The sequence below is a fragment of the Cupressus sempervirens genome, chromosome 1, assembly GCF_028749045.1.
Source record: "Cupressus sempervirens isolate cs-2001-9-10 chromosome 1, ASM2874904v1, whole genome shotgun sequence".
Lineage (NCBI taxonomy): Eukaryota > Viridiplantae > Streptophyta > Pinopsida > Cupressales > Cupressaceae > Cupressus > Cupressus sempervirens.
In genome coordinates this window covers 160,802,326-161,379,041 of record NC_143118.1, presented here as the reverse complement: position 1 = coordinate 161,379,041, position 576,716 = coordinate 160,802,326, and the positions used below count along the sequence as shown (strand labels likewise).

Genomic DNA, 576,716 nt, shown 5'->3' with positions numbered 1-576,716 from the left:
ACCTAATTGGTGGGACTTTAAAAGTATCTTAAATCAAGGGGGTTTAATTAGGTTCCTAATAAGTTAGTTAGGTTTAGAGTTACAATGCCAACCTTAGTAGACATGTCATTACACATACACATTATAAGTTTCAAGTGACACTATAAAATCACATTACACAACATTGACATGTCACTAATTACATAGTGAAATCACCTAGTACATACATATAGATTATGATACAAATTAATTCACTTAACAATGAGGTTTGAATCTCTTTATTAGATTCAACCTTGGCTTTACAGTTTGCACATATGGTTGGTTATTGATTCTCTAATAATTTCCATGATAACTTTTCTGCACACTCAATTTGAATATTAATAGCTCAATAAAATCACATGTATATATAAATCAAATTACATAATAAATTGACTAAAAATTTTACATTCTCATTGTAATAATTTTTCCATATGTGCACCTAATAAACATAATTGATTGCATAATCAAAATACCATAACATATTCATCAATTCAAATTAAAATACTGAAATCATCATAATATATGCATATACCTAGAACATCATAATCATCATGAATAGAGAATACTGAACTATCTGATAACCTAATCATGAAGGTACCATAAATAAACATCATTATCATAAGGTGAAACACCTCATAGCATCGTTAGTAGAAATAAATGTTTAAATAGTTGAACAATGTAGTATGTCTCGAATCATAGGGTATCAGAACATGAATGTATCAACTGATCTCAATTTCCCTTAGGACACCTAAACCATAAAATCTTTTATATCCATCATCATAATCATCTAATTCCATAACTTTTTATCACCTAGTTATGTAGATGTATTCTAGAAAAAACACACAGTGTTTATGATTTAAACATAATTTTGAGTAACCGAATAACTCACCCCAAATAAAAAAGCATAACCTCTTGTACATGATATCTTAACAACCTTAATACATCATATGTAATGTATTTATAATATTTTAAATTAAGCTACTTAAGGGCACTTCTAGTGAGTTAATGATCTTTGTCTTTAGATTTTCAATGATTCACAAGAGGGTGACTATTGAGTTATATTATTGCAATAGTCATTATATGTAAGATAGTCAAAATTATCATAATGTCCTCTACATGCTTTCAAGCAATAACCATGACAATTTCTCACAACATCACCTTGTTGTGTTCATATATCCATTAAAATCTCCTATAAAGAATTTAACAAGGAATTCATATTTAAATAAATACATATGAGGAGGGGTCTTACAGATGCATCGCATCCTTGAAAACCAAGGACTAGAACATCTAGGATCCCTTTTCATGAATGTTGAAAAATGCATCTTTAATTTGTTTTTTGATTACTCCATAGACATATTTTCAAGTGATAAATATGTATAATTAATTGGATAATATACATGTTTACATAGATTAGTTATACTTTAAGTTAATTTTTGACTAATGTATATATTTTGACATTCAAATGATAATGTATGTTTTTCTGATGTATTATTGGTAATCTTATAAATCTGTGCCATTATTATGCATGCTTTAAGTTTTATTATTTATAAAGTGGTCATAGATTTGAGGGCAATGATTTGTCAAAATAGTATCGAATGAAATTTGGAGTCTCAATTAACTGATGTGCATTTATCAAAGGTGGAGCAATCTTTTCAATCAAGTGAAGGAAAAATTGTAGATTCTTTGGTTCAAAATGATGAGTCATCAAGACACATTGATGCATGTTTCAAACACTTGTTTTCATTCTTCCATCCGCCTTTCTCTACTTCTCTATTTGTAACAACAAGACTTTTAGTTCTGTTTTCTTTTTAGTTGTTGATCCTAAATAACCAAATATGTAGGTTTTTGAATTTTAAATAAGGGATATTCCTTATAAATATCTCATCACTACTCCTATTTAGAAGATCATGGCTATAGTAGTTTTTTTAGTATAGAAAATTTGGTCAATAGTAAAGTTTAGGGGATCATTTCAATTTATTCTATTACTATTGAAAATAGCAGATCATTGCTCTTTTGGTTTCACTTCTGAAGACTAGATAATATAATGGAGTTGTTTGACCTTCACTTCTATATTGTGAATTCATGTTTGGGAATACTTTTCAATATTTAATATGAGTGCTAGAGGTAGTTTCTATGGCTATGTTTCTTGAAGTTTATCATTCTCAAACAAATATCATAGGAATCATTCCTGTATTAGTGAATTGTAAATGGGTTAAAGTAGGAATTTTTTTTTTTTGAAGTTACATGCACTATGACTGATTGATTCTATACAAGCTGAGTAATGCTATGTAAAGTATGTAAATAATCAGTTGTTTCCAAGAAGTAGTTACTAGCAAGCAATCCAAGTGTTGCTGAGTACTCCATTGAATGTCAAGTTGTTCAAAAGGCAACATAAGCCAAGTGATACAGAGGGCAAATAGTCTAGTAAAAGATGAGAAAAATAGTAGAATCCAAGTACAGTTGAATCTGAGGGACAATGAGAAGAATCAATATGCATTGAGAAATAGTAAGTTATTAGTGCTGAACTTAACACAATTTTGTATAAATACTTGAAATAGAAAAAACATTGATGTAAACCATTTTTATCAAACTAGAAGCATGCTTTTATTATCGAGGAGATAATCAAGAAGTCAATTGTGCATGTAACTAAGGATCATCAATCCTATGTGAGGTGATCAACCAATAAGCAAATAAGGACTAAGAAAAAAAATGGATGAATCTAGACCATTGATCATGATCTAGAAACTTCATCTAACAACTATTTAAGGAGGATTTTAGACCTAATTCATGAGGGTTGTGAATTAGAAGTTTGGATGCAAAGCTGAAGGTGAATTCAATGAAGTTAACTATTGAGAAGTTGTAAGGCAACCAAGCAATGTAGGGAGAAGCTATCAAAGATCTATCATAAAGAGATGATATTAGATTGGAAAGAGGTGATATGTTATTAGCATTCAAATTGAAAATTGAAAGATCATGGTATTATTATATTTTAACAAGTGTTTTAGTGTCAATCTCTTAATAGAGTGGTCCTAATAGACCTATATAAATTTCCTAATAGAATGCTCACTTAATTTTGTAGTTGCAATCCTTGAATTAGGATAGATTGAATAAGTCTTGTATGCTCTTAACATTTCAGAACCCTCATAGGGTATATCATTAGAAAGGATCAAACTTTGTAGCCCTAACAAGTACAATTTATTTCTACAGTGGTTAAGATTTTGTGGGTGTCACCCCCATTACAGTTTTACCTTCACCTTGGAGGATTTTTGCTTTACTGAATCTCTGTGTTGTGTTGATTTACCCCTTATGTATTTTGTTTATGAAAGTAGATACTAGATTTGATATTACATTGTAGTGAATGTTTATTTTGATATAAGGTTAAGATGAGATAAGGGTTTATGGTGAAGATGTCAAATAAGGTTTATGTTTGAAGTAGTAAAAGTTTTAAAGATCCTAATTCTCCCCTCCCACCCCCCTCAAAATCTTACTTTTCCTATTAGATTATTAAAAATTGGTATTAGAGAAGAGTTCTCTAATCAAAAGTCTAACCACTTCAGAGTCAAAGCTCTTGGACATGGAATCCTATAAGTTGGAAAAGGTTATTGAGAATCAAGAGATTGATTTTCAACTTGTATTTGAGCAAGTCAAGGCTACAAAGGAGTAACTAAGGATATCATTAAAGAGAACATGAAGGAAATAACTATTCAAAAAAATGACACCCAATACAAGGAAGAAAGAATTGATGACTTATGTGTTGAAGGTAGATCCAGTGAAAATGATGCAACAATAGTAGATTTATTGGAGAAGAACAACATCGTGAATGAAGAAGTAATAGCAATTAAAAGATAAAAAGAAATACAATCAGTAAGGTTTGGTGAAGGCTAAAGAAGACAAGGTAATGGTTGAAGAAGACAAAAGGAAAATGGATACAAGTCTTGATGAGAGAATTAATGAGGTACAAAGCTCAAATCAATTAATTTGACATGGTCAATCAGTTATTGAGTACCAATCACGAGATTTCTAAAAAGGTGGAAGAGATTGCAAATATGGGATTTGAGAACAATTAACTAAAAGTTGAATTGAGAGATGAGAAATAAATCATGAAAAGAATGAACATATTTGAAGAAGCTATGAGATAACTTGATGAGAAATTGAGAGCAAAAAGGAGACCTCATGACACTACTAGACTAGGATATATCGAGTTCATATCATTTACCAAGTAAGGAAAGTTATCAAAGCATTGAGAACAATGAAATTCCAATAACAAGAAGCCTACATGCTATCATTGTAGAAATCCAAGTCATTAATTAATCCACTATGTTAATACATGTTTGACTAAGTCACACTGACACATTAGGTTTTCTAAAGTTCCATGTTTCATTTCGTGTGTCAATTCAATCTCCTAGTTGAACCAGGTCTCCTCATTCTAGAACATTTGTCTAATTACCCTAATAACTAAAGTTGTGATCCCTTAACCAATATAAATAAACCTATCATAATTAAGAATGGAATTTTCATTTACTATACATTAAAATTATCTTGATTTGAATAATAAAACTAACTTAAAACTTTTGACACCCTAACCATACACCTTCCAATATAATCCAACCCTTTAAAAAAACAAAACATAAATATATATAAACTAATTTAAATTAAAACAATAATAATTAAATTATTAATCTTACTTACTTTAAATATTTAATACTAAGTGCAAATCAACTAATACTAATTGCAAGTCTAACATCTAAATTCATAAAAATAACACTTCAAAAAAAACTATAACTATCACTAACTTATTATTAACATACTAAAAAATTTAACATTATACATAATAATTAAAGTCTATGATCTCACAACCCACCCTAACTTTACTAATACCATAAACCTTGATTGATTTTCCAAAACTAATCTTAACCACTGATTAATCCTAACTAAACACCGACTAACCTAACTAACCAATCCTACCACCGAACCCCTAACCATATTGACCTCTAACCCTTACCCTGCCACCTAAACTCCTCTCTTCCCAAGGACATGGTGGCTCCAAGAAAGCCCCCACATGGGTACACTAACCAAGCCTTTTTCCCATACTACCTAAGGAAAGAATGCAAAAGACATGCAATTGAAAGTTTGGGGAAATGAATGTGGTTTTAAATAACTTCAAACATTCTTAGCCACCACCTATCTCCACTTGGTTTTCATTCTTCCCAAGCCTAACAAGACTTGGAGCATTGTCCAAGGTGTGGACTTTTCCTCCTCAAGGTAAGGTACATAGGTATCTAAAATGGCAATATAAAAGCTAAATAAACTTCCATTAAATTTGATTGGAGAGAGAACATTCTATATACCTACCAATGCTAACCTAAAACTTAATCCACCCAAGGTTGACATGCCCAACAACATTTGCATGATACTATGGTTTGGGTTCCTAGGAAACCTTACTATCCATGTGAGAGAGGGAAAGGGATGTAACAACATTCAATGCATGGAAGGTGGTGCTACAAATAGGAAAATGGGATTGGGTAGGTGGGGTTTTTGGGAGATGGGTACTTAAGTTTTCATAATTGCATTTGACTTCTGCCCTATCCACCAAAAGCCACTCCACACTCTACCATACATCCAAATCATGTGGGGAAAGCTTGGAGTGAAAGGGGTGACATCAGCAAGAGTGAGTTATGTTTTAAAGTTAATAGATTGAGGGTTGGGATAATGTAAGACTATGAATGAATAGTTTATAGTTTAAATTAATTGATATTCATTTATTATTGCACTTTATAACTAATTATCTTTTAATTAAAAATGGTGTTCAAAATAGTAAAGGGAATATTTTTAGAATATTCTCTACTATCAAAGAGAATTTAAACTTTTACATACAAAAGGCAGAGAGTATTTTTTCTCTAAAAGGATAAATTTCTTGAGGATCACTTTTTTTCTCACCAAGGGTAGAAGCTATTTGAGTTATGCTTGAACTATAAAAGAAAATTTTGTAACCCTTCTTAGGGTTAGTCTTTTTCTCATTCATTAGTATTACATTTCATGCTCTGCTACTATGAATTTCCTTTTATCTATGCATGAATATATTCTCTATCTTAACTCATTCTTTCATTGATATAAGTGCAGAACTTCTTTGCCTTTTTTTATTTTTTTCTTCTATTCTTCAAATTTGCATAATAGTATCTATTTTTCCTCAAATGCTATAGAGTGAAGCTTCTTCCTTATAGCATTTCATTTGCTTTCTAATATGTGTATGGTTGTTGGATTAAAAAATAGGTTGAATCAATGTATCTTGAGAATATGTTGATGAATAGTGCATTGTTAGGCATAAATAAGGTTGAACAAATTATTCTGGTGTATCACCCCCTTTAGATTAGATTAGGCATTTTTATTTTCATGCATTCTTTCTCCCTTTTCCTCTCAAAGAGTAGTTAGGTGCACCCTAATAGTAAGGAAGGTGGCCTTCTCTAGAGACTCAATCTCATAGCTCAAGTTCCACAGCTTGGAGATTGTTTCCATGTTTCACAAGGTTGCCTTTAGGTAAAAACTTTAGGCAAGGGTGCAAGCTTTTGTGAAAACAGGACCCACTATCTAAACAACTTAAGTACTATCCTTACTAAATAGTACAAGTGTACATCAAAAAATGTTGAACAACAACTTATCTTTGTAAACACAGTTCCTTGTAAGATCACCATGCCTCAACTACACCAATATTTTCTTTGATCCAAAGGATATTTACATTCAAGGTCACATAATATATAACATAGATATGGCCCCATATCACAATCTACCAAAAGGAAATGACCTTTTATTTTTACCAAGTCCTAAAACAAGTTAATGAGTCACCCTTGAGGCTTTCCTAATTTATTATAATAATATGGGACCAACTTAATATATTACATTACACATTACATTACAATATTATATCTTTTCATAATTATAAGTAATCTTTCAGCTCACAGTTTTCATAACTTTCCATATGATGAAAATCTTATCACACATGATTAACCAAGCCATCTTCAACATGTCTTCAACCTCTTCTTCATCTCATTCAACCAAATTTCATATCTATTAGGAGATAAAACCCAAACACTAGTACCTAATTTCTAGAAATATTGTTTGGAAGCTACCTTCACCAAATCATTAATAACTTTGTCTAGTCTTCATAGTTTCATATAGACTCTTAGTTGTAGCATCTAGAAATACTCTAGAACATAATCCCCAAGTGTGCATAAATTGATCTTCAATAATTGAACCACACAAATATAATCTCTATTTGTTTCTCTTATAGTCTTCACAAAATAAGCAATATGTTGACATCAATGAATAACTCTTTCATGAATACAATATACAATCATTGAATCATGTCTCCAACACTACTAAGATACTCCTCCATAGGAATATCATCAGCATTGATGCTAATAGTTTTCACTTTGTTTCATTATTTTCTCTAATTTCTCTTCCCTCTATTTTTATCTTTCCCTCTCATTCTCCAATTCCTCATTTATTTAAGTTAGTGATTGTATGTCCAGTAGAGTCCCAATTTTGTGAAAATATTCAATGGTGATGCTCTTTCATTCTCAAGTTGTTTATTTATTTCCTATAAGTGTTGGTAAAATAAAAAGTATTGACAAATGAGTGTCAACACACTTAACCATTTTCATCATACATGTCGAGTACACAATAGATGCGGAGCCAAAATTTTGATAGGTGCCGAGTCAAAATTAGTGCCGAGTAGATTAGAGTATAGTATGTGCCGAGTGATCCAAGAATTATTCATATGCTGAGTAACAGAATCATTCAGGTGCCAAGAAAACTAGGAAACATAGTTGGTGATGAGCAATCCAAAAATACTGTGTGTCAAGTGTCAACAATACTCCATTGGCCAAGCAACGTAGAATCAACATAAGAGTTTGTACTTGAACAAACTTAGATGTAAACCATTTTTGGAGCTGACATAGAGAAATTTTGTAGGAGAAAAAGGATAAGGATTATTCATTTGCATTCCCTATGAAATCTTCATGCAACCAATTAGAAAAATGGTGAAGGCATGTAGCCAATAAGAAAAATGCAAAGTATGAGCGAGAATTTGAGATTCAATTTGGATCGTAGATCCATACCTAATCCTAAGTCTTTGCATTATTTATAAGGAGAATGAATGTACCATTGAAAAAGCAGCAAAAAAGGGGAGACTATAGTGGAATTTTAGTGTGAAGAGAAAAGACTTAGTGAAAGGGATAGCATTTATATATCTAGTTAATTAGAATAGAATAGGGGACATATTCAGAGATCAGATCAAGTAGAGATCAAAAGAGAAAGAGAAGATCAAGTGCTTGAAACCAGCAATTCAAGATTGCATTCAATCAAGTTAAACGTTCTAATACTCTTTCACATTTTTATTAGAGGATAAAATCTTATGGTGACAGGTGAGCTTAACAGCTAGGTAGGAGAGCCTTTCGAGAAGGTCAAGAAAATCCTATGTATTATGTGGGTTTAATAGCCTTTATGTAAATCCTTTAAAAGGGTGACACTTCTTGTAAAGTGTTTTTAAATCCTTTCAACAGGTCACTATTAACACAATGTAAAGCCTTTTATAGGGCAGGTCTTTAACAGGGAAAACCATCAGAAGTGGTTGAACTCATTGCTGCAGTAAATTTTTGTGGGTATCATCCCCACCCTAGTTTTACTTTCTTATTCTGGGAGGGTTTCTGGGTCACCAAAATCACTTGTATTATGTGTTGATGCATGTTAAGGGGTTGAAAAGAAAAATTGGTTACTTCTGAGTCACCCCACCCCCCTCTCAAAAGTACTCTTCCCATTTGAACATTCCAATAGTAAGTTTTCCTTGAGCTATCTAAATCTTACTTCTGCATTCATATTAACATCACTAATTTTTTTATTGCTTTCTTTCAATTGTTCCTTTAGCTTCTTGAGTTCTACTTGTCTCTCCACATTTACATCACTTAGCTTATTGTTGCTTTCTTTAAATGGTTCCCTTAGAATTTTCATTTCTACCTCCATGCTTTTTTGATGTGCAATTTCTTCTTGAGAGGAAGGATTTCTTATATTCTTCTCTATTTCTTTGCACATGTTATATGTTTCTTTCTCATTTGCCTTGTTGGTCCCATTGAGTACTAAGAGGCAGTGGGGAGTGAATTAGTATCATCTACTAAATAGGTTAAACTCTTCACTTCTTTGAATATACTAATTTACAACCACTTGAGAGATAACACAATTATGATTGTGGTGAAACAAAATCATATAAACGTATACACATATTGTTATATGTGGAAACCCTCATTGAGAGGATGAAAACCATAATGGGGATAATATAACCACTATCCTTTTACTGTATATAAAATGTTTCCTTATTAAGAGCTACAATTTGTTCTTTCTAAGAACCTATCCTTTTAGGAATGTCTCTAATCTATTAAGATTACAATCAACCTATTAAGGCTACCATTTTAAAGGCTTTAGCACTCTTTCTGAGAGGTTCCTAGTTAAAGGAATTAATATATTCTTACCAATGAATCATGCTTTATTAAGACTTTACAAATTGATTTAAATGGTTAGTGAGAAATCAAATTTGATCTAAACATGTAGCACTTTCCTACTTAGTAGATCTCTAATGAATACCTTTGAGATGTTGTGATCTCCCTTTGTCCAATAGAAGTATGCAGTGATCTCCTTCATATCACTCTATCTTTCTCTCCTCTACTTGCCCTCATCAATACTCTACTACCTCTGGTTAAGTGTGACTCTTCACTCTTCAGCTCCTTCCTTAACAACTTTAATTTATTATTTTGCCTTTTCTTCTCCATCATCTTACTGTGTCATTATCTTCTTTCTTCTTCAACTATTAGTCTCTCTTACTTAGTAATTTCTTGTTGAAAACAATTATTCAATTATATGTTGTCTTTTATGTTACACAAAATCTCAAGCCTGTTGGAATTCTTTAGAATAACTGAGAGGGGGGTGAATCAATTATCCAAGATTCAGATGTACAAATAATTTTTTTTCACAACTTAGTGAACCCATATCCATAAAACATATTTATCATACATATATCCATTAGATCATACAATTAATTAAACTTGTAGGCTATTGTCAAATCAACTTTACAGAAATGTAAGCATGAAACATAATAGATTCAATAACACATTTGACATAATGATTTTACATGGAAACTCGATTTGGAAAAACCCACTAGTAACATGCTACTCATTCTTACTCTTCTAAAGTGATGCCCTATGAAAGGCTAACCCTATTAAAGCTTATAATGCACACTGTTAAATGTGACCTAGTTAGAGGATTTCAATCACCCTATTAGGAGTGAGCCTTGTTAGAGGATATTTGATCATTCACTTGGAATGTCACTGGGTTAAAGGATTTACAAATGACTTTTAGGTCAACCTTAATCCAAAGGATTTACCCTAGACTAGTACAATGATTAGAAAGTAATAATAAGGCTTGATCCAATAATAACTTACAACACACTTGTAGATTTTAGATCTTTATTTCAGTCCTCCTTTATGCTTGGCTTTCACACACTTCAGCTCTAATAGCTTGTTCACCATTCAAGCATCCATATCCTTAAGCCTTCTCACTTTTCTTTCCAACAAAAGTTAGTTCTCTTTGGTCACTAAATGAAGCAATAACTTAGAGCCCTTGTCTTCCTTAGGTTCTCGCACATGACAACCTTTTCTTTTGACCAACCATCTCTATAAATAGAGAATTAAGATCTCTTGTTGTTCAACCTCTATCATCCATTTTAAGGTTAGGTAGGATTAGATAGGATTCAATGAATCTACTCATTTTTTCATTTCATTCTCTTCTAGAAACTTCTCCTTTAATCCTCTTTGAATTCGCCTCAATATGGTTTATCTTGGATTTTGTGCCACTAGCTCATTACCTTTCACACAGTTCACACAATCCAATAAATCAAACATGTTAGCTCATATTCATCAAATTCAAGATCTTTCTCATAATATTGAAACTCAACATTAACTTGCTTCTGATCCTTGACACATGTTATGTTGGTTGACATCCACTATCAAATCAATTAGCATGAACTAAAGTTTGTTGGTTCTTGACATCAACTAAACTTTACTTAATTTAAATTGTATCACTAAGCATGCATTGAACTTTGACTTTTCTCGACCCCAACTAATTTTTTTCTTGACTGCAACTAACATTTCTTGACACCTACTATGAAGAATGTTAATCTTGGCAAACTTAATTCTTTTTACTTGTTCTTCTAAACTTAATTAGTGTATCCATCATTTGCAATCTTAAGTAGATAATCAATGCATTACAATATCACTATCTTAATTGATCCTTATACTCATTTCCATATCATAACTTAACCTTTCCTCTAGGTGCTATTGTTACCTCATTTAATTAAATCCTCTTCATCAATCAAAAAAATGATAGTATTGAAATCATTTAAGCAGTTGTCTTACTCGCAAGTAGAAAATTTGACATCAGTGACAAAATAATGATTGAAACACTGAAACACATTCTCATACTTGTATCATTCTTTCTTCATCAAATCCTTACTGAACAAGTCAATTATTTTTTATTTCACTTGAGCATTGAATATAGTTTCCTTTGTGTGTTGAGAATTCCAATTTTAACCAATTTTAGATTTATTCTTATCAAGCTCACTCGTGCACCGAAGGAAGATCTTGTGTTAACCAAGTTTATTCAGTTTCCAAAGGAAAGTTAACATGGATCCTCTATTAACCATGTTCACTTAGTTACAAAAGGAAAGTTAGTTTAGAATTAGTTTTGACCAAGTTGGGTTGATTAACGAAGAGTTTCTCTAAGTTGATCAAGTACTCAATTCTATATTAGCTGACTGACAACATATTGAGTCTGATAGATTTATTGGTTAGTGATAGCTTACTTAATGGATGGAAATTGATTGAATAAAAGTATATTCAAGCCAACTTGACAAGATTATTCATATAAGTATAAGGTCAAATTGAGGATTGAAGAAGATGAATTGAGGAAGTGAATTGGAAAGATATCTACAAGAGGATATAGTATCCAAGTTGACTAAGCTACAAAGAACATTTTGATCAAAAGGATCAAGTAATCAAGCTAGAACAAAGATTTGAAATCAGCAAAGATAGTTGCATCAGCAATCAGGTCAAGTCATTGTTCCTCTCTAATAATTGCACTAGTGGATCAAATCTTCTAACATAATTAGCCTAACATATATTTAGTAAATCCTCTAACAAGGTGGCATTTCTAGATTGAAGTATTTGAAGACCTCTAACAAGGCAACTCCTAATAGGGTGAATTAAATCCTTTAATAGGGTCACACCTAATAGTGTTTTTTGTAACCTTTAACCGAGTTGGCTTCTAACAGGGCTCACTTTAGAAGAGTGAAAAATAGTAACGAGCTGCAATTGGTGGTTATCCCAAATCGAGTTTCCACATGAAATCTTGTTGTCTCTTGTGTTCATGTTATTTCCTTTATGTTTCTGCAACTAAGTTAATTAAGGTTAATCACATTAAGATATTCATGTTCAGTGCTAACCAAGTGACAATAATATATTCAGTGTTAACTGAGTTACAACAAGTTATTGGTTTTATATTGTGTTCACATCTTAAAGGGACTTTTGGATTTATTTTTGTGGTAACTGATTCACCCCTCCCCTCTCAGTTACTCCTTTCCATTTCCAACAATTGGTATCAGAGAATTTGGTGCTTGTAGATATGGCTTCAAGGACCTAAGCTAAAGATCAATATGTTTTACAAAAGGGAGATTCCTAAGTTGAATAGAGTTAACTTCCAAGTATGGCAGGAACTCATGAAGCTACATTTGGAAATAATTGGAGACATAGGCTTAAAATATATGGATAAAAAATATGTAGCACCTACTTGACCTTTATCTATGGATCAAATTGTGGAAAAGAAGAATCATAACATAATGATGATTGACATTGCCTCTACTCTCAATTATGCTAAATTTGATAAAGTCAAATATTGTCCTACTACTCATAAAATGTGGAACAAGCTGAAAGATATCTATGGACGAGATGAAAATGTGAGGAGAGCTAAGATAGAAAGTCTAAGAGGTTAATTTTATCAGATGAAAACATTACACAATACAGTGAAAGAACCAAAGAAAGTGTAAGTGTAATCAAAGCCTCAAGAGGGAAAATAGATGATGTGATAGTAGTTAGCAAGGTACTCAGAACTCTTCTTCGTATTTATGCAATTAGAGTGTTAGCTATTCAAGAGATGAGATGTGGTCCTAAAAATGATATAACTTTGGATGCAGTAGTAGGAAGGTTGATAGTCTTTGAGTTAGATAACTTTCATAACTATGTTCCTAACTCCAGTAGCATTGAGTCTACATTTCAAGCTGAACTATCACTCAAGAAGAAAGGTGGAAAATCCAAAAGCAAAAAGTTTGACAGTGAAGATGAAGACAATTATAATGATGACCTTGTAGTCATTGAAGCCCTTCTTGAAAGCAGATTCCCTAAAGGAAAAAGAAAGTACAAACATAAAATACCTCTAATCAATATTTCTTATGAAGAAGTTGGTTACATTGCCACAAGGTGTCCAAACAAAGAAGGAAAAGAAGAAAAGAAGCATGACAAGTACAAAGGCAAGAAATATTTCAAAAGCTATAAATACTACAAGGATAAAGTTAAGAAATCTTCGTACATGGCTAAAGACTCTAATAGTAATGATGAAGATGAAATGGTTTACATTATTGTAAAAGATGAATGATGAAAATGATAAGATGACCCTCATTTCTCATATTAGAAAGAATGGCACATGGATTATTGATAGTGGTTGTTCTTGCCACATGACTAGTGATAAAACTAAATTTGAGCACTTGGAACACTATGATGGTGGGAGTGTCAAATTTGGAAATGATGAACCTTGTTATGTAAAGGAAAAGGTTGCATTACATTGATTGATGAACTCAAGTGTGACAATGCTTACTAGATTAAAGGACTAAAACACCATCTACTTAGTGTGGCACAATTGAACAACATTGGATTTAAGGTAGAATTCATGAATGGGAAGGCCAAGCTATTGGATGGGAAATGAAATATAGTTGGGATTGGCAATCAAATAAAAGGTAATCCATTCTATCTAGATCTAACTCAAAGTTCATGTTTCCTAGCTCAAGTAGAGGAAAGTTGGTTATATCATAAAAAGGTTGTGTCATGTGAATTTTGATAACCTAGTCAACATAAGAAAGAACAAAAGAGTTAGAGGCATTCCTAGTCTAAAGAAACCTAATATGGGCATGTGCAAAAATTTTCAATTGGGAAGATGGGAAAGACAAGTTTCAAAAGAAAGAATTGTCATTCTAAAGAAGTTTTGGAGCTGGTTCATACAGAACTTTGTGGGCCCATTGGTGTAGAAAGCTACTATAGAGATAAGTACTTTATTTTATTTGTTGATGATTATTCCAAGATGATGATAGTTATGTACCTAAAATAAAAATTTGAAGCATTTCAAAAATTCAAGTGGTATTTGGCTAGAGTGGAGAAAGAAACTTGAAAGAAACTAAGGTGTCTAAGGTCAAATAGAGGAGGAGAATTTATCTCAAATTAATTCAATTAAAACTATAATGAAAGAGAAATCAAAATATAGGTATCTACAACTGGTACACCTCAATAGAATGACATAGCATAAAGAAGAAATAGATCCATTATGGATTGTGCAAGAACACTGATGATAGAGAAAAATGGTGTAATCAAATATTGGAAGGAAGTAATCAGCACAACATCTCATACCTTGGACTGAGTTCATCTAAAGAAGGACTTGGATCAAACACCTTATGAATTATGGTAAGGCTATAAACCTAATGTCTATTATTTCAAAGTATTTGGAAGAAAATGTTATATCTTGAAAGAATCTAGGAAAGGAAAATTTGATGTGAAAACTGATGAAGGAATATTCTTGGGATACTCCAACAAGAGAAAAGCATATAAATGTTTGAATATTTCTACTCACAAAGTCATAGAAAGTGCACATGTGAAAATTGATGAGTTCACAAAAAAGAGTGAAGAAAAAACTAAAAAAGAACCTAGAAAATAAAGAAGCTTTATCTACTATGAACTTGATACTATACCTGAGATTCAAGAAAATGCAATTGGAAATCAACATTATTCACCACCTGAGTCCCCAAATCTCTAGTTTAACCTAAGTTGCAGCCAATACAGTGTGAGTCATAGTCTAAAGGACCCAAGTCATAGTCAAAAGGACCCAAGTTTCAGCAAGTGGAAATTAAGTCAGAGTATGAAGGATCTGAGTCACAGAAAATGGGACCTGAGCATGATTCAAAAGATCATTTTAATCATGGTGAAACAAGTGAATTTAGAAAGAGGTATTTGTACTTACTAGATACATCAAAAGGAATCATGCACTTGAGAAAATCATTAGAGACTAATCAAGAGGCACAATGACAAAGAAAAAATTAAAAGGTACATGTTTGCTTACTAAGTTTGAACCTAGAATTGATAAAGATGCATTAGAAAGTGAAATATGGATTGAGGCAATGAATGAAGAGATTGATCAAATTGAAAGGAAGAAAACTTGGACTATTGTTCCTAGACCCAAGGACAAAAATGTACTTGCCAAAAAATGGGTATTCAGAAATAAGTAGAATGAAAATGGAGAAGTTTCAAAAAACAAGGAAAGATTGGAATGCAAAGGTTATTCTCAAGAAGAAGTTATTGATTATGGAGAGACTTTTTCTCCTATTGCAAGACTAGAAGGTGTTAGAACACTACTTGCTTATGCTGCACATAAAGGATTCAAAGTATATTAGATGGATGTAAAGTCATCTTTCTTGAATGGAATACTAGAAGAAGAAGTTTACATTGAGAAACCTAAAGATTTCATACATCCAAACAAAAGGAATATGGTTTTCAAACTACACAAAGCTTTATATGGTCTCAAACAAGCTCCTAGAGCCTGGTATGAAAGATTTTTTTTCAAAGGACTAATGACAACAACATCCTATACATCAAGGAAGGACTAGATAAGAAGATAGTACTGGAAGAAATCTTTGTAGATGATACATTATTCACTAGACATGATGATTTATGAAAAATTTTCTCTAAGGAAATGAGTAAAGAATTTGAAATGTCAATGTTTGGAGAGATTAAATTCTTTGTTGGCTTGCAAATTCAATAGAAGAAAGATGTTATCTACATTACGCAATCAAAGTACATCAAGGAGATATTGAAGAAATTTGGAATGGATGATTCCAAACCAATTGGAACACCTATGTCTACTAACATAAGCTTTCCAAAAATGATGATTCCAAAGAGCTAGATTAGACTATATACATATCAATGATTAGAAAACTTTAGTATGTGGTACACACAAGACCTAATATTGCATTAATAGTTGGTATGGTGGCAAGATTCTTTGCTAAGCCAAAGGAAAATCATATGATGGCAATAAAAATAATTATGAGGTATCTAAAAGGTATTGAAGATTATGGTTTGTGATATACTAAAGGAATCAACTTTGAATTGAAAGCCTTCCTTGATGTTGATTGGGCAGGAAGTATTGATGACAAGAAAAACACTAGTGGTGGAACATTCTTTCTTGGAAAGAGGCTACTGTCTTGGACAAGCAAGAAATAAAATTGTATCTCTCAGTCCACAATAGAAGCATAATATGTTGAAGTAGCAGTTAGTTGTTCCAACATCATTTGGCTCTAACAATTGTTTTCAGGTATGAAGGAAGAAATTATAGATCTAATAGTTATCTTCTATGATAACACTAGTGCAATTAACATATCCAAGAATCCTATGATGCATGCCAAGACTAAACATATTGCAATAAAGTATCATTTTCTAAGAGAATTAGTGCAAGAAAAGGAGGTGAGATTGGAATACATGAACACAAAAGATGATTCATTAAGTATTTTCTAAGTGATTTTAAATGTTTTGACAAGATTACAATAAAAAAAATATTTGAGTGGGACTTGTATTACTAATTTGGATTGTTTAAAGCTTTATATTATTTTCATACATACATAATGATAAATGTTATATAAATTATTCTAGAGGCTTCAAATCATCTCCTAGGGCCTATTTGGTTGTAGGCATAGGAATGGAGAATATGAATGCATATTGGGAATATGAATGGCTATTCTAATAAAAACTATTTTTTGGAATGTGTATAAACTCATTTTAGAGGCAAAATTGGAATATGTATTCCTATTCCCTATTCCAATTAACAAACCAAATGGAAAAAAGGAAATGTATTCCAAGTTTTCTATTCATATTCCAGCAACCAAAGAGGTCCCCAGTGTTTGAGTACAATCTTTATTACTCATAATTTTTTAGCTATTTTAGAGTGACTTCCAAATTGAGCTAGAGAAATGTTACTAATTTGGATTGTTTGAAGATTTATATTATTTTAATGCATACATAATGAGAAATTTTACAAATTATTCTAGAGGCTTCAAATCATCTTCTCGTGTTTGAGTACAATCTTTGTTGCTCATAATGTTTTCACTATTTCATAGTGACTTCCAAATTAGGCTAGAGAAATAGCAAGTTTGGTCAAATCTTGAAGTATAAAAACTGAGTGGACTATCATCTTTATTCAAAAGTATGTCAATTAATATTAATTAGTTAAGAATCATTGAATACTTATCTTAAATTTACTTCCACATTTCATCCATAGATAGATGGATAGACTAAAGAGCCATGAGCAAATGTTTGGGTAACCTATTGAGCTGCTTGACTGGTGATAAGCCTATTAATTATAACTAAATTTTTTCACAAGAAGAATTTTCATGTAACGATTCAATAAATAGAAGTACTAAGAAGACAGATTTTGAAATAGTGAATGGTATACATCCTAGAGGAGCTAATAAATTAAGGGATTTGAGTAATGAACTAAAGAACAGTGTTGAAGATTAAGAGTATGTAGACTTCATAACAACTTTTCACAAGGAGGGGAAGAGTAACTTAGAGAATAGTTATTAAGGATATAAGGAGAAGGAAGATAAGAAGAGGAGATAGAAAAAATTATAGGTTGGAGATCAAGAATTGGTACATCTAAAGAACAATGCATTTCTAGTAGGTACATATAGTAAGCTAAAAATGAAGAAGTTTGGACATTTTAGGATCTTGAGGAAGTTCGATAGTGGAAATTCTTTTGAAGTTGAGTTACCTCAGGACATGGATATTTCACCAATATTCACCATTCTATACATTTATGAGTACGCTAAATTTGATAAAGAGGCAATTGATAATCTTGATTTTCCTAAGAAGAAGATAGAAGAAATTGAATGAATCCTACATACTAGAGTAAGAAAAAGTGCCGTAGGAAAAGGCTACGTGGAATATTTAGTTCAGTGATAGAATAATCTAGTTGAAGATAGTTCATGGATTACTCAATCTGAGCTGGATCTTTATGATTCTTCTTAGAACATTAGGAGTCCTTGATGTGGAGATTGGTCTTTACTTACCACAAGTGTCTGATGTAACAGCATATTTATTTATTGGGAAATATTGCATCAACAAAAAATATTTCATTTATTTCATTCCAGTAGGTTCTTCATGTAATAACCCTTGATCTTTATCCTTCATCTTTTTTTATGCTTATTTTTTATTGCATATCAATTAATGTGTGGTAATTGGCTTTGGTGAAGTTCATATAGTTAAGCAACATCCTGTTGCATTAGGAACATCTTCTTGTATCATGTGTGGACCTATCCTTATGATTTCAGATGTCTATTTTCTTATTGGTATACTCATTGATTTTCCCTTTGGGGCAGGACCCATATCCTATAATAATTTATCTATTAGCCTACCTATGTTTCTTCATATATATATATATATATATATATATTAGTGATCTAGCATGTATGTAGGTAGTAGGATCTTAGGAGGAATTAGATAGGAAGAAAATATTTTGAGTTTCTAAGCTTCAAGCTCGCTCATTGAAATTCTCTTGCAAAAGGTTGCAACCAGGTAGGCCTTATGCTTGGAATATTGAAATCAATTGTCATTGTAGATCTGCCTTGGAATAAATAATTTGGTTGTTCTTCTTACATTCTATTAAACTTCTATGTCTAACTCTTATGAGGGTGTTTATATATTTCCTTGAGCAATTACACATCCCACCTTGTGTCATGTTCAAAAACTTATCTCTCATACAACTATTTAATTAGATACCTGAGAGGGGTGGGGTGAATCAGTTATAACTAGTTATCCTATAGTCCTTAAAAAAAAAATTCACTAACTTAAATACTTTAATCTTTTACATCATTAACTCAGTAACTACTTCTAACATCAAAATGTAAACTAATATAAACTTTGCAATAAACTGTCAACTTAATATATTAAGTATCAGAGTTATCTTCCAACTTATACCGAGTCAAAGAAATAAATAATAAACATGAAATAAACTTGCAACATTATTAGAATTCACATAATTTGACACAAGTATTTAACATGGAAACCCTGTAAAGGGAAAACACACCTAGGAACTAGCAACCCAAAATGTTCACTATTCTAAAGTTAGCTTTGTTAGGAGCCAACCTTGTTAAAGGTTACATACACATTGTTAATGTGACCTTGTTAGAGGATTTTCACCTAAGATCTATTGGAAGCATGAACACTAATGATATTCCTATGGGAGATTATTGTAGATGATGATATGTTACATTCATGACTGAGTTTTTCATTGATGTCAACATAGTAGTTTTATGTGGTATTTGATAGAAGAAAGTTGTAACAGAAAGATCAAGTTGGTATGGATGGCTAGTTAAGCATTCTCACTATCCAAGGTTATGGGAGATACATCTAAGTATCTAGTATATTTAGTTAATTTTGGGTGAAGAAATGTTAAGTCTAAAGAAGTTATGTAAGTTTTGGTGATCTTTGTTCTGAGATAGAGTTTATAGAAGCATGTTCTAGTAAACTTGATATATCTTTTAGCAGAATTATTATTCTAAGAATTGAGGTTGAGGATGTAAAGAAGATATGTTTATGATGATGTGGCTAATCTCACTTGTCATAATATTTCATGTACAAAAAGTTATTAAAGTTGCAAGGCAGAAGATTAATGTTATCGCTAAGTGTAATGTGTTCTTAATGTGGTCCTATATTAATTAATTGAGAAGGTCTAATAGTCGACTTAGGGAATTATTTTATGGCCTCGGTATAAAGGAAGGAAATTTTCCTTTATCATGGATGACATCGGGAAGATATTGTAAGCAATAGAGAGAGTAAAATGTGAAGTTTAGTAGAGCAGAGCAGAGCGTAAGTGGAGGAAACTTCATTACTAAGGTTCTATTGTCTGATATGAGGTTTGATATTTGGATCCAAGGTTTGTGACCTAGTCTACAAGGTCTGATAGTGATTAGTTTAGTTGAAAAAATAGACAAAAGAGGAACTTAATAGTAGATTACTTGTTTGGGAAATGAGCTCTTCTTGTAGTTGAAATTGTATGTTTGGGTAGTGGGCTCTTCTTGCATGCATTGTATTACAACTCCTAATAGGGTTAGAATCTCCTAACAGGGATTCAAAGCCTTCTAATAGGGACCCTATGTACTAAATTTTATAATAGACTCCTAATAGGGTCCATCCTCTAATAAGGAATATTTATATTAGTACATCATCTTGTGGACATCATTCTCACTGAGGTTTTCCCTCTGATCAAGGGTTTCCCTAGTTAACATATCTGGTGTAATTGTCTATGTGCATCTTATTATGGTTGTTGTTTACTATGGTTGAATGGATAATATTTTGTATAGATAATAAATGTTTTAATTATTAAATAACTAATTCACCACCCCCCCCCCCCCCCCCCCCACCCCCTGCCTCCCCACTCGGTTATCTTGGTGGACTATTGTTTCTAACAAGATCATCTAGACCTTTTTAATTCTTTGACACTTATAAAGAATGACCTTCTCTAAAGGAATTACAAAATACTCAAATGAATGTTACCATATAGGATTTCAAAAGATTGTCAGGTCCACTTGATTAAGATATTTTTCCATTACAATGATTACAGTGTATTAGTGAAATGGTCTATTACATTTACCAATACATTGTGTGTTCATATCTATGTGTCACTCAATCTCTTTCTTTTGATCTCTTATTTTTCGATTTACACACTTCATACATAAGCTTAGAACCTCCTCTGCTTGAGCTTCAAAATGTGGTTCTTCTCAATTCTCCTTACTTCTTCTTCTCAATACTCCTTACTTCTTCAGCATCACCAAAAATAAACATTATGTTCATCCTTTAAATAGAAAACTTTTGTCATTCCTCTAGAATCTTCTATATTTTTCTACATAATTATAATTGTTAGATCTACATCAAGTTCATGTTCATTTAATCTAGACGCTTGGAAAATTTACTTCCGCATTGGATTTTGTGCTCTGATTTGCAATTGTATCTCCTTCATCAGATCTTCTTTGAATTTCTCTAGTCATTGATCTTATAAAATAAGTTCATCCTTATCTTTGAAAATTCTCAAACAATCTTTATTTTCCAAAAAAAAATATCAAATTAAATCTTTACTTAAATTATGTTTCATTTCAATACTCGATTAACATTAGACTTGGTTAACATTAAAATTGTATGGTTGACACTACACTTCCTTCATTTCTTCTTCAGGTGCTTAGTGAAAATTGACGTATCTCAATTAATATTGTGTTTCTTCATTTACCAACCAAATTATCTTGTTAATGAATGATTTCACCACTTAATTAGATCATGTAAAACAATCAAAGTATAAATCATTCAAGTGTCCATTGAATACCATACACTTATAAACTCTTACATCATCATACTATCTTCAAATCCTCTTCATCAATCAAATGATATGGCACTCTACTAAATTATCATAATGTCTAACCAACTATGGCTTGACATCAATGACAACATAACAACTAATATAACGCTTTCACATACATTAACAAAATTAACATTTGGGGCTAAGAATCTCCCCCTTTGGCATTGATAGAAATACATAAACACATAAGATATTACATTAGATTGTGAAACATAAAATTCCAACATATATTTAGCTCTCTAACTTCATTCAAGTTCTTTGAAACATGTTCTACATCAGGTTCTTCACCTCCACATTTTCTCCCTCTTTGGTTATACTCCTCTATTCAACAAATTCAACATTAAATTATGCAATTACTCCCCCTTAAGATATGATCTCAATACATTTTCTCCTTCTAACATTCTCATCTCCCCTTTTGAAAATAATCTTGCAATCACTCATGTTTCATAATCATGCTTCCAATCACTCCCCCTTTGACAACAATGCAAAAGGTAAATATAATTAGCTTCAATAAGAAACCTATAAAACCTTGTAGTAATATCATGTACCTTACATATATTGATTTCATCTTATTAATTACAATTACCTTCACAACTTTGGGAAACACTTCCTAAAGAGTTAACTTCTTACATCATGTCCACAAAGATATTCTAATAATGCATGAATTGATGCAACATGCATCTTCTCCTAGTGAATCCTGGATAGTGGAAGTACCCCTAACTTACCTCTCAAACACTCAAAAACATCCTTGGGCAATGGTTTTTTTAATATATCTACAATTTTCTCCTTAGATTTCACATACTCTAGTCTTACTTGTTTCTCTTGAACTTTCTCCCTCAAGTAATTATACTTGATATATATGTACTTGATTTTTTCATGCATCATAGGATTATTTGATATGTTAATAGAACTTGTGTTGTCATAATAGGTAACATGTTTGGTGAGTTCCTCTTGCATACATTCCAACAATTTCTTAATCCATATGATATTTGAACAATTAATAGCAATAACAACATTCATGGCTTCAATAGTAGACTACAAGATATAACTTTGTGTCTTTCTCAACCATGTTATTGATATTTCTCCTAGAAATAAAGATCCACCAATAGTACTCTTTCTATCATCAACATTTCCTACGCAATCAATATTAGTATAAACTCTAAACTCAAAATCACCTTCTTGTTTGTACCATAGCCCATAGACTATTCCTTTTAGGTATTTGAACATCCTCTTAACTATAGTCATATGTGTCTCCTTGGGATTAGATGAAAATCTTGTAACTATTCCAACTACATGTACAATATCAAGTCATTTGTGTATAACATATTGAAACTTCTCAATCATTGATCTGCATTGTGTTTTATTCACTTCAACAATGTTGTCTTCCTTAGATAATTTGCATCTAGTGACCATAGGTGTTCTAATTGGCCTTGACTCATCCATACCTAATGTCTTCAATATCTCCTTTATGTACTTAGATTGGGTCACACATATACCACCTTGTGTTTGATGAACTTGTGAGACAATGAAAATTTTGATCGCACCAAACATAGACATCTCAAATTCTTTTTTATTTTGATCAGAAAAATATTTACAGAACAAATCATTATCACCAAATATTATATCATCAACAAATGTTTTAGCTATTAGGACCTTTTTTTCAGATTCATTTCTCAAGTATAGGTTATTATTTTCACTTGTTCTAACAAATCCAATCTTGATCAAATATGAATGCAATACTTTATTATGTTCTCTTGGTGTTTTCTTCAAACCATATGGTGCTTTGTTGAGTTTTCATACTAGGTGATTTTGATTTGGCTTCATAAATCCTTTAGGTTTTTCAATGTAGACCTCTTCTTCAAGTATTCCATTAAAAAATGTGGACTTAACATCCATTTGATATACTTTAGATCTCTTTTAAGTTGCATAATCCAATAGTGTTCTTACTCCTTCCAATCTAGCTACAAGTGCAAAAGTCTCCCCATAATCAATTCATTCTTCTTGTGCATAACCTTTTTACAAACTTATCTAGCTTTATTCCTTACAACTTCTCCTTTTTCATTTAATTTGTTCCTAAATATCCACTTGGTTCCAAATAAATTATTGTCTTTGGTCCTTGGTACAAGTGTTCATGTATTGTTCTTCTAAATTTGATCCATTTCCTCATTCTTTGCATTGACCCATTCATCATTATCAAGTGCATCTTTCATAATTCTTGTCATGATTCCATAACTCTTGTCTCTTATTATTTTATCTTTTGAATGATACCTTCTCACATACTTTTCTCAGACAGGTTTATCTTTTTTATCTCCAACATTGTCTTCATTTAGTTGAGGTTCTCCATTATATTTAGGTTGTTTTGTCTATGGCTCAAGTAATACAGGTTGTTCCTTGGTAGCTCTTTTTTGTTTCTTGGTGTACCATTGTAATGAATTATTTTGGTGCTTGGGTATAGTAGAAGATGTATCATCATCAACAAATGCAAACTTGTTGCAATCCTCAATTTCCTTTTTTCTCTCCTCATTGTTCTTATTTGCAAACTCGCCAATTCTAACATTTACACTTTCAATCATTATGTTGGTCACTTTATTCAAAAACTTGTAAGTCTTTCTCCTTGTAGAGTAACCTAGGAATATACCTTCATCACCTTTTGAATCAATTTCCCATTCCTTGCATCTTTATGAATATAATACCTATTTCCAAATATTTTGAAATAACTTACATTTTTTGTATGACCATACTAGAGTTCATATGGTGTCTTTTTTGTTCCTTTCTTCAACTAAACTTGGTTGAGGGTGTAAAAAATAGTGATTACAACCTCTCTCCAAAACATGTGTACAATTCCTTTTTCAATCAATAGTGTTCTAGCATAATCAACAATGGATATGTTTGTAATAATTGATGATAGAGGGTTTTTAATAAATGACTATAGAGAGATTGTATTACAAAGTTTCAAGAGTTTTTTACACCTTTGATAATGATATTAGTGTTTCAAGTCAAGATCTAATGGATTGCATACCTCTCAAATTATTCAAAAGCCTTGGAAATTCATAGAAAGTATAAGATTTATTTCTATCTAGTCTCCTAGTGTTCTTTTTGTTTCTTGATGGGTTGTAGGTGGTCCTAGGATGCCTAAAGACCCATTAGGAAACATATGGACCCATTAGGACACCTTAAGACACATTAGTGCCCCTTACCACATATCACTATATTGAATATATGTAGATGAAAAACCATTTTTATAAAGAATATTCCTTGTACCATGGAATAATATATCATGTGATTCCTTAATAGTTTGATTCTTAACAAAATTCATATCTAGATTCTCCATAGCTAGTTGTCTTCTTGATCATTGCAATACCTTCTCTTAAATTGAATATTTATAATCAACGTGAGTTATGATGTGTCTTAATGGTTCCTAATGCATCCTAAGGGTTCACAATAGGTCTTAAGGGGTTCTCTGAATAGTTAGGATCCATTATGACTCCTTATAATACATTAGGACCAATTAGAACCCATTATTGTTTCCTACAATAGTTAGTGTATTCTAAGAGGTCCTAGTGGGTTATTATGTGGCCTAAGATGTCATAAGGGGTCTTTGGTGGTCATAGGACCCCTTAGGACTCATTATGACCCCTAAAGATATATTGGGAACCAAAATGACACCTTAAGACCCATTTGGAACCATTACCACACATTAGTATATTGAATAGATGTAAGTGCAATCCCATGTTCATCAAGATAATTCCTTGGACCATGGAGTAATATATAATGTGATTCCTTAATAGTTTTATTCTTGAAAGAATTCATAACTAAATGCTCCACATTTGTTTTTCTTCTTGATCATTATAATTCCTTCTTCTTAATTGAACATTTTATAATCAACATGGACTCTAATGTGTCTTAATGAGTGATAATACATCTTAAGGGATCATAATGGGTCTTAATGTGTCTTGGGACTAGTTAGGACCCATTATGACCCCTTATAATACATCAAGACCACTTAGAACCCATTTGTATGTCCTACAATGATTAATGTGTTCTAAGGGGCCCTAATAGGTTATAATGTGTCCTAATGGGTCATATATGGTCCTAGGATCACTTAGGACACATTATGACCCCTTAGGACACATTATGACCCATTATGACACCTTATCTTCTTGATTATAAGTGGTTACAAGGGGTTATATTACACATAAATTCTCTTAAGACCCCTTACAATCATTGAGAACCCTTAAGAGTACATCTTAGGGGTCATAAGGTTTCCTAAGATCCCTTAAGAGCCTTGACAACCCATTAGACCCTTAAGGATATATCTTAGGGTTTTTAAGCAGTTTTAAAAAGTCATAAGGTTTTATATCAAACTGTAGAACCCCTTACAACCCTTAGGACATCTTAGGGGTCTTAAGGTATCCTACGACCCCTTAAGACCCCCTATGTCCCTTGAGGACCCATAAGAATACATCATATGGAGCCTAAGGGGTCATAAGAGGCCCTAAGGTGTCCTAAGACCTCGTATGATCTCTTGAAACCTATAAGGACCCCTAAGTATATGTCTTAGGAGTCATAAGAGTTCATAAGGTGTTTTAAGACCCCTTGTAACCCATTAGAACCCATAAGAATATGTCTTAGGTGTTGAAAGGGGACATGAGGTGTAATGCCCCACCAAGGAACCCAAAAAAGATTAACCAAAAGTGTCACTAAGTTTTCCAAACTTTTCTTTTGAAAGATTAAAACAACAAGAGATAATATAGTAGAAGCAATAACTCACATACATAAAAACAAACAAAAATAGATTACATCTCTTAAGGTTTTCATGATGTTGAATCACATGTATAAGTTTTATTATTACTAACGATGCATAACAAAATCCACATCATAGAACAACCACACGTACGAATCCAATTAAATAATATACAATTACATAAGATGCCACATGGCATAACAAGAATGCATAATCAACCATTTTACAAGTCATAGGGTATGAAAATCTCTGAAGAATATACATCAAGAATAAATACAACATCTCATAAGATCTCTAGATAATCAAGTACAGTGCATCAAAAAATGACCATCAGACATAAACACAAGATCAAAAAGAAGGGAACAACTGCACAAGTACATCCAAAAATGACATCTAGCTATCAGATCTCAATGGTATAAGAAACACTACCACCCAACCTCATGGAACCTAAATAGCCCACTCCCGCTATGTTGAGGAGATAATCTCAAGTCCCAAATGGATAAAAAATCCAACAGTCATAACCATCATCTAGGTCAAGGAAATCTTGATAGCAATCTATCTCAAAGGGTACCAAAACACAAATAACATCTAAATCCAAAGGCAACAAAGGCACATATGAAATCTACTATGTATGTGAGCAAGTGTCATTGCATGAGCCAACTCTATGGTTACCTTGGTAGCCTCTCTAGACTACAGACCCCTAATGTCTCCATGTGGCATTAGTATCCTTTCGTACAAACAAGGCATACTAATGAGGGAAGGTTGCAACCAAGCATCCTCTCTACCACCATCCTAGCTTGTAGTAGCACTCGAGGCATGGGTGAGGAAAAACACTGACTCTTATCAATCCATTACCCATTTAATGAAATTTTATCACTTATTAAAACAACTTACAATGGGTTATCCAGGCAACCTCTTTAGGGCTCCAACCTCCATTGAAGCCACTTTCGATCATACACATAGATAACCTACTCTAATCTCATGAAAATCATAACTCATAAAATCACAATATTCATCTCAATCCTATACAAGCAACTAGAAAGCACCAAAAGATAACCGGTTGAAAACTCAAAGGTTATAATAAGAAAATCACAATAATCACCTTGATCCTATAGAAGCAACTAGAAAACATCAAAAGATAATTGATCAAAACTCAAAGGTTACACAAGGAAAATCACACCATTCACCTCCATCCTAAGCAAGCAACTAGAAAGCACTAACAAGAAATTGATCAAAAATCATCATAGAAATATGTGAATATGCCATAATTGTTGGGAATAAAAGATCGTGACCAAATAATAAACACTAATCCATATCTTAAAGATCAAAACATGCACCACAACATCTCATATAACATCATAAAATAGTAACTCCCAGGCCTTTGGTAAACATCCAAAACTGGTCAACATACTAAGTCAAATCCAACCCCAGTAAAATAGTTTTCATAAATCATTTGGTTTTGAAAACATAAAAGTTCAATTTACAAACAAGGTTTGAGTTTTCATTTTATAATGTCACATTTGATAAAGTATTCGAGTTCACAAAAGTAATAAAGTTTTCTTAGTAATAAAAATCATCTCATTTAAAATGTACAATTTGAAACAAAAATTTTTAAGTCATATAAAAAATAACTAGGCAATTCCCATTTAAAAAATAATTTAATTACAATTTCCAAATATATATAAGTATATCTTAATTTACTCAAAACTAATTTTTTCTATTTTTATAAAAATATTTATTAAATTTTAATAAATTTATTATTTTATTAATAATAGTAACTATTAAATTATTAATAACTAACATTTATTAATTATTAATAATAATTACAAATTAATAAGAAACAAATAATAATTATTAACAAATTTAATTTAATAAAGTTATTACTTAATAATATAAAATATATTAAAAATAAAAAATAAAAATAAAATTTAAACTAACCTATCAATATAATTTAAAGCTCGTAGACTACAAATGTTGTCTTGACAACCCTATTGTCACAACAAGGTACTGCAACAACAGTACTTGCTACTATGGCAGTGGGTCTATCATGTGCAAACCTGCAAAGGCCATCGACAATGGAAAGGAGGGGGAGCTGGGGGGTGGTGGCTCACCTCCCAATTGTTTTAAAAGATATATATTTTAAAATCAAACCAAATTCAAAGCCCCCTCCCCACCTCCCCACCCCCCGCATAAACAAAATCACATTTTTAAAATATATTATAATTATTACGGTGCTAATTATATTAGTATTTTTTTGTTGATAGATTTCCAATATAGATCCAATAGGGAGAATAATTGCAACCAATCAAATTTGTAAATATAAAAGTTGGGTTTCTTTTCCAAATCCCATCTTGATTACATACTCTTTTAAAAATCAATCCAATTACAAATCACAAGATTTCTCAAACAATGGTTTCAACCAAAATTATTTATAAAAATAAATCCACAACAAACATAGAGAAGACAGATAAATTTTGAAGGAAAAATACTATGCAAATCACAACAAGATCCTACCTCGATCTGATGCTAACCAAACAAATGCTCAGAGCTCACAAGAATTCATGTCTTCTTGAAAACCCTCTTTCTTGAAATTGGCTCCTCCAAACCTGTCCCTAGATAAATGAGCTCTAATTTCTTACTAAAGGCTTTCTCCTTTAGGGTTTTAATTTTACAAACATGCAAACCCTTTTCTTTATGATTTTAAATTATTTTAATTTCATGTGCAAACTTTTTGCATTTTAAATTAAAATAAACTTTATTTGATTTATTTTCTCTCTTATATTAAATCATAAGACATCTTTAATAGTATATTTATTCATTTAAATAATAATAATATTTAGAGTTTATTAAGTAAAATGAAACTCCTAATTAGTTATTATTAAATTAAATAAATATTATTACGACAAATTATAACTTTAATTAAATCTTTTAAATTTAATTCTTCTATTTAATTAATTTCTCAATTTATTAAATATAATTAAAAATTAATTTTGTTGACCTCATTTTGATTTTGACAAGGTAGTGACAAAACACATAAGTCATTACTTAACAAAACTTTGTATGTGCCAAGTAAGTAGTGTATGCTGAGCATTATACGTAGTTAGTGTCAAGCACTAGTATGTGTCGAACATATGGTATATGCTGAATCACTCAAGTGCCAAGCAAGTCATATATCCCAAGTGATTCATATGCCAAGTAAAATAGTAGATGTCGAGTCATTCAGGAGATGACTTACAACATTGAAGATGTAATGGAGGTTGAGCATCAGAGCTTTCAAGTGTCAAGTAAACAATTTTGGACATAGTTGTTTGTAATGGCACAAACTTCTATGTAAACCATTTTTGGGCTGACTTAGGGATTGTTTTATGATTCTAGAAGACATACATGAAGGTATATTGAGAATCCCTATGTATTTCACACAACCAATCAGATTAAGGGATGTTCTAAGTGGCAAAATGGGTGAATCACAATCATTAATTCCTACCTAACCCTAGCTCACCTAAGTCTCCTCAAGGAGTGAAGACCCTAAAGAGTTTGCATGTGTAGATGAGAAGAGAAGGGAGAATACTAAGTACAGAGAGAGAATTCATGGTGACTAAGGAGGTTGTGAGAGAGATATGAATTACAGAATTCAATTAGAGAGAATAGAGCAAAGCAGTTAAAGGACATAAGAGATACATCTAATCAGGAGGATCAAGTACACATCAAGAAAGAGGAGATCTAATATCTAGGAGAGAGGTGCTAACTGAATGGTCAAGGCTAAAACATTCTAAAAGGTGAATCTGTAAAAATCTCTTAATAGATTAGTCGGGTGTTCAAAACCTTTAACAGGGTAAGATTTAATAGTCTTTGTAAGCCTTTAATAGGGAAGACCTTTCACAGAGTAGATAATTGTTTATGATCAAACTTATTGTAACCTTCATTGGATACACTTTACAACTGCAGTAGTGAAGATTTATGGGTGTCATCCCCACTCCAATTTTACCTTCTCATTGGAGGGTTTTTGGATAACAAACTTATTGTTTTATGTGTTATTTGTTTCATGCTATGGATGAATATGTGTAGCTAGCTGATTCAATTTACATGCAAATTGTGAGATGGATGTCTAGTGAATGTATTCATGGTTAAATTTTTGAAGTGTTGATTCACCCTCTCGCCCCCCTCCCCCCCCCCTCTCTCAAAGTATACTTTCCCATTGTTAATTCCAAAAATTGGTATCAAAGCCTTTTTCTTTGGAAAGGAAAGCTTTGTAGATTTGAGGAAAGATCTTGAAGATGGAAGTCTATAAGTTGAGAAAGACTATTGAGAATTAGAAGATTGAAATCTAGCTTGTCATACACCAACTCAATGAAGCAAGAGATGAGTTGAAGCACTCATTGAAGGGAAGGAAAGAGATAGATATTGAAGAAAATGACACACATTAGCAAGATGAAGATACTACTAAATTGTTTGCACATGGAAACTCAAGTGAGTTTGATGTAGCAGTTGTAGATCTAATGGAAAAGAATGGTGCCCTAACTAAAGAGATCATAAATCTTAAGATAGATCAAGAGCTCCAATCAATATTTCTATGTGAGGTGACTGAGAAGAAAAAAAAAATTTGAGGAAGAAAAAGTCATGATTGAAGATGACAAAAGAACAATGACTAACAAATTGGAAGAGAAGACATTAGAGGTACAAAGAATTGCTAACATGCAACTATATACAATGAATCAACTAATTATTACAAATCATGAACTGAATGGAAAGGACATTGAGATCACATCCCTAAAGTCATAGAATGAACAACTGAGAAATTAACTAAGAAGAGGAAAGGAATTTGCTGAAAGTTTCAGCAAACCTAGTGAAGCCATCAAATACTTTGAGAAACTGATGAGATCTCCTAGATCTAACAATGATAGTGTTGGATTGGGATACACTAGTACCAAGGAAGGAGAATCATCTAAAAGTGGTGAACAAAGAAACAACAAAGGAAAGAACTACAAACCCATTTGTCATGATTTTGGAAAGTTAGGCCATACAACAAATGTTTGCAGGAGTACAATGCAAATCAGAACCCTAAGCATAAATTCAAGGGTTGTTGTCATAAGTGCAACAAGCAAGGACATCAGGCACATGAATGTAGAACCAAGACCTTAAGCACACAAATATTTGAAAGATATTGCCACAATTGTTAGAAGTATGGACACAAAGCATATGAATGCAGATCTAATTCCAAATGGACATCAAACAAGAAGATAAAGGTACAACACAATGGAAAATCCTACAATTGGGATTACAGTCCAAGTTACAGTTGTTATTATTGTCAAGAGTATGGGATTGTTCTTGAGAATTACATTAGAACATGTTTTAGAAGTGATTACAGTAGATGGCTGAGTCAAACTACATGCTTTAGTTGTTTGAAGACTGGTCACATTAGTAGAAACTATCCAACAAGGTCAAAAGCACCAAGCAGTGAATTCAATAAGGATAAAGAGAAGGTTGATGTTAAGAAAGTCAAAGTGCAGATGAACAAGACATGGAAGAAAAAGGAAGATTGCAGCACATCAAGTTTAGATGAGGTCACTTCTAATACAGAGTTGCACTCTAGAAAAGTCAATGCATGTAAATCATTTCCAGTTTAAGCTATGGTTTTGTGAGTGCCAAGTTGGAAAAGTTTTATCAGTGTTAACAAGATTAGTTTCTTTGTAATGAAGTTATGTTGCATAGGTCATATCTGTCCAACCAACTATTGGATCTTGCTGAAATTTGAATATGTTGGAGGAAGTCAAATTACACAGAACTTCACTGGAATGATCTTTGAAATATTGTCAGGTCCAAAATTTATAAGTGACTTAATGATAGTCTATCAAAAAGAATAACAACATCAACTTTTTTTGACAGATTCTTAAAATATTTTTTCAGGAAATAAATTCCCAATTCTAAAATTATTAGCATCAAGTTGGACAATTTGTTTTGATCATGGTTAAAGTATGGTTAGTTTTCTTTAGTTGAGGGGATAAGTGTTTGACAAAATTCCTATCAATGTGAAGGTGCAATTACCACTACTTGAAGGAAATGAGTGAAAGGAAAAGACTGGATTTTTTTTTTGTGGAAAATAGTTTTTTCTATTTAAATGTCCTATGTTAATGAAGCATTCTATGTTCCTATAGAAAAGAAAGCAGACTAAGTTTAAAGTATTATGACTATAGAAATAAGAGAAGATATTTTTCTTTGTACACGGTGTGCCATATTTCAATAGCAGAATGGGATGCAAATGAACATTGATTTGATTGTTGATAGAAAATGAAGGATCAAGAAGATTGGCTCTCTATTCCTAAAACATTTGATCCTCTTGTAGTAGAGTTTGAAGTGAAAATTATAATAGAGTATGTTTATGTCATATGTTCATGTATCAAACTATGTTACTCTAGCAGAATACAATGCGCAGATTGTGAAAGTTTCCAGATTGATGAGCCACTAGTACATTTGACCTCTATTTTCAATGAAAGTTTTTGATGAGAGGCCAAATTGGCTTGTGAACTTTCTTTTTTTCCTATTTATGCTCCCATGTTCATTGAAATAGTGATGAACATGGGATGTCAAAATAGTAACGAAAGCCAAATTGGCTTGTGGACTTCATTTTTTTGTTTATGCTCTCGAAAACATCAAAATAGCAACAAACATGGAATGTCAAAATAGCAACAAAAATGGGATTATATTAGAAAAAAATGAAATTTACACAATTTTCATTATTTCATTATGTTGAAAGGCTTTTAGGTGGGAGGAGGTGGGTTTGCATACTGATCTTTTGGCATCACAAAGGTGGTAAGTTCATTTTAAGTTAATGCATGAAATATGGGGCACTCCTTGATGTGCAGTGAATTTGAGGAGTGAATTTGGAAAGTGCACTGGAGTAGTGATGCAAGAAAAACAAATTAAGCTCCCATTTGCTCTGTTGTTTCAAATTCCCTTCGATACTACCTCAAACAGACTTACTTAGCCACTGTCAAAACCATAGAGGTTTGTAAAATTAGGGTAAATAGTTTGAATTTGAATCTCGACATTATCTTCACAAGCCACATCCCAAGTTCAAATCTTGGCATTATTTTCTATCAAATCATGGTTGTGGGAAAAGATACCAATTGGTTCAAGAGGTCTATTTAGTGGTTTGGACCCTATCGCTAATAGGGTTGAGGGGTATGTTGTTTAAACTAATTTCACTTTTTTTGGTAACACCATGCCAACATTTCTAAAATTTTAGAGTGATTTGGAACAAAGATAAGATGTATTTTACATTTCTTCATTGAGTGCTTAGGGTGTAGGTGAGGATTATAGACAATTAGGGTAAGGATTGTGGCATGCAAACTTTTTTTTTTTGATATTGACCTTTTCATCCCTCCACCATGAGGGACACTTGTTAGTCTCATGGACAATTACGAGACTCTTGTTAGCCTATTGGACATTTTTGGGATGTCTTAGTGTCTCCATGTCATATCCAAAGACCAAGGAGATGTCCTCGAAATTTTCTTATCCTAGAAATGGGGGGATTTAGGTGGGTCATGCATCCCATGTGGAACACTGAATATAATTGATACTTGCATTTGAATAATTTGTTGTTTGCATGTAGCTTGTGTAACTTGTGCCACATCTATTCATTTTAGGCTACACTTATTAGTCCCATGGACAATCATGAGACTTGGGATCCTAATGGACATTTTGGGTATGTCTTAGTGTCCCGTGTCACATGCCATCTACAGAGATTGGGGAGATGTCATAGAAATGTTCTTGTCTCAAAAATGGGGGGATTTAGGTGGGGGATGCATCCATGTGGAACATTGAATATAACTGATACTTGCATTTGAGTAATTTTTTGTTTCCATGTAGCTTGTGTAACTTGTGCCACATGTGTTCATTTGAGGATACTTTTGTGTTGATCCATGTTGTCTCATTTCTTGATTGGAAGTGATTGAGAGGTAACCTCATGACCTCTGGATATTTTATCCTTTTATCCAAGAATTCTAGTGATCTATCATTTGTATGCAATTCTTCATAATTAATCTATATTTTCACATCCTTGATATTTTAATATAACCAATATTTTCATTTTACATAGTTTGATTACATGTAGCTTCTATTACTTGTCTTTATTCATCCAGGTCTAGGTTTTCCTAGAGATGCCAAGATTTGGATTTTTAGGATTTACCTTCCTGGAAATATCTATGGAAATTTCCTATCACAAGATATTCCCCTATTAGACTAACAAGTTGATTTTTTTGTGTCTTAATTGATTTCATTGATATATCTATGGAAATTTCTTGCCACTTATCATGGAGGCATGTTGTACTAAGATGATGTTATGCAGATTGTTGTTCCACAAGATATAGCAACAAATTTGTCTTCTTGCACAATGCACATAGTAGTCTCTACAGTTGTTCAGCCACAACAAAGAATGGTCAAAGATGTAGAGATTCAAGAAAATATCAATAGAAAACTTTATAAAACTATTATTAATGATGTACTATAGATTTAATTGCTAACAAAAAATGTTGTTAAGTTGTTTCTCAAATCTTAGCTAGCTTTTACATTTATAAATAAAAAAATTAATTATAGCTGATGCTACATTTTGTTTAATTCTTCAGCCCTCTTTGCAATTAGAAATTCCAATTTGAATTTACATTTTCTCTCAATGTATCTCAATATCTCATCATGACCAAAAAAAATGCACATGGCAGGTTCTATAATACTTAGAGTCTCTTATTTGTAATTATAATTGAACCAATTGACATTAAACCAAATTAAAAATATGTGAATCACATATCTATTTGCTACCTCACCAAGCATAGAGTGTGGAACAACACTAGAAATATCAATCACAAATAAAATTTATGTGCACTTTATATAATTTTATTCATCTAATTTGGAATGTGTAATTTATTCTAAAATGGTCTGCCTAACACAAGAAAAAGATAATATAATCGATTGAAACAAAATATTTCTACAAAATGGCAAGGGTGGATTGTGAGCCCGAGCCCTTCTCTCCCATTCCCTACTACAAAGAATATTTCCATTTACTTTACTTGTTCCTCTTTTATCCATTTTCCACCTTGTCTCACATTTCATTTCAAAAAATGTCTTTGACAGATACTTCAAAAGTGTATTTAATGAATGATCTACATTGCAATCTATTTGTGTGAATAAGAAGTAATCTGCATTATAGCCTATGCATCTAATTTTACAAAGCTAACATTATGGTTTAGATTGACAAAAACTTGAAAAAAACAATAAAAATACATACTGAAAAAAACCCTTGCCCATCATTATTGCTCCAGGTATAACATGGTGCATAATATTATAGTGCAAAGCTATGTTTCAAATTGCCCTTGTTTAAAAAGATTGAAATGGTTGATATCTCTCGCAATAATCTATCTTACAACAATCTTGCATATAAATATCATCACAATGTTGCAATTAGCACACACTTGAAGGTTCTTATATTCTCATAAGATATTTTCAACTTATAACAAACCAAATGCAATTGCCAACTATTAACTATGAAATCCATTGCATTTTGTGTTTGTGTATGAATATTTTTAGCTAAAAGCATGTTATTCTTGATAGTTTTTTTTACATAGATAGCAATAGATGGCAATAATATCACCAACTGTATATTTTTTGGGTATTAGTTTTATAAATAATTGTTTCAGTTGTTGATGGTTGTGTACACTGTAACCAATAACCATAAGTTTTATCTTTGAGAAAGCAATTATGTTTTAGGGAAGTTATGATGATTTTAGCCTTCCCTGTATTGAAAAATTAAATAAATTATAATACCAAACCTTTAAGAAAAGATAAATTTATCAATATTAACTATGTTCAGTTCTTGTTACTATTTCTTTTGTTGTAATTTGGTAATCTAGAATCAATAGAAAACTAATGCATGTCTTGATGTCTCCTGATGTTTTTCAATGATAAGAATTATATCACTTTGATATGGTTTATATATCAAAAAGTTTCTGAACATATTTTAACATTTTAGTTGATTAGATCATAAAGTACATTCATCAATTGGATAGAATCTTCTCATTCAATTTTGCACTTAAGTAATATTCTTAAGTTTCTCTTTAACACAAAGAGTGCACATTTGTTCCTTCCATCATTTGCAGCCAATTCTTTTATCTCAAAGCTAAAATACTTATACCTAAGGTTCAATTGTTTCTATTATGGTTCTATTATACTTATAAATTCTGCATGCTTCTTTAAACCTGCAAATTTTTTTTCTAATAGATTAATCATTTTAACTTGGCTTCTATGAATTTCCATAAGTTTATCTTGAAAAAGGTTTTCCCTTCTTTTGGTCAAAATTCCCCCATGATTCATAGGCTGGCAGGATTTGAGCTTTGATACCATTTTAATAACATAGTCTAAATGTGGACAAACAACAACTTATAAATGTTCATGAACACTATATTTTGTATATTGTGTATTGTTTTGAAACATAAAACAAGAAATTGAGATTCATTAAACTATTTACAAATTATTAAACATTTTTACTTTCAGGAATGGACACAATTGTTATTCCATATGTTAATCTAAATGGTGATCTTCTCTTAAGGGTGTGTTGTATCTATATATAAGAAATGAAAGAGTGGGCTGATGTCACATCAAAATTACACTAGCCCATGATGAATTCAATTTCATATTCAACATGTATTATTAACGAGAGTATTGGATTACATATTGACCTAGATTATTCAATGAACATGTTATTGGTATTTCTTCTGCACTATAGAAATCCTATCACATACTATGATAGCCATGTATGATGACTACTCCATTGTATAACTGCTCTTAGATTATACTTGTATATGATAATTGTTACTTTTGGTGTATGTTGGAAGTTATAGGATAACAATGATCTTAGGAAGGGATATGCCATCTCTAATATTCTAATGTTATATGTATGCAATTGTCTTTGTTATAGGAATTATCTTTGATGTGTATCTGATGTTATATGCTCTTCAATAAATGTTGTCTCTGGTATACAATTATATTTCTTGCAAAAGCAATTGCTATTGCAACCTTCAATTCTCTATAGTTGAGAGATTCCACAAAGGGAATATATCATTTATAAAATCAATTCTTCTTATCTACCTTTGGAGAGTCAATCAGCTTGTATAAATATGTGCTTTGGGATATGAAGAGACACAGTGGAAAGTCATAACCAGTTTAATTGTTCTTCATGATTATTATGAATAAATCATGGATGACTACCCAAACATTATGAGTTATTAAGGACAATTGATAATGTAAGCCCCATAACGTTGGCTAGTATAACAACATAGTAACAATGTATAATCCAGTACATGAATTGAAAGTGAGACCCGATAATGTTGATGCATGGAAATATTAGTAGTGATGGTATACACACTCATCATCTTAATATCTAACAGAGGTATTTATGAATGTGGTGCTCAATGCAATAAGGCATGGGTGCCTCTAGTAAATTTATATACTAATCACCAATCTTCTTGCTTTTTAGATGTGTGCATGTCCTGCTCTTTTAGTAGCCTCTGTATAATCTTCCACTTGTTTTGGTAGAGATGATTTTTATGTGAATTGAGATGTCTATACATTGGAGTATTTTCTGGTGGAGACATTGATTTTTATCATTGATATTGCTATTTATTGATATTTTCCCTATTCTCATTATAGATATATTTGTTTCATGTATTTCTAATTGATAATGGTCCCTACCATAATCAATGATTATATTGTTACTGGTGACGTAAAGATATTCCTGACTGGTCTTGTAAAATAACCGAGGAGAAATAATGCAAAGTTAGATAATACATGATTAGTTTATAATGTGAATATTAATGAGTGTTAAATATTAATAGATTTGTATATTGTTTTTAATCCAACTATCACCCTACCAAAGGACATCTTGATTATTAATGTTGGATGTTCTTTTAGTAAACTTGATATATAATTTGTAGGTTGCAAACAAATCATCCTTCTTCCACCACTGGGTCATTCCATTCAAGAAAGACCATGTCTGATGATATCAATGCACAAAAAAATAGGGAGAGAATTGCTAGACAGTGGTCTAAGTTAAAAATAAAAAGGTGATGGAAAATGTTATTGTCCTTGCAAAATTTGCAAGGGCTTAAAGACTCAAAGATATCTAATCAAAACAACCAAGGAACATTGTAGGCAGCATGGTCACATTGAAGAGGGCAACAAATTTTGTCCATTGGTATGTATTTTAATAATTTATAAAATAAATAAGACATGATTTGATGATGACATCATGGTCATGGTTAATATAAGGTCATCATTTTGGTATAGGTCAACCACGCTAGATTTCATGTTATGGACCATGACAATTCGAAGAATGTGGATTTCAAAATGAGGGAACATGGAGGTGTTAATATAGAAGTAGAAGGTAATGATCCAATCGAAGAAGATCACAATGATCAAAATGATGATGATGATAATGATATAGACATAGACCTTGATGTACCTATACTTGAGAAGGTACATGAGCCCTTATATGAAGGCTCCCAAACAATTCTTCTTGTCATTGTATTGTTATTGGTGAACTTGAAGGTTATGAATGGTTTATCCAACATAGCAATAACACATATGTTAATGTATGTCATCTTTTTTCATGTTTTTTAGTCATAATTCCCTTACAATTAACATTGGGTGAATTATGTAGCAATTATATTTTTTGTTGTAGGTTGATAGGTGAATGTTTGTTACCACCATCAAAAATTCTACCTCACTTGTACCAAGAATTAACTGCCATTATGCTACCTCACTCATACCAAGAATTAACTACCATTATGAAAGATATTGGAATGGAGTATCAAACAATACATGCATGTCTGAATGATCATAGTATATATCATAAACAACATGAATTTGTAACACAATGCCCTATTTGTCATATTAGTAGATATCGATCAGATTGAATAACAAAAAAGGTGCCTCGCAAGGTTCTTTGCATTATTCCCATTATTCCTTTTCTCGAACAATTATTCAAGTGCAATAGCTTGGCACATTTTATGGATTACCATGCACACAATATAAGTCAAGATGAAATTATGTGAATGCCTATGGATGGTTTAGCATTTAAGGAAATAGAGGAATAATGGCCACACTTTAAGGAAGAATCTCATAATCTCAAGCTTTCATTAGCAGTGAATGGTGTCAATCTGTTTGGAGATATGAGATCTACTTACTCAGTGTGGCCTGTTTTTGTTATCAACAGTAACATTCCTCCTTGGATGACCAAAAAGAGGGAGCACATAATGCTGTCACTAATTATTCCAAGTATTTTTTCATTTAATAGTCATATAAATTACTTTATTATAAATAATCCATCAAAATGATCATAATAATTATGTAATATTTTTGTTCATTCAACTACGTAAGTACCAAGTTAAAGATATATATATATATATATATATATCCCCTTGTTGATGATTTGATGGTGTTATGGAATGGCATCACTATGTATGATGTCTTTAGACTATTACAACAAAGACAATTTCAATTTCATGCAATGCTTTTATGGACAATACATGATGCCCCTGGGCTAACACATTTTTGTGGTATGTTCTCTTCTTAACACCTGTTTTTTGGTATGTTATAGTCTAACACAAAGTTAACCTATTTAATCCAATTATACACAATCTTGTAGGCCTTTAAACAAAGGGAAAATTTGCATGTCTAGTTTGTGGTCCAAAGATGAAATCTGGTCATTCAAAAAATTTAGGAAAGCAGGTATTCGATGAGAATAGACACTTTCTCCACGAAAATCATAAGTATCAAACTACCAAAAAACATCTTTTCAATGGGAAAAAAGAGACTACATCAAAGCCATCGAGAATGACACCTCGCCTATGGAAGTTGGAACACAATAAAATAAATCGCAAAGGTAATGTCATTCCATCTAATGGTTTTTTGTTTGAAATTCATATTTTGATTTTGTTTACTGATGATGTAATTGATTCTCCTAAAGGTCATCAAGGCATTAATGACGAACTTCCAAAAGGAGTAAAAAATTATCCTATGCAATTTAGTAGGTTGTCATACTATGAGCAACTCCCAATCATGCATTTATTTGATCCTATGCATATTGGAAAGAATGTAACAGAGACATTATGGAAAATCTTGGATGGAAGGCATAACAAAGACAAAATTGTCAAAATTTGTAGTGACATTGAAGAATCCAACCATGCAATGAAAAATTTCATTCGATCAAATAACAATCAAGAGTAGATTGATACAAGTGACCTTAGTTGGTTATTGTCAGAGCAGCAGAGCAATGCTATAAAAAAAAGTCATAAAAAATTTTGATTTCCCACAGGATTTGCTGCGAACATAAATGATCTCATATCAAAGAAAAATGAATTTGGGTTAGTGATAAAAACACATGATTGACATATATTTATTAAGGTAATCCATGTTATTTTTTATTCACTATATATTTGTATACTGCATGTAATTTTTACTACATTCTTTTATAAAATATTCATAATCTTATTTTACAAATATTGCAATATGTTCTACCTCTATCTCTCCCACACCACTTTGAGAATAGTGTCAAACAATGATGCAGGAGCATCCAGAGGTATAAGGGCAATCCTGTGTCACCCAAAAAAAATGTACTTAGACTTAGTTTCTATTTTATGTCTTTGCATTTTTGGATACCCATTTGGCTCAAATAAAGGTTCCAACTCTCATAGTTCAACTATCAGTGCATTTAAAAATCCCGAAAAAATAGGAGCATGCAATTTGACCATCATTTTGGTGACCTAGAAGGTGTGACTTGGCCATATGAATGTAATCAAGATTTAGAGCATTCCAGAAAAGGAATCAGGTCAAAAGGCCCCACGGTTTGAAAGTTATTGCAATTTTTCGGGTTTTGGAGACCCCCTAAGAATGCTTCAAAGTCAGGTTTGGGGCATTAAATGACCTCGAAAAGGGTCAAAAAATGGGGGACAAGCTAAGCTTGTCCATAGGGCTATAGAGCGCTTCGAGAGCTTTCTGAAAATGTAAACGGTTCGTCAATCGGAGTTACGGTTCAAAAGTTATGCCTCCCGGAAGTTCGGCTACCGTTTCTGGATTCTTCTAGAATTGCACCGACTTCTAACGCAGCTTTCGGAACCTTCTATTTTGTCGGTGGATGCCTACTAGCACTTTCTAGAATGTACTCCTAGTCCTTAACCCTCTGGGGTCTATTTAAGGAGATTTCAGGCATTGTAAAAGGCAGTTCGGATTGGAGCTTGAGAGGAGGTGCTAAAAGGAGAAATATTCTCCAGATTTATGCTATTGTAAGCCCGCAGGGCATGTTTTGAGTTTATTTTCTCTACACTGTTTGTACCAGCTTATTTTCTCAGTTAATATAATTTCCCCTTTCTATTGTGTCTATTCTGGTTGTTGGGTCGTGTCCCCATCAAATGGTATCAGAGCGAGTTTTCCTGAGTGTGTAGACAGAGCGCCGACTGTGAGGCAGTTTGCACCAGGACTGTGTGGTTGTGGGTTCGAGTTAGAAGATGCCTCCACGAAGAGAGCGTGGTGGAAGGGCCAGAGCTGTTGATCCTGAGGAGGTTAGAGCCCTCCAGAGACAGGTACAAGCATTGCAAGAGGAGCTTCGTAGAGGAGCAAATATTGCCGCAGATGATAATAGTGAGGATGACAACGAAGAGGAAGTAATGGAAGTTGACGGGGAAGTTCTGAATCCTGTAGAGGAAAGGCTTTTTAGGGCCATTTCTAGGTTTGGGAAAAGACCTACAATTGAAGTGGGTATATTTTCAGGAAATTTGAAACCAGATGAGTTGATCGATTGGATCAATGAACTGGACGAATACTTTGAATATGAGGATATAAGGGACCCAGATAGGGTTAAGTTTGCAAAGGCCAAACTAAAAGGCCATGCCAAAATCTGGTGGCAAGAGATTCAACTGGAAAGACTTAGAAGAGGAAAGGAGAAGATCACAAGATGGGATCGCATGGTGGACAAATTGAAGAAGCAGTTCATTCTTGTGGACTACGAGCTTGATCTGTTTAAGAAGATGCATGGGTTAAAGCAAGCAGGAAGATCAGTCCAAGAATATACAGAGGAGTTTTACCGAATCCTAATTAGAGCGGGGCATGCAGAAGCAAATAAGGAGAAGGTTGCTCGTTATATCAGTGGGTTACGACCTAGCACCCAGGAAGAACTAAGTCTGGTAAGAATGACCAGCGTTGAAGAAGCATACCAGTTTGCCCTATGAGTTGAAGAGAAGCTGAGTAAAAGGTTTGAAGGAAGACAAAGAGGGCGCAGTCAAGGAGGAAGGGGAAGCGGTAGATCATCTGGAGGTCGCAATGAAACTCAAAAGAAAAATGAAGATGAGGGTACTAGCAGGAACCAGAGGAATGAGGGTTTCAACCGCTCCCGTGATCAAGATTTTGGAAATCAAAGAGGAAGAGGTAGAGGACGTGGGCAAGGAAGAGGAGGCTTTCGTGGTACCTGTTTCCATTGCAATGAAGAAGGTCATCGTGCCTTTGAATGCCCTCAACGACAAGGAAGGATAGATAGGAGAGCTGAGGGCCAAGCTAGGGTTGCTCATGTGGATGAGGATGCACAATCATCACATTCAGAGGATGCAGAAAGAGGAGAGGCCTTGGTAAATGAAAGAGTCCTACTAAGTGGTGAGAATGAACCAAGACAACGGAGGAGTTTGTTCCGTACCAGATGCAAGTGTGAGGATAAATGTTGTGATGTGATCATTGATGGTGGTAGCACTGATAACCTGGTATCAGAAGAGATGGTCTCTAAGCTGAAGCTCAAGAGGGAGAAACATCCCCAGCCCTATCGGATTTCTTGGGTAAAAGATGATCATAAGGTCCTGGTAAGTGAACAATGTTTAGTAAAATTCAAAATTGGGAGTTACCATGATGAAGTTCTTTGTGATGTTATTTCGATGGATGTTTGCCATCTATTGTTGGGTAGACCATGGCAGTTTGATAGACATGCAATACATGATGGACATGCAAACACATACTCTCTGACAAAGGATGGAGTTCGCCACAAATTGAAGCCCATGAAAAAGGAAGGTGAAAAGGTATGTAGCAGTGCTAGGATTTGTCTTGTTGATGGAAGGAAGTTTTTAGATGGCATGAAACATCAGCGTATGTGCTATGCTTTGATTCCTAGGAAAGATAAAGAAGGTAGTAGTGAAATACCATTTGAAGTTTCAGATTTACTAGGAGAATTTGGAGATATTATCTCTGATAATGTTCCAGATGGATTGCCACCAGTAAGGCAAATCAGTCATCAGATAGATCTGATTCCAGGAGCTATTTTGCCTAACAAGGCTGCTCACAAGATGACTCCTAATGAAACAGAGGAGCTAAATAGATAGGTTCAGGAGCTGTTGAGGAAGGGCTTGATTCGAGAGAGCCTGAGTCCATGTGCAGTACCTACAGTACTCGCACCAAAAAAGGATGGAGAGTGGAGGATGTGTATAGATTCTCGAGCTATAAATAGGATAACCATCAAGTACCGATTTCCATTACCAAGGATGGATGATCTTATGGACTGCTTGAGTGGAGCTCAGTACTTCACAAAGATAGATCTGAAGAGTGGCTATCATTAGATACGGATTCGAGAAGGAGATGAGTGGAAAACAGCCTTCAAGACCAAGGACGGTCTTTATGAGTGGTTAGTCATGCCCTTTGGATTGACGAATGCCCCAAGCACCTTCATGCGGCTCATGAATGAGGTACTTAAGAAGTTCTTGGGAAAATTTGTTATTGTCTATTTGGATGATATTTTAATTTTCAGCAAGACTTTGGAAGAACATTTACTGCATATTCGTAGTGTCCTTGAAAGGCTAAGGGAAGAGAAACTGTTAATTAATCTAAAGAAGTGTGTCTTTGCAAAAAGGGAGTTAGTCTATTTGGGATTTGTTATATCACTTGAAGGTCTCAAAATGGATCCAGAGAAGGTAAAAGCCATCTTGGAATGGCCTACTCCAAGGTCTGCTACTGAGGTAAGATCATTTCATGGTCTGGTTAGTTTTTACAGAAAGTTTATTAAGAATTTCAGTGGCATATGTGCACCTCTAACTGATACAATAAGAGGGGATAGAAAAGAGTTCAAATGGACTGCAGCAGCCGCGAGAAGTTTTGAATTGCTAAAGAAGAAGGTGACTGAACAGCCTGTGTTGGCACTTCCAGATTTTAGAAAAGTATTCCAGGTGGATTGTGATGCTAGTGGTAGCGCTATTGGGGCTGTATTAAGCCAAGAAGGTAAGCCTATTGCATATTTTAGTGAAAAATTGAATGATGCAAAGAAGAAGTATTCTGTTTATGATCAAGAGTTCTATGCAATAGTTCAGGCCTTAAAGAAATGGAGGCATTATTTATTGCCAAAGGAATTTGTTTTGTATACTGATCATCAGGCATTACAGTACCTAAATAGCCAAGGTAAATTGAATCAAAGGCATATGAAGTGGGTAGAATTCTTGCAGAGTTATACATTTGTGTTAAAGCATAGAAGTGGAAAATCTAACAGGGTTGCAGATGCATTAAGTAGGAGACAATTGTTGCTTACAACAATGCAGGTTGAAGTAGTTGGGTTTGATGAACTCAAGAATTTGTACCCTAAGGATCCTAATTTTGCTGAAGCATGGAAAGCTTGTAAAGAACCTGTTGCTGTAGATAGAACCAAGTGGTTAGACTATTTGATTTAGGATGGCATGTTGTTCAAAGGTAGTCAATTGTGCATTCCAAGGAGTTCCATGAGGGAAAATCTGATTAAGGAGAAACACAGTGGAGGGATGGCAGGACATTTTGGTCGAGATAAGACCATTGCCATTCTTAGAGAAAATTATTTTTGGCCTCAAATTACACAGGATGTGAAGAAGTTTGTACAGAATTGCCAGGTTTGTCAAGTGGCCAAGGGGTTTAGTCAAAATACTAGCCTATATCAGCCATTGCCTGTTCCATCAAGGCCATGGGAGGACATAAGTATGGATTTTGTTCTTGGATTGCCAAGGACCCAAAGGGGTAATGACTCAGTATTCGTGGTGGTTGATAGGTTCTCCAAAATGGCACATTTCATTCCATGCCACAAAACTCATGATGCTGTCCATATTGCAGACTTGTTTTTCAAAGAGGTGGTAAGACTACATGGTCTTCCAAGAAGTATAGTTTTTGACCGAGATACTAAATTTGTGGGGTATTTCTGGAGGACATTGTGGAAGAAGTTGAGAACAGACTTGAAATTCAGTTCCACGCATCACCCACAGACTGATGGCCAAACAGAAGTGGTAAATAGAAGTTTGGGCAATTTACTGAGATGTTTAGTTGGGGATAAGCCCAAGGGATGGGATTTGATTCTACCACAGGCAGAGTTTGCTTATAATAACTCTGTAAATAGGAGTACTGGAAAATCACCATTTCAAATTGTATATGGGAATAGCCCGAGGACTGCACCATAATTGAGGAAGATAGAACAAGGGGAGAGAACAAGTGCTGAAGCTGAGGAATTTGCTGAACACATCAAGCGTCTACATGAGGAGGTTCAAGCACACATTATCAAGATGAATCAAGAGTATAAATCTAGGGCTGATGCAAGGAGAAGACATAAGGAATTCCAAGTAGGGGATCTAGTCATGGTGCACTTACGAAAAGAAAGATTTCCATTTGGTACTTACAACAAGCTGAAAATGAAGAAATTTGGTCCCTGCAAAATTTTGAAGAAACATAACTCAGGAAATGCATATGAGGTTGAGCTGCCAGATGGTATTCACATTTCTCCCATTTTCAACATTGCAGATTTGACAGAGTATCATGATGATGGTACTGATGAGGAGCTGGTTTTAGAGCCATGTCCAATTCCTGCTTCTAAGAAGGAGGAGATAGAAGACATTCTAGATCATCGTGTGGGTAGGAGTACCAGAAACAGGCAGTATGAAGAGTATTTGGTCAAATGGAAAGGACGACCGATCGAAGACTCAACTTGGATTTCAGCAGCTGAGGTTTCCCATTTGGGATTTCCTCTACCATCCATAAAGTGACAGGGTCACTTTTCAATCTACCCTGGGTGTCTGATGCAGGAGCATCCAGAGGTATAAGGGCAATCCTGTGTCACCCAAAAAAAATGTACTTAGACTTAGTTTCTATTTTATGTCTTTGCATTTTTGGATACCCATTTGGCTCAAATAAAGGTTCCAACTCTCATAGTTCAACTATCAGTGCATTTAAAAATCCCGAAAAAATAGGAGCATGCAATTTGACCATCATTTTGGTGACCTAGAAGGTGTGACTTGGCCAGATGAATGTAATCGAGATTTAGAGCATTCCAGAAAAGGAATCAGGTCAAAAGGCCCCGCGGTTTGAAAGTTATTGCAGTTTTTTGGGTTTTGGAGACCCCCTAAGAATGCTTCAAAGTCAGGTTTGGGGCATTAAATGACCTTGAAAAGGGTCAAAAAATGGGGGACAAGCAAAGCTTGTCCATAGGGCTATAGAGCGCTTCAAGATCTTTCTGAAAATGTAAACAGTTCGTCAATCGGAGTTACGGTTCAAAAGTTATGCCTCCCGGAAGTTCGGCTACCGTTTCTGGATTCTTCTAGAATTGCACCGACTTCTAACGCAGCTTCCGGAACCTTCTATTTTTTTGGTGGATGCCTACTAGCACTTTCTAGAATGTACTCCTAGTCCTTAACCCTCTGGGGTCTATTTAAGGAGATTTCTGGCATTGTAAAAGGCAGTTCGGATTGGAGCTTGAGAGGAGGTGCTAAAAGGAGAAATATTCTCCAGATTTATGCTATTGTAAGCCCGCAGGGCATGTTTTGAGTTTATTTTCTCTGCACTGTTTGTACCAGCTTATTTTCTCAGTTAATATAATTTCCCCTTTCTATTGTGTCTATTCTGGTTGTTGGGTTGTGTCCCCATCAAACAAGTTATATATGATCTTTGAAAATACATGAGGTGGTTGTCATCAAAAGAAATCAATAAAGAAGATATAAAATATTGAAAGAGAAATTTACCAACTTTTTTCAATGCAAAAGAATACTACCTCATACATCAAGCTGAGGAGATTGAATTGTGTGGATCTACACCAACTAGGTCAATGTGGATGGTTGAGAGGAACTTGAAATTTTTGAAGGCTTGGTTCAATAGAGAGCACATCATGAGGGTTCTATAGTGGAGGGATATATGGTATACTAGACCATGGTGTACATTAGTGTATATCTTCCTAAGTTTGCAGCAAAGATCCATGTAGATCGTATTTGGGATCCAAACTCCGTTTACAAATTCGAAGGGGAGTACCTGATAGGCAAAGGTAGATTGAGGAAAGTGAAAGGTAAATATAAGATGTTACTGTAGTTATTTAATTCTAATAAATCTTCAATATAAGTTATTTATAATTTGTGTATTTTTTTAATATAGCTGGTCAAGAGTGGGATGTAATACATTTGTATATTGCAAAAAATCTTTGATTGGATGACAGTATGGATTGAACGATGTCATCAAAATGGTTGCTCATTAACATGGGAAGGTGTTGCTTCATTGGTTATAGAAGCTCATCATAATGGAGATTCCAATGTTATGCCAATGATAGTTGATCTAGTAAAGGGTTTAAGAGGTGGATAGGTATGTACAAATTTATTAATGATCATTAGTCATATGTTTCATATCAAGTCACGATGTAAATAATTGTCACATGCTTCAAAAATTATAGGTCAAGCACCAAAAAGATATGTATTATCATGGGCACAAATTTCACATAAAAAGGCTAGATGACACTAAGAAAACTTGTGATTCTGGGATAATTGTTGTTTTCAAGGTCACTAATATATCATCTAGAAATGACATACATTCTCAAAAATCTCAAAATTGATACTATGGCATCTTGGATGATATAATTGAGTGTGAATTTAACTCCTTCAAAGTTGTTATATTCATCGTCAAATAGTATAGGCTACGACTAAATCAAAATGATCTAGATAGAATAGTTATTCAACATGATAATGGATCTAAAATAATAAATAGAAAGTCATTTGAGCTAGTTGGAGATGAGCCCTATGCTCTTCCAAGCCAATGTGAGCAAGTGTTTTACTCAAAGGTTCCACATAAACAGGGTTGGTCATTTGTTGTTAGACATGAACCAAGAGGAAGGCCAATAAAGTATAATGTTATGGAAGAAGAAGATATTGAAGATGATGATGAACAATATGATGATGAAGATCAAGATGATGGTGATGATGATGACAATTTTGATAATGATGATGATGATGATAATGGTGATGGTGATGGTGATGGTGATGATGATGATGATGGTGTCGATGATGACGATGATGATTGTGATGATGACAATGGTGATAATGGTGGTGGTGATGATGATGATGATAATGATGATGATGATGAGATAGATGAAAAAGATGATCAATGACATGATTAAAATGTACAAGGTATGTGATCAATGACTCCTACTAAGCTTTGATCACTAAGTACAACATACACCAAATTTTTTTTTCAAAACCATATGTGCAGATATAAACATCACATACAACATGTCCAATTTTTTAAAGATATACATGACTCCTAATAAGCTCTGATTGTTAAGTACAACATGCACTAAATTTTTCTTTTAAAACCATATGTGCAGATATAAACATTTAGTATAACATGTCCAAATTTTTTAAGATATACATGACTCCTAGTAAGCTTTGATCATTTCACATGCAGGTGTCCTGAAATAAATTGAGTGAAATGTTCATGTTGTCTTCTAAGTTATTTTTAGTTGGCTTAAGATAAATTATTAACATATGTAGGAAATTTAACCCCTTTGGTGAGGATCGTGCATAGTGACATGGATCAGCAAGTATAAGTCAATAAATAGACATAATTTTCTTATATTCTTCTTTTTCAAATAGACAAAGAAGAACTATATGCATGGGTCACAACTTGATTATTCTATGTATATTATTTAATTATTATCAAAATTCTCTAGTAGTTGAAGTGGGGGCATGACAATATCTCATTTGATGGATTACAAGGACCACCAAATAGGTACTTGTTAATCTATCTACATCAAATGAGGGAAATGAGGGAATGGTAGATGAAAATTCTACATGTACTATGGCTAACATGGGGAGATCAACTAGAGGTCAAAATATTAGAACAAAATTCATTAAACATATGAAATTTTTCCTTGCTAAAGGGGGTCATGTTCTTATGATGATGAGAGTAAAGGCGACATCAAGGTGCCTTTTGGTACACACATATTGAGAAAGAATGGGTACCTAATGAGCTACCTCCAATTAACACTAATTTTTGTGTTAATGAGAGGATATATTGCATAGCTACATCCTCATTACATGGTTTGGGCCTATTTTCCATGGATGGGATAAAGGTATGTTACAACAAATTTTTTGAATTGATGAAGTATGTCAGTCCTTGTTACAATTACAATGATTGGATGTGGATTGTTCAATATATAAAAAGTATGCGTAGGTATGCATTATTAGCATATTATATACAATGGAAACAAAATTATCGAAGTAAAAGGTTTTCTATGTGCATTGATGGAAGACCAAAAGCAATAGGTAATATTGCTGGTTTTATAAATAGTACGCGCCCTTCCTCAACTAATAAGCAACCTAATTGTATTTTTGAGGCACGTGAGGGAATCAAGTGTTTGTATGTGCGATAAAATGAATAAGTGAAGGGGAAGAGATATTAATAGATTACCATTTAGATTGCATAGATACAAACAAATTTACTATCACAAGGGTGGTGAGTACTATATATCATTTTATTAATAATTTTTTTTTGCTAAGATCAGTGGGCTGAAGTTTTTATATTTCATCTTTGTCATAGGACAATATGGATCAAACATGGGATAGAGGCCACGAGGATGCTCCTCCTACCCATTCTTTGGCCATGGTAAACCTTATTGAAATTGTACAAATTAGATAGTTGAAGAATGTTATATTATTACCAAGGTTGCATAGGGATAGGGGTACTTTTGGTACTTAGGGTATTGGTACCGGTACGACTATTTTTCATAATAGGGGATGGGGTTACTTGGTTATCAAACTTAATTTTTAATTATACTTTTATATTCATAGAAAATCTGAAATTATGATTCATGAATTTTTTTTCTAAAACAAGAACAATGATAAAGTTTGCTAATGTAATGTATTGTTTTCAATTTTAGATTCATGTACGTTTGTAATAATAATATATGATAACTATTTAGATGCATAACAAAGAAGGCAGCCTTTAAACATGAACAAAAAGATCACAAATCATATGACAATGACATATTGCAAATGATAAACTTATGACTTGAATAGTGATAAAGTTTATTGTTAATCAATATTGTATCAAAGTTTCAAACTGATTAGGTATTGAATTGAGCTTGATAAACAACAAGCTGATACACAAACAAAAAACTGAAAAAATAATAAGAAATCTTAATCAACATCCTTACCTATGATTTTGGAGTTATTATGAAAGTTTTAATGATATTTTTGTCACAATTTGATGTTCAAGATCAGGGAAGAGCACCTACAAGAACAGAGGTAGCTACTACCCCTTCTAATGAGGATATTGCAGATGTCCCTAATTTATCATACAAGATGGAAAAAAACTAAAAATATCAATATAGAAATAATGAACATTTTTGATGATCGACGAAGTTTTTATATTTAATCTTTGTCATAGGACAATATGGATCCCCCATAGGATAGAGGCCAAGAGGATGCTCCAGCTCCCACCCATTCCTCGATAACGATAAACCTTATTGAAATTGTACAAATTGGATAGTTGAAAATTGTTATATTATTTTATTTAGGGTTTTGGAGTTTTTATGAAAGTTTTACTAATATTTTTGTCACAATTTGATGTTTAGGATAGGGGAAAAGCACTTGCAACAACAGAGGCACCTACCCCTTCTAATGACGATATCGCAGAGGTGCCTAATTTAACATTTATGATGAGGAAAATATTGGAAAAAAATAAATTTAGAAATTATGAGCATTTTTGAAGATCCAAATCCAACAGAGGAGGTGTTGAAGAGAAAACAGGAATTGATGGCCACAACACATTGTTTTGAAGTAAGGGACAATGAATCTTTAATTATAAAAAAAGTTCAATAAAGGTTAATTTTATGTTGTGAACTAAAATATGTATGTGTTCTTTTTATAGGATTTTTTTCAAACTCAAGTGCCTGGTCAAGGACATCGTGGTGAGTCTGGTACTAGCGGAGCTTCAACTACCTTAGGTAAAATAATCCTTAAATTGACAAGTTACAACAAATTTTTTCTTTGATCAAACAATCAAAAACTTCTTAAGTTAACTCTTACTTTTATTATATCAAAATGTCTTTGCTAGCAATGTATTTTTCACTAGGTCATCAAGTGTAAGAGACTCCTAAGAGGTCACAAGAGGTCCATCAAAGATTGTTGAATGCAATGTTGGCAACAAGGGCCATGCAAACATCAACGCCTTCACAGTCTATGCCTAGTAAATCCTTATTTTAATATATTTGGTTTTGTGTTAATTATGATTTGATAATTTGTACTTTAATCATGGGTGCATCTAGTAGTAGAATCATTGCCAATGTATGCGACACCAAATATAGATCATAGTACATGTATTGGTGACAATTCACCATCATTACCTAGATCTACCTATGTTTTTAGCACAAGAGCTATGCAAACATCATTGTTGATTGACGACAATGAATTGATGCCTTTGAAATGTCATAAGCTTCTTTCTACTTTTAAATTATTATTTCTTTTAATGTAATATGCATTTACCTATTCATAACAAGTTTTGGATTGATGATCCCATGACATTTTTTGTAGGAAATAATTGCTTTTATAAGACACTTTATGACCATGCACTGAAGATATTCAAGCCCACCATACATATAAGGTACACAAATTTTCTTTTAGTATATTCAAGGTACACAACTTTAGTTAATTTTTCTATCTAACAATATTTTATTTTTTCTTAAAAGGTGGAACTTTCAAGGAAAAAATTAAAAGATCAGTTCATTGCAGATTTAGAGCATGAGTTTGGTAATATTTTTAAGGAGAAGAAAATTTTGGAAAAAGCTGCAAAACATCTTAACATTGTGAGGGACTCCTATAGAAGGAGTCTCATCTACAATCCAAAGTACGAGTGTCCTTTATTTCAGTGAGGGATTGGAATGACTTCATTTTGGATGCAAAGGAAAAAATGGATATTAAAAGAGGAGTTACACATACAAATGAGAGAAGAAGGTACACAATAGTATTAACTACTAGTACAATGTAATAATGCACTGATTAGGTATCTTTATATCTATATCATCTAACATATTTCAAACTTTTCATAGGTTACAAGATACGTCAAAGGCAACAAAGGCTAGGCTAGAAAAGATTGGGCAGCACAAACTTGGCTCTGGTGGATATTCAAAAATTAAAGCACAAATTGTAAGTAGGAGTAAATAAACTCCTAAAAAAAATTATTTATAAAATCGAAACAAATTTTTTTTAATAAAAAATGTAGGGCTCTAAATTTAATTTAGAGGCCATGAGAGAACAACAAAAAATTGTCTTCAAGGAAGGCTATCAAGCCATAGCTAAACGCCTACGCCAAGCTTCCACTAGCCCAACCCAATTGCCCCTTGCATCATGTGGACAAGTAAATATGCCAAAAAAAAAAAAAAAAATTGAATATTTGAGGAACAATCTATTTGATAATAATGTGTGCGTGACATTGCAATGTAGCCTCCTGATTGTAACATAGATCCTTATCATATGTCACATGATGAAGCCCCTAATGTGCATCATAGTGTCAATGTAGGTGTTCATTTTCTATTTAAAAATAATTATGTAACTATTAATACAATTTAACATCTTAAATTGAACTTGGTGTAACCTTTTTTGTGTATATTTTAGAGGATACAGAATGTCATGATGAAAGAGTGTCGGAGGATGATCAGACTGATCACCATGTAGATCATGTCGCACATTCAGGTAAAGAAAATCTATGTTTTGTTCATTTAAATAGTTTTTTGATTTATAGTTCTTTTACTTAATTAAATACATTTAATTCACTACTATAAATGGTTTGAATTTAACTCATGATGCAGTTGTTTTTGCAGCAAACTCCCCTTTATTGTAGCGGCCACCTGTTCTTGAAAAGATGAGGAGGAGACATGTGTTGACATTAGAATCAGTAGAGGAGGGGAATGACAAGGACATTGATATTCCTCTTACAAGATACTTTTTTTTAAAAAGAACATTAAGAAGCCCAAAAGGAAATGATTTTAATGAATTTTTTGTGTTAATGAAATATTCATGAATGTTGTGTGTTAATGAATTTTATGGGTTAATGAATTTTATGTGTTAATGAATGTTATCATGTGATTATAATGATCGAATGTTTTATTTCAAAAATAGTTGAATGAATGAATGCTATTAGATGTTAATTAATTTTATATGTTAATGAATGTTATCGTGTTATTATAATGATTGAATGTTATATTTCAAAAATGGTTGAATGAATGAATGCTATTAGATGTTAATGAATTTTATGTGTTAATGAATGTTATTGTGTGATTATAATGATTGAATGTTATATTTCAAAAATGGTTGAATGAATGAATGTTATTGGATGTTAATGGGGAATTTAGAGTGATGGGGGGAGGGTCCAAATGAGCTTCCACCTTCACGTGGTTGGCCTTGTTAAGTAGAGAATATTAAACTATTCTTGAAACCAAGTGAAGCTTAAACTAAACTAAATAGGAATTTAGAGTGATGGGGGAGGGTCCAAATGAGCTTCCACCTTCACGTGGTTGGCCTTGTTAAGTAGAGAATATTAAACTATTCTCGAAACCAAGTGAAGCTTAAACTAAACTAAACAGAAATCAAATTTCTAAGGCTAGCTATCCATGGAAAATATCTAGCACCAAAATATATAACACATTAGAAATGGCTTACTTGTCCAAAATGGGCTAGATGATAGTTACTCTAGGAAAAAGAATAGCTAGTCACAACATTGTTTGGAATATGGTTGGTGTCTAGTTTGGGATATCTCAAGACTTGCTTTGTCCTCCCCCAAGTGTTGAATGAAGTTTTCTAATAATTGAAGGCCATGAGTTTGAAGAATATGCCATTGATAACATTTAGGACTCATTGCCATCTACTATCAGATTGGTTGTTGGAGGTCTCCTCATTGCCTTCCATGAAAATTAAAAAGTCATAACATTTTCCAAGGACTAGAATATTTATCTCTCCCCTAGTTTTCAGTAGATTAGAGATGAGGAAGATGTAAAGTGTTGTAGTTAATTTTAGTTTTACTATTTTGATTGTGTTAGACATCCTTTACATTAGGCTATCAGCCATTAGGATTCCACATGGTGACGAGGTTTTGTACTCATTTGCATTCAAATCAATAAAACTTAATACAAAATGAAAACACTTGTGTAATCATTTTAGGACTTTTTGGATACTTCTTCTTATCAAATTTTGCAAAGAAAAAAAGGTGTTTGTAAATAAATTCAAGAAAATTTTTAAGTTACCCAATTATTTTCCAAGACAAATTTTTTAGGTCTATCAAGGTTTTGCCAAGACTAAGCTTCCCAACTATGATTGGAAGTTAAGTATCATACATGAAGACCAATTGGTAAACCATCTAAAACAACCTCCATTGTCATAATTAGGTAGACTTTAAATGTACATTTGTAACATAATAGATATAGAGATTTAGCATGAGAGCATGACAATGAGAGAATGTCCTGTATGAAACATACAGATTAGTTAAAATGGTTCCAGTCCTGATATTCTTCTATGCCTAACACTTAATATCCATATTTTTTTTGCATTCTTAAAACACATCTTCTACCTAGGCCTTGGTTTCTTGTGTTGTCCATTGGACTACCTAAGATCCATGTTGCCTATCATCTATGCCTTTCGTCTAAAGAATCCACAACTCTGGCCTTTTACAATTAGGAATTATCTTCTTTCAATGTTGTGTGGTACTCGTTTCTATACCCAAAACTATTTCTAAAGCTATGTTACTTAAAGTTGTTTTGATATTTTTTTTATCAGGGCACGATCACCTCCTCAGAAGCATGGAAGATCTAGTTCATATTCCTTTGAATCTCCTAGTCCACAAAAGTGCATAAAATAATCATCAGTCATTTCTGACAATTTTTTTGGTCTAGAATCATGGTTGTTTTAATTGTATTTTTGTTTGTACATCTGAAAATGCTCGTTGAGGTTGATGGAACACGTAATTGCATTTAGATATCTCATGTATTTGTACATCTGGAAATGCTTATTGAGGTAGATGGAACACTTAATCATATGTAACAATGCACACAGTTGCATTTTGATATATCATATTCAAGACATCCACGATGTTGAGTTTTATTTGGCATCTTTGATTCTTCAATGTTCCTCTCGTGGAGATAGGAAACTTTCAAAGAGTCCAAATCTAAGAGGTGCATGCTTTATTTATAGCTTGGGCTTGTATGCTCATTTCATTTTTTATGTTTTATTGATAATTTTGCTTAATGGTTCTACAGGCCTGTGAAAGGAGGAAAAAGAAATCCTAGAAGTAGGTGAAGTAGTTCAAATTAACCTTCAAAAAGAAACATATAAGGGTAGGGATTTTATAGTATTTCATGGCAATTTCGCTGTGATTTTTTTTTCTACTTGAAGAAATGTAATAGTTTAATTATGTTTGCCAATTGCAGGTTTTTTCATAAAAATGGGTAGCCTTGGATTTGAGTTGGTATGCCTTGGACTTGGAAGACTCCATTTTTTTTCTATGTGAGCAGTATCCAGTTTTAAATATTTCTATTTGCAAATCTTTTTGCATATAAATGTCCCCTAAAGCTTTAATGTTGATTGTAGCTATTTGTTTATGGTAGGCAAATGATCCTTGATTTTGTAGTATTGTAGTTGTAGAATTATTTTTGTTGTCAACTAATTTAATATTGGTAGTGTTGATTGGTTCATCCCATAAAAATATTCTTGCTTCTCATATCTAGATATCTTGTCAGGCAATTCACATGTATCTTTGCAATAACCAATGGTTTCATTATTATGCCCTTATCACTCTTTTGCTACAGACAGTGATTAATGTAGAGGGGATTCCCTTTTTTGTATTTGACCACAAAAACAATATTTTTGAGATAATTCCCTTTAAAAATATTTTTTCATGCATTTGGACCATTCCTCCCTATTATTTTGGTCACCCTGGTGATATTTTTCTGCCTTAATTCATCAATGCATTTCACAGCAATTAGATGGGATTCATCATCATGGACCACTATTTTATTGGGCATGTGGAATATTTTGTAGAGTATTTAGTGAATTTTTGATAGATGATCACAAGAGCTTTTAAATCTATGATAATCACATTAACCAAAAGACTCAAAACCTATTTTTGGTACCATCTGAATGAATTTTTCTCCTTGTTTACACATTTAATATTGCTATCGAATATTTATTCCTTATGTTTTTGCTTGGCATTCTTGTACAATGAATATAGTTCAAATCAAAGTTCAAGAATGAGAGACAAAATTATTTCTACTAGAGTAGAGATGCATATGATTTATTTGAATAATAAATTTTATTTTTTGATTATCTTGAATTGTATTCTAATTTTTTTCATCTTTTGGTGCTCCCTTGAATACAATTTTGGATTCAAGTAACCAAAATTTCTTCACTAATTTGTCCTTCAATGAAGGGATTTACTTCTTTTCATTTGTCCAGATTATTTGAAATATATGCACAAATATTTGAGGGTCAGGGAATATATTTTCATCATTATTTTGTAGCCTAATTGTGGGGTGGGCCTTAAAATTTAGAAATAATGAGAACTATAAACCCTTGATGAGGAGGATTACCAAGCAAAAGGTGATAGACCTTTATGGCTTAGATGTTATTACAAAATTGATACAAGACTGAGGTAGCATCTTTAGAGTAGGTAAGAGGATGTGGTCACGCCATTTATAATGAAGAGGTTGGGAAGAAAGAGATGTCATATTTGCCTTGTCTAGTATACCTCTATAAAATCAGTGACGTGAAACTGATCTTCAACATGCACTTCACAAGAAAATGACTCTAGCACAAGAAGCTACTTGCAATAAATAAACAAGGCATTCTTGACAATATATCAGCAATAGTATTTATCACACCATGCTTATACTTGACCACAAGAAGGAACTATCACAGAATTCCCATCCATTTTTAATATCTCAACTACTATAATACTTATTTTGTTTGTGCTTGCCATTATATGTGTACTACAGTCTCCTTTCACATGAGGTATGTTTCCACTTCTTTGCTAAACCAATGCATAAGTTCCATATTGTAGGTGTTATAATTCAAAATGGACCCCTTCTGAACATTTCCAAGTGATCATAGATTGTCCCTCCTCCTTGCAAAAGCACTACATTTCTAGCATAATCAATTAGCATTTGTCTCTACCTCAATTGTTACTTGCAAGTAGGGTAAAGCTAGGACAAGTTTTGTACATATTTTCCTCTTCAACTCCTCTAAAGCTTGTTAATTTTTATTGCCCTCGTGAAACTTTCATAATTACTAGCAGATGAGGGAACTTAGACACACCAGAGACTAGTATGGATACTAATATGGCTAATTTTCATAGATAGGAGACACAATAGAAGACAGACATACTTGGTGATGCCATTTTTTTAATATATTTAATAATTTCTAGAAAATATTGTAACATAGAACATGGAAATTAGGAATACCAAATCAACCATACAAGAACACTAAATAGTAAAGGAAATTTCTCTTTAGGACACCACAATGACAAAAAACTAGTCATACAACTATTTTTGTCCATCTCAAAACATATACGCTTTAGTAGATCTAAGAATTATAACTTAGCATGGATTACTGTACCATCCAAAATATCAACATGAAATCTTGTGCAAGCTTATATTTTTTATTTGTCTTACTTTTTCACCTTATAACATGTTTTGCCCCAATTTTTTTGGTGGGAGATGTCAATTTCTAGTCAGGAGACTTTGGAGATGACAAGAGAGGATGGCCAAAAGAGTTCTATGCTTCAGGAAATTTTCAGAGACATCTCCAGTTAAAGAGACATGTATCAAGTGTCAGAGATGGGTCTTCAAGTAACAATGGAAACTTTCTTCCTTTACCTATGACTTCATCCAATGGTGAAAGAATAAGAGTTCTTCACAAACTTGTTGAGGTATTGTGTTGTACCTAGAAAGCTTCAAGTCCCACTCATGATTGTGAATTTTGGTCATTAACAATGGCCTCAACCTTGGAAGGATCTACCCTTTTTCTCCTCATCACCCAACACATGACCAATGTACAACAATTTTTTTTTGGTATTCTAGCACTTCTTATCAGTCAACAATAATTTTTGCTCCCTTAAAATTCCAAATACCTTCTCAAAATGAGACAAATTCACTTCATAGAGTGTACTCACCATAGATATGTCATCTAAATAAATGATATACAGGTTAATTAATTGTCCCGATTCTTCTTTCATAAGATGCTTAAAATTCCTGGTGCATTGCACAATTTGAACAATGTACCAGTCACTCATCAATGCCCCATGGGTCTTTAAAGCACTCTTCCACATATCCTCTTCTTTTGACCCACACTTTGTGAAATCCAAAATTAAGGTCCCACTTTGTACAATATTTGGCATACAAGAATTGTTCCAATAGATTATCAATTTGGATAGAAGATATCAGTTCTATGCAATCTTATTCAATCCTTAACGCACATCCACTAGATCCCATCTTTCTTTGACACAATGTATAATGTAAGAGCTATCAATGGAGTGTTTCTCAAATTTGCAACAATACTGTATGTATAGTATACATTTTCTTTACAGGAATTTTATCAATTCATGTTTGAAATTTTTGTTATTGATTATAGCAACATATAAATTAAGAGGAGAAATAGTTGCTAGATATATTTGAGCATGTAATAGAGATTGGTGTGCTGCTATCATGTTCAACCTAGGTGTCATGTTGCAGTCAAGGAAGTTCTTTGAAATTTGTCTTTTGAAAATTCCTCAAATCAATAACTTTCGGTACTACAAGGGGGCATACCACTTTGAACTCTTTGTCCTTGCCTAGTAGCATTCTTGGTATGTCAAAACAGTAGATATCGCCTCACTAAATAAAATTTGTGAAATATGCACGGGATACCATTCAAAAAGGGGAAATTTTTTTGGGGGAAAGCAGTGTCATCAATGAGCTTTGGAGCAGGGCCAATGTTCATCAAGCTTCTCTAGACTCATATAATACCTTGCTTGATAGAATTTCTCAACACAACAATCCATGAATGGCAACACTCAAGAAATATACATGATAGAGATTCTATGGGTAATATCACTAAGAAATTAACTTGCAATCACCCATGCAAGTCTAAATTCTAGACTCAATGTATCTAAGCTAAGAACTCACAAGCACAATTATACATATTTTAATCGATAATATATTATTTTAAAAAAAATAGAACCTAATGTCACAATTTTGATGACAAGGAGCATACCATGTTATACGTGCAATGTGAGTTTCGACTAGTATTTGTCACAATTTTGACGACAAGGAGCATAACATTTCGACAAGGATGTTATACGTGTGATGTGAGTTTTGACTAGTATTCATTGTAATTTTGACGCAAAGGAGCATAAAATTTTGACGAGGATGCTATATGTGCGACATGAGATTCAACTAGCATTTGTTGCAATTTTGATGCACATATGTTGAGCATTTCAATGAGATTTTCATCACAATTTCAACAACTATTGGTTTCATAGGTGGAAAGTGTAGTACATAATAATTGCAGGTTGAGGTAGATATCCTGACAATAGTTTTGTTGATATATCTACCATAGTAACATCAAAATTTTTACAAACATTTAGGGAGTCATAAAATTGACAAAAAAAGATCGACGATAGTGTTCATCATTTTTCGACATAGAGGTGTCAAAATTGTGATGAATCCTCATCAAAAACTAGGTCTAAATTTACTAGTGAGTGTGAATCATTGAAGAAACCCTTTGAGTTGATTATATCCATGAAAGGTTTCCAAAGTGCAGCTTTGCATCATAATGTAAGAAGAAGCAAAAAGATAAAGCTATAGCCAAAGACATTCTATATTATGGACAAAGTGCAAGTGCAAGAACAAGGTATGCAAAGTTATAGTTGATAGTGGTTCCTTTGAAAATATAATCTCAATAGAAATGGTTGAGAAACTAAATCTTCCAAGAGTACCTCATGATTTACCTTATAGAGCATATGGTTTAGGAGATGAACAGTGGATTGATGTGTTTGAAAAGTTATTTGTTTCTTTTAATATTGGAACATATTTTGATACCATTGAATGTGATATTATGCCTTTAAATGATTGTCACTTGATTTTGGGAAGAGCATGAAATGTCCCTTTCTCTGATTTTATATGATATTTCAAGCCTCTAATCAGATCTTTAAGATCAAACAATCAATCTTTCAAAGATCCACCAATTTCTCAATAAACCTCAAATTGGGTATGCCGAAAATAGTGCCAAAAACTTCACAGCTTTACATATTATTAGTAAATCTGAAAGTGGACATTTTTATAGAAATTTCAGCAGCATAACAGCCTAAAAAATGACATTTTTAGATCTTTCTAACATTTACACAACAGCTCCCAAATGGAGGATAAAAGCAATGCTCATCGGGCTCCTGAAAACAACATAGAATAGCTCGAAAACCCCACAAAAACACTAATAATCTATTAAAGAAGTATAATCATGACCAAATACATATATTCAACTCTATTTTAACATTAAAAAGTCTGAAATACAGCAGCAACCCAAACTGATATGAAATACTCAACTGGAAACACCAAACTCTTACAAAAAAACACACCCGAAAACCCACAAATCTGCACTATTCAGCACAAAAGAAAACTCTGTATGAGCATGCACATGGAATGGCTTCAAACTCCCATCCTTAGCCTTCCTAGAAACCTAAAAACTCCCATTCTTGGGTCTCCTTCTCCACAAGTTTGGCAGCCTCTGAAGAATAACAAAGAAATGAGCAAAAATCAAGTTATGGAATGAGCCCAAAATGCCTCCAAACCCCTTAAAAGAGGGCATAACCCTAACTCACATCCAATAGGGGTTAATAAAACATATTTTAATAATAATTTTCATTTATTAGCCCATTAGCTTCCAAATTTTATCCCCTTTTTCCAAAACTTCACCTTTTTGGGCCTACCTTCCTTAGCAAAGATTATTATTTTTAATTATTTGAAAAGGGGACATGACAAGTCCTCCCCTTCCAAATATTGCTTGTCCTCAAGCAATGGCTGAACAATAAACCAATCAATCCACCTAGATCCCAAATGTAGTCATTAACTATACTATTGTCAATTAACACAAGCTCCTGCAATATCCTCTGCAATATAACCAAGAGGAATCCATAATCAAACTGACAATTACTACTCAACCAAACTCCAAAGTCACAACTTCCACAATCAGAAACCCACGAGACACAAACTCTTAGAACATCAAAGCCCAAATAAAGTGGAAAAATCAAACTACCAACACAGTAAATACCATCAATGCATTCCACTGGCCTATATGAAATGCACAATCCAACTCTGCAACAATGGTGAATGCTCCCAAATGAAACTATACCAAGTATGGAGAATCCACACACTGTACAATTCCTAGATCATCAGCCACTATCTTATAACCATAACTCCCATGAACCCCTGATGGTGAAAAGCCATCACAAGATAAATAGTAAGAAATGGAACCCAAACCAAATTTGTCTGCCATCAACTCCTCAACACAAGGATCAAATGCTATCTAATGTACATACCCTGCAATATAATGTTGATAAAGAAAACCAACCTCAGTCAACAGCTCACCATAAACAAGTGATACAACCCACTGTGACTGATCACCAGCTAAGTCAGGAGATGTCATAGCCAAAGGAGTAGAATCAATAACAACACCCGCTAAAGCATTACTCCAAAATTCCTGCTCTAAGTCATGTATTATCAAGCTGTAAACTGTAGAACCTATCACCATGTCATGCCCATCACGACTCTCATCTCAAGGCATCAAACTATCCCATAACTGATGATAAGCACTAGGAACCAAAGTACATCTCTGTATCATCATCTCATCAACATGGCCATCAAAGGTAAATTGATGAGCATACCTCACAATGTAATGCTGATAGAATGTGCCAATCTCAGTCAGTGGCTCTGACTGTAATCCAGATGTAACTAACTGCAATCGATCACTAACCAAGTTGGAACTGACTACTACCTCTGAAGACATCACCAAGGGAGTAGTATTACTAGAGGAACCATGCCAACTGACAGCTCACCAACATCACACATGGTCTTTGATACAGCATCTCTAGTCTTCGTGCCATTAGTGCTAGAGGTCACCACCATGTCAGGCATACCACAACAATTTGCTACAGCACCCAACTCAACTGAACCTAACTCTAGTGGGGACGAATCCGATATGCCAATTTTAGTATCAAGGATAGATGTATCCCCATCTCTACTATCTTTCACAATCTTGACCATGGACATCCTCATATCACCAGACACCACAGCTTGTGACTATACAGAATCTAGTAAAGACTATAGTTGCTCTAACTCCATGGTCACCTTAGCCAAATGAAACTGTGACTCCTTGAAAGCCAACTGTGTACTCTCAAAAATCTCAGAAGTCACCTCAAGCTACTCAGTAAGCTCACTCACCTCATCTTCCTTGGCCAACAATGCATCATATGTTGTACTGCCCCAGTCCATAAGATAATCTCTGTCGGCTACCAACTACATATAATCATGTCTTAGAATCTGGATAGCCTCCCATAAAGAGTGGAACTCTGTCAAGGAAAGATAACTGCCTCCCTTCTCATCACTAGTAGGAGAACCCCATCCATAAACTGCTAACAATTGATGAGCAGCATCAAAATGTTGGCAAGCGATAGCAATGTCTCGCTCACTAACTCTCAACTGATTAGACACATGATGGCACTAGCTTGATGGTCTCCTACAAACCTCCTCTAATGCACTATCTAAAGGAGTATCCTCAAAGTTACTAGTCTCTAGAGTATTACCATCCATATCATGTGAATCAACTCTAAAGCTCATATCAACATACAGAGTATCAAAAACTATAGCACTGTTGTCCAACTCCTTTGTACCAAAAGAAACTTCCAAGGAAACTAAGTCTGCAAAATTTCCCACTGCATCCTCTTGGATGTCATCAATGCCAATATGATCCTGGGACTCATTTGTACACACTGCCAAATATGAAAGATCATCAACACATTCCAGCAAGTATGGTCGACTAGATATATGAACAAAGCCCAACACCGGTGTATAAAAACTAATACCAACATCAGACAAGCTGCTAGCACAAGAAAAGACAACATCGTGCAATTTGCTAATCAAATCCATGATAGCACCCAAACAAACACTGCTACCAAAAAGTGTTAAAGATCTCCAGTCAACTGAATCCCACACGTCAATATAACAATCTCAAGTCCATATCTGTAAACTAGAATTAGCTGGTAACTCAAACAAACTCCTCACCTGAGTAATATGACCAATACTAACTAACTCCACATACCTGTCATGATGAGATAATGAAGTCACAATACTATCTTTTTTCACTTTTGACTAGCTGGACAAATCATGTGAAGTACTACCAGCCTCAACCTCATGTGACAAAGCATCTAACTGTGCCTGGTACTCTTTCTCAGCAAAGTCATGAATGCTCAATGTCTGCTCATCTCTATCAAGTATCTCACCATCATGCACAACAACATCCTCATAATCATCATCTAAACCTGCTACCTCCTGTGGTAGAGTAGAATCTGAGATCTCTGCCTGGCTATAAGCTAGTTTCTCAAACTCCTCATGCAAGTTCTTGGTAATTGTGTCATCTGCCCTGTGAGAAAATTTGCCAAATAGAAATCTAGTCAACTTATCCACCTTAGCTGGGTTGAACAACATGTCATTCATCATACGGTGGTGCTCAACCAATTGTTCATACATGTCATGGCTTATTTTCCTAAGTTTATCTTGAATGTCTAAATAACCATCCTTTCTACTGTTCTGACTCTGGATATCAATTGTCCAAAATCGTGTCCTTTGAGACTCTGTACTATACCTGTCCATTCTGGATAAAGTAGAGTGTAACCCCAATAGGTTATAACTTCTTCAAACACCAAGAACTAACATGCAAATGATTAGAAGTAGCATGCAACCATAGATTTTGACATGCAGTTGATTAGAAGCAACATGCAACCACCAAATTCACCAAGAACTAACATGCAAATGATTAGAAGTAGCATGCAACCATAGATTTTGACATGCAGCTGATTAGAAGCAACATGCAACCACCAAATTCACCAAGAACTAACATAAAAATGATTAGAAGTAGCATGTAACCATAAATTTTGACATGCAGCTGATTAGAAGCAACATGCAACCATAAATTAAGACATGCAAGATTTGGGTAGTTCTCAAAACTGACATGCAAACTTCTACAAACCCTTAGGCTGGCAAGATCATAGCTTTGATATCATTTAAATTTCCTTTTCTCTGATTTTATATGATATTTCAAGCCTCTAATCAGATCTTTAAGATCAAACAACCAATCTTTCAAAGATCCACCAATTTCTCAATAAACCCCAAATTGGGTATGTCAAAAATAGTGCCAAAAACTTCACAGCTTCACATATTATTAGTAAATCTGAAAGTGGACATTTTTATAAAAATTTCAGCAGCATAACAGCCTACAAAATAAAATTTTCAGATCTGTATAACATTTACACAACAGCTCCCAAACGGAGAATAAAAACAATGCTCATCGGGCTCTCGAAAATAACATAGAATAGCTCGGAAACACCACAAAAACACTAATAATATATTACAGAAGTATAATCATGACCAAATACATATATTCAGCTCTATTTTAACATTGAAAAGTCTAAAATTCAGCAGCAACCCAAACTGATATGAAATACTCAACTGGAAACACCAAACTCTTACAAAAAAAACACACCTGAAAACCCACAAATCTGCACTATTCAGCACAAAGGCAAACTCTGTATGAGCATGCACATGGAATGACTTCAAAATCCCATCCTTAGCCTTTCTAGAAACTTGAAAACTCCCATTCTTGGGTCTCCTTCTCCACAGGTTTGGCAGCCTCTGAAGAATAACAAAGAAATGACCAAAAATCAAGTTCTGGAATGAGCCCAAAATGCCTCCAAACCCCTTAAAAGAGGGCATAACCCTAACTCACGTCCAAGAGGGGTTAATAAAATATATTTTAATAATAATTTTCATTTATTAGCTCATTAGCTTCCAAAGTTTATCCCCTTTTTCTGAAACTTCACCTTTTTGGGCCTGCCTTCCTTAGCAAAGATTATTATTTTTAATTATTTGAAAAAGGGACATGACAGAGCATGGAAATATGAGAGGTTAACCATATATGATTATAGAGAGAACACATATACCATCAACAAGGATGGAGAGAAGATGGTGTTGTTTCCATTGAAAGATGATGAAACATGGAAGGAATCAAGAAGTCTAGGCCTTATTGATAGGATAGCATTTCCAGTGCATTCTAAAGTTGAAGAGGAAGTGAAAGAAGTTTTGGTGGAGGCAAATGAAAGTGTGGACAAGGAAGCCATTAATTATGTAGATATATGTGAAGTTGGAAGATAAATATCAACAATGATAGATGTCAGTTGTCCTTTGGAAGGAAAAGAACATGAAGTATAGAAAGAAGATAAATTGCAGCAAGAAGAAGTGCAACTAGTAAATGTTCATGAGAGGAGTAATTAGACAAGTCCTATGAGATTTGAGTGTGATAATGTTATGCTTGGAACAGTAACATGTCCTTTGAAAATAGAGATGAGTACAATGTTAAAATGTACTCCTATGAAAGAGAGTTTGGAGGAAAATGATGAAGCCTTCAAATTGCATGGTGTAGTGAAATGCCAAGAGGAATGGCATGAGGATGGAGATAAAGAATGTGTAGCATCAAGGCATGAAGAAGAATCTGATTTATGGGAAGACTTTGCAACCATAATGGGAGAATGGAGAAGTCATGGTGGTAGTATGGAGACTCAGCATGAAGAAGTTTCCAAAGAAGAGATATCAAATGATGTTATGGACAAAGAAGAAGAGGTTGAATATGTTTATGACAAGGTAAAAAATTATTTTTGGGACACAAAATTTAGAATACAAATTCAAGTGTATGCAACAATGATAAAAATTTAGAATGTGATGAAGTTACAAGTTTATGTTGCAATCAAAATATTATGAAGCCAATGCATATTGAGCAGCAAATTATTGTTATTTTACCAATGGATGAAAAACCAAAGGTAAAGATAAAGGAGAAAAGGAAAATTCAAAAGATACAAGTTCAAGAAAGGCCAAGTTTTCTAATGGAGAACAAGTACAAACCAAAAGTCAAGCTAAAGGGATCCATATTTTTTTTTATGCTTTATTTTGTAGGTGTTTCCAAGGGACTTGGAAAATTTTGATATTTAGGAGTATGGTGTAGGAGCACATATGCAACAGGAAGTTAGCATACAACATTATTAATGCATAATTATATTGCAACAGGAAGTTTGGTGGCAATAGGAAGGAAACATGCAATATGAGTAAAATGCAGAAGTTTAGTGATAGGAAGTATGATAGCGACATGAGGACAACATATTAAAATGCAAAAGTTTATATCATGTTGAAAATATTTATAATTTTAAGAAAGAAATTTGCATGATGGATGTGCCAAATGTAATGAAAAATATTTTTTAACTGAAAAGGGAATCCAAAAAGGCATGCAACAGACAAGAATATGAATAGTCATTTGTAACTACCCAAAGTAATTATAAAGGGCATGATCGATAGAGAGAAATTAGATAGTTTAGAGGGAAGAGCAAAAATGTAAAATTTATCCCACTCTCTGGTTGTCGACAATCATGGTGATAGTTGTATTTTTTTTATCTTCAATAAATTTTAGAGTTCTATGTTATTTTATTCTCTATTTTTTGTTATACTCTCTATGGTTCATTTTCCCAATTTACATTCAAAGTTGGTTTATGTTGTCCACATATTTAAATTTCTGTAAGGAAGAATCTAGTAGGTTGAAGTTAAATCTGTGCAGGAAAGTCAATATTGCTATAGGAAGTGGAATTAGTTGATGTCACATATCTACACATTTTTGGACAGAACTATGTTACTATAGATTTACAAAAATAAGATATGTTTACTTTGAGTTTTCCCCTATTCTGAATTTTAATGATAGAGAAATGAAGTAAAAGGTGCATAATTTGATTGAAGATCTCATTATAAATTTTATTAAGATATAGAGAAGATCTACTATTAATCCCTTAAGTGTTTAATTCCTTAAGGAGAGTTCCAATGTTTATCTCTTTGCATCAACTTCATCCAATGGATCAGATGGTCACATCTCACCCAACTAGGCAATCAAAAGGTATGTGTGGGATTGGTATCTCAATGATATATTTTACATCAATTCCAAGAATCTAATTCTAAAAAGATTATATATGCATGAATTAAGATGTAATGGAATAGTTAGAACTTGGAAGAAATATTTAGTTTTGTTAGTTTTCATGTTGTTGTCGAGCATGAAAGATTTCACAGTTACTGTCGAGGTTGAATAGAATTTTAGTTAATGTCGAGCTATGAACGTATGGTAGTATTGGTCAAGCATGCTATGTGAACTAAGAAAAGTGGCATTCATGTGTAAGCCAAATGAGTTGAAAACCCTATATTGACTAAGCTTACAATTGTGTAAGCATTGAGCATTTATTGCAAAATTTTAAGGGTTATATAGCCATTTCTCAACTAATTTGCATTCATTTGAGATCGAAGAGAGCACGAAGATCATGAAGGAAAATTGCAATAGGAGATTCTTGCATTTGTGAACCAAATTCAACTACAACTTGACATATTTATCAGATTGGAAAGGTATTTTACTAGTGTCGAGTTTCACTGTTTGAGTTTGCGTAAACCCTAGGTATCAAATATGGTAGCAAGCTCTTCTACAAGTGTTAGAAAAGAGGGAAAGGAAGTGTTGAATGTGCAATTAATTAGTAATGAGGTTAGACAACCACCTCTTTGGGCAATACCTTAAATTGCATATAAAGGAGACCCGTCTAGTGCACTATCAATGATACCACCAAAAGTCTTAATGATTCACGATGTCAGGTGTTGTTATAGATGCAAAGTTGGAAGTATAGGTGACATGAAGATTAGGGAATTTTACAGTCAACTTTATGATGATGGAGTTTTAACAGAAGAGAATAAATCATAGAAAGGAAAGGGTTGACCTATGCCCCAAATTTCCCAAATGTATTCAAGACTGAATGGATCAAGATTGTGCTTAGTGGAATACATGACAACTTCATTTGGCTATAAAATGGACCCATTAAGATCACAAAAAGGATCATTAGGTGAGTGTCAGGGTATCCTACCCTAGACCGACCTAAGAGCATGTGAAGTGATTCAAAAGAGATAACTAAGAAGAACACAGGTGCAATATGGAACAACAAGGAATGTCTATAGATTCTACCTCAGACCCCCTAATTGCTTTTATTGTGAGAGTGATAGCTCACAAGTTCTTTCAATCTAGTAGATTGAATAGTGTGTCCTACATGGCTGTAGATTTGGGATAGAAAATAGTAAAGAAAGACCACACCTATGACCTTGTCGAGTTGTAACTTTAGCAAATATCTGAAAACTTGCAGGCCATAAGGAAAACTAAGAGTGCATCTTGCAAACTTGTCTCTTTATTAGTTTGTATATTCTTTTATGTTCAGAACATATTTCCTTCATTTAGTAAAGTTGCTTGGAAGACTAACAGGTCTATTGCAGTTCAAATTGGAGAATTCATAGAAAAACTTGGAGATGTGGCAAGTTATTTTGAAGACTTTAAGAAGTCTATGAAGAAGAGACAAAGGGTTCTAGTGTCACAAGTTTGAAACATTATGATGATGTTTTCTTTCTAGTTGATACTGATTATACATATTTGCAGGTAGTCCTACCCAGGGTTAGATGGATCAATCCCTTGTCATATGAGATTAATATTGATGAGGCATCTGCAGCTATTACAACTTTACTAATAGAGGAAATAGATAAAAGTGCCACCTCATTTGGAAACTATGAGGAAACCAAGTCCAAAATAACAATAGACTTGAAGATAGCTTCTATAGTAAGAAAGAAGAATATTTCTTGTGAAGAAGCTAAAAGAGAGATTTGGTGAAGGGGGAGAAGAATAAGAAGATGAAGAGGAAGAACAAGTGTAAGACCCTTTGGAAATTACTCAAGGACAAGAAGAAGATGAGGCAACTTATGGAAAAGGTTTTGAGGGAGAAGAAGCTGAGAAAGTACCCAAGCCTACTGAAAAGAAAAGAAAGGATAAGGAGCCTATAGTGGAGAAACCCAAGAAGAAGGTTGTGAAACTATCACAATAGAAGCCAATAGCTCCTATTACTAGGACTAAAACAATGGCATCCACTAAGAAAGTTAAAGTTGCTGAGAAACCTAAAGGTAAAAGGACTATTGCTTCAGCAAAGCTGAGCCAACCAGTCAAGAAGACATAAGAAGGGAGAAAATATGTAGCTCTAGCTGACTCAGATGAGGAGATGACAAAATCTAATAACATGATTCAATTCCATGTGGTAAACCACAATCCCTCCTCTAATTTAGATAATTTGTATGACAATATAAAATCAAATGCAAATTTTTCTAGTTTTGCACACATAGATTTTGATAAGATAGGAAAAGTTGAACAAAATACTGTAGAGGAAGCCATATATGTGATTATGGCTACATTCATATCAACTCCTATGGATATTACCAACTCATTACCTAAGAGTCTTTATGACTGAGTTGAGCAGAAATGGCAATACAACCTACAAATAGAAAGATAGGTCAAGGAAACCACTTTAGCCCAAGTCATGCCTGAATTGCCAAAGATAATGATAGATGAGGCTATGGAGTTGCATAAAGGTAAATTTACTCCAAAATATAGAGCATTCAGTATATTGAAGAAGAATATAGAGGATGTGGTAACTAAGAGTAAAGCAATACGGAGATCTAATTACAAGTTACCCATTCCTGCTATAACAAAGAAATGTAAGAAAGAATTGCAAGACCCTAAGCAAGGTGAGGAAGAGATAATAGAACAAGCAGTAGAGACTACAAAAGATGAGCCAATCAAGTATGGTCATGTGGAAGGCATTGAGGAAATAGTAGGAGAAAAGACCATAGTTGAGGAGGAGGAGCAAGATGATAAAAGTGTACCTACGGTAGAAGTGTCGAGTGTTAGTCCTCCACATGTAGACCAAGTGAGTCAACGTGACTCAATACAAATCAAGGATGTTCCTGAAAATTTTTCTTAGAACATCAATCCTTTGATTGGGGTTGATTTAAAGAAGAAATTGAAGAGTTACACCATGGCAACACAGTTATGCACAAATCTTGTATTGGTGAGAAATGATGAAATTGAAAAGGAAAATATGGAAGAAACAAGGGAGAAACAAAAATTGACACATCTAATGTGCCCCCAAAGGTAAAAGTTGCAAAAACATAGAGTGCAAGTATTGAACAACAAGTTGTTGTTACAACACTAGTTGCATTACCTCTAGTGTCATTCATTTCTCACAAGCAAGACTTAATTACAGTTGAGAAGGATGGAAGAGAAATCAAATTAGGTCAGGAAGCAAGTCCTGCACCTACACTCCAGACACAAGGTGAAGAGAAGAAACAAGATAGTTAAGTAAACAAGCTTAAAGAATTAAAGGTGACCATTGATACAGAGGAACATGTTGCAATATAGACTCTAGTCACTTTACCATTTTTTGTAACTCCTGCTAGTAGTCAAGTTCTTCAGAGGCCAAGAAAACATGCCACCCCATTGCAAATATCCAAGCCAAGTGGAGAGACATCTAGAAGATCAGAAGACATATCTTATGGAGATGTAAGTCTTGATGAGGTGATTAAACTACCAAAGTTTGATCTAACCATAATCACCACTAAGCATATGAGAATTCTACAAGAAGCTCTATGTAGGAAGAAACAACAATAGTTGCTAAGAAGGGAGCACAAGCAGAAGCGAGTTCCTCATGAAATAAAAGACATATTTTTTGATGTTTTTAGCCTCCTAGCCCCTAATGAAGAAAAACATATTCTTGAGAAACTAGTAAATATTGTTGAGAAGATTAGTGATGAAGACCTGGATGCAAACTCCAAACTATTGGAATGGTCTGAAATAAATTTTCACTCAAAAGTTCTTGAACAGATATCTAGTGTTATTGCACTAAGACAGGTTGACTTAACAACCAAGATGGAGGATGTGAAAATTGTGTTGGAGAATATCTTTTCTCTATACACAAAGCTTTGTGATGTGAATTTATTCACACAAGAAGTATAGAGGGCTATTGACCAGCTACAAGGAGATCTACAATCCATAGGTACAACCTTGAAACTATCTCCTGGTCAAAGTCGAACTCTTTTTCAGAGATTATTTTCTACTAAAGGTTAGCTAGCAACATTACATTCACAAGATGCAAACATAAGGGCTACCTTGATTAGTATCCAATCCATGTTGACCCCACACATGGAAGTATTACATAAGGAAGTAGCCTTCACTGAAACATTGATGAAGAAAGATAATCAACTTTCTACACATGAAGACTTAGTTGACCTTGCTGCCTAGCTAGATATTCAATATCGATCTCTAGAGGTAGCATGCAATAACTAAGATGCAACATTGAAAATAATCATGGAGGTCCACAAATTTTTTTTGGATAAACACACTATTAGTGTACCACCCAAATGACATAAGTGTCAAAAAGGGGGGATAGTAGCTATATAACAATCTTTGTAAGCTTTAACAAGACAGACCTTTCATAGGATAGATCATATTTTATGATCAAACTTATCGTAACCTTCATTGGATACACTTTGTACAACTACAATAGTGAAGATTTTTGGATGTCATCCCTACTCCAGTTTTACCTTCTCATTAGAGGGTTTCTAGGTAACAAATTTATGGTGTAATGTGTTATTTGTTTCATACTATGGATGAACATGTGTAACTAGCTAATTCAATTTACATGCAAATTGTGAGATGGATGTGTGGTGAATTTTTTTATGGTTAAAGTTTTGAAGTGTTGATTCACCCACCCTCCTCCCACTCAGAGTTTACTTTTCCATTGTTAATTACAACCTATTTTTCTTTATAAAATATTTGTTAATTTAAAGTGAATAAAAAGGGAATTATTAAGATACAATTTTAAGATAGAAATAGGGGACAGAAATAGTACAAAACATTTACTCGGTAGGAATTATACATAATTCAGCAACAACAAGGAACACTCAACTCAGGGGGAGTTATAAAATTTTTTGAGAATTATGATAGTTAAGTCATTATTTGTGCAAAATTTTGAAATTTTGTATGAGATACAAATTATTTGAGTTATGCATATAAGTTAGGTTTTATATGCATGACAAAGTTTTTTTGCTACTCATGTCAAAGGAGGAGATGGTTGATCTCATTTTGGTTTTGACAAGGCAATGACAAAACACTTAAATCATTACTTAACAAAACTTTGTATGTGTCAAGTAAGTAGTGTATGTCAAGCATTATACGTAGTTAAAGTCAACCACTAGTATGTGTCAAGAAGATGGTATGTGTCAAGTCACTCAAGTGCCAAGAAAATCATATATGTTGAGTGATTCATATGCCGAGTAAACTAATGGATGTTGAGTCATTCAAGAGATGATGTTGAGTCATTCAAGAGACGATTTAAGCATTGAAGATGTAATGGATGCTAAGCATCAAAGCTTTCAATTAGTGCCTAGTAAATAACTTTGGACATAGTTGTTTGTAATGGTAAAACTCCTATGTAAACCATTTTTGGGTCAACTTAAGGATTTTTTTACAATTCTAGAAGATATACATGAAGGTATATTAAGAATTGCTATGCAGTACATACAACCAATCAGATTAAGGGATGTTCTAATTGGAAAAATGGGTGAATCACAATCATTTATTCATACCTAACCCTAGCTCACCTAAGTCTTCTTAAGGAATCAAACCCTAAAGAGATTGCATGTGTGGATGAGAAGAGAAGGCGAATGCTAAGTATAGAGAGAGCATTCATGGTGACTAAGGAAGTTGTGAGAGAGATATGAATTGCAAAATTAGTTAGAGAGAACAGAGAAGAGCAGTTAAAGGAAAAAAGAGATACATCTAATCAGGAGGATCAAGTACACATTAGGAAAGAGGAGATCTGATATCTAGCAAAGAGTTGTTAAATGAAGGATCAAGGTTGAAACATTTGAATAGGTGAATCAATGAAAATCTCTTAACCGAGTAGTCCTAGCAGGCTTTTGTAAATCCTTTAACAGGGTGCTTACTTTATTGTAAGTTGAAGTCCCCTAATAAGGTACACTTTTAGTAGGGTGTTAAAATCCTTTAATAGGGTAAGATTTAACAATCTTTGTAAGCTTTAACAAGACAGACCTTTCATAGGATAGATCATATTTTATGATCAAACTTATCGTAACCTTCATTGGATACACTTTGTACAACTACAATAGTGAAAATTTGTGGATGTCATCCCTATTCCAGTTTTACCTTCTCATTAGAGGGTTTCTAGGTAACAAATTTATGGTTTTATGTGTTATTTGTTTCATACAATGGATGAACATGTGTAACTAGCTAATTCAATTTATATGCAAATTGTGAGATGGATGTGTGGTGAATTTTTTTATGGTTAAAGTTTTGAAGTGTTGATTCACCCACCCTCCTCCCACTTAGAGTTTACTTTGCCATTGTTAATTACAACCTATTTTTCTTTATAAAATATTTGTTAATTTAAATCATTTAATACTCTTCTAATTTGATTTAATTATAACTAAAAATCACAACGAACACACAAAACTAAATAAGAAAACCAATTTAAAGACAAAGTACTAAATCAAACTCAAGGGTCAAAATTTTGAATTCACGTCACTTTCTAGGACAATTGGCTTAGGGTAAGGATTTGGACTCAAGAACTATCTCCCCTCTTTACCATTGAGATATTTTGATAGGGCACGCTCATCCTAGCAATTTAGGAAAGTTGATGCTCGGTACTTGCAATCTGCATAAAAGTTAAGCATGTACATATACATATAAATCTAAACTAAATAGGAAATGGCAGGGAGTGGTGCATCATGTAGATTCTGACTAGTAGGTGACTACGACTCCTTCCTTCAACCACATCAGAAACATAAAATGTACATATACACCATACACATGCAAGCATGGGGTAAGTATCATAAAATCACATATAAATCATCCATCTAACTATCATCATGAAATGACTGAAATTGCTATATACAAGAATCATCATCAAAAGAATAATCATGAACACATGAAATAGCCAAGTATTGAGTAGCTAATCAAATATATCAACTAAGTATGAAATAAAATCCAATCAAATTAGGTAACTGAGTACCACTAAATCATAAAACACAACCGTAAAGATGGCCTAAAAGATTTCAAAAAAATAATATGAAAAGTAAACTAGGGGTAGGCATTACATGAGGTGTCATAGGACCCCTTAATACCCCTTCTAACCTATATATATGATGGTTGTAAGGGATCATAAGGTGAACTAGGACACATTAAGGTGTCCTAGGACCCTTTAAGACCCTTGTGACCCATTAAGACCCCTAAGAGTACATCATAGGGGTTGTAAGGGGTCATAAGGTATTGCATGACTTTTTAAGATCCCTTGCAACCCTTTAGGACCTCTAAATATACTCCTTAGGACCTGTAAGATGGTTGTAAGGGATCATAAGGTGTCCTAGGACACATTAATGTGTCATAAGACCCCTTAAAAACTCTTACAACATATTAGAACCCCTAACAATACATCTTAGGGGTCCTAATGGGTCATAAAGGGTCATAAGGAAACCTAACACCCCTTAAGACTCCTTATGACCATTTAGGACCTCTAAGAATACATCCTTGGGATCGTAAAGGATCATAAGGTCTCTTAAGACCCATTAAGACTCCTTTCAACCTATTAGGGTGGCTTAAGAATATGTTTTAAGAGTCTTAAGGTGTCATAAGATGTATTAATGTAACCTAGGACCACTTAAGACCACTTATAGCCCCTATGAATACATCTCATCCTCTCTCCCACTTTTTCTCTCACATAACCCCCTTCTCTCTCTCTCTCTCTCTCTCTCTCTCTCTCTCTCTCTCTCTCTCTCTCATGATCCTTATTTATACATCTTAAGGGTCTTTAGTTTTGTTAAGAGGTCTTAGGATGCATTAGTGTGTCCTAAGACCCCTTATCACACACTAATGTATGGTAAGGGGTCCTTGGAAGCAGTAGTGTGTGTTATGACCCCTTACGACTCTTTAGGACCCTTCTATGTACATCTTAGGGGTCCTATGACACATTAGCGTGTCATAGGACCCTTTAGGACTTAAGGGGTCTTAAAGGGTCATAAGGGTTCATAGGACCCTTAAACCCTAAATTGTAAATCCAAAACCCTATCTCTCTCTCCACTCTCTCTTTTAAACTTAGATAATAAATAAAGTACCTTTGTTTTTGCAAAGTTATTACTTAGAGATCATAAGTATTGCATAGAAAAATCATAAATAAAAGGTGATACAAGTTAGTTAATAGATTTTGGTGATTACTCCTATTGAGGAACACATATTTTGTATGAATAGATTTAAAATTTCAATTATTTTCAACTCGTCTCCAAATTCTTTTCTCTTAAGGACAACCAAAACAAATGAAAAATAGATATATAATATTGTATCTAAAAAAAAAAAAATATTATAATGGGTTGAAGCCTAAATTAACTATTATTTTTTGAATTAATTATTATTATTATATGTTAAGCTCAAGTAGGCTCAAACCCAAGACCTCCCACATAGAGGCTCACAAGTTGTTGTTGCAGTGTAAGCTCATGCCTAAGTTATATTATATCTTCTTCTTTTTTGGCAAAACAATATATTTATATTAATAATAACTGGTTCAAAAATAACTCCCGAAGAAAAGAACCAAAAGAGAAAAACTCTAGTCATTGCATGATACAAAAAGGATGCAAAAGAAGAAAATATTGCATCAAGTGAGAGTATCTATAAACACTAATGAATCTTGTCCTTGTGATTCCCAATTCAAGAATATTGTGATTACAAAGAGCCCAAAACTCATATGAATACAATTCATTGTTTGGTGTTGGAGACAATACCAAGAGCCAAGCTAAAAACTACCATAAAAGTTTCCATCATTGATCTTCATAGAAAACTCCAATTGAGACCATAGCATTAGAAAGCCATCTGATGCAAGTGCAATCCAAGACCCTGAATTGCATACAATATCTCAAAAGAACAAGTGAAATCCATAAAAGTAAAAATATGTGAAATTGCAGAGAAGCCGCGATTTACTATCAAATAATATATGAGAAGGGCTCAACATTATTCTAAACATATTCTTTTGTCATAATATTAACCAAGTTGGGGAAATCAAGAAGGATAAGTGGGGAAAGTAAAGAGTTAATATAAACCCCATCAATACCCAAATTAGCCAAACAATCAACTAAAAGATTGCCTTCTCTATAAGTATGCATGATGTAACATTCAAATATTGAATCAAGAAAAGACCATACTTGATTCAATATATATTGTATGGACCAATTATATACATGACATTTAATACACACATTAATAATAATGGTTGAATCCCCTTCAACATGTAACATAGATATAGATAGTGATTTTGCAAGTTCCAAACCAAAAAGAAAGGTGAGGGCCTCAACTTTGTTATTAGTACACAGAGGGAGAGGAGATGATTTTTCTGCAATCACAGGACCTTTAAAATCTCTAATGACTATGCCATAGCCAAGTATCCTAGATTTCCTCTAGAGGCCGCATCAAGATTGAGTTTGAAATAACCCTCACTTGAAGGAATCCACTTGGTTTGTGCTTGGATAAATGGAATCTTGGAAGGACACAATGGAGCAGGCAGATAATGAAAAAGTAAACTCTTCCACCGATGAATAACATAGCCATCCCAAGGAGAAAAAACATGTTTACCCTTATATTATATCTTACAAGTATATAATATATATTTAATATTTAATAATATTTAAATAAATAAATAAAATTGACAAAAATAATACAAAAAAAGTGGGCCTTAATCACGTGAGTACATTTAAGACAAACTTTACCTAGCGCATACACTATGTTTTGAATTGCCCAAGCCTAAGGTTTGAGCAATCTAAGCCATGACTTGTGTGCATTATGTATTTTAGGGGACCAAAAACGAATTTGGCACATTTTTAGTGCCCCATCTTTATGCATATATCCATATTTGCATTCAATGTTTTTCCAACATGTAATTAAAAACTTTGTTTTACATAAATCTAACTAAATATTAATATTTCAAACTCAAGTCTTCAAATATTTTTTTTTAATTAAAGTCTTCAAATAATTACCTACTTATAATATTATTAGATATACATTATATTAAATAAATAAACCCATATAATAAATATTAGAACTCAAAGATTAGGACAGTTATTTTAAGCTAAAAATCAATCAAATTATTAACTGCCCACCTAAACTAGACTTTTGTATCATTATCTAGAAAATATCAAGTCATACTACGCAGCTAAGTAATTGGGTAATCAGATTGGATATGGCTCGCTAAGGCCCACGAAAAACAAAGCTACTACTTCCCTTGAAATGTACATCTCTAGTACGGGAAAAGAACCATGTTTCTACCTAGAGACAAACCCTTAAGAGTAAAAGAACAGACAAGAATATTAAGTTTTTGCTTTGGAGTTGATTGCTAGTCTACTCGCGTTGAAGATGTCTAAAACCTTTTCTAACTCTCAAATTTTAAAAATATGAATGCCTACCATAAAATTTATTCACCTCCATGTTTAATCATAGACCTATTCCAACAGCATACCAATGATGAAAAATTGATTTACAAAGAAGATGGTTCTACAGACAAATATTTTGTTGTCTGGTAAATAGGAAAATATATCATAGTCACATAATTAAAGAAAGATGGGCATATAAAACTGTATTAAACACTTTGATAATCTATATAACAAGTCTGAAAACCCTGGTTCAGCAGACAAAGTAGATATCATTATTTAAACATATGTCCCCACATCAGAAATGATAATTAGTTACTCAAGTAGTTATGGTAGGACATATCCAGGTTTGGTAAAAGCTTGTGTTCATGGCCACCAACCATGTAACTAATTTGGCAGTATCACCCATAATCACACTTCACCATCTAGAGAGGCTGAAACGTGTTTCATTGTCAAATCCCCTATCTACAATTCTCTATCATAAACCCCATGCCTCATCAAACAAGGATGGAATAACTGAACCAGTTGATTTACAAACACCAAACAGAAAAAGGAGCTTATCCTCATGGTTTGTCCTCAACATGACACCAGTTTCACTTACCAAAGTGTTTTCGTGTCTTATAATTCAAATAACTAAACCACCAAAAATCAATGGAGTTAGCTCAAAATTCAACTTCAAAAAAATAAAGATCGAAGTTTTAAACATTTGAGGGTGAAATATCTCGTGTGAGACTAAAGTAATCTTTTGACATTGTACCAACTTAGATGCTACCTCTGGAATTTTCTCAGGAAGAACAGAAAGTGAGATTTTGTATATATATGGGTTTTCATTGATGTAAACCCACCATCCCTCAAACTGATCTGATTGTATGCTGTTTAGCTAACCATACATACTTTGTCTGCCAAGAAAATCAAACAATGGCATTACTCTCAAACACCTTCATGCTGTGCTTTGTCACACTTGTTCTGCTGTCTGTTTCTGTCGAGGCAAAAACCAGGCATTATAATTTTAGAGTAAGTTGGTGTGAAGTTATGCAGTTTCTATCTAAGACTAGTATCACATACTCCATTTTTTCATTTTTGTAATGGGTTCTATCTGATTTATCTGATGTAGATAAGACTAAAGAATTATACACGTTTATGCCACACAAAGCCCATCGTGACAGTGAATGGGAAATATCCAGGCCCAACAATTTATGCAAGAGAGGGTGACACAGTGTTAGTCAATGTCACAAATCATGTGAAGTACAACGTTACCATACACTGGTAAAAACTCCTAGATTAAGCCTTTGGAAACTTCTGATTGTTCCTTTATTTGTAGATATTATTGTATGGTTTTTGTTTATATCATTATTTTTGGATCATATTTTATGATCTATTATCATGTTTGCATCAATGTTTTTATCATATTTCTCTCATCTTAAAGATAAATCTCAAAGTGTGATTCAAAATGTTGATGTAAACTATAATTACAAAATAGAATTCAGAAACAAAGCAACAATTGTTATAAACTCAGGATATCTTATATATCTTCTGATTGTTAAGAACAATAGAAATAAACAATTTTCTTGTATGTTTCATGATTTAAGAATTATGATTAAGTTTGGTTTGTATGTGAGCAGGCATGGAATCAGACAGTTGAGGACTGGGTGGGCTGATGGGCCTGCATACATCACACAGTGCCCTATTCAAACCCGGCAAAGCTTTGTATACAACTTTACAATCAGTGGGCAAAGAGGCACACTATTCTACCATGCCCATATTCTCTGGCTAAGGGCAACATTGCATGGCCCCATTGTCATCTTGCCAAAGAAACATGTTTCATATCCTTTCCCCAAACCTCACAAGGAAGTCACCCTGCTTCTAGGTAAGCTTAGGTTGATATAACTTACGTGGCTCTTTACACTGTAATAGTTTTACTTCATACGCAATTTGAGTAGGACCCATTTGATGTGATCTATAATCATCTACTGCGAGTTGTTTGTATTCTCAGTACACTTGTCCTCCTACCATAATACCAAATCTTCTTGTCTTGAGTTAGAATCATTGCTTTGTATGGTAACTTGTTTCTATCTTGTTGCTTTTAGTCTACAACTTACAAATTCATTTTTAATGCATCATAATTTGACATGAAATGGATAATCTTGTATGTTTTGCTTCAATGGTACAGGGGAATGGTGGAATGCAGACACAGAAGCTGTAGTAAATGAGGCTCTCAAATCAGGAGGAGCCCCAAATGCATCAGATGCTCACACCATCAATGGGAAACCCGGGCCTCTCTTCAATTGTCCCACTAAAGGCAACAATTCTTTCATCTTCATTAATATTTGCATTTTTTCATTACTTTAATAAGAAACTCAATAAATTATGTCTCTTACGATATCTTGGGAAACGTCGCCCCTTAACATGGGGTTGAAAACGGAGTATGTAAAGATTGAAAGAATGTTTTTCTAAAAGAATTGGCTTAGTTCTGGTTCTCTGTTAGTTTGTTGTATTTCTGTTGTCTGATCTTTTTCTGCTGGTTTTTTGTTTTTGTGCTGATCTCTAATTTTATCCGTTTTTCAGTATAATTTTAGACTTAATCTGTTTATATTTTTTAAATTGATACATTTAGATTTCAGGTCTCTATAAAACCTACTTTTACCTTAATAAACATGTTCCCTAAACACCCTAAGGACACGAGAAAGGAATGGACAGCACTATCAAAAGTATAATAATTCAAACTCCATTATAATGTTATGTTTGAGTTGGCTCTAAGTTCTCTGATATTGTTTGGTTGCAGATACTTTTGCTTTGGAAGTAGAGTCTGATAGAACCTACCTCCTCCGAGTAATCAACGCTGCACTTAATGATCAAGTCTTTTTCAGCATAGCAAATCATCTCTTAACAGTGGTAGAAGTTGATGCGGTATACACAAAGCCATTCAAGACCAAGGCAATAGTCATTTCTCCCGGGCAGACAACAAATGTTCTCCTGAACGCAAGGAGGAAAGTAGGAAGATATTTCATGACGGTCAGAGCATTCATGGATGCCCCAATCACAGTCGACAACATGACCACAGCAGGAATTCTTCAATACATTGGAACACCCAATACTTCAAACCCCATAACCCCTCTAATCCCTAACATAAATGATACCGCTTTCTATACCAAGTTCAGTAATAAACTCAAAAGCTTGAATTCAGCAGCATTCCCTGCAAAAGTCCCACAGACAGTAGACCGTAATCTGATGTTTACAATAGGGCTTGCGTTGGATTCATGTCCAACTTGTGCTAATGGCAACCGTGCCTCTGCATCAATAAACAATATAAGCTTTGTCATGCCCACAATTGCTCTTTTGCAGGCACATTTTAACAACATCGGTGGAGTTTTCACAAAAGATTTTCCTGATAATCCTCCCACGCCCTTCAATTACACGGGCACGCCGCCTAAGAATCTCTTCACATCAAAAGGAACGAGAGTGACCAGTTTGACATACAATTCAACGGTGCAGTTGGTGCTTCAGGACACCAGCATCCTTACGGTGGATAATCATCCAATCCATCTCCATGGTTTCAATTTTTTCATTGTTGGGTCAGGGTTTGGTAATTATAACCCTAAGAAAGACCCGGCTAAATTCAATTTGGTAGACCCTCCAGAGCGTAATACGGTGGGAGTGCCTACAGGAGGGTGGACTGCTATCCGATTCAGAGCAGATAATCCAGGTGGGTTTATAGTAATTTTCAAAAATAGATAGTTTTTATATTAAAAGTAGTCAAAACAAGGCAGTTGTCCCTTAGTATATCATAATAGGCACACCAGCACGACATTATCAACACATGCCTTTGCTTAATATCAAAAAACAGAGTACCCAACCCTGCAAAATCAAACCAGATTTTAGCAAACAAATAGTTATTGATCATTTTTCAATTAGATTTTTAATTGAATTTTAATTAGTAAAATTCAGTGAGCTATAATTGAAACAGAGGTATAATTAATATTCTTTCCTTTGTTATATTAATTTATTTAATAAACACTAATATAAGAAGATCAAATTTATGATGATCAAAAAGTCAAATGTTTATAACAGGATAAACAATTGATGTGCAGGTGTTTGGTTCATGCATTGTCATTTGGAAGTGCATACTACATGGGGGCTGAAGATGGCATTTGTGGTAGAGAATGGAAATGGGCCTGAACAATCCATACTGCCTCCTCCACCAGACCTTCCAAAATGCTAAAATCACTTGTAGATTGATAATATTTTTACTGCCATTTGTTGACTAAGGCTGAAGTGTGTTATGATTAGCTGTCCAAGGTTGAAGCAGTGAAAGTTTTGCTCTCTTTGAGGGATATATTTTATTTCTCTTGTAAGAATCTAATATTTTTTAATAAATTTTATTTCTTTGTTTCATGTAGCATATTAAAACAATGAGATGCATTTTTTTTTCCATGTCTAATGTCATTATTAATATATAAGGTTTTTTTCATTATCATCTATTTATTTATATTTCTTTATGCTACATCTATATTAAGTTCCACTTGTTTCAAACACATGCATAAAGATTGTTAGTTATTAGATGATTTGAAGTATAAAATCAAATTATAAATTGATTTTAAATGTATGTTTTTTAGTAAAGTCTATCATAAAACAGAATTGAATCATGTAACAAACAAATTTTCTATTTATATTTGTCATTTTGTACTATAATTATATTAGTTATGTGGATATATTAGACTATGAAATTTAATAATCAAATCATTACGACTTGAATAATTTTTTTTTAAAATGATTTAAAAATAAATTAGTTCACAAATCATAGTGATCTTTTTTATATTCAATTATTTTTCCAACAACTCTCATTCAATCATTAGTTGTTAGAAGTTTCTATAATTCATACTTGTCTCTCAAATATAACCCACATTGAATTCATTCGACTATCTAATATTTGCATATAAAAAGCTTTACAAATTAACTTGTAATTCTAGCCATGACTAGATTCAACACAAATGTTTCCATTACCAAGTTTGTAGTTTTCAAGAAAAAAATCTTTAAAAATGTGTTTGGATGTTTCAAAATTTTACTTTGAGTTGTATTAATAGAATGTTTTGTAAATTAAAATTTAATATCATTTTTTATTATCTAACATTTATATAGTTCCCATGAATTTGATGGTCACCCTACTTGTCATCTATATTTTTTTTTATTGTTTGTCATTTTTTTCTAAATAATTTAATATTTAATCAATTCAATATAAATATAAGTATAAATTAGTAATATTTACAAAAATCTAATATCTTGAAGTTTTTAAATTCATATGTTTTATAAAATAATATAAAATTCTAGAAAATAATTCTAAATTAGCAATAAATGAACTTTAGAAAGTTTCCAAGTTTATATTTTGCATACTAATATTTTAAATTGACAAAAATAATTAATATAATATATTTGAAAAAATAATTGTCTATAATAATTTTTGGTAGTCTATTAATAAACTTAAGTATGTATGGTGGGCTTTAATGACATATGTACTCCTCTTAGGTCTTTATTTTAAGTTATGCTTCCTATTTTATCAAATGACAACTATAAGTTTAAAACCTTTCTCTTTAACATTCTATCTTTTCTAAAAGAAATGAAATGATATGATTGTACTTTTTAGACTACTATCCCTAAAATGCATCTTGCATTTCATATTTGTAATTATTAATTTTCAACCTTTTCTACATCTTTACTATAATGCATCTTGCACTTCACATTTCTAATTATTTATTCTCAACCCTTCTTTGTATCTTGGTATGTCTCATTGGTAGGATTACAAGATTATTTTTCTCAAGCAATCATAATTTGGGGATGATTTTTTTTCCAAAAATACACTATTCCACCTACATTCTCTATACATAAAAATGTCATTATTTATCAATGTGTGTATAATCTCTCTTAAATTAAATTAAAATGAATGGAGCTCATCACATGCACAAATCCGCACACAAGAACATGTCAAAAAGTTGAAAATGGGTATGGGTGGCTCAACATCATTAAAGAAACCCTAGTTATTGCAAGTCTACAGATTGTAACTACCAAGCTATTATATAAACATACAAATTATTGTTTGGTTACCCTGATTTTCCTAGCATCGAATTGGAGGATGAGTTCATTATATGAGGACGTGTTAGCAAATCAAATCCTCGTGTAGTGGATGAATTCACGAGCCTAATTGACTACCAAAATGTATGTACTTGAAGTCTTATAGATATAAGAAAGTAAAATGTAAAATTGTTGATCTTATTTTATTTCTTATAAGGGTCGTAAGTATTGAAGTGCTACATGGTCTAGGGCTTTGTACTTTGTAGGTCTAGTATGTTTTTTAAGGCATTTTTTAATCACTATAAGGATTTCAAATAATAATTATGTCAAGTAAAATAATAATTACTAAAGAAGATTAAAAAAATATGGTGAGAAAAGCAGAAATCACAAAATCTACAAATAAAGTAGAATTTCATAGATTTGAAAGTCGTGCATACACTAAACAAGCCTTCAACCAAAGAACCTCAGTGAATAGTTCTTGCCCTAATAGGAAAAATGCTCCCATTTGAATCCCTTCGAATCTACCAGAAGAAAGGCTGAGGGGATGACAAGCGATCCCCTGTATTTCAATTAGTAACATATTTGAAGTGTTGACAAAGGAAAATTAGAAGATAGACACTTTCAATGCCATGGTTAAACTAAATGATGCTAGAGATAGGAAGATCATCACATTGCATAAAAACATATGTGTAACCTTCGGAGAAGACGATGGCTAGAAAACTATCATGTCGAACAAAAATCAAAGGAAAAATCACCATAGAAAACCTCAAACAATAGAATGGAAATGGAAGAAAAAAAAAAAAAAGCAAAAACAATTCTTCAAAAAAACTAGATATGCAAAGGAAGAGGTTTGGCAACCAGACTTGACACTACTCACAACACAATCTGATAAAGATTGTACTCATGAGATACCTAAACCTATTAAAATATCAGTAGTGAATCGCATTCCATTAGGGAAAAAATAGTTGCAAGCAGCTTTAGGAAATGAAGTTAGGGTTTTCAAGCAAAATCAAAAAGTATACGTTCCACCACATAAAAGAGAAAAAGAAAGTACAAACAATCCAGTAAATGAAGTGTCTTCAAAGCTTCCCACACATACAAAAAATTTTGAGAGCAAGGAAATTGATACAATTTGGTCGTCAGCTAAGGTAAATAAATCTAACTAGAATGATTTTTTTGACACATTAATCATCAGTGATAGGTACATAGAAGGAAAGTGGAAGGAATGTTAAGAGCTTGAAGTATATGTTTTTTGGAGTGGACCAAGTAAGTATCTAGCAAATTTGATAAAGAAATTAGAGAAGATCTATAAACAATAGGTAAGTCTTAGTACCTCTTCAAAGTCATTGATTTACTTACATTGCAAAAATAGAGAAATTAGGAATAAAATAGTTTCAATATCAAATTGCTATTTTAAAGGTTATGTAGTTAAATTTTGAGCTGGGGTGCCTAATTGAAATGAGGAGAAAGAACATTTAATACCTACTTGGTTTGAATGCAAAAATCTGCTAGTAAAAATTAAGCATTTATATACTTTAATTAAAATAGGAAAATCACTTGGTAAACTTATAGGTACAGACTCAAATAATGATAAAAACAACAATTTTAAATTCTTAATAGATGTAGAATTAGATCAAAGGATATTGAGAACAAAAAAAATTTATAATAAATAGATCCATTTATGAGCTTGAATTCATAAAATATGAAGGAAATATTAAAGGTGTTATTAGACCTAATCTGAGGATAGATGACAATATTTCAAACATAAAGGAACCTATTAGTAGCATCAGTATAAAGGAGAATAGGGACTGGAAGAAAAAGGGATCGTATAAGGGTAAAAGCAAGAAGGGGGCAGAAATAATAGAAATAAACATCATAGGTTAGAATATTCAAATACTAAGGATATCACTAGAAGGGCGAAGCATAGATCAAGGGAATTAGGGATGCTCAAACGAATCAGAAAAGAGAGCTAAAGAGATGCATAAGGGAATGGTAATAGTTTCGACTCTAAAAGAATGAAAAATATGTCAAAAGGAGAATAACATATTGAAATAAATAGAAATGAGTATCCATGAGTTGTACAAAATGACTCATGATATCATGCTCCTATAGAAAAATATTAAAGATCAAACTATGTTAGGGGAATAATACCACCTAGAGCATGAATGTAGAGAACAACATACAAAACAAGAGAAAAAAAAGGAGAGTAATAATACATAAACAAATATTGAGATTAATATGGACAATAACTTGACAAATAATTCAGAGGTATTTAGATCAAAAGAGAGCAATAGCCAGAATCTCAAGCATGGAAAGAGTATTGCAATTAATGAAAATATAAAATATCAAGAAAACTTGGCAATTGAGATCATATAGAAGAGGAAATTATAAAACCAACAGAAATTTTGGAAGGTCAAGAGGGACAAAACTCAATCCCAGCTACAAATTCAGAACTGTGTAGTAATACAACAATCAGGAAGAAAGTAAAGAAGAGAAGCTACAAATTTTGGCAGACACCAATAGATGGAAAATATATCTTTGGTATAAAAAACTATTGAGGATGCAGATAAAATAGAGGAATATTTGGTACCTCTAGAAGTAGAAGCTTTTCTAGAAGTCCAAGAACAAAGCAAAAAATTAGAGGACAACGTAGATATAGAGCAAATTGGTGACATGCAGAACTAGGAAGAATTTGGTGTACTAAATGAAATACCAAAAACACAAGAAAAGAATAGCATAGAAGATGATCTAGGAATAGACGAAGAAGAAAATGAAGTAGTAGTGCATATTTTCAAATATTTAATAGATGATGAAGCAGACAAAGAAGAGATCACAAATGAACTCAATGACCAAAAAAACATAAACAACCTGGGCATCTCTATTAAGCAAGAAGGATTCAGAACTCCAAAATGTGGCAAACTTAAAATGAAAAGAGGAAGGAAATCATTAAAGGAGCTAAGAGAAGTAGATGATCAGGCTAAGGAACAAAAAGAGATATTTGAGGTTCTCAAAACATGGAAGAGGAAGAGCCTTCCAGAAGCATAATGAGGATCACTACATGGAATGGTAGGGGCCTAAATACCTCTAGCAAATAATGATTGCTAAAACGTAACCTAAACCTATTTGAATCAAACATAATGTTGATACAAGAAACTAAGCTAAATAAAGAAGAAGGGGATAAATTAGGGAAAAGATTAGTTAGATGGAAAGTAGAAATGAAAGAATCAGACAAAGCATTAGGAGGTATGGAATCATTTGGAATATACGAACAATAGATATCAAAATTATAACATCAAATAATAATTGGATGGGGAGAAAGGTATCCAATAATAATCATAATCTTCGGCTCATTCTTATTAATGTATACGAACCAATACAGATAGAAGACAAGTAGAAAGTATGGGATGAAATTATTATATTTATGAAGTTATATCCTGATACAAACATGGTTATAGGAGGTGGCTTCAATGTCATTCTGGAACTCAAAGAGAAATATGGAGGATCTCGGATAATTTTTAGGGCTACAATAGAATTTAGGGAATTTAGGGAATGGGTTAGAGTCAATAAGCTGCCAGAAATACCTACCAACAATGGAATGTTCACATGGAACAATAGAAGGAAAGATTTTAGTTATATTGCAAAAAAACTAAACAGATTCTTCTTCAAAGGAGAATTAGCAGAATTGGATTTATCAATCACAACCTCTATACAGCCAGTAGTAGGATCAAATCATTATCTGGCGAAAATTGAATTCATTGAACAAAAAAAAAACTAATAGGAATCCTAAATGTAAAAAAATGTGGTTCTTAAATAAAGCATTCATGGAAAACATAAAACAATGGTGGGATGAAGGCAAGTTTATAGGATCGAAGATGTATTGTTTTGTATCTAAACTTAAAATGCTAAAATAAAAAATATTAAAATGGAACAAAACACATTTTTCAACAATATATTCAAAGAAAAACTAAATAATGAAGAAGAACTCAAAAAATTAAATAATGAAATTATCAAAAGCAGTATGAACAGTGCAAATGTTAATAAAGAGAAAGAACTACTAACCAGACAAGAGGAAATTTTAACAAAAGAAGAGGTTTTCTGGAGGCCAAAATCTAGGGAGAAATGGCTCACAGAAGGAGACAGAAATACAAAATTATTTCATAACAATACTGTCCATAAAAAAGCTCTCAAAACTATTACTCAAATCAAAGATAGTGATGGTAATATGATTGATAACCCAACAAACATAGTTGAAACTTGTTACATATTATGAAAACTTATTAAATAACTATGATTCATCTAATTTAACTACACAAGAAAAAGTGTTAAAAAACATACCAAAAGTAATCATTGAAACTGATAATACTAATCTCAATAAACCATTCACTAAAGAGGAAATCAAAATAGCCCTCTTTAATCTTAGTCCTGATAAATCCCTGGGGCCGGATGGTTTCCAAACTTTTTTATTTCAAAAATGATAGTAAATATTAGGAGAATAATTATGGAAGGTAGTCGAGGCAGCTAGGAATGGTGGATCAATTTTGACAGAAAGCAATCACACTTTCCTAGACTTAATACCCAAAAAATTTGCATCTGATTCACCTTTTGACTTTCGCCCCATAGCATTATGCAATATAATATATAAAATATATTCAAAAGAAATAGAAAATAGGATCAAAACTCTAGTTCCAATGATTATCTCAGAGGAACAAATTGGGTTTGTACTACAAAGATCGATCTTGGATGAGATATCCATCATACAAGAAATTATACATTTAGTTGTTAGTAATAAGAAAGCCTGTACATTTATGAAACTAGATATACAAAAATCTTACGATGTAGAAGACTGGAGGTTTCTATGCAAATGTCTAAAAACATTCAGATTTTTCAAGCAATGGATAAACATAATCTTTAATTGCATATCCACTCGTAAAATATCTCTGTTAATAAATGGTACCCCTGAAGGATTCTTCAAGATTTCAAGGGGAGTTTGACAAGGAGACCACATCTCACCTTTTCTATTCATTATAATGGCAAAAGCCTTTGGTAGATCAATCTATAAGGCTCAAGTAGAAGGCTTAATTAAAGGCATAATGGTAGTAGAAAATGTATCAAACACTATCCACTAGTAGTTTGTTGATGACACTATTCTTTTAGGAATTAGTACTAAGGAAGAAACTGAAGCCTTTAAAAAAATTATATTGGATTATACTACAGCATTAGGATAGAAGGTGAATGCAGAAAAGTCAAAAAAATTCTTTATCAACACATCAAGTGATATGGAAGAATATATTTGCAATCAAATGGGATTTAAGAAAAGTAACTTTCCATATAAATATTTAGGGATATACCTAGAAAAAGGGGTTAGGAACAAAAAAAAGGATGGGACAACATCCTAGAAAGAACTGAAAAACAAATAGAGAATTGGAAGGGAAAATGGTTGACTAAAGCAGGGAGAGTAACTAAAATTAAATCCATAATTATTGCTATCCCCACCTACCCTCTCTCTTGTCTCCCATTACACAATTCAATTAATAAAAAGATGGAAGAAAACTTAGAAATTTCTTCTAGAGTGGAACATAAGAAAAAAAGAATCAAGCACTAATAAAATGGGATAAGATATGTTGAACAAAGAATCAAGGTGGCTTGGGAATAAAAAAATTCAAGTAGAAAAATGAGGCATTGGGAGCAAAACTAGTATGGCATATGTATAAGGAAAAAGGAAATAAATGGGCAAAAATTCTATCTAACAAATATTTAAACCCGCTAGACCCTTCTTCTCTGTTTAGAATTAGAAATCCCTCAAGAGGTTCAAAAAGCTAGAATTTTATGATGAGGTGCAAGCCTCTGGTTAGTAAATACCTTACTTGGGATTTAGGTAGAGGAGAAAAGGCTCTTTTCTAGGAAGATTCATGGGATGGCCAGTTTCCAATCATTAATTCAGGTATATTTAGAAATAGCATTAATGATTTAATCAATCTATGAGGCCCGAAGATTTCAAATGCTAAAACCTTGGTATGGATTGATGGGATGGAGACATGGGCATGGAAATCATTGGATAATGTAAATATATCAATAATGGACAAAACCATCCTTGAAAAGATCTTCAATGGATGATTGGTGAATCATAATAATTGAGAAGATAAACTCATATGGGGAGCATCTAAAGATGGAGTATACAAAGTTAAGTTAGGATACAACCTCATCATCAATTCACAAAGATGTGAAAATATTAATATCCCTATGGATTTATGTTGGGAAGCAGCTTTTCTACCTAAGGTCAATATATTTCTTTGGGTAGAAATTCAAAATAGGATCTTAACAACCGATTGATTTACTAAAATGGGATATGAAGGTCCTTCTAGATGTAGCCTCTGCAAGGCTAATTCAGAAGCTATGGAGCATATTTTCTTCAACTGCCCTTTTGCACAATAATATTGGTATTGGATTAAGAAAATGCTTAACTGGACCTCCCCCCTTCCCCTAGACCTTTAGGGCCTCCTCTGGGGATGGTCCATCAAAAATAAGATTAGTATTTATGATAAACTTTGGAATATTACACTGGCAATCATTATGTGGGAAATATGGAAGGAGAGAAATAGACGAATATTTCAAAATGTAGAATTAGCATGATATCATTTCTCAATAAAGTTGAGGCAACCATCTTGAAAGTTATGAATTGTCACCTTCAGAATACATTTAAAGCCAAAGGGACATTTTTAGAATGGATGGGATTATGAGAAAGAACTGGCATCACTTGATTAATCCCCCTTAGTTTATCCTAAAAAGGACATAATAGCTAGGAAAGAGTGCAAATGGGTAGCACCCTTGATAGGTTGGAAGAAATTAAACTTTGATGGAGCATCTAGAGTGAATCCAAGGAAAGCAAGTTTGGGATGTATATTGAAATCAGAAACTGGAGAATGGATAATAAAAAGATCCAAACCATTGGGCATTGTAACAAATAATATAGCTAAACTAGAAGCATTAAAAGAAGGTTTAAAATTAAGTTTAAAAATTAAGATGACAAAATTAATGATTGAAGGATACTTGCAAATTATTTTGAATGTAGTTAGAAAGCGTCAGACACCAAATTGGGTGTTAAATGTGAAATTTGAAAGTGTTCCTTGTTTAATAGATCAATTTGAGGAGATTAGAATTCAACATATTTTTTGTGAAGGAAATGTAGAAGATGATAAGTTAGCTAACCAAGGAGTGGAGGGAGAATATTTTATGCATATAGAAACTTAGAATTTAAGAGAAACCATATAAGCTCTATGTGATATGAGAAAAGTCAGGCCTAGATTTTAGGCAAAATTGTGTGTCACCTTTCTCATCTTTTAAAGGAGCCATTATCGAAATTACTCTTATATGGAGAAGCTATATTATTACTCATTAGTTAATATGGTGATCAATCATTAAATATTAGGTCTAACCATGTCCATATAGTGTCTCTTCATAATTATCTTCAAGCAAGTAAGTCCGACATTAGTCATTTTCAAGTACCCTGAGCACAGTTGTTTGTTATTTAAGGCTCAACTCCCTAAAAAAATTTATGTTTTTTTTGGAATCCTTGTAGGTGGTCAGTTAGTATGGAATCTTCTTTTTCCCTCTTTCATTCTTTGGAAGTGAGGACTATGGCATTTAGAGGCTCTTTAAAATAGGAGAGGTGGAATCAGATCCTAAATCCAGTAGATGATGTGTCTAGGTTTGCTATTGCTTGGGAAATCGGGGAAAAGTGTTTAATTATGAATATACTTGGCGAACTAACAACTCTTTCATAGGCTCATTTATAGGTTACATGGTGTAAGGTCCCTTCCCAATATCATATTATAAACCCTAAATAACATGAATATAGTCAAAACTAGGAAGCGCAAAAAAGGTGAGATGTCATGTCTTTGTCTCTCATGCATGGTGTGAAAATTATAAACTATTACCTTACACTTTATGATAGAATTATGATAAGTAGGTTCCAAGATTTAGGCACATGATTGGCATCCTTTTTATTAATGTTGGACCTGAGATCTTATTAAGACTGATATGATTATATGACATAAACAACAATAACCATTTAAAAAGTGGGAAAAGGGCCTTGGGTCAATCCACTCCCCTAATCACAAAAAAATACCATGCTATGAAATTCGATCACCTCCCCAATAGGAAACATGCTTGACACATTACGCCACAACATCCATAAGCTATAAATAAGATGGGTCACTTTTCAAACTAGGTACATGTCGCTGCCCAAGCACATCATCCTAGGTATACGAACCAGCAAGTTTGAAAGACAAATTCCATGGGGCCTCATGCCTCTCTAGACTTGGCCACTTGGAGGATGGAAAGATGTTAGGCCCATGTGTCTAAAGCATGGAGGAGGAGGAGCTTAAAATGTTATTTGGGCCGCCACCCAAGATAAGGTTTAAGGAGGAAGTCAACTAAGGGTAGGAGCAGCGTTAACAAATTATGATTGGAGGGTAGGTTGGCCAAGTGTTACCCCATTAATGGTTGAATATAGTTTAGGGGTAGATGTAATTAGGATTTAGTGATTTTATAGTTTGATAAATCAGTTAGGGATGACCTTAGGAAATAAAAGAGTTATTGTAATATTTTATTGGTAGGTGGTGTTAGTTTGTAAGGATTAGTTAGTATAATATTCTATTTAATAGGTAAGATTATATTATAAAATAGTTAGCATTGGTAAGATTTTTTTAGAATTGCATTGATTAATAGTAAGTTATTTAATAAGATTAGGAAATATAGATAAACTAATGGATGGATGTTAGTTAAATGGTGCATTTAAAGATGAGGATTTATTATGGTGATAGTTATCAATTCACAAGTCATGGGGAAGTATAGTAATATTTATCTGTCTAGTTGTTATGTTTAAATATAATGCATATGCTCAAGTTCAAAAATCTTTGTGTGACCTTCAGCCTTGTACCATAGTCTATACCATGATATGGTTAATATAAGCATATACATTGATAACAAGGATATCACATATGGTTACACTATTCTAGATGCAACAGTCAAAATTATGTGTCTAGAAATTCAAATGTGTATACTCACTTTAAAGTATGCTACATAACTAAAAATACCCTAATGAATGCTAGTGCTAAGGACTATTAGAATTAGGTTTTATTCCACTGACTCATGGAAGTTTTTATCATCAAGTTCCTCTTCTGACACATTATGCCAACCTAAATTGAACATTCAGCTAACCTGCTTAGGGATTACTTCAATCAGTATGTTGCAATCCTTTAAACCATACTATTAGGCATTTAGAACCCCTAGTCATTTGATAACCCAGTTGCAACATGCATATGTCAACATGAGATTTTCTAGTTTTAACAATTTTAAGTATAAAAATAAAAGACAAATAATAGTAATAATAATAATAATTTTTTTTTTTTAAATATCATGATCAAGTTTTTGTCGTATAATTTTGGGCATGACACATGGCTAGGGAAAATATTGAGAATGGAGAAATAGTTAGGTTATGCTATAAAGTCTTTGATCTTACTTGTTTAGTAGGTCTAAAAAATGCAACTCTTAGTATGGATGAGAAGGTGCATATCCCACTCCCTAAGGTTTATATGGAATTATGAACCAGGAGAGCTTTAGCATGTTAATGTTGCTAGGAGGTCATAAATGTATATCGGAGACAACATACAGTTCTTCAATACATGGCCTAAAATGGAGGCTTGTATTAATTTCCTACTCAGATGGCAAGGTATTTGTGAGGACCCCAATAAGGAGTGGCTTGTTAATTTTCTACAAGAATTTGAAACCTATGTTGAACCAAACATCAATTTTGAGGATATAGATAGGCTAGAATTCATTCTGCCCAATTTCATTAAGTCCAGCAGAGAACTCTCAGCTTATGTGTTCCCGCCAGGCTCACAAGCAGATGATGTGAACAAAGCCAAAGATGTCTTGATGGTCCGCTGGAAGAAGGAGGAGGAATCTCGCTATTAAATTTTGAATACTGGTGCTTTATGTTTGTTGGCTTGCTCAGTATTTGTCTATTTATTTTTCAGGTCTAGGTATAGTTTATATTTGGCATGGTGGTTGTATCATTGCATAGTACTAGCATTGGCCTTAGTAGTGGACCTTTTGTTGTTTCTTTTGGTTTCCTTATCAGGTTATCACCTCTGGATGTAGCACGATATATATAGTGTAAATTTGAAAATATATATTAATAATATATAATTTTAGCATTTGATTCATGGAGTTCATGGTTTTACTGTTATGTTGGTTTCTAGCATTCACCTCTTTATTAGCTTAGTAAATTAAGCTTTGATTTATGTAAATTTAAACTATGTACATTTTAAATGATAAGTAGTATGGAAGAGGCTAGAACATGGAAAGCCATTACTTGGTCTCAGTCTAGCAAGCATTCATTGTTATTATGACCTTAACATGATATCCTCTCTGTAATTTATTTTTGGCAATGCTCATTTGTGATTATGACTAGGGATCATGTACATTTTCCTCATCACACGTAAGAGCATAGGTTAGGTAAAAAGATAGTGTAGATGACTCAATCAATGGTTTCATAACTACCCTATAATGAGTAATCAAAATTTAATCAAAAAGAATTCTAATAAACTAGTTAGGTAAGTAGAAGTTAAATAAATTTAATTTCAAAACAAACGTAGTAGAAATGATGTTTTATGATGTTATTAGACTATGGTGTCTCTCTAGATTTGACTAGTGTTTTGGAAATGCTTTAGATTTTCATTTTCTTTCATCTTGTTACTAAAATTGTTCTGAAATATGGATTAGTTTTTCTTTTTATTCCTTGATATTTTAACTAAGCCAAATACAAGTTTGAAATGTATGTGTGTAGAGAGACTGCTCACTAGAATAGATCAATGCATAATGCTTTAAGGAGATGGGCTTTGATCCTTTTTGTTAGCACCAATTTAGGATGATTATTCCCCTACCTAAGCCTTTTACATGTACTGGAGGATATATTTAGAATTAAAGATTGGGGAACACCCCAATTAATATTGTAATTTGTATAAGACTAAGGTCTAGGGCTAGATTGGAGGTTTTCTTACTTTGTTCTTTCCTTACGAGTGCCCATTTGAATGCAGAACTTTGTAAATTCTCTTTTTATTAATAATATAACATACAAGGCTTCAACCATTTACTAATAAATAATAATAATATTGTCAAGTAAATGTATATTATAACTTGTGAGTCTCTAAGGGAATCCTCCAAATAATTTATGGGAGTACTCTTTAAATCATTGTAAGGTTTGTGATCACTATTGTTTTGTCTCATGTTGATTTTTGTAATATTATTAAAAATATTATGAAGTATGCTTGTTTATACAACATTGATTTGTGTGTACATGAATCTAGCCTTAGTTGTTATTTGCAAGTGTGTCATTTTCTCTCTGTAATATACAATTTTATTTCCCAAATTAGAATACAAATTAGTCTTGTGATTCAGTTTGATCGAAAAACTCCTTAATTGGATATCTATAATCTTTAGTAGTCTAGATGTTTATTCCAATTATTTAGACTTTTCAAGATTTGGTTATTTTGCCACTATTCTAAAGAAACATATCAAATATGAATTCACCTTTACTTTTGCAATTGTTTCCTTAAGAGGATGTATTAGATACAACTAGTTAGAGCCTCTAAACTAGAGACAGATCTTAGAGTCAAGCATGCATTGGGTACAATTATAGTAGTGTAAACACTTAAAATCATCACAAACACTATATTAATTTATTTAATATCTCCTTTAACATTATAATTAATTATATTTTTCATATTCTTCTACTTATTTAATTAAATAGATTCATTTCCCTAATGTATTTAAATTTAATTTAAATGCATCCTCTCTAATGTATTAAATTTATTTAATGCATAGTGCTCCATAAATCCCCTTTAAATAAATCTCAATTTATTTAATTCCCCCCACTTTATTAAATTCTTTAATCCTATGATTAAGTTAACTCCTATTTAATTTAATCTTAATCCCATCCTAAAACCTAGTCTACACCCACCACTCTCATCCTTCTAAGCCTATCCATTAATTAATCTCACATAGCTAATCCTAAACACCTCCCTAAGCACCTTTTAGCCCCTAAGTGTTTGCTCACATGTGTGAGAAACTCAATATCCAATAAAGCTTCCATTTGATTATTTTATTCAAAAAGTCTTACACTCTTACACACTTGTCCCCTTTCCTTTCTCCAAGGTTTCTCACACGTGTGAGCAAACCTTGAGCCATCTCTCTCACCAAAAAGGCTTATGTTGACCTTTGCATGGCTTGTCCCCTTAGCTCATGTGTCTCTCTTATAGCACCTATGTGGATACCACATAGATGCTACCTCCCCAAGGCCTCTCTCAAACCTATAAATAGAGCCCTTGTCTCAAGCATTTCTCATCTCCCTCATTTGCATTGTTATCATGCTAGAAAAATTCTAGAGCTTTTAGTTATTTTTATGAATTGTTACTAACCCTTTGGTAGTTGGTAGATTTCATTCTTTCATTGATAGTTTAGTTTTCTTTCTTGCATTCACCTCCACTTCTTAGGATATTTTGAGAATGGCTTCTTCCAAAGCCCCCTCTTGGAGCATCCCTTGCTCATCTTAGTTAGATTCATATCTCATCTTGCATTGCATTTAAGTCACTTTGGGATTCAAATCATTGTGTTTGGGAGAGCACATCCACATCCCTCCAACTAGAGCACACCAACAAGGTTCACATTGGGTGGCCTTGTTGAGCTACTCTAAGGTTGTGTGGGAACTATATTTGTTGATTGTTTAGCTTAGTAAAATACAAGTAGTTTAGTTTTTTTATTGCTTGAATTTTTCTTATATGAACATGTACAACTAACTTTTCCTTGTTTGAGCATGCTCCTGATAGGTAGGTTTTTCACATATACATTTTGGCATGCCCAATGGGACCTACGTCCCTCTTCCATTTTAAAATTTAGTCAAAAATATGAACTTTCTATCAAAAACCAGGCACTATCATCTTTGTTAGGACACATCGTCATCTACAAAGACACATCCTTGTCTCTGTTGTTTGGCATCTCCATCCACAAAAGTTTTTCAAAATTGTTTCATTCTATGAACCAACCCATTCTCTCATTTTTGTTGAAAAGTGATGTCTCCACAAATTTCTTTGTTGTCTGTGTTGTTTTAATTGGTCTGTTGTCTCCATTGTGGGTGGTCTCATATCCATAGAATCTTAAATTGTCGTCTCTAAATTTTATCTGTAATATATCATCTATGTTGTGGGTGGATTGAAACCTATTATTTCATTAAACTATCGTCTTCACTGCCAAAGTTTTGTCGTCTGTGTTGTGGGCAGCCAAATCAATATTTTTAGTATTTTGTCATCTGCGATGATTTTTTGGCTATGAGTTTTGACATCTCCAATATTGTTCTATCATCTGCGACTATAGGGTGAAAGTGAATTAGATCATACTGCTTTGTGTTTTGTCATTTGAGAGTTTTTTCATCTCTAATATTCTGTTGTTTACGCCTGTCGTCTATCGTCTCTGAGTACTTACAAATTGTCTTATATTTTTTGATGCCTAACTCATTATTTAATTGACATATCGAGATTTCTAATCTATTTCTTATTACAGGAGACAAACCTTGGAGTATTTTTTATTGGTTTTAATCACTTGGGGATTTGTAGTGATTTTAATCACTTGTAGGATTGTAATGGTAAATGAACTTGTATGACCTAATCACTTGTCCTTGAAATGTATGTTGCAACTAATACCTAAACCCAAACAAACTCTTGAATGCATTTAAAGGTAAAATTATTGATACACTCTTGAATTTTTTAAGGGAATTCACACATATTTCATTGGAATGAATGTTGTTCAAACACACTCTTGAATACCTTAAGGAATCAACAAGATTTTCATTGGAATGGATGTGTACAGTAGCAAAATAAAATCTTGAGTGCCTTAAGGAATTGACATGCTTTTTATTAGAATGAATGGTTAGATAGCAAATACACTCTTGAATGCGTAATGATCAAAGAAGAATGTGATGAAACATTTCGATTTGGGTTTAAAAAACTCTCATACAATCTTGAATGACTTAAGTGAATTTTTTTTATTTCCATCGATTTTCTTGTGTTGAAGACAATTGATTTGCTTTTGTTTATAAATCCTCACTTTTTATTATGTTGATGACATTATCAAGTTGGAAAGAACAATGTATGCTTAAACACAATTGTCTTCAAGAGTAGATAGAAAATCTAAAGCTTCATCGAAAAAGAACAAGTATCTTTTAAACCTTGAGGCCACTTATGTATTGCCTCCTCTTGTGCCCTTAGGTGATGTTGAGTGCACAAGAAATAAGTGGTCTTGTTTTTTAATTTTTAGGAGGCATTCTTGGGGATTTCATCACCCCTTGGGATGAACTCAACTCCAGTGTTCTGAAAAAGTATAAATATTGAGAGGTGAATCGAAAGAGACCTCTCTTGGAAGTAAAATTTTGTCACTCTTGGATAAGCCCCAAAGAAATTTATACCTTTGGAAATTGAAGATGGAGATTTGAATTACCATATGCTCTTGGTTGTGTGGTACTATTTTCTTTCATCTATAGATTTGGGCCTCACTTGTGTATATCGAGGATGTCATCCAGTTGATCTTTGTACATCCCAGTTGCAACCTTATTATGATTGTTGATGTGTTCAACATGCTTGAGTGTTTAAACATCTAAAACCAATCCCAAACATCAAACAAGTCTAAAATGAGTGAAATGATGAGTTAAACATTCAGTGAGCAAAATGGTTGTAAGTGGGTCCTCTTGACCTACGGTTATTTTCATGAGTTTTTATACTTGGTATAGCATTTGAAATTCATTGGGTCTTTTAGTCACAATTTTTTTTGCAAAATTCTTGTGCTTGGTCTTGTAATTGGGTTTGTTTTGTTCTTGTCATGTCTAACAAAGTCAAACTTAAGAAGGTGAATTTATCCAAACCATTTTCCTACAAGGAAAGAAAAATCCTAGCACACAGTGATAAATAATTTTGATACACTATCAAAGACATCAAGAAGGAAGAAGTTGAACAAGAACGTTATGATAGAATCTAATATAATGGTAAACTTTGAAATTGGTCTATTTTCCCTAGAGTAAACCTGAGATTTTATTTCCAGTAAGAGAGGATTAAGTTATCCACATAGTGACCATGTCACCCTGATTTTCCATATCAATCCATTTTCAAAAAAGTTAGTCTTCCATTTTCAAAATTTCCTCTAGAGAACTTGATCATTTGAACCTTAATCTTTTGGCCTAAGAACATCTTAGTTACAAGACTTTCGAGATTACAACATTATACCTTTACCACAAGAAAATGTTTATCATAGTTGCACTAACTCATTTGGGATCACAAGTCCATTTCCAAATATTGAGTAATCTATTCGGTGTCCTACCTTTCCTAGAGATCACTTGTCCATCTTTGGTAGGAGAAAGATACTTTTATCCTATATCACACTTGGTTTGCCGAATCAACAAGGTCTTTTGTTCACATTTAGGTTGTTTTCCATTTTATCATATAAGGTTCAATTTCTCTCTCACATCTTCTTCTTTTCCCGCAATCTTCCAACCATTGGTTTGGTCACAATTGTATGGTACAAACATGATTTAGTAGACTCACATTTAACCCTATGTCTCGTTTATTGGAATTACTAAGACAACAAGAGATGGAGAATCCTTTCCCTCCACGATTAGCCTCATTGGGGAACACATTTCCCTTGGTATGAACTTGGGTATGCCTAGCTCAACACCCACACAAGAACTAGAGAATCCCTTTTGAAACACCACTCTAGGGAGAAACACACATGATAAGGATGAAGTATACCAAGATGAAGATCCCATTAAAAACAATGACATCCCTAGTGATGTTCAAACATTTCTTGTAGATCCATACAACTTGGAGATGTTGGAAAAATCTATTAGGGTGAACAAGATTGAGATCTTCCTAAATCTGGTTAAAGATGGTGTTAATATCCCTACAAGTTTTGATGAGAGTACTTTATTTAAACAAATTACCAAATATGGTGCTCCCGTATTTCCAAATTGCATTGTAGCACAAACATCTGGCAAGGGAAAAGAACCTGTGTTGAGAACTAGTTCCATACCTACATCAACTTCAACACCACCCATGTTCCAATTAAGTGCAAAACATATTCAAAAAATCATTAGTGATATACCCAACATGACTACACATGCTAGTATTATGTAGTCAACCTTGATAGGTCTAGTTGTAGGATGCTTAAACATTGGGCAAGTACCTATACAAAAAATGGCAATCTTGATACAACCGATATATTCCTCCTACTTGCAGATGCCAACAAATATGAGAAAAACATCTATGCCAATCCCAATGACTATGTATCAATACATTAGCCAAAGTGGCACACCGCTACCTCCACCACCTCATCATATGTTTGGGAATCCATACAACATTGGAGGTGGGTTCATCAATTCCCAACAATCACAAATGCAACCAAACCAAGATCTAGCCTAGGAGTTGCATGAACTTCAAAATTTTGTCCATAATATGAACAACAAAGGGGTGAAAGACTTCTCTTTTGAGGAAATTTTCCCTTTTCCATTCGAGAAATCTATCAACATGATACTATTTCCACCAAACTTTGAGATTCCTAAATTTGAAAATACACAGGAGAAACATGTCCTATCACACATCTTAAGGAATTTTTTGTCTTATGTTAGAAGTGGCCTATAGTGAGGACTATCTTAAGAGGCTCTTCACAAGAAGCCTTGGTAGCCTTGCACTTGAATGGCTAATGAATTTTCCTAGAGCTTCCATCACCTCTTTCAATGACTTGATGGGGAAATTTGTAGCATATTATTCGTACAACACTGAGCATCATGCCTCATTGAGTGATTTGTCCAATGCAAAACAATGAAATGGTGAAACATTTTCCAATTTTCTACAACGGTGGTGACATCTTGCTAATCACATGCCATACAAAATTGAAGATTCCACCTTGTAGACATATTTATCAAGAATTTGATCTTGGAGATGTCTTTCCAAATGAAGATGGCTAGTCCTGAGGACTTTACCACATTAGTCAAGAAAGGAAAGAACATTGAAAATGGACTCTTAGATAAGGGTTCCATCAAAAATTATAGCTCTTCATCCTTAAACAATGACATGAACAACAATAGTAAACCCAAATTTTGGTCTGAAAATAAAGGTGTTGCCCACAGTGGTGTCACTGATGTCAAAAGTGTACAAAACCTTCAAGGTGGAAACAACAACAACTATCACAACTGAAACAACAACAATTCAAACCATGACAATCAGAATCAAAATTAAAATAACAATCAAAACAACCAACAATCTCGCGATCAAACACAATTCTTTCCTCACAATAACAACAACTACAATCATAATTATGACCAAAATAGAAAGTTCACTGGCTTTTGTGAACCCTTAGATGTCATATTTCAAAAGCTAGTGGATTACCGTTTGATGATTTTTCCCAATACATGGCCTTTTGATGAAAATCAACCTAAATCCAAGTGGTATAGGGAAAATGAATATTGCAAATACCACCGCATCAAAGGACATGACACAAATAAGTGTATCAAACTCAAAATCTTAATTCAAAATCTTGTCGATGATAGGGGAATTGAGGTTGAAGGAGGACCACCCTCTAAAAATGCTAAACTGAAGATGTTTCAAAATTCATTCCTTGACCACAACAATGAAAATAACAACAATGGAAACAACAATATGAAAAATTTCAACCAAGCTTCCAAGTCTAATGTGCTACATTATGACTATTCTACTAACCACATATCAGGATTTGACTCCTTGTGTGGAAAAATAGAAAAAATGATATATGTGGTTTTGAATCCATGTGTGGCCACATTGAAAAGGTGGACACTCATATAAATACCCTCATCCTATAATAAGTTGATTGTGGTGCAACCACTCAGCGAGGAAGAACTACTTTGCAAGCTACCACTCCCAATCCCACCAATTCGTCAATTCCACATGCACCTGCTACGTCATCCACTTTACAATGACTTGCTTCTCATGACTATGTCTTATCTTAGTTAGGGAAGAGTCATGCACAAATATCCATTCCCAAGCTTCTCACTACCTCACATATCCACAAAGAAATTCTTGAGACTTCTCTTTTAGAGTCTTGTGTTCCTCAAGACATCAATGCATCCCAATTCACTATCATGATTAGAAACCTTGCCATGTAACAACACCTTGTCTTCATAGAAAAATATTTCCAAGGTCTTGGTCACCACCACATTTTTTTGCTCCACATTGAAGTCCTTATACAATGACACAAAATAAAATGAGTCCTTATAGATAATGGATCCAGTTTGAACCTTTGTACATTGAAGATGATCAACTTCTTGGGGCTCCCAGGAGATCTCCTAGACATCAATAAAAGGATAACAATTAAAGATTATGATGGTAGAGAAAAAGAATCAAAAGGAGTTATCATGCTATTGCTAAAAGTTGGGTTGGTTGTAATAAATACTGACTGCCATGTCCTAGATTTGGACTTGCCATATAACATCTTTCTCGGTCAACCCTGGATATATACACTAAAAGTGGTCACATGTACATATCATCACTGCTTGAAATTTCTGCACCAGGGAAGAGAGGTCACAATTCCAAGTGATCCTTTTCCTTTTGCTTTTTGTAAGAGATTGGAAGGTGCCCCAAACAAGTTTTTTCCAATTAGTGAGTTTGCTAAGGTTATACCTAGATCTCTCACCATAACAGAATCACCTTCCACAATAATTCTAGAGTCATCCAATGTTGATTCCAGTTCCCATGAAGGCAAAGAGAAGATGGAAGTTATCAAGACAAAGAAGGTTACTTTTTTAATCAAGGCATGGGAGAGTATAAGTTTGAAAATTCCTTGTGTGTTGGACAACTACCACTCTCTCCCTGATCCTTTGGAAAACCTTCCTAACTACCACCTTCTAAAAATAAGGATACTATGCATGTTAATAAAACAACCTTTGAACATTGGGGTTCACTTAGTGATGAACACATGGAATCTAATAACTTAGATTGGCTATATTTTGATAGAAAAGATGACCCTGTGGCATTCCCTAAAGATAAGTATGTCAAGGCTCCTCCCATTATTGAAAAGATGGGATATCATGGCAATGGCCTTAGACCTAAAGAAGATGGAATCAAACAACCCCTTGAGGCTAATGGCTATCCTAAAGGATGTGGTTTGGGCTCTATTAAACCCAAGGTGTCCTTTGCTAACAACTATTGTACATTTGAACCCAATTCTAAGATGGAGGAGGAGGAATTCTTCGAAATACCCTTCCAATACATTGAAGATGACCTAGATAACTATGTTTGTTCCATTACCATAGTCAAACTTTGATCCATTGACTTACCCCTCACTAACCCTAGAATGATAGACTGGGATCTTCAAGACACACCACTAGCTCTTGATATTTGAAACCCTGATGAAGAAGTGATGGCACTCTTTAGCCTTAAGAATCTCCAAGATTACAAATATGAGATCCAATACAATGAGGAAGCCTACTTTGGTACCCAAGTCAACTCTCTTAGTCACAAAAGTGAAAAAGAAAATTAAAATTAAAAAATAGATGAAACATCCTATAATGAAAACTATTTTGGAGCACTCTTTGATGAAGAAAAAGATAAAATAAAGGATGCATCTTCTGGTGAAAACCTCCTAGAGGCACCAGAAGAGGGAGAGACTGACTTGTCATACAAATCTTTACCACCAAAAAAGTCATCTATATTAAATGAAGATATAATTCCAGTCAACTTGGGCATGGTAGATGATCGAAAAATAACATACATTATTGCTACCCTAAGTCTCGAAGTACAAAAAGTGATAACTAAGTTCCTATGGAAAAAAAAATCAATTTTGCATGGACATACAAAGACATTCCTAGTTTAGACATAGATTTAGTTGTGCATCACCTAGCCGTAGATCCAAAGTTTAAACCAGTGAAGTAAAAGTTATGCAAGATGCATCCTAAGGTAGCACTTTTGGTCAAAGCAAAACTGCAAGAAATGTTAGATGCAAAATTCATCCTACCTATTGATTATCTTGAGTGGGTTTTGAACATTGTTCCTGTAGGTAAAGCCTCTAAGGGCATCCACACCTGTTCAAATTTTGGAGATTTAAATCTCGCATGTCCTAAGGATGATTTTCCACTTCCTAACATAGACATCATAGTGAACTTGATTGTCGGACATGAAATGTTTTCTCTAATGGATGGTTTCTCCAGTTACAATTAGATCAAAATTGCAAAAGATCAACACAAAATGGCATTCACTACCCCATGGGGAACTTTTTGTTACCAAGTCATGTATTTTGCCTTGAAGAATTTCAATGCCACCTATCAATGTGAAATGACCACAATCTTCCATGATCTTCTACATGTAATAATGGAGGACTATGTTGATGATATTCTAGGAAAATCTAAGACATGTGATTCCCATATTGATGTGCTTACCACCATCTTTGAAAGGTTGGAGAAATACAAAGTGCACCTTAATCCCAACAAGTGTTTTTTTGGGGTCCAATCAGGGAAATTGGTAGGTTACATAGTGTCAAGAAGAGGCATTGAGGTAGATCCTACCAAAATAAAAGCCATCATGGAAATGCCTCCACCTACTACATTGAAACAATTGTGTAGCTTTTAAGGGATACTACAATCCACCAGATAGTTTGTGTCCTAGTTAGTAGATAAAGTTCATCCACTCCAACATTTGCTTCAAAAAGGCACCAAGTTTCAATGGGATTTCTCATGTCAAAAAGCATTTGAACAAGTTAAGATCTATTTGGCTAATCCACTAGTACTAGTCCCTCCAATTGTAGGATGACCATTGATTCTCTACATTTCTACCACTTTAGTTTCCCTAGGTGCTCATTTAGCACAACTATATGAAAAATGTAATGAGCAAGCTATCTACTATCTTAGTCAAACATTAGTTGGCTATGAGTTGAACTACACCGCTATTGAGTGAGCTTGTTTGGCAGTAGTCTTTTACACATAGAAACTACACCATTATATGCTTAATCACACTACACATCTCATTGCTAAGATAGATCCCCTAAAGTATTTCCTATCAAAATCTTCCCTCACTAGTCAAGCTGGAAAATGGATCTTGATTTTAAGTGAATTAAACATTGTCTATAAAGATCACAAGGCTATTAAGGGACAAGTCATTGTAGACCAACTTGCAGAAGCTCCTCTTCAACGAGACCATCCTATCATAGCACATTTTCTAGATGATACAATTATGCCTATTACCTCTAGTACACAATGGAAACTATATTTTGATGGTTCTTTCACAAAAAAAGATCAGAGGCAAGAATTTTGTTTGTTACACCAGAACGAGACCTTATTCTAAAGTCTTATAAAATTTCATTCCCTTGCACAAACAACATAGTTGAGTATGAAGGATTAGTAATAGGGCTCCATCAAGCTATCAAATGGAATGTTAAGAGGCTACTTGTCTTTGAAGATTCCCAATTGGTCATTCGACAAGTCATAGATGAATACCAAACAAAGGATGAAAATTTGTTGCCATATCACTAGGTAGTAGAAGATCTTAAACAACAGTTCACTAAGGTAGTCTTTTAGCATATACCAAGGACTAATAACAAAGAAACAGATGTCATGGCTACCATAGCCTCCATGATCTCGATACCTGAATATAGTCCTAAGTGTGAGTTTCTTGTTGAGAATCTGTTTCTTCTTGCTTATGAGCAACCTGAATCAGAGCTGGTGTGTGAAATTGTTGGTCTTGAGTCTCCATGGTACTCCAAGATTTTTTCCTACCTTTGTCACAAAATAATCCCCATATCCCTTTCCACCAACCAAAGAAAAACCTTCATCCATCACACTACCCAATTACTATCCTAGGTGACACTTTTATGAAAACACTTCAATGAAACCCTCCTCTAATGTCTCAATTCAAATGAAGTTTGAATGGTGTTAGAAGAGGTTCACCAAGGAATTTTTGGTGCCCATTCTAGTGGCCTTACATTAGCGAAAAATATCCTTAGAATGGGTTATTATTGGCCTACTATGGAGGTTGATGCCTATCATTTTGTGAAACAATGTATTCCTTGTCAACAACATGGAGATTCGATACAAGGTCCCACCCAAGCCCTTCAACCCACCATCACACCATGGCCCTTTTCCCATTGGGGTTTCAATCTTGTTGGTTAAATATTGTAAGAATTTGGCTTAGGCTAGAATTCACCCAAGACCAAGGAACTCAAACACAAGCACACAGTAGACCAAAATAGAGAGAGTATGATTAGAATGATGATATTCATTCAATATGCCAGCTTAAGAGTACACTAGGAGTGTCTGTATATAAGGGCCTCAAGAGAACTTCTAGAATGCATAGAAGTCAGCAACATGATAATTCATACAACTAGGCACATGTCCACCAAATATGGGTTATCCTCCATTAAGCACAGAATTAAGTGTGATGATGTGAGGATAAGTCTACAATAGTATAGCACACAAATCAGTGGTGTAGACAACATGTGCTAAATAAAGAGTGTAGATAACTGTGTTGTCAACATGACAACTCAGTGAATGATGCAAACTCTTGTGTTGTAGACACCATGTGCATAATTAGAGTTGTGTAACTCATAAGACTACACAAACTCCTAAGTGTCTCACCGAAATAAAATAATACAAAATAATTAAATAATGCATTAACCTAAGTAAAATTAATTAAATGTAATAAGTAAATACTTATTTACACAACACCCCCCCTTAAGTGCAACTGAGGGGAATGCCCTTAAGCTTATGAAATCTAGGATGAAATGCAATATGGGTCCCGGCTACTAGGCCATGTTAGGTACCCATGTACATAATGATACACAATCTCTCATAAAGTGGAGAAAGAGGGAAAACCTCATGGGAAAAAGCCTCCCCCAAAGAGAGAGATAAATATGGATGCATGGATGGATGGAGTAATCAAGACCCCCCCATTATGAAATGCATCTAGTATATACATAAGAGAATGATGAGAAGAGGAAGAGACATAGGATAGGCACCCCCCCCCCCCCCCCCCCCAAGAAGAATGTCAAACAATGACTACTCCAAGGAAGAAGCTGATCCAAAACTGCAAAATGGTGTTCCTCCCCTTAGGAAGAAATAGTGCCAAGGGTACAAATGAGATGCTTCCACTGTGTGTGGAAAGAATCCCATGGATAAGTGATGTCTCTAAAACCTACTCAACTAGCTGAAGAACTTGTCCCAAAGAACTGTATGTCTCTGCAACTAATGAAGAACCCTGTTGTAACTGCTAATCATAAGTATCCACAATTACTTCAACCTGTGATGATCGATCATGTAGAGAATGAACAAGAGAGTTAGATGGAGCCCTCATGACAACTAAAGAAGTTACTTCTGCATCAAGAAGAAGAGGCAAACCATCAATATTGTCCCCCAAATCTGTCAATGAACCTGTATCTGGAAGATAGAATGTACCATGTTTTTCTGGACCTATCACTATGGCTATGAATGCATGTGGATTGAACTGATGTAGTGACCTCTCACTGTAATTATCGAGAGAACCCTACATGTCTAAATCTATTGAAGCACTATCACTGGTGTCACTATCAATTTCCACATTGTATGATGTGCGAAGAGGAGTAGAGGACAAACTAGGTGAACTTTCCTCAAAGTATACATCCTTCTCCACAAAGATCTGATGTGTCTTAGGATCTAGAAGTTTGTATGCCTTCACATCGTCTTCATAACCAATGAAAGTACAAGGCCAAGATGACTATGCCTTGCATCCCTTAGAAGATATGTTTGCCCATGTAGGACAACCAAAGACTCTAAAGTGTGTCACAATAGGTTTTCTGCCATACCATGCCTCAAAAGGAGTTTTTCCATCTAAGGCTAGATGAGGAGAATGATTAAGAATGTGAGTGGCACTAAAGATTGCTTTGACTTCTAATGATGGATCTAGAGACTTGGATTGTATCATGCAACTTGCCATAGACTTAATGGTTCAGATCCTCAATGCTACAACATCTATTTTATGTGGACTGAATGTTGGTGGAGTCTGAAGATCAGTGCCCTCGAGTCTGCAAAAGTCCTTAAGTCTTATGTTCACATACATACTTCCATTGTCCATTCGTAGAACTTTGATGGCTTTCCTAGATTTTCGTTCTACATGAGTCTTGAAGTCTAGAAATTTTTCCAACACTTCATTCTTGTTATGAAGAAAATAGACACAAGTGTATCTTGAAAAGTCATCAACAAAGGTAAGTATGTAGCGACCCTAGCTAAATGCAAATAGACCTGCTAATAACATGTGAACCATCTATAGAACACCTGGTGCTCTTGAAGACTTCCCTCTTTGTAACTTCCCCTCTGGATGCATATTCACTAAATCTATTGAACATTCACCCTTAGAAAAGTTGATTTGAGGTAGACCTTTGACCATACTATATGTGCAAAGTTGTTGAAGGTAGTGGAATTCAAGATGACTATACCGCTCATGCCATAATTGCATTGTTGAATTTTATTGTGATAACAAGGCCTTTGAAGGAGACTTGGGCACAAAATGGGAGAAAGAGTACAACCTTTTGTTATGATTGAATTTCTCCACTACAACCAAGGAATCATCTTTAAGACTATGCACTTTTACTGAGTCTGGAAGGAACTCAACTCTAAGTCCATCTCCAAGGTGAGTGATTTGGTAGATTGATAAGAGATTTGAACTTAGGTTTGGAACATAGAGAACACCTTGAAACTCTCCATTTTCCATTTCCATGTTTCCTTTCCCTTCAACTTCCATTTTACTATCATCTCCCATGAAGATGTGTGGTACCTTTGAATGCTTCATTGAAGAAAAAATCACCTTTGAAGAACCCATGTAATATAAGGAACCTAAGTCAAATATCCATTCTTTTGAAGAGTTTGCATTTGCCATGAATGCTTACCCTTTGCCCTTGGAATCTGAAGAAGATCCCTTCTCCTTATAACCATTAGGCAATGGAACATTATGTTTCCTCATGATGTTGATCAATTCATCAATCTTCTTGAGATAACACTCATGCTCTTCCTAACCCAATTTCTTGCAATAAGCACACTTCTTCTTCTCCTTATTTTTGTCCCCTTTCTTGTTGGAGTTTGAGGACTTTACTTGTTCATTGGATTGTGGTGTTGTCTTTTTTGCATCCTCTAATTTGTTCTTCCATTTCTTCTTACCCTTTCCTTTATTTGAAGACTGTCCAGCTGAATTTTGAGAACCCTCATTGTTGGCCACCAATGCTTTAGACTGAGGTGATTTGAGAATCCCCATTGATTTCAACTTCTTTTTTTCAGTATCCAACAGATCAGCATATTCATCAAAAGTGACTTTCTTGTAGGCAGACCCTAGGGTAGTCTTAGAGGTGTTAAAAGAAGATACAAATGTGGAATACTCTAATGGCAGCTTATTGTGTATGAGATAGATTAGTCTATCATCTTTGATAGAACTCACACAATTAGTAAGCTTTGTCCTTAGTTCATTCACCTTGATGATGAAATCTCGTATTGAGTCATATGACTTAGGATCTAAGGATACAAGCTCATCTTCAATTTTGAAAACATCATCTTCAGACACTTTACCATAAAGTTTTTTGAGGGTATCCCAAGCTTCCTTGGATGTAGAACACTTCTTGATTTGATACATGATCTTATCATCAACCCCCAAACATATATCACCTAGGGCTTTCCTATCGATTGCTACCCAAGCTAAAATATCACTTTCTAATACCTTATCACCTGTTGGTTTAGGAAGAGTACCATCTACATATTGTGAAACTCCATTATGCATTAAGTGATACCACATTTTGATTAACCACATAGCATAGTTATGACGAGTTAATTTAGGAAACTTAAAGTTGCCCATAATGCAAAAAATGAAAGAAAAGTACAGAAAAAAGAGAACACAACACTAAGAACAGCCTCCCCCCCCCCCCCCCCTTTTCACTAAATCAAGAACCCCCCCCCCCCCCCCCGCCCAAAATAGATGCTTTGGGCACTTTATCAGTAGTGCGATTACAATGGGCCACTTGCCAATTTTGGCCTTCGTGGACTATTTTTCTTATTACAATCTCTTAATAGATTACAAATCTGGAACTTTACAATGTGCTACAATTATGAAGCATTATAAAGAAAAGAAAGATCTTATTGCTGAAAGTGACACTTTTGTCCACACAACCCTACAACATGATAGAAAATCTAAAAAGTAGATGAAAAATAACACACTTTCAAAAAAAATGGAACCTATTTTCAACTCTAGATGTGCCCGTGTGGAGCGTTTGAAGTTGCAAAATGCAGGATTATGCAGATACAGTCACCAAAAAAATAGGATTATGCAGATACAGTTGCAAAAACTAGAAAATAACTACACCACTAAAACATTTAGAAAATTCTACCCAATTTAAAAAAAAATTGCACCTAATTTGGAGTTCAAATGTCCAAGTTATGGCCTCTCGAAGTCGAACTGCAAAAACCAAAATCAATCTGGAGAGGGGTTGCATCAACGAATGACAAGGTTAAATTTGAAAGTCATACGACCATTGTAGTAGTTCAAATTTGGCCTAGAATGATGGTTAGATAGTCGTCAAATTTAGGGCAATGAATTCTGTATTGTACAGATTGTACGAAAAAGCCATGTGTCTTCTATGTTGGTGTACGATTTGCTGAGGTGTCTACCACGTGGGTGTGAGTTGGTTGTTGACTAGATAAGTCTGACTGTGTAGGTGTAGTACACGTGTCAAATTTTTATTTGATTAGTAGGTATATTGACTTGGACTATACGTGTAGCTGATTGGGCAAGTGGGCAAGGTCAGTTACCTACTGCGTGGTGGGCAGTGCAGACGATTTATAAACTACCACATGGAAGAAGAAACAATGACCGAAGGGAGCTTTGTGGGGGCCAAGAAAAGTAGTAGCAAGTGAATTGAGTTTAATGTTGCCAGGTTTGAATTTTTTGTTTGTCGGATTATATGGGTTTTATCCCACATGTAGTGGGATAGTGCATGAAGCATTTTATAAATATAAATTGCCGCAAACCTATAATAAACAACTATCACTAGGTTGTGAGCTTGGTCACCAACAATTGAAGATGGTGCCAGTCAGACTTGTAAGGTTGTTGTCAGAAATATATGTTTGACCTTCTGCAATGCAATAAGGCTCACGATTTATTACAACTAAAAAGTGAATAATAATACCTTGCAATTAATACAGAATGTTCCACCACCAAAATATATAGTCGAGCCAGGGTGTCATTGCCCGATTCAGCCAAAAAGAATTTCTCTTCCTGTGCTAATAAATCCAAAAATACCTAATGATTGTAGAGAATAAAATAATTGCAGATCTAAAAATCAAATAAACAATCATACTCAAACTACAAATTGGGACCTCTAGGTCCCGATTTGCAAAAAAATTTTGCCTCATGATCAACTTTCACCTAGTATAGAAAAATTTATAGTTGATCTTCACCGAATTGACACTTCGGACACAACAATGAGGTCAGATCTATCTCTAGATGCTCCTAATTTCTGCGGATCCTTCGGATTCGGGTCGAGGTGCTAAGCATGAACAGTCTCAAATGACTATGTGTAAAGAATCTCCCTCAGAGCTCTAATAACATGTAAGAATTTGGCTTAGGCCACAATTCACCCAAGACCACGGAACTCAAACACAAGCACACAATAGACCAAAATAGAGGGAGTATGATCAAAATGATGATATTCATTCAATATGCCAGCTTAAGAGTACATTAGGAGTGCCTATATATAAGGGCCTCAAGAGAACTTCTAGAATGCATAGAAGTCAGCAACATGATAAGTCATACAACCAGGCACATGTCCACCAAATATGGGTTATCCTCCATTAGGCACATAATTAAATGTGATGATGTGAGGATAAGCCTACAATGGTGTAGCACGAAAATCGGTGGTCTAGACAACATGTGCTAAAGAAGGAGTGTAGATAGCTGTATTGTCAACATGACAACTCAGTGAATGATGCAAACTCCTATGTTGTAGACACCATGTGCATAATTAGAGTTGTGTAAATCATGAGAATACACAAACTCCTAAGTGTCTCACCTAAATAAAATAATGCAAAATAATTAAATAATGCATTAACCTATGTAAACTTAAGTTAGTGTAATAAGTAAATACTTATTTACACCAACAAATATATCCAAATTATGCAAATGGCCACAAGTATATTATTGTCGCCACCAAGTATTTCACAAAGTGGGTTGAGGCTATTATTTTAACCTACACCACTAGAAAATAGGTTTTGAAGTTCATCTTGAATTACATTATCTTTCATTTTGGTATCCCTCAAGACATAATAACTAATAATGGGACTCCTTTCAAAAACCAAGAAGTTGCCACATTGTGTAGGGAATTCAAAATCACCCAACATTTCTCCACAAAATACTTACCCCAAGGCAACGACTAAGTTGAAGCCACCAATGAAACCATTTTGAAAATCCTAAAGAAAACTATTGATACAGTTGGTCATGATTGGCACCTCCAAATTGCTCTCGCCCTTTGGGCCTACCACACCTCCATCCATACCCCCACAGGAGCCACCACATTTTCCCTTGTTTATGGTTTTGAGGTTGTTTTACCCATTGAAATTGAGCTCCCCACCCTTAGAATCTCTCTTAAGAATCTAATGTTCAAAATCTGCATGTATCAAAATTGCTTTCAACTCCAGTTTCACAAAAAGGTCAGACCTTAGAAATTGTGAGGTGAGTGACTTAGTTTTGTTGCATAACATGACGAACCTCCAGAACTGTGAAAAGAAAGGAAAATTTGAAGCTAATTTGCTTGGTTCATTTATAATTACAACCAAATATGGTTCTTGAGCATATTAGATTGCCACTTCAAAGGGAGATCCACTCCTTGAGCCTGTAAATATGCAACACCTCAAGCGGTTATATGCTTGAGTTCTACAATTCCTATACAGTGTTGTTAAAGTTCCACAAAATTAAAAAAAAAATCAAAAAATCAAAAACTACAAAAGCATTTGTAAAATGTTCCTGAAGAAATGACTAAACAGAGAAAAGAGTTCCTGAAAAACATTTTTTGGTCCATTATCTATAAGGCTCATCTCACTTCACCACATTTCTCCCCATTTCATCCCATCTTTGTGTAGAAGTCCTAGATTTGACTTGCACTTTTTCTACATCCAATAAAAGACCTCTTGTCTATAGGACATCCATTCACTTTCATCTTTCAAGAGACCTATAGTCTGTGAGGCACTTTCCCGTTGAATCTCTGTCCCAATCCCATTACACTGAGCTTTTTACCCCAACAATGGTTGTAACATAACTTTAAAAAATCACCATTTGAGACTTAACAATTCAAGAAAATTGTTCTTTTCATAGCTATTGCCAACAAACATTTGCAAGAACAAAATCAGACAAACAAACTTTCACAGGATGAATCCTTCCTACACATGGCACTACAACCTTCACTCTTGGACTTGTGTTCCTGGAAGAAACTATGGGCTAAATGACTACTTGGTCATGAGGTCTCTTTTGGTTGATTTCATCTTTGTGTGTTAGTGGTGGTCTTTTACGGTGTGTCTTGACCTTTCATATCTTGGTATCACCTGAACGGTTTCAACTGACTATAGGGTAAAAGCACAAACATGTGTCACCTTTTGCAAAGGAAAAGGCTAAAAAAAGTATAACTCTTCATCTTCAATGACATAAAACTGGTATTATTATTTAGAATTTGAAAATGAAGTAAAATAATGAAATCTATAGAAATAGATGAAGTTTACAATTATAATTTTTAATAATTATTTGGAATAAGAATTGATATATTTTCCTAATTTTTATAGATGATTTTTTAGTTGTTGAAAACACTAAAAATTAGGGGTTTAGTTCCCACCACAAAAAATATATGGAAATAAACTTATTTCTAATTAAACTTAGACTATGTTATAGATAACACATATAGCTAGAATAATCAAAAATAAATATTGGCTTTAGACATATGTTTTCTCTTTTATAATGATTCAAACTTTAACTCACTTGAAATCGATAGTTTTCATCTCCCACCATATTTTTTAAAACAAATCTATTCTAACCAAAAGAAAAATTATACATTCTGGAAGAAGACTCTGTCCTCTAAAATATCATATAATTTTCAATTTTTTTTATATGATTTAATATATTTTTTACTTTCTCAAAATCTCCATCTTTTCGAGTGTTAAAATACATGCTTGAGAATTTTTTTAATTACAATACACTATATCTTATTAAAACACTATAAGCTCTATATGAGAATATTCTTGACTTTGAGCTCTATAAAATGGTGTTTATATGTTACTAAAAAAAATCATAAAAAATAGTAAGAGCTATTGAAACATCAGTTTTCTGGAATAATTTAATTTCTTTAGTAATTGGATACAAACTAGCATGACACATTCATTTAATAGACATTTTCAATTAGAAACGTGTGAGACCATATATAATTTAGCTAGAATAAATTTATCTAGATCAAATGTTTGAACGAAATCAATTTTGGATAGAAATACTCAATTCTAGTTGCTCTAATAAGTCGGCACGAAAGGTGACACTGTTTTGTACTTGTAACCTACATGTAGCATTTGCGGTATGATCTGATTTTATAATTCTTTAGTACATCTATGTCAGTTCTGCGTTATGGTTATGCATTTCTCACTAGGGACAATAGGTTAGCATACTTTCCTCCAAGATCCCTAGAAAGAATTTGGGTGTGTCTAGACCTCTCCAATGTGTATATGGCATTTGTTCCATCATGACTATGACAACTACATATATTGTCCTAAAGTATCTATTTTTTAGAGTAGTCCATGCAAAGGGCATCTTGTCATCTATGCTTCTATAGCATTAGGTGTTGGAATGTTCAAAATGGGAAGAGTACTTCTGAGAGGGTGGGTGAATCAAAAGTACCACACTTTTAATCTTTTCTAATCCTTTAAATCAAATAACTAAAAATAAGATGCATGCATGTAAACATATTAAGTAAACATAAAGCAAACACATGCACATAACACCAGATTTGGTAACCTAGAAACCCTTTAGGAATAAGAAGGTAAAAATGGGGTGGGGATGATACCCACAAAAATTACTACAACAATAATTGTTTGACCACTTTTGATGGTTTGCCCTGTGAAAGGCCTGCCTTGTTAAGGGCTTTACACTATATCAATTGTGACCTGGTTAGAAGATTTAAAAACACTTTACATGAAGTGTCACCCTGTTAAAGGATTTACAATAGCATGTTAAACCCACCTAATACAATAAGCTTTTTAATCACCTTCTCCAAAGGTTCTCCCACCTAGCTATTAATCGAACCTATCAATATAGGATTTCAAATATCTAATACATTGGCAAGAAAGTATTAGAACAATAAACCTGATAGTATGCAATCTTTAATTGTTGGATTCAGGCACTTGATCTACTCTCTGATGTGATCCTTTCTTGATCCGATCTCTGTTCTTATCTCTTGTCCTGTTCTGATCAACTGGATGTGTAATTGATGCTCTATTTCTCTAAGTTTTTCACACTTCACTCTAAATTTCACTATACTTTACCCATACACTGTTCCTACTACTCACATAATGGGTTTTCATCCTCCTTTTAAAGATTGTAAAGACTTAGGGTTAGGTATGGATCTACAATCCATATTGAATCTTAGTTCCTGCTCATTTCTTGCATTTTTATCATTAGTTGCATGCCTTCTCCATTTTTCTGATTGGCTGCATGTTGATTGCATAGGAAATGTAAAAGATTTGTCCTTATCCTTGTTCACCTTTGAAATCCTTCTATGTCAGCTCCAAAAATGGTTTACATCTAAGTTTGTGAGGGCACAAATTCATATGTTGATTTTGTGTTACTCGGCACATACTAGACTACTGGTGCTCAGTACATATTTGATTATGGATTGCTCATCACCTATTACATTATGTCTTGCTCGACACATGTATAGTTTTGACTTTCTTGATATCAACTGTGACTCCGAACCTATATATCACTTGGCACTTGTATAATGCTCAACACCTATTGGAATTCTGACTTGGCACACATTGTAGCTTGGCATACATAGTGTACTTGGCTCCAACATAGAAAGTGGTTAAGTGTGTTGACACTCAAATGTCAAAACCATCTAAGACCAACAATCTCCCACTTTGACATGAGTGTCAAAAACACTTAACTGGACATCACTAATCTATCCTTATGAGTACCTTATCCACAAAATTTCAAAATTTGTTCAAAACTTGTTCAAAGTACCTTGTTACTCCCCCTAAGTTGATTGTGCCTTGACATTCTTAAAACCAAAATCTTGTGCTGATGTGCCTAATACTATTTGTATTTTTTTTTGTATCTTCCATATGATTGCCAAAATAAAATTTTATATCTCCCCCTTTTTACTTATTTTGCTATCAAAAAATTATAGTATTCTCCCCCTTTAGTTATATCAAACTATCATATCACCCTTATAGTATACTTTTAAAACATATATCTCCCCCTTTTTTGACACTAATGGCAAAGGGTTCTAAGGAGTAATACCATACTTAGCCAAAAAGTTACTATTTACCTCCATTATTGTTTTCAGAGCTGCATCCCAATTATCCAAAGCAATGTCAAGTGACTTGTGCTAGATGGCAGTCTCTACAGAAAGGTGTACAAGTCCATCAAGTGTAGAAAGATTAGGATCTTTCTTTAGAAATATTTTTGCATATACTTGCTCCTTGTGGAGGACTTCCAAATGTGGGGTGATAGAGGATTGAATTTGCATCAATTTAGCCTTTATATTGGCTTCCTTTGCTGTGAGTACAGCTAACTCCCTTTGAGTGTGACGCGATTGTGCAAAATGCTTCTCACTTTGAGCTAAATCCTTTGGCAATTGCATGCTATAAAAATTCAAATTTCTTTCCAAACTCATTATTCTTTGACTTGTTTCATGTGTGAAGTTGGAAAAATCACACAATTTTCTATACAATGAGAAAATGTTCTCAAGTACAACTTTGACCTTATCTATTTTCTTGGCCAATTCAACTTGTTCAAGTGCTATACCACTTGATATCTTCTCATTTGCTTTCCCCTAAAATTTTCTCTCAGACCATTCCATGAGTTTAGCATTAGTATCCTAGTCTTCATTGGTCACCTAGTCAACTATATCTGATAGTTGCTCTATTATTGGCTTTGCTTCATCTGGTGACTACAAGCTGAAGGCATCCATAAAGATGTCCTTAATCTCATGTAATGCTTGCTTGTGTTTAACTCTTTATTGAGTATCTCCTGCCTCATCCTTCTGTCTAATGCATTTTGCATTTCATTAATTTGCACCATTTTGATGGTCTTGGAATCATAGGAAGGTATTACAATATCTTTATCTAATTCAGAGTCTCCATAGTGAAGTACCCTAGCCACTCTAGTTAAGCTTGAGCTTGGAGTTGAGATTCACAAAGGTGTAACTTCAGTGCTCAGCTTGTAAAGGGTCTTTGTAGGAGTGCTAGTTTTTGGTAGTTCTACCAATGTTTGAATGGTGGTCTGCTCCTTTTCTTTTGAGGTATCCTCCTTCTCATCTAACTTTCCTTCCACTGCACTCAGCTTCTGTAATGTATCTCCTGCTAGTGGAGGTGGTGGAAGCATCAAAATTTTACTGCTAGTAGCTTTATAGGTGAAAGGGGGTTCTTTTGTTTTCACCTTTTCTCTTTGTGATGTTGCTACTACATTTTGTAGCTCATCAACACTCACCAATATAGGGCTTGTACATAACTATGCCTGAAGAGTAGATTGGTGAAGGATCTTGAAGAGATCCTCTATAGTTAGGGGATTAATGTTCTAAGCTGATTTATCAAGAACATCCTAAATAGTTATTGTATCTACAGGTGTGATGGTTATATGAGGTGGACTAGGAGGTGGCATTTATGTGTCTTGCACACTCTATTCCTCTTCTTGCTACTATTCAGTTGTTGCCATATCTTCTTTTTGTGTTCCTTCCTCCTCACTTTATTCTTTATCCTTGTTGGAAATGATTGAAGAGATCATACATAAAAATTAATGGAACTAGTAAAGAATTTTCTCAATCATTTTTTTGTCATTGATGTCAAACTTCCTACATGCAGGAATGACAATTGCTTTAGTGATCGAAATACTATCAATTGGTTGATTGACAAGGAGGAGGCAATCAATAAGATGTAACTAGAACACCTAGAGAAAGGTTGAAGTTATGATGTTGTAATGAAGTACAAGGATTAGCTAAGCCATTGATAAAAAAGTGTATTGATGACATACTCTAAGACACAGAGAATGGGCACACTGAAACATATCAAAGATGTAAGGTTTTAGCTAAGTCATTTGTAAAGCCTAACTAAGTCTATTAGAGAGGGAGTCGAGCAAGCTAGTAAGTGACAAACAGATTCTTAGTTGAAGCCGAGCAAGTGAACTTCAGTAAGTGTCGAGTGAACTTCAGATGTCGAGTGAACTTCAGATGCTGAGTGAACTTTAGATGCTGAGTGATCTTCAGATGTCGAGTGATCTTCAGGTGCCTAGCAGGGTACAAGTGTCGAGTAACATAGAGGTGTCAAGCATCAATAAACCAATAATGTCGAGTTGCTACATTATTTCTAAGATTGAAGATTTGTCATATCTAAGCCGACAAGGTTGTTATCTAGAATTCTGTGAATTAAATAGAAGATAAGAGTGATGAGCTGGTGGCACAGAACATCATGTAAAATAGTTTTGGAGAATACAATTGGACTCTAGATGAAGTTTTTAGATAAGACCAAGATATGGGGTGGATACACTGTATCCTACCTAATCCATTTGAAACCCTAAAGTTGGAGAGGGAGAATTGAGTGAGAAAGGGACTACAAATTACTATTTAAGGAGTCATAAGGTCACGAAGAAAAGTATGAGAGGAGGTCAAGCATGAAAGCATAAAGTGCTGAAGGAGGTGCTAAGGAGTAAGAGAGAACAGATACTCTACTTCAACAGATGACCACAAATATGGTTGCATTGGTATGATGAGTAAGAAGACTTAAGGAGACGAAGCTTGAGATGACAAGCTGTCAAAGCTAAAGTGATTAAAGCCAAGCAAAAGGACTGAACTAAAATGTGATCTGAAATCTGCAAAATATGTTGTAAGTTGTATCATATCAAAAATCCATTATTGTTACTCTCTAGCAATTGTAACAGATAGTTTAAATCCTATGGACTTAGGTTGGTTTAATAGCCATGTTATAAATCCTTTAACAGGGTGACATTCCAAGTGAATGTTCTAAAGTCCTTTGACTAGGCCCATTCCTAACAGTATGGTAAAATCCTTTTACAAGGTCACATTTAACAGTGTGTTGTAAGCCTTTAATAGGGCAGGCTTTTAACAGGGCATCACTTTAGAAGAGTGAAAATTAAGTAGCATGTTACTGGTGGTTTTTTCCAAATTGGGTTTCCACGTAAATCACTGTGTCATGTGTTGATCTTGCATGTTTTATCCCTGCATATTGATTTGCTATAATTTGCAAAAATGATTGATTTAAGTTTGGATGGATGAAAAGTTTATGGGCTCACTATAATTAGAGAAAAAGTATTATTAAGGCATTTAGACCTTGAATAATTGATTCACCCCCCCTCTCAGTTATTCTAAAGAATTCTAACAATCCTCTTCAACTTTCTTATCTTCCTGCTCTTTCTTCTTTTCCTCTTCAGCTCTTATTGTTGCTTTCTTTTGCTTCTCTTCCTCTCCTTTTTTCTCTTCTATTTTCTTTTACTCTATCTTTTCTTTGGCACTAGTTTCTGCCTTATTTTCTTCCTCTACCTTGTCATTAGTTATCTTATAAATTATTTTCCACAATTGTGTGGATTTATTTACTACATCCTTAATCTTGTTTTGAAGGATGCTAAAGGCTCTATACTTAGGTGCAAATTTGCCACCATGTTTCTTATTAGCCTTTTTTATTTGACCTTTTTTCATATCAGGCTTTAGTTGAGCCAAGGTAGATTCTCTGATCTCCCTTTCCATTTTTAGACAATAATGCCATTTATTCTCTACTAACTCATATAATTCCTTGGGCATGGTATTGTCAAGTTCTAGAGGTGTGTTTTTGAGTTCTACCATCGTGGCATACACAGATTCCTCTATTTTATTTTTCTCTTCCCTATTGAGCTTATTAAAATCAAGAATCTTTAAATTATTTAAATATGCATTCTTAACTTTTTCACAGAGTTTATCAATTGTAGACTTTGGAGGATGACTTACCACTCTAAATTGGTTGTGATCCTCTGATTCTGTTCTCTCTTCATCATCTCTATCTGGTTGTGCCACATACTTTCTTCTTTTCTATGGCTCTTTAGTAGGTTGTTCACTAGCCTTCTTCTTCTCTTTTGATTGTTCCTTGGCCTTTTGTGTCGAGGCCCTTGTAGTAGCCCTTGTTGTTGGAGCTAGCTTGGCTTGAGCTAGCTTAGTGACCTTCTTGAGTTTGGGCTAAGCTAGAGGCTGTGTTTTTTCCTTTCTCTTCTTTTTCTCGGTAGGTGTAGGTGCTTCCACAACTTCTTCTTCCTCGACACCTTCCTCCTTGTCTTCTCATAAACCCTGGGTCAACTCTATTGGGCCTTGCCCTTGCTCTTCTTCTTCTTCTTCACTTTCTTCTTCTACTTTTTCTCTTCTTCTTCACCACCTGCTTCTTCTTCAATACTAGCTCAAAATTTCTTCTTTGTTTTCTTTACTATTTTATCTTTCTTCTTAATAATAGAAGTTGTCTTTAAGTTTATCTCAACTTTGATTTGACAACATCATATGTGCCAAAATGAAGAGCCTTTTTGTCTATCTCTTCTACAAGAAATGTTGTGATTGTTGTTGAGGCTTCATCTATATCAAGCTCATATCCAAATGGCCTTAGCCATCTAACTCTTGGTATAGATGCATATATGTAGGTGTTGTTAATGTCAACCAAGAAGCATATGTCATTTATGTGCTTTTCCACTAGGGAAAATGGTATTCTAACCCTTTGCTTCATGGATTTCTTAAAATCTTCAAAGTAACTTGTCATTTGTGCCTCAAAATTGTCACCCATCTGATCAATAAACTCAGTGATTTGTGTAATTGCAGTTTTATTAGGGTTCTAATTCACCTTTCCTATAGAAGGAAACTCTTCCATAACATGAAAGAATATACACATAAGAACTTAACCAAATTTACATTGAGCACCTTTTGATCTCCTTATTGCTCCTAGGTTTTCATTAATTTGTTGCAACATAAGTTCTAACAGATCATAGGTGTGATCTTTCTTGACTAGTTTATAGGCTACATCAATAGCTATGCATGGCACACTATTCAATCTACTGGATTGATAAAATTTGTGGGATATTATTCTCATAGAAAAATCTAGAAGAGGATCAGTGATAGTATCAATAGTCATACCCCTCTTATTCTATTTCGCTCCAATATTCCTTTGAATGATCACTTTGGAATCACTGTGTAGGGTCTTAGGCCGATCTAGGGTTGGGAAACCTATAACCCTATGCACTATCATTTTGGTAATCTTTATTGGTCCTATTTCCAGCCATAAACATCCATTGTGAATTCTACTAAGGATGATCCGTATCCATTCAATTTTGAATCATGTAGGGTAAACTACGGCATTGGTCAAACCCTTTCTCTCAACTATTTGAAATTCATCCTTCACAATCTTGTTCTCGCATAGTTTTTCATAAGCTTGGAATATTTCAAAATCACCTATGACAACAATTTTGCAGTTATAACACTTTCTCACGTCTTGCACCATGACAACTTTTGGTGGAATGACAGACAATGCACCAGCTAGGTCATTTTTGTAGGTGACTTCTGAGATTGGCCTAAATTTGGGTTGTTTGACCTTATTGCTAACTAATTGGACCTCATGACCTTCCTTTCCTTTAGGGTTTCTTGAGCTAGAAGCCATTTTACCAAACTAGGGCTTAAATGTATTAAAAACTTTAATTTTGCGTAGCTTGGCACTTGGTAAATACCTTTAAATCGATGAATTTATGTTGAGTTGCTATTAAAATCCGTGCAAATGGTTGTTAGGTTGCTACTTGATCACTTCTTCACTCTTCTCATCTTTGCTCTATGTTCGAATGGCCTAAAAATGATCAAAATTTGGCCTTATACCTGTCAAAACCTAGCATTAAATGCTTTGTGCATATAGTTGTAAACTCAACACTTGAAGGATTCAGCATGACTTGTCTCCCATTGTATTTCATTTACTCAGCTTCCACTAGTTCTTCACTTCACTTAGCTTCCATTGACATATCTCAACTTGATATCAACCATCAACTCAGTCGATATTAGAAACTCGACATCTATTGGAGCTTTACTCGGCATTCAAGGGTAACTCGGTAGCTTCTTCAAAAATTTACTTGACATCTTTTCTCATGCTGATTTCTTCTTTGTAGTATTTCTTTCTTCTTTGAAACTGATGTATGATATAGTTTTGTATATCAGTCTCATACACCTTTCTTTTGCTTAGTTGGATGAAGTGTGATCACTTGACCTCTTAGGTGAAGTGATCTCTCCATTTGATGTCCTGCACTCATCTTTCTTCTTCCAAGTCTTTTTCATTTTTCCTCTTATTTTTTCAACATCAACCTTCTCTTTTCCATTGTTGACTTCTATCTTGGGTGCTTTTGACTTTGTTGGGTAGTTCCTACTAATATGTCCAGTCTTCAAGCAACTAAAACATGTAGTTTGACTTAACCATCTGCTGTAATTCCCCCTAAAATGTGTCCTTATGTAGTTTTCAAGAATGTGTCCATACTCTTGACAATAGTGACAGCTATACCTAGTGTTATAATCCCAATTGTAGTGATGACCATGGTTGTTTCCTAGTGCAGATTGATTAGGTGTCCACATAGGCTTTGATCTACATTCAAATGCTCTATGTCCATATTTTTTGCAGTTGTAGTAGTGACCTTCAAATCTTGGTGTCTTCATGGTCTTGATTCTGCATTCATGTGTTTGATGTTCTTATTTTTTGCACTTGTGACAAAAGCTTGCATTTTTAGGCTTATCATGCTAATGACTGTTCTTGCTCCTACATACATTAGAGGTATGCCCCTTTTTACCATAGAAATGACAAGTAGGTTTAGTATTCTTACCTTTGTTACTCCTTTCTTCTGCAGTCTTGGATGATTCTCCTTGCTCACTACTAGTGTAACCAAGTCTTGAAGTATCATTACTAGCTCTTGGTGATTTCAGTAGTTGCTCAAAGTACTTGATAGCCTCATTGGGTTTGTTGAAGCTTTCTGCTATCTCCTTCTCTCTTTTCAATTCATTCTGCAATTGATCATTTTGTATCTTCAATATGCTAATCTCAATGTCTTTCATATTTATCTCATGATGAGCATTCATCATCTGGCTTAAGGTGTCCAGCTACATGTTTAAGATTCATTCAAATTCAATTGTCTTCTCCTCTAGTCTATTGGTACGATTTCTCTTGTCATCTTCTATCATGGCTGTGTCTTCAATGGCTCTCTTCTTTTGTTCAGTCACTTCACAAAGCATTATGGCTTGTGACTCTTGTTCAAGCTTGATTATTCTGATTTCTTCAACTTGTGCTTTTTTTTTCTCCATTAGTTCTGCTATTGCTGCATCAAATTCTTTGGAATCTCCATTGGAAAACACTTTTGTGGTATCAATCTCCTTGTAATGTATGTCATTTTTAGCTATGGCTATCTCCTTCATTCTTTTTAAGGATTTTCTCAATTCTTCTCTAGCTTCTTCCAATTTGTGTAGAGCAAGGTATACATCAATCACTTGATTGTCTATGATCTTTCCAAGTTTGAAGACTTCCATCTTCATATATTTTCTCTAAGATGTTATGCTTCTCCTTGTGAGAACCAGAGCTTTGATACTAATTGTTGGAATGTTCAAAATGGGAAGAGCACGTCTGAGAGGGGGGGGGGGAGTGAATTAGAAGTACCACACTTTTAACCCTTTCTAATCCTTTAACTCAAATAACTAAAAATAAGATGCATGCATGTAAACATATTAAGTAAACATAAAGAAAACACATGCACATAACACACATAACACCAAATTTGGTAACCCAAAAACCCTCCCAAAATAAGAAGGAAAAACTAGGGTGGGGATGATACCCACAAAAATTACTACAGCAATAATTGTTTGACCACTTTTGATGGTCTACCCTATGAAAGGTCTATCTTGTTAAGGGCTTTACACTGTATCAATAGTGACCTAGTTAGAGGATTTACAAACACTTTACATGAAGTGTCACCCTGTTAAAGGATTTACAATAGCCTATTAAACCCACCTAATATAATAGGATTTTCAATCACCTTCTCCAAAGGTTCTCCCACCTAGCTGTTAAGCTAACCTATCAATATAGGATTCCCAATATCTAATACATTGGCAAGAAAGTATTAGAACAATAAACCTAACAATATGCAATCTTTAATTGCTAGATTTAGGCACTTGTTCTTCTCTCTCTGATGTGATCCTTGCTTGATCTGATATTTGTTCTTATCCCTTGTCCTGTTCTGATCAACTAGATGTGTAATTGTTGCTCTGTTCATCTAAGTTTTTCACACTTCACTCTGAATTTCACTATAGTTTACCGATACACTATTCCTACTACTCACACAATGGGGTTTTCGTCCTCCTTTTAAAGATTGTGAAGACTTAGGGTTAGGTATGGATCTACAATCCATATTAAATCTTAAGTTCCTACTCATTCCTTGCATTTTTATCATTGGTTGCATGCCTTCTCCATTTTTCTGATTGGTTGCATGCTGATTACATAGGAAATGTAAAAGATTCATCCTTATCCTTGTTCACCTTTGAAATCCTTCTATGTTGGCTCCAAAAATGGTTTACATCTAATTTTTTGAGGGCACAAACTCATATGTTTATTCTATGTTACTCGGCACATACTAGACTACTGGTGCTCGACACATACTAGACTCTAGATTGCTCGGCACCTATAACATTATGTATTGCTCAGCACATGTATAGTTCTGACTTTCTCAGCATCAACTGTGACTCAGTACCTATATATCACTCAGCACTTGTATAATGCTCAGCACCTGAAGATTACTTGGCACCTGTTGAAATTCTGACCCAGCACACACTATGGCTCGACATACATAGTGTACTCGGCTCCAACGTAGAAAGTGGTTAAGTGTGTTGACACTCAATGTCAAAACCATCTAAGACCAACATTAGGTGCATAATTTCTTTTGCAAAATCAAACTAGGGTGTTCTCTCCCATATAAACACAACTGAATCCCTCAGTATCATGTAGCTAGGATTCATGTAGTATAGGATTCATTATGCTTTGCTTGAGATAAAGGTTATGTTTATCCCCCATCCTATGCTAGGCTACTTGATTCCTATGAGTTAACAAGTTTGAAACAAGTCCATCATTTAGGTCTCATTCATACATCTAAATCAAAGCATATAGTAAATCCATACATGTGAAATAACAAAATGCACACATCTCATATATCGTCATAGGACCTGCATCATTCACATATTAGTCATCATATATGCATCATAGGAAACATAACATCACACACATCCTGCATCACAATGTCAGTAAAAATATCATCATATCATAACTATCCATAAAATCCCATTATGTATACACATATAGGCTCATTGAATCATGTCATGTATAAGTTGAGATAATGGGTGTTGCACACATTGCATAATATTGTTATAGTTTATTATTTTATTTTATTATGAAATGTTGTGCCTAGATGGACATGCAACATGTAAAGATTCCCATGGAATATTCTTGATGAGTTGTATTGTAACATTGTGATAATATTTCATGTAATTATTTAATATTGGGAAAAAGAATTAAATTCCCAATATTAAATGTGGGGTCAGTGGGTCAGGTAGCACATGGTTTATGTAATACCACTTGGTGGTTTTGTGGGACTTGCTACTATATAAGCAGCTACAAGGGTAGTTGTTGTAGAACAAGAAGACAAAAGGCAAGAGTCGAGCGGGACAAGGCTTGACAGGTTAGCCAAGGGAGCATTTGTGAAGGGTGGAAGCATGGCATGGGATGTGTGGATTCATGCTTGTTCACATAGTTTTCTCGGTTGTGGCTATGACCATGAAGGCTTCCATGGTTGTATTGCAATGGTAATTTTGCGGAATAATATATGGTGATGGATGCTTTTAGAGGCTGAGTTTTTTTCCTCAATGAGGGTTTCCCAGGGTATATCTTGTGTCACAATTTTGTGGGTATGTTGTCTATTCTCTTGCATGTGGATTTTAATTTCAGATATATTATGAGTTATGTGGAAACGGTTATATTCTTTGTTGCCAAGTTTCCTTACAAGTGGTATCAGAGCTATGGTTTTATTATTGTAACCCTAGATTGAATCTATGGGAATGCATGAGAGGATAAAAGAAAGGGCAAGATATATGAATGATTTATTGCAGATTTGAGGGTTTGGAGTTTGCTATTATGATGGGATGTTAAAAGATTTGGGCATGTGAAATTGTTGGACAAAAGGATTTTTTGGATGTTTCATTTAAAATGAGGGTTTTTTGGGGGTAGCATGCAGAAATGACCTCCTGGGTAAAAACAAACCTCACCATTGGATCCGGGTCGACATTTTCATAAATTTTGATATATAATATGCCCTAGTTTGGCCATGTTCAGAGGAAATGAAAGATTTTTTTAGTTTTAGCCCATGATGGCTGTCAAATTTAATCTCGTCGGAATTTTCGTCCCTAAAAAAAAAGAAGACTGTCTTAGTAAAATGGTCATAACTTTCTCTCAGAATATCAAATTTTAGAGTTCTTATAGGTGTTGGAAAGCTAATTCAGAGCACTACAACATGGTGTAGGTTTGGTTCTATGATTTTGAGATTTTGTCAAGTTTTAAGAGCCCTAAAGGCAGATGTTATTTATTTTGAGCATGAATTAGGGCATAACTTGGGCATACGGAGTCGGATTTTGGACTTCGAGTAGTCAATGGAAAGCTTTTGGAGAGCTCTACACATTGGTTCAGATTTGGTGTAGGGTTGGCATGATTTATTTGGTGATATATTTATCTGAACAGTTTATAGATATATTTTGACTATGGTAACATTGTGAGTTTATGGCATTGGAGATTTAAGATTTGATGTCATTGTATACTCAAGTTTGGTCTCATGATGATATGGTTATCAGTGTTTGGTTTGGATATGTATAATGACTTGTTGGATCTACAAGTTGTGTAGTGTTATAAGCGGTCTATACTTACAGGTTGCATTTATAGATTGGTTATGGGTTGTCTTTGCCCATTGATCTTTCATTATTGATGCATATTCAAATTGGTGGCTTGGGTTTGGGTTGTCTATGCCCTGAGTCACATAATTTTCTGATTTTATTTTTCATGTAGAAAAGATGAGATGTTGTTACTAGGTACAGTCATGGTGGAGAATTGTGGTTGACTATTTTATGCTGACAGGTTAGACATATTGAGAGCCAGATGCTCGGTTCATGGATGTGATCATGGTGTCATAGATTTTTGTCATGACATGATTGGATATACAGGTACATCCTTGATGTTCATTAGCTTGGATTTTCTGATTCAATTATGGTGGTATATCTTCTTGGTTGAGGATCATGGTTATTTAGTTTCTTTTGAGGAGCTCATGATGTGCACTTTGAGTTCTTTGATGGTTTGATTCCTTGGTTGATTCTCATGGTTAAAGGATGGATTTTTTCATCATGATGTTATGGATAGCTTGGATACACGATTTAGTGGGAGCTTGTGACAGTGATGGGATGACGGTGCAGGATTAGTTCCTAGTTTGGTTTGGATCTTCATGTAGGAGATGGATTTTATGATTCCATAGGTGACTTGGTACCACAATTGAGTGGGAGTTGTTGGCATTAATATATTTATTGAGTGTTTGTAGATGTTGGAGGTTTGTCTTAGATCATGTTGCTGCAGAAGCATCTTTGACATTTGCATGGTGCACTTGTTATCTTCATGGTGGGTGAAGATGGTTAGATCTTGAGGACTCATGGAGTTCTTGGTTATCTTCATGGTGTTTGGAGATGGTTCTTCCTGGTATGTGGAGATGGTTGCATCTTGAGGACTCACAAAGTTCTTGGCAAAGGTGTGGTTTATGCTTTTATTTGACATGTTATCCTTGGTATAAGGATGGTTTCATTATTATGTCATGGTATACGCTTGATACGCATTTAGAGTTGTGACATGTTATAGTATGTTCATGTGGAGCATGTTATCTCTTTGGTTGAGATGGTTAGATCATGTTGTCATGTTTATGTTCCTGAGGCCATGGTTGGAACTTTGACATTGATCTTGGTTTAGTTTCTTGGTATTGAGTACACTGATCATAAGCTAGATACTTCATGATATTGCTATGTTGCATTTGGAGTTGGCATGGATTGATTGGTTAAAGGTTCTCATGGATACTTAGAGACGGTGGTGATGCTGATTTCTCTTGGATTAGAGAAGTATTTGTTGGGATGGTTGATGGTTTCAGCAGGAAGTCCAAGGGGTAGTCACCTGATATGGACTTGAGAGGAGATTGTTCTTAGATGAGTCTTGGTTGGAGACTTGGGTATCTTGATGAGCATTCTCATTCTCCACTCTTGGTCTACTCGGCGGTTTGCTACTTGAGAGGTATAGCCCATTATTTCTCTCAGTTGCATTATATTTATGCTTTTTTTTCATGGATATGGATCTTGAGCTATGGTACATGAGTTAGTTATGGAGGGTTCATTTGAGAGATGGTTTAGCATTGGGTATCTCCATGTGCATATGTTGTTATGTTGGTTGAGTTTAGGAGATGTTTTTATATTTGGGCATATTCCTTGGATTAGGAATGGTTATTCCTTGGTTTAGGAATGGGTTTATGAGTTTGATCTTCTTGTGAGAGGCTTACATCCATGATGAGTTATATGGTATGGTTTGGGTGTTGTTGAAGCTTCTTGTTGAGGTTTTATGGAGGAGATCATACTTGCACAATTTACATCTAGAGGTGTGTGTAGAAGGACATGATACAAGTTATGATTTGCATGGTTTCTCTGGTCTTGGTTATCTTCCTGGATGTTCAGTTTTTCTTACATTGGATTTGAGATTGGTTGGAGATTCTGATCACTAGTTTGTGTTCATGTATGCCATGTGAGAGATGACATGGTTATTCCTTTATCTCTTTCCTTTGTTGGTTGTGGAGAACTTGGGAGACTATTGGAGACTTGTTATGAGAGTTGTTCTTGCAGGATATTAGTTTATGTATTGTGGATGTCCTTGATCCTACATGGATTCACTTCTTTGAGATGTATTGAGTGGATTGGTTATAGATTTAACATTATCTTGTGCAGTGGGAGCTCCTTGGTATATATGTGGCAGGTATTGCTCTTGATGCTTGTGATTGTAGGTTATAGATTGGATATGTCAATGATATGAGATTCACTTGTTATACCTTTTGGAGGTATGGATAGTTGGATGGGTTTGGCACTTGCTGTGGGTGCTATTTCAGCTATGGATATTTTGACAACTATGGATACATGTGATTACCTTTGGATTAGATTTTTGTGCTTGGACTTTCAGTTGGTACAGGATTTTATGATCTTCTAATGTGACAGATTGGGTGGTTTTCTCTTTGGATGGCTTCTATGTATGTCCAGTGGTAGTGGCATAATAGGAGGTGAGATCATTCATGTTCGAGATGCTAGATACTTTGATTTTGTTGTAGGTACCAAGATGGAGCACTTGGTGTATTTTGATCCATGATGGTGGATGTGCTAGGAGGGATTGTTCCCTTGTTCATTTATGTGGCTACGGATTGACCCTATGTAATGTATACAACAAGTGGGAGATTGTTGAGATAATGGGTGTTGCACACATTGCATAATATTGTTATAGTTTATTATTTTATTTTATTATGTAATGCTGTGCCTAGATGGACGTGCAACATGTAAAGATTCGCATGGAATATTTTTGATGAGTTGTATTGTAACATTGTGATAATATTTCATGTAATTATTTAATATTGGGGAAAAGAATTAAATGCCCAATATTAAATGTGGGGTCAGTGGGTTAGGTAGCACATGGTTTTAGCACATGGTTTATGTAATACCACTTGGTGGTTTTGTGGGACTTGCTACTATATAAGCAGCCACAAGGGTAGTTGTTGTAGAACAAGAAGACAAAAAGCAAGAGTCGAGCGAGACAAGGCTTGATAGGTTAGCCAAGGGAGCATTTGTGAAGGTTGGAAGCATGGCATGGGATGTGTGGATTCATGCTTGTTCACATAGTTTGCTCGGTTGTGGCTATGGCCATGAAGGCTTCCATGGTTGTATTGCAATGGTAATTTTGTGGAATAATATATGGTGATGGATGCTTTTAGAGGCTGGGTTTTTTTTCCTCAATGAGGGTTTTCCAGGGTATATCTTGTGTCACAATTTTGTGGGTATGTTGTCTATTCTCTTGCATGTGGATTTTAATTTCAGATATATTATGAGTTATGTGGAAATGGTTATATTCTTTGTTGTCAAGTTTCCTTACAGTATATATCAAAAGAATAAGTGCCAATGTATAGTCTGTATACAAAAAAATATGTAGTACATCATGCATAATGCATCATCAAAAAACTCACTACATCTGCATCATTGTGTCAAAATGAAAGCTCTAGGACTCACGTGGTTGGATATGAGGGCCCTGCCCCTCCTGTCCCCCCTCCTCGTAGAGGCCTGCCCTATTCAACAAATGCCTCTAACCTCTAACAGCCCCTTATCGCCCATGAGCTGGATGCCTCCTGGAATTTGGGGTGTTGTTGATCTGCTAGTAGGCTTCAAGATACAATGACCTATAATAGACTGCCTCTTGCACGGATTGTGCCTCATGTCGATTTGCAATTAGGGCCTCCTACATCACTGTCACCATACCCACAGCCTACATCATCTACCTATTGATACACCAGTGGTTGGGATACTTGTCCACCTACCTCTGAAAGGTCTCTCTCTTTGCTTGTAGGGTGGCCACCTCCTACTGAAGAGTATCTATCTTGGCCATCTCATCTATCTCATCCTACATGGTGAGCTTTTTGAACTCACCTACATCTACCCTCACCTATAGCACTGCCAGGGCCTCCTAGAGCTGAGCCAAGATGGTTTGACCCCAGCAAAAAACTGTGTTGTCATCCTGTAAAAGAGTGCTCAACACTTGCATCCATCCAATTGGAAATCCATGCCTAGCATGGTCTGGTACCATCCTCCATATGAGTGAGGCCAAGTATAGAGCAAGCTATGGAAACCACTGGTCCAATGCCTCCCTCCATACTAGCCATGATTATTGTATCAATAGCCTTTGTCATCATCACCCAAAGTACTCCCATAGACATGGATCTACCCCCTCTAGCACATACTCTGCATATCTACCGTGGATTGGCACTCTTAGTATATGTCATACGTCCAACAAAGTGATTGTCGCCTCTTATGTAGGCAGATGGAAACTAGGAGTTGATGTATGCCACTACTCTATCAATGTTGAAAGTTGTGTTGAGTGTGCCCTCAAGTTTGGCCACTCATGGACATGCCCAAGTCCACATAATCATGCATGTCCCCACTCTGCCTTTATGAGTTTCTCCATTAGCACCATCGTCATTGGATAGTGCTCCCATGACTGGAATGTCACCCTCACCATTTGTAGCATAGACATATAGTAGTCATTTTATCATTTATTTCCCACTTTTTTTCCTTATCTAAGCATGGGGCATCATGCCTTGTCCCCACCACCCCTGGTCATCCCCATCACCTGAATCCACCGATTAGTCCAAATCAATGGAGACACCAATCCACACAGATGTGGATTTATGGAGACAAAAAATCACAAAGATGTCGGTCTAGCATCTTTGGTAGTTGGGTAGACGTCAGGTTTCACGCCAACGACTGCCATATTGTCATCTACAAAGATGACGATATGGAGATCGTCATCTTTGACCCCATCTTTGTCTTGTTGTTTCCCCCTTTCAACATATGTGCAAACAATAGGATGAACCCTTTCATCTTTGAAGATGATGAGATGTATCCTATCGTCTCCGTAGAGCCACTTTCCCTAGTTTTTCATCTGCGAAGACAATGAAGTGAAGAACTGTTGTCTCCACCCTAACCCCATTTCCCCCCTATTTTCCTATAATAAATGAAAATTTCAAAAGCGAAATTGAAATTTTGACAAGATGGGATAGTTGAATTATCGGTGATCCCATGTCAGCTGAACTCTAGTGCTCTCGAATGTGCTCTCCAAGCTGTAGTCTCTCAATCAGAGTCATCCTTCGCTCTGGTTCTGTGCTCTCTAGGTGTGCAAATGACTCTTCCATGTGCCCCTTGGAGGCTTATATAGGCCCTTCAAAGTCCCTTTTTGAGCTTGTACCTATTCCTTGACCCTATCTATGCATGTTTATCCCCAAGTCATGCAAAATGTTCATCTATGCCTTTTTACTACCCATTCTTTTCTTCTAGGGTCCTTTTTCGCAAAAATTGCCCAAAATTTATTTTCGCGAGGGGGCACCCTCCTCCCTTGTCATTTCTATGACACAGCTCTTAGGACTCCTATCCTCTTTGGGGCAACTTATATTTTCTTTTCTTTAATATAATGTCGTTCCGACATCACATCAAAGAGGAGCAAAATGTAGATACTTAAAATTATCACAAACACTATATTAATTTATTTAATATTTCCTTTGACATTATAATTATTTATTTATTTATTATATTTTTCATATTCTTCTACTTATTTAATTAAATTTATTCAATTAAATTTATTCAATTAAATAATTGGTTCATTTCCCTAATATATTTAAATTTAATTTAAATGCATCCCCTCTAATGTATTAAATTTGTTTAATGCATAGTGCTCCATAAATCCTCTTTTAAATAAATCTCAATTTATTTAATTCCCTCCACTTTATTAAATTCTTTAATCCTATTTAATTTAATCTTAATCCCATCCTAAAACCTAGTCTACACCCATCACTCTCATCCTTCTAAGCCTACCCATTAATTAATCTCACTTAACTAATCCTAAACACCTCCCTAAGCACCTTTTAGCCCCTAAGTGTTTGCTCACAGGTGTTAGAAACACAAGATCCAATAAAGCTTCTATTTGATTACTTCATACAAAAAGTCTTACACTCTTACCCACTTATCCCTCTTTCCTTTCTCCAAGGTTTCTCACACGTGTGAGCAAAACTTGAGCCATCCCTTTCACCAAAAAGACTTATGTTGACCTTTGCATGGCTTGTCTCCTTAGCTCATGTGTCTCCCTTGTTGCACCTATATGGCTGCCACATAGATGCCACCTCCCCAAGGCCTCTCTCAAACCTATAAATAGAGCCCTTGTCTCAAGCATTTCTCATCTCCCTCATTTGCATTGTTATCATGCTAGAATAATTTTAAAGCTTTTAGTGATTTGTATGCATTGTTACTAACCCTTTGGTAGTTGTTAGATTTCATTCTTGCATTGATAATTTAGCTTGTTCTGTTGCATTCACCTCTACTTCTTAGGATGTTTTGAGAATGGCTTCTTCCATAGCCACCTCTTGAAGCATCCTTCACTCATCTTAGTTAGGTTCATATCTTATCTTGCATTGTAGTTCAATCACTTTGGGATTCAAATTTTTGTGTTTGGGGAGCACATCCACATTCCTCCAACTAGAGCACACCAACAAGGTTCACATTGGGTGCCCTTGTTGAGTTGCTCCAAGGTTGCGTGGGAACTATATTTGTCGATTGTTTAGCTTAGTAAAATACAAGTGGTTTAGTTGTTTTATTGCTTGAATATTTCTTATATAAACATGTACAACTAACTTTTCCTTGTTTGAGCGTGCTCTTGAGAGGTTGGTTTTTCTGTAAGGAAACTCAGGTGCAAAAACAACTTCCTACACTAATCCCTTAAGGAAAGTATTGTGCACATTCTTTAAATCGTTACAATTTTAGATTCAATATTATGTAAACAATAATATTGTAGTTAACCGTGAATATAAAAAACAAATAAAGAAAGAAAACACATAAACACAAAGATATGCCAGTGGGGAAAAACCTTTCAATAATACAACCCCACCCCTCCAAAACTTGCACAATGTATCATCTTCAACACAGAAGGCCATAACACACTTGTAGTGCAGGTTCTTTTAGGACATAGAAGAACAATCAAGTAGCAACATACCATACCAACAATACACTTTTTCACCCTCCTATCTACAACCCTAAAAACACTTATATCATGCGCTTTCCCTTTTAGGGAAACTTCCAAAGAACAATTGTATTAGGGTTTTACCATTCTCTAGAAAAATAGGAACCCAAAAAATTTTTTGGGGCGATGTCTCAAACTGTGCACATGAGATGGAGACTTGAGTGTATAGTACTCAATGATCAATTACCACAAATCTTTATGTGTTCACCCAACATCAATTCTTCTAGAGATAGCTCTTACACGTCATAGGAATTCGTCATAACCATCATAACCATTTTAGCCATGATCTCCTTACACACACATACAAGTGGACTGACACATCAGCATGCCAACTAGACATGTACACTCACACTTAATTACATTATTTGCAAATAATATATTTACAAAAAAAAAAAAAGAATAGGACTTATTCAAGTTTGAGACACCTTATTCCTAACATTTTCACATATACAAGTAGGCATAATTTCATTTATCATACTATATTTCATATTTTATTGAGGATGCCTTTAGTATGACCCTCATGCATCTAGTTGAGTCTTAAAGGAATCGCAAGGGCTTCACTTAGTGAATTTTGGTCATATTACTTGCATTTGTGGCATATTAAAGAATGCCTCTACTTTTTTTTAAACATTTCCCAAAATTAATTTTTTTCACCTAACTCTAATACCCCACACACCCCTTTTCCTCTATAAATTATGTTAATCTCTACCTCCTCCAATATAAGCAATATATTGCCCTATTTTTTTCCCATTTTAAATGCCCTAATATGAAAGCACATGATATCGTATTGTCCCACTAATGAATCTCCTGTGTAATGAAATAAATAACTTTTAGAATTTGTTCTCTTATCATGCCATGTTATGTTGATAAGCATATGTCTTATCTTCTTGAAGATAAATCCTTGGCTTTGAAGATGTAATGTCCCCGTTTTGGCTGGCATCATTTTGTGTGCCGAATCAGTCTATCACGACCTCTTGAAGATGGGTGGTTGTGATGAGAGATTCATTCATCTGATCCCAAAATGTTGATAAAGGTTCAAGAATACACTTTGCATACAAGGGTCATATGCTTGATATAAACTTTTAGTTTGCTTTTATGGCTCTTTCCTTCACATAGCATCAATAAGAATGCTTGCAAGAAGACTCTGAATTGACTAAACAATGACCTAACATGAATGTGCAACTTATTTTGACAATATTCAATGCATATATGTGACTGAAACTACTTGCAATATGCAGCTACAACAACTAGTAATTTTGAGAAACACTTGGGAAGCAAAATTATAACATTATTTTATGCCCAAAAAAAAGAACCTACAGCCAATTGACATTTTGTCAAACAATTGGCATGCAAACTAATAAGTTGGTCATGAATGATAAATACATATTCAATTACACTATATCAGATCAACAACTTGTGTCTCCTTTATTGCACATAAAATGTCAACTACAATGCTAGTATGAAATGGTCAAAACTCTTGGCTTACATCTGCATGAATAATGCTTAAATCTATTACAACTTTCACCTACAACCTTACCTCCTAATATGCATCTAAATGATAAGAACAATGCATGTAATATCCAAAGGAACCTGATTGTAGATGGATGTAATATTTTTCTCCAATGCCGCCTTTCTGCTTTGCTTTTTCTGTTCTGCTTTTTCATTTGCTTTTTTTGGTTCTGCTTTTTCGCTTTGCTTTTTTGGACTTCTTTTTTCGGATCTACTTTTCAGACTACTTTTTCGGACTTGCTTTTTCAGACTACTTTTTGGATCTATTTTTTAAAACTCAAACCCTCAGGTAGTCTAAGTATACAAATTAAGCTCAACTTGAAATGGTTGAATACCACTTCCAAAGTGCAACCCTTCAGAAGGTCTTTCACTTCCTCAGTTATGCAATCTCTTGAGAGGTATTGTTCTCAAAGATTATGTTGAATATTTGCAAACCTGGATGGTGCCACAAATGCTCAAAGAGAATGGTAGTTGAATCATCAATTCCCATCCCCACAAATGAGAGGCTGAGCCCTCTATTTATTTACTTTTCTAAGAAGTTACTAAGAACTTCTAGAAACATCCATTATAAAATCCCATTATAATGCACTTTTATAATAAAATAACTTTACAAAATAAAAAGTACAACTCAATTTAGAATTATAACATGTAGGCCCAATATAAGAAGTAATGATAAAATATAAATAATATCTCCAAGAGCATAATAAACCATCTAATCCCCAAATAAATGCCAGAATGACTCTCTCATCACAACCACCCGTCTTTAAGAATCTGTGATAGACTGATCCAACACACAAAACGATGCCAGCCAAAATGGGGACATTACAGAAGATAGAGAGGACTTTCAAACTATGGTTTTGGGACCCAACTAGTTGTACTTGAGATCTAGTGGACAATAATATTTGAAAAATAAATGCCTTTTGCTTGTGATATAATTGAACAAAAGTAATGAGAGGTCGGGTTGTAATGGGAGGATTAAAATTTAGCAAGTGAAAAATGAAGATAAGATATGTATGGTGAATAAAGGTGAAAAATGATTTTTGGTTATCTAGAGTTTTAAGGATATCACATACTTTGTATAAAAATGGAGAATGAAGCTTATTTGAGAAAAAATATTAAGGATATAAAGCTACCTAGTTTCTTAGGGTTAATGGGAACATTTACACAAAATATTTTAAAATAAAGGTGTGAATACTAATAATTGGACAAAAACATAGTTCCATGAGCATTATGCATGGAATAGGAAGAATGCAAATGTAGAAAAATTTCCTAGTGTGCATTCAAGTAAGCAATGTGTTAGGGATTGGTTGCATGTTTGCATATCGCACAAAATTTTATGAAAGGTTTTATTCATCAGTAGTTAAGCATGTCATCAAGGTTTCAGGCTTTACTTGGATGTGTGTACCAAGTGTAAACATGTAAGAAATTATCGATTTCCAAGCTACTTAGTCTATTCTCAGTATAATTGGATTTCTAAAGAGTGTTGTAGACAATAATTCAATGACTAAAAAACAATCAAATTCACATCATCAATAACCAGTACCATGACAACTTGTCAATTAAAGTTTCACTTCAGAATACTTAGAATTTGCACTCGATTGATCTTCCATAGCAAAGGGTTTCATAAATAACTAAAAGCATTTACATGATTTTCATCAAAACATTTCAACTAAAATGATTACATTTATATAGCTCACACATTTCGATTACCCTATTCAAAATTTGAGTATGACAAACAAATAGAAAGAAAGATCATGAGACAACTTTAACACAAAAATGTATCGCTTATCAATATATAATTATATCAAGACATTTGACCCAAATAGGCTTGAAATTAAACAATAGTCAACATAAATATAGTAATTTTACCAAATTATAATACTATGATTATTAAAACAATCACCATGAATGAGGGAAAGATATAATTAAAGAAGAAGGAAAAGAAAGAATCTTTTGTAGTGCACAATATGACTTATAACAATATGAGACTAGGGGAGCCGACCCAATAGTTGCCTGGGCTAACTTCGGACACCTAGAACTCCTAATCCATACATCAAAATTTGTCAAATTTTTTTGTGAACCTCCATAGGTGAGTGAAGAGTTTAAAGCTAATCTTTCAATTTCTACATTTACCGCTCACCAAAAAAACACATTTTGCACAAATGGACCATTCGTCAACCAAGAAAGCTAAAAAAGATCAACTATTAGTACATATGTGGTTGATTATTAATACACGCACTATCATTTCTTGAGACTTTTTATGAATGGTAATTAGAGGGATCTATAACAATAGACGTAGCAATGTGGATGACTACTAGATTGTCTCCCGAACTCATTACTAAAAAAAACCACCCAAAACTCTTGGTAGAAAGCTTAATTGTACCACAAATAAATTGTACACCTAATTCCCACTCCTTTTATAAAAATCGAGCACAATACTTTCACAATTGACCGTTACAAAGCATTTCCCTTCCACATATGACCATGCGAATATATCCTTGTCATGCCACAAATCATATTAGCTAACAATCGTAAGGCCCCAACGGGACATTACAAGACCCGGTCCCACAACCACCTCTTTCCACTTTATTCTCCATTTTACTTCCTCTCCGCTAGCTAAGGACGGCAAAACACAGCATAAATACCCTCTTCTCCCCTCATTTTCCTCATTCCATTCCTGCTCTTCTGGTTTTTTGGCACAGAAAATAAGCATAGCTTCTTGTATATCTTCTTCAATTTGTTCTGTTTATTAGCAATATAGCGGTTGTGGAAATGGCCGGACTAGCCCTAAATTTGGTCGTAACAGTAATAATTGTGATGATTTCAGTCGTATTTTGTGCGGAGGTAGAGGGGCCCAGTCCATCTCCGATCACAGGCGCTGCTTCCATGGCGGCGTTGCCTTCTTTGGCAGCTGTTCTTGTTGGATCTCTTGTTGCCTTTCTGGCTTGTGTTTTCCATTGAAGGTTTTTCCAGGATTAATTTATAAGACGCCTTCCTTTCTGTGCGAGGATTGTCCTTTCGATTGAGGGTTCTCATTCGTTTTAGTGGCCATGATGCTTCAGTTTGTTGAGTGCTTCTGCACGGAAGATTTTTTCTGAGATTTTATTGTTTAGCCAATTAAGAATTAATAGATGCTGGTGTTAGACTCTCCAGATTTGTTCCTCGCAGCCCTGTTTTTTGGTATGACAAAATTCATTATGTAAAACCTTCGCACAGCTATTAATTCTTTTGAGCTCAAATAATCTTTCGATGCCGATGTCTGGTATGTTTTGGGTGTTGAACATGGAATCTTCTAATGTATCAAATTTACTAGTTGTGTTTTTAGATATTTTTAGGGGGATGACAGTATATTATTTATCCAAGAGTATCGATCTTTCGGTAGCATAAAAGTCTGTCTTAATAACATTATCCAAAGGTAATGATCTTCTATTGAACACAGGTAAGGAGGAAGATGTTTCATCCATTCTAATACTAAAAGTGTTAAATAGTCAAAGCTGACTTATTTTTTCCAAGCTTAATTCTCTCTTTGGTGTGTGACTCAAAGACTTGAATTATGCAACATTCTGTGCAGAAGTCCAGATAGTTGTAAAGATTGGTTTTTATTTATTGACACATTGCTTCATAAAAGAAAACTCCATTAAAAGCCGAAAAGGTCGATTCAAAAAGTCAAGAGCAATGCACAAATTTACAAACTCAATTTACCATTAAAATTAAAATACACGAAGTATTCAATTTGTCCACATGTTGGATTCCACAAGTTCTGAAACAATAGTGATCTCTATCAAAATATAAATATACACATACACAACATATGCTCATAATACAATATGCAACTGACCAAATTGTCATTCTGACATGTCATCACACGTCAAAAACAATAAATATTATACATGAGCTACAAGGATGATGTCAACCTACACGTCAACATCAAAATCATGGATACTTCTTATAAGAAAAAAGACCATGATACAATATCAAATACACAAAATAAACATGCCATCAGAGATGTGTCCATCCGCATGTAGCCATGTCACCAAGCCATCAGATCACTATCCATACTATCATGAGATGGGAGTGTGGCCCAATCACTTTTACCACCCAACCACAGAGTAGTTAGCTCCCATAGGGTTCTTCCTTAAATGAAAAACTCCCCGGCCCTAACACGAGAAGCCTAGCAACTTGGGATGGTTGGATCAAATGGATCTGGTGCAACCATTTGATCTAATTTACTTTACACATATGTCTAAGTGGAAACAACATCATGGATGTAAAGAAGGAAAATGAAAAATTAAGCTTGCATTTCAAACATATGCATTCATTTTTATGAGTTTGGCCAAGCAAATAACCAATATATTGTAAAAGAACTCGCAGGTGGCAATGAAAGAATAACATAAGACTTTCAAATTTTCGACCTGCCTCTTTTGTCCACATTCAACACCCACCCCATTTACTCATTCCTCAAAGTAGTTTAACACTAAATATACTTCAATCATTAAATCATGAGAAATTAAGGAAGTGAAAATATTATTAGAAGAAATGCAAGCTAGGGATGGCAATTTAATCAAGCGGTATGCGATGGTTGATGCATTGCAAAATGCCTTCAAATTGATCGAGCTGAGAGAAAAGAGAGGTTCTTGATTACATTTACTGGTGGGTTAAAATGTTGTTTTAACATTTAATTTGTCAACATAGGACCCGATTATGAATGCTAGAGTTTCTATACAAGGCAATATATATCGTGACACAATTTTCCCATGGATTTTTTACGAAAAGGTTTAGTTTATAATGAATACAGATGCTAGGATGGAAGTTTGGGGATACGATTAGAATCCATAAGTATAATGAAGGATTTTAATGCTACAACTTTGGGACTCAGAGTTCTCAGGCTTCATTGTTCTCATGTACATCATCAGTGATGAATATGTGATAGGAAGTATGCTTCATCTCTTAAGAACTTCAAGTGTGTCATTTCTAGGCAAAAAAAGAAGAGGTTAAAGTATTTAGTTCTCTATACCTTAAGCAATTATTAGTCCTTTCCTTTAAAGGCGGGGACTAATGTTCCTGAGCTTCTTTTTCATATTAGTTATGGCTTTGGAAACTCTACAGTTTGTAAGATATCCTATAGCTAGTGCAATATTCTCCATGAAAATGAATTTCTAATTTTTTATTAGCATTCATAATACTCTCATTAATAATATAGAAGAGAGAAATACATACATTGAAAGTAGTCTCTCCACATGTAAATCATGTGCTTGAAGTGGCACAAAATCAAGTCAATTGTAACAGAAGAAGTGCCATTAGGTATGCACTTGGTGCTCGACTACCATGTGCAATCAAATTCTTCCTTATGCTCTGTATGAGAAAATTTTGGATCTTAATTACTTGACTAATTTCTTTTCAGATCAACTTGTATTTCTCACATACAAATTAATATAAACTAGCTTATATATATTTATTGAGATAATATCTATATTAAATACAGCGATTGATATCTTTCTGAGGTGCCTATAGTAGTTGAAGGGTTAAAATGGAGAATTGAAGTTGTCAGACACAAGTTTTAATTTCAAATTGCAATTGTCAACCTAAGTAATATATGTCTAACTATAGTTGTCAGCAAGTATTTATTTATAAAGAAAGATCATTTGAAACTGTCAAACAATAGTTGGTATTTATCGGAGAACAAGATCAATGGAAAAGTAAAATTGTAGTTGGTATTTATCACCAAAGAAATCATTAGAAATTGTAGTTGGTATTTATCACAAGATCAATGCAAAAGTCAAATTGCAGTTTTCATCAACAAATATTTATCGTTGAATAACCATTGTATTTATCGCAGAAAGATGAATTGAAAAGTCAAACTGCAGTTGTCACCAGCAAGTATTTATGACTGAATAAACATGGACACAGAATATTTGATAAACCTTCTTCCACTGTAGGGGACGCCTATCCTCGTAACAAGTTTTAGGGCTCATGCAACTTCACCAATTAATGGCCTATGAGAAGCGTCAGGTTATACACACATTGAAGCTATGGCTGCAACTTTAGCTATATTAGCAAAAGAAAAGGTTCCCTTTGTAGCAGGATCTACTAACATCTCCAAGCTTCTCTCGATAGTAAGGGGTGAGCCCATGTAATAGACTTCATCGCAAAATGCCCAACCATTGCATAAATAGGAGCTACATATTTGCAGTGGAAAGTACTTCAATTTAGAGCAAGGCATGAGTCAATATCTCCCACTAGAAAAATAATTATTATTTATATCAAATAACTATTGTAGATACTAAATTATTTACTTAAGATTTGGAAAATATAAAAATGAGAATTTGAAGCACTGAGAGTGAAAGATTACCAAAGGTTTTCATAAGACTTATGGATATGTACTCTTTCCCTTTGTCAGAAGTAGTTTTTGCTAGTCCAAAATCACATACTTTAGGAGTAAAATTGTCCTCTAACAAAATGTTGCAAGCTTTGAGATAATGATTTATCATTGAAGGAATTTGATAATGAGGTAGGTAAGTCCTCTTGTTGCTCCAATAGCCACTTTCATGTGGGTATCCCAATCTAGTGGACTAGTCTCTTTGTCTGAGCCTGGAAATATTGAAATGAATAAGGGACTATCGATTCCATCCTATTTGAAAATAATCTAAATATCTATTTCTATTTGAAAATAAACTACATACCTATTTCCTTTTAATTGTGAAAACTACATCTTTTAAGTTTTTCTTCAAATTAGTCTCTACAGATTGTAAATTAATTATTTTTCCCATTTCAATCCATAGAAATTTTTTGTTTTAGTATCAAAAAATACTTGTAGAGCCAATTACTCAAACTATGGGCATAGGGTTGTGTTTTGTGTTAGCAGTGAAACGGTACAATATCTTGTTCATGATGGCCTCCCACACGTGTCTCCAACGAAGAGTAACATTACAGGGCTTTGGATCTCAACTTGTGTTGATGGACTCTAATGAGGGCATGATTTTTCCATCAAGGAGGTCGACTAGATTTAGGAACGCTCCCTTGATGCCTTCACACTTCAACAATTTGAGAATCTCTCAAATGTTAAGGTTAGTCAGCGAATATCTAGTTTCAATGGATTGCTTGAAATTTTTTAGTCCCTTCATCTAAAGTCTTATAGATATTAATTGCAATTCTTTTGTCATTCATTTTTTTAAATTATGAATGTTTAGAATTATATTTAATAATCTTGTAAAATAATTTATTTTAGGAAAAAAATTCTTTAATAGACACTATTCTAAAGAAACATATCAAATATGTATTCACCTGGCACATTTGCAATAGTTTCCTTAATAGGATGTATTGGATACAACTAGTCAAAACCTATAAACTAGAGACAAATCTTAGAGTCAAGCATGCATTGGGTATAATTATAGTAGGTTTAGTTTCATTTATCATACTATATTTCATGTTTTATTGAGGATGCCTTCAATATGACCCTCATGCATCTAGTTGACCCTTAAAGAACTCAGAAGGGCTTCACTTGCATTCATGGCATACTAAAGAATACCTCAATTTTTTTTAAAATATTGCCCCAAACATGTTTTTTTGTCACTTGACTCTAATACCCCACACACTCATTTTCCTTTATAAATTATGTTAATCCCTACCTCCCCCTGCCAACCCCCTCCAATATAGGTAATATATTGCCCTATTTTTTGCCCATTTAAAACCCCTTGATATGAAAGCACAAGATATGATATTTCCTCATTAATGAAGCCCCTGTGTAATGAAATAAATAACTTTTAGATGTTGTCCTCTTCTCATGCCATATTATGTTGATAAGCCTATGTCTTATCCTCTTGAAGATAAATCCTTGGCTTTGAAGATAGAGACGACTTTCAGACTATGGTTTTGGGACCCAACTAGTTGTACTCGAGATCTAGTGGACTATAGTATTTGAAAAATAAATTCCTTTTCCTTTGTGATCTAATTGAACAAAAGTAATGAGAGGTTGGATTGTAATGGGAGGATTACAATTTAGCAAGTGGAGGTGAAAAATGGTTTTTGGTTAAATAGAGCTTTAAGGATATCGCACACTTTGTATACAAATGGAGAATGATGCTTATTTGAGAAAAAAATATTAATGATATAACACTACTTGGTTTCTTAGGGTTAATGGGAACATTTACACCAAATATTTGAAAAAAAAAGTGTGAATACTAATAATTGGACAAAAACAAGTTTCCATGAGCATTAGGCATGGACTATGAAGAATGCAAATGTAGAGAAATCTCCTAGTATGCATTCAAGTAAGCAATGTGTTAGGGATTGGTTGCATGTTTGCATATTGTGCAAAAGTTCGTGAAATGTTTTATTCCTCAGTAGTTAAGGATGTCACAAGGTTTCAGGGTTTACTTGATTGTTTGTACCAAGTGTAAACATGCAAGAAAATCTTGATTTACAAGTTAGTTAGTCTATTCTCACTAAGATTGGATTTCTAAAGAGTAATGTAGACAATAATTCAATGGCTTGAAATAATCAAATTCACATCATTAGTAATCATGCGACAACTTGTCTATTAAAGTTTCATTTCAAAATACTTGAATTCACACTCGATTGATCTTCCATAACAAAGGGCTTTATAAATATCTAAAAAGACTTGCATGATTTTCATCAAACCATTTCAACTAAAACAATTATATTTAGATGGCTCACAAATTTTGATTACCATGTTCAAAATTTGAGTATGACAAACAAATAGAAAAAAACATTAGATCATGAAACAACTTTAACACAAAAATGTATCACTTATCAATATATAATTATGTCAAGACATTTTACCCAAATAGACCTAAAATTAAACAATAGTCAAAATAAATATAATAATTTTACCATTATAATACTATGATTATTAGGCAAAGTCCTACAATGCAATGGTAACTTGCGAGCCTCTCATGTGGGAGGTCTTGGGTTCGAATCTACCTTTGCTTAACATATCATAATAATTAATTCCAACAAATAATGATTAATCTAGGTTTCGGCCATTTATCGATAAAAAAAAAATACTATGATTATTAAAAAAAATCATCATGAATGAAGGAAAGATATAATTAAAGGAGGAAAAGAAAGAATCTTTTGTAGTGCACAATATAAGACTATGGGAGATGACCGAGTAGTGGCCCAAGCTAACTTCGGACACCTAGAACTAATCCATCGGTCAAAATTTATCAATTTTTTCGATGAAACTTGGTGAGTGAAGAGATTAAAACTAATCTTTCAATTTCTGCATTTACCGCTCACCAAAAAAAAAGTATTTTTTGCACAGATGGACCAATCAACAACCAAGAACACTAAAAAAATGATAAACTATTAGTACATATGTGATTGGCTATTAGTACACATCCTATCATTTTTTGGGACTTTTTATGAATGGTAATTACAGGAATCTACAACAATAGACATAGCAGTGATTAGAATGTGGACGAGTACTAGATTGTGATATTGCTATTAGGATTTAACTGTGTAGTTTTCAAGTCAAACTCATTGACCCATATATCACGAGTAGTGATTCACACATGAATTCGTCTCTTATGAGAATAAATGGAACACTTAGCACTCATTGGATCTAGATGATGCTCACAGAGCTGAAGCATTGGGACTTTCTGGGAGGTCACCCATCCCAATACTACTCTAGTTCGAGCACACTTAATGACTACTAGATTATCTTGCTACCCCGAACTCATTATTGACTACTAGATTGTCTTGCTTACCCCAAACTGATTATAAAAATTTTAACTATCCTACAAACAAAAACTACTAAAAAGCTTAATTGTATAGAAACAAAATGTACAGCTAATTTCCAATCCTTTAGGAAACATCGGGCACAATACTTTTACAAAACTACTAGAAAACTTAATTGTACTACAAACAAAATGTACACCTAATTCCCACTCCTTTTATGAAAATCGAGCACAATACTTTCACAATTGACCGTTACAAAGCATTTCCCCTTCCACATATGACCATGCGAATATATCCTTGTCATGCCACAAATCATATTAGCTAACAATCGTAAGGCCCCAACGGGACATTACAAGACCCGGTCCCACAACCACCTCTTTCCACTTTATTCTCCATTTTACTTCCTCTCCGCTGGCTAAGGACGGCAAAGCGCAGCATAAATACCCTCTTCTCCCCTCATTTTCCTCATTCCATTCCTGCTCTTCTGGTTTTTTGGCACAGAAAATAAGCATAGCTTCTTGTATATCTTCTTCAGTTCGTTCTGTTTATTAGCAATATAGCGGTTGTGGAAATGGCCGGACTAGCCCTAAATTTGGCCGTAACAGTAATAATTGTGATGATTTCAGTCGTATTTTGTGCGGAGGTAGAGGGGCCCAGTCCATCTCCGATCACAGGCGCTGCTTCCATGGCGGCGTTGCCTTCTTTGGCAGCTGTTCTTGTTGGATCTCTTGTTGCCTTTCTGGCTTGTGTTTTCCATTGAAGGTTTTTCCAGGATTAATTTATCGGACGCCTTCCTTTCTGTGCGAGGATTGTCCTTTCGATTGAGGCAGCATGGGGGTTCTTTTTCGTTTTAGTGGCCATGCTGCTTCAGTTTGTTGAGTGCTTTTGCACAGAAGATTTTTTCTGGGATTTTATTGTTTAGCCATTTTGGATTTAACAGATGCTGGTGTTAGACTCTGCAGATTTGTGCCTCGCAGCCCTGTTTTTTGGTATGACAAAATTCATTATGTAAAACCTTGGCGCAGCTATTAAACTTTTTGAGTTCAAATAATCTTTCGGTGCTGATGTCTGGTATATTTTGGGTGCTGAACACAGAATCTTCTAACGTATCAAATTTACTAGTTGTGTTTTTAGTTTTTTAAGGGGGGTGATAGTATATTGTTTATTTATCAAGAGTATTGATCTTTCGGTAGCGTAAAACTCTTATTTAATAACATTATCCAAATGTGATGATCTTCTACTGAAGAGGTAAGAAAGCGGAAGATGTTTCATGGTAGTCAGAGCATTCATGGATGTCTTAATTCTGGCACACTAAGTTTCATTCTAACACTAAAACTGTTTTTTTTTTTTTTCAAGCTTAATTCTCTCTTTAGTGTGTAATGTTTAAGGATGGTCTGGTGCGGATGGCTTAAACCTCACACACTACAACTATCAGCATGCATACTTCAACACATCAGAACACCCAATACTTCAAACCCCATAATCTCTCGAATCCCTACTATAAATGTACCAAGTTCAGTAACATACTCAAAAGCTTGAATTATGCAACATTCCCTGCAGAAGTCCCACATATAGTAGAACGTATTTGTAAAGCCTCATTTTTATTTACTAACACATTGCTTCATAAAAGAAAACATTAAAAGCCGAAAAGGTCTATTCGAAAAGTCAAGATCAATGCACAAATTTACAATCTCAATTTACCATTAAACTTAAAATACATGAAGTATTCAATTTGTCCACATGTTGAATTCCATAAGTTCTAAAACAATAACAACCTCTATCGAAATATAAATATGATACTTCATATAAGAAAAAAGAGCATGATACAACATCAAATACACAAAACAAAATATTATATATGAGCTACAAGGATGATGTCAACCTACACGTCAACATCAAAATCATAGATACTTCATATAAGAAAAAAGAGCATGATACAACATCAAATACACAAAATAAACATGCCATCAGACCTGTGTTCATCTGCATGCAACCATGTCCCCAAGCCATCAGATCACTAACCATACTATCATGAGACAAGAGTGTGGCCCGAGCACTTTTACTACCCAACCACAAAGTAGTTAGCTCCCATAGGGTTGTTCCTAAAATGAAAAACTCCCTAACCCTAACACGAGAAGCCTAGCAACTCAGGACAGTTGGATTAGATGGATCTGGTGCAGCCATGTGATCTAGTTTACTTTACACATGTCTAAGTGGAAACAACATCATGGATGTGGAAGATGGAAAATAAAAAATTAAGCTTGCATTTCAAACATATGCAATCATTTTTCCGAGTTTGGCCAAGCAAATAACCAATATAATGTAGAAGAATTGGCAAGTGGCAATGAAAGAATAACATAAGACTGAAAAAAAAAAACTACCTGCATCTTTTGTCCACATTCAACGCCCACCCCATTTACTCATTCCTCAAAGTAGTTTAACACTAAATATACTCCAATCATTAAATCATGACAAATTAAGGAAGTGAAAATATTATTAAAAGAAATGCAAGTTGGGGATGGCAATTTAATAAAGCGGTTTGAGATGGTTGATGCATTGCAAAATACCTTCAAATTGATGGAGCTAAGAGAAAAGAGGCTCTTGATTACGTTTACCAACAGGTTAAATTGCTCTTTTAACATCTCCAAGCTTCTCTCAATAGTAAGGGATGAGCCCATGAAATAGATTTTCTCACAAAATGCCTAGCCATTGCATAAATAGGAGCTACATATTTCCATTGGAAAGTACTTCAATTTAGAGCAAGGCGTGAGTCAATATCTCCCACTAGAAAAAAAAAATGATTTATATAAAATAACTATTGTAGATGCTAAATTATTTACTTAAGATTTGGAAAATATAAAAAGGAAAATTTGAAGCACTGAGAGTGAAAGGTTTCCAAAGGTTTTCATAAGACTTGTGGATATGTACTCTTTCCCTTTGTTAGAAGTAGTTTTTGCTAGTCCAAAATCACATACTTTAGGAGTAAAATCATCCTCTAACAAAATGTTGCAAGCTTTGAGATAATGATTTATCATAGAAGGAATCTGATAATGAGGTAGGTAAGTCCTCTTGTTGCTCCAATAGCTACTTTCTTGTGGGTATCCCAATCTAGTATACTAGTCTCTTTGTCTAGGCCTGGAAATATTGAAATGAATAAGGGACTATTGATTCCATCCTATTTGAAAATAATCTAAATATCTATTCTATTTGAAAATAAAATAAAAATCTATTTCCTTTTAATTTTGAAAATTACATCTTTTAGGTTTTTCTCCAAATTGGTCTCTACAGATTTCAAATTAATTATTTTTCCCATTTCAATCCATATACATTTTTTGTTTTAGTATCAGACAATATTTATAGAGCCAATTACTCGAAATATGGGCATAGGGTTGTGTTTTATGGTAGCAATGAAATGGTACAAGACCTTATTCATGATGACCTCCCACACAAGTCTCCAATGAGGAATAACAATACAGGGCTTTGGATCTCAACTTGTGTTGATGGACTCTAATGAGGGCATGGCTTTTTCCATCAAGGAGGCTGACCAGATTTAGGAACGCTCCCTTGATGCCTTCACGCTTCAACAATTTGAGAATCTCTCAAATGTTAAGGTTAGTCAGCCAATATCTAGTTTCAATGGCTCACTTGAAATTTTTTAATCCCTTCATCTAAAGTCTTATAAATATTATTTTCAATTCTTTTGTCATTCATATTTTCTAATTATGAATGTTTAGAATTATATTTAATGATCTTGTAAAATAATTTATTTTAGGAAAAAAAAAATCTTTAATAGCCACTATTCTAAAGAAACATATCAAATATGCATTCACCTTGCACATTTGCAACGGTTTCCTTAATAGGGTGTATTGGATACAACTTGTCAGAACCTATAAACTAGAGACAAATCTTAGAGTCAAACATGCATTGGGTATAATTATAGTAGGTTTAGTTTCATTTATCATACTATATTTCATGTTTTATTGAGGATGCCTTCAATATGACCCTCACGCATCTAGTTGACCCATAAAGGAATCACAAGGACTTCACTTAGTGACTTTTGGTCATATCACTTGCATTTGTGGCATACTAAAGAATACCTCAATTTTTTTTAAATATTGCCTCAAACTTATTTTTTTGTCACTTGACTATAATACCCCACACACTCCTTTTCCTCTATAAATTATGTTAATCCCTACCTCCTCCTACCAACCCCCTCCAATATAGATAATATATTGCCCTAATTTTTGCCCATTTTAAACCCCTTAATATGAAAGCACAAGATATGATATTGCACCATTAATGAAGCCCTTGTATAATGAAATAAATAACTTTTAGAAGTTGTCCTCTTATCATGCCATATTATGTTGATAAGCCTATGTCTTATCCTCTTGAAGATAAATCCTTGGCTTTGAAGATAGAGACGACTTTCAAACTATGGTTTTGTGACCCAACTAGTTGTACTTGAGATCCAGTGGACTGTAATATTTGAAAAATAAATGTCTTTTTCTTTTTGATCTAATTGAACAAAAATAATGAGAGGTTGGATTGTAATGGGAGGATTAAAATTTAGCAAGTGGAGGTGAAAAGTGATTTTTGGTTAACCAGAGTTTTAAGGATATCACACACTTTGTATAAAAATGGAGAACGATGCTTATTTGAGAAAATAATATTAATGATATAATGCTACTTTGTTTCTTAGGGTCAATGGGAACATTTACACCAAATATTTGAAAAAAAAGTGTGAATACTAGTAATTGGACAAAAACAAGGTTCCATGAGCATTAGGCATGAAATAGGAAGAATGTAAATGTAGAGAAATCTCCTAGTGTGCATTCAAGTAAGTAATGTGTTAGGGATTGGTTTCATGTTTGCATATCATACAAAAGTTCATGAAAGGTTTTATTCCTCAATAGTTAAGGATGTCATCAAGGTTTCAGGCTTTACTTGGATGTCTGTACCAAGTGTAAACATGCAAGAAAATCTTGGTTTGCAAGTTACTTAATCTATTCTCACTATGATTGGATTTCTAAAGAGTAATGTAGACAATAATTCAATGACTCAAAAACAATCAAAATCACATCATCTGTAACTATTCGACAACTTGTCAATTAAAGTTTCACATCAAAATACTTGAATTCACACTCAATTGATCTTCCATAACAAATGGCTTCATAAATATCTAAAAACACTTACATGATCTTCATCAAACCATTTCAACTAAAACAATTATATTTAGATGGCTCACAAATTTTGATTACCATGTTCAAAATTTGAGTATGAGAAACAAATAGAAAGAGACATTAGATCATGAAACAATTTTAACACAAAAATGTATCACTTATCGATATATAATTATATCGAGACATTTGACCCAAATAGGCCTAAAATTAAACAATAGTCAAAATGAATATAGTAATTTAATCATTATAATACTATGATTATTAAAACAAATCACCATGAGATAAATACATAATTAAAGGAGGAAAAGAAAGAATCTTTTGTAGTGCACAATATGACTTATAACAATATGAGACTAGAGGAGACGACCGAGTAACACCCTGTGCTAACTTCGAACACCTAGAACTCCTAATATGTATGTCAAAATTTATCAAATTTTTCAATTAATCTTAGTAGGTGAGTGAAGAGCTTAAAGCTAATCTTTCAATTTCTGCATTTACCGCTCACCAAAAAAATAGAATTTTTTGCATAAATGGACCAATCAACAACCAAGAAAGCTTTAAAATGATTAACTATTAGCACATATGTGATCAGCTATTAGTACACATGCTATCATTTTTTAGGACTTCTTATGAATGGTAATTAGAGGGATCTACAACAATAGACGTAGTAGTGATTAGAACATGGACAACTACTAGATTAATAATATCAGATTTCCACAATCCATTGCTAATGAGAGTATGCTTCTGGATTTGATTGCATATGTTTTTTTATCATCAACGTTTCGGATCACACTCTGTGATCCATCATCAGGATGAGAGAAGGATGACACAGAGTGTGATCCGAAACATTGATGATAAAAAGAGTACTAGATTGTCCGGCCTACCCCGAATTTATTATAAAAAGATTAATTATCCTACAATCGAAAACTACTACAAAGCTTAATTAGAAAGCGTAAATGTACTACAAACAAAATGTACACCTAATTCCCATTCCTTCCCATTCATTTTAGAAGAATCCAGCACAATACTTTTAGAGTTAACCGTTGCACAACATTATGGGAATATGTCCTTCTCATGCCACAGATCATATTAACTAACAATCATAAGACCCCAACGGGAGATTACAAGACCCGGTCCCACAACTACCTCTTTCCACTTTATTCTCCTTTTTTACTTCCTCTCCGCTGGCCAAGCACGGCAAAGCACAACATAAATACCCTCTTCTCCCCTCATTTTCCTCAATTCATTCCTGATCTTCTGTTTTTTTTGCACAGAAAACAAGCATCGCTGGTTGTATATCTTCTTGAATTCATTCTGTTTATTAGCAATATAGCTGTTGTGGAAATGGCCGCACAAGTCCTAAATTTGGCCATAATAGTGATAATGGTGATGATTCCAGTAGTATTTTGTGCGGAGGCAGAGGGGCCCAGTCCATCTCCGATCACAGGCGCTGCCTCCATGGCGGCGTTGCCATCTTTGGCAGCTGTTCTTGTTGGATCTCTTGTTGCCTTTCTGGCTTGTTTTTTCCATTGAAGGTTTTTCAAGGATTAATTTATCAGACGCCTTCGATTGAGACAACATTGGGGGTTATTCTTTTTAGTGGCCATGCTGCTTCGGTTTGTTGAGTGCTTTTGCACAGAAGATTTTTTCGGAGATTTTATTGTTTTGCCAATTAGGATTTAACAAATGCTGGTGATAGAGATTGCAGATTTGTGCCTCGCAGCCCTGTTTTTTGGTATGACAAAATTCATTATGTAAAACCTTGGCGCAGCTATTAAATTTTTAGAGTTCAAATAATCTTTCGGTGCCGATGTCTGCTATATTTTGGGTGTTGAACATGGATTCTTCTAACGTATCAAATGTATTAGTTGTGTTCGTAGTTTTTTTAAGAGGGGTGATAGTATATTCTTTATCCACGAGTGTTGATCTTCCGGTGGCATAAAAGTCTTATTTAATGATATTATCAAGGTTAATGATCTTTTAAGGGTCCGTTTGCTTGATTGGAATTGGCTTTTTATAAAAAAAAACTGTCTTTCCGGACTTTCAATTTTGCCTCAAAACTAGGTTTTCCAACTTATAATGAAAAAAAAAAGAAAAAAAAACTTCCTACTAGCAAGTAGGAATTGAAAATCAAAACCTGGTTATGTTTCTTAAGAAGTGTAAAAACAATAGATTGGACTACTTTTTAAAATTTGCATGCGAGTGAAACAAATGGCTTAAGTAAAAGCCCAAAAATCTGAATGAAGAGTAGCAAAACCTTGATTTGGGTAAACCAAAGTTTGTAGAATTCCCAATTTTTTAAATTCCACGATTCAAACAGACCCCAACTGAAGAAAGCAGGAAGATGTTTCATGGCAGTTAGAGCATTCATGGATGCCCCAATCCTGCTGGACAACTTCACTACAATATGCATATTTCAATACATCAGGACGCCCAATGCTTCAAACACCATAACCCCTTGAACCCCTGCTAAACATGATATGTAATGCTTGAATTCGGAAGCATTCCCTGCAAAAATCCCACGGACAGTAGACCGTAATCTGCTGTTTACAGCGGGGCTTGCATTGGATTCATGCCCAACTTGCGTTAATGGCAGCCGTGCCTCTGCATCAATAAAAAATGTAAGCTTTGTCATGCCCACAATTGCTCTTTTGCAGGCGTATTTTGACAACATGAGTGGAGTTTTCACAAAAGATTTTCCTGATAATCCTCTCACGCCCTTCAATTACACAGGCACTCCACCTAAGAATCTCTTCACATCAAAAGGAACAAGAGTTACTAGTTTGACACACAATTCAACTGTGCAGTCGGTGCTCGAGGACAATAACATTCTTACAGTGGATAATCATCCAATCCATCTCCATGGTTTCAATTATTTCATTGTTGGGTGAGGGTTTGGGAATTATAACCCTGAGAAAGATCCCGCAAATTTCAACTTGGTAGATCCTCCAGAGCGTAATTACGGTGGGAGTGCCAACAGGAGGGTGCCCTCCTATCCGACTCAGAGCAGATAATGCAGTTCGGTTTATGGTCTACAAGATTTGCCCCCCTCTTATTTGGCATTGCCGGTTACATGACACTGTTAGCAAAAGTTTGTCCTCTCTCTCCATTAGCTTAATTAAAAGTAAAAATTAGTCATTAGGTGAAAACTCTTAGATAAGAAAATAAATCAATCGTTTTTATAATTAAGTTTTATTCAATCTTAAATGACATTTCAGTCAATAGATGTATTTTAATTAGCTCTTTTAAAAGTAGAATTTTAATTAGCAAAATTCATTAAACTGTTAAGTCTATAGGCTTTTTATAGTAGTGCACCTTGGGGTGCAATAGGTTTTTCAAAAACATGAAATCATTAATAAATCTAAACTATTATCCTAGTAGCAATTCTAGCATTTAACCATATCTAACCTCAATTCTAAGAACCCTAACATAATATTAACAATGTTGTAACTCCTTTATCCTAATCATACTTCTTACACTAAACCCTCTTGACAAATCCCATCCCAACTATAACTACAACCGTAATCCTAGCTTAAACATTAAGCAACAATCATAAACAAGATCCTAACCCAATGTTCTAAATCTAATCATTACCCTAGCCATAGTATAACCCTAAACTCTACTCAAAACCTTAACACTAACCATAACTACAAACATACTATAAATCTTAAACCTAATCATAATTATAATCCTATACTTTGATCATAACCCAAATGATAACTTTAGCAATACCTTGTAAATGTTAACCCTAACTATAATCCTAACTATAATCATAATCATAAACCCTAAACATAATCATATTCTTAACTATGACTTACAACCATAATTAAAGGCCTACCTCTAACCACAATGGTAGCCATCATGTAAACCCTATTCATTATTTAATTAATCTACTTAAATATCTAATTATAAGTGCTAAACTTGTGAAGTTTATAAACATCTAAAATAATTGTAATTTAGATTAGTTTTGATTAACCATTTTCATAAAAGGATTAAAATAATTACTAAACTTAACATTGCATAAAATTATTAAAAAATATATGTACAAATAATTAAATATAAATAATAGTATTGATCTATATTATAAACGTCACAATTCCTCTCTAAAGAAAAATAGAAATGATATAAGGAGGGATGAAATAGCTAGGGCCAAAGGCACACCTAACTATCCAAATTGCCTACGAGAGTAAACACAACAGAAAACAACACAATAATAGCAAACACAGGAGAGTAAGGTCTTTTGGGTTATGACCAACAATTAATTCAACTTTGATCCACAATGATAAACTTGACATTCCCTTGTTTTTGCTCTTTCCTATACTACTTTGATACCCTAAGACTCTACCCAAAACCTTATTAAATACATAATAAGGTACGACCATAAGTCAACTTGTTTTGAATAACAAAAAAAAAGACCTTACATTAAATGCAAAGGCTGACTCCAATTAGAAACCACACACAAACAACTCGACAAACGAAGGACCAAGCAAATGTTGCAACTTAGTGAACTTGGCAACACTCGGCAACCAAAAAAACTCGGCAACACTCGGCAACTAAAGGAACTTGACAATGCTCGAAAACCAAAGGAACTTGGCAACACTTGACAACCAAAGGAACTTGGCAATGCTCGACAACCAAAGGATAAGTCGGCAACAACTAAGAATTCGGCAATGCAAAACATTGCAACTCGGCAACAACTAAGAAACTCAACAAACATGCAGAATAGCAATGCAACCTAGGATGCTCCTGCTTTAGACAACCAAGGTTGTATGAAATGATTCTCCTGAATCATTGAGAAATCAAAACCTGAGCTAAATCCTTCCTCAGATTGGGAAGTCTGTGTAGCATCTTCAACTGGTCTATTCTTCCACTTTACCAACTCATAGTAATCTTTTCCTCTTGTGCTCTTAACAACTTTTTGGTCCAATATTTGTTCAACCTCTTCAATTTGCTTCTCAGGATAATTATCTGATACAAAAACTTCATTATCTGACTCATAATATTTATACAAATCAGCAACATTGAATATAGGAGATATATCCATGTCATATGGTAACTCAACTTCATAAGTATTACCACTGTCAAACTTCTTCAAGATCTTACAAGGTCCAAACTTCGTCATCTTTAGCTTACTGTATGTCCCAACAAGAAATCTTCCTTTCTTTAAATGAACCATCACCTCATCACCAATCCCAAAAATATGATGTCTTCTAGACTTATCAACATTCTCCTTATACTTTAGATTACTTTGTTCCATCTCAACTTTACTTCCTCATGCAAAGACTTCATAAAATCAGCAAACTCTTCCCTTGCATCACTTCTCTTCTCTTCACTAGCAATATCCCTTTAGGCTACATTCCAGTAACAATCACAAACGGTGTTTTCCCTATACTCTTATTCATAGAACTATTATATGCAAATTCATCTTGTGCTAATACCATTTCTCAATTATGTGGGTTGTCTCCAATTAAACATCTCAGCAAATTACCCAAGTTTCTATTTACAACCTCTATATGTCCATCTGTCTATGGATGGAATGTAGAACTAAACTTCAACTCAGTACCCATCTTCTTCCACAAAGTCCTCCAAAAGTAACCAACAAACTTACTATCCCTATTAGAAATAATACTTCTGGGTAATCCATGCAATTTAACAATCTTTTTGAAGAAAATATCAACAACATGCTCGACATCTGATGTCTTCTTACAAGGTATAAAAAGAGCCCTCTTAGAAAATCTATCCACAACAACAAATATAGAATCATACCCCTTCATTGTCTTAGACAATCTAAGAACAAAATCCATACTGATGTCACTCCAAAGTTTCTCAAGAACATAAATAGGTGTATACAACCCAGTATTCTGACTTACTCCTTTTGCAACTTGACCAACTCCACATCTCTTTACAAACTTTTGAACATCCTTATACATATGACGTCAATAATACTTTTCCTTCAACAAACTCGGTGTCTTATCAATTCCAAAATGTCCAACCAATCTTTCACTGTGCTTTTCGTTAATCAAATTCAATCTCATAGAACTCTTAAGAGTAAACAACAAAATACCCTTAAACGACATACCTTCTTGAATAAAATATCCATCAAACTTACTTGATTGTTCTATCAAACTAGGTGTTCTACACTCATTCCACATCTTAGAAAAATCAGTATCAATATCATACAATTCCTTCATCTCATTAAAACCAAGAACTTCAACCTTCATCTTAGTCAGCAAAGAATATCTTCTACTCAATGCATCAGCAACTCTGTTAGTGACTCCACTCTTATGCTTGATAACAAATGTGAAACTCTGCAAGTATTCAACCCACTTCATATGTCTCTGATTCAACTTATGTTGACTCCCTAAGTACTGTAAGGCTTTATGATCAGTATACAACACAAACTCCTTAGGAATCAAATAATGTCTCTACTTCTTCAATGCTTGAACAATAACATAAAACTCTTGATCATACATAGGATACATCTTTTTAACATCATTCAATTTCTCACTAAAGAAAGCAACAAGTTTACCTTCTTGACTTAAATGAGACTCCTATTGCACTACCACTTGGATCACATTCAACTTTAAATACCTTATTGAAATCTAAGAAAAGCCAATATAGGCAACTCAACAACCTTTTGTTTCAAAGTCTCAAAACTGTTATCAGCTCCATGTGTCCATTTGAATTCATATTTGTCTCTTCTCATTGTCTTAGTAATAGCATTACAACCAAAACTAAAATTCCTTATAAACTTCCTATAAAAACTAGCCAAACCATGACATGATCTTACCTCACCCACATTCTTAGGTGTAGGTCATTCCAAAATTGCTTTAACCTTCTCAAGATCCATCTTCAAACCATCAACTGAAATCACAAATCTCAAATACACAATCTCCTCTTGCATAAAAGAAAACTTTTTCAAGTTAGTCATCAACTTTTCCTCTTTCAATCTTTGCAATACTTGTCTAACATGCTCAAGATGTTCTTCCTTAGTCTTACTTAATATCAAAATATCATCCAAATAAACAATCACCAACTTACCCAAGAATCTTTTGAGAACATCATTCATCAAAGTCATGAAAGTACTACGTGCATTAGTCAAACCAAAAGGCATAACCAACTATTCACGCAAACCATCTTTTGTCTTGGAAGCAATATTCTATTCATCACCTTCTTTGATTCTAATCTGATGATAGCCACTCTTCAAATCAATCTTGGTAAAATACTTTGCTCCACTCAAACAATATATTATGTCATCCATCCTTGGCATCGGAAACCTATATTTCACTGTGATCTTGTTAATATCTCTGGAATCAATACACATTCTCCATTCTTCTTAGGTATTAATAAAGTAGGTATAACAAATGGCCTCAAGCTTTCTCTGATCAAACCTTTCTGCAACTACTCATGCACTTTTCTATTAAGTTTTTCATTTTCAGTAGGTGTCAATCTATATGGTGCTTTATTTGGAAAACTAGCTCTAGGAATAAGATCCATGCAATGACTTATACTTCTTATTGGAGTAAACCATTAGGTATATCCTATGCAACAATATCCTTATATGCATTCAACAATTTTGTAATTTCCACTAGCACTTGACCAATACTACCAGTTTCGACTATCACTCAGTTACTACTAGCTTCTGTCACTCGATCACTGCTAATTGACACTTGATTAAAACTATTTTCTAATACTTGGCTACTACTAGAACAACTCGGTCTCCTAGGAATTATGAAAAAATATATTTGATTCTTCTTCATTTCCTTTTCAAATTACTTTCCATTAACCATGCAAATTTTTATAGTAGTACAATTAACCTCATTTAGACTTTCAATCAAAGGCAGCAATATTTATTTTTTTCCCATTCACCCAAAGAGTATATTGATTCAATCTTCCATCATGTATAGCATATCTATCATATTACCAAGGTTTACCCAACAGAATATGACAACAATCCATAGACATAATATCACACAAAACTTGATCAAAATAATGTCCAATCTTGAATTTCATAATGCATTGTTCACTTACCAATATCTTATGCTCATCTTTGATCCATGAAACATGATAAGGTTTAGGATGCTCCAAACTCTACAACTGCAACTTTGTGACCTATTCTTCTAATGCCAAATTTATAGAACTTCCATTGTTAATGATCACCTTGCAACATTTTCCAACAATCTTACATCTAGTCTTGAAAAGAATTCTCCTTAGGATAGGTTCCTCATCACTTCCCTCATTACATAAGGTTCTTCTCACCATAAGGTTTTCTCCAGACTCAAGTCCACTTGGTGAACTCTCAATGTCTCCTTGAATCACAATATTTGTGTTACCTTGTCCACTTTCAAAAGATCTACACTCAAAGGATCTATGTCTTTCTTTACCAAATTTGAAACAATTACCATGAAAACTACCTCTAGAATAAGAATTACTTCTTCCTTGGTAAGAACTAGTACCTTCTCAGTAAGAATCACCACCTTTCTACTTGGTCTTTCCTTTATCACCATTCTTCCATTCAAAATTTTCCTTATCTTGCACAAAACTGTCAAATCTGCCACCTTTTTCATAAGATCTACCTCTACCTCTCTGGAATCTAACACCTCTACCTCTTTGTCTTTTATCATTCTTCTTTGTTAAGATCTCCTCAACTTTCAAGGCATATTGATATACTTCCACCACACTTTCCAATTTCACAAAATTTATCTCATCTTGAATCCTGGATCTCAATCCATTTATGTACCTTGCAATTTTCTCAACATCATTATCCACATGTCTAGATCTGATGTCCAATCTATAGAATTCCTCAGCATACTCCTTCACAATCATGTTTCTTTATCTCAAATTCTACATCTTTCTCAATAAGCTAACTTGGTAATCAACAGGAAGAAACTTGTTCTTTACCTTGTTTACCATCTTTGGTCAAGTCCTGATCTTCTTCTTTCCTCTCCTCTATCTATTAGTTTGCAAATACTCCCACCATAGTGAGGCATGTCCTTTCAACCTATTAACTACAGTCTTCACCTTCCAATTATTAGGATTGTTTTCATACTCAAAGAACTTATCCATTTTAGAGATCCAATCCAACACAACATTGGTATCCAATTTTCCATCATAAGGAACAACCTCTACAACAAGTTTTGAATTTTCTCTAGATAATACTCTCAACAATTTTGCCTCATATTGATCTTCTTCAGGTTTTGACCCTTAGAGTTTGGGGTTGTTGCTTCATCATCACTCACATCATCAAGATACACTCCTCTTCTCTCTGTTGTCTCCATAGCATCTAATATAGCTACAATTTGTCTCAATGTATCCAATATGACACTGCAACATTTCCTCTACCTCAAACTATCTTTATAATCAAGTTCCTGCAAGATCATAACTGTTTACAAGTTATAGGTCAAATTCGCATATATGCTAGTCTACACGATCCAATCTCCACAAGGATGAACCTCTTCTCTGATACCACTTGACACAGGGAGGGATGAAATAACCAAGGCCAAAGCCACAATCGACTATCCAAACTTCCCGTGAGAGTAAACATAATAGAAAACAACACAATAACACCACATGAGATAGAGAAGCAAATGCTTTATAGATTCATCAAATCATCAAATACATGCCCAATTATAAGGCCTTTTGGGTTATGACCAACATTACAATTCAACTTTGATACACAATAATTAACTTTGCATTCCCTTGCTTCTAGTCTTTCTATGCTACATCAATACCATTAAACTCTACCCAAAACCTTATTAAATACACACATGATCACAAGTCGACCTATTGTGAATGAAAACAAAATAAACCCTTACATTAAATTGCAAATAAGCCAAAAGTCAGCTCTCAACAAATACCTATCACAAAATTAAATGCAAAGGTCAGCTCCAATTAGAAACAACACATAGACAACTCGGTAAATGAAGGACCAAATAAATGTTACAACTCAGCAACACTCAACAAGTAAAGAAACTTGACAAAATTCAACAACCAAAGGAACTCGACAATGCTCAATAGCCAAAGGAACTTGACAACACTCGGCAAGAAAAGGAACTTGGCAATACTCGAAAACCAAAGGATAACTTGACAGTAACTAAGAACTTGACAATGCAAGACATTGCAACTTGGCATCAACTAAGAAACTTAACAAACATGTAGGATAGCAATGCAACCCAAGATGTTCCTGCATCAAGAAATATATGCAGAAGAAATAGATATAGTAAAAAAAGAGAATAAATAAAATATTATTCCAAAACTAGATACAAATATAATTAAATATCCAACTAAAATATTTGAAAAAAGAATTATATTAAAATTGTTGGAAATAAAAACTTAAATATTTAATAAAAATAGAAATAAAACTAGAGTTATTAATAATTTCTATATTTGAATTTTTATTAATAATTTCTATATTTGAATTTTTTTAAATTAGTTTAATTTTTTATATTGTTCTTAATTAAATATATTGCCTTATTTTTTTTCCAGTTGTAAACCCCTCAATATGAAAGAATGTGATATGGTATGTAACACCCTGCCAAGGGATCCAAAAGAACCAACCTAAAGTTTTACTAAATTTGCCAAACATTATTTTAAAAAAAAGAATAACATACACAACAATCATAAAGTAGGGGAAGCAATAACATACAATCATACATATACAACCATAACATATTACATTCCTTAAGGATCCCAAGATGTTGAATCACATTTAACTTTAAATAATGCTAAGTCAAATAAATAACACATCCATATGAAAGTACAACTACAAATCCATTCCACTTAAATAATATACATTTGTTCCGAATGCGACTTGGCAATAAAATTTAGAATGCACAATCATCCACTACAAATGTCATAGGGTATGAAAGGTTGAAAGAATATACATTTATAAAAATAGATTATATCATCCCTTTCAGATCTATGAATCAAAGTAGAATACAATAAGTGAAATCATCCATCATAAATATATAATCATCCATCATAATACACAAAGATAGAATGAAAGAAAATGTAGACAAGGAACTCTAGTCACGACATCAATGGACGAATCTCAATGGTAAGAGTAAAAAGCACTACCACCCAACCTCGTGGTAATCCAAAAAGGTCCACTCCCACCATTCTGAGGAGATAGACTCAAGTCCCAAATAGGATATCAATCCTAAAATCAAAAGTAATATCTATGTCAAAGAAACCCTAAAAGTAATCTAACTCAAAGGTTCCAAGATAATTCGACATTTAGACCTAGAGGCAAACAAAGACGCATAAGGAATCTACTATGTAAGCGGGCAAGTGTCATTGCATGAATCAACACTAAAATTACCCTAGCAATCTAACTTGACCCCGACCCCCTAGTGACTATGTGCGGCACTAGTATCCTTTCGTACTGACAAGGCATACTAACAATGCATGGTTGCAACCAAGCATCCTCTCTACTCCCATCCTAGTCTATACTAGCACTCAAGGCATGGGCGAGGAAAGAAAAAGTCTCTTATTAGGTTCATTTTACTCTCACTTAGTCTAGTGTTTTCACTTATTAAACAACTTACAATGGGTTACCCTAGTAGCCACTTTGGGCCTCGGCCTCCATTGCAAGCCACTTCCTGACATTACATATAGATAACCTACCCTAAGCTCATAAAAGTGCAAATTAAAGAATCATAGTATTACACCTCAATCCTATACAAGTAACTAAAAAGTATCAAAAGATAACTCACAATAACCCTTTAGTTCTTTACAACCAACTAGAAAGCATCCCAAAATAATTGATCGAAGACTCAAAGGTCAAGACAAATATGTCATACCATTCCTCACTTTATCATACAAGAACACTGAAAGCAGTAACGAACAATAGATCCAAACTCATCATAAACAATACAGACACATTACCATGGTTGAGTTTAAAAGATCAAGATGAAATCATCATAATATCACAAACACGAAACTCCCAAGCCTCTGGTAGACGTCCTAAGACTAGTCAACACTAGTCAACCCAAACCCAAAACATACACAACGTACAGGTAACAGTGTAGTTTCATAGTTTGGTTTAGTTTTGAAAACACATAGTTGAGTAACATTATGGTTTAAGTATTTGATTCAATGTATGTTTCAAGTAGATGAGATTCATAGTTTACTCTTACAAATTAACCCATTTCCTATATTTGAATAAAATGCACAATTATTCTTATCTTATGAGATCATCAATAATTCATTATTTTAATAATTTAATAAATAAATTATTTTAGATTATTATTTTAATAAATAATGATTATTTTAATAATCAAAATCATTAAATAATAACATAATGAATAAATTTAAACTTAATCCAATAATATTTAATTAAACGTTAATTAATTAAATTTAACTAATCATTACAAATGAAACTATATTAATATATTATTAATTATTAATTAATAATAATTAACAAAACTATTAATAAATTTATTACTAACTAATTAAAAATAACTATGTTAAAATTTCATTAATTAATTAAATTAATAATTAATAAAAAAATTATTAATAAAATAATAATTAAATTTTAATAAAATTATAAAATAAATTTTAAAATAAAATTGCAACTTATGTTTAAGCATTAAGGGCTTGTTGGTCGACCACCAAGGTTGCCATGCGGCTGCCCTGACGACTATTGCTGCAGGGACCTACGACCGTAGTAGCAGTACAGAGTACTGATGCTACTGTCACAGTATCTTGCGAGTAGTAGTGGCCTTCGTGCTGCCAGAAGGGATAAGGGGGGTGGGATAAAACTTGCCTCTCCTCCCTTTTTTTATTTAATTTTTTTTTATATAAATTTTTTTTTTAATAAATAAAACAATCCCCCTCCCAATTCTAATTTGTTATATGTATATGTATATGTATATGTATATGTATATGTATATGTATATGTATATGTATATGTATATGTATATGTATATATATATATATATATATATTACAGAAGTTCTACCAATACTCTGATAGGAAAAATATGATGAACTAATCAAATTTTCAATAAAAAATATTCATTTCTTTCAAAACCCTTCCTAGTTTACTTGTGACTTTGAATCTATAGAACAAGGGTTTTACTAATATTTTTAATCCTCACGTATAAAAAAGAAAACCACATGCATACCAATAATTTCAAAATAAAATATTGAAAGATTCATCACAATGCAATTCAAATAAACAATTCACAATCACGATGAAGAAATGAATATTAAATTACATAATTAACTGGTTGAACAAAACACAAGGATCTACTTGGTTCTGATGCTAATTTGCAAATATCCAAAGATTGTGAGAGAAATCTCTTCTCTCAAAACCTTCTTTCTGAAAATTTCCTTCTCCAAAATTTTTGGTCCCAGGAAAATGGACCCTAAATTACTGATAAGGAGTTCTCTCCTAAATTCGGGGCACTGATTGTGCAATCACCGAAGGGAACTCCTTGATCACAACCTTTTAACTCTTTATTAACCTTCTCAAAACTTCATGCATACTTTATGCAATTTTAAATATCTTTAATAAATTAATTTTTTTTTTCACTCTTTAATTTATTTTCAAAGCATTAATTGATAAAATATTTATATACTTAAGTAATAATATTTTGCATTTATTTAAAAATGATCTCCTAAGTATATAATTATTAAATTAAATAAATATTATTATGCTCTCAAACTAGACTATAATTTTCTCTTTAAATGTAATTTTTTTATTTAATTAATTTCTCAATTAATTAAATATTGGAAATATTATAATAATTTTCTATTAAAGTAAATCATTAATTAATCTTTTAATTTGACTTAATTAATAGAAAAATAACCAAAGACCTATAAGACGAAATATGAAAAACCCATCGTAAAATACCACATACAAGATCAAACTCTAGGGTTATAATCATGAATTTATGTCATATAACACATTTAGAAGGGTAATCATCTCAGATACTTGTCCTAATTTTCTAGGATAATTGGTTTAAAGGTTTAGGATTTGGACTCAAGAATTTATCTCCCCTCTCTTACCATTGAGATATTGTGATAGGGTACACTCATCATGGCAATTCAGGGAAGTTGATACCTGGTACCTACAATCTGCATAAAATCCATGCATGTACAAACACATATATTCTAAACTAAACATGCAATGATAGGAAGTGGTGCATCATGTAGATCCCGACTAGCAGGTGACTAAGACTCCCTTCCTTAACCACATTAGAAATGTCATAAATAAAGAAAATATACACGCACACAATACACATGCAGTATGGGCTAAGTATCCATAAGAAAACACATATTATAATCCATCTAACTAATCATCATCAAATAATTGAAATCACTATAATAATCATCATCAACTTATAATCATGCATACATGTAGTAAATAGTACCAAGTAATCCCATCATAAAATCAACTGAGTATAAAACAATATCTGATAATCTGAAAGATAATGCTACTAATCATCAAGTACAAATTGGCCTAAAGGAGTTCGACAATAATAACAAAATGTAAACTAGGGGTAGGCACTACATCCACCCCCCTAGACTTAGGCCTACTCCTAAAAGCCTATAAATAAGTAGGGATATAAATCCCATAAACCAGATGCATCCTTCCATGTAGTTGATGACTCATCAGTAGGGTCCTATTGAGCCCTAACTTGCTCTATGGTTCGACCCCTGAGGGTTAACTGTCACTGCTCCAGAATGTGAAGTAGCTCCAAAGCCAACTGCTTGTCCTCTACTTGTAACGCATTCCAATCAAGAACATGTACCATGTCAGGAATATACTACCTAAGTACAAAAACATGGAAAACATCATGAACATGAGCTAGGTTGGGTGGAAAAACAAGACGGTAGGCAATTGGACCTATCCTCTCAAGAATCTCAAATGGTCGCACAAAGCAAGGTGCTATCTTCAAACCCTTTCCATAACAGTTCAGACTCTTCTGCGGATGCACTCTCAAAAAAAATTCTGCCCCATAATGAACTTCTTATCCATCCTATGAGCATTGGCATACTTTTTCTGTCTATCATGTGCTATAGACATGTGTTCACGGATGCACACTACCTATTGCTCCATATCTCAAAGCATCTCAAGACCCAACAAGATGTGATCATCAAGACTATCCCAACTCAAAGGTGTACAACAAGGATGACCATACAAGGCCTGAAAAGGTGCCATGCCAATAGACCTGTGATATCCGTTGTCATAAGAAAACTCCACTAGGTAAAGACAATCCTCTCAAAGAGTCTATCTATCCATAACATACATCCTCAACATATCCTCTAGAACTTGATTCACTATCTCGGTCTGCCCATCTATCTTTGAGTGATAAGCTGAGTTGAAGTTCAATTGTACTCCAAGATCATGCTGTAGTGATGTCCAAAATGTGGAAGGGAATACAAGATCCCTATCTCAAATGATCTTCCAGGGAATTCCATATAGTCTCACAATATCATACATGAAGACATTAGCCATAGAAGTTGTAGTGTAGGATGAACTCATTGGTGAAAAATGTGTCACTTTATTCAACCGATCAATGGTGACCACAATAGTGTCATGTCGATGAATAGTCATAGGCAATCCTACTATGAAATCCATAGAGATGATGTCCCACTTCCATGAAGGAATGAGATTTGGTTGTAAAAACCCTACTAGATGTTGGTGCTCTACTTTGACTCTCTGACACTCAAGACACCTAGCCACAAAATCAACAATACCATGCTTCATCCCTATCCAATAGAATAAACATTGCAAATCTGCATGCATCTTCTTGACACTTGGATGTACCAAGTAAGGTGCACGATGAGCCTCTGATAGGATCAATGTACAAAGCTCATCTAGTAGTGGTACATAGATCCTTCCTAAATGTTGCAAAGGGCCATCTAACTCCAAAACATAATCTAAAAACTTTCCCTCCAACAGTCTCCCTGAATCTATCTCTCTTCTTAGCTCTTGATACTAAATATCTATAGGAAGTGCTTGAAGTATACGACTCCTCAAATCCACACTAAGAGTCATAGTGTCACATGTCTCCTATGATTCAAAGTGTCAGATACTAGGTTTTCTTTTCCTTGAATATACTTCACTTCGAAGTCATACTCACAAAAAGACTCCATCCAACGCTTTTTCCTAGCATTCATATTAGGCTGCGTGAATATGTACTATAGACTGTGATGATCACTATGAAGTTTAAATATGTATCCTAACAAGAAGTGTCTCCATCTCACTAGGGAATGAACTACCACAACTAACTCAAGATCATGCATAGGATAATTTAGCTCGTGATCCTTGAGTTTGCGAGATTCATATGCAATCACCTATCCATCCTGCATCAATATTGCTCTAATCCCCTCAAGGGAAGCATCTGTACACAACATGAAGTCACCTACTAGATCAAGTACTGATAAGATAGGTGCACTGGTCAAAAGCTCCTTGAGCTTCTGAAATGCTTCCTCACATTTCTCTATCCATAAGAACTTCTTTCCTTTCCTCTGAAGGGAAGTGATAGGATGTGCTATTCTGGAGAAGGTTTGGACAAACCTATGATAATAACTAGCTAGACCTATGAAACTACAAATTTTTGACATGGTAGTGGGTGTGGGCCAATATACCATTGCTTGAATCTTCATAAGGTCTATAGAGATACCCTCACCTAATATGATGTTCCCTAACTACTATATCTCTGATTGAAAGAAATCACACTTTGTCGAGTTGGCATAAAGTTGATTTTCTCTCAAGCACTACAAAACCAAATGTAGATGTACCACATGCTCCTTTTGGAATCTAGAATATATCAATATATCATCTAGGAACATGAGTACAAATCTGTCAAGATAGGAACAAAACACTCCATTCATCAGACACATGAAAACCGATGGAGTGTTTGTTAGCCCAAAAGGAACTACTATGAACTCCTAGTGCCCATAGTGAGTTTAGAAGGTGTTCTTATGAATATCAGCATCCTAAATGTGAAGCTGATGGTATCCTAACTTAAGATCAATTTTGGAGAACAGTGTAGCTCCTTTAATCTGATCAAATAAATTGTCAATCCTTGGTAAAGGATATTTGTTCTTTATTATCACCTTGTTTAGCTTTCTATAATCAATACATAGGCGCAATGAACCATCCTTCTTCTTCACAAAGAGCACTGAAGCTCCCCATGGTGATACACTTGATTAGATACTACACTTGGCTAGAAGGTCCTCAAGCTGTAGGCACAACTCCCTCAATTCCAGAGTGTTCATACAATAAGGAACTCTAGAAATAAGCTCTGCTCCTAGAATGAGATCAATGCTAAAATCAATATCTCTCTTTAGGCACGTGCCTAAAATCTCACTAGGAAAGACATCTACATATTCTTGTAGAATAGGGTGGTCTATAGTCTTTCCCACAAGGTCCTCTTCTTCCAACTCACTTACCATAATAGAAAATACCTAACATCCCTTATGAAAGCTTCGCTTTAGTTGCATAGCGGATATCATCTATAGAGATATAGGTCTTTGTATCCCCACAATCTCCATATCCTTCCCTTGGTCATCCTGACACATGATGGTCTTTTTTTTGCAGTCTATACTAGTTTTATGAGAGCCAAGCCAATCCATACCTAAGACCACATTGTAAGAGAAAAGATGAATTACTCGAAGGTCAACTGACATCACCAACCTTCCTATGCTTAGTTCACACTTTTGAACTACATAATTTATGAAAACCCTAGCGCCTGAGGCTAGTTCCACTTGCTAACCCAAATCTTGCTTAACTGCTTCTAGCTTACACTAAGCAACTAATGATGGTGAAATAAAAGTCTGTGACACCTCAATCAAACAATATAGAGAGGGGTGTACCTGGGATAGCTCCTGTAGTCTTAACCACGTTCCTTTGATGGTATGTCTAATGGTGGTCCACCACTGCAAATACCTTGTGAGCTCTACCTACATCTCCAACTGTGGACTCAGATGCTATTGGCCTAGAACCTTAATATTGAGATTCACACAATGGATAGTGGGCTGCAATGTGTCCAAACTTCCCACAAGAATAACATTTAGTGCGGCTACTAGATCTTCTCCCTATTGGAGATGTAATCAACTACTAGTGGCTATCCCTAATAGCAAAAGACTGATTGCTTTGTGCAAGCTAAGTGTTCTGATTTTTTCTATTGCATTATGCATTGCCATAGTTCTTAGAGTTAGAACCACTACCACCACTTTGTGCTTGAGGGCATGATCCCTTCTATTATTGTTGTTGCTAAGGTTGTTGTTGGTTTTGATTCCCCTTAGGAAAAGGAGGTTTCCTATTCCCACCTAAGTTGTGGTTACCCTTAGATCCTAATACTATAGGTGCTCCCACAAAACCCCATGTCCTAGGTTAACACTCTGCTCTATAAGAATGGCTTGATGTACCACATCTTTGAGGGTTTTAGGTTCAAATACCTTAACACCCCTAACTAGACATTTGTTCAAGCCTCTAATGAAATGCTATGCCAACTGTGTTGGGTTATCACTAATTTCCACATAGGGCATGAGCTCATAGAACTTGCACTCATACTCTGCTACGATCATCATGAATTGTCTCAGATTGTGGAATTCATCTGCTCTATGCTAGTTCCATTCCTATAGTAGGAATCACTCATAAAATTTTTTTAAGAATAACTCCCATTTGACATTATTCATGTTTATACTTAGTTTATTCTCTTTGATAGTCGACTAGGTGGCTCCAAAGAGTTCCAAGTTGGTAATAGCAAACCTTGCTTTGACATTAGTGTTAAAGTCTTGAACAACAAAAACCCTATCAAGAGCAATAAGCCACTACTAGGCTAGATAACCTGAACCATGCCCATTAAAGGTTTGACATTGGAACTCTAAAAGTCCTTCATCTGAGCAGCTACAATCAATCTATGTCATTCCCTCTGAGGGTTCCTAGACCTAGGTCTATGTTGATGCCCTACTTGATGTGCTCCATCTTGATCATGAAGAGGAGGTAGGTGATCAATGATGATTTTCATCATTTTCCTTAGGTCAACCTCCTCTAAGTTGGCTTGCTGCTCTGCATGGTTCTCTTCCTAATGCTTACTGACATGCTCTCCCCAATCCTCTTTCTGATTAGGGCCTTCGTAGATAGACTCATGTACATTGATGTTTCTGCCTCATCCATGACCTCTACCATAGCCTAGGCTATGACCTCTAACAGAAGATCTCATCCTAGATACCGTCCTGCAATAATATCTGATACAAGATGCTAAAATAACCAAAAAACATACTACTGTAAAGCATACATGAAAGACACATGTTTTGAAAATAGTATAATTTCAATTTTTAGTTTTGCCTAATTTTAGGTTTATGTATATTTCAGTTTTGAAGTCTAAATGTTCAAGTTTGAGAATATACAACTAATAGTTTAAGTTTTATTTCAGTTCAACTAGTTCAAGTTTCAATGTGAAATAGATATACATAACAGTTTAAATTTTGTTTTAGTTCAACTAGTTAACAACTGGTGGTGTTCCAATATGCCTAGAGCTCCCAATGTAGAACTAGGCTCTGATACTAGATGTATCACCCCGCCAAGGGATCCAAAAGAACTAACCTAAAGTTTTACTAAGTTTTCTAAACATTATTTTTTTAAAGAATAACATACACAACAATCATAAAGTAGCGAAAGCAATAACATACAATCATACATATGCAACAATAAGATATTAAATTCCTTAAGGATCCCAAGACATTGAATCACATTTAAGTTTAAATAATACTAAGTAAAATAAATAATACATCCATATGAAAGTACAACTACAAGTACATTCCACTTAAATAATATACATTTGTTCTGAATGCCACTTGGCAATAAAATTCAAAATGCACAATCATTCACTACACATGTCATAGGGTATGAAAGGCTGAAAGAATATACATTTATAAAAATAGATTACATCATCCCTTTTGGATCCATGAAACAAACTACAATACAATAAGTGAAATTATCCATCATAAAGATATAATCATCCATCATAATACACAAAGATAGAATGAAAGGAAATGCAAACAAGGAACTCCAATCACGACATCAATAGATGGATCTCAATGGTAAGAGTAAAAAGCACTACCACCCAACCTCATGGTAACCCAAAAAGGTCCACTCCCACCATGCTGAGGAGATAGTCTCAAGTCCCAAACACGATATTAATCCCAAAATCAAAAGTAATATCTATGTCAAGGAAACCTTAAAAGTAATCTAACTCAAAGGTTCCAAGATAATTCGACATCTAGACCCAAAGCCAAACAAAGACACATAGGGAATCTACTATGTAAGCGGGCAATTGACATCACCTGAATCAATGCTAGAGTTACCATGGTAGTCTAACTTGACCCTGACCCCCTAGTGACTCTGTGCGGCACTAGTATCCTTTTGTACTAACAAGGCATACTAACGATACATGGTCGCAACCAAGTGTCCTCTCTATTCCCATCCTAGTCTATACTAGCACTAGAGACATGAGTGAGGAAAGAAAAAGACTCTTATTAGGTTCATTTTACTCTCATTTAGTGTAGTGTTTTCACTTATTAAACAACTTACAAGGGGTTACCCTAGCAACCACTTTGGGTCTTGGCCTCCATTGCAAGCCACTTTCTAACATTACATATAGATAACCTACCCTAAGCTCATAAAAGTACAAATCAACGAATCATAGTATTACACCTCAGTCCTATACAAGTGATTGGAAAGTATCAAAAGATAATTTAGAATAACCCCTCAGTTCTTTACAAGCAACTAGAAAGCATCCCAAAATAATTGATCGAAGACTCAAAGGTCAAGACAAATATATCATACCATTCCTCACATTATCACAAAAGAACACTAAAAGAAATAATGAACAATAGATCCAAACTCATCATAAAGCATACATACACCTTACCATGGTTGAGTTTAAAAGATCAAAGATCAAATCATTACAATATCACAAACAAAGAACTCCCAATCCTCTGGTAGATATCCTAAGAATAGTCAATACTCTAGTCAACCCAAACCCAAAACATAGACAACCTACAGGTAACAATGTAGCATAGTTTGGTTTGATTTTGAAAACACATAGTTGAGTTAACAGTAAGGTTTAAGTATTTGTTTCAATGTATGTTTCAAGTACACGAGATTCACAGTTTACTCTTACAAATTAACCCATTTCATATATTTGAATAAAATGCACAATTATTCTTATCTTATGAGATAATCAATAATTCATTATTTTAATAATTTAATAAATAAATTATTATTTTAATAAATTATTATTATTTTAATAATCAAAATCATTAAATAATAACATAATGAATAAATTTAAACTTAATCCAATAATATTTAATTAAACTTCATTTAATTAAATTTAACTAATCATTACGAACAAAACTATATTAATATATTATTAATTATTAATTATTAATAATTAACAAAACTATTGAAAAATTTATTAAAAACTATATTAAAAGTTCATTAATTAATTAAATTAATAATTAATAAAAATATTAATAAAATAATAATTAAATTTTAATAAAATTATAAAATAAATTATAAAATAAAATCACAACTTATGTTTAAGCATTTAGGGCCCGTCGATTGACCATGAAGGCTATCGTGTGGTCGCCCTAATAGCTGTTGCTGCAAGAACCTATGACTGTAGCAACATTACAAAGTAATGTTGTTGTTGTCGTAGTACCCTGCGAGCATCAGGGACCTTCATGCCGCCGGAAGGGATAAGGGTGGGAGGTGGGGTAAAACTCGCCTCTCCTCCCCCTTTTTTTAATTTTTTTTTTATATATAAAATCATTTTTTAATAAATAAAATAATCCCCCTTTCAATTCCAATTTTTTTAATATGTATATATATATTTACATAAGTTCTATCAATACTTTGATAGGAAAAATACGATGAACTAATCAAAATTTCAATTTAAAAATTCAATTTCTTTCAAAACCCTTCCTAGTTTACTTCCAACTTTGAATCTACAAAACAAGGGTTTTAATGATAATTTTAATCCTACATATACAGAAGAAAACCACATGCATACCAATAATTTCAAAATAGAATATTGAAAGATTTTTTACAATGCAATTCAAATAAACAATTCACAGTCACGATGAAGATAGGAATATTAAATTACACCATTAACTGGGTGAACAAAACACAAGGATCTACCTCGTTCTGATGCTAATTCGCAAACACCTGAAGATTGTGAGAGAAATCTCTTCTCTCAAAACCTTCTCTCTGAAAATTTCATTCTCCAAAATTCTTGGTCCCTGAAAAATGGACCCTCAATTGCTGATAAGGAGTTCTCTCCTAAATTTGGGGCAATGATTGTGCGATCACCCGAAGGAACTCGTTGATCACAACCTTTTAACTCTTTATTAACCTTTTCAAAACTTCATGCATACTTTATGCAATTTTAAATATCTGTAATAAATTAATTTCTTTTTCACTCTTTAATTTATTTTCTAAGCGTTAATTAATAAAATATTTATATACTTAAGTAAGAATAATATTTTGCATTTATTTAAAAATGATCTCCTAAATATATTATTATTAAATTAAATAAATATTATTACGCTCTCAAACTAGAGTATAATTTTCTCTTTAAATTTAATAAATTTTTCAATTAATTAAATATAATTAAATTTTAGAAATATCATAATAATTTTCCATTAAATTAAATCATTAATTAATCTTTTAATTTGACTTAATAGAAAAATCACCAAAAACCTATAAAAAGAAATATGAAAACCCATCATAAAATACCACATACAAGATCAAACTCTAGGGTTATAATCATGAATTTACATCATATGACGTATTTGGAAGGGTAATCATCTCAAATACTTTTCCTAATTTTTTAGGACAATTGGTTTAAAGGTTTAGGATTTGGACTCAAGAATTTATCTCCCCTCTCTTACCATTGAGATATTGTGATAGGGTATGCTCATCTTGGCAATTCAGGGAAGTCGATACCCGGTACTTGCAATCTGCATAAAATCCACACATATACAAACACATATATTCTAAACTAAACAGGCAATGGCAGGAAGTGGTGCATCATGTAGATCCTGACTAGCAAGTGACTACGACTCTGTTCCTTAACCACATCAGAAATGCCATACATAAAAAAAATATACATGTACACCATATGCATGTAGTATGGGGTAAGTATCCATAAGAAATAAAATCAACTGAGTATAAAACAATATCTGATAAGCTAAAAGATAATGCTATTAGTCATCAAGCATAAACTAGCCTAAAAGAGTTCGGCAATAATAACAAAATTTAAAGTAGGGGCATGCACTACATGGTATTTGTCCCATTAGTGAAGCCCCTCCAATGAAAGAAATAATCTTAAAAATATGTCCTCTAATCATGACCATACTATGTTGATCAGCTCATGTCTTATCTTCTTATAGATAAATCCTTATCTTTGAATATATAGAGGATTTTCAAACTATGATTTGGAACCCAACTACTACTTGAGATTTAGGGAATGTAAGGCCCCTTCCCCAATATGCTATTGTAAATCTTAATAATGCGAGTATGGTTAGAGCTAGGAAATGAACGGAGGTGAGATGTCATATTTTTGTCTCTTGTGTATAGAATGTGAATTATATATTGTTACCATACACCTTATGACATAATGATGGTAAGAAGGTTTTGTTGGAAATATTTAGGATAAGATAAGTTATTGAGAGGGGAGGGGTGAATCAGTAACTTATAAAACTTTTAAACAATTCAGCACTTTAACCATTCATCATTCATTCATCTAATCTACTGCATAAATGAAAGATCAAACATTCATTACACATGTGCACAGAGATTTGGTGACTCAAAAACCTTCCAAATAGAAAGTAAAATTGGGGTGGGGATGATGCCCACAAAACTTCAATACTGCAGCATAAAGTTGGCCTATTAAGGCTTATAATGATCACTTCTAGTGATTTTCCCTATTAGGAGTAAGTAAGACTGCTAGATCCACTTTGTTAGAGGATATACAAACATACAATAAAGTATGCACTCTGTTAGGAGATTTACAAAAAAAAGACTGTTAAGTCTACCCTATTAAAGGATTTATAAATTGATTCACCTGTTAGGATGAAGCAATGGATCTGCTTACAACTATTTGCTGATAAGATCCTTTTTGCATTGATCACTTGATGTGATAGATATAATTTTTCTGCTCCTATGTTGACCTTGTTGTATTCCTTTTACTCTGTTGCTGATTCGATTTCACTTTTCTCAAAATATAGAAATACCTTCTTCACATGCGAACATCACTCTTTTTTTTATTTTAATACACATCATACTGCAAATGATACTATACATTACATATATACCATTCCAATATTTACAATTGCAAGGTTGACTAAAACACAAGTGAACAAAACATTACTGAGTCGGCCCAATAGTAAATAACTCAGGTTCACTGAACTGACTCGGTGACCTTTTGATATGTAGTGCCTGCCCCTAGTTCACATTTCTATTATTTTTGTCGAACTCTTTTAGGCTAATTTTATGTTTAATGATTAGCAGTATTGTTTGGTGATTATCAGATATTGTCTTAGATTCAGTTGATTTTTACTCTATATTTTATATATGCATGATGATTATACAATGTTTTCAGATATTGATGGTTTATTATCACATGTTCTTTCTTATGGATACTTACCCCATACTGCATGTGTATGGTGTGCGTGTTTGTTTCTTTATGTATGGTGTTTCTGATGTGGTTAAGGAAGGGAGTCGTAGTCACCTGCTAGTCGGGATCTACACGATGCACCACTTCCTGCCATTGTCTGTTTAGCTTAGAATATTGTGTTTGTACATGCGTGGATTTTATGCAGGTTGCAGGTACCAGGTATCGACTTCCCTGAATTGCCAGGATGAGCATACCCTATCGCATTATCTCAATGGTAAGAGAGGGGAGATAAACTCTTAAGTCCAAATCCTAAACCCTTTAGCCAATTGTCCTAATTGATAATTAGGGCAAGTATCTGAGTCAAGTACCCTCCGAATGCATCAAATGATGTTATTTCGTGATTATAATCCTTTTGTTTGATTTAGTATGTATTTTTCTATGATGGGTTTTCGTATGTTGCTTTATGAGTCCTTGATGTATTTTCTATTAATTAAGTTTAATTAAAAGGATTAATTAATGATTTAATTTAATAGAAAATTATTATGATATTTTAATATTTAATTATATTTAATTAATTGAGAAATTAATTAAATAAAAAGAATTAAATTTGAAGATAAAAATTTTAAGTATAATTTTAGAATGTGATAATATTTATTTAATTTAATAATAATATATATTTAGAGTTCATTTTTAAATAAATGCTAAATATTATTATTAATTGAATTAGTAAATATTTTATCAATTAAAGTTTCTTAAATAAATTAAAAGTGGAAAAGATATTAAATTAATAAAAGTTTCTAGATCGCATGATCTAAGCATGAGTTTAAATATAAAAGAAATTAATTAAAACGATTAATTAATGATTTAATAGAAGATTATTATGATATTTTAATATTTGATTATATTTAATTAATTGAGAAATTAATTAAATAAAAAGAATTAGATTTGGAGATAAAAGTTTAAGGATAATTTAGAACATTATAATATTTATTTAATTTAATAATAATATATTTAGAGTTCATTTTTAAATAAATGCTAAATATTATTGTTATTTAAGTTAATTAAATATTTTATCAATTAAGTTCTAAAATAAATTAAAAAGTGAAAATATATTAATTATTAAAAGTTGTTAAGATTGCATGATGCGAGCATGTGTTGAAAATAAAGAAATTAATTAAAAAGATAAAATAAGAGGAAATTATAATGTTATTTTAATTTCATAAAGTGCGCATGGGTTTAAAAGTAATAAAGATTAAAAATAGAAGTCAAGTGGAAAAATTAAATAAAGTTATTTAATGATTCATTTAATATGCATTAAAAAGATAAAGCAAAGATTAATAAAAGATAATTTTGAGTTAACTCAGTTGAGCAAAGAGTCCTCTCGGGTGAACGCACAATTAGTGCCCCGATTTGAGGAGAAAACTCCTTATCACAACTTTGGGGTTCATTTTGGGGGGACACGAATTTGGACAAAAGGAATTTGGGGAGACAGAAAATTTGGGAGACACTTTTGGAAGCAAATTTCAGAAGGTGAATTCTAAAAAAGATTTTCAGAAGAAAGGTTATCGAAGAGGAGCGAATTCTTTTACAATTTTTGGAGATTGCATAATAGGATCAGGTTGAGGTAGGGTCTTGTGTTTGATCACAGGTTGAATTATGCAATTTGATAATCCTGTCTTCTTCGTGCTTGTGGATTATAAATCCGAATTGTCTGGATTTCACTGTTTGATCCTTTCGCTCTCTTGTTATGAACCTTATGATACTATATTGTATTTCATCTATATAATAGAATTGGAAGAATAAATCAATTTGAAACCCTCGCTCTAGATGATAGAATTTTACACATTAAACTAGGGAGAGCTTTTGAAAGGAAAGAAAAGAAAATCTTAATTGGAAATTCAGGTTATATTTATAAAAGTTTATAAAATAAAATAAAATTTGAATTAAAAATAAAATAAAATAAAATGTTTAATTATACATGTTTAGTGATTAGATTATTTATGTATTAAACAAGGATCTTTTAAAAAAAAAAAAATAGTATATATTTAATACTTGGAGGAAACGTATTTAAAATTTTTTAATTAAAAAATATATATATATATATTTTGAAAAATATACATACATATATATATATATATATATATATATATATATATATATATATATATATATATATATATATATATATTGGGAGGGGTTTTACCCACCCCCCACTTACCTGCGGCTTCATGTTTTCCCTACCCCGCGTGGATCGCAGTTTGCATGCGATGGGGGTTTGTTTTTCTTTAAAAATATATATATAATTTTTTTTTAAAAAAAAATTAAATTTTTTTTAAAAAAATTATTATATATTCTTTGGGAGGGGGCGAGAATACCCACACCCCCCTCGTACCCACCTTCTTGGTGGCTGCCGCCAGCAGTCTGCTGGCGCAGGGACTGCGTCAGCCAGGCTGTCGCAGGCCCTGCGTCAACAGGCCTGCCGTGCCGGCTTAATTAAAAGGCCGGCAACCTATATAAATTTTGGATTATTTTAAGTTTTATTTTTTTATAAAGTTTTTCAATTAATTATTTTAAAATTATAAAAGTTGTTAATAGTTATTTTTTTTATATGTATATTAATTTATAATTATTAATTTTAAATAATAATAATTATTAACAAATTTAATATTATTAATAGATTTTAATATTAAATCAAATATAATTTAATAATATTTTATTAATACATTTCATAATGTAAACTTTGATATTATTTAATAATATTGATAAGTTTTATTATTGTTTAATTAATTTAAATAATAATGTATTTAAAATAAGTTTATTTTATTTAATAAAATTATTAGTAATTATATTAATTATTAATAATTGATAATTCTAGAGTTGATAATATAAGAACTTAGTTGATTATCATCAGTTAATTTAATTAAACATTAGTTTAATTAAAATTAACCATTGATGAATATAGTTAAATGAAAATTGTAAATCTATAAATTACTTATTCATTTTGATAAGTATCTTGTCTTTAGATCATTTTAGAAAATTGTTTTAAAACCAAATTAGGGTTTTAGCTTGATCCTAATTAAATATAAGAATAGGTTAAGGGATATATTGTAAATCATAAGTACCTAGATTATACACTGGAAATGAGAATAGAAACCCGTACGTTTGAATTAACATTATATTATTAAGATTAAATCAAATTGTGAGACTATTCTATATTTCTATGTGTTATCTGTATTATGGGGTGTTTAGGTTTTGTTCTAGTATTGACCAGTTTAGGTTGTTACCAGAGGCTCGGGGTTGTGAATGTGATGTTATGATGATTTGGTCTCGATCTTTCTTAACCCGACCATGGTAATGTGATGGAGTGCTCTATGACATATTTGCAATTACTGTTTGTTATTGCTTTCTAAGTTTCTTGGCATGAAGCTGAAGTGTATGTATATAAGATACTTGACTTAACCATTTTTGAGTCTCGATCAGTTATATTTGATAACCATTTTTGAGTCTCGATCAGTTATATTTGATAACCATTTTTGAGTCTCAATCAGTTATACTTGGATTGCTTTTCGGTCGCTTGAGAGGATTGAAGTGTTTGTTATGTTCTTGATGATGTCATGTGTTGACTTGACCATTTTGGAGTCTTTGATCAGTATTGTGATTTATCATTGATGCCTTTAGTTGCTGATAGAGAACTGTTGTGATCATATGATTATTATTTGATGCTTACCTGTTGCTCATGAGGAACTGATGTAATTTTTGTGGCTTATCTTTTATGATGTTTTTCAGTTGCTTGTATAGGACTAAGGTGATTTTATTATGATTCTTTGATTTGTGATTTCATGAGCCTAGGGTAGGTTATCTATGTGTAGTGTCGGCAAGTGGCTTGCAATGGGGATCGAGGCCCTAAGAGGCTGCCTGGAGTAACCCATTGTAAGTTGTTTTAACAAGTGAAAACATCTCACCTAAATACTGACTTAAATGAGCCTAATAAGATAATTGTATGTTCTCTCCCATGCCTTGAGTGCTAGTATAGGCTAGGATGGGGTAGAGAGAACGCTTGGTTACGACCTTGCATTCCGCAGTATGCCTCGTCAGTACGAGAGGATACTAGTGGCCGCAAGGATCACTAGGGACCTGGGATTCCTAAGGGATTGCTCGGGTAACTTCTACGTGACTTTTGCGATGACACTTTCTCACTTGCATAGCAGGTTTCCTACGTGTCTTTGTGGTGCCTCTGGGTCTAGATGTCTATCTATGTTGGAACCCTTGAGTTAGTATACTTTTAGGATTTCCCAGACTTAGAGAGTACTTGTGTTTTGTGTTTGATACCTTGTTTGGGACTTGAGACTATCTCCTCAATGTGGTGGGAGTGGACCATTTAGGTTCCACGCGGTCAGGTGGTAGTGCTTTTACTCTTACCATTTGAGATCCGTCCGTGGTCACCGTGGCTGGAGCTTTCTTGGTTGGCATTTACCTTCACTATGTTCTTGGATTATTATGATGGATGGTTAGATTTTATGATAGATGTTTTATCATTATGGATGTATGGATATATCAGGTATGTTATTAGTTTCATTTATTTTACTGTACTTTGTATCATGGATTTGAGGATGATGTATCTTTATCTTTACATATGTATATTCTTTTAAGCCTTTCATACCCTATGACATGTATAGTGGATGATTGAGCATTCCGAATTAATTTGCCAAGAGGCATTTGGAACAAATGTATATTATGGACATTGGACTTTATTATTATTCTTTCATGTGGAGGTAGTAGTTGTTAGACTTAGAATTAATTAAATTTAAATGTGACTCAACGTCTTGGGATCCTTAAGGAATGTAACTAGTTATGTATGTTTGTTGATGATTACATGTTATTGCTTCCGCTACTATGTGTTTGATGTGTATGTTATACATTCTTACTTTAAAAAAAAAAAAAAAAATGTTTAGCAAACTTAGTAAAACTTTAGGTTAATTCTTTTGGATCCCTTGGCGGAGCGTTACATGATACTCAACATCCACTACATTACTCGGCATCATCATGCACTCGGTAGGAGTAGAGGCTCGGTTCATATTAGCCATACAACATTTCTTGGAACTCAGTAACCATTGGTGACTCGGTAGATATAGTGTCACTCGGTAGAAATTAACTTCTTCATTTACCTTGCTTTACTCGGTAAACACTGAGTCCTTCATTTACCTTTTTCACTAGGTAAACACTGAGTCCTTCGTTTACCTTTTTCACTCGGTAAACACTGAGTCCTTTGTTTACCTTTTTCACTCGGTAAACATTGTTGAACTTCTCATTCACTCGGTATCCTCTGGAATGCTTGGTGAGAACTATTTACATGTTGAACTTACAAGGTAACCACTGAATGCTTGGTATACACTGTAGACTAAGTGATGAGCTAGATAAGCATTTAGAATTGAATAAGTGTTTGCACTAATGAAAAATATATCATAATTTCAACAATCTCCCCCTTTGGCATTAGTGACAAAAACACTTATGAGCCAAAACTTATGTGCAAAATTTGACATGTTGATTTACATATATCTCCCCCATACAATATGCACAGAGTATTTACAAGTATCTCTATCTTTACACATGGCTTCCTGCATAGAGTATTTACAAATATCTCTATCTTTACACATGGCTTCCTTATTTACATATATCTCCTCCTTTTTGACAATAATGCCAAATTACACAATATGTATTTACACAGAGACACCAAAATGGGAGATAAACTTGGAGTGTACCTTGAGAATAAGAGCCAAAGTCTTATCCCAATTTTTTTGCAAAATCTTGCAGGTGGAGAGTCCTATTTGAACTTCAGCTGAAAGTTCAATCATATGATTTGCAACTGAAAAATTGTTGTCATGGATCAATGCTTTGGAGAGGACAATATGTTTTTGCATTGTGTCCATGATAGGAAGGATCATACTCTGAATGTCAATCAAGATAGACCTGATCCTTGCTTCCTCTCTCAACAATTCTGCCTACTTTTCTGACAAAAATCTGATTCTAAGATGATGGGATGAACTTGAATTGGGGTCAAGTTGTAGCATTTGGGCACTAACCTTCATATCCTCATCAATTTTATTCAATTTTTCTTTGATCTCCTTGGTGTACTCAGTAACATCACAAAGTTTGGCAAAACGTGAAGTTACATTATTAAAGGAATTTTCAAGATTGGCCAAAATTGTGGATAATTCTACCTGTTTTATTGCAATGTGCTTAAGCACCTTATTATCAAATTTCCTTTCAGCCTTTTCAATCAATTTTTCTTCACCAGAGGTGTCCTCATTGAATTTATTTATAGCCTCTTCTAACTGAATCAAAATGTGTTGAGTAGAATCTACTTCAACATCTATAGCATCTATAATTATATTCTTGGGGTTCTCAATTATTTTGTATTCCTTATCTCTTTCAGACCTTAATTGCTTCTGTGTAGCTTTCATCTCTATTAGTTGACTAGCAAACCTCATTTCTTCAATGGTAGCATTTTCATAGTCAATCTTTGGAATCACTATCTTTGTGTCTAAGTCAATATCTTCTGAAATTTCCTTTCCAGTGATCAGAAGTCTTAATGGATGCTTTTGTTTGACTTTTGTGATGGCCGGTTTGATCTTTGGAATAGACACAATAGTGGAGATGGAAGGACTAGTAGTAAAAACTGGGATAGGACTTGAGGATTGAATGCCAATAGAAGTATTTACCGGATCAAAAATTGGAATACTTGCCAAAAATGATGATACACTCGGTATAGTAGTATCTGAACTAATTGGATTTAAAGTAGATGCAGATAATGCTAACAAAATTTTAGAACTTACTATTATACTGATTGATGATGATGGAGCTGAGGAGGCTGGCTCGATCGCTGAAGAAGAGGGTTGCAACTTAGTAGATGAAGTGGTAGACACTTCCATTGATGATACCTGGAGCTCTGATGTGGTAGGTGCAGATGATAAATCTGATGTAGATGCTATCAAACTTGCTGAAGCTAACTCCAACCTTGGTTTTAGGTGGAGAGTGAGGAAGGGATGCAATTATTGTTGCTGCAATTTTTACTGGATCATCTTCCTCCTTATCTTCCTCTTCAGCTTCTTCCTCCATTCCTTTTTCCTCCTTGTCTTTTTCCATTAGTGCATGCAACTCTCCTGGTGAGACTATGATGGATGGAGTCATTAATATCATCACTGTCATTGTTGTCATCATCCTTGATTTCTACTGGATCTTCACTAGGCTTATGCAGATGATAGATGTTTTTCCACATGTTTGTTGCATCATTTACAATATGCTCAATGTCTTTGATTAAAATCAAATAGGTGTGAAATCTGATCATCATTTTACCTTCATGGTTTTTCATTTCAGTCTTTATTTATGCTACAATGAGACTTGGTCTAAGATTCTTCAGAGATTGCTCATAGATGTCTTTTATCATTTGGGTGGCTGACTCCCATCTCAGTTGCAATCTCTCCAGTAGTTCTTTGGAGATTTGAGAGGCAAGCTGGTCCGGGGAGTATTTCCATTTACCCATCTTGGAGAGTACCAGTTCCTCAATCTGCATTTTCTCAACATCTATTCTTGTTTCAAATTTCAATGCCTTGAAATTTGTGATGCCAACTCCTTCTTCCAATTTTTTGAGCCTTTCCTCAAATGTGGGTGGAGGCCTGACCAGTATAGGCTCTTGCTTTCCTTTTCTGGATCTTCTGGTGAATACTGTAGTAGGCTTCTTCTTAGGTTTGGTAATGATTGCCTTACCTTTCATCTTTGGAGGTTCTTCTTCAGATTCTTGTTCTTCTTTTTCTTCTTCTCCTCCTTCTTTTTCATCTTCTTCTTCGTCCTCGCCTTTTCCTTCTATTAGCATGAGAGGACCGGTTGCAGTTTTCAATTTGGCTATCTTCCTCTTTCCTTTGCTTATGGCTTGTGGTAGCTTGATTTCAAGCTCAATTCTGGGCTTTGCTTCATCATAAGTTTCAAAGGCAGGGATGTTAGGAATAGCTGGTTCATTCACTAGTGCCTCAATGATGTCTCTTGCTTCATCAATATTTAATTCATAAGGCAATGGTTTTACCCATGCCACTCAGGGTATGACTGCCTGTATGTACACTTTATCACAGTCAACCATGAAACATATATCATCTTTATAATCCTCAACAATCTTTGGAGGAAGTTTGAACCTATGATTCATCCTTTCCTTGAAGTCTTCAAAATAGTTATCCATGACTTTGTCAAAATTTTCACCCATTTCTGCTATAAACTCATTAATCTGATATAGAATTGGAATGTCCTTTCTCCATACTACTATTCCTTTTGATGGAAAAAAAATTTGTACATAAAAGAACAAGAAAATTAACAATGAGCCAAATTTACAAGGGTTTTTCTTTGAAGTCCTAATACTTTCCATATTCTTGTTTAACTATTTCAACAATAAGTTTGCCAAGTCATATTCCAGATTTTTCTTTACTACCTTAAATGCTAAATCCACAGCCTCACATGGTACACTATTCAATCTGCTAGAACTGAATAGTTTATATGCAATTACATAAATGCCAAACCTGAGTTCCATGTCAGATATATTATTAAGCTTCAGTCCTCTTCGGTCCCATTATGCTAGGGTTTTCTTCTGCAACTCATCCCGACCTAGGGTTTTAGTGGTTTTGGCTTTGTTGAGCATTTGTAAACCCGTGATCTTATGAATCATCTTCTTGGTTATCAATACGGGTTGCTCCAACCACAACTGACCATTGTGTACACGGCTTAGAACATATCTCACCCATTTAATTTGGAAATTCCTTGGTAAGTGCGAAATGTGGGTCAAGCCTTTTTCTTCTAAGTGCTTATGCTCAGGTTTTAGGGCTTCATCAACACATAATTGTCCTAGGGCATTGTCCATATCTAATATACCAATTTCTTGAACAGTGCATTTGAAATGAGCTCGAATATCATTAATAAGAAGTACCTTAGGTGGAATTTGCGATTGAGCTCCATGTGGGTCAAGTGATTAAGCAATTACAGGCACTAATTTGAATTTTGGGGCTTTCCATTCGACTCCTTTCACGAGCATTTCAAAACCCCTTTTTGCCTTCCTATTGCTGGTGCTTGTGGAGGCCATTGCTTCTCGGTGGATGATAAATTCTTCAAACAAATTCTTTGCACCAAATTTTCTTCAAATCACTTGGAATCATTGTCGTGCAACTAGAAATCTTTTAGATCTAAGTATTCTTAAGTTGTGGTGAAAAATGAAATTGAATTTTTCCCTTTTGATGGAAACACTATCATTAATGCTCGGTACAAAGGTAGTTGAGATGGCATAGTGTGTGCCAGTCTGTCATTGATTTACTCAGTAAAACCTTGCAACTTGGTGGTCGAACAAAATCTTTGATACTCTCGACCTCGGTCGGTAAGGTCTTTAGCCAACCTACTCGGTAGACGCAACATGGTGAATGATAACTTTTCTTTGATCATTGTATCTGAAATACTAATTTTATCATTTGCACTCTTTCACTCTAGAACTGCTTAAGATATGGCTAGAAGATGCAGTTCTTGATTCTTCTTAAATCTAATTGGAAATGGTGGAGTATGTGATAGGGTATGCTCATCTTGGCAATTCGAAGAAGTCAATACCCGGTACTTGCAATCTGCATAAAATCCACACATGTACAAACACATATATTCTAAACTAAACAGGCAATGGCAAGAAGTGGTGCATCATGTAGATCTTGACTAGCAAGTGGCTACGACTCTGTTCCTTAACCACATCAGAAACATCATACATAAAGAAAATATACATGTACACCATATACATGTAATATGGGGTAAGTATCCATAAGAAATAAAATCAACTGAGTATAAAACAATATCTGATAAGCTAAAAGATAATGTTATTAGTCATCAAGCATAAACTAGCCTAAAAGAGTTTGACAATAATAACAAATTGTAAACTAGGGGCATGCACTACATGGTATTTGTCCATTAGCGAAGCCCCTCCAATGAAAGAAATAATTTTAAAAAAATCTCCTCTAATCATGACCATACTATGTTGATAAGCTCATGTCTTATCTTCTTATAGAAAAATCCTTATCTTTGAATATATAGAGGATTTTCAAACTATGATTTGGAACCCAACTACTACTTGAGATTTAGTGAATGTAAGGCCCCTTCCCCAGTACCCTATTGTAAATCTTAATAATGCTAGTATGGTTAGAGCTAGGAAATGAACAGAGGTGAGATGTCATGTTTTTGTCTCTTGTGTATAGAATGTGAATTATATATTGTTACCATACACCTTATGACATAATGATGGTAAGAAGGTTTTGTTTGAAATATTCAAGATAAGATAGGTTACTGAGAGGGGAGGGGTGAATTAGTAACTTATAAAAAATTTAAACAATTCAACACTTTAACCATTCATCATTCATTCATCTAATATACTGCATAAATGAAAGATCAAACATTCATTACACATGTGCACAGAGATTTGGTGACCCAGAAACCTTCCAAATAGAAAGTAAAACTGGGGTGGGGATGATGCCCACGAAACTTCAATACTGCAGCATAAAGTTGGCCTATTAAGGCTTACAATGATCACTTCTAGTGATCTGCCCTATTAGGAGCAAGTAAGACTGCTAGATCCACCTTGTTAGAGGATTTACAAACATATAGTAAAGTATGCACTCTGTTAGGAGATTTACAAAAAAAAGACTATTAAGTCTACCATGTTAAAGGATTTATAAACTGATTCACCTATTAGGATGAAGCAGTGGATCTACTTACAACTATTTGCTGATAAGATCCTTTTTGCATTGATCACTTGATGTGATAGATATAACTTTTCTGCTCCTATGTTGACCTTGTTGTATTCCTTTTACTCTGCTACTGATTCACTTTCACTTTTCTCAAAATATAGCAATACCTTCTTCACATGCGAACATCACTCTCTTTTTTATTTTCATACACATCATAATGCAAATGATACTATACATTACATATATACCATTCCAATATTTACAATTGCAAGGTCGGCCAAAACACAAGTGAACAAAACATTACTGAGTCAGCCCAATAGTAAATAACTCGGGTTCACTGAACTGACTCGGTGACCTTCTGATACTCAGGATCCACTACATTACTCAGCATCGTCATGCACTCAGTAGGAGTAGAGGCTTGGTTCATACTAGCCACACAATATTGCTTGGAACTTGGTAACCATTGGTGACTTGATAGATATAGTGTCACTCGGTAGAAACTAACTTCTTCGTTTACCTTGCTTTACTCGGTAAACATTGAGTTCTTCATTTAAATTTTTCACTCTGTAAACACTGAGTCCTTCATTTACCTTTTTCACTCGGTAAACACTGAGTCCTTCGTTTACCTTTTTCACTCGGTAAACACTGTTGAACTTCTCATTCACTTGGTATCCTCTGGAATGCTCGGTGAAAACTTTTTAGCTTATGAACTTACAAGGTAACCACTGCATGCTCGATATACACTGTAGACTAAGTGATGAGCTAGATAAGCATTCAGAATTGAATAAGTGTTTGCACTAATGACAAATATATCATAATTCCAACAGGTTTTGGGATCTAAGTATGATCCATAATGAATCTGAGATCTTATCAAGACTGGTACATAATTTAGTGCTAATTATCATATTTAGAATTACATTAGATTGATAAGTTAAGACCCTATGGAATAAAGGCTTGAGGTTTCATAACTTAGACACTATGTCTATGAGTTCATGATATTTTATGGCCTATTAGGATAATTGAATTAGATGGTTATTATGGAAAGATGAATCAATACCCACCCTTGTGAATATTAATAATAGTCACAGATGAAATTTTTTATCAAAATTGAATAAGGGTCTACACGGTAGAACTCAATATGATGTAATGTAAGAAGTCAATTATTATGCAAATCATATTAGGAGGATATGTTGATATTCATAAGGATAGATTTTTGGCCCGATAAAATGTAATAGATATATTCTATGATTGGTTTTGAAACTATGTGGCATGACTATGCAAACATCCTGATTACCTAACATAATTGATACAACTTATAATGTATTATCTCATAATGATAATTGATTATTGTTAGTAATCAAACTATATTTAATTGAATCAAAGGACATTAGTTGTGATGTTTACATTTTGGTGATTTTGAGCTAAGATATATACTCAAAACTAATTTTCATGATGGTTGATTTAACAATATAGATTCAACATTTCATCATTAGGATAGGAAATGGATTATGATGTGGTTCAAAATGTTAGTTGGATTAGTTGATTTGATATTAATGTTGATATGCCAATTTTGATATTTTATAGTTTTAAATGTCTTATATGAAAATGATTGGAAAATAAAAATTGATTATGATGTTAAGGTGAAATATTTATTATGAAATTGTCATGTACCCATATACATGCTTTTATATGATTTTTCATTGGGCGACTGATGTTCAAGTTTAGTGTGCAGACAATTGAACCATGAAATTTAATTAGGGAAACAAGGCCCAAACTTATGTGGACATAGTATAGCCAAGGTGAATCTTTGGAAGGATTCAAAAGCCTCGTTGTGATGTGTTTATTTCATAAATGTAAGTTGCATGTATTTAATAAATATATATTCATGAATGAATTAGGGACATGTCATTGTGATGTGTAATGTGTTTTAATGTGTCACTTCACACTTTTAAATTGTTTATGTGTTGGTGACATGTCACCTAGGGTTTAAGTCATGATTGCACTTAACCTTAAACTAATTGCCTTTTTAAAGATTAAATAAAACCACTTGGAGAAAGGATAGGATGGGTCACCATCAAGAGGAAATTCGAATTCAAACTTGACAAGGAATTTTAAGGGTCAATAAGTGGTCCCTAAGTGCCATTTTTGTGAAAATAAGCTAGCCATATGTTAACATAACATGTTAGGGACCTAAATTTGACCATTTTAGTGCTTAGCTAGCCTATTGGGCCCCTTAACCAATGCATTCTCCTACCAATTCGAAAATTGAGTTGTCCTATTAGTCCATTTCCATCTTTCCACTTAGTCAAGGTAGAAAAATTGGTAGGGACAAAGTTGTAAGAGATAGTGGCTTGATGTTTTTGCCAAAAAAAGATAGTGGGAGAGTATTTTTAGGGGACATGGATAAACTTGTGGGGTGTTCACCCACTCTCTAAGTTTAAAGATAATTAGGGTTTGGAAGGAGGGAGGACTAAGGAGAAGGGAGCTCTATAACAAATTTCATTTTTTCCTTTAGCTTGGACCAAGGTTGGTGCCCATGCCATAACTCATTGCAATTGCTCAATGATGATGTTCTTGTTCATTTTGTGTTAAAATGCATGTAATGTGTTGTGTGAGATTATGGGTATGTGCATTTATTTGTGATGAATTTATTTTGCATATTTTCCCTTGTTTTGTTGTGTTAATGTTAATGGGTGTGAAGGCTTCACTCACCCTTGGGAGGGAAGAGATGCCTTGGGTGAAGGGGTTAGTTGGGCTCAACATTGAAGTTGAGAGATTTTCCTCTTGGAGAGGGTTTTTCTATTCATGGAATATGGGCTCCATTGAATCCATATGCTTTTTTTGTTATTATGGGAGGTATAAGTATATTGATGTGATGAGGATGATGTATTTGATAGCCTTGAAGAGGCATTATGCAATTGTAGATGTATATGTGTATATGGATATGACATTCTCCTCTTTGGAGAGCCCACCTTCACCCAATTTTTCATTATTCTAATGGTGAATAATTGTGTTAAAATTTTAAGGGATTGTATATGTATTGTGAAGTTTTGTTGTATGCATTGTTAGCTATTTCAATGTCACCCCGTTTGAGTCTTGTTTCCCCATCTCGGTGGGTGGCTTTATAGAAGCCTAGGATGGGAAGTGAGCCTCCATGGTTCTTGTATAAATGTGTTTGTAGGTATTGTGCTCTTGGGATCCAAGAAGAAGATAGGGTTATTCCCTTGTATTAGTAGAGAGAAAGATATGTCTTGTGTGAAGTGTTTTTAAAAAGAATGAATTTGTCTTCATGTCATTGAACATTGTATTTGAAAATATAAAACTTTCATTGTTGTTTGTGTTTTTTGTTGAAAGGATAATATCCTCATTTTATGTATATTAGTGTGAAGGATGGACTCATGGAAGGGATGAAATAATTTTGCTATCATCTTATGTATTTTCATTACAAAATTTAATATTCGGCTTCTAGTTGCATTGAAAAGGGTAGGATTGATTTATCATAGTAGACATAAGTGAGATGTAAAAGAGATTCATTCTAATAGTCATTTCTATTGTTACTTAAGGAATGTATATGTCTTGTTGGCATGTTGTTCATTCATTTCAAGAATTAATATTTCCATCTCAAAAAAATTGTTTATATAAAGAAATTTCACCTGCATCAATTCAATGAGCAACAACATTCAAGTTCCATTTGTAAGAGAAAGAGGGATCCAATAGTTCATTAACTTTGTTCATTTCATTATTGGGTTAGATTTATTGTTATAGAGGGATTCAAAATAACTTCATTGAATTAGAGTCCTACATTGACATGTGAAGACAATATCAAAAGTCTTACAATATATATCCTAGTTGGAATAAAAGATTATGCAACCAAGTAGACAACATAATATATAAAGTTTCATAGAAAATACAAGTTGTAGATGATATTTAACTCTCTATCTTTTGTATGGAGAAATGAGAATGGATTCAACTCCTAATACAATCCAATAAAATAAGAAAAGAATATACGATAGGATCTCTAACTATTAAACTCAAATACATAAACCTAATATGCATGAAGCTCTAAAAATAAAAAAATAAAAAAAAGGCTATTCCTATATATATATATATATATATTGTAGACACCCATAAATTTGCAAAGATATGAATTACACAATTTTGATCAATCAACACAAATTAAGGAGGAAATCAGAAGAAAACAACAAACATTCAAATTAAGGATTACATTAGGTCATTAATCGAATAAATCATCTATCAAATTAATAAGACCTAAATCAACTTCAAAAGTGGAGAAAAACAATTCAAAACCATAAAATAAAATTCAAAAGTGAGAGGGAAAAAGATAAACTTTTAAAAATAAATGGAACTTTTATTAAATCAATAAATCCATTTATCCTCACAAAATAAAAATCTTCCTTTTATATTATAAAGAATTGAGAAAAATCCACAATTATCCTCAAATCAAGACTTTTGGGCTCCTCCTCTTGTCTCTTATCAAACATTTTAGTTGAAAATAAAAATCTACATTTAGCCTCAAATCAAGACTTTTGGGCTCCTCCTCTTTTCTTTTATGAGACATTTTAGTTGAAAAGAAAAATCCACATTTAGGCTCAAATCAAGACTTTTGGGCTCCTCCTCTTGTCTCTTATGAGACATTTTAGTTGAAAAGAAATGCACATTTAGCCTCAACTTGTCTCTTATGAGACATTTTAGTTGAAAAGAAAAATCTACATTTAGCCTCAAATCAAGACTTTTGGGCTCCTCCTCTTGCCTCTTATGAGATATTTTAGTTGAAAAAAAATGCACATTTAGCCTCAAATCAAGACTTTTGGGCTCCTCCTCCTGTCTCCAATGAGACAATTTAGTTGAAATAAAACTCACATTTATCCTGAAATCAAGACTTTTGGGCTCTTCCTCTTGTCTCTTATGAGACATTTTCAATTTCACTTATATCCACCAGTTAAAGGTAAAATTCAAATTCTTACCCCAACCCCTTCTAAAATCTTATAAATAGAAGGAGAATTCAAGAGCAAAGGACCCAAGTTTTAGGTATCTGCATTATAGGCATATTCAAAGTTGTCATATTGAGCATATTAGCATTGTTATTCTAGCAAGTTTATGTCATTTTGATAGCATTTTAGCTTAGTTTTCATGTTATTTAGCATCATATTAACACATGTTTAACTCATTTCATGTCCATTTTGATAGTATTCTAAGAGTTGTTATTCATGTGTAATATGCATTTCATCTTATATCTTGCACACATATTGATAGATCTACATTTTAAGCATACTTCTCATTCTAGAATTGTCACTGAGATGCTGGTCTGAGAGCATTCTTAGTGGTTGTAGTTAGAAAAGCATGGAACATTCGTAGAGTTTGCATTTTGACAATGATCTCCTGGGTTTAATCTAGTTCATTGTCATTTTATCTACACTCTGCATCAAGGTTTCATGTATAGACTGTAAATATACTGTGTACAAAATGACACCTACTGTGGGGCTTTGTATTAAAGCCTCTCTGTTCTTCAAGTTTTCTTGCTAATCTATTATTTTTCTTTTAGATCCATTATTATTTTTCTTTTAGATCTCCTTTTTCTCTGGTTTTGGTGCATATCTGATCTTTTGTAGGTTTTATAGTGTGTGAGAAGCTTCATAACAAGATCAAAAAACTTTCAAAGACATTTCCAAGCTCATAATGATTGGATCTACTACTCCCCTGATGCAACAACACTTTTACACATTGTTAAAAGCTTTTGCCCAGTCTTTTAATGCATCTAAATCATACTATTGTGCATTTGATCATTCTTATAGTGCATTTGATCATTCTTATAGTGCATTTGATCATTCTTTTGATGCTTTAGAAGATTTTTATAGCACATTTGCTAATTTTTATAGTGCATTTGAAGATTCTTATAGTGCATAAACCACTTTCTATGATGCATATGTTGTTTTTTGTTATGCATCTGATCCAAGCTATTAACCTTCACATCTAATGTTTAGATCTGATTTTGATTATTTACAGACCTCATCTAAGCTAACAAGAACTCTCAGGTTGCTAGCAGTGCACGATAGGAATGAAGGCCCTAAAAAATGTGCCTCGCCTTTTCTAGCTCCGAAATAGGTTGTATTCCCAATCGAATGCAAGCCACTTATGTTCAAAACATGGCCTTCCTCTAGTAGTCCCATAAGGGATTGCACCAAACCTCCTTAGCATTGGTGGAAAACTCTCTATTATAGGAGAGGTAAATCCAAACATTGATGGTTAAAAACTAAAACCCACTAGTCACCAGCTCTAGATAACCTTGTTAGGAAGCCCTCTTTCTTCTATTTTCTAGGTGCATAAGGTTTTATTTTTATTGTGGCCTCTACCATTATGATTCAATGTGTTTTAAAAATTTAATAACAAACTCCAATTTGAATCATAGTCCTTCCAAAAGATGTGAGTATAAACTAATAATGAGAAACCAAGTTCAAAACTAGAACATCAGTGAAAGACTATGAAACAATGCATCTACTACTTCAAACAATGCATCTAGATAATCCTATGACACTTTTGAACTGTTTTATAACACATATAACTACAAAATAGTGCATCTGAATCCTTAAATAACACATTTGAAAATTTAAATAATGCCTATGATCAATGAAATAACACATTTAATCAATCCAGTGATGCATCTGAGAAAGAACCTAAAATAGAGGCTATCTACATACTCAACATTTGCAAACGAACAACAGATTTGGATACCCTTTTTCCCATTGATATTCTCTAGACCGAGAGATCCTAAAATTGACTAAAACCATTTTTGAAACAAGCAAAGCTATGAATGATATTATTAATCCAACAACCCTCATTGTTTCATTTCACATATCAAGTCAGAAATGTCCAGAGAAACACATATGTTCCCTACTTGACTTTGTGAGAGTGAACTTATCCTATCAATATTTCTAAAACACCTTGTCTATCCTAGCTTGTTACTATTAACGAATCATGGTCAACGAAAATCCTCACATTGTGAAAATGCATAAGAGTTAGAGGAATCCTATTCACTTCTCATGCGACTACACAAAACCAGTGTAACCATGAAGCCATAATGATCACCTATATGGGTGAGTGCCATAATAGCTAGTAGAACTATCAAATGCACGAAACCTTTGGATCTTATCGAACCCATTACCCAAACAGATCGTTCACCAAACATAGTTACTCACGAGTTACCCTTGTTCAACCATTCATCTAACCTATGGGATGAAATGAGCATTGGAAATAAAATTGAATATTTTTAGAAAAATCCTAAACTTGTCGATATCATGGACAAGATACTTGAAAAATACAAAGAATGCTACATACTAGCATTAGCACAACAAGGTGCGAAATTGCTATTTGACTGACGTTGCCGATCTGAAATGAGACGAAGAAGAGTCACCCTTAGATATTGTCACAAAAAAATTACAAGATTTATAGTTAGAAATGGAAAGAATGAAGCGAGGGAAAATACAACATGCAGATTTTATCCTCAAAAAGGTGTGTCCTCTACCATTTGATAAAAGCATTACCTTAATACCTTTCCTTGAAAATGTGCAGACACCAAAATATGATAAATATTTTGGTACATAGGATCCACAAGATCACCTTAGATAATTCTATGCACTAAATATGGAGTTTTTCCATGGCACAACTTACCTAATGTGTTTGTTTCCTAGGAGCCTTGGGGAGCAAGCCATGGAGTGGTTCTCCAAGCTACCGTCCAACATTAAAACCTTTGACCAATTGGCTTCCATTTTTATTTCCCAATATTCCAATAACATCGAAAGGGAAGTTACAATGATCAATTTGTGTAATACAAAACAACTTCCTAATGAATCATTCAAGGTCTTCCTACAATAGTGGAGACACACATTTGCCAAGTATCATAGAGACATACTAGACAAAGAGAAAACATACATCTTCATCAATAGTCTCTCAAAATCCATGAATTACTGGCTGCATCTCCAAGGGCCTAAAGATTTTAAGACCACCTTAGAAAATGCCGCTAAGGTAGAAGAAAATTTGATAATAATGAAATTATTAAATTATCTAAAGACGGTAAGGGTTTCTCAAACAATTCCACGCAGAATCACAATTCCTTTGATCGGTCCACTGACAAACAAAAATTGTGGTGGAGAAACTATAATAAAAACATCGCCAATGATGGGGTGGTTGAAGCCAACTGTGTCAAACCTCAAACCCAACCTCCTCTAAATCAATTGGGTCCAATTGTCAACAACACCAATCTAAACACACCTCAACAAGATAACACCCATCTATTTTACTAATGTAACATGACAACTCCCTCTACATCTAATCAACAAGTTTCTTATAATCAAGCTCCTTTCACATGAAGATATCAGTCTTTTGATATATCCAAAGAGTATACACCTATCGAGGTGTCCTATGAGAGTGCTTTACAAAACTTGTTGGTCGATGAACTCATTGTGTTACCTGAGGCCAAACTCTATGAACCCCAAGTCAAACCGAAGTGGTGGAATGACAAACACATTTGTACCTATCACCAAAATAGTGGGCACTTAATAAACAATTGTTTTTCCATTAAGGGGGCCATAAAAAATTTAATCAATGATGGAACTATCGAAGTAAATAACCTTAGCAACAATGAAGACCATACGACCTTTCAGAACCCTTTCATGAGTCATGAAAAGGGTGAATCCTCTAGAGCTAATTAGAAGGCACCTCCTCATGATAAGGTTAATTACGTACATCAATACAGTAACACTGTCAACATGATCTCTGGATTTGATGACATCGTAAATGTCATCATAATTAAGGATAAAAATAAGAAACAATCATCAAATGTTGTTACCCGAGGTTAGGCCTCTAAAGTCATTTTACCAGGACCTGTGGAAAATTTTGATCATGCAACTACGAGTTCCTCCTTGCCCAAATACAACCTGGTCAACTAGTTACTTAAGACTCTCGCTCATATGTCCATTTTTGAGTTGTTTCAAATCTCGCCAAAGGATAAAGAAATCCTCACCAAAGCCTTAGTGCTAAATGACCTAGATGTGAGTAGGTTTCAAAACATGGTCAACAATCTTGTGGCTCCTCATTGTGTCTCCTTTTCAACCCAAGATGACATGTCTGTTATCTAGCCACAAAATTCCCCTCTACATATTGAAGTCTTTATCCACAAAAATAGAGTTAAGAGAGCATTGGTTGATGATGGGGTAGTTCTCAACATTTGCACACTAAATTTAGTGAAAGCCCTAGGATATATGAAAGATGTTGTTGCTCCAAGGAAGAAAATCACCATCAAAGCTTATGATGACGAGGAGCGATCCTCCAAAGGCATGGTTATTCTACCAATCAGGGTTGGACCAGTTGTGAAAGAAACCATTTTTCGAGTCTTAGACTTGCAATTAACTTATAACATCATGTTAGGAAGACTATGGATTCATGACATGTAAGTTGTTCCCTCCACCAACCATCAATGTCTTAAATTTTGGTATATGGGTCAAGAGGTGACCATACCGGGGGACCAAAACTTTGCAAAATATTGTAATTCCCTTGTTCTTCATAATAGAGAAGACACTAGCACCCTGACAGATGACATTAACTAGTCCACATCGATAGACACTTCATGTTCTACTAGCTGAAATAATGACCACTCATCTACACCAACTAAGGGTAAAGAGAAAGTTGGTTGTTCAAGTTCTTCCCCTCCTTCACCATCATCATCAAAGGACTCTAAAGAGATGCATTATGGAGAAATGGATAGGTTGATGGAGTTTGATAAGAAGTGTAAACTGCAACTTAGAGGGGTAGGTTAGTACTCGGTCTCCTTATTTAATCCCCCACTCTCTCCAAGATCTCATGGCAAACTATCATCCACCACTAGAACATATCACACACATTTTGTTAAGGCAAGTGGAGTACCTCTAAGCATAGTAAAAGAAATCAGTAAACAAAATATTGACATCTCCCCCCATCTACATGGAAAAGGTTTTGATCTAATGAAAAAGATGGGATATACGAGAGATGGTCCCTTAGGTAAAGGGAAAGGCATTGTCGAACCTCTTGAAGCATAGTTCTAGTCTAACAAATCCAAAATAGGGGTAGGGTATAGCGAACAAGGCAAGGCATAGAGAACCCCCGAGTCTCTTCCCAAGCATAGTGATTCTTCCTCTTTTTCTCTAGCATGGGTACTGAAAGAAAGAGGTGGTAATAGCAAGAAGGCAATTGATATAATAAATGTAAATCTATCAAGAAAATCGCTCATGGACACCTCCAATAAAAAAGATGATGAAAACTCCACTAAGTGGGAGTTTGAATCATTATCCAAAGAGTTCATCCATGACAAAGAATGTGATGTTGTTCACATTCTTGTATCCAATGATTTCACTACACAAGGATCAACCTCTCGTCTAGATCTTACTTCACCAAGAGTCAAAATGTAATAAAACAACTTAGGGGCTACTATAGAACAAACACGTCACACTACACATATGAGGATGATGAACATATTGAAGAGTTCTAGTTTTAAACCCTATTTCCTAACTTCTTTCCAACAAAAGTCAAAGACAACTATTATGACCCACTCACCAGCTCTACTTTTCCTGACACTTTAGAGGAAGCACATGTCATAGACCTAACTGATACAGTGCATGAGCCATCTAATGTGAACATGTCTTTGAACCCCACAAAATCCTTTCTATATTATGAATCATGCTCCCTAGTCCATCCCAAACTCATTAGTTGGGATACAACCGAGCCTCACCATATCCCCTATTTTGACACTAACCACAATGTCTTCGTCTACCTTAACATGGTTGAACCATCTCGTCCATGAAGAACCAAAGAAATGCATGTGACTAGGTCTAATATCAATCATCTCAGTCATACTAGTACATGCCAAGTAGTTCATAGCCTTGAGGTTCACTACCAAGTTGTAGCCAATCTTGAGAAAAACAAATGGAAATATATAGTAGTGACACACCCAATGGTGAAAACCCAACTGTGGCACCCATAGATAAGATGATTGATACCTAACTTGTGCACTTCAAGAAAAGATCATCCATTTTAATCGAACCACCTAAAAAAGTCAACATTGGTGCAGAACAAGAACCAAGGATCATCTATTTGGCATAGTCTTTAAGCACCGAGGAAGGAACCACATTCAATCACTTCTTTGTAGAGAGGAAAATAAATTTTGCATGGTCTTACGTAGACATGCCAAGATTAGACCCAACTTTAATCCTCCATCACCTGGACATTTCTCCAGAGGTCAAGCCAGTCAAAGAAAAACTCAAGAAGATGCATCCCCACATAGCTCTACTAGTCAAAGCAGAATTAGAGAAACTAGTTAGTACCAACTTCATCTGACCCCTAGCGTATGTGTCATGGATATCATACACTGTGCCTATATCAAAGAAGGATGAAAACATACACATCTGCATTGATTTTTGGGATGTAAACAAAGCATGTCCTAAAGATGATTTCCCCCTTCCCAACATTGACACCATTGTAGATCTGATAGCTAGCCATTCCATGTTTTCACTTATGGATGGATTTTAGGGTATAATCAGATTAGGATAGCTCCAGAGGACCAAGAGAAAACAACCTTTAATTGTGCATGGGGTATGTTTTGTTGGAATGTGATGCCCTTTGGGTTGAAGAATGTAGGGGCCACCTATCAGCGGGCCATGACCACTATCTTTCATGACATGATGCACATCTTTATGGAAGACTATGTAGATGATATCCTTGTCAAATCCCATACTCAAGAATAACATCTCCCCATCTTGGACAAGATATTTACCTGCTTAGAAGCATTCAAAGTTAGGTTAAATCCAAAGAAAATTGTTTTTGGCATCAAATCTGGCAAGCTTCTAGGATACATTGTCTTAGCCAAAGGGATAGAAGTTGATCCTAAAAAGGTATAGGCCATAGTTACCATGCAACCATTGGAGAACCTGAGTTAGCTATGTTCTCTCTGAGGAAGGCTTCAATCAGTTTCTTGTTTCATTTCCTAGTTAGTAGAGAAGTGTGTGCCTTTCACCCACTTATTACACAAAGACATAATTTTCAAATGGGATGATCAATGTCGGGAAGCTTTTGATTTACTCAAAACCTACTTGATGAATCTGCTAGTGTTGGTGCCTCCAGTGTCACACAAACCATTATTGTTGTATATTTCCCCAACTAACAAATCAATTGGATCTCTCTTAGCACAAGAAAATGACCAAGGAAAAGAAAGGGCCATTTATTACATCGGTTGCACCCTAGTCAACTATGAGTTAAATTACTCCTTTATTGAAAAGGTATGTTTGGTTGTAGTTTTTGCTTCCCAAAAGCTATGCCATTATCTTTTGACACATTAGGTCAAGCTCATCTCCAAGATTGATCTCCTCAAATATCTTCTCACCAAAACAACATTAGTTCAGGTAGATTGGCCAAGTGGGTGATGATCCCAAGCAAATTTGATATCAAGTATGTTGATAGAGAAGCAATAAAAAGACATGCCATTGTTGACCAATTGGCAGATGCACCTATAGAGAACTTGAATCCTATCTTAGCTAATTTTCCATATATGCACATTCTTCAAATAGAGTCGGTAACTTGGAAGTTCTATTTTGATGGTTCTTACACACACCATGGTTTAGGCACCAGTATTTTGTTGATCATGCCACTAGGTGTTACCATCCCCAAATCCTACAAAATACTTTTCCCCTATACCAACAACATGGAAAAATATGAAGCCTTGGTCTTAGGTCTCAAGCTAGCTTTACAATGGAAACTAATAGCACTAGAGGTTTATGGAGATTCCTAGTTGATTATCAATCAAGTCACCAACATGTATCAGACCAAGGATGAAAAGTTATTTCCATACAAACATATGGTTGACACACTTAAGGCATATTTCATTCATATTACTTTTGAACAAATTCCTAGAGACAAGAATAGAGCAGCAAACACCATGGCCACCTTGGCCTCCTTGCTTTAGTTATTGGAGCAACACGAGTGGTATGAGTTCTTAGTAGAAGAGGTGGTTCAACCCGCGTTTACTCAACTTGATTCCCTTATCATTTGTCATTTAGACACTCTTGATTCCCTTTGGTATAATCCCATCATTGCTTACCTCCATGATAACACCATCCCCTCTGACCTTTCACATAACCAAAAATGTAATTTCATTCGAAAGACCTCACACTAGACTTTGGTGGCTGATACACTATATGGGAAGGGTCTTGATGGTACTTTGTTTAGATGTCTTGAAAAGGATGAGTCGAGAGTTGCTCTGCAAGAAGTCCAGGATTTGTGGGTCACACTCTAGTGGTTTTACATTAGCATAGAAGATTTTTAGGATGGGTTATTTTTGGCCAACCATGGAAAAGGATTCTAGTGACTATGTTAAGACTTGCAAAAAATGTCAAATCCATGGTAACCTTGTTCATGCGCCAGCCCAATAACTCAACCCTTTGGCCACACCATGGCCTTTTTACCAGTGGGGTTTTGATTCAAATAGAGCCATCCACCTACCTTCCTTTGGCAATCATAAAATGACTATTACTGCCACATAATACTTCACTAAATGGGTTGAAGTGACACCACTTGCTGACTCTACAGGAGAACAAATCTCTTCCTTCATCCTAAACCATATCATCTGTCGGTTTGGAATACCTCATGCCATTCTCACTGACAACACCTTGTACTTTAAGAACCAAATAATTGATGAATTATGTGAGAAATTTTACATTATACACCACTCCTCATCAATTTATTACCCCCAAGGAAATGGCCAAGCAAAGGCCACCAAAAAGACCATTATCAACATTTTAAATAGAACTGTCAATGCTATTGGTAGAGATTGGCATTTATAGTTGAATCCTGTCCTCTAGGCCTACATGATGAGTGTTAGGACACTTATAGGTGCAACACCCTTCTCTTTGGTTTATGGTTGTGAATCCATTCTTCCCTTAGAGGTTGAGATTCCATTATTGAGAGTTACTCTTTGTGATATCCTATTAGATGAGGACTATAGAGTGGCCCATCTAGAGCAGCTGGAGTTATTAGAAGAACATCAACATATGACACATGAACACCTTAAAGTGTATCAGAATAGATTATCTAGACATTACAACAAAAAGGTCAAACCCCATGTCTTTCAAGTTAGTGTTGCTCCAAGAAAACCCTGAAAATCAAGTTGCTAGGGCAAAGAAAGGAAAATGGGAGGCCAATTGGATTGGTCCTTACATTATCATAGAGTCTTTTGGGACTGGTACTTTCAAACTTGTAGATTGTGATGGTGCCAATCTAGCAGAACCCATCAACAACATCCATCTCAAAAGGTTCTATGTCTAAGACTTTGAGGAAACATATTATCACTAAAAATACCAAAAAAAAAAAAAAACACATGGAAAAAAATGGTACAAAAGAAGTGAGAAATGCCACCTTCAGTTTAAAAAGGAGCAAGAGATAGCACCTTTGGACTTCCCTACACAAAAAAAGTCCTTCAATGCTGAAAAACAATCAAGATAGTACTCACGCAACTGCCTTTGTGACAAATTTTTCTTGTTTAAGGCTTATCTAGCACAGTAGAGTTAATTTCACATGTACCCAATTGAGAAACACTTCTGGGTTCCAGTTCAGTGGTTTCTTGGCATCAGACACAGTTCATAGCAACAGAAACAATCAGTATAACAACACCGAAGGGAAGCGCAACAGATCAGGAGAAACATGGAGTCAGATTATGTATTGAGATACCATAGACATGAATTGTAGGAAAATCAATGCACCTCTCAGCTATTCTCCATGGCCAATAATTCTCAGTATCCATTTTAGTTTTTTATTCGATCTTTTTGTTGTTCGGAAGATTCTTTTTGCCTTCATTGTCTCTAATATAGCTCCCTAAGCCCACTCTTTGCCCTTGACTCTTTCAATGCCTCCACACGGTCCTGGCTATCTCCCCAGTCCAACAAATCTCGCTCACATCCTCACTTCACCCCCACCAGTTGGAAAATTATCAAAAATTATCAAAAAATCCAAAAATTATCAAAAAATTATCAAAAAAATCCAAAAATCCAAAAATTATAAAAAAATTATCAAAAAAATCCAAAAATCATAAAAAATTATTAAAAAAATTCAAAAAATGTTAAAAATAATCAAAAAAATTCAAAGATTGTCAAAAATTATCAAAAAATACAAAAATCGTAAAAAAAAATCAAAAAAATCCAAAAATCATAAAAAATTATCAAAAAAATCCAAAAATTGTAAAAAATTATCGAAAACATCCAAAATTGTCAAAAATTATCAAAAAATTCAAAACTTGTCAAAAATTATTAAAAATTTTCAAAAATTGTCAATAATTATGAAAATAATCCAAAATTGTCAAAAATTATTAAAAAAATCCAAAAATTATCAAAAATTATTATAAAAAATTTTTCAAAAAAATTCCAAAATTGTCAAAAATTATAAAAAAAAAAAAAATATTGTCAAAAACTATCAAAAAATCTACAAATTGTCAAAAATTATCAAAACATCCAATAATTGTCAAAAATTATCAAAAAAATTACAAATTGTCAAAAATTATCAAACACATCCAAAATTGTCAAAAATTATTAAAAAGATTCAATAATTGTCAAAAAATTATCAAAAACATTCAAAAGTTGTTAAAAATGGCCTAAAACATTCAAAAGGAGGTAATACTTGCTGAAAATAGGCAAAAAATCCAAAAAAATAACAACACCCCAAAATTTCAGTCAAACATGTTTTGTTTCAAATCAAATAAGCTATTCAAATATACATAAATTATTGATGAATTTTTCAAACCAATCATCCATTGATTTCATGTCAAACTGGTGTCCATCTATAATTGCTGCTCTTTTGGGACAAGTTTGCATATCTCAACCAGTTTTATATGAATTCAATGGTGAGGCCCACTATATTGGAAAATATTTAAATATTTTATGGCATATTTCATGGGTCCATTACCTCAGGCAAAACCAAAAACAACAAAAAAGTGCCTCAATGACATTAAGTAGCAACGTAGTTCTGTCTTGAAACATCTCACTAGGCTTTGGAAAATCTGGCACAATGCAAATAGTGAAAGAGCATCTAGTAGAGCCCCTTATCTTTCCTCCAACCAAGAACAACAATTTTCGATGGATTATTAGTCTTATTTATGTTGCAACGACCACGGTTGATCTAGACCCCTCCAACAAATATATCAATGTTATCCCGAAAGGCATAGATATTCATTGAATTCTTTCATCATCCCCTAATTGGGGGCACAAAATAAGTAAGCATAAGTTTGAGATATTATAGCGGTCTCCTTGCCTTTAAAGGCCCCAAACGCCTTCTTTAGGTTCCCAAAGTGCCTATTTAGGCCCAAACCCCTTTTTCAAGGCCATGTTTTGGCCTTTTTAAGGCCCAAACACCTTTTTCAAGGCCCTATTTTGGCCTTTTCAAGCCCCCCAATTGCCTTTTTAGGCCCAAATGCTTTTCGTGGAGATCCAAGTGCCTTTTTTGGCCATCAAAGCCTCCCATAGGTCCCAACACCTTTTCACAGGCCTTGTAAGCATCTGTTTCTACACACACCTAGTGAAAATCCTAACTTTGGCCTTATGTGTGTCTGTAAAGGCTATCAATATATATAGTCTTGTGCTTCACAATTTGTGGTTTAGCACTTCCTACCTTTTCTATCATTAAATGCCATGTGTCATGCCCAAAATACGTGGGCAAAAATACACCAATTTTAAAAAAAAAATTTAAAAGAGTAATAATTAAGTTCACCAAGGTTTAGAAGATTGATTCGCAAGTGAAAGTATAGGTTTACTACATTTCACCCTAGGTTTAAAATAATCATGAGTAGGAATAAATCAATAAATTTATACTCTCGTTATAAAATTGATATTGACATTTGTTACATTATTACATTAACTTTATAACAATATATTAAAATTATTTGAATAACAATTTAAATGAATTCAGATTTAATTAATTTGAAAGATCCAGTCAAGAACTTAATTAAAAGAAATGTCACATCTAATCATACACACAAATATACTTTATTTAGCTTTGATCAATTATTAACCTCTTAGACGAACATCAATTGACAATCTAACCGATTTATTGAAAAGTCCCATTTAAAAATGTAAACTAAATTGAATAGACATTAAAAATAGAAAATCAAGACATTAACACTACTAACTTAATATTAAACAAATCTAATACTAATCTAAATTAAAGCTAAATATAAATGCCATTAATTACAACTCCTATTAAAAAACTTAAACTAATATAATAATACAACTTGTATTTAATAAAATTACCAAATGATACTATTTAATGATACTAAGATTTCTTAACTCTAAAACTAACTTAAATCAAAACTAAAAGAAAATAAACTAAACTATATTTAATATAAACTAACTATCACATGAACTAAAACTAATCTAAAAAAAATGAACTTATTTTTAAAACAAACTAATTACCTTTAACTTGAAACAAATTCAAAACAAAAAATTTATTAACTAAAGCATTAATTTCTAATCTAATTAATACTAATAACTAACATCTTATCACTAATAAAAAAATTTAACTAACCATTTCATAAATTATTTAATTTAAAACATACTAAAACAAATTTAATTAAAACAAAAATAATTATTAAACCCATTTCTAATCACTACTTTAATAATACATAATAACACTAATGCTAAAACTAAACTAAATTTAAACTAATCTTAAATTACAACTAACTTAAATTAAAGAAAACTTTTAAATAAAAGCAAACTATACTAAAATACTAACTACTCTCCCCTTATCCCTAACACCCCATACACTACTTGCCACCCCTCACTCTCCATAATACTAGTGCCAAGCAGGGGCACGTGGCCCCAGGGACATACCCAAAAAGGTGGGCGGCAAATGCATGGAGGGAAACATATAAAGTTTCCTCCAAAACAAAGCAACTCATAAATATTTTTTTAAAATTAAACTCCAACATTTCCCCAAAACACCCAAACCTCCTTTTGACTCATGTGGACATCCCCTTCCATAGAGTACATGTTGCCCAATGCAGCCCAAGGTAGGCGCTTGAAAGGACATGAGGAAAAAGTTTTAAAAGCAAGGTCTTTAGCATTGGCTTAAATGCCTATCCCAAGACAAATACACTCTCCCATGCCAAGCCATGTGGTCAAAGAGGCTGTGAACTTTATGGAGCATACATGGGTTAAATCCCCATTAATAGCATCTAACTTAGGTTTAAATTCAACTCTACTCATTGAGCACTGTCACCTAGGAAAATGTAAGAGGGGGGTAGTTATTGTTAAAGGTTTATGGGTAGGATATTAGAGCATTAAGGATATTTAGATAATTATAAAGTATTTATTTTATTTTATTTAAAATTTAATTTTAAATTAAAGCATCAACAGAGAATATTCTCTATCATCACACGAGACCCATTAATTTGCTTGCCCGTACAAAATCCGGAGAGTTTTTACTCTTTGGGCAAAATTTTTTTTTGAAGTCTTAATTTATGCTAAGTATAGATTTTTCAAGCAACTATTTTTTTTGTGACAAAGGGGTATTATTTTTTTGATGGGTTTAACATAAAGTTTAATAGTTTTGTTAACAATGCAAGATCCATTTGATCTCCTAATAAGTATGAAATTGAAATTGGAATATTAACCATTCATAACATAATATCATTTATTTACTTATTTGTTAAACTGCCTTAACATATTTACACTTAAAATTCGCAAAATTGAACATCATCATTCTATCTCATTTTGATATTTATTCCTATAATTGAAAAGAAAATACGAAGAATCTCATAAGAACAATATCACTCAAAACACTATTTTATTGTCAACCTGATTCAAAGGCTCCACCGCGAAAGAACCAGGAAGAAAACCCAACATCGTTGCCATTACAACAAAGGTTTTAAAATACAATTTACACAATAGTTCAATCCCAAAATTTCAACAATCAAACTTAAGTTTCCTTCATTGCCCTTAACAAGGGACCCATTTCATTTTCTATAAAACATTGCTGAGGTCATGGAGGGAACAAAAATTGACCAGGTGACAAACAACATAACCAGGAAACTAAATCAGACATTCATATCCATACTAGGGTTTCACAACAAAATTCAACATTGAATCAAAACTAGGGAAAGGTGGATTTTTCCAATAGGAGATGTCAGACACAACACCAAAATAGGTGCCTAATTGGGGCTATAACTCAAGAACTTCTGTTCTTCCATTTTTACATGCCAAAACTCATACGTGGTTTGTGCTGACAGGTAGAGGCCCATAACACCCTACCCTCTCTCCCTCTTCTTTCCCTGAGAAGAGACTCTACACTGTTGGAGTCCAACTGAATACCTTTTTCAAAATTGGCCACTTCTGCCCTCTCCAAGGGTGAGTAATGCTAAAAAACCCATACAAGAAAACTTTGAAATTCAAGCAAAACATGAAAGAAAGCATTCAAGAAAACATGGTTTTCAATCCTTCCCAAACATACCCAACATACATACAAGCATACTAATAAACAACATAATAACATAAGCATGAACCAAGCATGAAACATCATGAGCAACATGAACAACATGAACAAAGGAGATTAAGAACTCCTACCTTCACAAAGAGGTTATGGTAAAATGAACAAATTGAGAAGAGCTTTTCATTCCTTGCCTTCAATCTTCCAAGACTTCTCTCTAAAAGTGGAGATTGGGTAACAACCAAAACTACTCCAAAAAGGGCCTCTAAATAAGATCCAACTCAACCACCAAAAAGGGAAATAACTTCCTCCACTCACCTAAAAATCTAGAAGTTTCTAACTCAACCAACCCTAAGGTTAACCTCTAAGCGGAGTTGAGGTTATTCAACTCATGGTAAATTTTCGCACTAAGGCAAAAGTAGACTTTTTGAGTGACCTCAAAAGTCAACAAAAGGGGCTTAGGGGGTGGAAAATGCCCCCAACCCATACCCATACCCCTTGGGTATAAAGATTTCATATTTTAAGGCCTTAGTAATTGATTTGGGACCAAACAACAGTTAGGAATATTTAAGAACATCTAACAACTCCAAAATGCAGATTAAGCACTAATCTAGATTAGGGGTAACTAAACTTGATTAAGAAACAAATTAGCAAAAAGGGCACTAACTTAGTCCAACGTAGGTCCATAGGTTACACAGTTAACCCTAACTAACATGTTGGAATGCATAAAAAATTTACGAGTGTCAAGTGACACCATAAAAAATACTTGTTACGAAATATTAACATTTACTGATCACAGAAAGATACATTCAAACATATCACAATACAATTAAGTTACGAACAACAAGGTTTCCACGAATGACACATAGGGATCAGTTTCGTCCCTCCGTTGGGTTTCTCAGCTAAAATATCTTGCACACTCATTACACACATCAATAGCCCCATAAAATCACATACACATATGTATATACGTATCAGGGAATCACATAAATTAAAACATACATCTTTCAATCAATTAGGGTTTCTCTCATCCTACTCATATTCTTAATCATTACAATTTCATAATCAAAGTGTTAATCTTGCATTTATCTACTTCATCAACATACATGTTCATAAAGCATTAAATAAAAAACTCAAATATCTAAAAGTAAACATCACACAACATGAAATAATATAATATGTTCAAGCATCAGATAGTGTCTCGACATCTCAAGTTGTGAGTATCAAAATAATAACGTATCAACTATGCTACAAAGGGTTGGGGTGAGGCCTCACACCATGGCTCTCCAAATATTATGCCAATATGTACTCATCTTTCATTACGATCCCACACAGACATTTAGTTCCCCGCATACAAGTATAGGTTTTCCTTACTCTACGGATCGTATTGTTCCCACTTTTGCAGAGATTAAAACCTTTCCAACATTTTTCAAAAATTCCAAAAATATTTGAATATTCTCAAAAATTCCAAAAACATTTGAATATTCCCAAAAATTTCAAAAACATTTGAATATTCCCAAAAATTCCAAAAAATTTGAATATTCCCAAAAATTCCTAAAACATTTAAATATTCCTAAAAATTCCAAATACATTCCAAAAATATCAAAAACAAACACAAACAATGTTCATCTGACACATTAACATTACCACCAGTTGTCCTTCTTCTTGCCACAAAAAAAAATACAAATTTTATTCTATTACGATGAAAATGACAACATTACATTCACATATCCTTTGGCAAATCATTTATTCTGGCCTCTCTTGGGGAGGTGGCAAGATAGGGTGTTCAATCAATGGGTTTTCTTCAAACCCAGCTCTTGACGAAGAAGCCCCTGGCATCAATCCTCTGTGTATCCACACCGCATCCATCAATCCTCTATGTATCCACACCACATCCATGGTAATCAAAAACCTACCACCACACAACTACGCATTTAATAGTTGTACAAATTCCCTATCCACAAACTGCATCTCCCGTTGGTTCTCATTTGAGGATGCCTGATGATAAAGTTCCATATAATAGGCAGCTTCCTAATGCACCTACATCATCCATTGGATATCCACGAACACATTCTTCACTAGTTTGTTTATTCTTGGTATAGTGATCGCTCATTGGGCCACATCCCACTCCTACTGCATTTGATCAGTTGCCATTTGCCAATGCTCCATGCCCACTTTTGTCTCACCCAACTGTTGCTACAATTGTCTCACCTTCGACTCACTCAATGGTAACTACTCCTATAGTTTCAATGACAGGGAGTTTAATTTTGCAATCACCTCCCTAAATGACTCAGACTACGATTGCAGCAACACTAACTCATTTTGCATGCTTTCCAACCCGATTTGTGCCATCTTTAGGGATTCCTGAAATCTCTGAGCTCACGACCCTCTGCCTGCATCTCTACGTCATTCGCTTCCAAATGCAATTTCTCCACACACAATTTCGCTTCTAGTTATTGCACCCACACCCACTCCATATTCACCGCCGCTTGGAGCCATCTTGTCTCTATTTGCGCTCCATCTTCTTTTGCCTTCTCTATCAATCACAGTAGAAACTCAACTTCTTGTTCGATATTCTTTGCTCGAACTCTCTCTGTAGCCAACATTCTTTGTAATTCTTCCATGTCACTTGATGATTGATCTCCACCCCTCGCCTCTAGCCACGATTCCTCCACATTTACACCACTTGCTTCCCCTTCTATTGATCCTTCTCCTGGAATTCTAAGGCTAATCAACTGACCTGCTCCACTCATCCCCTCACCTACAATAATATCTCCCACACTCCTTGGAGCTTTTTTCATGGACTATTGAAGATATTTTATCTCCCCTGCCTCCTCCTCTGCTTTGAACATACTCTTTATCATCTCGGGTGGACTATTCTCTGCCTGCATCATCGACTCATCATCATCCAATACCACCTGCAATGATTGTTGCATCGTAGTCCTTGAAAACATCATTAACACTAAAAAGGGTGTTTCTTCTGCTTAGATCCCCACATCTTCAGGTTGTGCCAACCCTCGTCCCATTTGACTTGATTCACCTTGCAGTTCAGGCTGATACACCAACTCCTCAGAGGTTTGCTGAATGTGTTTTTCTCTTCGCCCTTGCCTAATCCACCTTTCCTGGCTAGCATTTCCCTCCTGCTATGACTGATCTAGTGAGCCTGACATGCTTTTCACTTACTCACTACCTTGGACTTCTCAATCACTCTAACAACTAGGTTTTACAATTCACCTTGCTTCGTTCCATTCCCATACTATCCACCTATTTATGGCCATCACTTTCCTGGACTCACTCTTTAATGACCTTACCATGCATCCACTTCCTGCCACACTCGTATTAGGTACACTTTTGCCATTCCTGTACCATAATTACCACCAAAGAATTTCTGCCATCCTTCTCTGCCAACACACACTCTATGCATTCTGCTACCGATTTCCACTAACAAATCTCATAATTTGTTACCCAACCATTACAACCACTTTATCCATGGTTTGAACAAATTTTACACTTCTGCACACACTTGTCAGCACTACTGGTCCACAATTACTGATTTTTCTATTGTTATGCACTTATAGTACCTCGATGATGTACTTAAGTATAGGTACTAGGATGAAGTCATGATACTTTATTTGCCTTTGATTTTCCACTGTTCAATTCCCATGATTCTCTAATTTCATGGATTATTGGTGTCCACTTATAAGTGCCTCCTCTCATTAGGAAAGCCTTGTGTACCTCGACCAATTTTGTATGATATCTTAGGTGAGGAATTTATCTGGCATTTGATTGTTTATGTGCCTGCTTTTATTTATTGTAGCTATAACATTTTTTTCCAATAAATTGTCATACTTTTTAGGTACATTATTCGTGATTGGTGGTATTCTTGGTGTGACACAGTATTCATATCACCATAGCTGAGCTAGTGGTGGTTGTACTTGGTCACTTTTTTTATTAAACGCTCTATGATGACAGTTAATTTGCATCTCTTTACAATAAAAGTGATAGTTATTTTCATTCATTTAGTTTACATTTTCATCTTGGGTCTCTTGCAATCACACGATTAGCACATAAATCAGGATAATGCACATATGAATCTCATCAACAGTGCTTAACAACAAGGCTACCAACAATGAGTAAGGTTATTCAACAACAAGTCACCACCCAACATATTAGAAAAATGGTTAACACTCTACTATTGTAGACTCGGTCTCATCACAATACTACCACCTTACATCACACTTCATTCTTGCCTATCATCTATTCCACCTATTGCATTATGTGGCTTTTGAATCTCAAACAATTATGGTCACTAATTTATCCTATTCTCACCTCATGTTACATTGTGTGACTTTTGAATCTCAAACAATTTTGGGTCCCTATCCATAACACCATTAATCATATTTCATGCTTTCATTATTTCACCCATTCTTACTTGAATCTCAAGTTTCAATTGTAAGTTTCAAATCTCAAATGTTGAGCCCCATTCCTTCACATCTTTTCACCTCCACCATAATCATTTGCTTCCATACATTTCTTTCCATCTATCATCTCATTTACCATTTCATTTCCTTGCATTTCACCTTTCATTCACTTCATTTATCATTTTCTTTCCATTTATCATTATCCTTTCATCTAATCATATTTCATTTATCGCATTTCATTTCATTCCATCATTTTCATTACCCTTAAACATACTTCACTTCTCACATTGAAGATATATAAAGTCCATGATATAACAAGTACACAAGTTTGAACATCAAAAAGCTCAAATATCTCAAATATCAAAAGGATTGAATCCTCAACATCCAAAGGTAATCAACATCAACATCAAAAGGTCATCAACATCAACATAACATGGTCCCCATCATAAATGACATACATGATAAGCCAATAAAATGAACAGAAAAGCTCCACAAATCAACCCTGTGTCACACCACTTACATCATCTGTCTGTGTTTGATCCGAAGGTTCCTGGTCATTGGGGGTAGTCATCCCATCTCGAACAATCAAACACTGAACAACAACTTCAATTTTTCATCACAAGTGATCATCCTACATCAATCAAATCTCAACATCTAGCTATTCAGCTGCTGGTTCTACCTTGAACTTGTTATTTGTCCTACTCTATATCCTGAGATGGACATGTTAGTTATCCCCTACTCAACATCACTTTTTCTATCTACCCAATATCATTTGATTGATTCTGCACATCCCATTGTGACTACACATTCCTTGTCAACTGTTCTCATCAAAATTTTGAGAAATAAAATTGGAATATTCTTATTTCACACATTCATTTTTCCAATTTCATTTCTGAGGGGGTAGTATACCGGGGCATCAAAAAATTTCAAATATAAAAAACGTTCTACCCTGGGGCATCAAAATTTTCAAATATAAAAAATGTTCTACCCCAGGGCATCAAAATTTTCAAATATCAACCCCAACCATAATTTTAAACATTGAATCAAACAAAATCGAGGCATCCGAAGAAAACATCACAATATCAAAACATTGAATCAACAAAATCAATGATACTCAAACATCAAGTTATTAACAATCATACATCATATCAACCTCAAAACATCAAAACAACATTGATTAGACATTGAATCATCAACATTTGACCTAAAATCAGAGAATCAAGACAATCTTTGAACTATTATGCTTCACATATTAGCTCAAAGAGGGGCTTTTTTGACACCCAAAAATTGACAAAGACCTAATTACACAATTTCAATCAATCAACTCAAATAAAGGAGGAAATCAGAGGAAAACAAAAAACTTTCAAATTAAGAATTACATCAGGTCATTAATCGATTAAATCATCTATCAAATTAATAAGACCTAAATCAACTTCAAAAGAGGAGAAAAACAATTCAAAATCATAAAATGAAATTCAAAAGTGAGAGTGAAAGAGACAAAATTTTGAAAATAAATGAAACTTTTATTAAATCAATAAATCCATTTATCCTCACAAAATAAAAATCCTCCTTTTATATTATAAATAATTGAGAAATATCCACATTTAGCCTCAAATCAAGACTTTTGGGCTCCTCCTCTTGTCTCTTATCAGACATTTTAGTTGAAAAAAAAAATTCACATTTAGCCTCAAATCAAGACTTTTGGGCTCCTCTTCTTGTCTCTTATGAGACATTTTAGTTGAAAAGAAAAATCCACATTTAGCCTCAAATCAAGACTTTTGGGCTCCTCCTCGTCTCTCTTATAAGATATTTTAGTTGAAAAAAAATCCACATTTAGCCTCAAATCAAGACTTTTGGGCTCCTGCTCTTGTCTCTTATGAGACATTTTAGTCAAAAAGAAAAATTCACATTTTGCCTCAAATCAAGACTTTTGGGCTCCTCCTCTTGTCTCTTATGAGACATTTTAGTTGAAATAAAACCCACATTTAGCCTCAAATCAAGATTTTAAGACTCCTCCTCTTGTCTCTTATGAGACATTTTAGTTGAAATGAAACCACATTTATCCTCAAATCAAGACTTTTGGGCTCCTCCTCTTGTCTCTTATGAGACATTTTCAATTTAACTTCTATCCACCAGTTAAATGTAAAACCCAAATTCTTACCCCAACCCCTTCTAAAATCTTATAAATAGAAGGAGAATTCAAGAGCAAAGAGACCCAAGTTTTAGGCATTTGCATTATAGGCATATTCAAAGTTATAATATTGAACATATTAGCATTGTTATTCTAGCAAGTTTATGTCATTTTGATAGCATTTTAGCTTAGTTTTCATGTTATTTAGCATCATCTTAACACATGTTTGGCTCATTGCATGTCCATTTTGATAGTATTCTAAGAGTTGTCATTCACATGTAATCTGCATTTCATCTTAGATCTTGCACACATACTGATAGATTTGCATTTTAAGCATACTTCTCATTCTAGAACTGTCACTAAGATGTTGGTTTGAGAGAATTTTTAGTAGTTGTAGTTAGAGAAACATGGGACATTCGTAGAGTTTGCATTTTGACAATGATTTCTTGGGTTTAGTCTAGTTTGTTGTCATTTTGTTTGCACTCTACATCAAGGTTTCATGAATGCGTGAATATTCTGCATACATACATACATACATACATACTTACACACATATATATAACAATACACACCACGAAAAAAACAAACAAAAAAAACTACCTACTTACTACCCTATCCACATTGACCCACGTAATAGAAATGATTGGATAAAGTAAAACTTGGAAAGAAATTCATGTGAATGCCTTTACTAAGGTGCACATCATTTAGTAACCCTTAGACCAAGTTTTAGAGAGGGCACGCAAAAAGGTGAGAAAAAAAATATAAATGTATGTTATGGAGAGAGGGGCCCCTTTGGGTCGACGGTCCTCTCTCCACAAACTCCCTTCTTCAATCACGAACACTATGTTCTAGGATAGAGGTCGTCCCCAATCCCTTCACGTAGACTTCCCTACTACTCACGTCACTCTCCATCGCATGGGGAGAAGTAGACATAGGGACACGTGAATTAAGAGTGTTAGGAAATGTAGAATAATTTTGTATGTGGCTTACTGTTCAGGAAAGTCAAGGGGGTCATGGAAACTAGGAAAGTAGTATTGGGTTTGGAGTAAAGTGAGTAGTTAGGTTTTAGGAACTAGGTTGGTTTGTTATAGAAAATAGTGTTGTTTGATAATTCAAGGATGTTGGTTAGTAGCTAATATCGACATGTAGAGTATATTAGAAATTAAGTTAGGGTTAATATTAGTTAATGTTTAGTGTTATAAATTACTCTTTAGAAATAGCTAGCGATACATTTAGATTTAACTTAGTGTTAGTGAAGATGAAAGTAGATGATAGTAGAAATTTAATTAGTTAATAGGATATTTTAATTGGTTGTTAAATGTTATAAGTAAGAAAATTAAAAAAATAGTAAGTTGTGTAGTAGATTGGAAATGAGTCAAATTTTAGTGATATGTATCTAAGAAGTGACATATGTAAATCAATTGAGGGTTCACAAGGCTAGGAAATTAGAAGTTGCATAGTAGTATATAATTTGGAAGTTATTAAATTAATGACTTGGTGAATGATATAAGTTAGTAAGTGTGGTAGTGTGAAAATTTAATTTGACTAGTAGATAATATGAATAAATTAGTAAATAGTTAGTGTTACAGAATAATTTTCTTGTTAATTATAGGTCAATTTAGTTGTGAGGTTATGTATTCAACTATCTTGCAATTTGAAAACATGGAAGTTAGAAGGGAAGAGTAATGGACTTGTGTATGATGAGACCTATTTATGATAATAATTAAATGATGTTGGAGTCAGATATGGGTATGTATCCATCTATACACCCATTGATTAATCCAAACCATTATGTGAACCTATATTCACTAAAGAATTCACAATGAGATACATTGACAAGGTAAAAAATTTACTTTCAAAGATAGGTCACAGAACTAAATCGACGTTTAAAATCTGCATTTGCATAACTTAGGCCTAGTGGACAAACATACCCTTTATGAGATCCACCACCTAATAAATATGTTAGTACTTGAATTCTAATAATATGCAAGCATTGGTGAATCATAATGTAAATAGATCTCCCATTAATTTGTTGACATTGTGATACTAGGTTATTGAATGAAATAACTCACTTGACCTAGATACCTAACAAGGAGTATCCAATCAAACCACATCCTATAAGTACTTGCATAATAATTACATATCATTGTGATATCCAAGGCCTAGCTAGGAGGTGTGAATGCAACATGACATTGTTAAGTATATTACTCTATCTAAATCAACATATTGAAATGATTACCTTCAATAAATGATAGTAGTAAGGGTTAACACATACCCCACCTTATGAGCATAGCTAATACTCAAAGACCCTAAGTAGATGGAACTCGAACACATGAGTAATCAATAACCTAGTGACAACGTGTATGTGTCAATATGTGATTCCCTAAGTTTAGTTCTCAAATAATTTAAAGAAACAAAAAAAATTATTTTTATTCTTTTAAATAATAATAATAAATTAAAAAAAAAGTTAGTTGTGTTTTGTCCTGAAATTTTGGGCATGACAGTGAACAATGACATTTGAAAACTAAATGTCTCTTTCTTTACAATTCAATTAAATGATAGAGCCAAGGCATGCAAAGAGAATGAGAGGTTGGGTTGCAAAGAGAGGATTGAAATTTAGAAAGTGGAAAATGAAGATAAGATATATAAGGTGAATTAAGGTAAAAATGATTTGGTTAACTAGAGTTTTAAGGATATTATGTACTTAGGAAGAATGATGCTTATTTGAGAAAACATATCAAGGATATAAAGGTACTTAGTTTCTTAGGGTTGATGGGAACATCGACACCAACTATTTTTTTAAAAGTGTGAATACTAATAACTAAATAATCTTCCATGCATTAGGAAAGATTGCAAATGTAGAGAAATTTCCTACTGTGTATCCAAGTAAGAAATTTGTTAGGGGTTGATTGCATGTTTCCATATGGTGCAAAAGTTCATGAAAGGATTTATTCTTTGGTAGCCAAGTATATCATCAAGGTTTCAAGCTTTACTTGGATACTTGTACATAGTGTAAACATGCAGTAAAACTTGATTTGCAAGTTACACAGTCAATTCTTATTTTGATTATATTTTTGGAGACTAATGTAGACAATAATTCAATGACTAAAAAGAATCAAATTCAAACCTAAGCCATCAATAACCATGACAACTTGTTAATTAAAATTTCACTTTGAAATGCTTATGGAAATTCACTCTCAATTGATTGCCCATAACAAAGGACTTCATAAATAACTCAAAACAATTACATATTTCTCATCAAAACCATTTCAATTAAAACAATCACACCTAGATGGCACACACATTTTGATCACCATTTTCAAAATTTAAGTATGACAAACAAATAGAGAGAAACATTAGATCTTGCAACAAATTTAACATAAAAAATGTAACACTTCTCAGTACATAATTTTATCAAGAAATTAGATCCAAATAATTATACCATTATAAAGTCATAATTAAAAAAAAATCCACTAGCATATGATAAATGATGAAAATATATAATTTTAAAAAATGAAAAAAAATAATTCTTTTATAATACACAATATGAATCTATATATAAGTCTACATATGACTTATAACAATACAAGACTATCTCCAGTTTGTGAAAAGTATAATCGTACTACAAACAAAGACTACTAGATGTTATCAGAATTCAGCTCCACCTCTCATTCGAATATTAGAACACTTAGCAATCAGATCTAGATGATGCTCATAGAGATGAAACACTCCCACTTCTGAAACTAGGTAGCCTAATTGTGCTACAAACAAAACTTACACCTAATTCTCATTCGTCTTCGAAAAATTTAGCTCACACAGCAGACCGTTACACGGTACTCCCGCTTCCCCATGTCACCAAGGGATTAATTATATCGTTGTCATGCCACCATTACATTAGCTAGCAATCATAAAGGCTCCAACGGGACATTACAAGACCTCTTTCCACTTGATTCTCCTTTTACTATCTCTCCGCGGGCCAGGGACGGCAAAAAGAAGCATAAATACCCCCTTTTCTCCCCTCAATTTCCTCATTCCATTTCTGCTCTTCTGGTTTTTTTGAACAGAAATCAAGCATCGCTAGCTGTAGATCTTCTTGAAATCGATCTGTTTATTTGCAACATAGTAACTGTATAAATGGCCGGATCAGCCCTAAATTTGGCCGTAATAGTGATAATGATGATGATTTCAACAGTATTTTGTGCGGAGGCAGAGGGGCCCAGTCCATCTCCTATCACAGGCGCAGCTTCCATGGCGGCGTTGCCTTCTTTAGCAGCTGTTCTTGTTGGATCTCTTGTTGCCTTTCTGGCTTGTGTTTTCCATTGAAGTGTTTTTTCAGGAATGATCTATCGGACGCCTTCGTTTCCGTTTCCGTGCGAGGATTGTCCTTTCGATTGACGAGATATTAGGGTTTCTTATTTGCTTAGGCGGCCATGCTGCTTCAGTCTGTTCAGTGATTTTGCACAGAAGATTCTTTCCGAGATTTCATTGTTTAGCTGATTACGAAATAATGGGTCCTTATTTTGGACTCCGCGGATTTGTGCCTTACAGGGCCGTTTTTTCGGTATGATAAAATTAATTATATAAATCTTGGCTCAACTCTTAAATTTTTCGAGTTCAAATATGTTTTCGGTACTCACATCTGGTATATTTCAAGGGAGTTGAACATGGAATCTTCTGATGTATTGGTTGTGTTTTTTTAAAGTGGAATCATAGTATAATGTTTTATTACCATTTTTAATCCAAGACTGATGATCTTGTGGTGGCATAAAAGTCTAAAATAAGAGCCCATGGAGATAGAAACAATTTTGTTGGAGCTTGAGTTCCTGCTTTGGAAAACTTAAGTTCCTCGTTGGAAAAATAGAAAGACGAAAATAAAGAAACATTTGAACATTATAAAGAACATAATAAATAATTTTTTATTATGTTTAATAAGCTAAAACATAATTATACAAGTAATAATATATTTAATTTAAATAGGATAGTTGGAAGGAAGATATAGGATCTTATAACTTATACTTAAACGATATATTTTAAACCCCGAAGGACTACAACAGAAACCCAAAAATTGAATTCCAAAAGAAACTTCTCGAATTCAAAATGCAACAACATAGGCTCGAAGAGCGCCCAAAAGGGTATCCAAAACCACTCTCAAAAAGATTCAATCACGAAGAAAAGTGCTCGCTGATGGCACGCACAGGTTTTTCACAAAAACTGTGCGACACTTTTTACTAAGGGAGGGCGACACTTCTCCCTTACTGAGTGCGACACTTCTCAAGAAGGCATGCGATACTGGAAAAGTATCGCGCGACATTTCTCATAAAGCCGTGCGACACTCTTCCAGTGTCATACGACACTTCTTCAGTAATGCGTGCGACACTTTACAGTCTCGTGCGACATTCTTTCTATGGGCGTGCAATACTTTATCAGTGTTGCACAATGCTGAACAAATGTCGCCCATAGAAAGTAAAAACACTTCTAGAACTCAAAAACGGGGAAAAACCAACAAAAGAACCTCTACACCGGGGAGTACCGAATCCACGCGAATCGAGGAATGAACACTCGAGTGCAAGAACAACCCAGAATGAAGAACACCAAACCATCTAAACTACAACAACAAAGAACACACTGAAAGTAAGCATTGCAAAGAACAAAAGCAACATCACAATGTACATAAATACATCTCAGGAACAAAACAACCAAACTAAGTACGCGGTTCCTCCCAACCATCAATAGCATCATAAGACCATTGTGGGTCCTAGCCATCCCCCGCGCGTAACATCCCAAGCCATCGACCAAATCGTCGGTACTGTCGTAATAGGGACGTCACTACTAAAACATGCATAATAATAGCATAAGAAAATCTAACATGCTAGTGATAACGCATAAGATAATCCTACAGTAGATAACATCACCTATCACATGCTAAACAACAGTAAGCAACAGATACACTACTAAATCAAATAACGTCATATAATCATATGCTAAACATCATGATAAGGGAATGCGTCAAGTAAACTAACATCATCTAAACATGATATACAAGCATCCCAATGAAAGCATAAATCACAAGAAAGCATACTCCAGAACTCGAAGTACCAAGTGAAGACATCCAACAACGGTCGCACTAGGACAAAAGATCGTCTCTGTACACCGATCCCTAGCAGTGGTGAAGGTAGCTACTCCTCCCAACCACGTGGCACCCGTAGGTCCACACCCGCCGTGCTGATGGAGATAATGACCCAACCATAAACACACATAAAGCACAACATCCAAGGCTAACACTCACGCCAGACAGTATGATGGCTGCAACCAAGAAACTAAGACAATGCAAGGAGTACAGGTCCTGGTCAGACACTCAAAAGGCTGCTAAGTAGGGGCTGACATCATGGAGAGTCGCTTGGCATCGACAAGCCCAAGCTAGTATAGGCAACTACTCTTCTCAACAGAAGGCGCACAACCTAGGTTAGCTACTCTTCACGACGGAAGGCGCACAACTCACACATTTTAATTATCTTGTATTTATTATCACCCAAAGTTTTAATTTAATTATCACTTATATAAAACTTCCTCTGCCAACCGAGAAGTAGTCACCAGGTTACAGGATAGAAGCCCCCTCCATATGCTACCCTACCCTACCCATGCTCATCCTACGACAAGTGCCCGTGGGCATGCATACTCCCATCCCAACCCCAATGATCATAACTTCCGGCAAATCCACGAAAGATCGGACCTCGCAAGTCACCCAACAAATGTACGCGTACGTACTCGTGTGTGGCGTAGCACCATCACGAAGATCATAACACAAGGACAGGAATGAGAACACAATGCAAAGAAAACACCCAACTGAAAGCAACACGGGAAGGACGGATTCTACACGAATCCCAAAGCCAATAAAACCATACATCATAAAATCACTTAATTGACCTCAATCTGAGAGTATAGAATCTACACGAATCTCAATGATGTAACAAGACCAAACATTGTGAACTCACTCAACCGGCCTCAATCCGAGAGTATGGATTCTACACGAATCCTAGCGTTCATGAAACAAAAGCAAAGGTCCAACAAAATCCATAACAAGTGTAAAATCACTCAACCGAACACAACGTCGGGACTACGAATGCAACACGCATCCCAATGCAACATAAAAGTGCAAAAGTGGTATGACTAATATCCAAATAGATCATCAAGGTCCACGACCCACATTGTGCCAAGAAAACTCGAGAAAACAGGGCGACACGCAAAATGAGGTAAAAATTTCAAAATTTTGAAAAACTTCAAAATTAAAACCCATTTGGCCTTTGGGTTCAAAAATCCAAAAAATCCAAAAATAAATGGAATCGGACACCATATGCAAAAATGACCAGCATAATGGTGCAAAATCCCAAACCCTCATCCCAAAAAATAGGAAAATGTTCATACTCGCCCAACCGGGTCGAACTAGCATACAAAAACGGAGGGGAACACTAGTTCTCAGCCTCCAAACAAACGACTACCAAAAACAGAAGCAGAAACGGAGCAGAAACAATAAAACGGGAAAGCCCTACCTCACAGCCAAAAGGGCAAAATGGGAATCTGAACCATAAAATAAGTATCCCGCAGAAGTAGCTGAAAATCGCGGCAATCCAAGGTTTCCCCGAGCTGGATCCAACGAGCCCAACCTCGCGACGATCCCACGCCCATAGCTCCCACAACGAACAAAACAGTAAATCCTCATGAAGAGGATTTTGGGTTTTACTCTCCAACTTTTCAATTTGAAAGTGAGAAGTGAGGAATTAAATTCCTTTTTGGATACTTATTCACTTTTAGGGTGAATAATCGATTAGGGCATTTAACCAACCAATCCAGTTAAACCCCGAATCGACCCAAATGAAAACAGGCTATTCCTATAAATAGGAATTCATCTATGGCAAAGCTGCCAAAAATTAAAATAAAACAATTAAAAAGCCCGAAAACCCAAAAACACATAAATCTCCTAAACAACTTTCGCGACAAAGTGAAACTCTAAATGCACAGACATGCTTACTGGTCTAATCACATAATGCAAATGAGTTCGGATTTAATAATCACCGAAAGGTTTAATTTAAACATTTAATTAAGGGTACGTCGACCATACAAGGACGACATTGGTAAAATATGAACGACTGAATCACTAACTCCATGTGCCACTGCCAGGGATATAATCCTGCACACTAAACAACACGATCAAGTGCAATTGCATATAATAATATAGTCGAAGCAATAAATGCATTAAATCACCTAATTTAACCATTTATTTAATTATATTAAAATAATCTATTTACATCACTCACGTTCGCATAAAGCATAGCAACGCAGGAATGAAGTAAATAACCATAGCATTAAATCCATCATATAGCGAAATCAGAGGTATGTCCAAATACCAGATAACCAGATAACATCGTAAAACACACTGTCATCTCAAAATGGCATCATCATGCAATATGATTAACTGAACAACATAGTAGTATAACATCTATGATACTGGAATCAAAGAGTAACGTTTGACCCTCAGGTCATCTCAAATGTAAAACATCACATAAGAACAGATATCTCTCAGATCAAAATAAAACAAGGTAAATGTCCGCAGCACATAACCAAATAATCCAACAAGAACAATCCATTCTAATCATTAATGCATTTAATAAAGATTGATTACTCTACAATAAAAAGGCATTTAAAACACATAAATAACCATAGTCATAAACATGACTAACCACTGCTACAGGAACCTAGTCCAGTGTAGCATGGTAATGGTACATAGTGCAATCCCTGCACACATCTCAAGGTAATCACGGAACAACCTCATGATACCACATCGATCCTGGTAACCAGTGGCACCAACCTCAGTGAACCAAAAAAAATCACATCATAATCTCAAAGATCAGTCAAAAGCATAATCAACGCAACTGATAAAGGAACATAAATCCAAACACCTCAACGATGTAGACCACTCAGGGTCAGAATCATGATCCATCACAACAAAAGATCAGCAAGGGTGCATCCATCAGGACGACTTACAAAAGTCAAATGGGAGAGGCACTACAATACTAATGTTCAGTCAACACTAGATTTGCTCGACACTAATTGTGGCTCGGTTGACACTAGCATCACTCAACATTCCTTAACCTTCTACTCTATTGCTCGGCTTGGCTTAACTTTCTTGACATAAATAATCGCTTTTCTTTATCAAAGTCTATCTAATGAAATGTCCATTGTAGCTTCATTTTTATAACTCAACCTTTCTTCTAGGTGCTATTGTTATGAGCAATTTCTCAAATCCTCTTCATCAATCAAATAAATATGACATTTAGAGTAGGTAGCAATATGTCTTATCAATATATTTGACATCAATGACAAAACAACAATTGTTCCAATTGTAAGTTTCCAACAATATTTCCAACTTTTTCTTCCACAAATGCAATCCCAAACCAAAATGGCCCAATCTATTCAAAGAAAACAAACTGTCTAGCCAATTAGGAGGCCAAAAAATCAAAATTCCCATGCCACATAAACATTTCCACAAGCAAAAAAAAAGAGAGTACCAAAATAAGAAACCTAATTGTGCACCAGAACTACTAGATCATCTTAAGGAAAATTGGGTGATGTCAAAATCAAAAGTTTGTGCAATCCAAAAAATTTAAGCAACAAAAAAAGAGAGAAAAAGAAAATAAATTCAAACACAAATTACAACCAATCAAATCTATAAACCATCCTTTCCATTGAGTATCAATCAAAACTTACATTTAGTTTGCTCCTATGGTTGAAGGCTAGAAAATCCAAAAATAAAATTAACATCCACATTATGGGGCCTTTGGTTCAAAAGCTTAGTATAGAGCACAAAATGATCCAAATAACACTTATAGTGTCCTATGGCTTTACCAAAAATCTAGTTGCAAGGAAGCCTAAGAAAGTTCACTGAACAAAAACCCCCCACTTCGAAGGAAGTCTAGAGAAATGAGTGAAGAAGCTTACAAATTGAGGATCTGATGCATAATATAAATAAAATAAAAATTCTAATGTCAAATCAACTTTTCATGCCATTTTTTACCTTTGTAAACCATGTTGTTGCATGTAGAAGACATATTGACAACTGGAAGACATATGTTGACAACTGGAAGAATCATAAAATGTTAACTTAGTTGACAGAATGAATGTAAACAATTATCAAAAACTACCGAGATAAATTGAAATAGCCAATGAGAAAATAGAAATTAAATGTAGAATTTTGATTTTAATAGAAATATAGTTTAAGACTATATGTATAAAAAGATTTTGCACCTTTTTTGAGAGAAAATTAATATTAGAATGACAACCGAAAACTATAGTCTCCTACATTAACAATAGGGACTAATAAGCAATGCTTTTGTTTAAAATATGACTACAAAAACAATAATTAGGATTTTGTTATTCTGTCTTCTAGATGTAAAGAATGAATTTAAAAGACAAGTTGGATGATATGATCAATTATTTTATCTTTCTTCTAACAAACACAAACAACTGACGTCAAAGTTCATGTCAATAGTGCAATACATTTAGCTATTGAAAAATGTAAAGGGCTTTGTGATTTGAACAAGGAAAATTGTGAGCGCTTAGACTATAGCCTTATAGAGGAGGCTTCTTAGAGAAATATTATTTAAGCAAGTCATGTATGCACTATTATTGAAATTATTCTTGTGTCTACAATATTTGTTGTTGAATTTATGTCTTGAATAATATGTGTGAGTTGGCTTGTGATAACTTTGCATGAAAAATGAGAAAATTTGTTAAGCTTATTTTGAGTAAGTCTATAAAGAACCATCTTATTGTTGCAATAAGTAACATATCAATACTAACATCATTCATTTGAAATCTTTTTAACAACTAAAAAATCAAACAACAGCTCTCAGAGAGCTTGAGTCCCTGCCTTATGCAAGGGATAGAAGACGTGAGGCATGTGACCATTGTCATTTAGTATTGTGTATTCTAAGAAATTTAGAATTCAATTTTCACTAATAACACAATGAAGCATCTTACTACCTATCCTTCAGTGGATCTTTGAAGAAGAATTGTATCATAGGTATCATGTGATTTTTCTTATTTCTTCTATGTTCATATGTGGGCTACTATATTTGGACAACATTAAATTTACAATGAGACTAAAGCCAACATTACAATAAATGTAATCTTACTTGGAGCTTTGAATGATACATTTAAGTTGCAATTCTTAGTTTAGATTGATATTTCAAAAAGAGTGCACTAATGGCTAACACTTTTTTGACAATTCAATGAATGCCATTCATTCTTTACCAACAACTCAACGTTGAAACCTATAACCAAGTTCCCATCAACCAACAACTCAAAGGATGAAAATTTAAGGATTTCTATGAATATACATATATGTATGTGGCATACATCCAAATAATATATTCAATGTATTAAAAAAAAAAAACTTTTAAATCACCACTATTACTATATTTTATTAGACATTGAATTACATATTGAATCATACAAATGATCTATAGCCAAAAACAAAAATGGAAAAAAATTAACATATGTGTAGCAAAGCAAAATGGTACAAGAATTGTCAAGTGATTGGCATAAACAAACTTCAATAAAAAAAGCGGACATAAAATAATTTAGAAGCCAATAGAATCATCTCACAAAATATTTTCTGAAGCAACAACCGACTAAGATTGGACACATGTATAGTTGAATTTAAAAGAAATAAATATATTTAATTTAATTTCTTAACCAAAGTAATACAAATATATACCAAAGCAACACAAGTGTAAAAAGGTGCAATTCACAAGCCCTTTCCTGTAGGGGTAGGACATAGCAATGATATAAAAAAAGGCAGCAATGTTTCAAAATGAGATAAATGGAATTGGATTGTTCACTGACTGGTAGAGTTCTAAAGTTTAATTTAAGAATTTGGCTTTAGAATTTTTTTTAATTGAATAAAGCAAAATGAATAAAATACATAAAATCAATCAATTGCTCCAATAGCTTAGCAACTAACTAGCTCCAAAGAGCTACAACCAAACAAAAACATATTACGAAGACATTATAGACTGAATTTTAACATGCATTGAAGCTCCTTTGAGCAAAATACATCTTTTTTGAATAGCTGCAGCAGCTGGTACTTAATTCTGTCAAGCTGCTTACTAATCTTTCACTAGGCCTTGGGTCCTCCCTGCAAGAGGTTACACAAAAAGATTGTTTGGAAAATGATGTCAGAGTAAAATTGAAAAATTTCTCCTTCAAGATGCGTCTTGGAATTAGAAAATATAACCCCGCATCTACATTTCCATATGTTAAGTAATATGATTTGCCACAAAGAATCAACTACAATATTAGTTTTAAGATTAACTCCTAAAATAACTTCCTTCTAACTTAAAGAGTGTTTGAAGATAGCTGGAAGAAAAGTGAAGACAACAGTCCACTTTTTCTTAGCCCATATACAATCCCAAAAGAGATGTTTTAGATCTTTCTCTCATAGAAAAAATAGGCATTTAGTAGGTTGGATCATCAAACATCTCAACCTATTACCTATTGGCAATTTGAGATGTAAAACTTTCCAGGCCAGAAGTTGAGCATTAGCCTTAGCTTTAAAAAGTTAGATTTGGGCACTCAAATTACTACAAGTGTTTTCATTGAATTTATTATTCCATTTGTTATTAAGTCTTGGATTTAGAGGCATTGGCAACACACAATTTAAATAGATTTTTTTGAGGGGAAAGTGGCCAAATTGATGCGTAGACAACCACCACCAGTCCTTTGACAAGTTGCATTCTAATGGAGTGCAGATCTTCATAGAAAGCTCAATAGGGACCAATGATCTAAAAAATATAATAAATTTCTTGAATCTGCTATGCAAATAAAAACTGTGTTTAATGGTTGTCCAAGATGCCCAATATAGAGAATTAAAGTCCCACAAATATTTGAACTAATGAACTCCTTTCTTAAAAAGATAACAAGCATGTTTTTGAAAAGCTACAACAAGAGGCTAATCATGACATTGAACCAATTTGTTCCACCAAATAGAAGAATCGTTAAAATTGAAACCATGCTACAAGGAAGGATTTCTCCAATTCAAAAACTTGCAAACTAACTACCAAGCTTTCGAGATAGACTGCAAAGGGAAGGAAGCTTTAATTTGAAAGGAAGGGGTCAATAAAATTTTATCCACCCATCTGACTGATTGCCATCTTTTATAAGCAAATGCATGAGAAATATGGAACCAAACTAGCTTCTTCCAAGGTTCCTCCCCATCAATAATTCTAATTATCCACTTGGCAGCCAAGTAAACCCCTTGAGTTTGGGGGTCCAATAAGCCCAAGCCACCCTTAGATTTAGGTTGAATGTAATGCAACCATGAAGTATATGTATAACTAGCATTGCCAATCCACTTGGACCACAGAAAGTGTCAAACACGTTTAGTAAGATCATTATAACATTTTTTAGATGGCATCTAGCTTAAGGAATAATAGACATGAGAGGCCAAAAAAAAGGATTCGCCACTTGAATCTTGCCATCTAGAGATAAGTATTTATTTTTCCACACATATAATTTGGATTTGAATTTGTTAAGAAACCAATTCCACATATCAGACAAAGGGACACCCAATCCAAAGGGAATGCCCAAATAATGAGAGATTTGGCCATGTTTTATTTTCTCCCATTCTTTAGGAATCCAAGAAGGGACTGCATCTATATGAGTCATGAAAAATTATGTTTTATGATGTGTTAACTTAGATCCAAAGATTTCACAATAGAGATTGAGCACCTCCATAGTATTAGATATCTCAGCTTCAGAATTCTGAAGGAAAAGCATATTGTCATCAACAAAGTGAGAGTTTAATACCACCGAATTATTAGGGATGGAAATACCCTTAATAAGATTCATTTGGTTATACTTTTGGAGAAAATAACCGAGTGCATCAGCTGTAAGCACATAAAGGAAAGGGGATAACAAACAACCTTGTCTAATAGAGTGCTGCAAAGGAAAGGGATTAAGTAATTCCTTATTTATTATTAGATAAGCATTGACATCAGCAAAGAGCATTTCAACATGCTTGAAAAACTTAGGACCAAACCCCAACCACTGTAACATTTTAAGAATAAACCTCCAATGCATTCTATCATAAGATTTGTCAAAATCCAACTTCACAAGGATAGTATTCTGGCCTGAGTGTTGAGCCCAGTCTGTTGTTTCCCATGCTAGAATTAGATTGTCAAGAATTAATATCCCACTAAGGAAACCTTCTTGGTTTGGCCTAACAATGTTTTGAGCCACTGGTTTAATCCTAGAAGCCAAGACTTTAGCAATAATTTTACAAGAAGTGTTTAATAAGAAAATAGGTCGCCACCCTGATATAGTGTCCTCATTTTCCCCTTTAGGAATGAGTTTAATAATGCCTTTATTAAATCAGATCCTAATGAGCCAACCTCCACAACCTCTAAATAAAGAAGATAAAAATCATCCTTGATATATTCCCACATTGTTTGGTAGAATTCTATAGAGAGGCCATCAACTCCCAGGCTTTTATTACCTGGCATAGAAAAAACAACATGTTCCAATTCTTCTATGGTAAGGTTTCGATCCAAAAATTGGCTATAGTCCTTATCCACTTTCAAAGGAATGTAATCTTTAACGATGTCTTCTAATATTGATTAAACATCTAGCCAATTATTATCCTCTTTAAAAAGAGCCTCATAATAATTCTAAAAGATATTTTTAATCTCCTTAGGCCTCAAATGAAGAGTGTCATTATAATCTCAAATAGCACTAATATGTTCCTTTCTATGCTTATAGTTAAGAAAATTAAAGAAGTATTTAGAACCCCTATTCCCCTCCTTGGCCCAATGCAATCTTGCCCTAATTTTAGCACCTTGGCCCCTATAATTGTCCATTTTGCGAATTTGGGCTTCCAATGCTGCTATAGAATTTTGCAATTTTATGTCACTAGGCCTGCCATTCAATAATTCTATATCATGTTCAAGTTTTTCTTTCAGTGATTTTTCTTTGTGTTTTCATTGCCATGCCATCCTTCTACCAAAAGTACAAAGAAATTCAGCACACTTGAGAATAGCATGATTCCACCAATCTCATTGAAAAACTTGCATGTTGGCCTTAGGGATGGACTTCCATAATCCGATGAGAGCAACAACACAAGAAGGATTCTTAAGGTGAGAGATACTGAGTTTGTAAGGCAGCTTGGAAGTCTCAATTGGAGAGAGTGTGTTGGTGTATATAAATATTTACTATTTACACTTTAGTTAAGTTTACTTAGGATAATGCATTTTTATATTAGTTGTCATGTAGACACCTAGGAGTTTGCATATTCATATGAGTTGTCATGTAGACAACACAATTGTTTGCACTCTAATTGAGCAAATGTTGTCTACTACATCTCTTTACAGGATACACCTGTGTATTCGTATCCTCTCATTGGTGCACATACATTCATGCACAATGGAGGATAATCCACTCTTGGTGGACATTTGCTTAGTTGTGATGATTATCTCTTTGCTGACTCCTAGTCATTCTAGTTGCCTTTATATACAAGGCTCTTCTATGATGTATTCATCCAATCATCTGATATTCATTTTCATTTGATCATCATTTGTCTCTCTTGTGCTATCTACTAAGCTTCTTAATCTTGGCATTGAATTATTTCCTAAGGAAAATTCTTACAAAGTGCAAGTGTAGTCTACTCTAATAGATAGACCAACAACATCCTAAACAATATGAAGACTAGGAGAAATATAAAATTGATTAAGCCTACTAAGTTTCCTCTCATCACCAACTCTACAATTTGACCAAGTGAACCAATTATTGTTATGGGTAGAGCTTTTGTCATGAATAGGATCTATCGCCCCAATGAAATTATGACATAAAAGCCACTTATCAAATTCCTCAGTACTAAGTTTAGAATGGATGGGCCAACTATGATCGTTTTGGAATTCTACTATGTTGAAGTCCCCGCCTATTACCCAATCAGCCAAGGGGAGGTTCCTAGCCATCCAGTCCCACAACTGACCTCTATCTTTGGAGAATTTGGAGCATAAACAGAGCAAAACCCAATAGGCTGACCATTAATGAAGGTGAGAACCCACACACAACTATGAGAAGGAACCTCACCATGGTTAATGAAAAACTTGTAGATCCAAGGAGCCAAACCAATAACAACACCACCCCTACCTTCACAATGGGAAGTCTGAAAAAAGAAAGAATCTCTCCAAACACTAGAAAGGGAAGAGGAAAGACAAGGACCACTAATTTTAACCTCTTGGAGCAAAACAATATCAGGTTTCCATGTTACTATAGCATCTTTGAAACCATATTTGTGGTGAGGGAGAGAAATCCCTCTGACATTCCATGAAAAAAAATTGAAATTCATGCTAATGATAAAGTGGAAGGAACATCTTCTTGTGGCAAGGCCTCAAACTAATTAGCTAAGGCTACAGAGTGATCAGGAAATCCCAAGTTAGGCTTGGCATTAGGCAGGGACCTAAATCTAGGCCTCTCCAAAGGACCTGCTATAGGAATGGTTGAGTCCTTAGGAGTAGGAGATTTAGATCTTTGCCTAGGAGAAGGGGAACTAGAGGTATGATAAGGTTTGTAAGCCCCCTGTGTGGGATGACTTGTCTTCCTACTAGAAGGTTCAAATGGCTCTTTCCTTTTCCAGATTTTTTTCCATCCATCTACCATAACAACATCTTTATAAGGGGATGTTGTAAGAACAACATCTTCCTCCATGTTAGTGACAAAAGGATCTCTAGTATGCCCTTGATCTTGGATGTTACCTTTAGGCAATAAAGAAACAGATGACGGGTTCATAACTTGAGGTTGTCTAGGCTGTGATGAACCTTGGGTATGGCTCATTCGAAGCCTTTTGGTAGGACAATCCCTAATTAGATGCCCTTCTTGACGGCAAAAAAAGTACGCATTAGGCTTGTTCAAGTAAACTAATGGTTGTAGAAAATCAAAGCCTAGGCCAATGAGCTTAATGTTCTTTGGCAAAGGATTAGTTAAGTCCATTTCAATGCATACTCTTGGGTGCACCCTTAAGCAAGTGAATTTTTCAGTACTATTATTACACCAGATGACCCTACCAAGTTGGGAAAAAATTTTGTTTACGAAAGTTTTGAAGGCAAGATTTAAGAAAGGAAGCTTTACCCACATTAGATAGCATGACCTAGAGGGCCCTTCTGGATGGAAGTCCAAAGTCTAGGCTTGCAAATAATACATCTATCCACATATAACCCATGTCCCATATCGCAAAATGGCTTGGGCATGTTTTGTGTGTTTGAATTTACAAGAGACATAACCCTTACCCAAGCCCCTCAAAGCTTCAATCTCCCATCCCCTGTTCTCCCAATTCATTTTGGCCCATTTATAGAAGTCAGCTTTAGATGGAACCCCCCTTAAGAAAAATAAAATAACTAATCTATCCTGGCAATCAACAATGCTATCGATAACATCATCTGGAAGAAAAAACTTGAGGGTTTTACTTGGATCAACACTAGAAAGGTCCTCAGTTTAGGAAGGCTCTTTGTCACCATGTTCTCTTGGGACCTTAGGAAGTGAGCAATCATCAATAACACTTCTCATTTCTTTATTTCCAAGTTCTTTGGGTACGTTAGGCTGAAATCCTTCAAGCTTGACACATCCAAATTCATGACCAGCAACTTTGTATTTCATGGAATCAGTATTAACAACAAGTAAGGTATACCCAACATTCGCAGGGCTGCCTACCTGAGCTTCATTTTTAATCCTCATCTCTTAGAGGAAAGGAAAATATGGCCCCAAAAACTACAAAAATGCCCTAGTAGAGAAAACCAGAACAACCATTTTAAGGAGATTGATAAATATAAATATGCCTACCAACTATATCAAAACCACTCATGCCTTGAATACAATTGGTTCTCACTCAAGTGGCGAATTCAAATTTGGCTTTAGGATTACTAGTAAGGGGAGATCAAGTACCATTCATTTGAAATTTAATTTAAAAAACTTCATTATTAATTTTTTAGTTGTTTCTAAAGAGGAACATGCATCTAAAAGCTAGCTGCCCATTAATTGAATTGACACCATCAAATGCATGTACTCATGCTCTAATTTGAACTCATTATACATACTTCATGCACCTAAATTGTAATAACCCCTAATGTTCCCAAATCAAAACTAAACTAGGTTTGACATTTTGTCAAACACTTAGCAAACAACCTATAATGATTGAATTTTTCACTTTGTATTTTAAACCCATAGACTAAATTTTAGAATATTGGAATTGATTTAGAAGTGTTAAATTTTGTAAAATGAATTTCCAAAATTATATTTGTCAATGGAAAATAACATAATATGATAAAGTTTGCACAAAACTAAATTTAATTCCCAATAATGAAGGAACCTAATTTTTATTTCTCACACCTAATGTGGCTATTCTATCTGATCCTCCAATGACATGCTTGGAAAAACAAATGCAAAACAAACTACTCCCAACACTATATGATTTGAAATGAGAAAAAAAATTAATCAAGAACCTATTATTGGAAAAAATTCACTCCCAAGTTTAGATGCCAGTCCATACACATTACAAACTTCTTCCCAAATGAAAATGCAACCCTGAGATGTTGCATCACTCTCCTTAAATACTAGGCAATTTTTTATTAAAACCGTCATAAACCTCCAATGCTAATTCCAGACCCAAAAAAAATCTTATGTCAACCTTAATGGGGAATTACAGGCTATATTCTATCAAATACGAGCCTTATAATATGGATTGAACAACTCTATAACACCAAAGACCACCCAAAACAAAATTGCAAATGCTTAATACTCAGCCATAGATACTAATTCAAATCTGTTTGATACAAATGCAACCGCCCTATGATAGATATCACTAAACTAAAAAGAATCACTACCAAGAAGGGAAATGATCTTCTTCAAATGCACAATGATCACACTTAGATGCAATTCTTAGATCTTCAGGACAATCTTCACCCAACAAATTACTTTAGTTCGTTCAACAATCAATGAAAATAATATCCTCCTTAGACACAATGAGAATAGTAAGAGAAGATATAAAATAGTTTTTCCTCAACAACTCTTTGCAAAGAAATTTTAGAATAAAATCTCATATTTGAATATACAATACTTTAGTTGCAGATCCAATGGAACAATTCAGAATTCAAACCCTCATAGTTTAGCAAGGGCACAAAAATCAAAACTCAGAAAAAGCCACAAAGGAAACAAAGGAAAAAAATTATCAAGCATGCCTTTCTCAACAAATAGGTTTGTATTTATAACCTCCAGGTGCCCTTTCTGTCGCCAAAATTTAACTTCACTTAAGAAGCTTCACCACACAACATTAATTAGAAGCTTCCATTAGATTCTTTCACTTGACTTGGCTTAACCAATTAATAAATGGCTCTTTCCAATTATCACTCAACTCTCAACTTAAGTGAACTTATAAAGTTAAATTATAACTTTATAATAACTCATTTAATAAATTAATAATAATTTGGCCACTAAAAATATAATAAATCCCAAAATACTCATCATTTAACTATGTCATTTGAAATATGAGTCATACTTATTATTTCTCCATGTGACTAAATGAACTTTCCAAAAATGGAAAGGGTCCATCTCAATCAACACCCAACATACCACAAATAGTAAGTACACAAAACTAAGCTCAAACGAAGTCCAATATGAACCAAACTAAGACCAACTTGTAGCTTATTGAATTGTGGAGAAGGCAAGACCCTCCCAAGCCAAGACACTACCTTAGAAGATTCTCTATCCATAATAATTAGCATATGAGGATCACAATAATAGACTAATCCTTGAAATTATGATGCTAGCAAAAATGGGGACATTACAGTCCTCCCTCCCCCAAATTGCTTGTCCTCAAGCAATTCAACAACATAGTGAATTCTAACCTCCACCTAGATCCCAAATGAAGAAGTGTGTGATATCCTTGTCGATAGTGAATCACCTGGATCAAAGATTACATTATGTATGAAGAGATTGTAGCTTCTTGCGACAATATTGAGCTGCAAGGGATTGTAGATTGTAATCACTGGATAATAATAATATTGGACTTGTTATTGGTGGACATAGTCTAGGGATTGGGTGAACCACATTAAATCTTTGTGCCTTGTGTTGTCTTTTGTGGGATGTATTATTTTATGATATTGTTTATATTTGCATGTAATTGCTATTTCTGTCACATCAATCCTAATCGTGCTTAGTATATTTCTTCCTTTTCTTTCTATATTCTTCCTCTCCATTGTCACTAGATTCACAACTTTTTAAATGGTATTTTGATGCATAATGTCCTAGTCTTCTACAATTGAAACGTTTGATTTTTCCTTTATTCTTTCCATTACTCTTTTTCATCTTTCTTTTGAAATAAGCATATGATTCATTCTATTTACTATTTGAGCTTTCAATTGAAATATTATTTTTATTTTTACCCTTCTTAGATGCCTTGAATGCTATTTCCTTCTTTGATCCATATCCTCAAACTCACATTTCATAAGCAATAAGGATCCCATGCAATTCAGCTTTTGTCAACATGTCTAAATCTATCCTTTCTTTGATTGTAGATACCTTAGAATTAAATTTTATAGGAAACAATCTTAAAATATTTTCAACAAAAATTTGTTCATTTACTTCTTCATGAAGGGCTTTCTTTGAGTTGACAACTTCATCTATACGATCAAGAAAAACAACAACATTTTCAACATCCTTCGTTTTGAGGCTTTCAAATATGATTTGATGGGTTTTTAGTTTTTCTTTCTTTATGTTATCTTCTCTTCCATAAATATTTTCCAACTTGTCCCAAATGCCCTTGGCAGATTTATAGTGCATAACTTTTACAAATTCTAATTCGGTAAGATCACATAGAATTGCATGTTTTGTTTTAGCATTATTTTCACATTGAATCCAATAGAAGTTAAATAAGTCTCCATTTTTATACTCCAGTAAGTGTAGTTTGTCCCATCAAACACTCGTGTTTGCTTTTAAAATCTTTTGTCCATTTGTGTTCTTTTAGAACTACCTTCAAGAAATTAGGCTATAAAGAAAGGATGGACTCTAATACCAATTAAAGAGCACACATATATACTAAGAGGGGTTGAATCAATATAATAACAACTTTTCCAATATAAAACTTTAATCACCACAATAACTTCAAATACAAAAAAACAACAACTATGCACATGAATAAAATGACACAATGTTTTAGGTAAAAACCTAATGTGGAAGAAAACCACAAAAACTAATGTCTTTATTTATAAACTTATTCTTTTACAATGTTATGTAGGCTCCAACCTACTAGAGGCTCCAACCCCTATGGCTATGAGCACCGACCCACTATAAGTTCCAACTCCCACACTTCGCAGTATCTAACCTACTGGAAGTACCTACTTCTTTTGCTATTTTTGTGAGCACCGACCCACTGCATGTGCACACACACACACTTTTGTTCCACACTAGCAATGCCGCTTACTTCAATGGATGATGGACATCTATATATATATATATATATATATATATATAAGATTAATATATGAATATATATTTATTCTATTCCCTATAGGTATATCTCTTTTATATCTGCATTAAACCTCCACTTCTATATCTACACATATATCTTTCACTTTTTACTTTGTTTGTACTTATATATATCAGATTATAATATTGAATATATATATTTATTCTACTTCCTTCTTTATTTCTCTCTAATACTTCAACAACTGACTTCTTTTATTTATTTCACATCTCCTTATCTACTCCACACATATTTGTACACTTCTCTTTTCTTACTCTTCCTTGACAAACTAATCACCCTTTTCTTTTAATGACATGATCTCACTCTTATGCCCTTTCTTGTTTTCTTTTATTCTGACAACTGACACTCTTATATTCTCAAGTTCCTCATCTCCTTTTCATATTTGACTTGTATAGGATCATAACTTTTTCAATTCAATTTTTCCTTTTCATAACTAAGTTATATATCTTCAGGATAGGTTTGTTATTTCTTATCAACATAGTATTGATGTTGTTGGTTTTGTCCAACATGATGAGGTTGAGGCAGTACTTACATGAATCAATCAAAAATAAAATAAAGAAGCTTGTTTTTGGCACAAGTTTTGTGGTTGGTGGTTCTAGTGTTGTTTTGCTCATGGGATCCTAGACTTGTGTTGGGTCTCCAGAGCCACATTCTTGGAAAAGTATTCAAGTAAGTCTCCTCCATAATTTGATAGGAACCTTCGATCCTAAATGAAGGGATGCAAAGGAAAAACTTAGTTTTCTTTCCTTTAGCTTTGTTGATTGTGGGATTTCCATATCCCTCTTCGACAGTTTGGATTTCATGATTATCTCTTTCAACTATCTTTGTAATATTGGTTTTAGATATAATTATCCTTAACAGTCGTTGGCTAATCCATTTTGGGCTATTAGACTAATAATGCTAATCAATGGTAGCTACTGTCTTGTGTACGGGGTTTTGGGATGCCTTCAAAACCTATTTTTACCTTAATTGAAAACTAGGTTATATATTTAGGAAAATTATAGTGATTGTACTCCTTTAATTAACCATATCAATATTTTTAATAATCATAACTTTGTGATTCTTATATCACCCAAAGCAATTGGTGTTGGTGTGAGATTGCTTCAATGTGTTGGAATTTCCATATGCTAGATTAGAGTACTTGCTACGTCTTTTGTATCTTTTCTCTAGAAAATTTCCTTACTCGTATATCTGTATAGACATCTGATACTTTCACAACATAATTCCTTTGATACTTATGTGTCTTTAGCAAATATGAATCACCACCTTCTATTTCCTTTTGATTATTTTTTATCGTTGTCTCCTAGGTGCTGCTTATTGTTGAATATTGAAGGCCAACAGTCACATGAGTGTTTTCCTTCCACTTGTATTGTGTCTCTTCAACTGATCATTTGTTATCTATAAATGCTGATGGCATCTATTTGTAAACTCATTCTATTTCATCAATATAATTCATCTACTCTCACTGTGGACATAGCCACAATTTTTGGTGAACCATGATAAACATTTGTGTTTATGCATCTTTTTGTTCTATACTTTCTTTTGCATTCTTAATTAACTTACAATTGGTATCAAAGCATACGATCGATTTCGGTGATCAAATTTTGAAGTCATGGAGGAATTAAGAGTGTATAAATTCTTAGGGAAGAATTTTAGTTTGTAGAAGGTATAAATGCGATCATTATTAGTCAAGCATCATCTTGCAATTGCAATCAGAGGTAAAGCAAAGATGCCAACCTCCATGACATATGAGACTTGGAGAAAAACCAATGAAAAGGCAACGGTGGAGATTTTTCTCTTGCTATCTGAGAATGTGTTGTTCAATGTGAACAATGAAAAGTCAACAAAGGAGGTATAGGACAAAGTTCAAGGTATGTACGAAACGACATCTACTGCAAATAAATTTTTTATCATGAAGAAGCTTTACAAGTTGAAGATGAAGGACAAAATAATGATGTCAAATCACATAAACAAGTTAAATACTCTTTTATATCAGGCACACTCCATTGGTATGCCTCAAGATGACAAAAATATAGTGGTCATCTTATTGTGTTCCTTACTAGACAGCTAGGATGGTGTGCTAATAGCAGTCAACACTTCTGTTATTGGAAAAAATAAGTTGGTCTATGATGAGGTAGCTTCTACGTTGCTTGGTTAAGACATGAGGAGAATCAATAAAGAGTCTTCATCTAACAATGTGCTAACAATGGTTAGTATGGAAAATAGAGGAAGAACTCAATATAGAGGCAAAAATAACAACCAAAGGTCACAATCAACTAGAAGATCACAATCCCAGGGTAGACAAAGCAGTTGTTGGTTTTGTGGAAAGGCTGGTCATGTTAAAAAGGACTCTAGAAAATATAAAAGAGCTCAATAAAAGGTTTTGGACAATGGAGAAAACATCATTCATGATTAGGGTGATGGTGTTTCGGTTCTTGCGACAAGTGACACAACTTCAAATTCATGGGTAATTGACTTCTGCACTTTATTTCATGCATCTTCTTGTAGTGAAGCCTTCACAAACTACAAGGAAGGTAAATTTGGTAATGTTTATCTGGGTGATAACAAGGCTTGTGAAATTGTAGGAAAGGGTGATATTTTGTTATCAATAGAAGGAGGTGCTCAATTATTGCTTCAGGATGTTATGCATGTTCCCAAATTGAAAAGAAATTTGATTTTTGTCAGTTAGTTATATGCTCAAGGTTTTCATAAACATCTGATGGACACATGGAAAATTACCAAGGGTTCCATGGTCATTGCTAAAGGGGATAAAGTTGGTAGCCTATATGTTGTGGAAACTAGTGATGAGGTGGGAGCTAGGATGACTATTGCAAACATTGATGCTGCACTTTGGCGTCAAAGATTAGGTCACATGAGCAAAAAGGGGCTAGAGGTTTTGGTTAATCGAGATCAACTTTCGGGTCTCTAATCAAAAAATTTAGAATTCTTTGTGCACCGCCTTCACGGGAAACAAAATCATGTCATCTTTTTAAAGAATGGTCATGACAAGAAGACTACACCATTGGAGTTAGTACACTCGGATGTCTTCGGTCCAATAAAGGTAACCTCTCATGGAGGTGCAAATTTCTTTGTTTCCTTTCTTGATGATTATACTAGAAAAGTTTGGGTCTATATGATATCTAGAAAGTTTGAAGTTTTCTCAAAATATAAATTTTTTAAAGCTCTTATTGAAAATTAGAGTGGGCACAAAATCAAATGTTTAAAATTAGATAATGGAGGTGAATTCTATTCGTTAGAGTTTGATAACTTTTGTGCAAATCTAAGTATTCAACAGGTGAAAGTTGTGCCATTCACCTCTTAAGAAAATGTGGTAGCAAAAAGACTAAATAGAACTATACTTGAGAAAGTTTGATGCATGCAATCTAATGCCAATTTAGGCAAAGAATTCTAGGCGGAGGCCTGCAATACAACAGTGTACTTAATTAATCAAAGTCCTTCATCTCATTTGGACTTCGAAATTTTGGAAGAGGAATGGTTCGGTAGAAGGATTTCCTACTCACATCTTCGAGGGTTTGGGTGTTAAGCATTTGTTCATGTTCCTAAAGAAAAAATGAGAAAGATGGATTCAAAATCACAGCAGTGTATCTTCATGGGCTATGGTGAAGATCAGTTTGGATTTTGATTATGGGATCCTATTGCAAAGAAGATTGTATGAAGTAGAGATGTGGTCTTTAATGAGACGAAGTTTTTGGGTCTTCAATCAACACTATAGGAAAGAGTTATTGAAGATTTTATTCCTATGTCTTTGTTTAGTGAGAATAATTCTTCATTAAACCCATAGTCTTAGCCTATTCCCTCCACTCCTTCCTCTGTTTTAGCTCCATTTCTTGGTATTAGCAATGTTCAGAGCCTTCTTCTCATATTCTCTCATCACTACAATAGACATAGCATCTTCATCAGCATGATAGAGTAGATGTTTTTGAAAATAGGGATTTCACCCAAGCTTCTGTAGATTCCACACAAGTTGATCATAGTCTCCTTCCTAAATCAGGGCTGCTTCATATCTCTACTAACTTATGAAACATAGACTATGATGGATATAACAACACTGCTCATGATTTGGACTGTAGCAAGCATGATAATCATGATGGTGTGGATTTGTTTGGAAGTGGACACCTTCAGCCTACTAGTCATGATGATGAATGTAGGAATCATGATGTGTGGGCCACTCATCCTCCTTTTATTATTCCTAAAGATTGTGGTGTCTCCCATAAAAACCATGGTGAACAATCTTGCCACCCACTTTGCTCCACATGAAAAGTTAACGCTTCTGCCCACGATGATATAGAGTCATTGTCAATCAATGAGACTCCACATACCTCTCACCTATGTGGAGCATCCACTCAGGCACCAGATCTCTTTGAATATGGTGTTGGAGATTTTCAGCGCATGCTCCTTTCCAGGTGGTTCCCTTCATTCATGCCTAATGAAACTAATGTTCATGGTGGAGCTTGCATGGACAATTATCATTTACAGGACAATAACAGACATAGGACACTTCAAACCAAACACTTCAGGGATCTCATTGCTCAATGTGACTCTAGTCCTATCGTACCATGGTCTTCTATAGAGAGAATGACAAAAGTTGAAATAGATTGTATGGATTTGGGTGTTCTATCTATAATAGTCCACCCTGCTATACAACAGTTACAAGAAGCTTTAAGAACTCATGTGATTTTTTGAATGCTCAAATGCATCATGGCTATAGGGAACGAGACTTGGATGTCTCTCAGCCAATCCACACATCTTCACAGGGAAATGATTATGAATTGATAAGAAACAATTCTAAGAATGAGAGACACATTCCAGATGTAAGGCAATCTACAAGGAAGAGGAAGATGCCTACCAAGTAATCGAACTATGAATTACTTTACTCTAAGGAGGAAAAGCTTGAGATTTTAATCTTTGATCAAGTGGAGCCAACTAATTTCAAGGATGCTTGCAGAAGTATTGATAAAAATCAGTGGATGATTGCAATGGAAGAAGAGATGAACTCTCTTAAAACCAATAAAAATTTTAGTTCCACATCCACCCAACTGTAAAGCTCTAAAAAACTGTTGGGTATATAAGGTGAAAGATAAAGATGGTGGCAAAAATAGGTACCGTGCTTAGCTAGTTGTCAAAGGGTATGCTCAAAAAAATGGGACTAGATTTTGCAGATATTTTCTCACTAGTTGTACGGATGACTACAATCTGGGTAGTCTTGGGATTTGTAGCCATTTGGGATCTTGAGCTCAAATGGCTTGATGTCAAGACAACTTTTCTACATGGCAAAATCATTGAAGAATTGTACTTGGAACAACCTGAAGGCTTTGTTCAAAAGGAGAAAGAACATCTCTATTGCCGACTGAAGCAAAGTTTGTATGGGCTTAAGCAAGCTCCAAGACAATGGTACAATAAGTTTGATTGGTTCATGGCTGAACACAACTTCACTTGATGCAAATTAGATCTATGCGTCTACTATAAAAGACTTCCTAGTGGTGAGTTTGTCATTATTCTACTCTATGTTGGTGACATGTTAGTTTTTGGCACTTCTCCTCAAATAGTCGAAAGCTAAGGAAAGAGTTGGATTCTCAATTTGCCATGAAAGATTTAAGGGCAGCCTTTGATCAGTTCATGGCTAAACACAACTTCAACTGATGCAAATCAGATCTATGTATCTACTATAAAAGACTTCCTAATGGTGAGTTTGTCATTATTATACTCTATGTTGATGACATGTTAGTTGTTGGTACTTCTCCTCAAATAGTTAGCAAGCTAAAGAAAGAGTTGGCTTCTTGGTTTTCCATGAAAGATTTAGGGGCAGCCAAAAAGATTCTTGGAATGACTATCACTAGAGATAGACAAAAAAAGGTGCTTACTTTGTCACAACAATCATACATTGACAAAGTTATAGGGCAGTTTGGTATGGCTGAAGCTAAATATGTTCCTATTCCTCTTGCTCCTCACTTTCACCCAAGTTCATATTTGTGGCCCAAAACACAAGAAGAGAAGGAATTTATGAATAATATTCCCTATAAATCAATGGTTGGTAGCATAATGTATGCTATGGTTTCCACACGTCCCGACATTGCTCACATAGTGGGAGTAGTTAATAGATTCATGAGCAATCTCAGGAAGCCTCATTGGGAAGCAGTCAAGTGGATATTGTGGTATCTCAAGGGCACTTTTGATTATGCATTGTCTTTTGGTAGAAATCATGCTTAGCTGCAAGGATTCAATGATTCAAATCTTGCCAGAGATTGAGAAAAATATAGGTCTACTATTGGTTATGTTTTCATATTTTCTAGGGTTGCCATTAGTTGGGCCTTAAGGTTGCAACATTGTGTTGCACTTTGTTTTGTTGAAGCTGAATACTTGGCTCTTTTTGAAGGAGCTAGAGAGATTATTTGGTTGCAACACTTATTCAACAATCTACATTGGCAACAAGATGATTATGTTTTATTTTCTGATAGTCAGAGTGCAATTTTTATGGCTCACAATCATTCCTCTCAGTGGCGCTCAAAACATATTGACAAGCATGCTCACTATGTAGTAGAAGGGAAACTAAAGGTTGCCAAAATCGATACAAAGATCAATCTGGTGGACATGTTGATGAAGGTTGTTTCCAAGCAGAAGTTCGAATGTGCTAGAACTTCTCTTGGCCTTGTTAAAAAGAAGTAGGTCAATATGTAGAGCAGGGGAATGGGTGATCAACTAGTGTATCTGTTGTCTTCAGGTGGGAGATTGTTGAATATTGAAGGCCAACAGTCACATGAGTGTTTTTCCTCCACTTGTATTATGTCTCTTCAGCTGATCATTTGTGATCTATAAATGCTGATGGTATCTATTTGTAAACTCATTCTATTTCATCAATAAAATTCTTCTGCTCTCAATGTGGATGTAGCCACGATTTGTGGCGAACCATGATAAACATATGTGTTTATGCCTCTTGTTATTCTATACTTTTCTTTTGCATTCCTAATTTACACTTATATGTTGGGTCAATATTCCTTCAATATATGAACCAAATGTGTCTTGTTTTTATATCTTGCACTATGCTTGCACAACTTATTTATGCTAATAATGATTATTTCATTGTGTATTCACATACTTCCATAGCGAGCTCTTGGTTTGTTCTTCATTTTCATTTCATAATGATTCCATCAATCATTTCAATTTTGACTTTTAGGATACCTTTATTGAATTCAGTGATTCAATTCTATTTAGTTGTGCTCTTGTGGATTTAGAAACACACATAATCACAATTGTCATATCTATGTAATAGTTGTTTTGTTTCTCATTATTATTGCTGCTTTCACAAGTATTATTTCTTTGGATTTGTATAAACATGTTACCATTAGCAGGACTTTATTCCCTTTTAAGTCCATTTCACTTGATGAACATCCCATTGAGTATGCCATTTATTTATGTGAATTACTTGTCCTCCTAACAAGTCTTGGTTAGGCTATATAAATTATTAATTATAATTTGTTGAATTACCAATCATATCTATAGTTTGTTAGTGTTTTCATAATGTATTTTGTATAAATAGTCTTGCTTATTCATCAAGCTGATATTAAACTTCTTATCAATGAGCTTTATGTGTTTGATGATGACTTTCTCATTAACATCAATGACAATGATTCCAATAAAATGAATTTTTTTAATCATTTCATAGTGCACAAAATTTTCATTTAGAGATGGCCATTTGAACATTTTTACAATGAATTTGAGTTTGTATAGGTGTTATATTCTTTTACCATTCACTGTGTTAGATTAAATTGTTATTTTGATGAATTTCTTAAGTGTTTATGTTATGTTTTCAATTGATAGGCCCAATATGTGGATTGCAATGATTATTGACACACTCCCCTCAAAATTGACATTCTAAATTTGTCTCTTTCTGTAACTTAGTGATTAAATGTTGAAGTGAAGATTGCATCCTTACAACAAGAGAAACATTCATTGAAAGAAAATGAGGTGGCAAGGAGTGTTGAAAATACATAGGAGCTAAATATAGAATTAGGATCTCTAGAACAAAATATTGTGTATTTTCTACTTAGTAGATAATAACATATTACTCATTTGTTTATAGGAAATAATAAGCTTGAACCTAATGATGCCATTTGCAAAAACTATAGACAAAATGTTCTTTTGCTTTAGTATAGAACAACTCTTCACTATTTGTAAAGAGTAAATTAAATTATGTAATGACCCTTACTATAAAGGCCACTGAAACCCTCAAACTGGACTTAGGAATTTTTTCAAACAGTTGGCATGTAACTGAATAAGGCTGCAATATTACTAATTGTTGTACAACGAAACCTCAATATATGATGCCAATAATGTATGAACAACAATTCTAGATTATAACACTACCAATCTAAGAGATAGATGACAATATGAAACTCAAATATGAAGTCCAATGCAATTCTGATTTTATGACAACAAATAGAACTGATTACAATGAGAGACTGTCACAACTATGCACTTCTAATACATCAAGCTCTTGACAATGCAATGTCATGACATGAACAATAACCCAATTCAGATTTGGAATGCAAATGACGAAACTTTTACAACAGTTATTAATGACTGGAAATAACTATTTATGCAATGACAGTGCTGACTGTTCTAATCCATAACATGCAATATTTTGGCAATCAAAACTTCAGTTTGTGCACTTGGAATAGCTCCAATTTTTCCGGATATGAATGCTGAATTAATGCCACACGAAGACCTCACAATCTGCCCCAAACCGACTCACAAAATTGCTGCTGCTGCCCAACTGACAGGGCCGTACAGGTACAGCCTGGTACGACTGCTAGATAAAAATACTGCAGCATTTTTTGCCACTCCAAAAGCAATAAATTTGGGTGCCTAGGGTTGCTAAATAACCCCCTAAAATATGAAATTCATCCGTTAAGCCAATTAGGAGTTATGAGCAAAAACGTGGATCCAAACCCTGGACTGGTAGTCTGAAAATAATGCACAACTGTGTCTACAAACCCTGTTAATCAATCCACAAATGCTAGGGCACAACTGAAACCCTTATTCCAACCAAAGTAAACCCTTATAACTGAATCTCAATGAAGTCCAAATGAGATGGCTGAATTACCAACTCCTCAAATGCAACAATTCAGGTGATATTTCACACCCTCAAAGTCGCCAATCCAAGGGAGTGATTCGTTCCCAAAGATCAAATAATTTGCAGACCCAAGAGACTACAAATTTGCTCCACAATGGAAGAAGTAGAAGAAATCTCAAATCCAAGCATGTCCAAAATGAGAGGCCCAACCCTCTATTTATTCACTTTTCTAAGAAGTTGCTAGAACTTCTAGAAACATCCTTTATAAAATCTCATTATAATGCACTTTTTCTAGAACTTCTAGAAACATCCTTTATAAAATCTCATTATAATGCACTTTTTATAATAAAGTAATTTTATAAAATAAAAAGTGCAACTCAACTTAAAATTATAACATGTAGGCCCCAATAACACATAATAATAAAATATAACCTCTTAACACTTCTTCAAGAGCAAGATATGACCATCTGATTCGCAGAATTGACTCTCTCTCCACACCATTTGCCTACGAGAGTCTGGAATAGGCAAAATCCATGATCAATGTCATGTCGAACTAAAGAGGGGACATTACAAATTACTTATCAAAATAACTACTCTACAATTTTAGGTTTGGATGATAACCTTTAATTTATTTGAAAATTGAATTTCATCTAACCATCAATGTCATAGAAATATAAGCGGTGGAAGAGGCAATAATGACACATAGTTCTTGCAATATTTTTGTACATTGAAAAGAATTGCTTACCATGACACTAAAAGTTTTTAAAGATGAATTCTTGATATGGATCTACATGTATAAATTTAAATATAGCATAATCTTGTGCCCATTAAACATATGCAATGATTATGATCTATATACTATTGTATTGTGTTGTATCTATAATGGAAAAATAATTTTCATATTCTGAATAATATGTCATGATTATTCAAACTTTTGATTATCTTTATAGTCTTTTCATAAATCAATTCTTTAGTTCTAACTTAAATCATAAACTATTAAACAAATTTATCATAACTTTTACAAGCATTTTATTTCTAAGATAAGTCATTATTGTATTATGCAATCGATATATGTATAAATCATATAATCTCATATAAATTATATCAAAATACTTGTAAATAAATATTTATAATTAGTACAACAATGCATTTTCCAAAAGTTAAACCTCAAAGTAGTTAATTATGTCTACGAGCACCCTTATTTCCTTATAATCTATTTGAATTTACACCATTCATTCTATCTTAAATGGAAGTGTATAAGTAAATTGAGAAAATAATCCTTCCATGTTTTGTACCTAGGACTTATAAAGCTTTGAATTATGACATCTATTGGACCTCGTTGATTTTTTAAGATTTTAGTACATGTTTCTAACTTTTCAGCTAAGATCCATTATCCATTGTCAGACATAAGATGATTGTAATGGAAGGCACTCCAAATATTAGGATAACAATTCACACGATAAAATAAAAAATTTAAATAAGAATTATTTGATGTTGAATTAGTTGGGTTATACTGAATGAATTTTGGAAAGAATTAGCTTATGTATGTTGAATATTATTCAGGTGGGAACATATATTTATTTTGAAGAATATTTGAAATAAATTTTTAGGTATATCTCAACGTTGTCAGATCATTGGCAGTAGTTCATGTTTTACAAACTATTTGAGATGACGGTATCATTGTGAGTTCAACTATATCAGATCTATATAAGTACACTCAAGGAAGGGCGAGAGAATATAAATTAAGGTCATTGACTAAATGCTTTGGATTAATTTTATTCTATTTAGTTATATTATTAATTACATAGGTGCTATTCAAGTATAGTTTTAATAGGTTGTGAGAGAGTTTTCCTATGTCCCCTATCAAAGTGTCATTGAAATGGTTATAAGTTGCAAGGTTTTTCATATATTGTGTTACTAAGGATTTGGAGACTTTCTTGCATGTGATTTCATATTTGAGCATTAATTTCTCCCCAGTTTATGTCATTAGTTAGAATTATCAAGCACTTAATTTATCTTTTGTAATTTTTAATTTTATAATGTATATATGTTATTCTTTGACATTGATTTTGCATTTTCTTTATCAAAATGTTGTCTTTATTATGTCTAAAATTAACTATGTTAGGTCAAGTTTTCTTGTTGTGTCTTAATGAAAAAATTGTAACAACGTAAAATATAATGTATAATATATAATATAAAATTGGCTTTATAATTTAACTAAAAAGAATATTGTGCTAGAGAAAGTAACAATGCAATGGTATGGATAGGAAGTCATGTTTTGCCATGCTTTTTATCAATTTCGAGGGATGACATGGACTTTGAATGGAAGTGGTATATGGTAGCAAGAACATTGATTGCTTTAGTAGGTAAACCCTTGAGGCTTTTTCAAGCTAGACATCCACTTTTTTCAATTTTTTATATTATGCAATGCATTCAATTAGTTATTAAGGCTCAATAGTAGAGCTTATTAATTTGGTTCAAGGTTAAATATTATTACTTTCAAGTGAAAGTATAATTTGAATTATTTTCAAATTTGACATGGACTTACTCAATAATATGGCCTGAATCATTTTTCTATTGTTTTTAAGTCTTGAAGACAATAAATATTAATAATTTATTATATGACAAATGCATCTGATTAATAATTTATGTATCTTGTAGTAAATTAGAATAATGATTAACATATATGGTAAGATTTAAATAAATTATATTAAAATTACTCAAAACAAATTCTACTTAGATATATCTTTCTTTCTATCAACATAACCATTGCACCTTCTTAAAGTGTAGTTGCTAGTTAATATTTTTAATTAAGCAATGATCAAATAAATGATACTTCCCAGTAATACATAGTTATAAACACATACAATCAAAAGTCAAATCAAATGGATAAGTCTAATGCCCATCCCCTAGCATTGAAACAATATCGTTATCAATAACTTTGGAGATAGATATCTCTATCTACTAGAATATGAATACATAGAATGGCATGTCTAGGAAGTAGACAACTTTTGAAAAACGATCAATTGGGTTGTTAGGGACCTTATATTAAGTAGCCTAACCCATTTTATATGATTAGTGTTCTTTTTAACCATACGAGCTATAACAATTTCACCCGTGTTTCATCTATTAAATCGTTTTAACGGTGATTTGTGATCCTAGAGCACCTTTTTCACAATACTAAATTTCATAACTATTTCATGGGGATATACCCCTTGCAAACATTTCTTTACGACTTGCCATTATTGTAAGAAAAATGTCAGTGCAATCCGGCACCTTCGATATTTGACTGCTGCTTTCTCTACCAATATTCCAATTTTCTTTCCATTATTGTGCCCACGTACTAGTGCCATTGTTGCACCTAAAGCAATTTTCATGGTTTGGAGGTCGCGATCAAGAGCGTGGCTACCCAAGGACTTCTCTTTGAATAGATTTCGTTCTATTCAGGAAACAAATTCTGCTAAAATATTCAATATCACTTGAGAAATGAAGGGGTTGGTAAAGAGAAGTGACAAATAATTCCATGCAGAATATTTGAGAAACTTGTATATAAGAAAAGAATGAGCCACCAAAAAGGACCTAGTAATAACAAGCTTAAATGGCATGCATATGGAAGGTTCAGGGTTTGATTCATACCTAATCAAAAGCTTAAATGCCCCCCAAAAAGTATCAAAGCCTACCAAAAGCCCCAACTATTGCTTAACCTCAGTGTTGCACGATGCACAGTGGTAGCACCCCCAGTAGTTTAATTGGGAGGTCCCATGTTCGAATCTTAGCCATGCCATGTTAGACAGCATAGCATCAGAGTCAGAATATAGTGAATCACAAGCATCAAAGTGTAACTTAACCCTGTGTTGGAATAGGAGTGGCAATCTAAGCTGATAAGAAGCCCTTAACCACAAAGAGGTAATAGATAATGGTACGCAAAACAAGATTTCAATTACAGGACAAATTTACAATACATTAAGTTGAAAATAAAGAAAATGTAAGCAGTGGATTGGCATTTAAAATGCTGATTGCAGTTTAAGATCAAATCCTCCTTGCAAAAATAATGGGAAAGCAAAGTAGCCGTTACTTGGTGCACCGAGGCCAGTTTTATGCGGATAAAGACAAATAAATGAGTTGCATCTCCACCTTACAGTATCAATCTACGAAATGAATCTCATCCAAACGCTCAAGATAGGAGAAGAATCCGAAACTACTTTTTTTCATGAAACTTTCTTCCAGCTTCAACTGCTTCCCTATTGGTAGTCATCAATGTTGAAAAAGATTAGATAACAAAATAAAATACAAAAACTATGAAGAACAACTTAAGAAAAGAAGAAAAACTATCCAAGTTTAAATTGTGGAATTTAGGGCACTAGACCTCCTCTCAAATGCCTTGTAAACTGTAAACTCTAATCTTATCTTATTATTTTGATAGATCAGATCTCAGACACAAAAATTGAGGAAAAGTGACCCAAAAAATTTGTAATAATTATTTCTTATGAGACACGTTAGACATTTTAGTTATTTAAATAAACTCTTAAAATAGCTCTTTTGTATAGAAACATAGTTGTTCAATAAAAATAAAAATGAAGTGAACAATGTAAATACAATACATATAATTCTTAAATAGTTCAAAATAAAATATCTAAATATTCAAAAAGCTACAACAAAACAAATTATAAGTTCCTATCGCATACCACAGGTAACTATAAAGTTATTGCATTGATTTGATGCAAATCTTCCATAATTTCAGCTGATAACATTTGATAATATTTTAAACATATATCTGTGTACTAAAATTTATCAATTTAGGTATCTTTCATTTATTTAATTAATTAAATCATTATTTCTATTGATGAAGAGGAAAAATAATAAGAAATAAAACTATTTTTATTTCATATAAATAATAAATTTTTAAACACCCATGTACCATTGCATTATAGGTCTACACTACGTTTCATTATGGCTAAGTAGGTGGTTTCTCTTTTTATTTTTATTGAATTATTTAAGACACTATGTACTTTTTTTAATATTTTAATAGTGTTTTAAATAATTAAATAATTTAAACATATTCATTATTACTCTTTGATTTTTTTTTAAAAATTTACTTATTTTTTATTAGTAAGAGGCTAAAGCCAAGATTCATTATTATTATTTATTAACCTAGACTTCCCAAATAAGACGCTCAAAATTTACCATTGTGTTGTAGGCTCTTTCCTTAAAGTTTCACTTATATATATAATAAAATTCTATTATAACATTTAAAATGTTTTTATATATATTGATAGAATACCATAAAATTAAAAAATATATTTTATATATTCCTATAAATTATTGTTAAAAATATTGAATAATTTTATTCATTTTGAATTAAAAATTAAATATAATTTATATCTATATTTTATTTCTTATTTAAAAAATATATTTTACTATATGCGAATAATTAAAAGGAAAATAATATATTCTGATTTGCATTGATGTTAAAATTTTATATTTATTAAAAAAAAATGTAATAATATATTTAAATTTTTAGTCAATTTCATAACATTAAAATTGTTATTATTAATATTTTTTATTTGAATTTCTTTTTAAAAATCTTTGATCAATATTTTAAAACAACTTGAATAATAGTTTACATTTAAAACATGCTATCACTTTATTTTTGAATTTACAAACTTGTAACGTTTTTTTACTTTAAAAGAGTTTATTTTTTATAATATTTTAATTCAAGTATGCTTTTAATTTTGTGCATTGTTAGACATCATAGATACTTTCTTGATATCTCTATCAATATAGAATGTGACAATATTGCTATCTCCCTCTACATACATTTACCTATTACATATATTTCTATCCCTTTTAAACACTTCCTTCATATAGCCTTCCATTTTTAATTTCCATTCTATCTCAGGACATCTAATCTTGACTAGATTTTGTGAATTAAGTGAAATACATGCTTTGAAAATGATCTCTCTTAATATCTTTATAGATTTTTCTAAAGATCAGTATGCTAATCATATATTCTAATCCAATAATAAAAAGAGAGAAAGAGAACAGTAAAATCTCATTGTCCAAGTAAAAGTAAGGTGATAAGGTGCTCCTGATTACCTCAAAACATCAACAAGTTCTTTATTTTTAGGATCAAGCTTCATTCCCTCATAGAATGCATTTGCAGCTTCATCATAACGCTGAAAGATAACATAAATTATTTTGTGAATGTTCATTAAGATTTCAGATTTAAGTGAGAACAGATTCTCATAGATTAATAATATAAAAGAAGCATAAATTGATCTTCAGCATTCAAGTAAGCATGAAATGATTTTTAAAAACCTCATACAAAGCATTAAAGACATTAGTATCTTGTACTAAGACTAAATATAGGAGCAAACTTAAAACATCTACCAAGGACTAATTTTATTGCCACATCCCTAAATAAATAACTTAGCTCATATGGAAATCTTTTCAATCCTTTATGGCATCAGCGAAAACAAATTTTCATCAATCTCACAAAGGTCTTGTGGAATTCCTCTTCCTATAAAGAGTTTAAAGACATTGACAACCTCCATAAGATAACATGTGGAATTTATTGGCATATCCTTGCCAGTGTATGAGATTGTATCCTTTGTTAGATATAACCAGTCTTCAAAACCGAGATATAGCCTTTATACCAAGTAAGCCAACTAACATCAAAGAATAAATAACTAAATTATGGGCAAACTTAGCTAAGGAAATTATTAGCAATCATGTCCCATTTTTGGGATTGCCCTAATTTTTACCCTAGAATTACAAATTTCTAGAATTACAAATTTCTTTAAAATAAGAATTGTGAGACAGTTGGAAATATAACCATACCAATACAAAATGACTTTCAACGTGATATCCTGATTTGGGTTTCGTAATCACTAAATAGGGCCAAGCCCACATAAACAATGAACTATATTATTAGTGTAATATAATCGACCATAATCATTATAAGTTGATAATACAAAAGATATAAGACCCTAACCTAGAGATTAGATAACAATATCTTGTGCATATGAAATAAACTCACTTGTGCCATCTAATACCCAATAGATTATACTTCAAAAATAGTGCCTTATTATGATGAAACTCAATGCCAATTCCACCGCTAGCCTTATTCCTTGCCTCAGTATGATGTAGCATGGTCCATTCCACTAGAGGCCTTATTCTTTGCCTTTGTATGATGTAGCATGGCCCATTACATCATAAGGCTTATCTATCTTATGAGGTTTTAATCCAATGCAGTGAAAAAAAGTAGATAACGTCAAATATTTCACATGGCTATTCATTGGATGAGTATGCTCTTCATCATCAAAATATAGAGAACTTGGTCTGGTTAGATATGGTATATAAAATAACATGCATGCATGCATACATATGTACATACATATATATAATATATATCATTTGGTAACTTACCTCTAAAACTTGACTATGATTCAAAGTTAGTAGATTCTCTTGTAAATATCAGATTTGATCCCCTCTTTTGCTTGCGTATTCTGATTTCCTTCTATTCGATATGCTAGAACTTTTAGTACTTATTTAATCTTCACCTATCTCTCACTTATCAAATGTCCTCACTACCTTTCAAATATATACATATCGAATTTAAGATCCACAGATCCTCTTTTATTTTCTTCTTCTCTTTATTCTTATTTTTAATACTTCTACTCTAAATATGATCTAGATCCCCTTTTTGTTTTTTCTCCATTCCATTTCATCCTTCTCAAATATATCTGCCCACGTCAGATAGAGGTCAAACCTCTTCATCATGTTTGCCTTTTGGCAAGAGCCACGACCCTGTTAAAAAGCCACAACCCATAATTACAACCCTTTTAAAAAGTCACAACCCATATTTACAACCCTTTAAAAAAGTCACAAGCCTTCATAATCACAACCCTTTTGAGGAGTAATAACACTTCAGCTTTAGAAAGTCACTTCCTTACTTTTTTACCTTTTCTTTCCCTTAATACCTCCTTAATTCTTACGCTCCACTCTTCCTTCCCCCTTTCTCTTTTGCCCTCAAATGAAGTTCTCATGTCTCCCTTTTATACTTCTCATTTGAGGGAGACAACTTTTCCATTCATGCCTTTTGACCTTTTGGTTAACTAACATTTAGTCATTTTAAATAATATTCTATTAAATTTTTTATTTAGACATTATACTTTATTATTTAATCCTATTTCAAGAAGGGTACATGACAACATTTCAAGAATCCAACCCCATTCATTTACTTGGCAGTGACAAGTTGAATTTACATTAAAATTAAAATTAAACTGTAAGCAGTGCTTGAGGAGGTGTAAGCTTAGTAAAGAAAATGGCTGCGAAGAGTTGTGACCAGCTCTTCTACCCCCACCTGCTACCACTCCATGTAAAGATATAGATAGGGCGGTTTCATTTGATGAAGCATCGAAGGAAGGATAAAAGAAGAGAAGGAGAATAAACAATTAAATCAGAACTGGAACTGACTTCAGCAAATCTTAATAAGAAAATATTTGATAAATAAGTAGAATTATAAACCTATGCATATCATGCTTTAGAGATACTTGCAGAAATTATTGAGTAATCATAATGCTCTTTCTAATATGAACATGCAGTGGATGATTTGTATGATAGTTCTTCCAATTGTAAAGAAATGGATTGCAAATAGAAGGATGGCCAGTCTTTGTGTTCATAAGACCCAAGTATGCCACCACAAGATGAATGAATGTTATGCTCATGATTCAAGTGGCTTAGTGCGCCCTTGGGCTTGAGGATCCCATCAAGTATGCCACCCCAAGATAATTGTTATGCTCATCAGCCTAGGGGCTTAGTGTGCACTTGACATTGAGGTAGCATCATGTAAGCCACATTAGGATGGAATGGATGGCCAGCCGTCCATGCTTGTGGGTCAAGTGTTAGTATGCAAGACCAGCCTTCCTTGGTCTTGGGCTTTAACAAGAAGGATGCCAGCCTCCAAGTTGAATTGAAGGATGAATGAGTGGCCCACCTTTTGTGTTCTCTCAGTACAAGGGAGACCAACCTTGAGACTGGGTTTCAAACATTTCACCAAACTCCTAACGAGACTATTACAGGAATCTACTTTGAAATGGCTTTTGTTTATGTGGATTTCAGTATGAATGTTATTTTCATATATCATGACGTTTACTAATGATTAGTAAGATATATATTATCATGACATTATTTAAAGTCAATTTCCAATGACAAATACTCTGCTGAAACTAGACAAGGATTTCTGTTGTCAAGATCATTTGAATGGGTAATTTTGTATTCTTAAATGTACTAAGATTCTTGTTTTCATTAAGTTGTGATTTTAGGACAACTCTTAGGAATATCATCCAAAGGGGACAATACATTTAAGTTTTCAATACTTGATACTGAATTAAATTTAACAAACACAAATGCCAAATAGGAGATGTCTACTACAGAAAAAATATCATAAAGATGATTATAGTATGAGCATGATATCAAATTAATCATATAATGTCAAAATGTAGTGAAGTGAGACCCCTAATTATCCCCTAAGGCAAATTCCTCATCACTGGAACTAATTGACTCCTCATGGTCAAGGTCCACCAAACTAACACCAACCAGCTCTACATCTGAAATTTTAGCATTCTTATTAATTTGTATTGGCTCCTCTAGCTCTGCATTGCATCATGTTGTTCTACTCTCTTTGTAGACACATCTTGCAATCAATGAGATGCAAAGCACTATATACAACCACAAGTCTCTCTACTCTCCTAGAGTTAAATTTGTTCCTCTTAAGATAGTGGATGAAGCTAAGATAGACAAGTTCCTCTCAGTAACTGATGAACTAGAAACCTGAGATAGCGATTGAATGGCTAGAGTGGTGATTTTGCAGTCCAATTCATGGCAGGTCCACCACAAAATTGGGCCCTCCCGTGCCATAGTTTCCATAACCATCTTGCCTACCTCTGAATAAGGCCTAAGAGTGAAATATTTGGCCCCCTCAGTGTGAATCTAGCTAGCATGTATAGGATCATACATGTTCTCAATGCAACTAAAGATCGTTTACCTCAGCATCCTATATTAGTGCAAGTCTACCAACTCATACACCTATGTAAGGGTATGTGCATACCCATCACCGTATTCAACGACCTAGAAAAATGGAGCAATAATGGAAACTATATTTGGCATCGCTCCAAAAGACATCACTTCTCACTGTATCTCTCACACTCCTCCCCTATTTTGTTTTGTAATCAGCCCACTGATTCAAATTTGTTGTCATAACCATGAGTTGCAGTGACTCTTGCAACTTAAGCATTCTCTCCAAGAGAATGAAATAGGGTAAATATTTGGTCTCAACAGGTTTCAAGAATGCCTTAGAGGTGCTCCTAAAGAGTGCATGTGACATATGGTAGTTACAAAAAAACAATTGCACATCTCTAGCATCACTAACGACTATTCTGATCCACTCAATCTTCCACATGTCCTTGTGTGCATTTTTCATGACATGCACACAACATGGAGTTCACCAAACATGTTCATATGCTGCTGTGATAAGTTTTGCGTACGAGTTGCATTTATCACTACTTGAACCAGATTTTGTGGCCCAACTTCCTCAATAGGCTCCTTGAAAATATGGAATAGAAAGCCATCTTTGTGATATCCTATACAATTAACTGCCTGAAGTAAATATAAGCCTGTTGTACACGTAAATATGATATTTGTAGGTAGACAATGGCTAATGTTTATTCACCGACCCATGACTAAGTTGCATCCAGTCTTAACTCAACATTCAATCATCTTCACCAAAATACATTGACCTTGCAATAGTTCTTGCCTACGATCATTTACTTTAATTTGGTCTCTTTTCTAATAATAAAACAAAAAGACTTTTAGTTAATTACTTTAATTAATAAACATGAGGCCCAAATTAATTAAAGCAATAAAATAATTAATAATGTCAACCTGTTGTAAATTTCTAGATGCTTCTTGGAGGCCTTTATAGGAGATGGTTGGACATCGTAAATGATCATGGATCATATTTGATTTGTCTGTTTTTTCAGAGGCTGAAGGTCGAGGATATTGTGTGCAATTTTGGAGGTGGGTGACCCTCCCTATTCTATCTTTTGCAGCTTCAGTGGTGTAACGCCACCCTATTCCACTGCTACAGGTATTACTCAGATATCTCACCATGTGTGCCAGATTTTTCAGTCATCATCATTTCGCATTTGCTTTGTTATCTTCTTAGATTTTGTCCGATGCTTATGTAACCTTGATGTGCTTGTTGTATCTGAGAATATTATTTATGTTGTCCAATTTGGCAGCAACCCACCATTTATGCGAATTGGAATTCCATTGTCTATGGGTGTGCAAATACATTAATCTATATTGGGCAGCGACTGATTCAATAATTGTCTCTAGCATCTATTCATTACAGCCCTAACACTACTCATGTTTGGCACTCATAGATCCATATTCCTTATTTTGGTATTGGGGAACATCTTGGAACATCCTACACCAGTTGGCCAATCTTCAATACTGCTGCCATACTCCATTTGGTAGGACTATCTCTAAATCACTGAAAAGTTTGCCTTCATCCCACTTTACCATACACATTAGTCTCCCCTTTTTCTTCCGTACAATCTCCAATGTTTCCCTCAAGCAATTTCCTTCGAGTGTTGCCCTCGGGTACTTGTCCTTACATATTTCCCTTAGTCGGTGCCCTTAGGTACTTGCCCTCGAGTAATTTTCCCTTGGGTTTTATCCTCAAGTACTTCCAATAGGTGTTTTCCCTCAAGAAAACTCAGGTGTACTGTTGGGAACAATACAATAATATTAGAGCTGGTGATCTTGCTGACCTATTTAGAATTGAGATTGAATTATGGCACCCAACAATGGTTTGAGTAATGCACTGATACAGATAGGAAATCAAGAGAAGTTTCATGAGTAGATTGAGCAGGCAGTCAACCTCTTAATAGAAGAAAGCAGGAAAAAAAAATTAAAACACTTCAAAGCAAAGTTGTTGATGACAACATTCACTATTAGGGCAAAGCATTAGGAATTGCAATCAACCACTTTGGCTGAGTCACTGAAGAAAATCAAGTAGGATTGGGTGATTGGTGACTGGGAGAGAAACATATCTCTAAAAGATTATATAGAATTACGAATGAAGTATCCGTCATCTCAGCAAAGTATGCTCTTCAACAATGGTGTGAAGCAGGAGTTTGATAAGAAGCTACAAGATGAAGTCATACATACACTAGAGGATATGGAGAAGCAAAAGACCCTAATTGCCTCTTCAGATGGAGAAGAAATGAAATCTCAAGACAATCAGAAGATTGAAGATGGAAAAATCGTTAATGATTCAAACAAGGGTGATGATAGAAAAATCATTGAGGTCAAGGAAAAAGACAATAGTAGATCTAAAACAAGATGACAACCAAGCCAATGTTGAAGTGAACCAACATAATGCTATTCATGTGTAGAATAAGAGCAAGGTTGCGAATCTATAGGAGAACATGGATGATAATTTGGAGTCCATATATGGAATTGTGAACCTAGAGCATGGGACATAGGTTGTTTGTAGGAACAATTGCTATTGTTGATTGATTATGGAGTCTATCCTCTAGCGGCACTCAAGGCATGCAAAACTACAAACTTTCATTGTGAGGGACTTCCTTATGAGAGGAACATGGCTTGCCTAAGGTATGAGGTCCCAGAACAGGTTGATAAACCTGATGCTATTGATGTGTGTTATGACTTGCATTTTTGGGATCCTATGACTTCGAGCATGATAATGTTTATATTAAAGTGGCACAATGAAAGTTTTATGACAATCTTTTGCAACAGAAGATGGATGCCAATTCACTCATCTCGCTTGTGCATTTGATTTGGGATGTGGCTATCCTCCAGACAAAATGCACCTTTGACCAAAATTCAGAAAATTGAAAATAGAACGGATGTTTTTGAGATAACTTCTCCAAACCAAGTTTTTGCTACTTCAACTACTCATTTATCTTTGGCTGTCTAAGAGGTGGTGATTGCAAGTTGTGAACTGCTGGTGGATGACTTCATTAATGTCATGCCCCCATGTTTTAATGGAATAATTTAAATTAATTGGTCCCAAAATTTAAATCATACAATAAAAGTACCTTTAATTAGTTATTTTAATTAATAAATATGGGGCCCAACTTAATAATATTTGTATTTGTGCTTCCGATTGATTTATGTATATCTTCAACACATTTTTATTTAATTTGTAGGTGTTGTCGTGTCGACATCACTTGTAAACCCTTGGAAAGTTTCTTTGTAGGGGTATTTATGACTAGTAGTACGTAGTTGTTTAGTATGTGATTTTGGATTATTTCTTTGTATTGCGAATTCTTGTTGGAGTTTAGCATTTTTTGCCATTTCAAAAGTGAAAGATCTTCCCTATTTATCTTTCCGGTTTTGGTGGGATTCAATCCTCACCCTATTCCATTCGGTATACTTGGCTTGAATCTGGCAATTCAGAGCATTATTTTGTTGCGAACATCATTGTTGTTTGAAATATATATTGATTCCAATATATTGTGTTTGTTCTGCATTTGCATTGGTATCTTGGTGATTGGACAACCCTTGCATTATCAATGAAGTATAATCCCTCTAGCCAACCTTCATTCACTCCTCCGCTCTGAACACTCATCATTTCATATAGTCCTGTAGTTCTCTATTGGTCATCACTGCACGACAAATAACTTCCATCGTTTAGTCACTGTGAGGCAATTCCAGGTCAATCCTGTGTATTTCCTTCCCTCCCCTGTGTGTACGAAACATTATAGTGGTATCAAAGCGATTGCCTTCATATCGAGATCCCCTTCTGGAAGTCATTGCCTTCGGGCTAAGATTTCCATTGGATCGAGATTGATTCTAGAGGGACATCACCTTTGGGCCGACATTTCCTTTCGATTGAGATTGCCTCTAGACTAAGATCCCAAGTCCAGATTGCCTTTGGAATGAGATTGGCCTTAGGCCAAGTTCACCTTCAGGACATTAGAGTGGTATTAGAACAATTGCCTTCAGGTTGAGATCCCTTTCGAGAAGTCATTGCATTCCGGCTGAGATCCCCTTCCGGCTGAGATTGCCTCTAGACATAGATCCCCTTTGGGTCCAGATTGCCTTTAGGCTGAATTTGCCTTTGAGACATTACAATGGTATAAGACTAATTTCTTTCAGGTCGAGATCCCCTTCAAGAAGTCATTGCCTTCGGGTCAAGATCCCCTTCAACCTGAGATTGCCTCTGGACAAGGATCCCCTTTGGGTCGAGATTGCCTTTGGGCCGAGAATGCCTTCATGCCAAGTTCACCTCCGAGACATTATAGTGGTATTTGAGCAATTTCCTTTGGGTCAAGATCTTTGTTGAGAAGTTATTGCCTTCATGGTGAGATCCACTTCAAATCAAGATTGCCTTCAAACAAAGATCCCCTTCTAGTCGAGATTGTCTTCAGGCTAAGTTCGCCTTCGAGACATTACAAGGGTATCAAAGTTGGTGATCTTGCTAGCCTACTAGGATGATTGATAGATTTTGGTATTTGGATCACACTATGGTGCCAAACAATGATGGAGAGTGGTAGTTGAAGGCACTACAAAAGATTGGCAAAGAGCTCAATGAGGGTGTTGATCTTCCATTAGAAATATTGGAAGTATGTTAATGTAAGGTGAACCAATTGCCTTCAAGATTTATATAGAGAATCGTCTGGCCAATTAAGGATGCCTTAAGTCAACCCAAGATTTTAAGACACCGTGACAAGGAAAAAAGGTCGGTAGTTGCAGCATGTCTCAGTGATGTCTTGAGAATTCTGGATCCTAAAGCACCGTATGATGATAACACCATGATAGAGACATTGCATTTGATAGTTGACAACTTTCAAAGTCTCAATGACTTTAGTAGTGATGCTTTTGGTAAGAAATCTACAATATTGGAGAATTGTGCAAATGTCAAAGTTAGTAATCTCTTCTTATATTTCAAGCTACAAAATTTGGTCCACGATATGTATTTTCACTTCTTGGTCACTATCAAGAAAGATCATGATACTAAAATTTCAGTTGCTATAAAGAGTCTTATGATTTCGTGCCTTGAAGAGATGGATGAAATATCCCAATCCATTACATCTATGCTATGGGTTGTTCATAATCTAGAATATATTCGCTCTATAGCAGCATATAGATTGGTTAGTAATGATTTCAAACATTGTGAAGAAAAACTAATATCTCATTTGCACAAGTGGGAGAAAATGGATGACAACGATAAGGGTGATCCATTATGTGAGGAGAATGAAGGCATGATTACAAGGCTACTCTAGGAGGATTTGCTAAATCTTTCTATTACACCAATATGGGTAGAACACCAAAAAAATGAAGATGTTACTTGCATGGATCTTGTAAAGACATAAAGGGATCAAGTTGTACCCATCATCAAAGTTGTGTCTATCATAGAAGGTGTGTCAATTATTGAGGCTCAATCTATCATCGAGGCTATATTCATCCCTCAGGCTGTGTCCTTCGTTGAGAACATCTTTGTTGCCGAGGTTGTATGTCTATCATTGAAGCTATGTCCATCATCATAATCATGTCCATAGCCCAAGTTGTATGTCTGTAACTCTGGTTGTATCCATCACCATAGTTGCGTTTGTTGCTGTTACCATCATCATTTCTATCATCGTAGTTTATTTTCATCACCGTCACCATGCGCGTTGCCATGTCCAATAGTAAACGCATGACTTATAATGCAAAATCGCATTGTATTGGAGTCTTTGCATGTTTTTGAAAGATGTATTTGAGGGTTGTGAAGGAAAATCACATTCTCCATACCCAAACACATGTATTAAATTGCCCCCCGGGCGGCCCCTACAATTCTATGGGCCACATGTATTTGGCCAACAATGCAAATCACACTCTCCATGTGCTACTGCATATATTAAAAACTTGTAAAATGATAAAAAATGTAAATCGCACTCACCATCCTTTATTACATATTTTAAAAACACATATCATGTAACATGCATTAAACATTTTTAAGCCTTGGAAGGCAAAAACGTGGACTCTAAACGCATTTACACGTTTTAAAAAGCCAAATTGCACTCTCCCAAGGGCTTTACATGTAACACTTTAAAATGTAAAAGGCCATTTCCATGCAAATCACATCGTTGGATAGCTATTGCATGTTTTAAAAACTTAGCTTTTAATTTGTTTAAGTCCATAAAATGTCTTTCTAGTGCAAATTACAGTCTCCAGAGACGGTTACATTAAAGTGATTTTCATGTAAAGAAGACTTTTAATGCAAAGGGGACTCTAGGATGTCCATTGTATGCACTTCTTGTGCAACTCAAACCCTAGGAATGCATTTACATGTAAACATGTAATTGACATGTAAGTTGAGTTTGCACAATGTAAAAGACTAATAAGAACATGTTTAATTGTTTTTTGAGGAAATATCACTTAATTGGGCCAATTATAGTATTTGCACTATATAGTTTATATATTTTGTGCAAATATTATTCAAAAAGCAATATTTAACTTAGACGTTTTGAAATAAAACATAAAGTAACTTAGAAAATGAATTTAACTATATTGTTAATAAAGTCACTTAAGTGAAAATTTTAAAAAACAACTCACCATGAAAATATAACAGAAAGTGCTCTATAGTCACTTAAGTGATAAATTTTAGTGATAAAGTAACTTAAAAATATAACATTAAGTCAATTTATGTTATCAAGGTTGACGCCAGCTAGAGATGGGAACCATCTCAAACAAGTTCAAATGCTAAAGCCCAAGCTGCTGCAATATAACAACTCCAGTTTGCTACAAATAAACACTCCAAAATTCCTCACGTGAGCTGCTAGAAAGAAACACTAGGCTAAACCAAAGTGGCCGCCTTCCCTAAAAATCCACTACCTACAAAGTGTGACTACAATACTAGAAATCGATCCCCTACCTTGATCAAACCGTATGCATAAGAACTTCGAATCTAATATTGTTATGGGCTACGTCCCAACAAATCTGCTCTCAGCACTAAGGTTTACGTCCTAGGTGAGGAATGCCCTTCTAGAGCAATGATGTCCAAAATGGGTTGACAAAATGATATATGATACTCACCTTTAGGTTGCCCTCTCCTTATATCCGCTCTCCAAGGCAATTCAAAGCTTAAAAGAACCCTAAAGTGGAATTCATTTGAACTTTATAATATAACATTATTTTCCCCAATAAAGCCGTCCAAATAGAAAAAAATCATTACTTTATTAATGACAAATAGCCCCAAGCATCAAATAGGTCCCAATAAGTGATAATCAAATAGTAGAGACTGAGATTTTTCCAACGAGCTATCACACATAGGCAAATCGATCCAAATGGAGCCAAAAAACTCCTTATTACTCCAAAATGGTTAAACACTTAGCCTTATTTAAATTATTAAAATGCTAACTTAGGAGAATATTTAAATATATTAAAATATTTTCCAAGTAGCCAAGGACCAACCCAAACACTTCTAAAACATGAAACTGAGTTTGTGACCTGCCTGTGACTAATGTCGGACAACCTGGGCCAACTGGCAGTCTCACCCTCAAATCTAGGAATACTCTTAAAAAATAGGGAACACACTCAAATCTTTTGAAATTGAGACCAAGGGGTGATCTCATAGAACCTCAACTTTGGAAAATGTCACAACCTTCTAAAAGGTAGGAAGCTCCTCCTACAATCAAGGAACTGCCTCCTAAAAAGTAGGGGATTGACTCTGTCACTTTGAAACTGAGTACTAATGAATCTCCTCTGCTGTGTGCATCTTCAAAGTTTGTCAATGAAGTGGGAGTTCTTCCTAAAAATTAGGAGATGTGTCCAATGTCTCCAAAATGTCCCCAATGTTCTTCGGAAGCCTCCTAGACAACTCCCAATCAGTCCCCAAAAATAAGGGATCCCTCCTAAATTTTAGAAACCTGTTGTTGACTACCCAAACCAACTTGAAAAACTCATGTCTGGGTCGATATGCCCTATATGAGTCCCCTAAACACTCTATTGGCCTATGGGAACTCCAGTAGTAGGTCAATCCATGAACAAATGTCTGTCATCCTAGAAAGGGTACATTACAGAAAGTCATGTCATGAGCAGACATGACACATGTCCACTAATGACATGTCCTTTGACTACAAGTCTATTGGAAATCATATTAATCCCTAGTCCATTAGACCAAGAGGGATATAGAAATCAATTAGTGTCCTATCTAGAGCAGATTAGGTATTAGCATGAGTAAAGTAAAACTTGGAAATATTAAGTATTTATTAATATTGAATTGATATCACATTCACATTTGTCATAATATCTAAACCTATATTCTCTGATTGAAAGTCTGCAAATTAGTAATATCATTAAATCTTGAATTGAAAAGACATCCATACTCTTTTCTGAAATAAATTTCATTAACATTGACACAGTTGATTGATCAGTGTTAGACAATTAAATACTGAACTATCTCAGAGAAATGTGAAACTAAGTTGAAAAAGTTTCGTACTGTTACCTACATTTTGTTGTGACAAAATGTAGGACAACAGGCCTAAGAAACATTTTAGGCATTAAAATCTATATAGACTCGATGAGAATTTTACAAATGAATTATGCAGCATTTATTTGCCACTCACAATCAACCACATTCAAAAAAATTGCTCATTTGGGAGCCACTACAATAAAATTTATTAAACATCGATTTTTGCAATCTTTCCATCCATAAAAATAAGTCTCATATTTCAATCCAAGAATCCCTATTTGGTTTAAGTGATGTCAAATACATGGTGTGTGTCGTTGGTAGAAACTGTGTGGCCGACGGGCTCATGTTGTTGATAAAGACTTTGTAGCTGACGGGTAGATTAGGATTGTTATATAGTCGACAGACCCCTTCGAGAAGGTTTGGTGGGAAGTATTTATACCCCATCTGGGATAATTGTAAATCATCTTATGCTTTGTATGTAATCTCTTGACGTGTGCGAATAATAAACGGAGTACTGCTGTTGTTGTTCTTGTTCATTGTTTGTGTGCATTAATCCGTTAATCTATGCTGTAAACATTTCAGGCACATAAGGGCTTTTATTGAGTTTAAGCATTTTCATTGAAAAAAAATAAAAAATAGGAAAAGCAAAAAAAATGAAAAGAGAGAAAGCGAGAGAAGGCCCGCGGGCATCCCTGTGGATGAGTAGTGTTCCGCGAGTGGGTTTGCGGATGGCCTTAAGCCCGTAGGTTTCTTTTAATTCCCTGAGGGGTGGCTTCCACGGCTTAATCAATTCCTTCCATGGATGGTGTGGCGGGTTGGTATTCATATTATCTCTGTGAACTTTTCTTTTCCCACGGCCAGTCTAGCGAATTGTTTACCTCGGCTAAACTGCTACCTCCACGATGTCCTTCTTCCTACGGATGTTTCAGTCTTCCATGGACTGTTTTTTTACATTTGTTATGCCTTCTTAAGTTCTTCCGTAGCTAACCTTCTCCATGTGTTGTCTTTGTTCTTCTGCGGCGGCACTTCATTCTCCCTCGGTGGTACTTTCTTCCACCCACGGTGGCATTCCTTCTCTCGCGGGTTCCCTTTTATTTCCTATGCCCTCACTTGTTTGTCAACAGATGACTTAGGGTTGCATTGTGATTCTGCGGGTTGCATTGGTCATTATACGTGGAAGTTGGAGAGGTTAAAAACAAATTTGATGCCTATACAATCGACCTCCTTGATTCATCAACACTTTCGAGCCATATAATTGGGGTGGTCATTGCAATCATCTACAAGTAACCTTCAAATCGATGCAGTGCAGCCTTGCGTTCACAAGGGAAGTGCGGCTCACCCTTCATTAAGCCGTGAGTTATGTTTAAGCTTGTAGTTGCACTCTTTTAGCCGCGGTTTTCCCTTTTTGTGGCTTTAGCCCCTCTTTGGCATAGTATCTATCTTGGCAGAAGTTTTTTTGAGTTTTCAATAAGGCTATAAGTCCCAGAGACAGCAATTGAAAGGGGAACCGCTGAGGAAGGAAACTGGCAGTACGAAGAAACATCTATTAAGACATATTCTCTACAGAAAGGCAAAAGCGGCAGGAACCCTACATTATATAGGGAGGAAAGAAGCCGTTATTATGGAATCAGCCAGGAAACAAAAGCAGTGGAAGAACCAATTGAAGGCAAATATGGAGAAAAATGCCAGAGTCTTAGCTTTTGGAATCCGAGTTGCAGGGCCATTAGCTTCTAGTAGCAAGAAGCAAAAAGTAAGGGCCGAACTCACACATCTCACGGTTCAATTTGAAGGGCTCAATGGCAGCGAATGCTGGAAATGGTGGCATGAAACTCCAGACACAGAGGTGATTAAACAAATTTTGATATGAGCAAAAGTGCATTGGGCCATCCAGCTTCTAGTTTTTTCTATCCGATTGTTTGAATTAGTTTTGAGAACTATGATAGAAGCATATGATTGACACAACAGAACCAACACATTCTTTTACAAAAAGCATCGGATGATAGTTTCTTTTCAACCTAAGGATTTCACTAGGGTTTTCGGCATCCCTAGGCTTGGCGGTCGGAAGGTGGAAATCAAGAACCACAAGCTGTCTCAGGAATGGAAAGAATATTGGATACGATTAATGGGCCGCAATCTTACACCCGAGGAGATGGAGTCAGTAGTAAAGGGGTCTAAATTTAGAGGGCTCCAGCAAGATCTTATTTGAGAAGGCACTCCAACACCGCACATTCTTCATGCCGCACCATGCCATTGGCTTGTTTCTGGAGGCAACAGTTAATCAGATACCAATGGATGATTTTGAGGCTCCATCGCGGGAAAGTTGGCGCAAGGAGAGCCTCCAATATTTTATTGGAAACATTTGAACACGGGTGGAACAGCAGCGAGGCAGAAGAAGGTAATTCGAAGATTGGAGGCTCACAGGGACACCTACAGTGTTTACCGTACAGGTAAAGAAATCAACGCATACAGACAATGGAACAGAATAGTAGAATTATATTCGCATATGCCAGAACATACATTAGGCTTCATAATATTCACAATAGTAGATGATTGATGCTTTACAATGATCCCAGACAGGATATAAATACTACCACCGAACCTTCCTGAAGGAGTCCGTCGGCCACAACATTACATCCGCTACAAACTATTTACCCGTCAGCTACAAAATACAAAACACCGACAACAGTCAATCCGTCAGCTACAGAAACACCGCCGGACCCATCCAGTTGGCTAACACCATCCCCCCCAAAAGAAAAGTCGTCTCCTGACGACTGACAAAATATCTGAGACAAATTAACAAACAAAATACATTAATAGAGTGACTACAACAAGAGAAATCTGCTTCTGACACATCACTATCACCTTCGTCGCGTGCCTGTAGCCTCTGCTAACACAACACTGCCTCCTTGATGAAGCTGACCTTGATAGCCACCTGTGTTGCTTTCTCTGCTTCCAACACTGGGTCCACTGAGCTAAGTGTCGCTACACTGCCTCCAACTGGATGATTAGCTCCTCCTGAGCTCTCTACACATCCACCAAGACAGCCTCTCGGCCAACACCTACTCCCAGTGCCTCGGTACACAAACAGTCCATGCCTGCAGCAACTTCAACTCTTCTCAACTGGTCAGACTCCCACGATTAATATCCGCAACGACTGGGGGTCCAGGAGGCAACGCCCCCGGCGGGGTCGAGGGGTAGCGCCCCCGCAGGGTCCTGGGGCAGCACTTCACAACCCATACAAAAATGCACGGAACACACCATTTCTGCCATTTTCTGCCGACTCTACACTCTTTCTGGCAACCACTAATGCGTCCCCTTCCCTTTGGCACCATCTGTAACTCATTCTGAACAACTTGAATCTGTCGTCGTTTTTTTTTTTTTTTTTTTCCTTCTTACTGCTTCCTCTACAATCCACCACAAATCCCTCTGCACACAGAAATTCTTCTCCTTCCCTACACAGATTCCATCTTGGCTCCTGCAATTTTACTGTGCTGCCGCTAAACTCAAAAGCGCCCAAACTAAATATGCCATATTTTTCCCACTCCTCACAAAACCCTGAGCTTCTCCTTCTGGCAAAACAAGCACTCTTCTTTATGTCTCTGTTTCCCCGCGGAGAAATCTGGCTGGAGGAGGGAATGGAGTCTGGCGGAAATGTTTTTTACCCGCGGCCTTTTTAGCGGAGGAACTTAGAAGTTTTATGCCCGCGGACAAGCTGCCTGAGGGGCTTTTATTAACTCGCGAACAGACTGTCCGCGGGGCTATTCCCTTTCACGCCTGTGGACAGGTTGTTGCCCGCGGGGCCTTTGTCTTTGCCCGCGGACGGGCTGTTGCCTGCGAGACTTTTTCACCCGTGGACAGACTTTGCCTGCGGGGCTTTTTCCACCCGTGGACAGACTCTGCCCGCGGGGTCCTCTTTCCACCCGCGGACAGACTCTGCTCACGGGGTCCTTTTTTTTTTTGTTTAGTTTTTTTCATTTTTTTTTCAAATTTTTTCTTTTTTGACAAAAATAAAATAAAATTAAAAGATAGCACCTCAATTTTGCCTCCAGGCATCACCATTCTGCAATGACGACAAGGGAATCATCGGATCATTCTGTGACAGTGATGACATCTTCTTGGCATGGTAGGATTCGTTGACTACGTGAGGTACCTCTTGCCCGTCCAATGTTCCCAACTTTACCACTCGATTGTTGCCGACCTCCCGGATTTGATAAGGTCCAAGCCATCTGGCCTTAAACTTTTCCACTTTGATTTCATTCCGACCGTCGTATGCCTTACATCTGTTCTGTGCCACCTTCGTCGCCCACTGTGCCTGCGGTCATCGCGCAACTGGATTATTTCCTTGTTGTCGGTGCCCTTCCACTAATTTTATGCTGCGGTGTAACCTTTTCTTTTCGCGCGGTCCATTCACCATGTACCGGACAGTGGGATCTTTCGTTTTTCTGTGTTCAGACTGTATGTTCTTTCCCTCAGCTTCAACCATGGCAACTTTTCCTTCTTTCGCTTCCCTGCATTCCCCTAGACATTCATTTTCCTGTGTTTTGTCACGTTCGTCGATTGTTAACATATTGCAACTTGGAAACAGTTCGTAGTCTTCTATCTGCCAGTGGAACAGGCCATTCACCGAGTCCAGGTCGTCATCATTCGATCCTCCGTCAAGTCTCAATACTCTTTCGTTTGTTTCCATTCTCCTCTTTCCTTCGTCGTCACTTTCGCCGTCACTTTCTGAATTTGACGATGCTGCCTCCTCACCGACTATTTGTGTATGCAAGTCAATTGTGAATCTTTTGCCTCCGCGCTCCATTGATAGGGTATTTCGTTTCCAATCATGTTTTACTTTTTCTTGCACCAACCAATCCTGTCCCAGAATAGCATCATATCCTTTTCTTTTCCATGGAATGACCACAAAATCCAATAAAAATGGTTGCGTACCAATGGTTACCGGTTGCGCCCTCAAGTTTCCCAACGGTTTGATTCCGTGCTGGTCCACCGTGAGCAACTGGAATGTAGGTGGCCACAGCATCGACTTTCCCAACTTCTTCCAGGTATCCTCTGGTAAGACATTCACGCCGGACCCTCCATCAACAATTGTCTCTGTCAAAACATTTCCCAAAATCCCCATCTCGACGACCGCCGAATGCCGTCCGGAGGTGAGTGCGAGCAACATCGGGTCTGTTGTTATCACTTCTCTACTGTCCCTTCCTGTGTCCTCCGTTGCTTTCAGAAACGGTGTATGATCCAAAATGGCCGTCCGTAACTGGGGCATTGTGAGGAGGTCACTTATCTTGACCGGTATCTCCGTTTGTAAGATCTGTAGTACAATGTTTTGTTCTACGAAGTTCTTTGCCAAGGTGCCGGTGATGTCCTTCAACTGAGTTGTCCCTACCGACGATGCCTTTCCAATTTCTGCCTGCATTTCTCCCAATTTTCTTTTTTCCTCTGCTTGCCTCCGTGTAATTGCCAGAACCTCCTCTACATCTGTGCCGATAGTGATCAAGTTTACTCCAGACTTTGGACACTTGGAATCTTTGTGATCGCCGGGTCCGCACCATCTGCATAATAATTTCGGTGTGTTTGCCATTGTACAATCCCGCGCAAAATGACCCCACGAATTACACGCTCGGCATTGAATGATCGGCCGTCCGTTTGCATCATACTGAGTTCGACTTCGGCTCCCATTATTATTGTTATTGTTTGCATTGTTGTTATTTTGCCCTCTGTTATTATTCCTGTACCCTCCGGATGTGGCACTTGCGCTATTCGTATTTCCGCTATTGCTCGACAGGGAAGCCTCCTATGTGAGAAACACCTGCGGAGATCCTCTTGTCTTCATGTTAAAGGGGCACTCTTTTGTCGAATGGCCCATGATCTGACAAATGTCACAAAATTGGTTCTTTGGACACGATCCTTTAGTATGACCGTCAGTCTTACACTCCATGCACCACAGCTCACTACCTTTTGGCTCCTTCTGCATGTTTTTAAACTCCATCATGCGAACCATATCCTTCTGTAGGGTACGAACCTTCTTGCTGTTGCCTTCATCGTCGCTACTATCATCTTCGACAGGCTCGTCGTCATCAGAATCAGAGGAGCTAGTTTTCTTCTTCTTTGTCTTTTGCTCACTTTCAAGGTCCAGTGCTCTGTTATACGTGTCCACATATGACGACGGTGGCACAATTTTCATTTTCCTCCGCAATTTTGATCGTAAGCCGTCCACGAACCATCTTTTCTGCAATCCGTCCGCCGGCTTGCTTTCCATTTTGTTTATTAAGTCTTTTAATCTCCTGGCATAGACACGGACAGTTTCGTGCTTCCCTTGCTTGGTATTGAAAATTTCCGCTACGATTTCATTATCATCCCGCAAGAGTTTAAATTCCGCCAAGAACTCCTTTTTAATGTTATCCCAGCTATTTAGCTTTTATGGATCCGTATCCAAAAACCAATCAATCGCCACAGCCTGTAAGGTTGCCGAAAATTGTCTCATCCAGTCGTCTTCATCAGTTATGCCATTTTCCCTCCAGATCGTTTCACATGTTTTGCAATGTCGAATGGGATTGGCTGTACCATTGCCATTGAACTTCGGCAGTTTCTCTTTTGGTCCTGCCATCACAATTGGTTTCTATAAACAGGCTGTACTCCCACACCAACAGTCTGTACTCCCACACCGGCGGACTGGTCTCCCACACCGACAGTCTGTACTCCCACACCGGCAGACTGGTCTCCCACACTGGCGGTCTGCACTCCCACACCGACGGACTGCTCTCCCACACTGGAGGTCTCGACAGCTGCGAACCTTGGTGAAGAAGAAGGATCTTCTGAAGTTGTTTCCCGCGAAAGTCTATCCCGGACAAAGAGGTCACTCCACGCTCGTGCTCCCTCGGCATTGCGAGCTGTGCGAGTTGATGCTCTTCTGTCTGAATTTTCTTCTCTCGGCGAACACAAATTCAAGAACTCCCGTGCTTTTTCCACCAATTCCACCTGCTACCGAGTCTCCTCCAACAATTCCTCCGCACTGCTGTTTCCGTTAGCAAGCTTCTGGAATCTCCTTCGGCAGTCTGCTTGCTGTGCTAGAATTAAATGTTCTTGTGTAGTACGGATTCCATCTTTTCCCTTCGCCTTATTTCCATCCTTGCTAAGCTGATTTGGCATTAATCTTCATTCCTCTCACCTTCCAAATTCATAAGGCAACGGCCCCAAATGTTTACCGTACAGGTAAAGAAATCAACGCATACAGACAATGGAACAGAATAGTAGAATTATATTCGCATATGCCAAAACATACATTAGGCTTCATAATATTCGCAATAGTAGATGATTGATGCTTTACAATGATCCCAGACAGGATATAAATATTACTGCCGAACCTTTCCAAAGGAGTCCGTCAGCCACAACATTACATTCGCTACAAACTATTTACCCGTCGGCTACAAAATGCAAAACACCGACGACGGTCAATCCGTCGACTACAGAAATACCGCCGGACCCATCCAGTCGGCTAACAGACAGCGGGCGGGCGAAGACTTCAAAGAGTAATGGGGTTGAGTATGAGGAGGAGAGTACTTCTACAAAAGTTGGCAACGAACCAACAATTAGCCAATCCACATTTTTCAGCCTGCTGCAGTTGTCAACTTCAAGGCACTTGTCCACCTCCATTTCAAACATTCCTTCGTTTGGTCAGCATCACGCACCAGTTGCTATGACCCCGCCAATAGTGACAGATATTGTCCCATGGACAGTAGCAAATGTCCCACGGGTAGTGGCTGAGGGTGTCCCACCGACGAAAGATGTTGTTGCATTGGCGACCACTCCAGGTGTTGCTTTCTCCACGGCCGCGATGGATGTTGTGTATTCTATAGCTTTGACCGAGGGCTTGCCTTCCCAGGATTGTCTACCAAACCCTATTACACCAATAGAGCCAGAGTTGATAGAGTTGCTAGCGCCAGAGTCTGAACCCCAGGTTCATTTGGATGTGATTGATTCAGATGTTGTGGTCATGATTTCATCTTCCTTGTTGACGGAGGCACAGTCAGAGTAGCCCGAGAGAATGGAGGTGATAGATAAAGCGAGCGAATTTCTGAGACAGCAGTTCCGGCTCATTCCTGCAAAGGTTGGACTGTCCATTCAGTCCTCGAGTCATGGAGGAGCCCCTCAAGGTTCGATAGCCAAATCAAAGCCATAGGAGGTGGCAGCTCCACAATCGGAGGGTGCTCCCAGGAAGGAGGAGGCAGCACTAGATGTGGACATGGTTACCGCAACAGTAGTAGAGATGAATAGTGATGGGGAGTGGACCATGGATGATGTCCGAAAGGAAGATTATGGTTCAGATGAGGACAGATGCAGAGATTACCTCAGGGCTATGCAGGTTGTGCTGTAGAAGGGACACAATGTGGCATTGCAGGCTATGACCTGGCAGAGAGAGTGGCATTTGGTCTGGGCTTATATCAGAGGGATTTGTCTGCAACGGTTCCGTTCATGTTTTGAGGACAGAGGATGGCTAGCAGTTGAGAAACCGAAGATGTTGGCGGATTGGGCCACCGAGCTGGAGTTGGGTCCGTGCAACACTTCCATGGAGAAGCCAGCGCACGAGATAGTAGGATTGTACAAAGAAGTCTACTATGCTCACAGGCATGCGGAGGTAGACAAGGTAGCAAACAGGGTCGCAATGGAAAGGTCTCTAGCAGCAAAGAAGGAGGCTAGAGAAAAGGTAAATGCAGATCTGGCCAGCCAGCAAGCAGCATGGGCAGCTAAGCGTGCAACACTGTTACGAGATAAGGAAGCAGCTAAGCAGCAATTACAGTTAACAAAGACCCAGGCTATGGATGCAATGCTTCTCCTGAAGGAGGCCTATTTACCATATGGATTAATTAAGCAACGCACACAGGTAATAGACATGAACACCGAACAGCAAACAACAGAACTCTTATTATTATTCGCATATGCCCACAGTACATTATACTTGATGGTATGATATGATCTCTACAATGCTTCCCGAAGGGGTTATAAATACTTTTCGAAGAACTTTCCTGAAGGAGTTTGTCGGCCACATACATGTCGTTAAATAAAAACCTTTCCGAAGGGATCCGTCGGTTGATACACAATTTCCTTTCCGAAGGAACCTGTTGGCTGATACACAATTTCCTTCCCGAAGGGACCCGTCGGCTGATACACAATTTTCTTCGCGAAGGGACCCGTTGGCTGATACACAATTTCCTTCCCGAAGGGACCCGTCAGCCGATACACAATTTCTACCGACACCAAGGCTATAGAGGTTAACACACTGATTCAGAAGGATTTGAGCATCCGGACGGAGCAAGTCTATGAATTACGCCGACAACAACATTCTTCAGGATCACAGCCTCCTCCCTAGTGTATATTCTCTATTGTATTTTAGGGTCTCTTGTTTTTGTTAGTTTTGAAGTCACTAGGAGACAACTTTTCTTTTGGGGGGCATGATGTCGTCGGTAGAAATTGTGTGGCCGACAAGCTCATGTTGTTGGTAAAGATTTTGTAGCCGACGGGTAGATTAGGATTGTTATGTAGCTGATGGACCCCTTCGGGAAGGTTCGGCGAGAAGTATTTATACCCCATCTGGGATCATTGTAAATCATCTTATGCCCTGTATGTAATCTCTTGACGTGTGCGAATAATAAACGGAGCACTATTGTTGCTGTTCTTGTTCATTGTCTATCTGCATTAATCCATTAATCTATGCGGTAAATAGTGTGAGCCTCATAATACCCAAAACCTGTAAAACCAAGAGGTGCATTATTAATTACAATCACCAATTTCCACAAATATGGTGATTTCACCAAGTTGAAAGAAAGGCTATTGGTATAATGTAATGTCTTATTTCATTTTAAAATGTCTTAGCCAATGACTTAGAAGAAAAGGAGAGATTTTCGTCATGAATAGAGGGCATCTCCAAGAAAGGATGTCAAGAAGCCAGTATTAAAGTTTAGGTGTTTTTATTGATGTTTTCCTTACAAAAGGATGAGATTTTCGTTTTCTTCTCACTCACAGCATCAATTCTTCCTTGTTATTTATTGAATGCCATTTATCTTTCTTTTGGCAATCCCCATCATCAGCTTCTTCTTGTTCTTTAAGGAATCTTAAGGAGACAAAAGGTGCCATATCTAATTTGGTGTAATGGTTCATTTGATTCTTCCCATTCTCCTGAACTCGAGTGTATAAGGTGCCATAACTAATTTGCTGGACTGCTTCATTTAGTTCTTCAAATTAGCCAAACTCAAGTTTATGGATTCACATGTCACCCTTGCATGATGGTGAAGTACGGAGTGATGAAGTTATCTTCTCCAAAATTCATTTTTCTCTTGAGCTGGAAGCATGAGCCTAAAGTCTGTTTCTCAAATCAACTGGGAATCTACAAGTACAAAACAACAGCAGATTCTAAGTTCATCAATGAGAAGATGGTCAGAATCAAATTCAAGTTTTTCACCCTTGTAGATCTTTTGAATGGTCTTGTCTTGTTACTGTAACATTATGTGCATTTAAGTGTCACTGATCTAGCTTGTTCATTTGTAGATTAGTACAATTTTTTCTCATACTTATCCTATGGCCTCCCCTGAAAGAACATTGGAGGTACTAATAATTCATGTTAGTGGAAAGAAGCTAGAGGCATGCTGAACTGAAACACATATGAATTTCTGTGGAAAATTACTCTATTATTTTTTATATGTGATATGTTCAAGATACCAGTTCATTTGATATTCAGAAAGATACACAGCCTGAATGAAAGACTTAGACAACAGACTGTTTACCATCAATCTCAAGCATTATAAAGAAAAGACTTATCCTGTGAAAGAAGTTTCAACTCTATTAGGACCCTGTATATCACAAACCTGCAATAGACGCAATGCTGCTCCTTCTCTGTAGCATGCTTTTGACCAAACAGGACGCAGTTCCCTGCAGGCTTTTGCATCAACTAATGCCTTTTCAGGAAGTCCCAATCTAATCCAGCAAAGACTTCTGTTTGACACAAATGTTGCATTGTTGGGAACCAAATCAATCGCCTGAAACATGCAATCAGCATTTTCCTAAATCAGTGACAAGAACTCTTCATTAAAAAATTTAAAACAGCATGGTCCAACTCATTCCCGAGGAAGAGAATGAACAGAACCTAGTCCAAGTAGTAGTTAAGTATTCATAACTAAGTTATTGATTTAAAAGTATAACCAAAGGCTTAATTCATGTACACAATGAAATCCTGCTTGAACTTTCTAAACTACATGAAATGAGCAATGTAGAAAACATACAAAACATACAAATTGAAATGGAAGTTAGAACATGCCATGTCCCATAATATCAGTGGTGAAGAACATGTACACGTGTAAAGAGAAAGCATGCCATGCTGAAAAGCAACAGAGATATGAACACCAAACTCCAAGGTCTAGGTAACTAAGACTTTATTGAGCATTCAAATTTCTTACACTCAACAACAAAGAAAATAAGCAGCTATGAGAATCCAAAAATGCCTAGAGCCTGAAATCTGTTGTGCTTTCCTCACCATCTATGCTCGCCCAAGTTTCAGGAACAAGGATAGCAAGAAGTGTCTCTGGTATGGGATAACTTTTGGGCCATATTTTAGAGCACGGCAGGGGACACCTATTAAAGAATAGGTGAAGTTTGATAAAAGAAAAGAAATTCCAAATATTCATATCTGAACATTGATAAAGCATTCATCATAGACATTGTAGAAGCTTAATAAATAACATAAGACTTGAATTGAGAATTCTTATGGAAATTGACAAACATACTAACAAGATTTAAATGCTATCATTGGCAATGTGAATACATACATAAAAACTATAACAAAATGCCAAAAGGCTCCAAGTTTCAGCTATAAAATGAAAAAAAACACAGAAAATATGGTTATCTCTAATCAGTAGATGAAACTGGCAGGTATATATCAAAGCTGGAGCTGAAGTGTAAGTCACAAGTTTGAGGATAAGGGGGGAAGTTTTCTAGGTTTCACCAAGTCCCCAAAACCATCCTCTGTAGGAAACAGGGATACCAAAGCAAGGGATGCATCACCGGGAAGCATTGCTCACCATACTATTGTGGATAACCAGACGAATCCTACAAGAGTTTAATGCTACTGAAATATCTTCCTAGTATGTGATATTTACTAAAGTAAAATTTACTGTAATTCCCCTCTTCTCTAAACAATGCTTTTGATTCATTTTGCTCTAGTTCAGAAAAAAAAACTTTAAAACCATATCAGGATTCACACACGAGGTTCCTTATATCCAATAATTCAAATACTACCTCATTCTATGTCACTGTCTCTTTGCAGTTGGATCCATTTCTCTGTTAAATTTGATCAGATTTATATGATGGCATTTTAAAATTTATTTACTGTTATGCAGATGTGAATATATAATCAATAATGATACCCAGCAGTTAGTGAGTCCACATTCTTCACCCCGCCTCAATTGCGAACTTCAACGCACTTGTCCACCACCACTTCACACGTTCATCCGTTTGGCCAACGTCATGCACCGGTCCTTATGACTCCACCGACAATGGCAAATGTTGTCCCATAGACGTCAAATGTTGTTGCACCGACGGCCACTTCAGATGGTGTTTTCCCAATGGCGGCTGTCATGTCCCCATTTTGGAGGCAATTTGATTTAATTAATTTAATTAATTAAGCTGTCCAAAATAATGAATATTTTATGAGGATGACTAATTAATTATTTTAATTAAATAAATAAGTGATATTAAGTTAATTATTTATAAAGTTATCAAATAAATAAATATTAAAAGGTAATTTTATATTTAATTAATTTAATAAAGTGACTTGAATTATAAAATATTTTTTATAAAGTCACTAATAGATAAAATAAAATAATGTTCTAGAAGTTTTTGGAGAAAGTGGAGAAAAAGAATAAATAGGCACCCCGAGCTTCATTCTAATCATCTAGTTGTTTATTTCTCTCTTGACATCAAATTGTAATTCAGTCACATAGTCTATTGTGGAGCCAAGTGGTTTCAGATAGTCAGTTGATCTTTGGGAACGAAAGCTCCCTTGGATTAGCATAACTGAGGAAGTGAAATATCTTCTGAAGGGTTGCACAATTGGAGGTGATACTTCAGTCACTTCAGCTAGGGCATCATTGGGCCTAAGGCCATTTTCAGCATTTCAACATTTCAAGAGGCAATTTTAGCAGGGCTGAAATTATTGCAGGTCATTTTTAGCAGGTCCGCAGGCTGAAAAAGCAATCCGAAAAAAGTAGGCCGAAAAAGCAAAACCGGAATAAAAAGCAGTTCGAAAAAAGCAGGCCGAAAAAGCAAAACCAAAAAAAAAGGCAGTCTGGAAAAGCAGCTCCGAAAAAGCAGTTCGAAAAAGCAGTTCGAAAAAGCAAAACGAAAAAAGCAAATCCGGAAAAAGCAGATCAGAAAAAAAAAAAAAAACAAGTAGAAGGGGCAGCATTGAAGGAAAATATTACAGCCATCCACAATCAGGTTCTTCACTTCTCATTTGGCATATTTTCTGAGAAAAGTAGGTTTTCAGCTGAGTACAAAATATAGCTTCAGCACTTCACTATTTTCATATTGTACTTGTCTTTGTTGCCATTTGGCATTATTGGTATCAAAGAAAGGCTAGGATTTTGCAATTGAAAGAGCATTGTAATTTTTAAACTATCTATATTGCAAACCTAGAGTTTGATGATCAACTTATTAATTTGCATGCCAATTGTTTGACAAAATGTCAATTGGTTGTAAGTTCTCTTTTTGGCATAAATAATGTTATAATTTTGCATATTAAGTTTTTATTAATGCCACTTGGTTGTAAGTGCATTAATGCCATCATAGGTTGCATCCAAAGTATTTGTCATAATTAATAATTGCTGTAGCTGCATATTGCAAGTAGTTTAAGTCACATATTTGTGTTGAATATTGCCAAAATTAGTTGCACATTCATGTTAGATCATTGTTTAGACAATCTAGAGTTTTTTTTGTAAGCATTCTCTTTGACGCAAATCGAAACAAGAGTCATTGCAGCAATCTAAAAAGTTATATCAGTCAGATGACCCTTGCTTGCAAAGTGTTTGACGAAATGTCAAACCACTGAAGTATAAAGATTTTTGGTGTTTGAAGAAGTTATAACCTGTTGGAGTTATTACAGCGGCGGCGGATGTTGTTTCTCCTATGGCTATGACCGAGGGCATGCCTTCGTAGGATTGTTTGCCAGACCCCATTGCACCAGCAGACCCAGCCCCAGAGTTGGTAGAGTCGCCAATGCTAGAGCCCGAACCTCAGGTTCGATTAGATGTGATTGGCTCTGATGTTGTGGTCACTATTTTGTCCTCCTTCTTGGCGGAGGCACAGCTAGCATAGTCAGCACAACCAGCACAGCAAGAGGAGAGCATCGAGCCAGCACAGATAGAGCAGCCCGAGATGATGGACAAAGCGAGTGCATTCCTGCAACAACAATTCTGACTCATTCTTGCAGAGGTCGGTCCGTACATTTAGTCTCTAAGGCATGGAGGGGTCACCCTAGGACCAGCCGCCGTATTAGAGCCACGAGAGGTGGCAATTCCACAATCTGAGGATGCACCTAAGAAGTTGGCCACACTAGATGTGGACATGGTTACTACAGGAGTGGCAGAGATGAGTAGTGATGGGAAATGGACCATGGATGATGTGGCGAAGGAGGATTATGGGTCAAATGAGGACAAATGCAGGGACTACCTCAAAGCCATGCGAGTTGCACTGAAGAAGGGACACACCATTGCATTGCAGGCTTTGACTCGTCGGAAAGAGTTGCATTTGGTCCGGGCTTATATCCAGGGGGTTTGTTCTCAATGATTCCATTCATGCTTTGAGGAAAGGAGATGGCCAACAGTTAAGACACCTGAGATGTTGGCGGATTGGGCCAACGAGCCTGAGTTGGGGTCGTGCACCACTCCGATGGAGAAGCTAGCGCATGAGATAGTGAGATTGTACAAAGATGTCTATTATGCTCCTAGGTGTGCAGAGGCGGATAGGGCAGTAGAAAAGGTGACAACAAAGAGTGAGGCTAGAGAAAAGTTAAATGCGGACTTGGTCAACTAGCAAGCAGCGTGGGTAGTTGAGCATGCAACAATTTTACGAGATAAGGAAGCGGTTGAGCAGGAATTGCAGTTAGCTAAGGCCCAAGCTATCGACGTAGAGCTTCTTCTGAAGGAAGCCATAGAGGTTAATATGCAGAATCAGAAGGCGGACGGATCAAGTGTATGAATTGCACCAGCAACAACATTCTTCAAGATCACAACCTCCTCTCTAGCATATATTCTTTCTATATTGTATATTGTAGTCTCATCTTTTTGTTAGTTTTAAAGCCGCTAGGAGATGACTTTTCTTTTGGGAGGGATGATATCGTCGGTAAACATTGTGTAGCTGACGGGTAGATTAGCATTGTCATGTAGCTGACGGACCCCTTCGGGAAGGTTTGGTGGAAAGTATATATACCTCATCTGAGATCATTGTAAATAATTATTGGAAACATAATGTAATGTCCTAGCATATGCGAGTAATAAAAGGAGTACTGCTATTCTTGTCTATGATCTGCGTGCTGTTACATGTTACTATTTATTGTCTGTATGCATTGACTTATTTACCCATACAGTAAACATTTTCCAGAAAGGATGAAACACTTTTTTATCAGAGCTATAATTCAATCATGATTTCATGAGGCTTTGCTAGGAACAGAAGCCAAAGTATGGTAGAATGAACAAAAATCTACAGGCTACACTTTTATACTAACAGTAATGTAGATTTGGTGGTGTTTTTCCTGTCATGGAAAAGAAAAAATGGTTTACAGAGCAAATGGAGGCACCTAACCTTCTCTGAAAATCGAAACTTGCATATAGAGAGCCAATTTTGTCTTTATAAAGAAAATATCATAAGCACCGCAGAGAATGAACGTTTACAATTAATATATCAAATTTTCATTACTATTTTGAATTAGAAATGAAATATACAAGAAATTTAATTATTAAATGATATATGACGTTTACATTTAATTTAGTTTTATTGGAGTAGTATTTGATAATGTTTCCAAACACAATTGTTTGTCTTTCTAGCGAGAAACAAATGAGTTTCATTACATGCATGTGTATATTTCAAATGTGAATGTCAATTGAACGTGAAGGCTTGCAAGTTCAAGAACTATAGAGATTATTGTGAATGTTAGTCCTTTTCCATCAATGTGTGTACTATGGTGAATACTTAGAATAATCTAGTGAAACAAAAAACATCATTAGAATAATAAAGAATTATAAAACTATGAGAGAAATTTCACAACACAATGTGCTGCTTTTGAATTCATTGTGTAATAGTTTTGTATTGCGAATATTCAGTGTGTTGGTTTGATCTACTCTCTTGTCCTGTGTATTTCCAATTGTTGTTTATCTGCATCAAATCTTGCTCTTTATTTACACTATTTGTTAGTTTGCAAAGTGTCTCTGTGCATCACCTACGAATTCCACCTATCTCTAGTTCCCACCATACATTGTACGGCCTCCCATTCAGGCAACACCCCTCACTCTTGCACACATTTTCCCGTCCATCCCTACTTGACCTACACTCCACATATTGCCTCCCACTGATGCCGTATAGCCAATATTAGGTACATCCATTACACAGTCATCACCGTACTGCACTTTCTTGTGCCATACGGCTTACTACCTTCCCCATACGGACTGAAGATATATCCTTGTCGCACATACTCCTTCCACCGTACGACAACACCCACACACACCATACGACACCTTTGGTAACACCGTACAACCATTGTAGTTGCATCATAGGGCCATTCTGGCAACATTGTATGGCCTTTTTGGGTATTGTCTTGGCACCATACGGATAGTTTAGGCACCATAATCCGTACTTGCCCTCTCCCTCCACCATACGGACACCTCCATCTGCACTTGCAAGATTACCTTTTGCACACCGTATGAGTTTTTGTGCTCCTTTTCGACCATCATCCAGTCCTTCCGTACTCTTGAACATTACAGTGCTATCAGAGTGTTGTGATCGTGCCAGCCTGTGGACAGTGAATGAAAGTTTATAGCCAAAAGAGAAGGACACATTATGTTGATTGAATGGGGGCCGAATCGGAACCGACAACTGCCGAAGTAGTGGCACTACTAAGGAATCTTGCTCGGAATCAGGCACAAATCACTGATACTCAACGACTCATAGAAGAGACTTTGAAGAAGTTGGCAAATAATAAAATATCTGGACAACAAAATGGTCATAGCGCGGACTTGGTGTCGGGTAAATCAAACCCTCATCCAATACACTCTTGGCCTTCCATGCCATCTTTTCCCAACGAACAGAGGCACCACATGGAGGGAAACAACCAAACTTTGAGGAGATGCAAAAACAACTGAAAGAAGATTGGAAGAATGAAAATCTTGAGGAAGATATGTCCTACAATGATTATGCGGATTTGAGAATGAGATATTCAGAAGGCAGAAATAGAGGATATTTTAACAATGATCTCAGAATAAAATTGAGCAAAGTAAACCTGTCTCCATTTGATGTATCGGTTCCATATCTGCACAAGCATGGGTAATGAAGCCAATACTTACTTCCAACTGAGTCCTATGCCAGAAGAAAAAGCAATCAAATTTGCGGTACTACAGTTGAAGGGAGTTGCGCATGAATGGTGGCATCACGACACCATCACGTTAGGGCATGATCAAATAAACAATTATGCGAAATTCACGGAGAAATTGATAGAGAGATTTGATGGTAAAGATCTGAAACTCAATTTCAAAGATTTGGCACAGCTGAGACAAACTAGATTAGTCGATCAGTTTAGTGCGGAATTTTAGAAACTCTCTGTTTTGGTCACCGACATTTCCGAGAGAAGACAGGTAGTGCTCTTCATGGATGGACTAACAAAACCTCTGAGAGTTTGGGTAAAGGGGTTCAATCCTGTCACCTTGTCAGAGGCAATCAATAAGGCACGGAGTATGGCATTGTCATCAGCATCATCCTCTTGAAGTTACTTATATTCCAAATTGCCAACATTTCTGAGGGACAAACCTCCACCCAGGAAGCCGTTGTTGGACGAAGCTACTGGACAAGAACTCCAGAGGAAGAAACTGTGTTTCAATTGCAAGGGACCACCGATGCCTCGAAAAAGGGAAGATCTATTACATTGAGGTCATGTTCAATGATGAGGACGAACAGTAAGAAATGTCGACCGAAGACAACCAACCTCACAATGACACCAACAAGATCAATTTAAACCACACAGAAAATTGCAACTTTGGTATGGCGCGGAGGAACTATTGCCCTAGTTAGTAGCCCAAGGTGCACAGTTTTTCGTGTACGAGGAACCCTTCAAGGACAAAGGGTTATGGAGATGCCTGACAACGGAGCCATTCTAAACTTCATTAACTCATCTTTGTTGAAGCAAAGACGTCTACCTACGGAGACGCACGTAGGCTTTTAGGTCAAGGTTGTTGGAGGGACTCTTCTACCTTGCATGCACCTTGTTCCTCAGCTAAGTATCACAATGGTAAATCACACGGTGACTAAGGATTTCTTCATAATGGACCTTGATGACATGGAGGTTATTCTTGGCATACAGTGGATGGAGACACTTGATGAATACACTTAAAGTTTCAAACGGATGGACTTCACTTTTGTTGTCGATGGGAAGAAGGTTGTCCTTCGTGGAATGGCACATGAAGGTCCAAAGGAAGTTTCTGCGAATTGAATGGAGGCAATGTTTTTGGCGAGATGACGTTGCATGGGTGGCACACTATTTTATCTCAACAGAACCTATCAAAAGTCAACGGACACCTCTACAAAATGATGAACTCCAGGATATTCTAAGTAAACATGATAAAGTCTTCATGGACATTCCTCCTGGCATACCACCTCATCGAGGGTTTGAACATACTATCGAGTTGGAACTAGAAGCCAAGCTTGTCATAACCACACTGTACCGCCATCCCAAGAAATTCAAAGATGAGATCAGAAATATGATTCAAGAATTGCTAGAGAAAGGATGGATCCATCCCATTTCTAGCCCTTTCGCGTCATTTGTGGTATTGGTCAAAAAGAAGGACGGGATGATGCACATGTGTGTGGACTACCATATCTTGAACAAGAAAACCATAAAGAATAGATATCCAATTCCAAGGATAGATGAGTTGTTGGATGAATTGCATGGCGCAGTCTATTTTTCAAAAATAGATTTCTATTCTGGATACCATCAGATCCGCATGAGGGAGGAAGATGTAGAAAAGACGGCCTTCCATTGTCACTATGGACATTATGAGTTTCTAGTCATGTCGTTCAGATTGACAAATGCACCTACTATATTCCAATCATGCATGAATTGTATCTTCAACAAGCAATTGCATAAGTACCTATTGGTATTCTTCGATGATCTTATTTATAGCAGGACATGGGAGGAGCACCTAAAGCATTTAAATGAAGTTCTAAGTATTATGAAGGAGCGGTCTTTGTTCGCCAAGCAATCCAAGTGTGAATTTGGAATGATGAAAATATTGTACCTGAGGCATGTTGTCAGTAAATATGGAGTCCAAGTTCATTGGGAGAAGATTCAGGCTATCCTTGATTGGCCCCCACCAAAATCACTCATGAATTTGTGAGGATTTTTCCGACTGTGCAATTATTACTAGAGGTTTGTTAAAGGATTCTCTCAGCTCAGTGCACCCTTAACAGATCTGACAAGAAAGGGGTCTTTCTAGTAGAACGAAAATGCACAAATCACTTTTGATAAATTAAAAGAGGCAATGAGCACTTGTCCCATACTTGCATTTCTTGATTTCTCTCGATTGTTCATTTTGGAGTGTGACGCATCCAGAGAAGGCATTGGCGGGATACTAATGCAGGATAGACACCCCATAGGTTATGAGAGTAGGAAGCTTACACAAGCGGAACGCTTATATTCTATCTACGACAAAGCAATGTTGGCCATCGTACATGTACTAACCAAGTTTCAGCAGTATCTGGTGAGTGCCAAGTTTGTCATCCGTACGAATCATAATAGTTTGAGATATTTTCTAGAGCAATAGGACCTGAACAAAAGGCAACAAAAATAGGTAAGAAAGGTTCAGGCTTTTGATTTTGACATTGAATATGTGAAAGGGAAGAACAATGTGGTTGCAAATGCCTCGTCCAGGAAACCCGCCCTTTGCTCACTAAACCAGATTTCAGTTGACTGAAAGGCACATCTTTTGGTAGAATACTTCAAAAACACATTTGCCTGTGAACTAATTGATAGCAACACTCAGGATGATCGGTACAGAGTGGTGGCTGACATCATCTACTATAAGAATTGAATATTTTTGGTGCTGGAATCCAAATTGAAGCAGAAAATCTTGAAGGAAGTACATGACTCACCTTTGGTAGGACACTCGAGTTTCCTCAAAACTTACCGAAGTCTCGGGGAGAGGTTTTCATGGAAAGGACTCAAAGGGGATGTGTTGCAGTATGTAAGAGAGTGTGTGATTTTCCAGCAGAACAAGTCCGAACATACTCTACCTACCAAGTTGCTACAACCTCTGCCAATTCTAGAACATAAGTGGGTAAGTATATCGATGGATTTCATAACAGGGCTTCCCAAGGTAAATGGAAAGGATTGCATTTTCATGGTGGTTGATAGATTGACAAAGTATGCACATTTCTTCGCCATCTCCTCCGACCTTCAGGCCGCACAAGTTGCTGATCTATTTTTTAGAGAAGTCTTTCATTTGCACAGGTTACCCCGAAACATTGTCAGTGATCGAGATGGGCAATTCATCAGTATCTTCTGGACATAACTGTTTCAGATGGCAGGGACAAAATTATCACCAAGTACTAGTTACCACCTGCAAACAGACGGACAAAGATTGTGAACAAATGGCTCGAAGGTTACCTTCGAAACTACGTCTCGGCACAACGACGAGCATTGGTCAAATGGTTACGTCTAAGGGAATACTGCCACAATACCACGTACCACATGTCCATTAGAATGACACCATTCAAAGCTCTGTATGGGTATGAACCCCTCTCCTTCATCGACACAGTTCTGGGTGATAGCCGCGCACCAAGGGCAAGGGACTAGCTTCAAGAGGGACAGGACATTTTGAGGTGCTTGAAGGAAAACCTACAGCGGGCACAAAATCAATAGAAGAGGTATGCTGACAGACACAGAATGGAGAGGAGTTTTGAAGTAGGGGATTTGGTCTATCTTTTGCTTAAGCCATATCGACAATCTTCATTAAAGGAAAAGGGAAAGGAAAAATTGAAGCCACAATTTTATGGCCCCTATCGTGTAGTTCATCACGTTGTTGAAGTCGCGTATGAACTGGAACTTCCGAAGGGGAGCCGTATTCATAACATTTTCCATGTTTCATGCATGAAGAAGGCCGTAAGGCAGAATGACACGATAGCCATAGTACTTCCACCACTCAATGAAGAAGGAAAGCTCATATTGGAACCGACCAAGATCATCTAAGTACATGAGAAGACTATGCGGAACTGCACGGTGAAGGAATATCTGGTGCGTTGGAAACACCTACCATTGGATGACACAACATGGGAAAGCGAGCACATTCTCCAGCACCCAACATTACTTTTGCTTGAGGACAAGCAATGTTTGGGATGCGAGGACTGTAATGTTCCCATTATAAAATAAATCATTTATCAAACTATTGTAATGGGCCGATTGAATTTTTTATCTCGGCCCCATTCTTATTTTTGTTTTTGTAGTTTGTTGTCGTTGGCTATCTTTGTGTACCCTAGGAAGTTTTCCCTGACAGGTATTTAAGCACGTCGTGTAGGTTGTCTTTAGGTATGCAATTTGGGATTATTTTCTGTGTACTGTGAATTCTTGTTGGAGTTCTCTATTAATCACCATTTCGGAACTGAAAGACCTTCTCTATTTCGTTTGTCCGGTTTCAGTGAGATTCAACCCTCATCCTATTTTGTCGCCTGTAACACTTTGCTTGGATCTGGCAAGTCAGAGCATCATTATATTGTGAATAGTTAGTGTGTTGGTTTGATCTACTCTCATGTCCTGTGTATTTCCAATTGTTGTATATCTGCATCAAATCTTGCTATTTATTTACACTATTTGTTAGTTTGCAAAGTCTCTCTATGCATCACCTACGAATTCCTTCTATCTCCAATTCCCACCATACACTGTACGGCCTCCCATTTAGGCAGTCTCCTCACTCTCCCACACATTTTCCCCTCCATCCATACTTGACCTACACTCCACACATTGCCTCCCCCTGATCTCATACGACCAATATTAGGTACAGCCATTAAACATTCATCACCGTACTACACTTTCTTGTGCCGTACGGCCTGCTACCTTCCCCTTACGAACTAAAGATATATCCCTGCCACACATACTCCTTCCGCTATACGACAACACCCACACACATCATACGACCCCTCTAGTAACACCATACGACCATTCTGGCAACGTCATACAACCTTTTTGGGCATTGTCTTGGCACCATACAAACAATTTAGGCGCCATAATCCGTACTTACCCTCTCCCTCCAACGTACAGACACCTCCATCTGCACTTGTAAGATTACCCTTTCCACATAGTATGATGTAATGTCCCCCACTTAGCCAGTTTGGAGGTATGTTGTCGTTAGCCCATTCTTTTATGGTCCTGAGGGCTAACCAGGACTTCAAAAGGGATCCTGAGGCTATTTGGCCTAGTCAAATTTAATTACAGGCCAAATGGAGTTCGTTTGTTGGGTTGTTAGGAAGACTTACTATTTTTAGTAAGCCAATAGGGGGATGCAGTGCCTTCAATTTTCAGTGACAGGATGAGATGCGTTTTGTTGGGCTCTTTCCAATGAGCTATTATATGTGGGATTTCGAGTTTATTTGGTATATTATTTTAATATTTGAAGTTACAACAGTAAAGTGACTATTTAAATTAAATATTATAATGTTTCATAAAGTCACTTTATAAAAATCAAGAGTCCCCCTTTTGAGTACATACATGGACTTTGTAAAAAGAAAAAAAAGAAGTAATATTAAAAGTCATGTATTATCCCACATTGGCAAGATGGAAGCGTAGAGCAAGTGAGGAAGGGATTAAAAGGAAGAGGATAGCTCTCATTTATTCATGCTTGGAAATATCAAAGAAATTGAGAAATTTTCTGGAGATTATGTCTCAATAGTTTGGAGGACGAAATCCCTTCAAGCGGGAAATCTTGACGCCATTGAAAGATATAGTCTTGACATTCAACATAGTAGCAGTCCAAAAAAGCGGAACCGAAAAAGCAGGCTGAAAAAGTGGGTACGAAAAAGCAGGCCGAAAAAGCAGTTCGAAAAAAGCAAAGCAAAAAGGGCAACATAGAAGGAAATTATTTCAGCCATCTACAACCAGGTTCTTTTGTTACTATTGTTTTTTTAGGGTGTTATAAGCTTTCAGTTGTAAGTGTACATTATACCAGCATTATCATTTTGTAATCCATGTAAATGCCAAAGTCTTGGCCATATTTCATGAGCATTGTAATTTTCATTGCAATTAAGAAGATAATAGTTGCTGGTGTCATTTAAGCAATTTAATATCATTATTTATCAGCTAGTTAGTTTGCATACCAACTGTTTGTAAAAATGCCAGTTGGCTGTAGGTGTTCATTTCTCATGCTTAGATCATATATATGCACTGAATATTGTCAAAATTAGTAGCACACTCATGTTAGGTCATTGTGTAGTCCATTGTAGTCTTTTAGCCAAAGATTTTCATTGATGCAAATTGTAAAAAAAGTCATTTGAAGCTAGCTGAAATACTATATCAGTCATACGTCCCTTGCATGTGAATTGTTTGATGAATTACTTGAGCTTTCATCAGCATTTTTGAGGGCAGATTTGAGGAGGGTTATTACAGTGGTATCAGAGCTATAAGTCCTGCCATCCTGTGGAGGTCTTATAGGGAATTTGGAACAGCCAGATAGAGGGGAAAGTGTTTGACGAAATGTCAAAACACTAAAATCAGAGCATTTATGTTTGAGCATGCGACAGGGGCTGTATAATTTCCGCAATACCAAAGCAAGACAAAATAGGATTTCAGACCTGCAGAGCAAACAGTCTAGTTCATCCGTGCAGGTGGACATAGAATCCAGTCATACAGACACAGAGAGGTATTCTTTGATCAAGACGGCAATATGGGAGACATGAATGCTCGGGATCCTAGAGAGGAAAGATTCTTATAGTTATTAGAGACCTTGGCACAGGGACAGCGATTAGCAGAATAGAGGGCACAAGAACAAAATCAGAGAATGGAGCTGATGATGTAGATGATGGCTCGTCAAATGGGGTTGAATGCTAACATGGGTGGAGGAAATAATCAGAATGGTAATAATCAAAATGGTAACAATCAGAATGGGAATAATCAGGATGGGACACATAATGGAGGTGAACAAGTTGGGAACAATTTCGGTCATGCACCCCAGCAAGCTAGGATAGTGAGTTCAAGGCCCATGATTCCCAGATTTCCTCCTAGAGCCCCAGAGCAGCCCGTACCAGAGCCCCAGATCACTGATATACAGGACCAGTTGAGAAGAGATTGAGAAGCCGGAGGTCCAGATTTTACTGCTGCAATTACCTTTAGGGAGTATATGGATGTGTAGATGAAACATATGCCACGTGGACATGACAGGAACCAAAGCTATGAGCTATGGAAGAAAGTAGGGAAACTTCAGTTACCATATTATGATGGCTCGGGGAAGTCTACAGCAAGAGCTTGGGTTCAAAAGCTTGATACATACTTTCAATTGAACCCTATGCCTGAGGAAGAAGCTATTAAGTATGCAGCAATTCATCTGGATGGGTTAGCACATGAGTGGTGGCATCATGGTATGGTCACTATGGGTCATGCACACATTACCTCATATGTGGAGTTTACGGAGAGACTGATTGAACGTTTTGATAGGAAGGATCCAGAACTACATTTCAAGGAGTTAGCTCAGCTTAAACAATGGGGATCATTGGAAACATACATTTCAGAATTTCAGAAACTTGCAGTGTTAGTAACAGATGTATCTGAACGAAGGCTACTGGTTCTATTTATGGATGGGTTAGCTGATCCGTTGAGAGGGTGGATCAAAGCTCTCAACCCTCCCACTTTGTAGGAAGCCATTAAGAAAGCTCGTGACATGAATTCCTCTTCAGCTTCTAAAAATAAATTCCAGGCAAAGAGTTTCCCTTCGAGGAAAGATAAGGACAGTTAACCTTTTCGTAAAGAGGGTCAGCCACCTAAGGAGGAAAGTAAGAGGTTGGATAATGAGACAGTTAATGATCTCAGGAAGAAGAAGCTTTGTTTTCATTGCAGGGAGCCTTGGGATTTGTCACATAAGTGTCCATTGAAAGCAAAAGCCAAGCAGATGGAGTACTTTTCAGCCGAAGAGTCAGTGGATGGAGATTCAGAGCAGTCATCAGAATCAGATGGAGATGATAATTCTTCACATGAGGAAGCACACAGTGATAGCACGATAGCTCAGTTGTCCAGTATACAGGAGGCCGTCACTTTCAGAGTTAGGGGAACTTTGGATGGACAAAGATTTGTGGCACTCATTGATACAGGGGCAACACATAACTTCATTGATGAAAATTTTGTGACACGTAGAGGGCTACATACAGAAGAGCATAGGGGATTTAAGGTGATGGTTGCCGACGGCTTCAAAATCGACTGTACCAAGAAAATCTCCAACTTGCAGCTTCGTTTGGGAGATTATGACATGGTGGGAGATTTCTTTGTTGTCAACATTGGTGATCAGGATATGGTGCTTGGGATGAATTGGATGAAATCTCTGGAAGAGTTTACATTTAACCTCCAGAAAATGGAAATGAGGTTTGAGGCAAATGGTAAGAAGATAGTACTCAGAGGTTTGTCAGATGGGAGACTATGAGTGGTGTCACTCAAGCGGATGCAGAGTTTCTTCAGACACGACCAGGTGCAGTGGACAGCAGAGTTCAGAGTAATGCCTGAGGTGACAGAGCAACATAAACAGGAGTATCCCCCTGATGTACAAAAAATAATAACCAAACATACTAAGGTGTTTGGTGAGATACCTCTAGGGAGACCCTCGGATAGGGGAATTGAGCATGTTATTGAGTTAGAGGAAGGGGCTAAGCCAGTCATCATCACACCCTACCGCCATCCAAAGAGATATAAAGATGAAATGGAAAAGGCAATCAAGGAGTTGATTGACATGGGGCACATACGACCAAGCAAGAGTCCTTTCGCTTCTTCAGTAGTATTGGTGAAGAAGGATGGTACAATGAGGATGTGCATTGATTATAGGGAACTAAACAAGAAGACAATCAAGAACCGATACCCTATTCTGCGCATTGATGAGCTTATTGATGAATTGCACAGTGCCTACTACTTCTCTAAGATTGATTTGAGATCCGGCTACCACCAAATACGGGTTAGAGAGATGGATGTGGAGAAGACAGCTTTTAGATGCCACTATGGACATTTTGAGTTCTTAGTCATGCCCTTTGGGTTGACTAATGCCCCCGCCACTTTCAAGTCCTATATGAATAGAGTATTCAGAGATCAGTTGAGGAAGTTTGTGTTGATTTTTTTTATGATATACTGATATACAACCGTACTTGGGAGGAACATTTGAAGCATATTGATGCAGTGCTCAACATTCTAGACAGGGAGTAATTATATACCAAGATGAGTAAATGCGAATTCGGGATGACAGAGTTGCTCTATCTAGGGCATATTATTAGTGCAGGAAGTGTTCGGGTTGACCCAGACAAGATCAGGGCCATTCTGGATTGGCCACCACCGAGGAACATTTCGCAACTCAAGGGATTTCTTGGGCTTTGTGGGTTCTACCGCAGATTTGTGAAGGGATTTTCACAGATAGCAGCACCACCTACAGATTTGACACGGAGAGACAGTTTCAAGTGTTCAGAGAAGGCTCAGGATTGTTTTGATAGGTTCAAGGAGCTGATGAGTACATGCCCTGTTTTAGCCATTCCAGATTTCACCAGGCCTTTTGAACTGCAGTGTGATGCCTCAGGAGAGGGCGTAGGAGCTGTCCTCATGCAGGACAAACATCCCATCGCATATGAGAGCAGGAAATTACGAGGTGTTGAGAGAACTTACAGCATCTATGACAAAGAAATGCTAGCAATCATGCACGCGCTAGCTAAGTTCAGGCAATACTTAGCAGGGAGCCGATTCACAGTAAAAACAGATCATAACAGCTTGAAACATTTCCTTGGACAGAAGGATCTCAATGACAGGCAACAGAAATGGGTGAGTAAGTTACAGGCACTCTTGTTATAACTTTCCCTATAAGGAGTAGATACTATTTTATATGGTCTGCTCTTTTTTCCCAAATATAGATAATGATTCAATTATCATCTTCTTGATTATTCAATTTAACTCTTCCTTTACTAAATCCATTCCCAAAATGTGTATCATGAGATCTTCCTGTATTTCATTCTCTTCTTAAACAAGAAACTTATTAAAATGGGATTGCAAAATATTATACAAGTTCTCCTGATTATTGTTATTTCTAGATTATGGGAACTATATCACTACTGATAGAATCTCTCCTTCATTCACTCCTCCCAAGAATAGAGATTGTTTCCATATTAAAAGATTACAACTCATTTTGGCTTGCCTTTTGTAATGGACACCCAGGAATGCCCAAAAGCTGAACCAAGGTTGAAATTATATTAATGCTAAGAATGCTGCAATGAATTACAAAGAGTTGTATTCCAAAGGCCAAACCCTAAGAAAATGACGTCTAGAATGTTACAACAGAGAATGAACGTCCTCTATTGCCAAAAGAAAAGAGTGTGATTCACACATCCAAGCTCTTATCAAATGCAAATCATAATCATCCGATACAATAATCCCATGCTCAACAATGAGACTTTCAGCCCTATTTATCCTTGTCTTCATCCTTCTAGAAGGAACTAAAACATTAATTAATTGCAAGAGCTAGAAGCTTCCTCCTTCCAATAATTAATGCATTCTCTAGAAATCCCTCCCTAGCAATAATTAATTAAATCATGAGAGGCTTCCGTCCTTCCAATAATTAATACATACCCTAGAAACTATTAATACAAAGTCACCTTTTAATTTTAATTGAATGACTTTAATTTTCTTATCCTCCACTTAGACTTTGGAGAACGTGAAGGCTAAAAGATGGGATCATTACACCTTTATAACAGTATAGAAAATATGAATATATGTTTGTTCGGTTTTGATCCCCAAAGATAATTTATATTTGCTTGAGAAGATGCTAGTTAAGTATTAGCTATTGATCCATCTTTGGATACTATGGAGTTGGTTGATTATTCTCTTTATATTGCCCGCACTTTTAGGTGTTTGACCAAACCAATGATTGGGTGCCTGTAATGTTTCTTGTGGTTGTTGATTCTCTTGATTTGAGATCCTTCTCTTCTTCCCAATTTATCTCTCACCCTTTACTTATATTTTATTCTTCTTTTTAATTCTTAGGAAAATTTGCAATGCCGTCCCACTCTACCGTACCTACCGTCCTTGATTTCACGTTTTGGAATTCCTAAAGTTTTGTCAATAGTCTCCCGACTTGCATACAATGACGTCCCTATCTATGAACAACGTTGTCAGAGCCATGAATGTTCCTTTTGTGGCTCAATTTGATTCCTTTGTGTTATACATAGCATCTCCATTGTTTGTTGTTGGACTAATTTCTGTTCTAACGATTCTTTGATGCCCGTTGTCTCTCTAACCACTTGCTCTCGACCCAATGACTTGGAGTGAGTACCCGCCTCTTTGGATTTGTGAAGGCATCACTTCAATACCTTCAATCTCCTTGGCGAACATTTGGTCTCTCCTCCCTCTAGCCTTTTTTTTCCTCCCCTCCATCGATTGTGGCTACTCTACCTTCCTCCCTTCTCCTGCCTGTTCTCCCTACCCTTCTTATTGATCACTCGTTCCGTATATAGGTGATACCTATGGGAGGAAAGTTGTGACTATTGGCTCAATTGTGTTTCATTTATTTAATTTATAAATTTAATAGCTATGTGGATAGCCGTGTATTGGCTACTGATTAAGTTAAGTTTTATATTTAACTATATAGTAGTACTATATTATGTGAAGACATATATATTATCCATATGCAATATTTTAATATATTCATATTATTATTATGATGTTTATTTATTATGATACTAATTATTATTATTTATCAAATTTAATAGGTATATTTTATTATATATTTATGTTATTGAATTATTATATATGTTTCATTACTATACTTTGATATGAATACTTTATATATTAAAATTATAATATTTATACTTAAGAATATGATTAAATTTATATATTCAATATATGAATATATATATATAATAGTTGTCTAAGAGATATTCGATTAAATCTATTCCATCTTGAGTTTAAAGGGTATAGCTTATTTATATCTCAATAATTACTCATTCAATATATTTTAATTAATTATTATTTTATTCTATTTATTGATTATATATTGATCGATATATATTATGTGTTACTAATCTCCTTAATAATGTAAGAATAAATTATATTATTATTTATTATTATTTATAAAATATGGGGACATGACAAAAACCAGACAAACTAATGCCTGGTAAAAATATATGATTCCAAATTCTATTTTATTACCACTTTAGAATCTAGAATCTAGAGTGATAAAGTCAAATTTATAGAACTGATTTAAAATTCTCTTGTTTTAGATGTATGGCAGCAAGGTGTCAAATCTACAGAGGATTGCAGTTTGTTACTTGAACCAACCATCTAGTGTTTCAGGATGCGAACACAATTGGAGTATGCTCAAGCATATACACTCAAAGGCGCAACAAGTTGACAGCAAAAGAGTTGAATGATCTTGTTTTTGTTGACTACAACCTTTGCTTCTGCCACAAACAAATTTTGGGCACCCACACATCTCCCATTGTATTAGAGAGGCTCTATATACAAGCTAAGTTGAACATAGAGGTTGATGATCCTATCTACAATGATGAAGACTTGGAGTGGGTTGATCAAGTTGATCGACATGCAGAGGCAGAGGTGATCGCAATGGAGGAGACTAGAGCACAAGGAGACCCAATGCAGGACCCTAAGGCCAAGAGTGATGGATTTGACTCTAATGATGAGGATGAGGATGCAGATGAGTATGACGGTGAGAAGGATGATCATGTCACTGAGGTTCAACCTCAAACATAGGGAGAGTAGATGGCTCCAGAGGCTTCCATAACCTATCTGAGGCATGCTTGTAGGAAGACATAGGCTACTATGAGCCTTTTGTTTGATATATGTTTTGAACTTTTTATTCCATGGATATTAGCATATTGTAGACATTTGACAGTTAACTATTATACTATATTTCAAGTTTTTATCATCTTATTCAATTAACTTCATGTAATTTTTTTCAAACTTGACATTTATACTTACGTGTCCAATGAAATGTTGTATACGTTTGCAAAGTAGCTTCTATTTATCTCGTATATTGTGGATTTTGATGTTAATTGGCTAAATGATGCATTAAAAAAACTTACAATCCTTAAAAATCTTTGACTTTGATGGGTTTTTTAATTTGCCAAGTCCTTGTTGAGCTTGGCCGCTGAGATTGAGTCCGAGCCCATTTTGGGCTTTTACCAAATTTGAGCTGAGTTCGACGCTGGTAACACTAGATCAAACACTACACAGTTCGATGATCTTGACTCATGGTTGTTTTCAATCCATAGAGATATATTTAACAATTTCGATCGGTTGTCTATTTATATCGATATGTTGTGAATCAATATCGACCTCTTACTTTTTTGTTTTTGTTTTTTTATAGATAAACAGCCTAAGCCTTGATATATCATAAAGTACATAGATACATCTAGATAATCAAATTTTAGTCCCAAGTTACATTTTTCCTCCTTCCTTCTATGTTGTTCCTCCACCTTCGCTTCTACTTTTGACTCTGATCAAGATCTGTACATAATATAAGTACTACATCTTGCACTTATATTAAGGATAAAGCTCTAAAAGTCATGAAACATGAATACAAAAAGGGATTATATTTACATAAACAAAAATAAAGTATACATCTAAATCATCAAAAGATACATTTAACGAAACAAGGTAGTCATTCCTCAACTAAGACAACATATCTTAAGTAGCATGATTATCAGTGTGTTACAGTGAAGGGTGTTTTTCCGGTTTAGTTACTTAAATATACAATAATAATAAACCTATGTTACTCTATTGGCATACAAATGTGGGGAAAGAGGTTCCCTATCATTCTAAATGTCCATAGAGTTCAAACTGGATGATTCAAAAAATCCAAATTCACCTCAAACTCAGTTTCCCAAGCTCCAACACCTTCTTTAACAATGGGTAAAAGTTAAAGAAATGCCCCTAAATCTTCCTCACAATAATTAGATGTAACACTATTGTTGAAATTCTAAAAACTCTAAAACATCCGTAATTCTATACCTATATTAGTTAATTCATTTTCTCTTTGATTGCTCTCCCAGTATTTATGATTTATTGTGATCTTGTCAATGCTCTAACATAATGGGAGAGCTCTAGAAAAAATTGAGTCCGATCTCAAATTAATGACGGATCCCTTCATTACAGCATTTATTATAATTATAGAATCCCCTTCAATTTCTACATCCTTGCAACCAAGAGTTTGACACAATTCTATTCCTTCAACTAAAGTTGCTAATTCCGCCCAATTATTAGTTTATATTCCTATATATCTTGCTAACTTTACTATCTCCATGCCTTCTAAGCTATGGATACTACAACCAATGCTTGCTTTGTACAGATTCCCTCTTGAACCTCGAGTCCTAATTCCTTCCTTCTTGTAATGGACTCCTTTCTAGGAGTTCATTTTTCTTTTGATCTTTTATGTTATTGATCCCATAATTTTATCAAATGTCCCTTTGTTTAAAGGGAGACCCAAGTACTTGGAAAGTAAACTTCCTCTTTTGAAATTCAAAATTTGGCAAATTGGTTTCTCTACATTAGAATGGGTATCAAAGAAGATTTTCAACTCCTCAAGGTTAATATCTTGACCTAATGCATTGGTGTATTGACTTAAAATTGTTTTATATGCTTTTGCCTACACTATGGTATTTTGTCCATAAAGCATAGTGTTATCAACAAACTGGGTAGTCGGATCCATGTCACTCATGAAACTTATTCCTTTAATAGTCTTCTCATGCCTAGTATTGTTTACTGACCTTCCTAACGCTTCAGCCAATAAGATGAAAAGAAAAGGGAATATCAGATCCCACTGTCTAAGTCCCCTGCTTATTTAAAAAAAAAATTGGGTGATCCATTAATCAGTATTCATAACTTAGATCAAATTCAGTCATTGTTTTGCAAACCCAAAGGCTTCGAGGCACTTCCTCAAAAAGCTCCAATCCACTCTATCATATGCCTTTTTAATATTTAGCTTAGTTAACATACTAGGCTCTTTGTTGTTTTGCACGGTATGTATGGCCTCTTGCGCAATAATTACTCTATTAAAGATAGATCATACCAGTACAAACCATGTTTGTTCTTCACCAATCAAGTTTGGTATAAGTTTTTGGATTCTCATTGCCATAGTCTTTGTGAATAATTTATAAAGAGTATTGCGAAGAGCTATGGAACGATAATCATTAAGGGTCTCTGATTTCTCCTTTTTTAGGATAAGGATGATAAAGGGATTATTCACCTCCCTGAGGAGTTTCCTTGAATTTCGTACTCCTAAAGCCTCAATTACCTCCATCCCTATAAAATCTCAACATTTTTATGCTGAAAACCCATTGGGCCCTAGAGATCTATCTAGATTCAGTTGCTTGAGGGTCACACTTACTTCCTCAAAGGTAAATTCTCCTAGCAATATTGTATTTTGTTCTTTGGATATAAGCTTTGGGATGTTCCTAATAATGCTTTCTTCGACCCTTACGTTCTAATTACCATTATTATTAAAAATTTCTTCAAAGTACTTTACTGCCTCTTTTGCATAACATTTTGGTCCTCAATTTTTTCCCCATCCTTATTTTGAATGGACATGTTTTTATTAGCTATTCTACATTGTTTTGTACTGTTGTAAAATAATTTTGTGTTTCTATCCCTTGCATCTAGCCATGTTCCTCTTGACTTTTGTCTCCAAAATTGTTCCTCTTTGGTTAAGATAACTTCATAGTCTTTCATTACGCACTTCTCTCTTCCATATAAGGCGAAATTCATTTTTTTTATAACTCCCTTGTTTAGGTTCTCTAATTCTTCTCTATTTTGAAAGATATCTCCAGGTATTCTGATTACCTTAAGCTTTTGCTTAATAATTTTTAGTTTGTGAACCACTTGGTAAAGTTTGGACCCAATTAACACAATTTCATTCCACCATTATTCTATCATCTTTAGAAAGCCCTCATACTTAAACCACATTTGTTCAAATTTGAAAGGATAATTGTCTAGCTTTTTATCCTTTATGATGCGTATTCAATAAGGTTTTGATACGAACCCTAGTTTGGTTTCACTTCTAATTCTAGAGTAAGTTTTGTCATATCCACATTTTAAAAAAATCTGTCTAGTATCTCTGCAATAAAGAGGAATCTGTCCAGTATCTCCGCAATAAAGAGAAATCCTTTTCTTCTATTATTCTAAGTGCAGCGATCGCTGGAAGTGGCAATATCTATTAGTCCATTTCTATTAATCCTTTCGTTAAAATGTATTGTTGCTTTAGTGAGTTTTTGAGTTCCACCTAATTTTTGTAATGCCTGAGTTATACTATTGAAATCCCCTCCTATGATTGAAATCTCTCCTTTATTAACAATTAATTGTTCTTCAATCTCTTTTTAAAGTCTAATTCTCCACATTTTCCTTAACCTCAACTTCATGTGAGAACTTTTTACTAAACCAGAACTCCAATCTCCATGATCTTCTTAACATGTTATAGTCAGAAACTTCAGGTCCCATATGAAAGCTAAACCTCTTGAGGCTCCCCTAGCTAGAGATCCCCATATCTTCCTAAATCTTAGCTTCATTTTTAAACCCTCTCGATCATTCCTATCTAGCTTTGTTTCTTATAATAAAATGAGTTCTCCTTTTGTTTTGTATATGCAACATTTTAAGACTCACTATTTGTTAAGGGTATTTAAACTCCTAACGTTACAAGCTAGGACATTCACATCAACTTAAGAAGGCTCTTCCCCTTCCCTAGATTAGAGAAATCAGTTAATTTGAATTGATCATGAGCACATCCATCCCTCATTCTTAGTTCCTATAGAGAATTTCTTCCCCTCTTTATATTTGTTTTTGCACAGTTAGGGTTAATCTTACTTGACTTAGTCATACATATCCCCACCTGTTCCTGATTGTTTAGCTCCTAATTTTTTAGTTCTACTAGAACCTATTCCACTTCCACTTTCTCCATTTAATAATTGGCTTTCAAGATTTCCTTGATCAACAAATCTTTCTATCTTAGTAGTTCTTGATCATCACAAATTTCATCCACAAATTCATTTATTAGTTCATAAACTACAAACTTCCATAGACGCTAAGAAATGATCCTAACCGCTTCCTCTACTCTAGCTTGGCTATCGGGTTCCTCATTTGAAAAGCTATGATCATGAAGGGTCTTTGCTTTCAATCCGCAAAGATATATTTAACAAAATCAATCTATTGTGAATTAACATCAATATGTTGTTAATCAATATCGACTTGTTGTTGCTCTATATCAATGAGACAATTTAATCAAATGTTGTATACATATATTTCTCCACAATTAATGATTTTTCTACATTTCAAAGTATGGGAACGACCTCATACATATATATATATATATATATATATATATATATATATATATATATATATATATATATATATATATATATATATATATATATATATATATATATATAATACCGGGGCCCCCGAACCTCTGCATTAAGATCATAGAGATACTTTCGCATGTTCCAGATCAAACGGCACTCACCATTCCTAGTGCGGGGTAACCTAGAATAGAAATACATAAAAAAAAAGACTTGGGGGAATCCAGTGAGCGCTTTATGCGACTAAAGGACTGACTAACCGGAGACGAATGAATGGGAAAGGATCTCCCCTACTATTCTATGGCGATTAAACACGTAATATGACTAAAGCGGTTGGATGGGTTGTTGGGGTCTACTAGTTGTAACCTGGGTTCCTTTGATGGTCACCTGGTTGATGAGTTGGGTTAATGATGAGGCACGCTTGGTTTGTTTCATGAGGCAAGGCCCTACTATTCTATGGCAAGAGGATAGGGGAATAGAGACGAAAAATAGACGTGATCGGATGTGTCTATCTTTGCCCGCCATCATAGACAGATAAAAGGGTAACTAGAGGTGAAAGCAGGAACAGGAAAGGTATCTGACCAAGTTGACACCATTGATCTATATACGGAGCCAGTAGGGGAGGCGAAAACACCAGGAACAGATAAAGAAAAGGTAACATCAAATCCGAGCAAAGCCAGATCCCTATAATTTTATGGGCCAGCCATTGGCGATTCAGTGGCCTGAGCTGATGAACCTTATCCCGCATCCCCACCCGTGGTAGGAGAGAGGGAAGCACCAGTAAAATGAAGTAGTCCCGCCCTACCCCTACGGGGCCAGAGCTAGTTGGATTAGAACCATCAATTGAAGAAGCACTGGTAGCGGAGGTAGAGGCAAAGAATACAGTAGCAGAGTCACCTAGAGTCAAGGCAGAGCCTCTAGTTCCATTTCCAGTAGCATTTCGGTGCAGACCGAGCCCTCTATCTATATGGGGATCCAGCAGCCAAGACAGAGACAACAAAGGCAAAGGCAGTTTACCTTGATCTATTCCAGAGAAATGACCATATATATATATATATATATATGCAAACAATTGTCTCACATAGAGACATGGCTCTATGTAAAACTACATGTTTCATGTAGATATGTCTCTACATATGACATGTCTTTCTATTAACAAATGACATTCAATGATTAACAAATCTTCAACAATATCATTGACAATTACATCACCAATATATCTATTGTAATACTCATAATTATATATCGATATAAACTATCGATACACTCCGTAATAATATGATTTTTAATCATTGCAATATAATCAATCATGTATATATATTTAACAATATGACTATTATTAATATTATATACATGATCGGTGATTATGAAGACACTATTTATCTAAGTTGACAGTTCTGATTCGGGTACGCTTCGGGTTAGAGATTCAGGTTCAAAATTCTTTCAATTTTTCTTGCCTTAGGTTCGAATTCGTTATGGTTTCAATTGTACAAGAATATATGCTTTTAAATATATATATATATGCAAATAAGTTATACACCACTATGCCAATATTAAAGCAACATTGAAAAATACACCACCATATTAATGTTTCATTTCAAAAACAATAATGTCAACAATAATAATCAGTCATCGTGATCAAATATCATAAAAAACTATTAAGCAAATCATCATCATTCTCTGATATAAAGTAATGCTATAGGCCCACTTAAGGCTAAGGTTGTAATTGTTGCCATATTGTAAGCTTCACTCAATAATTATCATACTGGAAGATTAAATAAGAGCAGCTTTTGATCAGACTGGATGAAGCCAAGAAAGCAGGTTTTGAATCCAGATTTCGCCACAATAAACATCTCTTTAAATGCTATTCAATACATGTTAGCCTATATATGTGACTTATGGTGTATTGTATACATTCTACAATAGATGTGTGACACTTTTCTACATTCTTCTTAATTAGAAATCAATTTAAATTAAATATGATTAGTAATTTGAGTCAATTAATATGCTTGAGTCCAATTCTGTGTCTAATTTGGCATTAAAAAAATTTCAAAAACAAAACAAAGGATTTTTTTCTACCAAATTCATCAGAATTATGTCTGGGATCCTACGCTGGAAACCAAAATCGACCAAAAGTTTTCTGAATTCTACCAGGGTTCCTAAGAGAACTCCCAGCAAAATTCGGCCTCTCTGGCAGATGTTTGACAGAATCTGACAGGGAAAGCCTTTTGAGAGAATTTAACCAGGAATTCCTAGGTCAACGAGAGAATCTAGTACCTCAGTTGATTATTAATCATGCACAGTAGAGATTAATTATGATAACCATAATCATAGCAGATAATCATATCAGTTATAGTAATACAACCGAGGCTACATATCTCTAATAGTCTCTTTGCATCTTAAACTTCAGGTTTCCCACATTTCTTCATAATTGATAGTTCCATAGAGTTCAAAACAGGGTGGAGGCACCAAGGACCTTAGCCTAGGGACAGCAGGGGACAGCAGTGAGACAGATAAACGAAATATTATTCAAAATACTTAATTATATATTAATTAATAACTTTGTTAATCCTTGTAACATAAACTAGACAACAAAGGCCTGCAAACAATTGGTGTTAAAAGATCAAATTTTGGTAGCCATGGAGCTCAGCAAATTCATCATGGTTGATACTATTTCTTAGAATTCTTAGAACTAGACCTCCAAAGTTCCTGTCACAAGCTCCTTACTGATCTTACTCATGCCACAGAAAAAATCAATAGCCATGTCATCCTTAAACCACAGTAAGAAGAAGCTAAAAACTACCTAAATAAATAAACAATTTCCCTAGGTTTTCTAGTTATAGCCTATTGGAATATGAAAATTTTGCCTATTCCACAACTAATATACCCATCTATTTCACTCCAAAGTCCAATTAAGTCCGTTCTTAAGGAAACAAAATGCATCTATAATGTCTTTCTTTCGAAATTTTCTTACCAGATTTCAATGTAAATCTTGACTAATGCTTGATTTTGTTTGCAGGTTTAACTACAGATGCCAATAAATTTGATTTGCTTCAGAATCTGTATTTACCACTAGAGAAGTAACAGATATGCTCTTATACTTGTGATGCTTACGTTCCTTTGATATGCCAGCATTAATAGATTTGGATGCTTAGCATAATTGGGCAGATGTATTATATATACATCACAAAAGGGTGTGGTTGTGAATGGGTATGTCTCCGAATGGAGACATGACCATTCACAATCATTCCCAACCGGAGTTAACAAGTAGTAGTCCACAATTACATGTTCACCATCGATAATGATATCAATAACCAATATAGTGATAATGGAGACGGATATGAAGTATTCCAAACAGTATTGATTCAAAACAAGGATCAATAAGTATGAGATATTATTGTGATACAATATTTGATATCGATTATGATACAAAGATCAAGAAATACAGAATCGATAAAATCAGAATATATATCTGTGTATATATATCAGTATGCAATAATATTGATATATAGATCCATATGTATAGATTCTGATATCGATTACAAATCTTGTCTAACTGAAGCTACAAACTTTAACACTCCCACTTAGCTAGGGAAGACAAAGTATATATATATATATATATATATATATATATATATATATATATATATATATATATATATATATATATATATATTTCAATAAGTTCTGCTTATTTTGAAAAGTCATATGACATAACTTGTGATATGCTTAAGAACATCAAGCCTCATGATGCCTACCATAAGAGATCACGGTATATCCATATATATTACGTCTCATAATATCCACCATGTTAATAGAACATAATGATCTTCTATAGATATCACGTCACATGATATCAATCAATATGTCCTTTTAACTATCATGACTTGTCCATGAATATCAAGTCACATGATATTCATCATGATAGTAATCTAATCATTATAAAGTCGTCACCTTATAATGTTAGAGTCAACATTTCATTATAAAATATTGTCACATATATGAAAAAAGAGTTTGCACTTTAAACATCTTTATTAAAAACAATACAAATTTACAAAGTTGAGACTCAATCTCTTAAACTTATATTTCAACCATACCAAGTTTCTTTTTGAAATGATCAACCTTCACTTTAGGAAGAGGCTTGGTGAGAATGTCAGTTGTTTGATCACCTGTATTAATATATTCCAATTGAATAGCTCTTCTTTCCACCATGTCTCTTACGTAGTGGTAAGGGATTTCTATATGCTTGGATCTATCATGAAATACCGGATTCACAGACAACTTGATACAACTTTGGTTATCATAGTGAATAATGGTAGGTTTTAGAGGCTCACCGAATAAACTAGAGAGCAATTTTCGAAGCCACACTATTGTCGGTAAAGTTATAAAATAGCCAACGGGCAGATAAGCATTTTGTTGGTAATTATTATATAGCCGATGAGTAGAATTAATTATTTCTGAATGGGCACAACGGTTGAGTCATCCCTTCGGAATGGTATATGTACACTGTATGAAATGGACTTTGGATCATTATTGTTGTAATCATCATTGAAAGCACTATGTAATCTCTTTGGCATATATGCGAATAATACAAGGAGTATAACTGTGTTACATATTCTTCTCTGTTGTCTGCATGCACTAAACTATTTACACCATACGGTAAACATTTGGCACCATTGTCGGGGATCGAACCCGAGTCACCCACGTGACAGGTGGGAATACTCACCACGTTAGTCAGTTAATGTATCCTGTTTTGTTAATCTGTTTCAAATATTTTGTAATTGTCGTCCGGAGACAACTTTTCTTTTTTGGGGGGGATGATGTTGTTAGTAAAGTTATAAAATAACCGATGGGTAGATTAGCATTTTGTCAATAATTATTATGTAGCCGACAAGTAGAATTAACTATTTTCGAATGGGCGCGACGGTTGAGTCACCCCTTCGAAATGGTATATGTACAATGTACGAAATGGACTTTGGATCATTATTGTTGTAATCATCATTGAAAGCACTATGTAATATCTTCCACATATATGCGAATAATATAAGGAGTACTACTGTGTTACATATTCTTGTCTGTTGTCTGCATGCATTAAACTATTAACCCCATACGGTAAACACACACTACTTCTCTTGCTCCGTTTGCTGCTGCAATAAACTCTACCTCAGTAGAACTCTGAGTGACTGAAGCTTGCTTCCTGCAGATCCATGATATCTCAACTGATCCTAAACCGAAACAACATTCCAATGTGCTTTTTCGGTCTTTTACACTTCCAGCCCAATCATTATCAGTATATCCATGTAACTTCAAGATGGTATTCTCATATTTAAGTTCATACACAATAGTGCCCTGAAGGTACATTAATATATTCCTCAAAGTAACAAGATGTATCTCTCGAGGTTAACACATGAACTGACTTAACGTATTCACAACATAGCAAATATCTAGTCGAGTATTCACAAGATACATCAAAAACCCAATTATCTGTTTGTATAAAGTGGGATCAATAAGTCTGGATTCAACACTTGCTTCCTTTAGCTTGTGTAAATTGGTTTTCATAGGTGTTGACATAGGTCGGCAATTCCACATTCAAAACCTTTTCAGAATACTGACAATATACTTCTTTTGATGTAGGAAGATATTCCCAAATTTCTAATGAACTTTCAATCCAAGGAAGTAATGAAGAATCCCTAAGTACCTCATGTCAAATTTAGAAGTCAGTTCTTTCTTACACTGATTAACGAGATGGTCTTCTCTTGTAATCAGAAGGTCATCACCATAAAGAATTAGAATCAACATATTACCTTTAGTTACTTCAAAGTAAAGATATGGATCACCATCATTCTTGGTGAATCCAAGACTTAGAAGATATTTATCAATCCTTTCATACGAGGCTCGAGCAGCCTGTTTGAGTCCATATAGAGCCCTTTTCAATTTACATACATAGGAGGCAGTAGCATGAGTCACAAATCCTTTTGGTTATTACAAGTATACTTCTTCCTCAATCATTCGATTTAGAAACGCAACTTTTACATCCATTTGATGAATTATCCAACCTTAAGCTACTGCAATGGCTATTACAATTCTAAATGAGGTGTACCTAGGAACTGATGCAAAAGTTTCTTCAAAGTCGGTTCCTTCAATGCTACTAGCTGCAGCATAGTTAAGTTTGAAGAACCATTTCGATGAAATAACAAACTTTCCTTTAGGTCTAGGAACCATGACCCAAACATCATTTTTTAGTATAGACTGATATTCTTCCACCATTGCATCTTTCCAAACTTGATGTTTAAGAGCTTCAGAAGCATTCCAAAGGTTCAGAGTTTGGAATCTCAAACATGAATGCATTATATATTAATTTTCGAGGTCTTTTGCTTTCTCTGAATGTCCCTGAAGGGGCTGCAAATTCATCTCCTTCCTCTATAATTTTTCTTGCCCAAAGTGGCTTTTTAAAATTATCGTCAAGACTCTCTTCTTGAGTCTCAGTGATGCAGAAGCATTCTGGGTTGTCTTGTAATCTTGCACTTTGGTTTCTTTTCTGGCAGTTTCTACCAAGTCGCAGTTGTTGCCGACCACCAGTTTGCGGTTGATGCCGACTTCCTAGTTGATACCGACTTCCTTTGGTTGCCAAGTGATTTTCTTTGGTTGCAGAGTTTGCAATGGCTGCCGAGTGATTCCTTTGGATGTCGAGTTCGTATGGATGTCGAGTGCCAATTTTGAAAAGCTTTCATTTGCCAAGTAATCTATGTCTGGTTCCAATTTGGGTCGACTTGGCTCGTATTTAATTTAGTATAGGTAGTTAATATTTATTGTGAGCTAACTTGTGGCTTTCCTATGTTGTAGAATGATTTGTAAGCCATTTTGGAGAGTATAAATAGAGTGTTTAGGGTTAGAGTTAGAGGCAATTTTTGGAAGAGGATTGCAGAGCAGATTTGGAAAGTGTGAATTTGCTATTGAGTCTTTGAATGTGAATGTATTTGTATTTGGCCATAACCCAGAAGGCCTTACAGTTGGGCATGTAGGAAGATATTTTGATAAATCAATAAAAGTATTTCACTCTTCTTCATCTTTTGTTTCTGTTTAGTGTGTTGTATTTCTAATGTGTTAACTCTTGCAGGGTGGTTCAGATAGCTAGGTGAGCCTTTGGCCCTAGTTATTCATCACTTTACCTGCATTAGGTGGTATGAGAGCTTGAGGCTCATCCTTGTGGAGACTAGATCATGTAGAACCCTGATTCGGATTTGGTTGTAGGGTGGTAGATCAGCGGTATAACTTACAGAGGGTTACGATCTTGCAAGAACCTAATTTGTAAAGATGCTTTGTGGTAAAGGAAATGTTGATTATGCCATATTGGATTAGTTGAAACAAATTAGAGCCAGATTAGATGCTGTGGAGACAACCTAGAGGAGAGGAGCACATCTTGATGATGTAAGCGATGATGAAGCGCTAGAACTTAAAGAAGATCAGGATGAGGAAAGATTGTTGTGAGTGTTGTCTAGGGCAAATTCAAAGCCTATTGTAGAAGTTGTTCCTTATGATGGAAAATTGGATACTGATGTTGTGTTAGATTGGATCTCAGATATGGAGAAGTTCTTTGAGCATGAAAACACTCCTGATAATAGAAAGATGAAGATTGCAGTCACTAGCCTGAAAGGTCATGCATCACTATGATGGGAGTACTTGCAAACTGATAGACAAAGGAGAGGAAAGGAGAAGATCAGAACTTGGCAAAAGATGGTGAACAAGGTAAAGAACAGATTCCTTCCTGGTAATTACCAAGTTAGCTTGTTGAGAAAAATGCAAAATTTGAGACAAAAGGACATGAGCGTGAAAGAGTATACAGAAAAATTCTATAGATTGTATATCAGATCTGGACATGTGGATGATGGCGTTGAGAAAATTGCAAGGTACATAAATGGATTGAGATCTAAAATTCAAGATGAAATAAGTTTTGTGAAGTTGGAAAGTGTTGAAGAAGCATATCAATATGCCCTGAAAGCTGAGGAGATCTTAGTAAAGAAGCATGAACAAAGACAAAGAGGTAGAGGTGGTAGATTCCAAAGAGGCAGAGGTAGATCTTATAGTGAAGGTGGCAAATCTGAAAGTTTTGTGCAAGATAAAGGCAAATTTGAATGGAAGAATTTTGACAAAGGCAAGACCGAATGGAAAAGTGATAATTTTTACCGAGGAGGTACTAATTCTTACCAAGGAAGACGTAATTCTTATTCTAGAGGTGCATTTCATGGTAATTGTTTCAGATGTGATAAGGAGGGACATAGATCTTTTGAATGTACATCCTCTGAAAATGGGCAAAGTAACAGAAATGTTGTGATTCAAGGAGATGATGTGGGATCACCAAGTGGACCTAAGGCTGTAGAAAATCTGATGGTGAGAAGTACCTTATGTAATAAAAGAATTGATGAGGAAACTATTTTAAGGAGAAGTCTTTTCAAGACCAGATGTTAGATGGTTGGAAAATGCTGCAAAGTGATTATTGACAATGGAAGTTCTACAAATTTGGCATCAAAGGAGTTGGTTACAAAGTTGCAGTTGCAGAGGCTAAAACATCCCAAACCTTATCATGTTTTATGGATCAAAGATGAGCATAAGATATTGATAAGTGAGCAATGCTTTGTGAAGTTCAAGATTGGACATTACTTTGATGAAGTTTTGTGTGATACTATGCATATGGATTGTTGTCATATTTTGTTGGGTAGACCTTGGTAATATAAAAGATATGCTATGCATGATGGAAGATTGAATCAATATACTCTTTGGGTAAATGGGAAGAAGCAAATATTGTTGCCTTTGAATGAAAGTCCAAATGAGGTTAGTTGTACTACAATAAAAGTTTGCATGGTTAATGGAAAGCAACTTGAAAAGGAAATGAAAAAAAATCAAGTTTGTTTTGCTATAATTCCAAACAAACCAAGTTGTGTCAATAGTACCCAAGTGCTAGAAAATAGTGTTAACCGAGTGCTAATCAATGGCGATTGAGTGACAGTTGGTACTATTGACCAAATATCAAAAGAAATTGTTGAATTGCTGAGTGAGTATAAAGAGATTGTTGCATAAGATGTACTTGATGGTTTACCTCTAGTAAGAACCATAAGTCATTGTATGGATCTAATTCATAGAGCCAGTTTGCCAAACAAAGCACCATATAGATTGACACCTACAGAGAATGAAGAACTTAACAAACAAGTGCATGAGTTCTTGCAGAAACGTTTGATCAGAGAAAGTTTGAGTCCATGTGTTGTACCTGTTGTATTAGCACCTAAAAAGGACGAAGAATGGAGAATATGTACTGATTTCAGAGCTATAATAAGATAACTGTAAAATATAGGTTTCCTATGCCGAGGATGGATGACATAATAGATTGTTTGAGTAGAGCAAAGTATTTTACCAAGATTGATTTGATGAGTGGCTATCATCAAATCAAAATTAGAGAACGTGATGAATGGAAGACTACTTTCAAGACAAAAGATGGTTTGTATGAATGGTTGGTTATGCCCTTTGGTTTGACTAATGCACTTAGTACTTTCATGAGGTTGATGAATGAAGTTCTGAAAGGATTCTTGGGTAAGTTTGTAATTTTTTATTTCGATAATATTCTGATATTTAGTAAAACTAAGGAAGAACACCTTGAGCATATTAGACAAGTATTGCAGAGGTTGAAAGAGGAAAAGTTGCTGATTAATCTAAAAAGGTGTTCTTTTATGCAAGAGCAGATTGTGTATTTGGGGTTTGTGATTTCAACTGATGGATTGAAGATGGATCCCAGGAAGGTTAAAGTAATTTTGGAATGGCCTACACCTATTAATTTGGGTGAGGTAAGATCATTTCATGGTTTGGCTAGTTTTTACAGAAAGTTTATAAAGAATATCAGTGTTGTTTGTAATGCTATGACTGAAATAATGAGGGGAGATAAAAAGGAATTCATGTGGACACATGGAGCTGATAAGAGTTTTAAGATTTTGAAACAAAAGGTTGCTAAATTACCTGTAGTGGCTTTGCCTGATTTCAACAAAGTATTTCAATTTGAATGTGATACAAGTGGTAATGCAATCGCAGCTGTATTAAGTCAAGGAGGTAAACTTGTTGCTCTATTTAGTGAACAGTTGAATGATGCTAAAAGGAAGTATTTTGTGTATGATCAAGAATTTTATGCCATTGTTCAAGCATTGAAGAAGTGGAGACATTATTTGATTCCTAAGGAGTTTGTGTTGTATATTGATCATAAAGCTTTACAATACTTGGGAATCAGATCAATGAGATTTCCACAATCCATGCATAAGAGTTCTGGTTTCTGGGTTAGATTGTGTGCAGTTTTTTTAATCATCAACGTTTCGGATCATACTACATGATCCATCATCAGGATGCCAGAGAACAAGAAGAACAAAAAATGATAAGATGCAGATGTAGCAAACTCCTAAAAAAGGGGCACAGGAGAGAGGGAGGGGGGGGGGGAGGGGGAGGAGGGGGGGGGGGGGGGGGGGGGGGGGTAGCTAGGTTGAGAGTACCAAGGGTGACCAGAATAAAACAATAATAATAATAAAAACGAAAAAGAAAGAGAAGAAAATTAAGGGAATAAGGAGCCAACGGTGAAAAAATAAATATAAAGGGGGTGGGGGGGGGGGGGGGGGGGGGGGTAAATACAACCGGAGAAAGCTAGAAAAATAAAGATAAAAATTAAAAAATAAAAAATTAACATAAAAAATTATAAATAAATAAATGAATAAATAAATAAATAAAAGTCAAAAATTAAATCAAATAAAAATTAAAAAATTAACATGAAAAATTATAAATAAATAAATAAAAGTCAAAAATTAAATCAAATAAAAAATAAAAATGTTATAAATATCCAAAACTGAAACTGCTCCCTAGAGATAGCAATTATAACAATAAGGGAATAAATCTGCGAGAGAAACCGAGCCAAACAAGACAATAAAGCGCCGAGAGGTGACCTACAGAAACAAAAAAGGGGGAGGGGGAGGGGGCGGGGGGGGGGGCGCAGATTATAAGGGGGAGAAACAAGAGATTGAGAACACAGGAAAGAGAGCGAGGATCTCAACTCAGGGAAAGAAGACGAGGGGAAGAGGGGACGAGGATTGGGGGGGGGGAAAGGAGGGGAAAGGAGAACCAAGGCGACAAGGGAAAGGGAGGAGAGAAGGGACACCCGAGAGAAGGGGAAAGGACAGAAAGAAGGTCAGGACCCAGGATTGTTGCTGAGAAGGGAAGATAATAAAGGACGCCAGGAAGTGCTCAAACTCCAACCTTCATCTCGATTGAGGTTAGAGGGATGGTTATTGATTTCAATGGCCTCTTTGAGCTTGCGCTTGAAGAAATTGTCCTCTCTGTACACGATTTGGGTATCCTCTAAGCATATGTGATGCTTGGTCGAGGAAGAATGCTCAGCAAGAGCTGACTTAAGAATTCGTTCATGTTTGATGTCAGCGGCATGCTCTTTGATTCTAGTGTTGAAAGAGCGGCCAGTTTCTCCAATGTAAGGGGTTCCACAAGAACACAGGACTTTGTAGACCCCAGCCTCAGTAAGGACGTCTCTGTGGTCCTTAGCGGGAGGGATGCAGTGTCTCAGAGTGGATATGGGCTTCAATGCCACTTTGATGCCCTTTTTGTTAAGAAGTTTAGAGATCTTGTGGGAGATCCCAGCAACATAGGGGATGGCAAAAAATGGGGAGGTCTTAGGGATAGAGGGAGAGAAGTTGGGTGGCGAAAGATGGAGAGATTTGGCCAAGTGGAAGGCTTTAGTGATTTGTCTGCTCGAATATCCATTCCACTTGAAAACTTGACGGAGATGTTGAAGTTCTTGGTCAAGGTTATCACTGTCACAGATCCTATGTGCTCTCAGGGCCAAGGTTTTAAGGATACCAAGCTTTTGCTTGGGGTGGTGGTGCGAGGAAGCATTAAGATAAAGGTCAGTGTGGGTGGCTTTGCGAAACACTCGCCGACCAAGCGACCCATCAGGTTTTTTTGTGATTAAAACATCCAAGAAAGGCAAGCAGTTGTTAGATTCGAGCTCCTTGGTGAAAGAAACGGACGGGACTAAATTGTTGAGGTGTGCGTGAAACTCCTCCAACTTTTCAAGACCGTGTGGCCAGCATATGTTGGTGTCATCTACATACCGTTTCCACCACTTGGGCTTGAGGGGAAAAGAGTGTAATGCCCTCTCCTCAAAGGCTTCCATGTAGATGTTCGCGATAACAGGGGAGAGTGGTGAACCCATTGCCACACCATCCACTTGTTCATAAATGACACCCTGGAAGGAGAAGAAAGTGGATCGTAAGCACAACTCAACCAGAGAGGCCACCTCACCATTCACCTTGCGCTTGACAATCTCTATGGATTCAGGGATGGGTTGAGTACTCGCAGAGTTTTACTTTTGTGATCAAGCATAATAGTGGAGTTACTAACATAATTGCTGAAGCATTGAGTAGAAGACGTTCTTTGTTGACTGAAATGAAAATTGAAGTTCTTGGTTTTAATGAAATGAAAGAGTTGTATGATGCTGATCCTAATTTTCCTGAGGTGTGGAGAGAGTGCAGAGCACCAAATTCAAGAAGGTATGTTGTTCAAAAGTATTCAATTGTGTATTTCTAAAAGTCGTATGAGGTCGAATCTGATTATGGAAAAGCATAGTGGTGAATTAACTGGACATTTTGGAATTGATAAGACATTGAGTTTGCGAAAAGAGAAGTATTATTGGCCGAGTTTGTCAAGTTGCAAAAGGGGTGAGTCAAAATATTGGTTTGTATACACCTATTACTGTTCCTGAGAAAACTTGGACTGACATTAGGATGGATTTTGTTCTTGGATTGCCTAAGACAGTGAAGGGGTATGATTCTATATTTGTTGTAGTGGACAAATTTTCCAAGATGGCTCATTTCATACCATTTAAGAAGACATCAAATGTTGAGCATGTTTCTGAACTTTTCTTTAAAGAGATTGTGAGGTTGCATGGATTACCAAGAAGTATTATTTTAGACGGAAACAGTAAGTTTGTTGGTTATTTTTGGAAGACTTTGTGGAAGAAGATAGGTATTGAGCTGAAGTTTAGTTCTGCATTCCATCCACAGACAGATGGATAGATAGAGGTTGTGAATAGAAGCTTGGGTAATTTGTTGAGATGTTTAGTTGGGAATAAGCCAAGTGATTGGGAGATAGTATTGGTACAAGCTGAATTTGCATATAACAATTTTGTGAATAGGAGTACAGGGGAGACACCTTTTGAGATTGTTATTGGAATGCATCCTAGAGGTATAACAAATTTGAGAGATGTTGCAGATGAAGAAAAGAAAAGTGCTGCAGGAGAAGAATTTATTGATTTTATGGAGCCTTTGCATAAGGAAGTGAAGTTGAGGTTGGAACAAAATAATCAAAAGTATAAGAAGAATACTGATCAGTCCAGAAGACGCCATAATTTTCAAGTTGGTGATGAGGTGATGGTTCATCTAAAGAAAAGAAGATTCCCAGTTCGAACATACAGTAAGCTGAAGATGAAGAAATTTGAACCTTGTAAAATCTTGAAGAAGTTTGATAGTGGCAATGCTTAAGAAGTTGAGTTACCTGATGACATGGATATATCTCTTATATTCAATATTGCTGATTTGCATAAGTATCATGAGTCAAATGATGAAGTTGTTGTATTAGAAGATTATCCTAAGAAGCAAATTGAAGAAGTTGAACATATATTGAATCAAAGAGTTGGCAGGAGCACAAGAGGAAAAGATTACTATGAATATTTGGTAAAGTGGAAGAATAGGCCTATTTAAGATGCTTCATGGATTTTTCAATCTGAGTTGGATTCCGCTCAGATTGTGATATCTCAATGATTTAGGAGAATCATTTCTTTCAACCCCAGTTGTCTGATGCAGGAGCATCCTAGGTTGCCTTGTTATCCTACTCATGTTGTTTCTTTCTGCCTTGTGATTCTTCATTTGCTGAGTTACCCAGTGTATGCCAAGTGACACTTCATTTGCCAAGTAACCCAGTGTATGCCAAGTGACTCTTCATGTGCTGAGTAACCCAGTGTATGCCAAGCGACTCTTCATTTCCCGAGTTACCCAGTGTATGCCAAGCGACTGTTCATTTGCCGAGTTACCTAGTGTATGCCAAGTGACTCTTCATGTGTCGAGTTACCTAGTGTATGCCAAGTGACTCTTCATGTGCCGAGTTACCCAGTGTATTGCAAGTGACTCTTCATTTGCCGAGTTACCTAGTATATGCCGAGTGTCAACATTTGGACGTGATTTTTGCGAGCCGACTTGCGAGATTTATTTTGATCGCGACATTTATGTTAAGATCTTTTCTTGGGATGCATCCAAACCGTTGTTGGGTCGACCTTCCTCTTAAGTAATGTTCTAGAAGAATCTGTAATCCATTTTGGAAAGTATAAATAAAGTGTTTAGGCTTAGAGTTAGGTAAGTTTTTGGGAAAAAGATTAGAGAGCAAAACTAAAAGTATGAATTTACAGTTGGATCTTTGAATGTGAATGTATTTGTAATTGGTCGTAACTTAGGATGCCTTACAGCTGGGCATGTATGAAGATATTTTGATGAATCAACAAAAGTATTTTACTCTTCTTCCTCCTTTTGGTTGCTATTCTTTGTGTTTGCTTCTGTTATGTTAACTCTTGCAGGGTGGTTTGGATAGCTGGGTGAGCCTTTGGCCCTAGTTCTTCATCCTTTGCCAAGAAGGTTAAAGTAATTTTGGAATGGCCTACACCTGTGAATGTGGGTGAGGTAAGATCATTTCATGGTTTGGCTTGTTTTTACAGAAAGTTTATAAAGAATTTCAGTGTTGTTTGTAATGCTATGACTGAAACAATGAGGGCAGATAAAAAGGAATTCATGTGGACACATGGAACTGATAAGAGTTTTAAGACTTTGAAACAAAAGGTTATTGAATTACTTGTAGTGGCTTTGCCTGATTTCAACAAAGTATTCCAAGTTGAATGTGATACAAGTCGTAATGCAATCGGAGCTGTATTAAGTCAAGGAGGTAAACCTGTTGCTTTCTTTAGCGAAAAGTTGAATGATGCTAAAAGGAAGTATTTTGTTTACCGCATAGGTTAATTAAGAATTGCACACAGATAATGAACACGAATATGAAATCAACGCATACAGACAGTGGAACAGAATAGCAGAATTATATTCGCATATGCCAGACATACATTATGCTTCATGATATTTGTAATAGTAGATGATTAATGATTTACAATGATCCCAGACGGGATATAAATACTATCCGCTGAACCTTCTCGAAGGAGTCCGTCGGCCACATCATTACATCTGCTACAAACTATTTACCCGTCGGCTACAAAATACAAAACACCGATGACAGTCAATCCGTCGACTATAGAAACACCGCCGAGACCATCTAGTTTGCTAACACCATCCCCCCCCAAAAGAAAAGTTGTCTCCTGACGATTAACAAAATTAGGAGACAACTTACAAACAAGAAAAGAAATACTAAAGAGAAGGGGGCGTCCCAGAAGTGTGTTGTTGGCGATATAACTCATACACCTGCTCTGTCCTGATGCGAAGATCTGTCTGAATCTGAGAATTAACCTCAACGGCCTCCTTTAGAAGAAGCATCGCATCCCTAGCCTGTGTCCTAGCTAACTGCATCTTGTGCTCAGCCACATCCTTATCTTGGACTGCCGCCTCCGTACCTTGCCTAGCCACATCCCTCTCCTGTACCGCTGCTGCCATATCTGCCAGTAGTGCTGCCCGCTCTGCGGCCCATGCTGCCTGCTAGTCAGCCAAGTCGACAGCTAGCTTTTGTCTAGCCTCACTCTCAGCTGCCAATGATCTCTCTGTTGCAACCCTGTCCGCCTCCACACGCCGACGTCCATAGTAAACATCCTTGTACAATCCCACAATCTCATGTGCCAACTTCATCATAGGGGTGTCAGTGGGTCCCAACTCCGGCTCAGTAGCCCAATCTGCGAACATCTCAGCTATCTCCACTGCAGGTCAACACCTGTCTACAAAACAAGTCTGAAATCGTCGAGGACAGATCCCACGGATATATGCTCTGATCAAATGCCACTCCCTCCGCTGAGTCAGGGCCTAAATTGCCACATCGTGTCCTTTCTTCAACGCAGACTTCATAGTCCTGAGGTAATCCCGACACCTGTCCTCATCTGACCCGTAATCCTCCTTGGCGAAGTCCTCCAATGACCATTCCGCATCACTGTTCTCCTCCTCATCAGCGGGAGCCATGCCCACATCCGGTGCCACCTTCTCTACTGTCGGCACAAACACGGCATGTGGCATTCCCTCCTCCTGAAGCTGAGGCTCGGGTGCTGCCAATGATGTTCCTGAATGCCTAGGAGATTGAATGGACAGACCTTGCTTGGCCGGAGTGAGTCGGAACTGCTGCCTCAAAAACACACTAGCTCTATCCATCACCTCTGGTTGGTCTGACTGTGCGAGCTCCATGTTCTCCTCTGGTACTGGTTGGGCTGACTCGGCCTCTACTAAAAAAGATGACGAAACAGTGACAACTGCATCACAATCAATGACCTCCAACGGAACCTACAGCTCAGGCTCCGGTGGTGGCAACTATGCTCTCTATGAGACTGCGACGGTGACATCTGCTGGTACAACTAGAATCACCTCCGCTACAGCCGTCGACAATATCTCGGCGACTGTCCATGGGATAACATCTGTCGCTGTTTGTGGGACCATCTCCGTCATTGCCCATGGGACATCTGCCTCTGCTGGAGGAGTCATAAGGACCGAGGCATGGCGTTGATCAAATGGCGGAATGACTATCAGAAAGGTAGTCAAGTGCGCCGAAGTTGACAGCTGAAGAGGGGTAAAGAATGTGGGCCCACTACCCGTTGCCTTACCACCAACTTCCGCCGATGTGCTCACCTCTTCTTCCACAGACTCATCCCTGTCAGTCACCAAAGTGCCCTCCCATTTGCTATTTGTCTCTCCAGAAGCATCCAGTCCGCGAAGTACTTTCTTGTGGCCTGCTGCTGATCCTCCTGTATCCAAGTGTCGCCAAAAGAATATGGGAGGCTCCCCATTTGCCAACTTGCCCCTTGGAGTAGCCTCAAAATCATCCAGTGGAATCTGGCTAGCTACAGCCTCCAGAAACAGCTCGATGGCATGGTGTGGCATAAAAAATGTTCGGTGCTGAAGCATCATGAATTCCTCTATCCTGTCGGCAAGCACTGAGGCCCAATCATGTACCACTCCCTGCATGATACCATTCATAAACACAATTTGTGGCAATACTATATCTGAAGCTCGAGTGGCACTTGTCAATCTGCTCTTGATGACGTCCATGATACACCGCCAGTGACCCTCCCGAATAAAGTCCCTGCGAAGCCCTCTGCCTTTTGACCCCTGAACCGCTGCCTACCGCTCCACGGGTGTAAGGTTCCTGCACACTAGATCTATCCAATGCTCCTTTCGTTCCCGTGAGAGTTTATGGTTCTTGATTTCCACCTTTTTACCATCTAAGCCAGGGATGCCGAAAACCCTAGTGAAATTCCTAGGTTTAAAGGACACAATCATCTGCTGCTGCTTGTACAAGAATGTACTTATTCTGCTCTGGGCGCTATATGTCTTTATCATGGTGCGCAATACTGATTCGAACAACCGGATGGAAAAGATGGGAAGCTGGATGGCCCAATGCACTTGTGCCTGCATCAAAATCTGTTTAATCTGGTCTGCCTCCACGGTCTCCTGCCAGCACCTCCGGCATTCGCTCCCACTAAGACTCTCAAACTGGACAGTGAGATAAGTGAGTTCCTCCTTGGTCTTCTGCTTCTTGCTACTAGAACTCGAGGGACCTACAATTCGAACCCCCGATGCCAAAACTCTTGAATTCTTCTCCATATTTGCTGCCAACTGACTCTTCCACGGCTTCCGCTTGCCCGTTGACTCCATGCAAAATGGTATCTTCTTTCTCATATATTCCCTCCTTACTCCCGTGGCAGGCAATGGAAGTGCTCGGTAAATTACCTTCCACGGAAAAATTGTCCGCCCAGTCCCCCCATGGGGGAGAAAAGCTAGACGACCGCTGGGTGCGGTTGCCCTCGGTTGCCCTCTTGCAAAAGAAATGCGTCAAGCTCCTGGCGAGGAGGTCCAAGACTGAATCCGTTTTCCTCCACTCTTCTACCCTGCGGAAGGAGTGTGTGACAGCATGCTTTTCAAACTCCTTGTGGTTAACGCAACCCTTACTAATGATGAAATCAAAACGCTTCACCTTGACGGTTGTCCAGCTGCTATAATCCCTGCACCTTCTTGATAGGCGTCTTACTGATATTTAAAACAATGAAAACGTTAGTTCCTACAGACGTCCAGTATTGGTTCAAACTCTGCATGCATAAATCACGGCTAAAATCCCAAAGCAAAGAATGTAGGGTCGAGTGCCTTCGGCCAGAATAGAGCAAATCCTTCCCGTGCGAAAAACTTATTCTTCTTCTCGTGCGGTCTTACTGTATGTGATACGCGGAAGCTGCCGCGGACAGGATAGGCCGGAGGAGGAAATTAACCACAGGATGTTTTCCAGCAGAGAAGTAGAGAATTTAGAGCTCACGGATAGGCTGCCCGTGGGGCATTTCATTTACTCGTGGACAGACTATCCACGGGGCCTTTGCCTTTTTCACCTGCGGACAGACTGCCCGCGGGGCCTTTCTTACACCCATGGACGAACTGCCTGCGAGCCTTTTTTTTTCCATATTTTTATTTTTTTTATTTTTTTCAAATTAAATAACAGAGGTACCACCAGTTGGTGTCGCCGCCTCACAGTCCTTTAATGACGACGACGGAGGATTCATGTGAGCACTGGGCGACGACGACATCCTTCTTGTGCGGTATGTTTTCAATTTAGATCCGTTAACTGACTGAGCCATCTCCTGTCCATCCAAGGTTGCCAGTTTGATTGCTCCATTGTCGCCAACCTCTCGGATCTGGTATGGTCCAACCCACGGCACCGTGAATTTTCTCGGCTTGATTTCATTGCGACCATCATATTTCAATACTAACTATCCCGGCTGGAATCTGCTACATTTCAGGTGCTTATCATGCCAGACCTTGTGTCTGTTCTGTGCCACTTCCGTTGCCCACTGTGCCAACAAACGTTTCTCCTCCAACTTATTCAAATTATTTAACCACTCTTGGAAGCTTCCGTCGTCATCTAACTTGTTTTCCAACGCTATTCGGAGACTCGGGATCATGAATTCTGCTGGGACTACTGCTTCCTGTCCAAACATTAACTGGAATGGTGTATGCCCTGTCGTCACCTTGTACGCCGTGCGGTAAGCCCACAGGGCAGTGGGTAAGTTTTCCTCCCAATCAGCACCTTCAACTGCGCAGGATTTGTAGATGATGGATACTAGGACTTTATTGGTGGCCTTTGCCTGTCCATTTGCTCTTGGATAGTACGGACTCGACAGTGAATGATAAATCTTAAACTGAGTGGTGAGCAGTCGAATAACATGATTAACAAAATGACCTCCCCTATCACTTGTTAGTTGTAACGGGATTCCATACCTGGTAATGATCTATTCATAAATAAATTTTGCAGTGCTGACCCTCAATAGTCCAATGAAATCTAATCCCCATCTCTCAAAAAGTTCCTGCGCATGTGAAGGGTGAAGTGGCATGAAATCTCTCTTCAACGACCTCCCGGCCCGTTGGCAAGTGTCACATCCAACGACCCATTCTCGCGCGTCATTGTACACCGTCGGCCACCAGAGACCTACGAGCAATATCTTCCGTGCAGTGGTGTCGGGTCCCATGTGTCCTCCCACAGGACCCTCATGTGCTTCTTTTAACACCTACGGTATCTCCTCTTCCAGCACACACCGCCAAAGAATATGATCTGGCCCCATTTTGTAGAGCAATCTATTGATCAATTGAAACGTGCGACTCCTGATTATCAACTTGCGCCTATCATTCGCTGACATCCCAGTGGAAAACTGTCCTGTTGATAGGTACTCGCCAATACTCCTGTACCATTCTGGCAATACCCCAATCTGAAACAGTTGTGCGTCAGGGAAGTCGTCATTCACACCCTCCGTTGGTTCCCCTATTTTGATCCGCAACAGGTGGTCGGCACTGACATGTTTCTTTCCTAGCCGGACAATGATTTTGAAAGTGAATTCCTGCAATAGGAGTAACCATCTGCTGATCCTCCCTTGGATGACAGCTTTATTAATCATGTACAACAGGTCCTGGTGATCAACATAGAACACCAACGGTGTAGCAAGCAAATAATGGCGGAATTTTTGCATAGCATAAACCATCCCCAATGCTTCTCTTTCAGTCGTGTTGTAGTTTTGCTCGGCCTTTGATAACAACCGGCTAGCAAAGTATATTGGGTGATTTAGTTCATGATTACCAGTCCATGCCAAGGTCGCACCAATCGCATAGTTGGAGGCATCCACATGAACATGAAACTCTTTATTCCAGTCTGGATATGCTAGGATGGGTGCCGTAGCCAATTGTACCTTTAGCCCTTCAAATGCCTCGTCCCACTCTTTATCCCATCTAAATGATTCTTCCTTGCAGGTTTACTTATCTAACGGTTGGGACACCTTGGCAAAATTTTTAATAAATTTCCTGTAATAACCTATATCCCCGAGAAAAGATTTTACATCCATCACATTAGTAGATGGCTGCATTTCAAGGATGACTCTCACCTTGTCGGGATCCGTCTTTAACCCTTCCTTACAGACAATGTGTCCGAGTAGCCTTCTGTGTGGAACCATGAATCTGCACTTCTTGGGATTCAACGCTATCCGGGCTCTACGACATCTCTCCATGCATTCACCAAGTGCTACCAGGTGTCCGTCCTCCGTGCTAAATATTGACCAATCATCCAGGAAGGCTTTGAAGTTTCCCATGGACATCCTGTCGAAGATATGCAATATAATCCGCTGGAATGTGGCCGGCGCATTACACAACCCAAATGGCATCCGGTTGTACGCGTAGACCCCATCTTCGACGAAAAACGTTGTCTTCAACTTATCCTCCTCTGCTATAGAATTTTGATTGTATTCGGAGCACCCGTCCATAAAGGAGTAGATTTCATGTACCGCAACCTCCTCCAGAATGCTATCTGTGAATGGAATCGAAAAAGGGTCCTTGATCGTTACTGCATTCAGGCATCTGAAATTGACGCATATCCGGATCTGAGCAGTATCCTTCTTCAATGAGATGACTATTGGCGACACCCATTCGCTGGTCTGTACCTTGAAGATAAAGCCAGCTTCCAACATCCAGTTGATTTCCTCCATAACCCGTGCCGCATAGTTCTTGTTCATCCTGTAGGGTCACTTTCGTACAGGTATAGCTCCCTCCACCAGCGAGATGCGGTGCACACACAATTCCGGCAGTACCCCCTTGAGGTCCGTGTATCTCCATGCAAACACATCCTTGTACTCCAAAAATATCTTAAATGTTGCAGCCTTGAGTACTGGATCCCAATTATCTCTGACCAGTATGTTCTACGGCTCTGCCTCGTCCCCCAAATTCATCGTTTGCAGCATAGCTTCATTATACTTGATTGTCTCCCCTTCACTGAATGCATGGGCAGGTGTAACATCCAACGGTGCCTCCCCCTCCTTTACTTCACTAAACTCCTTCGGATATTCGTTCTCAATTGACAGAACATTGCAGCTGTGAAATAATTCATAGTCCTCCATTTGCTAGTGGTAGAGACCGTTGACGAAATCCAAGTCGTCATCCGTTGATGCCCCGTCCAATCGGAGGACGCCCTCCTGATCCGGTTCCATCCTTTGTCTACCTTCATACTCCTCTCCCTCAAAATCTGACGACAGAGCCTCTTCCCCTACCATTTGGGTATGTAGATCAATGACGAATCGACGGCCTTTACTTTTCAGTGATAAGGTGTTCTTCTTCCAGTCGTGTCGGGCTCTTGCTTCGATAAGCCACCCGCGGCCCAAGATGGCGTCATAGCCTTTCCTCTTCAACGAAATCACCACGAAATCCATCAAGAACAGCTGAGTGCCAATGGTTATCGACTGTTCCATGAGAATACCCAATGGTTTAATGCCATGTTGATCGGTGGTCAGTAGCTGAAATCTTGGAGGCCACAATGTTGACTGTCCAAGTTTCCTCCAGGTTTCTTCTCGCAATACATTTATGCCGGACCCTCCGTCAACTATGGTGTCTGTGAGAACATGTCCAAGTATGCCCATCTCGACGACTGTAGGGTGCCATCTAGATGTTAGCGCCAGCAACATCTGATCTTCTCCTCCTACAGCAATTTCCTTTTCCTTCCCTCGAATTGGTTCTCCCGATGACTTTTCCTTCCCTCGACTTGGTTCTCCCGATGACTTTTCCTTCCCTTGATTTAAGTCTCCTACAATATTTGAAAGAGCAGATTGAAGTTGAGACATGCTGAGAAGCAAATCATTTACCTTTACTCGCACCTCCGTTTGCAAAATTTTCCGTACTATGTTTTGTTCTGCGGAATTCCTCGCTGAAGTGTCGGTGGTGTACGAAGGTGTTGCTGCTTGGGATACTTTTCCAACCTCGGCCCGTGCTTTCGCAAATTTCCTTTTTTCTTCGGTGGGGTCCGGGTATTCTTTTGCTTGTTGCAGCGTAATTGCTAGAACATCTTCCTCATCTGCCTCGACAGTGATTAAGTTCACTCCGAATTTTGGACACTTTGAGCCGTCGTGATTGCCGGGTCCGCACAATCGGCACAAAAGTTGAGGTGTATTCGCCGTTGGACACTCCCGCGCAAAATGCCCCCACAAGTTACATGTGCGGCACTGAATAATCAGCCGTCCATTTGCATCATATTGGATCCGGCTTCTGCTCGTATTGGTATTGTTATTGTTCTGTCCACGCCGATTATTCCTGTATCCTCCGGATGTAGCACCGGCAGTATTCGTGTTTCCGCTACTACCCGATGGGGAAGCCTCTTGTGTGAGAAGCACCTACGGAGATCCTCTTGTCTTTATGTTAAAGGGGCACTCTTTTGTCAAATGGCCCATGATCTGACAAATGTCACAAAATTGGTTCCTCGGACACGATCCTTTAGTATGACCATCTGTCTTACACTCTGTACACCACAGCTCACTGCCTTTTGGCTCCTTCTGCATGTTTTAAAACTCCTTCATCATGCGAACCATATCCTTCTGCAGGACACGAACCTTCTTGTTGCTTCCTTCGTCGTCGCTGCTATCATCTCCGGCAGGCTCGTCATCATCAGAATTAGAGGAGCTAGTTTTCTTCTTCTTTGTCTTCTGTTCACTTTCAAAGTCCAGTGCTTTGTTGTACGCGTCCACATATGACCACGGTGGCACAATTTTCATTTTCCTCCACAATTTTGAGCATAGGCCGTCTACGAACCATCTTTTCTGCAATCCATCCACCGGCTTGCTTTCCATTTTGTTGATTAAGTCTTTTAATCTCTTGGTGTAGACGCGGACAGTTTCGTGCTTCCCCTGTTTGGTATTGAAAATCTCTACTACGATTTCATTATCATCCCCCAAGAGTTTAAATTCCGCCAGGAACTCCTTTTAATGTTATCCCAACCATTTAGCTTTTGTGGATCTATATCCGAAAACCAATCAATCGCCACACCCCATAGGGTTGCCGAAAATTGCCTGACCCATTTGTTGGCATCTGTGATTCCATTTGCTCGCTAGATCATCTCACATGTCTTACAATGTCGGATGGGGTCAGCTGTACCATTGCCCTCAAACTTCGGCAGCTTTTCTTTGGGTCCCGCCATCACAAGTAAATTTGGTAGAGAGGCGTTACTGGGCCCTGCGACACTGACGCTATTTACTTCAACACCAGAGGTCTGCACTCCCGCACCGGCAGTCTGCACTCCCACACTGGAGGTCTAAACTCCCACACCGGAGGTCTCAACAGTTGCGAACCTTGGTGACGAAGAAGGATCTTCTAAAGTTGTTTCTCGCGGAAGTCTATCCCGGACAAAGAGGTCACTCCACGCTCATGCTCCCTCGGCACTGCGAGCCGTGCGAGTTGATTGTCTTCTGTCTGAATTTTCTTCTATCGGTGAACACAAATTCAAGAACTCCTCCAATGCTTCTTCCACCAATTCCACCCGCTGCCGAGTCTCCTCCAACAATTCTTCGGCGCTCTGGTTTCTGTCGGTAATCTTCTGAAATCTCCGTCGGCGTTTGGCTTGCTGTGCCAGAATTAAATTCTCTTGCGCAGTACGGATTCCATCGTTTCCCTGGACCTTATTCCGATCCTTGTTAAGCTGATTTGGCATTAATCTTCATTCCTCCCACCTTCCAAATTCATAAAGCAACGACACCAAATGTTTACCGCATAGTTTAATTAAGAATTGCACACAGATAATGAACACAAACACGAAATCAACGCATATAGACAATGGACCAGAATAGCAGAACTATATTCGCATATGCTAGACATACATTATGCTTCATGATATTCATAATAGTAGATGATTAATGATTTACAGTGATCCCAGACGAGATATAAATACTATCCGCCGAACCTTCCCGAAGGAGTCCGTCGGCCACAACATTACATCCGCTACAAACTATTTACCCATCGGCTACAACATACAAAACACCAATGACAGTCAATCTGTCGGCTACAAAAACACCGCCGGGACCATCCAGTCGGCTGACATATTCTGTGTATGATCAAGAGTTTTATGTTGTTATTCAAGCATTGAAGAAGTGGAGACATTATTTGATTACTAAGGAGTTTGTGTTGTATACTTATTATAAAGCTTTACAATACTTGGGAAGTCAACATAAATTAAATCAAAGACATATGAAGCTTTACAATACTTGCAGAATTTCACATTTATTATTAAGCATAAGAGTGGAGTTACTAAAAGAGCTGTTGATGAATTGAGTAGAAGACGTTCTTTGTTGACTGAACCAAAGGTTGAAGTTCTTGGTTTTGATGGAATGAAAGAGTTGTCTAATGTTGATCCTGATTTTTCTGAGGCGTGGATTAAGTGCAAAGCACCAAATTTGATAGATCACATAAGTATGATGAGTATTTCATTCAAGAAGGTATGTTGTTCAAAGGCATTTAGTTGTGTATTCCTAGAAGTTCTATGAGGTTGAATCTGATTAAAGAAAAGCATAGTGGTAGATTGGCTAGACATTTTGGAATTGATAAGAAATTGAGTTTGTTGAAAGAGAAGTATTATTGGCCACAAATGTATAAGGATGTTCAGAAATTTGTAAAGAGATGTGGAGTTTGTCAAACTGCAAAAGGAGTAAGTTAAAATACTTGTTTATATACACCTATTACTATTCCTGAGAAACCTTGGAGTGACATTAGTATGGATTTTGTTCTTGGATTACCTAAGATAATGAAGGGGTATGATTCCATATTTGTTGTAGTGGATAGATTTTCTAAGATGGCTCATTTCATATCATGTAAGAAGGCGTCAAATGTTGAGAATATTGCTGAACTTTTCTTTAAAGAGATTGTGAGATTGCATAGATTACCAAGAAGTATCATTTCTAACAGATATAGTAAGTTTGTTGGTTATTTTTAGAAAACTTTGCGGAAGAAGATGGGTACTAAGTTGAAGTTTAGTTCTACATTCCATCCACAGACAGATGGACAAATAGAGGTTGTAAATAAAAGCTTGAATAATTTGCTGAGATGTTTAGATGGAGATAAGCCAAGCAATTGGGAAGTAGTTTTGGCACAAGCTGAGTTTGCATATAACAACTTTGTGAATAGGAGTACAGGGAAAACACCTTTTGAGATTGTTACTGTAATGTATCCTAGAGGTATATCAGATTTGAAAGAGGTTGTTGGTGAAGAAAAGAGAAGTACTGCAAGAGAAGAATTTGTTGATTTTAAGGAGTCTTTGCATACTGAAGTGAAGTTGAAGTTGGAACAAAGTAATCAGCAGTATAAGGAGAATGTTGATAAGTCTAGAAGACATCATGATTTTGAAGTTGGTGATGAGGTGATGGTTCATCTGAAGAAAGGAAGAATTTTTGTTGGAACATATAGTAAGCTGAAGATGAAGAAATTTGGACCTTGTAAGATCTTGAAGAAGTTTGACAGTGATAATGCTTATGAAGTAGAGTTACCTGATGACGTGGACATATCTCCTATATTCAATGCTGCTGATTTGTATAAGTACCATGAGTCAGATGACGAAGTTGTTGTATCAGAGAATTATTCTAAGAAGCAGACTGAAGAAGTTGAACATATATTGGATCAGAGGGTTGGCAAGAGCACAAGGGGAAAAGATTACTATGAATATTTGGTGAAGTGGAAGAAGAAACCTATAGAAGATGCTTCCTGGATTTTCTCAATCTGAGTTGGATTCAGCTCAGGTTGTGACATCTCCATGATTTAGGAGAATCATTTCTTTCAACCCCAGTTATCTGATGCAGAAGCATCCTGGGTTGTCTTGTAATCCTGCACTTTGGTTTCTTTTCTGGTAGTTTCTACCGAGTCATAGTTGTTGCCGAGCACCAGTTTGCAATTGATGCCGGGTTCTTAGTTGATACTAAGTTCCTTTGGTTTCCAAGTGATTTTCTTTGGTTGTCAAGTTCCTTGGATGCCAAGTCATTCCCTTTGGTTGTCGAGTGTTGGAGGATGCCGAGTTCGCAATAGCTACCAAGTGATTCCTTTGGATGCCAAGTTCGTATGGATACCAAGTTCTAGTTTTGAAAAGCTTTCATTTGCCGAGTAATCTGTGTCTGGTTCCAGTTTGGGCCAAGTTAGCTCGTATTTAATTTAGTATAGGAAATTAATATTTGTCGTCAGCCAGCCTGTGGCTTTCCTATGTTGTAGAATGATCTGTAAGCTGTTTTGGCAAGTATAAATAGAGTGTTTAGTTTTAGAGTTATGGGCAATTTTTGTAAGAGGATTGCAGACCAGATGTGGGAAGTGCGAATTTTTTTTTGGATCTTTGAATGTGAATGTATTTGTATTTTGCCGTAACCCAGAAGGCCTTACAGTTGAGCATGTAGGAAGATATTTTGATGAATCAATAAAAGTATTTCACTCTTCTTCCTCCTTTGGTTGTTGTTCAGTGTGTTGTGTTTTTGCTGTGTTAACTCTTTCAGGGTGGTTCGGATAGCTGGGTGAGCCTTTGGCCCTAGTCATTCATCCTTTACCTGTGTCACTCCGGAAGTATCTCATTTTCATTTGAAGTCTCTTCAAGGTACTCCCTCTAAATCTAAGGAGCAAGAACCTCTTCTAGGGAACAAGATAAGTCATCTGTATCTAATTCATCTGAAATTTTGGCTCTTTTGAAAACAATGTCTTCTTCAAAGATGACATCTCTATTGAATTCTACTTATTTCTGTCCAGGTATATAGAATCTATATCCCTTTACTGTTTTAGTAAAACCAATAAGAATTCCTTTCCTTCTAGTAGGTTCTAACTTTGTCCTTTCTCCTTAGCTACATGAACATACACAAGACATCCAAATATCCTTAAATGGCTAATGTCAGGCTTCATACCTAAAAATTCTTTTTCAAGAGTTTTGTTGTCTAGATGTGAGTGAGGACAACTATTTTGAATATAGTCTATTGTATTAGAGGCTTCAGCCCAAAATGGAATGCTCAAGTTTTGATCAAATAGCATAGCCCTAGCAACTTCTACAATGGTTATATTTTTCCTTTTGGCAACTCCATTCTATTGAGGGTTGTAGGGAACTATAAACACCCTCTTAATCCGAGCAAGTTTGCAAACTTCTTTAAATATTTCAGAAGTGTATTCTTTCCCATTATCTATTCCTAGAATTTTAATTTTCTTTACTAAGGAGTTTTCAGTGATAGCTTTGAGTTCTTGAAATTTAGAAAGAATCTCTTCAAATTCTTTACACTTGAGGAAGTATATCCATGTCTTCCTTGAAAAATCATTAAGAAATATCACATAGTACAAGAACCCTCCTATGGATGGTGTAGACATAGGTCCACATAGGTCTGAGTGCACTAGTTCTAACACATCTTTAGTTTTGCTCAAACTATGACGAAATGATTTTTTTTTGTTTTTTCCCAAGGCACAACCTTTGCAAGATTCATTCTAAATTTGACTTAATTTGGGCATTCTAGTTACCAACTTCCCCATAGATGTTAGAGCGCGAAAGTTGATATGACCTAATCTTCTATGCCACATTTCATTTAAATCTGAAATCTCATGAACAAGTGCAAGATTAGTCTTAGTGCAAAGCTTACATAATAGACCTTGTCTTGCTCCTATTGTTTAAGCCTTCTTTATGGTTGAATTCTTTGCCCATGCTAGTACTTTGTCTTCCATGAATGTAATTCTATAACCATATATCATCTTCAAGTGCTAATATAGATATGAATTCATTTTTAATACCTGCTACATATAGCACTCTAGAAAGTTGAATAGATTTTCCGGATTTCAATTTGATGCTGCAAGTCCCAATTCCTTTTACGAAATGTACAGAATCATCCCCAATTGTAACTTCTTCATTTGTTTATATTTGCATGCTTTCTAGGTTATCTTGATATCCAATGACGTGTCTTGAATATCCACTGTCAACTATCCAAGTGTTGGAGTTGGTTGATATTTGAATACACAAGGCTAAGTAGAAGGCATATTTCTCAGAATCTTGACCTTCGATTGATTTATCAGTTTTGGCAAATGATGTTTGAATTTTTTATCAATCTGGACAATTTAGTTCATAATGTCCATATTGATCACATTTGAAACATTGAATTTTAGACAAGTCTTTCTTCTATTTTGACTATTCTTTTCCATGAAAATTTCTTTTCCCCTTGATGTTCTTCTTCTTACCCTTCTTACGAGAGTTGGTGTTAAGAACATGAATGTCTTCATCTAAGGCTTTATGTTTTCCTTTATTCATTAATCTTGACTCTTCTTTAAGACAAACAGATCTTAATCGATCTAATTTTGGAATTTTACATCTTGCACTTATACCTTGTACAAATGACTCCCAAGAATTTGGTACTCTTCTAATGCTATTAGGGATAACTCTTTGTTGTCAATCTCATAACTGAATAAAGATAATTGATCTCTCAATTCTGTTATTTACCACTGTTATTTACTATGAATGCATTTTCAAGAGCTTTAAACATGCAATATGCTATTGCATGTTTTGCCACAATAAGCACTATGTGATCTCGAACAGCATCCACTATTATTTTCATGGCCTTCTCATTATTTTCGATCCATACGGTTTTCTCTAGATCATTTTTAGGTTCTTCCTTTTCTTCTTTGACAAAGGAATCTAATTTGTTCTCTTTTAATAGCATTTTTATACGAAGTTTCCAGCATTCGAAGTTTTCAACACTTGTAAGGTGGTGTTTGAATCTTAACATGTTTGTCATATTGAAGAATAATGAGAGGCTGCAACTTAATGTGAAATCTTATCTCTTGAACTTAATAAGATCTCTCCTTAACAAGGCTTTGATACCATGTAACGTTTCTTACCAGATTTCAATGTAAAGCTTCACTAATGCTCGATTTTGTTTGCAGGTTTAACCACAAAGGCCAATGAATTTGATTTGCTTCAAAATCTGCATTTATTACTATGTAAGTAACATAGATGCTCTTAAACTTGTGATGCTTATGTTCCTTTGATATGCCAGCATTAATAAATTTCGATGCTTAGCAAGTTAGCATAATCGGGAAGATCTGTTATATACATCACAAAAGGGTGTGATTATGAATGGGCATGCCTCCAAATGGAGACATGACCATTCACGATCATACCTGATTGGAGTCAACATGTAGTAATCAACAATTACATGTTCACCATCGATAATGATATCAATAGCCAATACTGTGATATTGCAGCCCGATATGTAGTATTCCAAACAATATTGATTCAAAACAAGGATCGATAAGTATGAGATATTAGTGTGATACAATATATGATATCGGTTATGATAGACAGATCAAGAAATACAGAATCAATAAAATCAGAATATATATCTGTGTACATATATCAGTATGCAATCATATTGATGTTTATAACTTTATATCGATATGTATAGATTCTTATATTAATTATAGATCTCGTCTAACCAAAGCTACAAACTTTAACATCGTTGAACTTCTAATTTGAATGCTTGCAAGCAGAATTATGAAAATGTTTCTTTAGCATTTCCTTCCATCAACCAGAAGTGAGGGTAGCATGGTTCATATTTATTTGATTTGGTAGCTTATCCAAATCCATTGTATGAACTTGCCTTTGTTTCCAAACAACAGCAAGCAGTCAAACTTGAAAATATTTAATGATAATAATTGGCTAGCCTACATGGATCTAGTTCAATGTTTTGCAAGGTGAATCGTCTTCTATTTGGATACAGTACATAATTTCGTGAAAAACCTGATTTGGCCTGTTTGGCAAAGGCTTGTGCACTCTAATATGGAGCATATAAGTTCAAGTACAGAGTATTCTAGTTTTGTACACCTCATTTGACATTCATCACGATAATGTCTTGCTTGATGGTGACATTAAAATTTATCCTTACCTTCATCTTTTTATAAACACCTTTAATACATTTATGCTTTAAAAATCTAAAATAACTATCAAAGAGAAGTTTCTATGTTGAATCTCTTGCTACAAAAGAACCCACACTAAGATTTTTGTTTGAGAAAACTATTCAAGATATCTGTAAGCACAACATTCCTTTGTCTTGTTGTTTTCCAACATCTAGAAATACCCTTAAAGAGCATTTAATGTATTATAAAAATTGGCTCAGTCAACATTATAATCATATCACAAGTTTTTAATATTGTCATCGGTAGAAATTGTGTATCAGCCGACAGGACCCTTCGGAAACGTTTTTGTATCAGCCGACGGGTACCTTCGGGAAAGTTCTTGTTATATAGCCGACGGGTAAATAGTTTGTAGCAGACATGATGTATCTGGTCGACAGACTCCTTCGGGAAAGTTCTTCGGAAAGTATTTATAACCCCTTCGGGAAGCATTGTTTTCATCTTATCATCGAAGCATAATGTACAGTTTGGCATATGCGAATAATAATAAGAAGAGTACTGCTGTTCGTGTTTGTGTTCATTGTCTGTGTGCAATTCTTAATTAACCTATGCGGTAAACATTTGGCGCCGTTGCCCGATGGATCTGGTACGCAGGCAAGCGAATATGCATTAAATGCCGAATCAGTTGAACAAAGATAAGAATAAGCTGAAGGAAAAAGATGATATACGTGTTACGTAGGAAAATTTAATTCTGGCTCAGCAGACAGAGCGTCGAAGGAGATTTTAGAAGATTGTCGATGGAAACAAGAGCGCGGAAGGATTGTTGAAGGAGACTTGACAACGGCTTGATTTGGTGGAAGAAGCGAGGGAGGAGTTTATGAACCTTTATACGCCACGAGAAGAGAATCCTGACGGAAGGAGATCGACTTTCACGGCTCAGAGTGCCGAGGGAGCACGAGCGTGGAGTGACCTCTTCGTCCAAGATATACTTCCGGAACGAACAGCTTCGGTTGACAAACCCTCTTCTTCACCAAACACTACGGAAGTCGAAAACAGCGCAGGTGTTGAAAACAGCGTGGAAGCAGAAAACAGCGCGGGTGTAGAAAACAGCGCCGGTGTGCAGAACAACGCCGGTGTTCAGAACAGCCCGAGTGTTGGAAACAACGCGAGTGTGCAGAACAGCGCGGGTGTTCAAAACAGCACGGAAGTACAAAGAAGTGCAGGTACACAACAAAACCCTCAACATACAGTGACAGGTCCGAAGGAAAAGTTGCCTAGATTTAATGGTGATGAAGCAGCTGATCCCATTCGACATTGTAAAACATGTGAAACGATGTAGAGGGCAAATGGCATAACAGATACAAACGAATGGATCCGACAATTTCCTGATGCCCTACAGGGTGTTGCAATTGATTGGTTTACTGATGCTGATCCACAAAAATTAAACAGTTGGGATAATATTAAGAAGGAGTTCATCGCAGAATTTCAATTTTTGAGTGATGATAATGAAATTGTAGCGGAGATATTCAATACCAAGCAAAAGAAGAATGAAACAGTACGGGTCTTCGCCAGGAGATTGAAGGACTTAATTAGTAAAATGGAGAATAAGCCGACAGATGGGCCCCAGAAAAGATGGTTCATTGAAAGCCTTCACTTGAAGCTGCGAAAAAAGATGAAGAACGTGCTAGCATCAACATACAATGAAGTGTACAATCGGGCAATGAACCTTGAAAGTGACCAGAAGACAAAGAAGAAGAAGAAAAACAGCTCGTCCGATTCAGAGGACGATGCATCTTCAGGAGAAGATAGCAGCGATGACGAGGGAAACAACAAGAAGGTTCGTGCCCTCGAGAAGGACATGATTCGAATGATGAAGGAGTTCAAAAACATGAACAAGGAGACTAAGGGCAATGACCTATGGTGCACGGAGTGCAAGAAAGAAGGCCATACAAAGGGATCCTGCCCGAAAGATCAATTTTGTGAGATTTGCCAAATTCTGGGACACTCGATAAAGGAATGCCCTTTCAATTTGAAAACAAGAACACCGCAGCAAGTGTTCTTGACACAGGAGGCATCCCCGTCAAGAGGGAACAGGAACACCAGTACGGAAGGTGCCACATCAGGTGGATACAAAAATAACAGGCGCGGTCAAAACAACAATAGCAATAACAACAATAGCGGCAACAACAATAATGGTAGGAGTCGAATTCAGTACGATGCGAATGGTCGGCCAATTGTTCAATGCCGCGCATGCAATCTGTGGGGTCACTTCGCCCGAGAGTGCACAACGACGAACACACCAAAGTTGCTATACCGATGGTGTAGACCTGGCGATCATGACGATACTAAGTGCCCGAAGTCCAGAGTCAACTTGATTACTGTCGGGATGGATGAGGAAGAAGTTCTGGCAATCACTCGGAAGCAGGCGAAGCTATACCCTGACCCAGCGGAAGAAAAGAAGAGACTAGAGGAAGCACGGGCAGAGATCTAGAAAGCAACACAGGCAGAAACGACACACTTGAAGGACACGTCAAGTACCTCCGTACGGAACTGTGCAGAACAAAACATTGTACAGCAAATATTGCAAGCTGAGATACCCATAAGGATAAATGATTTGTTGCTCACTATGCCTCAACTCCGTACGGCCCTCACAAATATAGTCCCGAGTGCTAAGCAACCCGTAGAGCAAGACAAGGAGAAACAGGGGGGTACAAGTGCAGAAGACCTGATGCTGTTAGCTCTTTCATCCGGACGCTATCCGGCAGTTGTTGAAATGGGCATTCTCGGGACTGTGCTAATGGACACGATCGTGGACGGAGGATCCGATGTCAATGTGCTACCAGAGGATACTTGGAAAAAGTTGGGACAACCGACATTATGGCTACCTACCTTCCAGCTATTAACAGCCGAGCAACATGGAATCAAGCCATTGGGAATACTCACAGCACAACCAGTGACAATTGGAACACAACCATTCCTGTTGGACTTCGTTGTGATTCCTCTCAGGCGGAAAGGGTACGATGCTATTCTGGGTCGGGGGTGGTTGATACAAGCAAAAGCAAAGCACGATTGGAAGAAAAATACTTTATCACTCGAAAGCAAAGGCCGGAAGTATGTCATCGATCTGCACACTCAGATGGTCGAGGAAGAAGCCCTATCGTCAGATTCTGAAGGAGAAGAGGATGAAAAGGGGCAAAGTATGGAACCAGATCAGGAGGGAGTTCTACGACTGGAAGAAGATGACGATTTGGATTCAGTAAATGGTCTTTACCATTGGCAGATAGAGAATTATGAATTGTTTCCAACCTGCAACGTACTGACAATAGAAGAACACAATACTGATGAATTTCCAAAGGAGTTCACTGAAATGAAGGGGATGCGTCACTCGATGTGACCCCGGCACATAAGTTCACTAAAGGGGAACCCATCAAATACAATGAAGTCGTGTTGCAGACCATGAATTTGGGAGACGAAGCGGAACCACGGAACATACTGGTGGGAGACAATTGGGACCCAGTACTAAAGACAGCAGCATTCAAGATATTTTTAGAGTACAAGGATGTCTTTGCATGGACGTACAAGGACCTGAAGGGCGTACTGCCGGAATTGTGTGTGCACCGCATTCAATTGATTGAAGGAGCAATACCCATACGAAAGAGGCCCTACAAAATGAACAAAAATTATGCGGCCCAGGTTACGGAGGAAATCAATTAGATGCTAGAGGCCAGCATTATTTTCAAGGTGTTGACTAGTGAATGGGTATCCCTGATATGTGTTGATTTCCGATGCTTGAATGCAGTCACCATCAAGGATCCGTTCCCGATCCCATTCACAGACAGCATCCTGGAGGAGGTAGCAGGACATGAGATCTACTCATTTATGGATAGTTTTTCCGACTACAATCAGATTTCAATCGCAGAGGAGGATAAATTGAAGACGACATTTGTCGTAGAAGATGGGGTGTATGCCTATAATCGGATGTCGTTCGGTCTATTCAATGTGCCTGCGACATTTCAGCGGATCATACTACACATTTTTTATAAGATGTCCGTCGAAAACATCGAGGCATTTTTGGATGATTGGTCAATGTTTAGTGTGGAGGACAAACATCTGGCAGCATTAGGCGAGTGTATGGAAAGGTGTCGTCGTGCGCGCTTGGCCCTGACCTCGAAGAAGTGCAGATTTATGGTTCCACACGGAAGGTTGCTTGGACACGTAGTCTGTAAGGAGGGACTGAAGACAGATCAGGACAAAGTGCGAGTCATATTGGAGATGCAGCCGTCCACCAATGTGACAGAGGTAAAATCTTTCCTTGGGCATATAGGGTATTACAAGCGTTTCATAAATTTTTTTTCCAAGATAGCATATCCGTTGGATAGGTTAACTTGCAAGATAGAATCGTTCCGACGGGAGAAGGAACAAGATGAAGCATTTGAAGGACTCAAGGTACGACTAGCTACAGCACCTATTTTGGCATACCCGGATTGGAATAAGGAGTTTCATGTGCATGTTGATGCATCGAACTATGCGATCGGAGCAACTCTCGCGTAAACAGGAAGCCACGGGTTGGATCACCCGATCTACTTCGCCAGTCGGTTGCTATCAAAAGCTAATCAAAATTATAGTACAACCAAACGAGAAGCATTGGGGATGGTCTATGCTGTGCAAAAATTTTGACATTACTTGTTGGCTACTCCATTTGTGTTCTATGTCAACCATCAGGCCCTATTGTATATGATCAACAAACCAGTCATTCAAGGAAGAATCAGCCGATAGTTACTCATGTTGTAGGAGTTTACCTTCAAGATCATTGTACGGCCAAGAAAGAAACATGTAAGCGTGGATCATTTGTCACGTATCAGAACAAGAGAACCGGTAGACGGTGTAAATGATGACTTTCCTGACGCATAGTTGTTTCAGATTGCTGCACTACCGGAGTGGTATACAAGCATCGGCGAATACTTGTCAACGGGATAGTTTCCAAATACCATGCCATCAAATGAAAAACAGAAGTTGATGATACGAAGCGGAACATTTCAGCTGATTAATGGATTGTTGTATAAAATGGGACCCGATCAGATCTTGAGGCGTTGTGTCCTGGAGGAAGAAATTCCACGGGTACTGAAGGAAGCGCATGAAGGACCGGCAGGAGGACACATAGGGCCGGACACAACTGCACGAAAAATACTTCTAGTAGGATTATGCTGGCCAACCGTATACAATGACGCCAGGGAATGGGTTGTTGCATGCAATACATGTCAGCGAGCTGGAAAACCTTTAAAGAGAGACTTCATGCCTCTGAATCCTTCTCATGCTCAAGAGCTCTTTGAACGGTGGGGATTGGACTTCATAGGACCTCTGAAGACAAGCAGAACCAGAAGGTGCCGTTACATTGTTGTCGCGACGGAATACTTGACTAAATGGGTGAAGGCACGTGCACTACCGGACAACTCAGCGGTAAGTACAGCAAAGTTTATTTATGAACAAATAATTACCAGGTACGACATTCCGTTACAATTAACGACTGATAGAGGTGGACATTTTGTAAATCATGTGATCTAACTGCTTACCACGGAGTTCAAAATTTATCATTCGCTATCAAGTCCGTACTACCCAAGGGCAAACGGACAGGCCGAAGCTACCAACAAAATCTTGGTATCAATTATATACAAATCCTGCGCAATCAAAGGGGAGGATTGGGAGGAGAAATTACCTTCTGCTCTGTGGACTTACCGCACGGCGTATAAAGTTACAATAGGACATGCTGTTTCAACTGATGTTCGGATAGGAGGCCGTAGTACCAACAAAATTTATGATACCAAGCCTACAGATAGCACTAAAAAACAAGTTGGGCGACATGGAGAGCTTAAGGGAGTGACTATATAAATTGAATAGGTTGGAGGAGAAGCGATTACTAGCACAATGGGCGAGTGAAGTAACGCAGAATAGGCGAAAGGCATGGCACGATAAGCACCTGAAGCTAAATAGGTTTCAACCCGGACAGTGGGTATTAAAGTACGACGGCCGGAATGAGATCAAACCGGGCAAGTTCAAAGTTAAGTGGGTCAGGCCGTGTCAGATCCAGGAAGTAGGGGACAATGGAGCAATAAAATTATGGACTTTGGATGGACAGGAAGTGCCTCAGGCAGTGAATGGGTCGAAGCTGAAGATCTACCACAGCCGGAAGACTTCTGCATCATAGAATGGCCTTCGGGAGACCCCTTCGTCATTGTAGACCGACGGTGATGACGGTCGAAGGGAAAACTGACTTTGCTATTCATTCTTAAAAGAAAAACAGAAAAAAAATGAAGAAAATTTATATTAAAAAAGAAAAAAGAGGAAAAGTACCGTACGGTTTTCAGGGAAAAGTACCGTACGATTTCATATTTGAAGGGAAAAGTACCGTACGGTTCCATAGTTGAAGCAAAAATACCGTACAGTTTCATATTTGAAGGGGAGAATACCGTACAGGTTTCATATTTAAAGGGAAAAAGTAGTACCATACGATTTTTCATATTTGAAGGCTGGTCTATGGTTTTAGTATAGTTTTTAAGACAATTTCATATTTGTAGTACGATTTTTAAGACAATGTACGGTTTTCATATTTGAAGTACGGTTTTTAAGACAATGTACGGTTTTCATATTTGAAGGGTTGGTGTACGGTCTTACTGTAGTACGGCTTTTTTTTTGCAGTGTACGATTTTTTAAGAGTTGCATATTGTAACATTGGGACCACCGTACGGATTTTAATAGCCTGAGAAGGTTAACGTACAGAATTTGGAGCCAAATTTTATTAGTTTCCATCATATGGATTTTGAAGACTTGGTGGGATATTGCAATACGGCTTTTCCAAAAGATTGAAATAGTGAAGATGCCTTCAGAATTGTTTCATCAAAACCCGTGTGCGTGGAAGCTCCAGGAAGGAGGCATCCATATGCAATCAACAGACAGTGTCAAGTTTGAAGCCGTACGGATTTCATCACAGAAGGGTCAAGTTACCATATGCACCTCTGTAGGGCACTGTACGGCTTGTTAAATCATCACCCATACAGAAGATTTCCAGCATTTCAAGCGTACGGATTCCTTGTGAAGAGCAGGGTACGAATTTCATTGTACGGATTATTGAATGCAAGGTTCTGAAGGTTGAAGTACGGAATTCAATAGTAAGCAAGGCGATTTTTGCAGTATATCACTTCTAGTCGGATCCGGCATACTATGGTCCTTGTACGGCTGATTAGTGAAGGGCATTGAAAATACCACCGTACGGATTTGGGGAGGGAAACTGTTGTACAAAATTGTGATCTTTTGGTGGTACGGCTTTGTTATTTGATTTTCCTTCTAACTTTTTCAGAGTACAGATTTTTATTCCAAAGGTTGCAATTCACCGTACGTGTTTGGAAGAATTCTCCACCGTACGGATTTGGAAGACCGTTAGGAAAAGACAAAGATATAACTGATGGAGTCTGCAGGTAAACGACAGTGGAAAAAGCAATTAGCACAGTCTAAAGTTGTGGAAGGCAGGAGCATGGCAGGTGCAGGTAACCTGAATGAAGGCTCGAGCAGCAATAAGGAGAAGCGTAAGACTACAGCACCTGCAGCAGCTGAAGTCACGCCACAGACTATACAATTTTAAGGGTTGAATGGAACGGATTGCCGAAAATGGTGGCAAGAAACCCCTAATGATCATCCAATTAAAGCAAGCATCAAAGGAGCACAGGTTGAATGGGCCATTCAGATACCTGTTTTTTACATTCGAGATTATGAAGGGTATCTGCATACCATGATTGAGACATATGGCAGACCTTCTCGGACGAGCACATTTCAGTATCTGGGAAGGAACTTAGTGGTATCATTCAAGGCAGCCGATTTCACACGTGTTTTTGGCATTCCAGGGCAACAGGGCAAAAAGGTTCAGCCAAAGAAAATTCCAAAGGATGGGAAGCTATTTTTAATCGGATTAGTATGTGGAGATTTGACAAAAGCAAAGCAGGCGGCATTAGCTGAGACATCGAAGGGAAGGGGTTTAAAAGAAAACCGACATTCAGGAGGGGCCATGGCGGTGTCTGATGGACATGGTCAAGAGCAGGCTCACGGGATACTCTAGGGCATTGGATATCACATTTCTGCAGGTATCCATGATGAACGGAATAATGATTGGGAAAGTGTACGATTAGGCGTCTGTGCTGGCTGAATGGATGCATGAGTTTATGACTCTCCAGCACAAGACCTTCTATATGCCCCATTACGCGATTGGTCTCTTCCTTGATGCAGCAGCACGGATGATTCCAATAGATGAATTAGAGGCAAAGCTTGCACCACTGGCTCCGGGAGAACCTCCTATCATGCGGTGGAAGCACTTGGACACAACCACTAGGCAGAAGGGTTCAGCAGGCAAAAAGAGGCCCCGGATGGACATGGCAGGTGATACTGACAGCGGCCGACAGGAGACATCTTTTGAGCAAGACAGTGTGGAGGAAGAAGAAGGGGAAGGTGAGGATGATGAGGAGGTTCAGATTGTCACAGCTACCCCCTTGCTATTTCCGCGTGCTACAGTTCCTGTGACTTCCGAGTTGGTGCCACGAGGTCTACACATGGCTCACATTCCTGGGTTTGGACAGACTCGGCAATCGATATAGATGACTGGAAGATCCCACCAGGCAGTCACACTAACCGCACCATGGCAACAGGGGGTACGGCCTTCTCCTGTCCAGTCGGGAGTTGGATTTGCGGTAGGCTTTGCCCACCTGACAGCACCTGTCACCCAAGAGACTTCTTCAGCCCCTGCTGAAGCACTTCCGGTAGCAGCACCCGTGGTGCCTGCCATAAGTCAGCCAAAAGCAGTTGTTACTGTAGCACAGTCAGCAGAAGCTCAAGAACTTCCGGTAGAGAATGTACCGAACGAAGGAATGCAAGAGTGTACGAACCCAGCGCAGTCCAAACAACCAGAGGTCATGGATAGAGCTAGTGTTTTTCTGATGCAACAATTCCAACTCGTTCCTGACAGGCGTGGCCCGTCCATTCAATCCCCCAGCTATTCCGGAGTAGCACCTGTACCAGAGCCTCAGTCTCAGGAGGAGGGAATGCCACATGACGTGATTGCACTGTAATGTCCCCTTTTTAGCATTCATAGCATGATGTTGTCGTTAGCCTATTTCCCCACGGTCCCGTAGGCTAACCAGGACATTAAAGGGGCTTAGAGGCCATTTGGCCTAGATAGTTTCAGTTGCAGGTCTTTCTGAGGGGTTTTGAGGCAACTTTGGGGATACTTACTATTTATAGTAAGTCATCTTGGATATAGTCGAACATCCAGTGGCAGCGGTATGTCGATGGTAATTGTTTAAAATCGGCCAGAAGACTTGTTTATCATTGATATGATTTGTTATGCATTGATAAAGCTATTTTATAAAGTTAAATTTAAATATCTAACTTTATTAATGCATAGACTATAGTTTGTGGGAAATATTTAAATTAAAAGAGTCCCTTTTATTTTATAACACATTGGAGACATAAGTTACATAAAGGGAGTGATGTTTTATGTAATAACCCCGATTGGTTGTTACTTCTTCCGACACCAAAAATCTTAATATTTTAGTGGTTTGACATTTCGTCAAACACTAAGTAAGCTTTGGTACCTTGAATTTACTTTGCAATTTATTCCACTATTTTGATGAAATTTGAATTTGCTTACAAATGCTAGCTATGAAATACTGATAAATATAGAAATGAAACCTGATTAAAGCCTGTAGCAGCTATGATATCACAGATAGCACAGATGTCTTCCTCAGAGTAGATTGCAGCCTTTGTGTATAACTATCTGACCTCCCAACTCAAATGCTAGGCTTCAAAATTATATGGGCAGGCCCTCCAGATTGTCATGTCCCCAATTTTCGGAGGCAGTCTGATTAATTAATTTGATTAACTGGGTTGTCCAAAATAATGAATATTTTATGAGGATGACTAATTAATCATTTTAATTAAATAAATAAGTGATATTAAGTTAATTACTTATAAAGTTATCAAATAAATAAATATTAAAAGGTAACTTTATATTTAATTAATTTAATAAAGTGACTTGGATCATAAAAATATTTAATAAAGTCACTTAAGAGATAAAATCAAAAATGTTCTAGAAGTCTCTGGAGAAGGTGGAGAGAAAAGAATAAATAGGCACCCCGGGGCTCCATTCTAAGGAGGCAGTTGTTTATCTCTCTTTTGATTTCAGATTGTGATTCAATCACAGGTGCATTGTAGAGCCTAGGATTTCTGCAATTGTCACAGTTGGCCATTGAGAACGATAACTCTCAATTGGTACGCAATTTTGAGGATGTGAAATATCATCTGAATTATTGCAAATTGGAGGTGACATTCAGTCATTTCATCAGGGCAGAATCGGTGGCTTAACGCCAAATTCTTGGAAGGATTATTCTGAGAATTCAGTTTTGAAGATATAAGTCATTCACAAGGTTTTACAGGATCAGTTGTAAAAGCGACTTCTTCAGCAAAGTTGCAGTATGAACAAATAACCTTCTAGCAGCATTTCTGTATATGGTTAAGGCCGAAGTCTGGACCGAGTGCAATTTTAGAGATCATGTTGAAGTCGAGCTGGAGGAGGAACCGATTAGAATTGATTTAGGAAGCTATTTGCACATAGCGAATTTTGGGCAGGCCGGATTGCAGTACATCAGCATCAATCACATATTTGGAGATTTTAAAAACGCGGGATTGAAGGTTTTGTGGGAGGCGAGTTCCAAAATCGTCACATCTGTATATACCTCCGGAACGAGGCTGTAGGAGCTATCGAGATTGGTGATTTATGAGCCGGCAAAATGGATTTACTCTTTCCGCAACCGGCGGACATAATTTCATCAGGAGTCGGACGCTATGCTTGGTCGAGCTGGCAGGACCCTTCTTGATTTGACTGAAGATCCATTCGCAGCAGACGTCCAAGAACTATGACCTACAGATCTGAAGGTGCTAACTATGGGAGCCATTAGCAAGGAGTTGCGATATGTTTCAAGCACAACAGAAGCCGAGTCGAGATCATAAAAATAACCTTTGGTTAGTGTCAACTCTGCTCAGAAGATACGAGTTCTGCAGAGGCATTTCTCAAAGTGGGAGTTATAGTAAGCACATGGCCGAATCAGAGTTGAGGCGCATCTCACGTGACTAGGGAGGTCGGGTGGCCAACATCACTGCCAACAAATGAGAAAGAATCTCCAGTAGTTGGTATTACGACCAAGAATTGATAGGCTTGTGGATGATGCATTTGAGAAACAAATACCAGTTATTAATGGAGTGACAAATGCGATCTTTTTCAGATCAGACGGAGTTCGATTGACATCTAGATTCAGACAAAATTCAGGGTTATTTCACAGATCAAAACAAACCTCATGAATTACATCCCAAATGATGAATGCAGCCCCAGCATAAGAGATCTCGGATCACAGATTTCTTATTATCAAACACAACCCTATACAGGACAGGTATTGAAATTGAAGGTGCAGAATTGCAGGCCAAATTTTGCATCAAATACATGCAACCAGGCATCCGTAAAGTCAGCCAACTATGAAGACACAATAACAGCGATTAAAATCACACCAAACTGGAAATGCTGACCTCCTGTTTATAATATGACAGTCTGAACTGACTCTTCATCCGCAGTCAGGCTCGACACTTCATCCAGCTGTCTCAAGTATGAGACGGAATAACTCCCCCGTGCCTTGTTTGTTAATTTCGGATCGGAATGCCAAGTTACTGGATCATGAGTGCTAGCAATGGATTCGGATTCGGTTTTCTTCATCAATCAACAATGCTCAAATTGTCTTCAAAGGAATCCCATGACTGGTGCGTGAGTTCGAACTATCATTCGTTCTACCGATAACAAGTCCAGACTTCGTCCTTTTTGCTATTGCCGTAGATTCAGAATTATACACTGGACATTATTTACTCTAGATTTTGATGCGGCTGCCAAACTATTGAAATCGCGATGTAATTGGGATTTGTTTAGACGGTGCCCTCACTGCCCAGATGCTCCTGCAGCTGGGCCCAACTGTGGATCTTTTATGATGTTATCGCTGTAAGACTGTCTGACATTTTGCCAAGGTTCGGATGCGGACTTCTGAATAATGTATATGCAATGCGCTGCTCGCGTAATAGAACCTGCCTGAAGTTATGTGTCCCTTCCTGCGATCTGCACTTAGTTAGCTACGGAAGAGCAATTTCTGAACAGAGTCGGGAACGGGATCTGGATTAGCTGTCGGCCCATACAAATGCACCCCGACCTCAATATAGTTATGCAGCAATTTAACCCTAGCTCTGGCCCTAAAATTTCCCAAGTCCTGTGATATTCACTAATCTTAAAACAATGACGAAAATGCATAAGGAGAAAGGAAAACGCCTGGCTCGGAAGATACAGCAAACACGTAATGTCAGCCGAAAATCCTGAGCAATCGAAACTATCTTCAAATCAGAGTAATTCACTCGTTCCCTGATGCAGCGAATGTTTCTGATTCAATTATTGCTCATAATTGCTTCACCATAAATAATATTTGCAACAAATCCTCAATTCTGCCCCTGAACTGATGATCTGAATCAAATTCTTCGAGGAATAATGATGCAAGAACCACAATTTGGCCTTAAGACGCAAATAAGCGCCCTGATGAAATGACTGAATGTCACCTCCAATCTGCAATAATTCAGATGATATTTCACACCCTCAAAATTGCGTACCGATTGAGAGTTATCGTTCTCAATGGCCAGTTGTGACAATTGCAAAAACCCTAGGTTCCACAATGCACCTGTGATGGAATCACAATCTGAAAACAAAGAGAGATAAACAACTGCCTAATTCGAATGGAGCCCCGGAGTGCCTATTTATTCTTTTCTCTCCACCTTCTCCAGAGACTTCTAGAACATTTTTTATTTTATCTCTTACGTGATTTTATTAAATATTTTATAATCCAAGTCACTTTATTAAATTAATTAAATATAAAGTTATCTTTTAATATTTATTTATTTGATAACTTTATAAGTAATTAACTTAATATCACTTATTTATTTAATTAAAATGATTAATTAGTCGTCCTTATAAAATATTCATTATTTTGGACAACTAGTCAATCAAATTAATTAATCAAACTGCCTCCGAAAATTGGGGACATGACATTTTATCCCGCATTGAGAAAGCGAAGGATTGAGCTCTTGTGAGAACACTATAAAAGAAAGGGAAGAGCTTCTTTTTAGTATGGTTGGAAATATCAAAAAAATTGGAGAATTTTCTGGAGGTTATGTCTCAATAGTTTGAAAGACGAAATCCCTTCAAGCTGAAAATCTTGATGCCATCGAAAGATATGGTCTTGAGATTCAACAGGGTAGCAATCCGAAAAAGCAGAAACGAAAAACCAGTCCGGAAAAGCGGAACCAAAAAAGCAGGCAAAAAAAGCGGAATCGAAAAAGCAAGCGAAAAAAGCAGAGCTGAAAAAGCAGGCAGAAAAAGCGGAATCGAAAAAGCAAGTGGAAAAAGCGGAACCGAAAAAGCAGGCCAAAAAGGCAGTTCGGAAAAGTAAAGCAGAAGGGGCAGCATTGAAGGAAAATTATTACAGCCATGTACAACCAGGTTCCGTTGTTAGTATTGTTTTTTAGGGTATTATAAGTTTCAGCTGTAAGTGTGCATTATACCAGCATTGTCATTTTGGTAATCCATGTAAATGCCAAAGTCTTGGCCATATTTCATGAGCATTGTATTAGAAATTTGATTGCAATCAAAAAGATAATAGTTGCTGGTGTCATTTAAGCAATTCAATCTCATTATTTATCAGCTAGATAGTTTGCATACCAACTGTTTGCAAAAATGCCAGTTGGTTGTAGGTGTTCTTTTCTCATGCTTAGATCATAATATATGCACTAAATATTGTCAAAATTAGGAGCACACTCATGTTAGGTCATTGTGTAGTTCATTGTAATCTTCTATCACTAGATTCTCATTGATGCAAATTGGAAAAAAGTCATTTAAAGCAAGCTGAAATACTATATCAGTCATATGTCTCTTGCATGTGAATTGTTTGACAAAATTCTTTGAGCCTTCAATCAGCATCTTTGAGAGCAGATTTGAGGAGGGTTATTACAATGGTATCAGAGCTTGCTTGCAAAGTATTTGACGAAATGTCAAACAACTGAAGTATAAAGATTTTTGGTGTTTGAAGAAGTTATAACTTATTGGGGTTATTACAGTGGTATCAGAGCTTGCTTGCAAAGTGTTTGACGAAATGTCAAACAACTGAAGTATGAACCTATTGGGGTTATTACAGTGGTATCAGAGCTTGCTTGCAAAGTGTTTGACGAAATGTCAAACAACTGAAGTATAAAGATTTTTGGTGTTTGAAGAAGTTATAACCTATTGGGGTTATTATAATGGTATCAGAGCTTGCTTGCAAAGTGTTTGACGAAATGTCAAACAACTAAAGTATAAAGATTTCTGGTGTTTGAAGAAATTATAACCTATTGGGGTTATTACAGTGGTATCAGAGCAGTTTCCTGCCATCTTGTGGAGGTCTTATTGGGAATTTGGATTAGCCAGATAGAGAAAAATGTTTGACAAAATGGATGCCGGTCAAAATCGGGGAAAGGAAAGATTCTTACAATTATTAGACACCTTAGCACAGGGACAGCGACCAGCAGAGCAAAGAGCACAAGAACAGAGTCAGAGATTTGAGCTTATGATGCAGGTGATGGCTCGTCAAATGGGGTTGAATGCTAAAGTGGTTGGAGGAAATAATCAGAATGGTAATAATCAAGATGGGGCACATAATGGAGGCGAACAAGTTGAGAACAATTTCGTTCATGCACCCCAGCAAACTAGGACAATGAGTTCGAGCCCCATGGTTCCAACATTTCCTCCTAGAGCTCCAGAGCAGCCCATACCAGAGCCCCAGATCTCTGATATACAGCACCAGCTGAGGAGAGATTGGGAAGCTGGAGGTCCAAATTTTATTGCTGCAATCACCTTTATGGAGTATATAGATGTGCGGATGAAGCATATGCCATGTGGACATGACAGGAACCAGAGCTATGAGCTACGAAAGAAAGTAGGGAAACTTCAGTTACCATATTATGATGGCTCGGGGAAGTCTACAGCAAGAGCTTGGGTTCAAAAGCTTGACACATACTTGCAATTGAACTTTATGCCTGAGGAAGAAGCTATTAAGTATGCAACAATTCACCAGGATGGGTCAGGACACAAGTGGTGGCATCATGGTATGGTCACTATAAGTCATGCACACATTACCTCGTATGTGGAGTTTACGGAGAGACTAATTCAACGCTTTGATAGGCCTAAGAATCATACTTTCCCTATGACAGGCGGAAACTTGTATGAGGAGTTTAACAGACATGCAGATTCGATACAGGGAGACTTCAGCACATCTTCAGGTAATGGTTTATTTGCATCATCTTCATAGGCAGAAGGGGTTTCAGATGTTGTACAGGTTGAGCCAGTTGCATCAGAAGGTGATATCATAGGCATACCGAATTGCATGATTGACACAGATAGTGATTCCAGTACAGTTGGGCTGGATGAAGTTACAGCAGTTGAGGATACTGTCATGTTTGAGGATAGTACAGTTGATCAGAAAGTGAGCATTCAGGACTTTGCAGAAAATGAGTATCAAGCACAGTTGGATGCTTCTTCACATGAGATAGAGGCTAGTAGCTCTTCACTTGGTTTGGCAAGCCGGCCGAAGACAAGGGACAAGGATATTGTCACCGCTTTATCTCATCATGACAGGATACATGGATTGATTGAGAATCACATTTGGATGATTCAACTGCAGGAGAGACAAAAAGGAGTCACAACAGTTTCTTCTTGTGACGACTTACAACAGATCAAGGAAGATGCAGTGAAGAAGGAGGAGAAGGAGGTTGACCGGCTTTTTCATGAGCTGGAGGATACTCAAAATTCCTTGGTGTGTACTCGGTTAGCTCTCCAGGATTCTGAGAGACACGTGGACGAGCTTTGTCTTGAGGTGAGTTCAGTTCGGAAGTTAGCGCGTATAGCAGGGACTCAGTTTTCTTTTACAGTCGGGTCACATGATGATGATATGAGTATGTCTAGCATTCACACTCCGGATTCAAAGATTGTAGACAGGTGCGTGAAGTCAGTTGGTATTGTTCACATTACTCAGGTGAGAAGTTTACTTGAATTGCCAGCTGGTTTCCGTTCATGGATTAGATGTTGGGATCCTTATCTTAGTACTTGGGATCGTTTTGACCAGAGATATCTATCATTCCTTGGTAGTAGTATCTATTGCATCATCATGGACTTGATTAGTAGTTTGCAAGGTGTAGTTCTCATCCATGCCAGCAACTTGTTTGAAGCTGGAATTAGTTTTTACACACCTGTGTTGGGCATTGTTCATATATCCAGTCGACCATTCTTGTTGGAATGGGTTGATGATCTCTTAGATATGATAGAGTTTATAGAAGAGTCTCAAGATCTGAGTATTACAGATGATAGCTATTCCGAGGTTACTCCTTTGGACAGTGTACCAAGGATAGAGTATAGGAGTTCGACCAGTCGGCACAATCATGTGTCTAGTCAGCTGAGAGTTGGCGAGTGAGACATTTCTATCACTTGCGAGCATTTCGATGCTGCTTGTCAGTTGTTAGCAGTTTATGGATGGGGTTCTCCTATTAGTGATGAGCTGGGAGGCAATTATCTTTCTTTGACAGAGATCCACTCTTTATGGGAGGCTATCCGGATTCTGAGACAAAATTATATGCAGTTGGTAGCCGACAGAGATTATCTTATGGAGTGGGGGAGTACAACATACGATGCATTATTGGCCAAGGAAGATGAGATGAGTGAGCTTACTCAGCAGCTCGAGGTGACTTCTGAGATTCTTGAGAGTACACAGTTGGCTTTCGAGGAGTCACAGTTTCATTTGGCTAAGGTGACCATGGAGTTAGAGCGACTTCAGTCTTTACCAGATTCTGTACAATCACAGACCGTGGTGTCTAGTGATCCGTAGATGTCCATGGTTGAGGTTGATAGAGGTAGTGGAGATGAGGATATATCTGTCCATGACACTACTATTGGCATATTTGGTCCATTTCCACTAGAGGCAGGTTCAACTAAGTTGGGCGTTGTAGCTGAGCATTGTGATATGTTTGACTTGGAGGGCACAGAGACTAGTGATGTTGTTGTTGATTCTGCACTCTTGGCTATATCATCCTCTGACTTACCTGATTATCAGTCACAGTTGGTCATATCACGTCTGCAGGATGAGTCTTTGACTGAGATTGGTTCTTTTTACCGGCATTATACTAAAGGATATGTTCATCGGTTTGCTTTTGATCGATGTGTTGACGAGTTGATGGCAGGCAGGTTTGGACTGGGCTCTCATTTTTGCTATCTACCGTGTAATGACTATTCACCATCAGCAGTGCATGGGTGTTATGGTTATCAGACAGTGGTCGGTAATCTGCAAAGTTGTGTTGACTGCAGCAGATGTACAGTGTGTGGATTCGCTGTATTTGATGCAGTTTCATGTGGGAGTGGTCACTATTGTAGTACAGTTGGAGTGTGCATTCCACATAACACGGTAGGTTGTGTGGATGGTGTTTATTATGTTGACAGTTTGGGTGATCTACTCTACTTGGGGTCTAATATTTTGAGAGTTTGTGCCTTGTGGGTTCCTGACTGTGGCAATAGTGGATTTGGAGTTCAGTTGCACCGTGATTCATTTACGGATTCCTCTTGGTTAATTTTCATAGGTTGTTGCAAGAGCCTATGTTGACTGACAGCAATATAGTTCATGACTACGTTTGGGATCCAGGTGGATTGATTGGGTTGTTATTCGGCCATTGCTTGGGGACAAGCAATTTTGGGAAGGGTGGACTGTAATGTCCCCTTTTTAGCATTCATAGCATGATGTTGTCGTTAGCCTATTTCCCCACGGTCCTGTAGGCTAACCAGGACATTAAAGGGGCTTAGAGGCCATTTCGTCTAGATAGTTTCAGTTGCAGGTCTTTCTGAGGGGTTTTGAGGCAACTTTGGGCATACTTACTATTTATAGTAAGTCATCTTGGATATGGTCGGACATCCAGTGGCAGCGGTATGTCGATGATAATTGTTTAAAATTAGCAAGAAAACTTGTTGATCATTGATAAGATTTGTTATGCATTGATAAAGCTATTTTATAAAGTTAAATTTCAATATTTAACTTTATTAATGCATAGACTATAGTTTGTGGGAAATATTTAAATTAAAAGAGTCCTTTTTATTTTATAACACATTGGAGACATAAGTTACATAAAGGGAGTGATGTTTTATCCCACATTGAGAAAACGAAGGATTGAGCTCTTGTGAGAACACTATAAAAGAAAGGGAAGAGCTTATTTTTAGTATGGTTGGAAATATCAAAGAAATTGGAGAATTTTCTGGAGGTTATGTCTCAATAGTTTGAAGGATGAAATCCCTTCAAGCTGAAAATCTTGACGCCATTGAAAGATATGGTCTTGAGATTCAACAGGGTAGCAATCTGAAAATGCAGAAACGAAAAAGCACTCTGAAAAAGCAAAACCGAAAAAGCAAGCTGAAAAAGCGGGTACGAAAAAGCAGTCCGAAAAAGCGGAGCCGAAAAAAGCAGTCCAGAAAAAGCGGAATCGAAAAAGCAGCCCGAAAAAAGCGGAACCGAAAAAAGCAAGTCGAAAAGTAATCCAAAAAAAGCAGTTCGAAAAAGCAAATCGGAAAAGCAAAGCAGAAGGGGCAGCATTGAAGAAAATTATTACAACCATCTACAACTAGGTTCCTTTATTAGTATTGTTTTTAGGGTGTTATAGGTTTCAGCTGTAAGTGTGCATTATACCAGCATTATCATTTTGTAATCCATATAAATGCCAAAAGTCTTGGCCACATTTCATGAGCATTGTATTAAAAATTTCATTGCAAATTAAGAAGATAATAGTTGCTGGTGTCATTTAAGCAATTCAATATCATTATTTATCAGCTAGTTAGTTTGCACACCAACTGTTTGTAAAAATGTCAGTTGGCTGTAGGTGTTCATTTCTCATGCTTAGAGCATATATATGCACTGAATATTCTCAAAATTAGTAGCACACACATGTTAGGTCATTGTGTAGTCTATTGTAGTCTTCTATCACTAGATTCTGATTGATGCAAATTGTAAAAAAGTCATTTGAAGCTAGCTGAAATACTATATCAGTCATACGTCCCTTGCATGTGAATTGTTTGATGAAATTCCTTGAGCTTTCATCAGCATTTTTTGAGGGCAGATTTGAGGAGGGTTATTACAGTGGTATCAGAGCTTGCTTGCAAAGTGTTTGACGAAATGTCAAACAACTGAAGTATAAAGATTTTTGGTGTTTGAAGAAATTATAACCTATTGGGGTTATTACATGCGCCGACAGCAGAGGAGGTGGCACCGGATGTGGGCATGGCTCCCGTTGATGAGGAGGACAATAGTGATGCAGAATGGTCATTGGAGGACTTCGCCAAGGAGGATTACGGGTCGGATGAGGGCAGATGCAGGGACTACCTCAGGACTATGAAGTCTACATTGAAGAAGGGGCATGATGTGGCGATTCAGGCTCTCACTCGACGCAGGGAGTGGCATTTGATCCGAGCGTATATTCATTGGATTTGTCCTAAGCAATTTCAAACTTGTTCTGTGGATAGAGGTTGTCCGGCAATTGAGACACTAGAGATGTTGGCAGATTGGGCCACTGAGCCAGAGTTGGGACCGAGTGACACTCCGATGATGAAGCTGGCACATGAGATCGTGGGACTGTACAAAGAGGTTTACTATGCTCGGCAACGCGCGGAGGCAGCTAGGGCAGCAGACAATAAAGCAGCTCAGAGATCTCTAGCGGTTGAAAAAGAGGCAAGAGAAAAGTTAGGCACTGATTTGGCCGAGAAACAGGTAGAATTGGCAGCAGAGCGGCCAACACTATTGAAGGATATGGCAGCAGTGGTACAGGAGAAGGACACGGCTATCCGGGATAAAGATGTGGCAGAGCATGAGTTGCAGTTGGCCAAGAGACAGGCTATGGATGTTGCACTTCTACTGAAGTAGGCCGTAGAGGTTAATTCACAGATTCAGACAGATCTGCGCATCCGGACTGACCAGGTGTATGAGTTACGTCGTCAACAGCACTCTTCTGGGACACCTCCTTCTTCTCTCTAGTAATTTTTTTATTCTTTGTGGGTTGTCTCCTAATTTTGCTAATCGTCAGGAGACGACTTTTCTTTTTGGGGGGGGATGATGTCGTCGGTAGAAATTGTATATCAGCCGACAGGACCCTTCGGAAACGTTTTTGTATCAGCCGACGGGTAAATAGTTTGTAGCAGACATGATGTATCTGGCTGACGGACTCCTTCGGAAAAGTTCTTCGGAAAGTATTTATAACCCCTTCGGGAAGCATTGTATTCATCTTATCATGGAAGCATAATGTACGGTTTGGCATATGTGAATAATAATAAGAAGAGTGTTGCTGTTCGTGTTTGTGTTCATTGTCTGTGTGCAATTCTTAATTAACCTATGCGGTAAACAAATATGGTATACAATTTCTTCATGTAAACTTAATTGTCTTTTTCTAACACTTAGTTACAATCGATGAGGCTGCACTATAGAAGAACGACAAATAATAGCGACTTTGGGACTATCTCTACAAATCAGCCACAAAGTCATTGAACTTTTTTGTTTTGTTGAAATTACCATTCTGTTGTAGACTCTTGCCTATTGAAGTCATCACATATTATCACTGGGTAAGGCAACTGATTAATTTTCACTTACCCCTTTATAAAGAGTATGTTTTCTCTTCAATACATGCTTCTTTATTTTGAATCATAAATTTCTTTACATCCTTTCTTCAGATAATATTAGCATTCTGCCATATTTAGGAGGCTGTTATGAGATTACAGCTAGTAAGTGGAAAAATAAGATCTTGAATTATGTCAGGATGTGCATTCTTGCTTCCTATGTGCATTCTTGCTTCCTAGTTTAGATGTCCATTCTGTCATATTTAGGAGATTGTTATAAGATTACAGATAGTAAGTGGGAAAATAAGATCTTGAATTATGTCATGATGCACATTTTTGCTTCCTAGTTTAGATGTCCATTCTGCATATGTTATTGGGTTGTGATCTGAAATTTTTAAAGGTTTACAAGAATACATATGCCCTCTTTGCACATCTCATCTTTTTCTGTTATTTTCATGCTTTAGAAGAGGATAATTACCTGTGTGTATGCATCTACTGCCATAAGATAATCCTTATTCTTGAATGCATATTCCCCTCTAGATTTTGCCTCCAAAGCCGCCTTCTTATTCTCTGCTGAAACCTGAAAAACCATACCTCAATAAGAACAATTATATTAATATGGCAATTATTATAGATTACATTTCACATTAATTGTCTATTATACTACTACAAGTAGTAGCTAATATCTAAGCTTCTTCTCAGGAAAAGACAGTTGGAAGTTGTCATTAGTGTCATAGGTGAAGTTGAAATTGTCATTGACGTCGAACAAATTTTTTGATAGAAATATTGTCAATGATGTCAAAGGTATGCATATATTGGCAATAATCACAATTGATGTCAAAGTTTATGAAGCAAATTAATAATGCCCAAAGGCAACTAATTTTAGTACAAAGACTAATCCAAATCAGTTTTTGATCACATTCAAGGAAGCTTTATTAATTTCATATTGGCATGGCACTTAGTTTATGCAAGTCGGCTGACCACCTTTTGTTTTGGGTATAATCACCAAAATTACTATAAATATAAGTCCAATTAATAGAGCATATGCCAACTTTAAAGGTAGCAACCATGTTACGCCAACAATTAAAATAACAAATTAAAAGAAAAGGCAGCAATTAATTAACAAAGGATGTCTTCCTTGAATTTCTACATAAATGGAACACCTTTCTTCATAAGGCAATGCAACGGTATAAATAGAAGATGGATGAGAAATAAAACAAGTTAAACTTTGTTATGAAGTTTATTCAAATTTAAGAAGATATAAAATCAAATTGATTCTAAGATAAATAAAAGCATTTTGTAAAGGGTAATCAACATAAAGGAATTGTTAACAAAAGGTGATGACTTTTTGAAAGGTCACCTCTTTTCAAAGCTATGTTGTAGGAGTACTCATACACATACCCCCAAGACGTGCACTGGGTACTAGTACACATACCCAAGTATGAGGTACTCAATGGAGAGCATCATAGCTAAGGACCATGATTAAGTTTTCTTTTTTCTGTTTGAGTTTATTGTTTGTATATCAGCTTGTTTTTTATCAAGCTAAATTCAATACGTAATCAGTTTGAAACTTTTCTATAATACTAATTAAGAGTAAACCTTATCACTATTGAAGCCAGAAGTTTTATCTTTGCAATATGTCATTGTTATATGATTTATGCTCTTCTTGTTCATGTTTAAAGATTGTCTTCTTTGTTATGCATCTAAACATTTAGCATATATTATTATTCCAAACATATTGCAACTCTGAAACTGAAAACTATACATTAAATCTGCAAACTTTGTCATTGTTCTTGTTTTGAAAACTCATTGTCATCACTCCTATTTTCAGATTTTCTATAAAATATTACAATATTAAAAAAAATTGGCATACCCAAGTACCCTCCATTTTGAAAAACAGTTGTAACTGTACTTGTACCCTAAATACCCCAGTACCCATGTCCCCGTGCAACCTTGATTCAAAGATATACCTCTCTCCATGAAGAGGAATAAGGATATGTAGATATAAATGGTGATGGTGAAATGGAGAGAAGTGTGGGTGTAGAGTAATAGGATATAACATATATACAGCAGCAAGTTTTTGTGTGTGTATATATATCTATATATAAAAGGTCTCAATAAGTATTTGAAGATAAATATGTTCAAAAGAAGTTATTAGTATTTAGAAGTTTGATATCAAAAAAACATACCTATTCAAAGGGTTGTATCTTTCCTAAGAGTTGCATCTTTTATTAAAACAATTGAGATATAAGATGTGTATGACTTGTGAAGAAGTATAGTGTATGAAGATTAAAAGAATGCATCTAAGTTGTTAGATCATTTCTGGGTTTCGTTCTGCATCTAAGTTGTCAATCTTGGATTTGATATAGATTCAAGTCTGGACTCAAAGTTCCCGATTCAGCAAAAAGTTATTTTTTGGTCAGGTTCCAATACCGTGGGTACATATATAGATATTCCCTGTGTGTGTACGTATGTATACACACACACAAATCTATTTGTGTGTATCTATATGTACATGTATATGCATGCAGGTATGTATGTACATATGTATGTTCATAAATTCATACATGTAACATTCATTTATCATTGGTTCAAAACTTCAAAATATGATAATAAGTTAGAACCGTAATACTCATAAATCCATAATTGCCAATAAAATTATAAATAAAATACCTCATATATTATATTCATACTTTGCAGAAGTCTCAAAAATGTCTTTACACAATGAAAATTTAAATTACAAGCCATATTTCATATTTAATATCCAAACTCATCTTCATTGTCACTATAGGAATCAAGGTCAACATTTGGTTTCACTTCAACCTTGTTTAAACCATCAGCCATGATGCTACTCACTATGTCAATGCCATGTGGAACAACTACCTCTTGTTCATCCACAGAGACTTGTACAAGTTGTGCAACTGTGGTATCTCTATCAGTACACTCAGATATTAGATTCCAATTCCTTTTCACACACTCACATTAGTCTGCTTACATGTGTCAAAACAAAATACATGCTCTATGGTCGAAATTTCACTTTCAGATGTTTCTTAGAATTAGAAACAAATGAAAATGGCATGCGGGGCCCATTTTTTGGCACCCACGGCCCTTAGTTCCACCAAATTATACCGGAATCTGGCCAAATTTCTCAAAGCAGGACCCACAGGGAATCCAACCACCCCTAAGGAATCCTGCCAGAATCTCGGCAGAATGAACACCAGAGCAGTACTAGAATCAGAATCGATGCCTATACACAGGGGTCTGATGTCATACGATTATATAATATGTAAGCTAAAAGACTTGTATAAAGAGGAGAACTGATATGAGAGAAGTACATACATCTATGGCAGAATTGTAAGAAAAGCGTATGCAGATACAAAGGGATATATGCAGCTATAAGAGGAATATGTGTAGAGATAAATGATATGTACACATATATAGAAAAATGAAGTGAAACGTCTATTTGACTAAGAATAGTCAAGAACACATTGAAGTGTTATGACCATTGAAGAATTATTAAGAATGAAATAAGAGATGTGAGAGGAGAAAAAACATATATCAGTCAAACATAATCAAACTTATTCATGAAGAGGTTTTATTAGCATGCGGAATGAAGGGTTATGTTTATCAAAGTGAAAGGAGATGTCTCTAAATGAAATTCTCTCTTGCAAAGATAGAAAAGAGAGAATTGTGTAAGCGATAGAAAGTGTCGGTTGAGCAAGTGTTACAAATACACCAGCAGATCCAAAGCATATGAAGAGCAGAACTTAAGGAGTATATCTACAGATTTTATGAAGGAATCGTCAGGAGTGTTAAAAGTCAATTAGAAGGCAGACATTATAGCATATTTATGGGTGGTATTGTAGCAGATTCCCCAGCAGACTTCTAGCAAAATTGTGAAAAAGTTTATGTAAGAGGTTGGTACCTACGAATTGAGAGAATTCGTGTCTCTGATGGGCCAGTGCCTACAAAGCTGTAAGTGGATTTCATATATAATCAATTTGATGTCTGAAACTCTAAATGACTTGATTGTATTACCAATATACAGCCTATACATAGAGTTTACAAGGACGGTGTTCTTAAAAAAGATTAATACATAAAAGAAATTAAAAGCTTTAACAAACAAGCAGAGCTGGAAAACAACAGATTAAAAGAAATAATGATGTCCTAAATGACCATTAAACTAGGATTACATAACAAGCTAAAACATCAAGAAACTAACATACTCTAATAACCTCCCTTACTAGTCAATCTATCAACTAGACCAAGTTGCCCCCTAAACTTTGCAACCATTTTTGGAGTGAGAGACTTTGTAAATATATCTAAAGTCTGGTACTCAGTGGGAACATAATGCAACATCACTGATCCATCCTTTACAAGCTTGGGGACGAAATAATACTGAAGCTCAACATGCTTTGTGCACTCATGGAAGACTAGATTTTTAGCTAACTTCAAAACTCCTTGATCATAATAAAACAAGAAGGTAGAACCTGCTAGACAAATGTGCATGTCTACAAACAGCCTTTGAAGTCAAACTGCATCACAAGCTACCTTAACAGTACCCCGATATTCAACTTTGATGGAGGAAAGAGGTATTGGTTGTTGCTTCTTAATAGCCCATGTGACTGCACTTGCGCCCAAAATGAAAATATACCAGAAGTAGACATATTGTCATCACACAACCTGCCCAAGCTAATTCAGTAAAGCCAACAAGCTTAGGTTCTATGCTTCTATTTCACAGAATGCAAAAATCAGGAGTGCCCTTCACATTTTTCGCTGCAACACAATGTTTCAGCTTTTGAGATTGTCATGAAGTGAGAGATTTAGATTACAGCATAGTTGATGTCAGGTCTAGTGGCAGTGAGATAGATCAGGCTGCTTACTAGTTGCTCGAACGTTGATCCATCAACCATTGGGGAATCCCATTTGGCTGAATGTTTCAACCATTTCTCCACAGGTGTAGATGCAGCTTCAGCTTTGCAATCATGCATCTGAAACTTATCCAACAGAATTTTGGCATTCTCTGACCGAGAAATAAGGATGTTGATACATGTCTATCAAACCTCTACACCAAAACAATAATGGAAAATTTATAAATGGGTTTACGGTTTAGGGTAATATCAAAAATCTGGCACAAAATTTGTTCGACATACCCAGCTAAATGTGTTGCACTACATATAATTATCAGATCATCAACATAAATAATATGACTAAGAATCTCACAACTAGCATGCTTGACAGTAAGATTAGAATCAAGAGGACTTGGATGAAACACTTGATCAATCAAATACTTATGCACGAGGAGCCTATTTGAGACCATAAAGGGCTTCACCCAATTTGCAATCTGATGTTCTCATGAACAACTTGGAAACCTAGAGGTTGTGTCATGTAGACATCTTCTATGAATCACCACTAAGGGAAGCAATCTTGACATCCACCTAATGAGCTCTCCATCCAAATTGAGATAAAAGGGCGAGCATAGGAGGAATGGTGCTCATTTTAGTTGTGGGATAGAATGTCTCCTCATAGTCAATCCCCTCAATTTGTGAAAATCTTTTAGCTACTAAACTAGCCTAGTACTTATCAAGAGTTCCATTATGCTTATATTTGACTTTATACAACCATTTGCAAATAATGGGCTTCTTCCTTGCTGAAAGATCTGACAAACCCACGTGTTGTTTTTCAAAAGACTTCAATGTTCAATTGCAATAGCTTATTCCCATTCTAGTAAACCTTTAGCCTCAGAATATGTCTGAAGCTAATAGATACTGTGAATGTTTGCCATAAGTGAAAAGTTGATTGTAGTATGCCGCTTGCTCTTGTTCTAAGTTGATCTACCCTCAATAAGTTCATCATCAAGAAGATCACTAATGGTCTTGGCCCACCAATTAAGCTGAAGAGTAGAACCATCCACTAATGATATGCAGCAAGATATATTAATAAAAAGAACGATATGAATGCAATATGATGGTAAACAAACAACACATTCAACTGGTAGAATTTTAGTTTATTGATTGTACCAAAGTCTCACATTAATATCCGTACCCAACATTAACCACTCCTTTAACTTGTTCCAGACTCCATACAAATAGACTCAACATGATCCCTTAAGGATCCAGCGATCACCAACTGATGACACGATTGATACCCCTTTGGAACAATGTTTATTACATTAACTAACAAAACTCTTATTTAACTATACCTGGCATAATTGTTGCCTACCCAAAAAGAAAAAAATCACCTTCCACATGACAAGTATACATCAAGTAATATCAAGGAAAACTAATGACAAGAGTGTAGATAATCACTTATACTAAACAGACTCAAAGTTTTAGTGAAGTTCAAAAATAAAAAAGGGTTTTGAAGGCAATGCCTCTAGTGAGGTCAAGAAGTAACACCCCCAACGAGATTGAGGGGCAACGCCCTCACGGGGTCCATGGAAAGCACCCTATGTGCACTCCCTTTAATGTTGTTTGCTCTCCATTTTGGAAGGACATTTTCAAGGGTGTGAATGAATCTCCAAGAGGGCATTGTGGCCTCGGATTTGAGAAACTATGCACCACCTTGTTGGATCAAGAGGTTCAATGAATCAAGGATCAATTGAAACCACTCATGGGTTGAGATAAGAGTGATAATTGTTTCAAATGGGTGGAATGATTCTAGGAACCGTCCCTTGATTAATGTTGGTGTGGGGTTTCCTAAAGGGGCAATGTTTCTAAGAGCAATGGATTGTAAGGGCCAAATAAAAGATGGGCCATCTATAGCTAATATCCTAATTGAATCCATTGAACAATTGGGTGTTGGAAATGTTGTCCAAGTCATAATGGAAAATGCAAACAATTGTAGAGTTGTTGCATTGTTGGTTGAAGAGCAATATCAGCATATCTTTTGGACACCTTTTGCAATCCATTCACTCAATCTTATGCTACAAAAAATTGGAAACCAAATTAAGTGGATCAAAATAGTGTATCAAGAGGTTGAGGACATCCAATTTCTTGTCACAAACCACAACATGAATCAATCTCTTTTCATAAACAACTCAAAATTGGAGCTACTGAAGGTGAATAAACTTAAACTCAAGTTTGTAATTTAATTTTTAATATTCGGCGATTTCTTGTTTTTCATATTTTGCTTGTGCAATGGATAAGCTTTTCTAAAATAAGTATCTAATACTTATTTCTTTTCTCTAATTTATGTCACAAATTGTTGAGACCCATTTTACATCACATATAATCATGAGACGACTTGTGCAAGTGAAAGAGGCACTTCAAGGTATGGTAATCAGCCCCAATTAGGGTCTATGGAAACAAAAGACCGTTTTTGTCGAGAAAATGGGTAGTTAGATGATTGGTCCATCCAAGGAAGTTATACCAATATGACGGTTCGCCTCACATCCCCTCGGACACTATACAATGCACTTCTCTCTTAGAATGGGACACACTTGTATGGAGAAACTTGTATGTAGCAATGAGTTAATGAATACAACGCTGTTATATTATCTTTCTATCTATTCTTGAGTACTTTAGTTATACATGCAAGTACTCTCTATTAACCCACGAGGAAAAACATTTGGCGTCATTCTTGATCGAATCTGGAAAGTGATAGAATGAGTGGATAAATTGTAATGTTCCCGTCCTCCTATACACCAAACAATGTTAAAATAATGGCGTGCATATTTTGCTGAAGAGAGTGTACAGATCTGTAAAGTCTCAGAATCAAGGAATGTTGGTGCAGGAAGTCCGTACGGGAGGCCTAGTTAGGTCGTACGGCTGAAACTGAATGTATCGTACGGTGGAATTTGTCTGGCCGTATGGTTGAAAGGGAACAATGGTACGGTAAGGAAATGGAGGAGGAGGAAGGTGGAGGATGGAGGGGTATGGGAGTAGAGGGAGGATGCTTGGCCGTATGGTATAACAGTAGGGTCATACAGATTCAAGACTGTACAAACTAAGATAGGAGGATGAGCGGTATGTGTCCTGTGTGTTATGAGTCGCAGACGAGCTATGAGCAGATTTGATTGAGATCTATGTCGGACAAGTAAACACAAGTAATCACGAATATACCAGATAAAGCCAACAAACAATGGTGCCTGACAATGGTTGTACAGAAGATATTGTCTTATGATTGTATTTGCCAAGATACCTAGCAACGCTAGTACAAGTATGGAAGAACATTCATAAATGGATAAATATGTGCAAATTATGATGGCACTCCAATTTTGCCAGATATAGACCAAGTGAACACCGATGGAATCGGATGGCGGTTGAATCCCACCGAAATCGCACAAGCCAAATAGGGAAAATCTTTCACTTCCGAAATTGCAAATTACAGGGAACTCCAACAAGAATTCGCAGTATCGAGGAATATAATCCAAAGCATGCCTAAAGACTTCCTACGAGCCATGCTTAAATACCCATCGAAAAACCATTCCGAGGTTGTACAAATATAGTTGAAGGCAACACAAACTTCAAACCCAAAAATAAAAAATGGGTCTGAGATACATTAAATCAATCGGCCTGTTACAAAGTTTAATTTATTATCTATTTTATTACGGGAACTTTACGGTCCTCCCATCCCAAAGTTTACTTGTCCTCAAGCAAATGCAACATTGGGTGTTGGAGAATGTGCTCGCCTTCCCACATTGGGTCATCCAATGGTAGGTGTCACCAACCTACCAAGTATTCCTTCATAGTGCAGTTCCGTAGGGTCTTTTCACGTACTTCGTGGATCTCAACAGGTTCCAAAATGAGCTTTCCTTCATAGAGTGGCAGAAGATCGGTAGCAACTGTGACATTTTGCCCAATGGCTTTCTTCAGAAAGGAAACATGGAAGACATTATGAATGCAACTTCCCTCTGGGAGTTCCAGTTCATACGCTACCTCACCAATGTGATAAACCACACAATAGGGGCCATAAAATCGTGGCTTCAATTTTTCCTTCCCTGTTCCCTTTAATGAAGATTGTCGATACGGCTGAAGCCGAAGATAGACCAGATCCCCCACTTCGAAACTCCTCTCTATTTGGTGCTTGTCGGCATACATCTTCTATTGATTTTGTGCACACTGTAGGTTTTCTTTCAAGGCCCTCAGTATGTCCTATTCTTCCTAAAGCCAGTCCCTCACCCGTGGTGTGCGACTGTCACCCAGAACTGTGTCAATGAAGGAGAGGGGTTTGTACCCATATAGAGCTTTGAATGGTGTCATCCCGATAGACATGTGATACGTGGTATTGTAGCAATATTCCCCCAGATGGATCCATTTTACCCATGCTCATTATTGTGCCAAGACGTAGTTTCGAAGGTAGCCTTCGAGCCATTTGTTTACAATCTCGGTTTGACCATCTGTTTACAAGTGGTAACTCGTGCTTGGAGATAATTTTGTCCTTGCCAACTGAAACAATTTTGTCCAGAATATACTGAAAAATCGTCCATCCCGATCATTGACCATGTTTCAAGGTAATCCATGCAAACGAAAGACTTCTCTAAAAAATAGATCGGCAACATGTGCAGCCTGAAGGTCTAAGGGGATGGTGAAGAAATGTGCATATTTTGTTAATCTGTCAACCACCATGAAGATACAATCTTTTCCATTCACCTTGGGAAGACCTGTTATGAAGTCCATTGATATACTTTCCCACTTATGTTCGAGAATTGGCAAAGGTTGTAGCAGCCCAACAGGAAGAGTGTTCGGACTTTTTTTGTTGGCAAACCGTACATTCTCTTACTGCAACACGTCCCCTTTAAGTCCTTTCCATGAAAACCTCTCCCACAAACTTCTGTAAGTTTTGAGGAAACCTAGGTGTCCAGCCAGAGGTGAGTCATGTATTTCCTTCAAGATCTTTTGCTTCAATTTGGATTCTGGTACCAAGTATATCTGGTCCTTATACTAGATGATGTCATCCACCACTCTGTACCGATCATCATGGGTGTGGCCATCCATTATTTCATAGGCAAATGTATTTTTGGAATATTCCACTAATAGATGTGCCTTCCTGTCAACAAAAATCTGGTCTAGTCAGCAGATGGTGGGTTTTTGAGACAGTACATCTGCAACCACATCGTTTTTCCCTTTCACATATTCAATTTCAAAATCAAAAGCTTGAACTTTGCTTACCCATTTTTGATTTCATTCATTCAAGTCCCATTGCTCTAGAAAATATCTTAGACTATTGTGATCCATTCGGACGACAAACTTGGCACCTACCAGCTACTATCGGAACTTGGTTAGTGCATGTACGATGACCAACATTTCTTTGTCATAGATGGAATATAGGCATTTTGCTGGTGTAAGCTTCCTGCCCTCATTAGCGATGGGATGTCTATCTTGCATTAGTACTGCTCCAATGCCTTCCTCGGATGCGTCGCATTCCAAAATGAATGGTCGAGTGAAGTCAGGTAGTGCAAGCATGAGACAAGTGCTCATGGCCTATTTCAGCTTATCAAAGGGGAGTTGTACCTTTTCGTTCAACTAGAATGACCCCTTCTTCGTTCGATTTGTTAAAGGTGCGCTAAGCTGAGCGAATCATTTAACGAACCTCTTGTAGTAGCTACACAGTTTGAAGAATCCTCGCAAATCCGTGAGTGATTTTTGGGGAGGCCAGACAAGGATACCCTAAATCTTATCTTGATGCACTTGAACTTCGTATTTATTGACAACATGCCCCAAGTACAATATTTCTGTCATACCAAATTAACATTTTGACTACTTAGCGAACAAGGACTGTTCCTTCATGATACTTAGAACTTCGTTCAGATGCTTCAGGTGCTCCTCCCATGACCTGTTATAAATAAGATCATCAAAGAATACCAATAAATACTTATGTAATTGCTTGTTGAAAATGCGGTTAATGCATGATTGAAATGTAGCAGGGGCATTGGTCAATCCGAATAGCATGAGCAGAAACTCATAATGTCCGTAGTGACATCAGAAAGCCATTTTCTCCACATCTTCCCTCATGTGGATATGATTGTATCCGGAACGTAGATCTATTTTTGAAAAATAGACCGCTCCATGTAGTTTATCCAGCAGCTCATCTATCCTTGGAATTCGATACCTTCTTCTTCTTTTTTTTGGTTCAATGCGCGGTAGTCCACACACATGCGCATCGTCCTATCCTTCTTTTTGACCAAGACCACAGATGACGCGAATGGGCTAGAACTAGGACAGATCCATCCTTTCTCTAGCAATTCCCAAATCGTCCTTTCGATCTCATCTTTGAATTTCTTAGGATGGCAGTATGGTGTGGTTATGACCGGCTTTGCCCCTGATTCCAAATCGATAGTGTGTTCAAACCCTTGATGAGGTGGTATGCCAGGAGGAATATCCATGAAAACCTTTTGATGTCTACTTAAAATATCTTAGAGCTCATCATCCTGTGGAGGTGTTCTTTCCCCTTTTATAGGCTTCGCCGAGATAAAACAATGCGTAGCCCACACAACATCATCGTGCCGAAGGATTGCCTCCATATGATGTGCAAAAACTTCCTTCGGACCTTCATTTTCCATTCCTCGAAGGACAACCTTCTTTCTGTCAACCACAAAAGTAAAGTCCATCCATTTGAAACTCTAGATGTACTCATCAAGGGTCTCCATCCACTATATGCCAAGAATAACTTCCATGTTAGCCAGGTCCACTATGAATAAGTCCTCAGTCATCGTGTGATTCGCCATTGTGATGCTAAATTGAGGAACAAGGTGCGTGCAAGGCAAGAAAGTCTATACGGCTACCTTGACCTGAAAGCCTGCGTGCGCCGCCGTAGGGAGACTCCTCTGTATTACCAAGGATGAGTTTATGAAATCTAGAGTAGTACCGCTATCCAACATCACCATAACCCTTTGTCCTTAAAGGGTACCCGTACACGAAAAATTGTGCACCTCGTGCTGCCAGCCAATAGAATGGCTCCTCCGCCCTGTACCAAAGAGGCAATTCTCTCCATATGGTTTAAACTAATGTTGGTGTCATGGTGGGGTTGTTTATCCTCATCATCTGAAACGACCTCAATGTAATGGATCTTCCCCTTTCTGAGGCATCAGTGGCCAAGCTACCAAGGTTCCTTGCAATTGAAACACAATTTCTTTCTTCAAACTTCCTGTCTAGTAGCTTCATCCAATGACGGCTTCTTGGGCAGAGGTTTGTCCCTCAGAAACGTCGATGGTTTAGGATGAGTAACTTCAAGAGGATGATGTCGATGACGATGCCATACTCCATGCTTTATTGATTGCATCCAACAGGGTGGCAAGATTGAACCCCTTTACCCAACCAAAACAGAGAATCTCTAAAATTTTGCAATGAACTGATCGACTGATCCAGTTTGTCTTAGTTGCACCAAATTTGAAATTGAGCTCTGGATCTTTACCATCAAATCGTTCTATCAATCTCTCTGTGAATTTTGCATAAGTATTTATTTGATCATGCCCTAACGTGATGGTGCCATGGTGCCACCATTCATGCACAACTCCCTCCAAGTGCAACGTGGCAAATTTGATTGCTTCTTCTAGCATGGGATTTAGCAAGAAGTAGGTATCAGCTTTCCCTTACTCAACTTCCTTCTAAGGTCATCATTAAAGTATACTCTGTTTCTGCCTCCTGAATATCTCATTCTCAGATCTGCGCAGTCTTTGTAGGATATATCTTCTTCAAGGTTTGCATTCTTCCAGTCTTCTCTCATCTCTTCGAAGGTTGGTTGTCTCCCTTCGCATTGTGCCTACATCAGTGGTGGAAAATTTGGCATGGAAGGTCAAGAGCGTGTTGGCTGAGGATTTGATTTAGTCGACACTGAGTCTGCGCTGTGACCAATTTGTTCTCCAGATATTTTGTTCTCCGCACACTTCTTCAGAGTTTCTTCCATAAATCGCTACATATCAATCATCTATGACTGATTCCTGGCAAGTTCCCTTAGAAGAGCCACAAGTTCGACAACGGTCGATTCCCGTTCGTCAGCCATTTGATCAACAAAATGTGTCCTTCTCTTCCGGCTATAAACTCTCATTCACTGTCCACAGGCTGGCAAGACCAAAGCGCTCTGATACAATTGTAATGTTCCCATCCTCCTATACACCAAACAATATTAAAATAATGGCGTGCGTATTGTACTGAAGAGAGTGTATAGATCTGTACGGTCTCAGAATCAAGGAATGTTGGTGCAGGAAACTGAATGCGTTATACAGTGGAATTTGTTTCATTGTACGATTGAAAGGGTGTAAGCCATATAGTTGAAAGGGAATAGTCATAAGGTGAGAAAATGAAGGAGGAAGGTGGAGGATGGAGGAGGGGTACAGGAATAGAGAGACAATGCTTCGTCGTATGGTACAACAGAAGGGTCGTACAGATTCAAGACCATACAAACTAAGACAAGAGGATGACCGATATGTCTCCTGTGTGTTATGAGTCGCAGACAAGGTATGAGCAGATTTGATTGAGATCTATGCTAGAAAAATAAACACAAGTAATCACAAATATACCAAATGAAGCCAACAAATGATGGTGCCTAACAATGGTTGTATGGAAGATATTGTCTTATGATTGTATTTGCCAAGATACCTAGCGACGCTAGTACAAGTATGGAAAAAATTTCACAAATGGATAAGTATTTGCAAATAATGATGGCACTCCAATTTTGCCAAATACAAACCAAGTGAACACTGATACAATAGGGTGGGGGTTCAATCCCACCAAAACCGCACAATCCAAATAAGGAAGATCTTTCACTTTCAAAATGGCGACTTACAAGGAACTCCAATAGGAATTTGCAGTATAGAAAAATATAATCCAAAGCATGCCTAAAGACTTCCTATGAGCCGTGCTTGAATACTTGTCGGGAAACCATTCCGAGGGTGTACAAAGATAGCCAATGGCAACACAAACTTCGAACACAAAAATAAAGAATGGGTCCGAGATACATTAAATCAATTGGCTCATTACAAAGTTTAATTTATTATCTATTTTATTACGGGAACATTACATAAATGGGATTACCATTTGAGACGAATGGGAATGTGAGGACCAATGTGAAGCCATTATCGAACTCTTTGAAGGGGAGAACGCTCTGACAATTGACTTCCTTGTTTCACTACAAAGCGATTGATACTTTTGTACCAAGAGAATCCATAGGACAAGAAGTTGACGACAACATTGTGTGGGACATGCTCAACATTAACCCTCTGGTGAATAGGTTGTTGCATCAACTACTACATCGGTTGGCGCACGCAACCATAGCACAAAGGAACCGAAGAGAGGAAGCAGAGCATGAGTAGCGCTGACAACAAGTCTCAAGGACTTTGTTGAACGTGAACGTAACCGTCGCCAGGTGGTAGAACGCAATGGCACTCGACGAAGAGCAAACCCATTAGCTTTAATTCCTTGGGGAGAAGAATAAAGAACACTGGGAAATTCATAACAATGAGATCACAAGTTAATCTGTTGTACAGAAATATGAATTAATAAAAGTGTTCTATGTTTTGCTACAATGTTTGATTAGATTAATGCCAAATCAACTAAACAAAGATAAGACCAAAAAGCAACAACCAAATGCCTAAGTAGCCACACATGACGCTTTAAGTTTTGCCCAAAAAATGGAATGCCGACGATGGTTTAGGCAACTCGCCGAAGGACAGCCAGCCAACAGGTCAAGCAAAGCAGACCATGGAGGTGGTACTGAAGGTAACCACGAGGGTGTTGCAAGAGAATCAATAATCGAAGGGGAAGACTACTATTTGTCGTAATCGAGAAGAGTAAGAAGTAGGGAGGACTTGCTTGTGGAAGCGACGCAAAGGTTAAATTTGATTGAAAGAACGTGGGAACAGTTTCTCAACCTATCCATTACGCTATAGGGAGAGAAAACAAGGAACAGAGGAGAAGGAACCAGTGTGGTGAAAGGTGCCGAAGCGGAGAAAGCGCACGGCAACCAGAATACCCTGTTTAGTCCTTACCAGGACACTCAGTTCGAGTCTTGTACGCCAAACATGGGAAGACAGTTTGGCAGTACAAGCTTGGGATTCGTTCCTATTACGTCATTGAACAATACAGGTAATGCAAGCAGCTAGACACCAACCCCACCAAGGGTACAACAAGTAGTGGTGATGGCCACAAATAAGAAAAAATTGGCCAAATCCATGTTCCAAGCAAACAAGGATCTTGTCCAGAATTGTCGGACCTGCAAGACCATATGGACAGCCAACATAGTCACTGATGAGGACACGTGTATTAAGATGTTCCCTGCCACATTGCGAGAAGGAGCCATCGATTGGTTCTCCGATGTAAAAACAAAAATCGCATGACTACATGTGTAGATGTAAAGAAAGAATTTCAAACAGAGTTCCAATTACTGAGAGATGATAATGAGATCCCTTCTGAAATCTATAGCATGAAGCAAGTAAAGTACAAATCGGTTAGGGCCTACGGGGGACGACTGAAGGAGTTAATTGTAAAGATGGCATGTGCCAAAGCCAACAAACTTACGAAGCGGTGGTTCGTCTAAGGACTAGAGGTATCCATCTGGAAGAAGATGAAGATCATAGGTCCAACATTGTACGAGAATGCATACAACTGTACAACGGACGTGGAGAGTAAATGCAAAACCACCAAGAAGACTAAGTCCCCAGATGAAGACTCCTCTGAGCGAAGCAACAATGAGGAATCCACAAAGAAAGTCCATGCTTTCTAGAAAAACCTCCAAAGAATGATGAGGGAACTTAAGACATCGAAGGGAGGACCAAGTAAAACCAAGGAGGACAAGGTGTGGTGTACAAATTACAAGGACGTCAAGACATGAAAGGTTCGTGTCCGAAGAAATCCTTCTGTGACATCTACCAAATTGCGGGACATTCCACAAAACAATGTCACTGTAATATAAATGTTGACAATCAATTAGTGTTATTCGCACAAGAACAACCTTCGACATCTAGAACGAGTGATCAACAAAACAATAATACTGCATCATCCGACGACTATAGAAATAAACGAAGAGGAGGTAGGGAAAACAATAATAACAACAAATTCCCTAGGATCCAGTATGATGTGAAGGGGAGGCTGATGATTTAATGTAGGATTGCAACGAGTGGGGAGACTTTGCCCTAGACTGCCAAAAGGAGGGGACTTTGTAGAAGTTGTTTAGGTGGTGCTGACTAGGAGACCATGAGCAGGCCACCTGTCCCAAGCTTGACTGCAACCTCCTTGATGTGGAGATGGGAGACACGGAGGACGACATTCTAGCAATTACAAGGGGCACAAGCGAAAAAAGGCCACCTACGCTAACCCTTGTACAGAAAAGGAAAGACTACTTGAGCCCAAGGCAGAAATTGACAAAGAATTACAAGTCTGAAGGGACCCAGAAGATGCCTCTGACACTTCCACTCAAGCCATAGATGAGTAAAACATTATAAGGAAGATGCTACAGTTAGAACTACCCACGAATGTCAAGGATATCGTAGAAACAATCCCACAATTGAAAGCAGCCCTATTCGGTAGCCCAATGGTCCCAACAAGTGCAATCGAACAAACATAGGTTACTGGTGGCTTAGCGACAAACATGATGACGTTGGCTATAAATGGTGGACAAAACCCAACAGTAGTCAAGATGGCTATCCTTGGCACCATCCTCAGCAACACGATTATGGATGGTGGGTCAGGGGTGAACATTCTACTTGAGGACACCTGGAAGAGTCTCAGAAAGTCGATGTTGTGGCCGCAAACCTTCAACTTACTCAAGGTTGATCAACATGGCATTAAACCATTGGGAACCTTGACGGCGCAACAGGTAGCCATCGGTACACAACCATTCACCTAGGACTTCGTGGCAATTTGCCTCAAGCGGAAAGGATATGATGCCATCCTAGGAAGAGGGTAATTGGTGACCGCCAAGGCAATCCATAACTATAAAAGGAATACTTTGTCATTCGAGAAGAGGGAAAGCAAATTTGTAATGAATCTCAAAACTCAGATGCTTGGCGAAGGAATGGCATCCTCATCAAATTTTGAATCTAACAACGGGGCAGATGAGGGAACGAGGCGCATGGAGCCTAATGACAAAGGGGTACTAGAGTTGGAAGAGGACACAAACTCCATGGATGGCTTATTCCATTGGCAAATGAATGACTATGAACTATTCCCTCCATCCTATATTGTGCTTGAAATCGAAGAACATCCCAATGAATTCCCTTAGGAATACAAAGAGTATAAGGAAGGCAAAGCACAAGTCGACGACAGTCCTACCCATCAATTTCCGAACGATGAGTGGATCTAATACAAGGAGCTAAAGCTAATGGAAATAAGCATTGTAGATGAGAACCCAAAGACCATCCTCATGGGCAACGACTAGGACCCATTGCTAAAAATGGAAGCATTCAAAATCTTTATGGAATATAAGGACTTCATCACCTAGACATATAAGGACCTGAAGGGTATATCTCTAGAGTTGTGTGTACACCGAATTCCCTTGGTTCCAAGAGCCCAACCTGTATGAAAATGTCATACAGAATGAATAAGAACTATGCTGCAACAGTAGAAGCTGAGATTGAACAAATGTTGGGTGAGAGTATTATCTTTTGGGTGGACACGAGTGAGTAGGCCTCACCCATTGTGATCTCCCTAAAGAAGGAAGCAAACTAGATCTGCATTTTTTTGGATTTTCGATGTCTAAATGTAGTAACCATTAAAGACCCATTTCCAATTCAATTCATAGACAACATCTTGGAGGAGGTAGTCAGCCACAAAATTTACTCATTCATGGATGGGTTCTCCGAGTACAAGTAGATATCCATTGCAAAGGAAGAGAAACTAAAAACCACCTTAGTAGTGGATGATAGTGTATACGCATACAATTGAATGCCCATCGGCATTTGCAATGCACCAGCAACCTTCCAACAAATTATCTTATACATCTTTGATAAGATGTCAACGGGGAATTTTAAAGCATTCTTGGATGATTGATCAATATTCAATGGGTAGGACAGGCACATTGCAGCCCTGGGGGAGTGCATGAAAAGGTGTCCGCGAGCTCATCTAGCACTTAACCCCAAGAAGTGTTGGTTTATGGTGCCTCAAGGGAAGTTGCTTGGGCACATTGTGATCAAAGAAGGATTAAAAACAGATCCTGATAAGGTACAGGTGATAGTCGAAATGGAGGCTACTACAGACGTAACTGGCATCATCTTTTCTCAACCACAATGGATATTACGAGCAGTTCATCAAAAACTTCACACAAATTTCATATCTCATTGATAGGCTCATGAGGAAGGGGGCATTGTATGCTTGGAAGGAAGAACACGAGGGAGCCTTTGAGGATTTGTAAACAAAATTGTTGGCAGCCCCTATTCTTGCATCTCCAAATTGGGACAAAGAATTTCATGTACATATCAAAGCATCAAATTATGCCATCGGAGCCAACTTGGCTCAGGAAGGGGCACATGGACTCGATCACCCAATATACTTCGCAAGTAGGCTACTGTCAAATGGCGAGAACTATAGCACAACGAAACGAGAAGCCCTCAGAATGGTCTATTCAGTCCAGAAGTTTAGTCACTATTCACTGGCAATGTCATTCACCTTCCATGTCGACCAATAGGCTTTCATATACCCAGTTAACAAACTGATTAATCAAGGGAGAGTGAGCCGATGCCTCCTCTTACTCTAGGATTCATGTTCAAGATTGTTGTGCCACTAGGCCATAGCCATGTTATTGCAAACCAATTATTACGGATCAAGTCTCATGAACCACCGGTTGGGGTAAATTGCAATTTTTCAAAATCCCATCTATTCCATATTGTCATACTCCCAAAACGCTATACAAGTATAGGGTAATACCTTTCCACAGCTCAGTTTCCTTTGGACATGCCTACCAGCAAGTGAAGGAAGTTGGTCCTCAAGAGCAAGACCCTCCAACTAATCAATGGATTGTTGTACAAAATGGGCTCGGACCAAGTTCTGAGGTGATGTGTGATGGAGGAGGAATTTCCAAGTGTGCTCCAAGAAGCCCACGAAGGACCTAAATGAGGACACATGGGTGCTAATACGACCGCAAGAAAAGTGCTCTTAGCAGGCCTCTAGTGGCCAACTTTGTACTATGATGCGAGATAATGGGTGGTCAGACATGATATGTGCCAACAGGTAGGCAAACCCCTCAAACAAGATTTTATGCCTCTCAACCCCTCCCACGCCCAAGAGTCATTTGAGAGATGGGGACTTGACCTCATCGAGCCTTTAAAGGATAGTCATGATCAACGATGTCAATATATTGTGCTCGCCACGAAATATTTAACATGGGTCGAAGAATGCGCGTTGACGACAACTCAGCCCTAGTACTGTGAAGTTCATTAATGAACAGATCATAACAAGATATGGCATACCACAACAATTAACAAGCGACAGAGGTGGACATTCAATGAATCAGGTCAATAAGGTATTGACAACAGAATTAAAAAAATTTCATACACTGTCAATCCTATATTATCCTTGGGCGAACAATCAAGCAGAGGTGACTAACAAAATCATAGTAGGCCTCATCTATAATTCTTGTGGGGTAGAAGCTAAAGAGTAGGAAGAGAGATTACCTTCGGTATTGTGGGCCTACCAAACTTCTTACAAGGTAACAACAAGACAAACACGCTTCCAATTGATGTACGGACACGAGGTAGTTGTTCCTATGGAATTCATGGTCCCCAGGCTACAGATCGCCATTGACAACAAGCTTGGCGACATAGATAGTCTAAAAGAAAGACTTTATAACTTGAATAAGCTACACAAGAAAAGAGCCATGGCGTAATAGGTGACGGATGTGGCACAACATTGGAGGAAGATGTGGCACGACAAGCATCTCCGTCGAATGCAGTTTACACCTAGATAATTAGTGTGGAAATTTAATGCAGGAAATAAAATAAAGCCTAGGAAATTCAAAGTGAAATGGCTAGGTTCCTATAAAATCCAAGAAGTGGCAGTGAATGGATCGATAAAATTGTGGACACTTGATGTCAGCGTTATTTCGGACACAATCAACAGATCGAAGCTGAGGGTATACCACGAGACGCAAGAAGCCATCGCCTGCAAGGATAAGTATTCAAAAAATAAAAATAAAAACAATATTAAAAAAACAATAAAAAAAATAACAGAAGTTCGTGAACATTCTCCTATGAGCTGCACCATAGAGGCAACATCTCTCGCTAACATGGCATGGCCACAGACATGACATGTCTCGTGACAACCACCCGCAACCACGATCTCCCACAGACTCCCTTTTCTGTCGATGCTCTCTACGGACATCTCGCAACCTCACAATGACCATGCTATAAAACACTTGCCCCGCGATCAACTTCACATAACAAATTTCGGCAAGGAAGAAATTACTAATCTAGAGGGGAACAGAGGGAAGATAAAATACATTTCAGAAGGAGAACAGAAAACAACATTGATGAATAGACGATGGAGGAGAAAAGAAGAATGGCGAACAAAGTATGGCAAAGGCAAAAGAGAAGTAGAAAGGGGCCGCATACAGACTACTGCGGAAGGAATTTGACGCCGCAAAAAACATTTACACTAATCGTTTCTATTGCAACACAACAAAAGAAGAAACGGTTAAATAGGTTCAACCAAGAAGTCGGCAGGTAAAAGGCGGAAGTGGAAGGACCTATTGGAAGTAGAGGGTTTTGATATGGACAAAAATGCAAGAGTTTTTTCCTTAAAAGTCTGTGTTGCAAGACCAAGACTAGTAGCACTATCAAGTAGCAAGAAACAAAAGGTGCGGCCAAAAGTGCCGCAAACTACTCAGAAGGTGGATGTTCCCCACCATATGATTCAATTTGAAGGTTTGAATGGCAGTGAGTGTAGGCGATGGTCGTAAGAAACGCCAAATACTGATGTCATCAAACAGATATTGGTTCATGCACAATTGCAATGGGCTAGTCAACTGGCAATATTTTCCATATAGCTATTTAAGCTAGTATTGAGAGCTATGATTGAAACATATAACAAACATAACAAGATGAGTTCATTTGAATACAAGAAGCATCCCATCACGATTTCGTTCAAAGCAAGGTGGTAACCACGAATCACAAACTTTCACAAGATCAAAAGGAGTATTGAGTGAAGTTGGTAGGACGAGACCTCATGCCAAAGGAATTTCATTAGGTCATAAAAGGTACAAAGAGTAGAGGATTGAGATGTGACTTCATTAGAGAAGGCCATTGGCAATGTATCATGGATGTGATAAAGAGCCGACTAATAGAAGTGAGTAGGGCTTCAGATATTGTCGTGCCACAAATTGTTTTCATGAATGGCATTATGAAAGAGATGGTATATGATTGGGCGCTCGTCCTCATCGATCGAATGGAGAAATTCATGACTCTGTAACACTATACATTCTACATGCCACACCATGCCATTGGGTTATTTTTAGAAGTTGCACTTCATCAAATTCCATATGATGTATTTGAGGTCCTCTCGAGAGGCAAATTGGCACAAAGAGAACCTCCAATATTCTATTGGTGACACTTGGACACCGGGGGCACAATAGAGGGCCAGAAGCGAGTGATGCAGGGGTTGAGCACGAATGACATGAATAGTGGCCACAAAGATACTATCAAGAGTGAGGAGACTGCATCAACGAGCAAGAGTGGTAGCTCTCACATCGAGGAGGAAACAAAGGTGACTTAAACCGTGTCTCTGCCTTAGTCATTGTTTAAACCATCTGTATTACCCACGGCAACACACTTGACACCCACCACTGCCACTTCTTCCATTCCACCCTTCAACCAAAGGAGGCCACAGATTGATACGATGCATTTGGCGTCAATCACAGAGATTGAGCAAGTGATGTGGACGGAGACAATTGAAGTGCCCTCCCAAGTAGCAGTGGCTGAGAGTCTGATAGCCGACGTTGTCCTTGAACAAACCAGCCTAGATGTAGTAGAAGGTGCGATGGACATATACCAAGCAGAGGCAGACGAGAGCAACCTTCCCAAACCCTAGGTCAGATTAGAGGTCATTGGCACCGAAGTAGTCGTGACCATTGCTTCGTCCCTATTGGCAGAGCCAACGAGCGTGGCACAGCCAAGCCAACCAAAGAGTGTGACACAATGGGCCCAACCTAAGAATGACGATATCCCGGGGATGGACCATGCGAGTATGTTCCTGAGACAATAGTTCTGCCTCACTCCTGTCGATGCCAGTCCCTACATTTAGCCCCCACGACGACAAGGAGATTTGAGCAGAGCATCAGTACCAACACCACAGGAGACAAAGAGTCTGCTATCCAATGACGTGCCTGATGAGGAGGCTACACTGGAAGCGGAAATTGCTGCCATAGGAGGTATGGAGGTTGAGATAGGACAGCAGATTGAGCAGGAGGAGGATAAGGAGAGTTTTTCCTAGGGGTCAAATGAGGAGAAATCTCAAGCATACATTAGAGCTCTGGAGAATGTGTTAGAAAAAGGTAGGCTGATTAGACAACATGCCTTGACCAAGACAACAAATTGCAGCTAATCCAAGCGTATATAAGGTGAACATGCCCTAAGCGATTCCACTCTTCCTTTGAAACAAGAGGGTGGCCAATAGTAGAGACGTCGGTGATGCTAGTAGACTAGGCTACAGAATCAAAGTTGGGACTAGTCACCAACACCATGGATAGGCTTGCACATGAGATAGTAGCAGCGTACAAGGATGACTACTATGCTGAGCGGTAAGCGGAGGTAGACAAAGTGGTGGCTGAGAGGTCAAGAGAGGTCAAGGTCAAGACCCGAGAAGAGCTAGCTACTACTTTAGCTAGCCAATAGGCAGCTTGGGTGGCAAAGTGAGCAGTGCTCTTACGGGATTAGGACATGGCAGAGAAGGGACTAGAAGAGGCTAAAGCAGCTTGTATGTAGAGGGAAGCTCAGTCCATGGAGGCAACACTTTTACTGAAGGAGGTCATAGAAGTCAACACAAGTACTCAGAAGGATTTGCACATCCACACGGATCACGTCTACAAGTTGCACCAGTTGCAAAACAGTCTAGAGACGCACCCTCCCCCTTAGTCTATGTTTTCTTGATAGATTTGTATAGTTGTCTCGTATTTTCGTCAGTTTGAGTAGCTAGAAGATTACTTTTCTTTTGGGGGCAATGTCGTTGTCAAGAAAATAGGTATTACAAGGTTGGTCTATCCAAGGAAGTTATACAGATGCAACAATTCGCCTTGCATCCCCTCAAACACTATATGTATGCACTTCTCTCTTGGAATGGGACACACTTGTATGGAGAAACTTGTATGTAACAATGAGTTAATTAATACAATGTTGTTATATTATCTCTCTATCTACTTTTGAGTACCTTACTTATGCGTGCAAGTAATCTCTATTAACCCACGAGGGAAAACAAAAATTGATAGGGAAAACAAAACAAAGGAAAGGGTATTGGCTGACACATGGTGGGAAGGTGTGGAATATCTCCTTGAGTTCACCAAGCCCATTATGAGCATGCTTAGGTACACTAACATGGATAAGCCTTGCCTTGGATAGATCTATGATGGCATAGACTCAATGCTTTAGAAGATCGAGCAAATTATAAATGACAAGGAGCAGGATCCATAAAAAACCCTCTTCAAATAATTGCAAGTGATTATTCTTAAAACGTGGAACAAATTGACCACTCCGCTACATTTCCTAGCCTATACCTTCACGCCCAAATACTATAGCTCTCAATATCGTAGTCTACCAGGAAGGTTGCCACCATATAGAGATATAGAAGTGTCTAATGGGTACAAGGCAGCATTTAGAAGACTCTTCCCTGATGATGATATGAGAGAGCTAATCATGGATGAGTTCATAGAGTTTGTGAATGCTAGAGGTCTAAGTAACAATACTCTTAGTCATTGGTTCATAAAAGGATGCTCATGGTTGGTGGTACATCCATGGCCAAAAATTCCAAACATTACAACCCCTTGCAATCAAAGTTATATCACAAGTTTTATATCAAAAAAATTAGCTCACTTTATTTTTAAAAGAATCATGACTACAAAGTAATTTTAAATTTTTTATAAGATTGAATTAATTCTTTTTTTATTACTTACCATGTGTTGTCTTCATAGGTTGCTAGTTCATCTACATTAGAAAGAAATTGGAGCACCTATTCTTCCATCCACTCGATCAAGCACAATAGTTTGCAATCAAAAAAAGAAGAGAACATGGTATTTGTGTAATAACCCCAATAGGTTATAACTTCTTCAATCACAAAAAAACTTTATACTTCAGTTGTTTGACATTTTGTCAAACACTTTGCAAGCAAGGGTCATCTGACTGATATAACTTTTCAGATTGCTATAGTGTTTCTTATTTGGATTTGCCTCAAAGAGAATGCTTACAAAATTGTCTAAACAATGACCTAACATGATTGTGCAACTAATTTTGGCAATATTCAATACAAATATGTGACTTAAACTACTTGCAATATGCAGCTACAGCAATTAGTAATTATGATAAATACTTTGGATGCAACCTAGGATGGCATTAATGCACTTACAACCAAGTGGCATTAATATAAATACTTAGTATGCAAAAGTATAACATTATTTATACCAAAAAGAGAACTTACAGCCAATTGACATTTTGTCAAACAATTGGCATGCAAACTAATAAGCTGATCATCAAACTCTAGGTTTACAATATAAATAGTCTAAAAATTACAATGCTCTTTAATTGCAAAATCCTAGCCTTCCTTTGATACCACTAATGCCAAATGGCAAACAAAGACAAGTACAATATGGAAATAGTGAAGTGTTGAAGCTATATTTTGTACTCAGCTGAAAACCTACTTTTCTCAGAAAATATGCCAAATGAGAAGTGAAGAACCTGATTGTAGATGGCTGTAATAATTTTTTTTGCTTTTCCGAATTTGCTTTTTCGGATTGCTTTTTCGGTTCTGCTTTTTCGGCCTGCTTTTTTCGGACTGCTTTTTCGAACTGTTTTTCGGTCTGCTTTTTTCGAACTGCTTTTTCAGCCTGCTTTTTCGAACTGCTTTTTCGGCCTGCTTTTTCGGCTTGCTTTTTGTACTCAAATTTTTTTTCTCAATGTAGCACAAATAGAAGACTGAAGTATCTTCCTCCCAGCTGCAATAATTCAAGTGATATTTCACACCCTCAAAATTGCGTACCAATTTAGAATTTTCGTTCTCAATGGCCAGAAATATTTTTTCTCAATGTAGCACAAATAGAAGATTTAAGTATCTTCCTCCCAGCTGCAATAATTCAAGTGATATTTCACACCCTCAAAATTGCGTACTAATTGAGAGTTTTCGTTCTCAATGGCCAGTTGTGACTATTGCAGAAACCTTAGGCTCCACAATGCACATCAACAAACATCAACATCAACAACAACAAATCTGGATGATTGGAATGAAGCCCGGGGTGCCTATTTATTCTTTTTCCTCCACTTACTCCAGAAGCTTCTAGAACATTATTTTATTTTATCTATTAAGTGACTTTATAAAATATTTTATAATTCAAGTCACTTTATTAAATTAATTAAATATAAAGTTAGCTTTTAATATTTATTTATTTGATAACTTTATAAATAATTAACTTAATACCAGTTATTTATTTAATTAAAATAATTAATTAGTCATCCTCATAAAATATTCATTATTTTGGACAACCTAATTAATTAAATTAATTAAATCAAATTGCCTCCAGAATGGACACATGACAATTTGTGCATTACAACTTGCGCCTTCTTTAGCACAAGAGTAAAGAATACAAAGAAGGGGAGACAAAGAAGTAGGATATAGGTGTAGAGGTTGGGGACTTGGAGGCTTCCACTGCTCGGCTTGCACTAGATGATTTTGATGACTTCGATGCCAATACCATTGTTGCTTCTACTATTGATCCCATTGGCCTTAGCTCAACTAATACCAGAGAAGAAGAAGAAGAAGAAGATGAAGATTGAAGAACTTAGAATACTAATAAATTTTTATTTCATTAGTTGAACAATGAACGTCAAACAATGATACTTGATGTTACATCCCAAATTTCGCCCTAATTTTTAATTTGATAAAAACTGTTGGTTTAACAAATCATTTCTTTTCATGATCATGTGAAATGAGTTAGTTATTTGTATACGTTGTACTAACTATTGATGATATGGTCGGTAACAAAATATTTCTTTTCATGATCATGTGAAATGAGTTAATTATTTATATACATTGTACTAACTATTGAAGAAATGGTCAGTAACCTATAATTGTTATTAGATGATTAGCTGTTGTTTGATTTAAAATAGAAATTAATATGCTATATTTTGAATTACTATGGAATTATTATTCTGGCGAAAGTGTTTGATGGGTGATTGTAGAAAAAGACTGAAGAAAGGAGAAGCATTGCTAAACGGGATCAATAGAAGGGGATTTTTTTGGGTTTAGTCATTAGGATAGGCAGGTATGACCTTAGACTTTCTTGGAAGGGATACAATGACTTGTCCACAGGTTATATTATGGGAACCACATGAGCTATTAAGCGAATAATATAGGAAAACTATAAAATAAACTAATTTAAAATATAATACATACCTCAAGAGATTTGTTTAATAATTTTTATCATATCATTATAATAAATACTTACATATAAACACATAAATATAAAAATGAAATGCAACCAATAAATTAAAATAACATAATCTAATGATGTCACCTCTTCAATATACCTATGTGAACGTATATAAGAATGTAATTTAATAATAAAATGAAATTATAACTCTTCAACTCCTTTTTCTTTATTTCTTTTCCCTCTTCATTTTCTTCTTTTTCAAATCGAATCAATATTTTGGAATTTGAATGGACTTCTTGAAACCGATAGAAGCCGAGGAACCACGGCTAGCTTTTAAAACAAGCCGTGAATCAACCAAGATGGCATCTCTATCACTCTCTCAATTCACTTTCTTTCTGCTACGTTTTCCATTCCAAGTCGAGCTCATTTCTTTCCAAGTCACAATAAGAGAGTCAGATTGTTCAGGTCGACTCACCACACTTTTACAACATTATTGCTTATTCAGTCTACTACACCCAATCCTTTCCAATATTTTCTCACTTCTGCCAGACCCTGCATATTTTCGGAACGTATTATCATCACAAGTAGGTGGTGCATTAAGTCGAGTAAGATTACTGGTTGGAGGATGGCAGGAGGCCAAGATCAAATCTAAATACCAATCACATACATAACAGGTTACTATTATTCTTCCATCATTCTGATTTGTGAATCCGATTGTAGTCCGCTAGGTCAAGACAGATTAATAATAGAATTGGAATCATTATATGAATACTTGCTGATGGCTCTCATGAATTCCATAAGTTTTTCTGATCTTTAATTACTGAGTACTGCTACCAGCACTAAGAAGTTGAAATGAAAGTTGTAAAGTATTGTAATGATTATATATACCATCTCCATTAAATCAAATAACAATAGTATTAACCATGCAGTCTTAATCCATAACATTAAACCAAAATGCTCTTAAATTTCAGACACCTAAGATTCACCGACGATGAAGCCATGAAATGGTGAAGAGGTGTAAATAAAAATAGAATGTTCATAATCTTACAGACACCTAGGATTCACCGACAATGAAGCCATGAAATGGTGAAGAGGTGTACATAAACAGAATGATCCTATTCTCTCAAGCACCTAGGATTCACTGGCAAAGAAGCCATGAAATGCTGAAGAGGTGGAGTTAACTTGCAAGAACCAAGAATGGAATCAGATATGAAAAATTTAAGTAATGAAACACTTAATAGCTCATGCTTGCCCCTATAATGGAATCTATTGTCAAGTCGAGTGGTGGTGATCGGGTCCATGCACCCATCAAAAATTCTTGGACAAGGTAGTTTAAAGGCATATGTGTCAATTCTAAGATCACTTGATGTCCATAGACATCAGTTATATAGGTATAACTGATTGGGCACTCAAACCACCCGGTAGCTCGAATGGCTGGACTGAAAAACATCCCAAGCTCAATTTCGAGGTAGGGAGGGTCGTTCTAATATGTTAGGATGTGTGGGGATAAGTATGGTCTGAGGTTGGGAGGTTAAGCCTATGTCAATGCTTCTCCTCTCAGCAATGGCAAAGCTTGCACAACCAGAAAAAGGATCCTCCATTAATACTATATGTTTTTCACTCTTTTACATATTAATCTTTTAGCATGAATAATTAGATAGTCTTTTACTTCAATTAGTGTAGTTAATTGCCACCTGAATTTGAATAACAATATGCATACTTTCAGTTAAGCATGATTTCAGTTAAGAAATATAGTCGTTGCTTTATTTTTCAGCTGAACATGATTTCAATTAGGAATGGTTAAATTGTTTACAATGAAAATATTTCTCGTTATATCAGCTAAACATGAAAACACAGTTGTATTAGTAATAGTCGTTTTTACCGAATATTAATACAGTTATTTTCTGTTATTGTTAAAAGAAGTCATTGTCATGTGAAATGGAATCGGTTACTTATAAAATTAGAAGATATAAGATCTTTAGGTGTCCGAAAATTGGTTATGAAAATTCATTTGTTACACTTGATCTTGATGTTATGGTTTATTTTTTACATATTGAATCTTTGATGTTGAAGTTCTTACTTAAACTAAAACTATACGATGGTATGATCACTATGATTGCAAGTTTTTTTTGTTTAAATGTGTTTATGCTACTATGCTTTATTCTGATTTTAACTTATGTTTCATAAATAAAGCAGAATAAAGCAACATAACTGATTTTTATATGAAACATAAGTTAAAATCAGAATAAAGCATAGTAGCATAAACACATTTAAACAAAAAAAACTTGCAATCATAGTGATCATACCATCGTATACTTTTAGTTCAAGTAAGTAGTTCAACATCAAAAATTCAATATGTTAAAAATATATATATATAATGATTTTTACATATTTTTGTGCTAACGAACCCAAAGACCTTTCCAAAATTTTGACGAACTTACAAACCGGTTCTCGAACTTCAAACTTGGAACCATACCCGAATCGGTAACTTAGATAACATAATATCTAATATATTTAATTTTAACTTGATATGTATAAATATAATAGATATACTTTAATTATATCTTATCTATTAATTATTTAATTCAAATTTATTATACCTGTATTTAACTCCAATAGTTGTTTTATTATTTAATTACTTAACTCCATAACCTGCATTAAATTATCCTTGGAAACAAAAAAAATTCCTTCTTGGTATAATGAATAGAAACTTTATCGGGCTGATAGGGAAACAAGAAGCTTACTCAGCATAAACGACTTTTCAAAGCATACATCCAGGCAGAACTCACAAGCCCGATGGACAAGTAATAGTTTTGTTGTCATTTTTTTCAGCAAAACACACAGCATCTTCATTCATTTGTGGCTCAAAAAAATTTAGGTTTGTATTCTTACATGGCCTGAAAACAGCAGAAACATGCTTGTGTGACGATTTTAAAACTATGAAAATCATTGTTAAAAAGGTAAGTTGACCCAACAAGAGGGAAAATATGCACAGAAATTACTGTGAATTTGCTGTTAAGTTGTTTTGCGATTTATAAATTCGTCAGCATTTGTTTGAAAGTTGTACAAGTTCCCACTAACCTATTTTGAAATGAACGACGTGAGCAACTAGAGAATTTGCATTGAATGAGAACCGCAGTTGAATGAACAAAGAACGAATGTCTGGTTCAGCATACGAATGTGGTAAATTATTAAAAAAACAAATTTCCAGGAAAATATCCAAAAAAGGACTACAAATTCTTATTTAAATAATTTGCCCTTATTTTAAAAACTCATTGACCTGCACTAATACCTGTACCTATTATGGTAAATTGATGTTATATTAAACACAGAAGACAAGCACTCCTTATAAAGATTTACAAAAATGATGTTTCTAACTGAAACAATTAGGAACTTTTGACGAAAGTAGAAACTACCTAAACTACTAGGACAACTAAGATGACCATTAAATAAATGATACAACATTTGAATACTCAAGAGCAATCTCATAGCAGATTTCCAGACGTGATTTGTAGCTGATTTGGAGCAACCTAAGAGTCAATTTCGGAGAAGTGTTATGAAGCACATTGGAGAATAACTAAGCAGATGTAAGAAGAATAAAGCAGATTAAGCCTTGTGCAGACTTTATGGGCAGATTTATGATAATGTTATGGGCAGGCATATGAAGATCTTGTGAGCAGAATTTTGAAGGATTTAAAGAAGATTATGAAGGTGATTTAAGGATAAATTATGGCAGACATTTCAAGATAATTTATACAAGATTTCAAAGAAGATTTAATCAGATTGGTTAGATTAGATTTTGACAAAGGCAAAAACCTTGTGATTGAGGTTGGTGCCTTGTATCAAAAGAAAATGGTGTCTCTTGCTAAATTGGTAACTACTAAGACAACTAAGATGATCACTAAATAAATATTACAATATTCCAATACTTAAGACCAATCTCACAGCAGATTTTTGGAGATGATTTGTAGCAGATTTGGAGATGAGTGAAAAGCCAACCAAAAGCACTATGAAAGTCACAATGCACTAAATTCCAAACCGATTGAATGTGCATTTGTAACCTGCAAGTGGACAAGCTACCGAATGCTTATCTAAAAGTATGACTATCAATTTAATAGACTATGCTCTTGTTCATTTCTTTTAACAAACATTATCTAAGTAAAATGAATACCCTAATGTGAAGAACTAGGAAATGATATGACCATTAACAGGTATTGTTTCATTGACGTTGGCTGTAAGATCAGACCTATATTTTGGTATGCAAGATCCTCGGCAGATCTGAAATCAGACTATCCCATGTTCATACTAGAAGCAACATTCATAAAATAATTTCATCATCTAAACTTGACTGAGTTCCATGAATCTTATTTTACTTGTAAAAAAAGTTAAACTTTGAAAAAGATACACATGGTTGCCTTACGCAAGTTGAACTTGATGGTACCCATAACAGGCTAGAAAAGTCAAAAACGCCATTCCTTTTACATGGAACTAATGCAATGTGCAAAAAGCAAGTGATTTTCATTTATATGAATTAAACAAATACAATATATGAAAACAAATGGAGATAAGATAAGATCAATGTATTAATCTCCAACAAGAGACCACGAAAAAGGGTCTAAGGGACTAAAAGCATACAACCAAGGAGGCTATCAACAATGGGAACACGAAACAATATCTCGAAAGAGCTACAAAAAAAATTAAAGGTAATATTTTTTTATGGGTAATGGGAAGCCTAGATTAATTAATTATTGTTATTGTTGAGATCAGTTATTATTATTTGTTAAGCATGAATAGACTTGAACCCAAGACCTCCCAGATGAGAGGCTCACAATATACTTTTGTGTTGTAGGTTGTTGCTAAAATTAAAGATAATATTTGTAAAACAACCATAAATTGATTATATTATTTGATGCCAGATGTAGCGCGCAAAGACATCAAAATAAATAAATAGAAAACACTAAATCAAATAATTATTATAAAAATGATGTCCATGGTAAGCGGGCAAAAAACTTAGAAATCTTAAATTCTAGATACTATCAAAGTTTTCAACATCAATCACCAACTATGATTTATAACCAAAAATTTGAAAATGCCATTACTTATTTGAAATATCTTTGAATGTGGAATGTCGACATCACATCTGAATTTTTTTAAATCTGAAAGTTCAAGTCTTCATAACATTTGTAAGAAATAGGAAAAATTAAATATATTTGTTGTGCATAAAAAGCCAAATAAAAATGCATTAAATAAAAATTTATTACTATGACGCCATCATGGCTAAACCGGTCAAATGACCTAAACATCTTCAATTCTTAATAGTAAATAACAAACATCAAAGTTTCAAACACTAATGACAAGTTTTTTGAAAGCTGTTTAGAACTGAAAATTCAAAATAAATCACTGGAGTTAATTGAAAATATCTTCAAACCAAAAGGGACACTATTTTATTTGTACAACTAGCAAAAACTCTCATAACAATATTTTTTGGGAGATATTATTCCAACCATTATTCCCAAGAATTATTTTTATAATAATGCACATAAGAGTCAAAATTTTTTAATGTTGAAACCCTCACGAGCCAATACAATTCCATTCTATTGTGGGGAAAGGCCATGAGGCAACACTGTTGCTGGGTTGTTATATGATGAGGTCAATGACCTTGACATTAGAAAAGCTAAATTAGTCACATTATTTGTCAATACTAGAACTGGAAAAATTGTTGATGTGCGAAAACAGTATTATTTTATCAAATGGTGCCAGCGTCAGGGTATAGTCGATAACTTCTACGATCATTGGTAGATAATCTTTGGTAAACTACCCAATAATAAACTTGATGTCTCTCTATATTTCCATTGCAAACATGCTGGATTTGTCATTTGAAGGCATGTGAACAACTTTGAAATGAGATATTTGTAGGGTGTGGGTAGAAATATGCCCTAGGAAAGACCTAGGCACTTAAAGTAGTACAAGGCCCATATGCCCCCCCCACACTCTCTCACTCTCATATTGCTCCCAAATCTCGAATAAAACATCTAGATGTTCTTGCAGAGGCAGCCTCACAGAGTATATTGGCTATTTATTCATTGATAGACCATTTTATTTCTCATACCTCATCACTCAGTCAGCCACAAGACCTTAATAATATAACCATTTTTGGTCATTTCTACGAATATTATAATATCTTTCTTGAAATTTCATTTTTTTTCCCCGAAAACTAGGTGTACGACATAGGCACCAAAACAAATAAATGACTTGCATTGCATAAAAAATTACTATCATGTTGACATCATCAATAAACATGCCAAAAGACAGATATCTTTAGTTCTCACTACAATCAAAGATTCAAACATTGATCACAAAACTTTTGGGAGCCATGTATAATGAAAATTTAGAAAAGCAACTAGACTTATTTACAAAAAAATTATAATGTGGCATTTTGAATTGTTGTCGGTAAAATTATAAATTAGCCGACTGGTAGATTAGCATGTTGTCGGTAATTATTATGTAGTCGACAAGTAGAATTAATTATTTCTAAATGGGCACGACAGTTGAGTCACCCCTTCGGAATGGTAAATGTGCACTGTCCGAAATGGACTTTGGCTCATCATGATTGTAATCATCATTGGAAGCACTATGTAATCTCTTCGGCATATATGCAAATAACAAAAGGAGCACTATTGTGTTACATATTCTTGTCTATTTTCTACATGCATTAAACTATTTACCCCATACGGTAAACATTTGGCGTCATTGCCCAATGAACCTAGAACGAAGGCAGAGGGATGAAGACTAATGTCGAATCAGCTTAACAAGGATATGAATAAGATCAAGGAGAAAGATGAAATACGCACTGCACAAGAAATTTTAATTTTAGCACAATAGGCCGAGCGCAGACGGAGGTTTTAGCAAATTGTCGATGGAGACCGAAGCACCAAGGAATTGTTGTGGGAGACTCGACAGTGCTTGGATTTGGTGGAAGAAACAAGGGAGGAATTTCTTAAACTGTATAAGCCAAGTGAAGAGAATCTAGACGAAAGGGAATTAACTCACACGGCTCGGAGTGTCGAGAGAGCACGAGCGTAGAGAGAACTCTTCATCCAGGATACACCTTCGGAATGGACAACTTCGCGTGAAGAAAGCCCTTTTTCACCAAGTAACGCAGCTGTTGGAAATAAGATGACTATCCGACATAGCACAGATGTTCAAAACAACACAGGTGTACAGAGCAGCGCGGGTGTGCAGAATAGCACAAGTGCACAAAACCACGCAGGTGTGCGAAACAACACAAGCACAAAACAAGTACCTCCAACTCGAATAGTAATGGCTAGACCAAAGGAAAAATTGCCAAAGTTTGATGGTGATGGAACGGCTGATCTGTCGTCAGTAAATATTGAGTAGCCGATGGGTTGATGTCGTCAATAAATATTGTGTAGCCGATGGGTTGATGTCATCAATTCTTGTTATGTAGCCGACGGACCCCTTCGAGAAGGTTCTTGTTATGTAGCTGACAAGCCCTTCGGTAATTGTTATGTGGCCAACGGACCCCTTCGGGAAGGTTCTTCAAGAAGTACATATACACCATCCGAGATCATTGTAATCATCATCGAAAGCATTATGTAATCTCTTGGGCATATATGCAAATAATAAAAGGAGTACTGCTATTCTTGTCTATTGTCTGTATGCATTAATCTATTTACCCCATATAATAAACATTTGGCGTTGTTGCCCAATGGACCTGGAACTAGGGCAGATATCATACGACAGATATTACATACTAAAGTACTAGTCAAAATAAACGACCTGCTACTCACAATGCCTCAACTCTGATCGGCACTCACAAACATTGCTCCAACTACTAAATTATCAAAACACGAAAGGGAGAAGGAAACTGGAGCAAGTGCAGCAGACGGAAGGGAAAAGGAAAGCGTAGCAAGTACAACGGATCCAATACTGTTAGCCCTCACATTCAGACGGCATGCAACGGTCATCGAAATGGGAATTCTTGGAACTATTCTGACAGATACAATTGTGAACGGAGGTTCAGGGGTAAACGTCCTACCAGAAGATACCTGGAAGAAGTTGGGACAGCCGACGTTGTGGCCACCTACATTCCAATTGCTCACGGCAAACCAGTGACTATTGGAACTCAGTCATTCCTACTCGATTTCGTAGTCATCCCGCCAAAGAGGAGAGGATATGATGTCATTTTGGGCTAGGGATGGCTTGCACAACCAAGGGTTATGTATGACTAGAAGAAGAATACACTATCAATGGAAAGTAGGGGATGACGATTCACTATTGATTTACGCACACAAATGGTGGGCGAAGAAGAGGATGAAGGAAAGCAGGGATTAGAACCTAATGAGGAAGGAGTCCTATGGTCGGAAGGTGGATCGACGGATGATGATTTGGACTTAATGAACAATAGCCTTTTCCACTGGCAGATGGAGGATTATGAGCTATTTCCAAACTATAATATGTTGAGGGTTGACAAAGGTGAGAAAAAAGAGGAAAATTAATGTCCAAAGGAATACAAAGAAGCAGAAGAAGGAAAGGTAGTTACAGCTGAAGCTGAAAGGAAGAACATACAGTACGAACCCAAAAAACGGAAAGATCCCTCCGTACGGAACACAGTAAACATACCGCATAGAAAGAAAAGGTTCCAACACACCACGAATGTACTAGAAAAGTGCTATCAACAAAGAAAACATATCGTATGGTCTGAACAGGAAACAAAGAGGAAGGGCTTAATAAAAACTTCAGTAGTACAGAGTGAAGGTTCTAAAATCAAGAATACAGTTCTTGATGGAAAGGAGTGGTAGCCGACGGAATTCATGGTACCGAGTGTCGAGAACAAATGAGGCGATATGGAGAACCTGAGGGAGAGATCGTGTAACTTAAATAAACTTGATGAGTGACGACTGCAGGCACAATGCGCCACAGACGTGACACAAAACAAAGCATGGCATCATTAACACCTAAAACTGAACAAGTTCCAACTAGGATAGTTAGTGTTGAAGTATGACAAACGGAACAAAAACAAACCAAGAAAGTTCAGAGTCAAATGGGTCGGACCGTATATATATATATATATATATATATATATATATACAAGAAGTGGGTGATAACAGAGCAATAAAGCTATGGACATTGGACAGGTAGGAAACTCTAGAAATGGTGAATAGTTCCAAGTTTAAAATATATCATGCACAACCTGTTCCATCAACAAATATCGAGGAGCAGTAAAACTCAGTTAAAAAAAGACAGAGAAAAAGTTAATAAAGTCACCATATGGCAACCAGAAAAGTCACCATACGAAAACCAGCTAATGCCCACCGTACAGTGTTTTCTGTGCCCCATACGATGTTCTAAGTGCCTTCCCCGTACGACAAAGTGAGACCACCTAACAGACAAAAACAAAAAAACACAAGGTAGAGAACGTAATTGCCATAAGGCCATCTTTTGTTATAGATTGGCACTGTATGAAAATTAGGAGGTGAGGAGTCGACAAAACCATCGTACGGCAAGCAACAGGAGCCGACACAAAATTTTTCCTTGAAGTAAATCTCGTATGGTGGAACGCATGAAAAGCTGGGCCAGACACTATACAACAGGAAGATGACAAGACTCGTACGATACATAAATGATAAGTAGAGGGATGGTCATACGGTGGAGGTTGTACAGCATTCTTTGAAGGCAATCAACCGGAAGTAGACCAAGGGCCGTAGGGTGGCTACAAAGACCCATACGGCTTATATTTGCATCATGGAGATAAGCTTGACGTGAATGAAGAAGACCATTGTACAGAAATTAGCCTATAGGAGGTTTTTGGACTACTTCAAACACCGTACGGTATAGGAGAAAGGGGAAGTATATAATTTATTTTGCCAAACCACAGCTATAGTACCACCGTATGAGCATGCACAGGCAAAGGTCGTCGTCTTGGGAGAGCTATTTTGGTTTGGGTTTTGAAGACATCTTTCGAGCAGAAGGAACCAATCAGAAGAGAAAGGAGCAAAGAAAGAAAAAAAACAACAACGGATTGAAACAGTTCAAAATAACTAATGTATGATACCGAAGGGAAGGTAATGACGAAAAAGGTAGTAAAACATAAGCGGTTGGCCGAAAGAGTATGGAATCAGAAGAAAATCACAAAAATGGTGTGTTCCATGCACTTTTGTGTGGCTTTGAGAGCGTTAATTTGGTTCCATGCTGCCCCTCGACCCCGCTGGGGATGATGCCCCCTAGACCCCCGGTTGGTGTAGTTATCAGTCGTGGGAAGTGTGACCAGTTGATGAGACCTTGAGCTGCTACAGGCATAGAGTGTCTGTGTACCAGAGTTAAAGAGAGCACTAGAGCAAGTCTTTCGAGAGGAGTTATATGCTTTGAGGTACTTGGAGTAGGTGTTGGACGTGAAGCTATCATGGTGGATGCATAGAGAGCTTGAGAGGAGTTGATCATCTAGTTGAAGGCCATACATTGACACTTGGCTCAGTGTACCCAGGAGTTGGAAGTAGAGATGGTGACATGGGTGGCTATCATGGTCAGCTTGATTTAGGAGACAGTATTATGTTACCAAAGGCTACAGATGCAATGTGGTTTAGAGACCAGTTTGGTACAAGCATGGGACGAATGTGAAAGTGATGTGATACAAACAGATCTATCTTGTTGTAATTAGTTAGTTAATGTATTCTATTATATTAATTTGTCTCAAATATTTCGTAATTGTCATACGGAGATGACTTTTTCTTTTGGGGCGGATGATGTTGTCGGTTCTTGTTATATAGCTGAAGGGCCCCTTCAAGAAAGTTTTTGTTATGTAGCCAACCGGCCCTTCTATAATTATTATGTAGCCGACAGAGCCCTTTCAGAAGGTTCTTTGGGAAGTATATATACACCATCCGAGATCATTGTAATCATCATCGAAAGCTTTATTAATCTCTTGGGTATATATGCGAATAATAAAAGGAGTACTATTGTTCTTGTCTATTGTCTGTATGCATTAATCTGTTTACCCCATACGGTAAACATGCATATAATATAAAAACGATTTGACACCATTATAATTTAATAAAGTGATGTCACATGTACATATAAGATTGTAAGAATATTCGAATTATAATAATATTTGAATTATTATAATTTTCAAACTATAATCTTCCAACTTTCTTTCCATGCTTTTTATTTTAATATTCTTGCTTTTAACCAATTAAAATTTCACATATTGAATTGAATTAATGATTGAAATTCAAATTTATGAAGTATTCGAATAGTCTTCTTGTTAATTGATGGTGGCCAAAAGGTCGCGGCTAACCATTAAAAAAATACCATGAATCGATTTAGAGACAACACAATACTATTTTCGAGACACTGTAAGACATGGGAAACAATTTGGATGGTGAATGACATAACCAACACAAATGAGTGGGTCTGACAATTTCCAGCTACCCTAACGGGTGTAGCAGTTGATTGGTTTGTCAATGCTGATCCCATAAAATCAACTACACGAGCGGTAGTTAAAAAGGAGTTTATCACCAAGTTTCAATTGTTTCAAGACGACAATGAGATCATAGCAGAAATATACACCACAAAGCAAGGGAAAAATGAAACAGTCCATGTACATGCCAGAGAACTAAAAAAATTAATAAATAAAATGGACAGTAAGCCGGCAAATGGGCTGAAAAAATGATGGTTCATTGAAGGACTATGCCCAGCGTTAAGGAAGAAAATGAAAATTGTGCCGCCATCACGATACACCAAAGCATACAATCGGGCAATGGACCTAGAGAGTGAACAGAAGACGAAGAAGAAGAAGAAAAGTAGCTCATCCAACTGAAATGACTTGTCTTCGAAAGGAGATAGCAACAGTGACGAAAAGGACAATAAGAAGCTTCGCCCTCTCCATAAGCATATGATCAAAATGATGAAAAAATTTAAGAATATGCAAAAAGAGATGAAAGGAAACAAGCTATGGTGCACAGAATGCAAGACAGAAGGTCACACGAAGGGATCCTATCCGAAAAACCAATTTTGCGATATTTGTCAAATTATGGGACATTCCACAAAAGAATGCCCCCTTCAATATAAAAACAAGAGGGCATCAACAAGTGCTTCTAACACAGGAGACTTCCATGTCAGAAAGGAGCAGAAACACCAATAATGACGGTGCCACTTCGGGTGGGTGCAGAAATAATAGAAGAGGGAAAAACAACAATACCAACAATAATAATGGGGACTGCAACCGAATTCAGTATGATGTGAATGGCCACCTGATGGTTCAATGCCGAGCATGCAATTTGTGTGGCCACTTTGCACGAAACTATACATCAACAAATGCACCAAAGTTGTTATGCAGATGGTGTTTACCGTACAGGTAAAGAAAATGAAGGCATACAGACAATGAACACGAACAGCAGAATTATATTCGCAATAGTAGATGAATGATGATTGACAATGATCCTAGACGGGATATAAATACTACTGCCGAACCTTCCCGAAGGAGTCCGTCGGCCACAATATTGCATCCGCTACAAACTATCTACCCATCGGCTACAAAATAGAAAACATCGCCGGAACCATCCAGTCGACTAATAGCATCCCCCCCAAAAAAACAGTCGTCTCCTGACAACTAACAAAATTAGGAGACAACTTACAGACCACAGAAGAAATACTAGAGAGAAGGGGGTGTCCCAGAAGTGTGTTGCTGGCGACGCAACTCATACACCTGCTCAGTCCGGATGCGGAGATCTGTCTAAATCTGAGAATTAACTTCGAAGGCCTCCTTTAAAAGAAGCGCGGCATCCATGGCCTGCATCCTAGCTAACTGCATCTCATGCTCAGCCGCATCCTTATCTCGAACTGCTGCCTCCGTACCTTGCTTAGCCACGTCCCTCTCCTGCACCACTGCTGCCAAATCTGCCAGTAGTGCTGCCCGATCTGCAGCCCATGCTGCCTGTTGGTCGGCCAAGTAGGCGGCGAGCTTCTGTCTAGCCTCAGTCTCAGCTGCCAATGATCTCTTTGCTGCAACCCTGTTCGCCTCTGCACGCCGACGACCGTAGTAAACATCTTTGTATAGTCCCACAATCTCATGTGCCAGCTTCATCATAGGAGTTTCACTGGGTCCCAACTCCGGCTCAGTGGCCCAATCTGCCAACATCTCAGCTGTCTCCATCGCCGGCCAGCCCCTGTCTATAAAGCAAGTCTGAAATCGCCGAGGACAAATCCCACGGATATATGCTCTGATCAAGTGCCACTCCCTCCGCCAAGTCAGGGCCTAAATTGCCACATCGTGTCCCTTCTTCAATGCAGACTTCATAGTCCTGAGGTAATCCCAACATCTATCCTCATCCGACCCATAGTCCTCCTTGGCGAAGGCCTCCAATGACCATTCCGCATCACTGTTCTCCTCCTCAGCGGGAGCCATGCCCACATCCGGTGCCGCCTTCTCTGCTGTTGGCGCAACCACAGCATGTGGCATTCCCTGCTCCTGAAGCTGAGGCTCAAGTACCGCTGGCCATGTTCCTGAACGCCTAGGAGACTAAATGGACGGACCCTGCTTCGTCGGAGTGAGTCGGAACTGCTGCCTCAGAAACTCACTAGCTCTATCCATCACCTCCGGTTGATCGGACTGCACAACCTCCATGTTCTCCTCCGGTACTGGCTATGCCGACTCGGCCTCTGCTAAAAAGGATGATGAGACAGTGACCACTGCATCACAATCAATGACTTCCAACTGAACCTACGGCTCAAGCTGTGGCGGTGGCAACTGTGCTCTCAGTGTGGTTGCGACGGCGACATCTGCTGGTACAACTGGTATCACCCCCGCTACAACCGTCAGCAATGACTCGGCGACTGACGGTGGGATGACATTCGTCATTGTCTATATAACCACCTCCGTCATTGTTCGTGGGACATCATCCGTCAGTGCCTGTGGGGCCACCTCCGTTACTGTCCGTGCGACAATTGCCTCTGCTAGAGGAGTCATAAGGGCCGGGGCACAGCGCTGACCAAACGCCGGAATGACTGTTGAAAAGGTAGTCAAGTGCGCTGAAGTTGATAGCTGAGGAGGGGTAAAGAATGTGGGCCCACTACCTGCTGCCTCACCATCAACTTCCGCCGAGGTGCTCACCTCTTCTTCCACGGACTCCGCCTCGTCACTACTCGAAGTGCCCTCCCGTCCGCTATCTGTCTTTCCGGAAGGAGCCAATTCACGGAGTACTTTCTTGTGACCTGCTGCTGATCCTCCTGTATCTAAGTGTCGCTAGTAGAAAATGGGAGGCTCCCCATCTGCCAACTTACCCCTTGGAGGAGCCTCAAAGCCATCCATTGGAATCTGGCTAGCTGTAGCCTCTAGAAACAACCTGATGGCATGGTGCAGAATAAAAAATGTTCGGTGCTGAAGCGTCATGAATTCCTCCATCCTGTTGGCAAGCACTGAGGCCCAATCATATACCACTCCCTGCATGATACCATTCATAAACACAATCTGCGGCAATGTGATATCTAAGGCTCGAGTGGCACCTGTCAACCTGCTCTTGATGACGTCCATGATACAACGCCAATGACCCTCTCGAATAAAGTCTCTGCGAAGCCCTCTACACTTTGTCCCCTGAACTGTTGTCTCCCTCTCCACGAGTGTAAGGTCCCTGCACACTAGAGCTATCCAATGCTCCTTCCGTTCCCGTGACAATTTATGATTCCTGATTTCCACTTTCCTCCCATCGGGTCCAGGGATGCCGAAAACCCTAGTGAAATCCCTAGGTTTAAAAGACACTGTCATCTAATGCTGCTTATACAGGAATGTACTCGTTCTGGTCGAAGCGCTATATGTCTTTATCATGGTGCGCAAAACTGATTCGAACAACCGGATAGAAAAGATGGGAAGCTGAATAGCCCAATGTACCTATGCCTGCATCAAAATCTGTTTAATTTGGTCTGCCTCAGGGGTCTCCTGCCACCACTTCCGGCATTCGCTTCCACTAAGAATCTCAAACTGGACGGTGAGATAAGTGAGTTCCTCTTTGGTCTTCTCTTTCTTGCTACTGGAACCGGAAGGGCCTGCAACTCGAATTCCTGATGCCAAAACTCTTGAATTCTTCTCCATGCTAACTGCCAACTGAATCTTCCACGGCTTCCGCTTTCGTGCCGATTCCATATGAAGGTGGCATTTTATTTGCTATTTCTTATATAGTTCCACTTACTCCCGCGGCAACGCAATGAAATTTTGAGGAAGACTACCTGTCCAATCCCCTATAGGTCGAGAATAAGAGAGATATGTGCCAAGTGTATTTAGAATATCCGGCAAGGAATCCCGTCTGGAGGAGAATGTGGACTCCACAATTTTATTGCTGTTGTGATGAATGCACAAAAATCTCCTTGCATTGTCACAAAACTGCCCTCACGAGAAGCAACCAAACTTTACGCAGCCTAATGTATAATCCTGATGCCGTTATTGCTGACTCTAACTTTGCACCACGCATTAGAAAACTATATGAAAATGTTGTAGATGGCAACGGCCTTCAAGTTCATCAATGGTTGAGGGCAGTTCTTTCCAACTTGTGTAATCTATACAAAATGTGCGACTCGTGCAATCTTAGGCGGAGTTCTTCATCTACAACTCGTGCAATCTCAGGCGGAGTTCTTCATGCCGGCGGAGACTACCCGCGGAAGAGATTTCCAGCATTTTATAAAGTATGTTTTAAGCCCGTGGGGCTTGCTTGGCTGTTGTCCACGGGACTTTCACTGCCCGCGAGACTTTTCAGTCCGCAAGCCTTTCTGTCCGCAGGGACCGCTTTTGCTTTTTTTTTTTTTTTTAAAGAAATCAAATAATAGAGGTACCTCCATTTTGCCTCCAGGCGTCGCCATTCTGCAACGACGACGAAGTCAGCTTACCGTACAGGTAAAGAAATCAACGCATACAGACAATGACCATGAATAGCAGAATAATATTCGCAATAGTAGATTAATGATGCTTTACAATGATCCCAAACCGGATATAAATACTACCGCCGAACCTTCCTGAAGGAGTCCGTCGGCCACAAATATTCTATCCGCTACAAATTATTTACTAACGACGTCGGCTACAGAATAAAGAAACACCGTCGGACATCACCCCGTCGACTACAAAATACAGAAACACAGTCGGACATCATTTCGTCGGCTACAGAAACACTGCCAGAACCATCCAGTCGGCTGACACCATCCCCCCCAAAAAGAAAACTCGTCTCCGGACGACAATTACCACATATCTGAGACAAATTAACAAACAAAATATATCAGCAGAGTGACTACAACAAGAAAAATCTGCTTCGTCACATCACTTCCACATTCATCCCGTTAAATCTATAGCCTCTGCTAACACAATACTGTCTCCTCAAGCTGACCTTGATCGCCACCTGTGCTGCTTTCTTTGTTTTCAATTCCACGGTACCCTGAGCCAAGTGTCGCTGCACTGCCTCCAACTGGATGATTAGCTCCTCCCGAGCTCTCTATGCATCCACCAAGACAGCCTCCCAGCCAACACCTACTCCAAGTGCCTCTGGTACACAGAAAGTCCATGCCTACAGCAACTTCAACTCTTCTCCACTGGTCAGACTCCCACAACTGATATCCGCCACAACTGGGGGTCTAGGGGGCAACGGCCCCGACGGGGTCGAGGGGCAGCGCCCCCGCGGGGTCCTGGGGTAGCACACAAATCCTCTGGATGGAAACTGCCGAGCGCACAAATTGAGAACTGCCAATGGCAAAAGAATGATGGCCAACTGCTCGAAAAATGAGAACAGCCTTCCCCCGTATGCCGACACCAGTTATGTTGTTCAACTAAAGCACAGAGAAAACCCAAGAACGTGCATCGAAATCTTGTATTCCCGCAGAGAAGTCTGCTGGCCGGAGGAGTTTTCTAAGTTCTATGCCCGCGGTCCTCTTCTTTTTACCCGCGGAGTCGTCTGGAGAGAATGCTTTCTTTTAAGTCCGCGGCTTTCCTATTTACTAGCGAAGACTGCCCGCGCGGAGGAGATTTTCAGCAGTTTTGGGAGGAAAAGAACGTTTATGTTTCTAAGTCCGCGGGGCTTTTATTTTAGCGGAGAATTTAAGCAAAGTTTTATGCCCGTGGGGCTTTTAACAACCCGCGGACAGATTGTCCACGAGGACCATCCGCTTCACTCCTGCAGACAGGCTATTGCCCGTGGACAGGCTGTTGGCTGTGGGGTTTTTCAATCCGTGGGCCTTTCTGTCCGCGGGACCCCCAAAAAAATTTTATTTTTTTTTTTTTTTTAATTTTAAAGAAATCAAATGACAAAGGTACCTCCATTTTGCCTCCAGGCGTCGCCATTCTGCAACGACGACGGAGTCAACCGGCCATCCTGTGACAGTGACGGAGTCTTCCTGGTACCATATATTTTGAATTTGGATCTGTTGACTGCCGGAGGTACCTTCTGCCCGTCCAAAGTTGATAATCCGATCGCTCCATTGTCGCCAACCTTTCGAATCTAATATGGTCCAACCTATCTGCCCTTAAACTTTTCCACTTTGAATTCATTCTGACCGTCGTACGCCTTACGTTTGTTCTGTGCCACCTCCGTCGCCCACTGTGCCTGCGGTCGTCACGCAACTGGATTATTTCCTTGCTGTCGATGCCATTCCACTAATTTTATGCTGCGGTGTAATCTTTTCTTTCCGCGCGGTCTATTCACCATGTACCGGACAGTGGGATCTTTCGTTTTTCTGTGTTCAAACTATATGTGCTTCCCCTCAGCTTCAGCCATGGCAGCTTTTCCTTCTTCCACTTCCCTGCATTCCTCCGAACATTCATTTTCCTGTGTTTTGTCACGTTCGTCGATCGTTAACATATTGCAACTCGGAAATAGTTCGTAGTCTTCTATCTGCCAGTGGAACAGGCCATTCACCGACTCCAGGTCGTCGTCATTCGGTCCTCCATCAAGTCTCAATACTCCTTCGTTTGGTTCCATTCTCCTCTTTGCTTCGTCGTCACTCTGAATCTGACGATGTTGCCTCATCACGGACCCTTTGTGTATGCAGGTCAATTGTGAATCTTTTGCCTCCGTGCTCCATTGATAGGGTATTTCGTTTCCAATCATGTTTTACTTTTGCTTGCACCAACCAATCTCGTCCCAGAAGAGCATCATATCCTTTTCTTTTTAATGGAATGACCACAAAATCCAATAAAAATGGTTGCGTACCAATTGTTACCGGTTGCACTTTCAAGATTCCCAATGGTTTGATTCCATGTTGGTCTGCCGTGAGCAACTGAAATGCAGGTGGCCACAATGTCGGCTTTCCCAACTTCTTCCAAGTATCCTCCGGCAACACATTCACGCTAGACCCTCCGTCAACAATTGTGTCTGTCAAAACATTTTCCAAAATCCCCATCTCGACGACCATCGGATGCAGTCCGGATGTGAGTGCTAGCAGCATTGGGTCTGTTGTCATCACTTCCCTACTATCCCTTCCAGTGTCCTCCGATGCTTTAGAAAACGATGTATGATTCAGAATGATCGTCCGTAACTGGGGCATTGTGAGAAGGAGGTCACTTATCTTGACAGGTATCTCCATTTGTAAGATTTGTCGTACAATGTTTTGTTCTGCGAAGTTCCTTGTCAAGGTGTCGGTGATGTCCTTCAACTGAGATGTCCCCGCCGACGATGCCTTTGCAATTTCCGCCTGCGCTTCCCCCAATTTCCTCTTCTCCTCCACTTGCCTCCGTGTAATTGCCAGATCCTCCTCTACATCCGTGCCGACAATGATCAAGTTTACTCCAGACTTTGGACACTTGGAATCTTCGTGATCGCCAGGTCCGCACCATCTGCATAATAATTTAGGTGTGTTTGCCGCTATACAATCCCGCGCAAAATGACCCCACATATTACATGCTCGGCATTGAACGATCGGCCGTTCGTTTGCATCATACTGGGATCGACTTCGGCTCCCATTATTATTTGTATTGTTGTTATTTTGCCCTCTGCTATTATTCCTGTATCCTCCGGATGTAGCACCGGCGGTATTCGTGTTTCTGCTACTACCCGACAAGGAAGCCTCCTGTGTGAGAAACACCTGCAGAGATCCTCTTGTCTTCATGTTAAAGGGGCACTCCTTTGTCAAATGGCCCATGATCTGACAAATGTCACAAAATTGGTTCTTTGCACACGATCCTTTAGTATGGCCGTCGGTCTTACACTCTGTGCACCACAGTTCACTTCCTTTTGGCTCCTGCATATTTTTAAACTCCATCATGCGAACCATGTCCTTCTGTAGGGCCCGAACTTTCTTGTTGTTGCCTTCGTCATCGCTGCTATCATCTCCGGCAAGCTCATTGTCATCAGAATCAGATGAGCTAGTTTTCTTCTTCTTTGTCTTCTGTTCACTTTTGAGATCCAGTTCTCTGTTATACGCATCCACATATGACGACGGTGGCACAATTTTCATTTTCCTCCACAATTCTGATCGTAGGCCATCCACGAACCATCTTTTCTGCAATCCGTCCGCCGGCTTGCTTTCCATTTTGTTTATTAAGTCTTTTAATCTCCTGGCATAGACACGGACAGTTTTGTGCTTCCCCTGCTTGGTATTGAAAATTTCCCCTACGATTTCATTATCATCCCGCAAGAGTTTAAATTCTGCCAAGAACTCCTTTTTAATGTTATCCTACATATTCAGCTTTTGTGGATCCATATCCGAAAACCAATCAATCGCCACACCCCGTACGGTTGCCGAAAATTGCCTGACCCATTCATTGGCATCTGTGATTCCATTTGCCCGCCAGATCATCTCACATGTCTTACAATGTCGGATGGGGTCGGCTGTACCATCGCCCTCAAACTTCGGCAGCTTTTCTTTGGGTCCCGCCATCACAACACTGGAGGTCTGTACTGTCACACTAGAGGTCTGCACTCCCGCACCGGCGGTCTGTACTCCCATACCGGAGGTCTGAACTCTCACACCGACAGCCTGTAGTCCCACATCGGCGGACTAGTCTCCCACACCGGCAGTCTGGTCTCCCACACTGGCGGTCTCGACAGCTATGAACCTTGGTGAAGAAGAAGGATCTTCTGAAGTTGTTTCCCGCAGAAGTCTATCCCGGACAAAGAGGTCACTCCATGCTCGTGCTTCCTCGGCACTGCAAGCCGTGCGAGTTGATGCTCTTCCGTCTAAATTTTCTTCCCTCAGCGAACACAAATTCAAGAACTCCTCCTGTGCTTCTTCCACCAATTCCACCCGCTGCTGAGTCTTCTCCAACAATTCCTCCGCACTCATGTTTCCATCGGCAATCTTCTGGAATCTCCTTCAGCGGTCTGCATGCTGTGCCAGAATTAAATGTTCTTGTGCAGTACGGATTCCATCTTTTCCCTTCGCCTTATTTTGATCCTTGTTAAATTGATTTGGCATTAATCTTCATTCCTCCCACCTTCTAGATTCATAAGGCAACGACGCCAAATGTTTACCGTACAGGTAAAGAAAATGAACACATACAGACAATGAACACGAACAACAGAATTATATTCACAATGGTAGATGAATGATGATTTACAATGATCCCAGACGGGATATAAATACTACCGCCGAACCTTCCCGAAGGAGTCCGTCGGCCACAATATTGCATCTGCTACAAACTATCTACCCATCGGCTACAAAATAGAAAATGCCGCCAGAACCATCCAGGTGACTAACAGATGGTACGGTCTTGGAGATCATGAAGATGCCAAGTGTCCAAAATTAGGAGTGAATTTGATCAGCATCGGAGCGGACGAAGAAGTATTGGCAATTACCCATGAACAAGCAAAACTGTACCCTAACTCAACGGAAGAAAAGAAGATATTAAAAGAAGCACAGGCGGAAATTGAGAAAGCAGCGTAGGCAGAGATATCACAATTGAAAGACACTACTGGTACCTCAACAAGGAACTGAGTAGAATAAAACATCATAAGGCAGATATTACAAACTGAAATTCCAGTCAAGTTAAGCGATCTGTTGCTCACAATGCCTCAACTTCGACCTCGCAAACATTGCTCCAACTGTTAAACTACCAGGAGAACATGGAAAGGAAAAGGAAAATAGAGCAAGTGTTATGGACCCAATGCTGTTAGCCCTCACATCCGGACGACATCCAGCGGTCATAGAGATGGGTATATTAGGAACGATCTTTTCAGATACCAATTGTGGATAGAGGTTCAAGGATAAACGTCCTACCAAAAGATACCTAGAAGTTGGGACAGCCGACGTTGTGGCCACCTACGTTCCAATTATTAACGACAAACCAACACGGCATTAAACCTCTTGAGCTCCTAATGGTAGAACTCAATGACTATTGGAACAGAGTCGTTCCTATTGATTTCATCGTCATCCTGCTGAAGAGGAGAGGATATGATGCCATTCTGGAATGAGGATGGCTCGTACAAGCAAAGGTTAAGCATGACTGGAAGAAGAATACACTATCAATGAAAAGTAAAGGACGAAAATTCATTATTGATTTACACACAAATGTTGGGCAAAGAAGCTCTATCATTTGATTCCGAAGCAGAGGACAAAGGAAAGCAGCGAATGGAACCAAATGAGTAAGGAGTCCTACGGTTGGAAGGTGGATCAATGAACGATGATTGGGATTCGGTGAACGGATTGTTTCACTGGCAGGTGGAGGATTATGAGCTATTCCAAAGCTGCAACATACTAGCGACAGAGGAAGGGCACAACGAAGACAAATTTTCAAAAGAATTTAAGGAAATAAAAGAAGGGGATGCACCACGGGATGAAACACCTGCACATGTATTCGGTGAGGGAAAGCCAATAAAATATAACGAAGCCACAATGCAAACCATGAATTTGGGAGATAAGGCTGAACCAAAAAACAAACTAGTTGGGGATAACTAGAATCCAGTATTAAAAGTAGCAGCACTTAAAATATTTCTAGAATACAAAGATGTATTTGCTTGGACATACAAGGATTTCAAAAGAGTACCACCGGAGTTGTGTGTTCACCGCATTCTGTTGGTCAAAGGTGTAGTGCCTATACGGAAGCGACCTTACAGGATGAATAAAACTTATACGGCATGGGTTACAAAAGAAATTAACCAAATGATGGAGGACGGTATTATTTTTAAGGTTCAAACAAGTGAATGGGTGTCACCCATAGTAATATCCTTGAAAAATGATACCACCCAAATTAGGATATGTGTCAACTTCAGATGTCTCAATGCAGTAACAATCAAAGACCCCTTCCCGATACCATTTACAAACAATATATTGAAGGAGGTAGATGGACGTGAGAATTATTCATTTATGGACAGGTTCTCGGGATATAATCAAATTTGCATAGCAGAAGAGGACAAACTTAAAATGACATTTGTGTTAGAAGGCGGGGTATACACATACAACCAAATGCCATTCAACCTATGCAATGCGCCGGCTACGTTCCAAAGGATCATATTGTACATATGTGACAAAATGTTTGTCAGAAATTTCAAAGCATTCCTGGATGACTAGTCCATATTCAGCACCGAGGACAAACATTTGGTGGTGTTGGGCGAATGCATGGAAAGATGTCGAAGGGCACAACTAGCCTTAAATCCAAAGAAATGCAGATTCATGGTTCTGCAGGGAAAATTATTGGGGCATATAGTATGTAAGGAGGGAATGAAAATGGATCCAAACAAAGTCAGAGTAATAATGGAAATACAACCATCTACAAATGTAACAGAGGTGAAGTCCTTCCTTGGACACATAGGATATTATAGAAGACTCATCAAAAACTTCGCCAAAGTATCATACCGGCTGGACAAATTGACATGTAAAGGGGAGCTGTTCAAATGGGAGAAAGAACAGGATGAGTCATTTGAAGACTTGAAGGTACGATTGGCTACAACACCTATATTGGCGTACCTAAATTAGAACAAGGAATTTCATATTCATGTAGACGCATCCAATTATGCAATAGGAGCAACTTTGGCGCAGATAGGTAACCATGGGTTAGATCACCCTGAATATTTTGTCAGTCGACTACTATCAAAAGCATAACAAAATTACAGTACAACAGAATAGGAAGCCTTAGCAATGGTCTACACAGTGCATAAGTTCTGACATTACTTGCTGGCAACACTGTTTGTGTTTTATGTAGACCATTAGGCCTTCTTGTACCTAGTGAATAAACCTATCATCCAAGGCAGAATCAGTCGGTGGCTACTTTTGTTGCAAGAATTCACCTTCAAGATCATTGTACGACCCGAGAAGAATCATATTACTACAGACCATCTGTCGTGAATTAAAATGGGTGAACTAGCAGATAGAGTGAATGATGATTTTCCTAATGCACAGTTATTTCAAATTGTAGTACTGCCAAAATAGTACACAAGTATTGGGGATTACCTTTCCATGAGACAGCCACTGAAGGAGATGCCACAAAATGAAAGACAAATATTAGCAATAAGGAGCCGTACATTTAATTGATTAATGCATTACTGTACCAGATGGGGCCTGATCACATCCTGCGACGCTATGTGTTAGAGGAGGAAATACCGAGAGTGCTGAAAGAAGCACATGAGGGTCCAGAAAGAGGACATATGGGACTTGATACCACGGTGAGAAAAATACTATTGTCAGGGTTGTGGTGGCCACTAGTGTACAATGACGCATGGGAATGGGACATCAGTTGTGACACTTACCAAAGGGTGGGAAAGCCACTAAAGAGAGACTTCATGCCGCTTAACCCCTCACATGCACAAGAATTATTCGAATGATGGGAATTGGATTTTGTGGGACCCCTGAGAGTAAGCCGAATGCACCGATCTCAATACATAGTCATAGCCACCGTGTACTTAACGAAGTGGGTATTAGCATAGGCCCTACCAGATAACTCAGCAATTAGTACAGCAAAATTCATATATGAACAAATAATCACTCGATATGGGATTCCACTTCAGATAACAAGTGATCGTGGAGGGCATTTTGTCAATCATGTCATTAAACTATTAACAATGGAATTCAAGATATATCACTCTCTATCGAGCCCATACTACCAACGAGAAAATATACAAGCTAAGGCTACAAACAAGATCCTGGTAGCAATCATCTACAAGTCATGTGCGGTTTAAGGTGAACACTGGGAGGAAAAATTGCCATCTACCCTCTGGGCATACCGCATGACATACAAGGTGACAACAGGACACACACCATTCCAATTGATGTTTGGACAAGAGGCGATGGTACCAGCAAAAATTACGATACCGAATCTGAGGATCGCACTCAAGAATAAGTAAAGCGACATGGAGAAGTGACTATTGGCGCAATTGGGAAAAGTTACATAATCTAAACAGACTCGAGGAGAAGCAACTATTGGCGCAATGGGCCACAGAGGCGATGTAGAACTAGCACAAACCGTGGCATGATAAGCACCTAAAACTGAACAAGTTCCAACCCGGATAGCTGGTGTTGAAGTATGGCAGATGGAACGAAATTAAACCAAGGAAGTTTAAAGTCAAATTGGTCAGGCCATACTAAATTTGGGAAGTACGTGATAACGAAGCAATAAAGCTATGGACATTGGACGGACACGAAATTCCAGACACGGTGAGCGGTTCCAAGTTAAAAATATACCATGCCAAAACTATTCCCCCATCAACAAACGAGGAGTGGAAGTAAGAATTGATGGGGGAAAAAAAAAGAAAAAAGAAAACAAAATTCGAAATTTTTTTTTTTTTAAATGAGAAGTTACAAAGTCACCATACAATAACTTCAGCAAGCTAATGATCACCGTATAGCCAAGGATAAAGGGGGTCGTACGCAAAACAAATACTATACAACGAATAGACAAGGAAATCGTATGTATTGCCCACGACACAAAGGTCGTATGGCGTGGTTGAAGAAACTTTAAGGGAGGCAAACCAAAGGCCATACGGTGAGTACAAAGACCCGTATGGCATAGAAGATATTGAATTGTCATAGAGTTCATTACAATCAAGCAGAAGCTCGTACTGTTGTAGGAGTACTTCCTGGAGAAAGAGTACAAAAGTAAAGGCCGTACAGCCAATGAGATGAAGTAACCTAAGCAAATTACAGCAAGAGTCTATATCATTCAACTGTACAATTGAGGAATTGTTTAACCATAAAGCAGAAGCTGTCCATAAAGCTTCAAGAAGGGTCATACGGATCCGTACGGACTCCAGGGAAGGAGAAGAATTTGTGTGTACACAGGGATAACTAACCTAATTAAGCAAAAGAATAAATGGACTCTGTAGACAAGAGAAAGTGGAAAAGAGAATTAGAACAATCTACAGTGGGGAAGGGGAGGAAAATGTCGCCCGCAAGTAACCAGAGTGAAGGCACCAATAGCAACAACAAGCATAAGCACAAGGCACAGGCACGTGCACCTGCAGTTGCTAAAATCACACCACAGAATATAGCATTCAAGGGACTGAGTTGTATGGATTGTAGGAAGTGGTGGCAAGAAACTCCTAACAGTCATCCAATAAAAGCTAGCATTAGAAGGGCACAAGTAGAATGGGCGATTCTAATACCTGTTTTTTGCATCCGGGACTACGAAGGTTCCCTGCGCACCATGATCAAGACTTATGGCAGGGCCTTTCAGAAAAGCTCATTCTCATACCTAGGAAAAGACCTAGTAGTCTAATTCAAAGCAGCAGATCTCACGCGTGTTTGGCATACTAGGGCCAAAGGAGAAAAGGTACAACCGAATAAGATTACCAAAGAGGTAAAAATGTTTTTGATCAAACTGGTATGCGGAGACATGGCATCAGCAAATCAGGAAGTATTGACCAAAACATCAAAAGGTAGGGGACTGAAGAAAACACACATCCAGGAGGGAATGTGGCGATGCCTGATGAATTTAGTCAAGAGTAGACTTACTGGATCAAGTAGGGCATCTGATATCTCCTTTCCACAAGTATCCATGATGAATAGCATAATGAATGGGAAGGTGTATGATTGGGCATTTGTGTTAGTTGAACGCATGCATGAATTTATGCCACTCTAGCATAAGACATTTTACATGCCACATTATGCCATAGGCCTCTCTCTCGATGCTACAGCACGGATGATTCCAGAAGATAGGTTGGAGGCGAGACCTACACCACTAGCCCCCAGGGAACCTCCTATCATTCGGTAGAAACACTTGGACGCAGCCAGTGGACAAAAGGGCACTACAGGCCAGAAGATATGGAGGTGATACGGACAGCGGACGACAAGAGACATCTTCTGAAGAGAATAGCATGTGAGAGGAGGAAGGGGAAGACGAGGATGAAGAGGTTGGGATTGTCACAGCCACCCATTGTTATTTTTGCGCCCTACATTGTCTACCACTTCCTGCCTAGTCCCAGTAGGTGTACACATGGCACATATACTAGGGTTTGGATAGACACGATAACCGATAGTGATGACTGCAGCACCACAGCAGGCGATTATAGTAGCTGCACCCTGGCAACATGTTGTATGACCTCCTCCAGTCTGACCGCTCAGACTAGCAATTGGGTTTGCCATGGGGTTTGCACGAGTGGCAGAAGCTGTTAGCCGAGAGAGTATGCCAGCTCCTGTTGAAGCACGACCGGTAGCAAAAACTGTGGCACCTACCAAAGCACAACCAGTAGCAGAAACCGTGGCACCTACAACAGAGAGTGTACTAGAGGAGAGAGAGGAGACTACCATGGAGGTACCTGAACTACCAGTACCAGAGATAGCAGAGAGCCAAAATATTCCTAGTGTACACTTGGATATAGTGGGTTCCGATGCAGTAATTACGATGGATTCAGCACTCTTAGCATCACTTGAGCAAGATAAGGAGAGTAGAACTCAAAGGTTGAGTACCTACTTAAGTACGCGGTTCCACTGTACATCAGTACCTCGGATGGCGTACATGCAGATACCTACACAGGATGAAATTTTGAAAGAAAACACTCGGTAGGCACAAGAAGCGGAGCTAGTTCAGGATGTGGGACTGTCACATAGCGCTGTTGAGCATATGGCGGAAGTAGTAGAAAAGGCTATGGGGGTACAATTGGAACACCCAGTGGCATCAGAAGCAGTGGAAACATTCTTTGCTAACATAGCTGCTCTAGCGACTCGGGCTCAACAGGTGTTGGCATCTGTGGAGGCACAGGCTTTCGACTCAATGGTGAAGAAGCTAAAGAGGGTGGTATCTTTTATGAGATCAGGATGCTCGGCTGCCTTCACAGTTTGCTTTGAAGAAAGAGGTTGGCCAAATGTGGAAACTATAGAAATACATCAGGATTGTGCCACCATGGGGAGTCCGGTCTTGGGGAGCTGGATAGAGACATTGACTCAGGAGATTGTGCAGATATACATGGAGGCATATTACACCCTTCGGAAGAGCCAACGGATCTAGCAGTAGTTGAGAGGGCTCAGGAGGAATCAGTTGCCAAGTTAGCCAAGGAAAGGGCAGCCTGGGAATCCGAGAGGGCAGCCTTGCTAGAAAAACAGAGTCAGTTATAGCAATTGGCAGCAAAGAAAGAGAAGCTAGTAGATGAGAAAGAAAAGGAATTGGGAGAGATTGCCTGGATGATGCAATCAGCTCTAGAGGTTCAGATGGAAGAGAAAGCCGAATTGAAAGTTCAAAAGGAGCAAGTCTACAAGCTACAGGTTGAGCTGAGTGAACTGAGAGCACAGACACCTACCACGCCAAGGACTCATCCCCCTACCTAGTATCTATGTATTGATGTAATTTGTTGTGCAATTTTCAATTTTCAGTTTTGTTACATTGTCGTCCAGAGATGACTTATCTTTTTGGAGGGGATGATGTTGTCAGTAAAATTATAAATTAGCCCATGGGTAGATTAGCATGTTGTTGGTTATTATTATGTAGCCGACGAGTAGAAATAATTATTTTTGAATGGGCGCGACGATTGAGTCAACCCTTCGGAATGGTATATGTACACCGTCTGAAATGGACTTTGGATCATCATGGTTGTAATCATCATTGGAAGCACTATGTAATCTCTTTAGCATATATGCGAATAATAAAAGGAGCACTACCATGTTACATATTCTTGTCTGTTGTCTACATGCATTAAACTATTTACCCCATATAGTAAACATGAATCACACAGCTGTTTTTCACATTCCATCAGATAAACAGATAATTTGTCCAACATGTTGAGCAGTAAACCCAAACCACCAAGGAAAATTATTAGAACATAAATACTCATTGTCCTCCCCAAGTAATGCTAATAACATTTTGAGCTACGATAATAAGAAATTGAGATCTGATGTTAACCTTAGAGACAATCGTATAACCCTAGACTCCCACCTAAAGAGAAAGAGATTAAAAAAATCATTACCAAGTTGTGAAACCCTGCTCAAAACGCAAATAGGTAAAGGCTGGTTTCTGATAGTCCTTGGCTGGCCTAGACACGCATAGCATCTTGCCAAGAGTACAGATTCATCTCAGCTGTGTTTAAACATACCTAGACCAAATTCACAGGCTCAAGGCTGGACCCTAAGCAGACCTACAAAGAACAAGCCTGGAACTGTAAAAGTTATGTTTAAAATGGAAAAGAAAAGTAAAAGGTGAAAGTAAAAATTTTCTCTAGTGATAAGTAGGAGATATTTTGCACAGCAAGTCAAATTATGATATTGCTATAAGGATTCAATTGTGTAGTTTCGGAGTCAACTCATTGACCCATGTTTTATAAGTAGTAGTTTACAAAATAGCATGATAGAGCATAAGGAACAATTTTTTTCAAAGCCTAGTGTTCAAATTCCTACCAGATGCTAAGATAGGAAATTGGAGTGTTTACCGCATAGGTTAATTAAGAATTGCACACAGATAATGAACACGACTCGAACAGAAGACTCTTCTCTTATTATTCGCATATGCCAAGATATTACATTATGCTTCCATGGTAAGATATCATGATAAGATGAATACAATGCTTCCCGAAGGGGTTATAAATACTTTCCGAAGAACTTTCTCGAGGGAGTCTGTCGGCCAGATACATTATGTCTGCTACATAAAAAAAACCTTTCCAAAGGGACCCATCGGCTTATATACAATTTCCTTCCCAAAGGGACCCATCGGCTGATACACAATTTCCTTCCCGAAGGGACCCGTCAGCTGATACACAATTTCTACCGATGAAATCATCCCCCCTAAAAAGAAAAGTCCTCTCCTAACGACTATTACAAAATCTCTGAGACAAATCAACAACCAAAATACATTGACTGATAGCCACCTGTGCCACTTTCTGCCTTCCAATTCCGAGTACACTGAACCAAGTGTCGCTACACTGCCTCCAACTGGATGATCAGCTCCTCCCGAGCTCTCTACGCATCCACTAAGACAGCCTCACGGCCAACACCTACTCTCAGTGCCTCTAATACACAGACACTCCATGCCTGCCGCAGCTCCAAGTCTTTTCAACTGGTTAGACTCCCACGACTGATATCCGCAACGACTGGGGGTCCAGTGGGCAATGCCCCTGGCGAGGTCGAGGGGCAGCGCCCCCGCGAGGTCCTGGGGTAGCACACAAATCCTCTGGATGGAAACTGCCGAGCGCACAAATTGAGAACCGCCAACGGCAAAAGAATGATGGCCAAATTCACAACCCACACAGAAATGCATAGAACACACCATTTCTGTCATTATCTACCGATTCTGCACTCTTTCTGGCAACCACGGATGCGTCCCCTTCCCTTTGGTATCATCTGCCACTCATTCTGAACAACTTGATTCTGTCGTCGTTTTTTTTTTTTTTTTTTTAGAAAACCTCCTGTCACCCTTGTGGGATGAAATCCGTACGGCTTCAATCTTGACACTATCTGCTGATTGCATATGGATGCCTCCTTCCTGCACACGGGTTTTGATGAAACAAATCTGAAGGCGTCTTCACTATTTCAATCTTCTGGAAAAGCCGTATTGCAATATCCTCCGAAGTCTTCAAAATCCGTACGATGCAAAGTAAAATTTGGCTCCAAATTCCGTACGTTATCCTTCTCAGGCTCTTTAAAAAACCGTACACTACCACAAAACCGTACTACCATCTTGAAAACCCTATCACAGTCTAGATTGTCTGAAACCCGTACACCATCCTTTAGATATCAAAAATCGTACGGTAGTCTTCTTCCTAGATATCAAAGACCGTACAGTATTCTCCTTCCTTCAGGTGTTAAGGACCGTACGATACTCACCTTCCCACAAAAAGCCGTACGGTACTTGCCCCTTAAAAACAGTATGGACTCTTTCCTCTAAAAACCGTACGGCACATTCTATCGTGTGAGAAATCCATACGGCGCTCCTTCACTGTGAAATCCGTACGATGCTTGGGGAAGCCGTACAGTGCTCATATTTTACTGTGAAATCCGTAAGTGGCTAAACCGTACGGTACTTTTTTTCTTTTTATTTTTATTTTTGAATAATAATGAATAGCAAAGTCAGTTTTCCCTTTGACCGTCGTCACCGTCGGTCTGCAATGACAAAGGGGTCTCTCGAAGGCCATTCTGTGACGCAAAAGTCTTTCGGCCGTGGTATACCTTCAGCTTCGAGCCATTCACCGCCTGAGGCACTTCCTGTCCATCCAAAGTCCATAATTTTATTGCTCCATTGGCCCCTAATTCCCAAATTTGGTACGGCCCGACCCACTTAACTTTGAACTTGCCTGGGTTAATCTCATTTCATCCATCATACCTCAATGCCAATTGTCCTAGTTGAAACCTGCTACGCCTGTTCTGTGTCATCTCCATATCGCCTAGTTTGTTCCCGAAGCTCCATACCATGGATTCCGTCAACTGCCCCTTCTGTCCGTCAATAACACTTTCACTCTTTACTGCTACAACTTTTATTGAACCCTTCCTCTTTGTTGCCTGTGCAGACCGTATCGTGTGTCTTCCTTGCTGCCGGTACCTTTCTGCTATATCTGTGGTTTGACATAATACTTTCTTCCTGCGCAATCGTACAATAGAATCTTTCCTTCTTTTGGGTTCGTACTATATGTTATGTCCCTCAACTTCAGTCATATCCACGTTTCCTTCTTCGGCTTCTGTGTGTTGCTTCGAACATTCATTTCCTCCTTCGGCTTCTCCATGTTCCTTCAGACATTCATTTCCTCCGTCGACTTCTCTGTGTTCCTCCGGACATTCATTTCCTTCTTCTTTCTTACCTTCGTCGATCCTTAGCATATTACAACTTGGAAAGAGCTCTTAATCCTCTATCTGCCAGTGGTAAAGACCATTTACTGAATCCAGATCGTCATCTCCTTCCAATCGTAGGACTCCCTCCTGATCGGGTTTCATACGTTGCCTCCTCTCATCCTCTTCTCCTTCGGAATCCGACGATAGAGCTTCTTCTCCAACCATCTGAGTGTGTAGATCGATGACATACTTCCGACCTTTGCTTTCGAGTGATAAAGTATTTTTCTTCCAATCGTGCTCTGCCTTGGCTTGTATCAACCACACCTGGCCCAAAATGGCATCATATCCTCTCCGCTTCAGTGGGATCACGACAAAGTCCAACAGGAATGGTTGTGTTCCAATCGTTACTGGTTGCGCTGTGAATACTCCCAATGGCTTGATTCCATGTTGATCGGCTGTTAACAATTGGAAGGTAGGTGGCCACAATGTTGGCTGTCCCAACTTTTTCCAAGTGTCTTCAAGCAACACATTGACAACGGACCCTCCATCCAAAATTGTTTCCGTCAATACAGTCCTGAGAATTTCTATTTCGACGACTATCGAATGGCGTCCAGATGAGAGGGCTAACAACATCGGATCTTCTGCACTTGCGGCACTTTCCTTCTCCTTTTTGTCCACTGTACTTGCTCCACTTTCCTGGTTCCTTCCATGTTCTCTTGGTAGTTTAGCAGCGGCGACGATGTTTGTGAGTGCCGATAGGAGTTGAGGCATAGTGAGCAACAGATCACTTATCCTGACAGGTATCTCGGCTTGCAAAATTTGTCGTACAATGTTCTGTTCTGCGTAGTTCTGTACGGAGGTACTCGCCATGTCTTTTAGGTGTGCCATTTCTGCCTACGTTGCTCTCTGGATCTCTACCCGTGCTTCCTCCAGTCTCTTCTTTTCCTCCGTCGGATCAGGGTATAGCTTCGCTTGCTTCCGAGTGATTGCCAGAACTTCTTCCTCGCCTGTCTCGACAGTAATCAAGTTTACTCCAGGCTTCAGGCACTTACCATCGTCATGATCGCCAGGTCCACAACATCGGCATAGCAACTTCGGTGTGTTTGCCGTTGTGCACTCTCGGGCAAAGTGACCCCACAAATTGCATGCACGGCATTGAACTATCGGTCGGCCATTCGCATCATACTGGATTCGACTTCTTCTGCCATTATTGTTGTTGCGCTATTGTTGTTATTTTGACCGTGCCGGTTGTTTCTGTATCCGCCCGATGTGGCACCTTCTGTACTGGTGTTCCCGTTCCCTCCTGACAGGGATGCATCCTGTGACAGGAACACTTGCTGCAGTGTCCTTGTTTTTAAATTGAAAGGGCATTCCTTTACCGAGTGTCCTAGGATCTGGCAAATTTCACAAAATTGATCTTTCGGGCAAGATCCCTTCGTATGTCATTCTTTCTTACACTCCGTGCACCATAGGTCATTGCCCTTAGTCTCCTTGTTCATGTTTTTGAATTCCTTCATCATCTGCATCATATCCTTCTGGAGGGCACGAACCTTCCTGTTGCTTCCCTCGTCATCGTCGCTGCTATCTTCTCCTGAAGGGTCATCATCATCTGAATTCGATGAGCTGGTCTTCTTCTTCTTCTTTGTCTTCTGGTCACTTTCGAGGTTCATTGCCCGATTGTATGCTTCAATGTATGTCGATGGTGGCACGATCTTCATCTTTTTCCGCAGCTTCGGGTGAAGGCCTTCAATGAACCATCTTTTCTGAAGCCCATCTGCCAGTTTATTCTCCATTTTACTAATTAAGTCCTTCAACCTCCTGGCGAAGACCCGTACTATTTCATTCTTCTTTTGTTTGGTATTGAATATCTCCGCTACAATTTCATTATCATCGCGCAAAAGTTGAAATTTTGCAATGAACTCCTTAATGTTATCCCAACTGTTTAACTTTTGTGGATCAGTATCAATAAACCAATCAATCGCAACACCCCATAGGGATCAGCTGCTTCATCACCATCAAATTTAGGCAACTTTTCCTTCGGACCTACCATTATCACTGTCTGTTAAGGGTTTTGTTGTGTACTTGCGTTGTTTTGAGCACCCGTGCTGTTCTGAGCTCCCGCGTTGTTCTGCACACCTGCGCTATTTCCAACACTTGCGCTGTTCTGCACACCCGCGTTGTTTTGAACACCCATGCTATTTCCGTCTTCCGCGCTGTTTTCGGCTTCTGGGCTGTTTTCAACACCCGCGCTATTTTCGACTTCCGCGCTGTTTGGTGAAGAAGAGGGTTCGTCAACCGAAGCTATTCGTTCCGGAAGTATATCTCAGACGAAGAGGTCACTCCACGCTCGTGCTCCTTCAGCACTTCGAGCCGTGCGAGTCGATCTCCTTCCGTCAGGATTCTCTTCTCGTGGTGTATGTAGGTTCAGAAACTCCTCCCTCGCTTCTTCCACCAAATCAAGCCGTTGTCGAGTGTCCTTCAACAATCCTTCCGCACTCCTGTTTCCGTCAACAATCTTCTGGAATCTCCTTTGGCGCTCTATCTGCTAAGCCAGAATTAAATTTTCTTGTGCAACGCGTATGTCATCTTTTTCCTTCAGCTTACTCTTATCTTTGTTCAACTAATTCGGCATTTAATTCATATCCGCCTGCCTGAGTACCAAGTCCATCAGGCAAGGGCGCCAAATGTTTACCGCATAGGTCAATTAACAATTACACACAAATAATGAACATGACTCGAACAGCAGACTCTTCTCTTATTATTTGCATATGCCAAGATATTACATTATGCTTCCATGGTAAGATATCATGATAAGATGAATACAACGCTTCCCGAAGGGGTTATAAATACTTTCCGAAAAACTTTCCCGAAGGAGTCCGTCGGCCAGATACATTATGTCTGCTACATAACAAAAACCTTTCCGAAGGGACCCATCGGCTGGTACACAATTTCCTTCCCGAAGGGACCCGTCGGCAGATACACAATTTCCTTCCCGAAGGGACCCGTCGGCTGATACACAATTTCTACTGACGACATGGAGTAGGATAGGTATTGTGCAAAGTGCACCTAGGCGTAGTTTTGTTGTCATTTAAAAATCACAAATATGGATAAGCCCTATGTCATAGGGTTCACCAGATCTTCAGCTTCGAGTTTGAGATTCAACAAAATTATAAAAATATATATATTAAACTATGAAAGTTTGTCTTCACATTTGTATGGTAAATGAGTGAAGGTTTTATTTTAAAATGTGTTTAAAAATCATTTGTATATTAGGGTTATTTTAGTTTTTCTATTAAATACACTCAATTACTTCAATTCCTTGATAATCTAGAGATCTGATCCAAAGAACAAGAGTGATAAAATTGTTTATAAACAAGCAAAGTGTAGGATGGAGCTAGTGTGGTTATGTCAGCTGCCTTGTTCGAGCGGGGTGGGTACGGTTTGGCAAACACAAGGTGCTTCTAAATAGAGAGAGACCCAAGAGTCTGCATTTAGAAGAGTATATAACATACAACATAACAATATCGCGATCAAACTGAGGTGTGGAACATACAGTTCTTAAGGAAGTTGTGATCCTGAAATATCGCAAACTTTGCCCCATGTTTGTTTTGTGTTTGCATTGATATCTAGGTGATTGGACAACCCCTGCATTATCAATAAAGCAAGTAAAATCCCTCTTACCAACGTTACTAACTTCTTTACTCACAACACTCATTATTTTTTACAGTTCTACACTCCTATACACCATCAACCCCTCCATCCCTTATGGCCAATAGTCCGTACGATCACCTTCCCTCACCCCATAGGATAGACTATCAACACAATCACCAAAAAGAAGACTAGCAACTTTGTATGCCTTCCCTATGTCTCATCGTATGGCCTTTCATCTTACTGCGTGGCCTACTGGCTATCATTGTATGGCCTCTTGGACATCACCATACAACAGATACCTTCCATCATTTGGTCACTATGCGGCAACTCCAAGTCAATCCTGTGTGTTTTCATCCCTCCCCTATGTGTACGGAACATTACAATGGTATCAAAGCAATTGGCTTCAATAGAGACCCCCTTTGCGAAGTCAATAACTTCAGGTTGAGATCACCTTTGGGTCGAGATCCCCTTTGGGTCGGGACTGCCTTTGGGTTGACATTGCCTCCGAATAATGATCCCCTTTGGGTCAAGATTGCATCTGGACAAAGATCCCCTTCAGGACGAGATACCCTTCGAACCAAGATTGCCTTCGGACCAAAATCACCTTCAAGTTGAGTTCGCCTTTGGGACATTACAATGGTATCAGAGCAAATACCTTGGGAGCAAGATCCCCTTAGGGAAGTTATTGCCTTCAGGTTGAGATCTCCCTTCAGGTTGAGATCCCCTTCGCACTGTGATTGCCTTCGGATCGAGATTGCTTTCAGATCGACATTGCCTCCAGACAAAGATCCCCTTTGGGACATTACAGTTGTATCAAAGCAAATACCTTTGGATTGAGATCCCCTTCCGGAAGTCATTGCCTTTGGGTTGAGATCCCCCCTCGGATCGTGATTGCCTTTGGATCGAGATTGCCTCCAAATAGAGATCCCCTTCTAGACGAGATCCCCTGCGGGCCAAAATCGCCTTTAGGCCGAGTTCACCTTCGAGACATTACACATAGTGAGTGGCAATTTAGTCCATTTAGAGTTTTTCATTTTTTAATTTTTAATAATAATCTTATAATTTATGATAGGTTTCTATTGATAAATTTTCTATTATACCTTTACTATAATCCTATTTTATTTCAATGTTTTACTTTCTCTTCTAATTTTATCTTTCATATTTACATTTAATAAATTAAATTTTTAATATTTTAGAAATCTAATTTAGATTTCACATTGCTGATCTATTAAATTTTACAGATTTAGATTTAATTTAATTTTTGTTTATACTAAACAAATATAGCTTTAATTCTTTTTGATAATTTTATGCAAACGTTACTTTTGTTTTCAATTATATGAAGAAATTTTTAAATTAATTAGTTCTTTCTATTTTTTCTCCTTGTCGAATTCCATTATTGCTGAAATTTAACTCAAACTCAAAGCTTGTGACATAGGATAAGGCCAACCATTTTCAGTTTAGGCATGTTTGTTTGCATGGCACCTCCAGGGTAGCGGATTTTAGTTTGGTAAGCAATTTTCATTTATGTGGGGTGAATTATGCAGTTAGACCCTGCTCCTGTTAGTATAGAGGTTTTGGTATGCTATGTAGTTGACCATTATGAGATGACCCTAACTATAAAGGTCACTAAAGAACCAATGCTTAAACTGAGACAATTCGTAAAACACCTGTCATGTAATCTGAAACTGTACTATAAAAAGATAATGTTCTATAAAATTTGCCAAAACTGGGCATACAAACTATTAAATGGTTAAGGGAGTGATGTCTCAATCAATTCACCAAATGTGCCGGCTGTAACAAATGTAATGGACAATGGTAGTACCAACAATATTTAGGTAAATTTACTTTAAGGACAGTTATGTTACTAATCAGATGGTAATGACTAATCCTTACAGTATTTGTAACAATTGCATAACAATGTTTGAATGTACTTAGTTTTCAAATAATAGGAACAACATCAAGAACTTGAGATTTCTTGCTTCCATGGATTCTGCCTGACTGTAACGTTGCTAATGGATTCGGGTCTGCCCTTCACAATCTGGAGATTCATTCCAAACTGCCGCACGGGTCTTTGCTCCAATTAGAATGACGACTGTCCTGAGTTCACCATCGCATTGCAATTAGAACCCACGAATCAAGGTCGACCTGATTACCACTGTATTTTGTGCGATTTATTTATTATAATTCGTAACCTTTCAAATGGCGCCCAGACTGATGGAAACTATATTGTTACTGCTGCCGAATTCATCAACATTCGAATTTTCACAATGCGTGTACTTGCTAACGGATTTGCCAATACTGGAGTGGGTGGCCGAAACTATGAAGATGTGCAGTATGCAGCTCATGTGAAATGCCTGACTAGAAGCACTTGAGGTTAGTGAGTCTCTACCCCCGCTACCTACCCTTGGATATCCGCCGAAAATGGGTTCCCAGATTGAGTCGAAAAAGGGTCCTGAAGTAGTTACCGGCTCGTTCAAGTAAATCACCCAACCTCTAATGTAACCGTGTGGCAGATCATCCTAGCCCTGGCCCGAATTTTGCCAGTTCTGCAATAATTTGGTGGATGGCAATTGATTCTTCTCAGACAATCAAAAATGCAAGAGTTCCCAACTTGGCCTTAGGCCACAGATTTCCACCCTGATGAAATGACTGTAACGTCACCTCCAGTTTTGCAATAATTCAGGTGATATTCCACACCCTCAAAATTGCTTATCAATGGGAGTTTTCGTTCCCAAAGATAATTTGAGAATTTGCAAACCAAATGACTACAAATTGCTCCAACTAAAATAGAAGTCGAATCCACAAAACCACATGTCCAAATGGGTGCCTCCCGTCCTCTATTTATTCACTCTTTGAGAAGTCACTGGAAGCTTCTAGAAGCGTCTTTTATAATATCTTATTATAATGCACTTTATTATTAAATAATTAAATAAATAACTTTATAAAATTAAAAGTGCAATCTCAATTCAACATTAGAACATGTAGGCCCCACTTACTGGATGTGGGATTAATTATACTCTCCGAGAGCAAAATGCAATCATCTGGCAACGGGATGACTCTCTCTATCTCCAAAATCATTTGCCTACGAGAGTCGATGATAGGCAAATCTACTGTAGGAATTGTGTCGCTAGAAAGGGGACATGACACATTACAGACTGTTCATGATGTGCAGATGTATCTAGCTAATGTATTTTCTGGAGTTTTCTATTAGCTTTTGAATATTCAGGTTAGAAACAAATTAAGAGTTTTGATTAAGGTTGCACATTTAACTTCTTTTTTCTTTTAACTTTTCACAGGACGGTTCCTTTTGCATTGGTTGTCCCCAATATTGACCTATTTTCATAGCTTTCATCCTAATGGTAGAGTACAATCCAAATCATTTGCCCCCAAAATCATTTACACACAACTTACCCAAAAGCTTTATTTTGCAGACCTAGATTGATTATTTATCAGAAAACATTAGAACTAATAAAATTGAGCTGGGAGACCATGGCATATAGAGGCTTTATTAGCTTCATGGTAAAACAGTACTTCTGAGGTCCTTTAGGATTTAAAAAATCATTAGCTCGTTATTCTGATAAACTGTTATAATACTCAATATGTGGCTTAAAAGTGAGGTACCAAGTTGCTCCTTTGAGCATCAATCTCCGTAAGACTTCAAGGTAATAGGATCTAATTATGTATTCCTCATTATTAGTTCAGTCTAGGGAAATGGTAGTAAAACCCAGTTTGAAAACAATGAGACCCTTACCATATCTAATAAAGATAAATGCAAAAAACACGGTTTCAGGTCCTCTTCTTTTTTTATTGTATATACAGCATATCTGCTTGAGTCCATGATAACTCTTGCTGTTTTTCTTTTTGTATCCAGCTCTTCCACATCTAAAACAAAAGGAATATTAAACAGATGGATTCCACATTTTCCCATTTTTTATGCATTGTATGTTGCACCCGGCACTAATTTAGAAAACGAAAATATTTGCAAAAAAAAAAATGCCACCAAGAATAATACATCATCTCTAGCATTTGGATTGGCTCCAGCCTCAAGCAAGCAGATTATCATTTTTTCATTTCCATTCTCTTCTGCAATATGCAAGGGTGTGGCTCCACCCGCAGTAACATTGACATCAGCACCTCTCTGTACAGCCATCAACATGAACCATCAAACAAACTAATAAGTAACCAATATAGGAAGTCTAGGATTAGCAATATTTCTCATATATTAAAGATTTTGATTTCAACACAAGCACGGCATAAATGAAAAAAAGAAAGCAAAAAATTTAGTAAACGGACATATCCCTCGAAAAATGCAACACCAATTACTAAGCCTTGAGATCAACCTTGACTACTAAAGAGATAGAGAATGCTCAAACAATAACAGCCATAACAAAAACTTAATCAAATTTGCACAATTTGTTTTACTTCTCAAAGCATTTATCATAGCCATTGAAATTTCACCATATTCATCATATTATAAGTCTAATCCATGCCTGCATGCTGAAAGAAATTGTTCCCTCTAAAACAGAAATTATATTTTTCTGTTTCTTACAAGTATTTAGTAATTAATAAATTATTGCAACAACCATGCATGTCCTGACAACTTGCTTCGATTTAACATTCAGGGTAAGTAAGCTTAAAAGCTAAGATGAAATATCCTTAACCCACTTTAACTCCCTTTCTGATTTCAAAATCCAAGAACTTCCGTAGATTTACTTGTGGGGAAAGAGACATGACTGGCTGAATACTTCAAAGAAGAAAAAGGAAAAATAAGAAACATAAGTACCTTCACAAGAAGTTCAACACAATGAAGTGAACCAGCAGCGACTGCTGATAACAATGCAGTGACATTATTATCTGTCTTTGCATTTGGCTGCAGCACAAAGGAAGTACAATCAGTTAATTCACACATAGCTGAACAATTCAATTTACCGGCAAAATAATGAGGCCACAAAAAAGTCCATATCAATGGTAACATTTGAGGATCAAATCTGTCAACTAAATCAATCCACTCCACTATGCCAAATTATAACAATGATACTTCATACAATGATAATGATGCCAAAATACGTAAGTATTCACGACATTTATAATGTCTGAAATGGTGCCAACGAAACAACACAACTGTGTCCACACTGGTAACTGTCTAACTACCCATTTAGCCGGACAACAACTATATGCTAAGCCATTAAGATGATAAAAATTACCCAGAGGAAAAAACAGTCAGAATTAGCAAAAGGTGACTTAAAATTCCTTTCCAAGACAAGCTTTGACGTATGACTGTTTTTACAAAAAATCTTCCCACACCACAGAATATACTTCACTACAGACACTTCCTCAGTTCTGCGTAACATCAGCAAAAACATCTGTTTCCTTTAAAACACTATATAACATTATCCAAACTGAAGATTCATTTATCATAAAACAATTATACGTGGAAAAGATCTGGAAACCAAAGCTACTTTTTGTTCGATTGTTCTATCTTAAAATGATAGAACTTAGATCAGAGTTAACTTTTTCTACCAATCCATATCCATGCTTAGGTTCTATGTAATTTCCTTAATTCAGACTCTTACGCTGTTAAAATTTGTAATTAATTATAAAATATTTTTCTATCTAAAAGAGTTAGCTACATCAAACAGATTATTTCTTATTAGCAACATTAAACTTCCAGAGTCCATTAATGTAGGATTTTCATGTTTTTGGAGAAAACTATAGAATTTTTTTATACGAACATTCTAGATCTGCTCTATGATCCATCATTCGGATGCTTAAACACAGATATTACTGACAATTGTAAATTTTGTGAATGCAAGAAGTCAGTTTAAGGATCTGAATACCATTCCACAGAGTTAGCAAAGACAAAGATGGGCTCAGATTTTGAAACATCAGCAGGGACTTGGTTTGGTGCTATGGAGAAATGTCAGAGCTCCATTGCAAATCAATGCCATTCACAATTATAATATTGAACCCCATAGAGCTTCTGTGTCGAGGGAAATGTTCCCTTCTCCAATGCAGACAGCTGCAATTCAGCAGCATAGGGAGCAATTTCATATTCGTAGGAATTTGCAATTGTGAGATTTCAATGCTAAAGAACCATTCTCCAAGATGAAAGACTGGCTAATTTGGACTAGGCATACACTGACCTTTTGGCTAAAACCCCACATTCAAGGAGCTAGGGCCACTGGAAGATCTGCAGGATTTTAGCAACACTTGGACTGTCGAAAGGCTTGATTAAAGAGTGTTGGGGAGGTGACTTTTCTATTAGGACCCTCGTAAAAAGTTTTTTTGTCATCTACCCAGACAAATAACCTAAACTATTATTTTTGAAAGCAGGTCCAGGGATGCGAGAAGTGCTGGTCTATTCCACAAGATTGGTAAGCTAGTTTTGATCCATTCGTGGTAGATCTGAGAAAAATACTGGTTTCGATTGGGGCATATAACCTTCCTGCAAAATATTGGATAGCTGCAACTCTTAATAAAAACTCTGACCTGATGATAATGCTGGAGAAGTTCATTTGGGCCTCAATGTGTTCATTTGTGTCAATTCGAATTAATGAAAGCTGTGTCTCAGTTTGTCAAACTTTTTACAGACAAAGAGGTGTGCAAATAAAAGGTGGAGGTGGAAGGATACTGACCAAGATCCTTCAATTGTCAGGAGGTCAGACATACTATGAAACATTTCCCAGAAAGCTTTAGCAATCATTAAAGCATTAGATCAGTTCAAAACTCAAAGGAAGTTCTCATATCCCATCATTTGCCAAGATTGAGCCCAAGAAATTTTAGGATTGGGCGCTCAAAAGACTCTTATAAGCCTATCCTTTGTAACAATTTGAGGAATACTCTTGCTTCTACAGTGATATACAGACTGTTTGGGGTGGGTCGTATGGTAGCTTAGAATGGAGTAGGAGTGGTGGTGTTGACTGGTTGTACGGTAGCATGAAGAGCCGTACGGTGTGGAGATGTTGCAGTACAAACAGAAATGACCGTACGACATGGTAATGTTGTAGCACGGGTAGAGATTGTTGTACGGAATGGTAATGTTGTAGAACGGACAGATGCATTGCATGTTGCGCCAAACCAAGGGTAGCAGATGGTGTACCGATAGAAGGTGGATTCAATCATGCAACAAAAATGCACAGATTCAAATTCATGAAATAAAGCCAAACAAGAGATTGAACATGAGTAATCCTTCAATTAATAATTGCTGAAAGATAGTGCTCCAGTTTGCCAGATCTGAGCGAAGTATTACATGCAACGAAATAAGGTGAGGGTTGAATCCCACCGACACCAAATAAACCAAGTAGGGAAGATCTTTCACTTCCGAAATAGCAAACATCAGAGAATCCCAACGGGAATTCATAGTACAGAGAAATAATCCAAAATGCATACTTATGACTACCTACAAGCCATGCTTAAATACCTGTTCGGGAAAACCTTTCTGAGCAGGTACAAAGATAGTCGACAACAACACTTACCAATGGAAACTAAAAATAAAAATAGGTTTGAGATATATTAAATCGATTGGAACCACAAATACAAGTATTAACTTGGGCCCCATATTAATTAATTAAAATAACTAATTAAATGTCCTTTTATTATATTATTTAAATTTTGGGACCAGTTAATGAATTGATTTAATGAAATTATTACATTAAAAATTGGGGACATTACAAATCCTCGCCAACCAAAGATTGTTTGTCCTCAAGCAATACACAAACTCCAGGGTCCCAAACCAAGCGCAGATGCAGATTGCTATATTTGCTGAAAACTCCATGCTTCTTCACAATCACAAATTCAATTGAGATGAGTAGACCGCCATTCGGGCTCCACTGCGCCACTCTAATATAAACATTGCTATATCCAAAACCACCAAGATCCCAAGGGCACCAATCATTAAACACATTAATATCCAGATCCATAATCTTCATGTAATCATCGATCTTCTCAAGTACTTCACAACACATGTAGATTTTATTATTTTTATGAGGAAGCACTTCACATGGAAAAATTGCAGTCATGCACAACATAGGCACAACTGAAGGGTAAACTCCATATTCAACCCACTGTGGTTGCTACTACAAGGAATCATCCATAGCATCTCCAGGAAGTTGAACAACCATCAATGAAACCTTCTCATTTGGAGAGCCATTGACAAAACCCAAATTTTCATCAAGATGATCATTGGGTGTTGGTTTGATAATATTTGTGTTGATATCTTGCTCCAGAATCCATTCCTTCATCTTCAATTTGAGTACCAAATAGATTTTGTCTTTGTGGTAAATGACATCGCCAACCACCTTGTATCTGTCATCTTGCACTTGACCATCCAACAATTGGCACGCAAAAGTATTCTTAGCATATTCGACTAACAGATGTGCCCTCCGATCAGATGGAAACTGAGCCATAGTGTAATCCAAGTCAAAGCTCTCCATTCTCCCAATAGACTGGTAGAATCACCAGCTCTGATACCACTGTAGTGATCCATTGGTCCCATGTGCCTAATAGCAATTACCTGTTGGTCCCATGTACCTGATGGCCAGCTACCCGTTGGTCCCATGTGCCTGATGACAACTATCCGTTGGTCCTGTGTGCCTGATGGCCAGTCACCAGCCGGTCCCATGTGCCTGATGGGCAGGTACCTGTTGGTCCCATGTGCTTGGTGGCCAATTGCCCATTGGTCCTATGTGCTTGATTACCAGTTATCCATTGGTCCTATGCACCTGATGGCCAGTTACTTGTTGGTCCAGTACGCCTAATGGATAGCTACCCGTTGGTCCTATGTGCCTGATGACCAACTACCCATTGATCTCGTGTAACTGATGGCTAGCTACCCATTGGTCCCATGTGCCTGATGGCTAGTTACCTGTTTGTCTCGTATGCATGATAGCCAGTTACCCGTTGGTCCCAAGTGCCTAATGCACAAGTACTAGTTGGTCCCGTGTGCCTGATGGGCAGGTATTTGTTGGTCTTGTGTGCCTGATGGCAAGTTACTCCATGGTCCCGTGTGCCTAATGGCCAATTACCTGATGGCCGCACAGTATAGCTAAATGGAGTGAACAATGATGTACAAACTGTTTGGGGTGGGCCGTATGGTAGCTTTGAATGGAGTACAAATGGTGGTGTTGATTAGTCATACAATAGCCAAGAGAGCCATACGATATAAAGATGTTGCAGTACAGGCAGAAATGGCCATACGGTATGGTAATGTTCTAGCATGGGCTTAGATGGCCACGTAGAATCGTAATGCTGGAACAAAGACTAATGCACTGCGTGATGCGCCAAACAAAGGGTCGCGGATGGTGTACCGATAGAAGGTGGATTCAATCATGCAACAAAAACTTACAAATTCGAATTTATGAAATAAAGCCAAACAAGAGATTGAACATCAGTAACCATTCAATTAATAATTACCAAAAGATGGTGCTCCAATTTGCCAGATCTGAGCAAAGTATTACATGCAAAGGAATAGGGTGAGGGTTGAATCCCACCAACACCGAACAAGCCAAGTAAGAAAGATCTTTCACTTCCAAAATGGCAAACAACAAAGAATCCTAACGAGAATTCGCAGTACAGAGAAATAATCCAAAATGCATACCTACAATTGCCTATAAGCCGTGCTTAAATACCAGTCGGGAAAAATCTTTCTGAAGGTGTACAAGGATAGCCAACGGCAACACTTACCAATAGAAACTAAAAATAAAAATCGGTCCGAGATATATTAAATCAATCAGAACCACAAATACAAATATTAACTTGGGCCCCATATTAATTAATTAAAGTAATTAATTAAAGCCCTTTTATTATATTATTTAAATTTTGGGACCAATTAATTAATTTACTTAATTTAATTATTACATTTCAAATTGGGGAAATTACATTACTCCACTAGCAAGAGTTAGTAAGAGTGATGTTTATGGTGATCGTAGAATTTGAGAATATCTTGTACATCATGCACAATCTCAAATTGGCCTTACTTATTTACTTCGACAATCTAAGGACAAATTCCATTTGTATTGGGTCTAACTTGGAAAGAAAATAGTCATCCTCTGGTTATTTATAGTAATATCCACTTCATCTCTTTACTATGTTATTGGATTTGGCATCACACTTTCTTTTGGAGTGATACATCGGGTTCCATCTGATACTACAAAATTAAATTAGAGAGTCGCTTGTATATGTGAACTTTCATTCCTATGATCACCATGGTATTTTGTTATCACTCACATGCACCTCCTCGAACAGCACATCAATGCTTTATAAAGTCCTCAAATGGTGGGGATATCTTGCATATACATTCTGAAGTATCATGAAGGCTTAGACCCACTGATTCCCCATTGAATGATTATTATAGTAGAATATCTTACATTTGTGGAAATGAACTCATATTAAGTGTTTGACCATCTTTCATAAAAGGTCGGTGATGCATTCTTGGTGTATTCAAATATATTGATCTAAAGGGAGATACATGGTCTCTCATTCGTGCCCCTCATCACTATTCGAGGGCACACATTGGACCCATGCCTAAATTACTAACTAGATGTATATGATATCTGATCCTCATATAACATTTCTTATCTATTTTCAATGACAAATCATTGACCTAAGACCAGTGTGAACAATAATAATTTGCCAGTCAGATGGGCATTTTGGAAATAATCCTCTATCACCTTCATGCTTCATTGGGGTCGGGTTCCAAACCCATGGCTAACATAAATCAAGCCAAGCGTTTTTCCTTTATTTATCCTATCACCTGTAATGAGCCCTGTCATGGGAATGAATCGACATTACTATAAATGCTTGAACAATCAACTAATGTATTACTTTGAATCTATGCTCTGTGCACTACCCCTCTACACATGTATCTTTACAACCAAAGAACTGTGGTGATTGACAAATGCTTGACACCATTTGCATTCTATATATGCCAGTCACTGTGTATTATGTTGGTCTGCCTTATTGACTCTTGGTCAGTTCGAATATAAAATTGGGCACTCAATTTTCTTTTCTAATACTCCCAACTTCCTCTCCACTAAATCAAAACATATCTCTATGCTCATACTTTTGTGTAATACTCAGCCATTCAAACAAGTGCACCACCAAATTTTCCATTTGGCTACAAAACCTTTCTGCAAGAGTTTAAGTTTGTAGAGCATGGTCAACAGAAAAATAAAGTTTTGCATTTTCAAATATTGACAAGTAAATACCGATCTACGTTTAGATACCTTGTGTTGTGTTTATTGTAATGTTCCCAGTACAAAGGATTGGATAATTGGTGGAGATGAAGCTCAGATAACCCATACACATGTGAAAAGATTAGTCGTACAATGCAATTAGGGGTCCGTATGGAGGAGAAAGTACGGATATTGTTGTCCAAGAAGTCCATACGGATTTTGTTGGAGAGGCCGTACGGTATCCAAAGGAGGGTCGTATGGTGAATGAGTAGGAGCCGTACAGTGGGTGTACCTCTGATATGGTAGAGATCAAGGCTATATGATAGAGATCAAAGGTCGTATGATGAAGTTATGTTTTAGGCCGTGCAGCGCAATGAAGGGCAATACAGAATGTTGGAGGAGGAAAAATTGTCAGTGAATATTTGGGTCGGAAGTGATACAACCACAACAATGACTGCGATCTTGATCATACAAAAATACCAACAAATTTAGATGAACTCCAGACAATAGTAGAGACTTGAATATGAATAATCCTTCGATTAATATTTGCCAAGGATGATGCTCCGATTTGCCAAATCCGAGCGAAGTATTACAAGTGACGGAATAGGGTGAGGGTTGATTACCACGGAAACCGAGATGACCAAATAGGGAAGATCTTTCACTTCCAAAATGGCTAACAACAAAGAATCCCAATAGGAATTTGCAATATAGTGAAATTAATCCATATTGCATACCTAATGACAACCTACAAGCCTTGCTTAAATTCCCGTCAGGGAAAACTTTCCGAGGGTGTACAAACATAGCTAATAGTGCACAAACTATAGAAACAAAATAAAAATGGGTCCGAGATATATTAAATCAATCAGCCCATTAAGAATAGTTAGATTAATAATTTATTTTATAACGGGAACATTACATATACAATGTGGTGCTTAAGGCAAACAATGATAGACCTTGCGTGGGCATTTCTTGACTTTGTATTTTGTATTATTATTTCACTAGTGAAGGTCGTTCATACATTGGTATCCAAGCACATAAATGACTTGGAATGATTGAAGGGAGTTACGAATAAATGAAGGATTTTCATGGTTTGCAAAGGAGATAATTATTGCCAGGAGATCCGCTATTATTCAAACATTCCATTGTCGCTTTTTTTAGGTTTTTATTATTTTCGAACTAGAAGATTCTTGAGAAGGCCAACAAGATGCATTTCTCTCATTGTTAATGTTGGAATTATTTTATATTGCCATTCCATACTTGATTCACATTATTAATCATATTTTTTCAACAAACTCTAACTTTCTAGTGATATATGAAAAGATATTTGATCTCGAGGTTATATAGTCATCTGGTTTAGAGTTAGCATCTGTTAGTCGGGATTTACAATTTCACACTAAATCTATCATATCATACTAATTGAAGAAATGGGATAAATCCTTGCTAATATTTTGGGAGTTGTTTGAAGATTTGTGCAATCAATGAGTTGAGAAAACTAGTGTGCTGGTGGATTCTTATAATATTGGACATGAGAACTCATAGTGAAATCCCCATTGTTTGGGATGCTTATTACATGGAATTAAACGGTGATGAAAGACCATTGTAAACCTAATTGGAACTCCATATTCTAGCATAAAAGTAATCAGAAATATATTTGTGAAATAGAAATGGCATCTTTCTAGTATTATCTGTATGGTCCAAACTCAATGTTGAAGAAGTTTGAAATCCATACTTCTTCTCTCAAGCTTGGGAAAAACAACACAGTTGAAATAGAGCATCTATTGCATGTGGTTAGGACCATATGAAATTGTTGTTGTATGTCCAAATGGAGTGGCCCAGCTATCTACTTTTGATCCTGTTCGATTTAAATTAGTTGTCAATGGGCATTGCCTCAAACTCTACAACAAACCAATCACTCGTGAGGACTTCCTGTAGTAGTTCCAACACAACAAAGACATACTCGTTCCTCCAACTAAAGAGTCTGGGTCTTCTACCCTGACTTCTACTAATTCTTGATTTCATTCAAGATTCTCATAAAAATTGCTTTTTTCTTGAAAGTTATTTCTCTGCCATACAATCCACCTCACCCTCTTTCTTCACCATCTTTCTATACGATCCCAGCACTTGCTCAATTCAGGTGATCTTTTTCAAAACATTTTTCCTACAGCACTCGCCAGGTTCGTGCCACCTATCCTCATACATATTTTATTTTATTCATTCTTTATTAGGAATTCACGTTGTTTAAATTTACTACTTTGGCATATCCTAGCCTGGTGGGACCCATGCCCTTAGTTTGAGGGGTGGGAGGGGGGGAATTCATTTTTCAAATTTTCAAGCTACATGCAAATTTTGAAGTTTTTATTTTATGATATGACTGTTGTCACATGTTTGATGGCCTATCCTGCCGTAATTGCATCGTTAAGGAAATTAAGGACATCAAAAGTTGAAGCTTAAATTTTAATGATATATTAGCAACATGTTACGGGTGTCAAGCCTATACACGAGCGAAATATTATGAGACTTGATGCAAGAAAAGATATCATGAGATTTCATGCATTAAAAATCTTTAATTCCAAGAAGCACGTAGTAATTGTACATCGTTTTTTTCTGTCTGTAACATCTCGTGCAGTAACACTGCAAATTTTGTTAATTCACCATTGTTGAGTTCTGAGAACACCACGATTCTGCTAAAATTTGTTGAATGGGAGGAGGTTTTTAGAGATATGAGCCGGTGGATCATAGTGTATTGCTAGTTGATGCAGCCAGTTTTGAGATGTTTACGAGAAAAGGATGGTTAGACTACTGCTTGAGACTTAAAGGGTTCGAAGAAGAGGTTGCTCTTCAATTTCTAAGCACCTTGAAGGATGGCCTTGCAATGGTTAAAGGACTAAAAATTGAATTTACAAAAGATGTCGTGTCTGAAGTGACTAGATTGCCTCAAGAAGGAGAAATGTGGGTAAAGGATTTTGGTTTACATTCAGCTAAGGCACAGTTTAGTCTGCACCTTGACCCTGCGCTCACCATAAATAAGAAGCAAGGTACTTCCAGATTATCTTTGCCTTTGGAGTTTATTCAGCTAGCAACATTCATTATCCAGCACTTCACTTGTGAAGGTCGTTGCAAGTATTTGCATGCCCTACATTTCAAGATTTTGTCTCATCTTCAGCACGAAACTAGGCCAATAAAACTTCCTAATTTCCTGTTTAATATTGTGAAAAAGAAAGCTTCTTTAGTATAGTCTAGAAAGCATCAATCTATCTCCCATCATTCTTTCATAAAATTAATTATGGAAACGGAATTAAACAATCAATTGGGACATGGGAAGACTTTCTACAATTAAATAGCGTAGAACCTAGATTGGTCGGCCCTAGAGCCCAAGGTGTTGGGCGAAGGGAAAGAAGATCCACTAGTTTTTGCAAAGTTATTCCAAGAACAGAAAATGTTTTTGAAGCCTCGCCATCCAGTTCTAGGCTATCTAGGAAAAGGATTTACAAAGCTAATGCCTCCATTTCTAGCAAGAAGAAAAGTAAAAATAAAGAAACAACTAGTGCCCCCAAGACCCCATTGTTTGTTAAGACCAGGTCAACCATTAGGGGAGGCAAGGGTAAAGTTGTGGAACCGGAAAAGAAAAACTTAGAACAACAACCTAGTAGTGAAAATAACATCAATGAAACCTTACACTCCCAAGGGGAGGAAGCTTCAGTAAAACCTCTTGAAACAACTACGGTAGAAATGACTGCAAGTAGGAGGAAAAGAAAGAATCCTCCATGCTTGACTACACCCCCTACAAGAAGAAGTCTAAGGCTTTCTGAAGGTAATAGTGTTACTGAAGCGTCTATTCCAATACTTAACCTAGAGTCCTCTGAGATTGTGAATGAGTCCTCTTCGAATGGAAAATATCAACAAAATATAGCTAGTGACTCTAACAACCAGAGTCCACAACCAGATGTTGACCTTAGTGTCAACTATGTACTTGTTAATAGTGATAAGGATTCTAAAGAGTCTGAAGTGTCTGAGGAGTTTGAAGAAAATCCTATTATGCAAGACACTTGTGAAAATTTAGAAAACCTTCCTTCCGAGGAATACCCAGAATTTAGATAAGAAGTTGTTGAAAAAGTGATAGAAAAGCTCAATCAAGATGGACTAGAAATGCTAGCTAAAGCAGCAGCTGAGTCTAGTAAGGAGAATGTGGTGACAATGCTTGTTATATGGAAGGGATAATGCTCCACGCCACAAAGTGCCATAAAAGTTCCTCACCTAACATCTAATTGGTTAGATATTCTCAGCGAAGAACCACTGCCACCACCTAATTTATCTACACCCCTACCTGCAAGGATCAACTTATATCAACAATTGTCGTGGGAAAGAGCACAATGGAAGTTAAAAATAGATAAATTGAAACATGTCATTGATGAGCAGGCCTTTCAATTAAAGCAAAATTTAGACCAAAATGAAATTTTGAAGAGGATTGAACAAATCACAGGGTTGATTCCTAAACTTATGGAATGCAGATCACCATCACCGGTATATGCATTATTCCTCAAGGAACAACTTGTTCATTTCAATTAGACAAAAGTTGTGGAAGGGCTTAGTCCCTCCATTTCAACTCGTGAATTTTATGATGCATTCCAGTCCGTTCCAATGCCTTTGAAGAATTTGTTGTGTGAATTATATCTGCATAACTTGGTAGTGCCAAATTATAGAGTGTGGAACTCACTCCTTTATGTAGGAGATGTGCAATTGAGGGCAGTTATGTCTTGGATGCAGAATGAGATAAGCAAGGAACATCAAGCTGCGCCATACAGGGACAATGAAATGGCAGCTCCTTTCCTCATGAGGAAGTTCAAAATTCTCGACAGATATTTTTGGATTGGATTTATATTCTCGGAAATTCTAGTGGAGCTAATAAAATATACCCAGTAAGAGAGCAAGCCTTTGCAGATTGGGAGCAGCATTCATTTTCCGGTGCTGAAGCAGAAATTGTTGCTTCAAGACAAAGATGGAAACGGATGCCACATGACTTGAAGATAAGGGAACCCCACTCTCCTCAAAATTTAACTCTTGCCACTATCAAAATTCCATGGCATATCAATTTGTGTAATGTCCCCATTTTAGCAGTTGACCAAGTGTGTGTGCGTTAGCCTTGTTCTACATGGTCCTGAGGGCTAACGAATGGTTTAATGGGATCCTGGAGTGTTTTGGCCTAGTCATTTCCAGTTTGGGCCAAAACGAAGTTGATTTACTCAGTTTCAGGCATGCTTACTATTTTTAGTAAGTCGGCAGGACACAGTGCAGGTAAATTTTGGTGATTGGATTCGATACTCCTTGGTGAGAGCTTTCCGATGAGCTATCACTCGCATTATTCGGAGTCCAATTGCTAATACATTTTAATGCCTGAAGTTTTATTAAAGTAACATCTAATTTAATTGTAAAATATTAAAGTGTTACTTTAATATTTATTTTATGGTGATGTGTACCCAAGGGAGACATAAGGGGTATTTTATTATATGTTTTATATATTACACATTTTTTATCCCACATTGCCCATATGAGTTGAGCGGACCCTTGGAAATAGAATAAAAGGAAGCATTTGTGACTTCATTAGACAGGTTGAATACGAGAAGAAATTGGTGTGTGAGTTGCAGCTCCGTTCTTGGCATTTGAGGACGTCTATCCTCTCTTGTAACATTCTAGACGTCATTCCCTTGGGGTTTGGCCTTTGGAATTCTTTGTTATCGGCTTCATTATTAGGCAGTTTAGTTGCATTTCCAGCTACAGGCAGATTTGGTAATTTGCTCATATCTTCTTCACTACTTGTCCGACGCTTATGCCGCTTTGAGGGAATGATATTACGAAGGTAGCGGACTGATTGAAGGACAAAGTACTGTAGCAGCAAGTTCGAAAGCATGGGCTGGAGTATTATGTCAATAATGCTGAAGTAATTAGTGAGTTGATAAATCTGCCATGTATTTGGTTTTATGAATTCTGAAAATAACATTTAATGGGCAGCAGTTCATTTCCACTTTGCATATTATTGTAGTTTCTTTCTTGTTTATGTTGTATGATACCAATTCCATGCACAAAACACAACAAACAATAAACTTTTTGATTTCCGAAGTTATAAGGGGTTTAAAACATTAAACGGAGAAACAAGAGGTTGAACGCAAACTGTTTTACATAATTCCTCTCAGCAATTTGGTTTAGTTTTTGGGACATTCAGGGGTGTCCATTATAGTGGTATCAAAGGTATAAGTCCTGCCATCCTGTGGAGGTCTTATAGGGAATTTGGAACAGCCGGATACAGGGAAAAGTGTTTGACGAAATGTCAAAACACTAAAATCAGAAATAAATAAAAAACAAAAGCTAAGCATTTATGTTTGAGCATGCGACAGGGGTCTTATAATTTTCGCGATACCAGAGCAAGACAAAATAGGATTTCAGACTCGCAAAGCAAACAGTCTAGTACATCCGTGCAGGTGGACATTGAATCCAACCATACAGACACAGAGGAGATATTCTTTGATCAGGGCAATAATATGGGTGATCGAGATGACAGGAATACAAGATTAGGCAGAGGTGGAAATGCTGGTCCAGATCAGGGGGAGGTGTTGTTCAGATAGTTACTGGATACATTAGAGCAGGGGCAGCGTATGCAGCAGAAGCAGAATACGCGAATGGACATGATGTTGCAGCTCATGGCTAGACAAATGGGTGTCAATATTAATCCAAGTGATGCCAACAACAGAAACAATAACAACGACGGAAACAATAACAACAGGGGAAACAATAACCATGGAGGCCAAGGCAACAACAATGGTCCTGAGAATAACATTAATGGTAATAATGGACACGGCAACAATGGGAATGAGGATGATAACTTTAGACACGTTGCACGCCCAGCGCAGACTACGAGCTCGAGACCTCTTCTACCCACTTTCCCACCCAGAGATCCGGTTCAACTAGTAAACGAACCGCAGATTACCGAGTTACAAGATCAGTTCAGGAGGGACTGGGAGGCTAGTGGACCGGAGTTTCAGGCGGATATTTCCCTCAGAGATTATATGGACTTGAGGATGAGACACATGCCTAGAGCAGGAGGGAGGAATCAAAACTTTGAGCTGAGGAAGAAAGTTGGAAAACTTTCTTTACCTTAGTATGATGCTTCAGGGAAGATGACTACACGAGCTTGGCTGCAGAAGGTAGATACATACATGCAGCTTAATCCTATGCTTGAGGAGGAGGCTATCAAGTATGCGGCTATACACTTGGATGGCGTTGCACATGAATGGTGGCATCATGGCATGGTGACTTTGGGGTATAATCAGATTACATCCTATGAGGAATTCATCGAAACATTGATTGAGAGATTTGACACTAGGGATCCCGAGTAACATTTCAAGGAGCTAGCATAGTTAAAACAGTCAGGTTCCGTGGATGCTTACACTGTCGAGTTTCAGCGCTTGTCTGTACTTGTTACTGATATCTCTCCTAGGAGATTGGTGGTGTTATTTTGTGATGGTCTTGCTAATCCATTACGAGGTTGGGTGAAGGGACATGATCCACTCACCTTAGCTGAAGCAACAAAAAAGGCACGAGATTTAGCCCCTTCGGTATACAAAGGAAAAAACCATACAACAGATTCTTCCTACCGCAAGCACCAAGACAAAAAACCATTTCAAAAAGAGTATAGCAAACCCAAAGAAGGATCAAAAGGGCTAGACAATGAAACCTTGAATGAACTTCGAAAGAAGAAGCTGTGCTTCCATTGTAGAGAGCCTTGGGACTTATCTCATAAATGTTCTCTCAAGGCTAAGGCAAATCAAATGGAGAATTTTTCAGCAGAAGAGTCAGAGTCAGAGGGGGAGGGTCAGCACTCTGATTCAGATGAGGGTAACACTCTAGAGGAGATCAGCATTCCTAAGGATGATAGATCGTTGGCACGCTTGACAGGGGCCCAAAAGGCAATCACATTTAAGATCAGGGGTACTATCTAGGGGCAGAAAGTGATATCTCTTATTGACACTGGGGCTACACATAATTTCATAGATGCACAGTTGGTAGCCAGGAGAGGGTTACAGACAGAGGAGCATGGTGGGTTTAGAGTCATGGTGGCTAACGGTGATAAATTATTATGCACTCGGAAGATATCTAATCTTCGCATCAGGTTTGGAGATGGCTATGAGTTGGAGGATGAGTTCTATGTTGTGGACATGGGAGATTATGATGTCATCCTCGGCATGACATGGATGGCTTCACTAGTTGAGTTCACACTCAACCTAGCGAAATTGGAGATGAGATTCCAACATGAGGGCAGAACTGTGGTACTTAGAGTACTTTAAGATGGAGGTTGCAAAGTAGTGTCCTTGAGGAGAATGCAGAGACTTTTTCGTCATGATGACATAGAGTGGGCGGCAGAGTGCTACATTATGCCAACTTCACCAGAGCCACAAGAAAAGAGTCATCCACCAAATGTCCAGAAGATACTTGATAGACACGCTAAAGTATTTAGCGATATTCCTCATGGGGTTCCTCCTGACAGAGGGATGGAACATGTTATTGAGCTCGAGGAGGGAGCCAAACCAGTTATGATTACTCCCTATCGTCATCCTAAGAAACACAAGGATGAGATAGAGAAGGCGATTAAGGATTTTTTAGAGATGGGGCATATCAGGCCCAGTAAGAGCCCCTTTGCTTCAGCAATAGTATTGCTAAAGAAGAAGGATGGGACGATGCGCATGTGCATCGATTACAGGGCACTGAATAAGAAAACAATTAAAAACAGGTATCCCATTCCTAGGATTGATGAGCTGATTGATGAGTTGCATGGGGCATGCTTCTTCACCAAAATTTATTTGCGATCCAGATACCATCAGATCAGGATGAGAGCAAAGGACATTGAGAAAACAGCCTTCCGATGTCACTATGGCCACTTTGAATTCATGGTTATGCCGTTTGGTCTAACCAATGCACCCATTACATTTCAGAGTTGTATGAACCAGGTATTCAGGAAGCAGCTGAGGGGATTTGTCTTGATCTTCTTTGATGACATCTTGGTCTTCAGTAAGACCTGGGAGGAGCCATTACATCATTTGGAGGACGTGTTATCTATTCTGGAGAGAGAGTCATTGTATGCCAAGGAATCTAAATGTGAGTTTGGCATGACTGAGCTCCTTTACCTTGGGCATATCATTAGTGTAGATGGCGTTCGGGTTGATCCCGAAAAGATTAGAGCTATTGTAGAGTGGCCTACTCCCACAAACCTTACACAACTTAAGGGATTCTTTGGTTTATGTGGTTTTTATAGGAGGTTTGTTAAAGGATTCTCATAGATTGCTACAACCTTGACAGATCTTACCAGGAAAGGAGCCTTCGTGTGGACAGGGGCAGCACAAAGATGTTTTGAGCATTTCAAGCAGGTAATGTCTTCATGTCCAGTTCTAGCTCTACCGGATTTCACGAAGCCTTTTGAGCTTCATTGTGATGCATCAGGTGATGGGATTGGAGCAGTATTGATGCAGGAGAAGCATCCCATTGCATTCGAGAGTAGGAAGCTCCGGGGAGTTGAGAAAAGTTATTTTGTCTATCACCGGGAGATGTTGGCCATAATGCATGCATTGGCAAAATTTCGATCATATTTCGTAGGTGGACGTTTTGTGATCAAGACTGATCACAACAGTATTAAATACTTCATGAGCCAGCGTGATCTTAATGACCGGCAACAAAAATGGGTGACTAAATTGCAGGCCTATGACTTTGACATAGAGTTTGTCAAAGGTAAGAAAAATGTGGTGGCTGATGCCTTATCTCGGAGACCTCACTTATGTGCTCTGGCAGAGATTTCAGGAGATTGGAGAGATCGGATTATAGCAGAGTATGTCAGAGATGCTTGGGCTTCTGAATTGATTTCAGGTACCATACAAGATGATCGCTATGAGGTGATAGATCGATTGATCAGAGTTCAGGACAGGGTTTATTTGATTCCGTCATCACATTTGAGAGAGGCGATACTGAAGGCATTTCATGATGCACCCACAGCTGGACATCCAGGGGTCTTCAAGACCTACAGGCAGATCCGAGAACGGTTTTCATGGAAAGGGCTCAAGGATGATGTTCAAAGGTATGTCAGGGAGTGTGTGGTTTGTCAACAGAATAAGGGAGAGCACACATTTCCTGCAGGTTTATTACAGCCCTTGCCCATTCCTGATAAGAAATGGGAAAGTATTTCGATGGACTTCATCACTGGTTTACCACGAGTGCAAGCAAGGGATTGCATCTATGTGGTGGTGGACCGCTTGACGAAGTTTGCTCACTTCTTTGCTATTCTGTCCACTTACACAGTAGCACAGGTGGCAGATCTTTTCTTTAGAGAGATATTCAGGTTACATGGGCTGCCCAGATTCATTGTCAGCGACTGGGATAGTAAGTTTATGAGTGTTTTTTGGCAAGAGTTGTTTAGGTTGTGTGGTACAGATCTTACACCTAGCACTAGTTATCATCCGCAAACAGATGGGCAAACAGAGATTGTGAATAAATGGGCGGAAGGATATTTGAGGAACTATGTAACTACATAACAAAAGGCTTGGATCAAATGGTTGCATATGGGAGAGTATTGTTATAACACCACTTATCATATGTCCATCAAAATGACTCCTTTCATGGCATTCTATGGTTATGAAGCACCTAGCTTCATGGATTTAGTTTTGGGGCACAGTAGAGTGCCCAAAGCCAAAAACTTATTGCAGGATAGTCAGGACATCCTGAAAGTGCTCAAAGAGAATATACAATAGGCCCAGAATCAACAAAAATTGTATGTTGATCAGCACCCAATAGAGCGTAGCTCCGAGGTAGGGGATATGGTTTACTTGAGGCTACAACCATATAGACAGTCATCGCTCAAGAAGAGCGGAGCTGAAAAGTTGAAACCTAGATTTTATGGTCCCTACAGGGTGATTCGCAAAGTGGGCAAAGTCGCCTATGAGCTTGAGCTTCCAGAGGGCAATCGAGTGCACAATGTGTTTCATGTGTCTAGGCTTAAGAAAGCCATTGGTCAGAGTGTAGTGCCTTCTGCAGATTTACCCCCTTTGAATGAGGAGGGGAAGCTTGTGTTAGTACCCAAGGCTATTCTGGACACCAGAGAGAGGAAGCTTAGGAACAGGATAGTGAAGGAGTATTTGGTCAAATGGAAAGATCTACCGGAGCAAGATTCTACATGGGAGAGTGAGCAGGTTATTCAGCAGGCTGGACTGAGATTCCTTGAGGACAAGCAATTTCAAGGGGGGCAGACTGTAATCTCCCCATTTTAGCAGTTGACCAAGTGTGTGTGCATTAGCCTTGTTCTACATGGTCTCGAGGGCTAACGAAGGGTTTAATGGGATCCTGGAGTGTTTTGGCCTAGTCATTTCCAGTTTGGGCCAAAACGAAGTTGATTTACTCAGTTTCAGGCATACTTACTATTTTTAGTAAGTCGGCAGGACACAGTGCAGGTCAATTTTGGTGATTGGATTCGATACTCCTTGGTGAGAGCTTTCCGATGAGCTATCACTCGCATTATTCGGAGTCCAATTGCTAATACATTTTAATGCCTGAAGTTTTATTAAAGTAACGTCTAATTTAATTGTAAAATATTAAAGTGTTACTTTAATATTTATTTTATGGTGATGTGTACCCAAGGGAGACATAAGGGGTATTTTAATATATGTTTTATATATTACACATCTTTTATCCCACATTGCCCATATGAGTTGAGCGGACCCTTGGAAATAGAATAAAAGGAAGCATTTGTGGCTTCATTAGACAGGTTGAATACGAGAAGAAATTGGTGTGTGAGTTGCAGCTCCGTTCTTGGCATTTGAGGACGTCTATCCTCTCTTGTAACATTCTAGACGTCATTCCCTTGGGGTTTGGCCTTTGGAATTCTTTGTTATCGGCTTCATTATTAGGCAGTTTAGTTGCATTTCCAGCTACAGGCAGATTTGGTAGTTTGCTCATATCTTCTTCACTACTTGCCCGACGCTTATGCCGCTTTGAGGGAATGATATTACGAAGGTAGCGAACTGATTGAAGGACAAAGTATTGTAGCAGCAAGTTCGAAAGCATGGGCTGGAGTATTATGTCAATAATGCTGAAGTAATTAGTGAGTTGATAAATCTGCCATGTATTTGGTTTTATGAATTCTGAAAATAACATTTAATTGGCAGCAGTTCATTTCCACTTTGCATATTATTGTAGTTTCTTTCTTGTTTATGTTGTATGATACCAATTCCATGCACAAAACACAACAAACAATAAACTTTTTGATTTCCGAAGTTATTAGGGGTTTAAAACATTAAACGGAGAAACAAGAGGTTGAATGCAAACTGTTTTACATAATTCCTCTCAGCAATTTGGTTTAGTTTTTGGGACATTCAGGGGTGTCCATTACAATTTGGGAAGGAGTCTGGGCCAATACTGACTCTAATTAAGGTTTCAACCTCCCATTCTCCGACAACCATTACTAGCAATGAACGACAATGCAAAGGATCATGATATGTCCACAGAAGTTCAGCGATGGAGAAGGTTTAGGGAAAATTATGCATACTTTGATTATATTAAGAATGAGCTTGGAGAGAGGACAGCTACTGATTGGAGAGTTCATGCCAGAATCAAGAATTTCATGGTTGTTGGGGACCAGCAATAGTTCAATTGGGGGGAATGATGGGCCTCCAAAAAGCCATCTTTCTAAGTTCTTTTTATGTTATTTTCAAAAAGTTATCTTCCAAACAATCATGACTTTATGGTTTCAACTTCAAGCATATAAACTTGTGGTTTTTTATGTATATGTTAAATATATATATATATATATGAAGACATGAAGTAGAAATATGGATAGTTTAAAGATGCTTTATTTGCTTGAATTCATGGACAAAAACGGGATAATGAAGTAGTTGTACATGCTGATAAATGTTTCCCCATCTATGCTATGTTTCGCATAGTTTTCCTCCTATAGCCAAAAGATTTGTAAGAGTGGTAATTAGAACTTTACACCTTTTCTCTAATATTGATGGTGAATATATATATGGAGGTTGTGTGCGCATTGATTATTTTGCAAGTGTTTGGCGCGGGTATTCAAGAATCAACCTTTTAGCGCTGGAGTAGTCAAAGCCAACCGTATTGCTAGACATTCGCAAGTGGAGCAAATCATTTTTTGCTTTCTGTTGTTGCAGCGCACAGATGTAACTTCCACAACTTGCTATATTCCTAGAGGATTTATTCGTGGTAATGTTGTTTTCCTTTCAAACTTTATGAGTTTGTAATTGATCCTCATTAATGGAGTGATCATAGATTTAGGAAGTAATTGTAGTTTCCTTGACTGTTGTAACTTTGAAGTCAATCAGGAAAGAATAGAATGAATTGATTTTCATAGGAGAAAAAGTGTGATATTATTTTTCAATCAAGTGTAATCTTTCACAATGCATGAATAGAATGTACAGTTCAAGTTTATATCTCTATCTTGATTATATTTTATGTTCACTCATCCAAGGGGGGCTGCTTGGTGAGTGAACAGTTCCATTAGAATAGATTTCATTTCCTTGTTTTTAAGTAAGGTAGAACTCTATTGCTCCTATGGCCATTGATAACAGAATAGGTGAACTGTTCCTGCAGCATAGGCGGTCAAAGTAGCTTCTCTCTGTGATTGTATGCTTTGTTAGAGTAATTTCATTTACTGTTTCTAGTTCAGTTTTCCTAAAGCTAAAGCATTTGAATTTCATAGCTTAGTCTTAAGATTGAGAAGGTTTAAAGCATATACTTTGCAAATGCCATTCCAAGTTTACGTCCCTGGTCGATAATTAAATGACACTGAATAATTCATTTAGAAACTAATTAGGGTGTCCAATCATGAATAAGCAATCCATTGCTGTAGGTTTCTTATACTATTATTTAGCCAACCACGTGGAGAAGAGTTATTTGCCTTCATCTTTTCCCTTGTCTCTGAGGATGTTCTTGAAGGAAAAAAAGAAAGGCACATTAGGCATGCCACCAAATATGAGTACCTTTCTATAACAAAATGGAGTTCTGCACATCCCTCAGAGAGGGAGTAGATAGATGACATGTCTCAGTTGGCTTCAAAAAATCCTAGTCATAATGGTTCCAAAGGAGTAGACTATGTTGAGATATTTGTGCTTTTTCTGTTCTTTTTTTTTGGAACAAATCAAAAAATTATCATAGTTAAAAGGGAGTATGATTCATGGGATTAATTTCCAGTTGAACCAAGGATATCTAGAATATAAGATTCCTAGATAGATGGATACTTGTTGAACTAAGCATAACAATTTATTAGAAGCAACCTTGGACAAAGAGAGGGAGCAGATAGAGGATATGTTTCAAATTTAGAGAGAGTTTTGACACCTTATTGGAAATAACCCTAATAAGGAGGTCAAAAGGTTAGTGTTTCTTTGTGAAGTAGAAATTTCAAGTGAAATCCCTCGAAATACATTCTTCTCAATGAGAGAGATAAGTTTGAAGTGAAAACATTACTCTTTGATATGACCATGGTGAATTTTATGACAACATCACATGATAGTATCTGTAGTAACTTCATGTGTATGGGAACCCTCTATACATGAGGAAGTGATGACTTCCAAATGATTATCACTTGTAATTGCAGAAGTTATTGGAAGGTGACGACTTTACAAGAACTTATCATGATATACAATTTGAGTAAATGTTGAAATCAATCATGGAAGGCTTTATCTTGTAAATCAACAAATAAGTATTAGATTTCATTGAATTGACTGTCTATAAGTTGTTTGTATATACTATATATGTATAATAGGTATTTGGCGAATATCCTGCCTTGATATTCTGACAGGCCATTATTGCATTGAGTACTTGGTGAATATCATTTAGTTGATGTTCTAATAGGTCATTACTTAGAGTACTTGGTGAATATCACTTGATTGATATTCTAATAGGCCAATACTCAAGTTACCTAATATGATATCAAAAAAGTATTTAATGAATATCATATGTTGATATTCTGATAAGCCAATACCCATATGATATTATATAATGGAAGCCATCTGATCAAAGATTTCCTTGATGTGATTTCCTAATATTACCAATGGCATAATATTTATCATATGTTTATCCTTCCTAGCTAAGAGGGAGTGTTAATGTTTTATAGCTTTAGAGGGATAAACTTATGAGCAATTATATCTGAGATATAATGTGTTTGCGTGTGTGTACAGTTATAATATATTAATTATGTGTTATATAAATTAATGAATAGACATGTCCCTTGAAGGAAAATTTCTCTTCATAAGATTATTCTCAATATAAATAGAGATAAGATAAGATAAGATAAGATAATGATATTAATGTCCAACAAAAGACCAAAAAGACGTCTATGGGACTAAAAAATTACAACAAAGCAGGGCTGAAGCCAGCAAGAGCACACAAAGGTGTCCGAAGAAAAGCAACAACAACAAACAAATACAAGCAACAGAAAGCACTAGGAGTCTTTCTTGGGTGAGAAGAAATCAGTCATAGAATGATACACGTGTCGCTGGTGCCTATAAGCAGAACGGGATCTGACGCATCTAGAAAGATCACTAGGCCGAATAGAGCTAGAGGGCCTTTTCACACCACGCAAAGGTGTAAAAAAGGTATTAATGAGCTGAGTAGATGAGTGCCAGTGTGGAAGTAGAGTCTGAATCATGTTATCCCGGAGCATAGTGGCCTCACACAAATACAGTGCAAGGCATCTCTAATCATAATAGCTGAAGAAATAATAGAGAGAGAAGCACTCTCTGAACAAACAAAAGAACCTCCCTCTGATCCCATAATAAATAGGGCATCGAAAAAGAAAGTGAGCCTCATCCTCCACCTCCCCTAAAGAACAGAACAAACAAGTTCGCTCCTCCCTGTCAATATGATGATCCAACTGAGCCCGAAGACGATAGGAACCAACTCTGAAAGAACCTAAAGAGATCCGCAGGGCATGAGACTAGCGCCGTGAAAGATAGCTAGGTCGGGCAATAATCGCATCTCAGATCTCCAAAAAGTGTGTCGCATAAAACAACATCCATGGGCGTAATCCACCAGGAGGGTTAACCCAGGTAGCAGTAATGTAACATCTACAATTATCAAGACGAACATACTTATTCAACTCCTGCCGAGAAGGGAGAAGATGAGCAGGGGCATCCAAAGAAAACTGAAAAGGGGGGAGACAATCAATATCAATCCCAATCGAACTCAGCAAAGAAGAGACTTGTGCATACCAACACCGCGCACGAGCACCAGACTCAGCAGCCGCCATGGAAATCGAAGAGCAATAAGCTAAATAGGAGTAACGATCACGATCTCCAACCATATCAGCAAACCCACGAAGGCAATGAAGAAACCAAACTAAGTCAAAAATGGCCACAAGTCTGAAAGGATGAGCCCCAAACTCAGCAAGAATGATACCATGAGGAGTAGATCTATGACATCTAATAATGCGCCGCAAGAACAAAGTTTGGACCCGCTCAATCGAGGCCCAATTAGAGCTAAGGATAGGACCCCAAACCACAGAACCATAAAGAACAGTTGGTCGAACAAGAGAATCTAGGAGAGATAGCTTAGACGAGGTATCCTGAAAATGATGTCTGTAGCACTGTTTCTCAAGCAAAGCAAGAGAACCCATGCCCTTATTCACTTTGGGCTGAATAGCAGGTCCCATGCTAAAACATGGTCCGGAAAACATAACACAAAGATACAAATACGATGAAGTAATCTCAATCTCCTGGGCCCGAAATGTGAAGTGAAGATGAGAGGTCTTTAAACAATTAAAGACCATGATCCGAGTCTTACCCAAGTTAACCACTAGCTGTCTCTGATCACAAAATAAAGCCAATCTGTCAAGAAATCTCTGTAACCTGTCAAGAGAGGAAGCAAGGAGAACAATATCATCTGCAAAGAGAAGGATCGAGATCAGAACCTAATGAAGATAACAACCGTCACCCGGGAGCGAAGACTCCAAGAGGAAGTCCTCCAGGTCATCAATATATAACCCAAATAAAGTAGGAGAGAGAGGACAACCCTGCTTAACCCCAATAGTACAATCGATTGGATCTGAGAAGCCAACAGGGGTTTGAAATCTGCCGACCATAGTCTCATATAATCTCATAATAGCAATACGTAGCATCTCGGAAATACCGATCTCCCTAAGTCTCTCAAACAGAGCCACCCTAGGAACAAAATCAAAAGCTTTGCGAAAATCAACAAAGCAACAGTATGCCTTTTCCGATCTGTGTCTGGCCTCCTCAATAATAGCCCGTAGCGTGAAGATGTGGTCCATAGTCTGATAATCCGTCTGAAAGCCCGCCCATCCTCTAGCCCTACAACCAATCCTATCAAGCTCCGCTGATAGCATAGTATTAAGAGCAGTAGCATTCAGTTTGGCAAAAGTGTGCCCAATCATGATGGTTCTGTAGTTCCCTGGATCAGAGACAGGCCCAGTCCTGTGAATGGGATGAATCAAGTGCCTAGACCAAGAAGCCGGAAACCCAGTGTGAATCACTCTATTAAAAACAATAGAGAGATAGGGACCCAGAACTAAGGCACCGAACTTGAAAAGCTCAGCCTGAAAACCTTCCTCATCAGCAGCTCTACTACATTTCATGGATCTGATAGCCTCATAAATGTGGGAAGGGGTGAAAAGGCGAACGAAAGGAGGCGAGGGGGGGTGAACGGAAAGCTGCCCAGGAATATCATAAAGAGCCATGGTATGCAACGCAAGGGAGTGAAAGTCAAGGGTGGAAGGCAGAGGGGGATGACGGGGGAAAGAGTACGCCAAAAGAGCTGGGGATTGCTAACCAGTGTGGAACAAAGTGACTTACACTTTGAGACAGTGAAGTTACGCTTCTTACTCCGAAGCAAGCGGAGATAAGACGAGCGGATACTGGCCAAGTCAGTGGAGTGAGCCTCAAAAGCAGAGCGCATAGCTCGATGAAAGGATTTGCAGTCTGAATCAAACCACTGGTTCATGGGGCAAATATTACGACGCTTGCTGCGAAGGAGCAAGGGAGGGCAGTGAGGGATGGAAAGGGTGTTAGACTTAAGAATAGCCGATGCGAGTAAGTCAAACATGGGGGTGGCCTCGAACGAGTCAGAGAACCCCGAAGGGCTGAGGAGTTTGGAAAGATGAACGGAGAAGAGCTCACAGTCACCATCAATGAAATGGAAGCGAATGAGCAAGTGAGCAGTAATAGAAGAATGATGAGGTGACATGAGTGAGGGTGTAGAAAAAGGGGAGAGGCTACAATGAATGCTGAGGAGAGAGTGATCCGCAAGAGGAAGGCGCAAGATGGTGAAACTACGAAAACACGGGATGAAGGAGGGATAGGCAAGAACATAATCTACGACACTAGCACCACCACAAGGGAGAGATTATTGTATTTGAAACAGATATAGAAATCACCAACAATATTATTTTGTATGCAGCAATCCTCAAACTTGAACAGGTTTGATTAATACATTTATTATCAATGCCACTTTATGTGCTACTGCCTCTGCCTATAGTCACTGTTATAAATCCTTACAATCACGCAATGAGATTACATCTTCATCCTATAATGTATGCTGAGTGTATAAGTCACTGTCTACAAACAAATTACGTGACAATATTTCCCTTCTTATAGATGTAGTCTCCTCTCTTCATATCACTATTTCCTTTGCTGTTGGGTAACGATCACGTGATTGATAAGCTGGAAAAATGCTTAGACTTATTAATTTTCCACTTTCAATGGGTCACTGCTGCTCTCTGCTGCAAATATTTAGAAGTTGATGTAATGTCCCGTGCTACCGAAGCAGAGTATAAAACACGATTAGTAAATTGTGTGGTGATAATGGTTGTGTATGAGCTCTGGAATGAAGTCTGTATGGGATGGGAGGCTACCAGGAAGTATGTCGTATGGTGGAGGAGGGTGCAGGTAATGTACGGATGAGTCCGTACGATGCAGATTGAGAATCATACGACAGCAAATGAAGAGGTACAATACAGTGAAGTTGAGGGAGTGAGTGTGAGTACGGTAGAAGAGACTTGGTGGCCATATGTTGTATAATCAAGAGACCATATGGGGCAAGAAAAGGGCTGTACGGTGGCTTAATGAGAGTCGTATAGTGGTTGGGAAGTACAGTGGAGGAAAATAGAAGGATGTACAACGAGTGCTAGATGTCCATACGGCAGGCTATACTTGGTGTTGATTGACGATAGGAATAATGTACAACGATGTGGATGCAAGGGTAAGGTCGTACGGCCAAAGAAGAAGCAATTGCGGACAAGGACAAAAAGTGATACGGATGGATATTTGAGCCCTACGGTGAGAACACCCTTGTGCATTCACAAACGTATAGATTTTTGTGAAATCCAGACACCAAATAATAAAGATCCAAATACAGATAATTCCTTCAAGAAATATATATATATATGTATATATGCCAAAAGATGGTATTCCGATTTGCCAAATCTGAGCGAAGTATTACAGACCACGGAATAGGGTGACTGTTGATTCTCACCGAAAGCGAGATGACCAAATAGGGAAGATCTTTCACTTCCGAAATCGCGAACAACAAAGAATCCCAACAAGAATTCGTAGTATAGATAAAATAATCCAAATTGCATACCTAAAGACTACCTTAAAGCCATGCTCAAATACCCGTCGCTGAAAACTTTCCGAGGGTGTACAAAGACAACCGACGATGACGCAAACTACGGAAACAAAAATAAGAATGGGTCCAAGATACAAAAAAATCAATCGGCCCATTACAATAGTTTGATAAATGATTTATTTTATAACGGGAACATTATAGTTGAAGTATCATCTACGCTATATCACTTGACCATGGGTCCTATATACTTCAGGATTGAGAATTATCACTGATTTGGCTGTTCATTTCTGACATGTCTGTAATAATATATTCCACCCCTCTTTTTTTGTATATCCTCCTGTTATTACACTCGTGCTCGACAGAGGAGAGAGACAACATTTCCGAGGTTGTCCTTCCAAAACTTCAATGCATCGTTTACATATAATTATATATATCTTTGTTGATATTTATTAAAATACATTCATATTATATATTTTGTTTATGTTTTCCAATTATTATATATATTCAATCAATGATATTTATTACAGTAATGACAGTATTTGAAAATTAATATTTAATGTATTATATTATTTATTTATTTAATGATTACCTTATAATTTTTTATTTCTATTATTTATTTACTATCTTATTCACTCCAATTAGATATTATTTGCTTATTTGTCTATTTATATGTTATTTTTTCTAAAATTCTTATATAATGACATTTATTATTAAAGCCTAGTTCAATATGCGGGATATTACATGCAACCACCTAGACAATGCAAGGAAACAAAGATAATCATAGATCATTATTTCCTCCAAGAAAAGAATGTATACAAGTTGAGCATGGAAAGGAAGAGCTTCTTGAGGTAATCAAACAAGAACATGTTGATGTGTGTGAACAAGAGGAAAGGTATGATTCTAAAAATTCAATTTGAGCATTAATTTGGCATCATGAGGTTCATGAGTTTCCTGTTTTAGAGAGTCATTTGAAGGTTCAAAACAATGATTAACGGACAGACACCTGGTGGACCAGCCACGTGTGTTACACCTATTTGTGTCAAATGAAACATTATTGACTCCATTTTGGTTGAACATGCATCATACAAAATAGAAGAGGCTAAGATCATATGAGGTACTTTGCATTAGCTAGCTGATTATAAAAACTAAGAGATTGCCTGATAGGAAGATCTTCAAATTTGATAATGTTTTGTTTGTTTTGCATACTGCGCCATTGATGTTGTTAGTTATGATAAACAGGTCAGCTTTAGAAACTAGGAATTTATGTTACTTGAAGCAGGACACACGTCATAGGCTAGCACTCATGGAGGAACAATCTTTTCTCAGAAAGACACAAGAAAGAGCCTAATTCTAGATATTTGAGTTGGGCCAACAATTTTTTGACATCAAATGTGCAGAAATCTAAGGGGATACTGGTGACAAGGAGTGTAGCATGGTAGACTTTCAAGAGTGGATTCAAAAGTATGAGGTAAAGATTAAAACCTCAAGTTGTCAACAATCTGATTTTATGCCAGCAGTTCAAGAAGAGCATTAATCAATTTGTGATGTTGATACCTTCACCGACCAAGATGATGACATAGCTTCAAGACATGAAATGCTACAAGAGAGGGCTTCCAAGTTTATGCAAGTGTAATCTAGAATTCATGATTTCAAAGGTATCAAAAGAAAAGGTTCAATCAGTCCTAAATCTCTGATTAAGGACAGCAGCACTGTATCTCTTTATACTCATGAGTTAGCTACCTATTACCATGAAAAAGTAAATCTTATTGACTCCCAATTAATGGTCTACAAGATGCAAAGGTTAAACATAATTTTTGTCATAGTGCATCCTATGAGAAGACTGAATTCATAAACTGTGGAATAATAACATTATATCAGTCCCAAGGAATGAAAGAGAGTTGGCTCATGAAGGCAATGAGTGCCAAGTTGATGATTCATTAGGCCAAGCTTCATCTTCATCAAGATTGTGATTCACACAACTCCATGGATGATAAGATGCAGGAGCTCTCTTTCTGATTTTTATGATGATTCATTAGGCTAAGTTTCATGTTCGTCAAGATTGTGATTCACACACCTCCATGCATGATGAGATGCGGGAGCTCTCTCACATCCAAAATTCTGATTTTCCAGTTGATGTTGACAATTTCATTGAGGTGAGTCATGATTTTATGTGTGATACATATAGGGGTTCAGCCACTCACGCTTTGACTTTGAGTATGAATGAAAACAATTAAGATACAACTATGGATTTGTCACCTATTTCATATGCTTGCGAAACTCTGTATTGGTTGGGTTTTGACATAATTTTCATGGATTAGCGGTTGACATGTGGCTGTCTTACATTGTTATATATTGCATTTAAGACTTTTGGGTGTACATCTGCTTTTGCATTGGATTGGAGTGTGTGGCGACAAATTCACTTGATAGTTAAGGAATATAAGATGGGTTTATTTCTCATGCATCGATATACAAACATCATTGACTTCAACTTAATTGTTGCCCTGATTTAGAACAGAAGCCTTGAGAGGGGAAGTCTGACAGCTCATGGGAGGAGCTTTCAGTATGTCACACACATTCAAATAGCATCTATTACGCAATCTTGGAAGGTACAAAAGAAAGGTGGTCTCATGTTGTCGATCAGCCATCTCCAGTCTTTACATGGTTTCATCCGCTATGTTGTTATGATAGAGCTTGTGACAGGATTGAAGAACCACATTGCATGCAAGGTTTGAGAGATGGACTTCTAGTTACAAAGTGCAAGCATTGTGTTCATTCTATCCCTTGCTATTCATTTCATTCCATTATGATTGTACATGTATATGCTTATTAGAGTAGCTTTCATTATGACATTATTTACATCGAGTGATTGTAGCCTCAATTTTGTGTATCTAGAACTCATGTTGTGGAACAAGTCTTGTATTTTAGCCGTATGTTGCTCTCAACAAGCCTACTTAGTTATCGCATTGAGAAAACCCCATTTAGATAAGTCTTTCTTGCATATTGTGTAATCCAAGGCCAATTTAGCACATCCATAGAAAAATCTTGTGCATATAAAGAACAGATCTGTGCATATGTGAATTAGACTAGCACATATGTTCACCAAATCAGCAAAATCATTCCATGTTATAGTTAGCACATATGCTTAAGCGCCAGTTTGGTGCATATGCTAATAGAATAGCGCATTTGTTCTCTATTTTGATGGATCGATATGAATGCATTTGAGCCAGTGAGCATTTCTCAAGGGCTTTCCAAAAAGTAATTGTAGATTTGCATGCCAATGGCTGCAGGGCAACTTAAATGCACCTGAATGCAGTAATATTAGTCTTAAGTGTATTATATTTGCATTTTGAAAAGGTGCTTTCTCATGGCACCGTAGATGGCAGCAATTTGGATACCAATCATCCATGGGATGTTCCTTCGGTATTCACTTCTTGTTTTCTAATTCAGTACTATATAATTGGTGATCACTTTTCAATCGGGCTTAAAATAAACCTTGTTTGGACTGTATTGAGGACGAACTTGTCTCCTCAAATTAGCGATTGTGGACAACAGTCCAATCTTACCCCGTGAGGTCCATGCATGTGGTCTAGATTCTCATGTGGAAGGTTGAACGTGACCTAGCCATTCTTGCTAAGTGACCTGTGTTTGAACCTTTCGATGTGAACTTAAGCCTTCTGCTTGTGCGTGATCATTTGAGGATCATTTTTATTGCACATGTAGTTGATTTTATATCTTTAGGTTTCAAAAAAAAATTGTTGAATGATTTGACCTCGTGTTCCGAGGTTTCCTTCATTGGGCATTACATTCTTCATGAATCAAAACAACCTAAATGATCACCACGAAAAATGTGTAAGCGTGCAATCTAATCATTTTGAGAAAGAGTACATGAGAGGGGCAAATGTGGTTATAGATGCAATTTCTAGGAAAATAATTTTTTGTTCATTGTTTACTATTTTAAATGATTGCAAGTACAACATTATTGCTAAATATTGAAAATTCATTTGCTTCTATAATATCTTGGATGAGAAGATGCAAGATGATAGGTATGTAATGATAGATGGGCTGATATATTATAAGAAAAGAATCCTTCTAGAATCAAAATCAAAGATCAAAGAGAAGATCGCGAGAAAATTTCATGATATTCCCTTGGCTAGTCATTAAGGTTATTACAAGACTCATAAGCTGATTCCAGAGAGTTCTTCAAATGGGCTGCATAAGGATGTCCACAAACACATAGAATGTATGACATGCCAATAGAAAAAAATAGAACAAATTTCTCCTACAAGGTCAGTAAAACTGCTTCCCATATCGGAACAAAAATGGGAAAGCATATCTATGGAGTTCACTAGAATTCCTAAGGTCCAAGGTAAAGATCGCATTTATGTTGTTATGTTGTGGTGGACAAATTGACAGAGTATCCACATTTCTTTCCTATTACATTAGAATTTAATGTTCTCCAAATAGCAATGTTGGCTTTCAAGAAGATTTCTCGATTGCAAGGATTGCCTTAGAGCATTGTTGACAAAGATAGTAGATTCATGAGTTCTTTTTGGAAGGAGGTTTTCTATTTGATAGTATAGAACATACTCCTAGCACAAGTTATTAGCCACAAACAAATGGCCAAACAAAAATTCTTAATCAGAGGATAGAAGACTACTTGAGAAATTATGATTCAAATTAACAAACTGCATGGCTCAAATAGTTGCACTTGGGAGAGTACTGCTACAAAACAACTCACTACATGTCCATTCTTATACAACCCTTTCGAGCATTCTATGGGTATGATGCACTTTCATTTACTGATTTATTGTTTTCAGACAGTAGAGTACCCGTAGCTAGTATTTTCTTAATCGGAGTCAAGGTATATTAAAGTCACTATGGAGTAACTTAAGGCAAGCACAAAATCAACAAAAAATGTAAGCAGCTAGGGAAAGAAGAAACAGAATCTTTTGAGATGGGAGACTTAGTTTTCCTAAGATTGCAGCCATATAGACAAAGCTCAATAAAAAAGAGTGGGGCTGAAAAACTAAAGCCTAAATTCTATGGACCTTACTGAATCATCAAAGGAATAGATGAGGTACCATGTGACTAGAAGCGTCTTACAAAAATTGGATCCACAATGTATATAGTTTTTCTTGTTTGAAGAAAGTCCTTTGATTACAGATTGTGCCTTCACTTGATTTTGCACCCTTGGATGATGAAGAAAATTTTATGTTGATTCGTAAAGAAGTTTTGAAAACTAGTGAGAAAAAGATTGAGAAACAGAAGCATTACTAAAATACTTGACTAAATCGAAGTTTCCCAATAGAGATGCAACTTGGGAAGGGCCAACGATTTTTTAGCATCCTAAATTTCATTCCTTCGGGACAAGTAATTTTGAGGAGGGAGGACTTGTCATGTCCCCTTTTAGAATAATCAATTTAATATTAATAAATGTCCAAATATCCTCAAATCAAAAGGACATTAAATATTAAATTCTTTTTTAAGAAATACTCAACTGGGTGTTGGAATTTATGTCATTTTGGAAAGTTTTTGCAGGTAAAATTATTGAAAGTTTCTGTCATTACAAGTGGAGGAGAATCTTTAATAAAACTATTTTTCGATTGTCATAGTTAAATTAATAGAAACTCTAAAGGAGCTTGAATTTTAATTTGTTACATTTTGTTAAAGTTGCTACAGGATGAATTTAGAAAGTTTCTACCATTACAAGTGGAGAAAGACAACTTTTCGCAACTATCATAATATAATTTTTTCGTTTCTGGATTTGATTATATATGTTTTTTTAGCATCAACGTTTTGGATCACACTTCGTGATCCATCATTAGGATGAGAGAATGCAAGAATGTAATAGTAAAATATACAGATCCAGCTTTAACAGAGGGGAATAAAAGGAAAGGAGATGGAGAAGAGGACCACACAAAATAAAGAAAAGTAATAAGAAAGAGGAAAAATATAAAAGAAACCTTGAAAATTTAAAACTACAAACCAGCTAGACTAGACCAATACAAAAATTAAAATGAAGAAAAACACAAAATAAATACAGATAAACCAACCCAAATCAATAAAACAACCAACCTATTACAACAATAACAACTAAAAGCTAAAAGCTAAACAAAAATAAAAAGGACTATATATATATATATATATATATATATATATATATATATATATATATATATATATATATATATATATATATATATATATATATATATATATATATATATATATATATATATATATATATATATATGTTTGAATATCTAAATAAGCTACATATATAAATATAACTATATAAAAAATCTAAATTTATACTAGTAAAAGAACATGGAAGCAAAAATAAACATACATCTATATTTGTAGACAACTAGGTATATGTGTATAGATATGTTCATGCATGCAAATAAAAGTCAATAGACAAAAAAATCTAAAAATAAACCTACAAACTATGAGAAACTAAATATATCTATCTCTAATGATATGAGAATATATTCATACACATGTAAATATGTGGATAAATATAGATATATAAATATACATATATATATATATATATATATATATATATATATAAATAGCAAAAAAACTATATGCAAATACATATAAAAAAGCTAATATATAAAGACAAAAAGAACTATATATATATATATATATATATATATATATATATATCATAGTTCAACAGCCCTGGGGATAGGGGAACAAGGGAACGAGGGGACAAGTTTCAGGGATAGGGGGACAAAGGGCCCTTAATTTGGGGACGGTGGGGGGATGGCAAGGGGCCGGGGGTTGCATATACCATACATATGGTACTTAAAATGCTAGTCATGAAAAGATGTATTGCAATATAAGTTATAAAGATGTAAAAGAGTAAATACTTGAACATTGCATTAAATTGGAATATCAAACATTGAACATAAATAGTCAAATCAGCAAATAGTTAACACTAGGTCATCCCCCCATCCTCAGTGGAGGTGGAATCTACTGGTGCCACTGGGGACAAGGGAACGGAGTCCCCAAGTCCCCATGAATGGGGCAAAAAGGGGGGGGGGGAGGGGGGTGGGGGGGCGACGCGTCCTTGTGTTACTATGATATGTGTGTGTGTGTGTGTGTGTGTATAAATTTATGTGCGTATACTTCTATAGACAAATATAACTATGCACAAGCTCATATATACATATATATAGGCATATGTATATGAGCGACACTATGAAAGCCACAAAACAAAAAATTATTAAGAAGTAAACAACTAGATAAAGAAGCCAATATATATATCTGTGTGTGTGTGTGTTACAAATAGGAAAAAGAACAACAAACCTGAAGGAACCAAAAAAGGAATAATTTGAATCAAAAAATAAGGACCGAAGGTAAATGCAAAAAGAAGTCAAAAGCTAATAGAAAGGAAAAGAATAACGAGCCCAAAAGAAAGAGAATAGATCAAAGGGTGGCTAAAAAACCAAACACTAAGACTCACAACACGAGACGTGGCAAGAACCAAGAGAACAAGGGAACAAGGGGGAAGCTTGAATGGGAGACGGGGGAAGGGAAACAAGGGGTAGAGAGAAGGAAGCGAAGAGTGAATCAAGGGGAAACCAAGGTCTAAAGCAACAAACAAGAAGAACCCCAAAAAAGATGAGACACCTAAGAGGTCAAAAAAATGCACAAAGGAGACAACAAATGGAAAAAAGGAAAGTCCAAAGGGAACATGAAAGATGATGGTGGTTATTGAGCATACCTAATAGAGGTTGCCTAGACTTGCAATAAGCATACCTAATATATGCAAAAATGAGTCAGAATTCTAAAGGAGGGAAATTGTATTTGGGCGCCCAAATGTTCATTGTGCAAGTAATGACAAAAACCCTTGTTCATAGACAACATTTCACTTTAATGTTGTATTTCGGCTGAAGGAGAAATGGTGGCCCATTGGTTGTTGCTTTTATAGTTTCTAGGTTTATTTTAGGTGTTGCTCAGAGAGCTTTTGAGGTGAGTGATCTTTACAAATGTGTCATAGCAGTATGTTGTTGTTAGACTATTATCAGTCATATAAATTTTCATCTTCATTTGATGAACAAACAATTAATGTTGGATAAGTTTGGAGTACGATGACAGTACTATTGTTTAGTATAGTTTGGTGGTTAGTGTAAAGGAGCTTGTTGTATGAAGTCGTAGTTTGGTTTGTGTTATACATATAATTCACAAATCTGAATTATATTCCAAAGTCTTGGAATATAAGGACATTACATTCTTGGCATTCCATGGCAAATATGCTTGATCAAGCCCTAATTTTGCATATACGTCAACATCCCCTCTCTAAATAGGACCTCTAGTCCAAATTTGAGTTTGTCTTGGGTGGACCAAGGTGACTTGAAGGAGAACAACAACTCGGTTGCCCCATTCCCAAAAGCCGCCCTATTCCCCAAGGTTTGGCCCCAAATTTGAACCGCACCATGGCCATGTGGTTTAGGCAGATATTTTAGACCCTCATCAACCTCCTTGGATTTTTGCACCACAAAATAGTTAGGAGATGTATATACAATTTAAACAAGCCATCCTCCATCATTTTGACATCTCTTATTACATTCAAAAAGAACTCCACTACAATTTTGCATTTCAAGTCATAAGGCAAGACATCAAGTATTCAACACATTGAAGAAAAGAAGAAATTTGCAAATCTAAGCATTTTCTTAGAAATACAATTTCCCTATCTTCATTTCAACATCAAGACAATACCAAGCATTGTATTTTTAGATCATGCATTTTCTATACAACATATTTTTCGTTCAAGCATGTTTCATTTATAATTCAAGGATGATTCGTAAATTGGGGTTCAACTTCGAAAACACCTTCCTGAACAACATTTTCTCTCTTTCCTGTGTGTACACACAAGTAGCAAAAACACAGAAAGGATATAGACATACACAAAGAAGGGTTAAAGTCTACAACTAAATTTGTCAGAAAATGCTAGGAACAAGGAAACTCAACTGCCCCAATCTGGAACAAGACCACCAAGTTACCTTAGTCTAGGAAAAGGCCTAAAAGTTCAACTATAGGTTAGATATAGTCTCTAGTTGCCAAGATTTGGTCTCATAGTTGGTCAATCAATTCTCAATCTCCCAATACATGAAGAAAACTATCTTTCCTTCGTATTCATCCCTAGATCTTGTATTTCTCTATTATGAAAGCATAGTCATAGGGCCCCATCAACAGCATATCACTACATCCATCTAGAGCTTTATCCATCTTGAGCAGATCATCTTCCTTCCAATGTATGAGATGGGGGAATAAGTACATAATTGATTCCTTGTTGCATGCATAAACTTGTGAATAGTCTTGCATCTTATTCCCTTCATTATATTTTGGTAAACCCAACTCTTTACATCTTAATTCTAATTCGGGTGTCTAGATTTGATTTATTTGCATTTTAAATACTTCTTTTTCTATGGCTTAGTGTATGAGTTTTATGACCTTCAGCCCAACATATAATATCCTTGTGAGCAGTTGTAGACTTATGGGTTCTATTAAGCGTGCAAATCCTGAGTCATCTAACATCTTCCATTGAAATTTAGGTGAAACTTCAATCCCTACACATCACATATCTAACATTGTTGACAATAATTCTTCCCATACTTCTCATAATGAGGATGACTAATTCGCAAGAGTATCTCCTAGCCAAGTAGTAAAACTTTTCATTGACTTCAAAAAGCTCAAACACTTGTTGTATCAAGAATATTCTAATAGTGAGGCAATCCCCTTGATTGAAGAGTTGAGGAAGACGATTTGAAAGTTGTTCTAAAGCCCTTAATCTTTCTGATCCACTAATAATGTTGAGAATTCCATTCCCGTTCCAACAACATTGCTTAATGTGTGTACTTATACCCCACCTATTATAGGTACATCTATTCAAAACAACAATCCTACACATGATAGTCTTCAAAGAATCTATAGTTCTTTCATACCTCCTTTAATGAGTGTTTAATGTATTTCCCACATAGTAACGAGAATCGCCCAAAAATCGCCTGAATCGACAATTCCGCAACCAGATTCATGCTGTGCGATTTTTTTTGCATCGTGTATTGGTATCGCCAATTTCTGGGCCATGAATCGCCTAAATCGCCAATTCAGGCGATTCATGGAAAAATCCCCAAAATCGCCTTTAAGAATCGAGTATGAATCGCCCGCGGCATGTAAAAAGGGAAGTTGAAATTTTTTTTAAAAATAACTTGTTTTTTTCACTTTGTTTTTGACCTATTCTCTTTGTTATAACCCTAAAGGACCTATTTGTTAAGCATGAGTAGAAGAGAGGAAAAGTGAGAGAGAAGAAGAGACAAGAAAAGCCATAGGTTTCCAACCGGCAAGAAGGAAGAGCACCAAAGAGATCAGCAGGCCATTTGGGGAGCCCATCAATTGCTTTGGGAGCATTAAGGAGCCAATATTAACACTCCTCAACTCATTTGCAAGAGCTAAGTGCTTATTTTTTCTTGCATGTTAGTGTATTATGCATTTTTTTGTTAAATTTTTAGTGTATTATGCGTTTTTTGTTAAATTTCTATAGTTTTCAAGAATTTTAGTGTAAATCTTGAATCTTTTTTATTTTTACTAAGTTGCAAGCTAAGGTTTGTTGTTTTCTAATTTTCATTAGCTTCAAACTTTGATATTTTAAATAAAAAAATCTATTGCAGCAGCCTTTGCTCTCATTTTTCGCAAATTCCAATGGGTAAAAAAGATGAATGTTGGAAATATAATGAAGAGTTTCCTGGAAGAACCAAATATCAAATAAAATGCATGTTTTGTAAAGAAAAAATAACTTCCGGGGGTATATATAGATTGAAATTCCACATTGCTACTATACTTGGACACGATGTTACAGTTTGTACTCACCAAACTCCTGAGGCAAAACGCACTGGCTTAATGGCATTAGAAAAAAATGAAAAAGACAAAGCAAATAGGAAAATGCAAGTTGAAGGGTTAAGGAGTATTGGCTCTCATGTTCCCGCATCCGCAACCGCATCCACATCTGCATCTGCATCAGCTTCCGCATCCGTAGGTTGTCTTGGAGAGGGTTCTTCTAGGCCTCTTTTTTATCCTAGTTCTTCTGGTCGTGCTAGTGCTAGTGCTAGTGCTAGTGTTAGTCGGTCACATACTAAGATAGAGTCCCACACCAACCTATTGCAGCCTAGAGTGCGAAAAAATAGAATGGATAGTTACTTTGTGCCCCGCACTACTCCTGGTTCCCAACCCACTCTTGAGGGCATGGGTTTGAACAAGGAGATTCACGATGCTGCCAGAAAGGAGATATGCAAATTTTGGTACTTTTGCAGCATTCCATTTATTGCAGCCAGGTAATTGATTCTTTTTTATTTGTTTTCTTTAAACATAAAATTAAAAGTAAAAGTCAAACTTTAATTATATCTACTTGTTTTATAATTTGAGTCTTTGACATCTAAACTTTTATTTGTGACTGGGCTCCTTATTGGCAGAATATGATAGATGCGGTTGCTATTTGTGGTCCGGGGTTTAAAGCCCCAACTGAGGCTGAGTTGAGCGGATACCTCCTGGATGAGATGGTAGAGGACATGAGGGTTGACCTCGAGGAGAACCGAAAGGAATGGATCGGAAAGGGTTGCACCATCATGACTGATGGTTGGACCGATAGGAGGAATAGAACACTCCTCAATTTTCTTGTATCCTGTGGAGGTGATTGATCATTCTACTTTCCTACATACATAATTGTAAATTTTGATTTGTTGAATGCTAATTCGTTAATGATCCATTTAATATTATAATTCGTTGTTTTGTTACTTGTAGGATATACCATGTTCATAAAATCCATTGATGCTTCCACAGATGTGAAAAATGCCACATATTTATGTGAGGCTATTGAGGAAGTTATAGCAGAGGTGGGGGAACAAAATGTGATCCAGGTGGTGACGGATAATGCAGCAAATTATGTTGCAGCAAGTAAACTTTTAACTTTTCAAGTTTTGAAAATAAATTTATTTGAATTTTGAAATTTGAGTTTCTAATTGACTTAAAATTGTTGTAGGTAAACTTTTGATAGAGAGGCACCCCACCATATTTTGGTCCCCTTGTGCGGCACACTGCATTGACCTCATGTTGGAGGAAATTGGCAAACTTGAGTTTGTCAAGTCATGTGTGGAAAGGGGAAAAAACATATGCAAATTCATTTATAATCATGCATTTTTCTTTAGCACAATGAGGAAGTACATAAAAGGCAAGGAGTTAGCTCGCCCAGGTATCACAAGGTTTGCCTCGAATTTCATCACCTTGCAGTCCTTGTTGACATCAAGGGATGGATTGAGGAGCATGTTTGTTGGGCAGGAGTGGATTTGCTCTTCCTATGCTACGACCACTGTAGGGTTAAATGTGGCGGATTGCATATTTGATGAGGATGGTTTTTGGAAACCCGCTAGAGAAATCCTTAAGGTAAATTTATTGCAATTTAACATTTAGTATTTTGCTTTTACTTTAAGTTATATAATATATTATCTTATATTTAAGTTTTGACTCAAATTTTTTGTTTTACTTTATATGTAGGTCATTGAGCCCCTTGTAGCTTTGCTACGGACTGCTAATGGGGAGAAGCCCTCAATGGGCTACATTTATGAGGGCATGGATAGGGCCAAGGAGGCCATCAAAGCCCAATATGCAGGAGTGCAAGAGAGGTATGGCCCTATTTGGGACATCATCGATAGGAGATGGCAGAATCAACTCCATCGACCCATCCACGCAGCAGCTTACTATCTGAATCCGGCATTTTGTTTCCGTCTTGAGTTCAAGGCGGATGCGGAGGTTCTCACTGGCTTATACACAATGATTCAGAGATTGAGTAGCGATGAAAATAGCGCTGCTGCGATTGTTGAGCTAGACCAGTTCAACAATAAGGAGGGGCCACTTTTCTCTGGCAAGATGGCCATAAATGCTCAAACAACACTAAAGCCAGGTAAAAATTAAATAATATATTCAATGTTCATGAATCTAGATTCTAAACTTAAAGTTGATTATATAATGAATTAATTTTAGAGTTGTAATTTGTAAATGAGACTAATTGTTTTTGTTTTTTTCCTTATTTCAGATAGATGGTGGCAAATGTTTGGGGCCACAACCCCAAACTTTCAAAAAATTGCCATCCGCATTCTGAGTCAGCCGAGCAGCGCTTCTGGATGTGAGCGCAGTTGTTCCATGTTCGAGCACATCCACTCGAAGAGGAGAAACAGGTTGACAGTGCAAAGGTTGAATGATCTTGTCTTTGCTCATTACAACCTTCGTCTTAGGATCAGACAGATTTTGGGTGCTAACTCCTCTCCGATCATTCTGGAGGAGATTGATCTAGAATCGAAGTGGATCACAGAAACCGTGGACCCAGTCTTCACTGAGGAAGACCACACGTGGGTTGACCAGGTGGATGTAGAGGCTGAGGCTGTGACCAGGGCAGAGGAGGCAGCTAGAGCACGTTCAGGCATTGGTAGACGCACACGCGCACGCGCACGCATAGACGCAAGTCGTAGCGACATTATTCGTGAGCCCATTGCCCATGCAGGGGACATGGCTCGGCAGTCCTCTAGGACCTACCTTACATGCCTTTCTCATAGGCAAACTAGATACTCAGAGGCTGAGGTTGAGGCCACAGCAGAGCTAGAGGATGATGATGAGGATGATGAGGCTTGAGCTGGAGCCTTGTTTTTATATTTTGTTTACACTATATAGATATTGATAGTGATACTGAATCATTGATAGACATATGTTTCAAACTTTCATTGACCTTCATCTTAGATTTATACATACATTTATGATTTGATGTCTTATAGATCTTCATGATTTCATCTTACTGATTCTATGATTTGAATCATTATGATCATATGATTTTTATTTACTTCAGCTAGCATACAATTTACATTTTAGCACATAATGATAACATAGTTACGTATGTGATGGATTTTATGTTTCATGTTTATGTATGTTAGATTCTATTTGATCATGTTATAGTGTTTTTAAGTTATATTCAATAAAGGGTGCATGAAATAAGTCTTAAATTGTTAAAATCTTTACATTTAAAGGGTTTTTTCAAATTTGCCGATTCATCGCCGATTCACCAGCGATTCATCGCCGATTCACCAGCGATTCACCCCCGATTCACGATTCGATTCGGCTGTGCCGATTCCGATACGATTCCGATTCACGTTACTTTGATTTCCCAAACATCACCTACACCCACTAGTCATCATATCCCATGGTCCCACCTACATAATTCAATGCTTCATCCTTTTCACATAATTTTCCAAATCCATCACTATCAAATATGTCCAATACCAATTTATCCACCAAAGAATCCATTAATTACCTTTCCCAAAGTGTTTCATCTTTCAATAACTCGCTTCCATCACCCAATCCAAATACAACACTCCAACTTGTGGCATTGATGGCGAACCTTCCCAAGACATCATTTGAACTGTAATTAATGCAGTCAACGCAATAGAAATTCCCTATGGAGATGTCTAAACTTGAAGCTAGAGACTATGTAGCAGAAATGGCAAAACAAGACAATAAATAATACAAGAAAATAAAGTACAATAGCTTTCAATTATCATCAAGTTGAGCCACAAGTGCATATTACAAATTTTCAATAAACGTGCCTTATTACTAACGACATAAAACACATTGTCAATCTTCACTATTAGATCTCTTAGCTAATATTCTTTCTACCAAGCTATCCCCTATACAAGAACTACTAACCTACTTATATACATGATGGACGGCCACAAATCGGCTTATCCGATCAACAATCTCCAAGATAAAGAAAACGTATTACATCAAATAGGTCAAGACCCAAATCCATAGGAACACCCCCAAATAGATAAACAATGACATGTAAACATGCATGGAGTTTGGCCACATTTATAAGAACGTAGATCAATGCGCCATTAAGCTTCGCATAGTCTAAATATCCATCACAAGCCCAATCTTGCCAACCTGGTCGTAACAACAAGAAACATAATATAGGACAAGCCCAATCATAAGATATCTTTATTTAGATACATCACATCGAGCTATGAAACTAGACAGAGGACTTTCAAGATATCTAGAACACACCATAAGGCTTGCATAAAATAACAAGCCAACTGAAAGGATCACTACCTCTAACACCAAATATTGCCCAAGTGGATTAGAAACAAATAAACCAAACGGAAATATCTTTGGGTGATTCAAGATTGCCACCTAACCAAGGACACTCCTACATCAACGATCCCACAATAAATGGATAGATTATAATACGATGTATGGTCCCTCAATGGATTGTGTGTGGTATAGCTCATTATATTCAAATTCTCATTCTATCTTTGAAACATATATATTTATTTTTTTAAATCTAATATTAAAGGCCTTCCTTAATAAATGAATAAACAAATGAACTTCCTCACAAAAGCCCATTATTTATTGACAACAACTAAAATTAATTAAAGAAAAAATGCATGTAATAATTAATTAGAGGATTGGAAAAATATGATTTTATCCTCCTCCTTTACCCTACAGGATGGAAAGATCATGCTCTAATACCACAGTAATGTCCCCCACTTCTGGTTTAAGGAACAAACACAAGAACCCGTGGTAGATTGTTAGTACATCATAAATATCTATCTATCTATCTATCTATCTAATAATGAAATTAAGATCCTACAACATGTTCATAATGATGAAATAATTAGCGATTAACTAACTACTACCCTTTCTAACCCCTCCTAATCGTTAGGAAGAATTCCTCTCAGGTTTACTCAACCCTCTAGTGAGAATAAATCTCGATTGGGTAACTAGCATATAAAGAATGCATCCCTAAGGCCTTTGGGATCTTTGTTAATGAGCATACTCATTAATAATCACTACTTGGTAGAGATCCCACCTCTAATCAAGTCTCTAGTCTCTAACATATGCATATGATTAACCACTACAATATGTATTTTATCTAAGAGATTGGCTACAAATCTCTCTCTAGGTTCCAATTCAGAAACTCGACATTCAATCAAGAATGTCCTAGAATCTTTGAGTTGTCTTAAAAGATACTCGACATTCTAATGAATGCCCTCTACCAAGTTCTTGCTTGATCTCTATGAGAACTATAAACTTCTCATCTCAATCCTTGATCTTGAAAATTTTATCTACCAAATTATTCATATTTATTTATGACATAAACATATCAAATGAACACACCTCTACTTCCCTTTAGTTTTTCATTTTATAATACTTCATAGAATATATGTTACTTCAATTCCCAACACTCAATATATATTAGTTTAGTTTCTTTAGTTTCTCTACTCTGATGGTTTTGTAGTTCAACTCTCTTTGGTATAATTGTTTTTTAATCCTCCCATATTGTATGTATCATAAGTGTCCTTTTCAAAGAGTTGCAAACCTTCATAATAACAATCCTTTTGAAAAGTCACAACCCTTCATAATCACAATCCTTTGGAAAAGTCATAACACTTCATAATCAAAATACTTTGAAAAGTCACAACACCTCATAATCACAATACTATCAAAAAGTCACAACTTTTGATAATTAGAATCCCTTTGAAAAGTCACAACTCTTCATAGTTAAAATATTTTTGAAGAGTCAAAACTATTTATAATTAAAACCCTTTCAAAGAGTCGCATCCTTTCATCATTGAAAATATTTGAAAAAAGTCACCCGTTTTCTTCTCATTCTTCTTAAAATCCTCCTTTAACTCTCCTCTTCTACTCCTCTTCCTTCCTCTTTAAAATGAATTCTCCTCCCTTTAATACCTTAGTTTTAAAGAGTGGCATCTTTTTATTACATCTCTTGACTTTTTATTAGATTTAGTTAATTTATATTATATTATTTATTTACTTATCTATATTACATTTATTATCATTTATTATTAAATCTTATTTAGAAGGATAACATACTTTCTATAATATTCTCTTGTATTTAATTGTATTTAATTTTACTTATTTATTTATTATTGTAAATTTATTATTATTTAATTATTTTAATATTATACAAAATATTATTTGAATTATAATATATTATATATATAATGTTTATTTCTTATTTCTATACTTGAATATGATTTTATTATCATTAATTATTTAATTATTATTAAAATTATATCTTAAAATGGGGATACGATAGATGAACACGTGATAATATTACACCATTGGTAATATAAGGAATGATAAAATTTAAGAATATCTTTGATAAGAATCTATCCACCATTTTGATATCACAATTGATATCATGAGTGTTAGCCTCCGGAATATCAACATATGATATCCATCAAATACTCTAAGTAACATTTTGATATCGCATTTCATATCATGAATATTGGCCTCCAGAATATCAACATATGATATTCACCAAATACTCTGAGTAATGGCCTATAGGACATCTACATATGATATTCACCAACTACTCAATATGGTTTGATTTGATAAATATTAGCCTCCACAATATAAACATATAATTTTCACCAAGTACTCAATAAGGTAATGGCTTGAAGAATATTAACACATGATATTTACCAAATACCTATTATATATCTATACAAACAACTCATAGACCGTCAAGTGAATGACATCTAACACTTAGTTGTTGATTTGAAAGATATAATCCACCATGATTTGTTTCAACATTTACATCAAAAGTATATCATGACTTAAATTATCTTAATATCATCACCTTCCAATAAGCTATACAAACAAAAGTGATGATCATCTAGAAGTCATCACTTCCTCATGATGCATACAGGAGGTAGGCCCATCAAAACATACAGTCACACACATGATACCAAATGTTTACATAAAGTCAAAACTCCTTTTAGTTTTGATATGATCAAGATCTTCAAAGATCAATTGAAATATATCCTCTACCCACTCCTTCAGTCAGAAGCATCAGACTCCCTCTGAATCTAATATCAATCCTCCTTTTCTTGCAAGAATATCCTCAGAAAAGATTAAGACAAAATATTCTTATAGTGCATATAGAAATACAAATAAGAATGTTAATAATTTAATTCATGCATATTACGAACAACAACATGAGTTATTGTAGCATAACTCTTTAAATAATAGACATAAGATAACATAATGCTTAATTTTATATAAATGATGTATAAAAATTAAAAATATAACTATATCTTATCTTTTAGCGTTCATACTCCCATATTGGCAACTTATCTTTTAGCTTTCATACTCCCATATTGACAACGACATAACACTAAAATAGTGTAGTCTTGAAAGTCAAGATATGTACATATATATTTACTCCATCATTTATCAAATTAATTATTTATGCAAATTCTTATGTCAAATGATTCACTAAGCAAAGTATTTAAGTTCACCCATATACATAACATAATATTAAAATTAATAAATCTAAGATACACCTCTTCTTGTTTGATTTATGGGTCCTCCTTCGTAACCCAGGCTTATGTGTATAATTACCTATCTAATGATCTCCATGGCATTTGACTCTCCATTACATACTTTAAAAAACTTTGTATTGGGTCCATTCCCATGTGGCTAACTCCTTATTATTTTGCAGGTTTATACACTTTCTGTTCCCACATATTCCATTCGCTCTTTTTCTACCAATTACGAATGGGTCAAGTCTGAGTTGATCGACACTAATTACTGTAAGACTTTCCACAATGTCATGTGTTCTCTTGTACTCTTTTTAGAGTGACAACATTAAGCTCTTTCCGCACTAACATACATTATTGTTTATTGTTCCTTTTATTTTCTCTATGTTATCTTTAGTCATAGTGATGGCACTTCAAATTGTTTTCGTATCTTTTTCAGTACTCATATCACATGGGCAAATTAGGCATAGTGCTTTCTTTCATTTTCCTCCTTATGCAACCGTGATGGCATATACTATATTTCTTCCATATCCAAGGTGTCTCCTTGTCTTATGAATGAATCGGGAATTGACCAGTCCTTGCCAAAAATAGTGTAAGCATAGATTTGGTGTGCTCACCTTCACAGAATCGTTGTAAATAATGTGTTCAATTAAGCTATTTGTGACCCCTAACCATTCAATACATATATTTGACATAGAAACTGTTTACCGTACTGTTAAAGAAAATGAACGCATACAAACAATAGAACATGAACAACAGAACTTATATTATTATTCACAATAGTAGATGAATCATGGTTTACAATGATCCCAGACGAGATATAAATACTACCGTCGAGCCTTCCCGAAGGAGTCCGTCGGCCACAATTATTCTATCTGCTACAAACTATTTACCAACGACGTCGGCTACAGAATACAGAAACACCGCCGGACTGTCGGCTACAGAATACAAAATACTGCCAGAACCACCCAGTCGACTGACACCATCCCCCCCAAAAAGAAAAGTCGTCTCCGGACGACAATTACAACATATCTGAGACAAATTAACAAACAAAATATATCATCAAAGTGACTACAACAAGAAAAATCTGCTTCTGTCACATCACTTCCACATTCATCCCGTTACATCTGTAGCCTTTGCTAACACAATACTGTCTCCTCAAGCTGACCTTGATCGCCACCTATGCTGTTTTTTCTGTTTTCAATTCCACTGTACCCTGAGCCAAGTGTCGCTGCACTGCCTCCAACTAGATGATTAGCTCCTCTCGAGCTCTCTACGCATCCACCAAGACAGCCTCTCAGCCAACACCTACTCCAAGTGCCTCTGGTACACAGAAAGTCCATGCCTGCATCAACTTCAACTCTTCTCCACTGGTCAGACTCCCATGACTGATATCCGCCACGACGGGGGGTCCAGGGGGCAATGCCCCTGGCGGGGTCGAGGGGCAGCGCCCCCGCAAGGTCCTAGGGCAGCACACAAATCCTCTGGATGGAAATCCCGCACAGAAATGCACGGATCACACCATTTTTGTCATTATCTGCCGATTCTGCACTCTTTTTGGCAACCACAGATGTGTCCCCTTCCCTTTGGCATCATCTCTCACTCATTCTGAACAACTTGATTCTGTCGTCGTTTTTTTTTTTTTTTTTTTTCTTTTTTTTACTGCTTCCTCTACAATCCACCACAAATCCCTCTGCACACAGAAATTCTTCTCCTTTTGGCAGAACAAGCACTCTTCTTTATGTCTCTATTCCCCCGCGGAAGTCTGGCTGGAGGAGGGAATGGAGTCTGGCGGGAATGTTTTTTACCCACGGCTTTTCTTTCCTTACCCGCGGCCTTTCTTCTCCTCCCCGCGGCCTATCTTCTCCTACCGGCGGCCTTTCTATCGTCACCCGCGGCCTTTCTTGTCCTACCCGTGGCCCATTCTTTCACCGGCGACTATCTGTGGTGAGGATTTTATAAAATGTCATGCCCACGGGGGCTCTTTCTGTTTTTTTTTTTTTTTTTTTTTTTGTTTTGCCGGAAAAAAAACTTTATGCCGCGGATAGTTGCCCGCGGGGCTTTTAACAGCCTATCCTTTACGTAGGACTACCTTTTCAACAGTCATTCCGGCGTTTGGTCAGCGCCGTGCCCTGGTTCTTATGACTCCTCTAGTGGAGGCAATTGTGCCACGGACACTGACGGATGATGTCCCACGAACAATGACAGAGGTGGTTCCACAAACAGTGACTGATGTCGTCCCACCATCAGTCGCCGAGTCATTGCGGACGGCTGTAGCGGAGGTGATTCCAGTTGTACCAGCAGTTGTCACCGTCGCAGTCACACCGAGAGCACAGTTGCCACCACCACAACCTGAGCCGCAGGTTCGGTTGGAGGTCATTGATTGTGATGCAGTGGTCACCGTTTCATCATCCTTTTTAGCAAAGGCCGAGTCAGCCCAGCCAGTACCGAGACGAACATGGAGCTTGCGCTATTTGACCAACCGGAGGTAATGGATAGAGCTAGTGAGTTTCTGAGGCAGCAATTCCGACTCACTCCTGCCAAGCGGGGTCTGTCCATTCAGTCTCCTAGGCGTTCATGAACATGGCCAGCGGTACCAGAGCCTCAGCTTCAGGAGGAGGGAATGCCACATGCCGTGGTCGCGCCAACAGCAGAGAAGGTGGCACCGGATGTGGGCATGGCTCCCGCTAATGAGGAGGAAAACAGTGATGCGGAATGGTCATTGGAGGCCTTTGCAAAGGAGGACTATGGGTCAGATGAGGACAGGTGTCGGGATTACCTCAGGACTATGAAGTCTGGATTGAAGAAGGGCCACGATGTGGCAATTCAGGCCTTGACTCGACGGAGGGAGTGGCACTTGATCAGAGCGTATATCCATGGAATTTGTCCTTGGCGATTTCAAACTTGCTTTATAGACAGGGGCTGGCCGGCGACAGAGACAGTTGAGATGTTGGCAGATTGGGCCACTGAGCCGAAGTTGGGACCCAGTGACACTCCTATGATGAAGCTGGCACATGAGATTGTGGGACTATACAAAGATGTTTACTACGGTCGTCGGCGTGCGGAGGCGAACAGGGTTGCAGCAGAGAGATCATTGGCAGCTGAGACTGAGGCTAGACAGAAGCTAGCCGCTGACTTGGCCAACCAGCAGGCAGCATGGGCCGCAGAGCGGGCAGCACTACTAGCAGATTTGGCAGCAGCGGTGTAGGCGAGGGACGTGGCTAAGCAAGGTACGGAGGCAGTGGTTCGAGATAAGGATGTGGCTGAGCACGAGATGCAGTAAGCCAGGACGCAGGCCATGGATGCCGCACTTCTTCTAAAGGAGGCCGTCGAAGTTAATTCTCAGATTCAGACAGATCTCCGCATCAGGACAGAGCAGGTGTATTAGTTACGTCGCCAGCAGCACACTTCTGGGATGCCCCCTTCTCTCTAGTTTCTTCTGTGATCTGTAAGTTGTCTCCTAATTTTGTTAGTCATCAAAAGACGACTGTTTTTTTTTGGGGGGGATGGTGTTAGCCGACTGGATGGTTCTGGCGGTATTTTGTATTCTGTAGCCGATGGTCCGGCGGTGTTTCTGTATTCTGTAGCCGACGTCGTCGGTAAATAGTTTGTAGCAGATAGAATAATTGTGGCCGACGAACTCCTTCGGGAAGGCTCAGCGGTAGTATTTATATCCCGTCTGGGATCATTGTAAAGCATCAGTCATCTACTATTGGGAATATAATTATGCTGTTCGTGTTCTATTGTCTGTATGCATTCATTTTCTTTACCTATACGGTAAACAAAAAGTTGTCAGTTGACATGGATGATGCTGTCGATAAAGGGCACATTTGTACCAAGTCAAAGAAAATCTTCAAATATGCAATCATTATCCGATCCATGCTTGTGGTTTGTTTAGGTAACTTTGGCCGAATAAACTTCATGTGACCTCCGACAATGTAGAAACTTCTTGCCCATTCATCTAGCTCTCTGATTAGAGTAACATTGATCATGTCGTTGATTGCCTCATCAACATAAGGATCTACGATGATCTGAAACTCCTCTCTTAACTGACAATTTAAAATCTACAAGAGATCAACATGACCTGTGCGCAATCTCCTGAAGGAAGCAGGGATGTTATTGATAAAATTTATATTGTAGCCGACGGGTAGAATTGTATCCGAACGGGCGCGTGATAGTTGAGTCACCCTTTCGGAAAGGTATATGTACACCATTCAAAATGGACTTTGGATCATCATTGTAATCAATCAGATCGAATATTGTAGTATCTTCTGTATACATGCGAATAATAAAAGGAATACTTCTGTGTTACATGTTCTTGTCTATTGTCTGCATGCATTAATAAACCGTTTACCCTGTATGGTAAACATTTGGCGTAGTTGCCTATAAGGACCAAGTGCTATGAATGCCAAACACATTGAATAAAGATAGAAATAAGAATCTAGAAGATGATAGCATAAGTTTGGCACGGGAAATATTAAACTGCACATAGCAAAGCGACTGGAGGTACAGACTCCAACAACTCGCCGAAGGGTACGGCAGTGGTGTCACGGGAGGTGACCACGGTACCACGGGAGCACTGACGAACAGAGTGCAGTCACCAAGTCAATCAAGGGAGAGGTTGATAGAAGAAGCCCGAGAAAAGCGAAGAGTGATCGAAGGAACAAAAGAAGCAATGGCAAACTGGCGTACGCCAAGGGGGAATCTGGAAGGAAGCGAAAGGACTAGCACAGCTCGGAGTGTCGAAGGAGCACGAGTGTGGGGAGAACTCTTCGTCCCTAATACACCTAATGAGCAAATACAGTTTGGTCAAAAAAACCAAGTACTTGAGGAAGCCTTCATGCCACTCGAGAACGTAGGTGTCTGTAACATGGGTGTTTAGAGTGGTACCGGAGTACAGAACAACACGGGTACCGACAAAAATGCACAACAAAAGAAAGAAACGGTGCCGATGGCTGGTCCAAAGGAAAAGTTACCAAAGTTCGATGCAGATGACAAGCACTTGCGAAAAGATTTGGACAGTGAATGGAGAAAACGACCAAGATGAATGGGCAAGGCAATTTCCAACAACCTTACGAGGTGTAGCAATCGATTCATTTTCTGACACCGATCCAGCAAAGCTAACCACATGGAAAACATAAAAAAGGAATTTATTACAGAATTTCAACTACTACGAGATGACAACGAGATAGTAGCAGAAATCTACAACACAAAACAAGGAAGAAATGAAATAGTCTGTGTATATGCTAGAAAACTAAAAGAATTAGTAAATAAAATGGAAAGTAAGCCAGCAGACAAGTTGAAAAAGAGATGGTTCATAGAAGGACTACGCCCGAAGCTAAAAAGGAAAATGAAGATTGTACTGCCATCGTCGTAAACTAAAGCGTACAATCGAGCAATGGACTTAGAGAGTGAACAAAAAACAAAAAAGAAGAAGCAAAGCAAATCATCCGACTCGAACGAATCCTCTTCTGAGGATAGCAGTAGTGATGAAAAGGGTAGTAAGAAGGCCCGAGCCCTCCGGAAGGATATGATCAAGATGATGAAAGAGTTCAAGAACATGCAGAAAGGGAATACCCAAACCAAAGAAAATGAGCAATGGTGCACAGAATGCAAGACAGAAGGTATCACTAAAGGATCCTGTCAGAAGAATCAGTTTTGTGATATCTGCCAAATTGCGAGACATTCCAAAAACGAATGCTCGTTCAATATGAAAACAAGAGGGCATCAACAAGTGCTCCTAACACAAGAAGAATCCATGTGAGGAGGGAACAGAAACACAAACAATGACGGTGCCACCTCACGTGGGTACAAAAACAACAGAAGGGGACAAAACAACAACACCAACAACAACAATAATAACAATAATAATGGGGGCTGCAGTCGAATTCAATATGATGCAAACGGTCGACCGATGGTTCAATGTCGGGCATGCAACTTGTGGGACCACTTTGCACGAAACAATACAATGAGGAACACACCGCAGTTATTCAGATGGTGTGGTCCTAGAGACCATGAAGATGCCAAGTGCGCAAAATCGAAATCAGGAGTGAATTTGATCAGCATTGAATCAAGAACGAGCGAAGAGGAAGTCCTCGCAATTACACGTAAACAAGCAAAGTTGTACCCAGACCTGACGGAAGAAAAGAAGAGACTGGAAGAAGCACGGGCAATAATTGAAAAAAGGATACAGACGAAGAAATCACAAATGGAGAAGGGGGACACTACGGGTACCTCAATGAGGAATTGCGTAGAACAGAACATCATAAGGCAGATATTACAAACTGAAGTACTAGTAAAATTAAATGATCTGATCCTCACAATGCCCTAACGACGAACGACACTCACAAACATGGCTCCGGCTACTAAACTACCAGAAGAACCTAGGAAGGAGAAGGAAATCGAAACAAGTGCAGCAAACCTAATGCTGCTAGCTCTCACATCAGGAAGACATTCGGCGGTCGTAGAAATGGATATATTGGGAACGATCCTCTCAGACACAATTATGGATGGAGGTTCAAGGGTAAATGTCCTATCAGAGCATACCTGGAAGAAGTTGGGACAGCCGACATTGTGCCACCCACATTCCAATTGCTAACTACAGACCAACATGGCATTAAGCCTCTAGGGATCTTGATGGCACAACTAATAACGATTGGAACACAGTCGTTTTTGCTTGACTTTGTAGTCATCTCGCTAAAAAGGGGATATGATGCCATTCTTGGACAAGGCTGGCTCGTACAAGCAAAGGTTAAACATAACTGGAAGAAGAATACACTATCAATGGAGAGTAGAGAACGTAGATTCATTGTTGATTTACACATACAAATGGTGGGAGAAGAAGCTGGATCATCCGATTCAGAAGGAGAGGACGAAGGTAAGAAGCAAATGGAACAAGATGAGGAAGGAGTCCTACGGTTGGAAGGTGGATCGAAGGACGACAATTTGGATTCGGTGAACGGTCTATTTCACTGGCAGATGCAAGATTATGAACTATTCCAAATCTACAACATACTAACGATAGAGGAAGAACAGAATAGAGATGGATTTCCAAAAGAATTTAGGGAAATAAAAAAAGGGAACACACAGCTGTATGAAACACTTGCACATATATTCAATAAGGAAAAGCCAATAAAATATGAAGAGGCCACAGTACAAACCATGAATCTGGGAGATGATACTGAACCAACGAACATACTTGTGGGAGATAACTGGAATCCAGTATTAAAAACAGCTGCATTTAAAATAGTACGACCTTTTAAGAGAGCAAAGCAAGTACATTGTACGGACAAGCGTCAAAAGGAATTCTGGTCGTACGGGAAGATGTGGAGAAGAGTAGAAGGGAGTACGTTCGCCATAAAATAAGGCATTACGGCCTATCAGGAGCGTAAGCAAGAAAGGAAGGTAGGAAAGAAAAACAAAACGCTACACGACCTAGGAAGGACGTCGTACAGCTGGGCAAAAGATAGCAGGAAATCACAGGTGATCCACCGTATGGCCAAATAGGAGAAGATATTGTACATGACATACTGTATGGCTCAAGAGTGGAATAAGTATCACCATACGACTAATAACCAGCTAGTGAATTGGACCGTACGGACTCAAGGAGAACACAAGTTAATGCACCGTACAGCCCTAAGGAAATCACAAAGACCATACGACAATTTGCATGTTCAAGAAAAATTGTACCAAAATCCAGAGAGCTTTGACCCACGTGGAGAAGAGAAGGAACACCGTATGGCCCATTTCCGTACAACTAAAAGTTTGTGGAAAATTAGAACACCATACGGCGATGAAAAGTACAAAAACATCTTTTGTACGGCTCAAAAAGAAGAAGGCAGCAATGTACGATGGTCCGCATAGCTCAAAAAGAAGAAGGTAAGCAACATACGGTGGTTCGTACGGCCTGGGTGTTTGAGGAGGCAAGAAAAATAACCGTATAACAAAGAGAAAAGTGAATTGTACGGCCTCACTTCCATACGGCCTTAAGAAGAACAAATCGTAGTAGGAAGCAGAGGAAAAGTCCAGTACAGCATCAAGGAAGCAGACATCGAATTAGTACATACCGTATGACGAAAGACAGAGGTAGGGGCCCATAAGTACATACCACGGTCGTACGACCAGACGTACGATAGCAGGAGCAAGGAAGTCATATGTCGTAGAAGGAGAATTGGGAACATCTTCAATACAAGAAAGGGAGCCATTCTGTACAGTAAGAACTGGAGAAAGAAGAATCGTATGACATAGGCATAGTCAGCTATAAAACACAAAAGTTTGATATCATCGTACAGACTCTCTCGAAGGGAAGGAGATTGCAGTACACGAGTAGACACAGAAGAAGGGCAATAGGAGGTTCTAAAAAAAACGACAACAGATCAAAATAGTTGAGAATGGAAAACGTATGGTACCAAAAGGATAGACATAAATAGGTAATAAAGAAAACATAAGCAGTTGGCAGAAAGAGTGTGGGATTGAAAGAAAATTACAAAAATGATGTGTTTCATGGACTTTTGTGTGGGTTTGAGAGTGTTAATTTGGTCTTGGCTGCCCCTCGACCCCGCTGGGGGGATGCCCCCTAGACCCTCAGTCAGTTCAGTTATCAGTCGTGGGAAGTGTGACCAGTTGATGAGACTTTAAGCTGCTGCAAGCATGGAGTGTTTGTCTACCAGAGGTGGAGAGAGCACTGGAGTAAGCCTTTCGAGAGAGGTGATACGCTTTGAGGCACTTCGGAGTAGGTGTTGGACGTGACGCTGTCTTAGTGGATGCATAGAAAGCTTGAGAGGAGTTGATCATCCAGTTGGAGGCAGTAGAGCGACACTTGGCTCAGCGTACCCAGGCATTGAAAGTAGAGAAGGCGACACAAGTGGCTATCAAGGTCAGATTGGCTAAGGTGACAATATTGTGTTAGCAGAGCCTACACATGCAACGTGTTTTTGGAGACCAGTTTGCTACAGGCATGGGACGAATGTGAAAGTGGTGTGACAGAAAAAGATCTATCCCATTATAGTTAGTCATAGTTAGTGTATTCAAATTTGTTAATCTTTCTCGGATATTTTGTAATTGTCGTTCAGAGATGACTTTTCTTTTGGGGGTGATGATGTTGTCGGTAAAATCTCTATTGTAGCCGACGGATAGAATTGTATCCAAACGAGAGCATGACGATTGAGTCACCTCTTCGGAAAGGTATATGTACACCGTCCGAAATGGACTTTGGATCATCATTGTAACCAATCAGATCAAATATTGTAGTATCTTTTGTATACATGCGAATAATAAAAGGAATACTTTTGTGTTACATGTTCTTGTCTATTGTCTGCGTGCATTAATAAACTGTTTACCCTGTACAATAAACAAGGGACCCATCGTGTGCAAGCACAATCTCTATTGAATATCATTCATACTTTGTTTAATGCATAGTTTTCTAAATTAATCCACCTTTGAATCACATATCCATTGCTATGAACACATAGACATTGACTATTAATTTTGATGTCTTTGATGTCGAGAAATTCAAATCCTATCAGTGATTGTGACTAAACTTGGCTCTGGTACCATGTAAATTTTCATGGATCACTTGCAAGTCTAGTAGCATTGCCTTGTTAGTATGTGTGTTCCAAGTGCAGTGATCTCTCTTTATATTGTGGAAGAGATATGGATAAGGGACATGTCAATTCATTAATATTTAATTAATATAATAGTTTATTATTTAACTATACATACACACACACACAGATATATATCACATATATAATATATAAATATATAACTTCAGTTTAGTCTCATGAGTTTATCCAACTCCAACTACCAAACATTAAGATTGCCAACTACACAAGGATGCTCCTACATCAATGATCCCACAATACATAGAGAAATTATAGTAAATATATAGTCCCTCAATGGTGTGTGTGTGTGTTTGTGTCTATGGCTCATTATATTCAAATTCCCATTATATCCTTGAAACATGTATATTTAATTTTCGAAACCTAATATTAAAGGCCTTCCTTAATATATGAATAACTAAATTGTCTTCCTTACAAAAGTCTATTATTAATTGACAAAAGCTTAAACTAATTATAGAAAAAAAAGATGAAAAGGTACAATTAATGATAAAGTAGAGGATCGAAAGAAAAGATCGTCAAGACAAAAGTTTATCGCGTTTCTTTGTTTCTCTAGCAATTTTCAATAGTGTCTCGTTTCCATTGTCCAGATTCATTCTTTATTAGGTTTCTAATTTTCATGGTATTTTTTGTGATTGTATAACCAAATAAAATTCCTAAGATGATAAACTTTAGTTTCTCCTGATAAAGTTATTAGGTTGAATGGATTGTTATGTAAAGTAAATAAAGACAATAAGGGTAATTGGGCTGGCAGGTGATGGGAGTGGAGAAGAAGTTAAACCACAGCCAATGAAAAGCCACTGCGCAGACTGCATCCACCACTTGCCTGCCCTACTCGGTCCTGCGAATGCAAAGCAACTAGTTCATAGGGTGTAAGAGGATGGAATAAAGGAGCAAATTAATGTCATTACTCTTTAGTGAGAGATCAAGACAAAAACAAAAATCCTCAGGGTTTCTAAGTTCTAACAACAATTTGGAGAGGGTTTGAGCAGGGCAAATAATTTTTAGCTTAGATTGGCCTGGTAAGTCTGTTGGGGCATATTAGGTTATTCACTGGTTAAAGTTTCTAACTTTCTCCAAGACAAACACATTGTCATCTGCTTGCACACTAACACAATCTCCTAGCAAAATTGGCCCCATATTGGGAGTAAATACAAACCAGACCTGGATACAAGCATGGAAGGGAATGAACCACTAACTTAGAAAAAATATGTTGCTGCATACAAGGTTCCTTATCAAAGTGGCCACCATACGAGTGAGCGAGTGGGTAAAAATTCTTCATTTGACAAATTGCTAGTCCTAAAACCACAAAGTTATTCTGACTAGAATTTACAAGACAATAGACAAAGAACATAAATCCTCTACATCATTACCCAGGAATAACTTCTAAATTAGCAATAACAGACTTTTTTGTTCAATGGAAAGCCTTTTACAAAGATTCTTATTCAGAAATCAACATGAATAATATAGATATAATACTCTTCAAAACTACCAACAACTGCTTTCCAGAAAAGCATAAGCAGGTATTCTTCATTAAGTTGAAAGTCCTTTAAAAGTAGACTCATAAACCCAAAAGTCATCATAAATCATATCTGTCACTTACATTTGCTCCATGGTCCAATAAAGCTTTCACTGCTCCTGGTTTATCACTGCCAGCAGCCCATATTAGTGGCGAACCAGCATCACTAGGAGTATCTACTGGCAGACCCTTTGACAATAACAAATTTATCAACTCCACAGAACCTGCACTATGTAAATATTAATATCAGAATAAGGTGTAGTGCATAATGTGAAGCCAAATATGAAGAAATCATTTTCTTGGAACATTTATTAAATGCTTATGATATGCATGTATGGTAATTCACTATAATAAGTAATTCTTTAAAAATCAAAAAGCAGGCTGTGCTGAGGACCTGATACAAGCCACATATCACAAACATGATAAGAGAAAAGAGGGTCCACCATGCCCTTGAACATAATATGCCAAACATTACAACTACCAAGGGCCACGGAAATTAGATGAAAAGGTTGGGAAAGTAAAATGTTTGAATTATACAGCCTACTGAAGATGAGATTGATCAGACCTTTCTATAAGATTCAAAGTCATTGGGGAGTTGTCATAAGGTGACTCCACTACTACGAAAATTCAACATATGGTGTGCAGATTTTGCACTCTGTATATTTCCAGGTCACACATAATAATTTGAAAATCTATATAAGGGCACTGCCTGCTAATTTGTAATTGATTAGAATAGATGAGATGGATTCACAGACAGATAGGCAAATAGACAAATAGTTCGCTCTTGCTCCTTAGAGTAGAAGTAGTGCAGGAGAAGGGGAAGGCATTGTTCTAAGACTTTAGGAAATAAAAATTGCTTTCAACTCATTGCATGGTGTCTTTCTAATTTCTCATTTGTTAGATAAAAAAACTTTGATTCATTGGAGATATGTAATGGTGTCTAATGAATTTCCAGGCTCATAATGTTGATCAGTTTGTTTATTGTGAGCTATCATGTAAAGTAAGACTATCACTATTTTTTATGGATGCTTGACTTCTATAGTTAAATGTGCATTGTTCATTATGATGGTCTTTATTGTGATATAATAATTCTCTGCATAACCCTAAGACGATTGCACCAATTCATGTGGAGTTGTAGTTGATCTTGGCAAAGTAATACTTGGTTATTGGAAGTTTGTCCACTAGAGCACTACCCAATGATACCATTGTCTTTAGAAGTAGATTTAGATCCTTCTAACCCTTCCTGCTTTAATTTCAGCTCATTTCAGTTGTGTCCGTTCGACGAAGAAGCATCATGAGACTGTAATATCCAATGAAGAAGTTCCAACCAGCAGAGGCGAAGAATGAATCAAACATAGGGCCCCTTGGATTACTATCATATCACAATGTCCATTGAGCTTATCCATTAGAAAGGGACACTAGAGTCACGTGTATGATCTTTTCCAATCTAATCCATGTAGTGGATTTTGTTCAAGAGAGGATAAGATACTTTGGTATTTGATTCTATTGTTGTTACAGTCATAAAACATACATCAACAAGATGCTCACATAGCAACTGTAATGTCCCTTCCTAATTTACTCTGGAAGTTGCCCAAAATAAAAATTGCAACAAATAAGGGTTAAGGTTTATCAAACAAATGCTTTCTTTAATTGTGTGATCCAAAATTTGAATCCTACATTCACAATATGAAGGCAATGCCAACATACAAATGAGTATATATGTGTTTGTGTGAGAGTACACACATGCACAACCATGCACACACACACACACATATATATATATATATAGATGTTTGTGTTTGTGTACAGACGCGCGCACATATATCTTTGTGTGTGTATACATATATTTGTGCACACACACACACACACACACACACATATATATATATATGGCAAACAATATTCATAAACAAATCAAGGGTTAAGAATAAAGAGAATATATATTCATCATAAAGTAGAATCTAATTATATATGAATTCCAATAATAGAAGATATGGAATAAGGAAGCATAGAAGAATGCCCTAAGATTGCAATTCTCCCTCCATATAGTCTTCCATTCTCTAAGGTTAGTTTTAACTATGATTCACCAACAGTTCCCTAATGTAGAAATTGAGAAAGTACTTGCAATAAGGTGTCCTCATAGCTGTTCTCCCTTATCTATTAGTACAATAGAGTGCCCTTAGTGGTTCTCCCTTATTCACAGTGCAGTAGGGTGCCCTCATAGCTCTCCCAAAACTGTCACTACAATAGGGAGCACTTAGCAATTCTCCTTCAATTGCAAACTCTCTCGCATTCCCTTGTGACAGACTATTGTGAAATTAAGCTCATCACTTAATGTGCTTTAACAACTGACCAAAATATTGTTAAATATATGGTAGCTACAATAGAGCTCCTTCATACTTGATGTATCATGTTTTCTCTATTTTATTCTAAGTTGCGGAGATGAGATCATTTCTGTTGTTCGTTCATTTTAAGAGAGGTTCATCATTCATCTATTACTATTCCTACCACCCATCATATGTCTTGTGCTCGTGTTGTGCCTTCAATGTGTTGAAGCTTCTGTGTTGTGTTTGAGCCGCAGCTATGTCATGCTCTTATCGTTCCATTTTGTGATTATAGCATTTATCTTTTTCTATTTAGGAGCTGCTTATTTCATATTTTATGTTCACCTCCCTCACCATCAAGCTAGCATGACATGGCACTAAGTGTGTGATGATGTGGCTCACGTTTATTATCTAACATGGTTTTTTGTCTAATATCAGCATTTCTTTCTACCATAGATGCATTGATGTCGTCGATCACTATGATAATCCTTGTATCTTATGGGCTTGAGTGGAGACTCTTTGAATTCATCAAGAGTCTATCCAAGATGTGCAACTTCACAATTATTCTATTGAGCAACATTTTTTAGCAAAGTTTGTGAAGACTTTTAGGGTCATCTCCTCAGTTCTAGTTTCTTGTGTCTTCATTTTCTCAGTGAGCAATAGTTCTGAGATTGTTTTCTCCAAGAAAATTTGATTATTGATTGCATTTGATATGCATAAGATCAATATAGTTTTAGATTTTTTCCTGTTGCATTTTGTTTACCATACAGGGTAGAGATACTTAATGCATGCAGTATAGCACAATACAACACAAAACAAATATTTTATTCATATATATAATATGCACTCCATGCTTACAATCCGAATACAATGATTACAACAATGATCCAAAGTCCATCTCGGATGGTGTACATATATCTTTCCAAAGGGTGACTCAAGCGTCATGTGCCCATTCGGATACTATTCTACCCATCAGCTACAATATGGATTTTACCAACAACATCATCCCCCTCAAAAGAAAAGTCATCTCCGAACGACAATACAACAAAACTCAAAATAACCAAAGTACATCAATACATAAATACTAAACAGATGGATGTATCCCTGGTGTAGTGACCGTCCATGCACTCAACTCATTCAACTCTGCCTGTAGCTTGTAGACTTGCTCTTTCCTAATCTTCAATTCTACTTCTGCCTCCATCTGAAGCTCTAAGGCTGACTGCATCATCTCTGCAATTTCTCCCAACTCTTTCTCCTTTCCTGCTGCCACTTGTTCCTTTTCCATTGCCAACTTCTGTAGCTGACTCTGTCTTTCTAACAAGGTTGTCCTCTCAAATTCCTAGGCTTCCCTCTCTGAGGCTAACCTGGCAGCTAACTTCTCCCGAGCCCTCTTAGCTGCTACCTAATCTGCCTGGCTCCTCCGAAGAGTGTAATACGCCTCCCTATATAACTTCACTATCTCGTGAGTCAAAGCCTCTACTCAGCTCTCCATACTAGGATCTCTCATCGTGGCCCAGTCCTGTCGCATCTCTGCAGTCTCCACATCCGGCCATCCACGCTCCTCAAAACAAACTGTAAAGGCAACTGGGCATCCTAATCTCATAAAAGTTATGACTCCCTCCAACTTCTTCACTACTGAGTCCAACACCTGAGTCTCCATCGAAGCTAATACCTAGCGAGCTTGAGTCACTAGAGCTGCTACATCAGCAAGAAATGCCTCTCTCATCCCTATCTCTCGCGCTACTGGATGTTCCTGCTGCACAACCATAGCCCTCTCTACGACTTTCGCCATACGCTCAACAGCGCTATTTAGTACTCCCTCAGCCTGTGTCTACCCGACTTCCTGTGTCTGTAATGGCTTCTCCAAAACTGCTTCCTGCATGGGTGTCGACAGGTACATCACTCAAGGTGTCAAGGTTCAGTGGAACCACGTACTCAGGTAAGCACTCAACTTATGGGTTCGGCTCTTTCTGTCTCGCTTAGGTGATGCTAGCAGTGTTGTATTCACGGTAACCACTGCATCAAAACCCACTACATCCAATCAAACACCTGATGCCCCCAACTCCTCACCTGTCGGTACCTCCATTACCCCTGTCTCTGTGCCCATCTCTGTATCAGGTACCAATGTCTCATCTTCGGTCTCTGGTAAAGTCTCATGAGTCAATTCGATCGTTGCCTCTGGACCGGCTATCTCCGTTGGTGACGGATGTGCCTCCGCTACTGCCTCCGGAATAGCTCTTGTCTCTACAATGGGTTGCATTGCAGCTAAAACTGGTGTCATCACTACTGGCTGCTTGAACTGACCAAACCCTAGAATGCAATGTATGGCCACAGGAGCCAAGTGTGTCGTAGTTGAAAGTATAGGGTGTGGAAATATCAATGGCATAGCTATGATCACCTCTACCTCCTTGTCCTCTTCCTCATTCCCCTCAGTCCCACTCTCCTCTGAAGATATCTCCTCTCGACCACTATCTGTGTTTCCATCGTCTGGCCTCGATCGTTTCTGTCCAATGGTTTTGTTGCCAAGTGTATTCAAATGCCTCCACTGCATAATAGGTGGTTCGCCAGGCGCAAGTGGTCCCGATTTCGCCTCCAATGCATCATTGGGGATCATCTGCATCGTTGCATCCAAGAACAGATCGATAGCATAATGCGCCATATAGAATGTCTTGTCCTGCAATGTCATAAATTCTGACATCCGTTCGGCCAATAATGCTGCCCAATCATATAGCCTACCGTGCAAAATCCCGTTCATCATTGCTACATGTGGGAATGAAATATCCGAAGCGCGGCTAGAACTTGTGAGGCGGTTCTTCATTATGTCCATCAAACAGAACCAGTGTCCTTGAATATTAGATTTCTTCAACCCTCTACCCTTTGATGTGTCTAAAAGAGCCTCCTGCTCTGCCTGCAATAGGTCTCCGCACACGAGCTATATCAACTGCATCTGCACTTCACGGCTCATCTTTTTAGGCTTACTTTCTATTTTCCTTCCACCTTGAGCATGGCCAGGTATCCCAAATACCCATGTAAATTCAACGAGTTTGAATGACACTACTAAATTGCAACCAAGATATTCAAAAGTACTAGTTCGAGAGAACTTGTCATATGTTTCTATCATTATGCATAGAAACTCTTCATTTTCTCTAATACAAAATACTGGCATTTGCACCACCCATTCTACCTGTGCTTTCCGAGTACTAGCCTTCACCTGGTGGTTGTCTGGAGTCTCCAACCACCACTTTTGGCATTCTGCACCATTTAACCCTTCAAATGTAACATTCTGTACTGTAGGAATATCTGCCGACTATTTTGGTTGCTTTACTTTCTTCTTACTTGGACCTACACTGGTTCCTCCTACTACACGGATTTCAAATGGCAATGTCTTCACATTCCTGTTCATGGCTTCATCTTCGTTTAGTTTCTTTTTCCAAGCCCTTTTTCCAGCTGACTACATAACTGTCACTTCTTTGTCGTTTTGCTGGATAGATCACAAACCATTAGGTCAGTTATTTCCCTGTACAAACTTGCTACAAAAAATTTCTCCTGCTTTATCATCCATACGGATCCGTACAGCCCTCCTTGAAAATTTTGTGAACTGCTTTTACTATACCAGCCGTATGGTGTTTGTAGTACGGCTTTACGATTTCTTTTCTTTCTCTATACCCTCCAGACCGTACAGTCCTTTCCTCCTTTCTCCATTGATCGTTGTACGGAATTCCAAGTAGTGTTATGTCATCCACCGTATGTTGTACGGCCTTTAGGTTTGTCACCCCTTCTATTTTCTTTCCCTATGCATCGTACATTATCTATTATTGACTTTAAAATATTTTTCTCCTTAGCTTTTGTCCACTATACAGTTCTTTTACTGTCTCTATCCACTGTACGGTTTATCCTTACAGCCATACACCATACAGTAGCCAGTCTAGACTACCTTTTGTGTTTCACTGTTCGGTTTCATATGACTAAGTCTCTTCTGCAAATGACATACGATCTTCTATGCGCTGTTTTTTTTCCTATTTTGATTTCCCTCTGTCTCTCCTTCATCGTACAGACGTCGCTCTTGACTCACCTTCAATCGTACAGTCTTACTTTAAGATGTCTTGGCTACCTTGCCACCGTATGTCGTACAGTCTTACTTTAAGCTGTGTGGGCTACCTTGTCGTACGGGCTTTAATTTCTCTTTTCTCTGTGTCGTACGGTTCACAAAATTCTACTACTCTCTCCCTCCTTGCCATACAGTCTTTAATTTCTCTTTTCTTTGCGTTGTATGGTTCACAAAATTGTACTGCACTCTCCCTTATCTAAGCATACGGTGGTTCCTATATAGAGGCCGTACGGTAGACCATACGGTGTGGTCTTTCCTAAATTGCCTTAATTTAACACTCGCATTACAAATTCGTTGCTTCCATTTTAATACTCTGATCTTTTATTATTTAAAAAGTATGTTCAACTCTATATTTTACTTATTTTACATATATACATTTTTTACAGTCACTTTTCTTTCTTAATTGTTTGTCGGCGGGGGGACATTTCTTTCATGATATATCTTCAATTTCGACCTATTCACTGTGTCGGGTATTTGCTTCCCATCTAGCGCCCATAACTTGATTGCTCCATTATCACCAACTTCTCGTATCTTGTATGGTCTGACCCATTTGACTTTGAACTTTCCAGGTCTGATTTCATTTCATCCTTATACTTCAACACTAACTGGCCCGGTTGAAACTTATTTAATTTTAAGTGTTTATCATGTCATGCCTTTTGCCTATTTTGTGTAACTTCAATGGCCCACTGTGCCTGCAGCCATCGCTCATCAAGTTGGTTCAAATTGTACAATCTCCCCCTTAAGCTTTCCATGTCGCTAAATTGTTCTCGATTGCTATCCTCAAACTCGGTACTATGAATTTTGTCAGTACCATTGCCTCCTGTCTATACATCAGCTGAAACGAGGGATGTCCAATAGTAACTTTATATGAAGTGCAGTACACCCATAGGGCTGATGGTAACTTTTCTTCCCAATCTTCTCACTCAACTGCACAGGATTTATAAATCACACCGACCACGATCTTGTTCGTTGCTTTAGCTTGTCCATTGGCTCTCAGATAGTACAAGCTTGACAATGAATGATAGATCTTAAATAAAGTAGTGAGCAGTCGGATAACATGGTTAACAAAGTGTCCTCCCTGATCACTTGTCAACTATAGTGGGATCCCGTACCTTGTAATAATTTGCTCATAAATAAATCTCACTGTGCTTACTGTCGAGTTATCCGATAGTGCACATGCCTCCACCAACTTAGTCAGGTACTCTGGTTCTACCACAATGAATCGGCACCTTTTAGTTTTCCTCACCTTCAGAGGTCCGACGAAGTCCAATCCCCATCTTTCAAAGAATTCCTGTGCGTGCGAGGGATTCAGAGGCATTAAGTCCCTCTTTAATGGTTTCCCGGCTCGCTGACATGTGTCGCATGCAACGACCCACTCCCTGGCATCATTGTGTACAGTTGGCCACCATAGTCCTGCTAGAAGTATCTTCCAAGCAATTGTGTCTGGCCCCATCTATCCTCTTGCCTATCCTTCATGCACTTTCTTTAGTACCTTTGGAATTTCCTCTTCTAGGACACACTGCCTTAGGATCTGATTGGGTCCATTTTGTATAATAGCCCATTGATTAACTGAAATGTTCGGCTCCTCAACATAAGTTTCCTTCTCTCATTTGGTGGCATTTCACTCAAAAAATGTCTCGTCGATAAATATTCTCCAATACGTGTGTACCAGGCTAGTAGTACTGTAACATGAGAAACCTGCGCATCTGGAAAATCATCATTAATTCTGTCGGGTGGCTCCCCCAATTTTAATCTCGACAAATGATCTACACTTACATGACTTTTCCTTGGCCATACCACAATCTTAAATGTGAACTCCTGCAATAATAACAACCAAGTATAGTAGTGCCTAATGATCTACGTAGAATACGAATGATGTCTGAACTTCTGAACTGCGTACACCATCCCTAATGCCTCTCGCTCCGTCGTACTATAGCTTTTCTCTGCCTTCGATAACAATATACTTGCAAAATACACTGGATGGTCCAATCCATGGTTACCTGTCTATGCCAGTGTTGGTCCGATGCCACAATTCGATGAATCTATATGAACATGAAATTCTTTGTCCCAATTCAGATAGGCCAAAATCAGAGCCGTGGCTAATCTTGTTTTCAATCCCTCAAAAGTTTCATTCTGTTTAGCTTCCCATCTATAAGTTTCACCCTTGCAGGTGAGTTTGTCCAGCGGGTAAGAAACTTTTGCAAAGTTTTTAATAAATCTCCGGTAATAACCGATGTGCCCTAAAAATGACTTTACTTCCAACACATCCGTCGAGGGTGGCATCTCTAAGATTACACGGACCTTGTCTAGATCCGTCTTCAATCCTTCTTTACAAACTATGTGTCCGAGAAGCATTCCCTGTGGCACCATGAACCTACCCTTTTTTGGGTTCAATGCCAATCTTGCTCATCTGCACCTTTCCATGCATTCTCCAAGTGTCATTATGTGTTTGTCCTCTGCGCTAAAAATTGACCAATCATCTAGGAACGCTTTAAAACTTCAGACAGACATTTTATCAAATATGTGTAAGATAATCCTTTAGAATGTCATCAAGGCATTGCACAATCCGAAAGGTATCCTATTGTATGCATATACCCCATCTTCCACAATAAATGTTGTTTTTAATTTGTCCTCCTCAACGATGGATATCTGATTGTACCCCGAGAATCCGTCCAAGAATGAATAAATTTCATGCCCTGCTACTTCCTCCAAAATGTTATCCTTAAATGGTATCAGAAACGGGTCTTTAATTGTTACCACATTCAGACATCAGAAGTCCACACATATTCTTATCTGTGTTGTGTCCTTTTTTAGGGATATCACGATCGATGATACCCACTCACTTGTGTGCACTTTAAAAATGATTCATGCCTCTAGCATCCTATCGATTTCTTCCGTGACCCATGCCGCATAGTTCTTATTCATTCGGTACAACCGCTTCCGTACGGGTACTGCACCGTCGATCAATGGTATCCAATGAACACATAGCTCCGGTGGCACTCCTTTTAGGTCTTTATACGTCCAAGCGAAAACATCCTTGTACTCCATGAATATTATGAATGTTGTCGTCTTTAACACTGGGTTCCAATCATCTCCTACAAGAATGTTTTTTAGATTTTCCTCATCACCCAACTTCATTGTTTTCACCATAGGCTCTTCATACTTCATCGGTTTATCTTCACTGAATGTATGGGCTGGTGTTTCATCCACCTGCGCTTCTCCCTCCTTTAGTTCACTGTACTCCTTCAAGAACTCATTTCTTCTTTCGACACCCAACATGTTGCAGTTCGGAAAGAGCTCATAATCTTTCATCTGCCAGTGTAGCAATCCGTTCGCCAAATCTAGGTCATCATCAATCAACCCTCCTAATCTCAAAGCCCCTTCTTCATCCGGTTCCATCCTCTTTTTTCCTTCGTCATCACTCTCGCCCTCGCCTTCTGGGTCTGACAACACTGCCTCTTCCCATACCAACTGTGCATGCAAATCAATTATGAATCTTATGTCTCCTCACTCCATGGATAGGGTGTTCCGTTTCCAATCATGTTTTATCTTTGCTTGGACCAACCATCCTCGTCCAAGGATGGCGTCGTACCCTCTTCTTTTCAATGGGATGACCACAAAATCTAGTAAAAATGGTTGTGTCCCAATTGTTACCGGTTGTGCCGTCAAGGTTCCCAATGGTTTTATCCCATGTTGATCTGTCGTGAGTAACTCGAAAGTGGGTGGCCACAGTGTGGGTTGTCCTAGTTTTTTTCAAATATCTTCTGGTAGCACGTTCACACCCGATCATCCGTCTACAATTGTATCTGTCAGCACAGTACCCAGAATGCCCATCTCCACTACTGTCGAGTGTCTTCCTATTGTGAGTGCCAGTAGCATTGAGTCTGTTGTCGTTGCTTCCTTACTATCCCTTGCTTCCTTCGTCACTCTCGGGGGCGGTGTCATATTCATAATGGTTGTAAGCAACTGTGACATCATGAGAAGGTCATTTAGTTTAATAGGCACTTCTGTTTGCATTATCTGCCTCATCATGTTTTGTTCTGCCAAGTTCCTTTTTGAAGTTTCAGCAGTGTCTTTGACTTGTGATTTCTCTACTTTCACCTACTTTTCTATCTCTGTTCACGCTTATTTTAGCCTCTCCTCCTCTTCTTCTGCATAGGGGTATTTCGTTTTCTTCGCCTAGTCCCATGTAAGTGCTAGTACTTTCTCATCACACGTTTCAATGCTTACTAGATTTACCCCTTGTTTTGGACATTTTGCATCTTCGTGGTCCCCTGGACCACACCATCTGCATAGTACTTGTGGCGTCTCCTTCGTAGTACAATCCCTAGCGAAGTGGCCCTAAAGATTGCATGCCCAACATTGTATCATCAGTCGTCCACTCGCATCGTACTATATTCGACTCCGGCCTCTGTTGTTATTGTTGTTGTTTCCACCTCTTCTGCATCTATTATTGTTGCGATATCCCCCCGAAGTTGCATCATTTCTTGGGTTATTGTTGTTGGACACTTCCTGCATTAGTAACACCTGCTGGTGTCCTTTTGATTTCATGTTAAACGGGCACTCTTTTAGGGAATGTCCTGCCACTTGACAGATGTCACAAAACTGTTTGTTCAAGCATGAGCCCTTTATATGGCCATCCTCTTTACAATCTATGCACCACAGTTCTCCCTTCACTGTGTTTGGATTATTTGTCAAATTCTTAAATTCTTTCATCACCCGGAGCATATTTTTATGTAATGCTCAAACCTTCTTGTTTGATTCCTCATCACTACTGCTACTTTCAGATGATGAATCGTCTGAATCCGAGGATTTATGATTTTTCTTCTTACTTGTCTTTTGTTCACTTTCTAGATCCATTGCATGACTATACGTGTCAACGTACAACGCAAATGGTACAATCTTCATCTTCTTTTTCAGGGCCGGTCGTAGCCCCTCCACAAACCATCGTTTTTTCAAACCATCTGCCGGTTGACTTTCCATCTTCCCAACTAGCTCTTTCAGTCGTCTGGCATAAGCTCGGACTTTTTCCTTCTTCCCTTGCTCCGTACTATATATCTCCGCTACTATTTCATTATCGTCTCGAAGCAATCTAAACTGTGCTATGAACTCTTTTCCAAAATTTGCCCTTGTGGTCAGTTTCTGAGGGTTGGCGTCGAAAAATCAATCAATTGCCACACCCCATAGGGTTGCTGGGAACTGTCTGACCCAATCGTCCTCATTCATCATGCCATTTGCCATCCATATGGTTTTGCATGTTTTGCAATGTCGGATTGGGTCTTTCGTACCATTTCCGTTAAACTTGGGTAATTTTTCTTTGGGACTTGCCATTGTTACTTTCTTTTGATTCCTAGGTACCTGCTAAGCACCCGCGCTATTCTAAGCACCTGCATTGTTCAAAGCACCCATGCTATTTTGAGTACCTACGCTATTTCGAGCACCCGCGTTGTTCTGCACAGCAATGCTATTTTGCACACCCGCACTGTTTTGCACAACTACGCTGCTCCGGATAATAGCCTTGCTTCCAACAACCGTATTGCCTAGTGAAAGGTCAACTTCAAGTGAAGTTGTTTGATTCTCCGCCTATATCCGTTCATTCGGTGTATCGAGAATGAAGAGTTCACTCCACTCTCATGCTCCCTTGGCACTTCGAGGCATGCAAGTTGCTTCCCTTCCGTTCAAACACTCTCCCCTCAGCGTATACAAGTTAAGGAGCTGTCGTCAGGAAATAATGTATCAGGAGGTTCCCGACGGTGTATCAGGAGCTTCCCGATGGTGTTTCAAGATGTTCCCGATGGTGTATCAGAAGCTTCCCGATGGTGTTTCAGGATGTTCCCGACGGTGTATTAGAAGCTTCTCGATGGTGTTTCAGGAGGTTCCCGACGGTGTATCAGGACCTTCCCGATGGTGTTTCAGGATGTTCCCGACGGTGTATCGGGAGGTTCCCGACAGTGTATCAGGAGCTTCCCGATGGTGTTTCAGGATGTTCCCAACGGTGTATCAGAAGCTTCTCGATGGTGTTTCGGGAGGTTCCCGACGGTGTATCAGGAGCTTCCCGATGGTGTTTCAAGATGTTCCCGACGGTGTATCGGGAGGTTCCCGACGGTGTATCAGGAGCTTCCCGATGGTGTTTCAAGATGTTCCCGATGGTGTTTCAGGATGATCCCAACGATGTATCGAGAGGTTCCCGACGGTGTATCAAGAGCTTCCTGACGGTGTATCGGGTTGTTCTCGACGGTGTATTGGGAGGTTCCCAACGATGTATCGAGAGGTTTCTGTCAATGTATCGGGATGTGTGCCGTCAGGCCGACATGTATCGGGATGTATCCAGAAGGTTCTATTATTGTAGTTGACATGTTGTATGTGGCCGACGGATACCTTCGAGAAGGTTCCTCGGACAATATTTATATCTCCCTTCGGGATCATTGTAATGATCAAGAGAACCTAATGTAATATTTTGGCATATGCGAATAATAAGAGAAGTGTTCTGTTGTTCGAGTTCGTGTTCATTATCTGTGTGCAATTCTTAATTAACTTATGCGATAAACAGGAGCTCCTTTGTTTCTTCCACCAAATCTAATTGTTGTCGAGTCTCCTCCAACAATTCCTCGGCACTCCTTAGCCTACTAGGTGAGTGCACTCCCTCCGTCTATGCCTCTGCCCCTCAGCAATCTATTGAAGCTTCTACTTGCTGTGATAAAATTAAATATTCTTGTGTTGTACGTAGTTCATCCTTGTCTTTTACCTTGTTCCTATCCTTGTTAAGCAAGTTCGGCATTAATCTTCGTAACATTCCTTCCTTCCAGGTACATCTGGCAATGGCGCCAAATGTTTACTGTACAGGGTAGAGATACTTAACGCATGTAGTATAGCACGATACAACACAGTACAAATATTTTATTCATATATGTAATATGCACTCCATGCTTACAATCTGAATACAATGATTACAACGATGATCGAAAGTCCATCTCGGACGGTGTACATCGGACGGTGTACATATATCTTTTCGAAGAAGTGACTCAAGTGTCATGCACCCGTTCGGATACTATTCTACCCATCGGCTACAATATAGATTTTACCAACAACACATTTGTATCTAAGAGTGCAAATTATTTCCTTTTTTATTATTATGTATTCAAGGGATTAAAAGCTTATTGATTGATTGATCAGAGAACTCAATCATAAGCAAGAAGTTTATTGTAGTTTGTTGAAGAGCTCAATAAAGGATTCAATTTTTGTAGGCTGTGTTTTTCACCCTTTAGTACAGGGGTTTCCCAGAATCAATTGTTTGTGCTCTCTATTATTTTGTGCTTTGTGTTTCAATCCAATTCACGCACACATACATAGTTTACTGTAGAGAGTAAATGGATAGTTATTGCATTAAGAGACTAGAATATGACACAAAACAAGATAGTACTTTATTCATAGACACTTACTAATCCTGTCGGTTATAGTATAGTTTTTACCAATAACATCATCCCCCCAAAAGAAAAGTCATCTATGGACAACAAAATAGAGACAACTAAACAGCTAAGTACATCAAAACAAGACTAAGAAGAAGAAGGTTGCGTCCCTAGTGAAGCGGGTGTAGTAGCCATCCTCTGTGCCCATAACTCGTTCAACTATGCCCATAACTCATGCACCTGTTGCGTTCAGGTATTCAAATCCACCTTAGCCTGCATCTGAATCTCTAAGGCTCTCTTCATCATCTTAGATATGTTTAGGAGCTACACTTCTTTTGCATCTGACTCTGTCTGCAGCCTATCATTAGCTTGCTTTGCTTCCTCTATCTGAGATAAAATGGTGGCCTTCGCCAATTCCCTTTCCTATTTAACTACTTCCAACTGGACCATGAGTGTTGCTCATTCTAACTCCCAAATTGACTACTGTGTAGCCAAACTGACTTCCATTGCCACTAATCTGGTAGTTGTCTCCTCCCAAACCCTCTTTGCTGCTACCTGATCCACCTGACTCCTTAGTAGAGCATAGTATGGATCCCGATACACCTGTACTATCTCGTGCGCCAGGTTCTCAACTCGACTCTCTACTACAGGCTTCTTAGCAATCCACTTCTACCTCATCTTTGGAGTCTTCGTGTTCAACCACCCACGTGCCTTGAAGAATTGAAAAGGCAGTTGGGCAACCAACCAACTCACATGAAAGATAGAACCTACTCCAATTACTACACCACTATCTCTAGTGCACCTGTCTATTCCAAAATCACTACTTGGTGACCTCAGTCACCATGTCAACCATGTATGCCTCAACATCCTCCCCCACGGCTATTGAGGGACCTAATGATGTGGGTTGCTTAGTCACCATCGTTATCTCGACTGCCTCTAACATCCTCTCGACAGTGTTATCCGGTGGACATGGAGGTGGTAGCTCAACTACACCAATGGGATGACTCTCCTCCTGTGGCTATATGATCTATCTCCTGAGATACTTCTCTCATAGGCCAGAGAATACTAAATGCTAGCCCTAGTGGTCTGATGCAAAACCTCTAACTTAGATATGCGCTCAAGTCCTACGCACTCAGGTCCGGTGCTGCACTCACCCTACTAGTACCCTATAATGTCCCCATTTTTGGCAGGTGATGGAGTTAGCTCATCATAGCGACCCTCGTGAGCTGACTGCGTGTTTTGGGGGTCCCAATTGGAGACTTACTATTTTTAGTAAGTCTATATTTGGCAGTTGGTCATCACCTGCAATAAATAAGGCTAATAATTGCATGAGCTCTTATTTATTCAATTATTATTAAGTTGCATTATTATAATGATATTTATATTATTATAATAATGATATTAAGAGATATTTCTAAAAAGTATATTGGAAAGTTTCAAGTGTTGAGTTCTTTTGGGAAACTTCCACAATTTCTGAAATGAAGTTTTTAGGAAACGCTACCCAAGAAAAGATTATAAATGAGAGTTCATTTCATTGGGAAAAGCACGCTTGAGAATTAAATTGCTTTTGTTGCCTTTGTGACTTTTTCCTGAGTTCTGAATTTTGTGCTCTTGCTGAAGTATAAGGGTTTCTGAGTTTCGGAAGATTGTTTGAAGTCATTGCTGATGTATAGTGGTTTCATTGGTTAAATCTCCTATCTGTGATTATCTGTCTGGGAGATTGGAATTATAATTCTGAGAAATTATGGGTTGGTGTATGCAAATTATGCTGAGGTAAATAATTTTCCCTCTCCTCTTCTACTATGATACCTGTCTCTAAAAAGAGTTAACGTTTTTCAACTTGGAGGACAAATCGATTGTGAACTTTTTCATCAATTCTGGGCTGGCAATTCTAAGTTTGTTTGTTCTCCCTCCTGTATTCTCTGTTGCCAGGAGATGTGGGATTGAATAGTTAAGTATACTTCCATCTGCAAATTTTATAATTAGAATTGGGTGTCTAACTTCCAGTGTTGTTGGACATTGTCTATTCGCAAAATCTGGGCAATGTGGGAGGTTTTTGGTCGTATGTAATTGAAATAACAGACCTAAGTTTTCTTGTTGAAGCCTGTGATTCCATCTTGGAGGTCTGCGCTTTAGTTCTAGAAGCTTGTAAATTATTATCTGGAACCTGCAATCTGCCCATTAGGGTCTGCGTTTAACATTGGAGGGCCAACATTTAATTACAGTGGCATGTATCTTGTTTCTAAAGGCCTGCAATCATTTGTCCATGACCTGCAATTAGTATTTGGGACTGCATTTGACTTGTTAGGGACTGCGATCAGCCATATCACCGCTTCAAATCAAACAAGAGGGTGGACAGAGATTCCAAGTTCTTTATTTGTTTGTTGATATTGAAAATCCACTCTCAATTTATTGTTATGGAAATAATATGTTCAGCAGAAATCATTGTTACTTGGCAATAATTGCCGACCTCATTCTGATATTGAATACAGTTGTATGTGTGATGTTTATAATTGAATACATCGAGAAAAGACTAGATAGTAAGTATTTTGCTTTGCCATTTATTGTCTAGAGAAATCTGAGTTTATCATTCAGCCTTTCCAGTATATGTTTGTTATTGTTATTTCAGCATCATACATATATTTTAACATCATGGAAAGCACATGTATCCAGCAAAAACAAGTTCATTTGATATTTGAGGTTGTTTAAAAAGTGTTTGACAAAATGTCAAACAACTATTAAATTAAGATATAATTGGAGTTTGCTGAGTTGTATCCAGCTAGGGATGTTACATACCCTCACTGGTAGCTAATAATGCAGTATCTACAATGACCACCGCATATAAACCATCTCTAGTTGGACCTGAAGTGCCCTCGAACTCTCACCCATCACCTCGTCCAGCAAGGCTATAGGTGGTGATGGGAGAAACTCTAGTGGTGACGGGTGAGACTCTTTCTGAACTGTAACCACGGCTTTCAGAATGGTCGGGGTCTATAATGATCCCGTTAAAAAATAAATCATTTATCAAACTATTGTTAATGGGCCAATTGATTTAATATATCTCGGACCCATTTTTATTTTTGTTTCCATAGTTTGTGTCATCATTGGCTATCTTTGTACACCCTCAGAAAGTTTTCTGACAGGTATTTAAGCATGGCTTATAGGTAGTCTTAGGTATGCAATTTGGATTATTTTCTCTGTATTGCGAATTCCTGTTGGAATTCTTTGTTAATCGCCATTTCGAAAGTGAAAGATCTTCCCTATTTGGTCTTTTCGATTTCGATGGGATTCAACCCTCACCCTATTCCGTCACCTGTAATACTTCGTTCGGAATTGGCAAATCAAAACATCATCTTTTAGCATATATTAACTGAAGGATTATTTGTGTTCAAATCTCCACTCCTGACCTGGCTTTGTTTGATAAATTTGGAATTTATAGTTTATGGTGCATAATTATCTTTCTTCCTTCATCCACGACTTGGAACCTTCATTATAACTCTGTACAACAACTCTACCTCCGTACTACCTCCTAGTTTCCCGTACTCCCTCCCTTGTTCACCGTACTACCTCCATAGTTTACATACAGCCTACATAGTCGTCCGTATGGCATCCATAGCCTACAATATGGCCTACCTAGTCTTCCATATGGTCTTCACAAGTCTACCATACAACCTGCATAAGCATTCTGTACGGCCCTTTCTATGCCACCATACGGCACATCCTATGCCATTTACCATACCATATGGATTGTCCTGTACGTCCTTCCATTTGTCCGTATGTTGTCAATTGCCATCCGTATGCAATCTCAACACCCCAGTACTAGCCTCCAAATCACTGTACGTAGTCCATCTGGTTGCCAAAAATTTGTCTGGAGAGAGATTGTCTGAATCGTGTATGGGAATAGAGCATTACAATGGTATCAGAGCTTTGATCCTACCAGCCCGTGGACAATGAATGAGAGTTTATAGCCGGAAGAGAAGGACACATTCCATTGAAAGAATGGACACTGAACCGAAACTGACAGCTACCGAACTTGTGGCACTTCTAAGAGAACTTACTAGGAATCAGCCACAGATCATTGATACTCAGTGACTCATAGAAGAGACTCTCAAGAAGTTGATAAACAATAAAATATCCGGAGAACAAAATGGTCATAGTGCGGACATGGTGTTAAGTAAATCAAACCCTCATCCAGCACGCTCTCGACCTTCCATGCCATCTTTTCCTCCATGGATAGAGGAATACAAGAACAATAAAGAAAAAACTGGAAGAATGAGAATTTTAAAGAAGATATATCCTACAAAGATTACGCGTATCTAAGAATGAGATATTCGAGAGGTAGAAACCAAGGATACTTTAACGATGATCTCAAAAGAAAGTTGAGTAAAGTAAATCTGTCTCCATTTGACAGATCCGGATCCATATCTACGTAAGCATGGGTAATGAAGGCCAATACTTACTTCCAACTTAATCCCATGCCAAAAGAAGAAGCAATTAAATTTGTAGCATTGCACTTGGAGGGAGTTGCACATGAATGGTGGCATCACGGCACCATCACATTGGGGCATGATCAAATAAATACTTATGTGGAATGCACCGAGCAATTGATAGATTGATTTGATGGTAAAGATCCGGAACTCAATTTCAAAGATTTGGCATAGCTGAGACAAAATGGATCGGTCAACCAGTACATTGCGGAATTCCAAAAACTCTCTGTTTTGGTCACAGACATTTCTGAAAGTAGACGGGTAGTGCTCTTCATGGATGGACTGACAAAACCACTGAAAGATTGGGTAAAGAGGTTTAATCCTACCATCCTATCGGAGGCCATTAAGAAGGCACAAAGTATGACATCATCATCAACATCATCCTCGCAAAGTTACTCACATTCCAAATCGTCGATGTTTCTGACGGACAGAGATAATAAACCTTCGTTCAAGTAGTCGTCGTTTGACGAAGCTACCAAACAAGAGCTCCGAAGGAAGAAACTATGTTTCAATTGCAAGGGACCTTGGAAATAGGGCCACAAATTCCTTGAAAAAGGGAAGATCCATTACATTGAGGTCGTGTCTAACGATGAGGATGAACAGGAAGAAATACCAGCTCAAGACAACCAACATCACAATGACACCAACACAGTTAGACTGAACCGCACGAAAGAATTGCACCATTAGTACGTAGTGGTGGAACTATCACTCTAGCCGGTAGCCCAAGGTCCATAGTTTTTTGTGTACGAGGAACCCTTCAAGGACAAAGAGTTATGGTGATGCTCGACAGCAGAGCAACTCTAAATTTCATAAACTCATCTCTGCTGAAGCGAAGAAGTCTACCTGTGGAGCCGCACGCAGGATTTCAAGTCAAGATTGTCGGAGGAACTCTTCTGTGTTGCACACACCTTGTCCCTCAGCTAAGTATCACAATGACGATTCACACAATGACCAAAGATTTCTTCATAGTGGATCTTGATGATATGGAGGTTATCCTAGGCATACAGTGGATGGAGACACTTGATGAATACACTCAGAGTTTCAAACGAATGGACATCACTTTTGTTGTCAACGGAAAGAAATTTGTTCTCTACAGAATGGCAAATGAAGGTCCAAAGGAAGTTACTACACCTCAGATGGAGGCAATTTTTCAACATGATCACATTGCATGGGCAGCACATTGTTTTGTCACGGTGGAACCTATAAAAGGGACAACAGACACCTCCTCAAGATAATGATCTCCAGAAAATTTCGAGCAACCATGATAAAGGTTTTATAGACATAACCCCCAATATACCACTGCATCGAGGATTTGAACATACAATTGAATTGGTAGCAGGAGACAAGCAGGTCATAACCACACCATACCACCATCCCAAGAAATTCAAAGATGAAATCGAAAAGACAATTCAGGAATTGCTAGAGAAAGGATGGATCGTTCTAGCCCTTTCGCATCATCAGTAGTAGTAGTCAAGAAGGATAGGACAATGTGCATGTATGTGGACTACCATGCGTTGAACAAAAAAATAAAGAATAGATATCTCATTCCAAGGATAGATGAGTTGTTGGATGAATTACATGGCGCAGTCTATTTTTCAAAAATAGATCTTTGTTCCCGATACCATCAGATCCGCATGAGGGAGGAAGACGTAGAAAAGACGACCTTTCGTTGTCACTATGAGGATTATGAGTTTCTGGTCATGCCTTTTGGATTGACAAATGCACCTACTACATTCCAATCATGCATGAATCACATCTTCAACAAACAATTGCGTCAGTACTTATTGGTATTTTTTGATGATCTTATTTATAGCAGGACATGGGAGGAGCACCTGAAGCATCTAGATGAACTCCTAAGAATCATGGAGGAGCAATCTTTGTTCGCCAAGCAATCCAAGTGTGAATTTGGTATGACAAAAATATTGTACCTGGGGCATGTTGTCAATAAATATGGAGTTCAAGTTCATCAGGAAAAGATTCAGGCTATCCTTGATTGGCCACCCACAAAATCGCACACGGATTTATGAGGGTTTTTCAAACTATGCAATTATTACCGAAGGTTCGTTAAACGATTCTCTCAGCTCAGCATGCCCTTAACGGATCTGACAAGGGGTGTTTCCAATGGAATGAAAAGGCAAAACTCACTTTTGATAAATTGAAAGAGGCAATGAGCACTTGTCTCGTACTTGCATTACCTAATTTCACTTGACCGTTCATTCTGGAGTGCAACGCATCTGGAGAAGGCATTGGCGCGGTACTGATGCAAGATAGACACCCCATAGCTTATGAAAGCAAGAAGTTTACACAAATAGAACGCTTATATTCCATCTATAAAAAACAAATGTTGGCCATCAATCATGTACTAACTAAGTTTCGGCAGTATCTGGTGGGCACCAAGTTTTTCGTTCGTACGGATCACAACAAATTGAGATATTCTCTGAAGTAACGGGATTTGAACGAGAGGCAACAAAAATGGGTAAGCAAGGCTCAGGCTTTTGATTTTGGCATTGAATATGTGAAAGGGAAGAACCATGTGGTTGTAGATGCCTTGTCCAAGAAGCCCGTCATCTAGTCACTAAGCCAGATTTCAGCTAATTAGAAGGCATGTCTATTGGTAGAATATTCCAAAAACACATTTTCCTGTGAGCTAATGGTTGGCAATACCCAAGATGATTGGTACAGAGTGGTGGATGACATCATCTATTACAAGAATTGGATATTTTTAGTGTCGGAATCCAAATTAAAGCAAAAAATCTTGAAGGAAGTACACAACTCACCCTTGGCAGGACACTTGAGTTTCCTCAAAACTTACAAAAGTCTCCGGCAAAGGTTTTCATGGAAAGGACTCAACGGGGACGTGTTGCAGTATGTAAGAGAGTGTGCAGTCTGCCAGCAGAACAAATCTGATTATACTCTACATGTCGGGTTACTACAACCTCTGTCAATTCCAGAACATAAGTGGGAAAGTATCTCAATGGATTTAGTAATAGGGCTTCCCAAGGTGAACCGAAAGGATTTTATTTTCGTGGTGGTTGATAGATTAACAAAGTACGCACATTTCTTCACCATCCCCTAAGATTTTTAGGCCGCACAAGTTGCTTATCTATTTTTTAGAGAAGTCTTTCGTCTATACAGGTTACCTCAAAACATTGTCAGTGATCGGGATGGGTGATTCATCAGTATCTTTTGGACAGAACTATTTCGATTGGCAAGGACAAAATTGTCACCAAGTACTAGTTATCACCCTTAGACAAATGGACAGATGGAGCTTGTGAACAAGTGGCTCGAAAGTTACCTTCGAAACTATGTCTCAGCACAAAAACGAGCGTAGGTCAAGTGGATACACCTAGGAGAATATTGTTACAATACCACATATCACATGTCCATCGGGATGACACCATTCAAAGCTTTGTATGGGTACGAACCCCTCTCCTTCATCGATATAGTGCTGGGAGATAGTCGCGCACCAAGGGCAAGGGACTAGCTTTAGGACCGACAAGACATCCTACGATACTTTAAGGGGAACTTACAACGGGCACAAAATCAATAGAAGTTGTACACCGATAGACACCGAATGGAGAGGAGTTTCGAAGTAGGGGACTTGGTTTATCTCAACCTCCAACCATATTGACAATCCTCATTGACAAAAAAGGGAAAAGAAAAATTGAAGCCACGATTTTATGGCCCCTAATGCGTAATTCATCACATTGGTGAAGTCGCTTATGAGCTGGAACTTCCGAAGGGAAGTCATATTCATAACATCTTTCATGTTTCATACCTGAAGATGGTTGTAGGGCAGAACATCACGATAAGCACAAACCTTCCACCGCTCAATGAAGAAGGAAAGCTCATATTGGAACCAGCCGAGATTATCAAAGTGCGTGAGAAGACTGCGAAATCGCACGGTGAAGGAATATTTGGTGCGTTCAAAACACCTACCATTGGACAACGCGACGTGGGATAAGCACATTCTCCAGAACCTAGCATTGCATTTGCTTGAGGACAAGCAAAATTTGGAACGGGAGGACTGTAATGTTTCCATTATAAAATAAATCATTTGTCAAACTGTTGTTAATGGGCTGATTGATTTAATATATCTTCGTCCCATTTTTATTTTTGTTTCCGTAGTTTGTGTCGTCATCGACTATCTTTGTACACACTTAGAAAGTTTCCCAACAGGTATTTAGGGATGGCTTGTAGGTAGTCTTTAGGTATGCAATTTAGATTATTCTCTCTATACTGCAAATTCCTGTTGGGATTCTCTGTTGATCGCCATTTCGGAAGTGAAAGATCTTCCCTATTTGATCTTTTTGGTTTTAGTGGGATTCAACCCTCACCCTATTCCATGACCTGTAATACTTTGCTCAGAACTAGCAAATCGGAGCATCATCTTTCGACATTTATTAATTGAAAGATTATTTGTGTTCAAATCTCCATTCTTGATCTAGCTTTGTTTGATAAATTCGGGATTAATAGTTTATGGTGCATAATTATCTTCCTTCATCCACAACTAGCAACCTTCATTATAACTTTATACAGCAACTCTACCTCCATACAGCCTCCTAGTTTCCCGTACTCCCTCCCTTGTTCACTGTACTACATCCATAGTTTACGTATGGCCTACATAGCTGTTTGTAAGGCATCCATAGCCTACCGTACGACCTACCTAGTCTTTCATACAATTTCCTCAAGCCTGTCATACGGCTTGCATAAGCAGTCCATAAGGCCCTTCCTATGCCATCGTATGGCATATCCTTTACCCCTTAACATACCATATGTATTGTCCCATACGGCCTTCCATTTGTTCGTACGTTGGCAATTGTCATTTGTACACCATCTCAACACCCCAGTACTAGCCTCCAAATCACTGTACATAGTCCATCTAGTTGCCAAAAATTTGTCTGGAGAGAGATTGTCTGAATCATGTACGGAAATAGAACATTATAGGGTTCCTACAGGTATGGCTAAGCCGCTATTGTGACAGGGGTCATCACTATGGGTTGTCTGACATGTCAAAAACTCGGAATGTGCGTACCTATAGGGGCTAAATGAGTTGTCGCCGAGATTGCAGGCCATGGGAATAACAACGGTGTTATAGTAGTGACTTCAACCTCTTCGTCATCCTCCAAATCCTCTTCCTCCTCATCCATCTTGCTAGTGTCATAAGATGATGTCTCCTATCGGTCGTTCTATGTATTCCCATGCTTTGAGCCTACGTCCAACTATTGTATGGTTCGCTTCTGCCCAACTGTGACCTTCTACTCTCTTGGTGTGTCTAAATGCCTCCATCGCATGATGGGGGCTCACCTAGAGCGAGTCGGCCAGGCTTGACCTCGTGCATGTCTAGGTGAATCAACCATGTTGTCGCGTCAAGGAATAGTCCAATAGCGTAATGGGTCATGAAGAATGTCTTGTGTTACAGTATCATGAACTTGTACATATGTTTAGCAATTAATGCAGCCCAGTCATAGACCTTCCCGTTCATGATCCCATTCATCATTGCTACCTGCGGGAAGTAGATATTGGATGCACGGCTCGATCTCGTGAGCCTACTGTTCACCAAGTCCATGAGGCAGCGTCCATCGCCTTCGTGTTAGTGATGTAATGACAAGTCTTGTTCCTAAAACCTAACTTCTCCTTGGGTCTCCTCTAGGCCATTTCTCTAGCCTACTAGGGTTTTTGCACTAACCCTAACTTAGAAAGGTCTCACTCCCAATCCTCCCTTCCTTCAACTTGTCCCCACCAATATAGAATTTAGCTCCATCCAATCAACGCTCCTTGGATGCCTCAATGGCTCATCCCCACCAAGTGTCCGCACATGAACACAACTCACCCAAAATGGAGGGAGAGGATTGTTTCTAGGGTATAGGGATATTTCAAATGCTCATCCACCAATGATCCATAAAAATCTCTATTGATTTCAAGAAATTGCTCCAAATTAGGCATAACAGGGCTAAAAGGAATTAGGCCTCCAAACTCACTTGTTGGCTCCCAACTTGGAAAAAGGCTTAAGAAGGTGGCAAACAAACTTCATATCTTGATACCCATTTGGGAGACCTTTGGGACCGGTGAATAGGGTGGAACCTTACAAGCCTGCTATGATATACTGGCTCCATATGGATACCATGAGTGCAGGACCTCACAATGGGGGCGAACCAAAGAAAAAGAAACCGAAACAGGTAGTTGTGGCTGAGACACTCAAAAAGGATGAAGAGGACAAAGAGAGTTCTGAAGGGGAGGGCAGCAATAGAAATTCATCTTCCTCAGATTCACAAGAGGCAGAAATCCATCTAAGTCACCTGCATGGGACTCCATGAGAAGTTACTTTTTTACCACCTACAGAGGGGCCACTTCCAATTGGAATATCAGAATCTCCAGAGATGTACCATAACATGACTAATCCCGAAGGAGTTGCTGCAGATCTTTCCAAACCAAATTAGGCAAGAGTCGAGGAAGGAGTAGGCGACAGGCAACAAATTCCAACATTGGGGGCTTCATGAATATCACTTCCGAGGATCGCGCCACTAATCTATCCAAAAAAACACTCCCGTACTAAAGTAATAGATTTGAGATGCCAGACAAAGTGAGCACATAAAGTGAGGTTGCAAACACCTCGAGGTTCAGAAGTAGTGCATCCAGTTGCTCTCATGGTGCAACCAATAGGAGCAGTGGATAAATAGCAAAGGGAAATTCACACTCAGGAAAGTATTATGGCCATGGCTATGACGGATACTATCTTGGAGGAGGTTGACATCTTACTTGAGGAAGAAAGCATGGTGTCTTCCCCTCGACTAGTAGTTGCTGAGGAACAAGTAAAGATACAAAGCAAGTGTCGGGAACCTCCGAACAGTACCTCTTTTGCAGCCAAGGCAGAGTTGTTTCTCACCGAGTTGCATGCCATGGAGCATTCTACTAAGAAGCTTATGCAGCAGGCTAGGTCTAAAAATTTGGAAGCTGTCATAACAGCAATGGAAGCATTGGCCATGTTTATGAAGACTGGCTACCATACAGAATGGGGAATATTAGAGTAAGGTGGATATTAAGAGGAGGACATGGCCACTACGTGGACAAGCAGTTCTATCATTTCCAGTGGACAAGAACAATCGCCACCTCTCATGGAGGCCCTTGCAACTATGGAAGTTGTATTTCGGCGAACCTTCTTGGAACTTCAACAAAAAAAAATCCTGGCTAAGGCATGGGAGCTAGAAAGGAAAAATCTTCAACATCAATTGGAAGTTGAAAAAGTTGCAATGCTGGAAGCCTGGAAAATAGAGAAAGTCAAATTGGAGAGCAAGAGTGCCACAGCGGAAGTCAAGAAGATGGACTCTTTAGGAGTACTGTAGGGTGTTCCGACAAAACAAAAGACAGCTGAAAGGGATCTGCAACGGCTACAGGGAGCTTCAAGCATAGGGATATCCTCCCATCCTTGTTCTTGAAGTCAAAAGTTCTTTTTATTATTTTCATGTTTAGCAGTCGTCTAGAAGACGACTTCTTTTTTGGGGGGATAGATGTAGTTGAAGTAAAGTACCTATTATGTCTAGTACTTGTTAAAGCTAGTCGGGCACGGTAGTTAGGAGGTGAGGGAATGCGTTGGTTGGTTTCCAACCAACCGACCCTTCTATAAGTGCTTGGACTATTGTCAATGTACGCATGTTGTTTTTGGTATTAATAAAGAAATCATATTCTCGCCTACTAGTATTGTAGTATTAATGGTACATTCTATGTTTTACTTTATACGTATTTGAATTGTGTTATTCTGTATGATTACCACATCTCTATGAACTTGAGTGATATTTCCACTCTATAATAACCCTATTTGCTTTCCCCTTTGGCCTCAAAGTACAGTCATGGTTCATGTCATAGGGTGCTTTGCAATAAAAAAAAAGTTTTTTCATCCTTAAATTATTCCATGTCTCTCTATCCAAAGGAGCAAATGATGGATCTTTATTTTCAGCCTTTGTTTCATTCCTCTCAGGTTTCTTGAAGAATGGTTTGCCTTTGCTAAATGATGCACTCTTTGACTGAAATTTATTTACTGGGGCTGCTTGTTCCATACTTCTAGCCTTGTTAATTGCTTCTTGCAAATTGAATGGATCAAAGGCTTCTACCCAACCCTTTAGTCGTTCGGATAATCCCTCAGTGAACAAAACAACCAATCTCCTATCTGATATATCTGGCACCATAACGGATAGCCTTTGAAAGTCTCTAATGAAATACTCCAATCTGCCTATCTGTCTCAACTGTGTTAACTCCCTGATGTAGACATCTGGATCCTTCTTATCAAACCTCTCTACCAACTTGTCCACGAAGTCCTAATATGAAGTCACTTGGTTATGTTGAAGGGTAACCATCCCATGGTACCACCAACCATGTGCAGCTCCCTTCTAATGTAGCGTGGCATATTTTATTGCCTCCACTTCTATCATAGGTCTCAGTGCTAAGAAGGTATCAAGCTTGTTCTGTCATTTTGCTACTCCCATCAAATGTAGTCTAGGAAAGCTTCCTTCTAGCACGCTTTAATTCATTATCCTTGCCACGAGGTCTCCTATTCTGTCTAACTGCACGGTAGTGTTCTGTTCTTTGGTTCACAAACCTCTCAAAAGTCATTCTCTCCCATAAGGATATCTGCAAATGTCCCATCCTTAGCTTCCTATGCTGGCTCCTGTACTAGTTCCTCTCTAACAAAGGTAGGACGTGTGGGCCTATCTACTGTTTTGGAAAGAATTCTATGAGCTCTAGGTGATCCCATTGCACTCCTGTTATCCCCCTATTCCTGATTCCATTTGTCCTATGGGTTCATGCGCTTTACCATGGTGGTGAGTGCCTGCAAAGCCTAAATAATCCGCTCTTCTCCTATAACCATTGCTTTGAAAAATTCCCTTGTTTCTTGATCCTCATTCCTATTGTCTCTTGGTGAGCTACCCTTTTTCCTGTTGCCCATAGTGTCTGGCTGCCTGTTAAATTCTTGTTCATTGTCAAACAAAGCTCTCTTACGAGTGTAAAATCTATAAGAGCCAACCCCAGGTGGCTACATGTGATTGCTAAACCCTCAGGATGGCAGAATTTAGCTCTGATACCAAAGTAATAACCCCAACAGGTTATAACTTCATCAAACACAAATTCTTCTCTAATTCACTTGATTGACATTTCATCAACACTTTGCAAGCAAGAGATATATTGCATATCTAAATTCTGATTGCTTTCTAAATGCCAAACTTTAATAAATATGCTTGCAAAGAACTCCAAAACATCTAACAATGAAGATGCAAATGTTTTTGTATAACACTGATTACAAATAGGAAAAAATGCATCTACATCAATAAGACACTAGGGCAATAAATTCTCATATAAAACTCTGATATAAATCAGATTACAACAAATTTTACAAACCCTACCAATGCCCTAAATATCTACTCTCAAACAATGCAAAATGTAGTACATAAAAACCTGGAATTGCTCCCAAAAAAATCTGAATTTTACTATAGCGACATAACTGTAGCAGTGTCACTATAGCAGCAATACTATAGCAAGTTAATGTAGCAGTGTTACTATAGTCTGTAGCAATATCCAACTTATTCCTTTCTCCACAAATTTGGCCCTAGGCCACAAATTTCGCACAATGAAAACACTAATTTGTCTTCTCAAATAGTTGCAACCCTTTGGAAGATATTTTATCACCTCAGTTCTGCAAATCAATGGGAGTGTTCGTTCCCAATGATCAATATAGCAACTGCAAAAACCCTTGGCTCACAAGTTATCTGGAAGAGTAGATGACAACACATTCGATGATCAACAATGAGGCTACCCTCCCTATTTATTCTTTTCCTCCAATAGATGGACCTCCTTCTAGAAGAAATAAAATTATTTTTAATTCCTCCTAGAAGATTCTTTTAATTTGTTTAACTAACTTTAGTCACTTTTAATTAAATTAATTAAATATAAAGTCACTTTTATTTTTTAATTTATTTAATGACTTTATAAGAAATTAATTTAATCAATTTCTCCTTATTCCTTCACTTAGCTTTCGGAGAATGTAAAGACTAAGACCTCCATTAAGAGGCTAAAAAGATGGGGACATTGCAGTCCGCCCCTCTTGAAATTGCTTGTCCCCAAGCAATCTCAACTCTAGATCCTTCAAAATTTCCTCACTCTCCCAAGTGGCATCCTCGACAGGCAAGTCCTTCCACTTCAAGTGCTCCCTGATAATGAATCTCCACAAATTCCTCTCCCTAAACTCAATGATAGCCTCTAGTACCAAAACCAATTTCCCCTCATCGTCCAAGGGTGGAAGCACTATAATAGGAACAATCTGGTGTCCTAATGCCTTTTTGAGACATGACACATGAAAAACATTATGGACTTTGCTCTTTGTCGGCAAATCCAACTCGTAAGCCACTTCTCCAACTCTCCTGATCACCCTAAAAGGCCCACAATAACGTGGCTTAAGTTTTTCAGCACCACTATTTTTGAGGGTGGACTAGTGGTAAGGCTGCAGCATCAAATATACCATATCACCTACCTCAAACGTCCGCTTAGTCCTCTTCTGATCAGCATACTACTTTTGCTGATTTTGTGCCTTAGTGATATTATCCTTAAGAGCTTTTACAATCTCCTGGCTCTCCTATAATAAGTCTCCAACATTGGGTACTCTACTATCTGATAGCAACAAATCCATGAAACTGGGAGCCTCATATACATATAATGCCATAAATGGTAACATCTAGATAGACATATGATAAGTGGAATTGTAACAATACTCACATAGATATATCCACTTAACCCAAGCCTTCTGCTGCCCTGCTATGTAATTCCTAAAGTATCCCTCCACCTATTTATTCACTATCTCTATCTAACCATTTGTCTAAGGATGGTAGCTAGTACTCAGAGTGAGCTCTATCCTGGGCAATCTGAATAACTTCTGCCAGAAATGACTCATAAACCTACTATCCCTGTAGCTGACAATGCTCTGAGGTAAACCATACAACCTAAATACTTTTCTAAAGAATAAATGTACTACCTATGTAGCAGTGTATGTAGTGTTGATTTAGAAGTGGGTTAACTTTGTAGGCCAATCAACAACAACATAAATACAGTATCTACTCTGGGCTCTCGGTAGTCCTGTGATGAAGCCCATGGATAAACACTCTCACTTCCTGTCAGGAATTGGAAGTGGCTAAAGTAAGCCTACTGGTTAAGAGTGCTCCTGTTTATTCTACTCGCAAGTAGGTCACTCTCTAACATACTGCAACACCTTAACTTTAAGCCCTTTCCACGAAAAACGCTCACGAATCTGCCGGTAGGTTTTTTAAAAACCTGGATGTCTTACCATAAGTGAGTCATGATAAAATCTCGACACCATCCTCCTCACCTCTGACCCTGGCACCAAATAAATGTGCCCTTTGTAAATGATGAGCTCATTCACAAGGGTGAAATCACTATCCTGGATAGATCCATCTATGAATCCCAATGCCCATGTATCCTTTGCATACTCTTCGAGGATCAAGTGTCTCCAATCCTTTGATATATCTATCATCAAGCTCAAGTGGAGTCTTCGTGGCTGCTACTATATTATACTTACCCATTTATGCTACCTGTCATTAAGATCTCGCTGCCCCAAGAAATGTTTCAGGCTATTGTGGTCGATTTTTATACTGAATTTGATACCCACTAAATACTGCTTGAGTTTGGCCAAAGCATGCATTATGGCCAACATTTCCTTATCATAAATGTTGAACCTCCTCTTAAGCCCCCTGAGCTTCCTACTCTCATAAGCAATCGGGTGCTTGTCCTACATAAGCACTGCTCCAACACCTTCGCCAGATGCATCACAATGCAACTCAAAAGGTTTATTAAAATCTGGTAATGCTAGCACTGAACAAGAAGTCATCAACTCCTTGAATTTATCAAAACACTCATGTGCCTCAAAAGTCCATAAGAAACCCCCCTTTCTCATCAAATTCGTCAAGGGTGCTACATGCCTGGAATATCCACTAACAAACCTCCTATAGAACCCACACAACCCCAAAAATCCTCTCAACTGTGTCAAGTTCACTGGAGTAGGCCACTCAATAATAGCACGAATCTTTTCAAGATCCATGCGTACTCCCTGAGCTCTAATAATGTGACCCAAATATAATAACTTTGATAATCCCAAATCACACTTTGATTCTTTTGCATACAAGGACTCCCTGCTCAGAATGCTCAACACAGTGTCTTAGCATCGCACATGCTCATCCCATGTCCTACTATACACCAAGATGTCATCAAAGAAGACTAACACAAATTTCGTCGACTAATGCTGAAAGACCCTATTCAATGTGGACTGAAAAGTAGCTAGAGCATTAGTTAGCCCAAATAGCATAACTACAAACTCAAAGTGGCCAGAATGACACCTAAATGTTGTTTTCTCTATATCTTGCTCTCTAACTCGGATATGACGATAGTCTGATCTCAAATTAATTTTGGAGAAGAAATAAGCTCCATGTAGCTCATCTAGTAACTCATCAATTCGTGGGATGGGATACCTGTTTTTGATAGTCTTCTTGTTCAGGACCCTGCAATCTATGCACATCCTAAGAGTACCATTCTTATTCTTCACCAAAGCCATAGAAGAAGCGAAAGGAAACTTACTTGGTCTAATGTGACCCATAGCAAGTAGTTCCTTGATGGTTTTCTCAATCTCATCCTTCAATCTCTTTGGATGCCTATAGGGTGTGATCATGATGGGTTTAGCACCCTCCTCTAACTCAATAATATGCTCAATACCTCTATTTGGAGATCTACTTGGTGGTATTTCACTGAAAACCTTTTAATGCTTGATTCTCGATTCCTATATGTCTAAGTGATATTCTGATTTTTGCTGCCCCTGTGATGGCATTAAAATCCAACAGGCTGCCCACTCAACCTGGTCATATCTCAACAAGCTCTCCATGCATCTACAAGACATTGTCCTAATCCCACTATCATGAATGGCCTTAAGTATATGGGTCTTCCCTTCTGACCGAAACTTCATCTCCATATCTCTCAAATTGAGAGTGAACTCCCCTATATCGTGTAACCAAGTCATGTCAAGAACTAAATCTGTATCACTCATGTTAACAACGTAAAAAATTGCTTTGAAATCAAAGTTGTTGATCTTTAGGGGGAGACCTGCAATCTTCCTGTCACATTTGAGGATGTAGCCATCAACTACCCTCACTCTCAGACCCTCAAACTGCTTTGTCTGCATCCCATGCCTCTCTATCAATCTGGAATCAATAAAATTGTGAGTAGCACCTGTATCAAGCAAAGTAAAAACTCATTGACCAGCCAATAACCCTCTCATCCTGAATGATCCCTCTTGTTGTACACTAGTGAGACGGGCCTCCTTAAGTCTACCCTCAGTCTTCTCATCACCTATATCATTTGTGTCTTCCTTTTCTTCAGTTGATTCCTCATTTTCAAATTGCTGGTCTAAATTTTCAGAATCGGAATCCTCATAATATGCCCACATAATTGTAGTCGGAATAAAGTACCAATTTGATGCAAGTATCATTATAATCCTTCAAGAACCCTCAAATAATTCATGTATTTCTATTATAAATACAATTTATTCAACATTCTAGAGCCATCAATACATATTTCCTAATAGAATCATCCATCAAATCACCATTATCAAACAACAAATCAAACTTGAAAACATAGACTTCAATTCTACCATTCGAGATAGGTCTGCATAAAAAGATTCATAACTTTTTAATAAATATTATTTCTTCAATCCAACCCTCCACATTAGGAGAAATTAGGTTTCCAAAAACATATCCAAAACTCAAAAACATCCAACGGGAGAATCCAAAGTTATGGTCTCTACATCGAGACCCATTTTCTGCGAGTCCATTGAAGATGGTTAGAAATCAGTTTTCACTAAAACGGTCATAACTTATACAACATATAACAAAAAATGTACCGAATCAATTTCATTAGAAATCTGATTCATTCCTCTTTCCATAAATATAAGTTTCATCTCTTGAAACAACAATTAAACATTCGTATATGTTGCTTCAATATGACTGTAATTTGAAAATCTGAAAAAACAGTCTCCATAGAATGCTCATATCTTTCTCAAATCAGTATGAAATAAACTCAAACCAAAAGAAATGGAAGGATTATTCATTTTCCTACTCTACCATATCAATAATACATCATTTTCAGGCTGTACATGGATGTACAAAGCCCGAAAACAACAAGAGAACTAAAAAGCCAATCGAAATAACAAGTTAGAATCACTCTAGATTTACTTCAAATGTAACTAATTCCTTCCTTCCATTCTTCATTTTAGGAGAAAAGCAAAAAGTGACAAAGGAGAAAAAGTTAAACCTAGTCCATATAAAGAGACTAAGCCACAAATTATCACCATACTTAATATAGTAGTAGGAGCAGCAGTCGTAGATCAAGAAGGAATGATCATACGAAAGGAGGAAGACGTGGTCGTACGAAGACATTTCGAGACAGAAGGTCCAACAGTACGTAAAAGTAGCAAAATACAGCACAAAAAAAGAGTGCAGGCAAAGGGGGCATCCGTACGACAGGTAGGAGTACGGAAGGCAGCAGTACATGAAGCATCCATACACGTGGCACATGAAGCATCTGTACGAGTGGCACAAAAGGGAGTAAGTACGACGTTCATACAAGAGGAAGAGAAGTATGGCATCCGTATGAGGGACACAAAAGGAAGTATGTACGGATTCCGTACAAGATGCAAAGGAGGAAAGGTCAATACAAGAAGGAGAAGCATCTGTACACATACTACAATAGAAACCATCCGTACAAAAGGCACTGAAAAGAATAACAGTCGTACTTATCAATTCCAAGACAGGAGGAAGCTTAGAGTCACAGGGTGGCTATCTAGATACACACTTGGTTCGTACCACATTGCCACACGTTGAAGTTTGTTACAAACAGTCACATCACAGGAACCATTGGTACAAGTGACATATACAAATAGTTAAGGAAATTCTGGAATTGATGCATCGAGACACAATGGTGAAATTAAGCATAGGAAACCTGAGCAAAGGGAACATTATTGACTCTAAACAGAAGAAATTTGACACACTGAAAGCCAAGAAGGAGATAAGGAAGACGACAAACAGCAAGGGAAAATGGCATAGAAAATCACCACTGAGAATATCACGTTTGAAAGTGTGATGGGAAGTGAGTGCAGGACCTGGTGGTAGAAGGCAGAAGCGGATCATCCTCTGAAGAAGGTGTTGTGTGCAACAAAGGTAGACAAAATACTTTTCATGCCAAATTTTGAATTAAAAGAGTTTGAACATATCTTATGGAATTTAATGACAGGATATGAGAGATCATGTGATAAATCCATAGTACAGTATTTCCAACAAAAGGTGACAATTTCTTATTTAGCAGAAGAAATAAGTAGGGTTTTGGGAATTCCCAATAAAGGGCAGGCACTGGAAAAAACCCTTATGACAATAGAAGATAAGAAGAAGTGGTTGAAACTAATGTGCCGAACAAATCTTACAAATCTAGTATGGGAAGGAATTCTGAAGAACTAATGTGTCTCGAAAAAAAATTCATTGTAAGCAAATCTAGGAAAAGTGGTTTCATTCCTTTCATGTTTCTTGAAGAATGGTTTGCCTTTGCTAAATGATGCACCCTTTGACTGAAATTTATTTACTGGGACTACTTATTCCATACTTCTAGCCTTCTTAATCGCTTCTTGCAAATTGAATGGATTGAGGGCTTTTACCCAACCCTTCAAGTGGTTCGGATAATCCCTCAGTGAACAAAACAACCAATCTCCTATCTGATATATCTGGCACCATAACGGATAGCCTCTGAAAGTCTCTAATGAAATACTCCAATCCGCTTATCTGTCTCAACTGTGTCAACTCCCTGAAGTAGACATTTGGATCCTTCTTATCAAACCTCTACCAACCTGTCCACGAAGTCCTAATATGAAGTCACTTGGTTATGCTGAAGGGTAACCATCCCATGGTACCACTAACCATGTGCAGCTCCCTCTAAATGTAGCATGGCATATTTTATTGCCTTCACTTCTGTCATAGGTCTTAGTGCTAGAAAGGTATCAAACTTGTGAATCCAAGTTTGCGCTATCATTCTGCTACTCCCATGAAATGTAGTCCAGGAAAGCTTCCTTGTAGCACGCTTTAATTCATTATCCTCGCCACGAGGTCTCCTATTCTGTCTGACTGCATGGTAGTGTTCTATTCTTTGGTTCACAAACCTCTCAAAAGTCATTCTCTCCCATACCTACAGTGCCAATAATTCTCATTCATCATTAGCAGCCACAAGGATATTTGCAAATGTCCCATCCTCAACTTCCTCTGCTGGCTCCTGTAAAAACCTACAAATGTAGTAGATAAAAACTTGGAATTGCTCCCAAAAAAATCTGAATTTTACTGTAGCAAATCAATGTAGCGACATAACTGTAGCAACATCACTGTAGTAGCGGTACTGTAGCAAGTTACTGTAGCAATATCCAACTTATTCCTTTTTCCACAAATCTGGCCCTAGGCCACAAAATTTGGCACAATGAAAAGAATGATTTGTCTTCTCCAACAGCTGCAACCCTTCGGAAGATATTTCACCACCCCAGTTATGCAAATCAATGGAAGTGTTCATTCCCAATGACCAATGTAGCAACTGCAGAAACCGTTGGCTCCACAAGTTATCTGGAAGAGTAGATGACAACACATTCGATGATCAACAATTTATTCTTTTCCTCCAATAGATGGACCTCCTTCTAGAAGAAATAAAATAATATTTAATTCCTCCTTTTAGAAGATTCTTTTAATTTATTCAATTTAGTCACTTTTAATTGTACTAATTAAATATAAAGTCACTTTTTTTTTTTTTTAATTTAATGACTTTATAAGAAATTAATTTAACCAATTTCTCCTTATTCCTTCACTTAGCCTTCGGAGAATGCAAAGGCTAAGAACTCCATTAAGAGGCTGAAAAGATGGGGACATTACATTCTATCCCACATATATTGGGAAGGACAAAATGTATTAATTTGTCAAGTCTAACCGAGGTTTGTAAGAACATATTGTAGTAACAAAGACCCCTCTTGTTCCATTTTGGTACTTAATGTGCCTCACCTCCCGGCTTATTAGAAGTCATATATCACCATTTCAGGTCAAATTGCATTTTGCCATCTACCCATGGAAAAAACAAATTCTTAAACACTATCCTGTTTTGAAGCCCTTGGAACAATTACCATCACCTTTCTTATTTGCAGTTAGCTTTGAGAATCTAATCTTGTATTACCACTACAATCTCTATTCGGAATGGATTTCAAAAAACATTTCATGTTACCTTATGTTGAAAAAAACATTTGACTAAAATATATGTTAACATGGTATCGTATATTCCACAGCAATAGAATGACTCAATTTATCAATCCAAGTATCCATGTCATAGGATCCAGTATTTGTAATATTAATTTGGTATAACTTGGAGTAATATCACAATTTCAACTTTCAAGTGAAGTAAAATACGGATAGAGTGCAAAGGATCAACCTGTCCCTGCTGCATGATGCAAAGCTGTTGTTCCCAATAGATTGGATGCTGCTGCAGGATCTGCACCATGCTCCAAAAGGTATTTAGCTGTATCTAAATGCCCCATTCGAGCAGCATGGATAAGAGGAGTCTCGCCTATGGTAAAAAAGGCAAAAATTGAACACTTCATTATATTAGATCGATGATCCTTACAAACGCAGCCATACTAATGAAAGCTTTTTGATACTAATAGGTAACTCATGTACAAAGATAAATTCAACATCCCATTCCTATGCATCAGAGATTTTGTATATTGTAAAAGCGTCTTAACTCAAATGAATGCTTCCTTACATCTTTTCGTTCTATGTTATATTCAAAAGACAGACTCAAAAACAAAGCATAGATCACCTACAGCTAAATCTGTTGACCATTAAATTTATAAGCATGCTGATGAATTCTTTAACCAATGAGGAAAAGGAAATTTATAACAATACAATATGTTGATTTCATTGGATCAAACTTAAGGGCAACTTCTGTTAAATTAATAAAAAACCAAATAAAACCTTGAAAATAGTTGGTCCCAATAGTCTTCATGAATTAGCTTAACTAGTTATATTGATACTGCAAAGATGCAAACAACAAAGTAGCACAAAAAAATGAATTACTCGTGTTGTAAATCACTCCTTATATAAGCAAATGCATCTTCGGTATAGGTTATTAAAATAATGGTTGAATAAATTATACAAGTAATAAGCTAAAACAGGCCTGTACTAACCTATCTCAAGCACTTTCCAACACAATATCACTCAAAATTAAAATGGGAATCAAAATGCAAAGAAATAAACAAGGACTGACTGTAAGGATACTAAAGCGGAAAAGGAATAAGAAGGCAGAAAAGAACAAATCCTATGCATAAGTATGACAAGATAGAGGGAAATCTAGACCTTTATGTGTTGCGTCTTGGGATACAAATGCCTGAAGGGAGTGACTAAACCGAGATATAGATTAAGAAAGTCTAGCTACAAAACTAATCTTTCAAATTTCCTTTTATTCTATTTAAATACTAAAACAGTGGAATATGGAGAGATTCTATATCTAACTAATCAGCATCTGTTTCCTAAATTTAGACAAGATAAATGAGTAACAACCTACCCCATAACCCTTCCATTCCATCTTAGTCTTTTTGTATTCTTCTTTGGGGATTATAGAAAGAAAAAATCAAGGGAGAGAAGACAAAAAACTAGAACTCAGTTTGCATGTTAAAATTGAAATGATAATAATGCCCTCAATAGTGCGATGCTCTCCTTCAACCACAAACAAAACAGAGATTTATCTCACTCAACCAAGAGATAAATTTCACCATCCACAAAGGTTCAGATGGTAGAAGATGAGAGTAAAATAATAATACCCTCAACAATATGACGCTCTTCTTCAATCAAGCAAATCAAAGATTTATCTAGAGATAAATTTCACAGCTCATGAAGGTTCAGATAGTAAAATGAGAAACAGTCTCAAAGAAGATCCAATCCAATAGAGCTTATTCTGATATGGTAAAAGAGAGACTTGAAAGAATGAAAATAATACACTTACAATTCTGACTTTTTACAGCATCTGAATAGCCAAAAATCCCCTACACAGGAGAACCTAAACATGCAGCTGATAGCCCCAAACAGCGATTTTCAGCATGGTAAGGCTCATATTTGAGGAATGGCAAAAGCTCCTGGGTTTTGACCAGTAAATTTATAATGATTAATTTGGCACAGTAACTTGGTGAGGCCCACAAGAGGCAGGAAGAGAGCAAAAGAGGAGTAAAGTTTGTTTATATCCTTATGAATCAAGTTTCAGCCTACATAATAATTTCTCTTTTGGAATTGCCAAAAAATCTAAGCAGATTACCAACAGGATTGGTAGAAATAGCAAAGGAAAACCTGCAATTAAAATTTAAGATCAAGAGAAGAATACTGAAAACTATTCAAAAACATGAGGACAAAAACAGTAATATCCCTTTCTTGGGACATTAGGAATTTACAAGTCCACTACATTAAATAGTTTAAAAGTGACTTATTTGGAGCTGAATGCAAATTATTAAAAGGGTCATTTTAAATTAAAAGGGGAAAAAGGTGACAAAAGGGGAAGAGGATGAAAGACATAGAAGGGATACTGTAGAGTCACAGCTTGATGCATTAAAAGAAGGAATGGAGACTCATTTGGTAAGTTTGGATATTCGATTGGATTTTCAGATTTCTTCTCTTGAAAAATTGGAAGCTCCGCTTCAACCAGTTTGAGGGCAGAAACCATTGAGCCAGAATATAATGGACAAGAACCCATTGTCTGTGGGAGACGTCATTTCAAGTGTTTCATTTATGCTTACATTTTATCTCTTATTCTCCATTCCCACTGTTATCTTCTGTGTTTATGATTGGAGCTGAATGATATTTTACTGAAAAGTTTAATGGTGATATCCATTTGGGTATACATATTGTTGCTGGTATTTTTACATATACTGCCAAAAGTGGAATGAAATAGAAACTCTGAGACTTCATTTGCTGATATTTTACAGGTCAAAACTGGAAGTTTTTTGCATGAATTCTGTTTGTATTTATAAAAATATTTGTGTGAGAAATTGGAAAAAAATATCCATATGGGATATTACAGTAGAATCAGAGCTAGCTTTCCTACTAGCCTTTGAGGTCCAGAAAAGTGCAGTGGTTAGATTTGGAGATTACATTCTGAAATTCTAGATCTCTGTATAATATTGGTAAACAGTAGGTTTCATATAGTTCGCTTTGTTACTGATGAAATATTGAATTTTGAATGAGCCATCAAAGCCTTGAAATCAGGTGTTCAGAAATAACAGTCATAACCATTGCTGGGAAATATTAAACCATGAATTTTATTGTGGAAATAATATTAGTGGTGCAGCAACATTAATTATAATTGATAAGTAGGAGATAATTTCCACAGCAAGTCAAATTGTGATATTGCTATCTAGATTTAACTGTGTAGTTTTTGAGTCAAACTCATTGACCCATATTTCATGAGTAGTGTTTCAACAAGAATTTATTTCTCATGAGAATAAATGGAACACTTACACTCATTGAATCTAGGTGATGCTTTGACTCAAAAACTACACAGCTAAATCCTGATAGCGATATCACAACATTAATTATATTAGAGCCGGTATTCCTGCAGGCCTTTGAGCTCCAGAAAAGTGCAGTGGTTAGATTTAGAGAAAATGTTCTGAAATTCTAGATCTCTGTATAGTATTGGTAAACAGAAGGTTTCATATAGCTGGCTGAGTTTGCTACTGGTGAAATTTTGAAATTTTGAATGAGCCGTCAGAGCCTTGAAGTCACGTGTTTCAGTAGTAACAAACACAACCATTGCTGGGAAATATTATACCATGACTTTTATTGTGGAAATAATATTAGTGGTGCAGCAACATTAATTATATTACTTGACCACATTTCTTATTAAAAATGGAGCGAAAACGTTTTCCCGAAGTATCTAAGATTGCAGTAGGAAATGAAGAATGGTAATATTTGCCAAATCATCTTATGTTTGAAAGGAATTAATATTTCTTCAGGCTGTAAAGTTTCTGATATTTTTTATTTTTTTAATTTTTTAATCCCGCGATGAAGAACACTCCCACGATGAAGAAGGCTCCCGCGACGAAGCTTTACTCTTGCGATGTCTGTGTTACCCATTCCGCCTGGCTCATTCAGTGATCTTCCTTCTACATCTGTGCTTATCTGTTTGTCCTTCATCGTTCATGTGTCTGTCTTCTAGCTTCATGTTTATTTTCCCTCCGTCGTTTTCCTCCCCTTTGATTGCACCAGTCTTCGTTCAAGCCCTGCGAATTAATTATCAGGTCTGCGAATTCTAGGCAGCGATTTGTGTCTTTCTTGAGGTTTGCATTTTAGGTTGAAGGTGCCTGTACATGCTCCTGGAGGCTGCCATCCTTTTTGTCGAAGAGATTGTATCAAATTGGGACATGCGTTCATTTCCACAAGCCTGCGATCTTTGTTCGGGCCTTGCAATTTAATTATCAGGCCTTGCGATTCACTATCCTAGCCCAATGATTTACTTATCAGGTTTGTGGTTCATCATTCAATATTCAAGCCCTATGAATTATCGTTCAAGCTCTACAACTTTATTGGAGCCTTGTGTTTTATGGTATTGGCCTACGGTTTGGTCTGGATAGGGACGCTTTGCATTGTAGCAGCTCCCGTGGGTCATTGGGATGATTGCTGCTAACACATAAGGAGCACAGTTGGGCGGTTATTGCATTACTATTCAGCTTACGATTTTTACGGCTCCAAACTCTAGTCTGTATTGGCGGTTACAATGACTAAGGCGATAACTCTTCCCAAAATCAAACCCTCACATATCAGCGATTATATGATCGTGTTTTTAAGCTGGAAACTGATAACACCTTGCTGAGAGAACGAGTTGCTGAGTTGACAGCGAAAATTGCAAACCTCAAACAGTCCATAGAATCCAACTTAGAGGCTGTTATTGAACAATTGGATGGGCTGGAGAAAATCAAAGAATAGCAGACTGAAATGGCAACAATACACTCTTCTCTAATTGCGGAAACTAAACAAAAGGTGAAATCATGAGCTTTTATTTGCACTAATATAGATACTACAACCCCCAAGTTGAGTATACAAAAGATTGTCCAAGATAAGATTGATGATGAGCAAGTGCGGCATGCTCAACATGCGGGTTCATGGTCTTACATCCACTTCTGACCCTACTACTGCTATACATTCCTTTCTCTCTGATCAACTAGGTATCTCCGATATTACCTTGTATAGATGTTTGTTTGGTATGGGAGAGGCCCTTTTCATCAAATTCTTCTCTTTTTCTAATAGGCTTCATGCCCTTAGAGTGAAGAGAAAGTTGTTTTCTCTCCCCTCTAAAATTTATTTGGACGAAGATCTCACTAAGGCACAGGTTATAGAACTCAAACATGCTCGGGGAATTGTGGCAGATGCTAGGCATGTTGGGAAATGAGCTGGTCGGGTAGAGAGGACAACCTCCAAACCGACATGACGGTTCCGGCAGCAATCTGACAAGAGGAAGCCCCCTTCTCTTCTTTTCAACTGTTGGAATGGTAATGGCTCTTTATGGTCATTACCTAGTCTTTTTCATGATGCGGTGGAGTCCTTAGATATTTTGGCCGTTACTGAGACTCACGAGAGCCCCATGTGCCCTCTTCCAGGATATCTTGATTATCAATGGCTGTCAATTTGCAGTGATGAGGTCTGGACTTTTGGTGGGGTTCGTGGGTCTGAGGATGTGGCTTTCTTGATGCGTGATGATATTTTCAGTTTCACTTCAGTTGTTCACTCTGATGCCTTTGCCAGATCTATGTGGGTCCGGATTGGTTGGCGGAAATACCGACAAAGAGATACTTTTATTGTTGTTTGTAATTTTCCACTGACCTCCTCTCCTTATGCCATTCGTGACCCGAAGAATGGAGATCCTTTCTGCGACCTTCAAGAGAGCATTTCACAGTTTGCAACTTTAGGTGATATTATTACTCTTGGAGACTTTAACACTCGAATCAAGGATCTTCAGACTCCTTTGCATGATCGTGGTTCTGATTCAAACTGCACTTCTGAGTTAGACTTGACTAGTATGGGACTTTAGCGCACCTCAGAGGATGTTCTTGGACCGCTCTCAGGTTATAGTCGTCACCTCCTCTAGCTCTATGAGTCTTCTGGGTTGTTGATTTTGAATGGTTTATCCTTCCTTCCTGGATTAGACCTCTTTACCTGTTGGTTGCACTGTGGTGGTGCGAGTGTTGTTGACTATGTCATTTCCTCTCCTTCATTTCTTTCATTCGGAGTTTCACCATTTCGCATCTCCCCTTGGCTAATCATGCTCTTCTTAGCATTTCTACTTGCGTTTCACCCCAACCATCACACTCTTTCCAGTCTTCTCACTACCCGGTTGATACTATCTCCTTTCCTACTCGCTATCATTACCCCAAGAGCGATGGTGAGCTCTTTACGTTCCACCTTAGGAGACTTCTGACACTTGCTAGTTTTAGTTAGTCACTTGCGGCCTCTGACATGTTTGATTCACTTGCCTCCGCCATCTGGGATTTTTCTCTTCTTTCTATTCCTCACCGTTCCCCTCCTTCTCTCAGCGCTGAGCATCAGAATACTTGTCCTATGAATAAATAGTTTGATACTGATTGCAGAGCTTTCCATCACTCTATTCACGTCGTCTTTGAGACTCAGTCTCCTGCCTTCACCCATCTACGCCTTTCGCACCTCTATTTTCTTCACCACAAGAAATGTTCTTTTGCCTATTTTCAATGCAGAACCCTTTGCTCCACATTTATTCAGAATCCCCATATCTTTTGGCATACCCTTTTCCCTCAGTGCTGCCCCCATCCTCCACTCTCAACTACCACTCTTTGACCTCCCATATCATTATGCTTTACAACATTTCGGGGCAACCACCTCTTCACTCCAATCCACTCCACCTCTATAGTGTCATTTGTTCACCTACTCTAGTATTATTGAGGCCATCAGATCTTTGAGATGCAACAGAGCAGTGGATGAAGATGGTTTCTAAGCAGAACTTTTCAAGCTTGGTGCTTCGATTCTCGAATCTTACCTTCCCACACTCTTTAACAGAGTGGTTTGCACTCGGTTTCCTGAGTCCTAGTCTAGACATGTGATTTACCCTATTCATAAGTCTAGACCTAATTCTGATCTGGGTAACTACAGGACTATTATGATTAGACATACTTTTGCCAAACTTTATGCCACTGCTCTGAACACCATGTTATCTAGTGAGCTTGATAGAAGAGGCTGTAGAGCTAAAAGGCGGGCTGGTTTTTGGGCAAACTATCGAAGTAGTGATCATGTATTCACGATGTGGGCTATCATTGAGGAGGCTAGGCATCACTCTCAGAAGGTCTATTGTTGTTTTGTGGACTTCCATAAGGTTTTCAATTTTGTTCTTAGGTTGGCCTTATTTCAAAGACTTCGTGAGATTGGGATCTCAGATATGTTGCAGACTGCTATTATGAAGCTTTATGAGAGGATTGCCGGTAGGCTCAGGACTCCGAAAGGCTTTTCTGTCCTGATTCAGAGCACCATCGAGGTGAAATGGGGCTGTCCTCTTTCTCCTACTCTGTTTGGTTTATATATTGATGAGTTGGAGGATTTCCTTGTGAACTCTCAATCGGGTGATGGGGGCTATTTGCATCAAGTTTTGATCTCCATTCTCCTTTTTGCTGATGATGTGGTTCTCTTGGCCTCTTCTCCCAACAACTTACAGAGACTCCTTGATAGTCCGGCTTCTTTTTGTCATCAGCGGCAGCTTGTGGTCAATTTGTCTAAGACTCAGGTTATGGTCTTTAACTGTTTAAAGACCTCTCATTTTCATTTCTTCTTTCAGGGTCAGGAAGTTGAGATTACCCCCTCTTACATGTATCTCAGTGTGAAGTTCTCGGAGCCATGCTTCAACTTGAGACAAGCTATTCAATCCAAACTTAGTAAGGGCATGGGTTCCCTGGCTTTGTTGGAAAGACAATGCTTCAAGCATCATTTCCAGGATATTTCGTCCAAGTTGTCCGTTTTGGACTCCTTGGTTCGTTCAACAATTTTCTATTGCTCGATCGCTTGGGGGCCTTCTCTTATTGCTTCTAATTGGGCGTCTATTGAGCGGGTTCAGACGTTGATGTTATGGCATATCATAAGATGTCATAGGCTCACCTCTCACAGCATTGTCTTAGCGGAGTTTAGAGCTCATCCTCTCAAACTTGCCACCATTTTTGACTTGATTTGGTTTCTTCACCGGCTTCCTGGTTTTATGGAGTCGGGTGTTAACCGAAACAAATACTCTCATCTAGCATACTGTTTTTCTGTTGAGATTATGAGATCTAACACTTCTACTAGGTCTCGTTGTTGGTATGCCCAAGCCACCTCTTTGTTGGGTTCGATTGGTATTAAGATAGATCGTCTTCCTCCTTACCAATTTTCACTTGATGCTCCTGCTCATCTTCTCCCTTCACATCAAGAGTTGAACGAGCATTTCAGACAGGATATTTATAGACAATACATTACCACTACCTCGAGTAATCCCCCGAGAGGTTTGTAACCTAAGATGGCCTTCTATGCTGAGCATTTTCTTGAGATTCAAGAAGGTATTATTGTTCCCCTTGATTATCTCTATCGGCATTGGAATCATGCCTTATGGTTTTCTTTAGGCTCTTTCAGAGTTGGTTCTCACTGCCTCAAGGCTCGAACAGATCACCATATGGATCGGGCTGATCAGATATGTCAGTTGTGTACTTTGGCAGAGGTTGAGACTAAGATCCACTTCATTTTTCAATGTCCTCTCTACTATGAGATCAGAGGGAGATTTTACTGCCTTTTCAAAGACTATTCTTCTTTTTCAATGTTCTTCAACTATATTGATTAGCGGTATCTTGCACTTTATCTGTAGGAGGCCGGCCACTTACCTTCGGGAGATCACCCTGCAGTCTTTTATAACTTAGGGGCGTACATCAGAGCAGCTCATTACTGCCTTTTTCTCTCCCTTGTCTCCTCCATGGGGTTTGAAAAGGCCTTCCAGTACTTCGCATTCCAGATCAATTAGACACTACACCAGTCTCTCCAAGCAATGATAGTCCTACAGCGGTTCTACACAGTATTCTAAGACTATGGATCGTTTACGGTTTTACCCCTTTATTACTGATTTCTTTGTGATAAGGAAGAACCCTTAGTCTTTACCTTGTCTTCTCTCTTGTTTTGTTTCTTGCTTTTGTTTCTTCTCAATCACTATTTGGTGCTTCTGCTTTGGCCGGCTCTTTTGTTTGTATGCTCAGTCCCATAAACCTTGTTGGTTTCTCATGGACATTAATATTATTATCTTATCTTATCTTATCTTCTATAATGCTTGTTGCAGATGATCTTCAATAAACAGACTTGAGTGAAGTGATAAATATAATTCTAGAAATATCTTATCTCAACAAGTATTCTTCTAGAGTAGTATTGTTCAAGGTGCAGACTATTGTTATTTGTGTGTCCTTTAACTACAACCACACCCTATATAAATACGTCAACCAAAGGGCAAGTCTCTTGAAGGGACATGACCCTATCTAGGTCAGCCCACAATTGCATTCTCATAACCAGTGCTCAAAGGAGGTATTGGTTTGTAATCAAACTAAACTAAGATAAGTTAATACTTAAACGCAATCATCTCAAAGGAGACGCTGATCGTGCCTAGACAAGGAGAATTTATATATAGGCCTTCATAAGGCATTTCATGCAAGATAAAATCTGTGCAATCTGCATAATCAGATCAATATGGTAATCAAAGTTACAGATTTAACACTCCCTCTTAACTTGATAATCATACTGAGAGATAACATATCTAGCATCATCAATTAGGATGAATAAGCATAGAGTGATACTCTATTTCTATCTGAATCTTCTAACCATGTGGCATCTTTGAACACATGATACTATGTCATATTACTACACCTATGATATGACTTATCACTGATACTAGTGATAATAGTATTTCAAAGCATATAATATATAGGATAAAATCTGAAGAATGATCATTTATCCAAGTTGTGACTCATAGGTACTAGCAATCCTATATCACAACATTATCTAAGTTTAAGATCTACCAGAACACAGGATAAAATCTAGAGAATAATTAAATTCTTCATTTATCCAAATTGTGACTCATAGACGTAGAAATATCTACATCACAATAATGATCTTAAGCTCATCAAGATCTAACAGTAGTTCCCTACTGTTCAACGCATTATCTAAAAAATTGACATCTCTCATAATGTCTTTTATACAAGTGTTCATTATCTCATAGATCGTCACCTCTTAAACAATGAATACAAATGGTGAAGCCCATAACAGTCAATAGCCTGACAATAAAAGTTATTTTATTAATAATTTAAACAATACAAGTGTTTTATAATTCAATCATACCAAGTCCTTTCATGAAGTGATCTATCTTCACTCAAGAGAGAGGTTTGGTAAGAATATTCATTGCCTGATCTATAGTGCAAATGTATTCTAATTTTATAGTATTCCTATCTACCAACTCTCTTACATAATGGTAAGGAATTTCAATATACTTGGACCTACCATGGAAAACTAGATTCACAGAAAGCTTGATGGAACTTTGATTATCACAATGAGTAATAGTAGGATTCATGGGTTGACCAAATAATCCCACAAGTAACTTCCTAAACGAAACTTCTTCCCAAGAGACCATTGCTATTGCAATGTATTCAGCTTCTCTGGAACTTTGTGCTAATAATGACTATTTTCCGCATATCCATGATAACATTGCTGATCCTAAACTGAAACAGCATCCTGAAGTGTTTTTTTTATCGTTAACACTTCCACCCCAATCTGTCTATCAATCCATATAAGTCCAAGTCAACTTCCTCATATTTGTGCCTAAGGTTAAGAGTGCCTTGTAAGTATCTCATAATGTGTTTAACTATAACTAGGTGAATCTCCTTTCGTTCACACATAAACTGACTTAAGGCATTAACAGCATAACAAATATCAGGTCTTGTATTTACCAAGTACATAAGAGACTCAATCATTTGTCTATAAAGAGTAGAATCTATGAAAGGTGATTTTGATGCTGCTTTCTTAAGTTTATCTAGATTAGTCTCTATGAGAAGACATAATCTTGTAGTTCCACATTCCAAATCTCTTCAAGATGTCTAATGTATACTTTTCTTGATTAAGTATGATATTCTAGGAATTTTAACATACTTCCATTCCTAGGAAGTAATGAAGGAGTCATAAATCTTTCATCTTAGATTCTCTAATTAGATCTTTCTTGCATTGATCTATAAGAGGATCATCACTTGTTATTAGTAAATCATCAACATACAGTATCAAAATTACCATATCATCTTTATCCCTTTTATAATATAGATTTGAATCAGCTTCATTCTTGGAGAATCCTAAGCTGGTGAGATACTTATCAATTCTTTCATACTGGGCCCTTAGAGCCTGTTTAAGTCCATGGAGGGCTTTCTTGAGCCTACAAACAAAAACTTTAGCGTTATGAGTTTCAAATCCTTCAGGTTGCTCCAAATAAACCTCTTCTGTAATTTTTCCATTCAGAAATGTTGTTTTTACATTCCTTTGATGTACTTTCCATCCCTTCGATGTTGCAATAGCTAGGATTGCTCTTATAGCGATGTATTCGGCAATAGGAGAAAAGCTCTCTTCATAATCAATTCCCTCTTTCTGAGAGAATTCCCTGGATACAAATCTGAATTTATATTTTTCAATGCTACTATCAGCAGCATGCTTGATTTTAAATATCCACTTAGAAGAAACAACCGGATTTTTCTTCAAGTCTAAGAACAATTTTCCAAACATCATTCTTAATAATGGATTGGTATTCTTCCGTCATAGCTTCCTTCCAAGCTATATGTTTAATAGCATCTGAAACATTGGTTGGCTCTAATTTAGATAAACCACTCATGTTTGTTGTATAACTAGAAAATATTTTGGGTCATTTGCTTTCTCCGAAGGTTCTAGATGTCGCAGCAAAGTCTTGTGCTTCCTCTACTGTCTTAATGGCCCAAAGTGGTCTTTTCTTTGGATTTTGAGTTTCCTCAAGATTAAAATTTTGAATTTCATCTTCAATTTCTTCAATGTTCTCCCTCTGAAACTCAAATTCAATATTTTCTTCAGAACTAGGTAAGGGAGAGGGCTCTCCAAAACTTAGGGCTTTTTTGAATGCTAAATCTTCTTCAAATATTACATCCCTACTAAGTTCAATGTTTTTCTAACTAGGTATGAAAATCCTATATGCTTTAGATGTTTCACTATACCCGACAAAAATACCTTTTCTCCTGGAGGGTTCTAACTTAGTTCTCTTTTACTTTGGAACATGTATATATACTAGGCATCCAAATATCCTAAGATGGCTTATATTAGGTTTAACCTTAGGAAAGACTTCTTCGAGAGTTCTAAGGTAAGAGAGAGGACTTATGTTTTGAATATATACAGCAGTACAAGGGGCTTCTGCCCAAAGATAATATTCTAAATTTGGATCAAATATCATAGCTATTGTTGCTTCTATAATTGTTTTATTCTTCCTTTCTGCTACCTTATTTTGTTGCGGGTTATAAGGAACGGTATATTCCCTCTTAATTCCTACTTTACAAAACTCTTTAAATAAATCTGAAGTATATTCCCCTCCACTATCAGTCCTAAGAGTTTTAATTTTGTGTCCTAATAAGTTTTTAGTTAAAGTTTTGAATTCTTTAAATCTCTCAAGGATTTCTTCTAATTCTTTACACTTCAAGAAGTAAATCCAAGTTTTCCTAGAGAAGTCGTCTATAAAAAGTATATAGTACCAGAATCCTCCAAGAGAAGGAATAGACATAGGTCCACATAAATCTGAGTGGATTAATTCCAAAACATTGTTAGTTTTTCTAGTGCTATCATGAAATGGACTTTTGGTGTTCTTACCCAAAGCGCATCCTTTGGATATGCTTGAATGATCTTTATTCAACTTAGGTAAAGCAATAACCATCTTCTCCATAGTCGATAAGGTTTTGAAATTTAGGTGTTCTAACCTTTTGTGCCATATTTTGTTTATATCAACAGCTTCATGAATTAAGGCATGAATAGGTTGGCTAGGTTCTATATTCAATTCATACAAGTATCCCTTTCTTTGACCAATCACCTTTGATTTCTTAAATGAAGAGTTTCTTAGACCAGATCATTACTTTACCATCCATGAATGCAACATTATGTCCATCATCTTCAAATGTTGTAAACAAGATTAGATTCTTTTTTATTCCCGGTACATAGGGTACTCTTTTGAGATGTAAAGAACTACTCAATTTCAATTTCAAGGTGCAATTCCCAATTCCTTTGACTAAATGAGCTGAATTGTCACCGATGGTAACTTCACCATCAACTTCTTCTGATATAGAGTCTAGTGCTCCTTTGTATCCTATAATGTGTCGAGATGATCCACTATCAATCACCCATGCTTTGCTTGATACTTCATTTGATAGTGCAGAATACAATACACGATTCTCAGGATGATAGTTATCTTCTTTCCTAATAATGTTCGTACAATTTACTTGCTACTTTGTATTCTCAATGCAATTAGATCTGAAGTGTCCAAAATTTTCAGATTTGAAGCATTTTATTTTGGATAGATCTTTCTTAGGTTTGTCATTCTTTTCATTACCCTTCTTCTTCTTGAAGTGCTTCTTCTTACGTTTATAGGAATTTGTGTTGAGAACATGAAGTGCTTCACCTTCAGTTTTCAACTTTCCCCCTTTCTCAAGTTTTCTAGATTCTTCTTGAAGGCAATCTTCCTTAAGTCTATTGAAGTCAGGAAGATTGCCTCTAGCACTTACTCCTTGTGCAAATGTTTCCCATGAATCTAATAGCCCATCTATCACCATAAGTATTAGTTCCTTGTCTTCAATTATGGTCCCTACACTTGCAAGTTCATCTCTTAGACTAGCAACCATTAAAAAGTAAGAATTCATACATTCTTCTTTCTTTATCTGTATATGATTTAGTTGTCTTTTTAGTGCAAGGGTTCTAGTCACATTGTTAACTTATATGCATTTAATAATGCATTCATCATATTAAATGTTGTTTGATGTTTCATTAGCATAGGTACTATTTCATTTTTCACTCCATCTAATATGATTTGCATAGGTTTTATGTTTCCTTTACTCCAGATAGTTTTATTAGGTTCAACATCAGGTTGCTTGGATGTTGAATCAACAAACTGTTTCACATCATTGTCTTCAAGAATCATCATAATTCTGAATTTCCAAGCAACGAAGTGTTCTTTCCCATCAAATTTGTCCTCCGGTCTGATTGTGCTCCCTATTGAAGATAGAAGGATGTTGCTAGATATTAAAGTGGTAATCATCAAGCAATTATGTGCATAAAATCAGCAAGATAAGCACAAATTAAATAGCAAGAAAGAAGAAGTCCACTTACATGAAGATTAAGTGCCAAAAATGAAGGAAAAAGATGCTACAATGTTGAAAATTTCTCCAAAAATGCTAAGACTTTTTCCAAATTTGCAAATTCAAAAGGGAAGGGGCAGCAAACAAGGTGTTTTGTGCGCAAGATGCCAAAATGTGCCCTAAAAATCTCCAAGATCCAACGTTTTTGAAAGCACATGCTATGGGACGTTTTTAGTGAAATATGTTTTTCACCAAGGTGAAAAATCAAATTGATTTGGAGTTTAAAGGTGGAGATTTGTATCACAATGCAATGTAATCACCATAAAACACCAAATCGATTCATCTACATGCACAAACGTTGATCAAAAATGGATGTATTTGGAGTTTTCTTAGAAAACATGCCCTAGAATAGAGCTTCCAAAAACAATATTTGGCATGATAAATCCATTTTTTAAGCAAGAAAACTCATTGCCAAGCAAAAATGCCTTCAATGGAGAAGATTTCATGCAAATCCACCAAGAAAATCTCTCTCACTGATCAAAATTGGGTTCTTGGAAGGCAAATGCATGCATTTCTTCAAAATCGGACTTTTTAAAGAGTAACACACATTTTAAAACATGCTTTCAATTAAAATCGGACCTTTTTGGGTGCATAGCATGTTTTAAAAACTTTCAACAAGGCAAATCGGACCTTTTGGGGTGCATAGCATGTTTTAAAACATGCAAGTGATCAAGATCGCACCTTTTGGGGTGACTAGCATATTTTAAGTTACATCTCACATTCTAGATGCAAAGATGTCATGTCCCCACTCTAGCTCAATCTAACAGAGACATGTGAGTCAGCTTATTATGGGGTCTTGTAGGCTAACAGGGTTTCATAGAGACCCAGTATGGTTATTCATTGTTGGGGACTTGGTTTTCTGGTGGGTATTGATCAGTTGGGTGACGTTCCTTGTTTTTAGGAGGCAGTTCCTACATTTATGGGGTTCATTCCTACTTTTTAGGAGGTATGATCATGCCCAGGGCTGGGTTTCCATGAGATGATCCTTTGGGTTCAGTTTCAGAGGGATAGGGCTTGTTTCCTAAATTTTAGGAGCATCCCTAGATTTTAGGGATGAGACTGCCAGTGGATCCTTGATTTTCGACTTCAATCACAGACAGGTGATAGGATGATTTTATGGTTTGTGATGTCAGTTGGGCAGTTTGTGGCTATTTGGGTTATATTTTTAATATTTTCTAAGTTAGCGTTTAATATTTAAATAAGCCTAAGTTAATAGCCATTTTGGAGTAATAAGGGAATTTCGGCCTCATCTGGATGTGTATCCCATGTTATGATAGCTCGTTGGAAAGGTCTTGAAATTCTCTAAATCTTCCTCTTTGGTCTCAGGGCAATTCGGTGAGCGGATTTATTACTATGGTGGAAAAGGTCATTTTCTAGTGACATGGTCACTTTAAAATAAGATTTAATTCATTTTTATAGCCAACGCCAATTGGGGATCACTTTAGGGTTCGAATTGCTTTGCAAGGGGTTATAAGGAGATGGGCGCCATTTCTCATCATTATGCATATTTTTCAAACACTTCTTTTCAGATTTGCTCTGCTTGAGCGATTTGCATTCTGGGACTCAAACCCCAGGGTAATTGCTGGTTGGGACGTAACCCTCAGCAGCATTGGGTATTTACTGGCTGGGACGTAACCCTCAGCAGTATTTGGTCTTGGAATTTTCAGTGGTATCAACTGTTATCAGGGAAGGAGGACGCCATTTCAGCTTGGGTCTGCAGTATTGTTTAGTTGGGCACGATTATTGGTACATGGGAAAGTGAGCCTTGCAGCAGTAGCCGCCCTTTGCAGCACTTTGAAATATAGAGAGTCGGATAATCAGCAACAGACGTTTGCATGTTCACGGTCCTTTCCATCAGCCAGTTTGGTGTCATTGTTAGGGAAAATGTACTAGATCCTTTATTTGGCTCTATAATTCAGAGATCTACCTGGTACGATTTGTATCAATTCTGATTTTGTTGCATATTGTTATTTATTTTCAAACTCTTTTCATATCATTTGCTCCTTCTCATTTCTATGTTGAATAATCATCAAAAACGCAAAAACAAACAAACTCTTTTGCATTTCCGTCTAGTTCTGCAAGAAAACTTTAATAAACAGGAAAAAGAAAATTAAAAAGAAAAAATATAATAAAGCTACAGCAGATTAGCGGCAGAGATCCATCATGGATCTTTCAAAAGACTTAAAAACCTACCTTTTGATGCAATGACGTCAAAAAGGTCCACTTTTGATAACCTTTTGATGTAATGACATCGAAAAGGTCCACTTATGATTCCAAGCTGAACTTTATATGCAATGACATGTAAAAAGTCCACTTTTCATGGATTTTACATGTAACTGCATATAAAAGGTCCACTTTATATAACTTAAAGTCATTTAATCCACTTAATTTCATAAAAATGTTACTAAATGGGACATAAACAATATTTATATATCATATTTAATAATACAATACATAAATATCATTTAAAAAGTAACATTTAAATGAGTATTTGATTTAAAAATCAAAAATTAAACTGAAACTACATAGATATATAGTCACTTTAAGTGAAAAATCAAAAAGTAACTCAACTTAAAATTATAACATAAAATGCACTATAGTCACTTTAAGTGAAAAATTTGAAGTTAAAGTAAATTAAAAACATAACAAAAAGTGAATTTAAGTTATATTTTTCAAAAAGTGAAAGTCAAATTAAAAATATAACATAATATTTTTAATTCATGTTGTTACATCAAAAAAGGTCCACTTTTCAGGCACTAAAACGACCAAATCTCTTGACTGACAACTCTGATTATGCTCTAGGTTAAACCAAATCAAAAGCCATGAAATTAGCAAAACCAAAGGACTAAAAACCAACAAACGCAAACTTAAGAACAAAAAAAAAGGACGATGAAGGCCTCAAAAATCAAGCAAAGGCTCGACCAAAAGCAAAACGAAAAAGACTTGATGAAAGCCTTCAGTAAAACAATTTGATATACGAATTTAAGTTGATTGATCAATCAACATTAAACAATTGAATATCAAGTGCAAACTTAGAGATACACGAAACTAGCTTGAAAAAGTTTCGTGGTGTTACCAATATTTTGTGGTGACAAAATGCAGGACAACACAGTCTACTGGGAGGAATCTCATTTTCCTCGTTGTGTACTATGTTCCAGGAATGGAACTAAATCTACTCTCAGTCAGTCAGTTACTACAACATTCTCCACATTTAGATGTCACCTTCGATTCACATTAGTATACTATCACTTATAAAGTGACTCAGTCAATTATTGCAGTAGATCTTGAGAATCGTGATATTTTCCTACTTACTGATTCTGGTGATTCTCAATATTTAGCTATGGCTGCTCGGCGGTCTTCTGTTAGCATACTTTGGCATTAGCGGTACAGGCACTTAAATGTGCATTATCTCTCTCAACTTTCTTGGGAAGAGCTTGTCCTCGGTTTGCCAGAGATTCAAACTCAACAGCCTGGAGTTTACGATGCATGCCAAGCTAGAAAGCAACATAGCACACCTTTCACCAATGCCGATTCATGGGGAGCTTCTCAAGTACTTTAGATTGTTCCTGCCGATATCTACAGCCCTATGGCCACCCCTTTTGTTCTTGGGTTCAACTATTTTCTATTGTTTGTTGATGTTTTCAATAGAAAAATGTGGGCGTATTTTCTTAAAATGAAATCAAAAATATTTCTATATTTTAGAAGTTTAAACCTTTTGTTGAAAAAGAGTCTAGGAAATCTATTATTACTCATAGATCAAACAAGGGGGGGAATTTTGTTCTACTGAATTCTCTAGCTTCTTGGATACTCATGGCATTAAACACCAATTAACCACCCACACACCACAACAAAACAATGTAGTTGAACGTCATAACAGAACAATCACCAAGATGGCTCGATCCATGCTCAAACACAGACATGTTCCGCAGAAGTTCTGGGCAAAAGCAGTCAACGTTGTTTATCTTTTGAACCGGTTACCCATAGTAGTGGTCAACAGTAAGACTCCGAAAGAGACCTGGTCAGGTCGCAAGCCCAGAATGAGTCACTTAAAGGTTTTTGGCTCCCTTGCTTTTGTTTGGATCCCTAATGCGTCATGCACCAAATTGGGTGCCAAGAGTCAGAAACTTATGCTTGTTGGATACACTAGTTTTCACAAAGCCCACCCCTTGATTGACACTGAGACATCTCGTCTCATGTATAGTTGATGAGCAACGAAGACCATTTATGTTTGTTTCTCTTGTTCTTGATCCAGCAGACCAGCCTATGAAGGCTCATGATTTGGGAGTTAGGCTTCCATTACATCCACCTGATGGGAGGACTTCAATAGCTCTTGCAGCTCCAGTTATACCTGTGATCCCTATACAGACACCTCCAGCTTCTCCTGCAAGATCATCTCAATTTGTAGATGCTTCACCTAAGTTTGATCCACATTCTTCTAATGAAAAACCTAATCACCAAGCATCTCCTAATACTAATGTTGGTCATTCTCCTCTCTAGCCTAAGTGGTGGGCTAGATGCTTGTTGATCTTCATGATGATGAGCTCATTGATGGGAGAACTGCTCGGAAAAAAATCAAACCTATAGAGTTTGTTAACTTTGTTGTCATCGCCAACATTCACAATCCGTTTGAACCTCAAACATACTTCGAGGCTAAAGGAATTCCAGAGTTGGAATAGGCCATGACATCTGAACACCAAAGCCTGTTGATGAACAACACCTAAGTCCTTTCTAATCTTCCACTAGGTAAGAAACCCATTGGCTACAAATGGGTTTACAAAATCAAATACAATGTCATGTCCCCATTTTGGCTGACATCATTTAATGTGCTAGATCAGCCTATCATGGACTCTCGTAGGCAGATGGTTTTGGTGAGAGAGTCATTCTAATGATTATTTGGGGATTAGATGGTCTTATTTTCTCTTGGAGAGATGGTATTTTTTTTTTTTTTTTATTATGTGTTATGCGGGGCCAAATGTTATAATTTTGAGTTGAGTTGCATTTTTTATTTTATAAAGTTACTTTTTATATAAAAGTGCATTATAAAGGGATTTCATAAGAATATTTTATCGATACTTGTTAGAAGTTGTAATCTTTCCTTGGTGTGTTTATAAACCAAGGTTAGACCTCCTTTCTTTATTGTTATAATATATTAGGATATAAGCCAAGGTATCCTAATATATTTCTTTTTTGTCCTTTTTTCACTACATCTTATTTTGTCATCTAGTGGAATATGTGAGGACAAATATATATTGTAATTTGTAATTTAGATTATTCCTCCTTAAGAGGAATCTCACACTTGACACACTTATGAATGGTGGCATTCATAGACATGGGAGTTACATTCTAACTCCTCTCTCTCATCTCTATTTAAGAAATGACCATCCTCTCTCATTTCTAATGAGGTTTCTTCCTCTTCTCAATTATTGTATGAGCGATTGCTCTCTCTCTCTCTCTCTCTCTCTCTCTCTCTCTCTCTCTCTCTCTCTCTTTAGGCTTTTCATGCCTCATTCATAATGTCACAAGGGGTTTTCTTTGCTTTCCCCTTTCCAAATATCTTGTCTCATGGTGTTGGATCTTGAAGCTTTCTCTCTCCTATCTTATGGTAATATCTTTTCATGCATAAACTCTCTTAGATTCTTTCCTGGTATTGCTTATTTACATATTTCTTTTTCCATTTCTAACATGGTATTAGAGCAGTTTAATCTTTGTTTTTGAGTGTTTGCATAAAGATATGATTCGAAGGAGACTCTTGAGAGAGATTTCACTAATTTTTTTTAATCTTCTTAAGTTGGAAGAAATTGAATTTTTTTTTCTTTTTGGGTTTGGCCGGTTTACCGCCAAACCTGATTAACTTCTGTTTGCTCTAATTTGTGCAGGTTTTGATATATTGTTGATAAAGAAATAATATAAATTTAAAGGTTTTATTGGAAATGTTTTGCGTCTACATTTAGAGGTGTACTCATTAAGATTTTATTGAGCTATTACATTAATGGTTGTTTCTTTTTTGTAACTAGTGAAAACCCTTTGGATGGAAACCTACGTTGGAAACTGAAGATGGTAGACAGATTCAGCTCATCATATTGATTTCCAAATAATGAACTTTTGTTTTGGAGAGTTTGGTTTATTGGTTTGGTATATTGCTATAAAATCTACTTTGAAGGTCCAAGTTATTGTCGGGGTGCATTTGTTTAGTGTGATTTATTGCAGATGTCATGTTTTTAGCCCCAAAAGTAATTTTGGTTGGGTTCTAAAATTTTGCGTGAGTTTTGGAACCATAATCGTTGTTTTTTTTTATGGCGGCCCTGTGCTCCTACTCGGCCTTGGCCACCACGAACTTGGAGCGCTCGGCCTCCTGTTGTGCCACCTGCTTCTACTCCACCACCTTGGAGAACTCGGCTCCATAGGAGAGGTGAGTGATGGCCACGTCATCAAGCATGAAGTTGAAGTCCCGAGCCCGACACACGAGGTTGTCCCTGACGAGGGCCGAGACGTGAGGCCACTTAGTGAGCAGCTGGTCGGCATTGAACTAAGCGACCATGGCCTTGAGGACCTCGTTTTCGATGGAAGGCTGCACCTTCTTGTCGTACTTGAGGTCGAGCATCTGGAAGATGTGGGGCAGGTGGGTCTCCTCGGGACAGGAGAGAATCCTGAGAGTGAGATGCACCATCTGGAGGTCCTTGGTGCTAGAGATGGAGGCGAGGAAAACTGTGTGTGGAAGCTTCAGAGATGACAGGTTCTGAACCTACGCAGGCAGAGCTCCTTCTTTAAATTTGAATGCATGCACTATAATTAATATTCCCTATGTTCAGTGGTTATTTCTACTCTCTGCCAAATTTATCTCTTTCTCTTTATTTGGCATTTTTTAAAGTTGCATAATTATTCTTGCATCATTGTATTCCATTTACGTTTTTTATTCATTATAGTTGATTCCTTCTGACTTATTCCTATCAAAAAGGCGAGAAGGCCACGGAAAGGCCGTTCAAATAAGGCCCGTTACACTTGTATTAAGGGGAGCATGACAGTTTTTGAAAAGCCTCGATATGCATGGGCAGCGGGGGAAGAGAAAATACAGAGCCAAACGTTGGAAAAGGAAGAATGAGATATGGATAGGAGCCTGAGAGGGATAGAAGTAGCGAGGGCAGCATTAGAGATCCAACTGATGTTGGAAGGAGGAGATCGGGTACAAAACTCGATAGCAATAGGTGAAAGTGGGTTCGGTTTTTGTAGATGTAGAAGCCGATAGCAGATGGGGAAGAATAAGGAAAGACAAAACAATGTAATCATTATCCAACGAATGGAATACGACATTCTTGATGTGTCAAACTTCTCTCTCGGTTTCTAGGTGTTGATATGAAATTCTTCTACATTGAAAATTGTTGTATAGCCCGATAGGAAGTGGGTCTCGGCCAGATCTGGCATTTTTTTTTTTTTTTATAATTAAAGAGAAGGGTAATGTAATGCATGGGTTTAGCATATAATGGTGAATCCGCAAGCTATTAGAATGGAAGATTTGTAAGTGATACAGTTGGGCTATGTTCGAATGCCCTTCTTATTTTGATATGCATTTCTTTTAGTATTTAAAAAAAAAGGTTCAAACTCGTACTATAGCAACTCAAAGTGATAATTGTGTTTCTCAATTTTTTTCAGACAAGGCATCACTCAATTATTATTTTATTTTAAATATTTAAATATATTTTCAATAGAACTTTTAAAGATTTTTTAAACATTTCTTGTATAGATATGATCATATTTTCTATAATTTTAATAATGTGATTTCAATTACATGTGCTTTTTATGTTTTAATATTAACCACATTGTCTTGATATTAGACATGATTCATATAGGCTTTTTAGAGGATTAGTCCATAGAATGTTCTTGGTTCCATGTTATACCTTGTGATCATTCAACTATTGGAATTTTAGATTTAACTTCTTATTAGTTATTAAAACTAATCCTCTTTATGTCTTTATACTATGTTGGGTCTTCTTGTTATTGATATCCAAGGGTTTGTTATCCCTTATGTCTCGTATGTAGACAATCTTCTCATAGAGATTATATTCCAAAATATTAAGTATGAATCGATGATTATTGTCTTTACCTGAGCTATTTTAGGTACATTTATTCGAGTATATATGGGTGCACACATATATACCCAGATAAATATAATGATTCAAAAATTGATTTATACCTTCACAAAATGAATTAAGTACCCATGTTACCCTCAAAGGAGTTTATACTTGATATCCATCCTTTGTTTTTTTTTTTTTTCCATTGATCTTCCTTGGATACTTGCATTTACCTTAAATGGATTATGAGTTATCTTACACATTTGCCTTTATTATGATATTTTGATATGCACTTAGTTGCACTTTTATGCTTTTATAGCATCATTCTATGCCCATGCTGGCACTTTATGGTTTTATACCATTGATCTACATGATTTATTTGATATTTTCTTATGTAAGTTGCATCAGGAGCCAATTTTATCAAGGTTAACTATGGTGGACCCGACAGTTTTAAATTGACTCATAGTTGTCTTATATGGCCCGTGGAGTATCCCTCCAACCTATAATTGATGTGCACTTATCAATGGAGTTTCCCTCCATTTGTTCCACTTTGTTCCTCAATGCGAGGATGATATTTTATGGGGATTTCCCATTCCAATCTCTTTGTCTCCTTGGTGTATGCTCCTAGTTGTGATTTATTCATGGTATGACTTCCTACACCTTGCTCATTTTTTAGGTGATGAGGCTACCATATCTTGAAGCACTCCAATATTGGAGAAACTATTTGAGAAAGTTGTTTTGACCCATGATCTATTAGTTACACTTTGAAAGGTTGATATTTATGGAGTTTCCCTCCATGTCGTTCCATCTTGTTCCTCAATGAAGAGGATGCTATTATTGGAGTTTTCCCTCCAAATTTAGATGATTTGATCCAATTTTTGAAGGCAATATGTTGTTAAATCCTCATAATCCATTCCTTTTAATATCCTATCAAAAATCATGATAATACTAATTTGATCAGCATGTCTCTCCTTTTACTTTATTTTCATATATTAATGTGATAATGATCTGCATACTTCATTGCTTAGATCATGAATCATGCATCTTGTGGAGGGACGCCCCCATTAACTTGCAGTGGGATGATTCATTAAGTTGACTGTCTATATCCATGTGATTGACGCAATGTTGATGCAGGTTTCATTAGTTGGCCTTGTCTATGGTCATTTGTGCATTAGTATGTTCCTTTCATGAGAGATTTATTGCATCTATTATGATCATTTTGAGCTTGTCTTATTTTTTAGATATCATGTTAACTCCATTGCATGTTGGTGAACACATTCATTTATCCTCATTGATTAAATTATTATAACTTCATTTTTTTACTAACTTGACCATTCAATGTAATTCTACTTGTGGATAGTTGTCTTGTTCTCTATTTTTTTTTTTTCCAGGTGATCCATCAAAGAACCTTCTCGATTTTTCACATATGAAGATGTGTCTATGCTTCCACTTGATCACATTCAAAGGACTCATGTACTTCTCTTGGATCTGCAAATGTACCATATGGCTTGAAGACAATCAAATTACTTCATATTGAAGATTAAGTTGCAAATTTTTGTAAATTATGGGTTTAATACCCTTTGATGTAATTTCCCCAAGTAAAGATTAAAGGGGGGTGTTAGAAGTTGTAATCTTTCCTTGGTGTGTTTATAAACCAAGGTTAGACCTCCTTTCTTTATTGTTATAATATATTAGGATATAAGCCAGGATATTCTAATATATTTCTTTTTTGTCCTTTTTCCACTACATCTTATTTTGTCATCTAGTGGAATATGTGAGGACAAATATATATTGTAATTTGTAATTTAGATTATTCCTACTTAAGAGGAATCTCACACTTGGCCTCACACACTTATGAATGGTGGCATTCATAGACATGGGAGTTACATTCTAACTCCTCTCTCTCATCTCCATTTAAGAGATGACCATCCTCTCTCATTTCTAATGAGGTTTCTTCCTCTTCTCAATTATTGTATGAGCGATTGCTCTCTATCTCTCTCTCTCTCTTCTTAGGCTTTTCATGCCTCATTCATAATGTCACAAGGGGTTTTCTTTGCTTTCCCCTTTCCAAATATCTTGTCTCATGGTGTTGGATCTTGAAGCTTTCTCTCTCCTATCTTATGGTAATATCTTTTCATGCATTAACTCTCTTAGATTCTTTCCTGGTATTGCTTATTTACATTTTTTTTTTTCCATTTCTAACAATACTTCTAGAAGTTCTAGTGGCTTCTTAGAGAAGTGAATAAATAGAGTGCTTGGCCTCTCATTTGGACATCCCATAACTTGAGTTTACACTACCTTTCTCTTTGAGCATTTGTGGCGCCATCTTGGTCTGCAGATTATCATTTCTTCTTTAGGAACGGAGTCTCCTAAGGATTTTACATAACTGAGGAGGTGAAATATCCTTTGAAGGGTTGCACATTTGGAGGTGATACTACAGTCAGTTCAGCTAGGGCATCATTGGGCCTAAGGCCATTTTTAGCATTTCAGGAGGCATCTTTAGCAGGGCCGAAATTATAGGATGCCGTTTTTAGCAGGTCCAAAATTATAGGAAGCCATTTTTAGCAAATCCAAAATTATAGGAAGCCATTTTTAGCAGATCCAAAATTTTAGGAGGCTTCTTTCAGCAGACCCGAAATTATAGAAGGAGGGCATTTTCTGAGGACTTCATTTTCAGTCATGGATTGATTGCAAGACATCTTTAGAAGGCTTAATTGTGGTGGAGGAAAGATTTATAGCTGCTGGTTCGTTTTCAAAGTTGCACGGATACGGATACAGATATGGAAACGGTATGGGTACGGATACAGCCATTTATTTAGACACACAATATGGATACGGCTGGACACAACATTAATAAATAATACATATACATATATTTAACATAGTTTTCTAAGTTATTGTAGGAGATTTGCATTACTTAAAAAGTAATATTGACACATAAATGCTACTTAAATATTTATATGTTAATTTAACACTTTACAACTTGTAAACACGATAGAGTTGCATTAGAAGATAACCCAAAAACAGGTTGCTAAAATAGAAAAAACATTTTATTTGTCTTTCTCATCTAGTGAAGGTTATTTTTAATTTTTAATTTTTTTTTAAATTGCTTTAAAATATTTTTTTTCAACATCAAAGGGAAGATCTACATCAAATCTTTAAAAAAAAAAAACCCTATAGTATTTGGTACGGTTGGAAAATCAAGTTTATTAGGCAGACATGGGTACAATATTTGACGTGTATCCAAGCAGTATTGGATACGTTTCCAAATTGGATACGGGGATACGCGCCCAAGGAAGGACAGAGGATTTTTCGGCAACTCTGTTTGTTTTTGCTACAAGTCTAATCCAATTTCCAGAATTTGAAGATAGGGCTTTGGAACCACATTTTTGTTCATATCTTCCTCATTACTCAGCATATCATTCTAGGCATTTTTGCATCAGATTTCTATCGTCAAGGAGATAAAGATAGTTGAATTTTGGAGTTCCAAAATGCCATGATTTATTTTTAAGGAATTTTTTCAAAACTCCTAGACATTTTTGAAAGTTTGCAAGGAAGTACATTTTTAGATTTGGGGTTACTTTGGCTTGGGTGTTGGCATACTCAACATTGGTAAAAATTATTACAGCCATCTATAATCAAGTTCTTCACTTCTCATTTGGCATTTAGCATATTTTCTGAGAAATGTATGTTTTCAGCTGAGTACAAAATATAGCTTCAGCACTTTACTATTTTACATTGTACTTGTCTTTGTTTGCCATTTGGCATTATTGGTATCAAAGGAAGGTTAGGATTTTGCAAGTGAAAGAGTATTGTAATTTTTAGTCTATCTATATTGCCAACCTATGGTTTGATGATCATATTATTGGCTGAAATATGTATGGCATTGTTGCAAATTGTTGATATATGAATGGCATATGATTTTGGGCACAATCAGATTAGTCCTGAACATGGCAGCACAGTTTGGTTGGAGGTGCAATATCCCCTCTAATATGAATTTCAATATTTCATAATAATCAATATCTCTTTTTGAAATAATCATGTAATAGATTAAATGATAGAATGAATAATCAATAATTAAATAATTAATAATTTACATTTCTTAAATAAATAAATAACTATTGAATGGTTAAATAAATAGAAATAAACTAATAATTAAGCATCAATCTATAAACTCACAAGTCCTACCTTAAATATACCTTAATATATTATTAGTATAATAAACTGAATCAATTAACAAACATAGCTGAATAGGCATGAAAAGGCCAATGGAGATAATGGTATGTTCAAGTCCCTTAAGGAAATACGGAAGATATGAATGAATGTACAATCTGATCATACACAATCACAGAATAGGAAAAAAATCATATCTGAAAGGCAACCATGTATTATACACAGAATGACAGTACAAGAAAAAATAAAATTAAAAGGTTTAATACTCTCTATTGAACACATTAAAAGGGAATAGATCTCATGGTGTCATCAAAGGTGGGAAAAAATTGTATTACCTTATAATACAATAGAGTCGACATTTTTGAAAAGGACAGTCATTCAAAGAAAAGTATATTTGCAAAAGTAAATTTAGAATTAAAAGCAAACATGACCCATGGCAAAAATATTAAAAGGCAATCTAAAAGAATACACATGGGAAGTGGAAAAAAAAAAGTAATTTTTAAATAAGAACCTCCAGAATGGTATGTGAGGATATATTCATTTTTCGTGTTTATGTATTATAAGACTAGAATGCAAGATAAGTATATATTAGTTGGATTATAATAAATGAAAATATTTTGATATTATAATTTATAATGAATATGAAATAATTTTAAAATTGTAAATAAATTATTAGTATTTTTATATGTATAATTAATATGAAATGAATTTGATTTTTGTGTGTGTATTACAATTATTATTTATTTTCTTATAAGAAACATATAATGTTATTAAGGAGGGGCTTGTATCAATCCAATTTAGTGGATATTTTCCCAATAGACGGTGCGGGTCAGCGTCCCATAAATCTTTGTGAAATGGGCTTGGACTTGTAAACTTTAAGGGAGTTCATAATGATGTCTAGGCAACTTGAGTAACATATAACATTCGGTCATTAATACAAATAATAATATCATTTGATATCTAAAATATTACCATGAACATTACAATTATAAAAATAAGTCTCAATTATGTTGGACCCTAAGAGAGGACATTACAATGATATCAGAACATGATCTTGCCACCCTGTAGGGTACATGCAATTATAAGCATTTCAATCAATAAGAGATTAAACTATTGAATACATGTGAATATTTATCTAAGAGGCATGATTACATATATGATGAATATAATAAACTCATGAATAAAGTAATTTATTGTCAAAAAGGGAGAGGCGGAGTAAATCCTCATGAGTTAGGTAGATTCCAAGATGTCTATAAGGACATGGGTTCCAATGCCTAGAGGAAAAATTCCAAGATTAGTGAGGCCATGGTTTCGAATGCCCTGAGGAAAGAGTCCAAGATAGGTAAGTACATGATTCCAAAATCCTTGAGGAAAGAGTCCAAGATAGGTAAGAACATGTAGTCCCTATAACTTGCGAAAGCCAACTCATAGATGAGTATCTATGTAATGGGCACCTATTGGTTATAACTTCGTGAAACACTTTGTAAGCAAGCTCTGATAATTCTAAAAATGTTGCAATCAAGTACAAAGAGATGTATTCCAAAGGCCAAACCCTAAGGGAATGACGTCTAGAATGTTACAAGAGAGGATGAACGTCCTCTAATGCCAAGAAAGATATGTGATTCACACATCCAAACTCTTATCAAATGCAATTCACAATCATCCGATACAATAATCCCATGCTCAACAATGAGACTTTCAGCCCTATTTATCCTTTTCTTCATCCTTCTGGAAGGAACTAAAACATTAATTAATTGCAAGGGCTAGAAGCTTCCTCCTTCCAATAATTAATGCATACCCTAAAAACTCCTCCCTGGAAATAATTAATTAAATCGAGAGGCTTCCGTCCTTCCAATAATTAATACATACCCTAGAAGCTACTCCCTTGTAATTAATAATTAAATTAATTAAATACAAAGTCACCTTTAAATTGAATGACTTTATAAGAAATTAATTTAATTTCTTCTTATCCTCCACTTAGACTTTGGAGAACGTGAAGGCCAAAAGATGGGATCATTACAAATCCGCCCTCCTTGAAATTGCTTGTCCTCAAGCAATTAAGTAACATAATGAACTCCAACCTCCACCTGGATCCCAATTGAAGTAATGTGTGATATCCATATGGACATTAAACCAACTACAAATCAGCATCATCAGGACCAACCACATGTTGTGCAACCTAGCACCCAATACTTGTGCTGATGGTGAAGAAGTTAGAATGTCACCAAAAGGTAACTCCGTATAAGATCTATGAAATCTCTTCTTCCCAACTACTGCAACACAAAACTGAATATTTGTAGATGGTGAAAACAAAGCCCAACTCCACTCAGGAGAGTGATCAATATCAACCTCAAACATCAAATTGTCATAAGACAATGTGGCATCCATGTTGAACATAGTACTATCGCAGAAGTGAACATCTACACTTTGTTGATCAATAGTATAATATGACTCTGTCACTATATCACTCACCTCATTAGCAATAATAGGTGTACTATCATCAAAGCACACATCTACAACTGCATGCATACTGCTAAACTCCTTGTTGGATGGTTCAACGAACACAGAAGTGGCTGCTGATAGGACAGTATCCTCGCATTCTCCTAATCCCATTATTGTTGCATCGCCATCCTCTGACAAAGCTTCATATGTGGACTCCTGACTATCACCAATAGCATAGCCCGGTGGTGTCTCGATCCCATCTGAAGAATCAACTACCTTCTGCACTGGAGCAACATACAAATCATTAATGTTGATACCCATCTTTCTAGCCATAAGCTGCAACATCATATCCATTCACCTATTCTGCTCCTATAGCATCCTATTCTCCTCCTGTTGCATACGTTGCCCCTTCTCCAATGTACCCAATAACTGTCTAAACATCACATCTTGATTTGAACTAATATACATTTTTCCAAACACTTTTCCCTTTATCCGGCTATCTATAAGACCTCCATAGGATGGCAGGACTTATAGCTCTGATACCACTATAATGGGCACCTATTGGTTATAACTTCGTGAAACACTTTGCAAGCAAGCTCTGATACCACTGTAATGGGCACCTGCTGGTTATAACTTCGTGAAACACTTTGTAAGCAAGCTCTGATAATTCTAAAAATGCTGCAATCAAGTACAAAGAGATGTATTCCAAAGGCCAAACCCTAAGGGAATGACGTCTAGAATGTTACAAGAGAGGATGAACGTCCTCTAATGCCAAGAAAGATATGTGATTCACACATCCAAACTCTTATCAAATGCAATTCACAATCATCCGATACAATAATCCCATGCTCAACAATGAGACTTTCAGCCCTATTTATCCTTTTCTTCATCCTTCTGGAAGGAACTAAAACATTAATTAATTGCAAGGGCTAGAAGCTTCCTCCTTCCAATAATTAATGCATACCCTAAAAACTCCTCCCTGGAAATAATTAATTAAATCGAGAGGCTTCCGTCCTTCCAATAATTAATACATACCCTAGAAGCTACTCCCTTGTAATTAATAATTAAATTAATTAAATACAAAGTCACCTTTAAATTGAATGACTTTATAAGAAATTAATTTAATTTCTTCTTATCCTCCACTTAGACTTTGGAGAACGTGAAGGCCAAAAGATGGGATCATTACAATCTAGCACCCTGTGACAATAAAATCTCCATCCTCTAAGAGGTCATGGAAGAAGGAAAAAGATTAAGCCCAATACGCTAAACCAAAATGATCCACAAAGAAAACTTAAAACCATGAAAATTAATAATACTACATCTTTTGATGACAATGTCATCAATCAAATTATGCTTGGAACCATTTGAGGAAACTAAACACCTTGACATTATGAAATCTATTAATCATCTTATATCATTCAATCATCAAGAATGAATCAAATAATAATCATAAATACTTGAGGACAAGCAATTTTGAGAGCGTAGGACTGCAATATCCCCTCTAACATGAATTTCAATATTTCATAATAATCATTATCTCTATTTGAAATAATCATATAATAGATTAAATAATAGAATGGATAATTGATTATTGAATAATTAATAATTTACATTTCTTAAATAAATAAATAAATATTGAGTGGTTAAATAAATAAACATAAACTAATAATTAAGCATCAATCTATAAACCACAAGTCCTACCTTACATATACCTTAATATATTATTATTATAATAAACTGAATCGATTAACAAACATAGCTGAATAGGCATGAAAAGGTCAATAGAGATAATGGTATGTTCAAGTCTCTTAAGGAAATACGGAAGATATGAATAAATGTACAATCCAATCATACACAATCATGGAGTAGGAAAAATATCATATCTGAAAGGCAACCATGTATTATACACAGAATGATCGTAAAAGGAAAAAAAATAGAAGGTTTAATACTCTCTATTGAACACATTACAAAGGAATAAATCTCACGGTGTCATCAAAGGTGGGAAAAAAATTGTATTACCTTATAATACAATAGAGTGGACATTTTCGAAAAGGAAAATCATTCAAAGAAAAGTATATTTACAAAAGTAAATTTAGAATTAAAAGCAAACATGACCCATGGCAAAAATGCTAAAAGTCAATCTAAAAGAATACACATGGGAAGTGGGGAAAAAAAGGTAATTTTTAAATAAGAACCTCCATAAAGGTATGTGAGGATATATTCATTTTTCATGTTTATGTATTATAAGACAAAAATGCAAGATAAGTAAATATAAGTCGGGTTATAATAAATGAAAATATTTTGATATTATAATTTGTAATGAATATGAATAATTTTAAAATGGTAAATAAATTATTAGTATTTTTATATGTCTAATTAATATGAAATGAATTTAATTTTTGTATATATATTACTATTTTTATTTATTTTCTTAGAAGAAACATATAATGTTATTAAGGAGGGGCTTGTATAAATTCAATCTAGTGGATATTTTCCCAATAGAGGGTGTGGGTCAGCGTCCTATAAATCTTTGTGAAATGGGCTTGGACTTGGACTTGTAAACTTTAAGGGAGTCCATAAATGGTGTCTAGGTAACTTGAGTAACATTTATAACATTTGGTCATTAATACAAATAATAATATCATTTGATAACTAAAATATTATTATGAACATTACAATTATAAAAATAAGTCTCAATTATGCTGGACCCTGAGAGGGGACATTACAGGAGGGTCCATTAGATGGACAAGACTACAAGGTAGAGTTCAAGGGTATTCACTCTTTCTTGCAGCCTTAGATAGAAGTTCATTTGCATCTCGCAAGCTAGAAGTCAAAAGTATAGTTTCATTGCACATTGTGAATCCATATCAATCAAATAGAGTTGACAAGTCTTAGTGAGCAACATAAGTCCCCTCATGATACCAGAAAATCACATTATTATCATTGAGTGAATATTCGTCACTTAAAGGAACCTTGAAGTTACCTTCTTATCTTTCAGTGCAGTCTTAGCATAAGAAGTGTCTTTATCCAAGAGAGGATTTAATATTTAGTGCTTCACCCTGAAACATTGAGTGTTGTATCCTACCTGTTTTAATGGAACAAAACTCACATCAACAGGCAGCTTGGTACATCTCCAAAGAATTAGTCTTGCCTCAGCTCACCCATTCTTAACCTTTATTTGGAGCAAGTAAGACAAGGGTAAGGCATGCTGGGCATTGGGATACCTCTAGCGTATTTTAAATTTAAAAATAGGGTTTTGATAATGAGAAAAAACTGTTCTTTTGGAGCACTGATTAGGAAAACAAAAAATTCAGACTAAAGGAAAAGCACAGAAGAAGTCAATAGCAATCTTGTATTTGGCAATGCGAATTGAAAGTATTTATATTTCACACTAGCAGAATTCCATTTTCTTACATCTTAGGCTCTTGATAGCCTATGAACAAAGAAGTACCAAAAGTTGAAAGTGGGGAAAAGTGTGGACAAAAGTTTTCACAAAACAAACACTGTGATTTGATATCAGACAAAATAAATAAGGACTAGAAGGCCCAACTAAGAGGCATAAGATTCTCCTTCAAGAAATAAGCTCAAACCTTCTATGTGGTAATTATAATGTGCTTCGAATCAAGATAGCAAAATTGAAAATGCATTCAAAAAAAGAAGTGAGGCAAACAAAATGTTGTGTCGCAAAATAAAACACATTAATAATATTTATGACAAAGCTTAGTTTATGCAGTAGATTTTCCTTTAGTGAACATTAAATGCTTCTTAATCAATGCCTATGAAGTCTAAAGCCCTTAAACTCTATTTTTAGTGTTAGTCCATGTCCAAGACATAATTTCCAGATGATGGTAGGAAACGGAAAAAGCAAAAAGTTGGAAAAAATACACAAACCAGGTCCAGAAGGTCATGATCCAGCATTAAAATGGAGGAATTGCCATAATGATAAGCAAACGTAAAAGTCTAGTTCGGACCATAGCAGAACAGAGCAAACACGGACAAATTATGGCAAATTTGGAGTCAACTTAGGCCTCTGGATTGAGGTGGATGCGAGCTCAGGAATACAATTTAAAAGACAAATAACTCTCAGCTATTTCTAGGGTGAATATAAAAATGTACAGCTCCGGTCTTACTATTTAAGAGGGCTAACAAACGAATGTTTAACATCTGTCAAAATGAAAACTCCAGATTCCCTCTAAATGGCATCCCATCTGATATCATTCTTGACGAAGAGACATATCAAAAAAGTCTCAAGAAAGCTTGCGAGAAATTGTTTATGCAGTTATTATCCAACCACCCCTGCTCGTAAAGTAAAAAAAAAATAGAGACCGGTTAATGCACATACCATCATCATCCTTGGGATCTACACTTAAGTGTAACTCTTCCAGCAGAAATTTGCAACTCAAAGTGAAACCATCTATTGCGGAAATATGCAGTGCACCACATCCATTTGCATGTTTGACGGCACCTATAATCTCAGATAGGCCTTCCTTTTCATTACGCAATTGTTCTGCACTCCCTGTGAAAACGTGTAAATTTTTTAATTCTTAGAATTGAATTTGTCTTTTCAAACATAGTCCATATAGCCAAACACGTTTCTCCTACTTAATCATCTAGCCGCTTAAAAATACTATCTGCAGAAAGTTCTCACTTACTTAGAAAAAGTTCAAGATTTCCTTCACGACCGGCTTTCACCAGCGCATTAGCTTTGTCTCTCACTGGAAAATGAGTAAGTAAGCACTTTTGATAAACAACAGAAAAAGCATTAAACCCTACTTATGAGCCCACAAATCCTCCAAAAGCTGTTTACTCCATTTGAAGAATAAGGGTAAATAAAATGAATAACCTGATGTTGCTTCAGCAACATCTGAAGAACGTGTTGAGGAGCTCATGGTGCTGTCAAACCCTTTTCCTGCGACTTATGTTTAACGTCTCTCTCTTGTGCTCTACAATTATTCAAAATGCAGCAAATGTTGATAATATTTTCCTATATCGACCGTGCTTCAATTTATTGCTCTACAATTTACTGGTTTTGCGCATTCCTGTTTGAAACTTAATATATTTTGTAATAAAGAAATTGCCCCAACATGCATTTTAAGTTTATTTCAGCGGGAAATTTATTATTATTTAAATTGTAGACATTGTTAGCTTTTTTTTAAAGGGTGCAGTAAATAAATATTAGTGTTTCAGTTGGCTGTAAAAAAATCATAGAGATGGAACTGTTTTTAATTAGTAAGTAAACTAAATAATGTCATTATTTTAATTAACATTGATAATGTAAAATATACAATAATTAACATTTTTTATTTACAAAATTATTTGTTTTTTATTGGATTGGTTTAAAGAAATAGACTATAATAATAGATTTAGTGAAATTATTCATTATATTATATTTTTATATTAATATACTTTCATAGTATAGTTTAAAGATGATTATTTTAATTGTTGCATAGGCATATACAATAGTAACAACAATTTCTAATACGAAAATATTCTAAGAAATAATTAATATAAGGGAAAAAAATTAGGCACCAATTACAAACAATATTAAAAATAATTTTTTTCAAAAATATATTAAATGCCGTTTGAAATTCCAATTATAAATTATAACACCAAAAATGCACGAAACCATCAAACGGTTGTCATTACAAACGCATGAGCCAAGAGAATATCAAACGCATGGCATGCAAGCAAGGTGAATATCAAAATGAAAAGTGAAAGTGCATAACTATTGTGTATGCGTTCAGAGGCTTTTGAATCTTGAGAATGCAATTGAAGATACACTGACACGAAAGTACAATTTACAGAAGAACAAGAAAATCATGAAGTACTATGTTTTTAATTGAAGTTACACTGACACGAAAGTATAATTGACAGAACAATAAAAAAATCATGAAGTACTATGTTTTTTATTTTTTAAATGTTTTGATTTGCATTCTTAATTGGGGTCGTTTGGATTGACAGGAGCTAACCGTACTAATAATTTGGGACATTCGGGAATTAAATCCGAACCATCTTCACCAACGCATAGTTAGGTATAAATAAATTTCGATTAAGAAATGTATTTTATCAATGATTCAAATTGAGTATTTTTTATTTATTATTTATTTTGTTTTTTGTTTTGATTGGAAGATGACAGGTATAAACCCTTCGAAATTTCTTTCGATGGTTTTTAATGTTTATCTTTCTGAAATTGGGGATTGATAAATTTGTTTGGTTTGAACTTGAATAGCATCTATATGTTTAAGTTAAAATAATAATATGTGGCATTCAACCTTCTATTTGCCAAAATTAAATATTATATTATATTTAAATATAAATAATTAATGAGATGATATATTAAGACTAAATATAAATATGAGTTATTCTATTTAAACTTATGAATACAAAAAAATGTCATTTTTTATATACTAAAAGAGGGGTAAAAATTTATTAAGATAATAAGAGAAACAAAAAGGAGAGCTCAACAAGGAGCTCTATCTTGAGCAACAATGTTATCTAACTCACAAGACAGATCCAGGGGTAGCTACCCCCTATCCATAATATTCCAATCTTGAACATGATCAAAAGCCCATTTGGCTAAGCAACCAGCAGCTCTATTCCATTCACAAGGAATGTAATTAAAGCTAATGGACTCTAGAGAAGTACAAATTAGAAGAGTTTGATTAACAACAGAAGCCAATTACCAACTAACATTCTCAAGCAACTGTGAAGTAAGCAAATTCACCACCACTTGAGAGTCAAATTCATAGATAAGCTTGCGCCATCCCCTCAAACAACATTGCTCCACAACAAATAAAATGGCTAGAACCTCCATGAGATTGTTAGTACGCCAACCCTTATGCATTGAGAAAAGAAACTAAACTTCTTTAGAGTTGCATCAAGCCACACCCCCCATGCCAACAGGACCTGGATTTCCCTGAGAAGACCATCAATGTTGACTTTAAGAACTCCAAGTGGAGGAGGTGACCAATGACCCACACAGTTCACTCGTCGCTTCCCCTAACATCTAGGATGGTTTGGAACATTATGATACCATTAACCTGCAGCCCCTGAGAACTCATCCTGAAAATGAAAGTTAAGGCGACAGCAAATAGAAAGATTACCAGGATCCATACTTCCATCTAACTTACACTTAGCCTGAATAATTTCCTAAAGAGAGTTAGAAATCTTCCACCAAAAATGCATGACTCCAATATGGACATCTTGAAAGATTCATCAGTTTCTCTCCAACTAGATATGTCTTAAAGTAAAAGAGGGGCCAACAATCCATGTAGCCTGAAGAGGTGAAGCCTTAGAGGGGGTGCTCCCCAAGCAATCCCAAAACTTGAGAAAGGAGGAAGCGTGCCGACAAGAGCAGCCCCAAGCACTCCACCAAAGATGTCATAAGTGGATAGAAAAAGAACAATTGAAGAAGAGATGAGAGATAGACTCCTCTCCATTACCACATGGCACACAAAAGGATGGGCCCTAAAATCCATGTTTACAAATATTATCCCACGTAAGACACTAGTTGTGAGTCACCAACCACGTGAAGAAATTGTATTTAGACCAAGAAAACTTATTCCAAACTTATTTCCATCAAGGGGCCTCAACATCCCCTAACAATTGTCTAGTAATCTCCTGGTACATAGCAAAAACATAATATTTACCAGATAGGGTACCACCCCAAGCCAAAACATATGGCCCCAGAAGAGAGCAACACACCCTAGAAGCCAAAATTCTAGAAAGCTCCTAGCAGTTTGCCTTTGAGCCCCCAAGAGGCCAATCTAAAGAGTGTTTCCATCTATATCCGACACCAAGACCCTGGTGATAAGGAGTCTTATAATGAGCCATTTTATCCCATCCAACAACAAGAAAAGAATCATATAGAGTCTGAAGATGAGGGTAAATGGATAAGATCGAAGAGTTGTCATCCCAAGTATCGAACCAAAACAAAGCCTTAGATCCTCCCTTAAATTTCTAGAAAAGGCCTCTCTTAACCAATTGAGCTCCAGTCTTGAGAGTATTCCACACCATAGATCCATGACCTTCAAGAGGAAGTGTGGAAATAGATAAAGGATCAACACCTCTAAAATACTTATGAGTAATTATGTGAGCCCAAAGTTGATTTTGTCCATATTATCAATGCTAGTAAAGCTTAGTAGCCAAAGCTTGGCTACTCAAGATAGAAGATTGAAGGCCAAGACCACCCTCCTTCTTAGGCCTACAAACAGTCTCCCAACTGATCAAACTCCATTTAGAGTTATGCAAATTACCACTCCAAAGGAATTGTCGAGAAAGAGCATCAAATTCCTTAAGAAAATAAACTAGAGCAACTTGAACCATGCTTCTATAAATGGGGAGTGCCTAAATAACAGATTGGAGAAGGGTAACACGAGAAGTAGTAGATAGTTATCTATGGGTCTAATTATTTACCTTCTCTTGAAGCTTGTTAATTAGATTATGTTGGAAGAGTCATGGCTGCCTAGAAACAATGATAGGAATGCCAAGATATGTCAAAGGGAGCGAACCAAGCTAAAACCTAAGGATATTAGAAATCCTCTACTAAATAGGTTCTGGAGTGTTGAAGAAATATATAGAAGTTTTTTTATCATTAAATTTCTATCCTTTTTCCACCAAATAAATATCCAAATTATGTCAGAAGGTTTCATCTTCCTTGACTTGAGTAGTTCCCATAAGAGCAGAGTCACCAACAAATTAAAGATGAGAAAAAGAAGGTAAACCATTGCCCAACGCCAACCCTAAATAGAGTTATGGGACACCTAATGCTTAATGAATCTACCCAAACCCTCAGCCATAATAATGAAAAGATAGGGGGAAAGAGGATCACCCTGGCAGAGACCCCTAGAAGCACCAAATAACTAGGAAGGTTGGCCATTAAGAAGAATAGAGAAAGAGGCAAAAATGACACAAAGTTCATAGTCCAACTCACCCACTCTAAGCTAAAGCCAAAGGTAAGAAGAATATTCCTTAGAAAGCTCCATTTGACTCTATCATGGGCCTTAGCCATATCCATCTTAATAAACATAGATCACTCCCTTGAGCTAGCCATAGAGTGGATAGCTTCAGTAGCAATAACCACCCCATCTACGATTTGTCTTCCTGCAATAAAACCTCCTTGTTCTTCTAAGATAATAGAAGGAAGTCACTAAGCAATCAACTTAGTAATAACTTTGTAAGCCATGTTATGTAGAGCAATAGGTTTTAAAAACTCCAATTAATTAGCCCCATCTTTTTTGGAAAAAGAACCAAGAAAGTAGAACTTAGTGTTTGAAGCATCTTCTTGCTAAAATAAGATTCCTTAACAACTTCTAACAAATCCTGATTAATGATGTCCCAGAAGTCCTAAAAGAATTCAATAAGAAAGCCATTGAGGCCAAGAGCTTTTCCCTTAGGCATACCAAAGACCACCTCCTCCAACTCAGCCAACAATATCAGGCACATAAGATAATCATTCATTTCTTGAGAAATAAGGGAGGGAATACAAGACAAAATAATACGCTCATGTCATGTATTGCAACTAATACTATTTTCTATATATCATAACCAAACATATGGAAATCATAATTGGTGAAACATCTCTCTCTTAATCTTAAGGCTTCCTCTTTCCATGTCATGTTTCCCTATTAACTCTTTGGTAACAATCTCTTATAATCAATTATTTCCCTAAATGAATTTGTCCATTTGATCTTTGATTTAATACTGCAACATTCATATTAAATTATGTTGTCTCTTGTGCATATGTTCTACCAACTTGGTGAATGATCAATTGTCCAAATTCTTCATTAACATCTACAAGTAGAGGTCTCTAATCCCTTGGATATAAAGCCCATTTTAATAGAGCTCTTTGGCTAGGATCATATCCTAATCCAGTGATAATATTATGCAAATCTTCTAGTTTGATCTGACCAAGGTGTGATTTACATACAAACCAATCAAATATCAAGGCATATTACATATAGCCTTGATACAAGCTAACACCTATCTCTTTGAGTAGTTTCCTACCCCTCTCTAGAGTAACCTCATGAAGTTCATTTTGTAGTTTCTCCTCTGAAATTTTCCCCAAAACTTCAGTCTCCAAATTCTCTAAAGACTCTGTCAATTGAATTCTCTTGTATTGATATAATAAAGAATTAAAATCTTTAGAAAAAAAAAAAATTCATTATTTGATATGGGCTCCTCATGCTCAATTTATCTGACATCCCCAGGCCCTTCTGCATAAAGAGGTCCCAATTCAATTTTATTTTCTTCAGACTTTGATGAAGAATCTTCACCTTCTATAAATCTTGTTAGTGGCTCCTTGAATACTTTCAAGGGAACATTATCCTTCATTTTTTTTATGCTAAAGAAACTTCACGGCCCTAGCCACTAGATCCGTGAATGCCTTGTATAACATATATATCAACTTTACCCCTCCTCAACTTCTACTGGAATGATTTCTCTATAGTTTCATATACTCTTTTCCTAATAATGGCTTCATCCCTTTCCAAATTTAGAATCAAATCTTCAATTAGCAATGACCTATGACCAAATCAATGGATATTTTGAGATGCCCTAGCTCTGACAATGTACCCCTCAAGATCAAAAGTTTTCCTTGTTTTACCATGACAAATGTCATATCTGTTAAGCTTTTTGTTGATCGAATCATAGCTCTATATTTGTTTTACAAATAAATCACCAAATTCTAATGTACCTAGTAAAAATGATTTCTTATTTCTTGAAGTTAGGTTTTGTACATTTAAAACTACCATATACCTCACAATCTCTAGTAAGAAATTTAGTCAAGCACTATGATTGAGAGGTCATTAGGGAAATCCTCAAAACCATACACTCAAGTCCTTGTGAAATCCTTAAAGGTATACCAGTCACCCCAATTATGGTCTACAAGGATTTTCTAGATATGAAATCCTTAGGCTTGAGAAATTTTTTTTATCTCTAGTGATAGTGTGCAGTTAAATTCTACTCTCAAAAGTTTCATTATCGGCTTGACAAAGTGTTCTTTAAAATATAAGTAGAGAGATAAAGAGGACCTTCAGTCCCAAATATTTAGCCACATATGCATAAGCTATCTAAAACCTTAGACATCATATTTGCTAACTAGTAACCCTTCACCCTAGACATTATTTCCTTGTAAAGAAATAAAACATATGCATAAAAAAAGTAACGCTTAATGAGACATTTTGTAGCTTCTATTATTATGCATTTATTTTGTCAACTATATATGTGGAAAAATTAAAATACCTTAGGTCCTTATACTGCATATCACCTACAAGCGCCATTAAGTATATCTTCATTAAAGGAGGGTTTTATATTCCAAGTACCTGGCCTGGGGTCATGTATGTGTACTAAAGATATGGCTGAAATAACTTCATATCAAAAGGTAGGCAGTTGTTGCTTCTAAAGAATTCTCTTTTGTTTCCCTCCTTATGGAAATGAAAAAGAAACACCTATCTCTTATACAAGCTCTCAAGGATTGTGTACTCTTGCATCAATTCGGGTATGTTCAAACTAGCTTGATAACGTGGTTATAGTTGGAAGACCTTTTCAATTGTAGTTTTTGCAATGAAAATAAAAGGTTTTCCCAAGATGCCTTCACAATTTTGATTGTCGAGTCATATCTCCTTATAATCTTGTGTAATAATTATATATTTACCAAAGCATTTAGTACAACCAATCTTCTTTCTATCCTTCTCTAATAGTGAAAGATGAACTATTCATAGCCCTAATGCATTATCCATACATATCCTTCTCCCTCACACCTATCTTCAATCCCTTCCTCTCCTTTCTTTACCTTCTTTCGCCTTTGAGTAGACAACAAAAATTAGTCCATTAGATCCTATTTTAGATGTCTCTCTTCTACCTCATGCCTCTTGAGCTTGTGATCCTTCATAGGTTGATCAATTCAAGCATCTTTTTGCTTCTTACCCCATGGTTTCTTGAAGATGACTATTCCATACCTTTTCTTCAAACTCAAAAATTTACTCTATAAATACAGTACAATTTGTGTAGTTGACATTTGAGATTTATTCAGATAAATTCAAATCATTTGGTGCCATCAAGTAACCTTTTACAACTTTTTTTTGAAACAAGATATGTCATTCTATTACATATACCTCTAGTCGATACCTTAATTTATCAAAAGCATGTTTCTATTAATATCATTCGCCTTTGCATGAAAAAACCCTTATTTGAAATGGAACCTTAGCTTATTCAAAATGAAACCTTTACTCTATGCATATAATGACATGTCCTTTGACTACAAGTCTATTAGAAATAATATTAATGCCTAGTTTACTAATACAAGAGGGATATAGAAATCAATTAATATCCTATCTAGAGCAGATCAGGTATTGCCAAAAATAAATTCAAACTTGGAAATATGCAGAATTTGTTAACATAGAAAATTGTATCACATTCACAGTTTGAAATAAGATTATGGTTATTGTAATAACTACGTTTATTTTAAGATCAAATGGGGGTCTTACGCTTCAATTTTGGGTATTTTTGAACCAAATGTTTCTAGCATAATTTTCTTGTTATGATGTACCAAGAAACATATTATCACTTAGCTAAATCAATTTAACCATAATTAAATAATACACAAGAGTAACATAGTACACAAATTTTGTTTTCATCTTCAATCCATAACAAGATAACATATGAATGCATTATGATCATTTGAACAAGCGCTAATCTATATATCTCTAACATTAAATCTCAAAAAATCATCACTGCATGCTTACAGTATTGATTTAAATTATTCTCTTCAAGGAGTATACATACAATATCAATGCATCTCCCAATGGAACATAACATGATACAAATGTACAATAAGAATCATTAAGTTGCAATGAAGATGAAAAATCCATCCAATATGTTCATGAACAACTCTTTGAACTTAAATGGAGAAGAAAAAAACTCTAGCACCTAAACAAAATTGGAAAAGTTGCAGCAACACACGAACAAAACAAATTTAGCTACAGACAAGACCTTCCATAAGTATAACTAACTAGCTCAATTATCAAGAAACAATGAAAATTGTACATGAGAATGTTTGTTATGGATAACTAGCCTGGGGACATGACCTTCCATAAGTATAATTGTCGACTCCTGAATTGTTATCAATATGAGTTTTATCGGCAACTCATATGTTGGATATCACATAGATTAAATCTTTCTTAGCTTACATTTGTTTCGTGAGCTTCATCTTCAAATATATATAAAATTTTAATTCTCTATTTGCATATATTTATAAAAAAACAATTTAGATGCCACCCTTACTTATTAGATAGTAATATTGTATTATTTTATTGTTTTTTATTATATACAAGAAACTACTAATTCTTGTAAGTTTATATTGATATAATTTTATAACCCAAATAGTTTCCAATGAAGAAAGTCCACACCTAACAATATGAACCTAGAACAAAATAAGGAGAGAATTGTTAGACTGTGGTTTGAGTTCAAAAGAAAAGGTGATGGAAAATGTTTTTGTCCTTATAAAAAATGTAAGGGCCTAAATTAATCAAATAATTCTAATTGCAATAGCTGAGAGACATTATAGGCAACATGATCACATTGAAGGGGGAAAGGATTTTCATCCATTGGTGAACGTGGATTTGCAATTGGGGGAACATTGAGCTGTGAATATCAAAGCAGAAGGTAATGTTCCCATGGAAGAAGATGATCCTAAGGTAGGCAACACAATTGAATATGTTTCTATCGGTGTAGTTGATCATGTGCTAGAGATTACGATTGAAGAAGATGTTACTAGTGGAACTGATGAAGACAATGATGCTAGCACATCTGATGATGATGATGAAGAGAACCTTGATATACCTATAATTGAAAAGCCATACAAGCCTTTATGCCAAGGTTCCCAAACAACTCTTCTCTCACCTATATTGTTGTTGGTGAATTTCAAGGTTACGAATGGTATATCTAATGTAGCAATCTCATATATGCTAAGGTATATTGTCATTTTTGTCATCTTCTATGTTAGCACACCATTAATGTACTTTATATTAACATTTTTCCATAGGTTGATAGGTGAGTGTCTGTTACCACCATCAAAAATTCTTGCTCGCTTTTACTAAGAATTATCAGCCATTATGAAAGATAGTGGAATGGAGTATCAAACAATACATGCATGTCCCAATGATCATATTATATATCATAAACAACATGAATTTGCAACAGAATGCCCTAATTATCACATTAGTAGATAGTGATCATATCAAATAACAAAAAAAGGTACCTCACAAGGTTCTTAGGTATGTTCACATTATTCCACGTCTGCAACGATTATTCAGGTGCACTAGCTTGGAAAAATTCATGGATTACCATGAACTTAATAGAATTCAATATGACATTATATGAATGCTCGTGGATGGTTTTCCATATAATGACATAGAAGATAGGTGGCTACTCTTTAAAGAAGAACCTTGATCTGAAGCTTTCATTGGCAGTAGACGACATCAATCCATTTGGAGAGATGATATATGTTTAGTCAATCTGGCCTTTTTTTGTTATTAACAATAGAATTCCTCCTTGGATGTGCATAAAGAGGGAGCACATAATGTTGGCAATGAATCTACCAGGTATGTTTCCATTTGATAGTCATCTAAAATAATTTATAAACATTGCATCAAAATGGCCATAATAATTATATTTTGTTTATGTCCATTAAACAGGTAAGTACTAAGTGGAAGCTATGAATGTATATATTAAGCCTCTTATTGACGAGTAGTTGGAGTTATGGAATGGGGTCACTATGTATGACATCTCTAGACCAATAGGTCAAAGACAATTTCAATTCTTTGCAATGCTTGTATGGACAATACATGATGCCCTGGCTAACAAATTTTTGTGGTTTGTAAAATTGTTAACACATATTATGTTTAAGTTGCGCATGATAATTATAAATATCAAAATTAACACATGTCATCTAATTATACATGATCTTGTAGGTCTTCAAGAAAAGGGAAAATTTGCATGTCCAATTTGTGGTCCAAAGATGAAATCTCATCATTGAAAAAGTTTAGAAAAGCAGGTATTCGATGAGCATGGGAACTTTCTCCACAAAAATCATAAGTATTGAATTACTGAAAAACATCTTTTCAATGGGAAAGAAGAGACAACATCAAAGCCACGAAAAATGAAACCTCACTAATGGAAGTTGAAATACAATAGAATGAATCATCGAGGTAATGTCATTCCATTTGATGTAAGTTTTTGTATGAAAATTATATTTTGATATTGTCTTTTGTTTAGTAATGATGTAATTGATGCTTGTGAAGGTCTACAAGGCATTGATGAGCAACTTCCAAAATGACTAAAAAGTTATCTTAGACAATTTAGTAGGTTTATGTACTATGAGCACCCCCCAATTTAGCATTTATTTGATGCTATGCATATTGGAAAGAATGTAACAAAGACACCATGCAAAATATTGGATGGAAGGTGTGACAAAGAAAAGAAAAAAAGGTCAAACTTTGTAATGACATTCATGAATCCAATTATGAATTGAAGTTTTTCATTGAATCAAATAGCCATGGAAATTGGATTAATACAAGTGTCCTTCATTGATTATTAAAGTAGCAGCAAATTGATGCCATATTTTAAGCCATACAAAAAAAAAAATTCCCATAGGATTTTTTGCAAACATAACCAATCTCGTATCAAAGAAAGGTTATTTTGGGTTAGGGTTGAAAATGCATGACTGACATACCTTCCTCAAGGTAAGTCATGTTCTTCTCTATTTACAATATATTTGTAAAACTTCTTGTACTTTTCATTGTATAATTTTATAATATATTGAAAAGATAAATTGTAATGCCCTACCCGAAGATCCTTGGAACAAGGATGAAATACAAGCCAAGATTTTTTTTTTGAAACATGTATGAATGCACATGAGAACATCATACATGGATCACATAGATCACAACAAAATTCTTAACCACCATCCCGAAAACCAACGAATCTCCAAATGCCACTACTCGAACTAACACAAACACAATAAGAAACTGAAAACCAAAATGACAATTGCATAAAGAATCTAAGATCTGTCGAGACATGGAAAATTAAGTAAACCCAAAGGGTACTAGAATCATAAAAAATTGATCCCTGAAAACCGGTGGAGATGCCTCCTATTTTTCGCGTGAGGACCACAGATTGACAAATTTTTGCGCGAAGATGTGCAACATGCCATGCAAAGAAATATCTTTCGTATAAGGATGTGCACCATATGATGTGAGAAAGTACTTGGTCAAACAACCAAGACACCCAAAACTAGTGTTGGGTTTCACGTGAGAAGTGCCAAATGCCATGCAAAGAAACCCAACACCCCACACAAGATCTTACTTTCTTGCACGTGAAAGTATGATTTTGCACGAGATCCCAAGACAACAAGCTAGAAAAAAAAATGTAAAAAGATAAGTAATGAATTTCTTCCACACTAGGGAGTACCTGATCCATAATTCGAGGCATAAGCACTCAAACACAATAGTGAAAGATGAAAACAACATCTGACCACCTAATAAGCAGTAAAGGGAAAGTACAGAAGGAAACATTTTAGTGTACTAATACAAAATTGCAATGTAACATCGCACTAAACAATTCAACCAAACTAAGTGTGTGGTTCCTTCCAACCGTAATAGCATCATAAGACCATCATGGACCCTAGCCATCCCACAAGGGTAATATCCCAAGCTACTGATCAAATCATCAGTACTATCATATAAGGACATCACTACTAAAATGTGCTACAACATAAGCATAAGGAAATCTAATATATTAGTAGTAAAGCATAAGATAATCCTACAAATATGGATAACATCATCTATCACGTGCTAATCATCATAATAAGGAAATGCGTCAATAACTAACATCATTTAAACATGATATACAAGCATCCCAATCAAAGCATAAATCACAAGAAAGCATACTCTGAAACTCGAAGCACCAAGTGAAAACATCCAACAACGTTCGCACTAGGAGAAAAGACTATCTCTATACATTGGTCCCCAATAGTGGTATAGGTATCTATGCCTCCCAACCATGTGGAACCCGTCGGCCCACTCCCACCATGTTGATGGAGATAATGATCCAACCAAAAACATACATAAAGCATAACGTCCATGGCTAACACACACAGTAAATAATATGATGATTGAAACCAAGAACATAGACAATGCATAAACTATAGGTCCTGGTTAGACACTCAATGGGCTACTAAGTAGGGGCTGACATCATGGAGAATCACTTGGCATCAACAAGCCCAATCTTGGAACATGTAGATTCAACTCCCTCAATGGAAAGGCTCTAGCACAGATTATTATCTTAAGTTTTATAACCACCCAGTGTGTTATTTAGTTATCACTTGATTAAAACTTCCTTCACCAACCCTCTGGGCACAATGATCACCAAGCTACGAGATAGAAGCCCCCTCCATATGCTACCCTATGCTACCCATGCTCATCCAAATATGAGTGCCTTTAGGCATGGAAATTCCCAACCCAACCCCAATGATCATAAGTTTTGAAAGTACCATAGAAGATTGAACCTCACAAGTTACCTAACAAATGTATGTGCATGTACTCGTGTGTGGCACACTACCATCATGAAGATCATAACACAAGGACTGGATGAGAACACAATGTAGAAAAACACTCCACCAAAAATAGACTTAGGAGAAAAGATGTGATACACATCCCAATGCAACATAAGAGTACAATAAAGGTCTAACTGACCTCCAAATGGATAATCTAGGTCCACAACCAAACTCATGCCAAGAAAACCCAAGAAAACAGGATAGCATACAAAATGAGGTAAAAACCCCCAAAATTGGAAAACTTCAAAATTAATAGCCATTTTGCCTTTGGGTACAAAAACCTTGAAAATCTAATAATATTTGAGTTCAAACACTGTATGCAAAAATGACTAGCATAACAACATGAAACCCCAAACCCCCATCCTAAAAATAGGAAAAATATTCATACTTGACCAACTATGAAGAACCAACAAACAAAAATGAAGGGGAATACTACTTCTCAACCTCCTAACAAACTACTAGAAACAAAAGCTTAAATGAAGTAGAAACAAGAAAAATGGAAAGCCCTACTTGATGAAAAAAGGGGCTGAAATTGAAAACAACACAATAAAATAAATCACCCACTGAAACTATCAAAAATCACGGTAAAGCAAGGTATACCCGAGCCGGATCTAATGAGACTTATCTTGCAAAAATCCCATGCTCATAGCTCTTAGAATGAGTGAAAAACCAATCCTTGAAGAAGAGGATTTCAGAAAAAGCTCTGTAGTTTTCTAATTTGAAAAATAGAAAAGTGAGGAATTAAATTCCTCTTTCCAAACTTATTCATTTTTTGAAGAAATAGTCGATTAGGGAAAATAGCCAGTTAGACTAACTAGACTCTGATTGATCCAAATGAAAATAGGTTATTCCTCATAATAGGAATTCACCTAAGGCAAAGCTACTAGAAATAAAATTTGAGAAGATTTAGAGTTCGAAAACCCAAAATTACAAAAAATCACTTAACAACTTTTGTAACAATGTGAACCTCTAAATGCACAGACACACTTACTGGTCTAATCACTTAATGCAGATGAGTTTAGATTTAACAATCATCGAAAGGTTTTAATTTGAACAATTAAAATAAGGATACGTTGACCATATAGGGACGACATTGGTAAAATATGAATAGTTGAATCACTAACTCCATGTGCCACTACCAGGGATATAATTCACACTAAAACACATGATCAAGTGCAATTGCATATAATATCATAGCCGAAGCAATAATGCATTAAATACCTAATCAATCCATTTGCATCACTCATGTTCACATAAATCATAAAGAGACAAGAATGAAGTAAATAACCATAGCATAAAATCCATCGCATAACATAATCAAAAAATATGTCCAAATACTAAATAATCAAATATCATCATAGATCTACTGTCATCTCAAAATGGCATCAACATGCAAATATGATAAACTGAATAGCATAGCAATGTATCATCTATGGTATTTGAATCAAAGCATAACATTCGACCCTCGGGTCATCTCAAGGTACAAATAATAAGAGTATCAAGTATCTCTCAAATCAAAAATAGATAAGGTACAAATTACAAACATGAGAGGCACTACATGATTTTATTATTATTACAGAATGCTATACCTCTATCTCTCCTATACAGCTTTGACAACATGAGTGTCAAACAAGTTATATATGATCTTGGGAAGTACATGAGGTTAGAAGTGTTATTTATTACATTTGTTGCATATATATTATTTTTGTGTCTTGCTTTTCTTTTTCTATGATTTATTGTATATTTTTTTGTAGAGTCTCATTCATATATTTTTGCACAATGAATATCTCATAGGTAGTTGTCATCTAAAGAAATTGATAAAAAAAGACATAAAATATTAAAAGAGTGAAATTCCATAGCTTCATGAAATGCAAAAGTGTCTACCTTCAACTTTTTTTAATGCGCAAGAACACTATCTTATACATCTAGTTGAGGAGATTGAATTGTATGGGCCTGAACCAACTAGGTCAGTGTGGATGGTTGAGAGGCACTTGAAATTTTTGAATGGCTTGGTTTGACAAAAAGCACAACTTGAGGGTTCCATGGTGGAGGGATATATGGTCTACCAGACCATGGTGTATATTAGTGAATATCTTCCCAAGTTTGCAACAAAGATCCATGTAGATCACATTTGGGATAGCAACTCCATTAACAAATTTGAAGGGGAGTACTTGATGGGGAAAGGTGGATTAAGGAAAGTGAGAGTTAATTATAAGATGCTATTGTACTTAATTAATTCTTATCCATCATCAATATAAGTTGTTTCTAATTGTTCTATTTATTTTATACAACTGCTCATGAGTGGGATGCACTTCATTTGTATATTGCAAATAATCTTGATTGGATGATGATATGGATTGAGCTATCTCAACAAAATGATCGCTCATTAACATGGAAAGGTGTTGCTTTATTGGTTAAGAAGCTCATTATAATGGAGATTATAATGTTATGCCAATGATAATCGATCTAGCAAATGGTTTAAGAGGTAGAAAGCTATGCATAAGTTAATTTATCATGACCCATATGTTTGATATCAACTCACAGATGGATGCATAATTTTGACATGTTTGAAAAATAATAGGTTAAGCACCACAAAGTTATATACTAAAAGGGTCATAAATTTCACATTAAAAAGTTGAATGACACGAAAAGAACTTGTGATTTTGGGATAACTGCAGTCTTTAAGGTCATTAATATTTCAGCTAAAAATGACATGCATCCTCAACAATTTGAAAATAGACACTATGGCATTTTGGATGATATAATTGAGTGCAACTTTAATTGCTTCAAACTAGTTCTATTCGTTGTCAAATATCATAGGATATGATTGAATTAAAATGATTATGATAGAACTATTATTGAACACGATAATGGATTTATAATGATTAATACAAGGTCATTTGAGCTAGTTGGAAATGAGCCCTGCATTCTTCCAAGCCAATGTGAGTAAGTTTTTTTACTTTGGTGTTCCACATAAATTGGGTTGTTCATTTATTATTAGACACAATCCAAGAGGAAGATCGGTAAAGTATAATGTGATTGAAGAAGAAGATATCAAAGAAGTGGAAGATGAAGTAGATGATAATGGCGAATGAAAATCAGTGGATGATGAAGAAGAAGATGATGATGATGACATCGATGATGTTCATGATGATGGTGATAGAGTTGATGATGATGGTGGTGGTGATGATGGTGATGGTGATGGTGGTGGTGATGATGGTGGTGGTGGTGGTGGTGGTGGTGGTGACAATGATGATGATGACAACGATGGTCATAGTGATGATCATGATGATGATGGTGATAATGATGATGTTCATGATGATGAGATGGACAAAGAATATGATAAATGACATGATCAATGGAAATGTATGAGGTATGATCAATAAAATGTAAGAGGTATTGATATATTCATTGAAAATGTATTTAAGTTGTTAAATATTTTCATGATTAATATAGTTCTTGCTCAAGTCTAATGTCATTGTATATTTATTTCATTGTGTTCAAATCTAATGATAACAACATTGATGATTTATGATACACATGTTGCAAATATGAGTTGTGATGCTCGATTCTTGGTGCTTATTAGTTATATTTTTTGTGCATGATTTTCACCCTTTGTGGAAACAGGCTAAGGACTGTAGACATTGTCATCCCTTTTGTTGAGGATCTTGCGTAGCAAGCACACATAATGTAGAGATAACGAATTAAAAAATATATAATGATTAAGATGTATGCATATTGTTCATGTTATTTTCTATGTAATTTGTAGCATAATTATCATTTAATTTGTAACTAACTTAAGATAAATGATTTATATATGCAGGAAATCATACCCCTTTGATGAGGATTCTACATAGTGACATGGATAGAGAGGTATAAGTTTATTACATGCTTGCTTTCTCTTTACCTTCAACATCAAGTTTATGCCAACTTCATCAATATTACCCTCATTTTATAGAAAAATATTTCACTTCATCAACTGTATCTCTCATTTGATGGGCTACAGGTACCACCAAGTACGTACCTGTTAGATTTTTCTTCTTTAAGTGAGGGAAATGCAAGAATAGAAGAGGATACTGAGACATGTAGTAGTTCTATAAAAGACAGAAAAACTAGAGGTCAAAAGATTAGAAGAAAATTCAATAAACACATGCAATTGTTTGTTGCTTAAGGGGGGTCATGTTCTTATGATGATGAGACAAAAGGTGACATCAAGGTTCCCTTGAGGTACACACATCTTCAAAAAGAGTGGGTACCCAAGGAATTACCTCCAATTAACACTGATTTTTGTGTTAACAAGAGGATACATCAGATAGCTCCATCATCATTACATGGTTTGGGCCTATTTTCCATGGATGGCATAAAGATTAGTTATAACAAAGTTGTTGAATTGATGGAGTATGTAGGACCTTGTTACAATTACAATAATTGGATGTAGCCAATTCAATATTAAAAAAAAAGTATGTGTAGGTATGCATTGTCAACAAATTATCTACAATGGAAAGAAAATGATTAAAGTAAAAGACTTGTTGTTGACATTGATGGAAGACCAAATCAATAGGGAACATTGTAGGTTTTATAAATAGTATGCATCTTGGGTCAACTAATAAGTGACCCAACTGTATTTTCAAGATGCACGAGGGAAATCATATTTTTGTATGTGCAATAAAATCAATAAGTGTAGGGGAAGAGCTATTAATTGATTACAAATTGAATCACATAGATACAAAGAAAGTTACTATAATGGGACTTGTAAGTACTATATATGTAATATTTAAACTAATTACTTGCAATTAATAACTCCAATATACAATATGCCATTTTATTAATAAGTTTTTTTTGCTAAGTCGACTATTTCTTTCATTATGTTGATGTTTTTATCTTTATTCTTTGTTATAGAGTGACATAGATCCATTGGATGACAAAAGCAAGGATGTTCCTCCCACCCCTTCTTCAGTGAAGGTAAACCTTTTGTATAAAAATTGGTGTAATTGTAATTTTACAAAATTTCATATTTTTATGTTATTTTCCTTAGGCTTTTGGACTTATTTTGATTGTTATATTGATGTTTTTGTCACAATTTGAGTCTTAGAGAAAGTGAAAAACACTAGTTAGACAAGAGCAATTAGAGGTTGATATGGAGGCCACAGTATTATGTGACCATGACATCACATAAACCACTAACCCCATAAGAATGTGTTAAAAAAGCCTAAAAATAATCAATCTACAAATTCTTGCACTTGTCATGGATCCTAATCCAATCGAGGAGTCAAAGGCAAAGAGAAATGAATTGTGTCAGAGAGCATGTTGTCTGGAATTAAGCAACAATGAATCTTTAACTAGTACAATAGTTTGATAAAGGTTTATGTTTTATACTAATTTATGGATCATGAACTAAAATATGTATGTGTTCTTACAAGATTTTTTGAGACCTTACCGAGTTGTTGGACATGATGAGGGTACTAGTGCAGTTCCTATAGCTATGTGATTTTCATTTTCAACCATCACAAGGGACATCATCTAAATCACCATATATCACACACCTATATTATAGTCCATTAATAGTAAAAATTACACCATTATTTTCTTCATGCAAACATCCATGCCTATTGCAATTAGAGTTGGTAAATTCTTGTTTTGCTATATTTTGTTATGTGTTAAATATGATTTGATTTGTACTTTCTTGGGTTCATTTGATCATAGTCATTGATTAAATTTGTGTAGTGATAGGTACACCTTCTAATGATAGAATAGACACCAGTACTAGTGATAATTTACCATCCTTTCCTGCATCAACCTGTGTTACTTCTACTAGAACATTGGAGGCATCATTGGTGTTGGCTGAGAAAGATACGATTCCCTGAAAATTGCCTAAGATTCCTAGTACTTTAAAATTGTTATTATTTAGAGTGTAATTGTAGTTTACTTATTCATAGCTCATTTTTTACTAATGATCCCATGATGATTTGGCAGGAAATGATGTTTTTTTAATGAAACTCTTTATGATTTAATATTGAAGCTATTTGGGCCCACATTACATAAAAGGTACATAGCTTCATAGAATTGGTAGAATATTTTTTTGCTCATCCATTTGTTGTAGTATGTTCAAGGTACAAAGCTTGAGCTAATATTTTAATCTAACAATTTTTTTTTGTTAAAATGTGGAATGACCAAGGTTCTGAATCAAAAGATCAGCTCATAAAATCTCTAGAGGATCTCTTTGGTCAAAATATTTTTTGACAAGGCCAAAATTCTTCAAAAAAATTTCAAACATATAAAGATTGTGAGAGACCAATATAGAAGGGGTCTATAGGTCAATCCAAAGTACGAGCATCCTCCTATGGTTCTAGAGATGGAGTGGAATGAAATTATTGAAGATGCAAAAGAGAAAAGACTCAAAGAAAAATGAATTCAACCACCACTTGAAAAAATAGGTATGTGGTAGTATTAATGTAATTATGCACAAATTAGTGATCTTTATATTTATATAATCTAACATATTTCAAAATTTACATATATAGGCTAAAGGACACATCGAAGGCTGCACAGGCTAGAAAAGATAAGGTTGGCCAACACCATCTTGACTCTAGTGGATGTATGAAACTTCATGTACAACTTGTGAGTAGCAGTAAATGAATTTTATATCAATTTTTTTATATTAAATTAAAAACAAGTAATACATTCAATATTGATGATAATATGAAAAAAAATAGGGCTTTGAATTTAATCTAGCACCCACAAAGACAACAAACAAACTGGCTTCAAGCAAGGCTATAAAGTAGTGGTTGCCTACCACTGCACAAAGTCTAGTAGCTAAAGAGAAGATTTTGATGCATTATTTCACACACAGGTAAATAGGCCTAATGAATAATAACTAAAATTGAGAACTTGAGAAATAATCTATTTGATGTTAATTTCAAACTATGACAATAATGTGCATGACATTTCACTACAATCTTCTAATCCTGACACAGATCCTACACATGACAGAGGCCTTGATGTGCATCACAATTATAGAGGTATATATTCAATTTCTATTGAAATTTAATTATATAATTATTAATAAAATTTAACATCTTAAATTACAATTGGTGTAACCTTTTTGTGAATATTTTAGAGTATGCAGAACGTCATGGTGAAGGAGTCGAGTGTGATGTTAGTGTTGAGCATGATCAGTTTGGGGCTGAATGAAATGTGATAGTAGATGATGTGGCACTATCAAGTAAATAAAAATCCCTGTTATGTTCTTTTGATTAATGAAATACTTGTAACATTAAAAAAATATGTTTTCAATTAAATCCATTTATTTGTTATTACAGGGGGTGCATGAGTGTTGTGCTCAAAAAAAGAAGAGGCATCATGTTATAAGATCAAAACCACAAGAGTCGAAACAGAATGCCAAAGATAGTCATGATGTTCCTATTAGCCTTTACCTTCAAAAAACATCAAAGAGAAAACAAAATAGGGAAATAATTGTTAATTTTTTTTTTTTGATGATGCTAGAACATTGTATTAATGAATGTGTTTATGACTTATTGATGAATGTTGCTTATTAATGAATGTTGTCATGTTATTGAATATTGCTTATGAATGTTTCTTATTAATGAATTGTATTTTGAGCTAATGAATGTTATGTGATTATAATGATTCTGTCATGTCCCCTTTCTAGAGACATAACTTTAACAGGGAGTTTGCCTATCATCGACTCTCGTAGGCAAATGATTTTGGAAAGAGAGTCATTTTATTTCCAGATGATTATATTTTTGCTCTCGGAGAATAATAATTCAGTAAGTGGGACCTACTTGTTCTAATATTAAATTAAGGTTGTACTGTAACTTTATAAAGTTATTTATTTAATTTTATAAAGTTTAATAATTAAAGTACATCATAAAAGATGATTCTGGAAAACTTCCAGTAACTTCTCAGCAAAGTGAATAAATAGAGGACATAAGGCACCCATTTGGACGAGCGGTTTTGTGGATTCAATTTCTATTACAATTGGAGCAATTTGTAGCTATTGGTCTGCAAATTTCCATTAGATCTTTGGGAACGAAAACTCCCTTGGATCTGCATAACTGAGGTGGTGAGATATCCTCCGAAGGGTTGCACATTGGAGATGGTCATCAGCCATTTCATGGTCGATGGATTAGAGAATTGATTTTTATCAAATGTTTGAAGCTAACAAGGAGTGCAAGGCAAATTGTTACAATCCAGAAGGGCGAAAGTCTAAGGATTATTTAAACGTGAGTCAGAAGTAATCAAACGGTTGCAGCATGGGGGTTATAAAATTGAGGGTTTCGTATCATAACCAGAGCATATTAGGAAGAATTCCCTCCACCACGATCACTGAAATAATAATTGCAGACTGCAATTCGAGCACTATAACTTTATCTGTGGATAACGCAAATACCGTTGGTCATAAGTTGGGCTCGTCGGCAAGCTGCGGATCAATTTTGTAATCACCCCTTCAAACTAGCGAGGCGGATGTACTGATTTTTCAAACGCGAACAATTTTGGGCGCACAAGACTCACTTCACTACCGGTGTTAATATTTCCAAGTTTTAAAGACAAACGGGACCCTGTTACTTCGTTAGTGCGACATAGTTGTTGCTAACGGGTTATATGAAAAGCTATCCCGACTCCAGTACAACAAGATATCCAGTGCACGTTTCACGCATAGGAATTTCCAAATTGCAACAGCATCTACAGGGCGACACTACAAACGGTAGACTTCACAAAGAGTAAGAAATTTCGGGGCCCCTTTGGTATCGCTTCCATTAAATGTAGACTGGAGCTTCATTTTCATAAGCAATGTAAAGAGCTGCTGCTAGGTTAATAAACGTTGATCAGAATTATCATTGCAAACTCCTGCACTTTTAGTGAAATGACTCAACAATCCTTTAAGTTGGCTAATTTATAAGATTTTACTTTTATAGTTTAGTCTCAAAAAAACAAGTGATTAGTGCCCCTTCATAGATTAAGCATTGTTTGTATTAAGATTTTTGGTGTTTAAAGAAACAATCATCTTGTTGGAATTATTTTAGTGGTTTCGAACTTGTTTGCAAATTGCTTGACGAAATGTCTAGGCTTTGAAGTAGTAAGATTTGGTACTTGGAAGAAGTTATAGCCTGCAGGGGTTATTTCAGATTCAATGTTATAGTTCTTAAATAAATGAATGAAATATTCAATTAGATATGAATGGGGAATTTAGAGTTATTGTAGGGGGGAGGCCAAATGAGCTTCCACCTTCATGTGGTTTGCCTTGTTAAGTAGAGAATATAAAGTGAAGCTCAAACTAAACCGATCAACACTTGCCCAAAGAGATATTGTTATTATACTTATTAACCATGACTGTCTGGGTGGATCTTTATTTTTCATTCCTCTACATACATCTATGTTACTAGAAAAAGGAAATCATTCAATCTCTTTCAAAATTCTTCATCTCTCATGCTGGTCTGAACTAGAAATATTAGTCCTATTTTTGTCCCCAATTTAACTTCTTCAACTTATTTTATTGCTCACTCCACTTAGGAATATTAGGCCACTTAACCCAATTCAATTGTTGTATTGGAGTTCATCTCCTCAACTTTTATGCTCATTAATAACTAGCTATATGCTCAAAACCAAGTGAAGCTCAACATCAACTAGGTTCCAACTTCATGTGGTTGACCCTTATTAGTAGATAATATTAAACTATTCTCAAAACCAAGTGAAGCACAACAATAAGCTATGATTGCATGACAACTTTGTAACTCCACCTATGAATCTAACTATTTTAGGCCATACATCTAGGACTATCCTCCTATCTAAAACACCTAACCCTGCAACCAAATACTTGTTTGTTCACACATTGAGACCTTAATTTTGGGCATCACAATTTTCTAACTCTACCTAAATTTGCATGCATGTGCATCTCCAATGATATATATTTGCAAGCATGTGCATATACATGTGTTTGTGTTTCCAACAAATCAATTTTGTGCATATCCCATAGTCATGGCTTACCACAAGACCACATTTATTTGAGACATTCTATAAAATAATTCACATGTCTTGCTTGTGTGGTTTCAATAGGAATGTAGTAATAAATAAATTGAAAACATTAACTTTTTAATGTTAAATATTTGGAGTAAGGTAAATTGAAGGTTTTTTTACTTGTATTTCAATAGGAATGTAGAAGTAAATATGGTGCTAGTTTTACATGTCAATTGTACCAATCTCTTGGTTTCAAGCGATGCAAAAGGAGGCCCTAGTTCAATATGCAATCTCAATTGATATGCATAGGACATTAGGTGGAGCTAAAAAATGCAATAGGTTTGCATTTTTGTTAGAGGTCTTTAATTAGGTATTTTAAATTATAAATCATCACAAACATTGTAATTTTGATTCTTATAGGCGAGGGTAATGTCCTTAGCATTCGACCAAATCATGAATTTTCATTTGTTGGCTTGCTAAGGACATTCTCTGGCCATAGCAACCAGAGTTCTAATGTTCACGATGGTCTATAAATTAGAAAACTTAGACCTATTAAAAAAATTGTAAATGTGGTGTGTTTTTTCAACTTTGCCTGCTGTCTATGCATATGGAATGTAGCTACATGTGCATTCTTGATTCAAAGTGGCTGAATATTATTTTGGATGGGAGGGGGAGAAGCCAAAGACATAAACAACATGCACTAGAAGATGGGAAAATAATGCCACTTTGTAGGTTTGTAACCCTTTTTTTAAATATTTTGTCACATGTATCCACATGAATATTAATATTTTGTAGAGAAATAGTAATAAACAACTTCCCTAAAAATTTTGAAATCCTACTGGTCTCATGATCACCTAAGTATAAAAGTTAAGAATTTTCTCTCACATGTTGAGCATAGTGTAGGATCAGAACAGAAGCATAGTTTTATGTGAAACTCATCAATTTCCTTAAAAAAAAAATTTCGATGTATTAAACTTTTCTTTGTGGGCAAATGAAAATAAGATGGATTAGTATGGACAATATAACATAATATGTTCAATATGGCTTGATTAGACAGGTTGATGTGCTCTTGAGGTAGTTGGATCTGACAAGGGAGTAAGTCTTATGCGTTCTTATCAAGGCTTTACATTCATTTTCTCACATCCGACATAAATAATTTTTGTTATGTGATTATTATGAGTTTATGATTCTTTTTCTATAACTCTATAGTTTGTTAATATGTTTAATCAAGCAACATTATTATGGATTATAAATTTAATATCTTGTTGTTTTAACAATGATTGTGTTTGTTTTGTTCAATAGTAAGGTGTGCAAAATCATTCAACCAATAGGTCAAGGGTGTTCATTTGTAGGATATGGATGGGGTGCGGTAGGATGTATTGGAGCATTTGGGAATTGAACGAGAAATTTTTTGGTTTCTCATTTTGAAAATTGGACGACATATTACAATGAGAGCATCACCATAGACTAGCTCAAGCTTTGGTCAAGGGCAACTAGAAACTCTAACATTTCCAATTTCTTGAATCCCAACATGAATGTCTTGGTTGGGTTTCAAGAAATCAACACTATCAAAGTTTCTAGGTTCCATTGACTAGAGCCTGAGCTTGTTTATTGTGATACTCTCTCATACTCTACTATCTAATTCTCAAAATGAGTCATCAACTTCCTTGTTCAATTCCCAACCACTCCACATCCAACTACACCCCATCCACGTATGCATCCACTTCAACTTCTATTGTAGCATCTCAATTCACCTTTGTTGTACTAAAATAACCCAAATGATTGAACTGTAGGTGATGTAGGAGCATCCAAAGGTATAAGGGCAATCCTGTGTCACCCAAAAAAATGTACTTAGACTTAGTTTCTATTTCATGTGTTTTCATTTTTGGATACCCATGTGGGTCAAATAAAAGTTCCAACTCTCACAGTTCCACTATCAGTGAGCTAGTAAATCTTGAAAAAATAGGAGTATGTAATTGGGCCATCATTTTGGTAAACCAGAAGGTGTGAATTGGCCAGATGAATGTAATTATGATTTAGAGCATTCCAGAAAAAGAATTAGGTCAAAAGGCCCCACGGTTTGAAAGTTATTACAATTTTTTGAGTTTTGGAGACCTCCTAAGAATGCTTCAAAGTCAGGTTAGGGGCATTAAATGAACTCAAAAAGGGCCAAAAAATGGGGGATGAGAAAAGCTCCTCCATAGGGCTATAGAGCGCTTCAATATCTTTTTGAAAATGTAAACGGTTTGTCAATCGAAGCTACGGTTCAAAAGTTATGCCTCCCGAAAGTTCGGTTACCGTTTCTGGATTCTTGTAGATTTGTGCCAAATTTTAACGCAACTTCTGGAGCCTTCTATTTGGTCGGTGGATGCCTACTAGCACTTTCTAGAATGTATTCCTAGTCCTTAACCCTTTGGAGTCTATTTAAGGAGATTCCTGGCATTGTAAAAGGCAGTTCAGAGTGGAGTTTGAGAGGAGGTATTGACAGGAGATATTATCTCCAGATTTATGCTATTGCAAGCCCTTAGGGCATGTTTTGAAGTTTATTTTCTCTGTACTATTTGTACTATCTTATTTTCTCAGTTAATATAATTTCCCCTTTTTGTTTGTGTCCTTTTTGTTCTTGGGTTGTGTCCCCATCAAGTGGTATCAGAGTTGGTTTTCCTAAGTGTGTAGACAGAGCGCCGACTGTGAGGCAGTTTGCACCAGGACTATGTGGTTGTGGGTTTGAGTTAAGAAAATGCCTCCACAAAGAGAGCATGGTGGAAGGGCCAGAGCTATTAAACCTGAGGAGGTTAGAGCCCTCCAAAGGCAAGTACAAGCATTGCAAGAGGAGCTCCGTAGAGGAACAATTGTGGCCGCAGGTGATGAAAGTGAAGATGACAACGAAGAAGATGAAATTGGACAAGAAGGGGAATTTGATGGGGAAGTTCTTAATCATGTAGAGGAAAGGCTTTTTAGGGCCATTACTAAGTTTGGGAAAAGACCTAAAATTGAAGTGGGTGTATTTTCAGGAAATCTGAAACCAGATGAGTTGATCGATTGGATCAATGAACTAGAAGAATACTTTGAGTATGAGGATATCAGGGACCCAGATAGGGTTAATTTTGCAAAGGCCAAACTAAAATGCCATGCTAAAATATGGTGGCAAGAGGTTTAATTGGAAAGAAACAGAAGAGGAAAGGAGAAGATCACAAGGTGGGATCGCATGGTGGACAAATTGAAGAAGCAGTTCATTCCTATGGACTACGAGCTTGATTTGTTTAAGTAGATGCATGGGTTAAAGCAAGCAGGAAGATCAGTCCAAGAATATATAGAGGATTTTTACCGACTCTTGATTAGAGCAAGGCATGCAGAAGCAAATAAGGAGAAGGTTGCTCATTATATCAGTGGGTTGCGACCTAGCATCCAGGACGAATTAAGTCTGGTGAGAATGACCAGCGTTGAAGAGGCATACCAGTTTGCCCTATGGGTTGAAGAGAAGCCAAATAAAAGGTTTGAAGGAAGACAAAGAGGGTGCTGTCAAGGAGGAAGGGGAAGCGGTAGATCATCTGGAGGCCGCAATGAAACCCAAAAGAAAAATGAAGATGTGGGTACTAGCAGGAACCAGAGGAATGAGGGTTTCAACCACTCCCATGATCAAGACTTTGGAAATCAGAGAGGAAGAGGTAGAGGACATGAACAAGGAAGAGGAGGCTTCCATGGTAAAGGACGTGGACAAGGAAGAGGAGGCTTACAACAAGTTGAAAATGAAGAAATTTGGCCCTTGCAAAATTTTGAAGAAACATGACTCAGGAAATGCATATGAAGTGGAGTTGCCAGATGGTATTCACATTTCTCCCATTTTCAACATTGCAGATTTAACAGAGTATCATGATGATGGTGCAAATGAGGAGCTGGTGTTAGGGCCATGTCCGATTCCTGCTTCTAAGAAGGAGGAGATAGAAGACATTCTAGATCATCGTGTGGGTAGGAGTACCAGAAACAAGTAGTATGAAGAGTATTTGGTTAAATGGAAAGGATGACCGATCGAGGACTCAACTTGGATACTTATTTGGGTCAAATAAAAGTTCCAACTCTCACAGTTCCACTATCAGTGAGCTAGTAAATCCCAAAAAAATAGGAGTATGTAATTGGGTCATTATTTTGGTAAAATAGAAGGTGTGAATTGGCTAGATGAATGTAATTGTGATTTAAAGCATTCCAAAAAAAGAATCAGGTCAAAAGGCCCCACGGTTTGAAAGTTATTGCAATTTTTTGGGTTTTGGAGACCTCCTAAGAATGCTTCAAAGTCAGGTTAGGGGCATTAAATGACCTCAAAAAGGGCCAAAAAATGGGGGATGAGCAAAGCTCCTCCATAGGGCTATAGAGCGCTTCGAGAGCTTTTTGGAAATGTAACCGGTTTGTCAATCTGAGCTACGGTTCAAAAGTTATGCCTCCCGAAAGTTTGATTACCGTTTTTGGATTCTTCTAGATTTGCGCCGACTTCTAACGCAGCTTCTGGAGCCTTCTATTTGGTCGGTGGATGCCTACTAGCACTTTCTAGAATGTATTCCTAGTCCTTAACCCTCTGGGGTCTATTTAAGGAGATTCTTGGCATTGTAAAAGGCAATTCGTAGTGGAGTTTGAGAGGAGGTACTGATAGGAGAAATTATCTCTAGATTTATGCTATTGTAAGCCCTTAGGGCATGTTTTGAAGTTTATTTTCTCTGTACTATTTGTACTAGCTTATTTTCTCAGTTAATATAATTTCCCCTTTTCGGTTGTGTCCATTCTGTTCTTGGGTTATGTCCCCATTAGTAGGTATAACAATGTGCATGACATTTCACTTTGGTCATTGTACTTAGTATCTAGTAGATTTGTGAATTTTCATTATTATGTTCATTGACCATAATTATCAGTGTGTGATCTCTAATTATTGATTAGATAATTTAGTTAAGAGAGGTTGGGTTGTAAATATTTGATGCTAATTTCTTTGAGTTGAAATAATCAATGATTTTCAACTTTTTAGACACATTTTTCACAATCATTGTTACCTCTATCTATCAAATATATGGAAATTGAATTAGAACTTCTATTTATCATTATTTTTTTATGATTATCCATTCAAGACATTTGTCAATATTTCATGTGTTATTTTTCTTCAAATCTGAACAAAATTTATGAAGTACATAGACAAAAGACAAATCTTTGTGAATGAGCCTAATGGTAATCATAATCCTCCTAATCCAACTCCTATATTACCCACTAATATCCCTCAAGTTCTATTTCCTAGTGATCCTATGGTTGCAAGATCTAGTTCTCCTATTCCTTGACCTATTTTAGTATATAGTCTAAAAAGGGTTATGAAATCCTTTGATTCCTATCAAAAATTTATTCATAATAAGGATGTTAAAAATTTCCTAGATAATTTATCTGTGAAAATATTAGACAATCCTAGTCATTTTTCTTCACAACCTAAAGATGATAGGAGGGATGATCTCATCAATGATAATATCCCTACCACAATTTGGCCTAGAGAAATGATTAATTTAGCTAAAATGTTGAGAAGGGGGCTAATATTCTAGATGGCATTTTTTAGGTGATTACAATAATTAGCTCGTTCAACATATCAACTCAGTTTAATTGGGAATTCTCATTTCATATGACATTACTCGGTCGCTACAGACCACAACATTGATACTTGACATCTATTATGCATATGAATTATTTGGATCAATTATTTGCTTAGATTTGTCATTGTGCATCTTAATTCATACATATGTGGACTTTTAATCATATTTCTTGTTAGGAACTGATATGTAATTCGTCATTCAAGTGTACAATTCCTTAACATACATTTTTTTCTTGGTTGGATGTAATGTGATCACCTGATCCGTTAGATTGGGTGATCTCAGTTTGATTGGATCTACTACTTTCAACTTCTACTTTTTTTTTCTAGGTTTGGCTTATCTCAACTTTGCCTTTTCCTTTGTTGTGTTCATCATTTGGTATTGGTGCTTGGGTCATGTAGTTCTTACTAACACGTCCAACCTTATGACAACTAACAAAAATTAAGCTTCCATTCAACTATTTGTGTTAATTTCCTCTGAAGTGTGTCCTAATGCAATTTTCCAGAATGTGACCATACTCTCCTATTGCTTTAATCTACAAGAAGCAAGGACACCAAGCACATGAATGTAGATCAAAGGAAAATACCTATTTTACCTATATTTGAAGGACGTTGCTACATGTGTTAAAAATATGGACATAGATACTGGGGGGGGGGTGAATCAAGATCTATTCAACTTTAGCTCCTTTAAACAAAATATCTGATTAAATAAATTCACTCCTAATCCATCTCATATCTTAGATCATAAACCATATAATAATGAACTGTAAAATTGAAATGAATCTAATTATGCATGTCATCCATGAAAATGTAAACACAGAACACAAATATTTTGGTAACCCAAAAACCCTCCAAGGTGAAGGTAAAAGTGGGGTAGGGATGATACCTTGAAATATTTACTGCTAAAACAATAAAGTTTTCCTATTAGGGCTACAATTTGATCACTTCTGATTATCTATCTTATGAGGGGTCTTCTTGGTTAAAAGTATTACAAGACTATTAAGTCTACCTTGATTAAAGGATTTAAACTTACAATGAAGTAAGGACTTTGTTGGGAGATTTGACTAGATTTGTTAAAACCACTATTTTAAGAGATTTGTATTGATACACTAGTTAATATGTCTCAGTACCTGATCATTTGGTTTTCTCTTATGAATCTTATTATAGATATTCTCTCTTCAATATCTAAATCTGATCTCCTTATCTAATTTTCTCTCTTCGACCTTTCACAGCTAGGTTGCTCTATTTGATCACTATATTAAACTTAACCTTCCTTGCTCTATTCCTTAGCCTCTTCCACACATTCATGATCTACCTTAAAATCCTTATGATTTAGGGTTTGATTCCTTCTTAAATTGACAATTGTGGAAGGATCTAGATCAAGATCAAAAATCTAAAATACATTCTTTTTTTGTTTGGTCCTTTTGATTTTATGATTGGTTACACTGCCATTCTTAGGATTGATATCCTTTGACAAAAAACATAATTTGATTTTGAACTACCTCTACAATCCATAAATGTTGCATAGAAGTTGGCCAAAATAACTTACATAAGTGTTTGTTTCATTACAATCACACATGCCAAAACTAGTCCACTCAATAATTGAATGTCCCGGTGCTCAATCATAACTAAGATTCATGTTGTCTCTCAACTTCTATAGACTCAACATATATTGACTCACTTGGTATATATTATAAATCAATCTATATTAGGGTGTGTAAAAGCCTTTGACTTGTTCGGCGTATAGTGAACTATAAGCAAGTCCATATAGCTTGACCTTCTTTGGATGACTCAGTTGCAATGATGATTGACCTACATTGCATAAGAAATGACTTGGTGTTAGACACTAATAGGCAACATGAATTAGAGATCAACATCATAATCATATCAAATCGGTATTTAATAAAACATAACAAATGACAATCACCAATCAACGATTGTTATATGTTTCTTATCAATAATGATATCAACAACCTTTATGGTTTTGATTCAATCACAATCCGATTTGAGGTATGTAAATCAATATTGATTTGATTGAGGATCAATATATATCAAATACCACTGAGATACAATTAGAATATATATGTATATTGGTCATGATGCAGAGATTAATATATACAAAATTGATAGAATTCAGATTATATATATAGGTATGTAATCATATTGTTATATATATACATATAGATTCTAACATTATAAATTACAAACATTGTCTAACCAAAGCTACACACTTTAACTCTCCCTCTTAGTTAGGGAAGACAAAGTACACACACACACACACACATAAGTTCTCCTTATTTTAAAAGTGATATCACCTAACTTGTGATATTAGAGGATATGCTTAAGAACATCAAGTCACATGACATTCTTCTTAGTTATGGTATGTGCACTAACATCAAGGCTCATGATTTCTACCATAAGAGATCATGGTATATCCATAGATATTATGTCTCATAATATCCACCATGATAAGAAAACATAATGATCTTCAAATGATATCACATCTCATGATATCTATTAATAATTCCTTTTAACTATCATGACTCTTCTATGAATATCAAGTCACATGATATCGATCATGACAGTAATCTAATCATTATAAAGTCATTACCTTATCATGTTTAGAGTCAACAATTTATTATTAAAAAATTGTCACCTTTTAATAATATATATATGATAGGCCCATAAATCATAGAGTCACACATATGATAAAAGAGTTTATAGTCTAATTATCTTTATATAAATATTAATACAAATTTGAGAGTTAATCTCAAAACTTACATTTCAACCATACCGAGTTTCTTTTTTGAAGTGATCAACTTTCACTTTTGTAAGAGGATTGGTGAGAATGTCATATGTTTGATCACTAGTATTAGTATACTCCAACTGGATAGCTCTCCTTTCCACCATGTCTCTTATGTAGTGGTAAGGAATCACATGCCTCAGTTGCTTGAAAAGATGCCCTATGCCACAAGTAAGTAATGAGAGTTGGTAAAGCATAATTCAATAATCTCTAGCCAAGAGTTGTTAAAGCCAAACTTTTTCATAAAATCTAATAAAAAATCCCAATTACTCTATAATATGCCTTACTTACATATAAATTTATGAGCATACATCATAACCTATTCATGGTGATAGTGTGTAGTGTCTCCAATGTAAGTATGATGATGTCAATGATTTCACTTTCAGGTGTGAAACCATTTTGCTCCTTTAAGATGATCCTACCTGGTAAATATTTTAGGCAATTCATGAGGGACCTTGGCAACAATCTGATATATCATGTCACACATCAAAATTTGTTAGTAGTGCACAAAGGATTTGCAAGAAACACACTTTTGAATAAACACTATTGTCATGTTGTTGATACCTTTGAAAAATTATTCTATCCTACACTAATCTCCAAAATTCTTTGCTAATGAAGTGTCGACATACCTAATAAGGCTTCATAGGCATCCCAACTGGCTCAAGGGCTTTCTTGAGATTGTTAAAATCCTACTACTCTAATCTCTGCATGTGAAAAATGAGAAAAAAACTATTCAATTTAGTTCTTTTGTTACTTATTAGGGGATGTAGTCCAAGATGGAGACATCCCATTCCTCTTGATCTTTGATCCATGCAGCCAACAATTCCATGAATTAATTAATCATCTCCATTTCTATTGAATCTTTATCCCTTTAGATAGCTTCTATCTTCCTACACCACACCATCCACATGGTTCCTTACTCTACGTGCTTGGGTGGAGGCATGGGAGAACGTTGAGTTAGCTTTTCCTGTTGCCAAACATGTTTCTATTACTCTATCTTTCTAATACAATGCTTCTCAGAAAAAGAGTCCTGTATGCATCTCTTTGAATTATTTCTCTTCTTCAAAATCATTAATAAACACTTTCTTGATAACTTTAGCAATTTCCATTTAGTGGTGTGTATGTTATATTCTAACTCACATAGATTGTCAAAAGTTCTTTAGAGAAGACAATGATATCATTAAATATACAATCATTGGTTGCAAAAATTAACTATGTCAGGATTTTAATATGTAGTTTGATCATGCCCCACAATGGCATCATTTAAAGATTTTAGTTTAAAAGTCTTAAATAGTGAGTGGAAGCTATCACCTTGTTATCTGAAAGGAACATATAATATATACCTTTCTCTACCACTATTAGAGTTCCCAAGAAATTTTAAAATACTAGATAGGAACCGTGGCTGGAGGTTTCCAATGCAACCAGTGTCTATGGTGGCTTATGAGTAGGATATTTTTGTTTAAGTCTTGAGGCAAACAAAAGGTCTAGATTACATTCCTAGCCGACCTGAATTAAGACAACCAAGATTTGGATTACATAAATTAGCATAATAAAGGAAACTAAAGAACCATTGTTCCTACTGTGCTCCTAGTATATGCATAATTGTGTTAAGAGGGGAGTGAGAATTAGTGCAAGTACAGGTTTCTGTTCCATACAAATTTGGCATAAAATCATAACTTAAATCTAATTCATAATTGTCTCCTAGCATTGTGGTTGATTCCTAAGGGAATTTGACCCAAGAAGGCCCTTTTAACAAGTTTGACTATGGATCAATGGATTATCTAAGGTGAAGTATTATCAATGATGACTCTATCATCTGTTACTCTGAGCATAAGAATTAATGGGTCTAATGTTTTGGGGTATGGTGACTCAGCCTTACCATGATTTATTGCTTTATTTGTGCTTTCTTGGAAAGTTGCTAAATGAAGTTGGATTCTTCCACAAGAAAAGACTTGGACTAGAAAAATATAAAGCTTCTATTTTTTGGCAATTTATTCTCTTATGTTTTGTTTTTATGAAAGGGTTTTGCATAAGGAAGTTTCTAAAAAAAATTGTAGATGCATTGAATGTAGACACTTTAGAAATTGTTTCCTCTTGTATGAAAACTCTATAAGTACAAAGCATTGTTGTAGATAATTAAGAGAGAGAGATGAGAAGTTATTTGCATAGGGTTATGCTACCATGTTTTCTTTAGAATGGAGCAAGATGTAAATATCCATGTGAAGGCTGAAAATGTATTGTAACTTGTTTTTGAATAATACATTAGCTTGATGGTTTGGAGGGTGAGGTTTTTTGCCTAGAAAGGTTTTCCCCATGTATATTTGTGTTATCTATTCTATCTCATTCTTCTAATTTCATGATTATAGAATACTAATATGTATGGCTGCTGAAATTTATTTAGATTGGTAAATTGCTATCACTCTCCTTTAAGGTTTTAATTGTGGGAAATCAACTATGTCTATTGTTGCTCTTATGGCATAGTAGTATGCACTTGTATTTGCTTATTAGAAGTTGTTAAAGGAACTACCAGGTATAGGATGTGCATATTGGTCTCAGATGACTTTCTAGGATGCTCTCATTTCCCTTTAATTGGTATTAGAGCTCAGTTTTATGAATTGCATGCTGTTTGCATGTGAGGATTCACAAAGTTTTTGGTTTTGGGTATTTCTTCTATTAAGATTTCTTATATTGCAAAGTTTGAAGAAGTTTGTTTTGAAGAAATTGGATAATAATTAATCCTTTGATGAGTGGAAGTCTTGCTGTTGATTTATTTTTTCAAGAGGCAATAGACATTTCTTGAAGGATGGTGAAGACAGAGAAAATAGCGTTGGTCATGTTGAAATGACATTGATCTGGAGCTCTTGGTTGACAACAGGATAATTCTTGATCCATGGGTATTTGAAGGTGTCTCTTTTGTTACCTAGAACACATAGAGGTTATGGAGTTGATCATTGGATGATCTAGAAGCTTCTGGATAGTCTATCTCTTAGATGTATGTACTAGTAGTGGTTGTGGAATTGGTCTACAAGTGGGCTTGGATTTTTTGTACTATGTTATCCTCTTGAATGCTTATACATGCATGGCTTGGATTCTTGTTCGTCAGATCTAAGGGGTTTATGTTGATACTTATCTATGAAAATCCATTATTCTGGGTTCAATTGTTTGGTGTTTTTTCAGACTTTTGAATCTTTTAGATAAGAAGTGGGTGTAGATGTGCATGGTGTTCTTAAACACAATTTTTTTTCTTCAGGTTTTGCATGTTGAAATTAAAAAAACTTGTGATTTTTTGTGGATCTACTAAAGAGCTATTTTCTTGACTCTTGTTCCTTGAGAGTGGTACCAAATGAGATAGCTACAGTTCTCCATGCATGCATTCTTTGTGCATGGTGAGAGGAGGTGTTTTTCTTTATCTACATGGAGATGTTGGTACGTGATTAGTCAGTCAACATTTTTGTGGTGATCCTTTGTTGGATTCCTAAACTATGGTTCTTGATGTGGACATGATTGGTAAATCATATTTGTGCTTGATCTGGTGTTTGAGTCATGTTGTCTACATGATTATTCTATTTGATATCATTTGTACATGTCACTAATGTGATAGTGGGTTTGCATGTTGCAATGATTGGATCTACAAGTTATGCAATTAGGTGGGTAGGCTATCCATTTAGTTGCAATGTGATAACTTGGATCTGGACTGTCTATATCCGCTAGATTTGATTCAGTGTTGGTGCAAACTTGTTAGCTGGCCTTGTTTGTAGTCATTTGTGCATTTTTATGGTTGCTTTGGGATGAGAGAATGGATGATATTTGAGTACTTGGATAACCAATTATGGAGTCCTATAACATGGTGAATTTCCTTAATGTGGAGATCTTGGTTTCACTCAATGTGATGTGTGGGTTTGGATGATTTTCAAATTTGGAGGATGGTGTATCATATGCTTATATAGCTCGATATCATGTTTCAGTGGGAGCTTTGACAATTTTTGTATTTTTCCATCATATGGTTATGGATGATCTTCTTTAGTGTTGCAGATGTTGGAGAATGCCTTAGATCCTGTTGCTGCAGAAGGGTCTTTCACATTTGTTGGTTCACTAGTTGGAGATGGTATATTCATTTGATTGGAGATGTTGACATCTTTAGGATTCAAGGGGTGATTGGAGATGTTGTTTATGCTTTTATTTGGTAAGTTATCATGGTGGCTTTTATGTCATGGTTTTCTCTTTATTACCAATTTAGAGTTGTGACATGATACAATTACTTGATATAATCACATGAAGCATGTTATCTCTTTGGAGGAGATGGTTTAGATCATGATGTCATGTTTATGTTCTTGATTCCATAGTTGAAGCTTTTACATTGAACTTGGTTTTATTTCTTGGTATTAAGTACTTTGATCATTTTCTTGATACTTCATGATAGTGCTATGTTGTAGTGGAGTTTTTCATGGAGTGATTGATTATAGGTGCTTGTGGGTACTTGGAGACTTAGGTGAGACTAGAGTTCTCTTGATATGAGAGACATGTTGTTGAGATGGATACTCTTGATAAGATTTCAACAGAAATTCTAAGGAGCCTACACCTTTGTTGGACATGAGTTCAATAGAGACCTATGAGGAGATTGTTCTTGCATAAGTCACAAGGTGAGTTACATATATTGGAGGAGCATTCTCATTCCCCACTCTTGGCCTACTCAGTAGTTTTTCACTTGAGAGGTATTGCCCAATGTTACTTTCAGGTGCTTTATCTTTTCTTTCATATTCATTGATCTTGATCCGGGGTTAGATGGTTCTGGAGGATTCATTATGAGAGATGGATAACATGATTATCTCCTTGAGGTGTATTTTTCATTTATGATGAAAATAAGAGATGCTATTGGGCTAATTTCTTGAAATGGGAAATGGAGTTGTTTGATCTTATTTGAGAGGCTTACATCCATGTAGATTTATGATATCATGTTATATTTGATTTCTTGAGGTTGAATAGTTTTGGATGTTGTTTTGGCTTTGGGGTTGTGAAGTAGATCATACTCGACATAGTTGACATTTAGAAGTGTTTGTAGAAGGACATTCTACATGCTTATGATTTTTAGTTTCTTTCTTTGGTCTTGGTTATCTTCTTGAATGTTTTGGTTCATATAACATTGATTTTGAGATCTATTGGAGCTATGGTGGTCACTCTTTTGTGGTCATTTGTTATCACTTGTACTTTATTGTTTTTTGTGGTGACAAGGTGGTTCATTTATCTCTTTTCATTGTTGGATGTGGAGAACATGGGAGAGTTGTAGAGACTGGATGAGAGAAATGTTTCTTACAGTGTTTTTGCTATAGGATTTGCATATCTTTGTGGATGGTCCTTGGTACTACATAGTTACACTTTTTTTTTGTTGTTATCAGTAGGCTCAGTATGCCTTTGATTTTCTAGATTCGACATTACCCATGCAGTGAGAGTTCTTGTATGTGTTTGGTCTTCATTGATTGGTTTGCACATAGAGCTTGAGGTTGTAGTTTATGGGTTGGTTATGTTGCTAGCATGAGTTTTTTGGTGTTGGATACCTTTGAGGTATGGGTGATTGGATGGGTTAGCATTTATTGTGGATGCTATTTTCAATCTCATGGGTTTATCAGTTGGATTGGACCAATCAGTTTGGTTGTTGTTCTAGGCAATGTTTTATCTTGTTTTTTGGAGGATTACTTCACAATTTTGTTGGGCTATGAAGTTGATGTTTTTTATGCTTCTATGTAGCTCATGAGTGCAGTAGAGTGGTGATAGTTTTGTATAGCCTTTTTTATCACTAGGATCTTATGCTTGTGTTATTTGGATAGGTGACTACTTGGAGCACGAGAGCATGTGGTAAGATTTATGTGGTTTCATGAATGGTTGTGTTGATATAGTTTCATCAGTTTGAATCTTGTAAGGTCTTCATCAAGTGGGAGATTGTTGGGATAAGGTGACTCAGTCTTACCACAATTTATTGCTTTATTTGTGCTTTCTTGGAAAGTTGCTAAATGGTGTTAGATTCTTCCACAAGAAAAGACTTGGAGTACAACAACAAAAAGCTTCTATTTTTTGGTGATTTACTCTCTTATGTTTTGTTTTTATGAAAGGGTTGTGCATAAGGAAGTTTCTAAAATAATTTTTAGATGCATTGAATGTAGATGCTTTAGAAATTTTTTTCTCTTGTATGAAAACTCTATAAATACAAAGCATTGTTGTAGAGAATTAAAAGAGAGATGAGAAGTTATTTGCATAGGGTTATGTTGTCAGATTTTCTCTAGAATGGAGCAAGATGTAAATCTCCATGTGAATGGTAAAAATGTATTGTAACTTGTTGCTAAATAATAGATTAACTTGATGGTTTGGAGGGTGGGGTATTTTACCTAGAAAGGTTTTCCCCACGTATATCTATGTTATCGATTATGTCTCATTCTTCTACTTTCATGATTGTAAAATAATAATCTGTATGGCTGCTGTAATTTATTTAGATTGGTAAATTGCTATCACTTTCCTTTAAGGTTTTAATTGTGGGAAATCAACTATGTATGTTTCTACTCTTATAGCATAGTAGTATGCACTTGTATTTTCTTATTAGAATTTGTTCAAGGAACTATTGGATACAGGATGT

General features: G+C 36.6%; 3 protein-coding genes across 4 annotated transcripts; 2 read left to right on the top strand and 1 right to left on the bottom strand.

Annotated features, from left to right (window-relative positions):
- The first annotated feature begins 79,243 nt into the window (after positions 1 to 79,243).
- Positions 79,244 to 82,943, top strand: LOC149576644 (laccase-11-like). The gene is made up of 6 exons (XM_089818728.1): positions 79,244 to 79,565; positions 79,666 to 79,817; positions 80,174 to 80,418; positions 80,722 to 80,850; positions 81,334 to 82,254; positions 82,640 to 82,943. The coding sequence occupies exons 1-6, from the start codon at positions 79,470 to 79,472 to the stop codon at positions 82,768 to 82,770; spliced, it is 1,674 nt and encodes a 557-aa protein (XP_089674854.1). The 5' UTR covers positions 79,244 to 79,469; the 3' UTR covers positions 82,771 to 82,943.
- A 133,657-nt stretch (positions 82,944 to 216,600) lies between these two features.
- On the top strand, positions 216,601 to 217,348 carry LOC149576643 (uncharacterized). The gene has a single exon (XM_089817737.1). It carries the CDS (start codon positions 216,864 to 216,866, stop codon positions 217,050 to 217,052), a length of 189 nt encoding a protein of 62 aa, XP_089673863.1. The 5' UTR covers positions 216,601 to 216,863; the 3' UTR covers positions 217,053 to 217,348.
- A 29,975-nt stretch (positions 217,349 to 247,323) lies between these two features.
- On the bottom strand, positions 247,324 to 539,161 carry LOC149576642 (E3 ubiquitin-protein ligase KEG-like). Of its 2 annotated transcripts, XM_089818713.1 has the most exons (11): positions 538,938 to 539,161; positions 538,747 to 538,809; positions 538,437 to 538,610; positions 505,391 to 505,525; positions 469,606 to 469,745; positions 413,980 to 414,066; positions 413,209 to 413,334; positions 348,433 to 348,534; positions 272,756 to 272,926; positions 249,503 to 249,582; positions 247,324 to 247,647 (listed from the first exon to the last, which is right to left on the bottom strand). In XM_089818713.1, exons 1-11 carry the CDS (start codon positions 538,981 to 538,983, stop codon positions 247,605 to 247,607), a joined length of 1,167 nt encoding a protein of 388 aa, XP_089674839.1. In that variant the 5' UTR covers positions 538,984 to 539,161; the 3' UTR covers positions 247,324 to 247,604. The 2 variants fall into 2 exon arrangements, with proteins under 2 accessions (XP_089674839.1, XP_089674845.1); XM_089818719.1 differs by lacking the exon at positions 249,503 to 249,582 and having other exon boundaries at positions 247,487 to 247,647; positions 538,938 to 539,128.
- Between the last annotated feature and the right edge of the window lie 37,555 nt (positions 539,162 to 576,716).

Coding starts and splice junctions, on each gene's coding strand:
- LOC149576644 (XM_089818728.1), top strand. CDS start 79,470: ATGGCATTACTCTCAAACACCTTCATGCTGTGCTTTGTCACACTTGTT. Junction 80,419..80,721: donor GGAAGTCACCCTGCTTCTAG/GTAAGCTTAGGT, acceptor TCAATGGTACAG/GGGAATGGTGGAATGCAGAC. Junction 80,851..81,333: donor CTTCAATTGTCCCACTAAAG/GCAACAATTCTT, acceptor GTTTGGTTGCAG/ATACTTTTGCTTTGGAAGTA.
- LOC149576642 (XM_089818713.1), bottom strand. CDS start 538,983: ATGAGCTCCTCAACACGTTCTTCAGATGTTGCTGAAGCAACATCAG. Junction 505,526..538,436: donor AGATCCCAAGGATGATGATG/GTATGTGCATTA, acceptor TTTTTACCATAG/GCGAGACTCCTCTTATCCAT. Junction 414,067..469,605: donor TATTGGACCATGGAGCAAAT/GTAAGTGACAGA, acceptor TTTGTGCTGCAG/CCAAATGCAAAGACAGATAA.
- LOC149576643 (XM_089817737.1), top strand. CDS start 216,864: ATGGCCGGATCAGCCCTAAATTTGGCCGTAATAGTGATAATGATGATG.